This window comes from Liolophura sinensis, unplaced genomic scaffold (genome assembly GCF_032854445.1).
Source record: "Liolophura sinensis isolate JHLJ2023 unplaced genomic scaffold, CUHK_Ljap_v2 scaffold_15, whole genome shotgun sequence".
In the NCBI taxonomy this organism is placed as follows: domain Eukaryota; kingdom Metazoa; phylum Mollusca; class Polyplacophora; order Chitonida; family Chitonidae; genus Liolophura; species Liolophura sinensis.
Window position 1 is genome coordinate 3435 of NW_027017954.1, and position 576716 is coordinate 580150.

General features: G+C 39.4%; 11 protein-coding genes and 2 long non-coding RNA genes across 13 annotated transcripts; all 13 read left to right on the top strand.

Moving 5' to 3' along the window:
• Positions 1-6722: 6722 nt before the first annotated feature.
• Positions 6723-38285, top strand: LOC135481296 (receptor-type tyrosine-protein phosphatase kappa-like). Its single transcript, XM_064761143.1, has 21 exons — positions 6723-6852; positions 8008-8154; positions 10698-10844; positions 13395-13553; positions 20452-20610; positions 21851-21982; positions 22574-22670; positions 24381-24484; positions 24833-24987; positions 25396-25483; positions 26562-26638; positions 27403-27439; positions 28224-28321; positions 28961-29086; positions 31445-31596; positions 32813-32948; positions 33565-33714; positions 34105-34204; positions 35175-35248; positions 37566-37699; positions 38276-38285. Exons 1-21 carry the CDS (start codon positions 6819-6821, stop codon positions 38283-38285), a joined length of 2316 nt encoding a protein of 771 aa, XP_064617213.1. The 5' UTR covers positions 6723-6818.
• A 2360-nt stretch (positions 38286-40645) lies between these two features.
• LOC135481286 (uncharacterized) lies at positions 40646-46164 on the top strand. Its single transcript, XR_010445984.1, has 4 exons — positions 40646-40979; positions 43385-43533; positions 44321-44456; positions 44953-46164. It is a non-coding gene; the product is annotated as an uncharacterized LOC135481286 (long non-coding RNA).
• A 26660-nt stretch (positions 46165-72824) lies between these two features.
• LOC135481297 (scavenger receptor class F member 1-like) lies at positions 72825-81428 on the top strand. Its single transcript, XM_064761144.1, has 7 exons — positions 72825-72951; positions 73360-73569; positions 74435-74641; positions 76143-76238; positions 78299-78448; positions 80588-80734; positions 81400-81428. Exons 1-7 carry the CDS (start codon positions 72825-72827, stop codon positions 81426-81428), a joined length of 966 nt encoding a protein of 321 aa, XP_064617214.1.
• Positions 81429-81989: 561 nt separating this feature from the next.
• LOC135481285 (multiple epidermal growth factor-like domains protein 10) lies at positions 81990-97368 on the top strand. The gene is made up of 6 exons (XM_064761135.1): positions 81990-82131; positions 84579-84722; positions 88701-88853; positions 94132-94272; positions 94876-94963; positions 95336-97368. The coding sequence occupies exons 1-6, from the start codon at positions 82098-82100 to the stop codon at positions 95544-95546; spliced, it is 771 nt and encodes a 256-aa protein (XP_064617205.1). The 5' UTR covers positions 81990-82097; the 3' UTR covers positions 95547-97368.
• A 29664-nt stretch (positions 97369-127032) lies between these two features.
• Positions 127033-306652, top strand: LOC135481298 (receptor-type tyrosine-protein phosphatase mu-like). Its single transcript, XM_064761145.1, has 21 exons — positions 127033-127146; positions 136590-136748; positions 137946-138077; positions 138558-138657; positions 140394-140497; positions 208080-208234; positions 208642-208729; positions 209805-209881; positions 210639-210675; positions 211359-211456; positions 212096-212221; positions 214908-215059; positions 216265-216400; positions 217016-217165; positions 217556-217655; positions 218641-218714; positions 221044-221178; positions 224201-224323; positions 226741-226889; positions 304918-305053; positions 305556-306652. Exons 1-21 carry the CDS (start codon positions 127113-127115, stop codon positions 305655-305657), a joined length of 2367 nt encoding a protein of 788 aa, XP_064617215.1. The 5' UTR covers positions 127033-127112; the 3' UTR covers positions 305658-306652.
• LOC135481289 (receptor-type tyrosine-protein phosphatase kappa-like) lies at positions 140766-161379 on the top strand. Its single transcript, XM_064761136.1, has 14 exons — positions 140766-140772; positions 140846-141000; positions 141408-141495; positions 142543-142619; positions 147522-147673; positions 148879-149014; positions 149631-149780; positions 150171-150270; positions 151256-151329; positions 153647-153781; positions 157125-157247; positions 159664-159812; positions 160642-160777; positions 161278-161379. Exons 1-14 carry the CDS (start codon positions 140766-140768, stop codon positions 161377-161379), a joined length of 1584 nt encoding a protein of 527 aa, XP_064617206.1.
• On the top strand, positions 178710-191425 carry LOC135481288 (uncharacterized). Its single transcript, XR_010445986.1, has 3 exons — positions 178710-178784; positions 190713-190853; positions 191233-191425. It is a non-coding gene; the product is annotated as an uncharacterized LOC135481288 (long non-coding RNA).
• On the top strand, positions 282224-294695 carry LOC135481290 (receptor-type tyrosine-protein phosphatase F-like). The gene is made up of 11 exons (XM_064761137.1): positions 282224-282518; positions 283740-283836; positions 285427-285530; positions 286630-286784; positions 287153-287240; positions 288314-288390; positions 289164-289200; positions 289988-290085; positions 290709-290834; positions 293236-293387; positions 294635-294695. The coding sequence occupies exons 2-11, from the start codon at positions 283757-283759 to the stop codon at positions 294693-294695; spliced, it is 978 nt and encodes a 325-aa protein (XP_064617207.1). The 5' UTR covers positions 282224-282518; positions 283740-283756.
• Positions 295432-303592, top strand: LOC135481292 (receptor-type tyrosine-protein phosphatase kappa-like). The gene is made up of 6 exons (XM_064761138.1): positions 295432-295537; positions 295928-296027; positions 297013-297086; positions 298766-298900; positions 301197-301319; positions 303512-303592. Exons 1-6 carry the CDS (start codon positions 295472-295474, stop codon positions 303590-303592), a joined length of 579 nt encoding a protein of 192 aa, XP_064617208.1. The 5' UTR covers positions 295432-295471.
• A 126914-nt stretch (positions 306653-433566) lies between the features above and the next one.
• Positions 433567-567788, top strand: LOC135481299 (receptor-type tyrosine-protein phosphatase mu-like). Its single transcript, XM_064761146.1, has 22 exons — positions 433567-433576; positions 433962-434111; positions 437961-438059; positions 448008-448139; positions 448745-448841; positions 450614-450717; positions 451066-451220; positions 451627-451714; positions 452769-452845; positions 453610-453646; positions 550971-551068; positions 551717-551842; positions 553708-553859; positions 554919-555054; positions 555672-555821; positions 556212-556311; positions 557295-557368; positions 559711-559845; positions 563793-563915; positions 566096-566244; positions 567054-567189; positions 567687-567788. Exons 1-22 carry the CDS (start codon positions 433567-433569, stop codon positions 567786-567788), a joined length of 2430 nt encoding a protein of 809 aa, XP_064617216.1.
• LOC135481293 (receptor-type tyrosine-protein phosphatase mu-like) lies at positions 454108-470664 on the top strand. Its single transcript, XM_064761139.1, has 13 exons — positions 454108-454176; positions 454822-454947; positions 457469-457578; positions 458774-458909; positions 459526-459675; positions 460066-460165; positions 460969-461046; positions 461150-461223; positions 463554-463692; positions 465828-465856; positions 466705-466827; positions 469260-469408; positions 470523-470664. The coding sequence occupies exons 1-13, from the start codon at positions 454108-454110 to the stop codon at positions 470662-470664; spliced, it is 1425 nt and encodes a 474-aa protein (XP_064617209.1).
• Positions 485182-520440, top strand: LOC135481294 (multiple epidermal growth factor-like domains protein 11). Its single transcript, XM_064761140.1, has 13 exons — positions 485182-485270; positions 496833-496973; positions 497353-497562; positions 497822-498028; positions 499080-499175; positions 500908-501057; positions 503053-503199; positions 504305-504451; positions 506860-507003; positions 511018-511170; positions 516450-516590; positions 517194-517281; positions 517655-520440. Exons 1-13 carry the CDS (start codon positions 485216-485218, stop codon positions 517863-517865), a joined length of 1890 nt encoding a protein of 629 aa, XP_064617210.1. The 5' UTR covers positions 485182-485215; the 3' UTR covers positions 517866-520440.
• On the top strand, positions 524944-550207 carry LOC135481295 (multiple epidermal growth factor-like domains protein 10). The gene is made up of 15 exons (XM_064761142.1): positions 524944-525009; positions 525496-525642; positions 532743-532883; positions 533263-533472; positions 534320-534526; positions 535728-535823; positions 537925-538074; positions 539833-539976; positions 541263-541409; positions 545901-545991; positions 547555-547658; positions 548007-548161; positions 548566-548653; positions 549296-549372; positions 550145-550207. Exons 2-15 carry the CDS (start codon positions 525585-525587, stop codon positions 550205-550207), a joined length of 1731 nt encoding a protein of 576 aa, XP_064617212.1. The 5' UTR covers positions 524944-525009; positions 525496-525584.
• Positions 567789-576716: the final 8928 nt, after the last annotated feature.

Here is a 576716-nt window from a genome sequence, read left to right on the forward strand (position 1 = left end):
CAGTATTATAAACGGTCACCAGCAAAAACTCAGCAGCGAAAGTACATTCTACTCCTGCCTCATCTCACTGAATATGCACAAGTAACAATAGGATCCACTGTACACCAGTGTTGGCTTCAGGTGGTGTATGCTTGCCTGAAAGCTTTGTGGTTTTTATCAGAAAGAACTATCAGAAAAGGAACCATGATTAAGAACATTCCATCTTTCATATAAATAATAACGTATTTATTTATTTGATTGGAGTTTTATTTTACTGATATGACGGCAACCAGCTTTGTTTACTAGTTTGACAGCTGTATATATCCTCATCCACGACAACATTATCATGAATAGCTTGATGCTTATAGGAAATGTCGCTCTGGGAAAACCAACATTTCATTCGTCAGACTTCAACGGACACACATCTGAGCTGGCTGTTGACGGTATACTGGGACATTCTTACGCGGGTACACCTTGTACGCACACAGTGAGTAAATTAAGTTCAGGTTCCTGGAGAGTAACACTGAACGCTGTGTACTGGATTGACAACTTCACCATATACAACAGAAAAGAAGGCTGTAAGTAACCATGTTTAGTCTGATTATTTTCTGTTTCTCTGATTTCCCTGTTTATTTGCACAATGATAGGCATTTTGTTTTTCTTTTGCTTTACGCTATTTTCAACGCTTTCAATAATGGGATTGGTATAACACTTTATATCGCAAGAAAAATCAAACAAGTTACCTCTGCAGAGTAGAGATTTCTGTTAAATACGTATTCGCTTCAGTAATATTCTATTTTCTCTACGGAAAAAAAAACGAGCCAACATTGTAAACAAAATTGGATAAATGTAACTCATTTTAAAGTTATAATGAGAGACACTGCCACGGTGTGACTGTCAGCTCCTATACGTTGGCCTCGTGTTCGAACCCGTAGACATTGTCGGTGTCATATAAATGAATGAGGTGCCTAACACTTACAATGTAAATGAAGGTGAAGGTTCAAACCAGTTTGCACATTCCTCTGTTCTGGCAGTTCGTGTTCACAATTTAACATTAGTTGAAGATCGCTTGTCTAATATGCTAGTCACCAATTTGCCAAAGGTCCGTGGTTTCTCCCGTGCAATCGGTTTTCCTCCACCTATGACCTGATTTCCATCATACAATTCCTGAGCATAGGCTAACGCAAAAATCAGATAAACCACTAAATATTTATGTATAAAGAGCAGAGTGATATTGCTTTATGCAATAGAGATATGCAGCCCATAACCATAGTTGTCGTTTCTTCGAAACTTATCTGTGTCTATCCTTGAGTTTTTACCAAAGAATGTTTTCTTCCTCACAAAAATTTTGTTGTGTTACGAGAATTCAGTTGAGCAGAGTAATTAGAGGAATTCCTTTTATTACAACACATGAATCTATAGCTTTATGTTCTTTACAGTTGGACATCGACTCAGCGGCTTCACTTTATATGTGGGAAACACCTCCCATGATTACAAAACCTGTTATAATGACACTACAGACTATACCAAGACCCCCGGGGCCATCGTAACCGGACTCTGTACGGGAGGTCCGGTGTCAGGAGACAGCGTCAGGATAAGGTCACGGCCAGGTGTACCACTAACACTTTGTGAAGTTCTCATCTACGGTACGTTTATGGATCATGTCTTAATTTGCATAATTTTCTGTTTCTTATGTTCGTATACGTGGCGAAGGGTATAATTGCGTTTTAATAGTTCCTTAATTTAATCATCGCACACTGCATACCCAGGGCGGGTGTCATTCCCATTCACGGTTATACATTTATTTGTTTAATCTGATTTTCGATAGCAACGTATATCACGTGATGAAGTGGAAATGCTCCAGTCCGCTGTCAGCAGTCCATATCATTTTTGTAAAGTGTTTGTATCTATGTATACTTGGGGTTTTAAGTTGTTCTTAACAATTTTTCAGTCATATTTACGACGAGGAATCATTAGGTGTGCGTGTATATATACTCGTACTGTGTTTTGTTATGGTCCATGCTGCAACAGTGCTGCCACCACTGAAGTACCATGCCGAGGACAACACACATGACACCCTCACCAAATCACAATATACTGACACCGGACAGACCACTGATATTTCTTTGCCCTAACATCTCAGTGCTGAGCGCCAAGAGAGGCAGCAACAAGTATCATTTTTAAAGTCTTTGGTATGACCAGGGCCCGGTTTGCCTCGTGAAGTGCTTAGCTACGGTACATTGACGTATCTGTGATAACAGCCTGTCAGCATGTAACTGAATATGGCACAGCTGTACACAGTTAGGTGAGACAAGACCGTTACACCGAGGTAGTTTCTTTATAGCGGCTTCAAAATCCGTCAAATCTCTACGTTGGGGAACAGAAAACTATATTAAGTATGAAACAGAAAACTATGTGTATCAACCCATTGTACTACACACAGGCGTTATTGGTGTTATCTGGGGTAAAATATGTATAGACAATACATATAGCTGAAATGTTTAGAAGGAAGGATGAGTTTGTTAGAAATTTAGTCTCAACCAATGACGATTTGTGGCAACTAGGATAAACATTTCAAATTAATTATACTCCTGACAGTGTGTTCCGCTGGATGGTATGGTGAAATGTGTGGACGACAATGTAATACAACGACAGCCTGTTCCAAATGTGACGTCACAAGGACACGGTGTACAGGTAAAGTGGCTTTAACATAAATAATAGGCTTATGCTTACTAGGAGAAGAAAGATAAATGCGGTAATACACGAAAGTGATGACCAATCTGGAAAACTGTCAGATGAAGTTATGTTCTATCTTGCAAGAGAGAGGAAATTCCATTTATCACCAATACCTAATTGGTAAATTTTTATCTCAAAAGTTTTACAACATATTTATTTGTATAAAATCACTTCGAATTTTATATATTTGATTGGGGTTTAACCAAGAGTGCCGAAGAGTAATTTGTTGTATGACTACTGTCAACGTGGTGGGTGCAGAGGTGATTGGATTGCCTGGAGTCAGCCACCCAACTTTGCTACGTACCAGACAAATCTGTACACTTAAATCCACCTTGGAAACAGCGACAGCTTGATTCAAACAGAAGGCCTCACTGACCAACAGCGAATCACTTCTCAGTTTGCCTTCAAGTTAAATCCAGTATAATACCACTTTCGCCAATTTTTATATAAAATTAAATTATATATAATGTGTATAATGTAAACTGTCATATCTACGGCTTTATTGTCGGGTATTCTTCTGGTATATATAATTGCTTAACGTGATGGGCACCTAACTCATACACCGACAGTCAGGTTTGTATAGCTTGCTACCGCACCTTGCAGGCAAGCCAAACAAGCACACTGATGACGTCTATTCAGCGCGAATGGGTTTGGATACATTTTAGTGTCTCCTATTTAATACGGTCAACAGTGCATAATATCTGCATTCTCTCGTGTCAGTTTGTGTTCAATAAGCCCTTGTGAAAAGTATAAGCTATTTCCGCTATTGTACAATTCAAATATTTATGAAAGCCATGTGGCCACACTCCCCTATTTATTTCCCATTTGTTTTATACACGTTAACGGTTGGCCACCCAGCACTGTATGTGTATATACACGTATATGACAGCACTGATCGCACGAGGCCTGGTAATCTTCGTCCACAGAGACATACTGTACTTAAATTCTTGAAAAATTTTACCAGTAAAAGTTTTCCTGAGGGGATTGAGGGGGCAAAACCACTCGGTCAAACGCCAGTGGACTCTGACATTACTTCTTTTACCCCATGTCTGATTAAATATCAGAAGGCGGCGAACAGTAACATACAACATTCTTCAAAAGCAATTCACAATTTGGAGTCTGCTGAAAGTGGGAATTGATAATTGATGACCAAACAATTGAACTGTCTGGAGTCATGTACATGTATACCTCAGACCCTCGGATGGTCGTGGGTTTCCCCTCGGCTCTGCCCGGTTACCTCACGCTATAACGCTGGCCCCCGTCGTATAAGTAAAGTATTCTTGAGTACAGTGTGAAACACCGATCAGATGAATAAATCAACGTATCCTTGGGAAGGACAGCATTTTGACGACTGGAAGTTGAAAACTGATATTTAAGTATGTAACGTAAGCCCATCAGGAAGGGTTTGCTTGTTCATGTAAAACAATGTCCACAAGTATCAACTGAAGGTTGAAATCGAATAACAAAGCGAGCTATTCAAAGCAAACGTTAACAGGAAATGCCGACAACACTTGTGGATGAGGAGTATCTCATGGTTTATTTGAGAAATCTCCACGGGATTTGTTTGTCATCTTCATTTGTTTTTGTTTTTTTTCAAGTAGATGTCACTAGTTTTATTTGTCTTGATTTGGCGTCTTTGAAAGCTGACCTCTTGACAAAGTTGAGTAATACACATTGTAACAGACGGACATCCCACAGACTTGTACTAATTTTGTTTAAGCCATGATGTTAGAGGGTGTATAAATTGCTACTATTTATTCATTTACATGGACTGTCACAATAAAAGCCCTGACTAGGGTAAATTGACATGACGCCGTATTTCATTAGTTACGTGTGACCTCGTGTGACAATTTGCCAACTATCACACTGTCCCTGCTTTGGTTTTACTCTCCATTCTGTACGTCTTCTTTATGAAATTATTTTATATTCTAACACGTTAAATGTATCAACAAAAGTGAAGTAGCATGTTGAAATCCAGTTACTTTGTTACAAGAGAGTAATTTCCTACTAGCACTCCTTGGTTTCCTTCTTTCCAACGTCAATAACTCATTGTCATTCTGTCCCGTATTGGGTAAAACAGCTACACGTCATTCTATTACTTTCGCAGAATGTGTTGACGGTCGATGGGAAGAACATTGTCAAAGTAACTGTGGCCATTGTTGGGCAGACAAATGTGATAAAGTTATTGGGGAATGTCCTCTAACTGAAGGAAACCCAAGATGCGATGCTGGCTTCATGCGCAACAAGTGTTGGACAGGTAAGTGTGTAGAATTCAGTATGACAGAAAGGAAATCCAAGATGTAATGCTGGCTGCGTGTGTAGCATGTACCGGGCACGTAAGTTTGTAGGACTTAGTACAGTAGAGACGAAACACAAGAAGCTACATGGATAGGCAGGTATGTAAGATTCAGTATCACAGAGAGTAAAGTCAGTATGTGACACTGGCTACATGTGTAACGGACGCAGGACAGTTAAGTGTGTAGGATTCAGTACAATGTAAAGGGATACATTATCCTCAAATACATGACCTCCAAATTAAAGTGAAAGACAGCACCACACCAATGTTTATGTCCACTGAGAGGCTATCATTGAAAGTGTCTTAAACCGGGATTACATATTTTTTTAGCTCTTTTTTAATCTAGTCAAAGTTAAATGAAACTTTGTCTTGATATAGCTTAAACACGTCTCTCGAGAACAAGGTGACATCACACTACCTTTAGATCTATAGCATCGCAGGTATTTTCCGTATAAAAGTCTAAGCAGTAGCCTATGACATATAAAAGTTGTGGACTTGGCGATGAAGGCCCAAGTTATCAATATAGTTTTCTCGGAAATTGGACATACTGGAAGAATACTTCTTCCACTGCTTGAACTGTTGATATAGTAGACCTACTATATCATTTACAAGGAACTCCAGAGACCCTGTAAAAATAGCCAGCTGTAGACGCACGGCCGGGGTATTCCTGGTTCAGGTTGTAGCCTCTGGAGGGATTGTGCTGGTGATTTTGACCCCAGTTAAATGTTTACAAAATTACAATAGGATTGTTGTTAGAATTATGCTCAAAAACAAACGGAAACATGTTCTGAAACAAAATGGAAATAAATGTAAGCACCACTGACGTCTATCTAGGCATTCCACTCTAGCGGTGGCTTCAAGGAAGAAAGCCGTGCTGACTCAGTTATCGCAAATATGGCGTTTCAATAGTTTTACTGTATTTTAAAATGCAAAACAGAAAAAAAATATCCCTTGTATGCGACAAACTGAGCAAAAAAAAAAATGCATTTGGGGAGAGGAATGAGGTTTTGGCTCGGACGGTATGCTACTGTCGGACATAATTTGTGACACCGCCGTTTAGTATTACAAGGCTTGAAAATCATCTACTTTACATCGTCTGTGGTGGTCCACAAATGATACAGACCTGTCTCACAACACTTCGTGAAATGGTCCTTCACCTAGACGGAACTAAATTGTTGTACACAATCTCAAAATGATGTCTTATGCAGTACTTCTGTGTTATCATATGTCGCTTGATGGAGTGAATGGGTAAACGCTACGTCACAGCTTAGGCCGCGCAAACTTATAGCAACGTGTTTGACTAGATAAAATTCTCAAGATGGTTGACTCGTCTCACACCAGCAATTTTGTGCAATAATGTTATTTTGTTTTACATATTATTCCGTAAAATCTCATTTAAACAATAAAGTATGATCCTTTTTAGACCGCTTGAGAATCCTGCTTTCGATTGAAATATGTTTTGCAAGGTGCTGTCCTGTCCTTTAATTGAATGAATGTTGAGATTTAAGCTTTAATATGTCTCAAGGGGGATACTGATCAAGTGGTGTACTCCAAATGTTTGCTCTCTTATATATAAAAAAGAACAAATAAAATGTCACTTACTGTTTTTAACAGATCGCCTATTCTTTGACACAGAAAGCTAAAACCACCAAATTATTATGATGTTCCTTTTTTTTACTTCTTTTTGCGACAAGCCTGTGACGCAGGTACTTATGGCCCAGACTGTAACGAGACCTGTGGATCGTGTGCAAGTGGACCAAGCAGTTGTAACACTACATCCGGCCACTGTCGGGGTAATCCCAGATGCATGCCGGGATATTCTGGTTTGAAATGTAAAACAGGTCAGTCAGGAATAATGTTTTACAAGCTTTTCACTTATATGTCACCAGTTTTTTTCATCATTTATATGTATTAATTTTTACAAATTATTTAAGGAAATGGTGAATATGTTTTTGGGAAATGGACCACCGCTTCATTGTTTACGTGGGGTAATTATAGGTTGTGCGTTATATGGCACGTGGAGTGATGTACAAGTAGTTCCGGTTGAGTCTTTTTATACCAAAACCTCCGTGAGAGTGACTGCCCGTATGCATGCAGGGAATATCCATGTATCTCATTACTGTCACGATCATACACACTTTTGCGTACTTGTGTATCCAGTTGCTGGTTGTTTAATAGTGTACTAAAAGTTAAACCAGGCATAAATGTTAATACTGATCTTGGTCTAAAACAAAGCTGAATGCACTGTAGCCCTGACTAAAGTTAATACCGGGCTTAACTGCTATAATATACTTTTGAACAACTATGCCCAGAACTTTTGCAACTTTTGTCTGGTCCCGATCTTACTAACAGGTGTCGTAGACTTATGCGTGTTTGTAATATTGCATTGAATCAAAACTAATTAACTACTGTATGTTAGAGCACTTATGTCGTAGTGTACATTACAGCTATTACCTTTGCTAAAGGATTGATTTCAATGATCAGTGTTTTAACAACGTGCTCAAGAATTTTCTCACGTAAATGGGACATTGAACACGCAACCTCAATGGTCAAGAGTCAAGTACTCACAGGGAGCCCCAGCTTTTCCCATCTCAGCTAGCGAGGCTCCCCACACTGCCAAAGGAGGTTACACGCTTTTGCCGGCGCCCAAACCGGGCATGTTTGTTATGTTTTATATCTATTATAAATGTCAGCTTCCTCTCCGGCCGTACGTGGGAAGATCTGTCATCAGTCTGCGGATGGTCGTGGGTTTTCCCCGGGCTCTGTCCCGTTTCCTCCCACCATAATGTTGGCCGCTGTCGTATAAATGAAATATTCCTGAGTACGGCGTAAAACACCAGTCAAATAAATAAATACATAAATATAAATGTCAGGTATATGCAGTACAACAACTCCCTTTTCCTGCTTACGTGTATAGCTTGTGTATCTTAATACATTACAACATCACTGAAATGACTTGTAATTCGAGCTTTATTTTCTGTTTTTCTTGAATTAAGCCTGTGAAGCGGGTAAATATGGCTACGCCTGTAACGAGACCTGTGGATCGTGTGCAAGTGGATCAGACAGCTGTAACACGAAATCCGGGCACTGTCAGGGTGAACCCAGATGCATGCCGGGATATTCTGGTTTGAAATGTAAAACAGGTGAGTCGGGAATAATGTTTTACAGGCTTCTCTCTTACATGTCCCTAGATTTATTGATCATTTATATGTATTAATTTTTACAAATTATTTAAGGAAATGGTGATCATGTTTTGGGGAAACGGATCACCGCTTCATTGTTTACGTGGGGTAAGTATAGATTGTGCGTTATATGGCAGGTGGAGTGATGTACAAGTAGTTCCGGTTGAGTCTTTTTATACCAACATCTCTGTCAGAGTGACCGCCCGTATGCACGCAGGGAATATCATTGTATCTCATCACTGTTACGATCATACACACATTTGTGTGCTTGTGTATCCAGTGGCCGGCTGTTTAATAGTGTACTAAAAGTTAAACCAGGCTTAAATGTTAATACTGGTCTTGGCCTAATACAAAACTAAATGCACGGTGGCCCTTACTAAAGTTAATACCGGGCTTAACTACTATTATTTACTTTTGAACAACTGGGCCCAGAACTTTTGCAACTTTTGTCTTGGTCCGTCTTACCAACATGTGTCCTAGACTTACGCGTTTTTGTAATATTGTATAGAATCAAAGCTAATTAAGTCCAAACAAAACAGAGGCAGAATCTTTTACACATTCTTGTGATACGTCTGCTGTATGTTAAAGCAATTATGTCATAGTGTATATTACAGCTATTACCTTTGCCAAAGGAATTTTCTCAAGTCACCCAGACTTTTGACAGAAAATTTGCAAACCCGACTTAAAAAGTCGCTGTGTAAACAGCCTGAGCGGACATTAAACAGGCAACTTAAATGGCTAAGAGCTTAGTACTCACAGGGCGTCCTCTGTGGCCGTACGTGGGAAGAATTTTCATCACCGTGCGGATGGTCGTGGGTTTTCCCCGTGCTCTGCCCGGTTTCCTCCCACCATAATGTTTGCCGCCGTCGTATAAATGAAATATTCTTGAGTATGGCGTAAAACACCAATCAGATAAATAAATACATGAATATAAATGCCAGGTACATCCAGTACAACAACTTTCACTTCCTTCTTAAGTGTATAGCTTGTATATCTTGATACATTACAACATCACTGAAATGACTTGTAAATCGAGCTTTATTTTCTCGTTTTACTTCAATTAAGCCTGTGAAGCGGATAAATATGGCCACGACTGTAACGAGACCTGTGGATCGTGTGCAAGTGGATCAGGCAGCTGTAACACGAAATCCGGGCACTGTCAGGGTGAACCCAGGTGTATGCCGGGATATTCTGGTCTGAAATGTAAAACAGGTGAGACGGAAATTTCTTGTGTTTTACATATTTCTCTCTTACATGTCCCTACATTTATTTATCATTTATATATATTACTTTTTACAAATTAGTTAAGGAAATGGCGATCATGTTTTTTGGAAATGGATCACCGCTTCATTGTTTACGTAGGGTACGTATGGATTGTGCGTGATATGACAAGCGGAGTGATGTACAAGTAGTTCTGGTTAAGTCTTTTTATACCAAAACCTCTGTGAGAGTGACTGCCCGTATGCACGCAGGGAATATCATTGTATCTCATTACTGTCACGATCATACACACTTCTTCGTACCTGTGTATTTAGTGGCTGGTTGTTTAAAAGTGCAGTAAAAGTTAAACCAGGATTAAATGTTAATACTGATCTTAGCCTGATACAAAAATAAATGCACTGTGGCCCTGACTAAAGGTTATACCGGGCTTAACTGCTATTATTTACTTTTGAACAACTGGGCCCAGAACTTTTGCAACTTTTGTCTTGGTCCGTCTTACCAACATGTGTCCTAGACTTACGCGTTTTTGTAACATTGTATAGAATCAAAGCTAATTAAGTCCAGACAAAACAGAGACAGAATCTTTTACACCATTCTTCTGATACGTCTGCTGTATGTTACAGCAATTATGCCATAGTGTACATTACAGTTATTACCTTTGCCAAGGGATTGATTTCACTGATCAGTGTTTTAATAATGTGCTCAAGAATTTTCTCACGTGAATGGGCGAAGGAAACCGGAGTAACCCAGACCTTTGACAGAAAATTTGCAAACCGGACATAAAAAGCCGCTGTGTAAACAGCCTGAGCGGACATTGAACACGCAACCTTAATGGCCAAGAGCCAAGTACTCACAGGGAGCCCCAGCTTTTCCCATCTCAGCTAGCGAGGCCCCCCACACTGCCAAAGGAGGTTACACACTTTTGCCGGCGCCCAAACCGGGCATGTTTGTTATGTTTTATATCTATTATAAATGTCAGCTTCCTCTCCGGCCGTACGTGGGAAGATCTGTCATCAGTCTGCGGATGATCGTGGGTTTCCCCCAGGCTCTGCCCGGTTTCCTCCCACGATAATGTTGGCCGCCGTCGTTTAAATGAAATATTCTTGGGTACGGTGTAAAACACCAGTCAAATAAATAAATACATAAATATAAATGTCAGGTACACCGAGTACAACAACTTTCACTTCCTTCTTAAGTGTATAGCTTGTGTATCTTGATATATTACAACATTACTGAAATGACTTGTAAATCGAGCTTCATTTTCTCGTTTTACTTCAATTAAGCCTGTGGAGCGGGTAAATATGGCCACGACTGTAATGAGACCTGTGGATCGTGTGCAAGTGGATCAGACAGCTGTAACACGACATCCGGGCATTGTCAGGGTGAACCCAGATGCATGCCGGGACATTCTGGTCTGAAATGTAAAACAGGTGAGACGGGAATATCTTGTTTTTTACATGGTTGTCTCTTACGTGTCCCTAGATTTACTGATCATTTATATCTATTATATTGTACACATGTATATTCTTTTGGGAATTTGTGTTAGAGGTTTTTGGTATGAATGATCTCGTGATATCTACTCGGGAGACTACTTTATGGTTTACGAGTGGTATGCGTATGTCGGACTTGACGCTTAGATTGTTGACACGTGTATGGCACGTGGGATAATACAAAAGTGGTCCCAGTTGACGATTGTTTTTATACTAACATCTCTATGGGCATGGTTGGCCATATGTGCGCTGGAAATAGCAACGTATCTCATTACTTCTACAATAATGTACTAAAGCCGACTCAAAACCCATGCTGAACGTTACCCGACCAGGTTTATCATACCTAACAGCTAAAACGCATTCTTTGCTTGCGTATTAGAGTTTGTACTTTGTAAATTAGCCGTTACCAATCAATAAAACGCATATTACGCTTATTAATGTACATGTTCCCTGTACTTTCACTTCCCTTACTTTTTTTTTTCACCCATGTGTATGCTAGAGGGACACCAAACGCTGTGGACTTTTTGTGTTAGAATTATGTAGGATTAAAACAGTATGGTTTGAATATTAAAGACTACAACATACAAACAAACTCTCGATAATTCATGGGCATTTGACTTCCCCCGATATAATGTGGATTTCATGCTAGTACCCGTTATCTATACGGGTCATTAATTCATATTTTAACGCATCGTTTTTCTAATGCCGGAGTCTTTGGTCATCATATATCCAAATCAATGTGTTCAAAGGATACGTCTTGATATTTACAACTGCTGTAAAACTTTTTTTATTTATTTTTTTTTATGTCGCAGTCTCTTCTATTGGTCATATGTCTATCTAATATTTTCATCTTCAGCTTGTGATAATGGTACATATGAATTAAATTGTTCGGAAACTATCGGGTCCTGTGTTGAGGGCCCCAGTGCCTGTAACACGTCATCCGGGCTCTGTCCGCGCAGAGAAAATCAGACTGTATGCATGCCGGGATACTCGAAAGAAAAATGCGATACTTTTTTGTTGTATAATGTAAAGCCACAATATGTTATTTGGGACAATGGTTTTGGTGCTGACGTCTGGAAGCATACGTAATCTTTGTAACATGATCTTCCTGAGGTATTTACTTGCTTATTTATTTGGTTGGTTTCTTTTACGCTGTACTCAAGAATATTTGACTCATACGACGGGGGCCAGCATTATGGTGGAGGGGGGGGGGGGGAGGGGGGAACCAGGCAGAGCTTGGAGCAAGCCCACGACTATCTGCAAGATGCTGGCAGACCTTCCCACGTACGGCCGCAGAGGAAGCCAGCATGAGCTGGACTTGAACTCACCACCACGGTATTGGTGGTAGGGTTTCTGTATGTTCTCAGTATTTTGTGTGTGGTCAGTTACTGAAAGAAGTTCATCAATATATATTCCAATGACCGTGTTATTGCGCATGTGATTTGCTTCGTACCGATTATAGCGGTTTAATAGATGTCAATCCAATTAATCGTTTGTGGCGATCAATCAGTGTGCTAACGTCAACATAGACATTATAGTTTGGAGATATAATTCTTTATAGGAGTTTTTATTGTCACGACTTGCCAATGTGTACCCACAATCACCAGTTTGGTGTCAAGCTATCTCCATGCACCTGTTCGTCGCCATATGACTGAAAAATTGTTGAGTACGACGTTAAACCGCAAGCACTCACTCACTCACTCACTTCATGCACCTGTAATACCGACAGCCTTTTTCGTTTAGCTCGTTCTGTTCTTTACACATACTGAACAAGCCATTTCACTTTAAAGGAAAAAACGGATGAAAATAATGAAGTCAAATAATGAAAACAAAGTCAACTGAAAATTATCTCTAAAACTTACCTATTTATTTTAACTTTTTTTTTTTTCGCGGACTTAAAGGCTGCCACTGTTAAATGCTTGACTGTGTGAACAATACTGTCAGTGGCAAGGCACTCTAGGGTCTCATAATATTTCTTCATTAATTTCACCTTGTAGGACCATACTGATAAAAAAAATAACATTACATAAGTAATTTTTTACTTGTTTGTAATAAGAAATATTCCAACATTGAAAGTGGTGCTCAGTATGGAGAGAAACTTCAGAATACCTAAACATTATTATTGTTAAAATGTTAAAAATTAATTTGAAATTTTTGGACAGTTTTCAGCTGATTGTGATGAGCTATGTGTATTATTTTTATTTTAGCTTTCTTTCACTTTAAGACTCAGTTCTACATTTATTGTTTTTTTGCCTTAGATACACGGTATACAATGTAGATTTCAAAGGAAAACGCCCTGATAAGCATGACTTGCTCTGAATACCATGTTGTCAATTGTTGTCTGTAAATTATAACTAAGCCACGGTATTAAAGAGTTAGGACTTTACAAATTAGATATCCGAAATTTTTGCAAAACTGCTGGAACATGATTAAACTAGTGACAGGAATACATGTAATTGATACCACTGTCTTCATCACTCTTGGTTTCAGAATGTGCGAATGGTTTTTGGGGTGGAGACTGTGCTTTGGAGTGTGGTAACTGTTATAACGGTAGTGTATGTAACAAGACGTCTGGGGAATGTCCCGTTGCCCTGGGGAACTCATCGTGTGCACCTGGATACGTGTATACAGACATAACGTGTCTCACCCGTGAGTACACCATATGAAGACATAACATTGCGCTATGTCAGTTTGATATTATCAAATCTGTTTCTAGCTGCGACAAGCCACTGTGTCAGTCACTCTCGTCGAATTTGTGACATCCTATCTTTTGAAGAGACACATTGCTGACGGCGAAAAAAATGTGCTGTTATTTAAGACGCTCTCTCCATAAGGTTGAAGTCTACTGACAATTGTTTGACTTTGAGTGAACAATGAAATGTTCAGTTTTATCCGGGGCTTCCCTTCAACCATAAATTCACTAACGTCTCTATATTTAGATGATGGACGATGGCGCACTTTTTTGACTGGGTTATCTCCCCTTGTTGTCTAGACGACGGGAGATGTTTGGCGAACTTCAAATGTCGGAGACCTACCATGTAACTTTAGTTACGTAGTACAGTTGTTACGACCCAAACTGTCTGTATTATAAACAGATGGCTTGTTCGAAATGCACGACAGTTTAGCCGCACAAAAAAGTAACCAAAACCAGCAGATTTTATTTTACAACAATTTATTAGCTTTAACAAGAACAGATAATAAGACTTATACAAATACTAAAGTACTTAAGTTTAACAAGAAAGGATAGCAGTATCTATACAAATCCTAAAGTACTTACGGTGTCAAGTCCAAACGGACGCATATATTCCACAATATATACCACACAGGCATAAATGCTCAGAGACAAATTCACAAGAGGGAAAATCCACAGTATAACTGAGTGTATGACGAAATATACACAAAATTCCACAGACAGGGTCCGTGTACTAATAAGCACTGTGTATACAAGAGCACAAATTAAACATACAAGTTCAGACTGAACAAGTTCTCGGTGGAGATAGTATATAACAAAGCCAGAGGCTATAAAGACACCAAAATTCAGCACAAAAGGCCTACTAAAGTAATACACAGCAAAAGCATCCAAAACTCTTAATAATTCTCCTTTCTCTCCGTTTGACCTGCTTTCATAGGTCTTATATAGCCTGGTAGAATTGTCTAGAATAAGAAAATTCCCGAACACTTGATGTAAACAAACAGGCACCGAATTGAGCGCATTCTGGAATATTCTAAGGTAGAGGCAGACAGCAGGCGCTGAACTCAGCATATGTAAACAGTGGCTAGATAAATTTAGAAACTGACGGCAGTTGTGCACATAACACACCTACCCTTCAAGAAAAAAAAAGTTTTCCTAACTTTTTTTTAATTACAATATATGTTAAACAATATATGTTAAACAATAATATATACAACATTGTAAAACCACATGTAATTAAACATTTTATACACAACTTATACACGAGACTAGCAATCTGCAATAACATTATCTTTTTCCTTTACATGTTTGATTTCAAGATTGTATTCCTGCAACAATAAACTCCACCGTAACAATCTTTGATTCTTTTCCTTAACTTTCTGTAGAAACACAAGTGGATTGTGATCAGTATTTACAATCACAGGTTGTCTCGAAGCTGTTACATTAACTTCAAAATGTTGCAGAGCTAAAATAACAGACAAACATTCTCTTTTAACTGTTGAATAACTTCTCTGAAACTTGTTAAGTTTACGGGAAAAGAAACAAACTGGATGATCAACACCAAGATTGTCCTCCTGAAGCAAAACTGCGCCTATAGCAACATCGTGAGAAACGACATCAGTTCTTGTTGGTACATCCGGAAACAAATGTGAAAACTCAAAAACAAGTTTAGACAGTTGCTGTTGCTGAATGGGTTCCAGATGTTGCAGTTTAGAATCAAGTTTCTTTAAGACATCTGAATTCTGAAGCTTTGAAGAATTGAGCTTAGAATCAACCAACTGTTCGCCAATATCATCTGTATTACAGCAACTCTGGTCAATGTCAGCAGCAACAACATTAACAGAATGTACAGCAGTGTTGTCAGTGTCACTTCTGTTTACATAGGGTTTCAGCATGTTAATGTGACATAACTGACTTGATTTGCGCCGATCAGGTGTTTTAACAAAATAGTTAAGCTCACTCAGCTTTTTGTCAACAACATATGGACCAAAATATCTGACATCAAAGCATTTACCAGGTTCAGGTAACAATACTAAAATTTTCTTACCAGGTTGAAATGACCAAAGAACAGATTTCTGATCATATCTACGTTTCATATTCTTCTGAGTACATTCAAGATTGGCTTTAGCCAATTCACATGCTCTGACAAGCTTAGCACGAAAATCAGATACATAATCCAAAAGATTTACATTACTTGTGTCAAACTGTTCCTTGTAAATTAACAAAGGTCCTCTAACAGTATGTCCAAATATTAAATCAAATGGACTGAAACCCAATGATTCTTGTACTGACTCTCGAACAGCAAACATAAGAAATGGAATACGTTCATCCCAGTCTTTCTCTGTATCATAACAATAAGTCTTAATCATGTTCTTTAATGTTTGGTGAAATCTTTCAATTGCACCTTGACTTTCTGGGTGATAGGCAGACGACTTGTATTGTTCAATGCCTAACTGGTACATAACTTGCTGAAAAATACCAGACATAAAGTTTGAACCTTGATCAGACTGTATGGATTTGGGTAAACCAAACAGAGTAAAAAAACCTTGTTAAAGCTTTGACAACAGACTTGGTGTTTTTATTCCTTAAAGGAACACCTTCGGGGAATCTGGTTGCTGTATACAAAATAGTTAACACATACTGATTCCCAGACTTCGTCCTAGGTAGAGGGCCTACACAATCAATCAAGATTTTGCTGAATAGCTCTTGAAAAGCTGGTACAGGCTCTAATGGTGCCTTAGGAATAGTCTGATTAGGCTTACCCACTACCTGGCATGTATGACATGATTTACAAAACTGGGTTATATCTCCCTTTAATCCTGGCCAAAAGAAGTGGTTTAGTATCCTGTAGTAGGTCTTGTTAACACCCAAGTGACCAGCTAATGGCATTTCATGTGCCCTACGTAAAATTTCAGTTCGGTATGCGTTAGGTACAACAATCTGATGTTAACAGCCCAGTCATCATCAACAGATACATCAGGTGGTCTCCATTTACGCATAAGTATAGCAGACATTGACATAATAACACACAGGTGCAGATGAAATAACACAATCATCGAGAGCTCTGTCAAACAAACATGAAATTTCTGGGTCTTTATGCTGTTCAGTTACAAGCTGATGTTTAGAAACATGTGATATGTTACTAGGTGTACAATGGTCTGATTCATCATTATCTATGCAGTCGCCTTTAGTAAACATTTGTGTACTGTATCTTACACAAAGTCCGTTACTGTGTTTTTGCCGTTATCAGAAAGTTTGTTTGACATAGACCTCGTTACAGCCCAAGAGGGATACAAATCTGGAATTTCTTTCTCAACAGGATCAACAGTTTGATTTAAACAAGGTTTATCAATCACAATAGGATTAACCATTACTTTGTCACCAGCAAGATCATTGCCAAGTAGTAGATGAATTCCTTTAAAAGGCAAAGTAGGCCTAATGCCGACAGTAACAGGACCCGAAATAATATCTGATGACAAGTAAGCTTTGTGAAGAGGCACAGATTCAAATTCAGCAGAGCTTACACCTCTAATTAATACATTTGATCCAGAATATGACTCATCAGAAAATGGCAAAACATCTTGTAACAATAAAGACTGAGAAGCTCCAGTATCTCTTAATACCCTGATCTTCGTATCACAAGACATGTCACTTTTAAGTGAGACTTTACCGTCACAAATAAATGGCTCAAAAACCTTTATAACATTATCCTGTGAATTCTGTGTACAATCTACTGGTGGAGTCTTAACATAATCAAATGCATCAACATTGTTCACTATGTCAGACTTTCTAGCAGTAACACACAAACCAGTAGGCTAGGAGCCACCCTCTGTTCTTGCCTTTTGTTTAAAGCATAACAATTTGATATGACATGGCCTGGCTTCCTACAAAAATTACATGTAACCCTGCTAAACTGTCTATCAGTAAATGTATGGTGAGACCTTCGGTGAGTAGTGTTCGAATTAACAGGTCTTCTTTGATCACCTTATTTGTCAAAATTTTGAGCCTGTTTTGGTGGGCCTGAATTTGAGTCAAATGAACCGCTGGAAAAGGGTTGAGGCTTTCTAAATGTAGACGGCTTTTTCTGAAATGAGACCTTATGTGTAAGTGTGTAAGTATCGGCTATAGTGGCTGCTGCTTCTAATGTATCAGCCTCTTTGTCCTCAATGAAAGTTCTGACATCATCATTAATACACCTTTTAAAGTCTTCAATCAGAATAATCTAATAATCTAATCAGAATAAAGTTGAAAGTTTCAACTTTTCATAATCATTATCTACGCTTTTAGCATAACACCATCGCTCAAACAATTGTTCCTTCTGCCTAGCAAATTCAATGTAAGTCTGATCTCTTTTCTCAAAATTTCTAAATTTCTGCCGATAGGCCTCTGGCACAAGCTCATATCTTTTTAAAATAACATCTTTCACAAAATCATAATCTGCAGCCTGTTCTGTTGATAACTCTGTGTATATATCCATAGCTTTGCCAGTTAACGCACTCTGTAAAAGGGTAGTCCAAAACGTTTTAGGCCACTCTAAATTTTAAGCAATCTTCTCAAACTGTAGAAAATATTTATCTACATTAGTCTCACGAAATTGTGGCACCAATCTTATGTTTCTAGCGACGTCAAATTTTGGAGGGATATCAGAAAAACTTAAGCCAGACCTATCTCCTTCTAGTTTCCTTGCTTCAATTTCGCTTTGAAGTCTCAATTTCTCCAATTCGAACACTCTTTCATTTTCCCTTTCTCTAAACAACCTTTCATTTTCCCTTTCTTTAAACAATCTTTCACCTTCCTTTTCTTTAAACACTCTTTCATCTTCCTTTTCTTTAAACAATCTTTCATTTTCCTTCTCTTTAAACAATCTTTCTTTTTCATTTTCTTTTTCTTTAAACAATCTTTCATCTTCCTTTTCTTTAAACAATCTTTCATTTTCTTTTTCTTTAAACAATCTTTCTTTTTCATTTTCTTTAAACAATCTTTCATTTTCCTTTTCCTTCAGTTCTAACTCCTTCATCTGGGATCTGTCCGCGCAGAGAAAATCAGACTGTATGCATGCCGGGATACTCGAAAGAAAAATGCGATACTTTTTGTTGTATAATGTAAAGCCACAATATGTTATTTGGGACAATGGTTGTGGTGCTGACGTCTGGAAGCATACATAATCTTTGTAACATGATCTTCCTGAAGTATTTACTTGCTTATTTGTTTGGTTGGTTTCTTTTACGCTGTACTCAAGAATATTTGACTCATACGACGGGGGCCAGCATTATGGTGGGGGGAAACCAGGCAGAGCTTGGAGCAAGCCCACGACTATCTGCAAGATGCTGGCAGACCTTCCCACGTACGGCCGCAGAGGAAGCCAGCATGAGCTGGACTTGAACTCACCACCACGGTATTGGTGGTAGGGTTTCTGTATGTTCTCAGTATTTTGTGTGTGGTCAGTTACTGAAAGAAGTTCATCAATATATATTCCAATGACCGTGTTATTGCGCATGTGATTCGCTTCGTACCGATTATAGCGGTTTGATAGATGTCAATCCAATTAAACTTTTGTGGCGATCAATCAGTGTGTTAACGTCAACATAGACATTATAGTTTTGAAATATAATTCATTATAGGAGTTTTTATTGTCGCGACTTGCCAATGTGTACCCATAATCACCAGTTTGGTGTCAAGCTATCGCCATGCACCTGTAATACCGACAGCCTTTTTCGTTGAGCTCGTTCTGTTCCGTTCTTTACACATACTAAGCAAGCCATTTCACTTTAAAGGAAAAAACCGGATGAAAATAATGAGTGAGGGCGTGAGTGCTTGGGGTTAAACGTCGTACTCAACAATTTTTCAGTCATATGACGACGAAGGAATCATTAGGGTGCATGTACGTGTAATGTGCCTCCTTGTTGCAGGGCGGATTTCCACCGCTCTTTTATTTAGTGCTGCTTCACTGAGACGACTTACCGAAGGCAAGTAAGCCGCCCAGCCCGAGCCATTATACTGATACGGGTCATCCAGTCGTTCCACTATCCCCTTCATGCCGAACGCCAAGCGAGGAAGTTACAACTTCCTGTTTTAAAGTCTTAGGTGTGACTGGATCAAGGATTGATCCTGGATCTACCGGTCCCGAAGCGGACGCTCTACCAACTGTGCTATCCGGGCCGGTGAAAATAATGAAGCAAACATCAAAAGAAAGCCAGCTGAAAATTATCTCTAAAATTTACATATTTATTTTGACTTTTTTTTTCGCGGAATTAAATGCTGTCACTGTTAAACGCTTGACTGTGTGAACAATACTGCCAGTGGCAAGGCACTCTAGGGTCCCATAACATTCCTTCATTAATTTCACCTTGTAGGACCATACTGATTAAAAAAATAACATTACATAAGTAATTTTTTACTTGTGGGTAATAAGAAATATTCCAACATTGAAAGTGGTGCTCAGTATGGAGAGAAACTTCAGAATACCTAAACATTATTATTGTTAAAAAGTTAAAAATTAATTTGAAATTTTTGGACAGTTTTCAGCTGATTGTGATGAGCTATGTGTATTATTTTTATTTTAGCTTTCTTTCACTTTAAGACTCAGTTCTACATTTATTGTTTTTTTTTTTTTGCCTTAGATACACGGTATACAATGTAGTTTTCATCGGAAAACGCCCTGATAAGCATGACTTGCTCTGCATACCATGTTGTCAATTGTTGTCTGTAAATTATAACTAAGCCACGGTGTTAAAGAGTTAGGACTTTACAAATTAGATATCCGAAATTTTTGCAAAACTGCTGGAACATGATTAAACTAGTGACAGGAATACATGTACATATTGATACCACTGTCTTCATCACTCTTGGTTTCAGAATGTGCGAATGGTTTTTGGGGCGGGGACTGTGCTTTGGAGTGTGGTAACTGTTATAACGGTAGTGTATGTAACAAGACGTCTGGGGAATGTCCCGTTACCCTGGGGAATTCATCGTGTGCACCTGGATACGTGTATACAGACATAACGTGTCTCACCCGTGAGTACATCATATGTAGACATAACATTGCACTATATCAGTTTGATATTATCAAATCTGTTTCTAGCTGCGACAAGTCACTGTGTCAGTCACTCTCGTCGAATTTGTGACATCCTATCCTTTGAAGGGACACATTGCGGACGGGGAAAAATGTGCTGTTATTTAAGACGCTCTCTCCATAAAGTTGAAGTCTACTGACATTTGTCTGACTTTGAGTGAACAATGAAATGTTCAGTTTTATCCGGGGCTTCCCTTCAACCATAAATTCACTAACGTCTCTATATTTAGATGATGGACGATGGCGCACTTTTTTGACTGGGTTATCTTCCCTTGTTGTCTAGACGACGGGAGATGTTTGGCGAACTTCAAATATCGGAGACCTACCATGTAACTTCAGTTATGTGGTACAGTTCGTTGAGAATTAAGAATTCTTTATAATACATTATCGATAAAAAGGAAGATCCTATATAGTCTACTAGACCTCAATATAATTCGCTTTCAATGTGTCATTGTTCATATGTGCGATCCACAAGCAAAGGTTGTGTATCGTGGGAATCTTTGTGCTGCCTGATTTACATGTTATCTCGCTTTACACCAGTGACGAATTTCCCCTCTTCAGTTCTCTTAATTGTAATTTTTCGGAAATTATAGGCCGAGGCGGTCTAGTTAGGAGTCAAATGCAACTCATTTTTACATTTAGTTTAAAGGTACAGACCGCATGAAATCGGCGTGGGCATCACTAAATACATCACTTAAAACTAGACATAAATGTACTTTAATTTATTTTTTTTAGATTTTTGTGAAAAGAATTAAAGGCGCCCAAACATTTTAATTCTAGGGTGCGCTTTACGGACCAAACTATCAGAGGTTACGAACTCTGACATCGCAGGAAATTTTTTCGACTTTAATAACGACACTGAATGTTAGAATAACTCTTTTTACCCATGAGCGAAAGATTACTGAAATAATGTTACCAAAAAATGTCTTCCTTCTGGTGAACATCAGGAAAAAGGAGGATGTGACGTCAGAGTTCCTAGATACCGTCAGTATGGCTCATAACGCCCACCATAGTTTTCAAACATTTGAATGCCTTTCAACATTCTTAAAAAAATCTGAAAATCTGCCCCTTCAACATAGACCATTGACGTAACGTGTGTCCTTTATGCAACACGGCATCGAGTTTTGTCATAGCTATTGCGAATGCTACACAACGCTGAACACTTGTTTTACACTCCCTTAGCGTGCGAATCCGGATCATGGGGAGACAACTGCTCCCAGCAATGTAACCAAGGCTGTGGAACACCATGTAACATTACCAATGGGTTATGTCAGAGAGGATGCCCTGACGGCTTTGTGGATGACAACTGTAAAGGTACATAAATATACTTACTTACCTTTATTTATTTAATTGATGTTTTACGCCGTACTCACGAATATTTCATTTATGCGACCGCGGCGAGTATTGTATGGTGGGATGAAACCAGACAGAGCGGGCGTTCTATGTCTGCTGTTTAATTTTCAGAAAAGCGATTGTCTTTTCATTTTTTTATGAAAAAGTAACCGTAAACACGTTGCGTGGGGGGGGGGGGGGGAGGCGGGAACCAGTAATGTGTTGTTAATGTTCATGTTGTTGTTTTTTTTTTGGAGGGGGGGGGGGGTGGCTCCGTGGCTCATTTGCTTAGTGCGCTAGCGCAGCATAATGACCCAGGAGTCTCTCACCAATGCGGTCGCTGTGAGCTCAAGTCCAGCTCATGCTGGCTTCTTCTCCGGCCGTACGTGGGAAATTCTGACAGCAACCTACGGATGGTCGTGGGTTTTCCGAGGGCTCTGCTCGGTTTCCTCCCACCATAATGCTGGCTGTCGTCGTATAAGTGAAATGTTCTTGAGTACGGCGTAAAACACCAATCAAATAAATAAATAAATCTATTACCAATTTTTGTTACTCTTGTTGTCATTACTGCAGTCCCAATTTCAAACATGATGATCGCGAAAGTCGCAGGGAGCGTGACTGGTGTTCTTGTAGTCTGTGCCGTTGTTGTTGCAGTAATCATCATTTACAGGTAATTCGGTTAAACGCGTTACTTCTGTTAACACCTTCTCTCAAGCAAAGATGTTTAAAGGAGCGGATTATTCCAGTGATTTTGTACACGTACTGTTACGGGACTGGTTGACCCAGTGTCAGTATAATGTGATTGGGTGGGGTGGTTGATAGTTCAGTGGCGGCAGAACTTTGGCAGCGTGGATGGGCGGGTCGCGGGTCAAAACAGCGCCAGCTGAATTGTCAGTGTTTGTAGTTATGTAACGAAATTCTGGCGCCAGGATCATGAATCTGCCTCAGACTTATTGAGTGCTATAAAACGAAAAGTATGGTTTTAAGGATTAGGAAACAAAAGATATGCCAAAACAAAACAATTGAGAACATTTTTTCGCTGTTAAGGCATAGTTTATATTAATGTTATTAATCCTTCTGTTTTATGCATGTATTGCGTCAGTGGTCGGGAACATACTGAGAACGCAGGAACAGCTTAGCGCCCCCAACGCGGGTTCCCCAGTTCGGGTTGTTACCTCAAAGAAGGTGTTTTTTTAACAGATATCCCTATTGACACCACAACAACAAGCTACTTAATTTCCGGTCGAGACTTGAGAAAATTGTGGCTTAAAACCCTCTTTATCCCCCCCACCTACACACACACTTAATAAGAAAGCGGACAAGCTTTTGGGTCCTTGAATAGGTCAGGCCACACCCCATACTGCATATTAAAGAAATTAAAGCCAAGCGATTTATGTAGACTTTAAGTTAAATTTTGTCTAAACTTTGGTATTACCCTTAAACTTAGATTTGAATTTAGCCACAAATTATCAATCTGTCATGAAGATCTCAGATAACTCTTAGTATTACTAAGTAATTAAATAAATGTCTTATTAAGTTTAAGACGGCTTCCTAGTTCTGGGGCCAGCTGGACCCGATGGTCTCGTCCGTGTGGTTGTCTTTGAAGATAATAGGAATTAGCATGCTAATGATTATTGTATATATTATACATAAACATGCACCAGTATTCTATGTATCCCGATAGGGTTATTTTGATCAGTCAGTTGTACAGCACAAAAACTTACCACCCACCCCTCCCATCCTCAACAAACAAAACCAAAAAGGCATGCGAGTTAAAATGTTTACAAGTTCTGCCCTACATCCAAACGTCTCTGTGTTGTTTAAAGGAGAAGAAAACTTAAAAATATGACACTATAGGCTGAAAAGAGCACATTTCCACCTGGTGGTGCCGGCTGCATATTTTTGCGACTTTTCCTCGACATACACGTAAAGCCTGAAAACGGCAATGTTGGCATAAATCGCTGAGTCCATGGCGTTCTCCATCTTCAACACCCTAAAATTTATGCTGGGAGTGTGTTGCCTCTCAGCCAATGAATGTCGTTAAAACTGACGGCTTGTTCGTGTAAACTCGGAACCTACGTCCAACATTCCGGCTTCCCGATCATCAAGCGGAAAACGAACTGTACTGTTCGCTATCTTTTGGGAAGAAGAGTTCTACCGAAAATGTACGAACTGCACTTCGGTTTCCGACAGCAATTCTCTTAACACAGAAGACTTCAGGACTAGTACTTAGGCCAAATGGAATCGCCCAGAGCAGATTTTGGCGCTGAATTTATTCATAATTTATCAGCTTGAGGTACATATTGGAATTTTTTATGGCGTGCCCCTGCATGGTAAATGGTATTTGATTGATATTTAAATTTTCTTCTCCTTTGATCAGGAGGCGTCATCCGTCAACAAATAAGTCACAGGCCCACGTTTCCCTGTCAGTGAGGACAATGGGTGACATTCAACCAGATGTCGAGGATCAACAGAGCAATAGAGGTAAGAAAATAAAAGCCAACAGTTCTTTAAAGTCACACTAAAGAAGACAAATTTTGAGAGAAGCCTAAAGCAGGGAAATAAAAATAACCACTTGTCATTTAGCCACACAGTTGGTTACCTTATTCACTATAAGCACGAGATATATCAACCCTGACTTTTAAAAGTCTAACATACCAAACTTAGAGACATAAATTAAGAACAAAGTAGCTTTTTTATTGGTTAACTGTTAAAAGAGTGGCTGTATGGTCACTGAAGATTTTACATCTACATGACAGGTAATTGCATTCGGTAGGGGAGTTTTGAGTTCGAAGCTGTTAATCATATTAGCAATGTTGATTTAACTTTCAGAATATGAAGCAGAGGACCCGGAAGTTCACGTAGCCCCAGAGGATCCCGAGGCAACAACGTACGAGAATCACTTGAGCACGTCAGTTCCTGTAGAGGAATTTTGGGACTACATCCAAGAGAAAATGGCAGCCGATGGTTTCAAAGCCGAGTTCGCGGTAAGCTGTTAGATTATTTTGCTGTATTAGACATGGTGACTTAAAAATACATGCGCTAAATCACGACACATTTCAACAATGTATTCATTAGTTAACGCCTGAACATCTGCTGTTAACATTTATTAACGATAACAACCTGAATGCGGATGGTCGAGGAATTTACTCGGGTTTGGCCCGGTTTCCTCCCAGCATTATGCTGGTCGCTTTCTTACAAGTGAAACATTCTCTTGAATGGCAAAGACCAAACAACCAACTAAATGAATGTTAAAACCAATATATAGGTCTTGGTTAACGCTGACCATTATGACTTTAACGTACACGTAAATATCGCTGTGAGGAAAATATTTTGAACTCATTGTCTTTTGCTTACATATTATGCTTAAGCTATTGTTGCTTTTTTTTTGTTAGAAATTTCCCGCCGGACTCCATGCCAAAGCTGAAGTGGCAAACCTTCCATACAACAAGGCTAAAAGTCGCTACAAGAATCTTGTCGCATGTAAGCATCTGTGTTTGGTAATAAAGTGAAGAAGCAATATAGCAATAATTACAGTAACACATCAAGCAATAAGCCTTCAGTGGTATTGGGTCCATTTATCCAGTCTAAACCATATGCCTTATTTCCCCTATACTGAATATCCTTAATTAGGACCGACATGTATAGCCATCCAATTAACACTTGCAATAAATGATATTCCGTCATATGCCCAATAGCTTTAAATTTTAATTGCGCACCCATAAAAAGGTTAGGTCAGATCCGAAAGCAAAGATTTACTTTTTTTGGATGAAAAAAACCCTGTATTTTTATCTGTATTATCGTTGAAATCTTTCTTTCTGCATCATCTGAATGCATTTTTTTATATCTTTGATCCACAAATCATACAAATATATGCCCTGTTGCAAGCTAGTTACATGTACAACCCGTTGTTATGATATTCAAAACAATACTATCCTGTTAACTGCGTCCTTGTGACAAACTCTTGCTAATGCAGTGTCTTAGACCGTCCCATGACAAGACCACCCTTATCCTTTTTTGTGTGAAGTGAGAGACGTTCAAATATTTATAGTCATTGAAATATGCATGTATTAAATAAAATTAACCATCTTTTAAACAGTTGTCACAGGGACCCGTGGGTAGAATTTAACGGTATTAGTCCCCGAACTGCAGACAGTGGATCCCCCCCCCCCGGCCCTCGCGTCTGTCAATCCATCTATCAAGTCAGTCAGTCAGTTAGGAAACACTTTTCGGACAACTGTCGTATAACACTTCCATCGTATTAAACTGATACCTTACGTAACGCTTCACTCTGACTAATTTCCTTGGGCAAACCTCTGTAACCTTCGATCTGTTTTTACCGATATGGATAAAAAGTCTTGAGAGAGTACACCAAGTTACAGGTCAGTCTCAAGTTTCAGGGGTTTCGTCCGTTTTCTACAACATTATGGCAGTTCCCTTGTGGACGTTGTGGACATAAATATAGCTATCTAACACTTAAAAAACACGTTCATGTTTTGTAGAAGCAATACTTCCAGAATTCTTGTTTTCCATCACTACTTCCAATTTTATTTTTTTTCAGATGACCACTCTCGTGTCGTCTTGAGACTCCATGGACCCAATGACAAATCGGATTACATAAACGCCTGTTACATTGACGTAAGATTGAGTGCTAGTCTCATTAACATATATCCTTTTGTCTTAATGTTATGCCTTACTCTCATCTGTTCTTATTTACGCCTACCATCTTGGTAACAATATATATATAGCCTACGTTGTCTTAGTCTGTACCTAACGCTATAAATACTTAAACGTCTTAACACCAGCTAAATTTCTATTCAGCTAATTTAATATGGAAGGATTAGATATAAATATGGTAGATTCCGTCTATACACACCACGGGTGCTGAGAAAAGAACTATATTGTCTGAAAGAAACTGTCAAAAGAAGTAAGAGTCAGTGGTAGGATTAGTGGAAATTGTATCTAAAATATCCTCACTCCTTTTTATTTAGATTTGTTCACTGGATTGGACAGAGGCAAATGTTCTGATAGTATGTTGAACGTCGTGAATCCTATTGATAATGCTTAAAGTGCCGTCATAGTGACATTTTTTTCTGGCCAGGATTCAAGCAGTCAAGGAGTTCGTTTGTTTTTTCCTTTGGCTTTTTGTCATGCCCAGACAAACAATACAATCAGTACAATTCACAAGAATCTTGTTTAGCTCTAATTATAAAAGGTATTGAAATATTGTGGCGACATATATTACAATACATCCAAAATATTTCACTACTACATGCCACTCAATTAAAACTTAAATCTTAAAAAACAACTAAAGGTTTTTCCATACACATTTTTAGTCTAAACTAACACTCACTTCAGGTAAACGGTTCTTCCCCTTTCACTGTTGACGCATTACATTTCAGGGTTACAACCAGCCTAAGAAATTCATCGCCTCTCAAGGTAAAGATCCCCTTTTTCACTCTTAATCTGACCATGTAAATCTTTACGTATAGTAGTATATAGTAGTATAGTATCTATACTCATCATGTCCTTAGAAAAAATGTGGACAATTCACAAGGGTTAGACGAGCTACACAGTAACAACTGTGGTATAACCAGGATGGACAAAATTCTCCTTGTCAACCCCTCAATGCTCTTTGCCCTCTACTCCTTGAAGAATTTATGCACAGGGCTGAGCGCCGAAAGGTTAGAGCAAGGAAACATAACTGGCTGGCCCGGTGTCAGCATAATGTGACTGGGTGGGGGTTGGGGGGGTGGGGGGTGGGGGGGTCATGTCTTGTGTCTTCGATATGACTACTGGCGGCAGTATGGAGTCGCCCTGGCACAAGAAGACAAAATGTATGTGTACACACCTAATGACTCCTCGTCGTCATATAACTGAAAAATTATTAAGTACGGTGTTAAACCTCAAGCATACATATGTACGTATAAAATTGTAAAATTATTTTGATTAATGTTAAAATTATGGTGATGAGAAAAAAAACTAACGATCTTCCTGATCGCAATAAAGTGTCTCGGCTAGTCACGGTGCCACGTTCAACATATTTTATGCCGTCGTATTTATTAGGTCATTATCAGTATAAAAGGAGGATCTTCCAAATAAAAAGATAACGATTTTATTCGCCATAAAGAAAGTCGTGCCTCATAAATGATATGGTGTATTGTTTTACCTGATGCTCACCCACGTCATCTTGGGCTGTTCACGTTTACATGTATCTTCACAGGTCCTACCGATCTCATCATAAACGACTTCATGCGCATGCTCTGGGAACAAAACGTGGGTAAAATTGTCATGATGACAAACCTGATCGAAGCAACTAAGGTATTTCTAATAGCATATTCCATTGTGCATGTACTGCTCTTAAGACAAAAACAAATGCCTGTGTTTCAAATAGTTCTTAGATAGGGTATTCTATCAGCCCATTGGTATGAGCTGCGTCACTCCTGATTCAGGCCATTCCTACATCAAAGGTAACATAACTTGAAATATATGGATCACAACTTCTATATATTGAGTGAGCCATGTTTCGGTATAGGGACTAATACACTTATCAAGCATAATGACCGGCATTAGTACCTATACCGAAACGTTGCTCACTGAATAGGCAGAAGTTGTGATCCATATATTTGTTATGTTATCCAGTTCAACTTCTAAATGCCATTGAATGAAGTCTTACATCAAAGGTGACGTCGTTTTCACATAAGTATTTGAATAGCTAGTTGATAATATTGAAATGACGAATTGGCTTAAACAATGAAATCAAGTCAAATGATAAGCAAACTTCAATGGGAGTCTTCTTTCGTTGTCCTTACTATTTTGGTTGTATTGAGTTAATGAATATTTAAAATTGTATAATGAATTGAAAGTATACACCAATGATGTCTGCAATTTGCAAAGAGAGTATTTTCCAGTACGTTGTGCCTCAGTCCACGTGTCCTCCGTCATTGGTTTGCGTTTTAGATGAAGTGCAAACAGTACTGGCCGAGCGAAGGCTGTACGCGGTTTGGTGTCATTGAGGTTACCCTGCTTGACGAGGAGGTATATGCGAATTACGCAATTAGAACACTGGAGCTAAGTCACACAAAGGTAGGCCTGATCAATGTCATTGGTACACTCATTGAACTGCACAATTAGAACACTGGAGCGGAGTCACACTAAAAGAGATCCCATCGACATTATCGGTACACTCATTGAACTACACAATTAGAACACTGGAGCGGAGTCACACTAAGAGAGATCTGATCGACATTATCGGTACACTCATTGAACTACACAATTAGAACACTGGAGCGGAGTCACACTAAGAGAGATCTGATCGACATTATCAGTACACTCATGGAACTACACAATTAGAACACTGCGGCTGACTCACATCGGAACTAGATGTACACTTATAGAACTACGCAATTAGAGCAGCAAGGCTAAGCTGCACTCAGGTAGTTGTGATCGACACAGTAGGTACACTTATAGAATGACACACTTAGAACACCGGTAGTGGCTCACACTGAGGTAAGTGGGATCGACAGTATCTGTACACTTGTAGACCTACGCAGTTAGAACACCGAGGGAAGAAGGTGGAACCCACGTTGACAATAGCTGTACACTAATAGAACTACTCAATTAGAACACTATAGCGGTGTCACACTAAGGTAGGTCTGATCTACACAATTAGAGAATTAAATCAGTGGTGCTCAGTCACATCGACACTATTGGAGTACACTGACAGAGCTGCACAATTAGAACACTGGTGCTGAGTCAGACTAGGGTAGGACTGATCGACACAATCTGAACAATTAGAGAATTAGATCAGTGGTGCTCAGTCACATCGACACTATATGAGTACACTGACAAAACTGCACAATTAGAACACTGGTGCTGAGTCACACTAGGGCACATATAGGTCTGATCGACACTATCTGAACAATTAGAGTTAGAACAGTGGTGCGCAGTCACATCGACACTAAAACAGTACATTGACAGAGCTGCACAATTAGAACACTGGTGCTGAGTCACACTAGGGTAGGTCTGATCGACACCATCTGAACAATTAGAGAAATAGATCAGTGGTGCTCAGTCACATCGACACTATAGGAGTACACTGACAGAACTGCACAATTAGAACACTGGTGCTGAGTCACAATAGGGCACATATAGGTCTGATCGACACTATCTGAACAATTAGAGTTAGAAAAGTGGTGCGCAGTCACATCAGCACTATAACAGTACACTGAGAGAACTGCACAATTAGAACACTGGTGCTGAGTCACACTAAGGTACATATAGGTCTGGTCGACACTATTAGAGAATTAGATCAGTGGTGCTCAGTCACATCGACACTATAGGAGTACACTGACAGAACTGCACAATTAGAACACTGGTGCTGAGTCACACTAGGGTAGGTCTGATCGACACCATCTGAACAATTAGAGAATTAGTGGTGCTCAGTTACATCGACTCTATAGGAGTACACTGACAGAACTGCACAATTAGAACATTGGTGCTGAGTCACACTAAGGTAGGTCTGATCGACACTATTTGTACTTTTATAGAAATACACAAATGCAACACTGGTAGTTACATGTAGTAATATCGACACAAGGTGTACACTAACTATACACTTAGAGCACTATAGCCGAATAACAAGGTAGGTGACCACACACCACTTTCCAGTATTCCCGTCATCGTTTGCTCGCATGTATCCCTGTATACCCTTTGTAACTTTGCACATGTAAGAAAGTGTTCAAAATACTTGTACATATAGTTCATTATTGCATGATTACCCTCAATTCTCAATTTCTGTCCAAAATGTCTGTAGGTTATTTATTTATTTACTTATTTATTTATTTGATTGATGTTTTAAAGCGTACTCAAGAATATTTCACTCATACGACGGCGGTCAGCATTATGGTGGGAGGAAACCCAGGACCATCCGCAGGTTGCTGGGAGACCTGCCCACATATGGCCGGAGAGGAAGCCAGCATAAGCTGGACTTGGTAGAGGGGATTTAGCACGCTAGCGCGGCGCAATGACCTAAGGCCCTTTCACCAGTACGGTCGCTGTGAGTACAAGTCCGTCTCTTTGCTGGCTTCCTCTCCGGCCGCACATGGGAAGGTCTGCAGCAACATGTGAATGGTCGTGGGTATCGTCCTGGCTCTGTCCGGTTTCCTTCCACCATAATTCTGGCTGCCGTCGTTTAAGTGAAATTTTCTTGAGTACGACGTAAACTACCAATCAAATAAATAAATAGATTCTTCCAACATGCCCAGAGTTTCCCCAAAATGTAATTGTAACATATGTACAATATATTGGTATTATAACACAATCAAAGACGAGGATACAAGATGAGAATCTGCCTATAAGATGAGCAAATTCTGTTGGCTGTTGGTTTATGCTTTCCTTACCGCCTTTACTTGTGTCACGCATCTGATCGGAAAATTTCCTCAGGTGAAAAACAAGACGAAGATTCTGAAACAGTTTCACTTCTTGGCTTGGCCAGATCACGGGGCACCTTCTGATGCCACAATTCTGCTTGACTTTCGAGATAAGGTTCTGGAGTACAACTCGACTTTACCTGGACCAATTCTCGTCCATTGCAGGTAGGCGTGGGAACAAACAATCCAGATCAACCTAGAAACAAACATTTTGAAATGGAATGCTAGTTCTGAAATAAACACCACTTTTGAGTTCTTCATCTGAATCAAACATTTTATACTTTTGCACTAATCACGCAGATTACGTATGAAATATAAATTATCCATTGTTGAAAAACAAATGATCGAGGGTGTATAGGAAATCTAACACCTTCATTCTTTGTTTCTTAAATTCGCAAAGAGTAGAATATCTCATAAGTACATATGGCCAAAGTGTGCAGGATCTGTGAAAAGTCATAATGATGTGCACTAATTCCACTCAAAAATAAACCATAAATATTTCAGATTCGCGATATCTTTTAAACTAGGATGCAAGTAAAATGAATATTGATTAAGTTTCCGCGTCTAGAATAATGTCTTGTCTTTCTAGCATCAATGATGCCTGTTTTCATGGCTCCGTGTTAATTCCTTTCTCTATATACGCATTCTTCTTATTTACAGGGGTGGGGGGTGGGGGCTCCGTGGCTCAGTTGGTTAGCGGGATAACGCAGCGTAATGACCCAGTAGTCTCTCACCAATGCGGTCGCTGTGAGTTCAAGTCCAGCTCATGCTGGTTTTCTCTCCGGCAGTAACTGGGAAGGTCTTGCAGCAACTTGCGGATGGTCGTGGGTTTCCACCCACCATAATGCTGACCGCCGTCGTATGAGTGAAATACTCTTGAGTACGGCGTAAAACACCAATCAAATAAAAAAAATATTATTTTCGGGAGGGAACGAATTAAACTTTCTTTTGCAGATTGATCTTGCGCTTTTGGACGTCGATTATGGTTGAAAATTGACATGAAAATGTTTGCTTTCCAAAAGAAGAACACATGCGCAGTTGATATTAATCCTGACGTGATTCAAGACACGTTCTGTGTTAGATCGGGATTGATAGCACCCAGACTTCATTTAAAACCTATGTCCATGTGGTTGTAAAGTATAGTACGGCATGGCATGACCTCAGCGGTGTCAGTCCTTTAGTTGAATTGTGGTAGTTACCGGCGACATTGTCTCTCAAAAGGCACAGCCAAGTCTTTAAATCTTTTTCAAGGTAAACCTTCAAAGTGCGCATGCCCGTTATTAAAGAAGCGATCTTGTCAAGAGTTGGGATATCTGTTGTGGAGTACTTTTTGCCTAATGATTTGATTCTACCTGTTGTACGCATGCGTGTCTTGGAACAGTGCTGGGATTGGACGCACGGGAACGTTCATAGCTCTGGATTACCTGATCAATCAGGCTAAAGAAGAGAATGTGGTGAATGTGCCGGCCTGTGTGATGATTCTGAGACAGCAGCGGGTCAACATGGTGCAGACACAGGTACAATTACTCATAGAAAGACTGCAGATCTGGTTTGGAAATTCCAATCTCCTCTGAGTGTACTGATATACCACAGGAAACGTAATTGTGTAATATAATTAAGACATACAGCATAGAGAGAAAAAACAGAGCAGCGACGACAGTGTGATGCATGTAGCTGCCAAATGATCAGACGTATCCGGTGACATGTGACTTCTTGTCAATTTACCTGAGTTAGGGTATGTTCCCACACCACGGGAATGTTTTCTGAAGGCAATATCTGATCGCACTTAGGTCAAACTTTTTCTACCTTGCACATTATCTGTTATCATGATACTACTTTTCTTCACATCACTTGTTAAAGTTGAAACAAGCATTGTGCATATGTCATCGAAACGATATTTACCTGCAAACATTACTTTTATTGAATGATGAGATAGAAAATAAAAACAATGCGTGATCGTCTCATTGTGCCAAATGTGTGATGGAATAAAACGGAATGACAAGTACTCATAAGATATAACATGTGGTTACATGAATTTTGATCTGACAGGTGTATTCCGAAAGATGATTTAACATTATGCATTGCAGGAAAGTTCTGCTAAAGTATAAAAAAAATTGCCCTCATGTTTACCAGGAACAGTACGAGTTTCTACACGCAGCCCTGGGAGAAGCCTTGGAATTCAGCGACAGTTCAATTCCATCTGTGAACTTTACCACCGTGTACTCTGACCTTTGCACTGTCGACCCCGAGACCGGACAGTCCAAGATGGTAGCACAGTTTGAGGTCTGTTGCGAAAATAGAATAAGAAATATTTGCAAACTGTTGAGGCTACTAGAATTCTAAATTTACTGTCATTTATGCCACCGCTCCCACCATAATGCTGGCCACCATCGTATAAGTGAAATATTCTTCAGTACGGCGTAAAACAGCAATCAAATAAATACATAAAAAAATTAAGCCACCGTGGTATATAAAGTGAAATATTCGTGAATATGGCGTAAAAGTGTGGTCAAGCAAATATACAAATATTGGGAATTACGTGGTACATTACACAGCTAGTCTATTCATGGCTACTGTGGGTCTGTGATGATATTGTTCTGTCCGACACCTCTTTACAAAGTGTTCAAATAAAACATAACATTTTAAAATGGAAGTTATCGCCGTCCGTTTTAGGTCCTCCGGGAACTCTCACAACCCGCGAACAAGATGCAAGTGGAATCAGCCAGACATCCGGACAACATTTCCAAGAACAGATACTCCAAAGTTTTAGCCCGTAAGTCTTTTGTGACAAAGCCTTATTTCGTCGACAGTTGAGGTACACTCTCAACACAACAGGGTTTGTATGTCGATATCAACTTCTGATTTAATAATGTGTTAGACACCGTTTCCATGTGCCCTCTAAACATCCTTGTAAAGTATGTGAAAACTCATAGCTCATCTCGCTGTTCAGCAGCGTATACCGTTAAGGTATCGTTATCAGAGAGGTCAATCTGCAAAGTAATGATTTGTTCAACTCTCAGACAGTAATAACCGAACAGTTTTAAATAAATTAAATACATATAATAAAATAGTCTAATCTTAGACTAAATAGTAAAACATTTTTACAGCATATAAAACAATGTAGGTAACAACAAAATATAGATTCCTTTGGAGATTAGAGCAGACACAACACCTTTCCAAACACACACAATCTCAGTAGGAAGTCTCAGCATATAGAGGTAGATCCACTGATTCTCGTGAATTCCTAGAGTGAAAGATAACACTGACATCCAGATGACAATCAGCAGTACTCAAGGCACAATGACAAATGCTTGGTATGCAACCTTCCTATCAGTCACAGACTCTACACTTGATTTTTGATCAGCGGAAATGCCCCAAATTTATATACATTTACAGTGAGCATCCAGAAAGATGGCTCGCCTTAAATGTGCTCGAGAGCAGGGTCGGCGTTCCCCGGTAAAGAGCTCAAACACCTACCTGGTTAGCATCAAGCCCCTGTAACTTCCCATTTCACATCATTCTTTTTCGTCAGTTGGTGCGATTAAGGGCTGTTTTTCTTTCCTTGTATTCAGAGTGTTACAACATTCTCCCCACGTTGTTCGTGGTTCTGTCTTTGGAATTTATGAAGTCTAAGCCTCAGGTACGTGAAGGAAAGCTGTAAACTGCGTAATATGTGTTGCAAATAACACGTTGTTGCAGCACAGCATCTTCGTTGGAGTAAACCTGTGATTGTTGTGTTTCAGTTGATAGCTGCAGGCCATACCTGTCCACGCCAGTGTCCGACTGTAACGACTACATCAATGCTGTGTATCTTCCGGTAAGGATCTCAGACGGGACCCTACAGTGTGGTTTGTATGTTCGAAAGTGGAGAGGTAGTATTAACTGCAAGGTACTTTACCTAGATATTAATACGGTACACTAAGTTAAAACTAACACCGTTTTATTAATCTTCTCTAGGCGTGGTAAAGAGTGTTGTGTGAGTGCTTGGGGTTTAACGTCGTACTTATCAATTTTTCAGTCATATGAAGACAAAGGAATCCTTAGAGTGCATGTAATGTGCCCCCTTGGTGCAGGACGGATTTCCACCGCTCTTTTATCTAGTGCTGCTTTACTGAGGCGCCTTACCGAAGGCAAGTAAACAGCCCCGCCCGAGCCATTATACTGATACGGATCAACAAGTTGTTGCATTGTCCCCTTCATGCTGGACGCCAAGCAAGGAAGTTACAACTTCCTCCTTTAAGGTCTTAGGTGTGACTCGACCCAGGATTGCCCCTGGAACTACCGCTCCCGTGGTAAAGAATAAGATTACATATAATTATGATTCCTTCTCATGACAGAATAGCTGAAATGCCATTATCATTGGTCTTAATTTTTTCAAACTGATTAATTATTTACAACGTATTCATGTATTTGGTCGTTGTATAACGTTATGTTCATTAGAGTGTCCGTGGTAAACCACCAACCTTTGACAGGGGCGGATGGACTTGCCAGTTATAGATATGTACAAGATACTGTTGGGACACAAGTGTTTTTCATCCACTGGCTGCCTCCGTGGCTCACTTCGTTAGCGCGCTAGCGCAGCGTAATGGCCCATTAGCCTCTCACCAATACGGTCGTTGTGAGTTCTAGTCCAGCCCATGCTGGCTTCCTCTCCAGCCGTACGTGGGAAGCTTTTCCAGTAACTTGCAATTGTTCGTGGGTTTCCCCCGGGCAGTGCCCGGTTTCCTCCCACCATAATGCTGACTGACGTCGTGTAAGTGAAATATTCTTGAATACGGCGTAAAACAACAATCAAATAAATAAATAAATTCATCGACTGTTAGGCCATTTTTTGCCCAGGCTCCTACAGTTGCGGGGGCATGGAATTGACCCACATCCACATTTTTGTAGAATGTATATCAAGTCCTAGGTAAAGGACTGATTCCATCGGTCACATGAACCTAGGATTTATTCCATTGCCTCCACGACACTATACTCTATTTCACAAATACAACCTACCTCAAATATAATATATATAGCTGTCCTAGAATGTCACATATCCTAGTGAATGATAAGAAAACATCTTCAGCGCTCGGACATACCCCGTTTCCATTGATAATTTCATGCTTAAATCTGTTTAATGCAATTTTTAATTAGCAGCCTCGTTGATGTATGTGAAGTCGGCAACAAACACACCAAGATCTGGCCCAGGGATCATTAAGCGATCCTAGACTTAAGTCAAGATTTCAAATGACTTTAATATTGCTATTTGTAATGTAAGAAGATCCAAATATTGCTTGACAACGTTAATTCTCGATCAGTTTTTGTGCAATAAATTTCGGCAAATATAATGGAAAGGAACGCACCAGACTTAATGATTAAATTTTTGACTTGAGTCTAAGATAGGTTCGTGATAACTTCCAGAGGTCCTTACGTAGTGATTGATTTATTTATTTATTTGATTGGTGTTTTACGCCGTTCTCAAAAATATTTCACTTATACGACAGCAGCCAGCATTATGGTGGGAGAAAACCGGGCAGGGCCCGAGGGAAACCCATGACCATCTGTAAACCGGCCCGGATAACACAGTTGGTAGAGCGGCCGCTTCGGGACCGGTAGATCCAGGATCAATCCTTGATTGAGTCACACCTAAAACTTTAAAAGAGGAAGTTGTAACTTCCTCGCTTGGCGTTCAACATGAAGGGGATAGTGCAACGAGTGGTTGACCCGTATCAGTATAATGGCTTGGGCGGGGCGGCTTACTTGCCTTCGGTAAGTCGTCTCAGTGAAGCAGCACTTCATAAAAATCCGTCCTGCTACAAGGAGGCACATTACACGTACATGCACCCTACGGATTCCTTTGTCGTCATATGACTGAAAAATTGTTGAGTACGATGTTAAACCCCAAGCACTCTCTCACCCACTCACCATCTGTTAGTTGCTGGCAGAACTATTGATGTGGCTGCCTGGAAACGTGTTCAAGTTCCACTTATTTGAAACTCACTAAATGGCCTCTGCCTTTAGTGTTTTCCCTGGACTCTCTGTTGTAAACAGTAGGAACCTGAATGGCGTATGACGTGTATGAGTTTACCCTTGGGAAATTACAGATGTTTGTGTATTTTTGGTTCAATGAAAATACCGGTTTTTACTTGTAGGGATACAAACAGAAGAGGGGTTTTATCCTAACTCAGACTCCTCTACCCAACACGGTCGTGGATTTCTGGCGTCTGGTCTATGATCACAAAGTCAGTACCATCATCATGTTGGACCGCGTGAAAACAGGGATAAGGTAGGTAGTGTGTCAAATTGACCAGTTGTACAGAAAATGGAATACCCCATAACAGGGGTTAAGGTATGTAGTTTCTCACATTGACCAGTTGTGCAGAAAATGGAATACCCCATAGCAGGGGATAAAGTAGGTAGTTTATCAAATTGAACTTATGCATATCATGGAAGTCCCCCACAACAGAGCATTAGGTACGTAGTTTGTCTCATTGACGACTTGTGCACATAACAGTTTAAGATAAGTAGTCTGTCACGTTGAATACTTGTGCACATAACGGAAGACGCCCAAAACAGGGGATAAGTTGGGTAGTCTATCACATTGACTACTTGTGCAGAAAATGAAAGGCTCCCAAAACAGGGAATAAGATAGGTACCCTGTCAAAGTGTCCACTTGTGCACATAACATGTTAAGATCAATAGTCTGTCACACTGACTACTTGTGCACATAACGGAAGACCCCCAAAACAAGAGATAAGGTAGGTAGTCTGTCAAATTGACCACTTGTGAAAATAATGGAAGTCCCCAAAAACAGAGGATTAGATACGTAGTTTACCACATTGACCCCTTGTGCACATTGCAGGATAAGATAAGTGGTCTTTTACAGTGACCACTTGTGCACATAACGGAAAACAGGGTTATAAGGTAGGTAATGTGTCACACTGAAAGAGGTGCAAATACTGGGAAATCCCAATAATGTAACAGGGAATAATGTAAAGAATGTGTCAGATTGGAAGTTGTGTAGATAATGGAAGACGCTCTAATCAAGGGATCCGCTTCGGTGCGGTAGATCCAGGGTAAATCCTGGATCCACTCACACCACATCAGCATAATGGCTCGGGTTTGGCACCTGACTTGCCATCGGTAAAGCAGGACGCGTAGCGGTTATGTCGAAAAGTTTGACAAAACCTTAAGATCGTGAGCGACTGGCGGGGTCTCATCAGATTCAGTTTCGTTGCGCGTGGATCGACCGCGACTGGAGGCACCTGTGAGCAAATACTTATAGCAGCGTTAATGATGTAGGAGGCCCGTGTACACGGTGCATGGATGTATAATATATTATATACAATATATAATATACCTTTCAGTTGTCTTTGCTGTGGAAATTTAAGGTTTCTTGGAAAATTCTCTTGTCCATTTATTCCAACTTTTCTACACTCCCCATGTACATCATATGCTTTGTACCTTGCAAGAGGTGTCGTACAAGCACAGTCTAAGCCTGCAAATATCGATAAGCTTATTTTCCAGCTCATCGGTCCACTTTATAATCGCCATTTCCATAGTGCAACTCGTGCATTCCTGGGAGCAACTGTTACCAAGTGGACACAAGCACGTGTAGATCGACGGAACTTGGTACAACCGGATGCTTTGACTCGCGGAAAAGTCGAACTTGTTCAGTTCTGAGCAACTGCTGAGTCAGCAGTTGTCGGTGATCGCAAACGCGCGTAGATCGACCGTATGCCCCCAGTTGCTGCCAACTTCTCCTAGTTGCTTCCAGTTGCCAAAAACCCAGTTGCTCCCAGTCGGAAGGTCGACATACGCACGACTGAAGTCGTCTCACTGAAACTGCACCAGATAAAAGAGCGGTGGAAAACCGTCCTTCAACAAGGAGGCACATTACACGTACATGCACTCTAAGGACTCCTTCGTCATCATATGACTGAAAAAATGACTGTTAAGTACGACGTTAAACCCCTTTGCACTCACTCACTCACTCACCCACTCACTCTAAACAGGAGGTAAGTAAGAAATGTGTCACATTGAAAGTTGTGCACATTATTGAAGGCCCCCAGAACAGAAGATAAGTAGGTAATGTGGCACATTAAAAGTTGTGCATATTATGGAAGGCCCCCAAAACAGAAAATAAGTAGGTAATGTGTCACATTGAAAGTTGTGCACATTATGGAAGGCCCCCAAAACAGAAGATAAGTAGGTAATGTGGCACATTAAAAGTTGTGCATATTATGGAAGGCCCCAAAAACAGAAAATAAGTAGGTAATGTGTCACATTGAAAGTTGTGAACATTATGGAAGGCCCCCAAAACAGAAGATAAGTAGGTAATGTGTCACAATGAAAGTTGTGCACATTATGGAAGGCCCCCAAAACAGAAGATAAGTAGGTAATATGTCACATTGAAAGTTGTGCAGATAATGGAAAACCCAAAACAGGGAATAAGGTACGTAATGTGTCACATTGAAAGTTGTGCACATTATGGAAGGCCCCAAAACAGAAGATAAGTAGTCAATGTGTCCCATTGAAATTTGTGCAGATAATGGAAAACCCAAAACAGGGAATAAGGTACGTAATGTGTCACAATGAAAGTTGTGCACATCATTGAAAGCCCACAAAACAAGAGACAAGGAGGTAATTTGTCACAATGAAAGTTGTCCAGGCGATAGACCCCAACAGAGGGGATGAGGTGCATACATATAGGTAGTCTGTCACATTGACCACAAAGTGTTACATACAATGCTGAGAATATTCTGAGTGTGTGACTATCGAGAATTACAAGGCAGCGAAAAAGTGCGCGCGGCAAACTGTTATTTGGTTTATTATACATTCAATAACAGTTCAGTCTGTCGAACACCCGAGGTGTTCACTCAACTGAACCCTAGCATCAGGACATTTCAGATTGCTTATCCTCCAATATTTCCAGTTCCATTATGGCAATAAGCGCTATTTGGAATTAGTTCGAGATCAGTTGGCTTTCCCAAATTCGGCACACGTAAAACTGTCTCTGTACTTCATATTTTATGCGTGAGTGAGAAAGTACTCACTTCGGGTACCCAAGTTTCTCCCACCCATAAAACCTTTCCCCTGATACAAGTGTACATTGGTGTAAAACTCCTGGCCCCAGGATCACGAAGCAATCTTAGACTTAAATTAAAATTTTAACTAATTAAATTTGATATGTTCCTTTCCATTATTTTAGCTGATATTTGTTTTACAATAACTTAGCCATAATTTACGTTGTCAAGCAATAGTTTGTCCTTGGTACGTTGGAAATAAAAATTAAAAAAAATAAAAAGTGATTTGAACATTTGACTTAAATCTAGGATCGCTTAATGATGTCGTGGCCAGTAACAATCTGCAGATTACATCATGCAATAAAAAGTCAAATATACAATACATAAAGTTATTATACTTTATTTTTTTGCGCACAGAATGTTGGGGTGTATTGGACAGATAAGAAGGAAACGTTTAACCCGTTCGAGGTGGAGGTGACAGATGTTGACCAGAGAGTGGAATTCTCCACTTGGACTTACGAACTGAGCCACAAAGACAAGGTAAAGCCCTTCTATACTTTTGAGTATGTGAAACAAAGGCAATTATTTCTGAGTACTTTAATTCAGAGATGAAAAGAAAAATGTCTGTTATCTTAGTGATATATTAGTTGCTATTTTTCATGACTGAAAGTTCATATTCTGGATCTGGGCATCGAAACTGATATTCCAACATCACCCCTCCACACTTCCAAATAAAATGGTGGTTCCGGGTCAACAACCTTAAAACCAATTCCAAAAGAACCCTCAACACAATCTACAAAGGTCATTGTCCATGTACTAAGTCCGACATTTGGACGGGTTCATGAAAAGAGAAGCATATAACGGTTTTTGAATAGTAATGGAAAGACCCAAAGATCCAGATCTTCTACTATGCCAGTTTATCGGTTTTTGATAGTCAATATATATCTCGGTTGCGCTTTTAGCGCTAGTGTTCAAGCCCGAACTGAACGTCTCCGTTGAACTAAGTGTACGATCTTCACGTACGTACTGTACTGTACTGTGCAAAAGGTTGAAAGAATCAGTTAATACGCGTGCGACGTTTTTAAAAAGCAAAAAAACAAGAAACAAAACGGGGCCTCCGTGGCCGTGGTAGTTATCGCACCAGCACGGCGCATTGATCCAGAAGCCTCTCTCCAATTCAGTCGCTGTGAGTTCAAGTCCAGAACATCTTGGCTTCATATCTTTAGGTACCTGGGAAGGTCTGCCAACATTCAGTGGTTGTTCGTGGGTTTTCCTCGGCTTCTGTCTGGCTTCTGTCCGGTTTCCTCCCACCATCGTATTGTGAAATATTCTTGAATACGGCGCAAAACGCCAAGCAAATAAATAAATCAAACAAAACAAAAGCGCTGGCGGTGCACATCTAACTGTAATAACACCTTTATTTAAAGAAAGAAGAATGACTCATGTCTTGTCACAAGCTGCGACGCATGCACATAACTCGCCCTAGAACAGGAAGAATACTAACTCCAACAACAGCTTGAACACACTTCACCAACACAAATGCGCGTTGCAGCTGAAAATAGAGAATAGAAATTGATCATCCCCATGTAAAAAATTTTGTCGATTTTTACTTTCGGTCACAGGGCAAATTTGGGCTAGACATTATGGACTGATCACATCAGAATAAAAAGCGAACCCTTCATAAGAATGTCTCATAATGTAACCAAGAAAATTGGTTCATAACAACACATATAAAACATGACCAATCACCACAACCTTTAAACCAGTGGGATGTTATAACCCTATACAAAAAAGAATTCTATTGTTTTGGCACAGCAACGCTGTGGTTAAATTCAAAATCGATTCTTTTCTTTGTCGAGCGCTTTTTTGTCCTAGTTTTTTTAAAAATACGCGTAAAATCTGAAGCATATCACTTCGTGTCCAGTATATAGCGAAACTACGACTATCAGCCTATAGTGTAGCAGCTGTTGGACGTTGGACGAAATGGACGATCAGGGTCAATAATCGCATGGCCCATTCCCAAAAGGACACAAACACAAACCACCAACAAACTAAGAAAGTATACATAATATACCAAAATAGGACGCAATCACGCAAAGAAAAGCAGTCAGCAGTTTCCAACGATCATGGAAAGGCGAAAGGAATTTCACTGGCAAAGAGGCCATTCAAAACACAATAACCTAGCGCTAGATCACGCCAAGTGTGTATTCAATCTCATTCACCGACAGGGATTTTCCCGAAATGTCATTCCTCATTTGTTTATTGATATGATTGGTGTTTTACGCCGTACTCAAGAATATTTCACTTATATGACGCCGGCCAGCATTATGGTGGTAGGAAAACGGACAAAGCCCAGGGGATACCCACGATAAAGAATGGTACAGATATAAGTCCGATCAGTGGTGTCATGTTAGTACAGGAAAAACTGAGTCTATAATTCATTATAATTTATGTTATTATGTTTATAATAAAAATAATGCATGTGACACGGAGATAGACTCAGCCCAGGCTGATCTTCCCTGAGACTCTCGGAGGGAAAGGAAGTAATATAAATGGTAATAAATCTAAGCTATGTTTGTTGGAAAACAAACAAGTTAGGTAATATAATACATTTCACACGGCAAGTTATTCAAATGACAAACTATTCACACAGACATGAAAACACTATTCAAAAGGGCAAAAAGTAAAATGACTTGTACCTATATAAGTGGTATGCACGACAAATTACAGGTGACTGGCATGACTGAAGCAGTGAACACAGGATAGTGGGAGGTCATTACTGACTCCTCCCTGCACTCACAGCATAAAGAAACCTGCGTTGTACATCACAAGAGGGAAAGTGTGTATTTTACACACCTTAAATGCAGAGTCTTCCTGAGCGTTCTACATTATCCTGATGAATACTGTAAATTTTATTTATGATCGAATTTGATGAATATTTCCAGAAAGCACCTCAGCCCATCAAACAATTCCGCTGCCCATTTTTCACGAGTGAACCAACACTGGAGACTATACCAACGCTTTTGACTGTACTGCAGAGTGTTGACATGTGGCGAGTTAAGGCTGGCGACGGACCTGTACTGGTTCATTGCAGGTTAGCTAAGCATTACTCGTATATGATGTGTGTCAATAGAGCTCTTCTATGGTAGACAGCTGCCCGCTGCCATTGTACACTCTCTTCTATAACATGCAAAATTATGCATTCTCACTCCAGAGAAATATAGCGGGTTTTTGTATTTTATAAGGCAAAGACACCTCAGGATTTTTGCTCATATAGTATTAAAATGTAAATAATGCTTAGTATTTGTTGAAAACGAGGTCTCCATATAAAATGTAACAAAGCCAAAATCAGATTTTGGGAAAATAAGCTTATGTAAACAACATGACCGTATGTAGACAGAAGTAGTTTATGCTCTGAGATATAGGCCGTCTGGTTACCTATGTAATCATAAGGTCTTAAATTGTGTTTATCTCACTTTTGATAGTGGTTTGATTGGGAATGTAAACTTTCTCCTTAAAGGGTGGCCTGTTTGTGGCATTCGAAGTTTTTAATATTTTAAGTGATTTACAATGATTCATAGATTTTACTATTGCAAAATTATCATTAAGAACAAAGAATGTAACATATTTCTAAAAGTCAATTAGCGCAGATACAGAAACAAATTAGACAAAACTTATAAACTATGAAAGGCCACCCTACTTGTATGTGAGCCAACATACCTGGTGAAAAGATGAGAAATTAGCAGTAAATGAATGTTACCTGTATAATATAAATTATACGATCATAATGTGAGTGCGCATTACTTGCTTTTAAGATTGATGATGAAGAAATACAGGCTTACGTGTATGATTAAAATAATATATGCCCCGATTGTACCCAGGGATGGCGTGACAAAGAGTGGGTTGTTCTGCGTGGCTTGGACTGTGCTAGAAAGACTGAAGGTTGACCAGAACGTCAATATCCTACAGACTGTAAAGCAGATGAGGAACAACAGACCGGAGATTATAACAGATGTGGTATGATTACTTATAACATTATTAAACAGATAACTATATCAGTGTCATTTGCGTACAAAGCATATGAGTGATAGTCTTCCTTTTAATGATGTGCTAATGCTGGTGCCATTGCTAAACGTGGACCTCTAAATGGACCACAGTACTTCCAATTATCAAATAAAAATAACACAAATATAATTATGCCCTAACGCGTATGAGTCTATTTCAATGCTCAGTGACTTCTGGAGAAAGACAAGGACCATACGTCGACTGATTAATGTCTTCATGCTGAATATTGTGTAGATGCATTTAGAATTTGAATGTCAAAAAATCAGAAACTCATGTGCTTCAAACATTTTGCTTGTCATTTACCATCTGTTTTCTTTAGACTTTACCCTATTTTAGGGTCATCTTGCTTACCATTTGCCATCTGTCTTTTTTCCCCTCATCTACCACATTTATGGTCAGATTGCTTGCCATTTATCATATGTCTTTTTCATCCTGTACCCTTTTTTAGGGTCAGCTTAACTTCATCCACCAGGTCGTCATGGGATATCTGGACAACTTCCAAACGTACGCCAATTTCAGACCAATGACAACAGTTTCGGAGGCGATGTAAAATAAGTTCAGAAAAGATTCCACTAATAGTTTCTACGCTATGACTGGATTAATCAAAACTGTTTCTTATTTCCATTTGCCAAACTTGCTGTGGCCTCAGTGCTGTATCTTTGTGTAACTTTATGCCATAACCAATGAGCTTTTATGTCAATGGTTTGTCACTGTTGATTCTGTTGGTGTTAACTAAAACTGTGTTGTGTTGGGTTTGCTGCTCACTTTGTTGTTGCTGTAAAGGTAGGGGTTTAGGACGTTAAGTGTTGTAACTGTTGTGAAAATGCGTTCAAATCATGACTATTGTGTGCTTATTGCTGTAAATATGCTTTGTTCCTGTAACGGTCATTTAGATGATTAAGTTTTTGATTTAATAATGCGGTTTCTAGGTCATGATGATAGTGCTATGTTTGGTGTATATTTAGGCTTTTTAGATCATGATGATTGTTTTATTGATTTAGTAAAACGCTTTTTAGGTCGTGATCATAGTGTTTTGATTGGTGTAAGTTTTGGTTTTCAGATCATGATAATAGTGCGGTGATTGGTGTAAATTTACGTTTTTAGGTCGTGATGACTGTGCTGTTGATAAAGTCATGATAATAGTTATGTTACTGGTGTAAATTTACGGTTTATAGGTCATTATTTATGCTTATACTGCTACAAAATTTTCGGGTTTTGATTATTTTTGTTTTTGTCATTAATGTACGATTTTGAATGTTTTATTGATTTGAAACTCTGATTATATAACAAGTCAGTTATGCCGTCATTACCGTAAATGTATTGTTTAGGTTTAAAGGAGAAGAAAACATAACAATGATGGAAGAGCGTTAAAATGGCGCATTCGTTTGAAAGACTCCTATCATTTTTGATATCTAGCATATCTTTGAACTTTCTTAGACACAGTGTGTTGTGTGACGATTTTATATTATTACAACTGACTGGTCAACATTTTGTAACAAGGAAAGGTTTTGCGAAATGTAAAGCCACTGGGGTTAGTCATGCTGGATGAGATGTTATTGATATAAAGGTGAAGCTGTTTTGGTCCTGCGATTTTTTTATTGTTGTAATATCACATCGTATAGAGCATGTTGTGTCTGCTGTTATTGCGGTAAAGACATGGTTATAGGTTCTGTTGGAATCCGTTGTATTGGAGAAAAGACACGGTTTTATCTATTTATTTATTTGATTGGTGTTTTACGCCGTTCTCAAGAATATTTCACTTATGCAACGGCGGCGGGAAGAAACCGGGCAGAGCCCGGGGGAAACCCACAACCATCCGCAGCTTGCTGTCAGACCTTCCCACGTACGGCCGGAGAGGAAGCCAGCATGAGCTGGACTTGAACTCACAGCGACGGCATTGGTGAGAGGCCAATTGGTTATTGCGCTGCGCTAGCGCGCTTACCAACTCAGCGACGTAGGTCGCAGACACGGTTTTAGACTATGCTGTTCTATTGTTATTGGAATACAAGGCACAGTTTTGTGGTCATCTTTATTGTTGTATAGATACAAATACGGTTTGTGACCATGGCGGGATTTAGGTCATATTGATAGTGTTTTGTTATTGCTGTCAAGGTGCAGGATTTTGGGCATGGCTATTGTTTTGTTATTTACTGTACAGGTGTGGGATTTAGGTCATGTTGATAGTGTTTTGTTATTGCTGTCAAGGTTCAGGATTTAGGTCATGGTTATTGCTTTGTTATTGCTGTGCAGGATTTAGGTCATGTTGACTGTATTTGTTATTGCTGTAAAGGTGCCTTTTTCAGGTCTTAATAAATGTGTTATTATAGGTGTAAAACTTTCGTTCTTGAAGTCTTGCCTGGAACATAAATTTTTATGCCATTTTGTTTATATTGTGATGTAATATTTTACGCCATGTTGGTAATGTTTTGTATTGCTATAAAGCCATGTGTATAGAACAAGTTACTTGTAGTTACGCTGCTCTTAATATAAATGTACTTTCTAGCCTTAAACTGAGTGGGTTGTTACTGATATCTGTGTTTCATTTAGTATATATTTTAGTTATTTAACAGTTGTTTAAATGAAAGCTAAAATATGAAGCAAGTTTCATCATACAGACAGCTGAAAATATGGCGTAAAACTGCTTTCATTTATTTTTAGATTTTTTGAAAAGTGTTAAAAGACATTCAAACATTTAAATTTTATGGTGGGCTTTCTACGAGCCATACTGACGGTATTTAGGAACTCTGACGTCACATCACCTTTTTTCCTGATGCACACTAGAACGAAGGAATTTTTTTGAGAACATTATTTTAGCAACCTCTTACTTACGGGTAAAAAGTTGCTACAGCATTCAGTGTCGTGATTAGAATTGGAAGAACTTCATGTGACGTCAGATTTCCTAAACTCTGATAGTATTGTCCATAAAGCCCATCTTTGAATTCAAACGCTTGAACGCCTTTGACTCTCTTCACAAAAATCTAACAAATATTAAATCAAAGTTTATTGATGCATAGATTTAAATGGACTATTTAGCTATGTCCACTTCGATATTTATGGGTCTTTTCCTTTTCTAACAAATACTGTTGGGCTGTTTATTGACACAGTAAGAACTGGCCTGCCATATTTCGTCTCCTATTTACAGTTTTTTTCCTTAACTTTGTTAGCCGTTTTGATTGATCCAAATTTGATTCCTATTTTTAACTATTTATCCGTCTGTACATGTAACTGTACGTATGGTGTGTGATATTCCATCTTTTAGTCGCCTATGGCTACTCAGTATTCGCATTAAAGATATTATTCGGTGTGTTGATTCTAGTGACACAAAAGCAATTATCGTTATTTGAGTGTTGTGGAGGTTACAATATAATAATTACATTTCTTATTATTGAATGTGAAATCTTTGATATCAAAACGACAAAAAACGCTGTGAATCACAATTGTTAAACAAAGATAAACTTCAATTTGTGGTGGGCTTGAACACAAACATGAGTGGATCCCGTTGTTTCTTAGGATTTATCCTATTTGTTCGCTCAACACCATGTCGTTCATATCACGACGGTGTCTCCTTGTAACTGAAATGCGAAATACACGTTATATTAGATGTACATTAACACCATTCTCTAAAATGTGCGACGAAAAAAACAGTATCATTCTGTAACAGGGCAACATGTAAAAGGTACGGCCTAACTTGACGACCGACGGTAAGTTACGACCTGTCAACTTGGGTTGAAATCGCGGGAGATTCCCTTATTCTGTTGCTGGTTTGCGACCGGTGATTATTATAAAATAGGATCTGATGGCTTACGGAAGACGGAAACTGACTCATACGGCTTAGATATTTAGTATATTTTTATACATTACCCATAGACTGGGCCTTTTAATCTGCTCAATATCTCAGCAATAACTAACGAGATGAAGTCACCACCCAAGCTTTGGCTGGTTCGGCAAGCGGCTGTAAGTCGAAAGGAGAGTCAGATGCTTACATGGCAGAGAGCTGTGGTTTAGGCCATGCAGTCAGCTCTTCTACCCATAAATTTGTGTTTACGCCTCACTCAACAATATTTATTGTTACTACGGCGAATATCATTATGGTGGGAAAAAACCGCTCGGAGCTCGTCAAAACCCACGGCCATCTGCAGGTTGCTGGCAGACCTCCCCACGTACGTTCGGAGAGGGAGCTAACATGAGCTGGACTTGAAACAGCAGTGACCACATTGATGAAAGGTTTCTGGGTCAATAAGTTACGCTTAGACTGCAACTATTCATAAAATCATCTTGTTCATGTTACAATCCTGAAGCGTTATAAAGTCCCCAGTTCGGTACTTATACACCCCTGGCCTCGGGCCATAAGCGGACTTCGATACAACTAGGGTTGATATTCCCAGAGACCCTGAACGCTGTGTCCATATTTGCCAGCGAGAGTGTTGTAAATATCACAAAATTTTATAGACTTAGAGTGATTGCGTTTGAGTGAGCTAGTGAGTGAGAGCTAGGAGGCGCCTTACCGAAGGCAAGTAAGCCGCTAATAATTTACACTATCAGTATTGGAATAATTGCTTTTGCCCTTTTCTCTTATTAGGCACCATCAGTGCGTGAGAAAAGCGGTACAGATAGCCTCCTACAGAAATAGGTCCGAATAAGATTTCTCGTCGGGACTTTCTGTTCTTTTCTTTAAATCCAACGACAATGTTGAGTAATACACATAGTAACAGACAGACATCCCACAGATATATACGTACTGCATTTTATACCTAATTCTGCTTAAGCCATGGTTTTAAGGTCTGTTTAAATTGCTACAATTTATGCATTTACACGAACAGTCAGAATAAAAGCCCTGAATAAAGCAAATTGACAAGACGCTGTTTTTCATCAGTTAAGTGTAAGCATTTGCCAACTATCACACTGTCGTCGGTGCTCTGATTTTAATCTCCATTCAGCACGTCTTAATTATATAATTATAATTATGTTCTTTCATGGTAAATATATCAAGAAAAGTGAAGCAGTATGTTGAAATCCAGTTACTTTGTTACAGGACAGTAATTTACTTCAAGCGCTCCTTGGTTTGGTTTGTCCCAACGTCAATAAGTCATTGTTATTGTGTAATATTTCAAAACTTTTCCGTCTGGGTAAAACAGCTGCACGTCATTCTATGACTTTCACAGAATGTGTAGATGTCGATGGGAAGAACATTGCCAAAAGAGCTGAGGCTATTGTTGGGCCGACAAACGGGATAAAGTCACTGGGGAATGTCCTCTAACTGACGGAAACCCAAGATGCGATGCTGGCTTCATGCGCAACAAGTGTTGCACAGGTAAGTGCGTAGAATTCAGTATGACAGAAAGGAAATCTAAGATGTGATGCTGGCTACATGTGTAGCATGTACAGGATATGTAAGTGTGTAGAATTTGTACAATAGAGATAAAACACAAGAAGCTGCTTGGGTAACATGTAAGGGATAGGCAGGTATGTAAGATTCAGTGTAACAGAGAGAAAAGCCAATATGTGATACTGGCTACATGTGTAACAGGTGCAGTACAGTTAAGTGTGTAGGATTTAGTACAATATAAAGGGATACATTATCCTGAAATACATGACCTCCACATGCGTTAATTAATGTGAAAGACAGCACATGGCTAAATGCATTTGGGGAGATGCATTAGGTTTTGGCTGAGACAGTATGCTACTGTTAGACATAATTTGTAACACTGGCGTTGAATATTACACGGCTTGAAAATCAACTGATTTTACGTCTGCGGTGGTCAACAAATGATACAGACCTGCCCCACAACAGTTTGTGAAATGGCCCTTCGCCTAAACGGAGCAAAATCGTTGTAAACAATCTCAAAACGATGTCTTATGCATTAGTTTTGTATTATCTTGTGTCACCTCATGGAGTGAATGGGTAAAGGCTACTTTAAAGCTTAGGCCGCGCAATCTGATAGTAAAATGTTTGATTTGATAAATTTTCAAGATGGATGACTCGCCTCACACCATCAACTTTGTGCAGTATTGTCATTTTGTTTTACATGTTATTCGGTAAAATCTCATTGAAACAATAATGTGTGATTTCTTTTAGAACGCTTGAGAATCCTACTTTTGATTGAAATATGTTTTAGCATATCCTTTATGTGATTGGATGTTCAGTTTACAGCTTTACGCTCCAGTATGTCTCAAGGTATATACATACCAAGTGGTGAAGTCCAAATCTTTTCTGCCTTGTACATGCTCTTGTGTCAAAGTACAACATATAAATGTCACTTTTTGTTTGTTAACAGATCGCCTATTCTTTGACACAGGAGACTATAACCACCAACTTATAATAATGTTTCTTTTTCCCTTCTGCTTGCATCAAGCCTGTGAAGCAGGTACTTACGGCCCAGACTGTAACGAGACCTGTGGATCGTGTGCACGTGGACCAAACAGCTGTAACACAACATCCGGGCACTGTCCTGGTAATTCCAGATACACACCGGGATTTTCTGGTTTGAACTGTCAATGTGAGTCAAAAATATTTTACATGCTTCTTTCGTGCATGTAACCAGATTTATTTTTCATTTATATGTATTATTGTTTAAAAGTTCTTAAGGAGACTGGTGTTTTGTTTTTTTCGAAATGGATCTTCATTGTTTACACTTCATTCTTTACGTGGGGTAAGTATGGATTGTGCGTTATATGGCACGCGGAGTGATGTACAAGTAGTTCCGGTTGAGTCTTATTATACCAACACCTCAGTGAGAGTGATTGGCCATATGTACACAGGGAATATCAGTGTATCTCATTACTGTCGCGATCATACACACTTCTGCGTACCTGTGTATCCAGTGACCGCTTGTTTAAAAGTGCAGTAAAAGTTAAATCAGGCATAAATGTTAATACTGATCTTGGCCTAATACAAAACTGAATGCACTGTAGCCCTGACTAAAGTTAACACCGGGCTTAACTGCTATTATATACTTTTGAACAACTGGGCCCAGAACTTATGTGTGGTCCCCGTCTTACCAACATGTGTCCTAGACTTACACGTTTCTGTCATATTGCTATCAATTAATAGCTGTATTAATATCAATCAAAGCTAATAAAGTCCAGACAAAACAGAGAGAGAATCTTTAACACTATTCTTGTGATATGTCTACTGCATGTTAGAGCAATTATGGCGTAGTGTACATTATAGCTGTTACCTGTGTCAAAGGATTGATTTCATTTATCAGTGTTTTAGCAACCTGCTCAAGAATTTTCCCACGTATATGAGCGGAGAAAACCGGAGTAACCCAGACCTTTGTCAGAAGATTTGCAAACCAGACTTAAAAAGCTGCGGTGGATGTATGTGTCGTAATGACATCACCTGCCAATTAGCCATGGTCATGTTTAACCTAGACATGTTAATTTCACTATTTCTTGTTTATATTTTGTTTTGATTTTCAACGCAATCAGATAGTGTTAAAGTTTATTCACGCATGACAGAGAGTTCAATACTTGACAGCCATAAATTTCTTGAAAAGTTTACCAAAATTCTTTATTTTGGAAAGAGAAAAGCGTGTGCATGAAAAAAAAGTGGGAAGGGGACATTTTTCTCCACCGTTTGGGAGATGAAAGCTTTGTTAAAAGTATGACTACTCTAGAAACAAAACAAAGTGTTAGAGAATTAGGAATATTTACGAAAATGAGGCCAAAACAAAAACTCCTGAATGTTATTTAAAAATGTGAGTTCTCAGAGCTCATGTGTGCTATGATTGTACATATATCTAGTGCTGCAGGGTATGTTCTTGAGAAACTCTTTGTGATTATTGTAAAACCAAGCTCTTACATGTCATGAGTAGAGGGTTTAATGCATGTCCTATACATATAACCCTATATAATAAATCCGCGAATTTCGATACTAAACGACTTCTTGAGCACGGTGTTAAGCAGCAACTTATGAATGAACTAATGCCTTACACAATGTATGCAGGGTCCAAGTACCTGGTGAGCCCTGTGGGGATTGGCTGTTGACATAATCACAGACCAGCAGTGTGTACCGCGTGTAATCCCAGCTAAAACTACAGCTCTCCGTTTTTTTCTGGGGAAGGGCTAATTCCCCGACGGGAGGAGCTGGTTATATCTGGCTCCCAGCCATTTGTGCTATGACTTTTGGAGATTTGATTGATATTTTCTCATTTTCAAACCATCAAGGAACTATCTAAATGTAGCCAAAGGCCTTCACAATAATAGTGTATTGTACTGTTGTAACACACCGTGGCAAATGTTTCAGATTTCTAGCAAATAGCTCAATAACTCCTCAAATGTGAAACATTTGAATAGTAAACATGGACTTAAATGAGAGCACGGAGTCTAACTTTAAGTCAAAATGGGACTAAAACGTACTGAATGTATTTCATTTTTTAATACTGTCTTTAAACAAGATCATACTAATATTGCAATTGCGGCACTTGAACTAGCTTGAGACGTATAGATGAAATAAGCTGTTGATGCGTCCGTCTCATGTTAATTCAATGGGCAACTTATACCGCTTACTGACTTTTTGGTGCGCATGCGTACTAGGAAGGGCCCGCGATTGTTGCATGTGTATTTTGTTCAAATATATGTATTGAACGTATTCAAGCGTCTTCGTGTTCCTTGTGTAAGGCCTATCGCTTATCTCAGAGTGAAAGAATCCATTTGTTTCTCATCTTCACCCTCCAAGGTCTGGCAGCTATCGATGGATGGTTGTGGGTTTTCCCTGAGCTCTGCCCGATTTCCACCCACCATAATGCTGACCGCCGCTGACATATTTATCAGTGAAATATTGTTGAGTACGGCGTAAAACACCAATCAAATAAATAAATCCATAAATAAATAAATCCATAAATAAATAAATCAATAAATAAGTAAATCACTCTCCAATATTGGTACACGTACAAAAGTAATTAACGCATGTAAGCTAAAACTTGCAGGGTTCCTGTATTCCTATCACTTGCCTGAGAAAAAGGACAACTCTGTCTAGAGAACCTCCAAGATCAACTTAATATTATTAATAATATAATAATATTATTATAAACATATTTGACAGAGGAATATGTAAGAGGAGAGAGCACAATTGCTCGTGATTGGCCTTTCAGGTTACCGTGATCATGTTTGTCCCAAGTATCAGTAAAAACAATTGTCGTGGTCTGCCAGACAGTTTTATATTTGTAAGGTCTGTGAACGTTCTTTTCCTGAAATGTTGTGTTATTCTGTTTTAACAGTATGTTCCCCCTGAAACATGGGGACAAAACTGCAAACATCAGTTCACATGAATTCTTTTTAGTGTCAGTTTGGGAAACATTTGATGACCATTACCTTAAAAAGATTTTCTTTGAATTTAAATACACTCTTTTGGTGACATTTCAACTGAAAGTAGAACGTCGCCAATAATTTTCTAAATATAATTCCTTAGTTTCCAGCAGCTTAGTGATTATACACCAAAGTATGCTAATGTCATTAATATTTAAAAGGTCAGCATTTCCTGCCGATGCTCCATTTATAGACTATTTCGGTTTTAATCCTCCAACAGACAATTGTCTCCATGAGGAAGACAGGATATCCATCCATTGCATCCATTATCCAGAACGATCCACTGATATAATTTCTTGCTTATGTGATTCAGCACGCAGCTCAAATATCTAAAATCTTCAGCCAAAGTTGCACAGCACTACAGAATACCGCCATCCCTCTCACTTTCATAGCATATGCCTGTCAATGTCAAAGTGTACGCTTTGTCCCTCAGCGCCATAGTGCAACGATTTTGTTCAGAAAATGGACATTTCTGCGCTGCTGAATTGTTCGTCAAAATACAACATTGCCCACCAAAAAGTGAATAAGATGTAACACAATAGTATCTGCAATTTCAGCTTTGTTTAAATGTGTATTTTATGCTTTGTAGACGTCAACTGTAACTACACAGGAGTGGTTATAGGCTGTGTGGCTGTGGTCGTGGTGGTCGCTATCGTAATCGTCGTTATTTTACTGATGTACACGTAAGTGATGCGAACCTAAAAAAGGAACATAAATGTTTATTCCACGGTTTAGATTATTTTATTTTGTAATACTTTATGTATATATTATATTTTTATAATATTTTGTTTATATACTAAAGGCTGCGATACACATAAAGTGCTACTCATCGTTCTCTCTCCGTGATACATGCTAGGCTGTACGTGGTAACCGCCGTCGATACAGAATAATGTGCAGTTTAAATCCTAGCACATTTACATGTACTCTGAAAATGGGACGTATTAACCGAGGAAATCCATATTAGAGATAAGCATTTTGTAACATGTGGCTGTAATAATTTTTTGTTTGTCTGGTCTATATTTGGTGCTAAGCTAGCATACAGTAGTAGTATCTTTACTGAAAGCATACACGTGACCACAGACTGTGTTATTTCTACAGAAGAGGATGGCATTGCAATACGTCAGGGGGGACCTTTGAGCGTTTAGATGCGGTACACATGGACACAGACCCCCATTACAACTTCCGTTTTTCGGTAGGGAAATGTAATTCTGTGTATTTATTAGAGGCTGGGCCAGATATGCACCAAAGCTTATTGGCCATGACATGTTTGGGACTGAGCTACAGCGCTAGACGTTAACATTGTAGCTTATGGAAAATTAACGGGGGTCTGAGGCCACGTCCAGAATCAGAAAAGCTCTAATCAAGGGAGAGAAGCGCGGATTTCTACTCTAGTGGACAGCAATCCGTATGAGAACGTTTATGAGAATGAGTACGACAAACTCCGATATTCTTGTAATGACGCCGAGACCCCGAGGCCCCGGAAAACAGTGAACAGTTGAACCAGTTGAAATTTCAACTCTAGTGGACAGCAATCCGTATGAGAACGTTTATGGGAATGAGTACGATAAACTCGATTTTCTTGTAATGACGCCGAGACCCTGAGGCCCCGGAAAACAGTGCACAGTTAAAAATGACAAGTTTTGAACATAAATATAGTCTGAATTAGATAATTCGCGCCTTAAAAAAAAACACTTTCTTTTCCATTTGGACAGATTCAAAGGGCCAATGTTTCTTAGTGGACACAAGCGTTGCGTTTTAGCGGTCCTCTCGTCCTCGTCCTGCAGGGGTGTAAGCAGTTGGCCGAGTTGGCTGGGCCGACCTCAGGAAATTTAGCGAACATGGCAGGACTTGCTGACTGATAACAGACCATTTCATAATTAGTCTGGGAAAATATTTTCATAATAAATCTGACTTAGTTAAGGAAAAATAATGCAAAACACAATATTTTTTCCTCTCCCGGGGCGGTTTCCTTGCCAGCTCACCCTGATAACTCATTGCAGTATCCTGCCTGTATGATTTTACGTATGATAATTGTGTCCTATATCATTTTTCTATAATGGTATAGTGGCAAACTTTATGTTCACTTTAATTATACAGAAAAACATAATGGGTTTCCTGTACCAAAAAAGTTCTAAAAGTTGACTTCATAATTATAATAACCGTATCAAATTTAAATTTAAAGCTTGCAAGCAAAATTATATGTATGCAGCAAATATGTTACTAAAACGAACATGATCGCTGTTCCGAGCGAGGGGGCGGAGAAGCCATGTTGCCACATAGATGGTTACTGTGCAGTTTAAATACCTTCTAGTTTCGTGAATAAATCACCTTGTCCAGTTAAAATAATCGAAGAACTTTATCTTAGCTTTTACCTTATTCCGAATGGAACATGATGCTACTAGTATGTGAGAGTTACATAGTATGAATGAATTGATATCTCCAAGCTTGTGCAGCGTTGTCAGTTTCATGACCTCCAGTGTTTTGAAGAATTAATAAAGTTGCACTTTTTTGTATGTGGTTTAAGGTAACTTGGAGTAGTAATTATCGAAGCATGGATTTAACCCTCTATATTCGTCATCTGTTTAAGTCGCTTAAGTCCCACTTACCAAGCCTTAGTAACAGAATTAAGAGATGGTGTCGGAGACTATCTGTTACATTTCCAATGTTGTATGATCCAGTGCATAGAATACTTAGATGTTGATATATTTCATTTATATTTGTAAGTACACTGCATGTAAGATATGCTTTTATTTAACACTGTAGATAGATCTAAATGCATGAGGTTACTACAGTGCATTTCCATCAGTTAACTGTTCCGTGATATAGACCCTGACCGTCAAATCGGTCTTCGAATGGTAATTTTCCAGCTAAACCCACAATATTTCCGCAAAATATTGCAAAATTCTAATGAGTCTATACTACCATGAGTAGATCTAATGTTAATGTAAAAAATTTACAGCATAAGACAACCATATTATTTAACTAAAATACATATTTATACAATATATGTACACACACCTCATGACTCCTCGTCGTCATATGACTAAATTATTTTTAAAGTAAGCATCTACGAAAATTTAAGGACTATAGAATACATTTTATACATATTTGTTACTTTAAAACAAAGTTGAATGCTTTTGTTGACAAATGCTTTTTAGCACCTTCAAGTTTTCTTCAAATATTAATTTTAATACTTTATTATTTACTTTTGTATCATGTGTTATTATTCCTGCATAAACCATTATTCTGCTGGTGGACTAAGTGTCCCCAAGGCCATGTTTTTGTTATCAGGTAAAATGTTTACCTAATTCCTAATTAAATACCTAATTGCCTATTAGAGTAAAGCCATGGTGCTGAGCGGGTGAGGGGGCATTTACATAAACAGTTATAATAACACCCAAGCGTATTTCACCCGTTTCATGTTACTATTTGCCAATTATCATAAAGTGGCAGTCGCCAGTCAGTGGCAGTCACCAACTCCTGATAGTGACAAAATACAGTTTATTTATATATTTATTTTAATGGTGTTTTCGCCGTGCGCCATACATATAGTTAAAAGGAAACTCGACACTGCACGCGGGACTAGCATGCATGTATAATACAAAAGGTATTAAATATAGACTACAATGCTTTTTATGTTTATTGGGGGTATAGAGGAAAAACCCGCTGTGCAAGATGTATGAGTCCGCGTAATTTAATTTGGGGAATAAAACAATATTTTCTAACTCACAGCAACCGCAAAGGTTCCCGAGTAATTATACTGCGGAAACAATAATTACTCGGCAACGCAGGCCCCGTAACTCTCATCGGCTGATGTCATTTTTTTTTCATCTTCTGTTGCCTGGAAAATAGTTGTTTTCATGGCACCCCAAATACCTCAGAGGTCTACATCAGTCGACGAGGTCCCAATTCTCGAAGTTTCAGGTCCCAGGCGCTCATCTGGCGTTTCGCCTTGATTGGCGTCAATGACAGTTGGATAATTCCGATGAATTATGAGCGGATGAGCGGATGTGGGTCGCACAATTATACATTCATTGATTTGTTTATTGCTTAACGCCATATTCCAGAGGTTTTCACTTATACGATGGCGTTTACTTTTGCTGGTAGAGAAATTCGATGTGCATGCGGAAAACCGTTAACCTGTAGTAAGTTTCTGAAGAAATTTTCTATGTGCAACGTACAGATATGCACACCATATTGATGGAAGGCAAGCGGTCCTCAAAGAACTTCAGGCTTTACAACCAGCCGTACAACAGTCGTCTACCGTATCACCTATTGTCACGAAAGCCTCATTGTGAACGACGGGGGGCGGAATGTACAAACCCAATGTCCAAGTCAATTTGTGAACTCCAGCTTTGTGTGTCCTGGTGATTAAATCGCAATTGCCTTAACCTCTCTCTATCCATTGCCAACAATCTGCGGATGACCGTGTGTTTTTCTGTTGCTACTTCCTTTTTAATTCAACTTCTGCGTTTTTCTAGCGCTACACTTGAATATAGTATCTCTACATAGAGCAGTATATGTGAAATGTCGCTCATTTCCTTCGCAGTATTGGTTCTACGCATAGCTACCCAAGCGAGAAATTATACAAACACATTTTAAGTCTCCAAAATTATGAGATATCCGACCAGTGCACATAAAGTATAAATAATTCGTTCGTTGTTGAATTGAAAACATGGCTACAGTGCACGTGTTAACATTTTTACTTTCTTCTTATATCGATCATTAGAAATTATTTTCCATTTGAGCGTTACTGCGTGTTAATTTGACGAGTTCACATTTTTCATGTTCATTCGCTATCCCCGCTACTTATAGAATCCGCAATCGCAGATTTATTTCATTCATCACTCAAAATAACAGTTCACTCATTCAACAGCGGTAAAATATAAAGGTAAAAGAAAGCGCAGTGTAAAACACCATTGTGTTTGTAAATGCTGTACTGTATGTGTTCTTACAATACACCATTAGTGATTAGAAGTCAGATAGAAATGGGAACGCATTTCATGTATACTTTGACTATTAGCACGCTCATAAACCGTACTATGAATGTAGCAGTGACGGTTTCAGTGCTCTCATATGTTGGAAATCACTGGAAACTATATTCACGCCGTCTTCTTCCTCGTTGGAACATGCTGTAAGTCTATAGTATAATGGTGTTCATGTAGAACGACACAATGAATGGCGAGGTAAGTAGAAACACACCCATCACCCTTCTGCTGACACAATGATTTCTTTCAAGTCATTCTTTGCACGCCATATTTTTGGTACTTCTTATCATCGTTCCGTCTGTAAGGATAGACTACTGCTAGTACAGAAAAAACTGGTGACCCGTGGAGACCAGTGTCAGTCTGTCGCGTTAGTTCACCTCGTCTGTACCCTATATAACTAGGCACACGACTTCACACTGACCTTAAATACCTGGACGCCTAAGACTTGTCGGATGCTTAGTAGGTGTTACTGTGAAACTCCCTGGTACCAATAATGTTCTTGACCACATGTACCATCGTGTATGTGCTCATCAGTGATATCTCATCCGGTATGTACCCATTCTCTTGTTTCGTTGTTTCTGTTAGTATGCTACAGCAAATAATGGAATGCACATATGTCTATCTGATGGATATACTTAATGCGCATCAAATCACACACACGTTGTCTCCATACTGAAGAAAACGTTACTTCAGCCTGTTGTATGGTTACAAATTGGTTTACAACACCAACATTTCAGTGAAAGGGACATGCGCAGTTGTTAAGCCATTCCACAAAAGAATTTGATTTATTTATTTAATTGGTGTTTTACGCCGTCGTCAAGAATATTTCAATGAAAAAACGGATAAGTAGATAGCGCTTCTTTTTCCATTTTTGTTGAATATAGGTAGAAAGATAACACGAGTATGATTATGTGGTAGTACGTGATAGCTATGTCGGGATCCGGGATGGTTCCATCAATGGTAAGCTGCCATGTATGTGTTTGCGAGTGCTGATTGGAAGCAAGAAAATATATGAGCTGGACTACGAAATACCTATAACATAGTGTGAGATATACTCCGAGCTCAGATGCTGATTTTTGGAATGAGAAAACAATATTTTGGTGACTTCTCTTACGGCAAACCATCTCGCACTCGGAGATGAACCCTAAGATTTTCTTTAAATATTAGAATGTTTAAAAAAGCCATGTTTCGTAATCTCTTTGCGTTTTTGTATAGAAACATTTTCAGTTAGTTTTAGTTCATTATTATAGTTCAGGTAGAAATTATTACTTACATTAGATATTAGATATTATCGACAGGTTAATACACGTGTCATCCTTGGCGATGATGTAGCCGGCCGCCACTACCCCTCCGCTCCCCCACCACCACATATGTTACTTTAGCCCTTCTCTTGCCCTAACTATGGAACCTCATACCCTATCAACATTTAGGTAAGAGAAACGAAACATAAAAATAATGTTTTTATATGATCTTAACGCGGGGAATTCCTGGTTTAAAACCCAATAGATTGTCTTTACCATGTGCCAAGTAATTATTTATAAGGTATATATGTTTTGACTGGAATTGTTTAGAATCTGTGATTCGAATGAGACATCCACATACCAGCCGTGAACCTAGGGACAGTTTAATCAGGTTTTGTATTGAACTGGACAAAGAATACAAAGATTTACTCAAAACAAATGGCGAATACTTAAATGCAGCAAATGTTGATGGTAGGCATAATACGATGACTATGGGTTTAGTATCTAACACCAGATGACATTCATTAATACAACTTGACTAGTCTTCTGTGCATTGAGAAGGCATCAGAAAACACAACATATTTTGTAGTAATATAACTTCGGGGATATTGGGAACGAGAACCCATGTATAGTGGTGTGAGGATGCTCACTCTCATAAAAGGAGGTAAACTAGGCTGATTACATTGAACATTATGTCATCCGCGACGTATAACCCAGTGCTATGCAGAGTGGATATTTACAACATTAAGTTCACAGTGTGGCATTTTATGGACAGGCTGCAGGTGAAGCTTTTTACTTCTCGCCTTCCAAATGTCCTACCCAGTGTGTGGGTTTGACAGAGTGTACAGGTTACGCCCTATTTCTCTTCGGAGGTAACCTTATTTTGCCCTAGATAAAAGATCAGGCGTTCCGTATGAGCTGTGGTAATATTATCTAGTTCTTTGTAAAGACTATGTAGTTCCCCCAATGTAGGAATGAAAAGAGTTAGGCGATTGACTGGATGATTGAAAAATCTCTAACCTCATTATTTCCTCATTTTACAAATGTACACCGATATATAAACTAGTTATAATGTACAGAAGACGAAGTATAAGTATACTAAAGCATTCCAAAAACCTTCTGTAATATTGTGACTTTTTCCCCGCGTGATATATCAACCATCACTATGGCAGTAGATACAATTCTGGAGTTTTGGCCGATGGTATATTACACTGTGATCTAAATATGAAGCAATATACTACTTCACTGTCAATCATACACAATCTTTAACTGGTATGTCTACAATTTGGGTTTATGTACGGAGAACAGATTTCTTCTTTCTTTATTAACAAGAGCTTCGCTTTACTGATGCTCTGAATTTATTTGCAAAATCCGCTTTCCTCATGCCGATTTCTTATTACGGTTCTAAGAATGTATTTACAGATTAAGAAACTTGAATTATGCGTCGTTGTTGAGTTTCTTAACCTAAGTAACAATGAATTTTAGAAGACATTCAGAATAGCACTAAAACAGAAAGACATGTAAGACTGGTCGACTGGGAAAAATATATTTATCGCTGACGTTGCGGTGTTGAGCTTGATACTTCCTTAATCCTCCTTGATCCTGAAAGCCGGTATAGAATTGGTAGATTTTGCATAACAAATTGGATCTTGGTGTAAATTGTTGCTACAAGGCCTTAACTTCAAGACTGCCCGACCTCTAACCGACGGCCTTAGATCGATCAGCGTAAAATACCAAAATTTATGTATAAACATAAATATGAGAGCTAATAAAAGAATTATCGTGTGTTCGAGACAATGTGAATCATCGCCAAGCTCTTTAGTAACACCGTACTTTAAGTCTTGTTATGAGCCAAGGTGTGGTTATGTCTGTCACTGTGACTCACACGGTGCCCGTGGCACACGACAGTGTTCTTATATATAGAGCATTAGAATTATTTTCCATTTGGGTGTTACAGTGTGTTGATGTGAAGAGATTACACTTTTCAAGTTCGTTCCCTATCTCCGCTGCATATAGTACCCTTAACCACAGATTTATTTCATTCATCACTAAAAAACACTTCACTTATACAAGAGCGCTAAATTTTAGAAGAAAGCGCAGAGTAAAACACCGGTAAGTAACTAACGTACATTGTGTTTGTGAATACTGTACTGTATGTGTTTTTTGTAATAGGATCATATCTATTCATAGATATGTGATCAGAAGTCAGATAAAAATGGGAACGTATTTCATGGATACTCCATTACCTAGCCCAGAAGCCGAGTGATGGTTGTAGAACTCTTATATAGTATAATGGTGTTCATGTAGAAGGACACGGTGAAAGGCGAGGTAAGTAGAAACACCCAACACCTTTCAACTGATACAATGATTTATTTCAAGTCTTTCTTTGCACGCCATATTTGTGGCATTTGAGATAGGCTACTGCTAGTACAGAAAACTTGGTGACCCGTGGAGACCAGTGTCAAGCTGTTGCGTTACCCTACCTCGTCTGTACCCTATACAACGAGGCATACGACACAGAGCCTGAATGCGTGTAAGCTTAAGACATGTCAGTTGTTCAGTAAGTGTCACTTATAAACTTTTCTGGTAGCAATGATCTTAATCACCCCCTGTACGATCCTGTATCTCCTCATCAGTGATATCTAATCCGGTATGTGCCCATTCTCTTGTTTCATTGTTTCCGTTAGTTTACTGGAGCAAATAAGGGAATGTACGTATATCTGTCTCAACCTACACTGATGGATATTCTTAATGCGCATTAAATCACACACACGTTGTATCCATACTAAAGAAAATGTTACTTCAGCCTGTCGTATGATTACCAATTAGTTTATAACATTAATACTTTACCAGTACAGCGGAACTTACCCATCAGCAAAAGGGACGTGCACAATTTTTAAGCCATTCCACCGAAGAAATGTGTTTGATTGGTGTTTTACGCCGTACTGAAGAATATTTCACATATACAAAGACGGCCAGCATTACGGTGGCAGGGGGAGCTGGGGTGGGGGTTTTTTGGGGTTGGGGAGGAGGAGGTTGCGGTTGGAGTAAAAAATTACTTCGAGAATTCCAGTGCCAGTCTGACTTAAAATGACTTCGTTATCAGGAAGTAGTTTCGATTCACTCCATTTTAACTACAAATATATCGCCGTCCGACATACCATAGACAACTGACACGATTGATAGCGTTTTGTTTTTCATTTTTCTTGAATATACCTGAAAGATAACACGAGTATAATTATGTGGTAGCACGTAATAACTATGTCATCTGGGATGGTTCCATCAATGGCAAGCTGCCGTGTATCAGTATGGGACTGCTGACTGAAAGCATGACGATATATTCAGAGATTTGATGCTGATCTTTGGAATGAGAAAACAATATTTTGGTTATTTCTTTGACGGCAAACCATCCCACACATGGAGATAAAACCTAAATTTTTCTTTAAATTTAGAATGTTAAAGAAAGCCTTGTTGCGTATTCTCTTTGCATCTCCGTAAAGAAACATTCTTAGTTTGTTTTGGTTCAGTATTATCCTTCAGTAACAATATTTGAACATTATTGACGTCAATAACAGCGATACTTTGTGCTAGGGGATCCTCTCATCGATGTTAGGCTGTCATTAGTTATATTAGGTATTAGATATTATTGACAGGTTAATTCACGTGTCATCCTTGGCGATGATGTAGTCGGCCGCCACTACCCCTCCGCTCCCCCACCACCACATATGTTACTTTGGCCCTTCTCTTGCCCAAACTGTGGAACCTCACACCCTATCAACATTTAGGTAAGAGAAACCAAACATAAAAATAAATTTTTTTTATGATCTTAACCCGGGTACTTCCTGGTTTACTATAGGTTGTGCCAAAAGTAGTTATTCATCAGGTATATACGTTCTGACTGGAGTTATGTAGAATCTATTATTCGAAAAAGGCATTTGTATGCCAGCCGTCAACCAATAGGGACCTTCCAGGTCAATACTCGCAAGGCCGGTTTCTCAAAACGACGTATAACACAAACCACCACAGAACTAAGTACTTTCCCCCTCAGGGCCAGGCGGAACCAAACACAATCATGAAACAGAGCGCCAGAAATCCCGGACGCTCTGTCCGTATTTACTTACAAGAGAATTGCACTCACTGCTAAGAAACCTGGAGCGAAGGCGTTTAATGGAACAACCTTGACACACTAGTTTTTGCAGTATTATCTTGTAACGTTGATTGAGGGCAAATAGAGGGCATTATTTTAAAAAAGGATAACCAAAAAGAACACAATACAAAAGAAGTAAACTACATTGGCGACAAGACAGGTGACACTGCCTTAGTGTGCTTTTGGGTTCTCTACGCCCGAGGTGAATAGCTGGCCAGCGTGGTGCAGTCACCCAAGAGCCTCTCACTAATGCAGCCCTTTTTTCCGACCATACGTGGGAAGGTCTCTCAGCAAGCTGTAAAACACTGATCAAGTAAATAAATGAAATAAATCAGTGTGATCTCCACGTATGCACTTGTCCGGGATATACGTTATCTAGGCAAAGATCCGATTGACTGTGTGAAGGGGAGTCTTCTCAATTTGAGTGCTAAGTTTACACAGCGCTACTTTAACTGTTGTTGACGTTCCCGCAGAACAATTTCTCTCTCCATGCTGTGAATTGTTTGCTATTAGAAGACACACTAGGGAAACCGCAACATATTTGAGTTGTTAACAGCATAAGTATTTCATAAAGTATAACGTGAAATTATTATAACTGACGGCTTTGTGGTGTTGCAGAAAATGCCATTTCGACGAATTGGATAGACAATAGATATTTCACGGAGAGCAGTTTAATCAGGTTTTATGTTGAACTGGACAAAGAATACAAAGTTTTACTCCAAACAAATGGCGAATATTTAAATGTAGCAAATGTTAATGGTAGGCATAAAACGATGACACTGGGTATAGTATCTATGCGTCAAAACACCAGATGACATTCATTGATACAACTTGACTAGTCTTCTGTGCATTGAGAAGGCATCAGAATACACAACATAATTTGTAGTAAGATAACTTCGGGGATATTGGGAACAAAAACCTATTTATAGAGGTGTCAGGACGGCCACTCTCACATAGAAGGATGGGAAGCTAGGCTGATTACATTGAGTATTATATCATCAGCGATGTATAACCCATGCTATGCTATTTACAGCATTCAGTTCACATTGTAGCACTTTATGGACAGACTGCAGGTGAATCTATTTACCTGTTGTTATCCAAATATCCTACCCAATGAGTGGGTTTGACATGTTATGCTCTGTTTCTCTTCGGAGGAAATCTTAGCTTGCCCAAGATAAAAGGTCGGGCATTCCGTATGAGCTGTGGTAATATCATCTGGTTCTTTGCAAAAACCAAGTAATTCCACCATTGTTGGAGTCAAAAGAGTTAGGCTTGACTGGACGATTGAAGGGCCTCTTGTCTGTTTGAGTTATTAGCTCATTTGAGAAATGTACACCAATATATAAACTAGTTATGATGTACACTTATGGGGAAGTATAAATGTCTACTACAGTTGTTCTGTAATATTGTGTCTTTTCACCGCGTGAGATATCACTATCAAACATACACAGTCTTTAACTGGTGTGTTTACAGAGTGAGTTTACGAACAAAAGAAATACACAGATCCACTTTATACATATGATTATTGTAACATAATCCATTGAGGATAAGGTCTGCTAACGAACTACTATCCATTTGTCGCACACAGTGTCATAACGCTTTAGAGAGGCTCACCTAAGCGCGGATCACATTTAAACCTTGCGTGATATGGCTTAAACGTGGCCAACGAACGTCTCTACTATTTAGTACTGCAAATTCCCATTCCTCAAGCTGTTAACTTCAGAATTGTCCCAAGTTGGCCTAATCGGTCAACAAAGCTCTCAAAAAGACTTGTCGCTGTTCTGGTTTTACTCTCTATACTGTACGTCCATTAAACTGACGTCGATGCTCTGGGTTTACTCTCTGTATTGTACGTTTTTTATTACATTGTATTCCTGCATAAACCAGGTTTCTGCTGATGGACTAAGCATCCCCGAGGACTGGTCCCTTTGCACTGTTTTAATGTGATTGTATGTTAAATGTGATGACAACACAATATTTTGAGTAAGTCTAATAAATGTCAATTAATATCACTGCGGAATCCACTTTGTCCATTCTGATTTCTTATTACGGTTCTGTGAATGTTATTATTTGATTAAGAAACTTCAGTCGACTTTCAGAAACAACCTTAATAACAATGGAGGTTATAAGACATCCAGGTTAGCACTAAAACAAAAAAAAAATGTAAAACTGGTCAACTGGAAAAATTGTATATTTATCACAGATGTTGCGGCTGGCGCTTGATACTTCCTTGATCCTCCTTGATCGGTATGCAGTTGGTATATTGCGCATAAGAGAGGAAGTGTCGTGGAAATTGTTGTTATTATTGGTGTAAGACCGTAACTTCAAGACTGATTGTCGGAAAAACCACTGATCACTTACCATACATCGGCGTAAAACAGCAGTCCTGATTGAAATATGTAAAGAAAAACAGATATACAAACAGTAAATTGAGCTGGTAACATCCAAAGGGGTGTCAGTCATCATTTTCTTGATTTCGCATGTAAAGTTGTCGAGATTTTAAACAGTAACATTTTGAACGTGACCGTTATCAAAGCCCGCAATAATCGTTACCCCAACCCACAGTAATAGTTACCAAACCCACAATAATTGCCATTCCAACCCGGGTCAATCGTTACTCCAACTTGCATTAATCGTTACCCCAACCCAAAGTAACAGTTACCCAACCCGTAATAATCGTTATCACAACCTAATAATCGTTATCACAACCCACAGTAAAAAATTATCTAACCCGCAATAGTCGTTATCACTTTCCGCAATAAACGTCACCCAACTCGCAATAATCCTTACCCCAACCCACGTTAATACTTATCCAACCAACAGTAATAGTTACCCAACCCACAGTAATAGTTACACAACCCACAGTAATAGTTACCCAACCAGCAGTAATCATTATGACAACCCGTAGGAATAGTTACCCAACTCACAGTAATCGTTATTACGACATACAGTAATAGTTACCCCAACTCCCAATAATCGTTATCACAATCTGCAGTAATCGTTACCCCAACCCACAGTAATAGTTACCTAACGAGCAATAATCGTTATCACAACCCGTAGTAATACTTACCCAACTCACAGTAATCGTTATCACAACCCGCAATAACCGTTACCCCAACCCACGGTAATCGTCATCCATCAGGCGGTAATCGTTACCCCAACCCACAGTAATAATTTCCCCCACTCGCAATAATTATTATCACAGCCAGCAACAATCGCTACTCCAACCCACAGTAATAGTTACCCAACTCACAGCAATAGTTACCCCAACCCACAGTAATACTTACCCAACTCACAGTAATATTTACCGGCCCGGATAGCACAGTTGGTAAAGCGTCAGCTTCGGAACCGGTAGATCCCGGATCAATCCTTGATTCAGTCACACCTAAGGCTTTAAAAGAGGAAGTTGTAACTTCCTTGCTTGGCGTTCAGCATGAAGAGGGTAGTGCAACGGCTGATTGACCCGTATCAGTATAATGGCTCGGGCGGGGCGCCTTACTCGTCTCAGTGAAGCAGCACTAAATAAAAGAGCGGTGGAAATCCGTCCTGCAACAAGGAGGCACATTACACGTACATGCACCCTAAGGATTCCTTCGTCGTCATATAACTGAAAAATTTTTGACTACGACGTTAAGCCCTAAAGCACTCACTCACAGTAATATTTACCCCAACCCACAGTAATAGTTACCCAACTCACAGTAATCGTTATTACAACCAACAGTAGTAGTTACCCCAACTCCCACTAATCGTTGTCACAGTAATTGTTAACCCATCCCACAGTTATAGTTACGCAACCCGAAATAATCCCCATCACAACCTGCAGTAATAGTTACCCCCAACTATTAATAATCGTTATCACATCACGCAATAATCGTTATCCCAACCCACAGTAATCGCTACCGCTACTCAAAAGAACTCAAAGTGTGTCCTAATTGTACACGTATGTATATAGTGCTGCCGAACACGTTTTTGTAAAATTTGATGTGATTGTTACCAAACTTCTTGATTACTTAATTACACGGTGAGTTGTTTATTTTTCCATCTTTTGTTTAGAGTTTAACATTGGTTTATGTAAACCTTGTGTGTTTACTGTGTGGATTTCCATACCATTTAAAATCAAACGGCGCTAAACAGCAAATTAAAACAGGTTGTATATAGGCGGTCCAGGTTTATTCCCGTCTCGCCTAATTTTTGAACTGGCCTAACTGGGGGATGGGACCTTCTTCGCACCACCGCGCGTTACTCAACAGATCTACAGCTTGCATGCTTTTGTGGAGAGCTGGACGATGTTTGAATTGAGACTATGGCACAGGCAAACGTCACTGAAGCAGCATCAAACCTGGCCGATTACGTCACTCAAACTTGATTTGAAGGCAACTTTCTCCCCCCTGTCAGGAATCAACACAGAAACGATGGACCTTGCAAAACAAATTATTTGGAGGGATGGCACAGAAAACTGAACGGTGGTGATGAAGGCCTATCCAAATGTGTTTAAGACTACACTGACTCTAAGAAAAGAACAGTGTTACGACCCAAACTGTCTGTATGATAAAGAGATGGCTTGTTCGAAATGCACGACAGTTTAGCCGCACAAAAAAGTAACCAAAACCAGCAGATTTTATTTTACAACAATTTATTAGCTTTATCAAGAAGAGATAACAAGACTTTTACAAATACTAAAGTACTTAAGTTTAACAAGAAAGGATAGCAGTATCTATACAAATACTAAAGTGCTTACATGTACAACGGTGTCAAGCCCAAACGGACGCATATATTCCACAATGCTGAAAACCATACAGGCATAAATGCACAAATAAGAGGGAAATCCACAGTATAACTGAGTGTATGACAAAATATACACAAAATTCCACAGACAGGGTCCGTGTACTAATAAGCACTGTGTACACAAGAGCACAAATTAAATATACATGTTCAGACTGAACAAGTGCTCGGTGGAGATAGGATATAACAAAGCCAGAGGCTATAAAGACACCAAAATTCAGCACAAAACGCCCACTAAAGTAATACACAGCGAACGCATCCAAAACTCTCAATAATTCCCCTTTCTCCCCCCTTGACCTGCTTTCATAGGTCTTATATAGACTGGTGGAATTTTCTAGAATAAGAAAATTCTTGAACACTTGTCGTAAACAAACAGGCCCCGAACTGAGCGTATTCCGGAACATTCTAAGGCAGAGGCAGACAGCAGACCCTGAACTCAGCATATGTAAACAGTGGCAAGCTAAATTTAGAAGTTGACTGCAGTTGTGCACATAACAACAGGTTTTAATCGAGCTAAGTATACTACAGATGGAGAGTGGCGCCCTTCCGCCCTTGAAACAGGGAAAGTATCGAAATATTTATGATCCTCCTTGACCAGAGCTCAGACCAGTGATCTGAAAACGCCCATCCAGTTTGCAGATGCAGCGTCATACTTGAATAAAGCCTTATAATACGTCACTGTAAACGTGTATAAGAATAATTTATCGAAAACTTGTTCTATTCTTTATGCTGTATGTGACATGTAAATAAACTTGTAAATAATAAACATACCTTTCATAATTGTGTTCTGCTAATTGTGTAACCTGCGGATGGTCGTGGGTTTCCCCCGGGCTTTGCCCGGTTTCCACCCACCATAACGCTGGCCGCCGTCGTATAAGTGAAATATTCTTGAGTACGGCGTAAAACACCAATCAAATAAATAAAAAAAATAAATAAATAACTGCTAATTGTGTTCTGCTAATTGTGTTCTGTTAATTGTGCTATGCTAATTGTGTTCTGTTAAATAGCACATGTGTGTCATATGTGTAACCCTTGAGGTAATTTGAGCGATACCTGGTATTTGCATTTCGCCAAATCGATTTTTGGTAGGCGAAATACAAAGTAGGCGAAACGCGAAGACACCTGGTCCCAGTACCTAGTGATCCCTGCTATAAGCGACTATTAAAGGGTCAACAATGTGTATCGCTTATAATCCGCTCTATCAACAACGGCTTTCCATTCGTCCTGCTGGAGGGCGAATCCCAAGGTGGGGTGTCCTGGGTCTGTCTCGCTGCTAGCTGCCATTTGTGTTAGTACCGGTTGATCTTTTCTCATTTTTAACGCACCAGGGATCTATTTAGAAGTAAATCTTCCAAAAACACTCTAGTATTACATAAGGGCAAATGCATCATTCTCCCCATTAGCTGAGTGGTGCCTTAAATATTGTATAAAAGTTGAATGATACACATTTAACATGGTCTTAAATGAGATCCTGGGGTCTAATTTTAAGTCAGTGTGGAACTTACTAAACATATTGGATTGATTTGATTTTTCATTTATTTGATTTTTGATTTATTTATTTGTTTGATGGAGTTTTACGCCTTACTCAAGAATATTTCACTTATTCGACTATTTTCCTAGGAAATACCCATACCATCCGCAGGTTGACGGCAGACCTTCCGAAGTACGGTCGGAGAGGAAGCCAGCATGAGTTGGACTTGAACCCACAGCAATCGGATTGGTGGATTTGATTTTTTGATATATTGCAATATGAAGGTTTATACTGTATATACAATCGCGCCACTTGAACTGTGAAGAGGCGTATATCTGAAATAAGCTGTAGATAGTCCCGTACTATGTTAACTAAATGGGCAACTTACATGGCTTACGGCTATTTGGTACCCATTCGTATTAGGCTGGACTCGCAATTTTTGCATCAGTAACTATGATGTAGGTACTGAACGTTCTGTTCATATTTACCCTCAGTCGGAGTATTATAATCGCTGTAAAATTTATAAAAAATGATATTAAGTTACATGACTTGCATGCATGTTTAGAAGAGAAGCCTAAGGGATAGGAACAGGAGTTTTGTTTAGAGGGAGTACTATTTTGAAGACCAGAAAGCGCATATTTGGTTAGTGAGTGAACATGGTGTCCACTTCGGTTCATTGCGCAAATGCCTTTAGCTTGAATGGAAGCAGAACACTGCTTTATTCTTTCAGAATAATATATGTTTGCCGACGGTTTCAAATAAATTACCACTGAAATGAGCATGTACAATAAAAGAGACCATTGCCCTGTTACTGAATTACACGATAGCTGAGTATTCTGAAAACAGGCCATATTTCACCGGTTACATGGGCCCATTTGCCAACTATCACTCTGTCATCGGTGCTCTGGTTTCACTCTTTATAATTAACTATATTTAGTTGAGTTTGGTGGCTAAGATGATAAATTTGTATCTAAGCATTGCTTTTACACAAGTGTTTATTAAATATTGTCAGGACAGAGCGTTTAGTGCCTTTTTAGACCAGAGGATAATAAGTTTCATTTAACATCTTTTGTGAAAGTTGCTACTTTCAAGCATTTACATGAAGAATAAGAATAGAGCTGTATTTGTCATAGCTTGACAAGAGACTGGTTAGGTGAAACAATTAACCATCACACGGTTGTTGCTGATTTAGTTTTACTTTCCATACTAATGTCCTTTGTATGGCACAAACCAGGGTTCTGTTGATCGCAATTCTTGATTTCTTGGCATTGTTCATATGTAAATGTCTATAACATGTGACGACTGAGCACATCAAGTAATTATTGCTCAGTGATCTTCAGCACATTGCATTTAACATCACGCACTGCATTTTTAGACCCAGTTCTGCATAAATCATTTTTGTTACTACAGTTTGGGAGATTTTTTGTTGCTTAAAGACTTACCTGAACCAATAAGAATGATTTCCTTTGTATCCAATACCTGCAAAAACCTCCAACGTTCTATTGGTGGGTTTATTGCCAACGTGGCTTGGTCCATCTGTCTTGTTTTCATGTAGATGTGTATTACGTGTGGACATCATTTTGAGTAACTCGAGACCAGTGAAGGGTAAATAATAATAATTTGCAATTTTCCATGTCCCACAGCTTACATGTATGAAAGCATATCATTATATAATTGAATTAATGTAAGCAAAGAAAAGGATTAGCACCTGCCCATCGGATGTGTTTTACAACAGTACTAATTTCCTATTTCCAGTCGTACGTGAAATGACTTGCAGCAACTTGCAGATAGTCGTGGGTTTTCCACAGACCCCATCATAATACCGCCTGCCGTCGCATAAGTAAAATATTCTTGAGTGCGGTGTAAAACGCCAATCAAATAAATATAAACTACAATATTACAGTTTTATGCACTGTTAACCATATCAAACAATCTGAACCAAGCAGCATCGTGGGCAATGCCGGTCTTCAGTTTTACACATTTACTTCCAGGGACTGTGTTCGTTTTACAAGCGCACATCAAAGTTTGTCAGAATCAGAATAAAGAGGATTAATTAGCAGGTGGAAGAATATAAAATGTGAGTCCTTTTGTCTGTGAATCTTCGGACTTTTACTTACTGTCCATAAAATAAAGTCGTTGGAAACCTTATTATTGCAACACGGTCAAAAGTCTGCTTTTGAGGGTACGAAACACAGATAGCCGAGAAGCATAAATATAAGAGCTAATAAAAACTACTATCCTGTGTTCGAGACAATGTGAATTATCGCCAAATTCATGTAGTAACACCGTACTGTAGGTATGTCTGTCACAGTGACCCGCGTGTTACCCGCCAAACAACAGTGTAATTATGGCAGTGTGACTGACGCTTATTGTAATTGCACCATGTATGTTATAGTTTCAGCTGTGTGTCCCGGCAGTACATACGGCCCAGACTGTAAATACGACTGTCACTGTGATACCAGTGTGACCTGTGACCCTCAGAATGGTTGTGGAGGGAACTGCGCTGCAGGTTGGACGGACCCACGTGTCAAAGGCGTAAGTAGTCAATAGGCTTTAACTGCATTGCTTTGCAGTATTATAAACGGTCACCAACAAACACTCATCAGCGAAGGTACATTCTACTCCTGCCTCATCTCAGTGAAGGTGCACAAGTAACAATAGGATCCACTGTACACCAGTGTTGGCTTCATGTGGTGTATGTCTGCCTGAAAGCTTTGTGGTTTTTATCAGAAAGAACTATCAGAAAAGGAACCATGATTAAGAACATTCCATCTTTCATATAAATAATAACGTATTTATTTATTTGATTGGAGTTTTTTTTTACTTATACGACGGCAACCAGCTTTGTTTCCTTGTTTGGCAGCTGTATATATCCTCATCCACGACAACATTATCATGAATAGCTTGATGCTTATAGGAAATGTCGCTCTGGGAAAACCAACATTTCATTCGTCAGACTTCAACGGACACACATCTGAGCTGGCTGTTGACGGTATACTGGGACATTCTTACGATGGTACACCTTGTACGCACACATGGCAGACACCAAGTCCAGCTTCCTGGAGAGTAACACTGGGCGCCGTGTACTGGATTAACAACTTCACCATATACAACAGAAAAGAAAACTGTAAGTAACCATGTTTAGTCTGATTATTTTCTGCTTCTCTGTTTTCTCTGTTTAATTGCACAGCCATAGGCATTTTGTTTTTCTTCTGCTTTATGCTATTTTCAAAGCTTTTAATAATGGGACTGGCGCGACACTTCGTAAGGAAAGTGAAACAAGTTAGCTCTGCAGTGTAGAGATTTCTGTTAAATACCGTATTCGCTTTAGTCTTCTTCTCTTTTTTCTACGGAAAAAAACATCATGTAAATCAGTTTAAAGTTATAAGGAGTGACACTGCCACGGTATGATTGTCAGACCCTTTACGTTTGCCTCGTTTTCGAATACATAGACATTATCGTCGTCATATAAGTCAGTGAGGTACTTAACACTTACAATGTAAATGAATAAACGCCTTTGCCTGTCAGTCACTAGAACACAAGATGTGTGGGTTCAAACCTACCCTTGGGCAGACAATTTGTATTTTCCTCTGTTCTGGCAATTCGTTTGATCTCGGTGAAAATAAGCGCTTGACGACTTTCGTGTCCACAATTTAACGTTCGTTGAAGATCACTTGTCTAACATGTTCGTCAGTAACTTGCCCAAGGTTGATGGTTTCTCCCGTGCAATTCGTTTTCTTCCACGCAAGACCTGATCTCCATTGTGCGAGTGTAATATTCTTGAGCATAGGTTTACCCAACAATCAGATAAATGACTAAATGTTTAGATATAAAAAGCAGAACCTGCTATTCAGTATTTAATTTGAGAGTTAAACGTTTCAAATTATTTACTGGTCAAATTATGTTGTGTTACGAGAATTTAGCTGAGCAGAATAATTAGAGGAATTCCTTTTATTACAACACATGAATCTATAGCTTTATGTTCTTTACAGTGGGACGTCGACTTAGCGGCTTCACTTTGCATGTGGGAAACTCCTCCCAGGCTTACAAAACCTGTTATAAAGACACCACACCCATTACCACGACTCCTGGGCCCATCGTAACCGAACACTGTACGGGAGGTCCGGTGTCAGGAGACACCGTCATGATAACATCACGTCGAGACGAATATCTAACACTTTGTGAAGTTCTCATCTACGGTACGTTTATGGATTATGTCTTAATTTGCATACTTTTCTCATTCTCATGCTCGTATACGTTGAGAGGGGCATAATTTCTTTCCTTAATTTAATTATCGCACACTGCATATATGGGGCTGATGTCATTCCAATTCACGGTTAAAAATTTATTTGTATAATCTGCTTGTCGATAGCAAGGTATATCACTTGATGAAGTGGAAAAGCTCCCTCCAGAGCCTTGTCAGGAGACCACGTCAGAATAGCATCACTATCAGGTGTACTGCTAACATTTTGTTAAGTGTTTGTATCTATGTATGCTTGGGGTTTTAAGTCGGTCTTAACAAATTTTCAGTCATGTTTTTGACGAGGAATCATTAGCCGTGTACACATACTCGTACTGCGTCTTCTTATGGCAGGGTGGTGTTCAGTATGAAGGGAATAATTGACCCGTATCAGTATAATGGCTCTGGCGGGGCGGCTTACTTACCTTCTGTATGGCGTCTCTGTGAAGCAGCGTGAATATCATCGTCGTCATATGACTGAAAAATTGTTTAGTACGACGTTAAACCCCAAACACTCACTCACTCACTCTTATGGCAGGGCGTCCATGCTGCAACTGCCGTCATTGAAGTACCATGCCAAATACAATACACATGATACCGCCACCAAGTCACAACATACTGACACCGGACAGACCAGTAACATTTCCTTGCTAGAACACCTCTCAGTGTTGAGCGCCAAGAGAGGCAGCAACAAGTATCATTTTTAACGTCTTTGGTATGACCAGGGCCAGGTTTGCCTCGTGAAGTGCTTATCTACGGTACATTGATGTGTCTGTGATAACAGCGTGTCAGCATCTATCTTAATATGTCATAATAGTACACAGACAAGACAATCACACCGAGGTTGTTTCTTTACAACGGCTTCAAAATGCCGTCGAAATCACTATATGAACAAAAAGAAAACTATATTAAGTATGAAACAGAAAAATATGTATATCATGCAGGCGTTATTGATGTTATCTGAGATTAAATATGTATAGCTAATACATAGTTGAACTGTTTAAAAGAAAGGATGAGATTGTTAATAATTTAGGTTCACGTGGTTATTTTCATCATTCATAAAGCAAATAGTCCGCTTCGGGAGCGGTAGAGTCAAACCTAAGAGAGGAAGTTGTAACTTCCTCGCTTGGTGTTCACTATGAAGGGGATAGTGCAACGACTGGTTGACCCGTATAAGTGTAATGGCTCGGGCGAGGCGCCTTACTTGCCTTCGGTGAGGCGTTTCAGTGAAGCAACACTAGATACAAGAGCGATGGAAATCCGTCCTGCAACAAGGAGGCACATTATATGCACTCTAAGGATTTCTTTGTAGTCATATGACTGAAAAATTGTTAAGTACGACGTTAAACCCCAAGCGCTCACTCACTTACTCATAAAGCAAATAATGAAAACATTAGTCTCAACCAAGACGATTTGAGACAACTAGGATAAACGTTTCAAATTAATTATACTCCTGACAGTGTGTTCCGCTGGATGGTATGGTGAAATGTGTGGACGACAATGTAATACAACGACAGCATGTTCCAAATGTGATGTCACAAGGACACGGTGTACAGGTAAAGTGGCTTTAACATAAATAATAGAGTTATGCTGACTAAGAGTAGAAAGATAAATGTGGTAATACACGAAAGCGATGACCAATCTGGAAAACTGTCAGATGGAGTTATTTTCTGTCTTGCAAGAGAGAAGAAATTCCATTTATCACCAATACCTAGATGGTAATTTTTTACCTCAAAAGTTGTTGAACATATTTATTTGTATAAAATCACTTTCAATTTTATATATTTGACTGGTGTTTAACCAAGAGTTCTGAAGAGTATTTTGTTGTATGACTACTGTCAGCTTTATGAGTGCAGAGTGCTTGGAGTCAGCCAATCACCTTTGCTACGTACCAGACAAATCTATACACTTAAATCCACCTTGGAAATAGTGACAGCTTGATTCAAACAGAAAGCCTCACTGACCAACAGTCAATCACTTCTCAGTTTGCCTTCAAGTTTCTTCATATCTACGGCTTCATTGTCGAATATTTTTCTGGTATATATAATTGCTGAACGCGATGGGCACCTAACTCATACACCGACAGTCAGGTTTGTATAGGCTGCTACCGCACCCTGCAGGCAAGCCGAACAAGCACATTGACGAAGTCTGTTCAGCGCGAATGGGTTTGGATACATTTTACTGTCTCCGATTTAACAACTTCAGCAGTGTATAATATCTGTTTCCTATCGTGTCCGTTTGTGTTCAATAAACCCTTGTAAAAAGTATGAGCGATTTCCGCTGTTGTTCAATTCAAATATGTACAAACGCTATGTGGCCACTCTTCCCAATTTATTTTCCATTTGTTTTACACACGTTAACGGTTGGCCACACTGCACTGTGCGTATATATATGACAGCACTGATCGCACGAGGCTTAATAATCTTCTTCCACTGAGACACACTATACTAGAATTCTTGAAAATTTTATCAGTAAAAGTTTTCCTGAGGGATTGAGTGGGCAAAACCGCTCGGTCAAACGCCAGTGGACTCTGACATTACTTCTTTTACCCCATGTCTAATTAAATATCAGAAAGAAGTGAACAGTAACATACAACATGCGTCGAAAGTAATTCACAGTTTGGTTTCTCTTGAAAGTGGGAATTGATAATTGATGACCAAACAATTGAACTGTCTTGAGTCATGTACATGTATACCTCAGACCCACGGATGGTCGTGGGTTTCCCCTGGGCTCTGCCCGGTTACCTCACGCTATAACGCTGGCCGCCGTCGTATAAGTAAAGTATTCTTGAGTACAGTGTGAAACACAGATCAGATGAATAAATCAACGTATGCTTGGGAAGGACAGCACTTTGACTACCGGAAGTTGAAAACTGATATTTCCACCAGGAAGGGTTTGCTTGTTCATGTAAAACAATGTCCACAAGTATCAACTGAAGGTTGAAATCGAATAACAAAGCGAGCTATTCAAAGTAAACGTTAACAGGAATTGTCGACAACACTTGTGGATGAGAAGTATCCCATGGTTTTATTTGAGAAATCTCCACGGGATTTGTTTGTTATTTTCATTTGTTTTTTTTTTTTTTCAAGTATATGTCACTAGTTTTATTTGTCTTGATCTGGCGTCGTTGGAAGCTGACCTCTTGACAAAGTTGAGTAATACACATTGTTACAGATGGACATCTCACAGACATATACTTCCTAAATTTTTCCCCCTAATTTTGCTTAAGCCATGGCGCTAGAGGGTGTATAAATTGCTACTATTTATTCATTTACATGAACTGTCACAATAAAAGCCCTCACCGGGGTAAATTGACAAGACGCCGTTTTTCATTAGTTACGTGTGACCACGTGTGACAATTTGCCAACTATCACACTGTCCCTGATTTGGTTTTACTCTCCATTCTGTACGTCTTCTTTATACAATTATTTTATATTCTAACAGGTTAAATGTATCAACAAAAGTCAAGTAGCATGTTGAAATCCAGTTACTTTGTTACAGGACAGTAATTTCCTACAAGCGCTCCTTGGTTTCCTTCTTTCCAACTTCAATAACTCATTGTCATTCTGTTCCGTCTTGAGTAAAACAGCTACACGTCATTCTATTACTTTTGCAGAATGTGTTGACGGTCGATGGGAAGAACATTGTCAAAAGGACTGTGGCCATTGTTGGGCCGACAAATGTGATAAAGTTACTGGGGAATGTCCTCTAACTGAAGGAAGGCCAAGATGCGATGCTGGCTTCATGCGTGAGAATTGTTCGACAGGTAAGTGTGTAGAATTCAGTATGACAGAAAGAAAATCCAAGATGTGATGTTGGCTACATGTGTAGCATGTACAGAACATGTAAGTGTGTAGGATTTAGTACAATAGAGGTGAAACACAAGAAGTCACATGGATAGGCAGGTATGTAAGATTCAGTATCACAGAGAGTAAAGTCAGTGTGTCATACTGGCTACATGTGTAACGGACGCAGGACAGTTAAGTGTGTAGGATTTAGTACAGCAGAGACGAAACACAAGAAGCTACATGGGTAACATGTAATTGACAGGCAGGTGTGTAAGATTCAGTACAACAGAGAGGAAAGCCAAGATGTGATGCTGGCTACATGTGTAGCAGGTGCAGTACAGGTAAGTGTGTAGGATTTAGTACAGCAGAGATGAAACACAAGACGTTACATGGGTAACATGTAAGGGATAGGCAGGTGTGTAAGATTCAGCACAACAGAGAGGGAAGCCAAGATGTGATGCTGGCTACATGTGTAGCAGGTGCAGTACAGGTAAGTGTGTGAGATTCAGTACAATGTGAAGGGATTCATTATCATGAAATATATGACCTCCAAGTGTGTTAACTAATGTGAAAGGCAGCACCTGACTAATGTTTAAATCAAATGAAAGACTACCACTAAAAGTGTCTCAGACCGGCATTCAATGTGTGTGTAGTATTCATTATGTAGGATTCAGTACAATGTAAAGGGATACATTATCCTTTAATACATGACCTCCAAATTAAAGTGAAAGACAGCACCACACTAATGTTTACGTCCACTGAAAGGCTATCATTGAAAGTGTCTTAAACCGACATTAAATATTTTTTTTACCTTTTTTTTAATCTAGTAAAAGTTTTGTGAAACTTCGTCTTGATATAGCTTTAGTACGTCTCTGTTATCGAGAGCAAGGTGACGTCAAGCTCACTCTAGGTGTGTAACGTCGAAGGTATTTTCCGTATAATAGTATAAGCAGTAACCTATTACAGATAAAAGTTGTGGACTTGGCGATGAAGGCCCAAGTGATCAATATAGTTTTCTCAGAAAATGGACATAATGGAAGAATACTTCTTCCACTGCATGAACTGTTGATATAGTAGACCTACTATATCATTTACAAGGAACTCCAGAGACCCTCTATAAATTGCCAGCTGTAAACGCACGGCCAAAGTATTCCTGGATCAGGACATAGCCTCTTGAGGGGTTGTTCTTGTGATTTTGATCCCAATTATATGTTAACACAATAACAATAGGATTGTTGTACAACTAGAATTATGCTCATAAACAAACGGAAACATGTTCTGAAGCAAAATGGAAATAAGTGTAAGCACCACTGACGTTGGTCTAGGCATTCCACTCTGGCGGTGGCTTCAATAAAGAAAACTGTGCTGACCCAGTTATCGCGGATGTCAGAGAAAGCACATCGGCTAAAATATGGCGTTTCAATAATTTTGCTGTATTTTATAATGAAAAACAGAAAAAAAAACATCCTTTGTATGCGACAGACGGAGCAAAAAAAATGTATCTGGGGAGATGAATGAGGTTTTGGCCGAGACGGTATGCTACTGTCTGACATAATTTGTGATACCGCGGTTGAATATTACACGGCTTGAAAATGTAAGAGAGAAAAGCTTGAAAATCATCTATTTTACATTTGTGGTAGTCCACAAATGATACAGACCTGTCCCAATGGGTAAACGCCAAGTCACAGCTTAGGCCTCGCAATCTTATAGCAATGTGTATGATTGGATCAAATTCTAAAGATGGTTGACTCGTCTCACACCAGCAATTTTGTACATTAATGTCACTTTGTTTTATATATTATTCGGTAAAATCTCATTAGAACAATAAAGTATGATCCTTTTTAGGACGCTTGTGAGTCCCGCTTTCGATTGAAATATGTTTGGCAATGTGCTATCCTGTCCTTTAATTGAATGGATGTTGAGATTTAAGCTTTCATATGTCTCAAGGGGGATACTGACCAAGTGGTGAAATCCAAATGTTTGCTGCCTTGTATATATAAAAGAACAACATATAAATATCACTTTTTGTTTGTTAACAGATCACCTATTCTTTGACTCAGGAAGCTATAACCACCGAATTATGATGATGTTTTCTTTTCCCTTTTGTTTGCATCAAGCCTGTGAGGCGGGTAAATATGGCCACGACTGTAACGAGACCTGTGGATCGTGTGCATCTGGACCGGACAGCTGTAACACTACTTCCGGGCACTGTCAGGGTGAACCCAGATGCATGCCGGGATATTCTGGTCTGAAATGTAAAACTGGTGAGACGGAAATATCTTGTTTTTTTTTTTTTACATATTTCTCTCTTACATGTCCCTACATTTATTTATCATTTATATGTATTAATTTTTTTACAAAATAGTTAAAGTAAATGGATCACCGCTACTTTGTTTACGTGGGGTAAGTATAGATTGTGCGTGATATGGCACGCGGAGTGATGTACAAGTAGTTTCGGTTGAGTCTTTTTATACCAACACCTCTGTGAGAGTGACTGGCCTCATGTACGCAGGGAATCTCATTGTATCTCATTACTGTCACGATCATACACACTTTTGCACCCGTATGTATCCAGCGGCCGGTTGTTAAACAGTGTATTAAAAGTTAAACCAGGCTTAAATGTTAATACTAATCTTGGCCTAATACAAAACTGAATGCACTGTGGCCCTGACTAAAGTTAATACCGGGCTTAACTTCTACTATATACTTTTGAACACCTGGGCCCAGAACTTCTGGAACTTTTGTCTGGTCCTGGTCTTACTAACATGTGTCGTATATTTACACGTTTTTGTAATATTGTATAGAATCAAAGCTAATTAAGTCCAGACAAAACTCAGGCAGAATCTTTTACACCATTTTTATGATACGTCTACTGTATGTTAGAGCAATTATGTCATAGTGTACATTACAGCCATTACTTTTTCCAAAGGAATTTTCTCAAGTCACCCAGACCTTTGACAGAAAATTTGCAAACTAGACTTAAAATCTTTAATACCATTCTTGATACGTTTACTGTATGTCAGAGCAATTATGTCGTTATGTACATTATCGCTATTAATTTTACCAACGGATTGATTTCATTGATCAGTGTTTTAACAACGTGCTCAAAAATTTCCTTTCGTAAAGGAGCGGAGGAAACCGGAGTAACGCAGGCCTTTGTTATAAAATTTGCGAAAAGGACTTAAAAATCCGCTGTGTAGACAGTCGAAGCGGACATTGGACACGCAACCTCAATGGCCAAGAGCCTAGTACTCAAGGGGAGCTAGTACTAGTACTCACTCACTCAGCCAGCGAGGTCCCGCGCACGGCAAAGGAGGCTACATGTTTTTGCACGCGCCCAAAGCGAGCACGTTTGTTTCAGTTATATTTTATATATATTATAAACGTCAGGTACATCCAGTACAATAACTACCACTTCCTGCTTGCGTGTATAGCCTGTGTATCTTGATACATTACAACAGCACTGAAATGACTTGTATATCGAGCTTTATTTTCTCTTTTTACTTGAATTAAGCCTGTGAAGCAGGTAAATATGGCTCACGCTGTACCGAGACCTGTGGATCGTGCGCAAGTGGACCGGACAGTTGTAACACGGCATCCGGGTACTGTCGTGGTAATCCCAGATGCATGCCGGGATATTCTAGTTTGAAGTGTAAAACAGGTGAGTCGAGAATAGCTTGTGACTCATATGCTTTCTTCATACATGTCACCAGATTTATTGACCATTTATATGTTTTACATATTCTTTTGGGAACTGGTGTTATTGGGTTTTTGTTTAAATGATCCCGTGATATCTACTTTTGATCCAGTCAAAACAGAGGCAAAATTTAACACCATATTTGTGATACTAGTCCAGGGATAACTGTTATGGTCTTATTTTTTGCAAATTGTGAAATTCTCAAATAAATCTCCGAACATAAGATCCCAGAGGAAGAACTAATAGTAGAGTTTAAGGTACTCTAATAACCTATAGGGTTCCAGGGTGTTATAATAAATGTAAGACAGTATAATGATCTAAAGAAATAAGACTCATGGAAAACAGAAATTAGGAATTTAGTTGTAGATGAACATTTTGTTACAATAAAATAAACCAGCAAATAGTTGACGCGACTAGGATAAACGAATCGCAAAATGTTAAATTATCCTCGAGTAGTTCTATCGTCTTTCAGGTAGCAGATAGGCAGGTAAGATTTTATCATATTCCAGGTCCCAATATAGTGAAAAGGAGACAATGCATAACAAACTAGATTTTGAAACTAATATCACCATAATTGGTGGTGTGTTCATTTCAGATTAAATAATATGCATAACCATTTATAGCTGAATTCCAAGGTCGTAAATAGGCCTATGTAGTGATATGAGCTTGAGGCATGTAATACTAGGGCAGGAATAGAATGCACCGAAAATGGTGGAATTTTCAGTCAATGTTACATATATATAACACATCTCATCAGTATTATCTTGTCTTCTATCGTCACGATCTCGATGGACACTGGCATGAATCGAGGTGACACTTTAACAAGTCGTCAACAGTTAGATTCTCCCCCAACCGTCAGTCTATAAACAGCTACACTAGTAAGGAATCACCAGTGAACAGTCCATCAACATCCACAACCGGATTTGGTGGGGGTAGTAGTAGATTGGGACTCCGACTTCACACCTTCACGTACTGTTTGAGGTAAACTAATCATAAAATGGTCTCAAGACTGATATAGTGAGCAGTAGGTTATTAACTTCCACCTGTATGGATTCTTAGTATAAATATTAAGTTATTAAGCCGGTGTATAATCGCTGTCTATATGGTGGACAGTGAAATGTTCAGCTGGGATTCCATCCAGCCTGGTGATGTCGTAATGATCTATATAGCTTGAATATTATAATTACCCATGTGCTTGGTGTACCGATATTTCTATACCTGTAACAAACCCTTCACTTTAATTCAACATACAGATTCAACATGGGATGGACATCACCCGCACAAACCTGTGCCATCTCAGGCCGGATAGGTTTTAGTGAACTGTTTTTGATATTTTTTTGAAATACTTACCTTGAAGTTTCGTGGGATCCGAATTTATATTAAAAAGTTAGGAGCAATGACCTCGCATTGAACTATCAAAATCCTTTACACTATGAGGGATTTCCGCCTTGCGTCATTCCCTGTGGCAACACTACTGCTGCACGTGAGCAGGGTCTAAACAAGATGGCGGTCAACATTTCAGTCGGTTTTCTCCATGTAGGAAACCAGGCAAAATACAATCTGTAGAATGGTATTTCATGTCAAGTTCAGATCAGCTTGAAATGTTTGTTACTTGAACACAAGCAGATAGCATACACACCAGCCGTAATTCCATAAATGTTGCTGTGTGTTTGACAAGCAAACATCCGTACAACAACAACGTGAATATAAATCGAACTAGAAATCCGTTGATATCTCAGACCAACAACTTTAATGATTAGAGCTGGAGAGCAGCCAGTTGTAACGGCAGGAAGCCCCGTCGTTACAATATGCCCACTGTATGTTGGGGCAATTATGTCGTTATGTACATTATAGCTATTACCTTTGCCAAAGGACAGATTTCATTGATAAGTTTTTTAAAAACGTACCCAAGAAATTCTCACGTGAATGAGGAGAACCAGAGTTATGGGCGAGGAGTAACCCACCGGCCCTTGTCAGAAATTTTGCAAACAAAACAAAGCTGCCGTGGAAAAAGGCAGGGATCTATAAATTTAACCATCTCAGCTAGCGATACTAACCCCCCCCCGCCCCCCACGCACCGAGTACCAAAGCAGGGTACATGTTTTTATATTCGTCCACACCAAGCACGTTTGTTATGTTTTATATATATATATATATATATATATATATATATATATATATATATATATATATATATATATATATATATATATATATATATATATATATATATATATATATATATATATATATATATATATATATATATATATATACATTGTAAATGCCAGATTTATCCAGTGCTACAACTTTCATTTTCGGCTTGCGCGTACAGCGTGTGTATCTGGATATATTGCAATCTAACTCAAACGGATTGTAATATTGTGTTTTGTTTTCTGTTTTACATGAAGCCTGTGAAGCAGGTAAATATGGCCACGACTGTAACGAGACCTGTGGATCGTGTGCACGTGGACCAGACAGTTGTAACACTACATCCGGGCACTGTCCGGGTGATCCCAGATGCATGCCGGGATATTCTGGTTTGAAATGTAAAGGTGAGTCGGGAATATTGTTTTACATGCTTCTCTCTTACATGTCACCAGATATTTTTATGAGTGATATTTATTATTTTTCACATATTTTTTCGAGAACGGATGTCCGAGGTTTTTTGGAAATGAATCTGAATTTGAACACACAACCGCAATTACCAATACCTACTTGTCCGGCAGCAAGCAGAGGTTTATGGGTCAGTTCACGTACAAAACCAAAATTGACCTTGAGATATGCTAATTATAAAACGGTAACTGCATTTCCATGCTCAAAACCTTTTAATGAGAACAGGTCAGATGTTAATACTTGGGCTAAATTACCTTAAAGCAATAGTACTGATCACGACTGAGTAACTCCTTTTATACATTGCTTATGACAACGCGATCACTAATGATCAATTCGTAAATTCCCAGCCCATCCACTAAGTAGGACCAGCTATAGATAATGGACTGTTTAAAGCGATCGCGTCAGTATTATTATTAATGGGAAACCGTAACTTATGACCTGGAAATTATACAAACTGTCTAACCAAATGATATAGATGTCCCCAGGCAAAAGCAGGCCCCAAGAGAGCTTACAGTAAAGCAGAAACCATTGAAAAGCATTGCTGAGGAAATCTCTCAGCTTTTTAAAGAAGTGTCATAGAACCTATACGCAGTAAAAAGTTGAATTTATTTCGCAAATGTTCTTAAGGCCAAATAAAGATGGAAGTTATCGGCTAATTCCGAATTTAAAAGGTCTTAACCTGTATGTAGAATACTTCCATGTTAAAATGGTCATTATCACTCTGTCTCAATGTCTGTGTGTCTGACAACAGACAAACCTACCCGAATTATTACACAGTTGTGAGAAATTGCTACACAATAGCTTCAAAATCCTTGTTTTAATGACGTCCAGTTTTTCAGGTGTAATGTATGCACCATTCAAATACAGACAGGTGGAAATTGTCTTGAGAGAACAAAATGGTGATTTGGACAAAACAATGCAATTGTCCCAGAAGTTACGGAAAGACTTCACCTGGTGGATACGCTCCACTGAGCATAGCTCACACCACATATCACGCGGCCAGTCAGATGTAGTTGTGTATTCTGACGGGAGTTGAAAAATTGGTTGGGGTGAGTTATGCATCAGAGGCATGCTGGCCGTGTTACATGTAGGGACCGTGTTACATGTGGGGGCCGTGGCACAGGTGAGGGCCGTGTTACATGTGCCGCCACTGTGGTCAGGGTGAAGAACAACATCACAGAAAATACGAGCTCTGAGAAGGTTGTTTAACTCTAAAATCCTGTCAAGATTTTATTGATGACAAAAATGTGAGAATTATGATTGACAATATGATAGCGGTGTTAGAAATATATCATATGGGGGCAAGTCATTGAAAAGTGTGTAATCACTTAGGTTATGATATACGGCACGTGTGCACTGAGCAAGGCATTTTGTTGAAATTATCTCACTTAGTTAGAAAACAAAACGCTGAAGTTGATTAAAAATCTCGTACAAAACGTAGAGAAACAGATTGGATGTTTGACACAACAGTGTTTTCAACCGCAATGTCAGTATTGGGTATTACATCAAATATTGACCCATTTGCATCACGGTTAAATTCTACATCCGTATGTAGGGGCATACGTAGGGGCATATGCTGTTGATTCATTTACAATTTCATATGCTGTCGATTCTTTTACAATTTCCTGAAAATGTTATAATTTTATGCTTTCCCCCGTGTCAGCATAGTCTCGGTTGATCATTCGGTGACGCCATTTTGCCATATAGCTGTTGAGAGTGACGTCACAAGACCGTGGAGCCCTCTCCTACCATCGGTATTAAACAATATGACAATGAGAAATACAATAAGACAATATGACGTCTGATACCCAACCAAAAAGTATCATCTCTGTTCCGTGTTGAAAAGGCCGGTGTTTCTTGTAGTTTGGCACTCGTTCATGGGCGATGTTTATGGACACAAGCGTCGTGTTTTAGGGGTTCTCCTAGACCTCGTCCTGCATGGGTGTAAGCATTTGGCCTGTCTGGCTGTATCGACTTCAGGGAATTTACCGAACATAGCAGAACCTTCTGAGTGGTAAGAGACCCTTTCATTCAGATTTGGTCGAGATATTTGCGTTATAAATCTGACTATGCTAGGAAAAAATGATGCAGTCACAATATTTTTCTTCAAGCAATGACTCTCCCGAGGCGATTTTCTTGCCCTGGCAAGTTACTGCAGTCTCCTGGCCAACACGTACGCATTGTGACAGCTGTTCTCAGTTCCCTGCTCATAAATGTGTGGTTCAAATGAATCAGTTTAACATTTAAACTGGCCGCAAAATCCAATTTATTACATCAATATCTGCTTATCCACTACACGAAACCACACTGACAGTCGAGAGCTTATAGTGACCCTTTCAGCGATAGTGATTGGCTAAGTTCATAAGGGCTTCTACAACATGGCTAGTCGGAGAGAATTGTCCATCAGTGCCATATCCCCAGTGCTGAACTTCATCTTCTCACCTTTCCAAACTTCACAGATTTCTTTCACATATTTTTCTGTGATAGCTGTGTGCTATACCATTGTTTAGTGTATATATAGTGACAGACTTCATGTTCGCTTTATGAACTGGTTATTACTAATCAGGTTGTCACGAAGAATGCATAAAATAAGTTTCAACCTCATAATATTGTGATCGATATTTTGTCTTATGCTAATTTAGCCCAAATATTGACCTTTGACCCGTTCTCAACTAGTTTTAAGCATGGAGGTGGAACTACCATTACCATTTCATAATTAACATATCTCAAGGTATTTTTTTAAGAAAAAAACTTTCTTTGTACGCGACATGACCGCCAAAAGTCATAATTAGCGCTAATATGGTGGTTGGGTTGGCTTGGTGCATAGGCTGAGAACTAAAGAAGAGATCTGGTTACCATGACGAATGTAATAAACGAGTTTCATCCTCGTATTCAACCGTAACCGATAAACTGTATTTTTTAAAATAATTGTGCCGTCACCTGAGGTATTGAGTTCTTTCCACCCAAACGCTTTTATGAACTTTAACAAATAAAAAGATGTCTCAAGTTACAGAGAGCTGAATAAAGGCGACTCTCTAAAAGAGATAGGCTACAGTACGTAGGGCAATGCGTGGCTGGCTATCTCACCCCACGTGAAAAATTCCACCAATCTTTACAACGTGAACCTATCCTTACATTTGGTACACACGGATTTACTGTCATCCAAGTGTATATATGTCAAAGGATGCATTGATAAAGCATGCTTAAGCAGTAATCCAGCCATTCAAGCATTTGAATTAACGTCCGTCATGTTTTGATTTAGAACTGCCTCCAAGTTCAGGTAAAGCATGTGCTGCCTGTTCGAAATTTCTTCCAACGGTGTTTTCCTTGAATGTAATCTGGTTTTCTTTTTTTGTATCTAGAATGAAAGTTTGTAATTGGGTTTCGCACTTCGCCATTGAAAATACTTAACAGCTGGATTTTCATTAAAGACGGTTTACTGGTACACACTTTAACATCTTTCAAACGCGGATAACTAATAAATTCAAAGTATACCAGACCTAAGGATGGACTTAAGGTACAACTATCTACTATCTCCAAACCGTCGACTCTAAGCGGTATACTCTTTTGTTACTTTTTGCAATGCATCACTGTTCCTGTACGGTTGTATTCGTAAAGCAGTGTAGGTGCTTAGAACCGGGTTGTTAAACTACGATTTCAGTGTAATAATTGACCTGGAAAAAAATGGAAGACAGTGTTCTTCTGCTTATTCATTATAATGGGAGAAAAGCGGGTGAAGGCACGACCATTGGCAGATTGTTGGCGTATCTTTTCACGTAGGACCCACAGGAAGCCAGCATGAGCTGGACTTAAACTGACAACGACCGCTTTGGTGACGCCCTTGTGTCATTGCGCTGCGTTATCATACTAACCATTTGGCCACTAAATATTTTTTGAACATTTGACTTTTTTGGCAGGATGTGATGCTGGGTTTTGGGGAGCCGACTGTGAGGAAAAGTGTGGCGAATGTTATAACAACGTCACGTGTGACAGAGCATCTGGGGGCTGTCCAATCACAGAAGAGAATCCCCGCTGTAAGGCCGGTTTCTTGGGATCTAACTGTCGACAAAGTTAGTATGCCAGTCCCTTGTATTAAATCAAAATGTCTGTTGTTACTAACTAAAAACCTTCCCCTTCTAAAAGGGTCTTATTCTATATCCCTTCTCCTTACACATACCCTATCAAAGTCTTTACATATTTACGCTCAAACCATCCGGAATTTCTTTACGTTAGTCTATATATAAGGCCGACGGAGTTGTGAAGCTGGCCATCATTTACTAAAGTCCACAACAGTCACTTAGAAAGTCCACTTGACGTTGCGTAAGGTTTGTCGCTTATCTGAGAGGTAAACAAACCAGTTGTTTCTCATCTTTGCTCTCCGATAGTGGTACCATTACATATTTGGGACTTGTCCAGGAACTAAAATCTGCTTGTGCTAGATTGTAGCACGTTAATTGTCAACGGTGTTAGCGGTGCTTAGAGGTGTTTTGGTTCCTATTTTGGATCAAACAGAGATTGACATTTTGTGAAACTACTTATGTAATTTCTTTGTACACTATATTGTGTCATTATGGCTGAGGAATTTAATGCACCTTCAATCCTTGATTGCGAGGATTTGTCGGTTGTTGAGTTGTCTACGAAGGCAGATTTAAGGAAAATATCTGACATGTGTCTATTAGACTTAAGCCAGAAGCCCTAAGATTATTAGAAAGTTGAAAGTTGAAAGTTAGAAAGGGAAAGTGAGTTTGAGTTAGAGACGGTGATATTAAAAAAGGGAGAAACAGAGTTAAAAGAGTCACAGAGTTTGAACAGGAGTTCAAACTGAAGGAACCCCGGGGTAAAAGTAGTGATAAAGAAGCTGTTAGTCGTAATCAGCAAGGGATTGGTTTGACCCAAAGCCTTCGATTAGTGCCCAAATACGATGATAAGGCTGTTGAAAGTTTTTTTCTGTCCCAAAATATGAGAAAGTGGCTGTTAACTTGGAGTGGCCTGAAGGTACTGGACAATGTTACTGCAGAGTACATTGGAAGGTTAAGCTGCAGAGGTCTATTCTACTTTGTCGGTAGATCAGTCTTCAGTTTACAACACAGTCAATGCACTGGTCTTGTCTGCTTTTGAGCGCTTTTGCCGGAGGCCTGTAGACAGAAGTTCAGACAGTTAAGGAAACAGCTGATGAAACTTACGTGGAGTTTGTCGGGGGTAAAGAAACACTGTTTAATAGCTTGTATAGGGCTCTGGCGTTAGGTCATTCTTTTCAGAATTTAAGGGAGGCTATTCTCTTGGAGGAATTTAAGAACAATGTTGGAAATGAGGTCAAGGCTCATTTAGGTGAACAAAAGGTCAAGGACATTAAGACCGCGGCAAGTTTGGCTGATGAATATGAGTTAAATCATAAGAGTGATGAACAAAAATGTCAGGCTAAATTTCAGAAGTGGAATTCCGATAAAAAGACTTCAAATTTTAGTACTGACAAGCAGATAACAAAAGTCAAATGTGTGTTTTTCTTCTGATACGTTCCCCGTCAACATACGCAGTTTTTGTCCTATCGTCAAATCATACGTTAAAGAGGTAGGACAGACACCAGAGACATACTGGGGATTCATGTCTGATGGTGTGGTTACTGTGAATGGAGTTACCTCCCCTGTTCGTATACTTAGGAATCTTCGGGCAAATCAGTCTGATGTTAGCAGATGTTATTCCGATAAGGCTGCCAGTCATGTTCTGATCCAGGGTTTTAATGGAAATTTTATGTCTGTTCCCTTACTAGAGGTTACCATAACTTCTGATTTGGTTACTGAAGGGGTTGTTAAGAGTTTGCCTGAGAAAGGTATTTTCTTTCTTGCTCGGTAATGACTTAGCATGAAATTAAGTTAAGGTTTGTCCTCATGTCTGCAGTGTACAGGTTTTTGGACGAAAATACAAAAGACCTACGAAAAGTTTCCAGGTATATTTCCCTCTTGTGTGGTTACCAGGTCACAGTAAAGAGCTAGGGAGAAGGAAGACAATTCTTCTGTAACCATCGGGGATTCAGCGGGTAATATTAATTTGGCTGAAACGTTCTTTCATGATATTGATGGTGTAGAGAATGTAAGGGAATTAAGTAAGTCTGCTTTATTTTGAGGAAATACCTGGAGAGTGGGCTGTTGAGAAGAGAGTATTGACTGCCTGATGCATTAGCTAATGATTAAGCAAATTTGAATCAAGTTTTCTCACCTCTAACTGTAGACAGGAACTACTTAAGATGGGTCATGAGATTCCAATAGGTGGACATTTAGGCATTAGAAAATAAAATCGCTCGCTATATTTATTGGCCTAAGATTCACAGGGATGTGGTTAATTTCTGTAAGACAGGTCACACCTGTTAGCTTGTCGGAAAACCACAGCATAGTATAAGGCCTGCATCCTTAATTCCAAATCCGGGTTTTAGTGTGCCTTTTAGTAAGGTACTTATTGACTATTATGGATACAGCTAACAGATACAGCTAACTACACCTCGGATAGTTAATAGTCTGTTAATCTTTTTACCAGATATGGTTTACCTAAGGAAATACAAACTGACCAGGGCTCCATCGTTATGTCTGGTTTATATCAGGAAGTTATGTGGGATTAAGCAGCTTTAATCCACACCTTATCACTGTCGATCCCAAGGGGCTTTGGAAATATACCACCAAATCATGAAGAGCGCTCTACGAGCATACTGTATGGAAAATTCTGAAACTTGGACAAAGCGATAAAATTTGTATTGTTTGCCTCTAGAGATACTCCTAATGAGTACACTGGGATTAGTCCATTGGAGTTGGTGTATGGTCTTAAGGTTAGATGTCCTCAGGAAACAGAAGTAACCTTATTAGATTATGTTTGCCCCTACCTCACGAACCGCTTAAGGCCAAGTTTAGTGGACCATATCGGTTAGCAAAAAGCTAACGCTGTTAACTACATTATTAGCACACCTGGTCATCGGGAAACTGTCACATGTCGCATTAATATGTTGAGCATTTTAGGTAAAGTGTTAAGTCACCTTTCTAAATGTCGGAGACAGGATTGGCTCTGTTGGTTAGCGCGCTAACGCAACGTAATGACCCGGAAGCCTTCACCAATGAGGTTGCTGTGAGTTCAAGTCATGCTCATGCTGGCTTCCTTTCCGACCGTACGTGGGAAGGTCTGCCATCAACCTGCGGATGGTCGTGGGTTTCCCCCAGGCTCTGCCTGGTTTCCTCCCACCATAATGCTGGCGGCTGTCGGAGAAGTGAAATATTCTTGAGTACGGCGTAAAACATCAATCAAAAAAATAAATAAAATATGTTTTGATGTACCTGGTTGTACTAATGCTGCAGGACATGATGTAGATGTAGGAGGGGCTGTACCCATCAAACATCACCCTTTCAGGATTAACCCTGCAATGCTAAAGCTTGTTAACTAGGAAATACGGTACATGTTAGACAGCGGGGTTATAGGGCATAGCCGGAGTGGCTGTTGTTCACCAACTGTAGTTTTTTTTTAGTTCGATGGTTCTATACGCCTATATGTGGATTACAGAAAGATCAATGCTGTAAACAAGACGGATTCTTATCCTATTCCTCGTAGTGAGGATTGTGTTGATAGGGTAGGAAATGCCAAGTTTATTACTAAGATTGCTCTTAGTAAGAACCTGGTAAACATCTCGAAAAGACAATTCTCTTGATTGTCTTAATTAGGTTTAGTGACTGATCTCAAGAAGAATTTGCCAAAGAACAAGCGGCATACCTTGGTCCCTCATTCAGCCAGAATCCAGGCCATACTATCTTTACCAGTGCATACTTGTAGGAAAGACCTTCTTAGAGTGCTTGGGGTATGTCGTTTTACCGTACGTTTGTGCCCAATTTCAGCGATCTTGCTGTTCCATTGACTCTGTTGCCCAAAAAGAATGTCAAGTGTGTATGGTCAGATAGTTGTTAGTCAGTTTTAATGGGTTAAAGGACATTCTATCTAAACGTCCTATTTTCAAAGCGCCAAATCTAAGCCGTCCTTTTCAGATGCCTAGTGACATCGAAGTAGGATCTGCTTTACTCCAGGAAGGAGAAGATGGAATGAATGAATGATTATGATTTAACGCCACATCGGCAATATTTCAGCCATATCGTGGCGAGTACAGAAGATGGAATAGAACAGCCTGTGAGCTATTTCTCTAGGAACTTAAATAGACATCAAAGGAATTAGTCCACCATAGAAAAGGAGGCGTCTGGCCTGGTGCTGGCTGTACAGCATTTCGAATTGTAATTGACCAGTTGCTCTGGTAATATCACTATGTATACTGATCACGACCCTTTGGTGTTCTTAGAAAAGTTTTAAGAACAAGAATCAAAGATTATTACGATGGTATTTGACCTTACAGCCTTATGATGTGGAAATTATACATATTGCTTGTAAGAACAACAGTGTGGCTGACATGCTATCGAGAGCTTGGTTGACATTTGTGTATGCATATTTCTTTCTATACGTACATTTTTTCCCTTATTACATCATTTTGCCATTATTGTATATATATGTTATATTTATTGTAAAAAAAAATGGGTACTTATGTACAGTTATCTTTTCTTTTTGGGGGAGAGTAAGTGTTACGAACCATGTTTTTCAATATTGCATTATTTTTTTGTTATTTGTTCCTGAGTCAGTGTCTGACTTACATTTTTCCCTCTGTGCCTGCTTTGCACTGTAATTCAGTCGAGCGTTCTAGGGGCTTCGGGGTTTATGAGTATAGTGTCATCGTACATAGAGTACACTTTCTGGAAATATGTATCGGTGTTGTAAACATGTTTAAAACCATCCAGATTATTTTTTACGTTTATCTATAAATATTACCGACAGACTTGTGCAGCTGGCAGTCATTTAGTTAAGTCCATTTGAGAGCAGTCATTTACTGAAGTCCACTGGAGAGCAGTCATACTTACCGTCCTCCTCTGTGAAGGAGTTTGCTGGGTTTAGACATATCGGCTTTTACGCCATTTGACTTTCGTACTCCATTTTCTGTACAGGACACTTTGTGAGATTGTGTTTCGCCACCGGCCACTCTTCTCGTCGCCACCCGTGTCTATTCCAAGCAAGCTTATAGCATTCCTCGCTCCGCTTTAGCCGGTGTCAGGCTTACATGGGTTCCTTTGCTTTCCAGGGTTGTTATGTGCTAGTTTTAGTGTCCAAGATTGATGCCAGCCTATGTTGTGAGATTCATTCTAGCTTGCCTTTAACGATTGCAGTGCAGACAAAAACAGAACAAGAAAGCTGACAATGCAAGCTATAGAACGGTAACACTGAAACATCGACAAATGAGACAGAAGTCTGAAGATAACAGAAATATGTGTTCTATTTTGACAGCATGCTCCCCTGGCACATGGGGGCAAAATTGCAAACTTACTTGTAGTCTGAACTGTCTTAATGGTCCAACCGGATGTGACGTCAGGAATGGAGCATGTATTGGAGGTTGTACAGATGGACATGAAGGCAGATTTTGTACCCGTAAGCATCATTACCTGAAAAAGATTATCTTTGAATGTAAATGCACTCTCTTGGTGACATTTCAACTGATAATAGAACGTCGCCAATAATTTTGCGTCTAAAAGTAATTCCTAAGGTGCCAGTGGCTTAATGATTATACACAAGAGTATCCTAATATCATTAATATTTGAAAGATCAGCATTTGCTGTCGATTACGCTCCATTTACAGGCTGTTTCGGTTTTAATCCTACAACAGATAATTATCTCCATGTGGAAGGCAGGATATCAACAATCCATTGCATATTTCCTTGTTTATGTAACTCAGTACGCAGCTCAAAGTCAGTCCCACCTTGAAGATCTAACATATTCCGCCAAAGTTGCACCGCATTAGATTTCCCATACGCCCACCCCTCTCACTTTAATAGCATATGTCTGTCGATGTCAGAGTGTAGGCTTTGTCCCACAGCGCCATTGTGTAACGACTTTGTTTAAAAAATAAACATTTCTGTGCTGCTGAAATGTTCACCGTCATAAAATACATTGCTCGCCAAAAACTGAATAAGATGTAGCACAATAAAATCAGCAATTTCAGCTTTGTTTAAATGTGTATTTTATCGTTTGTAGCAGTCAACTATAACTACACAGGAGTGGTTATAGGCTGTGTGGCTGTGGTGGTCGCTGTCGTAATCGTCGTTATTGTACTGATGTACACGTAAGTGATGCCAACTGAAAATAGGACCATGAATGTTTATTCCACAGTATAGGATATAGATATACATGTAATATTTTATGTATTTATTATATTTTTATAATACTTTGTTATACACTAAAGGTTGTGATACACCTAAAGCTGTACCCATTGTTCCCTCTCTGTGATACAGAATAATGTGCAATTTAAATCCTAATACGTTTACATGTATTCAGAAAATGTGACGAAATAATCCGAATAAATCGATATTAGAGATAAGTATATTGTAATATGCTGCTGTAATAATTTTCGCTTTGTTGGGTTTATATTTTGTGTTAAGATAGTATATCTTTGTTGAAATTATTTAGGTGACCATAGACTGTATTATTTCTACAGGAGAAGATGTCACGGTAATAAGTCAGGAGGAACCTCTGAGCGTTCGGATCCGGCCCACGTCCAAAATCGGGAGAGTTCTAATCAAGGGAGAGAAGCGCGGATTTCAACTCCAGTGGACAGCAACCCGTATGAGAGTGTTTATGAGAATGAATACGACAAAATCCGATTTTCTTGTAATGACACCGAGGCCAGTTACACACCTGTTACTTAATTTCATGGCTTTGGACGCGAAACGCTTCCTGGAAAGAACGGGAGATAGTGAACCGTTAAAAATGACAAGTTTTGAACATATATATAGTTTGAATTAGATAATTCGCTCCTAAAAACAGCACACTTTGTTTTCAATTTTGAAAAGGTTCAAAGGGCTAATGCTTCTTTTAGTTTGGGGCTCGATGAGGGCGATGTTGGTGGACACAACTGTCGTGTTTTAGCGGTCCTACTCGCCCTCGTCCTACAGGGGTGTAAGCATTTGACCTAGCTGGCTGTACAGACTGCAGGGAATTTACCGAACACTGCAGGACCTTCTGATTAATAACAGACCCTTTTATTCAGATTTTGGAAAGATATTTTTGTAATAACTCTGACTTTGCTAAGGAAAAGTAATGAAAAGTCACCATATTTTTTTTCAAGCAATGACTCTACCGGACGGTTTTCTGCCAGCTTACCGTGACAAGTTACTGCAGTATCCTGTCCAACATGTACGCATTGTGACAGGGGCCGCCGTTCTCGGTTCCCTGCTTATAAACGTGTGGTTCAAAATACATCAGTTTTACACTTAAGCCGCAAAATCCAATTTATTGCACCGATACCTGTATCCACTATAAGACACCACACTGACAATCGAGAGCTAATATTTTTTCACGTGACAGCCAATTATCACGTGACGCTTTCAGGGCTATGGATTGGCCAAGTTCAAAAGGGCTTCTACAACATGGCTTCTTGGAGTGAATTGTCCGTCATTGCCATATCCCCAATAATCAACTCCATGATCTCGGCTTTCAAAATTTTTTAGAATTTTTTGAACATATTTTTCGATGACAACTTTGTCGTTTATCATGGTTCCTATGTATGTATAGTGGCAGACTTTATGTCACTTTAATTACACAGGAAAACATTATGGGTTTTATGGACCTAGAAAGTCCTAAATTTAACTTGAAAATTATAATAACCCTATCAAATTTAAATTTCAAAGTTCTGAGCATATATTTAGTGGATATATAACAACAGTATACTAATATTATATCTCAAAACAATTAAGCAGTGTAGCTTATAAGCCTAAAGACCTAATAGTGTTCACATAGAGTGTAAGTAAACAAGCGCTTACAACCCGAGTTTCAAGTCAGCGTTTGTGTGACTTGAGCACTTTTCCTTCCAAAATTTTCATGGTCTAGACAGTTTTGCGCCAGTTAGGATATTACAATAAACTTTTGGACTACGGATTTCAGCTAGACGTATGAGCTGTATAAACATTTATTCGTTTTGCCATTGCCGGTGAAGTAACAACATACTTGTATATGGATCTGGGAGGTTCAACGTGTTCGTGAGAGGTCATATTTTGGCAAACCAACAGGAAGACACATCTCCAGGTGCCTACAAAGATAATGGTCAGGCAATCTAGATGTTTTGTCAAAGAAACCATTCGTGGATTGAACCACAGGAGGTCAGATTATATCCTGATTTGCTCAGTGTAACTTTATTGCTTTCACACCTCAGGCGACCTCTACATAGGGCTAATCCTACTGGCTGCCAGTGGCTGTCTTGACAATAGCCAGCTGGGCTTTAAAGCAAAGAAGCTTTACTGCCATTGACCAGTAAACCACAAACTTCACTGGTCAAGACAAAGATGCATATTACAATATTGCAAATTTTCAATCACTATCAAAGCTGCCGAAGTTTGTGGCCACCATTTTGAATTTTTTAAATATTTAATAGTTATTAATTTTGAAAGTCTTGGGCGCGTACGGCATGTTAATATTGGTCTTTGCTACAATATATAGCGGTTGTTGGCCGCGTTGGACAGGTGTCCGCGTAGTACAGGTCGTTAAACATGGAAAATCGCTCGGTCCCGGCAGAGAGTGGCCGCTTAGGACAGTTAGACGCTAAACACAGGTGGCCGTAAGTACAGATTTGACTGGATAGATCTTTTGTTACTAAAACGAACATGATTGCTGTTCAGAGCTAGTGAGCGGACATGCTCTGTTGGCACACAGATGATTCCTGACTAAATCACATTGTCCATTTAAAATAATCGAAGTCCGCTAACTTAACATTTGCCGTATTCCGAATGGAACGTGAGTATTTTCATCAGTAACATTCACCATGTTAACTGTTCTGTGGTACAGATCATTCGTAGATCTAATGTTAATTTAAAAAATTAACACCATTAGACGACCATATTATTTAACTACAATACATATTTATACAATACATGTACACAGACCTAATGACTCCTCTTAATTATACGACTAATTTTTTTAAAGTAAGCATCTACGAAAATGTAAGAACCAGAGAATACGAGACATACCTACATACATTTTATACATATTTGTTACTTCCAAGCGAAGTTGGATGCTTTTGTTGACAAATGCTCTTTAGGCTTTTAAGTTTTCTTATAATATTAATTTTGATACCTTTTAATTTACAGTTGTATTATCTGGTATTATTCCTGCATAAACCATGATTCTGCTGGTGGACTAAGTGTTCCCAAGGCCATGCTTTTGACATCAGTGCATAAAATGTTTACCTAATTGTGGCTATTAAAATAAAGCCATGGTGCTGGGCGGGTGAGGGGGGCATTCACATGAACAGTTAGAATCACACCCTAGGGTATTTCACCCGTTTCGTGTCACCATTTGCCAATTATCACAAAGTGGTAGTCGTCAATCAGTGGCAGTGGCCTTTGTTAATTAGTTGGACAGTCTTCAATTTATGTTTACGCAATTTTCATTTTGGATATTTTTAAATTGTATTTGTTTTGCTAACACTTTTTATATCGATTGACAGAGGCATTACTTATGGATAACAATAAGTAAGTAAAACTTTTTGTATCAGTAATTAAACTTATTACTTTGATCTCCATTGCGTCTTTACTGTGCTGTGTTTGTTTGTGAGTTATCTGCTTAGGTTTGAAAAGCGGTGGATTTTACATTTTTCCCATTGTATATACGTGCGATTGTGGTTTGTGTGCTCTCCGACGTCCGCTTGTCTGTAAAGTAAGCAAACGGACGATGGCTGGATTGTTTAGCGACTTGAAGTAACTGAGCAGGTATACTTTTTGCACTATAATAAAACATACGAGGTATTCTTTGAACACTACTTATCTCGATCTGACAGCTCCTGATATCCTATCCCACAGATTAAACTATCTCTATAAAGGCAAATTACGCAGCCAAAATTTCGTGTAAGGCTTGCACTAAACTGTAGTGTAGCGGGCCTTGTAGAGAGGAGATGTATCGTACGCAGATATATAGTGTAAGCAGCAGTCTACGTTCAAATGCAGTATTAGCGACAGCCATACCACGCTGTAGCGAAGAAAAGTGACTACACTGGGCAATGATGTAGACATTAGGTCAAATGTCCTGCACCGTGAAATGGGGTGGTCTAATATTGTCAAAGGCACCAAAGTTTTCCAGATACAAGCTCTCAATATATTTCACCATGTACTCTACATCGAAATCAATCTTCTATCTCTCGGGCATCGCCATTTCCTGATAGCTACGAAATACAGTTCATTTATAAACTCTGTCAAAAAAGAAACGCGAACCCTGTCCTCGGATAGCAAAAATTCGTTCGAATAAAGTTATTGCTTCCAAACTAAATTTTAGCCAAATGGAATGAAATTATACACGTTTTTAATGAGGATTACCATCCAAACAACTGCCTTTTCTCTCCTAAGTGTATTTTATTGCTTATGACGTCACAACGCATGGACTGACCCTGTTGACGTCGCACACAGAACCATTCACATACAAATCATGTCAATGGCAGTTATAGTGTGGAGGTGTATAAAAGCCCATGTGCTTTCGTATTTCATTCATTCATTCGTCGACGAAAGGCAGTCGGTAAAATGCCGCGACTGAGTGCTGCCGACCGAAATATCGCCATTGGTCGTCTTCAAGCCGGAGAAAGTTTTGGTACTATTGCACGACACCTAAATGTTCACAAAACAACTATATCCCGACTTTGGAGCCGTTACAACAACTTTAATTCGACCAACGATCGCCCGAAGAAGTGGAAGGCCATGGATCACGACCCCACTTCAAGATCGGTACATCCGGGTCCTTCACCTGCGTAATCGGCATGCCCTACCAACCGTGGCTGCCACACAAATACCAGGTTTGAGGAGAGTGTCGGCTCAAACGATTAGGAACCGTCTGAAAGAAGCGGGTTTACGTGCCTGTAGACCAGTTGTTGGACCTGTAATACGCCCCTTACATCGACGCCTACGACTCAGGTGGTGCAACAACGTAAGGATATGGACTTTACAAAACTGGAGGCGCATCTGGTTTTCTGATGAATTCCATTTTCTTTTGACACGTCACGACGGAAGACAGCGTGTGTATGGGAGACGTCATGAACGCTTTGCGCCCATCGTCCGGCAGGTGGACAGATTTGGCGGAGGCAGTGTTATGGTTTGGGGAGCCATCTCGTACAACCAGAAATCAGACTTGGTGATAGTTCCAGGGAACCTGACAGCCCAACGTTACATCAACCGCGTGTTACAGCCTCACCTTCTCCCGATTATTGACCGACAGACACAGCTTTTTCAACAGGACAACGCCAGGCCTCATACTGCACGTGCAACAATGAACTTTCTGCAGGATTCCAATGTCAATGTCTTGCCGTGGCCCTCTAAATCACCAGACCTCAACCCTATTGAACACCTGTGGGATACTCTGGATCGACACGTGGGTCAACGTCAGCCACCGCTACAGACGCTTCAACAGCTCTCCGTTGCGTTACAGGAGGAGTGGAGGGCCATTCCCCAGGAGAGAATCCGGCGTCTTATCTGTTCTTGTCCAAGGAGATGCCGTGCATGATTGCAGCTCGTGGTGGTCATACGAGATACTGAGGAAGACGCCCCCTGGTGAGCAACTGGTGTCTGTGAGATGACTTTTAAAAAGACAGTTTTAAACATGACCATCTTGATTATTATTCTGCCAAATTTCTGACTTCTGTCTTCAATAAGAAAAAAGTTGTGCCGTCCTAAAACTAAATATTAAAATTTCTAAAATACGGGGGTTTGCGTTTCTTTTTTTGACAGAGTTTATATCTATTTTATTGGTGTTTTTCGCCGTTCGCCAGAATCTTTTACTTATGGTGAGAGGAAACGGGACATTGCACGCGGGACTAACATGCATGCATGATACAAAGGATATTAAGGATTTACTACAATGTTTTATAAGTTTTTGGAGGTATAAACGAAAACCCGCTATGCAAGCTGTGTGAGTCCGAGTAATTTAATTTGAGGAATAAAATAATATTATCTAACTCGCTGCAACCGCACTGGTGAGAGGCTCCTGAGTCATTGTACTGTGGAAGCCCTGTAAATACTCGGCCACGGGTCCCTCGCAACTCTCGTCGGCTGATGTCATGTTTTTCCTTCTGTTGCCTGGAAAAAGAGTTGTTGTCATGGCACCCCAAATACTTCAAAGGTCATCAACGGTCCCACTTCTCGTAGTTTCAGGTCCCAGGCGTTGATCTCGCGTTTCGCTTTGGCTGGCGTCAAGTGACAGTTGGATAATTCAGATGAGGACTGTTCATATACAATGTTGAAGAGAACACTCTTGGTGCGAGCTATATTTGTGGGGGCACATGACTTGTGTGTAAATATACAACATATCGTATTTCACTGGTTCTATGTGACCATTGATAACCATTATAGAGTCGTCGATGTTGTTGTACTTACTATTGCTGTAGTCTTATATACTGTATTTTTGCAGGCTGTGGGAGCGCATCTTGGTCGCGGCATTTATACATTCATTGATTTGGTTATTGTTTAACGCCATATTCAAGAGGTTTTCACTTATACCATGGCGAGAAAACCCTCAACCTTTAACATTTTACTGAAAAATTTTCTGCTTGCAACGTAGAGATACGCACACCATATTGGTGGAAGGCAAGCGACCCTCAAGGAACTTCAGACTGTACAACCAATCTAACAAGTCGTCTGCCACAAAGCGCCATCGCCAACGACAAATTCAATGTCCATGTTTGAACTCCAGCGTTGTGTGTCCTTGTGATTAAATGGCAATAGCCTTAACCTCTCTCTATCCATTGCCAACAATCTGAGGATGATCGTGGGTTTTGCAGATCGGTTTCGTCTCAACATAATGCTGATCACCGTTGTATAAGTAAAATATTCTTAAGTACGGTGTAAAACACCAATCAAAACATAAAGTAAAAAAAATGTGACATGTTGTTACTGCAGTATGTCGAGCTGATTCAATACGTCGACACAGTCCATATACAAGCGCAATAAGCGCAAGGCCATTTCACAACAGTTTCCTCTGGGCATGCCCAGAAGGCAGTAATATGCAGCGACTCGCTGTCTTGCCTTTTGGCAATTTAAAATAATAAGTTTAAAAATCCATTGATACTTGAGATAATAGCCAAATACCGAAAACTACTTAAAAGAGGTAAAGATATTTTATTCTGCTGAATACCAAGTCACACTGGTATCCATGGAAACACAGTCGTGGACAGGGAAGCAAAAGCTGCCCTGTATAAACCTGTATCTCGGGTTAAAATCCCTTATTCTGACGTGAAGTCTAATATTCTTAAATATATTCATCGCCTTTGGCAGGGTGAATGGGACTTGCAGATCCACAATAAACTGCATGCCATCCATCATCTCATTGGCTACAATGCCTATACTTGTCAAATGTCTCGTAGAGACCAAGTAGTTTTAACGAGGTGTCGTACTGGGCCTTCTCATCTGACACACAATTTCATCTTAGATGAGAGCAGTGCTCCCGAGTGTGTTGGATGTAATGCACAATATGGCATCAAACATATCTTGGTTGACTGTTTACTTTGCCCATATTAAGCAAAGGCTCTACACGGTCAACTCTATATATGATTTATTTGACAGCATCGCTGGCGATGTTGTCATAAATTATTTGAAGGTCATTGGCCTATATCATAAAATATAAATTTTAATTGTCATAAATACCCATAGATAAACATGTATATACATATAGATTTATACATGTACTATAATCCTGGTTTTCGAGTTTTAACTCTTATTTTTCTTTTATACGATTTTAATCATGTCTGTGCTTTTTGTTTTGCTTTTGATGTTCATATTGTCATATCGAAAACCTTAACAGTCTCGCGTTTTCACCTTGTTCTCGCCACGATATGGCTGAAATATTGCCGATGTGGCGTTAAGCAATAATCATTCATTCCATTTCACAACATCACGTTTAACACAAATTATCATAAAACTAAGGAAGTATATAAAGTACAAAAATAAAACACAATCATAAAAAGAGAAGCGGTCAACAGTTCCAATGATGTAGGGAAGACGGAAGATATGTTCTAGGCCACTGAGTGAAATCAGTATTCAAATCGTGTAACATGCTGAAATATCAATTGTTGATAGCAAAATATGTATCTCAGTTGCGCTTTGGTTTGTACTGTTCATGTATTCAACGTGGCGATCTAATTTATCACGATAAGCATACGGTCCTTAGGCCCCGATTAAGCGGAACAAAACACAATCATGAAGTCGGGGCGCAGAGATTCTCAACCCTATGTCCATAAATACTTATAAGAGAATACTATTCATGGTAAAACTTAAGAAATTTGGAGTGAAGGCGTTTGATAAAATAACCTTAACTCATTAATTTTTGCAGCAAAATCTTGTGACATTGATTGAAATCGTCTCACAACACGCAGGGTATACCTAAAAGGCGAGATATGTACACGTCATATGCAGGACCCTTCGGTATACTGCTGTCAAAGTAAGGATAATTTATAATGTCAAAATTGAAACTATACCTCTTCTCGTAAAGTCTGCGAGAGAGAAAACCGTTTTGGTCTTTGTACAGATATAGGTCCAGATAAGATGTACGATCTAAGTAGACTATGGTTCCCTTTAAATCCAGCGTTTAAAGCCAGGAGATCATCAATACACCGTTTAGTGAAAGAGGAAGATTGGGCCTGGCGAGGATTACTCGTGCTGGTTTCTGCATATAGTCGTATCCATATGAGAACAGGTATAGGCCACAATTTGTATCCATGGGAATACCTATAGACTCTTGATATATGGTTTCCCAGAATTTCACACAGATGTTATTAATGAGAAATTCAAGCAGCTCAATGAACACGGAAACATCCCATGAATGGTAACCTATGTATGTAGTGGGACTGAAGAAGGCTTCGTTGCCTTTGACGTTAATGTAGCAGTAACCCAGTTTGATTAAAAATCCATACAATTAGTGATGAAATTCTACCATTTAAATCCGAATGAGGAATTGTCTTATACGGAGTGGGGAAATCCCAAGTACTCAAAACTGTACGTGTATTTGAGGGTCTAAGTACCTCAGTGAGACGTTTGGAGATTTTAACGAACCACCTACAGTTAACGCCTTAATTTTTTCACACTGAATTCCACTACAGTACTTTTTCAAAAATTACTACTTCTTGTAGTGCCTTCGTGATTAGAGTAGATTCCCCCGGAGCCCGAGCGAAACCCTCGACCAACATAGTCTGGTTTTAACTCTTAGCGACCGCATTGGTAATAGACTCCTGGGTCATTGCGGCGCGCTGGCGTGCTAACCACCTCGGGTACGGAGGCCTCACTTGTCACACTGAGTTCCATTTAATGGAACAGTGTTCTTGTCCATGGACTCTACATGCCGTAACATGTATAAGGCTACTTCCTGGTTTTTATTTCAACCTCTACGTTTTTCTAGCGCTTGAATGCACTTGAATACAGTAGCCCTACATAGAGCAGTGCATGTGAAATGTCGCTCATTTCCTTCGAAATGTTGCTTCTCTGCATAGCTACTCAAGCGAGTACTTATACAAAGACGTTTTAAGCCCACAAAATTATGAGATATCCGACCAGTGTGGCCTTAGATCGATCCGCGTAAACTACCAAAATTTATGTAGAAACATAAATATGAGAGCTAATGAAAGCTGTTGAAAAAATTTCATGGCTGGAAACCTTAATATTGCGGAATGAGTCTGCTTTTGAGGGATACGAAACACAGATAGCCAAGAAGCATAAATATAAAAGCTAATAAAAACTATTATCCTGTGTTGGAGACAATGTGAATCATCGCCGAGCTCATGTAGTAACACCGTACTTTAGGTCTTTGTTATGAGCCAGTCTGTGGTTATGTCTGTCACTGTAACCCACGTGTAACCCGTGACACATAACAGTGATATTATATAGAGTGTTAGAATTATTTTCCATTTGTGTGTTACAGTGTGTTTCTGTGAAGAGAGATTACACATTTTAAGTTTGTTCCCTATCTCCGCTACAAAGAGTAACCCCAACAGCAGATTTATTTCATTTACCATTCAAAACATCGGTTCACTTATACAACAGCGCTAAATTTTAAAGGTAGAAGAGTAAAACACCGTCGTTGGTAAGTATTTTATATACGTTGTGTTTGTAAAAGCTGTACTTTATGAGTATGTATGATATTGTATGTGCAACATCCGTGATCAGAAGTCAGATAGAAATGGGAACGTATTTCATGGATACTCTTCTACCAAGCTCAGAACCCGCATTATAAATGTGGCAGAGTTATGTTTGTGGAACTCTCATATGTTGGAAACCATTGGAAAATGTACTGACGCAGTCTTCTTCCTAGATGGACTATGCTGTAAGTCTATAGTATAATGGTGTTCATGTAGAATGACAGTGAGTGGCGAGGTAGGTAAAACACTGATCACCCTTCTGCTGACACAATGATTTCTTTCACGTCATTCTTTGCACGCTATATTTTTGGTACTTCATATCCGTGTCCTGTTTGTAAAGACTGGTGACCCATGGAGACCACAGTCAAACTGTCGCGTTACCTCATCTCGTCTGTACCCTATATAACTAGGCACACGACTTGACACAGACCCTGAATGCCTGAAGCCTTAAGACCTGTCAGTTGCTTAGTAGGTGTTACTGTGAAACTCTTTGGTACCAATAATGTTCTTCACCACATGTACCATCGTGTATGTGCTCATCAGTGATATCTCATCTGGTAAGTACCCATTCTCTTGTTTCGTTGCTTTTGTTAGTATGTTACAGCAAATAATGCAATGTACATATGTCTGTCTGATGGATATACTTAATGCGCATCAAATCACAGACACGTTGTCTCCATACTGAAGAAAATGTTACTTCAGCCTGTTGTTTGATTGGTTTTCAGTGAAAAGGACATGCGCAATTTTTAAACCATTCCACAAAAGAATTTTATTTATTTATTTGATTGGTTTTCTACGCCGAACTCAAGAATATTTCACTGATACAACGGCGACAAGCATCAGGGTGGGATGGGGGTAGGGACGGAGACAGTCGAGGGAAAGACAACACGAGTATGATTATGTGGTAGTACGTTATAGCTATGTCAGGATTTGGGATGGTTCCATCACTGGTATGCTGCCCTGTATCAGTTTGGGAGTGATGACTGGAAGCAAGACAATATATGATCTTGAACGCAAAATACCTATAATATAGTGTGAGCTAAATTCCAAGCTCAGATGCTGATTTTTGGAATGAGGAAACAATATTTTGGTTGCTTCTCCTACGGCAAACCATCCCGCACTTGGAGATAAAACCTATGTTTTTCTTAAAATTTTAGAATGTTTAAAAAAGCCGTGTTACGTATTCTCTTTGTGTCTCCGTGTAAAACATTCTTAGTTTGTTTTGGTTCATTGTTATCGGTCAGTAAGAACAGTTAAGCATTATGGACGTCAATGACGGCGATACTTTGTGCTCGGGGATTCTCTCATCGATGTCAGGTTGTCATTAGTTATATTAGGTATTAGATATTATCGACGGGTTAATACGCGTGTTATCCTTGGCGGCCACTACCCCTAAACTCCCCAACCGCCATATATATTACTTCAGCCCTTCTCTTACCCAAACTATGGAGTCTCATACCCTATCAACATTTAGGTAAGAGAAACCAAACATAAAAATAATGTTTTTTTATATTATCTGAAAACGGGTACTTCCTGGTTTAAACCCCAATAGCTTGTCTTTACTATGTGCCAAAAGTATTTATTCGAAAAGTGTATATGTTTTGACTGGAATTGTTTAGAATCTATGATTCGAAAGAGTCATTCATATACCAGCAATCAATACTCGGAAGGCCAGTTCCCTAAAAACGACGTATAACACCAACCATCACAGAAGTAAGTACTGCCCCTCCGGGCCAGGCAGAACTAGACACATTCATAAAACAGAGTGCAAGAGACCCCGGACGGATAAAGGAGAAACAAAAAGAACACAATCAAAAGTACACTTTATAGACGACAGTGCACATGACGCTGCTTCAGTGTGCTTTTCTCCAAAATTTCTCTCTCCATGTTGTAAATTGTTTGCTGTTGTGTGTCATATCATTTTTGAGTTGTTAATAACATTCAAAAAAATGTAGCGTGAAATTATTATAACTTAATGCTTTGTGGTGTTGCAGAAAATGCCATTTCGACGACTTGGGTAGATTATAGATATTTCACGAGGGGCAGAATAATCAGGTTTTGTGTTGAACTGGACTTAAATGTAGCAAATGTTGATGGTAGGCATAATACGATGACACTGGGTATACTATCAATGTGTCAAAACACCAGATGACATTTATTAATATAACTTGACTAGTCTTCTGTGCATTGAGAAGGCATCAGAAAACACAACATATTTTGTAGTCAGATAACTTCAGGGGATTTATAGTGGTGTGAGGATGGTCACTCTCACATAAAAGGATGGAAAGCTAGGCTGATTACATCGAATATTATGTCATCAGCGATGTATAACCCAGTGCTATGCAGAGTGGATATTTACAGCATTTAGTTCACATTGTAACGCTTTATGGACAGACTGCAGGTGAAGCTATTTACTTGTCGTCTTCCAAGTGTCCTACCCAGTGTGTGGGTTTGACAGGGTGTACAGATTACGCCCTATTTCTCTTCGGAGGTAATCTTATCTTGCCCTAGATAAAAGGTCGGGCATTCCGTATGAGCTGTGGTAATATCATCTGGTTCTTTGCAAAGACCATGTAGTTCCCCCAATGTAGGAATGAAAAGAGTTAGGCGATTGACTGGATGATTAAAAGATCTCTAACCTCACTATTTGCTCATTTGACAAACATACACAGATATATAAACTATTTATAATGTACAGAAGGGGAGATATAAGTGTCAACTATAGCATTCCAAAACGTTCTGTAATATTTCTTATTTCTTTATAACCAAGAGCTTCGCTTTACTGATGCTTTGAATTTATTTGCGGAATCCGCTTTCCTCATGCCGATTTCTTATTACGGTTCTAACAATGCTATTCTCAGATTAAGAAAGTTGAATTATGCGTCGTTGTTGACTTTCTTAACCTAAGTAACAATGAATTTTAGAAGACATTTAGGTTAGCACTAAAACAGAAAGACATGTAAGACTGGTCGACTGGGAAAAAATATATTTATCGATGACGTTGCGGTGTTGAGCTTGATACTTTCTTAATCCTTCTTGACCCTGAAGCCGGTATAGAATTGGTAGATTGTGCATAAAAAAATGGATCGTGGTGTAAATTGTTGCTACAAGACCTTAACTTCAAGACTGCCCGACTGACCGACCTCTAGCCGACGGCCTTAGATCGATCAGCCTAAAATACCAAATTTATGTAGAAACATAAACATGAGAGCTGATAAAAGAGTTATCGTGTGTTTGAGACAATGTGAATTATCGCCAAGTTCATGTGGTAACACCGTACTATAAGTCTTGATATGAGCAAAGCTGTGGATATGTTTGTCAGTGTGACTCACGTGGTAACCGTGACACATGACAGTGTTCTTATATAGAGAGCATTAGAATTAATTTCCATTTGGGTGTTACAGTGTGTTACTGTGAAGAGAGATTACACATTTCAAGTTCGTTCCATATCTCTGCTGCATTAAGTACCCTTAACCGCAGATTTATTTCATTTATTGCTCAAAATAATTGCTAAATTTTAAAGGTAGAAGAAAGCGCAAAGTATAACAGTGGCGTTTTTAAGTAACTTACGTACATTATGTTTGTGAATACTGTAATGTATGTGTTCTTATGGTATAATCATACCTGTTTAAAGATATGTGATCAGAAGTCAGATAAAAATGGGAACGTATTTTATGGATACTCTATTACCTAACTCAGAAGCCGAGTGATGGTTGTAGAACTCTTATAAAGCATAATGGTGTTCATGTAGAAGGACACAGTGATTGCCGAGGTAAGTAGAAACACCGATCACTTTTCAACTGATACTATGATTTCTTTCAAGTCTTTCTTTGCACGCCGCATTTGTGGCATTTGAGATAGGCTACTGCTAGTACAGAAAACTTGGTGACCCGTGAAGACCAGTGTCAAGCTGTTGCGTTACCTTACCTCGTCTGTACCCTATACAACTAGGCATACGACACAAAACCTGAATGCGTGTAAGCTTAAGACATGTCAGTTGTTCAGTAAGTGTTACTTTAAAATTTTTCTGGTAGCAATGATCTTAATCACCATCTGTATCGCCCTGTATCTCCTCATCAGTGATGTGTATCCATTCTCTTGTTTCGTTGTTTCTGTTAGTATACTGGAGCAAATAAGGAAATGCATCTGTCTCAACCTACACTGATGGATATACTTAATGCGCATCAAATCACACAGACGTTGTCTCCATACTGAAGAAAATGTTACTTCAGCCTGTTGTATGATAGCTAACTGGTTTATAACGTTAATACTTTACCAGTGTAGCGGAACTTACCCATCAGCGAAAGGGACATGCACAATTTTTAAGCATTTCAACAAAAGAAATTTATTTATTGATTTGGTTGCTGTTTTTCGCCGAACTCCAGAATATTTCACTTTTGCAATGGCGGTCAGCATTACAGTGGGAGGAGGAGGGGAGGGAGACAATTGTGGGGGGGGGGGGGGGGAACAACAAATCTCAGTACCTGTCTTACTTAAATAACTTTGCTATAATAAGAACATTATGGACGTCAATGACGGCGATACTTTGTGCTCGGGGATTGTCTCATCGATGTTAGGTGGTCATTAGTTACATTAGGTATTGGGTATTCTTGACAACAGGTTAATGCAAGACCCAAGAACCTGTCACCAATGCAGCCTTTTCTTTGGTCGTAGGTGGGAAGGTTTCTCAGCAACCTGCGATTGGTCGTTGGTTTCCTCCGGGCTCTACCGGGTTTCCTTCTAAAATAATGCTGTTCGCCACCGTATGAATAAAGTATTCTTGAGTACGGCGTAAAACACTGATCAAATAAATAAATGAAATCAGTGTGATTTCCACGTATAAATTTGTCCGGGAATATACATTGTCTAGGTAAAGGGCCAACTGACTCATACTCAACTGACTGTGTGGTGAGGGGGTCTTCTCAGTGTGAGTGCTAAGTTTACACAACACTACTGTAACTGTTGCTGACATTCCCTCAGAACAATTTCTCTCTCCATGTTGTAAATTTTTGCTGTTGGACGGCAGAGACATAGAGAAACTACAACATATTCCAGTTGTATTTCATAAAGTGAAATTATTATAACTGACGGCGTTGTGGTTTTGCACAAAATGCCATTTCGACGTTCGGCTAGACAATAGATGTTTCACGGCGGGCAGTTAAATCTGGTTTTATGTTGAACTGGACAAAGAATACAAAGATTTACTCAAAACAAATGGCGAATACTTAAATGTAGCAAATGTTGATGACAGGCATAATACGATGACCCTGGGTGTAGTGTCTATGCGTCAAAGCACCAGATGACATTCATAAATGCAACTTGGCTAGCTTTCTGCGCGTTGAGAAAGCATAAGATAACTTCAGGGGATAGTGGGAACCCAAGAACCTATTCATAGTGGAGTAAGGATGGTCACTCTCCCATAAAAGGTAGGGAAAGCTAGGCTGATTACATTGAATATTATGTCATCAGTGATGTATAAACCATTCTGTGCACCGGCCCCGATAGCACAGTTAGTAGAGGGCCACTTGGCGTTCAGCGTGAAGGGGTAGTGCAACGACTGGTTGACCCGTAGTGATAAAAAGCCCTGTGCCTGGTGTTTCTCCAGTGATCTTCATTCAGAGAGAGGTCAAATTACCTCGCGCATAACGGAGTTCTCGGTTTCGCATGGAACAAAAAGTAGTGTAGCGGGGATTCCGGCTATGCCACATGCTACTCCAATGCCAATTCGCCAGAGAGTGATTGCCCTCCATCAAGAAGGCTTCAAACAGTCCGATGTTGCCGATTTTGTAGGCATATCGCAAAGTACAGTCAGCAAAACCATCAGACGTCATCGAGACGTGGGTCATTTGCAGCCACGTCAAACTCCAGGACAACCACGACTGACTACGAGACGGGATGACCGCCGACTGCTCAATCTCTCTCGCACAAACCGGAAAATGTCTGCGAACCTTCTTCGCCGTTTGTGGCGGAGGCATTACGGAATCAATGTTTCCCGAACAACGGTGAATCGCAGATTACTTCAGCATGGTTATCGAGCAAGACGTATGACCAAATTTCCCCGCCTAACCGCCCAACATAGAGTCCAAAGGCCTCGCTGGGCTAGGGAGCACAAACAATTGCAGTAAGGGCATTGGCGACATGTGCTCTTCACGGATGAGAGTCGCTTCTTCCTGAAACCTGTGGACGAAAGGCAAAAGGTTCGTCGTTTGCGAGGAGAAAGCCTTCGAGATAAATGTGTGAAGGAAAACAATCAAGGGGGTGGCGATATTGGGCCGGTATTCACTATGGTGAAAAAACGCCGTTGGTGGTGCCCGACGAAAACGTCAACGCCGTCGTGTACATTGATATCCTTGAAAACCATTGCCTTCTATACGCACGAAGGGTTTATGGAGACAATTTTCGTTTGCAAGACGACAACGCTACACCACACAGGGCCGCTGCAACACGAGAATTTCTTCGGGCACAAGGGGTGGATCAGTTACCTTGGCCATCGTGTTCCCCTGATATGAACCCAATAGAACATGCCTGGGACAAGTTAGGGCGAGCCATCAACGCACGTGACAATATTGCTGAAAATCTGCAAGAACTGGCACAGGCTCTGATCAATGAGTGGAACGTTCTGCCCATTGAATTCATTAACAATCTGGTCGACAGTATGCAACGACGTCTTGACGCATTGATTCGTGTCAGGGGTGGTCATACGAGATATTAATGACTGTTTCTCTTACAAACTGTATTGTCTGTAACTTATAATACGAAGGGAACAAATACGTTTATGTTTGTGATATGGAGACATTGCAGTAAAGCCTTCAATCCTTTCGTCTTGAAATGCCAGTTTTTGTTTTTACGCCGTTCTACAGCCTATAATCGATCCATTAAATATTACAATAGGCTGATATGTGTAGAAAAGACCAACATTTGGTGTTATGCTGATATCTACGCCATAATCAAGCATTCAATGCCGCGTACAATTAGAATAACTCCGAATTCAGTCGTCGAATTAATTTATTCCAACTTTATGGTCAACAGTGTATTTAGTACTGCAAATTCCCGTTCCTTACATTTTTAACCTCAGAAGGGTCACAAGTTGACATAATTGGTCAACAAAAGATTGCTCTGGTTTTACTCTCTATGGTGTACGTCTATCACACACAGTCGTCGCTGCTCTGATTTTACTCTCTATGATGTCCGTTTTTAATTACATTGTATTCCTACATAAACCGGGATTCTGCCGATGGACTAAGCATCCCCGAGGCATGGTTCCTTTTCATTGTTTTAATGTGATTGTATGTTAAATGTGATGACAACACAATATTTTGAGAATTTCTAGACCACTGACGTCTAATAAATAGCAATTAACATCACTGCGGAATCCACTTTGTCCATTCCGATTTCTTATTACGGTTCTGTGAATGTTATTTTTGGATTAAGAAACTTCAGTCGACTTTCTGAAACAACCTTAATAACAATGAAAGTTATAAGACATCCAGATTAGTACTAAAACAGAAAAAAAAATGTAAAACTGGTCGACTGGAAAAATTGTATATTTATCACTGATGTTGCGGCTTTGAGCTTGATACTTCCTTGATCCTCCTTAATCGCCATAGCCGGAATGCAGATGGTATGTAACGCGTAACAGAGGTTGCGTCGTAGAAATTGTTGTTATCATTGGTGTAAGACCCTAACTTCAAAACTGACCGTCTGATTGTCGGACAGACCTCTGATCACCTACCATACATCAGCGTAAAACAGCAGTCCGGATTGAAATATGTAAAAAAAATAAAGATATACAAACGGTAAATTGAGCTGATAACATCCACAGGAGTGGCAGTCATCATTTTCTTGATTATGCATGTGAAGTTGTCGAGATTTTAAACAGTAACATTTTGAACGTGAGCGTTATCACAGCCCGCAATAATCGTTACCCCAACCCACAGTGATAGTTACCCAACCCACAGTAACCGCCATCACAACCCGTGGAAATCGTTACTCCAACTTGCATTAATCGTCACGTCAACCCAAAGTAACAGTTACCAAATCTGCACTATTCGTTTTCACTACCCGTAATGATCGTTACCCCAACTTGCAAATATTCCTTGCCCCAACCCACAGTAATAGTTACCCAACCCACAGTAATAGTTACACACCCCACATTAATACTTACTCAGCCCACAATAATACTTACACAACCCACAGTAATAGTTACCCCAACCCACAGTAATACTTACACAATCCACAGTAACAGTAATAGTTACACCAACCCACAGTAATAGTTACCCAACCAGCAGTAATTATTATCACAACCCGTAGGAAAAGTTACCCAACTCACCGTAATCGTTATTACAACCCACAGTAACAGTTACCCAACTCCCAATAATCGTTATCACAATCCACGGTAATAGCTACCCAACCCGCAACAATAGTTACCCAACCCGCGGTAATCGTTATCCCAACACACAGTAATAGTTTCCCAAACCCACAGTAATAGTTACCCCAACCTGTAAGATTAGTTACCAAACTCACAGTAATCGTTTTTACAACCCACAGTAATAGTTACCCCAACTCCCAATAATCGATATCACAGTAATTGCTAACCCAACCCACAGTAATAGTTACCCAACACGAAATAATCGCTATCACAACCTACAGTAATAGTTACCCCAGCCCGCAGTAATCGTTATCATTACCCGCGGTAATCGTTACCCCAACCCACAGTAACCGCTACCGTTACTCAAAAGAACTCAAACTGTGTCCCAATTGTACTCGTATGTATATAGTGCTGCCGAACACGTTTTTGTAAAATTTAAAGGGATTGTTACCAAATCTTCTTGATAACTTAATTACACGGTGAGTTGTTTAGTTTTGCATCTTTTGTTTAGAGTTTAACATTGGTTTGTGTAAGCCTTGTGTGTTTACTGTGTGGATTCCCATACCATTTAAAATCAAATGGCTTTCCATTTGTCCTGCTGGAGGGCAAATCCCAACGTGGGGTGTCCTGGGTCTGTCTCGCTGCTAGCTGCCATTTCTGTTAGAGCTGGTTGATATTTTCTCATTTTTAACGCACCAGGGAACTATTTAAAGGTATTCAAAATCTTCCAAAAACACTCTCTTATTACATAAGGGCAAATGCATCATTCTCGCCATTAGCTGAGTGATGCCTTAAATATTGTGTAAAAGTTAAATGACACACATTTAACATGGTCTTAAAATGAGATCCTGGGGTCTAATTTTAAGTCAGTGTGAAAATATATTGGATTGATTTGATTTTTGATTTATTGATTTTTTGATTTATTTATTTATTTGATTTTAAGCTGTACTCAAGAATATTTCATTTATTCGACTATTTTTCCTAGGAAATACCCATACGGGTATTTGGTACCCATTCGCATTAGGCTGGACTCGCAATTGTTGCATCAGTAACTATGATGTAGGTACTGAACGTTCTGTTCATATTTACCCTCAGTCGGAGTATTATAATCGCTGTAAAATTTATAAGAGATGATATTACGTTACATGACTTGCATGTATGTTTAGAAGAGAAAGCTTAGGGATGGGAACAGGAGTTTTGTTTAGAGAGGAATACTGTTTTGAACACAAGAAAGCGCATATTTGGTTAGTGAATGAACACGGTGTCCACTTCGGTTCATTGACCGGCAAATACCTTTAACTTGAATGGCAGCTGAAACACTGTATTATTGTTTCAGAAATATATATGTTTGCCGACATTTTCAAGTAAATGTCCACCGAAATGAGCATGTAGAATAAAGAATAGAGAAAAGATAATAGCTGAGTCTTCTGAAAACAGGCCGTATTTGACCGGTTACATGAGGCCAATTGCCAACTATCACAATGTCATCGGTGCTCTGGTTTCACTCTCTACGTTATAATCTGTTGTATTTAATTGAGTTTGAGTCTTGTATATTTAACTGAGTTTGGTGACTACGATGATAACTTTGATAACAATCTAGTTTTACTTTCCATGCTGATGTCCTTTGTATGGCACAAACCAGGGTTCTGTTGGTAAACTTAGTCCCAATTCTTGGTTTCTTGGCATTGTTTATATGTAAATGTCTATGACATGTGACGACACAGCAGATCAAGTAATTGTTGCTCAGTGATCTTCCTCACATTGCATTTAACATCACGCACTGCATTTTTAGACCCAGTTCTGCTTAAACCATTTTGTTACTACATTTGGGAGTTTGTTGTTGTTAAAAGACTTACCTGAACCCTCACAATAATTTCTTTTGTATTCAAGATCTGCAAAACTTTCAACGTTCTGTTGGTGGGCTATTTATTAACGAGAACTGTCCCGACTGTCTTGTTTTCATGTAGATGTGTATTAAGTGTGGACATCATTTTGAGCAACTCTCGACCAGTTAAGGGTAAATAATAATAATTTGCAATTTTCCACGTCCCAAAGAAAACATATCATTATGTAACTGAATTTAATGAGTAAGAAAAGGATTTGAACCTGCCCATCGGGTGTGTTTTACATCAGTACTAATTTCCTATTTCCAGTCGTACGTTGAAGGACTGGCAGCAACAGGTGGATAGTCGTGGGTTTTCCACAGACTCCACCATAATACAGCCTGTCCTCGCATAAGTGAAATATTCTTGAGTGCGGTGTAAAACACCAATCCAATAAATATGAACAACACTATTACAATTATATGCACTATTAACCATATCAAACAATCTGAACCAAGCAGAATCGTGGGCAATGCCGGCCTTCAATTTTACACATTTACCTCCTAGAACTGTGTTCGTTTTGCAAGAGCACGTCAACGTTTCTCACAACCAGAATAATAGGGGTTAATAAGCAGTTGAGTCGTTTTGCCTGTCAATCTTCGGACTTTTAATTACTGTCCATGTAAAAATATCATCGCTGATAACCTTAATATTGCAACACAGACTGAGTCTGCTTGTGAGGAGTACGAAACACAGATGGGCGAGAAGTATAAATATAAGGGCTAATAAAAACTATTATCCTGTGTTCGAGACACACGTGAATTATTGCCAAATTCATGTAGTAACATCGTACCTTAGGCTATAGGTATATCTGTCATTGTGACCCGCGCGTTACCCGGCCAAATAACAGTGTAATTATGACAGTGTGACTTAAGCTCCTTGTAATTGTGCCATTTATATTATAGTTTCAGCTGTGTGCTCCAACGGTACATACGGAACAGACTGTAAATACGACTGTCACTGTAATACTAGTGTGACCTGTGACCCTCAGAATGGTTGTGGAGGGAACTGCGCTGCAAGTTGGGACGGACCCACGTGCCAAAGGCGTAAGTAGTCAATGGGCTTTAACTGCATTGTTTGGCAGTATTATAAACGGTCACCAGCAAAAACTCAGCAGCGAAAGTACATTCTAGTCTTGCCTCATCTCACTGAATATGCGGAAGACAATAGGATCCACTGTCACCAGTGTTATCTTCTTGTGGTGTATGTCTGCCTGAAAGCTTTGTGGTTTTTATCACAAGAACTATCAGAAAAGGAACCATGATTAAGAACATTCCATCTTTCATATAAATAATAACGTATTTATTTATTTGATTGGGGTTTTATTTTACTGCTACGACGGCAACCAGCTTTGTTTACTTGTTTGGCAGCTGTATATATCCCCATTTACGACAACATTATCATGAATAGCTTGATATTTATAGGAAATGTCGCTCTGGGAAAACCAACAAATCAGTCGTCAGACTACCATGGACACACATCTAACCTGGCTGTTGACGGTATACTGGGACATTCTTACGCGGGTACACCTTGTACGCACACAGTGAGTAAATCAAGTTCAGGTTCCTGGAGAGTAACACTGAACGCTGTGTACTGGATTAACAACTTCACCATATACAACAGAAAAGAAGGCTGTAAGTAACCATGTTTAGTCTGATTATTTTCTGTTTCTCTGATTTCCCTGTTTATTTGCACAATGATAGGCATTTTGTTTTTCTTTTGCTTTACGTTATTTTCAACGCTTTCAATAATGGGATTGGTGCAACACTTTATATCGCAAGAAAAACCAAACAAGTTACCTCTGCAGAGTAGAGATTTCTGTTAAATACGTATTCGCTTCAGTAATATTCTATTTTCTCTACGGAAAAAAAACGAGCCAACATTGTAAACAAAATTGGATAAATGTAACTCATTTTAAAGTTATAATGAGAGACACCGCCACGGTGTGACTGTCAGCTCCTCTACGTTGGCCTCGTGTTCGAACCAGTAGACATTGTCGGTGTCATATAAATGAATGAGGTGCATAACACTTACAATGTAAATGAAGGTGAAGGTTCAAACCAGTTTGTACATTCCTCTGTTCTGGCAGTTCGTGTCCACAATTTAACGTTAGTTGAAGATCGCTTGTCTAATATGCTAGTCACCAATTTGCCAAAGGTCGATGGTTTCTCCCGTGCAATCGGTTTTCCTCCACCCATGACCTAATTTCCATCATACAATTCCTGAGCATAGGCTAACGCTACAATCAGATAAATCACTGAATATTTATGTATAAAAAGCAGAATGATATTGCGTTATGCAATAAAGGTATGCAGCCCATAATGATAGTTGTCGTCTCTTCGAAACTTATCTGTGTCTATCCTTGAGTTTTTACCAAAGAATGTTTTCTTCCTCACAAAAATTTGTTGTGTTACGAGAATTCAGTTGAGCAGAGTAATTAGAGGAATCCCTTTTATCACAACACATGAATCTATAGCTTTATGTTCTTTACAGATGCAAATCGACTCAGCGGCTTCACCTTGTATGTGGGAAACAACTCCCATCATTACAAAACCTGTTATAATGACACTACAGACTATACCAAGACCCCCGGGGCCATCGTAACCGGACACTGTACGGGAGATCCGGTGTCAGGAGACACCGTCAGGATAAGGTCACGGCCAGGTGTACCACTAACACTTTGTGAAGTTCTCATCTACGGTACGCTTATGGATCATGTCTTAATTTGCATAATTTTCTGTTTCTTATGTTTGTATACGTGGCGAAGGGTATAATTGCGTTTTAATAATTCCTTAATTTAATCATCGCACACTGCATACCTGGGGCGGGTGTCATTTCCATTCACGGTTATACATTTAATTGTATAATCTGCTTGTCGATAGCAACGTATATCACGTGATGAAGTGGAAATGCTCTAGTCCGCTGTCAGGAGTCCACGTCATTTTTGTGAAATGTTTGTATCTATGTATACTTGGGGTTTTAAGTCGTTCTTAACAATTTTTAAGTCATATTTACGACGAGGAATCATTAGGTGTGCGTGTATATATACTCGTACTGTGTTTTCTTATGGTCCAGCTGCAACAGTGCTGCCGCCACTGAAGTACCATGCCGAAGACAACACACATGACGCCCTCACCAAATCACAATACACTGACACCGGACAGACCAGTAATATTTCTTTGCTCTAACCTCTCAGTGCTGAGCGCCAAGAGAGGCAGCAACAAGTATCATTTTTAATGTCTTTGGTATGACCAGGGCCAGGTTTGTCTCGTGAAGTGCTTAGCTACGGTACATTGACGTATCCCTGTCAGCATGTAACTGAATATGGCACAGTTGTACACAGTTAGGTGAGACAAGACCGTTACACCGAGGTAGTTTCTTTATAACGGCTTCAAAATCCATCAAATCTTTACGTGGGGGAACAGAAAACTATATTAAGTATGAAACAGAAAACTATGTGTATCAACCCATTGTACTACACACAGGCGTTATTGGTGTTATCTGGGGTTAAATATGTATAGACAATACATATAGCTGAAATGTTTAGAAGGAAGGATGAGTTTGTTAGAAATTTAGTCTCAACTAATGACGATTTGTGGCAACTAGGATAAACGTTTCAAATTAATTATACTCCTGGCAGTGTGTTCCGCTGGATGGTATGGTGAAATGTGTAGACGACAGTGTAATACAACGACAGGATGTTCCAAATGTGACATCACAGGGACACGGTGTACAGGTAAAGTGACTTTAACATAAATAATAGACTTATGCTGACTAAGAGTAGAAAGATAAATGTGGTAATACACGAAAGTGATGACCAATCTGGAAAACTGTCAGATGAAGTTATGTTCTATCTTGCAAGAGAGAAGAAATTCCATTTATCACCAGTACCTAAATGGTAAATTTTTATCTTAAAAGTTTTACAACATATTTATTTGTATAAAATCACTTCGAATTTTATACATTTGATTGGGGTTTAACCAAGAGTGCTGAAGAGTATTTTGTTGTATGACTACTGTCAACTTGGTGGGTGCAGAGGTGATTGGAGTGCCTGGAGTCAGCCACCCACCTTTGCTACGTACCAGACAAATCTGTACACTTAAATCCACCTTTTAAACAGCGACAGCTTGATTCAAACAGAAGGCCTCACTGACCAACAGCCAATCACTTCTCAGTTTGCGTTCGTTAAATCCAGTATAATACCACTTTCGCTAATTTTTATATCAAATTAAATTATATATAATGTGTATAATGTAAACTGTCATATCTACAGCTTTATTGTCGAGTATTCTTCTGATATATACACTTGCTGAACGTAATGGGCACCTAACTCATACACCGACAGTCAGGTTTGTATAGCTTGCTACCGCACCTTGCAGGCAAGCCAAACAAGCAGACTGATGACGTCTATTCAGCGCGAATGGGTTTGGATACATTTTAGTGTCTCCTATTTAATACGGTCAACAGTGCATAATATCTGCATCCTCTCGTGTCAGTTTGTGTTCAATAAGCCCTTGTGAAAAGTATGAGCTATTTCCGCTATTGTACAATTCAAATATTTATGAAAGCCATGTGGCCACACTCCCCTATTTATTTCCCATTTGTTTTATACACGTTAACGGTTGGCCACCCAGCACTGTATGTGTATATACACGTATATGACAGCACTGATCGCACGAGGCCTGATAATCTTCGTCCACAGAGACACACTGTACTCAAATTCTTGAAAAATGTTACCAGTAAAACTTTTCCTGAGGGGATTGAGGGGGTAAAACCACTCGGTCAAACGCCAGTGGACTCTGACATTACTTCTTTTACCCCATGCCTGATTAAATATCAGAAGGCGGCGAACAGTAACATACAACATTCTTCAAAAGCAATTCACAATTTGGAGTCTGCTGAAAGTGGGAATTGATAATTGATGACCAAACAATTGAACTGTCTGGAGTCATGTACATGTATACCTCAGACCCTCGGATTGTCGTGGGTTTCCCCTGGGCTGTGCCCGGTTACCTCACACTATAACGCTGGCCGCCGTCGTATAAGTAAAGTATTCTTGAGTACAGTGTGAAACACAGATCAGATGAATAAATCAACGTATCCTTGGGAAGGACAGCATTTTGACGACCGGAAGTTGAAAACTGATATTTAAGTATGTAACGTAAGCCCATCAGGAAGGGTTTGCTTGTTCATGTAAAACAATGTCCACAAGTATCAACTGAAGGTTGAAATCGAATAACAAAGCGAGCTATTCAAAGCAAACGTTAACAGGAAATGCCGACAACACTTGTGGATGAGGAGTATCTCATGGTTTATTTGAGAAATCTCCACGGGATTTGTTTGTCATCTTCATTTGTTTGTGTTTTTTTCAAGTAGATGTCACTAGTTCTATTTGTCTTGATTTGGCGTCTTTGAAAGCTGACCTCTTGACAAAGTTGAGTAATACACATTGTAACAGACGGACATCCCACAGACTTGTACTAATTTTGTTTAAGCCATGATGTTAGAGGGTGTATAAATTGCTACTATTTATTCATTTACATGGACTGTCACAATAAAAGCCCTGACTAGGGTAAATTGACATGACGCCGTATTTCATTAGTTACGTGTGACCTCGTGTGACAATTTACCAACTATCACAGTGCCCCTGCTTTGGTTTTACTCTCCATTCGGTACGTCTTCTTTATAAAATTATTTTATATTCTAACATGTTAAATGTATTAACAAAAGTGAAGTAGCATGTTGAAATCCAGTTACTTTGTTACAAGAGAGTAATTTCCTACAAGCACTCCTTGGTTTCCTTCTTTCCAACGTCAATAACTCATTGTCATTCTGTTCCGTATTGGGTAAAACAGCTACACGTCATTCTATTACTTTCGCAGAATGTGTTGACGGTCGATGGGAAAAACATTGTCAAAAGGACTGTGGCCATTGTTGGGCCGACAAATGTGATAAAGTTACTGGGGAATGTCCTCTAACTGAAGGAAACCCAAGATGCGATGCTGGCTTCATGCGCAACAACTGTTGGACAGGTTAGTGTGTAGAATTCAGTACGACAGAAGAGAAATCCAAGATGTGATGCTGGCTACATGTGTAGCATGTACCGGGCACGTAAGTTTGTAGGACTTAGTACAGTAGAGACGAAACACAAGAAGCTACATGGATAGGCAGGTATGTAAGATTCAGTATCACAGAGAGTAAAGTCAGTATGTGACACTGGCTACATGTGTAACGGACGCAGGACAGTTAAGTGTGTAGGATTCAGTACAATGTAAAGGGATACATTATCCTCAAATACATGACCTCCAAATTAAAGTGAATGACAGCACCACACTAATGCTTATGTCCACTGAAAGGCTATCATTGAAAGTGTCTTAAACCGGCATTACATATTTTTTTTTAGCTCTTTTTTAATCTAGTCAAAGTTAAATGAAACTTTGTCTTGATATAGCTTAAGCACGTCTCTCGAGAACAAGGCATCACACTACCTCTAGATCTATAACATCGCAGGTATTTTCCGTATAAAAGTCTAAGCAGTAGCCTATGACATATAAAAGTTGTGGACTTGGCGATGAAGGCCCAAGTTATCAATATAGTTTTCTCGGAAATTGGACATACTGGAAGAATACTTCTTCCACTGCTTGAACTGTTGATATAGTAGACCTACTATATCATTTACAAGGAACTCCACAGACCCTGTAAAAATAGCCAGCTGTAGACGCACGGCCGGGGTATCCCTGGTTCAGGACATAGCCTCTGGAGGGATTGTGCTGGTGATTTTGACCCCAGTTAAATGTTTACAAAATTACAATAGGATTGTTGTTAGAATCATGCTCAAAAACAAACGGAAACATGTTCTGAAACAAAATAGAAATAAATGTAAGCACCACTGACGTCTATCTAGGCATTCCACTCTAGCGGTGGCTTCAAGGAAGAAAGCCGTGCTGACCCAGTTATCGCAAATATGGCGTTTCAATAGTTTTACTGTATTTTAAAATGCAAAACAGAAAAAAAAATATCCCTTGTATGCGACAAACGGAGCAAAAAAAAAAATGCATTTGGGGAGAGGAATGAGGTTTTGGCCCGGACGGTATGCTACTGTCGGACATAATTTGTGACACCGCCGTTGAGTATTACAAGGCTTGAAAATCATCTACTTTACATTGTCTGTGGTGGTCCACAAATGATACAGACCTGTCTCACAACATTTCGTGAAATGGTCCTTCACCTAGACGGAACTAAATTGTTGTACACAATCTCAAAATGATGTCTTATGCAGTACTTCTGTGTTATCATATGTCACTTGATGGAGTGAATGGGTAAACGCTACGTCACAGCTTAGGCCGCGCAAACTTATAGCAACGTGTTTGACTAGATAAAATTCTCAAGATGGTTGACTCGTCTCACACCAGCAATTTTGTGCAATAATGTTATTTTGTTTTACATATTATTCCGTAAAATCTCATTAAAACAATAAAGTATGATCCTTTTTAGACCGCATGAGAATCCTGCTTTCAACTGAAATATGTTTGGCAAGGTGCTGTCCTGTCCTTTAATTGAATGAATGTTGAGATTTAAGCTTTAATATGTCTCAAGGTTGATACTGACCAAGTGGTGTACTCCAAATGTTTGCTCTCTTATATATAAAAAAGAACAAATAAAATGTCACTTATTGTTTTTAACAGATCGCCTATTCTTTGACAGAGAAAGCTAAAACCACCAAATTATGATGATGTTCCTTTTTTTACTTCTTTTTGCGACAAGCCTGTGACGCAGGTACTTATGGCCACGACTGTAACGAGACCTGTGGATCGTGTACAAGTGGACCAAGCAGTTGTAACACTACATCCGGCCACTGTCGGGGTAATCCCAGATGCATGCCGGGATATTCTGGTTTGAAATGTAAAACAGGTCAGTCAGGAATAATGTTTTACATGCTTTTCACTTATATGTCACCAGTTTTTTTCATCATTTATATGTATTAATTTTTACAAATTTTTTAAGGAAATGGTGAATATGTTTTGGGGAAATGGACCACCACTTCATTGCTTACGTGGGGTAATTATAGGTTGTGCGTTATATGGCACGTGGAGTGATGTACAAGTAGTTCCGGTTGAGTCTTTTTATACCAAAACCTCTGTGAGAGTGACTGCCCATATGCATGCAGGGAATATCCATGTATCTCATTACTGTCACGATCATACACACTTTTGCGTACTTGTGTATCCAGTTGCTGGTTGTTTAATAGTGTACTAAAAGTTAAACCAGGCATAAATGTTAATACTGATCTTGGTCTAAAACAAAGCTGAATGCACTGTAGCCCTGACTAAAGTTAATACCGGGCTTAACTGCTATAATATACTTTTGAACAACTATGCCCAGAACTTTTGCAACTTTTGTCTGGTCCCGGTGTTACTAACAGGTGTCGTAGACTTATGCGTGTTTGTAATATTGCATTGAATCAAAGCTAATTAACTACTGTATGTTAGAGCAATTATGTCGTAGTGTACATTACAGCTATTACCTTTGCTAAAGGATTGATTTCAATGATCAGTGTTTTAACAACTTGCTCAAGAATTTTCTCACGTAAATGGGACATTGAACACGCAACCTCAATGGTCAAGAGTCAAGTACTCACAGGGAGACCCAGCTTTTCCCATCTCAGCTAGCGAGGCCCCCCACACTGCCAAAGGAGGTTACACGCTTTTGCCGGCGACCAAACCGGGCATGTTTGTTATGTTTTATATCTATTATAAATGTCAGCTTCCTCTCCGGCCGTACGTGGGAAGATCTGTCATCAGTCTGCGGATGGTCGTGGGTTTTCCCCGGGCTCTGTCCCGTTTCCTCCCACCATAATGTTGGCCGCTGTCGTATAAATGAAATATTCCTGAGTACGGCGTAAAACACCAGTCAAATAAATAAATACATAAATATAAATGTCAGGTATATGCAGTACAACAACTCCCTTTTCCTGCTTACGTGTATAGCTTGTGTATCTTAATACATTACAACATCACTGAAATGACTTGTAATTCGAGCTTTATTTTCTGTTTTTCTTGAATTAAGCCTGTGAAGCGGGTAAATATGGCTACGCCTGTAACGAGACCTGTGGATCGTGTGCAAGTGGATCAGACAGCTGTAACGCGAAATCCGGGCACTGTCAGGGTGAACCCAGATGCATGCCGGGATATTCTGGTTTGAAATGTAAAACAGGTGAGTCGGGAATAATGTTTTACAGGCTTCTCTCTTACATGTCCCTAGATTTATTGATCATTTATATGTATTAATTTTTACAAATTATTTAAGGAAATGGTGATCATGTTTTGGGGAAACGGATCACCGCTTCATTGTTTACGTGGGGTAAGTATAGATTGTGCGTTATATGGCACGTGGAGTGATGTACAAGTAGTTCCGGTTGAGTCTTTTTATACCAACATCTCTGTCAGAGTGACCGCCCGTATGCACGCAGGGAATATTATTGTATCTCATCACTGTTACGATCATATACACATTTGTGTGCTTGTGTATCCAGTGGCCGGTTGTTTAATAGTGTACTAAAAGTTAAACCAGGCTTAAATGTTAATACTGGTCTTGGCCTAATACAAAACTAAATGCACTGTGGCCCTTACTAAAGTTAATACCGGGCTTAACTGCTATTATTTACTTTTGAACAACTGGGCCCAGAACTTTTGGAACTTTTGTCTTGGTCCGTCTTACCAACATGTGTCCTAGACTTACGCGTTTTTGTAATATTGTATAGAATCAAAGCTAATTAAGTCCAAACAAAACAGAGGCAGAATCTTTTACACATTCTTGTGATACGTCTGCTGTATGTTAAAGCAATTATGTCATAGTGTATATTACAGCTATTACCTTTGCCAAAGGAATTTTCTCAAGTCACCCAGACTTTTGACAGAAAATTTGCAAACCCGACTTAAAAAGTCGCTGTGTAAACAGCCTGAGCGGACATTGAACAGGCAACTTAAATGGCTAAGAGCTTAGTACTCACAGGGCGTCCTCTGCGGCCGTACGTGGGAAGAATTTTCATCACCGTGCGGATGATCGTGGGTTTTCCCCGTGCTCTGCCCGGTTTCCTCCCACCATAATGTTTGCCGCCGTCGTATAAATGAAATATTCTTGAGTATGGCGTAAAACACCAATCAGATAAATAAATACATGAATATAAATGCCAGGTACATCCAGTACAACAACTTTCACTTCCTTCTTAAGTGTATAGCTTGTATATCTTGATACATTACAACATCACTGACATGACTTGTAAATCGAGCTTTATTTTCTCGTTTTACTTGAATTAAGCCTGTGAAGCGGGTAAATATGGCCCAGACTGTAACGAGACCTGTGGATCGTGTGCAAGTGGATCAGACAGCTGTAACACGAAATCCGGGCACTGTCAGGGTGAACCCAGGTGTATGCCGGGACATTCTGGTCTGAAATGTAAAACAGGTGAGACGGAAATATCTTGTGTTTTACATATTTCTCTCTTACATGTCCCTACATTTATTTATCATTTATATATATTACTTTTTACAAATTAGTTAAGGAAATGGCGATTATGTTTTTTGGAAATGGATCACCGCTTCATTGTTTACGTAGGGTACGTATGGATTGTGCGTGATATGACAAGCGGAGTGATGTACAAGTAGTTCTGGTTAAGTCTTTTTATACCAAAACCTCTGTGAGAGTGACTGCCCGTATGCACGCACGGAATATCATTGTATCTCAGTACTGTCACGATCATACACACTTCTTCGTACCTGTGTATCCAGTGGCCGGTTGTTTAAAAGTGCAGTAAAAGTTAAACCAGGATTAAATGTTAATACTGATCTTAGCCTGATACAAAAATAAATGCACTGTGGCCCTTACTAAAGGTTATACCGCGCTTAACTGCTATTATTTACTTTTGAACAACTGGGCCCAGAACTTTTGCAACTTTTGTCTTGGTCCGTCTTACCAACATGTGTCCTAGACTTACGCGTTTTTGTAATATTGTATAGAATCAAAGCTAATTAAGTCCAAACAAAACAGAGACAGAATCTTTTACACCATTCTTGTGATACGTCTGCTGTATGTTAGAGCAATTATGCCATAGTGTACATTACAGTTATTACCTTTGCCAAGGGATTGATTTCACTGATCAGTGTTTTAATAACGTAATCAAGAATTTTCTCACGTGAATGGGCGAAGGAAACCGGAGTAACCCAGACCTTTGACAGAAAATTTGCAAACCGGACATAAAAAGCCGCTGTGTAAACAGCCTGAGCGGACATTGAACACGCAACCTTAATGGCCAAGAGCCAAGTACTCACAGGGAGCCCCAGCTTTTCCCATCTCAGCTAGCGAGGCCCCCCACACTGCCAAAGGAGGTTACACACTTTTGCCGGCGCCCAAACCGGGCATGTTTGTTATGTTTTATATCTATTATAAATGTCAGCTTCCTCTCCGGCCGTACGTGGGAAGATGTGTCATCAGTCTGCGGATGATCGTGGGTTTCCCCCAGGCTCTGTCCGGTTTCCTCCCACCATAATGTTGGCCGCCGTCGTTTAAATGAAATATTTTTGGGTACGGTGTAAAACACCAGTCAAATAAATAAATCCATAAATATAAATGTCAGGTACACCGAGTACAACAACTTTCATTTCCTTCTTAAGTGTATAGCTTGTGTATCTTGATACATTGCAACATCACTGAAATGACTTGTAAATCGAGCTTCATTTTCTCGTTTTACTTGAATTAAGCCTGTGGAGCGGGTAAATATGGCCACGACTGTAATGAGACCTGTGGATCGTGTGCAAGTGGATCAGACAGCTGTAACACGACATCCGGGCATTGTCAGGGTGAACCCAGATGCATGCCGGGACATTCTGGTCTGAAATGTAAAACAGGTGAGACGGGAATATCTTGTTTTTTACATGGTTGTCCCTTACGTGTCCCTAGATTTACTGATCATTTATATCTATTATTTTGTACACATGTATATTCTTTTGGAATTTGTGTTAGAGGTTTCTGGTGTGAATGATCTCGTGATATCTACTCGGGAGACTACTTTATGGTTTACGAGTGGTATGCGTATGTCGGACTTGACGCTTAGATTGTTGACACGTGTATGGCACGTGGGATATTACAAAAGTGGTCCCAGTTGACGATTGTTTTTATACTAACATCTCTATGGGCATGGTTGGCCATATGTGCGCTGGAAATATCAACGTATCTCATTACTTCTACAATAATGTACTAAAGCCGACTCAAAACCCATGCTGAACGTTACCTGACCAGGTTTATCATACCTAACAGCTAAAACGCATTCTTTGCTTGCGTATTAGAGTTTGTACTTTGTAAATTAGCAGTTACCAATCAATAAAACGCATATTACGCTTATTAATGTACATGTTCCCTGTACTTTCACTTCCTTTACTGTTTTTTTTTTTCACCCATGTGTATGCTAGAGGGACACCAAACGCTGTGGACTTTTTGTGTTAGAATTATGTAGAATTAAAACAGTATGGTTTGAATATTAAAGACTACAACATACAAACAAACTCTTGATAATTCATGGGCATTTGACTTCCCCGATATAATGTGGATTTTATGCTAGTACCCGTTATCTATACGGGTCATTAAGTCATATTTTAACGCATCGTTTTTCTATTGCCGGAGTCTTTGGTCATCATATATCCAAATCAATGTGTTCAAAGGATACGCCTTGATATTTACAACTGCTGTAAAACTTTTTTTATTTATTTTTTTTATGTCGCAGTCTCTTCTATTGGTCATATGTCTATCTAATATTTTCATCTTCAGCTTGTGATAATGGTACATATGAATTAAATTGTTCGAAACTATCGGGTCCTGTGTTGAGGGCCCCAGTGCCTGTAACACGTCATCCGGGCTCTGTCCGCGCAGAGAAAATCGGACTGTATGCATGCCGGGATACTCGAAAGAAAAATGCGACACTTTTTTGTTGTATAATGTAAAGCCACAATATGTTATTTGGACAATGGTTTTGGTGCTGACGTCTGGAAGCATACGTAATCTTTGTAACATGATCTTCCTGAGGTATTTTACTTGCTTATTTATTTGGTTGGTTTCTTTTACGCTGTACTCAAGAATATTTCACTCATACGACGGGGGCCAGCATTATGGTGGGGGGGGGGGGGGGGGGAACCAGGCAGAGCTTGGAGCAAGCCCACGACTATCTGCAAGATGCTGGCAGACCTTCCCACGTACGGCCGCAGAGGAAGCCAGCATGAGCTGGACTTGAACTCACCACCAACGGTATTGGTGGTAGGGTTTCTGTATGTTCTCAGTATTTTGTGTGTGGTCAGTTACTGAAAGAAGTTCATCAATATATATTCCAATGACCGTGTTATTGCGCATGTGATTCGCTTCGTACCGATTATAGCGGTTTAATAGATGTGAATCCAATTAATCTTTTGTGGCGATCAATCAGTGTGCTAACGTCAACATAGACATTATAGTTTGGAGATATAATTCATTATAGGAGTTTTTATTGTCACGACTTGCCAATGTGTACCCACAATCACCAGTTTGGTGTCAAGCTATCTCCATGCACCTGTTCATCGTCATATGACTGAAAAATTGTTGAGTACGACGTTTAACCCCAAGCACTCACTCACTCACTCACTTCATGCACCTGTAATACCGACAGCCTTTTTTCGTTTAGCTCGTTCTGTTCTTTACACATACTGAACAAGCCATTTCACTTTAAAGGAAAAAACGGATGAAAATAATGAAGTCAAATAATGAAAAGAAAGTCAACTGAAAACTATCTCTAAAACTTACCTATTTATTTTAACTTTTTTTTTCGCGGACTTAAAGGCTGCCACTGTTAAATGCCTGACTGTGTGAACAATACTGTCAGTGGCAAGGCACTCTAGGGTCTCATAATATTTCTTCATTAATTTCACCTTGTAGGACCGTACTGATAAAAAAAAATACATTACATAAGTAATTTTTTACTTGTTTGTAATAAGAAATATTCCAACATTGAAAGTGGTGCTCAGTATGGAGAGAAACTTCAGAATACCTAAACATTATTATTGTTAAAAGTTAAAAATTAATTTGAAAATTTTTGGACAGTTTTCAGCTGATTGTGATGAGCTATGTGTATTATTTTTATTTTAGCTTTCCTTCACTTTAAGACTCAGTTCTACATTTATTGTTTTTTGCCTTAGATACACGGTATACAATGTAGTTTTCAAAGGAAAACGCCCTGATAAACATGACTTGCTCTGAATACCATGTTGTCAATTGTTGTCTGTAAATTATAACTAAGCCACGGTATTAAAGAGTTAGGACTTTACAAATTAGATATCCAAAATTTTTGCAAAACTGCTGGAACATGATTAAACTAGTGACAGGAATACATGTACATATTGATACCACTGTCTTTATCACTCTTGGTTTCAGAATGTGCGAATGGTTTTTGGGGCGGGACTGTGCTTTGGAGTGTGGTAACTGTTATAACGGGAGTGTATGTAACAAGACGTCTGGGGAATGTCCCGTTACCCTGGGGAATTCATCGTGTGCACCTGGATACGTGTATACAGACATAACGTGTCTCACCCGTGAGTACACCATATGAAGACATAACATTGCGCTATGTCAGTTTGATATTATCAAATCTGTTTCTAGCCGCGACAAGCCACTGTGTCAGTCACTCTCGTCGAATTTGTGACATCCTATCTTTTGAAGAGACACATTGCTAACGGCGAAAAAAATGTGCTGTTATTTAAGACGCTCTCTGCATAAAGTTGAAGTCTACTGACAATTGTTTGACTTTGAGTGAACAATGAAATGTTCAGTTTTATCCGGGGCTTCCCTTCAACCATAAATTCACTAACGTCTCTATATTTAGATGATGGACGATGGAGCACTTTTTTGACTGGGTTATCTCCCCTTGTTGTCTAGACGACGGGAGATCTTTGGCGAACTTCAAATGTCGGAGACCTACCATGTAACTTCAGTTACGTAGTACAGTTGTTACGACCCAAACTGTCTGTATTATAAACAGATGGCTTGTTCGAAATGCACGACAGTTTAGCCGCACAAAAAAGTAACCAAAACAGCAGATTTTATTTTACAACAATTTATTAGCTTTAACAAGAACAGATAATAAAGACTTATACAAATACTAAAGTACTTACGGTGTCAAGTCCAAACGGACGCATATATTCCACAATATATACCACACAGGCATAAATGCTCAGAGACAAATTCACAAGAGGGGAAAATCCACAGTACAACTGAGTGTATGACGAAATATACACAAAATTCCACAGACGGGGTCCGTGTACTAATAAGCACTGTGTATACAAGAGCACAAATTAAACATACAAGTTCAGACTGAACAAGTGCTCGGTGGAGATAGTATATAACAAAGCCAGAGGCTATAAAGACACAAAATTCGGCACAAAAGGCCTACTAAAGTAATACACAGCAAAAGCATCCAAAACTCTCAGTAATTCTCCTTTCTCTCCGTTTGACCTGCTTTCATAGGTCTTATATAGCCTCGTGGAATGGTCTAGAATAAGAAAATTCCTGAACACTTGATGTAAACAAACAGGCACCGAACTGAGCGCATTCTGGAATATTCTAAGGTAGAGGCAGACAGCAGGCGCTGAACTCAGCATATGTAAACAGTGGCTAGCTAATTAGAAACTGACGGCAGTTGTGCACATAACACCCCACCCTTCAAGAAAAAAAAAGTTTTCCTAACTTTTTTTTTAATTACAATATATGTTAAACAATAATATATACAACATTGTAAAACCACATGTAATTAAAACATTTTATACACAACTTTATACACGAGACAAGCAATCTGCAATAACATTATCTTTTTCCCTTACATGTTTGATTTCAAGATTGTATTCCTGCAACAATAAACCTCCACCGTAACAATCTTTGATTCTTTCCCTTAACTTTCTGTAGAAACACAAGTGGATTGTGATCAGTATTTACAATCACAGGTTGTCTCGAAGCTGTTACATAAATTTCAAAATGTTGCAGAGCTAAAATAACAGACAAACACTCTCTTTTAACTGTTGAATAACTTCTCTGAAACTTGTTAACTTTACGGGAAAAGAAACAAACTGGATGATCAACACCAAGATTGTCCTCCTGAAGCAAAACTGCACTTATAGCAACATCGTGAGAAACGACATCAGTTCTTGTTGGTACATCCGGAAACAAATGTGAAAACTCAAAAACAAGTTTAGACAGTTTGCTGTTGCTGAATGGGTTCCAGATGTTGCAGTTTAGAATCAAGTTGTTTTAAGACATCTGAATTCTGAAGCTTTGAAGGAATTGAGCTTAGAATCAACCAACTGTTCGCCAATATCATCTGTATTACAGCAACTCTGGTCAATGTCAGCAGCAACAACATTAACAGGATGTACAGCAGTGTTGTCAGTGTCACTTCTGTTTACATAGGGTTTCAGCATGTTAATGTGACATAACTGACTTGATTTGCGCCGATCAGGTGTTTTAACAACATAGTTAAGCTCACTCAGCTTTTTGTCAACAACATATGGACCAAAATATCTGACATCAAAGCATTTACCAGGTACAGGTAACAATACTAAAATTTTTCTTACCAGGTTGAAATGACCAAAGAACAGATTTCTGATCATATCTACGTTTCATATTCTTCTGAGTACATTCAAGATTGACTTTAGCCAATTCACATGCTCTGACAAGCTTAGCACAAAAATCACATACATAATCCAAAAGATTTACATTACTTGTGTCAAACTGTTCCTTGTAAATTAACAAAGGTCCTCTAACAGTATGTCCAAATATTAAATCAAATGGACTGAAACCCAATGATTCTTGTACTGACTCTCGAACAGCAAACATAAGAAATGGAATACGTTCATCCCAGTCTTTCTCTGTATCATAACAATAAGTCTTAATCATGTTCTTTAATGTTTGGTGAAATCTTTCAATTGCACCTTGACTTTCTGGGTGGTAGGCAGACGACTTGTATTGTTCAATGCCTAACTGCTACATAACTTGCTGAAAAATACCAGACATAAAGTTTGAACCTTGATCAGACTGTATGGATTTGGGTAAACCAAACAGAGTAAAAAAAACCTTGTTAAAGCTTTGACAACAGACTTGGTGTTTTTATTCCTTAAAGGAACACCTTCGGGGAATCTGGTTGCTGTACACAAAATAGTTAACACATACTGATTCCCAGGACTTCGTCTAGGTAGAGGGCCCTACACAATCAATCAAGATTTTGCTGAATAGCTCTTGAAAAGCTGGTACAGGCTCTAATGGTGCCTTAGGAATAGTCTGATTAGGCTTACCCACTACCTGGCATTGTATGACATGATTTACAAAACTGGGTTATATCTCCCTTTAATCCTGGCCAAAAGAAGTGGTTCAGTATCCTGTAGTAGGTCTTGTTAACACCCAAGTGACCAGCTAATGGCATTTCATGTGCCCTACGGTAAAATTTCAGTTCGGTATGCGTTAGGTACAACAATCTGATGTTTAACAGCCCAGTCTTCATCAACAGATACATCAGGTGGTCTCCATTTACGCATAAGTATAGCAGACTTGACATAATAACACACAGGTTCAGATGAATAACACAATCATCGAGAGCTCTGTCAAACAAACATGAAATTTCTGGGTCTTTATGCTGTTCAGTTACAAGCTGATGTTTAGAAACATGTGATATGTCACTAGGTGTACAATGGTCTGATTCATCATTATCTATGCAGTCGCCTTTAGTAAACATTTGTGTAAGAACTGTATCTTACACAAATCCGTTACTGTGTTTTTGCCGTTATCAGAAAGTTTGTTTGACATAGACCTCGTTACAGCCCAAGAGGGATACAAATCTGGAATTTCTTTCTCAACAGGATCAAAAGTTTGATTTAAACAAGGTTTATCAGTCACATTAGGATTAACCATTACTTTGTCACCAGCAAGATCATTGCCAAGTAGTAGATGAATTCCTTTAAAAGGCAAAGTAGGCCTAATGCCGACAGTAACAGGACCCGAAATAATATCTGATGACAAGTAAGCTTTGTGAAGAGGCACAGATTCAAATCCAGCAGAGCTTACACCTCTAATTAATACATTTGATCCAGAATATGACTCATCAAAAAATGGCAAAGCATCTTGTAACAATAAAGACTGAAAAGCTCCAGTATCTCTTAATACCCTGATCTTCGTATCACAAGACATGTCACTTTTAAGTGAGACTTTACCGTCACAAATAAATGGCTCAAAAACCTTTATAACATTATCCTGTGAATTCTGTGTACAATCTACTGGTGGAGTCTTAACATAATCAAATGCATCAACATTGTTCACTATGTCAGACTTTCTAGCAGTAACACACAAACCAGTAGGCTTGGAGCCACCCTCTGTTCTTGCCTTCTGTTTAAAGCATAACAATTTGATATGATATGGCCTGGCTTCCTACAAAAATTACATGTAACCCTGCTAAACTGTCTATCAGTAAATGTATGGTCAGACCTTCGGTGAGTAGTGTTCGAATTAACAGGTCTTCTTTGATCACCTGATTTGTCAAAATTTTGAGCCTGTTTTGGTGGGCCTGAATTTGAGTCAAATGAACCGCTGGAAAAGGGTTGAGGCTTTCTAAATGTAGACGGCTTTTTCTGAAATGAGACCTTATGTTTAACTGTGTAAGTATCGGCCATAGTGGCTGCTGCTTCTAATGTATCAGCCTCTTTGTCCTCAATGAAAGTTCTGACGTCATCATTAATACACCTTTTAAAGTCTTCAATCAGAATAATCTGTTTCAACTTTTCATAATTATTATCTACGCTTTTAGCATAACACCATCGCTCAAACAATTGTTCCTTCTGCCTAGCAAATTCAATGTAAGTCTGATCTCTTTTCTCAAAATTTCTAAATTTCTGCCGATAGGCCTCTGGCACAAGCTCATATCTTTTTAAGATAACATCTTTCACAAAATCATAATCTGCAGCCTGTTCTGTTGATAACTCTGTGTATATATCCATAGCTTTGCCAGTTAACGCACTCTGTAAAAGGGTAGTCCAAAACGTTTTAGGCCACTCTAAATTTTGAGCAATCTTCTCAAACTGTAGAAAATATTTATCTGCATTAGTCTCACGAAATTGTGGCACCAATCTTATGTTTCTAGCGACGTCAAATTTTGGAGGGATATCAGAAAAACTTAAGCCAGACCTATCTCCTTCTAGTTTTCTTGATTCAATTTCGCTCTAAAGTCTCAATTTCTCCAATTCGAACACTCTTTCATATTCTCTTTCTCTAAACAACCTTTTGTTTTCCCTTTCTTTAAACAATCTTTCATCTTCCTTTTCTTTAAACAATCTTTCATTTTCCTTTTCTTTAAACAATCTTTCATTTTCCTTTTCTTTAAACAATCTTTCTTTTTCATTTTCTTTTTCTTTAAACAATCTTTCATTTTCCTTTTCCTTCAGTTCTAACTCCTTCATCTGGGATCTGTCCGCGCAGAGAAAATCAGACGGTATGCATGCCGGGATACTTGAAAGAAAAATGCGACACTTTTTTGTTGTATAATGAAAAGCCACAATATGTTATTTGGGACAATGGTATTGGTGCTGACGTCTGGAAACATACATAATCTTTGTAACATGATCTTCCTGAAGTATTTACTTGCTTATTTATGTGGTTGGTTTCTTTTACGCTGTACTCAAGAATATTTCACTCATACGACGGTGGCCAGCATTATGGTGGGGGGAAACCAGGCAGAGCTTGGGGCAAGCCCACGACTATCTGCAAGATGCTGGCAGACCTTCCCACGTACGGCCGCAGAGGAAGCCAGCATGAGCTGGACTTGAACTCACCACCACGGTATTGGTGGTAGGGTTTCTGTATGTTCTCAGTATTTTGTGTGTGGTCAGTTACTGAAAGAAGTTCATCAATATATATTCCAATGACCGTGTTATTGCGCATGTGATTCGCTTCGTACCGATTATAGCGGTTTGATAGATGTCAATCCAATTAATCTTTTGTGGCGATCAATCAGTGTGCTAACGTCAACATAGACATTATAGTTTTGAAATATAATTCATTATAGGAGTTTGTATTGTCGCGACTTGCCAATGTGTACCCATAATCACCAGTTTGTTGTCAAGCTATCGCCATGCACCTGTAATACCGACGGCCTTTTTCGTTGAGCTCGTTCTGTTCCGTTCTTTACACATACTAAGCAAGCCATTTCACTTTAAAGGAAAAAACCGGATGAAAATAATAAGTGAGGGCGTGAGTGCTTGGGGTTAAACGTCGTACTCAACAATTTTTCAGTCATATGACGACGAAGGAATCATTAGGGTGCATGTACGTGTAATGTGCCTCCTTGTTGCAGGACGGATTTCCACCGCTCTTTTATTTAGTGCTGCTTCACTGAGACGACTTACCGAAGGCAAGTAAGCCGCCCAGCCCGAGCCATTATACTGATACGGGTCATCCAGTCGTTCCACTATCCCCTTCATGCCGAACGCCAAGCGAGGAAGTTACAACTTCCTGTTTTAAAGTCTTAGGTGTGACTCGATCAAGGATTGATCCTGGATCTACCGGTCCCGAAGCGGACGCTCTACCAACTGTGCTATCCGCGCCGGTGAAAATAATGAAGTGAACATCGAAAGAAAGCCAGCTGAAAATTATCTCTAAAATTTACATATTTATTTTGACTTTTTTTTTCGCGGAATTAAATGTTGTCACTGTTAAACGCTTGACTGTGTGAACAATACTGCCAGTGGCAAGGCACTCTAGGGTCTCATAACATTCCTTCATTAATTTCACCTTGTAGGACCATACTGATAAAAAAAATAACATTACATAAGTAATTTTTTACTTGTGGGTAATAAGAAATATTCCAACATTGAAAGTGGTGCTCAGTATGGAGAGAAACTTCAGAATACCTAAACATTATTATTGTTAAAATGTTAAAAATTAATTTGAAATTTTTGGACAGTTTTCAGCTGATTGTGATGAGCTATGTGTATTATTTTTATTTTAGCTTTCTTTCACTTTAAGACTCAGTTTTACATTTATTGTTTTTTTTTTTTTTTGCCTTAGATACACGGTATACAATGTAGTTTTCAATGGAAAACGCCCTGATAAGCATGACTTGCTCTGCATACCATGTTGTCAATTGTTGTCTGTAAATTATAACTAAGCCACGGTATTAAAGAGTTAGGACTTTACAAATTAGATATCCAAAATTTTTGCAAAACTGCTGGAACATGATTAAACTAGTGACAGGAATACATGTACATATTGATACCACTGTCTTCATCACTCTTGGTTTCAGAATGTGCGAATGGTTTTTGGGGCGGGGACTGTGCTTTGGAGTGTGGTAACTGTTATAACGGGAGTGTATGTAACAAGACGTCTGGGGAATGTCCCGTTACCCTGGGGAATTCATCGTGTGCACCTGGATACGTGTATACAGACATAACGTGTCTCACCCGTGAGTACACCATATGAAGACATAACATTGCGCTATGTCAGTTTGATATTATCAAATCTGTTTCTAGCCGCGACAAGCCACTGTGTCAGTCACTCTCGTCGAATTTGTGACATCCTATCTTTTGAAGAGACACATTGCTAACGGCGAAAAAAATGTGCTGTTATTTAAGACGCTCTCTGCATAAAGTTGAAGTCTACTGACAATTGTTTGACTTTGAGTGAACAATGAAATGTTCAGTTTTATCCGGGGCTTCCCTTCAACCATAAATTCACTAACGTCTCTATATTTAGATGATGGACGATGGCGCACTTTTTTGACTGGGTTATCTCCCCTTGTTGTCTAGACGACGGGAGATCTTTGGCGAACTTCAAATGTCGGAGACCTACCATGTAACTTCAGTTATGTAGTACAGTTCGTTGAGAATTAAGAATTCTTTATAATACATTATCGATAAAAAGGAAGATCCTATATAGTCTACTAGACCTCAATATAATTTGCTTTCAATGTGTCATTGTTCATATGTGCGATCCACAAGCAAAGGTTGTGTATCGTGGGAATCTTTGTGCTGCCTGATTTACATGTTATCTCGCTTTACACCAGTGACGAATTTCCCCTCTTCAGTTCTCTCAATTGTAATTTTTCGGAAATTATAGGCCGAGGCGGTCTAGTTAGGAGTCAAATGCAACTCATTTTTACATTTAGTTTAAAGGTACAGACCGCATGAAATCCGCGTGGGCATCACTAAATACATCACTTAAAACTAGACATAAATGTACTTTAATTTATTTTTTTTAGATTTTTGTGAAAAGAATTAAAGGCGCCCAAACATTTTAATTCTAGGGTGCGCTTTACGGACCAAACTATCAGAGGTTAGGAACTCTGACATCGCAGGAAATTTTTTCGACTTTAATAACGACACTGAATGTTAGAATAACTCTTTTTACCCATGAGCGAAAGATTACTGAAATAATGTTACCAAAAAATGCCTTCCTTCTGGTGAACATCAGGAAAAAGGAGGATGTGACGTCAGAGTTCCTAGATACCGTCAGTATGGCTCATAACGCCCACCATAGTTTTCAAACATTTGAATGCCTTTCAACATTCTTAAAAAAATCTGAAAATCTGCCCCTTCAACATAGACCATTGACGTAACGTGTGTCCTACAGAACGCTCAACACTTGTTTTACACTCCCTTAGCGTGCGAATCCGGATCATGGGGAGACAACTGCTCCCAGCAATGTAACCAAGGCTGTGGAACACCATGTAACATTACCAATGGGTTATGTCAGAGAGGATGCCCTGACGGCTTTGTGGATGACAACTGTAAAGGTACATAAATATACTTACTTACCTTTATTTATTTAATGTCCTATGTTCTATGTCTGCTGTTTAATTTTCAGAAAAGCGATTGTCTTTTCATTTTTTTATGAAAAAGTAACCTTAAACACGTTGCGTGGGGGGGGGGGGGGGGGGTGAGGCGGGAACCAGTTATGTGTTGTTAATGTTCATGTTGTTGTTTTTTTTTTGGGAGGGGGGGGGGGCTCCGTGGCTCATTTGCTTAGTGCGCTAGCGCAGCATAATGACCCAGGAGTCTCTCACCAATGCGGTCGCTGTGAGCTCAAGTCCAGCTCATGCTGGCTTCTTCTCCGGCCGTACGTGGGAAATTCTGACAGCAACCTACGGATGGTCGTGGGTTTTCCGAGGGCTCTGCTCGGTATATGTGAAATGTTCTTGAGTACGGCGTAAAACACCAATCAAAAAAATAAATAAATCTATTACCAATTCTTGTTACTGTTATTGTCATTACAGCAGTCCCAATTTCAAACATGATGGTCGGGAGAGTCGCAGGGGGCGTGACTGGTGTTCTTGTAGCTTGTGCCGTTGTTGTTGCAGTAATCATCATTTACAGGTAATTCGGTTAAACGCGTTACTTCTGTTAACACCTTCTCTCAAGCAAAGATGTTTAACGGAGCGGATAATTCCAGTGATTTTGTACACGTACTGTTACGGGACTGGTTGACCCAGTGTCAGTATAATGTGATTGTGTAGGGTGGTTGATAGTTCAGTGGCGGCAGAACTTTGGCAGCGTAGATGGGCGGGTCGCGGGTCAAGACAGCGCCAGCTGAATTGTCAGTGCTTGTAGTCATGTAACGAAATTCTGGCGACAGGATCATGAACCTGCTTCAGACTTATTGAGTGCTATAAAACGAAATGTAAAGTATGGTTTTAAGGATTATGAAACAAAAGATATGCCAAAACAAAACAATTGAGAACATTTTTTCGCTGTTAAAGCATAGTTTATATTAATGTTATTAATCCTTCTGTTTTATGCATGTATTGCGTCAGTGGTCGGGAACATACTGAGAACGCAGGAACAGCTTAGCGCCCCAAACGCGGGTTCCCCAGTTCGGGCTTTTTCCTCAAAGGAGGTGTTTTTTTAACAGATATCCCAATTGACACCACAACAACAAGCTACTTAATTTCCGGTCGAGACATGAGAAAATTGTGGCTTAAAACCCTCTTTATCCCCCCAACTCCACCCCCCACTCCTACACGCACACTTAATAAGAAAGCGGACAAGCTTTTGGGTCCTTGAATAGGTCAGGCCACACCCCATACTGCATATTAAAGAAATTAAAGCCAAGCGATTTATGTAGACTTTAAGTTAACTTTTGTCTAAACTTTGGTATTACCCCTAAACTTAGATTTGAATTTAACCACAAATTATCAATCTGTCATGAAGATCTCTGACAATTCTTAATATTACTGAGTAATTAAATAAATGTCTCATTAAGTTTAAGATAGCTTGGTAATTCTGGGGCCAGCTGGACCCGATGGTCTCGTCTTTGTGGTTGTCTTTGAAGATAATAAGAATTAGCATGCTTATGATTATTGTATATATTATACATAAACATGCACCAGTATTCTATGTATCCCGTTAGGGTTATTTTGATCAGTCGGTTGTACGGCACAAAAAACTTACACCCCCCCCCCCCCCCACCGTCCTCAACAAACAAAGCCAAAAAAGGCATGCGAGTTAAAATGTTTACAAGTTCTGCCCTACATCCAAACGTCTTTGTGTTGTTTAAAGGAGAAAAAAACTTAAAAATATGACACTATAGGCTGAAAAGAGCACATTTCCATCTGGTGGTGCCGGCTGCATATTTTTGCGACTTTTCCTGGACATACACGTAAAGCCTGAAAACGGCAATGATGGCATAAATCGTTGAGTCCATGGCGTTCTCCATCTTCAAAACCCTTACATTTATGCTGGGAGTGTGTTGCCTCTCAGCCAATGAATGTCGTTAAAACTGACGGCTTGTTCGTGTAAACTCGGAACCTACGTCCAACATTCCGGCTTCCCGATCATCAAGCGGAAAACGAACTGTACTCTTCGCTATCTTTTGGGAAGAAGAGTTCTACCGAAAATGTACGAACTGCACTTCGGTTTCCGACAGCAATTCTCTTAACACAGAAGACTTCAGGACTAGTACTTAGGCAAAATGGAATCGCCCAGAGCAGATTTTGGCGCTGACTTTATTTATAATTTATCAGCTTGAGGTACATATTGGAATTTTTTATGGCGTGCCCCTGCATGGTAAATGGTATTTGATTGATATTTAAATTTTCTTCTCCTTTGATCAGGAGGCGTCATCCGTCAACAAGTAAGGCACAGGCCCACGTTTCCCTGTCAGTGAGGACAATGGGTGACATTCAACCAGATGTCGAGGATCAACAGAGCAATAGAGGTAAGAAAATAAAAGCCAACAGTTCTTTAAAGTCACACTAAAGAAGACAAATTTTGAGAGAAGCCTAAAGCAGGGAAATAAAAATAAAAACTTGTCATTTAGCTACACAATTGGTTACCTCATTCACTATAAGCACGAGATATATCAACCCTGACTTTTAAAAGTCTAACATACCAAACTTAGAGACATAAATTAAGAACAAAGTAGCTTTTTTAATGGTTAACTGTTAAAAGAGTGGCTGTATGGTCACTGAAGATTTTACATCTACATGACAGGTAATTGCATTCGGTAGGGGAGTTTTGAGTTCGAAGCTGTTAATCATATTAGCAATGTTGATTTAACTTTCAGAATGTGAAGCAGAGGACCCGGAAGCTCACTTAGCCCCAGAGGATCCCGAGGCAACAACGTACGAGAATCACTTGAGCACGTCAGTTCCTGTAGAGGAATTCTGGGACTACATCCAAGAGAAAATGGCAGCCGATGGTTTCAAAGCCGAGTTCGCAGTAAGCTGCTAGATTATTTTGCTGTATCAGACATGGTGACTTAAGAATACCTACCCTAAATCACGACACATTTCAAGAATGTATTCATTAGTTAACGCCTGAACATCTGCTGTTAACATTTATTAACGATAACAACCTGAATGCGGATTGTCGAGGAATTTACTCGAGTTTTGCTCGGTTTCCTCCCAGCATTATGCTGGTCGCTGTCTTACAAGTGAAACATTCTCTTGAATGGCAAAGACCAAACAACTAACTAAATGAATGTTAAAACCAATATATAGGTCTTGGTTAACGCTGACCATTATGACTTTAACGTAAACGTAAATATCGCTGTGAGGAAAATATTTTGAACTCATTGTCTTTTGTTTACATATTATGCTTAAGCTATTGTTGCTTTTTTTTGTTAGGAATTTCCCGCCGGACTCCATGCCAAAGCTGAAGTGGCAAACCTTCCATACAACAAGGCTAAAAGTCGCTACAAGAATCTTGTCGCATGTAAGCATCTGTGTTTGGTAATAAAGTGAAGAAGCAATATAGCAATAATTACAGTAACACATCAAGCAATAAGCCTTCAGTGGTATTGAATCCATTTATCCAGTTTATCCTTAATTAGGACCGACATGTATAGCCATCCAATTAACTCTCGCAATAAATGATATTCCGTCATAAGCCCAATAGCTTTAAATTTTAATTTCGCAGCCATGAAAAGGTTAGGTTAGATCCGAAAGCAAAGATTTACTTTTTTTGGATGAAATAAACCCTGTATTTTTATCTGTACTATCGTTGAAATCTTTCTTTCTGCATCATCTGAAAGCAATTTTTATATCTTTGATCCACAAATCATACAAATATATGCCCTGTTGCAAGCTAGTTACATGTACAACCCGTTGTTGTGATATTCAAAACAATACTATCCCGTTAACTGCGTCCTTGTGACAAACTCTTGCTAAAGCAGTGTATTAGACCGTCCCATGACAAGACCATCGTTATCCTTTTTTGTGTGAAGTAAGAGACGTTCAAATATTTATAGTCATTCAAATATGCATGTATTAAATAAAATTAACCATCTTTTAAACATTTGTCACAGGGACGCATGGATAGAATTTAACGGTATTAGTCCCCGAACTGCAGACAGTGGATCCCCCCCCCCCCCCCCCCCGTCTGTCAATCCATCTATCAAGTCAGTCAATCAGTTAGGAAACACTTTCCGGACAACTGTCGTATAACACTTCCATCGTATTAAACTAATACCTTACGCAACGCTTCACTCTGACTAATTTCTTTGGGCAAACCTCTGTAATCTTCGATCTGTTTTTTACCGATATGGATAAAATGTCTTGGAGAGAGTACACCAAGTTACAGGTCAGTCTCAAGTTTCAGGGGTTTCGTCCGTTTTCTACAACATTATGGCAGTTCCCTTGTGGACTTTGTGGACATAAATATAGCTATCTAACACTTAAAAAACACGTTCATGTTTTGTAGATGCAATACTTCCAGAATTCTTGTTTTCCATCACTACTTCCATTTTTATTTTTTTTTCAGATGACCACTCTCGTGTCGTCTTGAGACTCCATGGACCCAATGACAAATCGGATTACATAAACGCCTGTTACATTGACGTAAGATTGAGTGCTAGTCCCATTAACATATATCCTTTTGTCTTAATGTTATGCCTTACTTTCATCTGTTCTTATTTACGCCTACCGTCTTGGTAACAATATATCTATAGCCTACGTTGTCTTAGTCTGTACCTAACGCTATAAATACTTAAACGTCTTAACACCAGCTAAATTTCTATTCAGCTAATTTAATATCGAAGGATTAGATATAAATATGGTAGATTCAGTCTATACACACCACGGGTGCTGAGACAAAAACTATATTGTCTGAAAGAAACTGTCAAAAGAAGTAAGAGTCAGTGGTAGGATTAGTGGAAATTGTATCTAAAATATCCTCACTCCTTTTTATTTAGATTTGTTCACTGGATTGGACAGAGGCAAATGTTCTGATAGTATGTTGAACGTCGTGAATCCTATTGATAATGCTTAAAGTCCCGTCATAGTGACATTTTTCTGGCCAGGATTCAAGCAGTCAAGGAGTTTGTTTTTGTTTTTGTTTTCTTTTGGCTTTTTGTCATGCTCAGACAAAACAATACAATCAGTACAATTCACAAGAAGCTTGTTTAGCTCTAATTATAAAAGGTATTGAAATATTGTGGCGACATATATCACAATACATCCAAAATATTTCACTACTACATGCCACTCAATTAAAACTTAAATCTTAAAAAACAAGTAAAGGTTTTTCCATACACATTTTTAGTCTAAACTAACACTCACTTCAGGTAAACGGTTCTTCCCCTTTCACTGTTGACGAATTACATTTCAGGTTACAACCAGCCTAAGAAATTCATCGCCTCTCAAGGTAAAGATCCCCTTTTTCACTCTTAATCTGACCATGTAAATCTTTACGTAATAGTATCTATACTCATCATGTCCTAAGAAAAAATGTGGACAATTCACAACGGTTAGATGAGCTACACAGTAACAACTGTGGTATAACCAGGATGGACAAAAATTCTCCTTGTCAACCCCTCAATGCTCTCTGCCCTCTACTCCTTGAAGAATTCATGCACAGGGCTGAGCGCCGAAAGGTTAGAGCACAAGAAGACAAAATGTATGTATAAACACCTAATTACTCCTCGTCGTCATATAACTGAAAAATTATGACGAAAAAAGTACAATGTTAAACCTCAAGCATACATATTTACATATAAAATTCTAAAATTATTTTGATTAATGTTAAAATTATGGTGATGAGAAAAAAACCATTTGCACACAAATGAAAAAAAACTAACGATCTTCCTGTTCGAAATAAAGTGTAAGTGTCTCAGCTAATCACGGTGCCAGGTTTAACATATTTTATGCAGTCGTATTTATTAGGTCAGTATCAGTATAAAAGGAGGATCTTCCAAATAAAAAGATAACGATTTTATTTGCCATAAAGAAAGTGCCTCATAAATGATATGGTGTATTGTTTTACCTGATGCTCACCCACGTCATCTTGGGCTGTTCACGTTGACATGTATCTTCACAGGTCCTACCGATCTCATCATAAACGACTTCATGCGCATGCTCTGGGAACAGAACGTGGGTAAAATTGTCATGGTGACAAATCTGATCGAAGCAACTAAGGTATTTCTAATAGCATATTCCATTGTGCATGTACTGCTCTTAAGACAAAAACAAATGCCTGTGTTTCAAATAGTTCTTAGATAAGGTATTCTATCAGCCCATTGGTATGAGCTGCGTCACTCCTGATTCAGGCCATACCTACATCAAAGGTAACATAACTTGAAATATATGGATCACAACTTCTATATATTGAGTGAGCCACGTTTCGGTATAGGGACTAATACACTTATCAAGCATAATGACCGGCATTAGTACCTATACCGAAACGTTGCTCACTGAATAGGCAGAAGTTGTGATCCATATATTTGTTATGTTATCCAGTTCAATTTCTAAATGCCATTGAATGAAGTCTTACATCAAAGGTGACGTCGTTTTCACATAAGTATTTGAACATCTAGATGATAATATTGGAATGACGAATTGGCTTTAACAATGAAATCAAGTCAAATGATAAGCAAACTTCAATGGGAGTCTTCTTTCGTTGTCCTTACTATTTTGGGTGGGTTGAGTTAAGGAATAATTAAAATTGTATAATGAATTCAAAGTATGCACCAATGATGTCTGCAAAGTGCAAAGAGAGTATTTCCTGTACGTTGTGCCTCAGTCCACGTGTCCTCCGTCATTGGTTTGCGTTTTAGATGAAGTGCAAACAGTACTGGCCGAGCGAAGGCTGTTCGCGGTTTGGTGTCATTGAGGTTACCCCTGCATGACGAGGAGATATATGCGAATTACGCAATTAGAACACTGGAGCTAAGTCACACAAAGGTAGGTCTGATCAATGTCATTGGTACACTCACTGAACTACACAATTAGAACACTGGAGCGAGTCACACTAAAAGAGATCCTATCGACATTATCGGTACACTCATTGACTACACAATTAAAACACTGCAGCGGAGTTCACACTAAGAGAGATCTGATCGACATTATCAGTACACTCATTGAACTACACAATTAGAACACTGGAGCGGAGTCACACTAAGAGAGATCTGATCGACATTATGGGTACACTCATAGAACTACACAATTAGAAGACTGGAGCGGAGGCACACTAAGAGAGATCTGATCGACATTATCGGTACACTCATTGAACTACACAATTAGAAGACTGCGGCTGACTCACATCGGAACTAGCTGTACGCTTATAGAACTACGCAATTAGAGCGGCAAGGCTAAGCTGCACTCAGGTAGTTGTGATCGACACAGTAGGTACACTTATAGAACGACACACTTAGAACACCGGTAGTGGCTCACACTGAGGTAAGTGGGATCGACAGTATCTGTACACTTGTAGACCTACGCAGTTAGAACACCGAGGGAAGAAGGGGGAACCCACGTTGACACTAGCTGTACACTAATAGAACTACTCAATTAGAACACTATAGCGGTGTCACACTAAGGTAGGTCTGATCTACACAATTAGAGAATTAGAACAGTGGTGCTCAGTCACATCGACACTATAGGAGTACACTGACAGAACTGCACAATTAGAACACTGGTGCTGAGTCACACTAGGCACATATAGGTCTGATCGACAATATCTGAAACAATTAGAGTTAGAACAGTGGTGGCGCAGTGACATCGACACTATAACAGTACACTGACAGAGCTGCACAATTAGAACACTGGTGCTGAGTCAGACTAGGGTAGGACTGATCGACACCATCTGAACAATTAGAGAATTAGATCAGTGGTGCTCAGTTACATCGACACTATAGGAGTACACTGACAGAACTGCACAATTAGAACACTCGTGCTGAGTCACAATAGGGCACATATAGGTCTGATCGACACTATCTGAACAGTTAGAGAATTAGATCAGTGGTGCTCAGTCACATCGACACTATAACAGTACACTGACAGAACTGCACAATTAGACACTGGTGTTGAGTCACAATAGGGCAATATAGGTCTGATCGACACCATCTGAACAATTAGAGAATTAGATCAGTGGTGCTCAGTCACATCGACACTATAGGAGTACACTGACAGAACTGCACAATTAGAACACTGGTGCTGAGTCACAATAGGGTAGGTCTAATTGACACTATCTGAACAATTAGAGTTAGAACAGTGGTGCGCAGTCTCATCAGCACTATAACAGTACACTGAGAGAACTGCACAATTAGAACACTGGTGCTGAGTCACACTAAGGTACATATAGGCCTGGTCGACACTATTAGAGAATTAGATCAGTGGTGTTCAGTTACATCGACTCTATAGGACTACACTGACAGAACTGCCCAATTAGAACACTGTCCTGAGTCACACTAAGGTAGGTCTGATCGACACCATCTGAACAATTAGAGAATTAGAACAGTGGTGCTCAGTTACATCGACTCTATAGGAGTACACTGACAGAACTACACAATTAGAACATTGGTGCTGAGTCACACTAAGGTAGGTCTGATCGACACTATTTGTACTTTTATAGAATTACACAAATGCAACACTGGTACTTACATATAGTAATATCGACACAAGCTGTACACTAACTGTACACTTAGAGCACTAGAGCCGAATAACAAGGTAGGTGACCACACACCACTTTCCAGTATTCCCGTCATCGTTTTGATCGCATGTATCCCTGTATACCCCTTTGTAACTTTGCACATGTAAGAAAGTGTTCAAAATACTTGTACATATAGTTCATTATTGCATGATTACCCTCAATTCTCAATTTCTGTCCAAAATGTCTGTAGGTTATTTATTTATTTACTTATTTATTTATTTGATTGGTGTTTTAAAGCGTACTCAAGAATATTTCACTTATACGACGTCGGTCAGCATCATGGTGGGAGGAAGTCCAGGACCATCCGCAGGTTGCTGGGAGACCTCCCCACATATGGCCGGAGAGGAAGCCAGCATAAGCTGGACTTGGTAGAGGGGATTAGCACGCTAGCGCGGCGCAATGACCTAGGGCCCTTTCACCAGTACGGTCGCTGTGAGTACAAGTCCGTCTCTTTGCTGGCTTCCTCTCCGGCCGTACATGGGAAGGTCTGCAACAACATGTGAATGGTCGTGGGTATCGGCCTGGCTCTGTCCGGTTTCCTTCCACCATAATTCTGGCTGCCGTGGTTTAAGTGAAATTTTCTTGAGTACGACGTAAACTACCAATCAAAACAAATAGATTCTTCCAACATGCCCAGAGCTTCACCAAAATGTAATTGTAACATATGTACAATATATTGGTATTATAACACAATCAAAGAAGAGGATACAAGATGAGAATCTGCCTATAAGATGAGCAAATTCTGTTAGCTGTTGGTTTATGCTTTCCTTACCGCCATTACTTGTGTCACGCATCTGATCGGAAAATCTCCTCAGGTGAAAAACAAGACGAAGATTCTCAAACAGTTTCACTTCTCGGCTTGGCCAGATCACGGGGCACCTTCCGATGCCACAATTCTGCTTGACTTTCGAGATAAGGTTCTGGAGTACAACTCGACTTTACCTGGACCAATTATCGTCCATTGCAGGTAGGCGTGGGAACAAACAATCCAGATCAACCTAGAAAGAAACATTTTGAAATGGAATGCTAGTTCTGAAATAAACACCACTTTTGAGTTCTTCATCTGAATCAAACATTTTATACTTTTGCACTAATCAGGCAGATTACGTATGAAATATAAATTAACCATTTTTGATAAACAAATGATCGAGGGTGTATAGGAAATCTAACACCTTCATTCTTTGTTTCTTAAATTCGCAAAGAGTAGAATATCTCATAAGTACATATGGAAAAAGTGTGCAGGATCTGTGAAAAGTCATAATGATGTGCACTAATTCCAATTAAAAATAAACCATATATATTTCAGATTCGCGATATCTTTTAAACTAGGATGCAAGTAAATTGAATATTGATTAAGTTTCCGCGTCTAGAATAATGTCTTGTCTTTCTAGCATCAATGATGCCTGTTTTCATGGCTCCGTGTTAATTCCTTTCTCCATATACGCATTCTTCTTATTTACGGGGGGGCCTCCGTGGCTCAGTTGGTTAGCGCGCCAGCGCAGCGTAATGACCCAGTAGTCTCTCACCACTGCGGTCGCTGTGAGTTCAAGTCCAGCTCATGCTGGTTTCCTCTCCTGCCGTGAGTGGGAAGGTCTGACAGCAACTTGCGGATGGTCGTGGGTTTCCACCCACCATAATGCTGACCGCCGTCGTATGAATGAAATATTCTTGAGTACGGCGTTAAACACCAATCAAATAAATAAATATTATTTTCGGGAGGGAACGAATTAAACTTTGTTTTGCAAATTGATCTTGCGGTTGTGGACGTCGATTATGGTTTAAAATTGGCATGAAAATGTTTGTTTTCCAAAAGAAGAACACATGCGCAGTTGATATTAATCCCGACGTGATTCAAGACACGTTCTGTGTTAGATCGGGATTGATAGCACCCAGACTTCGTTTAAAACCTATGTCCATGTGGTTGTAAAATATAGTACGGCATGACATGACTTCAACGGTGTCAGTCCTTTTCTTGAATTGTGGTAGTTACCGGCGACATTGTCTCTCAAAAGGCACAGCCAAGTCTTTAAATCTTTTTCAAGGTAAACCTTCAAAGTGCGCATGCCCGTTATTAAAGAAGCGATCTTGTCAAGAGTTGGGATATCTATTGTGGAGTACTTTTTGCCTAATGATTTGATTCTACCTGTTGTACGCATGCGTGTCTTGGAACAGTGCTGGGATTGGACGCACGGGAACGTTCATAGCTCTGGATTACCTGATCAATCAGGCTAAAGAAGAGAATGTGGTGAATGTGCCGGCCTGTGTGATGATTCTGAGACAGCAGCGGGTCAACATGGTGCAGACACAGGTACAATTAGTCATAGAAAGACTGCAGATCTGGTTTGGAAATTCCAATCTTCTCTGAGTGTACTGATATACCACAGGAAACGTAATTGTGTAATATAATTAAGACATACAGCATAGAGAGAAAAAACAGAGCAGCGACGACAGTGTGATGCATGTAGCTGCCAAATGATCAGACGTATCCGGTGACATGTGACTTTTTGTCAATTTACCTGAGTTAGGGTATGCTCCCACACCACAGGACTGTTTTCTGAAGGCAATATCTGATCGCACTTAGGTCAAACTTTTTCTACCTTGCACATTATCTGTTATCATGATAATACTTTTCTTCACATCACTTGTTAAAGTTGAAACAAGCATTGTGCATATGTCATCGAAACGGTATTTACCTGCAAACATTACTTTTATTGAATGATGAGATAGAAAATAAAAACAATGCGTGATCGTCTCATTGTGCCAAATGTGTGATGGAATAAAACGGAATGACAAGTACTCATAAGATATAACATGTGGTTACATGAATTTTGATCTGACGGGTGTATTCCGCAAGATGATTTAACATTATGCATTGCAGGAAAGTTCTGCTAAAGTATAAAAAAAAATGCCCTCATGTTAACCAGGAACAGTACGAGTTTCTACATGCAGCCCTGGGAGAAGCCTTGGAATTCAGCGACAGTTCAATTCCATCTGTGAACTTTACCACCGTGTACTCTGACCTTTGCACTGTCGACCCCGAGACCGGACAGTCCAAGATGGTCGCACAGTTTGAGGTCTGTTGCGAAAATAGAATAAGAAATATTTGCAAACTGTTGAGGCTACTAGAATTCTAAATTTACTGTCATTTATGCCACCGCTCCCACCATAATGCTGGCCACCATCGTATAAGTGAAATATTCTTCAGTACGGCGTAAAACAGCAAACAAATAAATACATAAAAAAATTAAGCCACCGTGGTATATAAAGTGAAATATTCGTGAATATGGCGTAAAAGTGTGGTCAAGCAAATAGATAAATGTTGGGAATTACGTGGTACATTACACAGCTAGTCTATTCATGGCTACTGTGGGTCTGTGATGAGATTGTTCTGTCCGACACCTCTTTACAAAGTGTTCAAATAAAACAGAACATTTTAAAATGGAAGTTATCGCCGTCCGTTTTAGGTCCTCCGGGAACTTTCACAACCCGCGAACAAGATGCAAGTGGAATCCGCCAGACATCCGGACAACATTTCCAAGAACAGATACTCCAAATTTTTAGCCCGTAAGTCTTTTGTGACAAAGCCTTATTTCGTCGACAGTTGAGGTACACTCCCAACACACCTAACAGGGTTTGTATGTCGATATCAACTTCTGATTTAATAATGTGTTAGACACCGTTTCCATGTGCCCTCTAAACATCCTTGTAAAGTATGTGAAAACTCATAGCTCATCTCGCTGTTCAGCAGCGTATACCGTTAAGGTATCGTTATCAGAGAGGTCAATCTGCAAAGTAATGATTTGTTCAACTCTCAGACAGTAATAACCGAACAGTTTTAAATAAATTAAATACATATAATAAAATAGTCTAATCTTAGACTAAATAGTAAAACATTTTTTACAGCATATAAAACAATGTAGGTAACAACAAAATATAGATTCCTTTGGAGATTAGAGCAGACACAACACCTTTCCAAACACACACAATCTCAATAGGAAGTCTCAGCATATAGAGGTAGATCCACTGATTCTCGTGAATTCCTAGAGTGAAAGATAACACTGACATCCAGATGACAATCAGCAGTACTCAAGGCACAATGACAAATGGTTGGTATGCAACCTTCCTATCAGTCACAGACTCTACACTTGATTTTTGATTAGCGGAAATGCCCCAAATTTATATACATTTACAGTGAGCATCCAGAAAGATGGCTCGCCTTAAATGTGCTCGAGAGCAGGGTCGGCGTTCCCCGGTAAAGAGCTCAAACACTTACCTGGTTAGCATCAAGCCCCTGTAACTTCCCATTTCACATCATTCTTTTTCGTCAGTTAGTGCGATTAAGGGCTGTTTTTCTTTCCTTGTATTCAGAGTGTTACAACATTGTCCCCACGTTGTTCGTGGTTCTGTCTTTGGAATTTATGAAGTCTAAGCCTCATGAACAGTCAGGTACGTGAAGGAAAGCTGTAAACTGCGTAATATGTGTTGCAAATAACACGTTGTTGCAGCACAGCATCTTCGTTGGAGTAAACCTGTAATTGTTGTGTTTCAGTTGATAGCTGCAGGCCATACCTGTCCACGCCAGTGTCCGACTGTAACGACTACATCAATGCTGTGTATCTTCCGGTAAGGATCTCAGACGGGACCCTACAGTGTGGTTTGTATGTTCGAAAGTGGAGAGGTAGTATTAACTGCAAGGTACTATACCTAGATATTAATACGGTACACTAAGTTAAAACTAACACCGTTTTATTAATCTTCTCTAGGCGTGGTAAAGAGTGCTGTGTGAGTGCTTGGGGTTTAACGTCGTACTTATCAATTTTTCAGTCATATGAAGACAAAGGAATCCTTAGAGTGCATGTAATGTGCCCCCTTGGTGCAGGACGGATTTCCACTGCTCTTTTATCTAGTGCTGCTTTACTGAGGCGCCTTACCGAAGGCAAGTAAACAGCCCCGCCCGAGCCATTATACTGATACGGATCAACAAGTTGTTGCATTGTCCCCTTCATGCTGGACGCCAAGCAAGGAAGTTACAACTTCCTCCTTTAAGGTCTTAGGTGTGACTCGACCCAGGATTGCCCCTGGAACTACCGCTCCCGTGGGAAAGAATAAGATTACATATAATTATGATTCCTTCTCATGACAGAATAGCTGAAATGCCATTATCATTGGTCTTAATTTTTTCAAACTGATTAATTATTTACAACGTATTCATGTATTTGGTCGTTGTATAACGTCATATTCATTAGAGTGTCCGTGGTAAACCACCAACCTTTGACAGGGGCGGATGGACTTGCCAGTTATAGATATGTACAAGATACTGTTGGGACACAAGTGTTTTTCATCCACTGGCTGCCTCCGTGGCTCACTTCGTTAGCGCGCTAGCGCAGCGTAATGGCCCATTAGCTTCTCACCAATACGGTCGTTGTGAGTTCTAGTCCAGCCCATGCTGGCTTCCTCTCCAGCCGTACGTGGGAAGATTTTCCAGTAACTTGCAATTGTTCGTGGGTTTCCCCCGGGCAGTGCCCGGTTTCCTCCCACCATAATGCTGACTGACGTCGTGTAAGTGAAATATTCTTGAATACGGCGTAAAACAACAATCAAATAAATAAATAAATTCATCGACTGTTAGGCCATTTATTGCCCAGGCTCCTACAGTTGCGGGGGCATGGATTTGACCCACATCCACATTTTTGTAGAATGTATATCAAGTCCTAGGTAAAGGACTGATTCCATCGGTCACATGAACCTAGGATTTATTCCATTGCCTCCACGACACTATACTCTATTTCACAAATACAACCTACCTCAAATATATTATATATAACTGTCATAGAATATCACATATCCTAGTGAATGATAAGAAAACATCTTCAGCGCTCGGACATACCCCGTTTCCATTGATAATTTCATGCTTAAATCTGTTTAATGCAATTTTTAATTAGCAGCCTCGTTGATGTATGTGAAGTCGGCAACAAACACACCAAGATCTGGCCCAGGGATCATTAAGCGATCCTAGACTTAAGTCAAGATTTCAAATGACTTCAATATTGCTATTTGTAATGTAAGAAGATCCAAATATTGCTTGACAACGTTAATTCTCGATCAGTTATTGTGCAATAAATTTCGGCAAATATAATGGAAAGGAACGCACCAGACTTAATGATTAAATTTTTGACTTGAGTCTAAGATAGGTTCGTGATAACTTCCAGAGGTCCTTACGTAGTGATTGATTGATTTATTTATTTGATTGGTGTTTTACGCCGTTCTCAAAAATATTTCACTTATACGACAGCGGCCAGCACTATGGTGGGAGAAAACCGGGCAGGGCCCGAGGGAAACCCATGACCATCTGTAAACCGGCCCGGATAACACAGTTGGTAGAGCGGCCGCTTCGGGACCGGTAGATCCAGGATCAGTCCTTGATTGAGTCACACCTAAAACTTTAAAAGAGGAACTTGTAACTTCCTCGCTTGGCGTTCAACATGAAGGGGATAGTGCAACGAGTGGTTGACCCGTATCAGTATAATGGCTTGGGCGGGGCGGCTTACTTGCCTTCGGTAAGTCGTCTCAGTGAAGCAGCACTTCATAAAAATCCGTCCTGCTACAAGGAGGCACATTACACGTACATGCACCCTAAGGATTCCTTTGTCGTCATATGACTGAAAAATTGTTGAGTACGATGTTAAACCCCAAGCACTCTCTCACCCACTCACCATGTGTTAGTTGCTGGCAGAACTATTGATGTGGCTGCCTGGAAACGTGTTCAAGTTGCACTTATTTGAAACTCACGAAATGGCCTCTGCCTTCAGTGTTTTCCCTGGACTCTCTGTTGTAAACAGTAGGAACCTGAATGGCGTATGACGTGTATGAGTTTACCCTTGGGAAATTACAGATGTTTGTGTATTTTTGGTTCAATGAAAATACCGGTTTTTACTTGTAGGGATACAAACAGAAGAGGGGTTTTATCCTAACTCAGACTCCTCTACCCAACACGGTCGTGGATTTCTGGCGTCTGGTCTATGATCACAAAGTCAGTACCATCATCATGTTGGACCGCGTGAAAACAGGGGATAAGGTAGGTAGTGTGTCAAATTGACCAGTTGTACAGAAAATGGAATACCCCATAACAGGGGTTAAGGTATGTAGTTTCTCACATTGACCAGTTGTGCAGAAAATGGAATACCCCATAGCAGGGGATAAAGTAGGTAGTTTGTCAAATTGAACTTATGCACATCATGGAAGTCCCCCACAACAGAGCATTAGGTACGTAGTTTGTCTCATTGACGACTTGTGCACATAACAGTTTAAGATAAGTAGTCTGTCACGTTGAATACTTGTGCACATAACGGAAGACGCCCAAAACAGGGGATAAGTTAGGTAGTCTATCACATTGACTACTTGTGCAGAAAATGAAAGGCTCCCAAAACAGGGAATAAGATAGGTACCCTGTCAAAGTGTCCACTTGTGCACATAACATGTTAAGATCAATAGTCTGTCACACTGACTACTTGTGCACATAACGGAAGACCCCCAAAACAGGAGATAAGGTAGGGTAGTCTGTCAAATTGACCACTTGTGAAAATAATGGAAGTCCCCAAAAACAGAGGATTAGATACGTAGTTTACCACAATGACCACTTGTGCACATTGCAGGATAAGATAAGTGGTCTTTTACACTGACCACTTGTGCACATAACGGAAAACAGGGTTATAAGGTAGGTAATGTGTCACACTGAAAGAGGTGCAAATACTGGGAAATCCCAATAATGTAACAGGGAATAATGTAAAGAATGTGTCAGATTGGAAGTTGTGTAGATAATGGAAGACGCTCTAATCAGGGGATCCGCTTCCGTGCGGTAGATCCAGGGTCAATCCTGGATCCACTCACACCACATCAGTATAATGGCTCGGGTTTGGCAGCTGACTTGCCTTCGGTAAAGCAGGGCGCGTAGCGGTTATGTCGAAAAGTTTGACAAAACCTTAAGACCATGAGCGACTGGCGGGGCCTGATCAGATTCAGTTTCGTTGCGCGTGGATCGACCGCGACTGGAGGCAGCTGTTAGCAAATACTTATAGCAGCGTTAATGATGTAGGAGGCCCGTGTACACGGTGCGTGGATGTATAATATATTATATACAATATATAATATACCTTTAAGTTGTCTTTGCTGTGGAAATTTAAGGTTTCTTGGAAAATTCTCTTGTCCATTTATTCCAACTTTTCTACACTCCCCATGTACATCATATGCTTTGTACCTTGGAAGAGGTGTCGTACAAGCACAGTCTAAGCCTGCAAATATCGATAAGCTTATTTTCCAGCTCATCGGTCCACTTTATAATCGCCATTTCCATAGTGCAACTCGTGCATTCCTGGGAGCAACTGTTACCAAGTGGACACAAGCACGTGTAGATCGACGGAACTTGGTACAACTGGATGCTTCGACTCGCGGAAAAGTCGAACTTGTTCAATTATGAGCAGCTGCAGAGTCAGCAGTTGTCGGTGATCGCAAACGCGCGTAGATCGACCGTATGCCCCCAGTTGCTGCCAACTTCTCCTAGTTGCTTCCAGTTGCCAAAAACCCAGTTGCTCCCAGTCGGAAGGTCGACATACGCACGACTGAAGTCGTCTCACTGAAACTGCACCAGATAAAAGAGCGGTGGAAAACCGTCCTTCAACAAGGAGGCACATTACACGTACATGCACTCTAAGGACTCCTTCGTCATCATATGACTGAAAAAATTACTGTTAAGTACGACGTTAAACCCCTTTGCATTCACTCACTCACTCACCCACTCACTCTAAACAGGAGGTAAGTAAGAAATGTGTCACATTGAAAGTTGTGCACGTTATGGAAGGCCCCCAAAACAGAAGATAAGTAGTTAATGTGTCACATTGAAAGTTGTGCACATTATGGAAGGCCCCCAGAACAGAAAATAAGTAGGTAATGTGTCACATTGAAAGTTGTGCACATTATGAAAGGCCCCCAAAACAGAAAATAAGTAGGCAATGTGTCACATTGAAAGTTGTGCACATTATGGAAGGCCCCCAGAACAGAAGATAAGTAGGTAATGTGGCACATTAAAAGTTGTGCATATTATGGAAGGCCCCCAAAACAGAAAATAAGTAGGTAATGTGTCACATTGAAAGTTGTGCACATTATGGAAGGCCCCCAAAACAGAAGATAAGTAGGTAATGTGGCACATTAAAAGTTGTGCATATTATGGAAGGCCCCAAAAACAGAAAATAAGTAGGTAATGTGTCACATTGAAAGTTGTGCACATTATGGAAGGCCCCTAAAACAGAAGATAAGTAGGTAATGTGTCACAATGAAAGTTGTGCACATTATGGAAGGCCCCCAAAACAGAAGATAAGTAGGTAATATGTCACATTGAAAGTTGTGCAGATAATGGAAAACCCAAAACAGGGAATAAGGTACGTAATGTGTCACATTGAAAGTTGTGCACATTATGGAAGGCCCCAAAACAGAAGATAAGTAGTCAATGTGTCCCATTGAAATTTGTGCACATAATGGAAAACCCAAAACAGGGAATAAGGTACGTAATGTGTCACAATGAAAGTTGTGCACATCATTGAAAGCCCACAAAACAAGAGACAAGGAGGTAATTTGTCACAATGAAAGTTGTCCAGGCGATAGACCCCAACAGAGGGGATGAGGTGCATACATATAGGTAGTCTGTCACATTGACCACAAAGTGTTACATACAATGCTGAGAATATTCTGAGTGTGTGACTATCGAGAATTACAAGGCAGCGAAAAAGTGCGCGCGGCAAACTGTTATTTGGTTTATTATACATTCAATAACAGTTCAGTCTGTCGAACACCCGAGGTGTTTACTCAACTGAACCCTAGCATCAGGACATTTCAAATTGCTTATCCTCCAATATTTCCAGTTCCATTATGGCAATAAGCGCTATTTGGAATTAGTTCGAGATCAGTTGGCTTTCCCAAATTCGGCACACGTAAAACTGTCTCTGTACTTGATATTTTATGCGTGAGTGAGAAAGTACTCACTTCGGGTACCCAAGTTTCTCCCACCCATAAAACCTTTCCCCTGATACAAGTGTACATTGGTGTAAAACTCCTGGCCCCAGGATCACGAACCGATCTTAGACTTAATTCAAAATTTTAATCATTTTATTTGGTATGTTCCTTTCCATTATTTTAGCTGATATTTGTTTTACAATAACTTAGCCATAATTTACGTTGTCAAGCAATAGTTTGTCCTTGGTACGTTGGAAATAAAAATTAAAAAAAATAAAAAGTGATTTGAACATTTGACTTAAATCTAGGATCGCTTAATGATGTCGTGGCCAGTAACAATCTGCAGATTACATCATGCAATAAAAAGTCAAATATACAATACATAAATTTATTATACTTTATTTTCTTGCGCACAGAATGTTGGGGTGTATTGGACAGATAAGAAGGAAACGTTTAACCCGTTCGAGGTGGAGGTGACAGATGTTGACCAGAGAGTGGAATTCTCCACTTGGACTTACGAACTGAGCCACAAAGACAAGGTAAAGCCCTTCTATACTTTTGAGTATGTGAAACAAAGGCAATTATTTCTGAGTACTTTAATTCAGAGATGAAAAGAAAAATGTCTGTTATCTTAGTGATATATTAGTTGCTATTTTTCATGACTGAAAGTTCATATTCTGGATCTGGGCATCGAAACTGATATTCCAACATCACCCCCCCCCCCCCCCCCACTTCCAAATAAAATGGTGGTTCCGGGTCAACAACCTTAAAACCAATTCCAAAAGAACCCTCAACACAATCTACAAAGGTCATTGTCCATGTACTAAGTCCGACATTTGGACGGGTTCATGAAAAGAGAAGCATATAACGGTTTTTGAATAGTAATGGAAAGACCCAAAGATCCAGATCTTCTACTATGCCAGTTTATCGGTTTTTGATAGTCAATATATATCTCGGTTGCGCTTTTAGCGCTAGTGTTCAAGCCCGAACTGAACGTCTCCGTTGAACTAAGTGTACGATCTTCACGTACGTACTGTACTGTACTGTGCAAAAGGTTGAAAGAATCAGTTAATACGCGTGCGACGTTTTTAAAAAGCAAAAAAACAAGAAACAAAACGGGGCCTCCGTGGCCGTGGTAGTTATCGCACCAGCACGGCGCATTGATCCAGAAGACTCTCTCCAATTCAGTCGCTGTGAGTTCAAGTCCAGAACATCTTGGCTTCATATCTTTAGGTACCTGGGAAGGTCTGCCAACATTCAGTGGTTGTTCGTGGGTTTTCCTCGGCTTCTGTCTGGCTTCTGTCCGGTTTCCTCCCACCATCGTATTGTGAAATATTCTTGAATACGGCGGAAAACGCCAAGCAAATAAATAAATCAAACAAAACAAAAGCGCTGGCGGTGCACATCTAACTGTAATAACACCTTTATTTAAAGAAAGAAGAATGACTCATGTCTTGTCACAAGCTGCGACGCATGCACATAACTCGCCCAAGAACAGGAAGAATACTAACTCCAACAACAGCTTGAACACACTTCACCAACACAAATGCGCGTTGCAGCTGAAAATAGAGAATAGAAATTGATCATCCCCATGCAAAAAATTTTGTCGATTTTTACTTTCGGTCACAGTGCAAATTTGGGCTAGACATTATGGACTGATCACATCAGAATAAAAAGCGAACCCTTCATAAGAATGTCTCATAATGTAACCAAGAAAATTGGTTCATAACAACACATATAAAACATGACCAATCACCACAACCTTTAAACCAGTGGGATGTTATAACCCTATACAAAAAAGAATTCTAATGTTTTGGCACAGCAACGCTGTGGTTAAATTCAAAATCGATTCTTTTCTTTGTCGAGCGCTTTTTTGTCCTAGTTTTTTTAAAAATACGCGTAAAATCTGAAGCATATCTCTTCGTGTCCAGTATATAGCGAAACTACGACTATCAGCCTATAGTGTAGCAGCTGTTGGACGTTGGACGAAATGGACGATCAGGGTCAATAATCGCATGGCCCATTCCCAAAAGGACACAAACACAAACCACCAACAAACTAAGAAAGTATACATAATATACCAAAATAGGACGCAATCACGCAAAGAAAAGCAGTCAGCAGTTTCCAACGATCATGGAAAGGCGAAAGGAATTTCACTGGCAAAGAGGCCATTCAAAACACAATAACCTAGCGCTAGATCACGCCAGGTGTGTATTCAATCTCATTCACCGACAGGGATTTTCCCGAAATGTCATTCCTCATTTGTTTATTGATATGATTGGTGTTTTACGCCGTACTCAAGAATATTTCACTTATATGACGCCGGCCAGCATTATGGTGGTAGGAAAACGGACAAAGCCCAGGGGATACCCACGATAAAGAATGGTACAGATATAAGTCCGATCAGTGGTGTCATGTTAGTACAGGAAAAACTGAGTCTATAATTCATTATAATTTATGTTATTATGTTTATAATAAAAATAATGCATGTGACACGGAGAGAGACTCAGCCCAGGCTGATCTTCCGTGAGACTCTCGGAGGGAAAGGAAGTAATATAAATGGTAATAAATCTAAGCTATGTTTGTTGCAAAACAATCAAGTTAGGTAATATAATACATTTCACACGGCAAGTTATTCAAATGACAAACTATTCACACAGACATGAAAACACTATTCAAAAGGGCAAAAAGTAAAATGACCTGTACCTATATAAGTGATATGCACGACAAACTACAGGTGACTGGTATGACTGAAGCAGTGAGCACAGGATAGTGGGAGGAGGCCATTACTGACTCCTCCCTGCACTCACAGCATAAAGAAACCTGCGTTGTACATCACAAGAGGGAAAGTGTGTATTTTACACACCTTAAATGCAGAGTCTTCCTGAATGTTCTACATTATCCTGATGAATACTGTAAATTTTATTTATGATCGAATTTGATGAATATTTCCAGAAAGCACCTCAGCCCATCAAAAAATTCCGCTGCCCATTTTTCACGAGTGAACCAACACTGGAGACTATACCAACGCTTTTGACTGTACTACAGAGTGTTGACATGTGGCGAGTTAAGGCTGGCGACGGACCTGTACTGGTTCATTGCAGGTTAGCTAAGCATTACTCATATATGATGTGTGTCAAAAGAGCTCTTCTATGGCAGACAGCTGCCCGCTGCCATTGTACACTCTCTTCTATAACATGCAAAATTATGCATTCTCACTCCAGAGAAATATAGCGGTTTTTTATTTTTTATAAGGCAAAGACACCTCCAGTTTTTTGCTCATATAACATTAAAATGTAAATAATGCTTAGTATTTGTTGAAAACGAGGTCTCCATATAAAACGTAACAAAGCCAAAATCAGATTTTGGGAAAATAAGCTTATGTAAACAAAATAACCGTATGTAGGCAGAAGTAGTTTATGCTCTGAGACATAGGCCCTCTGCATACGGCTTTCCTATTACCTATGTAATCATAAGGTCTTAAATTATGTTTATCTCACTTTTGATATTGGTTTGACTGGGAATGTAAACTTTATCCTTAGAGGGTGGCCTGTTTGTGGCATTCGAGGTATTAAATATTTTAAGCGATTTACAATGATTCATAGATTTTACTATTACAAAATGATCGTTAAGAACAAAGAATGTAGCATATTTCTAAAAGCGAATCAGCGCAGATACAGAAGATACATTACAGATACATTAGACAAACCTGATAAACTCAACTGTGAAAGGCCACCCTACTTGTATGTAAGCCAACAAACCTAACGAAAAGATGAGAAATTAGCCGTAAATTAATGTCATATGTATAATATAAATTATACATATCATAAACGATCATGTGGTGAGTGCGCATTACTTGCTTTTAAGATTGATGATGAAGAAATACAGGCTTACGTGTATGATTAAAATAATATATGCCCCGATTGTACCCAGGGATGGCGTGACAAAGAGTGGGTTGTTCTGTGTGGTTTGGACTGTGCTAGAAAGACTGAAGGTTGACCAGAACGTCAATATCCTACAGACTATAAAGCAGATGAGGAACAACAGACCGGAGATTATAACAGATGTGGTATGATTACTTATAACATTATTAAACAGATAACTATATCAGTGTCATTTTCGTATAATGCATATGAGTGACAGTCTTCCTTTTAATGATGTACTAATGCTGGTACCATTGCTAAACGTGGACCTCTAAATGGACCACAGTACTTCTAATTATCAAATAAAAATAACACAAATATAATTATGCCCTTACGCGTATGAGTCTATTTCAATGCTCAGTGACTTCTGGAGAAAGAAAAGGATCATGCGTCGACTGATTAATGTCTTCATGCTGAATATGGTGTAAATGCATTTAGAATTTGAGTGTCAAAAAATCAGAAACTCATGTGCTTCAAACATTATGCTTGTCATTTACCATCTGTTATCTTTAGACTTTACCCTATTTTAGGGTCATCTTGCTTACCATTTGCCATCTGTCTTTTTTTTCGCCCTCATCTACCCCATTTATGGTCAGATTGCTTACCATTTACCATATGTCTTTTTCATCCTTTACCCTTTTTTTAGGGTCAGCTTAACTTCATCCACCAGGTCGTTTTGGGATATCTGGACAACTTCCAAACCTACGCTAATTTCAGACCAATGACAACAGATTTGGAGGCGATGTAAAATAAGTTCAGCAAAGATTCCACTAATAGTTTCTACGCTATGACTGGATTAATCAAAACTGTTTCTTATTTCCATTCGCCAGACTTGCTGTGGCCTCAGTGCTGTATATTTGTGTAACTTTATGCCATAACTGATGAGCTTTTATGTCAATGGTTTGTCACTGTTGATTCTGTTGGTGTTGATTAAAACTGTGTTGTGTTGGGTTTGCTGCTCACTTTGTTGTTGTTGTAAAGGTAGGGGTTTAGGACGAAAAGTGTTGTAACTGTTGTGAAAATGCGTTCAAATCATGACTATTGTGTGCTTATTGCTGTAAATATGCTTTGTTCCTGTAACGGTCATTTAGATGATTAAGTTTTTGATTTAATAATGCGGCTTCTAGGTCATGATGATAGTGCTATGTTTGGTGTAAATTTACGCTTTTTAGATCATGATGATTGTGTTATTGATTTAGTAATACACTTTTTAGGTCATGATCATAGTGTTTTGATTGGTGTAAAGTTACTTTTGTAGGTCGTGATGACTGTGCTGTTGATAAAGTCATGCTAATAGTTATGTTAATGGTGTAACTTTACGGTTTATAGGTCTTTTTTATGCTTATATTGCTACGAAATTTTCGGGTTTTGATTATTTTTGTTTTTCTCATAAATGTACGATTTTGAATGTTTTATTGATTTGAAACTCTGATTATATAACAAATTAGTTATGCCGTCATCACCGTAAATGTATTGCTTAGGTTGAAAGGGGAAGAAAACATAACAATGATGTCAAAATTAGATGGAAGAGCGTTAAAAGTTATCTGCAAATATGGTCTTACAATATTTTTTTGTATGCTGGGTGTGTGGGACCACCTTTTGGTATTTATCGTTACATAATAATGTGCTAAATAAGGATGTGATGCCTGTCTAATACATTTACTTGACTTGTTGTTTATATCCGAACACACACAAACACACACACACACACACACACACACACACACACACACACACACACATACATATATATATATATATATATATATATATATATATATATATATATATATATATATATATATATATATATATATATATATATATACATAAATATGATCAAAATCCAGGTTGAACACATTTTTTTAGCTGAAAAGACCAAATTCTAGTGCAAATATATTGATTACACCTGTGTTACATCCTCATTTAAAGCATTATTACACAAAGACTATATATACCAAAAACTGGTCCAGAATACAAAAAAACATATTTTCCATTTCTCTTTAAAAGAAAAATTTTAAAAAGCACACATTTTCAACTAACTTTTCGCACTCTTTCATCTTAAGTTGATGTATTTTTTTGTTTTCTCCACCTTCAATTTGTTCAGTTTGTTGCTATTGGTAGACTTGTGCTTTTATGCCACAGACATATTCTCACATACTTATTATAAACGTTTACTTCTCACAAAGATGTGCATCGTAATTGCTTTATTCGCATTGAAATATATTTTTGATACTTAAATTTATTTACAAGAATTTAACGTGGGAAGGTCAGACAACAACCTGCGGATGGCCATGGGTTTCCTGCGGGGCTCTGCCCGGTTTCCTCCCATCATAAAACTGTCTAATGTCGCGTAAGTGAAATATTGAGTACGGCGTAAAACACCAAGCAAATACATAAATAAATATTTACGAGAACAAACCTAGTAAATCCATTTAAAATATACAGGTTAGTAATCACTTATTTACCTGTTAGAAGTATGCAATCTTCCTCGTACAATGTTTAGAGCTGTTTAAAAATTCGTTTGAAAGACTCCTATCATTTTGGATATCTAGCATATCTTTGACATTTCTTAGACACAGTGTGTTGTGTGACGATTTTATATTATTTACAACAAGTAAAGGTTTTGCGAAATTTAAAGCCACTGGGGTTAGTCATGCTGGATGAGATGTTATTGATATAAAGGTGAGGTGTTTTTAGTCCTGGCGATTTTTTTATTGTTGTAATGTCACACTGTATAGAGCATGTTGTGTCTGTTGTTATTGCAGTAAAGGCATGGTTATAGGTTGTGCTGGATCCGTTGGTATTGGAGTAAAGACACGGTCTTATCTATTTATTTATTTGATTGGTGTTTTACGGCGTACTCAAGAATATTTCACTTAAGCAACGGCCGCCTCATTATGGTGGGAAGAAACCGGGCAGAGCCCGGGGAAACCCACGACCATCCGCAGGCTGCTGTCAGACCATCCCATGTACGGCCGGAGAGGAAGCCAGCATGAGCTGGACTTGAACTCACAGCGACCGCATTGGTAAAAGGCCACTGGGTCATTACGCTGCGCTAGCGCGCTAATCAACTCAGCGACAAAGGCCCCAGACACGCTTTTGGGCTATGCTGTTCTATTGTTATTGGAGTGCAAGGCACAGTTTTGTGGTCATCTTTATTGCTGTATACGCGGTACAAGTACGGCTTGTGACCATGCTTATTGCTTTGTTATTGCTGTACAGGTGCAGGATTTTGGTCATGGTTATTGATGTGTTATTGCTGTACAGGTGTGGGATTTAGGTCATTGTTATTGCTTTGTTATTACTGCATAGGTGTGGGATTTAAGTCATATTTATAGTGTTTTGTTATTGCTGTCAAGGTGCAGGATTTAGGTCATGGTTATTGATGTGTTATTGCTGTACAGGTGTGGGATTTAGGTCATTGTTATTGCTTTGTTATTACTGCATAGGTGTGGGATTTAAGTCATATTGATAGTGTTTTGTTATTGCTGTCAAGGTGCAGGATTTTGGTCATGGTTATTGATGTGTTATTGCTGTACAGGTGTGGGATTTAGGTCATTGTTATTGCTTTGTTATTACTGCATAGGTGTGGGATTTAAGTCATATTGATAGTGTTTTGTTATTGCTGTCAAGGTGCAGGATTTTGGTCATGGTTATTGATGTGTTATTGCTGTACAGGTGCGGGATTTAGGTCATATTGATAGTGTTTTGTTATTGCTGTCAAGGTGCAGGATTTTGGTCATGGTTATTGATGTGTTATTGCTGTACAGGTGCAGGATTTTGGTCATGGTTATTGATGTGTTATTGCTGTACAGGTGCAGGATTTTGGTCATGGTTATTGATGTGTTATTGCTGTACAGGTGCAGGATTTAGGTCATTGTTATTACTTTGTTATTACTGCATAGGTGTGGGATTTAGGTCATATTGATAGTGTTTTGTTATTGCTGTACAGGTGCAGGATTTTGGTCATGGTTATTGATGTGTTATTGCTGTACAGGTGCAGGATTTAGGTCATTGTTATTGCTTTGTTATTACTGCATAGGTGTGGGATTTAAGTCATATTGATAGTGTTTTGTTATTGCTGTCAAATTGCAGGATTTAGGTCATGGTTATTGCCTTGTTATTGCTGTGCAGGATTTAGGTCATGTTGACTGTATTTGTTATTGCTGTAAAGATGCCTTTCTACATGTCCTAACGAATGTGTTGTTATAGGTGTAAAACTTTCGTTTTTGAAGTCTTGCTGAACCTAATTTTTATGCCATTTTGTTTATATTGTGATGTAATATTTTACGCCATGTTGGTAATGTTTTGTATTGCTATAAAGCCATGTGTATAGAACAAGTTACTTGTAGTTACGCTGCTCTTAATATAAATGTACTTTCTAGCCTTAAACTGAGTGGGTTGTAACTGATATCTGTATATATTAGTATATAGTTTAGTTATTTAACAGTTGTTTAAAAGAAAGCTAAAATATGAAGCAAGTTTCATCATACAGACAACTGAAAATTTGGCGTAAAACTGCTTTCATTTATTTTTTTTAGATTCGAAGAGTGTTAAAAGACATTCAAACATTTAAATTTTATGGTGGGCTTTCTATGAGCCATACTGACGGTATCCAGGAACTCTGACGTCACATCACCTTTTTTCTTGATGCACACTAGAAGGAAAGAATTTTTGAGAACATTATTTTAGCAACCTCTTACTCACGGGTAAAAAGTTGTTGTAACACTCAGTGTCGTGATTAGAGTTGGAAGAACTTCCTGTGACGTCAGAGTTCCTAAACTCTGATAGCATTGTCCATTAAGCCCATATTTGAATTCAAACGCTTGAACGCCTTTGACTCTCTCCACAAAAATCTAACAAAAATTAAATGAAAGTTTATTGATGCATAGATTTAAATGGACAATTTAGCTATGCCCACTTCGATTTGTATGGGTCTTTTCTTTTAACGAAACAGTATATTTGTTTTTAGCTATTATAAAGGTTTATTTTTTCATGTAAGAGATAGTTGCTAATCTCTAAATTCACGCTGTGATATATTTTTGATATTTACATTTGAAGAACAAATCTAACAAATACTGCTGAAATTGGGCTGTTTATTGACACGATAAAAACTGGCCTGCCGGCGGTATATGCACACTATTTACAATTTTTTTTCTTAACTTTGTTAGCCGTTTTGATTGATCCAAATTTGATTCCTATTTTTAAATATTTATCAGTCTGTACATGTAACTGCACGTATGGTTTCTGATATTCCATCTTTTAGTCACCTATGGCTACTCAGTATTCGCATTAAAGTTATTATTCGTCATTGTTTAGTGATGTGTTGATTCTAGTGACACAAAAGCAACTATCCTTATTTGAGTGTTGTCGAGATTACAATATAATAACTACATTTCTTATTATTGAATGTGAAATCTTTGATATCGAAACAGCAAAAAACGCTGTGAATCACAATTGTTAAACAAAGATAAACTTCAATTTGTGGCGGGCTTGAACACAAACATGAGTGGATCCCGTTGTTTCTTAGGATTTATCCTATTTGTTCGCTCAACACCATGTCGTTCATATCACGACGGTGTCTCCTGGTAACTGGTCGCCTCCAGTGCCGATATATTTATAGTGCTGGATCGCCATGCGAAAGACACGTTATATTAGATGTACCGTAACACCATTCTCTAAAATGTGCGACGAAAAAAACAGTATCATTCTGTAACAGGGAAACATGTAATGGGTACGGCCTAACTTGACGACCGACGACAAGTTACGACCTGTCAATTTGGGTTAAAATCGCGGGAGATTCCCTTATTCTGTCGCTGGTTCGCGGCCGGTGGTTATTATAAAAATAGGATCTGATGGCTTGCGAAGACGGAAACTGACTCATACGGCTTAGATATTTAGTATATTTTTATACATTGCCCATAGACTGGGCCTTTTAATCTGCTCAATATCTCAGCAATAACTAAGGAGATGAAGTCACCACCCAAGCTTTGGCTGGTTCCGCAAGCGGCTGTAAGTGGAAAGGAGAGTCAGATGCTTACATGGCAGAGAGCTGTGGTTTAGGCCATGCAGTCAGCTCTTCTACCCATAAATTTGTGTTTACGCCTCACTCAAAAATATTTATTGATACTACGGCGAATATCATTGTGGTGGGAAAAAACCGCTCGGAGCCCGTCAAAATCCACGGCCATCCGCAGGTTGCTGGCAGACCTTCCCACGTACGTTCGGAGAGGGAGCTAACATGAACTGGACTTGAAATAGCAGCGACCACATTGATGAAAGGTTCCTGGGTCATTAACTTACGCTTAGATTGCAACTGTTCATAAAATCATCTTGTTCATGTTACAATCATGAAGCTTTATACAGTCCCCAGTTCGATACGTATACACCCTTGGCCTCGGGCCATAAGCGGACTTCGATACAACTAGGGCTGATATTCCCAGAGACCTTGAACGCTGTGTCCATATTTGCCAGCAAGAGTGTTGTAAATATCACAAAATTTTATAGACTTACAGTGATTGCGTTTGAGTGAGTGAACGAGTGAGTGAGAGCTAGGAGACGCCTTACCGAAGGCAAGTAAGCTGCCCCGCCAGAGCCATTACACTGATACGGGTCAACCAGTCGTTGCACATGCTGCACGCCCAGCGAGGAAGGTACAACTTCCTCTTTTAAGGTTTTAGGTGTGACTCGACCCAGGATTGACTCTACATCTACCGCTTCCGAAGCGGATGAAGGCGTTTGATGTATCCTTGACACACTAGTTTTTAATTAAACACTGGCAACGTAGATTGAAGTCATCACATTTTACACAGTGTCTAACAAATTCTGCAATGGGAGGTATGTAAGGGGCCTATACACCAAAAATGCAGGACCCTTTGGTATACTACGGTGCAAATACGGATATTTCACACTATCAATATTGGAATAATTGCTTTTGCCCTTTTCTCTTATAAGGCACCATCAGGGCGTGAGAAAAGCGGTACAGATAGCCTCCTACAGAAATAGGTCCGAATAAGATTTCTCGTCGGGACTTTCTGTTCCTTCCTTTAGATCCAACGACAATGTTGAGTAATACACATAGTAACAGACAGACACCCCACAGATATATACGTACTGCATTTTATACCTAATTCTGCTTAAGCCATGGTGCTAAGATCTGTTTAAATTGCTACTATTTATGCATTTACACGAACAGTCAGAATAAAAGCCCTGACTAAAGCAAATTGACAAGACGCCGTTTTTCATCAGTTACGTGTAAGCATTTTGCCAACTATCACACTGTCGTCGGTGCTCTGATTTTAATCTCCATTCAGCACGTCCTAATTATATAATTATAATTATGTTCTTTCATGTTAAATATATCAAGAAAAGTGAAGCAGCATGTTGAAATCCAGTTACTTTGTTACAGGACAGTAATTTACTTCAAGCGCTCCTTGGTTTGGTTTGTCCCAACGTCAATAAGTCATTGTTATTGTGCAATATTTCAAACTTTTCCGTCTGGGTAAAACAGCTGCACGTCATTCTGTGACTTTCGCAGAATGTGTAGATGGTCGATGGGAAGAACATTGCCAAAAGAGCTGAGGCTATTGTTGGGCCGACAAACGGGATAAAGTCACTGGGGAATGTCCTCTAACTGACGGAAACCCAAGATACGATGCTGGCTTCATGCGCAACAAGTGTTGGACAGGTTAGTGTGTAGAATTCAGTATGACAGAAAGGAAATCTAAGATGTAATGCTGGCTGCGTGTGTAGCATGTACAGGATATGTAAGTGTGTAGAATTTGTACAATAGGGATGAAACACAAGAAGCTGCATGGGTAACATGTAAGGGATAGGCAGTTATGTAAGATTCAGTATAACAGATAGGAAAGCCAATATGTGATACTGGCTACATGTGTAACAGGTGCAGGACAGGTAAGGGTGTAGGATTTAGTACAATATAAAGGGATACATTATCCTAAAATACAAGACCTCCAAATGCGTTAATCAATGTGAAAGACAGCACATGACTAAATGTATTTGGGGAGATGTATTAGGTTTTGGCTGAGACAGTATGCTACTGTCAGACATAATTTGTGACACTGCCGTTGAATATTACACGGGTTGAAAATCAACTGATTTTACGTCTGCGGTGGTAAACAAATGATACAGACCTGTCCCACAACAGTTTGTGAAATGGCCCTCCGCCTAGACGGAACAATCTGATAGTAACGTGTTTGATTTGATAAATGTTCAAGATGGATGACTCGTCTCACACCATCAACTTTGTGCAGTATTGTCATTTTGTTTTACATGTTATTCGGTAAAATCTCATTGAAACAATAATGTGTGATTCCTTTTAGAACGCTTGAGAATCCTGCTTTTGATTGAAATATGTTTTAGCATATCCTTTAAGTGAGTGGAAGTTGAGTTTACAGCTTTACGCTCCAATATGTCTCAAGGGGTTTACTTACTAAGTGGTGAAGTCCAAATCTTTTTCCCCTGTACATGCTCTTGTGTCAAATACAACATATAAATGTCACTTTATGTTTGTTAACAGATCGCCTATTCTTTGACATAGAAGAGTGTAACCACCAACTTATAATAATGTTTCTTTTTCTCTCCTGCTTGCATCAAGCCTGTGAAACAGGTACTTACGGCCCATACCGTAACGAGATCGTGTGCACGTGGACCAAACAGCTGTAACACTACATCCGGGCTCTGTCCGGGTAATCCCAGATACACACCGGGATTTTCTGGTTTAAACTGTTAATGTGAGTCAAAAATGTTTTACATGCTTATCTCTTATATGTCCCTAGATTTATTTATCATTTATATGTATTAATTTTTACAAATTATTTAAGGAAATTGTGATAATGTTTTTTGGAAATGGATCACCGCTTCATTGTTTACGTAGGGTACGTATGGATTGTGCGTTATATGGCACGTGGAGTAATGTACAAGTAGTTCCGGTTGAGTCTTTTTATACCAACCCCTCTGTGAGAATGACTGAAAAGTAAATGCACTGTAACCTGACTAAAGTTAATACCGGGTTTAACTGCTATTATATACTTTTGAACAACTGGGCCCAGAACTTATGTGTGGTCCCCGTCTTACCAACATGTGTCCTAGACTTACACGTTTCTGTCATATTGCTATCAATATAGCTGTATTAATATCAATCAAAGCTAATTAAGTCCAGACAAAACAGAGACAGAATCTTTAACACCATTCCTGTGATACGTTTACTGCATGTTAGAGCAGTTATGGCGTAGTGTACATTACAGCTGTTACCTGTGCCAAAGGATTGATTTCATTGATCAGTGTTTTAGCAACGTGCTCAAGAATTTTCTCACGTATATGAGCGGAGGAAACCGGAGTAACGCAGGCCTTTGTTAGAAAATTTGCAAACCAGACTTAAAAAGCCGCTTGTCTCATGGTCTGTTTGAGGTCGCGGTGGATGTAAGTGTCGTAATGACATCACCTACCAATTAGCCATGGCCATGTTTAACCTAGACATGTTAATTTCACTATTTCTTGTTTATATTTTATTTTCATTTTCAACGCAATCAGATAGTGTTAAAGTTTATTCACGCAGGACAGAGAGTTCAATACTTTACAGCCATAAATTTCTTGAAAAGTTTACCAAAATTCTTTATTGAGAAATCACAGGACTAAACCACTGACAACAACATGTTGGTTCTGCATATTGACATTACAGTGTACTCTATGACAAAGCCAAAAGTGGGCGGCAACTGCAAACGCTTTGCTGGTCAGAAAAAGAAATGAAAGAGGTTGTTATAAGCATTTGGAAAGAGAAAAGCGTGTGCATGAAAAAAAAGTGGGAAGCGGACATTGTTTGCCACCGTTTGGGAGATGAAAACTTTGTTGAAAGTATGACTACTCTAGAAACAAAAGAAAGTGTTACAGAATTAAGAATATTTACGAAAATAAGGCCAAGACATAAACTCCTGGATGTGTTCAAGACAAAATATATGTTCTCAGAGCTCATGTGTGCTATGATTGTACATATATCTAGTGCTGCAGGGTATGTTCTTGAGAAACTCTGTGATTATTGTAAAACCAAGCTCTTTCATGGCATGAGTAGAGTGTTTAATGCATGTCCTATACATATAACCCTATATAATAAATCCGCGAATTTCGATACTAAACAACTTCTTGAGCACGGTGTTAAGCAGCAACTTATGAATGAACTAATACCTTACACAATGTATGCAGGGTCCTAGTACCTGGTTAGCCCTGTTGGGATTGGCTGTTGACATAATCACAGGCCAGCAGTGTGTACCGCGTGTAATCCCAACTAAAACTACAGCTCTGCGTTTTTTCTGGGGAAGGGCTAATTCCCCGACTGGAGGAGCTGGTTATATCTGGCTCGCAGCCATTTGTGCTAGGACTTTTGGAGATTTGATTGACATTTTCTCATTTTCCAACCTTCAGGGAACTATCTAAATGTATCCAAAGGCCTTTACAATAATAGTGTATTATTATTGTACTATTGTAACACACCGTGGCAAATGTTTCAGATTTCTATGAATTAGCTCAAAAACGCCTCAGATGTGAAACATTTAAAATTACAAACATTAAACATGGACTTTAATGAGAACACGGAGTCTAACTTTAAGTCAAAATGGGACTAAAACGTACTGAATGTATTTCATTTTTTAATATTTTCTTTAAAGAAGATCATACTAATATTGTAATTGCGGCACTTGAATTAGCTTGAGATGTATAGGTGAAATAAGCTGTTGATGCGTCCGTTTCATGTTAATTTATACCGCTTACTGACTTTTTGGTGCGCATGCGTACTAGGAAGGGCCCGCGATTGTTGCATGTGTATTTTGTTCAAATATATGTATTGAACGTATTCAAACGTCTTCGTGTTCCTTGTGTAAGGCCTATCGCTTATCTCAGAGTGAAAAAATCCATTTGTTTCTCATCTTCACTCTACAAGGTCTGGCAGCTATCGGTGGATGGTTGTGGGTTTTCCCTGAGCTTTGCCCGATTTCCTCTCACCATAATGCTGACCTCCGCTGACATATTTATCAGTGAAATATTGTTGAGTACGGCGTAAAACACCAATCAAATAAATAAATCCATAAATAAATAAATCCATAAATAAATAAGTCAATAAATAAGTAAATCACTCTCCAATATTGTTACACGTACAAAAGTAATATACGCATGTAAGCTAAAACTTGCAGGGTTCCTGTATTCCTATTACTTGCCTGAGAAAAAAGACAACTCTGTCTAGAGAACCTCCAAGATCAACCTAATATTATTAATAATATAATAATATTATTATAAACACATTTGACAGAGGAATATGTAAGAGGAGAGAACATAATTGCTCGTGATTGGCCTTTCAGGTTACCGTGATCATGTTTGTCCCAAGTATCAGTAAAAACAATTGTCGTGGTCTGCCAGACAGTTTTATATTTGTAAGGTCTGTGAATGTTCTTTTCCTGAAATGTTGTGTTATTCTGATTTGACAGCATGTTCCCCCTGACACATGGGGACAAAACTGCAAACATCAGTTCACATGAATTCTCTTTTAGTGTCAGTTTGGGAAAGATTTGATGACCATTACCTTAAAAAGATTTTCTTTGAATATGAATACACTCTTTTGGTGACATTTCAACTGAAAGTAGAACGTCGCCAATAATTTTCTAAATATAATTCCTTAGTTTCCAGTGGCTTAGTGATTATACACCAGAGTATGCTAATGTCGTTACTATTTGAAAGGTCAGCATTTCCTGACGATGCTCCATTTATAGACTATTTCGGTTTTAATCCTCCAACAAACAATTGTCTCTATGAGGAAGACAGGATATCCATCCATTGCATCCATTATCCGAGACGATCCACTGACATAATTTCTTGTTTATGTGACTCAGCACGCAGCTCAAATATCTAAAATCTTCAGCATCGCACTAGAGAATACCGCCATCCCTCTCCCTTTCATAGCATATGCCTGTCAATGTCAAAGTGTACGCTTTGTCCCTCAGCGCCATAGTGCAACGATTTTGTTCAGAAAATGGACATTTCTGCGCTGCTGAATTGTTCGTCAAAATAATACATTGACCACCAAAAATTGAATAAGATGTAACACAAAAATATCTGCAATTTCAGTTTTGTTTAAATGTGTATTTTATGGTTTATAGCCGTCAACTATAACTACACAGGAGTGGTTATAGGCTGTGTGGCTGTGATCGTGGTGGTCGCTATCGTAATCGTCGTTATTGTACTGATGTACACGTAAGTGATGCGAACCTAAAAAAAAGGAACATAAATGTTTATTCCACGGTTTAGATTATTTTATTTTGTAATATTTTATGTCTTTATTATATTTTTATAATATTTTGTTTATACACTAAAGGCTGCGATACACATAAAGTTCTACCCATCTTTCCCTCTCCGTGATACATGCTAGGCTGTACGTGGTAACCGCCGTCGATACAGAATAATGTGCAGTTTAAATCCTAACACATTTACATGTACTCTGAAAATGTGACGTCTTAACCGAGGAAATCCATATTAGAGATAAGCATTTTGTAACATGCTGCTGTAATAATTTTTTGTTTGTCTGGTGTATATTTGGTGCTAAGCTAGCATATCTTTACTGAAAGTATTTAGGTGACCATAGACTGTGTTATTTCTACAGAAGAGGATGTCATTGCAATACGTCAGGGGGGACCTTTGAGCGTTCAGATCCGGTCCACGTGGACACAGACCCCCATTACAACTTCCGTTCTTCTGTAGGGAAATGTAATTCTGTGTATTTATAAGGGTATACAGTCTTTTTTTTTTGCTCCCAGGTGGCCATTTTTGGTGTACAGGTGCATGCTTGGTATTTAATTGCTGGAAACTTTGAGGAGGTATAACCTTTATTGCTGAAAGTTTGAAATTCTGGGCGAGAGGTCACAGGGTGTGAGGCTGGGCCAGATATGCACCAAAGCTTATTGGCCACGGCATGTTTGGGACTGAGCTACAGCGCTAGACGTTAACATTGTAGCTTATGGAAAATTAATGGGGGTCTGAGGCCACGTCCAGAATCAGGAAAGTTCTAATCAAGGGAGAGAAGCGCGGATTTCAACTCTAGTGGACAGCAATCCGTATGAGAACGTTTATGAGAATGAGTACGATAAACTCCGATTTTCTTGTAATGACCGCGAGACCCCGAGGCCCCGGAAAACAGTGAACGGTTCAAAATGACAAGTTTTGAACATATATATAGTCTTAATTAGATAATTCGCGCCTTAAAAACCACTTTCTTTTCCATTTGGACAGATTCAAAGGGCCAATGTTTCTTAGTGGACACAAGCGTTGCGTTTTAGCGGTCCTCTCGTCCTCGTCCTACAGTTGGCCGAGTTGGCTGGATCGACCTCAGGGAATTTAGCAAAAATGACAGGACCTGCTGACTGATTACAGACCATTTCATAATTAGTCTGGGAAAATATTTTCATAACAAATCTGACTTAGTTAAGGAAAAAAAATGCAAAACACAATATTTTTTCCTCTCCCGGGGCGGTTTCCTTGCCACCTCACCCTGACAACTCATTGCAGTATCCTGCCCGTATGATTTTACGTATGATAATTGTGTCCTATATCATTTTTCCATAATGGTATAGTGGCAAACTTTATGTTCACTTTAATTATACAGAAAAACATAATCGGTTTCCTGTACCAAAAAAGTTCTAAAAGTTGACTTGATAATTATAATAACTGTATCAAATTTAAAATCTAAACTTGCAAGTAAAATTATATATATGCAGCAAATATGTTACTAAAACGAACATGATCGCCGGTCAGCGCTAGCTGGCGGAGATGCTCTGTTGTCTCATAGATGGTTGTTGTGCAGTTTAAATACTTTCTTGTTTCGTAACTAAATCACATTGTCCAGTTAAAATAATCGAAGAACTTTACCTTAGCTTTTACCTTATTCCAAATGGAACGTGATGCTACTAGTATGTGAGAGTTACACAGTATGAATGAATTGATATCTGCAATCTTGTGCAGCGTTGTCAGTTTCATGACCTCCAGTGTGTTTTGAAGAATTAATAAAGTTGCACTTTTTGTATGTGGTTTAAGGTAACTTGGAGTAGTAATTATCGAAGCATGGATTTAAACCCTTTGTATTCGTCATCTGTTCAAGTCGCTTAAGTCCCACTTACCAAGCCTTCGTAACAGAATTAAGAGAAAGTGTCGGAGACTATTTGTTACATCTCCAATATTGTATGATCCTGTGCATAGAATACTTACATGTTGATATATTTCATTGTATTTGTAACTACACTGCATGTAAGATATGCTTTTGCTAAACAATGTAGACAGATCTAAATGCGTGAGGTTACTACAGTGCATTTTCATCAGTTAACTGGTCCGTGGTATAGACCCTGACCGTCAAATCGGTCTTGGAATGGTAATTTTCCAGCTAAACCCACAATATTTCCGCAAAATATTGCAAACTTCTAACGAGTCTATACTACCATGAGTAGATCTAATGTTAATGTAAAAAATTTACAGCATTAAACAACCATATTATTTAACTAAAATACATATTTATACAATATATGTACACACCCCTCATGACTCCTCGTCGTCATATGACTGAATTATTTTTAAAGTAAGCATCTACGAAAATTTAAGGACTATAGAATACATTTTATACATATTTGTTACTTTCAAACAAAGTTGGATACTTTTGTTGACAAATGCTTTTTAGCACCTTCAAGTTTTCTTCAAATATTAATTTTAATACTTCTTTATTTACTTTTGTATCATGTGTTATTATTCCTGCATAAACCATGATTCTGCTGGTGGACTAAGTGTCCCCAAGGTCATGTTTTTGTTATCAGGTAAAATGTTTACCTAATTCTGCCCATTAGAGTAAAGCCATGGTGCTGGGCTGGTGAGGGGACATTTACATGAACAGTTAGAATAACACCCGAGCGTATTTCACCAGTTTCATGTTACTATTTGCCAATTATCATAAAGTGGCAGTCGCCAATCAGTGGCGGTCACCAACTCCTGATAGTGACGAAATACTGTTTATTTATATATTTATTTTTTAAATATATATTTTTTACATATGTTTAGAGGAAACTCGACATTGAACGCGGGACCAACATGCATGTATAATACAAAAGGTATTAAATATCGACTACAATGCTTTTTATGTTTATTGGGGGTATAGACGAAAAACCCGCTGTGCAAGATGTATGAGTCCGCGTAACTTAATTTGGGGAATAAAGCAATATTTTCTAACTCACAGCAACCGCATTGGTGAAAGGTTCCCGAGAAATTCGATGTGCATGTGGAAAACCGTTAACCTGTAGTAAGTTACTGAAGAAATTTTCTACGTGCAACGTACAGATATGCACACCATATTGATGAAAGGCAGGTGGTCCTCAAAGAACTTCAGGCTTTACAACCAGCCATACAACAGTCGTCTACCGCATCACTTATTGTCACGAAAGCCTCATTGTGATCAACGGGGGCGGAATGTACAAATCCAATGTCCAAATCAATTTGTGAACTCTAGCTTTACGTGTCCCGGTGATTAAATCGCAATTGCCTTAATCTCTCTCAACAATCTGCAGATAACCGTGTGTTTTTCTGTTGGGTTTCGGCTCATCATAACGCTGATCGCCGTCGTGTAAGTGAAATATTCTTAAGTATGGCGTGAGACACCAATCAAATAAACCTCTCCATACACATAATCTTCACACAGAGCGTTTGACACATTCCAAGGATAGTTTACACACATGTAGTGTTTAACTTGAAAACAGTGCCAGAGAACCTGGATGCTCAGTTCATATTTCCTTACGAAAGAACTCTAGTTACTGCAGTAACAACCTGTCACGTTGGTTTACTTACTTGACTGATGTTTTATGCCTTACTCAAAAATATATTTAACTTATACGACGGAGGCCAGCATTATGGTGGTAGGGAATCGGGCTGGATCTATGGGTATAGGACGAAATCATACAAAGAGAAGGTGACTGAGTGAAATCAGTATTCAAATCGCGTGCCATGTCAAAATATCAGTTGTCGATAACAAAATATTTATCTCAATTGCTCTTCGATTGCACCTGTTCATACATCCAACGTGGAGATCTATTTCAACACAATGAATATATTGCACCTGGCACAGGGTTTAGCAGAATTAGATACTGTCATGAAAAAAGGCACAAGAGATGCTGGACACTCTGTCCATATTTACTTACAAGAGAATTATACTCATTGTAAAACTTAAGAAATTTGGAATGAAGGCGTTTGCTGGAATAACCGTAAATCACAAGTTTTTGCAGTAATAACGTGTGACGTTGATTGAAATCGTCACACAACGCGCAGGATCTACTAAATGCTACAAGGCGTGATATGTACACGCCATGTGCAGGATCCTTGGGTATATTGCTGTCCAAGAAAGGATAATTTATATTGTCGAAATTGAAACTATTCTTCTTGTCTTTAAGTCTGCGAGAGAGGAAACCGTTTTGGTCTGTGTACAAATATAAGTCCAGATAAGATGTGCCAAATGGAGAGCCTATGGTTTTCTTTCAATCAGTTTTATTAAACATCCAAACAATTAGGAATGAAATTCCATCAATTAAATCTGTGTGAGGAATTGTAGTAAAGAGAGTAAAGAAATCCCATGTAGAGATATCCTTATACTGTACGTGTATTTTAGCGTCTAATTCTTCAGTCAGATTTTGGAGATTTTAAGGATCCACGTACATTTAACTGAACTATGTTCAATTTGCACAACAGAACTTTTTTCCAAAATGACTGTACTTATTGTAGTGCCTTCGTTAACAGAGTAAAATCTCTCGGAAACCGACCTAAACTCACGACCAACTGCAGGCTGCTGACAGACCTTCCCATGTAGAACCCGAGAGGAACTCTCAGCGAACGCCTTGGTGACAGGCTGCTGAGACACTGCGGCGCGCTGGCGTGCTAACCACCTAGGCCACGGAGGCCCCAATTGTCACAGTGAGTTCCATTTAATGTAACAATGAGCTTGTCTTTGGATTCATATGCCTTAACATGTACAGTGCTACTTCCTTGTTTTTAATTCAACTTCTGCGTTTTTCTAGCGCTACACTTGAATATAGTATCCCTACATAGAGCAGTACATGTAACATGTCGCTTATTTCCTTCGAAGTATTGGTTCTACGCATAGCTGCTCAAGCGAGAAATTATACAAACACATTTTAAGTCTCCAAAATTATGAGATATCCGACCAGTGTACATAAAGTATAAATAATTCGTTCGTTGTTGAATTGAAACATGGCTACAGTGCACATGTTAACATTTTTACTTCCTTCTTATATCGATCATTAGAAATTATTTTCCATTTGAGCGTTACTGTGTGTTAATTTGACGAGTTCACATTTTTCATGTTCATTCGCTATCTCCGCTACTTATAGAACCCGCAACCGCAGATTTATTTCATTCATCGCTCAAAATAACAGTTCACTCATTCAACAGCGGTAAAATATAAAGATAAAAGAAAGCGCAGTGTAAAACACCATTGTGTTTGTGAATGCTGTACTGTATGTGTTCTTACAATACATCATTAATGATCAGAAGTCAGATAGAAATGGGAACGCATTTCATGTATACTTTGACTATTACCACGCTCAAAAACCGTTCTATGAATGTAGCAGTGACGGTTTCAGTGCTCTCATATGTTGAAAATCACTGGAAAATACATTCACGCAGTCTTCTTCCTCGTTGGACTATGCTGTAAGTCTATAGTATAATGGTGTTCATGTAGAACGACACAATGAATGGCGAGGTAAGTAGAAACACACCCATCACCCTTCTGCTGACACAATGATTTCTTTCAAGTCATTCTTTGCACGCCATATTTTTGGTACTTCTTATCATCGTTCCGTCTGTAAGGATAGACTACTGCTAGTACAGAAAAAACTGGTGACCCGTGGAAACCAGTGTCAGTCTGTCGCGTTAGTTCACCTCGTCTGTACCCTATATAACTAGGCACACGACTTCACACTGACCTTAAATGCCTGGACGCCTAAGACTTGTCGGATGCTTAGTAGGTGTTACTGTGAAACTCCCTGGTACCAATAATGTTCTTCACCACATGTACCATCGTGTATGTGCTCATCAGTGATATCTCATCTGGTATGTACCCATTCTCTTGTTTCGTTGTTTCTGTTAGTATGCTACAGCAAATAATGGAATGTACATATGTCTATCTGATGGATATACTTAATGCGCATCAAATCACACACACGTTGTCTCCATACTGAAGAAAATGTTACTTCAGCCTGTTGTATGGTTACAAATTGGTTTACAACACCAACATTTCAGTGAAAGGGACATGCGCAGTTGTTAAGCCATTCCACAAAAGAATTTGATTTATTTATTTAATTGGTGTTTTACGCCGTCGTCAAGAATATTTCAATGAAAAAACGGATAAGTAGATAGCGCTTCTTTTTCCATTTTACTTGAATATAGGTAGAAAGATAACACGAGTATGATTATATGGTAGTACGTGATAGGTATGTCCGGATCCGGGATGGTTCCATCAATGGTAAGCTGCCATGTATATGTTTGCGAGTGCTGATTGGAAGCAAGAAAATATATGAGCTGGACTGTGAAATACCTATAACGTAGTGTGAGATATACTCCGAGCTCAGATGCTGATTTTTGGAATGAGAAAACAATATTTTGGTGACTTCTCTTACGGCAAACCATCTCGCACTTGGAGATGAACCCTAAGATTTTCTTTAAATATTAGAATGTTTAAAAAAGCCATGTTACGTACTCTCTTTGCGTTTTTGTATAGAAACATTTTCAGTTAGTTTTAGTTCATTATTATAGTTCAGGTAGAAATTATTACTTACATTAGATATTAGATATTATCGACAGGTTAATACACGTGTCATCCTTGGCGATGATGTAGCCGGCCGACAATACCCCTCCGCTCCCCCACCACCACATATGTTACTTTAGCCCTTCTCTTGCCCAAACTGTGGAACCTCATACCCTATCAACATTTAGGTAAGAGAAACTAAACTTAAAAATAATGTTTTTATATGATCTTAACGCGGGGAATTCCTAGTTTAAAACCCAATAGATTGTCTTTACCATGTGCCAAGTAATTATTTATAAGGTATATATGTTTTGACTGGAATTGTTTAGAATCTGTGATTCGAATGAGACATCCACATACCAGCCGTGAACCTACGGACAGTTTAATCAGGTTTTGTATTGAACTGGACATAGAATACAAAGATTTACTCAAAACAAATGGCGAATACTTAAATGTAGCAAATGTTGATGGTAGGCATAATACGATGACTATGGGTTAAGTATCTAACACCAGATGACATTCATTAATACAACTTGACTAGTCTTCTGTGCATTGAGAAGGCATCAGAAAACACAACATATTTTGTAGTCAGATAACTTCGGAGATATTGGGAACTAAAACCTATTTATAGTGGTGTGAGGATGCTCACTCTCATAAAAGGAGGTAAACTAGGCTGATTACATTGAGCATTATGTCATCCGCGATGTATAACCCAGTGCTATGCAGAGTGGATATTTACAACATTAAGTTCACAGTGTAGCACTTTATGGACAGACTACAGGTGAAGCTATTTACTTCTCGCCTTCCAAATGTCCTACCCAGTGTGTGGGTTCGACAGAGTGTACAGGTTACGCCCTATTTCTCTTCGGAGGTAATCTAATTTTGCCCTAGATAAAAGATCAGGCATTCCGTATGAGCTTGTATGTAGTTCCCCCAATGCAGGAATGAAAAGAGTTAGGCGATTAACTGGATGATTAAAAGATCTCTAACCTCACTATTTGCTCATTTGACAAATCTACACCGATATATAAACTAGTTATAATGTACAGAAGAGGGAGCATAAGTCTCAACTATAGCATTCCAAAAACGTTCTGTAATATTTCTTTTTTCTTTATTAACAAGCGCTTCCCTTTACTGATGCTTTGAATTTATTTGGGGAATCCGCTTTCCTCATGCCGATTTCTTATTACGGTTCTAAGAATGCTATTCTCAGATTAAGAAAGTTGAATTATGCGTCGTTGTTGACTTTCTTAACCTAAGTAACAATGAATTTTAGAAGACATTCAGGTTAGCACTAAAACAGAAAGACATGTAAGACTGGTCGACTGGGAAAAAATATATTTATCGCTGACGTTGCGGTGTTGAGCTTGATACTTCCTTAATCCTCCTTGATCCTGAAAGCCGGTATAGAATTGGTAGATTGCGCATAAACAAATTGGATCGTCGTGTAAATAGTTGCTATAAGACCCTATCTTCAAGACTGACCGACTGACCAATGGTCTTAGATCGATCAGCGTAAAATACCAAAATGTATGTATAAACATAAATATAAGAGCTGATAAAAGAATTATCGTGTGTTTGAGACAATGTGAATTATGGCCAAGTTCATGTGGTAACACCGTACTATAAGTCTTTATATGAGCAAAGCTGTGGTTATGTCTGTCACTGTGACTCACACGGTGCCCTTGGCACATGACACTTTTCTTATATATAGAGCATTAGAATTATTTTCCATTTGGGTGTTAAAGTGTTACTGTGAAGAGATTATACATTTCAAGTTCGTTCCCTATCTCCGCTGCATATAGTACCCTTAACCACTGATTTATTTCATTCATCACTAAAAAAACATTTTACTTATACAAGAGCGCTAAATTTCAAAGGTAGAAGAAAACGTAGAATAAAACGCCGGTAAGTAACTTACGTACATTGTGTTTGTAAATACTGTACTGTACTGTTTTTGTAATAGGATCATATCTATTCATAGATACCTGATCAGAAGTCAGATAGAAATGGGAACGTATTTCATGGATACTCCATTACCTAGCTCAGAAGCCGAGTGATGGTTGTAGAACTCTTATATAGTATAATGGTGTTCATGTAGAAGGACACAGTCAGTGGCGAGGTAAGTAGAAACACCCATCACCTTTCAACTGATACAATGATTTCTTTCAAGTCTTTCTTTGCACGCCATATTTGTGGCATTTGAGATAGGCTACCGCTAGTACAAAAAACTTGGTGACCCGTGGAGACCAGTGTCAAGCTGTTGCGTTACCTTACCTCGTCTGTACCCTATACAACTAGGCATACGACACAAAACCTGAATGCCTGTAAGCTTAAGACATGACGGTTATTCAGTAAGTGTTACTTAGAAACTTTTCTGGTAGCAATGATCTTAATCACCATCTGTACGGTCCTGCATCTCCTCATCAGTGATATCTCATCCAGTATGTACCCATTCTCTTGTTTCATTGTTTCTGTTAGTATACTGGAGCAAATAAGGGAATGTACGTATATCTGTCTCAACCTACACTGACAGATATACTTAATGCGCATCAAATCACACACGTTGTCTCCATACTGAAGAAAATGTTACTTCAGCCTGTCGTATGATAACTAATTGGTTTATAACATTAATAGTTAGCCAACGCAGCGGAACTTACCCATCAGCGAAAGGGACATGCAATTTTTTTAAGCCATTCAACAAATGAAATTTATTTTTTTGGTTGTTGTTTTTCGCCGAACTCAAGAATATTTCACATTTACAACGGCTGTCAGCATTACGGTGGGAGGGGGCGGGTAGGGAGATAATAGGGGAAATAACAAAGGGGTTCGACAATCCCAGTGCCTGTGTTACTTAAATAACTTTGCTTATCAGAAAGTAGTTTAGATTCGCTCCGTTAAGTACAAGTATCTCCCAGTCCGACATACCATAAACATTTGGCACGATAGATAGCGTCTTGTCTTCCATTTTTTCTTGAATATAGCTAGCAAGATAACACGAGTATGATTATGTGGTAGTATGTGATAGCCATGTTGGGATTCGGGATGGTTCCATCAGTGGCAAGATGCCATGCATCTGTTTTGGAGTACTGAAAGGTAGCACGCCATTTGGCCATTGGCTGACGATATATAAGTTGCATTGTGAGCGAGAAAATAATATTTTGTTAATTTCCTTTACGGCATATCATCCCGCACTGGGAGATTTAAAGAAGTTTTTCTTTAAATTTTGGAATGTTTAAAGCCTTACTACCTGTTCTCTTTGCGTCTCTGTATAGAAACATTCTTAGTTTCTTTTAGTTCATTGGTATCGTTCAATAAGAACATTATGGACGTCAATGACGGCGATACTTTGTGCTCGGGGATTGTCTCATCGATGTTAGGTGGTCATTAGTTACATTAGGTATTGGGTATTCTTGACAACAGGTTAATGCACGTGTTATCCTAGGCGATGATGCAGCCGGCCGCCACTAACCCTCTACTCCCACACCACCACATGGTTGTCTTTACTAGGTGCCAAAAGTACTCTTTCACAAAGTATATATGTTTTGATTGGGATTGTTTAGAATCCGTCCGTCGAAACCGGCACTCAACCAGCCGTCAAACAATAAGGTTTTTCCAGGTCACGATGTGTACCACACACAACCTAAGAACTAAGAAATTATATAAAGTACGCAATATAATAGGAAATAAGGCGCAATCATGCAAAGATAAACAGTCAACAGTTTTCACTGATGTTCGAAAGACGCAAGGTATGCCGTAGGCGACTGAGTGAAATCAGTGTTCAAGTCATGTACCATGCTAGAAAATCAGTTGTCAATTAAAGATATGTATCTCAGGTGCACTTTTATTGCAACTGTTCATATATCCAAATTGGCGATTTAATTCAACACGATGAACATATTGCCCCTAGCCCCAGATTAAGCGGAATTAGACACAATCATGAAGCAGAGCGCCAGATACGCCGGACGCTCTGCCCATATTTTAATACTTACAAGAGAATTATACTCTTTGCAAAACTTAAGAAACCTGAAGTCAAGGGGTTTGATGGAATACCATTGACGCACTAGTTTTTGCAATAATTTGTGACGTTTATTCAGGGCAAAACAGAGGACATTATTTTAAAAAAAAAGGATAACCAAAAAGAACACAATATAAAAGGAGACAACATAGTCGACAATATACATGACGCTCCCTCGGTATGATTTGGGGGTCTCCGCGGCGCAGGTGCGTAACGGGCCAGCTCAATGGAAGGACCCAAGAGCCTGTCACTAATGAGGTCTTTTCTCCGGTCGTACGTGGGAAGGTTTCTCAGCAACCTGCGATTGGTCGTTGGTTTCCCCCGGGCTCTGCCGGGTTTCCTGCTAAAATAATGTTGTTCGCCATCGTATAAGTGAAGTATTCTTGAGTACGGCGTAAAACACAGATCAAATAAATAAATGAGATCAGTGTGATTTCCACGTATAAACTTGTCCGGGGATATACATTGTCTAGGTAAAGAGCCAACTGACTCATACTCGACTGTGTGTGTGGGATGGGAGTGGGGGGGGGGGGAGAGGGAGACTTCTCAGTGTGAGTGTTAAGTTTACACAGCACTACTGTAACTGTTGCTGACATTCCCTCAGAACAATCAGTGATTTATAAACCATGCTGTGCACCGGCCCCGATAGCACAGTTGGTAGAGCGCCACTTGGCGTTCAGCATGAAGGAGTAGTGCAACGTCTGGTTGACTCGTGTCAGTATAATGGCTCGGGTGGGGCGGGTGACTGAAAAATTGTTTAGAACGACGTTAAACGCCAATCACCCACTCTCTCACCATGCTGTGCAGAGTGGATATTTGCAGCATTCAGTTCTCATTGTAGCACTTTATGGACAAACAATACGTCCCAACCAGTATATACGTGTACATCTTCGGCACAAATCTTAACTTGCCCTAGATAAAAGATCGTGGTAATATATGGTTTTTTGCAAAGGCCAGGTAGTTCTCCCATTGCTGGAATCAAAAGAGTTAGGCGATTGACTGGACGATTGAAAGACCTCTAGATAGACCGAGTTGTTAGCTCATTTGACAAATGTACACCGACACAGAAGAGGAAGTATAACCGTCTACTATAGCTGTTCTGTGTGATATATCACCATCAAACATACACAATCTTTAACTGGTATGTTTACAGAGTGGGTTTACGTGCTAAAGAAATACACAGATCCACTTTATACATGTGGTTATTGTAACATAATCCACTGAAGATAAGGTCTGCTCACGAACTACTATCCATTTGTCGCACACAGTGTCATAAAGCTTTAGAGAGGCTCAACTAAGCGCGGATCACATCTAAACCTTGCGTGATATGGCTTAGGATGTAAACAACGATCGTCGCTACTATTTAGTACTGCAAATTGCCTTTCCTTACATTTTTAACCTCAGAAGTGTCCCAAGTTGGCCTAATCGGTCAACAAAAGACTGTTCTGGTTTTACACTCTACGCTGTACGTCTATCACACTGTCTTCACTGCTCTGGTTTTACTCTCCATGCTGTACATCTATCACACTGTCTTCACTGCTCTGGTTTTACTCTCTATGCTGTACGTCTAACACACTGTCTTCACTGCTCTGGTTTTACTCTCATTGCTGTACGCCTATCACACTGTCGTCGCTGCTCTGGTTTTCCTCTCTATGATGTACGTTTTTAATTACATTGTATTCCTGCATAAATCAGGATTCTGCTGATGGACTAAGCATCCCCGAGGCATGCTTCCTTTCCATTGTTTTAATGTGATTGTATGTTAAATGTGATGACAACACAATATTTTGAGTATTTCTAGACCACTGACGTCTAATAAACAGCAATTAACATCAATGCGGTATCCACATTGTCCATGCCGATTTTTTATTACGGTTCTGTGAATATTATTTTTATATTAAGAAACTTTAGTCGACTTTCTGAAACAACCCTAATAACAATAAAGGTTAGAAGACATCCACGTTAGCACTAAAACAGAAAAAAATGTAAAACTGGTCAACCGGAAAAAAATTTATCACTGACGTTGCGGCTTTGAGCTTGATACTTCTTTGATCCTCCTTGATCGCCATAGCCGGAACGCAGATGGTATATAGCGCGTAACATAGGTTGCATCGTAGAAATTGTTGTTATCATTGGTGTAAGACTCTAATTTCAAGACTGATTATCGGACAAACCTCTGATCACTTACCATACAACAGCGTTAAAACAGCAGTCCCAATTGAAATATGTAAAGAAAAACAGATATACAAACGGTAAATTGAGCTGGTAACATCCAAAGGAGTGGCAGTCATCACTTTCTTGATTGTGCATGTGAAGTTGTCGAGATTTTAAACAGTTACATTCTGAACGTAACCGTTATCACAGCCCGCAATAATCGTTACCCCAACCTACAGTAATAGTTACCCAACCCACAATAATCGCCACCACAACCCACGGAAATCGTTACTCCACTCGAATTAATTGTTACCTCAACCAAAGTAACAGTTACCCAACCCGTAATAGTCGTTATCACAACCGCAATAATCGTTACCCTAACTCGCAAAAATCCCTACCCTCAACCCACAGTAATCGTTACTCAACCCGCAATAATCACTACCCAACCCACAGTAATAGTTATCCAACCCACGGTAATAGTTATCCAACCCATAGTTATAGTTACCCCAACCCATAGTAATAGTTACCCCAACCCATAGTAATAGTTACCCAACCCACAGTAATAGTTACCCAACCCATGGTTACAGTTACCCCATCCCATAGTAATAGTTACCCAACCCACAGTAATAGTTACCCAACCCATGGTTACAGTTACCCCATCCCATAGTAATAGTTACCCAACCCACAGTAATAGTTATCCAACACACGGTAATAGTTACCCAACCCATAGCTATAGTTACCCCAACCCATAGTAATAGTTACCCCAACCCATAGTAATAGTTACCCAACACATAGTTATAGTCACCCCATCCCATAGTAATAGTTACCCCAACCCATAGTAATAGTTACCCCAACCCATGGTAATAGTTACCCTCAACCCACAGTAATAGTTACCCAACCCGCAATAATCGCTACCAAACCCACAGTAATAGTTACCCAACCCACAGTAATAGTTACCCAACCCACGGTAATAGTTACCCAACGCACAGTAATAGTTACACCAACCCATAGTAATAGTTACCCAACCCACAGTAATAGTTACCCAACACATGGTTACAGTTACCCCATCCCAAAGTAATAGTTACCCCAACCCATAGTAATAGTTACCCAACAAGCAGTAATCATTATCACAACCCGTAGGAATAGTTACCCAACTCACCGTAATCGTTATTACAACCCACGGTAATAGTTACCCCAACTCCCAATAATCGTTGCCACAGTAATTGTTAACCCAACCCACAGTAATAGTTACCCAACCCGAAATAATCGCAATCACAACCTATGGTAATAGTTACCCCAACTAATAATAATCGTTATCACATCCCACAATGATCGTTACCCCAACCCCCGGTGATCGTTTCCCCAACCCGCAGTAACCGTTACCCCAACCCACAATAATCGCTACCGCAACTCAAAAGAACTCACACTGTGTCCTAATTGTACACGTATGAATATAGTGCTGCCGAATACGTTTTTGTAAAATTTGATGTGATTCTTACCAAATCTTCTTGATAACTTAATTACACGGTGAGTTGTTTAGTGTTCCATCTTTTGTTTAGAGTTTAACATTGCTTTATGTAAACCTTGTGTGTTTACTGTGTGGATTCCCATACCATTTAAAATCAAACGGCGCTAAACAGCAAATTAAAACAGGTTGTAAATAGGGGGTCGAGGTTTATTCCCGTCTCGCCTAATTTTTGAACTGGCCTAACTGGGGGATGGGACCTTCTTCGCACCACCGCGCGTTACTCAACATATCTACACCTTGCATGCTTTTGTGGAGGGCTGAACGATGTTTGAATTGAGACTATGGCAGAGGCAAACGTCACTGAAGCAGCATTAAACCTGGCCGATTGCGTCACTCAAACTTGATTTGAAGGCCATTTTCTACCCCTTGTCAGGAATCAACACAGAAACGATGGACCTAGAAAAACAAATAAATTGGAGGGATGGCACAGAAAACAGAACGGTGGTGATGAAGGCCCATCCAAACGTCTTTGAGACTACACTGACTCTGAGAAAAAAACAGGCTTTAAACGAGATAAGGATACTACAGCTCGAGAGTGGCGCCCATCGTCCCTTGAAAAGGAGAAAGTATCGAAATATTGATGATCCTCCTTGACCAGAGCTCTGACCAGTGATCTGAAAACACCCATCCAGATTGCAGATGCAGCGTCATACTTGAAAAAAGCCTTATAATACGTCACTGTATACATATATAAGAATAATTTATCGAAAACTTGTTCTATTCTTTACGCTGTATGTGACTTGTAAATAAACTTGTAAATAATAGACATACCTTTCATACTTGTGTTCTGCTAATTGTGTTCTGCTAATTGTGTTCTGCTAATTGTGTTCTGCTAAATAGCACATGTGTGTCATATGTGTAACCCTTGTGTTAATTTCACTGATACCTGGTATTCGTATTTCGCCAAATCGATTTTAGGTAGTCGTATTACAAAGTAGGCGAAACGCAAAGACACCTGGTCCCAGTACCTAGTGATCCCTGCTATGAGCGACTATTAAAGGGTCAACAATGTGTATCGCATATAATCCGCTCTATCAACAACGGCTTTCCATTCGTCCTGCTGGAGGGCGAATCCCAATGTGGGGTGTCTTGGGTCTGTCTCGCTGCTTGCCGTCATTTTTGTTAAGACCGGTTGATATTTTCTTATTTCTAACGCACCAGGGAACTATTTAAACGTATTCAAAATCTTCTAAAAACACTCTCGTATTACATAAGGGCAAATGCATCATTCTCGCCATTAGCTGAGTGATGCCTTAAATATTGTAAGTTAAATGACACACATTTAACATGGTCTTAAATGAGATCCTGGGGTCTAATTTTAAGTCAGTGTGGAACTTACTAAACATATTGGATTGATTTGATTTTTGATTTATTTGATTTTTTGATATATTTATTTATTTGATGTGTGTTTTACGCCGTATTCAAGAATATTTCACTTATACGACGGCGACCAGCATTATGCTGAGAGGAAACCGGGCAGAGCCCTAGGAAATGCCCATACCATCCGCAGGTTGACGACAGACCTTCCCACGTACGGGTCGGAGAGGAAGTCAGCATGAGCTGGACTTGAACCCACAGCAATCGGAGGGGTGCATTTGATTTTTTGATATATTGCAATATGAAGGTTTATACTGTATATACAATCGCGCCACTTAAACTGTGAAGAGGCGTATATCTGAAATAAGATGTAGATAGTCCCGTACCATGTTAACTAAATGGGCAACTTACACGCCATATGGCTATTTGGTACGCATTCGTATTAGGCTGGACTCGCAATTGTTGCATCAGTAACTATGATGTAGGTACTGAACGTTCTGTTCATATTTACCCTCAGTCGGAGTATTATAATCGCTGTAAAATTGTATAAGAAAATATATTAAATTACATGACTTGTATGTATGTTTAGAAGAGAAACCTTAGGAATGGGAACAGGAGTTTTGTTTAGAAAGGAATACTGTTTTGAACACCAGAAAGCGCATATTCGGTTGGTGAGAGAACACCATGTCCACTTCGGTTCATTTGCTGGCAAATACCTCTATCTTGAATGGCAGCAGAACACTGCACTATTCTTTCAGAAATATATATGTTTGCCGACATTTTCAAGTAAATGTCCACCGAAATGAGCATGCACAATAAAGAATAGAGAAAAGATAATAGCTGAGTCTTCTGACAACAGGCCGTATTTCACCGGTTACATGAGGCCAATTGCCAACTATCACAATGTCATCGGTGCTCTGGTTTCACTCTCTACGTTATAATCTATTGTATTTAATTGAGTTTGAGTCCTTTATATTTAACTGAGTTTGGTGACTACGATGATAATTTTGAAGGCAATCTAGTTTTACTTTCCATGCTGATGTCCTTTGTATGGCACAAACCAGGGTTCTGTTGGTAAACTTAGTCCCAATTTTTTGTTTTTTTTGGCATTGTTTATATGTAAACGCCGATGACATGTGACGACACAGCACATCAAGTAATTGTTGATCAGTGATCTTCCTCACATTGCATTTAACATCAAGCACAGCCTTTTTAGACCCAGTTTTGCTTAAACCATTTTGTTACTACATTTTGAGAGTTTGTTGTTGTTAAAAGACTTACCTGAACCCTTACAATAATTTCCTTTGTATTCAAGACCTGCAAAACTTTCAACGTTCTATTGGTGGATTATTTATTAACGAGATCTGTTCCGTCTGTCCTGTTTTCATGTAGATGTCTATTAAGTGTGGACATCATTTTTAGCAACTCTCGACTAGTGATGGGTAAATAATAATAATTTGCAATTTTCCATGTCCCAGAGAAAACATATCATGATATAATTGAATTTAATGAGTAAGAAAAGGATTTGAACCTGCCCATCGGATGTGTTTTACAACAGTACTAATTTCCTATTTCCAGTCGAACGTTGAAGGACTTGCAGCAGCCTATGGATAGTCGTGGGTTTTCCACAGACTCCACCATAATACCGCCTGCCGTCGCATCAGTTAGTGTGGTGTAAAACACCAATCAAATAAATATGAACAACACTATCACAGTTTTACGCACTGTTAACCATATCAAACAATCTGAACCAAGCAGAATCGTGGGCAATGCCGGCCTTCAGTTTTACACATTTACCTCCAAGGACTGTGTTCGTTTTGCAAGAGCATATCAACGTTTCTCACAATCAGAATAAAAAGGGTTAATAAGCAGTGAACGAATATAGGATGTGAGTCGTTTTGCCTGTCAGTCTTCGAATTTTTACCTACTGTCCATGTAAAAATATCATCGCTGGTAACCTTAATATTGCAACACAGAATGAGTCTGCTTGTGAGGAGTACGAAACTCAGATGGCCGAGAAGTATAAATATAAGGGCTAATAAAAACTATTATCCTGTGTTCGAGACAATGTGAATTATCGCCAAATTCATGTAGTAACATCGTATTTTAGGCTGTAGGTATGTCTGTTACTGTGACCCGCGTTTTACCCGGCCAATTAACAGTGCAATTAGGACAGTGTGACTGACGCTCCTTGTAATTGTGCTGTGTATGTTATAGTTTCAGCTGTGTGCTCCAACGGTACATACGGACCAGACTGTAAATACGACTGTCAATGTAATACTAGTGTGACCTGTGACCCTCAGAATGGTTGTGGAGGGAACTGCGCTGCAGGTTGGGACGGACCCACGTGTCAAAGGCGTAAGTAGTCAATGGGCTTTAACTGCATATTTTGCCAGTATTATAAACGGTCACCAGCAAAAACTCAGCAGCGAACGCACATTCTACTCCTGCCTCATCTCACTGAATATGCGCAAGACAATAGGATCCACTGTCACCAGTGTTGGCTTCATGTGGTGTATGTCTGCCTGAAAGCTTTGTGGTTTTTATCAGAAAGAACTATCAGAAAAGAAACCATGATTAAGAACATTCCATCTTTCATATAAATAATAACGTATTTATTTATTTCAGTGGTGTTTTATTTCATTTTTACGACGGCAACCAGCTTGGTTTACTTGTTTGGCAGCTATATATATCCACATCCACGACAAGATTATCATGAATAGCTTGATGCTTATAGGAAATGTCGCTCTGGGGAAAAAAACATTTCAATCGTCAAACTTCAACGGACATAAATCTGAGCTGGCTGTTGACGGTATACTGGGACATTCAAACGTGGGTACACCTTGTACGCACACAAGGAGGACACCAAGTCCAGCTTCCTGGAGAGTAACACTTGACGCCGTGTACTGGATTAACAACTTCACCATATACAACAGAGAAGAAGGCTGTAAGTAACCATAATTAGTCTGATTATTTTCCATGTCTCTGTTTTCTCTGTTTAATTGCACAGCAATAGGCATTTTGTTTTCTTCTACTTTATGCTATTTTCAACGCTTTTAATAATGGGACTGGCGCAACACTTTGCAAAGAGAACGAAACAAGTTACCTCTGCAGTGTAGAGATTTCTGTACAAATACCGTATTTGCTTCAGTATTATTCTCTTTTCTCTACAAAAAACATAATGTAAACCAGTTGAAAGTTATAAGGAGTAACACTGCCACGGTGTGATTGTCAGACCCTGTACGTTTGCCTCGTATTCGAATACATAGACATTATGGTCGTCATATAAATAAGTGAGGTGCTGAACACTTACAGTGTAAATGAATAAACGCATTTGCCTGTAAGTCACTAGGACAAAAGATGTGCGGGTTCAAACCTGGCCTTGGGCAGACAATGTGTACATTCCTCTGTTCTGGCAATTCGTTTAATCTTGGTAAAAGTAAGCTTTTGACGACTTTCGTGTCCACCTTTTAACGTTCGTTGATTTATTTATTTATTTATTTGATTGGTGTTTTACACCGTACTTAAGAATATTTCACTTATACGACGGCGGCCAGCATTGTGGTGGGAGGAAACCGGGCAGAACCCGAGAGAAACCCACGACCATCCGCAGGTTGCTGACAAATCTTTCCACGTACGACCAGAGAGGAAACCACCATGAACTGGACTTGTACTCACAGCGACCGCTTTGGTAAGAGGCTTCTGGGTCATTACGCTACGCTAGCGCGCTAACCAACTGAGCCACAACGTTTGTTGAAGATCACTTGTCTAACATGTTCGTCAGTAACTTGCCAAAGGTTCGTGGTTTCTCCCGTGCAATCCGTTTTCTTCAACGCAAGACCTGATCTCCATTGTGCGAGTGTAATATTCCTGAACACGCGCTTACGCAACATTCAGATAAATGACAAAATGTTTATATATAATAAGCAAAAGCTGCTATTCAGTATTTAATTTGAGAGATAAACGTTTCAAATTATTTATTGGTCGCTATAATATTATACATCGAGTGTTTTCAAAACGATGTCAGCATATACGTGGTTGGTGGAATGATACGCGTTATGCAATAGAGGTATGCAGCTCGTAACCATTATTTTCGTGTGTTGGAATCTTACCTTTTGATTTTTCACCAAAGAGTGTTTTCTTCCTCACAGAAGACTGACAAAAATTCCGTTGTGTTACGAGAATTTAGCTGAGCAGAATAATTAGAGGAATTCCTTTTATTATAACACATGAATGTATAGCTTTATGTTCTTTACAGTGGGACGTCGACTCAGCGGCTTCACTTTGTATGTGGGGAAACTCCTCCCAGGCTTACAAGACCTGTTATAATGACACTACAAACTATTCCAAGACCCCCGGGGCCATCGTATCCGGACACTGTACGGGAGGACCGGTGTCAGGAGACACCGTCAGGATAACATCACGGCCAGACGAACCGCTAACACTTTGTGAAGTTCTCATCTACGGTACGTTTATGGATCGTGTCCTAATTTGCATACTTTGCTGTCTCTCATGTTCGTGTTCGTTACGAATTCGTTTGAATAGTTCCTTAACTTAATCATCCCACACTGCATATATGGGGTAGATGTATAATTTATTTGTATACATTTATTTGTATATCTGGTTGATGTACATTTATTTGTATAATCTGCTTGTCGATAGCAAAGTATATCACGTGATGAAGTGAAAAGCTCCCTCCAGTCCGCTGTCAGGAGACCACGTCAGGATAACATCACAACCAGGTGTACCGCTAACATTTTGTGAAGTGTTGCATCTATATATGGTTGGGGTTTTAGGTTGTTCTTAACAATTTTTAAGTCATATTTACGACGAGGAATCATTAGGTGTGTGTGTACATATACTCGTACTGTGTTTGTACACAACACACATGACACCCTCACCAAATCACAATATACTGACACCGGGCAGACCACTAATATTTCTTTGCCCTAACCTCTCAGTGCTGAGCGCCAAGAGGGCAGCAACAAGTATCATTTTTAAAGTCTTTGGTATGACCATGTCAGGTTTGCCTCGTGAAGTGCTTATCTACGGTACAATGACGGATCTGTGATAACAGCCTGTCAGCATGTAACTTAATATGGCACAGTTGTACACAGTTAGGTGAGACAAAGACCGTCACACCGAGGAGTTTCTTATAACGGCTTCAAAATTCCGTCCAAATCTCTACGTGAGGGAACAGAAAACTATATTCAGTATGAACAGAAAACTATGTGTATCAACCCATTGTACTACACACAGGCGTTATTGATGTTATGTGGGTGTTAAATATGTATAGACAATACATAGCTGAAATGTTTAGAAGGAAGGATGAGTTTGTTAGAAATTTAGTCTCAACCAGTGACGATTTGTGGCAACTAGGATAAACGTTTCAAATTAATTATACTCCTGACAGTGTGTCGCTGGATCGGGTATGGTGAAATGTGTGGACAACAATGTAATACAACGACAGCATGTTCCAAATGTGACGTCACAGGGACACGATGTACAGGTAAAATGGCTTTAACATAAATAATAGACTTATGCTGACTAAGAGTAGAAAGATAAATGTGGTAATACACGAAAGCGATGACCAATCTGGGAAACTGTCAGATTGAGTTATATTCTATCTTGTAAGAGAGAAGAAATTCCGTTCATCACCAATACCTAATTGGCGAATTTTTATCTCAAAACTTGTACAGCATGTTTATTTGTAAAAAAATCACTTCGAATTTTATACATTTCATTGGGGTTTAACCAAGAGTGCTGAAGAGTATTTTGTTGTATGACTACTGTCAGCTTTATTGGTGCAGAGGTGATTGGATTGCCTGGAGTCAGCCACCCACCTTTGCTACGTACCAGACAATCTATACACTTAAATCCGACTTGGAAATAGCGACAGCTGGATTCAAGCAGAAATCCTCACTGACCAACAGCCAATCACTTCTCAGTTTGCCTTCAAGTTAAATCCAGTATAATACCCACTTTCGCCAATTTTTATATGAAATTAAATTATACCTATTGTGTGTAAATGTAAACTGTCATATCTACGGCTCAAATGTCGGGTATTTCTTCTGGTATATAAATTTGCTGAACGCGGTGGGCACCTAACTCATACACTGGCAGTCAGGTTTTGTATAGGCTGTTACCGCCACCCAGCAGGCAAGCCAAAAAAGCACATTGATGAAGTCTATCAGCGCGAATGGGTTTGGATACATTTTACTGTCTTCCATTTAACAACTTCAGCAGTGTATAATATCTGTGTCCCTATCGTGTCAGTTTGTGTTCAATAAGCCCTTGTGAAAAGTATGAGCGATTTCCGCTATTGTACAATTCAAATATGTACGAACGCCATTTGGGCCACACTCTATTTATTTCCATTTGTTTCATACACGTTAACGGTTGGCCACACAGCACTGTGTGTATATATATGACAGCACTGATCTTCGTACACTGAGACACACTGTACTCAAATTCTTGAAAATTTTACCAGTAAAAGTTTTCCTGAGGGGAGTGAGGGAGCAAAACCACTCGATCAAACGCCAGTGACTCATTTCTTCTTTTACCCCATGCATTCTGTTGAAAGTGGGAATTGATAATTGATGACAAAACAATTGAATTTTTAAGTTGGCTTCATGTCTCAATGTATATGTAAACCGCAGACCTGTGGATGGTCGTGGGTTTTCCCTGGGCTCTGCCCGGTTACCTCCACTGTAACGCTTGGCCGCCATCGTATAAGTAAAATATTCTGTAATACACCGATCAGATGAATAAATCAACGTATCCTTGCGAAGTACAGTATTTTGACGACAGGAAGTTAAAAACCTGATATTTAAAATGTAACGTAAGCCTCCCAGGAAGGGTTTGCTTGTTCATGTAAAGCAATGTCCACAAGTATCACATGAAGGTTGAAATCGAATAACAAAGCGAGCTATTCAAAGTAAACGTTAACAGGAATTGTCGACAACACTTGTGGGTGAGAAGTATCCCATGGTTTTATTTGAGAAATCTCCACGGGATTTGTTTGTTATCTTCACTTGTTTTGTTTTTTGTTTTTTGATTTTTTGAGGGGGGGGGGGGGTTCCAAGTAAATGTCACTTGTTTTATTTGTCCTGATTTGGCATCCTTTGAAGCTGATCTCTTGACAAAGTTGAGTAATACACATTGTAACAGATAGACATCCCACAGACATATACTTCCTAAATCCCCCCCTAATTCTGCTTAAGCCATGGCGCTAGAGGTTGTATAAATTGCTACTATTTATGCATTTACATAGACTGTCTGAAAAAAAGCCCCAACCAGGGTAAATTTACAAGACGGGGTAAATTTCATTAGTCAGGTCAGACCACGTGTGAAATTTGCCAACTATCACACTGTCCCTGCTTTGGTTTTACTCTCCATTCTGTACGTCTTCATTATGAAATTATTTTATATTCTAACACGTTAAATGTATCAACAAAAGTGAAGTAGCATGTTGAAATCCAGTTACTTTGTTACAGGACAGTAATTTCCTACAAGCGCTCCTTGGTTTCCTTCTTTCCAACGTCAATAACTCATTGTCATTCTGTCCCGTCTTGGGTAAAACAGCTACATGTCATTCTATTACTTTCGCAGAATGTGTTGACGGTCGATGGGAAGAACATTGTCAAAGGGAGTGTGGCCATTGTTGGGCCGACAAATGTGATAAAGTTATTGGAGAATGTCCTCTAACTGACGGAAAGCCAAGATGCGATGCTGGCTTCATGCGGGAGAATTGTTTGACAGGTAAGTGTGTAGAATTCAGTATGACAGAAAGGAAATCCAAGTTGTGATGCTGGCTACATATGTAGCATGTACAGGGCACGTAAGTTTGTAGGATTTAGTACAGTAGAGACGAAACACAAGAAGCTACATGGATAGGCAGGTATGTAAGATTCAGTATTATGGAGAGGAAAGTCAGTCTGTCATACTGGCTACATGTGTAACGGACGCAGGACAGTTAAGTGGGTAGGATTTAGTACAGCAGAGACAAAACACAAGAAGCTACATGGGTAACATGTAAGGGATAGGCAGGTATGTAAGATTCAGTACAAGAGAGAGGAAAGCCAAGATGTGACGCTGGCTACATGTGTAACATGTACAGAACATGTAAGTGTGTAGGATTTAGTACAACAGAGATGAAACACAAGAAGTCACATGTATAGGCAGGTATGTAAGATTCAGTACAACAGAGAGGAAAACCAAGATGTGATGGCGTCTACATGTGTAGCATGTACAGAACATGTAAGTGTGTAGGGTTTAGTACAACAGAGATGAAATACAAGAAGTCACATGAATAGGCAGGTATGTAAGATTCAGTACAACAAAGAGGAAAGCCAAGATGTGATGCTGGCTATATGTGTAGCATGTATAGGGCACGTAAGTGTGATGATTTACTATAGTAGAGACGAAACAGAAGAAGCTACATGGGTAACATGTAATGGATAGGCAGGTATATAAGATTCGGTACAACAGAGAGGAAAGCCAATATGTGATACTGGATACATGTGTAACAGGTGCAGCACATTTAAGTCTGTAGGATTCAGTACAATGTGAAGGGATACATTATCATGAAATACCTCCAAATGTGTTAACTAATGTAAAAGGCAGCACCTGACTTATGTTTAAATCAAAGGAAAGACTATCACTGAGAGTGTCTCAGACCGGTATTCAATGTGTGTGTAGTTTCCATTATGTAGGACTCCGTACAATGTAAAGGGATACATTATCCTGAAATACATGACCTCCAAATTAAAGTGAAAGACAGCACCTCACTAATGTTTCCACTGAAAGCTATCATGGAATGTGTAACCGGCATTAAATATTTTTTTAGCTTTGTTTTTCAGTCTTGTAAAAGTTTATTGAAACTTCGTCTTGATATAGCTTTAGAAGGTATTTTCCGTATAATAGTATAAGCAGTAGCCTATGACAGATAAAAGTTGTGGACTTCGGCAATGGAGGCCCAAGTTATAAATATAGTTTTCTCAGAAATTGGACATACTGGAAGAATACTTCTTCCACTGCTTGAACTGTTGATATAGTAGACCTACTATAACATTTACAAGGGAACTCCAGAGACCCTCTATAAATGGCCAGCTGTAAACGCACGGCCGGGGTATTCCTGGTTCAGGACATAGCCTCCTTAGGGGTTGTTCTTGTGATTTTGATCCCAACTATATGTTTAGACATTTACAATAGGATTATTGTACAGCTAGAATTATGTTCAAAAACAAACGGAAACATGTTCTGAAAGAAAATAGAAATAAGTGTAAGCACCACTGACGTTGATCTAGGCATTCAACTGTACAGCTAGAATTATGTTCAAAAACAAACGGAAACATGTTCTGAAAGAAAATAGAAATAAGTGTAAGCACCACTGACGTTGATCTAGGCATTCAACTCTAGCGGTGGCTTCAAGAAAGAAAGCTGTGCTGACCCAGTTATCGTGGATGTCAGAGAAAGCACCCCGGCTAAAATATGGCGTTTCAATAATTTTGCTGTATTTTATAATAAAAAACAGAAAAAAAACATCCTTTGTATGCTACAGACGGAGCAAAAAAAATGTATCTGGGGATATGAATGAGGTTTTGGCCGAGACGGTATGCTACTTTCTGACATAATTTGTGATACCGCCGTTGAATATTACACGGCTTGAAAATCATCTATTTTACATCTGTGGTAGTCCACAAATGATACAGACCTGTCCCACAACACTTTGTGAAATGGCCCTTCACCTAGACTGTTGTACACAATCTCAAAATAATGTCTTATGCAGTACTTCTGTGTTATCATCTGTCGCTTTATGGAGTGAATGCAACGTGTGTGACTGGATAAAATTCTAAAGATGGTTGACTCGTCTCACTCCAGCAATTTTGTGCAGTAATGTCATTTTGTTTTACATATTATTCCGTAAAATCTCATTAGAACAATAAAGTATGATCCTTTTTAGACCGCTTGAGAATCCTGCTTCGATTGAAATATGTTTGGCAAGGTGCTGTCCTGTCCTTTAATTGAAAGGATTTTAAGATTTAAGCTTTAATATGTCTCAAGGGGGATACTGACCAAATGGTGAAGTCCAAATGTTTGCTGTTTTATATATATAAAAGAACAACATATAAATGTCACTTTTTGTTTGTTAAGATATCGCCTTTTCTTTGACACAGAAAGCTATAGCCACCGAATTATGATGTTATTTCTTTTTTCCTTCTGTTTGCATCAAGCCTGTGAGGCAGGTACTTACGGCCCAGACTGTAACGAGACCTGTGGATCGTGTGCATCTGGACCGGTCAGCTGTAACACTACTTCCGGCCACTGTAAGGGTGAACCCAGATGCATGCCGGGATATTCTGGTCTGAAATGTAAAAGTAAGTCGGGAATAATGTTTTACATGCTTCTCCCTTATATATCACCAGATTTATTTATCATTTATATGTATTCATTTTTACAAATTATTTAAGGAAATGCCGATCATGTTTTTTGGAAATGGATCACAGCTTCATTGTTTACGTGGGGTAAGTATGGATTGTGCGTTATATGACGCGTGGAGTGATGTACAAGTAGTTCCTGTTGAGTCTTTTTATACCAACACCTCTGTGAGAGTGACTGCCCATATGTACACAGGGAATATCATTGTATCTCGTCACTGTTACGATCGTCACTTTTGCGTATTTGTGTATCCAGTGGCCGGTTGTTTAACAGTGTACTAAAAGATAAACCAGGCATAAATATTAATACTGATCTTGGCCTGATACAAAACTAAATGCACTGTGGCCCTGACTAAAGTCAATACCGGGCTTAACTGCTATTATATACTTTTAAACAACTGAGCCCAGAACTTTTGGAACTTTTGTCTGGTCACGGTCTTACCAACATGTGTCCTAGACTTACGCATTTTTTGTAATATTGCACTGAATCAAAGCTAGTTAAGTCCACACAAAACAGAGGCAGAATCTTTAACACCGTTTTTGTGATACGTCTACTGTATGTTAGAGCAATTATGTCGTAGTGTACATTACAGCTATTACCTTTGCCAAAGGATTGATTTCACTGATCAGTGTTTTAACAACGTGCTCAAGAATTTTCTCACGTAAATAGGCGAAGGAAACCGGAGTAACCCAGACCTTTGACAGAAAATTTGCAAATCGGACATAAAAAGCCGCTGAGTAAACAGCCTGAGCGGACATTGAACACGCAACCTCAATGGCCAAGAGCCAAGTACTTACAGGGAGCCCCAGCTTTTCCCATCTCAGCTAGCGAGGCCCCTCACACTGCCAAAGGAGGTTACACGCGCTTGCCTGTGCCCAAACCGGGCATGTTTGTTATGTTTTATATCTGTTATAAATGTCAGCTTCCTCTCCGGCCGAACGTGGGAAGATCTGTCATCAGTCTGCAGATGATCGTGGGTTTCCCCCAGGCTCTGCCCGGTTTCTTCCCACCATAATGTTGGCCGCCGTCGTATAAATGAAATATTCTTGAGTACGGCGTAAAACACCAATCAAATAAATAAATACATAAATATAAATGTCAGGTACATCCAGTACAACAACTTTCACTTCCTACTTAAGTGTACAGCTGTGTATCTTAATCTTAATCTTAATACATTACAACATCACTGAGAAGACTTGTAAATCGAGCTTTATTTTCTGTTTTTCTTGAATTAAGCCTGTGAAGCGGGTAAATATGGCTACGCCTGTAACGAGACCTGTGGATCGTGTGCAAGTGGATCAGACAGCTGTAACATGAAATCCGGGCACTGTCAGAGTGAACCCAGATGCATGCCGGGATATTCTGGTCTGAAATGTAAAACAGGTAAGACGGGAATATCTTGTGCTTTACATATTTCTCTCTTACATGTCCCCAGATTTAGTTATCATTATATGTATTAATTTTTACAAATTATTTAAGGAAATGGTGATAATGTTTTTTTGGAAATGGATCACCGCTTCATTGTTTACGTCGGGTAATTATAGATTGTGCGTTATATGGCAGGTGGAGTGATGTACAAGTAGTTCCGGTTAAGTCTTTTTATACCAACACCTCTGTGAGAGTGACTGGCCATATGTAAGCAGGGAATATCAGTGTATCTCATTACTGTCGCGATCATACACACATTTGCGTACTTGTGTATCCAGTGGCCGGTTGTTTAAAAGTGCAGCAAAAGTTAAATCAGGTTTAAATGTTAATACTGATCTTGGCCTATTACAAAACTAAATGCACTGTAGCCCTGACTAAAGTTAATACAGGACTTAACTGCTATTATTTACTTTTGAACAATTGAGCCCAGAACTTTTAGAACTTCTGTCTGGTCCCGGTCTTACTAACATGTGTCCTAGACTTACGCGTTTTTGTAATATTGCACTGAATTAAAGCTAGTTAAGTCCAAACAAAACAGAGGCAGAATCTTTTACACATTCTTGTGATGCGTCTACTATATGTTAGAGCATTATGTCGTAGTGTACATTACAGCTATTACCTTTGCCCAATTAATTTTCTCAACTCACCCAGGTCTTTGACAGAAAATTTGCAAACCGCTGTGTAAACAGCCTGAGCGGACATTGAACACGCAACTTAAATGGCCAAGAGCTTAGTACTCACTGGGCATCCTCTCCGGCCGTACGTGGGAAGATTTGTCATCATCCTGCGTATGGTCGTGGGTTTCTCCCGGGCTCTGCCCGATTTCTCCCACCATAATGTTGTCCGCCGTCGTATAAATGAAATACTCTTAAGTACGGCGTAAAACACCAATCAAATAAATAAATACATAAATATAAATGTCAGGTACATCCAGTACAACAACTTTCACTTCCTGCTTGAGTGTATAGCTTGTGTATCTTGATACATTACAACACCACTGAAATAACTTGTAAATCGAGCAATATTTTCTCGTTTTACTTCAATTAAGCCTGTGAAGCGGGTAAATATGGCCACGACTGTAACGAGACCTGTGGATCGTGTGCAAGTGGATCAGACAGCTGTAACACGACATCCGGGCACTGTCAGGGTGAACCCAGATGCAAGCCGGGATATTCTGGTCTGAAATGTAAAACAGGTGAGACGGGAATATCTTGTTTTTTACACGTTTGTCCCTTACGTGTCCCTAGATTTACTGATCATTTATATCTATTATTTTGTACACATGTATATTCTTTTGGGAATTTGTGTTAGAGGTTTTTGGTGTAAATGATCTCGTGATATCTGCTCGGGATAATACTTTATGGTTTACGAGTGGTATGCGTATGTCGGACTTGACGCTTAGATTGTTGACACGTGTATGGCACGTGGGATAATACAAAAGTGGTCCCAATTGACGATTGTTTTTATACCAACATGTCTATGGTAGGCCATATGTGCGCTGGAAATATCAACGTATCTCATTACTTCTACGATAATGTACTAAAGCCGACTCAAAACCCATGCTGAACGTTACCTGACCAGGTTTATCATACCTAACAGCTAAAACGCATTCTTTGCTTACGTGTTAGAGTTTGTACTTTGTAAATTAGCACTTACCAATCAATAAAACGCATATTACGCTTATTAATGTACATGTTCCCTGTACTTTCACTTCCATTACTTTTTTTTCACCCTTGTGTATGCTAGAGGGAAACCAAACGCTGTAGACTTTTTGTGTTAGAATTCTGTAGGATTAAAACAGTATGATTTGAATATTAAAGACTACAACATACAAACAAACTTTCGATAATTCATGGGCATTTGACTTCCCCCGATATAATGTGGATTTCATGCTAGTACCCGTTATCTATACGGATCATTAAGTCATATTTTAACCCATCGTTTTTCTAATGCTGGAATCTGTGGTCATCATATATCCAAATCAATGCGTTCAAAGGATACGTCTTGATATTTACAACTGCTGTAAAATCGGATTTCAACTTGTAGAATATTCCTGAATATTTTGAGGTGATCTGATCTAGAATACTATAAAGCATTCTTATCAACTTTTTTTATTTATTTTTACTTATGTCGCAGTCTCTTCTAGTGGTCATATGTCTATCTAATATTTTCATCTTCAGCTTGTGATAATGGTACATATGGATTAAATTGTTTGGAAACTTGCAGGTCCTGTGTTGAGGGCCCCCGTGCCTGTAACACGTCATCCGGGCTCTGTCCACGCAGAGAAAATCAAACTGTATGCATGACGGGATATATCAAAGAAAAATGCGATACTTTTTTGTTGTATAATGTAAAACCACAATATGTTACTTGGGACAATGGTTGTGGTGCTGACGTCTGGAAACATACGTTATCTTTGTAACATAATCTTCCTGAAGTATTTACTTGCTTATTTATTTGGTTGGTTTCTTTTACGCTGTAATCAAGATTATTTCACTCATACAAGGGTGGCCAGCATTATGGTGGGGGGAAACCAGGCAGAGCTTGGAGCAAGCCCACGACTATCTGCAAGATATTAGAAGACCTTCCCACGTAGGACCGCAGGGAAAGCCAACATGAGCTGGACTTGAACTCACCACCACAGCATTGGCGTTAGGGTTTCTGGATGTTACTGTATGTGGTCAGTTACTGAAAGAAGTTCATCACTATAAATTCGAATGACCGTGTTATTGCCCAAATGATTCGCTTTGTACCGATTATAGCGGTTTAATAGATGTCAATCCAATTAAATTTTTGTGGCGATCAATCAGTGTGCTAACGTCAACATAGACATTATAGTTTGGAGATATAATTCTTTATAGGAGATTTTATTGTCGCGACTTGCCAATGTGTACCCATAATCACCAGTTTGGTGTCAAGCTATCTCCATGCACCTGTAATACCGACAGCCTTTTTCGTTTAGCTCGTTCTGTTTTGTTCTTTACACATACTGAGAAAGCCATTTCACTTTAAAGGAAAAACCGGATGAAAATAATGACGTCAAATAATGAAAAGAAAGCCATCTGAAAATTATCTCTAAAATTTACCTATTTATTTTAACTTTTGTTTTCGCGGACTTAAAGGCTGCCACTCTTAAATGCTTGACTGTGTGAACAATGCTGCCATTGGTAAGGCACTTTAGGGTCTCATAACATTTCTTCATTAATTTCACCTTGTACGGCCATACTGATAAAAAAAGAACATTACATAAGTAATTTTTTACTTGTTTGTAATAAGAAATATTCTAACATTGAAAGTTGTGTTCAGTATGGGGGGAAACTTCAGAGTACCTAAACATTGTTATTGTGACTAAAGTCTACCATCCGAATGTATTTAATTCTTCTTAAAATGTTAAAATTTAATTAAGAATTTTTGGGACAGTTTTCAACTGATTGTGATGAGCTGTGTGCCTTATTTTTATTTTAGCTTTCTTTCACTTTAAGACTCAGTTCCATAGTTATTGTTATTTGCCTTAGATGCATGGTATAGAATGTAGTTTTCAATGGAAAACACCCTGATAAGCACGACTTTCGCTGCTTTCCCTGTTGTCAATTGTTGTCTGTAAATTATAACTAAGCACGGTGTTAAAGAGTTAAAAATTTACACATTAGTTACCTGAAATATTATGAAATCTGTTTCTACCTGCGACAAGCCGCTGTTTCAGTTACTCTTGTCGAATTTGTGACATCCTATCCTGAAGATACATATTGCTGGCGGCAAAAAAAATGTGCTGTTATTTTAGATGCCATCTCCATAAACTTGATGGCTACTGACATTTGTCTGACTGAGTGAACAATCGAATGTTCAGTTTTGTTCGGGTTTCCTTTCCACCATAAATTCTCTGAAGTCGCTATATTTAGATGACGGACGATGACGGACTGTTTTGGCTGGGTTACCTCCCCTTGTTGTCTAAACGACGGGAGATATTCGGAGAACTTCAAATGTCAGAGACCTACCATGACTTTTCAGTTCTGTATTACAGTTCGTTGGCAGTTACGAATTCTTTATAATACATTATCGATAGTATTGTTTACATGTGCGATCCACAAGCAAAGGTTGTATCATGGGAATCTTTGTGCTGCCTGATTTGCATGTTATCTTGCTTGACACCAGTGACGGATTTCCCCTTTTCAATTCTCTTAATTGTCATTTTTCGCAAAATATAGGCCTAAGAGGTTTAGTAAGGAGTCAACTGCAACTCATTTTTATATTTAGTTTAAAGGTACAGACCGCATGAAATCGGCGTGGACATTACTAAATAGATCACTTAAAACTAGACATAAATATACATTTTTAATTTTTTTTTTTTTTACATTTTTGTGAAAAGAATTAAAAGCGCTCAAACAATGGATTTCTACGGTGGGCTGTATGGACCAAACTATCAGAGGTTAGGAACTCTGACGTCACAGGAAGTTTTTTCAACTCTAATAACGACACTGAATGTTAGAATAACTCTTTTTACCCATGAGTGAAAGATTACTGAAATAATGTTCGCAAAAATTCGTTTCTTCTTCTGAACATCAGGAAAAAGCTGATGTGACGTCAGAGTTCCTAGATACCGTCAGTATGACTCATATCGACCATCAGAGCTTAAAAACATTTGAATGCCTTTCAACACTCTTAAAACATCTGAAAAAATGAAAGAAAGTACTTTTACGCATATTTTTCAGTTGTCTGTATGATGAACCTTACTTCATATTTTAGCTTTCTTTCAATTGAACCAACTCAAAAATTCTAATTTCGGCGGTATGTCCTTTCATCATAGACCATTGCCGTAAGGTGGGTCTTGGGTGCAACTCGACATCAAGTGTTGTCATTGCTATTGCAAATGCTACAGAACGCTGAACACTTCGCACACTGAGGATTCATCGGTATGGCTGATTTCAAAGTTGAATAGTTTGTTCATACTCAGAACACTTGCCAAAATACTTGGCATTTTCCTATTTGCATTTAGAACCTCGGGATCTGTTCCTACCGAGTGTTTGCTCAATCAGCAACCCATAGCCTAGAGGATCCCACCTATGCTCAAAACTCGGCTTCTGTTCTGCTCAAATCGGTCATTTTCACACCGAAAACCGGCAAAATTTGAACAGGCTCTATCGATGCTTTTCCCAGGATCCTCCAAGATGGAGGCTTTTCGCCACGCTGATGTTTACAGACAGAAATCGTTCGCTGTGCATGACAAACGAAAAACCCAAATCGTGGAGAACAGGCCGCCTTGTACCTAAATATACTTACATACCTTTTTTTTTTGTTAATTGATGTTTTACGCCGTACCCACGAATATTTCACTCATACAACCGTGGCTAGTATTATATGGTGGGATGAAACCAGACATAGCGGGCGTTCTATGTCTGCTGTTTAATTTTCAGAAAAGCGATTGTCTTTTCATTTTTTACGAAAACTTAACCTTAAACACGTTGCTGGAGGCGGGGGGGGGGGGGGGGGCAGTAATGAAAGTATGTGGTGGCAGCGGAAAATGTGTTGTTATTGTTCATGCTGTTTTATTAGAAATTCTTGTTACTGTTATTGCCCTTATTGCAGTCCCAATTTCCAACATCGACGGAGTCGTAGGGGGCGTGACTGGTGTTCTTGTAGCCTGTGCCGTTGTTGTTGCAGTAATCATCATTTACAGGTAATTCGGTTAAACGCGTTACTTCTGTTCACACCTTCTATCAAGCAAAGAGTTGATTATTCCAGTAATTTTGCACACGCACTATAACGGGACTGGTTTGCCCATTGTCAGTATAATGTGACTGGATAGGGTGGTTGATAGTTCAGTGGCGGCAGCACTTTGCCGACATGCATGGGCGGGTCGCGGGTCAAGACAGCGCCTGTTGAATTGTCAGTGTTTGTAGTTATGTAACGAAATTCTGGCGCCAGGATCATGAACCTGCCTCAGACTTATTGAGTGCTATAAAACGAAAAGTATGGTTTTAAGGATTATGAAACAAAAGATATGCCAAAACAAAAAATTCAGAATATTTTTTCGCTGTTAAAGCATAGTTTATATTAATGTTATTAATCCCTCTGTTTTATGCCTGTATTGAGTCAGTGGTAGGGAATATTCGAAAACGACGTCATCGATGAACATACTGAGAATGCAGGAACAGTTTACCGCCCCCAATGGGGGCTCCCCAATTGGTGCTGTCCCCCCGAAAGAGGTGTTTTTTTAACAGATATCCCAGTTGACATCACAAAAACAAGCCACTTAGTCTCCGGTCGAGCCTTGGGAAAATGGTGGCTTAAGCCCTTTCAATGCCCCCCCCCCCCAATCCCCAACACACACACACACTCAGTAAGAAAGTGGAGAAGCTTTTTGGTCCTTGAATAGGTCAGGCCAGACCCCATACTGCATATTAATTAAATTAAAGTAAAGCGATTTATGTAGCCTTTAAGTTAAATTTAGTCTAAACTTTTGTATTACCCCTAAACTTAGATTTAAATTTAACCACAAATTATCAATCTGTCATGAAGATCTCAGATAACTCTTAGTATTACTAAGTAATTAAATAAATGTCTTATTAAGTTTAAGACAGCTTCGTAATTCTGGGGCCAGCTGGACCCGATGGTCTCGTCTTTGTGGTTGTCTTTGAAGATAATAAGAATTAGCATGCTTATGATTATTGTATATATTATACATAAACATGCACCAGTATTCTATGTATCCCGTTAGGGTTATTTTGATCAGTCGGTTGTACGGCACGAAAACTTACCCCCCCCCCCCCCCCCCCACCCCACCTTTCCTCAACAAACAAAACCAAAAAAGGCATGCGAGTTAAAATGTTTACAAGTTCTGCCCTACATCCAAACATGTCTGTGTTGTTTAAAGGAGAAGAAAACTTAAACACAAGGCACTATAGGCTGAAAAGAGCACATTTCCATCTGGTGGTGCCTGCTGCATATTTTTGCGACTTTTCCTCGACATACATGTAAAGCTTCCCGATCACCAATGCGGAAAACGAACTGTACTCTTCGCTATCTTTTTGGAAGAAGAGTTCTACCGAAAATGTACGAACTGCACTTTGGTTTCCAACAGCAATTCTCCTATCACAGAAGACTTCAGGACTAGTACTTAGGCCAAATGGAATCGCCCAGAGCAGATTTTGGCGCTGACTTTATTTATAATTTATCAGCTTGAGGTACATATTGAAATATTTATGGTATGCACCTGCATGGTAAATTGTATTTGAGTGATATTTAAATTTTCTTCTCCTTTGATCAGGAGGCGTCATCCGTCAACAAGTAGGGCACAGGCCCACGTTTCCCTGTCAGTGAGAACAATGGGTGACATTCAACCAGACGTCGAGGATCAACAGAGCAATATAGGTAAGAAAATAAAAGCCAACAGTTCTTTAAAGTCACACTAAAGAAGACAAATTTTGAGAGAAGCCTAAAGCAGGGAAATAAAAATAAAAACTTGTCATTTAGCTACACAATTGGTTACCTTATTCACTATAAGCACGAGATATATCAACCCTGACTTTTAAAAGTCTAACATACCAAACTTAGAGACATAAATTAAGAACAAAGTAGCTTTTTTAATGGTTAACTGTTGGAAGAGTGGCTGTATGGTCACTGAAGATTTTACATCTACATGACAGGTAATTGCATTCAGTAGGGGAGTTTTGAGTTCGAACCTGTTAATCATATTAGCAATGTTGATTTAACTTTCAGAATATGAAGCAGAGGACCCGGAAGTTCACGTAGCCCCAGAGGATCCCGAGGCAACAACGTACGAGAATCACTTGAGCACGTCAGTTCCTGTAGAGGAATTCTGGGACTACATCCAAGAGAAAATGGCAGCCGATGGTTTCAAAGCCGAGTTCATGGTAAGCTGTTAGATTATTTTGCTGTATCAGACATGGTGACTTAAAAGTACCTGCGCTAAATCACGACACATTTCAACAGTTTATTCACTAGTTAACGCCTGAACATCTGCTGTTAACATTTATTAACGATAACAACCTGAATGCGGATGGTCGAGGAATTTACTCGGGTTTTGCCCGGTTTCCTCCCTGCATTATGCTGGTCGCTGTCTTACAAGTGAAACATTCTCTTAAATGGCAAAGACCAAACAACTAACTAAATGACTGTTAAAACCAATATATAGGTCTTGGTTAACGCTGACCATTATGACTTTAACGTAAACGTAAATATTGCTGTGAGGAAAATATTTTGAACTCATTGTCTTTTGTTTGCATATTTTGCTTAAGCTATTGTTGCTTTTTTTTGTTAGAAATTTCCAGCCGGACTCCATGCTAAAGCTGAAGTGGCAAACCTTCCATACAACAAGGCTAAAAGTCGCTACAAGAATCTTGTCGCATGTAAGCATCTGTGTTTGGTAATAAAGTGAAGAAGCAATATAGCAATAATTACAGTAACACATCAAGCAATAAGCCTTCAGTGGTTTTGAGTCCATTTATCCAGTCTAAACCATATGCCTTATTTCCCCTATACTGAATATCCTTAATTAGGACCGACATGTATAGCCATCCAATTAACACTCGCAATAAATGATATTCCGTCATATGCCCAATAGCTTTAAATTTTAATTGCGCAGCCATGAAAAGGTTAGGTCAGATCCGAAAGCAAAGATTTATTTTTTTTTGGATGAAATAAACCCTGTATTTTTATCTGTATTATCGTTGAAATCTTTCTTTCTGCATCATCTGAAAGCATTTTTTATATCTTTGATCCACAAATCATACAAATATATGCCCTGTTGCAAGCTAGTTACATGTACAACCCGTTGTTGTGATATTCAAAACAATACTATCCCGTTAACTGCGTCCTTGTGACAAACTCTTGCTAATGCAGTGTCTTAGACCGTCCTATGACAAGACCATCGTTATCCTTTTTTGTGTGAAGTAAGAGACGTTCAAATATTTATAGTCATTGAAATATGCATGTATTAAATAAAATTAACCATCTTTTAAACAGTTGTCACAGGGACGCATGGGTAGAATTTAACGGTATTAGTCCCCGAACTGCAGACAGTGGATCCCCTACCACCCCCACGTCTGTCAATCCATCTATCAAGTCAGTCAGTCAGTTAGGAAACACTTTCCGGACAACTGTCGTATAACACTTCCATCGTATTAAACTGATACCTTACGCAACGCTTCACTCTGACTAATTTCTTTGGGCAAACCTCTGTAATCTTCGATCTGTTTTTACCGATATGGATGAAATGTCTTGGAGAGAGTACACCAAGTTACAGGTCAGTCTCAAGTTTCAGGGTTTTCGTCCGTTTTCTACAACATTATGGCAGTTCCCTTGTGGACTTTGTGGACATAAATATAGCTATCTAACACTTAAAAAACACGTTCATGTTTTGTAGAAGCAATACTTCCAGAATTCTTGTTTTCCATCACTACTTCCATTTTTATTTTTTTTCAGATGACCACTCTCGTGTCGTCTTGAGACTCCATGGACCCAATGACAAATCGGATTACATAAACGCCTGTTACATTGACGTAAGATTGAGTGCTAGTCGCATTAACATATATCCTTTTGTCTTAATGTTATGCCTTACTTTCATCTGTTCTTATTTACGCCTACCGTCTTGGTAACAATATATCTATAGCCTACGTTGTCTTAGTCTGTACCTAACGCTATAAATACTTAAACGTCTTAACACCAGCTAAATTTCTATTCAGCTAATTTAATATCGAAGGATTAGATATAAATATGGTAGATTCCGTCTATACACACCACGGGTGCTGAGACAAAAACTATATTGTCTGAAAGAAACTGTCAAAAGTGGTAGGATTAGTGGAAATTGTATCTAAAATATCCTCACTCCTTTTTATTTAGATTTGTTCACTGGATTGGACAGAGGCAAATGTTCTGATAGTATGTTGAACGTCGTGAATCCTATTGATAATGCTTAAAGTCCCGTCATAGTGACATTTTTTCTGGCCAGGATTCAAGCAGTCAAGGAGTTTGTTTTTGTTTTTTTTTTCTTTTGGCTTTTTGTCATGCCCAGACAAACAATACAATCAGTACAATTCACAAGAAGCTTGTTTACCTCTAATTATAAAAGGTATTGAAATATTGTGGCGACATATATCACAATACATCCAAAATATTTCACTACTACATGCCACTCAATTAAAACTTAAATCTTAAAAAAACAAGTAAAGGTTTTTCCATACACATTTTTAGTCTAAACTAACACTCACTTCAGGTAAACGGTTCTTCCCCTTTCACTGTTGACGCATTACATTTCAGGGTTACAACCAGCCTAAGAAATTCATCGCCTCTCAAGGTAAAGATCCCCTTTTTCACTCTTAATCTGACCATGTAAATCTTTACGTATAGTAGTATATAGTAGTATAGTATCTATACTCGTCATGTCCTTAGAAAAAATGTGGACAATTCACAAGGGTTAGATGAGCTACACAGTAACAACTGTGGTATATCCAGGATGGACAAAATTCTCCTTGTCAACCCCTCAATGCTCTCTGCCCTCTACTCCTTGAAGAATTCATGCACAGGGCTGAGCGCCGAAAGGTTAGAGCACAAGAAGACAAAATGTATGTATAAACACCTAATTACTCCTCGTCGTCATATAACTGAAAAATTATGACGAAAAAAGTACAATGTTAAACCTCAAGCATACATATTTACATATAAAATTGTAAAATTATTTTGATTAATGTTAAAATTATGGTGATGAGAAAAAAAACCATTTGCACACAAATGAAAAAAAACTAACGATCTTCCTGTTCGAAATAAAGTGTCTCAGCTAATCACGGTGCCAGGTTTAACATATTTTATGCAGTCGTATTTATTAGGTCAGTATCAGTATAAAAGGAGGATCTTCCAAATAAAAAGATAACGATTTTATTTGCCATAAAGAAAGTGCCTCATAAATGATATGGTGTATTGTTTTACCTGATGCTCACCCACGTCATCTTGGGCTGTTCACGTTTACATGTATCTTCACAGGTCCTACCGATCTCATCATAAACGACTTCATGCGCATGCTCTGGGAACAGAACGTGGGTAAAATTGTCATGGTGACAAATCTGATCGAAGCAACTAAGGTATTTCTATTAGCATATTCCATTGTGCATGTACTGCTCTTAAGACAAAAACAAATGCCTGTGTTTCAAATAGTTCTTAGATAGGGTATTCTATCAGCCCATTGGTATGAGCTGCGTCACTCCTGATTCAGGCCATACCTACATCAAAGGTAACATAACTTGAAATATATGGATCACAACTTCTATATATTGAGTGAGCCACGTTTCGGTATAGGGACTAATACACTTATCAAGCATAATGACCGGCATTAGTACCTATACCGGAATGTTGCTCACTGAATAGGCAGAAGTTGTGATCCATATATTTGTTATGTTATCCAGTTCAACTTCTAAATGCCATTGAATGAAGTCTTACATCAAAGGTGACGTCGTTTTCATAGAAGTATTTGAATAGCTAGTTGATAATATTGGAATGACGAATTGGCTTTAACAATGAGATCAAGTCAAATGATAAGCAAACTTCAATGGGAGTCTTCTTTCGTTGTCCTTACTATTTTGAGTCGATTGAGTTAAGGAATAATTAAAACTGTATAATGAATTCAAAGTATGCACAAATGATGTCTGCAATTTGCAAAGAGAGTATTTTCCAGTACGTTGTGCCTCAGTCCACGTGTCCTCCGTCATTGGTTTGCGTTTTAGATGAAGTGCAAACAGTACTGGCCGGGCGAAGGCTGTTCGCGGTTTGGTGTCATTGAGGTTACCCTGCTTGACGAGGAGATATATGCGAATTACGCAATTAGAACACTGGAGCTAAGTCACACAAAGGTAGGTCTGATCAGTGTCATTGGTACACTCATTAAACTACACAATTAGAACACTGGAGCGGAGTCACACTAAAAGAGATCCTATCGACATTATCGGTACACTCATTGAACTACACAATTAAAGCACTGCAGCGGAGTCACACTAAGAGAGATCTGATCGACATTATCAGTACACTCATTGAACTACACAATTAGAACACTGGAGCGGAGTCACACTAAGAGAGATCTGATCGACATTATGGGTACACTCATAGAACTACACAATTAGAAGACTGGAGCGGAGGCACACTAAGAGAGATCTGATCGACATTATCGGTACACTCATTGAACTACACAATTAGAAGACTGCGGCTGACTCACATCGGAACTAGCTGTACGCTTATAGAACTACGCAATTAGAGCGGCAAGGCTAAGCTGCACTCAGGTAGTTGTGATCGACACAGTAGGTACACTTATAGAACGACACACTTAGAACACCGGTAGTGGCTCACACTGAGGTAAGTGGGATCGACAGTATCTGTACACTTGTAGACCTACGCAGTTAGAACACCGAGGGAAGAAGGGGGAACCCACGTTGACACTAGCTGTACACTAATAGAACTACTCAATTAGAACACTATAGCGGTGTCACACTAAGGTAGGTCTGATCTACACAATTAGAGAATTAGAACAGTGGTGCTCAGTCACATCGACACTATAGGAGTACACTGACAGAACTGCACAATTAGAACACTGGTGCTGAGTCACACTAGGCACATATAGGTCTGATCGACAATATCTGAACAATTAGAGTTAGAACAGTGGTGCGCAGTGACATCGACACTATAACAGTACACTGACAGAGCTGCACAATTAGAACACTCGTGCTGAGTCAGACTAGGGTAGGACTGATCGACACCATCTGAACAATTAGAGAATTAGATCAGTGGTGCTCAGTTACATCGACACTATAGGAGTACACTGACAGAACTGCACAATTAGAACACTCGTGCTGAGTCACAATAGGGCACATATAGGTCTGATCGACACTATCTGAACAGTTAGAAAATTAGATCAGTGGTGCTCAGTCACATCGACACTATAACAGTACACTGACAGAACTGCACAATTAGAACACTGGTGTTGAGTCACAATAGGGCACATATAGGTCTGATCGACACCATCTGAACAATTAGAGAATTAGATCAGTGGTGCTCAGTCACATCGACACTATAGGAGTACACTGACAGAACTGCACAATTAGAACACTGGTGCTGAGTCACAATAGGGTAGGTCTAATTGACACTATCTGAACAATTAGAGTTAGAACAGTGGTGCGCAGTCTCATCAGCACTATAACTGTACACTGAGAGAACTGCACAATTAGAACACTGGTGCTGAGTCACAATAGGGTAGGTCTAATTGACACTATCTGAACAATTAGAGTTAGAACAGTGGTGCGCAGTCTCATCAGCACTATAACAGTACACTGAGAGAACTGCACAATTAGAACACTGGTGCTGAGTCACACTAAGGTACATATAGGTCTGGTCGACACTATTAGAGAATTAGATCAGTGGTGCTCAGTCACATAGACACTATAGGAGTACGCTGACAAAACTGCACAGTTAGAACACTGGTCCTGAGTCACACTAGGGTAGGTCTGATCGACACCATCTGAACAATTAGAGAATTAGAACAGTGGTGCTCAGTTACATCGACTCTATAGGAGTACACTGACAGAACTACACAATTAGAACATTGGTGCTGAGTCACACTAAGGTAGGTCTGATCGACACTATTTGTACTTTTATAGAATTACACAAATGCAACACTGGTACTTACATATAGTAATATCGACACAAGCTGTACACTAACTGTACACTTAGAGCACTAGAGCCGAATAACAAGGTAGGTGACCACACACCACTTTCCAGTATTCCCGTCATCGTTTGATCGCATGTATCCCTGTATACCCCTTTGTAACTTTGCACATGTAAGAAAGTGTTCAAAATACTTGTGCATATAGTTCATTATTGCATGATTACCCTCAATTCTCAATTTCTGTCCAAAATGTCTGTAGGTTATTTATTTATTTACTTATTTATTTATTTGATTGGTGTTTTAAAGCGTACTCAAGAATATTTCACTTATACGACGTCGGTCAGCATTATGGTGGGAGGAAGTCCAGGACCATCCGCAGGTTGCTAGGAGACCTCCCCACATATGGCCGGAGAGGAAGCCAGCATAAGCTGGACTTGGTAGAGGGGATTAGCACGCTAGCGCGGCGCAATGACCTAGGGCCCTTTCACCAGTACGGTCGCTGTGAGTACAAGTCCGTCTCTTTGCTGGCTTCCTCTCCGGCCGTACATGGGAAGGTCTGCAACAACATGTGAATGGTCGTGGGTATCGTCCTGGCTCTGTCCGGTTTCCTTCCACCATAATTCTGGCTGCCGTGGTTTAAGTGAAATTTTCTTGAGTACGACGTAAACTACCAATCAAAACAAATAGATTCTTCCAACATGCCCAGAGCTTCACCAAAATGTAATTGTAACATATGTACAATATATTGGTATTATAACACAATCAAAGAAGAGGATACAAGATGAGAATCTGCCTATAAGATGAGCAAATTCTGTTAGCTGTTGGTTTATGCTTTCCTTACCGCCATTACTTGTGTCACGCATCTGATCGGAAAATCTCCTCAGGTGAAAAACAAGACGAAGATTCTCAAACAGTTTCACTTCTCGGCTTGGCCAGATCACGGGGCACCTTCCGATGCCACAATTCTGCTTGACTTTCGAGATAAGGTTCTGGAGTACAACTCGACTTTACCTGGACCAATTCTCGTCCATTGCAGGTAGGCGTGGGAACAAACAATCCAGATCAACCTAGAAAGAAACATTTTGAAATGGAATGCTAGTTCTGAAATAAACACCACTTTTGAGTTCTTCATCTGAATCAAACATTTTATACTTTTGCACTAATCAGGCAGATTACGTATGAAATATAAATTAACCATTTTTGATAAACAAATGATGGAGGGTGTATAGGAAATCTAACACCTTCATTCTTTGTTTCTTAAATTCGCAAAGAGTAGAATATCTCATAAGTACATATGGAAAAAGTGTGCAAGATCTGTGAAAAGTCATAATGATGTGCACTAATTTCACTTAAAAATAAACCATTATATTTCAGATTCGCGATATCTTTTAAACTAGGATGCAAGTAAATTGAATATTGATTACGTTTCCGCGTCTAGAATAATGTCTTGTCTTTCTAGCATCAATGATGCCTGTTTTCATGGCTCCGTGTTAATTCCTTTCTCTATATACGCATTCTTCTTATTTACGGGGGGGGCCTCCGTGGCTCAGTTGGTTAGCGCGCCAGCGCAGCGTAATGACCCAGTAGTCTCTCACCACTGCGGTCGCTGTGAGTTCAAGTCCAGCTCATGCTGGTTTCCTCTCCTGCCGTGAGTGGGAAGGTCTGACAGCAACTTGCGGATGGTCGTGGGTTTCCACCCACCATAATGCTGACCGCCGTCGTATGAATGAAATATTCTTGAGTACGGCGTTAAACACCAATCAAATAAATAAATATTATTTTCGGGAGGGAACGAATTAAACTTTGTTTTGCAAATTGATCTTGCGGTTGTGGACGTCGATTATGGTTGAAAATTGGCATGAAAATGTTTGTTTTCCAAAAGAAGAACACATGCGCAGTTGATATTAATCCCGACGTGATTCAAGACACGTTCTGTGTTAGATCGGGATTGATAGCACCCAGACTTCGTTTAAAACCTATGTCCATGTGGTTGTAAAATATAGTACGGCATGACATGACTTCAACGGTGTCAGTCCTTTTCTTGAATTGTGGTAGTTACCGGCGACATTGTCTCTCAAAAGGCACAGCCAAGTCTTTAAATCTTTTTCAAGGTAAACCTTCAAAGTGCGCATGCCCGTTATTAAAGAAGCGATCTTGTCAAGAGTTGGGATATCTATTGTGGAGTACTTTTTGCCTAATGATTTGATTCTACCTGTTGTACGCATGCGTGTCTTGGAACAGTGCTGGGATTGGACGCACGGGAACGTTCATAGCTCTGGATTACCTGATCAATCAGGCTAAAGAAGAGAATGTGGTGAATGTGCCGGCCTGTGTGATGATTCTGAGACAGCAGCGGGTCAACATGGTGCAGACACAGGTACAATTAGTCATAGAAAGACTGCAGATCTGGTTTGGAAATTCCAATCTCCTCTGAGTGTACTGATATACCACAGGAAACGTAATTGTGTAATATAATTAAGACATACAGCATAGAGAGAAAAAACAGAGCAGCGACGACAGTGTGATGCATGTAGCTGCCAAATGATCAGACGTATCCGGTGACATGTGACTTTTGTCAATTTACCTGAGTTAGGGTATGCTCCCACACCACGGGACTGTTTTCTGAAGGCAATATCTGATCGCACTTAGGTCAAACTTTTTCTACCTTGCACATTATCTGTTATCATGATAATACTTTTCTTCACATCACTTGTTAAAGTTGAAACAAGCATTGTGCATATGTCATCGAAACGGTATTTACCTGCAAACATTACTTTTATTGAATGATGAGATAGAAAATAAAAACAATGCGTGATCGTCTCATTGTGCCAAATGTGTGATGGAATAAAACGGAATGACAAGTACTCATAAGATATAACATGTGGTTACATGAATTTTGATCTGACGGGTGTATTCCGAAAGATGATTTAACATTATGCATTGCAGGAAAGTTCTGCTAAAGTATAAAAAAAATTGCCCTCATGTTAACCAGGAACAGTACGAGTTTCTACACGCAGCCCTGGGAGAAGCCTTGGAATTCAGCGACAGTTCAATTCCATCTGTGAACTTTACCACCGTGTACTCTGACCTTTGCACTGTCGACCCCGAGACCGGACAGTCCAAGATGGTCGCACAGTTTGAGGTCTGTTGCGAAAATAGAATAAGAAATATTTGCAAACTGTTGAGGCTACTAGAATTCTAAATTTACTGTCATTTATGCCACCGCTCCCACCATAATGCTGGCCACCATCGTATAAGTGAAATATTCTTCAGTACGGCGTAAAACAGCAAACAAATAAATACATAAAAAAATTAAGCCACCGTGGTATATAAAGTGAAATATTCGTGAATATGGCGTAAAAGTGTGGTCAAGCAAATATACAAATATTGGGAATTACGTGGTACATTACACAGCTAGTCTATTCATGGCTACTGTGGGTCTGTGATGAGATTGTTCTGTCCGACACCTCTTTACAAAGTGTTCAAATAAAACAGAACATTTTAAAATGGAAGTTATCGCCGTCCGTTTTAGGTCCTCCGGGAACTCTCACAACCCGCGAACAAGATGCAAGTGGAATCCGCCAGACATCCGGACAACATTTCCAAGAACAGATACTCCAAATTTTTAGCCCGTAAGTCTTTTGTGACAAAGCCTTATTTCGTCGACAGTTGAGGTACACTCCCAACACACCTAACAGGGTTTGTATGTCGATATCAACTTCTGATTTAATAATGTGTTAGACACCGTTTCCATGTGCCCTCTAAACATCCTTGTAAAGTATGTGAAAACTCATAGCTCATCTCGCTGTTCAGCAGCGTAACCTGTTAAGGTATCGTTATCAGAGAGGTCAATCTGCAAAGTAATGATTTGTTCAACTCTCAGACAGTAATAACCGAACAGTTTTAAATAAATTAAATACATATAATAAAATAGTCTAATCTTAGACTAAATAGTAAAACATTTTTACAGCATATAAAACAATGTAGGTAACAACAAAATATAGATTCCTTTGGAGATTAGAGCAGACACAACACCTTTCCAAACACACACAATCTCAATAGGAAGTCTCAGCATATAGAGGTAGATCCACTGATTCTCGAGAATTCCTAGAGTGAAAGATAACACTGACATCCAGATGACAATCAGCAGTACTCAAGGCACAATGACAAATGGTTGGTATGCAACCTTCCTATCAGTCCACAGACTCTACACTTGATTTTTGATTAGCGGAAATGCCCCAAATTTATATACATTTACAGTGAGCATCCAGAAAGATGGCTCGCCTTAAATGTGATCGAGAGCAGGGTCGGCGTTCCCCGGTAAAGAGCTCAAACACTTACCTGGTTAGCATCAAGCCCCTGTAACTTCCCATTTCACATCATTCTTTTTCGTCAGTTAGTGCGATTAAGGGCTGTTTTTCTTTCCTTGTATTCAGAGTGTTACAACATTCTCCCCACGTTGTTCGTGGTTCTGTCTTTGGAATTTATGAAGTCTAAGCCTCATGAACAGTCAGGTACGTGAAGGAAAGCTGTAAACGGCGTAATATGTGTTGCAAATAACACGTTGTTGCAGCACAGCATCTTCGTTGGAGTAAACCTGTGATTGTTGTGTTTCAGTTGATAGCTGCAGGCCATACCTGTCCACGCCAGTGTCCGACTGTAACGACTACATCAATGCTGTGTATCTTCCGGTAAGGATCTCAGACGTGACCCTACAGTGTGGTTTGTATGTTCGAAAGTGGAGAGGTAGTATTAACTGCAAGGTACTTTACCTAGATATTAATACGGTACACTAAGTTAAAACTAACACAGTTTTATTAATCCTCTCTAGGCGTGGTAAAGAGTGCTGAGTGAGTGCTTGGGGTTTAACGTCGTACTTATCAATTTTTCAGTCATATGAAGACAAAGGATTCCTTCGAGTGCATGTAATGTGCCCCCTTGGTGCAGGACGGATTTCCACCGCTCTTTTATCTAGTGCTGCTTTACTGAGGCGCCTTACCGAAGGCAAGTAAACAGCCCCGCCCGAGCCATCATACTGATTCGGGTCAACAAGTTGTTGCATTGTCCCCTTCATGCTGAACGCCAAGCAAGGAAGTTACAACTTCCTCCTTTAAGGTCTTAGGTGTGATTCGACTCAGGATTGCCCCTGGAACTACCGCTCCTGTGGTAAAGAATAACACCACATATAATTATGATTCCTTCTTATGACAGAATAGCTGAAATGCCATTATCATTGGTCTTAATTTTTTCAAACTGATTAATTATTTACAACGTATGCATGTACTTTGTCGTTATATGACGTCATATTCATTGGAGTGTCCGTGGTAAACCACCAACCTTTGACAGTGGCCGATGAACTTGCCAATTATAGATATGTGCAAGATACTGTTGGGACACAAGTGTTTTTCATCCAGTGACTGCCTCCGTGGCTCACTTCGTTAGCGCCCTAGCGCAGCGTAATGGCCCATTAGCCTCTCACCAATACGGTCGTTGTGAGTTCTAGTCCAGCCCATGCCGGCTTCCTCTCCAGCCGTACGTGGGAAGCTCTTCCAGCAACTTGCAGATGTTCGTGGGTTTCCCCCGGGCAGTGCCCGGTTTCCTCCCACCATAATGCTGACTGACGTCGTGTAAGTGAAATATTCTTGAGTACGGTGTAAAACAACAATCAAATAAATAAATAATTTTATCGACTGTTAGGCCATTTATTGCCCAGGCTCCTACAGTTGCGGGGGCATGGAGTTGACCCACATCCACATTTTTGTAGAATGTATATCAAGTCCTAGGTAAAGGAGTGATTCCATCGGTCACATGAACCTAGGATTTATTCCCTTGCCTCCACGACACTATACTCTATTTCACAAATACAACCTACCTCAAATATATTATATATAACTGTCATAGAATATCACATATCCTAGTGAATGATAAGAAAACATCTTCAGCGCTCGGGACATATCCCGTTTCCATTGATAATTTGATGCTTAAATCTGTTTCATGCAATTTTTAATTAGCAGCCTCGTTGATGTATGTGAAGTCGGCAACAATCACACCAAGATCTGGCCCAGGGATCATTAAGCGATCCTAGACTTAAGTCAAGATTTCAAATGACTTCAGTATTGCTATTTGTAATGTAAGAAGATCCAAATATTGCTTGACAACGTTGATTCTCTATCAGTTATTGTGCAATAAATTTCGGCAAATATAATGGAAAGGAACGCACCAGACTTAATGATTAAATTTTTGACTTGAGTTTAAGATAGGTTCGTGATAACTTCCAAAGGTCCTTACGTAGTGATTGATTTATTTATTTATTTGATTGGTGTTTTACGCCGTTCTCAAAAATATTTCACTTATACGACAGCGACCAGCATTATGGTGGGAGAAAACCGGGCAGGGCCCGAGAGAAACCCATGACCATCTGTAAACCGGCCCGGATAACACAGTTGGTAGAGCGGCCGCTTCGGGACCGGTAGATCCAGGATCAGTCCTTGATCGAGTCACACCTAAGACTTTAAAAGAGGAAGTTGTAACTTCCTTGCTTGGCGTTCAGCATGAAGGGGATAGTGCAACGAGTGGTTGACCCGTATCAGTATAATGACGTGGGCGGGGCGGCTTACTTGCCTTCGGTAAGTCGTCTCAGTGAAGCAGCATTAAATAAAAGAGCGGTGTAAATCCGTCCTGCTACAAGGAGGCACATTACACGTACATGCACCCTAAGGATTCCTTTGTCGTCATATGACTGAAAAATTGTTGAGTATGATGTTAAACCCCAAGCACTCACTCACCCACTCACCATCTGTTAGTTGCTGGCAGAACTATTGATGTGGCTGCCTGGAAACGTGTTCAAGTTCCACTTATTTGAAACTCACGAAATTACCTCTGCCTTCAGTGTTTTCCCTGGACTCTCTGTTGTAAACAGTAGGAACCTGAATGGCGTATGACGTGTATGAATTTACCCTTGGAAAATTACAGATGTTTGTGTATTTTTGGTTCAATGAAAATACCGTTTTTTACTTGTAGGGATACAAACAGAAGAGGGGTTTTATCCTAACTCAGACTCCTCTACCCAACACGGTCGTGGATTTCTGGCGTCTGGTCTATGATCACAAAGTCAGTACCATCATCATGTTGGACCGCGTGAAAACAGGGGATAAGGTAGGTAGTGTGTCAAATTGACCAGTTGTACAGAAAATGGAATACCCCATAACAGGGTTTAAGGTATGTGGTTTCTCACATTGACCAGTTGTGCAGAAAATGGAATACCCCATAGCAGGGGATAAAGTAGGTAGTTTGTCAAATTGAACTTATGCACACCATGGAAGTCCCCCACAACAGAGCATTAGGTACGTAGTTTGTCTCATTGACGACTTGTGCACATAACAGTTTAAGATAAGTAGTCTGTCACGTTGAATACTTGTGCACATAACGGAAGACGCCCAAAACAGGGGATAAGTTGGGTAGTCTATCACATTGACTACTTGTGCAGAAAATGAATGGCTCCCAAAACAGGGAATAAGATAGGTACCCTGTCAAAGTGTCCACTTGTGCACATAACATGTTAAAATCAATAGTCTGTCACACTGACTACTTGTGCACATAACGGAAGACCCCCAAAACAAGAGATAAGGTAGGTAGTCTGTCAAATTGACCACTTGTGAAAATAATGGAAGTCCCCAAAAACAGAGGATTAGATACGTAGTTTACCACATTGACCCCTTGTGCACATTGCAGGATAAGATAAGTGGTCTTTTACAGTGACCACTTGTGCACATAACGGAAAACAGGGTTATAAGGTAGGTAATGTGTCACACTGAAAGAGGTGCAAATACTGGGAAATCCCAATAATGTAACAGGGAATAATGTAAAGAATGTGTCAGATTGGAAGTTGTGTAGATAATGGAAGACGCTCTAATCAAGGGATCCGCTTCGGTGCGGTAGATCCAGGGTAAATCCTGGATCCACTCACACCACAGCAGTATAATGGCTCGGGTTTGGCAGCTGACTTGCCATCGGTAAAGCAGGGCGCGTAGCGGTTATGTCGAAAAGTTTGACAAAACCTTAAGATCGTGAGCGACTGGCGGGGTCTCATCAGATTCAGTTTCGTTGCGCGTGGATCGACCGCGACTGGAGGCACCTGTGAGCAAATACTTATAGCAGCGTTAATGATGTAGGAGGCCGTGTACACGGTGCGTGGATGTATAATATATTATATACAATATATAATATACCTTTCAGTTGTCTTTGCTGTGGAAATTTAAGGTTTCTTGGAAAATTCTCTTGTCCATTTATTCCAACTTTTCTACACTCCCCATGTACATCATAAGCTTTGTACCTTGGAAGAGGTGTCGTACAAGCACAGTCTAAGATTGCAAATATCGATAAGCTTATTTTCCAGCTCATCGGTCCGCTTTATAATCGCCATTTCCATAGTGCAACACGTGCATTCCTGGGAGCAACTGTTACCAAGTGGACACAAGCACGTGTAGATCGACGGAACTTGGTACAACTGGATGATTCGACTCGCGGAAAAGTCGAACTTGTTCAGTTCTGAGCAGCTGCAGAGTCAGCAGTTGTCGGTGATCGCAAACGCGCGTAGATCGATCGTATGCCCCCAGTTGCTGCCAACTTCTCCTAGTTGCTTCCAGTTGCCAAAAACCGAGTTGCTCCCAGTCGCAAGGTCGACATACGCACGACTGAAGTCGTCTCACTGAAACTGCACCAGATAAAGGAGCGGTGGAAAACCGTCCTTCAACAAGGAGGCACATTACACGTACATGCACTCTAAGGACTCCTTCGTCATCATATGACTGAAAAAATGACTGTTAAGTACGACGTTAAACCCCTTTGCACTCACTCACTCACTCACCCACTCACTCTAAACAGGAGGTAAGTAAGAAATGTGTCACATTGAAAGTTGTGCACGTTATGGAAGGCCCCCAAAATAGACGACAAATAGGTAATGTGTCACATTGAAAGTTGTGCACATTATGGAAGGCCCCAAAAACAGAAAATAAGTAGGTAATGTGTCACATTGAAAGTTGTGCACATTATGGAAGGCCCCCAAAACAGAAAATAAGTAGGTAATGTGTCACATTGAAAGTTGTGCACATTATGGAAGGCCCCCAAAACAGAAGATAAGTAGGTAATGTGTCACATTGAAAGTTGTGCAGATAATGGAAAACCCAACACAGGGAATAAGGTACGTAATGTGTCACATTGAAAGTTGTGCACATTATGGAAGGCCCCAAAACAGAAGATAAGTAGTTAATGTGTCACATTGAAATTTGTGCAGATAATGGAAAACCCAAAGCAGGGAATAAGGTACGTAATGTGTCATAATGAAAGTTGTGCACATCATTGAAAGCCCACAAAACAAGAGACAAGGAGGTAATTTGTCACAATGAAAGTTGTCCAGGCGATAGACCCCAACAGAGGGGATCAGGTGCATACATATAGGTAGTCTGTCACATTGACCACAAAGTGCTGCATAAAATGCTGAGAATATTCTGAGTGTGTGACTATCGAGAATTACAAGGCAGCGAAAAAGTGCGCGCGGCAAATTGTTATTTGCTTTATTATACATTCAATAACAGTTCAGTCTGTCGAAAACCCGAGGGGTTCACTCAACTGAACCCTAACATCAGGACATTTCAGATTGCTTATCCTCCAATCTTTCAAGTTCCATTATGGCAATAAGCGCTATTTGGAATTAGTTCGAGATCAGTTGGCTTTCCCAAATTCGGCACACGTAACACTGTCTCTGTACTTCATATTTTATGCGCGAGTGAGAAAGTACTCACTACGGGTACCCAGGTTTCTTCCACCCATAAAACCTGTCCCCTGATACAAGTGTATATTGGTGTAAAACTCCTGGCCCCAGGATCACGAAGCGATCTTAGACTTAATTCAAAATTTAACTAATTAAATTTGATATGTTCCTTTGCATTATTTTAGCTGTTATTTCTTTTACAATAACTTACCCATAATTTACGTTGTCAAGCAATAGTTTGTCCTTGGTACGTTGGAAATAAAAATTTTAAAGTGATTTGAACATTTGACTTAAATCTAGGATCGCCTAATGATGCCGTGGCCAGAAATAATCTGCAGATTACATCATGCAATAAAAAGTCAAGTATACAATACATAAATTTATTATACTTTATTTTCTTGCACACAGAATGTTGGGGTGTATTGGACAGATAGGAAGGAAACGTTTAAACCGTTCGAGATGGAGGTGACAGATGTTGTCCAGAGAGCGGAATTCTCCACTTGGACTTACGAACTGAGCCACAAAGACAAGGTAAAGCCCTTCTATACTGTTCAGTATGTCAAACAAATGCAATTTTTTCTGAGAACTTTAATTCAGAGATGAAAAGAAAAATGTCTGTTATCTTTGTGATGTATTAGTTGCTATTTTGCATGACTGAAAGTTCATATTCTGGATCTGGGCATCGAACTGATATTCCAACATCACCCCCCCCCCCCCCCCTTCCAAATAAAATGGTGGTTCCGGGTCAACAACCTTAAAACCAATTCCAAAAGAACCCTCAACACAATCTACAAAGGTCTTTGTCCATGTACTAAGTCCGACATTTGGGCGGGTTCATGAAAAGAGAAGCATACAACGGTTTTCAATAGTAATGGAAAGATCCAAAGATCCAGATCTTCTACTATGCCAGTTTATCGGTTGTCGATAGTCAATATATATCTCGGTTGCGCTTTTAGCGCTAGTGTTCAAGCCCGAACTGAACGTCTCCGTTGAACTAAGTGTACGATCTTCACGTACGTACTGTCCTGTGCAAAAGTTTGAAGAAATCAGTTTATACGCGTGCGACATTTTTAAGAAGCAAAAGAACAAGAAACAAAACGGGGCCTTTGTGGCCGTGGTAGTTATCGCACCAGCACGGCGCATTGATCCAGAAGCCTCTCTCCAATTCAGTCGCTGTGAGTTCAAGTCCAGAACATCCTGGCTTCATATCTGGAGGTACCTGGGAAGGTCTGCCAACAGTCAGCGGTTGTTCGTGGGTTTTCCTCGGCTTCTGTCTGGCTTCTGTCCGGTTTCCTCCCACCATCGTATTGTGAAATATTCTTGCGTACGGCGCAAAACGCCAAGCAAATAAATAAATCAAACAAAACAAAAGGGCTGGCGGTGCACATCTAACTGTAATAACACCTTTATTTAAAGAAAGAAGAATGCCCCATGTCTTGTCACAAGCTGCGACGCATAAACATAACTCGCCCAAGAACAGGAAGAATACTAACTCCAACAACAGCTTGAACACACTTCACCAACACAAATGCGCGTTGCAGCTGAAAATAAAGAATAGAATTGATAATCCCCATGCAAAAATTTTGTCGATTTTTACTTTCGGTCACAGGGCAAATTTGGGCAAGACATTATGGACTGATCACATCAGAATAAAAAGTGAACCCTTCATAAGAATGTCTCATAATGTAACCAAGAAAATTAGTTCATAACAACACATATAAAACATGACCAATCACCACAACCTATAAACCAGTGGGATGTTATAACCCTATACAAAAAAGAATTCTAATGTTTTGAAACAGCAACGTTGTGGTTAAATTCAAAATCGATTCTTTTCTTTGTCGAGCGCTTTTTTGTCCTTGTTTTTTAAAAATACGCGTAAAATCTGAAGCATATCTCTTCGTGTCCAGTATATAGCGAAACTACGATTATTAGCCTATAGTGTAGCAGCTGTTGGACGTTGGACGAAATGGACGATCAGGGTCAATAATCGCATGGCTCATTCCCAAAAGGACACAAACACAAACCACCACAGAACTATGAAAGTATATATAATATACCAAAATAGGACGCAATCATGCAAAGAAAAGCAGTCAGCAGTTTCCAACGATCATGGAAAGACGAAAGGAATTTCACTAGCAAAGAGGCCACTCAAAACACAAGAACCTAGCGCTAGATCACGCCAGATGTGGATTCAACCTCATTCACCGACAGGGATTTTCCCGAAATGTCATTCTTCATTTGTTTATTTATTTGATTGGTGTTTTACGTCGTACTCAAGAATATTTCACTTATATGACGCCGGCCAGCATTATGGTGGTAGGAAAACGGACAAAGCCCAGGGGATACCCACGATAAAGAATGGTACAGATATAAATCCGATCAGTGGTGTCATGTTAGTACAGGAATAACTGAGTCTATAATTCATTGTAATTTATGTTATTATGTTTATAATAAAAATAATGCATAAGACACGGAGAGAGACTCAGCCCAGGCTGATCTTCCGTGAGACTCTCGGAGGGAAAGGAAGTCATATAAATGGTAATAAATCTAAGCTATGTTTGTTGCAAAACAAACAAGTTAGGTAATATAATACATTTCACACGGCAAGTTATTCACGGCAAGTTATTCAAATGACAAACTATTCACACAGACATGAAAACACTATTCAAAAGGGCAAAAAGTAAAATGACTTGTACCTATATAAGTGGTATGCACGACAAATTACAGGTGACTGGCATGACTGAAGCAGTGAGCATAGGATAGTGGGAGGAGACCATTACTGACTTCTCCCTGCATTCACAGCATAAAGAAACCTGCGTTGTACATCACAAGAGAGAAAGTGTGTATTTTACACACCTTAAATGCAGAGTCTTCCTGAGCGTTCTACATTATCCTGATGAATACTGTAAATTTTATTTATGATCAAATTTGATGAATATTTCCAGAAAGCACCTCAGCCCATCAAACAATTCCGCTGCCCATTTTTCACGAGTGAACCAACACTGGAGACTATACCAACGCTTTTGACTGTACTGCAGAGTGTTGACATGTGGCGAGATAAGGCTGGCGACGGACCTGTACTGGTTCATTGCAGGTTAGCTAAGCATTACTCGTATATGGTGTTTGTCAATAGAGCTCTTCTATGGTAGACAGCTGCCCGCTGCCATTGTACATTCTCTTCTATAACATGCAAAATTATGCATTCTCACTCCAGAGAAATATAGCGGGTTTTTGTATTTTATAAGGCAAAGACACCTCAGGATTTTTGCCCATATAGTATTAAAATGTAAATAATGCTTAGTATTTGTTGAAAACGAGGTCTCCATATAAAATGTAACAAAGCCAAAATCAGATTTTGGGAAATAAGCTTATATAAACAACATAACCGTATGTAGACAGAAGTAGTTTATGCTCTGAGCCATGGGCCGTCTGCATACGGCTGTCCTGGTTACCTATGTAATCATAAGGTCTTAAATTATGTTTATCTCACATTTGATATTGGTTTGATTGGGAATGTAAACTTTGTCCTTAAAGGGTGGCCTGTTTGATTCATAGATTTTACTATTACAAAATGATCGTTAAGAACAAAGAGTGTAGCATATTTCTAAAAGCGAATCAGCGCAGATACAGAAACAAATTAGACAAAACTGATAAACTCAGCTGTGAAAGGCCACCCTACTTGTATGTAAGCCAACAAACCTAACGAAAAGATGAGAAATTAGCCGTAAATTAATGTCATATGTATGATATAAATTATACGATCATGTGGTGAGTGCGCATTACTTGCTTTAAGATTGATGATGAAGAAATACAGGCTTACGTGTATGATTAAAATAATATATGCCCCGATTGTACCCAGGGATGGCGTGACAAAGAGTGGTTGTTCTGTGTGGTTTGGACTGTGCTAGAAAGACTGAAGGTTGACCAGAACGTCAATATCCTACAGACTGTCAAGCAGATGAGGAACAACAGACCGGAGATTATAACAGATGTGGTATGATTACTTATAACATTATTAAACAGATAACTATATCAGTGTCATTTTCGTATGAAGCATATGAGTGATAGTCTTCCTTTTAATGATGTACTAATGCTGGTACCATTGCTAAACGTGGACCTCTAAATGAACCACAGTACTTCTAATTGTCAAATAAAAAAACACAAATATAATTATGGCCTTACGCGTATGAGTCTATTTCAATGCTCAGAGACTTCTGGAGAAAGACAAGCATCATACGTCGACTGATTAATGTCTTCATAATGTATATGGCGTAGATGCATTTAGAATTTGAATGTCAAAAAATAAGAAACTCATGTGCTTCAAACCTTATGCTTGTCATTTACCATCTGTTTTCTTTAGACTTTACCCTATTTTAGGGTCATCTTGCTTACCATTTGCCATCTGTCTTTTTTCCCCCTCATCTACCCCATTTATGGTCAGATTGCTTACCATTTACCATATGTCTTTTTCATCCTTTACCCTTTTTTTAGGGTCAGCTTAACTTCGTCCACCAGGTCGTTATGGGATATCTGGACAACTTCCAAACCTACGCTAATTTCAGACCAATGACAACAGTTTCGGAGGCGATGTAAAATAAGTTCAGCAAAGATTCCACTAATAGTTTCTACGCTATGAGTGGATTAATCAAAACTGTTTCTTATTTCCATTCGCCAAACATGCTGTGGCCTCAGTGCTGTATATTTGTGTAACTTTATGCCATAACTGATGAGCTTTTATGTCAATGGTTTGTCACTGTTGATTCTGTTGGTGTTGATTAAAACTGTGTTGTGTTGGGCTTGCTGCTCACTTTGTAGGGGTTTAGGACGAAAAGGGTTGTAACTGTTGTGAAAATGCGTTCAAATCATGACTATTGTGTGCTTATTGCTGTAAATATGCTTTGTTCCTGTAACGGTCAATTAGATGATTAAGTTTTTGATTTAATAATGCGGTTTCTAGGTCATGATGATAGTGCTATGTTTGGTGTATATTTAGGCTTTTTAGATCATGGTGATTGTTTTATTGATTTAGTAATACGCCTTTTAGGTCATGATCATAGTGTTTTTGATTGGTGTAAGTTTTCCTTTTCAGATCATGATAATAGTGCGGTGATTGGTGTAAATTTACGTTTTTAGGCCGTGATGATTGTGCTGTTGATAAAGTCATGATAATAGCTATGTTATTGGTGTAAATTTACGGCTTATAGGTCATTATTTATGCTTATATTGCTACAAAATTTTCGGGTTTTGGTTATTTTTGTTTTTGTCATAAATGTGCGATTTTGAATGTTTTATTGATTTGAAACTCTGATTCTATAACAAATCAGTTATGCCGTCATTACCGTAAATGTATTGATTAGGTTTAAAGGAGAAGAAAACATAACAATGATGTCAAAATTAGATGAAGAGCGTTAAAAGTTTTCTGCAAATATGGTCTTTAATATTTTTCTTATTTTTCTTTTGCAGGAGGAAAGGGTAATACAATTTTTTTTTGTATGCTGGGTATGTGGGACCACCTTTTGGTATTCTCTATTAAAAGAAAAATTTTTCCACATTTTCAACTAACTAACTTTCCGCATTCTTTCATCTGAAGTTGATGTATTTTTTGCTTTCTCGACCTTTAAGTTCAATTTGTTGCCATTGGTAGACTTGTGCTTTTATGCACCAGCCATATTCTCACATACCTATTATAAACGTTTACTTCTCCAAACATGTGCATCGTAATTGCTTTATTCACATTGAAATATATTTTTGATACTTAAATTTATTTGCAAGAACTTAACGCGGGAAGGTCATATAACAACCTGCGAATGCCTATGGGTTTCCTGCGGGGCTCTGCCCTGTTTCTTCCCATCATAAAACTGTCTAATGTCGTGTAAGTTAAATGTTGAGTACGGCGTAAAACGCCAAGCAAATACATAAATAAATATTTACGAGAACAAACCTAGTCAATCCATTGAAATATACAGCATAGTAAACACTTATTTACCTGTAAGAAGTATGGAATCTTCCTCGTACGATGTTTAGAGCTGTTTTAAACAAATGGGGCATTCGTTTGAAAGACTCCTAGCATTTTGGATATTTAGCATATCTTTGACATTTCTTAGATACAGTGTGTTGTGTGACGATTTTATATTATTACAACTGGAGTGGTCAACTTTTTATAACAAGGAAAGGTTTTGCGAAATGTAAAGCCACTGGGGTTAGTCATGCTGGATGAGATGTTATTGATATAAAGGTGAGGTTGTTTTGGTCCTGCCGATTTTTTTTATTGTTGTAATATCACATCGTATAGAGCATGTTGTGTCTGCTGTTATTGCGGTAAAAACATGGTTATAGGTTCTGTTGGATCCGTTGGTATTGGAGAAAAGACACGGTTTTATCTATTTATTTATTTGATTGGTGTTTTTACGCCGTTCTCAAGAATATTTCACTTATGCAACAGCGGCCTCATTATGGTGGGAAGAAACCGGGCAGAGCCCGGGGGAAACACACAACCATCCGCAGGTTGCTGTCAGGACCTTCCCACGTACGGCCTGAGAGGAAGCCAGCATGAGCTGGACTTGAACTCACAGCGACCGCATTGGTGAGAGGCCAATTGGTTATTGCGCTGCGCTAGCGCGCTAACCAACTCAGCGACGTAGGTCGCAGACACGGTTTTAGGCTATGCTGTTCTATTGTTATTGGAATACAAGGCACAGTTTTGTGGTCATCTTTATTGTTGTATAGATACAATACGGTTTGTGACCATGGTTATTGCTTTGTTATTGCTATACAGGTGCGGGATTTAGGTCATATTGATAATGTTTTGTTATTGCTGTCAAGGTGCAGGATTTTGGGTATGGTTATTGCTTTGTTATTGCTGTGCAGGATTTAGGTCATGTTGACTGTATTTGTTATTGCTGTAAAGGTGCCTTTTCAGGTCTTAATGAATGTGTTGTTATAGGTGTAAAACTTTCGTTCTTGAAGTCTTGCTGAACCTAATTTTTATGCCATTTTGTTTATATTGTGATGTAATATTTTACGCCATGTTGGTAATGTTTTGTATTGCTATAAAGCCATGTGTATAGAACAAGTTACTTGTAGTTACGCTGCTCTTAATATAAATGTACTTTCTAGCCTTAAACTGAGTGGGTTGTTACTGATATCTGTGTTTCATTTAGTATATATTTTAGTTATTTAACAGTTGTTTAAAGGAAGCTAAAATATGAAGCAAGTTTCATCATATAGACAACTGAAAATTTGGGGTAAAACTGCTTTCATTTATTTTTTCTTAGATTTTTTGAAAAGTGTTAAAAGACATTCAAACATTAAAATTTTATGGTGGGCTTTCTATGAGCCATACTGACGGTATCTAGGAACTCTGACGTCACATCACCTTTTTTCCTGATGCACACTAGAAGGAAGGAATTTTTGAGAACATTATTTTAGCAACCTGTTACTCACGGGTAAAAAGTTGTTACAACACTCAGTGTCATGATTAGAGTTGGAAGAACTTCCTGTGACGTCAGAGTTCCTAAACTCTGATAGTATTGTCCATAAAGCCCATCTTTGAATTCAAACGCTTGAACGCCTTTGACTCTCTTCACAAAAATCTAAGAAAAATTAAATGAAAGTTTACTGATGCATAGATTTAAATGGACTATTTAGCTATGCCCACTTCGATTTTTATGGGTCTTTTCCTTTAAAGAAACAGTATATTTGTTTTTAGCTATTATAAAGGTTTATTTTTTCATGTAAGAGATAGTTGTTAATCTCTAAATTTACCTTGTGATATATTTTTTGATATTTACATTTTAAGAACAAATCTAACAAATACTGCTGAAATTGGGCTGTTTATTGACACAATAAAAACTGGCCTGCCGGTGGTATATGCACATTTCCTCTCCTATTTACAATTTGTTTCCTTAACTTTGTTAGCCGTTTTGATTGATCCAAATTTGATCCCTATTTTTAACTATTTATCAGTCTGTACATGTAACTGTACGTATGGTGTCTGATATTCCATCTTTTAGTCGCCTATGGCTACTCAGTATTCGCAATAAAGATATTATTCTTCATTGTTTAGTGATGTGTTGATTCTAGTGACATAAAAGCAATTATCGTTATTTGAGTGTTGTGGAGGTTACAATATAATAATTACATTTCTTATTATTGAATGTGAAATCTTTGATATCGAAACAGCAAAAAACGCTGTGAATCATAATTGTTAAACAAAGATAAACTTCAATTTGTGGAAGGCTTGAACACAAACATGAGTGGATCCCGTTGTTTCTTAGGATTTATCCTATTTGTTCGCTCAACACCATGTCGTTCATAATACGACGGTGTCTCCTTGTAACTGGTCGCCTCCAGTGTCGATATATTTATAGTGCTGGATCACCGTGCGAAAGACACTTTATATTAGATGTACCGTAACACCATTCTCTAAAATGTGCAATGAAAAAAAACAGTACCATTCTGTAACAGGGGAAGATGTAATGGGTACGGCCTAACTTGACGACCAACGGCAAGTTACGACCTGTCAATTTGGGTTAAAATCGCGGGAGATTCCGTTATTCTGTTGCTGGTTCCCGACCAGTGGTTATTATAAAAATAGGATCTGATGCCTTTCGAAGACGGAAACTGACTTATACGGCTTAGATATTTAGTATATTTTTATACATTGCCCATAGACTGGGCCTTTTAATCTGTTCAATATCTCAGCAATGACTAACGAGATGAAGTCACCACCCAAGGTTTGGCTGGTTCGGCAAACGGCTGTAAGTCGAAAGGTGTGTCAGGTGCTTACATGGCAGAGAGCTGTGGTTCAGGCCATGCAGTCAGCTCTTCTACCCATAAATTTGTGTTTACGCCTCACTCAAAAATATTTATTGATACTACGGCGAATATCATTATGGTGGGAGGAAACCGCTCGGAGCACGTCAAAACCCACGGCAGTCCGCAGGTTGCTGGCAGACCATCCCACGTACGTTCGTAGAGGGAGCAAACATGAGCTGGACTTGAAATAGCAGCGACCACATTGATGAAAGGTTCCTGGGTCATTAAGTTACGCTTAGATTGCAACTGTTCATAAAATCATCTTGTTCATGTTACAATCCTGAAGCTTTATACAGTCCCCAGTTCGGTACTTATACACCCCTGGCCTCGGGCCATAAGCGGACTTCGATACAACTAGGGCTGATATTCCCAGAGACCCTGAACGCTGTGTCCATATTTGCCAACAAGAGTGTTGCAAATATCACAAAACTTTATAGACTTAGAGTGATTGTGTTTGAGTGAGTGAGTAAGTGAGTGAGAGCTAGGAGACGCCTTACCGAAAGCAAGTAAGCCGCCCCGCCCAAGCCATTATACTGATAGGGGGAACCAGTCGTTGCACATGCTGCACGCCCAGCGAGGAAGGTACAACCTCCTCTTTTATGGTCTTAGGTGTGACTCGACCCAGAATTGACTCTGCATCTACCGCTCCCGAAACGGATGAAGGCGTTTTATGTATCCTTGACACATTAGTTTTTAATTAAACACTGGCGACGTAGATTGAAGTCATCACATTTTACACAGTGTCTAACAAATTCTGCATTGGGAGGTATGTAAGGGGCCTATACACCATAAATGCAGGACCCTTTGGTATACTACGGTCCAAATACGGATATTTCATATTATCAATATTGGAATAATTGCTTTTGCCCTTTTCTCTTATAAGGCACTATCAGGGAGTGAGAAAAGCGGTACAGATAGCCTCCTACAGAAACAGGCCCGAATAAGATTTCTCGTCAAGACTTTCTGTTCCTTTCTTTAGATCCAACGATAATGTTGAGTAATAAACATAGTAACAGACAGACATCCCACAGATATATACGTACTGCATTTTATACCTAATTCTGCTTAAGCCATGGTGCTAAGGTCTGTTTAAATTGCTACTATTTATGCATTTACACGAACAGTCAGAATAAAAGCCCTGACTGAGACAAATTGACAAGACGCTGTTTTTCATTAGTTACGTGTAAGCATTTGCCAACTATCACACTGTCGTCGGTGCTGTGATTTTACTCTCTATTCAGCACGTCTTAATTATATAATTATAGTTATGTTCTTACATGTTAAATATATCAACAAAAGTGAAGTAGCATGTTGAAATCCAATTACTTTGTTACAGGACAGTAATTTTCTTCAAGCGCTGCTTGGTTTGGTTTGTCTCAACGTCAATAAGTCATTGTTATTTTGTAATATTTCAAACTTTTCCGTCTGGGTAAAACACCTGCACGTCATTCTATGACTTTCGCAGAATGTGTGGATGGTCGATGGGAAGAACATTGTCAAAAGAGCTGAGGCTATTGTTGGGCCGACAAACGGGATAAAGTCACTAGGGATGTCCTCTAACTGACTGAAACCCAAGATGCGATGCTGGCTTCATGCGCAACAAGTGTTGGACAGGTAAGTGCGTAGAATTCAGTATGACAGAAAGGAATCCAAGATGTGATGCTGGATGCGTGTGTAGCATGTACAGGATATGTAAGTGTGTAGGATTTGTACAATAGAGATAAAACACAAGAAGCTGCATGGGTAACATGTAAGGGATAGGCAGGTATGTAAGATTCAGTACAAGAGAGAGGCAAGCCAATATGTGATACTAGCTACATGTGTAACAGGTGCAGGACAGGTAAGTGTGTAGGATTTAGTACAATATAAAGGGATACATTATCCTGAAATACAGAACCTCCAAATGCGTTAATTAATGTGAAAGACAGCACATGACTAAATGTATTTGGGAGATGCATTAGGTTTTTGGCTGAGACAGTTAGCACATCCTTTAAGTGATTGGATGTTGAGTTTACAGCTTTACGCTCCAATATGTCTCAAGGGGTATACTTACCAAGTGGTGAAGTCCAAATCTTTTTTGCCTTGTACATGCTCTTGTGTCAAAGTACAACATATAAATGTCACTTTTTGTTTGTTAACAGATCGCCTATTCATTGACACAGGAGACAACTTATAATAATGTTTCTTTTTCCCTTCTGTTTGCATCAAGCCTATGAAGCAGGTACTTACGGCCCAGACTGTAACGAGACCTGTGGATCGTGTGCACGTGGACCAAACAGCTGTAACACTACATCCGGGCACTGTCCTGGTAATCCCAGATACACACCGGGATTTTCTGGTTTGAACTGTCAATGGGAGTCAAAAATATTTTACATGCTTCTTTCTTGCATGTAACCAGATTTATTTATCGTTTATATGTATTATTGTTTAAAAATTCTTAAGGAGACTGGTGTTTTTGTTTTTTTCGAAATGGATCTTCATTGTTTACACTTCATTCTTTACGTGGGGTAAGTATGGACTGTGCGTTATATGGCGCGCGGAGTGATGTACAAGTAGTTCCGGTTGAGTCTTATTATACCAACACCTCTGTGAGAGTGACTGGCCATATGTACACAAGGAATATCAGTGTATCTCATTACTGTCGTGATAATACACACTTCTGCGTACCTGTGTATCCAGCGGCCGGTTGTTTAAAAGTGCAGTAAAAGTTAAACCAGGCATAAATGTTAATACTGATCTTGGCCCAATACAAATCTAAATGCACAGTAACCCTGACTAAAGTTAACACCGGGCTTAACTGCTATTATATACTTTTGAACAACTGGGCCCAGAACTTATGTTTGGTCCCCGTCTTACCAACATGTGTCCTAGACTTACACGTTTCTGTCATATTGCTATTAATTAACAGCTGTATTAATATCAATCAAAGCTAATTAAGTCCAGACAAAACAGAGAGAGAATCTTTAACACCATTCTTGTGATACGTCTACTGCATGTTAGAGCAGTTATGGCGTAGTGTACATTATATCTGTTACCTGTACCAAAGGATTGATTTCACTGATCAATGTTTTAGCAACGTGCTCAAGAATTTTCTCACGTATATGAGCGGAGGAAGCCGGAGTAACCCAGACCTTTGTCAGAAGATTTGCAAACCAGACTTAAAAAGCCGCGGTGGATGTATGTATCGTAATGACATCACCTGGCAATTAGCCATGGCCGTGTTTAACCTAGACATGTTAATTTCACTATTTCTTGTTTATATTTTATTTTGATTTTCAACGCAATCAGATAGTGTTAAAGTTTATTCACGCATGACAGAGAGTTCAATACTTGACAGCCATAAATTTCTTGAAAAGTTTACCAATATTCTTTATTTTGGAAAGAGAAAAGCGTGTGCATGAAAAAAAAAGTGGGAAGGGGACATTTTTCTCCACCGTTTGGGAGATGAAAGCTTTGTTGAAAGTATGACTACTCTAGAAACAAAACAAAGTGTTAGAGAATTAGGAATAATTACGAAAATAAGGCCAAAACAAAAACTCCTGGATGTGAGTTAAAAATGTGAGTTCTCAGAGCTCATGTGTGCTGTGATTGTACATATATCTAGTGCTGCAGGGTATGTTTTTGAGAAAGTCTTTGTGATTATTGTAAAACCAAGCTCTTACATGTCATGAGTAGAGGGTTTAATGCATGTCCTATACATATAACCCTATGTAATAAATCCGCGAATTTCGATACTAAACAACTTTTTGAGCACGGTGTTAAGCAGCAACTTATGAATGAACTAATGCCTTACACAATGTATGCAGGGTCCAAGTACCTGGTGAGCCCTGTGGGGATAGGCTGTTGACATAATCACAGACCAGCAGTGTGTACCGCGTGTAATCCCAACTAAAACTACAGCTCTCCGTTTTTTTCTGGGGAAGGGCTAATTCCCCGACGGGAGGAGCTGGTTATATCTGGCTCCCAGCCATTTGTGCTATGACTTTTGGAGATTTGATTGATATTTTCTCATTTTCAAACCATCAGGGAACTATCTAAATGTAGCCAAAGGCCTTCACAATAATAGGGTATTATTATTGTACTGTTGTAACACACCGTGGCAAATGTTTCAGATTTCTAGCAAATAGCTCAATAACGTCTCAAATGTGAAAGATTTGAATAGTAAACATGGACTTAAATGAGAGCATCGAGTCTAACTTTATGTCAAAATGGGACTAAAACGTACTGAATGTATTTCATTTTTTAATATTTTCTTTATACAAGATCATACTAATATTGCAATCGCGGCACTTGAACTACCATGAGACGTATAGATGAAATAAGCTGTTGATGCGTCCGTCTCATGTTAATTCAATAGGCAACTTATACCGCTTAGTGGCTATTTGGTGCGCATGCGTTCTAGGCATGGCCCGCGATTGCTGCATATGTATTTTATTCAAATATATGTATTGAACATATTCAAGCGTCTTCGTGTTCCTTGTGTAAGACCTATCGCTTATCTCAGAGTGAAAAAAGCCATTTGTTTCTCATCTTCACTCTCCGAGCTCTGGCAGCAACCTGTGAATGGACGTGGGTTTTCACCGGGCTCTGCCCGGTTGCCACCCACCATAATGCTGGCCGCCGTCGTATAAGTGAAATATTGTTGATTACGGTGTAAAATACCAATCAAATAAATAAATAAATAAATCTCCAGTATTGGTACACGTACAAAAGTAATATACGCATATAAACAAAAACTTGCAGGGCTCCTGTATTCCTATCACTTGAGAAAAGACAACTCTGTCTAGAGAACCTCCAACATGGACCTAATATTATTAATAATATAATAATATTATTATAAACACATTTGACAGACGAAAATATAAGAGGAGAGAACATAACTACTTATGTTTGGCCTTTCAGGTTATTATGATTATGTTTGTCCTAATTATCAGTAAAAACAATTGTCGTGGTCTGCCAGACAGTTTAATATTTGTAAGGTCTGTGAACGTTCTTTTCCTAAAATGTTGTGTTATTCTGTTTTGACAGCATGTTCCCCTGGCACATGGGGACAAAACTGCAAACTTACTTGTAGTCTGAACTGTCTTAATGGTCCAACCGGATGTGACGGCAGCAGTGGGGCATGTGTTGGAGGTTGTACAGATAGACATAAAGGCAGATTTTGTACACGTAAGCATCAGTTCACATGAATTCTCTTTTAGTGTCAGTTTGGGAAACATCTGATGACCAATACATTGAAAAGATTTTCTATGAATATAAATACACTCTTTTTGTGACATTTCAACTGAAAGTAGAACGTCGCCAATAATTTTATGTCGAAAGGTAATTCCTAAGGCTTAGTGATTATACACACAAGAGTATGTTAATGTTATTAATATCTCAAAGATCAGCATTTCCTGCCGATTACGCTTCATTTATAGGCTGTTTCGGTTTTAGTCCTGCAACAGATAATTGTCTGCATGTGGAAGGCAGGATAACAACAATCCATTGCATATTTTCTTGCTCACCACGCAGCTCAAAGTCAGTCCCACCTTAAATTTCTAACATATTGCGCCAAAGTTGCACCGCACTAGGGAATACCCCCACACGTCTCACTTTAATAGCATATGCCTGTCAATGTCAAAGTGTACGCATTGTCCCACATCGCCATTGTGTATCGATTTTGTTCACAAAATGGACATTTCCGTGCTGCTGAAATGTTCAACGTCAAAATAATACATTGCTCACCAAAAAACTAATTACGATGTAGGACAATAAAATCAGCAATATCAGCTTTGTTTAAATGTGTATTTTACCGTTTGTAGCCGTCAACTATAACTACACAGGAGTGGTTATAGGCTGTGTGGCTGTGGTGGTCGCTGTGGTAATCGTCGTTATTGTACTGATGTACACGTAAGTGATACCAACTTAAAATAGGACCATGAATGTTTATTCCACGGTATAGGATTTAGATATGCTTGTAATATTTTATGTACGTGGTAATCGTCGTGGGATACAGAATAATGTGCAATTTAAATCCTAACACATTTACATGTACTCGGAAAATGTGACGAAATAAGCGAGGAAATCGATATGAGAGATAAGAATATTGCAACATGCTGCTGTAATAATTTTCAGTTTGTCTGGTTTATATTTTGTGCTAATGTAACAGGTCTAGCGTATGATTAATTCCCCCTTGGTAAGTTTTCTGTAAAAGGAGGTAGGAATTGTATACCCAGCAATCCCTGCACCGTCATCGGCATGACGATTCACTGACCAGCAGGTAAATTGAACTTTCTTTGTAATGTATATTATTTTAGAAGCTTAGTAAACTTGTATGACCGTTTTAGTTATGCAAGGATGTTTTAACGATGTTTCGAGTGCAATCGCTCGACTGTAACTGTGAACGTGCGAGTTGTAAATGCCAAAAGTTTATACGTAGCCGAGTGTCGCTATGTAACGGTAATTGAGCACTCAGTAACACAACGCCTTGGTTCTTACGGCGCAACATATTTTGTCTAGTTAGTATTTGTGAAAAACAGAAACGCCTAAGCGAGTATTTGCTTTTACTGTTAGTTATTAGTAGAGAGTTATGAGAGATTAAATAGCATTTCAGAAATGTGTTTGAATATTTTTTGTATTCTTAGATGCATACGGATGTTTTAGACAAATGCATGTTACGAGCCCTACATTCAGTAAATATGGGTATTATATGTAGATCCAAAATGAAAGGTCCGACGAAGTTAAATGTTTCACTCTTGGTAATTAATGGAGTGGTGATTACACAACTAGTCATTCGCTACTAGCTTTATTCTGTGTCTGTACACTGAAAATATTTTGTTCACTGTAAAAAAATATAAGATGCCTATCAGTTTGTTTGAGTGGGAACCGGTCTATAATTAAGTGGCAATACAGGAACAATGTATAGCACTGACAGGTTTAAATACTCGTGCTGTAATTGTTACACGTCTATATATGTCCATGGCCATAGCATATACAGTCATTATCAAGTTACCCGTGTGGTTGCGGTCATAATAACCCTTCACCATGGTACATGACTATTAAGTTAGTGTTGATATATGGTATAAGTGTATTCTAGGACAGTATATAGGTACAGGATATTTGGGTGTAAGCCTATGTTATGTATGGTAAATACATGGAAGGTTTATAGTATGTATTGTTATTGTCGTTTCAGGTCAGGGTGACCTCCCCTGGTTTTTTTCCTCTCACCGGTGTTTCTCAGAACCGAATAAACTGTTACAACTGTGTGGCGGAATTTGGCGTTTTGGTTGAAATTCTTTCTGCAACAAACATGGCCGACCTCACACTGGTGTCAGAAGTGGGATTAGGCAGAAAGAAAACAAGCAAAGGCAAAGTTAAGTTCAGTAAGTCAAAAGCTGAGATACGAGAAAACCAGGGTAGAGGGAAAGACAGAACTGTCCCTATGGCCAACACGGAAACAGACGAGGTCAGGGAACTGCGCAGGGAGATGGAACAATTGCGTGTGACTTTGGCCGCTGCTGTCAAAGAGTCAGGTGCTACACAGACTGCATTGCCTGAAACTAGACTTGTCCTGCCCCCACCGTTAAATTACCAATTTACAGTGGTAAAGAGGATCCTGCTTCCTGGATTGAGCGAGCGAAGCGAACTCTGTCAACACAACATTTAGATGGCCAGGATGGTGTCCAGTTTCTCAAAGACTATCTTCAAGAAACCGCTGAAGATGAAATTCGTCACAGAGACCCCCAGTCGCCATATGATTTGTTTGACATTCTTAAAAGTGTGTTTGGTCGCCGCGCTTCAAGGCCACAGCAGATGAGGGAGTTTTATAACAGAACTCAGTTGGCAACAGAGACAATTACTCAGTACTCTCATGCACTTGTGTCAATGATGGAAAAAATGGACCTTGACTCAACCGAAAGTGAAGAACGGCTTAAGGAACAGTTTGTGGAGGGTATCAGAAACCAGGCCGTTCAGAGATTCTTAAAGCGACGTACACGCGATAATCGTCATCTTGGGTTCTTGGAACTGAGGCAACTTGCTTTGGAGGAATGTGAAGAATCACAGACTGGTAAAGTGCATATTAAGGAAGTGTCTGCTGAACAGGACTCGGTAAAAGTTGATGAAACCCCCACATGGGGAAGAGAGTTAATTGATTTGACCAAACAAATGTTGAAAATCCATGCTAATATGTTTCAGTCGCAAACCCAAAACGGTACCAAGTGGCCATGTTAATCAACCATTGAATGCTGCTGTTAGTAATACAGAATTATGCATGTTTTTACTGTCACAAAGTAGGTCCACTTTAAGGCTGATTGTCGTAAACGGAAGCGTGATTTAGAAAGGCGTGCAGCTAAAAGTAATGGTAACCCTGAAAGTGGTGCAACTCAGCATTCATTGTCCTGGTTCACAAAGCTTATGACGCCACATAGTAGGCACCTGTCCTGAAGTTGATGCAGTTATTGGTGGACAGCGTCGTGTCCTTGGTTTGGTTGACACAGGGTTCACAAGTAACCACAGTAACAGAAGGTTTCTATGACAAATATCTGAGTAACCAACCCATTGACCATTTGTTAAATTTAAAGCTTACAGCTGCAAACGGTATTGACTTGCATATATAGGGTATATGGTCACAAGTGTGAAAATTTGTGAGACAGTTGTAAATGACGTTGGTGTACTGGTACTTAAAGATAAACCTGGGTCTGATTCTGTTAATGTTAAAAGACCAGGCATAATTGGTATGAATGTTTTGTGCCATGTTCCTGCATTTCAGAATATTCCAGTGCAGTCAGTCTCCGCTGAGCAGCCAAAAGTGCACAAATCTAAAATTGTTCGAACACCAGATAATCAGGAAGTATTAATCCCTGCATGTTCTATCGCGCGGATTAAATGTAATGGCGTTCCGCCAAGACAGTTCACTCTTATTGAACCGTTAAATCAAGCTCCTGCAGGAGGCAAGTTAATGGTAGCTCCTACATTATCTAATGGACATGTTGAACTCTTAAATGTGACTGATGTGGACATTTGGTTACCACCTAGAACAATGTTGGGTAGAACACAGGACTGTGAGGTGGCAGAAGTAGTCAACTTGTCAGCCGGTGTTGATGAAATTGTGGTGGAGACAGCTGTTGACTGCAGTCCCAGTGGTCTTACCCCAGACCTGTCTGACTTTGATGGAACGCCTGAAGAGCTCAGTAAGGCATACCAGTTATTTGAAGACTATAAGGATGTGTTTTCTCCAGGACTAGGCATGACGCAAACTATAAAGCACCGCATTCACACTACCGATGAAATTCCGGTAAATGTGCCTTATAGGAGAATACCACCTCATCAGGTTGCAGAGGTTAAGTCTCACTTGCAGGATCTTCTCAATCAGGGAATAATACGACATAGCACATCCAGGTATGGAGCTCCCCCGGTATTAGTCAAAAAGAAGAGTGGGAAATTGCGTCTATGTATTGATTACCGGCGGCTCAACAGCAAGACCGTTCGAGATGTTTATCCCATCCCAAGAATGGAAGAATCGTTGGATGTTATGTGTGGTGCCCGATATTTTTCGACCATGGACTTAAGATCGGCATACAACCAGATCGAGGTTGAAGAAAGTGACCGTCATAAGACAGCATTTGTCACACCATTTGGACATTACGAGTACAACCGTATGCCATTCGGGCTTGTAAATGCGCCATTTTCGTTCCAACGTTTGATGACGCATGTGTTTCATGGGGACTTAATGGAACATTTGATCGTGTATCTAGACGACATCATCATCTGGTCGAGTGATATTTCCGAACATTTCGAACGACTGGAGTCCGTTTTTCAAAAGCTTCGAAAACATGGGCTTAAGGCTGACCTTGAAAAGTGTTCGTTCTTCAAACATGAAGTTAACTTTCTGGGACATATCGTGTCTAGAAGTGGTGTCTCAACCGATCCGGACAAGATTGAGGCCGTGACAAACTGGCCTACTCCGGAAACACTACAGCAGTTAAGGTCGTTCCTTGGCTTTGCATCATATTATCGAAGGTTCGTTCAAAGGTTTGCCTCCATCGCTTCCCCGTTGTATGATGTCATCGGAAAGTGTGGCGAATCGAAACATAAACGACACCGGAAACTTCAGAAAGACTGTCTGATCAAACATCTTTGGTCAGAAGACTGTCAGAAAGCGTTTCAGCTGCTGAAGGATAAGCTCACGAGTTCGCCTGTACTCACATTTCCTGACTTCACAAGACCTTTTGTGTTGGAAACTGATGCCAGTAATCGTGGCATCGGAGCTGTGCTAAGCCAGGAACAGGATGGTGAACTGAAAGTAGTGGCATATGCATCTAGGGGCCTCCGTCGTCCTGAGAGACAGTCTGGGTATTCAAGCCAAAAAATTGAGCTGTTAGCGCTTAAGTGGGCTGTATGCGACAAATTCCGGCCTTATCTTACAGGAGGGAAGTTTGTCGTATATACGGATAACAACCCGCTTACGTATCTCCTCTCCAAACCGAAAGTGCCAGCATTAGAGCAACGCTGGGTTAATGAGTTGTCTGGATTCAATTTTGAGTTTCGTTTCCGGTCTGGAAAATCGAACATCGCAGCGGATGCTCTTTCAAGACTCCCTGGACATGCCCTAGACCCCGATAACGTAGAACACTTAGCAAGTACGATACTGAGGAATCATGTTATCCCTGATGAATTGCGGGAAGCTGCATTGGGGAGCATATGTGTACAAATCAACAGCATTGACCCTGCTGACACCGGGTTAGCATCAGATAGTGCTACTGAACTTCCAAGATGGAACAGGGAGAATATGGTTGAATATCAGTCTAACGACCCAGCGATCGGAAGGCTAAAGCACTACTTGAAGTTGGATCGTCGTCCCACCCCTTCAGAGCGGTGTAAAGAGTCGAAACAAACTCTGCTACTACTGAAGCAGTGGGAGCGCCTTGAGATTCGTGACAGTGTGTTGTATCGCCAGGTGAAGGGGAACAATGGAATTAGAAGTGCTAAGGTGCTCTTACCCATGTGCTTACAGGAAAAGGTGATGCATGACCTTCACGATGCTGCTGGACATCAGGGTGCAGATCGCCTAGAACTTCTGATTCGTGAACGTTGTTGGTTCCCAGAAATCTCTAAACGTGTTCAAGACTACATCAGAGGCTGTGAGAGATGCGTAAGAGGCAAAGGTCCTTATCTCCCACCTAAGACGTCATTGGGACGGCTGGTTGCTACTAAGCCACTGGAAGTGGTCTCCATCGACTTCACCATTTTGGAAAAGGCGAGTAATGGTATGGAGAACGTGTTAGTGGTAACTGACTGGTTCACAAAATTTACCATCGCGATTGGAACCCGCGATCAGAAGGCTTCAACCGTAGCCAAGGCTTTAGTGCGTGAGTGGTTTACACGCTATGGTGTCCCTCAACGTCTTCACTCTGATCAAGGACGGAATTTTGAAGGGCAAGTAATCTCAGAACTGTGTAAACTTTATGGAATCACAAAAAGTAGGACTACCCCTTACCACCCGGAGGGGAACGGGCAAACCGAGAGATATAATAGGACCCTCCACAATTTATTGTCGACCTTGCCAGAAAAACAGAAGAGGTTGTGGCCAAAGCACCTTCAGGAGTTGTGTTTTGCTTACAACGCAACACCACATGCAAGTACAGGGTACAGCCCCTTCTACCTGCTATTTGGGTTTGAAGCACGTTTTCCCGTCGATCAGTTGCTTGGAGTGCACGACTTGGATAGTTGCAGTAATGACAATGATTCATGGGTCTCCTTACATCAAGCCCGCTTGTGGCAAGCCCGGCAGCACGTCCAGCAACAGCTTGAGACCAAGTATTTGGCAAGAAAACAGCGACATGAAAGGAAAGGTGTGAAACCCCCCATCCAGGCTGGTACACTGGTGTACGTTCGTCAACATCTTCCAGGAAGACGGAAGATCACAGATAAATTTGGACCGGAAGTGTATAAGGTTTTAGATGAACATAACGATGTTTATACACTGGAACTGGCAGATGGCAGTGGTGACATCAAACGGACTGGCCGTAAGGAAATAACACCAGTTGAGCTTTCCAGATGTCCCGTATCATCTGAAGTGGATTCATCTAACCGACCATCAGAACTCAATGATGAGTTGGATACTCCTGAGAACTACAGTTGTGACAGGCCTAGGTACATTCTAATGCAGCCGGTGCCCCAAAAGGCGGCTCGCCCGACAGATCAGTGTAGCTCGACAGTGTCAGGTGATTCACCCAGTGAACTAAGGAGAAGTAGGCGCACCACTGCAGGAACTCACTCGAATGTTAACCATTTGCCGCGTACAGTATTAGGTCAGTAGTATTAGCTCATGGAGATGTAAATTAGTTTCCGCAGAATAGCGTCTTATATGTTGTATTACTAGTATATCATGAGGACATGATAGAGTTTCAAGGGGAGGCATGTAACAGGTCTAGCGTATGATTAATTCCCCCTTGGTAAGTTTTCTGTAAAAGGAGGTAGGAATTGTATACCCAGCAATCCCTGCACCGTCATCGGCATGACGATTCACTGACCAGCAGGTAAATTGAACTTTCTTTGTAATGTATATTATTTTAGAAGCTTAGTAAACTTGTATGACCGTTTTAGTTATGCAAGGATGTTTTAACGATGTTTCGAGTGCAATCGCTCGACTGTAACTGTGAACGTGCGAGTTGTAAATGCCAAAAGTTTATACGTAGCCGAGTGTCGCTATGTAACGGTAATTGAGCACTCAGTAACACAACGCCTTGGTTCTTACGGCGCAACATATTTTGTCTAGTTAGTATTTGTGAAAAACAGAAACGCCTAAGCGAGTATTTGCTTTTACTGTTAGTTATTAGTAGAGAGTTATGAGAGATTAAATAGCATTTCAGAAATGTGTTTGAATATTTTTTGTATTCTTAGATGCATACGGATGTTTTAGACAAATGCATGTTACGAGCCCTACATTCAGTAAATATGGGTATTATATGTAGATCCAAAATGAAAGGTCCGACGAAGTTAAATGTTTCACTCTTGGTAATTAATGGAGTGGTGATTACACAACTAGTCATTCGCTACTAGCTTTATTCTGTGTCTGTACACTGAAAATATTTTGTTCACTGTAAAAAAATATAAGATGCCTATCAGTTTGTTTGAGTGGGAACCGGTCTATAATTAAGTGGCAATACAGGAACAATGTATAGCACTGACAGGTTTAAATACTCGTGCTGTAATTGTTACACGTCTATATATGTCCATGGCCATAGCATATACAGTCATTATCAAGTTACCCGTGTGGTTGCGGTCATAATAACCCTTCACCATGGTACATGACTATTAAGTTAGTGTTGATATATGGTATAAGTGTATTCTAGGACAGTATATAGGTACAGGATATTTGGGTGTAAGCCTATGTTATGTATGGTAAATACATGGAAGGTTTATAGTATGTATTGTTATTGTCGTTTCAGGTCAGGGTGACCTCCCCTGGTTTTTTTCCTCTCACCGGTGTTTCTCAGAACCGAATAAACTGTTACAACTGTGTGGCGGAATTTGGCGTTTTGGTTGAAATTCTTTCTGCAACAAACATGGCCGACCTCACACTAAGTTAGCTTATCTTTGCTGAAAGTATTTAGGTGACCATAGACTGCATTATTTCTGCAGGAGAAGATGCCATGTTAAAACGTCAGGAAGGACCTCCGGTCCCTTCAGATCCAGTCCACGTCCAGAATCAGGAGAGTTCTAATCAAGGGAGAGAAGCGCGGATTTCAACTCTAGTGGACAGCAACCCGTATGAGAACGTTTATGAGAATGAATACGACAAAATACTATTTTCGTGTAATGACCCCGAGGACAGTCACACAGTTCTTACTCAACTGCATGGCCTTGGTTAAAAAAGACAAGTTGTGAACATATCGATAGTTCAAATCAGATAATTCACTCAAAAAAAAAAAAATTACACTTTCTTTTCACATTGCAAAGGCTCAAAGGCCCAATGTTTCTTTTAGTTTGGCGCTCAGTCAGGGCGATGTTCGTTGACACAAGCGTCGTGTTTCAGCAGCCCTTCTCATCCTCGTCCTGCAGGGGTGTAAGCATTTGGCCTAGCTGGCTGTACCGATCTCAGGGAATTTAGCTCACATAGCGGGATCTGCTGATTGATAACAGACAATTTCATTCAAATTTGGGTAGATATTTTCGAAAAAAATCTCACTTTATTCAGGAAAAATAATTCAAAGTCACAATGGCTTTTCCAACCAGTGACTGCCCCGAGGCGGTTTCCTTGCCAGCTCACCCTGACAAGACAAGTTATTGCAGTATCCTGCCCAACATGTACGCATTGTGACCGGCAGTTCTCTGGTTCCCTGCTCTTAAATGTTTGGTTCTAAATGCATCAGTTTTATACTTAAACTAACGGCAAAATCCAATGTATTGCACCGATATCTGTCTATCCACTATAAGAAGCCACTTTGACAATCTAGAGGTAATAGGTTTTTTTTAAGTGACAGCAAATTATCACGTGACGCTTTCAGGGCTAGTTCACAAGGGCTTGAACAACATGGCTACTTGGAGTGAAGTGTCCGTCAGTGCCTCATCCCCAATACTGAAATTCATGTTCTCAGCTTTCAAAACTTTACACATTTTTTTTACATATTTTTTGATGAAAAACTGTGTCCTATATATTTTTTTCTATGTATATGTAGTGGCAGACTTGGTGTTCAATTTAATTATACAGAACAACATAATGGGATTCATGTACCAAAATGTCCTAAAAGTTGACTTGATAATTATAATAACCGTATCAAATTTAAATTCCAACCTTCTGGGCAAAATTATACATACACAGAAAATATCTCACTAAAACGAAGAAGATCGCTGATCAGCGCTAGCTGGCGGAGATGCTCTGTTGCCACATAGATGGTTGCTGTGCAGTTTAAATACTTTCTAATGTCGTGACTAAATCACATTGTCCAGTTAAAAGAATCGAAGAACTTTATCTTAGCTTTTACCTTATTCCAAATGGAACGTGATGCTACTAGTATGTGAGAGTTACATAGTATGAATGAATTGATATCTGCAATCTTGTGCAGCGTTGTCAGTTTCATGACCTCCAGTGTATTGAAGAATTAATAAAGTTGGACTTCTTGTATGTGGTTTAGGGTGACTTGGAGTAGTAATTATCGAAGCATGGATTTAAACCCTTTGTATTCGTCATCTGTTCAAGTCGCTTAAGTCCCACTTACCAAGCCTTCGTAACAGAATTAAGAGATGGTGTCGGAGACTATCTGTTACATTTCCAATATTGTATGATCCTGTGCATAGAATACTTACATGTTGATATATTTCATTTGTATTTGTAACTACACTGCATGTAAGATATGCTTTTGTTTAACACAGTGGACAGATCTAAATGCGTGAGGTTACTACAGTGCATTTTCATCAGTTAACTGTTCCGTGGTATAGACCCTGATTGTCAAATCGGTCTTCGAATGGTAATTTTCCGGCTAAACCCACAACATTTCCGCAAAATATTGCAAAATTCTAACGAGTCTATAGTACCATGAGTAGGTCTAATGTTAATGTAAAAAGTTTACAGCATTAGATAGCCATATTATTTAACTAAAGTACATATTTATACAATATATGTACACACACCTCATGATTCCTCGTCGTCATATGACTAAATTATTTTTAAAGTAAGCATCTACGAAAATTTAAGAACTATAGAATACATTTTATACATATTTGTTACTTTTAAACAAAGCTGGATGCTTTTGTTGACAAAGGCTTTTTAGTACCTTCAAGTTTTCTTCAAATATTAATTTTAATACTTTTTTATTTACTTTTGTATCATGTGTTATTATTCCTGCATAAACCATGATTCTGCTGGTGGACTAAGTGTCCCCAAGGCCATGTTTTTGTTATCAGGTAAAATGTTTACCTAATTCTGCCCATTAGAGTAAAGCCATGGTGCTGGGCAGGTGAGGGGGGCATTTACATGAACAGTTAGAATAACACCCGAGCGTATTTCAACCGTTTCATGTTACTATTTGCCAATTATCACAAAGTGGCAGTCGCCATTCAGTGGCAGTCACCACCCTTCTGATAGTGACAAAATACAGTTTATTTATATATTTATTTTAATGGTGTTTTCGCCGTGCGCCAGAATCTTTTATATATAGTTAAAGGAAACTCGACACTGCACGTGGGACTAACATGCATGTATAATACAAAAGGTATTAAATATCGACTACAATGGATTTTATGTTTATTGGGGGTATAGAGGAAAAACCCGCTGTGCAAGATGTATGAGTCCGCGTAATTTAATTTGGGGAATAAAACACTATTTTCTAAGTCAGAGCAACCGCATTGGTGAAAGGTTCCCAAGTAATTATACAGCGGAAACAATAATGACTCGGCAACGCATGCCCCGCAACTCTCATCGGCTGATGTCATTTTTTTTCATCTTATGTTGCCTGGAAAATAGTTGTTTTCATGGCACCCCAAATACTTCAGAGGTCTACATCAGTCGACGAGGTCCCAGTTCTCGAAGTTTCAGGTCCCAGGCGCTCATCTAGCGTTTCACCTTGGCTGGCGTCAATGACAGTTGGATAATTCCGATGAATTATGAGCGGATGAGCGGATGTGGGTCGCACAATTATACATTTATTGATTTGTTTATTGCTTAACGCCATATTCCAGAGGTTTTCACTTATACGATGGCGTTTACTTTTGCTGGTGGAGAAATTTGATGTGCTTGCGGAAAACTGTTAACCTGTAGTAAGTTACTGAAGAAATTTTCTACGTGTAACGTACAGATCTACCGCATCACTTATTGTCACGAAAGCCTCATTGTCAACGACGATGGCGGAATGTACAAATCCAATGTCCAAATCAATTTGTGAACTCCAGCGTTGTGTGTCCTGGTGATTTAATCGCAATTTCCTTAATCTCTCTCTATCCATTGCCAACAATCTGCGGATAACAATGTGATTTTCTGTTGGGTTTCGGCTCACCATAATGCTGATCGCCGTCTTATAAGTGAAATATTCTTAAGTATGGCGTGAGACACCCATCAAATAAACCTCTCCATACACATAATCTTCACACAGAGCGTTTGACACATTCCAAGAATAGTTTACACACATGTAGTGTTTAACTTGAAAACAGTGCCAGAGAACCTGGATGCTCAGTTCATATTTCCTTACGAAAGAACTCTAGTTACCGCTGTAACAACCTGTCACGTTGATTTACTTACTGGACTGATGTTTTAAGCCTTACTCAAAAATATATTTCGCTTATACGACGGAGGCCAGCATTATGATGGTAGGAAATCGGGCTGGATCTATGAGTATAGGACGGAATCATACAAAGAGAAGCGGTCAACAGTTTTCATTGATGCAGGAAAGACTCAAGGTATGTTTTAGGTGACTGAGTGAAATCAGTATTCAAATCGCGTGCCATGTTAAAATATCAGTTGTGGATAACAAAATATTTATCTCGATTGCTCTTCGATTGCACCTGTTCATGCATCCAACATGGAGATATATTTCAACACAATGAATATATAGCCCCTGGCACAGGGTTTAGCAGAATTAGATACTGACATGAAAAAGGCACAAGAGATGCTGGACACTCTGTCCATATTTACTTACAAGAGAATTATACTCATTGTAAAACTTAAGACATTTGGAGTGAAGGCGTTTGCTGGAATAACCTTAACTCACAAGTTTTTGCAGTAATAACGTGTGACGTTGATTGAAATCGTCACACAACGCGCAGGATCTACTAAATGCTACAAGGCGTGATATGTACACGCCATGTGCAGGATCCTTGGGTATATTGCTGTCCAAGAAAGGATAATTTATATTGTCGAAATTGAAACTATTCTTCTTGTCGTTAAGTCTGCGAGAGAGGAAACCGTTTTGGTCTGTGTACAAACATAAGTCCAGATAAGATGTACCAAATGGAGAGCCTATGGTTTTCTTTCAATCAGTTTTATTAAACATCCAAACAATTAGGAATGAAATTCCATCAATTAAATCTGTGTGAGGAATTGTAGTAAAGAGAGTAAAGAAATCCCATGTAGAGATATCCTTATACTGTACGTGTATTTTAGCGTCTAGTTCTTCAGTCAGATTTTGGAGATTTTAAGGATCCACGTACAGTTAACAGAACTATTTTCAATTTGCACAACAGTACTTTTTTTCCAAAATGACTGTACTTCTTGTAGTGCCTTCGTTAGCAGAGTAAAATCTATCGGAAACCGACCGAAACTCACGACCAACTGCAGGCTGCTGACAGACCTTCCCATGTGGAGCCCGAGAGGAACTCTCAGCGAACGCCTTGGTGACAGGCTGCTGAGACACTGCGGCGCGCTGGCGTGATAACCACTTAGGCCACGGACCGGCCCGGATAGCACAGTTGGTAGAGCGTCCGCTTCGGGACAGGTAGATCCAGGATCAATCCTTGGTCGAGTCACACCTAAGACTTTAAAAGAGGAAGTTGTAACTTCCTCGCTTGGCGTTCAGCATGAAGGGGATAGTGCAACGACTGGTTGACCCGTATCAGTATAATGGCCCCGGCGGGGCGGCTTACTTGCCTTCGGTAAGTCGTCTCAGTGATGCAGCACTAAATAAAAGAGTGGTGGAAATCCGTCCTGCAACAAGGAGGCACATTACACGTGCATGCACCCTAATGATTCCTTCGTCGTCATATGACTGAAAAATTGTTGAGTACGACGTTAAACCCCAAGCACTCACTCACTCACTCACTTAGGCCACGGAGGCCCCAATTGTCACAGTGAGTTCCATTTAATGTAACAATGAGCTTGTCTATGGATTCATATGCCTTAACATGTACAGTGCTACTTCCTTGTTTTTAATTCAACCTCTACGTTTTTCTAGCGCTACACTTGAATATAGTATCCCTACACAGAGCAGTACATGTAACATGTCGCTTATTTCCTTCGAAGTATTGGTTCTACGCATAGCTACTCAAGCGAGAAATTATACAAACACATTTTAAGTCTCCAAAATTATGAGATATCCGACCAGTGCACAAAGTATAAATAATTCGTTCGTTGTTGAATTGAAACATGGCTACAGTGCACGTGTTAACATTTTTACTTCCTTCTTATATCGATCATTAGAAATTATTTTCCATTTGAGCGTTACTGCGTGTTATTTTGACGAGTTCACATTTTTCATGTTCATTCGCTATCCCCGCTACTTATAGAATCCGCAATCGCAGATTTATTTCATTCATCACTCAAAATAACAGTTCACTCATTTAACAGCGGTAAAATATAAAGGTAAAAGAAAGCGCAGTGTAAAACACCATTGTGTTTGTAAATGCTGTACTGTATGTGTTCTTACAATACACCATTAGTGATTAGAAGTCAGATAGAAATGGGAACGCATTTCATGTATACTTTGACTATTAGCACGCTCAAAAACCGTACTATGAATGTAGCAGTGACGGTTTCAGTGCTCTCATATGTTGGAAATCACTGGAAACTATATTCACGCCGTCTTCTTCCTCGTTGGAATATGCTGTAAGTCTATAGTATAATGGTGTTCATGTAGAACGACACAATGAATGGCGAGGTAAGTAGAAACACACCCATCACCCTTCTGCTGACACAATGATTTCTTTCAAGTCATTCTTTGCACGCCATATTTTTGGTACTTCTTATCATCGTTCCGTCTGTAAGGATAGACTACTGCTAGTACAGAAAAAACTGGTGACCCGTGGAGACCAGTGTCAGTCTGTCGCGTTAGTTCACCTCGTCTGTACCCTATATAACTAGGCACACGACTTCACACTGACCTTAAATACCTGGACGCCTAAGACTTGTCGGATGCTTAGTAGGTGTTACTGTGAAACTCCCTGGTACCAATAATGTTCTTGACCACATGTACCATCGTGTATGTGCTCATCAGTGATATCTCATCCGGTATGTACCCATTCTCTTGTTTCGTTGTTTCTGTTAGTATGCTACAGCAAATAATGGAATGTACATATGTCTATCTGATGGATATACTTAATGCGCATCAAATCACACACACGTTGTCTCCATACTGAAGAAAACGTTACTTCAGCCTGTTGTATGGTTACAAATTGGTTTACAACACCAACATTTCAGTGAAAGGGACATGCGCAGTTGTTAAGCCATTCCACAAAAGAATTTGATTTATTTATTTAATTGGTGTTTTACGCCGTCGTCAAGAATATTTCAATGAAAAAACGGATAAGTAGATAGCGCTTCTTTTTCCATTTTTCTTGAATATAGGTAGAAAGATAACAAGAGTATGATTATGTGGTAGTACGTGATAGCTATGTCGGGATCCGGGATGGTTCCATCAATGGTAAGCTGCCATGTATGTGTTTGCGAGTGCTGATTGGAAGCAAGAAAATATATGAGCTGGACTACGAAATACCTATAACATAGTGTGAGATATACTCCGAGTTCAGATGCTGATTTTTGGAATGAGAAAACAATATTTTGGTGACTTCTCTTACGGCAAACCATCTCGCACTCGGAGATGAACCCTAAGATTTTCTTTAAATATTAGAATGTTTAAAAAAGCCATGTTTCGTAATCTCTTTGCGTTTTTGTATATAAACATTTTCAGTTAGTTTTAGATCATTATTATAGTTCAGGTAGAAATTATTACTTACATTAGATATTAGATATTATCGACAGGTTAATACACGTGTCATCCTTGGCGATGATGTAGCCGGCCGCCACTACCCCTCCGCTCCCCCACCACCACATATGTTACTTTAGCCCTTCTCTTGCCCAAGCTATGGAACCTCATACCCTATCAACATTTAGGTAAGAGAAACGAAACATAAAAAAAATGTTTTTATATGATCTTAACGCGGGGAATTCCTAGTTTAAACCCCAATAGATTGTCTTTACCATGTGCCAAGTAATTATTTATAAGGTATATATGTTTTGACTGGAATTGTTTAGAATCTGTGATTCGAAAGAGACATTCATATACCAGCCGTGAACCTAGGGACAGTTTAATCAGGTTTTATATTGAACTGGACAAAGAATACAAAGATTTACTCAAAAGAAACGGCGAATACTTAAATGTAGCAAATGTTGATGGTAGGCATAATACGATGACTATGGGTTTAGTATCTAACACCAGATGACATTCATTAATACAACTTGACTAGTCTTCTGTGCATTGAGAAGGCATCAGAAAACACAACATATTTTGTAGTAATATAACTTCGGGGATATTGGGAACGAAAACCCATGTATAGTGGTGTGAGGATGCTCACTCTCATAAAAGGAGGTAAACTAGGCTGATTACATTGAACATTATGTCATCCGCGATGTATAACCCAGTGCTATGCAGAGTGGATATTTACAACATTAAGTTCACAGTGTAGCACTTGATGGACAGACTGCAGGTGAAGCTATTTACTTCTCGCCTTCCAAATGTCCTACCCAGTGTGTGGGTTTGACAGAGTGTACAGGTTACGCCCTATTTCTCTTCGGAGGTAATCTTATTTTGCCCTAGATAAAAGATCAGGCATCCCGTATGAGCTGTGGTAATATTATCTAGTTCTTTGTAAAGACTATGTAGTTCCCCCAATGTAGGAATGAAAAGAGTTAGGCGATTGACTGGATGATTAAAAAATCTCTAACCTCATTATTTCCTCATTTTACAAATGTACACCGATATATAAACTAGTTATAATGTATAGAAGACGAAGTATAAGTATACTAAAGCATTCCAAAAACCTTCTGTAATATTGTGACTTTTTCCCCGCATGATATATCAACCATCACTGTGGCAGTAGATACAATTCTGGAGTTTTGGCCGATGGTGTATTACACTGTGATCTAAATATGAAGCAATATACTACTTCACTGTCAATCATACACAATCTTTAACCGGTATGTTTACAATTTGGGTTTACGTACGGAGAACAGATTTCTTATTTCTTTATTAACAAGAGCTTCGCTTTACTGATGCTTTGAATTTATTTGGGGAATCCGCTTTCCTCATGCCGATTTCTTATTACGGTTCTAAGAATGTATTCTCAGATAAGGAAACTTGAATTATGCGTCGTTGTTGAGTTTCTTAACCTAAGTAACAATGAATTTTAGAAGACATTCAGGATAGCACTAAAACAGAAAGACATGTAAGACTGGCCGATTGGGAAAAATATATTTATCGCTGACGTTGCGGTGTTGAGCTTGACACTTCCTTAATCCTCCTTGATCCTGAAAGCCGATATAGAATTGGTAGATTGTGCATAAAAAATTGGATCGTCGTGTAAATTGTTGCTACTGACTGACTCCAAGACTGCCCGACTGACCGACTGACCAATGGTCTTGGATCGATCAGCATAAAATACCAAAATTTATGTAGAAACATAAACATGAAAGCTGATAAAAGAATTATCGTGTGTTCGAGACAATGTGAATTATCGCCAAGTTCATGTGGTAACACCGTACTATAAGTCTTGATATGAGCCAAGCTGTGATTATGTCTGTCACTGTGACTCACATGGTACCCGCGACACATGACAGTGTTCTTATATAGAGAGCATTAGAATTAATTTCCATTTGGGTGTTATAGTGTGTTACTGTGAAGAGAGATTACACTTTTCAAGTTCGTTCCATATCTCCGCTGCATATTGTACCCTTAACCGCAGATTTATTTCATTTACTGCTCAAAATAAATTGGCTAAATTTTAAAGGTAGAAGAAAGCGCTGAGTGAAGCACTGGCGTTTTTTTAAGTAACTTACGTACATTGTGTTGTGAATGCTTTACTGTATGTGTTCTTATGATATAATCATATCTGTTCATAGATATGTGATCAGGAGTCAGATAAAAATGGGAACGTATTTCATGGATACTCTATTTCCTAACTCAGAAGCGGATTGATGGTTGTAGAACTCTTATATAGTATAATGGTGTTCATGTAGAAGGACGCAGTAAACGGCGAGGTAAGTAGAAACACACTCATCACCTTTCAACTAATACAATGATTTCTTTCAAGTCTTTTTTTTTTGCACGCCATATTTGTGGCATTTGAGATAGGCTACTGCTAGTACAGAAAACCTGGTGACCCGTGGAGAACAGTGTCAAGTTGTTGCGTTACCCCACATCGTCTTAACCCTATACAACTAGGCATACGACACAGAGCCTGAATGCCTTTAAGCTTAAGGTATGTCAGTGGTTCAGTAAGTGTTACTTTGAAACTTTTCTGGTAGCAATGATCTTAATCACCACCTGTCCGGTCCTGTATCTCCTCATCAGTGATATCTCATCCGGTATGTACCCATTCTCTTGTTTTGTTGTTTCTGTTAGTATGCTGCAGCAAATATTGGAATATACGTATGTCTGTCTGATGGATATACTTAATGCGCATCAAATCACACAGAATGTTACTTCAGCCTGTCGTATGATTACTAACTGGTTTATAACATTAATACTTTACCAGTACAGCGGAGTTTACCCTTTAGCGAAAGGGACATGCAAACTATTTAAGTCATTCAACAAAAGAAATTTATTTACTGATTTGGTTGGTGTTTCACGCCGTACTCAAGAATATTTCACTTTTGCAATGACGGTCAGCATAACGGTGAGAGGGGGCCGGGAGGGAGACAGTTGGGGGGGGAGGGGAGGAGGGGGCAATAACAAATGGGCTCATGAATCCCAGTGCCAGTTTTAGTTAAATAAATTTGCTTGTCAGAAAGTAGTTTGGATTAGCTCCAACTTAACTACAAGTATCTTGCAGTCCGACATACCATAGACATTTGATACGATAGATAGCGTCTTGCAGTGTGAAGTACATATAACACACTCTGTGATAAATCCCGAGCTCAGACGTTGATTTTGGAATGAAAAAACAATATTATGTTAATTTCTTTTATGGCAAACCATCCCGCACTGGGAGATTGAAAGAAGTTTTTCCTTAAATTTTGGAATGTTAAAAGCCTTACTACCTGTTCTCTTTCCGTCTCCCTTTAGAAACATTCTTAGTCTCTTTTAGTTCATTGCTATCGTTCAGTAATACCAGTTAAGCATTATGGACGTCAATGACGGTGATACTTTGTGCTCGGGGATTCTCTCATCAATGTTGGGTTGTCATTAGTTATATTAGGTATTACGTATTCTTGACAACAGGTTAATGCACGTGTTATGGTTGGCGATGATGCAGCCTGCCGCCACTGCCCTTCTATTTCCCTCACCACCATATTGGTGTTTACTATGTGCCAAAAGTATTTGTTCAGAAAGTATATATGTTTTGATTGGGATTGTTTAGAATCTGTGCGTCGAAACCGGCACTCGTATACCAGCCGTCAAACAATAAAGTTTTTCCAGGTCACGATGTGTACCACACACAACCTAAGAACTAAGAAATTATATAAAGTACGCAATATAATAGGAAATAGGACGCAATCATGCAAAGAGGAACAGTCAACAGTTTTCAACGATGTTGGAAAGACGCAAGGTATGTTGTAGGCGACTGAGTGAAATCAGTATAATTCGTCTACCATGGTAGAAATCAGTTGCCGATATCAAGATATTTATCTCAGTTGTACTTTGACTGCAACTGTTCATATAACCAAAGTGGCGACGTGATTCAACACGATGAACATTGAGCCCCTAATCTCAGGTCAAACGGAATTAAACACAAACATAAAGTAGAGCGCCAGATACCGCGGGCGCTCTGTCTATATTTTAATACTTACCAGAGAATTATACTCTTTGCAAAACTTAAGAAAGTGGTGGCGTTTGATGGAATACCCTTGACACATTAGTTTTTGCAGTAATCTGTGGCGTTTATTGAGGGAAAAATAGAGGAGATTGTTTTAAAAAAAAGGATAATCAAAAAGACCACTATACAAAAGGATACTACACAGGCGACAATGCACAATCGGTATGACTTTGGGATCTCCGCGGCCGAGTGGATAGCGGGCCAGCGCAGTGGAAGGACCCAAGAGCCTCTCACCAATGCAGCCTTTCCTCCGGCCGTACGTGGGAAGGTTTCTCAGCAACCTGCGATTGGTCGTTGGTTTCCCCCGGGCTCTGCCGGGTTTCCTGCTAAAATAATGTTGTTCGCCATCGTATACGTGAAGTATTCTTGAGTACGGCGTAAAACACCGATAAAATAAATAAATGAAATCAGTGTGATTTCCACGTTTACATTTGTCCGGGGATATACATTGTCTAGGTGAAACGCCAAACTGACTCTGTGAAGGGGCGTTTTCTCCGTCTGAGTGTTAAGTTTACACAGCACTATGGAAACTGTTGCTAGCATTCCCTTGGAACAATTTCTATTTTCCACGTTGTAAATTGTTAACAACACAAGTATTTTATAAAGTGAAATTATTATAACTGACGGCTTTGTGGTGTTGCAGAAAATGCCATTTCGACGACTTAGACAATAAATATTTCACGGAGGGCAGTTTATTCAGGATTTATGTTGAACTGGACAAAGAATACAAAGATTTATCTCGAAACAAATGGTGAATACATAAATGTAGCAAATGTTGATGGTAGGCATAATACGATGACACTGGGTATAGTATCTATGCCTGGAAACACCAGATGACATTCATTAATACAACTTTACTGGTCTTCTGTGCATTGAGAAGGCATCAGAAAACACAACATATTTTGTAGTCAGATAACTTTGGGGGATTCATAGTGGTGTGAGGATGCTCACTCTCATAAAAGGAGGTAAACTAGGCTGTTTACATTGAATATTATGTCATCAGCGATGTATAACCCAATGCTATGCAGCATGGATATTGACAGCATTCAACTCACCTTGTATTACTTTATGGACAGACTGCAGGTGAAGCTATTTACAAATCTAATCTACCAAATGTTCCTAATATAAGCGTCATGTCCGACATTCATATACCATCCGTAGTTCGTAAAAGGCGTTCCAAGTCGATAATCGCAAGATCCATTTCCAAAACAACGTTCAACACTAGCTCCCAAAAAAAGGTATGTAAGAAATTATACAAATAAGAAATACAGCCGGCAACACACAAGAGAGAAGAGGTCATCAGTTTTCATTGATGTCGGGCAGACAATGGATATTCCAGGCATGAATTCCATATCAAAGTTCAAATTCGTAGTCCGTGAATGGTTTCCAGGTCAAATAACAATTAAACAAGTATCTCAGTCGCGCTTTAATTGCAACTGTTCATAAAGGCATCATGCTGATGTAATGAGCATGGCTATCTTTACGGCCACTAGCACCAGGTTAAGCGGTACTAGATACAGTGAAAATGACGAGCGTTACAGACCCTAACAGATCAGATTGTGATTCAAAAGTAACGGACGATTACGTCTTTCCTGTTAATATGTAAAGATCTTATGCTACAAGAGGCCCCATCTATGATGTTGCACATTACATACAAGATAGGCGGTTACACTGGGCAACCAGCGCCATCTATGTTGTTAAATACCGTGTACGTGATAGATATGTACATAAGGATAACAGCGCCATCTATATGGTTGATCACAATGCAGATCGCCAGAGATTCTGAACGCTCTGTCCATATTTGCCAAGGAGCGTGTTATACTCATTGTAAAATTTGAGAAACTTAGAATGACGGCGTTTGATGGAGTATCCTTGACAAACTACATGTAGTTTTTGAACTAGCAACTTTTGACGCAGATTAAAGTCATCACAATTAACGCAAAATCTGACAAATGCTAAAGGCGAGATATGTATACGCCATATGCAGGACCCTTTGGTATATTGCTATCCAAATAAGGATAATTTACAATATCAAAATTGAAATTATCTCTTTTGTCGTAAAGGCGGCGTGAAAGGAGACCTTGTTCGTCTTTGTACAGATATAGAGCCAAATAAGATGTACCATCAGGACTATTTGTTGTCTCCTTTAAATCCAATGAAGGGGGATAGATTTCCTTCGCCGCCTCAGCAATATGGGGCTTATTTAACGCCAGTAGATCATCAATATACCGCTTGGTAAATGAAAAGGATCGAGCTTTAAAGATATTACTTTTAGGTAATTTCTGCATATAGTCGTATTCTTATGAAAACAGGTATAGGTCTGCCAAAAGAGGCACACAATTCGTACCCATTGGAATACTTATGCACTGTTGGCAAATGGTATCTCCGAATTTCACATAGATGTTATTAATGAGAAATTGAAGTAATTCAATAAATAATGTATCATCCCATGAGTAGTAACCTTTAATAAAGAGTAGAACTAAAGAAAGCCTTATTGCTTCTGACGTTAATGTAACGGTGACCTGTTTTAGGAAATACCGAGACAATTAAAGACGATATTCTTTCAATAAGATCTTTGTGATGAATCGTAGTATAGAGAGTAGAGAAATCTCATGTGGATACGTCTTTGTACGGTATATGCATATGAGCATCGAGTTCTTCTGTAAGACGTTTGGAGTTGTTAAGAATCCACATGCAGTTGACACTTGACTTTTTTGTTATGGCACAACAATACTTATTCCAGAATTACTTTACTTCTTGTAACGCTCTCGTAAGTAGGGTTGAGAAGAGTTTGGTGGTACAACTTCTTGAACCCGCAATAAATCGAGCCTTGTATGGGGATTTATGCATTTTAGCAATCCAGTAAAGTTGTGGTATTTCTGTATGACGGGTAGGTATATTTATACGCCTTTCTTTAAGAAAGTTTTGTGTTTGTTAAATAGTTCCTCCAGAGTACATGTAGTAGCGGAATACCTGGATGTTGTTGTAGATGTGCATAGTTCTTCAACAAGAATTTGATAATAATAATTCTTGCAAATAAAGATGACATTATTAGGAGCCTTGTCTGTTACAGTGATGACAAAATATCCTGCCCAGTGCAAATATCCTACCCAGTGTGTGGGTCTGACAGAGTGTACAGGTTACGCCCTATTTCTCCTCGGAGCAAATCTTAACTTGCCCTAGATAAAACAATTAATGCCTGGCATTTCGTATAAGCTGTGGTAATATCATCTGGTTATTTGGAAAGGCGAGGTAGTTCCCCATTGTTGGAATAACAAGAGGCTTGACTGGGCGATAAAAGAACCTTTAACCTGACCGAGATATTAATACATTTGACAAATGTACACCGATATATAAACCAATGATAATGTGCACTGAAAGGGAATTATAAGTGTCTACTAGAGAATCCCCAAAACGTTCTATAATATTGTGACTTTTTCCACGCGTGATATATCAACTATCACTGTGGCAGTAGATACAATTATGGAGTTTTGGCAGATGGTATATTACAGTGTGTTCTAAATATGTAGCAATATACTACTTCACTGTCAAACATACACTACCTTTCACTGGTATGTTTACAGTGTGGGTTCACGTACGAAAGAAATACACAGATCCACTTTATACATATGGTTACTGTAACTTAATTCATTGAAGATAAGGTTTGCTTACGAACTACTATCCATTTGTCGCACACAGTGTCATAACGCTTTTGAGATGCTCAACTAAGCGCGGATCACATCTAAACCTTGCGTGACATGGCCTAGGCGTGGACAACGATCGTCCCTAATATTTGGTGCTGCAAGTTCCCGTTCCTTAAATTGTCAACTTCAGAAGTGTCCCAAGTTGGCCTAATCGGTCAACAAAACTTTCAAAAAGACTTGTCATCGCTGCTCTGGTTTTACTCTCTATGCTGTACGTCTATCACATTGTCGTCACTGGTCTGGTTTTACTCTCTTTGCTGTACGTCTATTACACTGTCGTCACTGCTTTCGTTTTACTCTCTATGCTGTACGCCTGTAATTATATTGTATTCCTGCATAAACCAGGATTCTGCTAATGGACTAAGCATCCCCGAGGCAGGGTTCCTTTTCATTTTTTTAATGTGATTGTATGTTAAATGTGATGACAACACAATATTTTGAGTAGTTCTAGATCAGTGACGTTTAATAAATAGCAATTAACATCACTACGGAATCCACCTTGTCCATGCCGATTTCTTATTAAGGTTCTTTCAAAGGCATTCTTGGATTAAGAATCTTCGGTCGACTTTTTTAAACAACCTAAATTACAATGAAGGTTACAAGACATCCATTTAAAACGTTTATAGCACTAAAACGGAAAGAAATGTACTACTGGTCCACCGGAATAATTGTATATTTATCACTGACGTTTCGGCCTTGAGTTTGATACTTTCTTGACCCTCCTTGATCGTAAAATTCCGGTATGCAGTTGGTAGATTGAGCATAACAGAGGTTACCCTCTCTCTTTCTGAGATTCTGAACAGGATATCCTGGAACAATTTCAAATATGTGGTCCGTGAATAATTTACAGGTAAAGTGTAATAGGTTTGAGAATGTCATATACGCCTGGAGTGTACCTGTTCATAAGGTCGGTGTAATCATCATGTATGCTTATACATTCATCAACCCGCAGTAGTCGCTACACCAACCCGCAGCAATCGCTACACCAACGCGCAGTAGTCTTACCTCAGTCCCCAGTAATCGTTATCCCAACACGCAATAATCGTTATCCCAACTCGCAGTAATCGCTACACCAACCCGCAGTAATCGCTACACGAATCCACACTAATCGCTACACCAACCCGCAGTAATCGCTACACCAAACCGCAGTAGTCTTACCTCAGTCCCCAGTAATCGTTACCTCAACACGCGATTATCGTTACCCCAACTCGCAGTAATCGCCACACCAACCCGCGCTAATCGCTAGACCAACCCGCAGTAATCGCTACACCAACCCGGAGTAATCGCTACACCAAACCGCAGTAATCTTACCTCAGTCCCCAGTAACCGTTACCCCAACACGCGATAATCGTTATCCCAACTCACAGTAATCGCTACACCAACCCGCAGTAATCGCTACACCAACCCGCAGTAATCGCTACACCAACCCGCACTAATCGCTACACCAACACGCAGTAAACGCTACACCAATACGCAGTAATCTTACCTCAGTCCCCAGTAATCGTTACGCCAACACACGATAATGGTTATCCCAACTCGCAGTAATCGCTACACCAACCCGCAGTAATCGCTACACCAAACCGCAGTAATAGCTACACCAGCATGCAGTAATCTTTACTCAGTCCGCAGTAATCGTTACCCCAACACGCGATAATCGATATCCCAACTCGCAGTAATCACAACCCGTAGTTATCGTTACCCCAACCTGCAATAATCGTTATCACAGCTCGCAGTAATCGTTACGCCAACCCACAGTAATAGTTACCTCAACACGCGGTAATCGTTATCCCAACCCGCAGTAATCGTCACCCAACCCGCAATAATAGTTAACTCTAACTCACAGTAATAGTTACCCAACCCCACAGTAATCACAACCCGTAGTAATCGTACCCCAACCTGCAATCATCGATATCACAACACGCAGTAATCGTTAACCCAACCCGCAGTAACTGTGATCACAACACGCAGTTATCGTTACCCCAACCCGCAGTAACCGTTATCACAACCTGCAGTAATTGTTACCACAACCAACAGTAATTGTTACCCTAGCTCAAAAGAACTCAAAGCTTTGTCCTAAGACATCTGAAAATACACACATGTGTATAATGTGCTGCCAAACACCTTTCTGAGAAATTTGATGTGATTGTTACCAAATCTTTATCCATTTTTTGTTCAGAGTTTAACGTGTGTGTTTACTGTGCGCATTTAAAACCCATACAAAATCTATACCATATAAAATCAGACGGCGCTAAACAGCAATTAAAACACGTCATCTCGCATCTTCTACTTTTTGAACTCGCCCATTCGCATTTCAACTAACTCGGGGATGGGACCTTCTTCGCATCACCGCGCGTTACTCAACAGATCTACACCTTGCATGCTTTCGTGGAGGGCTGGACGATGTTTAAATCGAGACTATGGCAGAAGCAAACTTCACTGAAGCAGCATCAAACCTGGCCGATTGCGTCACTCAAAGTTGATTTGAAGGCCACTTTCTCCCCCCTGTCAGGAATCAACACAGAAACGATGGACCTTGCAAAACAAATCATTCGGAGGGATGGCACAGAAAACTGAACGGTGGTGATGAAGGCCCATCCAAATGTCTTTAAGACTACACTGAGTCTGAGAAAAGAACAGGCTTTAAACGAGATAAGGATACTACAGCTCGAGAGTGGCGCCCTTCCTCCCTTGATAACGAGAAAGTATCGAAATATTGATGATCCTCATTGACCAGAGCTCTGACCAGTGAACTGAAAACGCTCATCCAGTTTGCAGATGCAGCGTCATACTTGAATAAAGCCTTATATTACGTCACTGTATACATATATAAGAATAATTTATCGAAAACTTGTTCTGTTCTTTATGCTGTATGTGACTTGTAAATAAACTTGTAAATAATAAACATACCTTTCATAATTGTGTTCTGCGAACGGAGTTCTGCTAATTGTGTTCTGCTAATTGTGTTCTGCTAATTGCGTTCTGCTAAATAGCACATGTGTGTCATATGTGTAACCCTTGTGTTAATTTGACTGATACCTGGTATTCACATTTCGCTAAATCGATTTTAGGTAGGCGAAACGCGGAGACACCTGGTCCCAGTACCTAGTGATCCCTGCTATGAGCGACTATTAACGGATGTGTATCGCTTATAATCCGTGCAATTAGTGTGTAAAGCAATGTGTATCACTTATAATCCGCTCTATCAACAACGGCTTTCCATTCGTCCTGCTGGAGGGCGAATCCCAAGAATGGGTGTTCTGGGTCTGTCTCGCTGCTAGCTGCCATTTCTGTTAGGACCAGTTGATATTTACTCATTTTTAACGCACCAGGGATCTATTTAAAGGTATTCAAAATCTTCCAAAAACACTCTCGTATTACATGGCGGCAAATACATCATTCTCGCCATTAGCTGAGTGATGCCTTAAATATTGTAAGAAAGTTAAATGACACACATTTAACATGGTCTTAAATGAGATCCTGGGGTCTAATTTTAAGTCAGTGCGGAACTTACTAAATATATTGGATTGATTTGATTTTTGATTTATTTAATTTTTTGATTTATTTATTTATTTGATGGGTGTTTCACGCCGTACTCAAGAATATTTCACTTATTCGAAGGCGGCCAGCATTATGCTGAGAGGAAACCGGCCAGAGCCCTCGGAAATACCCATACCATCCGCAGGTTGACGGCAGACCTTCCCACGTACGGTCGGAGAGGAAGCCAGCATGAGCTGGACTTGAACTCACAGCAATCAAATTGGTGGATTTGATTTTTTGATATATTGCAATATAAAGGTATATACTGTATATACAATCGCGCCACTTGAACTGTGAAGAGGCGTATATCTGAGATAAGCTGTAGATAGTCCCTTACTATGTTAACTAAATGGGCAACTTACGCGGCTTATGGCTATTTGGTACGCATTCGTATTAGGCTGGACTCGCAATTGTTGCATCAGTAACTATGATGTAGGTACTGAACGCTCTGTTCATATTTTACCCTCAGTCGGAGTATTATAATCGCTGTACAATTAATAAAAAATTATATTAAATTACATGACTTGCATGTATGTTTAGAAGAGAAAGCTTAGGGATGGGAGCGAGAGATTTGTTTAGAGAGAAATACTTTTTTGAAGACCAGAAAGCGCACATTCGGTTAGTGAGTGAACACCGTGTCCACTTCGGTTTATTGACTGGCAAATACCTTTAGCTTGAATGGCAGCAGAACACTGCATTATTCTTTCAGAAATATATATGGTTGCCGACATTTTCAAGTAAATGTTCACCGAAATGAGCATGTACAATAAAGAATAGAGAAAAGATAATAGCTGAGTCTTCTGAAAACAGACCGTATTTCACCGGTTACATAAGGCCAATTGCCAACTATCACAATGTCATCGGTGCTCTGGTTTCACTCTCTACGTTTTAATTTGTTGTATTTAATTGAGTTTGAATCCTTTATATTTAATTGAGTTTGGTGACTACGATGATAATTTTGATGACAATCTAGTTTTACTTTCCATGCTGATGTCCTTTGTATGGCACAAACCAGGGTTCTGTTGGTAAACTTAGTCCCGATTCTTGGTTTCTTGGTATTGTTTATATGTAAATGTCTATGACATGTGACGACACAACACATCAAGTAATTGTTGCTCAGTGATCTTCCTCACATTGCATTTAACATCACGCACAGCATTTTTAGACCAGGTTCTGCTTAAACCATTTTGTTACTACATTTGAGAGTTTGTTGTTGTTAAAAGACTTGCCTGAACCCTTACAATAATTTCCTTTGTATTCAAGACCTGCAAAACTTTCAACGTTCTATTGGTGGCTTATTTATTAACAAGATCTGTTCCGTCTGTCTTGTTTTTATGTAGATGTCTATTAATTGTGGACATCATTTTTAGCAACTCTCAACCAGTTATGTGTAAATAATAATAATTTGCAATTTCCCATGTCCCAAAGAAAACATATCATGATATAATTGAATTTAATGAGTAAGAAAAGGATTTGAACCTGCCCATCGGATGTGTTTAACAACAGCACTAATTTCCTATTTCCAGTCGTACGTTGAAGGACTTGAAGCAGCCTGTGGATAGTCGTGGGTTTTCCACAGACTCCACCATAATACCGCCTGCCGTCGCATAAGTGAAATACTCTTTAGTGCGGTGTAAAACACCAATCCAATAAATATGAACAACACTATTACAATTATATGCACTGTTAACCATCTCAAACAATCTGAACCAAGCAGAATCGTGGGCAATGCCGGCCTTCAGTTTTACACATTTACCTCCAAGGAATGTGTTCGTTTTGCAAGAGCACATCAACGTTTCTCACAACCAGAATAAAGAGGGTTAATAAGCAGTTGAGTCGTATTGCCTGTCAGTCTTCGGACTTTTACTTACTGTCCATGTAAAAATATCATCGCTGATAACCTTAATATTGCAACACAGACTGAGTCTGCTTGTGAGGAGTACGAAACACAGATGGGCGAGAAGTATAAATATAAGGGCTAATAAAAACTATTATCCTGTGTTCGAGACAATGTGAATTATCGCCAAATTCATGTAGTAACATCGTACTTTAGGCTGTAGGTATGTCTGTCATTGTGACCCGCGTGTTACCCGGCCAAATAACAGTGTAATTAGGACAGTGTGACTTACGCTCCGTGTAATTGTGCCATTTATATTATAGTTTCAGCTGTGTGCTCCAACGGTACATACGGACCAGACTGTAAATACGACTGTCACTGTAATACTAGTGTGACATGTGACCCTCGGAATGGTTGTGGCGGGAACTGCGCTGCAGGTTGGGACGGGCCCACGTGTCAAAGGCGTAAGTAGTTAAAAAGGCTTTAACTGCATTGTTTGGCAGTATTATAAACGGTCACCAGCAAACACTCAGCAGCGAAGGTACATTCTACTCCTGCCTCATCTCAGTGAAGGTGCACAAGTAACAATAGGATCCACTGTACACCAGTGTTGGCTACATGTGGTGCATGTCTGCCCGGAAAGCTTTGTGGTTTTTATCAGAAAGAACTATCAGAAAAGGAACCATGATTAAGAATATTCCATCTTTCATATAAATAATAACGTATTGATTTATTTATTTGATTGGAGTTTTATTTTACTTATACGACAGCAACCAGCTTTGTTTACTTGTTTGACAGCTGTATATATCCTCATCCACGACAACATTATCATGAATAGCTTGATGCTTATAGGAAATGTCGCTCTGGGAAAACCAACAAATCAATCGTCAAACTACAACGGACACACATCTGAGCTGGCTGTCGACGGTACACTGGGACATTCTAACCGGGATACACCTTGTACGCACACAAGGAGGGCACCAAGTCCAGCTTCCTGGAGAGTAACACTTGACGCCGTGTTCTGGATTAACAACTTCACCATATACAACAGAGAAGAAGGCTGTAAGTAACCATGTTTAGTCTGATTATTTTCCATGTCTCTGTTTTCTCTGGTTAATTGCACAGCAATAGGCATTTTGTTTTCTTCTACTTTATGCTATTTTCAACGCTTTTAATAATGGGACTGGCGCAACACTGCGCAAAGAGAACGAAACAAGTTATCTCTGCAGTGTAGAGATTTCTGTACAAATACCGTATTTGCTTCAGTATTATTCTCTTTTCTCTACAAAAAAACATAATGTAAACCAGTTGAAAGTTATAAGGAGTAACACTGCCACGGTGTGATTGTCAGACCCTTTACATTTGCCTCGTATTCGAATACATAGACATTATGGTCGTCATATAAATGAGTGAGGTGCTTAACACTTACAGTGTAAATGAATAAACGCGTTTGCCTGTCAGTCACTAGGACAAAAGATGTGCGGGTTCGAACCTGGCCTTGGGCAGACAATGTGTACATTCCTCTGTTCTGGCAATTCGTTTAATCTTGGTAAAAGTAAGCTTTTGACGACTTTCGTGTCCACCTTTTAACGTTCGTTGATTTATTTATTTATTTATTTGATTGGTGTTTTACACCGTACTTAAGAATATTTCACTTATACGACGGCGGCCAGCATTATGGTGGGAGGAAACCGGGCAGAACCCGAGGGAAACCCACGACCATCCGCAGGTTGCTGACAAATCTTTCCACGTACGACCAGAGAGGAAACCACCATGAACTGGACTTGTACTCACAGCGACCGCTTTGGTAAGAGGCTTCTGGGTCATTACGCTAAGCTAGCGCGCTAACCAACTGAGCCACAACGTTCGTTGAAGATCACTTGTCTAACATGTTCGTCAGTAACTTGCCAAAGGTTCGTAGTTTCTCCCGTGCAATCCGTTTTCTTCAACGCAAGACCTGATCTCCATTGTGCGAGTGTAATATTCCTGAGCACGCGCTTACGCAACATTCAGATAAATGACAAAATGTTTATATATAAAAAGCAGAAGCTGCTATTCAGTATTTAATTTGAGAGATAAACGTTTCAAATTATTTATTGGTCGCTATAATATTATACATCGAGTGTTTTCAAAACGATGTCAGCATATACGTGGTTGGTGGAATGATACGCGTTATGCAATAGAGGTATGCAGCTCGTAACCATTATTTTCGTGTGTTGGAATCTTACCTTTTGATTTTTCACCAAAGAGTGTTTTCTTCCTCACAGAAGACTGACAAAAATTCCGTTGTGTTACGAGAATTTAGGAATTCCTTTTATTACAACACATGAATGTATAGCTTTATGTTCTTTACAGTAGGACGTCGACTCAGCGGCTTCACTTTGTATGTGGGAAACTCCTCCCAGGCTTACAAGACCTGTTATAATGACACTACAAACTATTCCAAGACCCCCGGGGCCATCATATCCGGACACTGTACGGGAGGACCGGTGTCAGGAGACACCGTCAGGATAACATCACGGCCAGACGAACCGCTAACACTTTGTGAAGTTCTCATCTACGGTACGTTTATGGATCGTGTCCTAATTTGCATACTTTGCTGTCTCTCATGTTCGTGTTCGTTACGAGTTCGTTTGAATAGTTCCTTAACTTAATCATCGCACACTGCATTTATGGGGTAGATGTATAATTTATTTGTATACATTTATTTGTATATCTGGTTGATGTACATTTATTTGTATAATCTGCTTGTCGATAGCAAAGTATATCACGTGATGAAGTGGAAAAGCTCCCTCCAGTCCGCTGTCAGGAGACCACGTCAGGATAACATCACAATCAGGTGTACCGCTAACATTTTGTGAAGTGTTGCATCTATATATGGTTGGGGTTTTAGGTTGTTCTTAACAATTTTTAAGTCATATTTACGACGAGGAATCATTAGGTGTGTGTGTACATATACTCGTACTGTGTTTTGTACACAACACACATGACACCCTCACCAAATCACAATATACTGACACCGGGCAGACCACTAATATTTCTTTGCCCTAACCTCTCAGTGCTGAGCGCCAAGAGGGGCAGCAACAAGTATTATTTTCAAAGTCTTTGGTATGACCAGGGCCAGGTTTGCCTCGTGAAGTGCTTATCTACGGTACAATGACGGATCTGTGATAACACCCTGTCAGCATGTAACTTAATATGGCACAGTTGTGCACAGTTAGGTGAGATTTTTTTTTTTTTTTTTTTGATTGGTGTTTTACGCCGTACTCAAGAATATTTCACTTATACGACGGCGGCCAGCATTATGGTGGGTGGAAACCGGGCACAGCCCGGGGGAAACCCACGACCATCCGCAGGTTGCTGGCAGACCTTCCCACTTACGGCCGGAGAGGAAGCCAGCATGAGCTCGACTTGAACTCACAGCGACCGCATTGGTGAGAGGCTCCTGGGTCATTACGCTGCGCTAGCGCGCTAACCGACTGAGCCACGGAGGCCCCAAGTTAGGTGAGACAAGACCGTCACACCGAGGTGGTTTCTTTATAACGGCTTCAAAATTCCGTCCAAATCTCTACGTGAGGGAACAGAAAACTATATTCAGTATGAAACAGAAAACTATGTGTATCAACCCATTGTACTACACACAGGCGTTATTGATGTTATGTGGTGTTAAATATGTATAGACAATACATAGCTGAAATGCTTAGAAGGAAGGATGAGTTTGTTAGAAATTTAGTCTCAACCAATGACGATTTGTGGCAACTAGGATAAACGTTTCAAATTAATTATACTCCTGACAGTGTGTTCCGCTGGATGGTATGGTGAAATGTGTGGACAACAATGTAATACAACGACAGCCTGTTCCAAATGTGACGTCACAGGGACACGATGTACAGGTAAAATGGCTTTAACATAAATTATAGACTTATGCTGACTAAGAGTAGAAAGATAAATGTGGTAATACACGAAAGCGATGACCAATCTGGAAAACTGTCAGATGGAGTTATATTCTATCTTGTAAGAGAGAAGAAATTCCACTGATCACCAATACCTAATTGGCAAATTTTTATCTCAAAACTTGTACAGCATGTTTATTTGTAAAAAATCACTTCGAATTTTATACATTTCATTGGGGTTTAACCAAGAGTGCTGAAGAGTATTTTGTTGTATGACTACTGTCAGCTTTATTGGTGCAGAGGTGATTGGATTGCCTGGAGTCAGCCACCCACCTTTGCTACGTACCAGACAAATCTATACACTTAAATCCGACTTGGAAATAGCGACAGCTGGATTCAAGCAGAAATCACTGACCAACAGCCAATCACTTCTCAGTTTGCCTTCAAGTTAAATCCAGTATAATACCACTTTCGCCAATTTTTATATGAAATTAAATTATACCTAATGTGTGTAATGTAAACTGTCATATCTACGGCTTAAATGTCGGGTATTCTTCTGGTATATAAATTTGCTGAACGCGATGGGCACCTAACGCATACACCGACAGTCAGGTTTGTATAGGCTGCTACCGCACCCTGCAGGCAAGCCGATCAAGCACATTGATGAAGTCTGTTCAGCGCGAATGGGTTTGGATACATTTTACTGTCTTCCATTTAACAACTTCAGCAGTGTATAATATCTGTATCCTATCGTGTCAGTTTGTGTTCAATAAGCCCTTGTGAAAAGTATGAGCGATTTCCGCTATTGTACAATTCAAATATGTACGAACGCTATGTGGCCACACTTCCCAATTTATTTTCCATTTGTTTTGTACACGTTAACGGTTGACCACACAGCACTGTGCGTATATATATGACAGCACTGATCGCACGAGGCCTGATAATCTTCGTCCACGGAGACACACTGTACTCGAATTCTTGAAAATTTTATCAGTAAAAGTTTATGTGAGCAAAATCACTGGGTCAAACGCCTGTGGACTCTGACATTACTTCTTTTACCCCTGATTAAATATCACAAAGAAGTGAACAGTAACATACAACATGCTTCGAAAGCAATTCACAGTTTGGTTTCTATTGAAAGTGGGAATTGATGACCAAACAATTAAACTGTCTTGAGTCATGTACATGTATACCTCAGACTTGCGGATGGTCGTGGGTTTCTCCTGGGCTCTGCCCGGTTACCTCACACTATAAACGCTGGGCGCCGTCGTATGAGTAAAATATTCTTGAGTACAGCGTGAAACACCGACCAGATGAATAAATCAACGTATCCTTTACAGTTCTTTGACGACGGGAAGTTGAAAATTGATATTTAAGTATGTAAGGTGAGCCCACCAGGAAGAGTTTGCTTTTTCATGTAAAGCAATGTCCACAAGCATCACATGAAAGTTGAAATCGAATAGCAAAGCGAGCTATTCAAAGTAAACGTTATCAGGAATTGTCGACAACACTTGTGGATGAGAAGTATCCCATGGTTTTATTTGAGAAATCTCCACGGGATTTGTTTGTTATCTTTATTTGTTTTGTTTTTGGTTTTTTTGGTTTTTGGAGGCGGGGGGGGGGGGGTCCAAGTAAATTTCACTTGTTTTATTTGTCCTGATTTGTCATCCTTTGAAGCCAGGTCTGACCACGTGTGGCAATTTGCCAACTATCACACTGTCCCTGCTTTGGTTTTACTCTCCATTCTGTACGTCTTCATTTTAAAATTATTTTATATTCTAACATGTTAAATGTATCAACAAAAGTGAAGTAGCATGTTGAAATCTATTTACTTTGTTACAGGACAGTAATTTCCTACAAGCACTCCTTGGTTTCCTTCTTTCCAACGTCAATAACTCATTGTCATTCTGTCCCGTCTTGGGTAAAACAGCTACATGTCATTCTATTACTTTCGCAGAATGTGTTGACGGTCGATGGGAAGAACATTGTCAAAGGGACTGTGGCCATTGTTGGGCCGACAAATGTGATAAAGTTACTGGAGAATGTCCTCTAACTGACGGAAAGCCAAGATGCAATGCTGGCTTCATGCGTAAGAATTGTTCGACAGGTAAGTGTGTAGAATTCAGTATGACAGAAAGGAAATCCAAGTTGTGATGCTGGCTACATATGTAGCATGTACAGAACATGTAAGTGTGTAGGATTTAGTACAGTAGAGACGAAACACAAGAAGCTACATGGGTAACATGTAAGGGATAGGCAGGTATGTAAGATTCAGTACAACAGAGAGGAAAGCCAAGATGTGATGCTGGCTACATATGTAACAGGCGCAGTGCAGTTAAGTGTGTAGGATTTAGTACAGCAGAGACGAAACACAAGAAGTTATATGGGTAACATGTAATGGATAGGCAGGTATATAAAAGCTTGAGTACAACAGAGAGGAAAGCCAGTATGTGACACTGGCTACATGTGTAACAGGTGCAGTACAGGTAAGTGTGTAGGATTCAGTATAATGTGAAGGGATACATTATCTTGAAATACATGACCTCCAAATGTGTTAACTAATGTGAAAGGCAGCACCTGACTATTGTTAAAATCAAATGAAATACTATCACTGAAAGTGTCTCAGACCGGCATTCAATGTGTGTGTAGTATTCATTATGTAGGATTCAGTACAATGTAAGGCGATACATTATCCTGAAATACATGACCTCCAAATTAAAGTGAAAGACAGCACCTTACTAATGTTTATGTCCGCTGAAAGGCTATCATTGAAAGTGTCTTAAACCGGCATTACATATTTTTTTAGTTTTTTTTTTCAATCTAGTAAAAGTTTATTCACACTTCGTCTTAATATAGCTTTAGCACGTCTCTGTTATCGAGAGCAAGGTGACGTCAAGCTCAGTCTAGGTGTGTAACGTCGAAGGTATTTTCCGTATAATAGTCTAAGCAGTAGCCTATAACAGATAAAAGTTGTGGACTTGGCGATGAAGGCCCAAGTTATAAATATAGTTTTGTCAGAAAATGGACATACTGGAAGAATACTTCTTCCATTGCTTGAACTGTTGATATAGTAGACCTAGTATATCATTTACAGGGAACTCCAGAGACCCTCTATAAATGGCCAGCTGTAGACGCACGGCCGGGGTACTCCTGGTTCAGGACATAGCCTGTTGAGGGGGTGTTCTAGTGATTTTGGCCCCAGTTAAATGTTTACAAAATTACAATAGGATTGTTGCACAATTAGAATTATGCTCAAAAACAAACGGAAACATGTTCTAAAGCAAAATAGAAATAAGTGTAAGCACCACTGACGTTGATCTAGGCATTCCACTCTAGCGGTGGCTTCAGGGAAGAAAGCTGTGCTGACCCAGTTATCGCGGATGTCAGAGAAAGCACCTCAGCTAAAATATGGCGTTTCAATAATTTTACTGCATTTCATAATGAAAAATAGGAAAAAAACTTCTCTTGTATGCGACAGACGGAGCAAAAAAATGTATTTGGGGAGATGAATGAGGTTTTAGCCGAGACGGTATGCTACTGTCTCACATACTTCGTGATACCGTCGTTGAATATTACACGGCTTGAAAATCATCTATTTTACATCTGTGGTAGTCCACAAATGATACAGACCTGTCCCACAACACTTTGTGAAATGGCCCTTCACCTAGACGGAACTAAATTGTTGTACACAGTCTCAAAATGATGTCTTATGCAGTAGTTCTGTGTTATGATCTGTCACTTTATGGAGCGAATAAGTAAACGCTACGTCACAGCTTAGGCCGCGCAAACTTATAGCAACGTGTTTGACTGGATAAAATTCTCAAGATGGTTGACTCGTCTCACTCCAGCAATTTTGTGCAGTAATGTCATTTTGTTTTACATATTATTCGGTTAAATCTCATTAAAACAATAAAGTATGATCCTTTTTACAACGCTTGAGAATCCTGCTTTTGATTGAAATATGTTTGGCAAGGTGCTGTCCTGTTCTTTAATTGAAAGGATTTTAAGATTTAAGCTTTAATATGTCTCAAGGGGGATACTGACCAAGTGGTGAAGTCCAAGTGTTTGCTGTCTTATATATATAAAAGAACAACATATAAATGTCACTTTTTGTTTGTTAAGAGGTCGTCTATTCTTTGACACATAAAGCTATAGCCACCGAATTATGATGTTATTTCTTTTTTCCTTCTGTTTGCATCAAGTCTGTGAGGCAGGTACTTACGGCCCAGACTGTAACGAGACTTGTGGATCGTGTGCATCTGGACCGGTCAGCTGTAACACTACTTCCGGCCACTGTCAGGGTGTACCCAGATGCATGCTCGGATATTCTGGTCTGAAATGTAAAAGTAAGTCGGGAATAATGTTTTACATGCTTCTCCCTTATATATCACCAGTTTTATTTATCATTTATATGTATTCATTTTTACAAATTATTTAAGGAAATGGCGATCATGTTTTTTTGGAAATGGATCACCGCTTCATTGTTTACGTCGGGTAATTATAGATTGTGCGTTATATGGCAGTGGGGCCTCCGTGGCTCAGTCGGTTAGCGCGCTAGCGCAGCGTAGTGACCCAGAAGCCTCTCACCAATGCGGTCGCTGTGAGTTCAAGACCAGCTCATGCTGGCTTCCTCTCCGGCCGTACGTGGGAAGGTCTGCCAGCAACCTGCGGATGGTCGTGGGTTTCCGCCGGGCTCTGCCCGGTTTCCACCCACCATAATGCTGGCCGCCGTCGTATAAGTGAAATATTCTTGAGTACGGCGTAAAACACCAATCAAAAAAAAAAAAAAAAAAAAAATTATATGGCAGGTGGAGAGATGTACACGTAGTTCCGGTTGAGTCTTTTTATACCAACACCTCTGTGAGAGTGACTGCCCGTACGTACTCGGGAAATATCCATGTATCTCATTACTGTCACGATCATAAACAGTTTTGCGTACTTGTGTATCCAGTGGCCTGTTGTTTAACAGTGCACTAAAAGATAAACCAGGCATAAATATTAATACTGATCTTGGCCTGATACAAAACTAAATGCACTGTGGCCCTGACTAAAGTCAATACCGGGCTTAACTGCTATTATATACTTTTAAACAACTGGGCCTAGAACTTTTGTAACTTTTGTCTGGTCTCGGTCTGACCAACATGTGTCCTAGACTTACGCGTTTTTTGTAATATTGCATTGAATCAAAGCTAGTTAAGTACAGACAAAACAGAGACAGAATCTTTTACACATTCTTGTGATACGTCTGCTGTATGTTAGAGCAATTATGTCGTAGTGTACATTACAGCTATTACCTTTGCCAAGGGATTGATTTCACTGATCAGTGTTTTAACAACGTGCTCAAGAATTTTCTCACGTAAATGGGCGAAGGAAACCGGAGTAACCCAGATCTTTGACAGAAAATTTGCAAACCGGACAAAAAAAGCCGCTGTGTAAACAGCCTGAGCGGACATTGAACACGCAACCTCAATGGTCAAGAGTCAAGTACTTACAGGGAGCCCCAGCTTTTCCCATCTCAGCTAGCGAGGCCTCTCACACTGCCAAAGGAGGTTACACGCTTTTGCCTGCGCCCAAACCAGGCATGTTTGTTATGTTTTATATCTAGTATAAATGTCAGATTGCTCTCCGGCCGTACGTGGGAAGATCTGTCATCAGTCTGCGGATGATCGTGGGTTTCCCCAGTGCTCTGCCCGGTTTCTTCCCACCATAATGTTGGCCGCCGTCGTATAAATGAAATATTCTTGAGTACGGCGTAAAACACCAATCAAATAAATAAATACATAAATATAAATGTCAGGTACATCCAGTACAACAACTTTCACTTCCTACTTAAGTGTACAGCTTGTGTATCTTAATACAATACAACATCACTGAGAAGACTTGTAAATCGAGCTTTAATTTCTCGTTTTACTTGAATTAAGCCTGTGAAGCAGGTAAATATGGCCACGACTGTAACGAGACCTGTGGATCGTGTGCAAGTGGATCAGACAGCTGTAACATGACATCCGGGCACTGTCAGGGTGAACCCAGATGCATGCCGGGATATTCTGGTCTGAAATGTAAAACAGGTGAGACGGGAATATCTTGTGTTTTACATATTTCTTTCTCACATGTCCCTAGATTTATTTATCATTTATATGTATTAATTTTTACAAATTATTTAAGGAAATGGTGATAATGTTTTTTTGGAAATGGATCACCGCTTCATTGTTTACGTAGGGTACGTATGGATTGTGCGTTATATGGCACGCGGTGTGATGTACAAGTAGTTCCGGTTGAGTCTTTTTATACCAACACCTCTGTGAGAGTGACTGCCCATATGTACGCTTGGAATATCATTGTATCTCATCACTGTTACGATCATACACAGTTTTGCGTACTTGTGTATCCAGTGGCCGGTTGTTTAACAGTGCAGTAAAAGTTAAATCAGGTTTAAATGTTAATACTGATCTTGGCCTGATACAAAACTAAATGCACTGTGGCCCTGACTAAAGTCAATACCGGGCTTAACTGCTATTATATACTTTTGAACAACTGAGCCCAGAACTTTTGTAACTTTTGTCTGGTCCTGGTCTTACTAACATGTGTCCTAGACTTACGCGTTTTTTGTAATATTGCACTGAATCAAAGGTATTTAACTCCAGACAAAACAGAGACAGAATCTTTTACACCATTCTTCTGATACGTATACTGTATGTTAGATTTAATTATTTGATTGGTGTTTTACGCCGTACTCAAGAATATTTTACTTATTCGGCGGCGGCCAGCATTAGTACTCACAAGGCGTCCTCTCCGGCCGTACGTGGGAAGATTTATCCTCAACCTGCGGATGGTCGTGGGTTCTCCCAGGGTCTGCCCGATTTCCCTCACCATAATGTTGTCCGCCGTCGTATAAATGAAATATTCTTGAGTACGGCGTAAAACACCAATCAAATAAATAAATACATAAATATAAATGTCAGGTACATCCAGTACATCAACTTTTATTTCCTGCTTAAGCGTATAGCTTGTGTATCTTGATTCATTACAACATCAATAAAATGACTTGTAAATCGAGCTTTAATTTCTCGTTTTACTTGAATTAAGCATGTGAAGCAGGTAAATATGGCCACGACTGTAACGAGACCTGTGGATCGTGTGCAAGTGGATCAGACAGCTGTAACACCACATCCGGGCACTGTCAGGGTGATCCCAGATGCCTGCCGGGATATTCTGGTCTGAAATGTAAAACAGGTGAGACCGGAATATCTTGTTTTTTACATGTTTGTCCCATACGTGTCCCTAGATTTACTAATCGTTTATATCTATTATTTTGTACACATGTATATTCTTTTGGGAATTTGTGTTAGAGGTTTTTGGTGTAAATGATCTCGTGATATCTACTCGGGGTAATACTTTATGGTTTACGAGTGGTATGCGTATGTCGGACTTGACGCTTAGATTGTTGACACGTGTATGGCACGTGGAATAATACAAAAGTGGTCCCAACTGACGATTGTTTTTATACCAACATCTCTATGGTTGGCCATATGTGCGCTGGAAATATCAACGTATCTCATTACTTCTACGATATTGTACTAAAGCCGACTCAAAACCCATGCTGAACGTTACCCGACAGGGTTTATCATACCTAACAGCTAAAACGCATTCTTTGCTTACGTATAGAGTTTGTACTTTGTAAATTAGCACTTACCAATCAATAAAACGCATATTACGCTTATTAATGTACATGTTCCCTGTACTTTCACTTCCCTTACTGTTTTTTTTTTCACCCATGTGTATGCTAGAGGGAAACCAAACGCTGTGGACTTTTTGTGTTAGAATTCTGTAGGATTAAAACAGTATGCTTTGAATATTAAAGGCTACAACATACAAACAAACTCTCGATAATTCATGGGCATTTGACTTTCCCCGACATAATGTGGATTTTATGCTAGTACCCGTTATCTATACGGGTCATTAAGTCATATTTTAACCCATCGTTTTTCTAATGCTGCAATCTTTGGTCATCATATATCTATATCAATGTGTTCAAAGGATACGTCTTGATATTTACAACTGCTGTAAAATCGGATTTCAACTTGTAGAATATTCCTGCATATTTTGAGGTGATCTAATCTAGAATACTATAAAGCATTCTTATCAACTTTTTAAATTTTTTTTTTATGTCGCAGCCTCTTCTAGTGGTCATATGTCTATCTAATATTTTCATCTTCAGCTTGTGATAATGGTACATATGGATTAAATTGCTCGGAAACTTCCGGTTCCTGTGTTGAGGGCCCCAGTGCCTGTAACACGTCATCCGGGCTCTGTTCGCGCAGAGAAAATCAGACTGTATGCATGCTGGGATACTCGAAAGAAAAAAGCGATACTTTTTTGTTGTATAATGTAAAGCCACAATATGTTATTTGGCACAATGGTTTTGGTGCTGACGTCTGGAAGCATACGTAATCTTTGTAACATGATCTTCCAGAAGTATTTACTTGCTTTTTTATTTTGTTGGTTTCTTTTACGCTGTACTCAAGAATATTTCACTCATACGACGGTGGCCAGCATTATGGTGGGGGGAAACCAGGCAGAGCTTGGAGCAAGCCCACGACTATCTGCAGGTGCTGGCAGACCTTCCCACGTAGAGCCGCAGAGGAAGCCATCATGAGCTGGACTTGAACTCACCACCACCGTATTGGTGGTAGGGTTTCTGTATGTTCTCAGTATTTTGTGTGTGGTCAGTTACTGAAAGAAGTTCATGAATATATATTCGAATGACCGTGTTATTGAACATGTGATTCGCTTTGTACCGATTACAGCGGTTTAATAGATGTCAATCCAGTTAAACTTTTATGGCGATCAATCAGTGTGCTAAGGTCAACATAGACATTATAGTTTTGAAATATAATTCTTTATAGGAGTTTTTATTGTCGCGACTTGCCAGTGTGTACCCATAATCACCAGTCTGGTGTCAAGCTATTTCCATGCACCTGTAATACCGACAGCCTTTTTCGTTGAACTCGTTCTGTCCCGTTCTTTATACATACTAATCAAGCCATTTTACTTTAAAGGAAAAAACCGGATGAAAATAATGAAGTGAACATGACAAGAAAGCCAGCTGAAAATTATCTCTAAAATTTACATATTTATTTTGACTTTTTTTCGCGGAATTAAACGCTGCCACTGTTAAATGCTTGACTGTGTGAACAATACTGCCAGTGGCAAGGCACTGTAGGATCTCATAACATTTCTTCATTAATTTCACCTTGTAGAACCATACTGATAAAAAAATAACATTACATAAATAATTTTTTACTTGTGGGTAATAAGAAATATTCCAACATTGAAAGTGGTGTTCAGCATGGAGAGAAACTTCAGAGTACCTAAACATTATTATTGTTAAAATGTTAAAAATTAATTTGAAATTTTTGGACAGTTTTCAGCTGATTGTGATGAGCTATGTGTATTGTTTTTATTTTAGCTTTCTTTCACTTTAAGACTCAGTTCTACATTTATTGTTTTTTTGCCTTAGATACACGGTATACAATGTAGTTTTCAATGGAAAACGCCCTGATAAGCATGACTTGCTCTGCTTACCATGTTGTCAATTGTTGTCTGTAAATTATAACTAAGCCACGGTGTTAAAGAGTTAAGACTTTACAAATTAGATATCCGAAATTTTTGCAAAACTGCTGGAACATGATTAAACTAGTGACAGGAATACATGTACATATTGATACCACTGTCTTTATCACTCTTGGTTTCAGAATGTGCGAATGGTTTTTGGGGCGGGGACTGTGCTTTGGAGTGTGGTAACTGTTATAACGGTAGTGTATGTAACAAGACGTCTGGGGAATGTCCCGTTACCCTGGGGAATTCATCGTGTGCACCTGGATACGTGTATACAGACATAACGTGTCTCACCCGTGAGTACATCATATGAAGACATAACATTGCGCTATATCAGTTTGATATTATCAAATCTGTTTCTAGCTGCGACAAGCCACTGTGTCAGTCACTCTAGTCGAATTCGTGATATCCTATCCTTTGAAGAGACATATTGCTGACGGGGAAAAAACATGTGCTGTTATTTAAGACGCTCTCTCCATAAAGTCTACTGACATTTGTCTGACTTTGAGTGAAAAATGAAATGTTCAGTTTTATCCGGGGCTTCCCTTCAACCATAAATTCACCAACGTCTCTATATTTAGATGATGGACGATGGCGGACTTTTTTGACTGGGTTATCTCCCCTTGTTGTCTAGACGACGGGAGATGTTTGGCGAACTTCAAATGTTGGAGACCTACCATGTAACTTCAGTTATGTAGTACAGTTCGTTGAGAATTAAGAATTCTTTATAATACATTATTGATAAAAAAGGAAGATCCTATATAGTCTACTAGACCTCAATATAATTCGCTTTCAATGTGTCATTGTCTATATGTGCGATCCACAAGCAAAGGTTGTATCGTGGGAATCTTTGTGCTGCCTGATTTACATGTTATCTCGCTTTACACCAGTGACGAATTTCCCCTGTTCAGTTCTCTTAATTGTCATTTTTCGGAAATTATAGGCCTAGGAGGTTTAGTTAGGAGTCAAATACAACTTATTTTTATATTTAGTTTAAAGGTAAAGACCGCTTGAAATGGAAGTGGGCATCACTAAATACATCACTTAAAACTAGACATCAATGTACTTTAATTTATTTTTTTTAGATTTTTGTGAAAAGAATTAAAGACGCCCAAACATTTTAATTCTAGGGTGCTCTTTACGGACCAAACTATCAGATGTTAGGAACTCTGACATCGCAGGAAATTTTTTCGACTCTAATAACGACACTGAACGTTAGAATAACTCTTTTTACCCATGAGCGAAAGATTACTGAAATAATGTTACCAAAAAATGCCTTCCTTCTGGTGAACATCAGGAAAAAAGAGGATGTGACGTCAAAGTTCCTAGATACCGTCAGTATGGCTCATAACGCCCACCATAGTTTTCAAACATTTGAATTTCAACATTCTTAAAAAAATCTGAAAATCTGCCCCTTCAACATACGTGTGTCCTGGGTGCAACACGGCATCGAGTTTTGTCATAGCTATTGCGAATGCTACAGAACGTTGAACACTTTGCACATTGCGGATTCATCGGTATGGCTGATTTAAAAGGAAAAGTTAAATAGTTTTTTCATATTTCATGCAGTTATGAAAGCCTTTGAAAAAGGTGTAATGCACGAGTTCACGATTTCGCACTTGGAACCACTTCTAACCACCAGGCGCCATTTGATCAGTAAGACGGGTTTGATTGCGTAGGTATTCATTTAGCCAATTCTACCTCTTTCCTGCATGACAGTTTGTTTTACGTTCCAAAGAGTGAAGTACATGTATATGTACGACACTCGTCTATAAATATTGGCGCCCAAAATATGGAAAATTTGTAGCCTAATGAATTAGACGGTACAACGTCGAACATAGGTGCCTTGCCAAAATACTTGGTATTTTCCTATCCGCATTTAGAACCTCAGGATCTTTTCCTACCGAATATTTGCTCAATCAGCAATCCATAGCTTAGAGAATCCCACCTTTGCTCAAAATCCGGCTTCTGTTCTGCTCAAGTTGGTCATTTTTACACCGAAAACCGGCAAAGTTCGAACAGGTTCTCTCGATGCTTTTCCGAGGATCCTCCACGATGGAAGTTTTTCGCCATGCTGATGTTCTTTACAGATATAAATTGTCCGCTGTGTATGACAAACGAAAATCCCAAATCGTGGAGAACAGGCCGCTCTGCACCACGCTCATGCGAGTAAAGGTCAGAGATGGCGAACTCGGCTGTGTTCGAATGTTTTGCTGGTTTGTGGACGAGAAATGCTCGATATGAACCTAACTGGGGCCGATTGTGATCCTATAAAAATGTGATCTATTCCACTGAAGATTGATCGATGTAAAAAAAAAATGTCAGGCTGCAACGCAGCTGATGGTCTAAGTGCCGAAAATACCCAGCGTCTGTTAGACGCTGTATCGTTAGCATACTACGTCTAATTTATTAGACTAGGAGGATTGTAGCGCCATTAAATGTAACCTTGTTTTGCATTCCCTTAGCGTGCGAATCAGGATCATGGGGAGACAACTGCTCCCAGCAATGTAACCAAGGCTGTGGAACACGATGTAACATTACCAATGGGTTATGTCAGAGAGGATGCCCTGACGGCTTCGTGGATGACAGCTGTAAAGGTACATAAATATACTTACTTACCTTTTTATTTATTTAATTTCATGTTGTTTTTTTTTTGGGGGGGGGGGGGGGTGGGGGCGTTGCCTCCGTGGCTCATTTGCTTAGCGCGCTAGCGCAGCATAATGACCCAGGAGTCTCTCACCAATGCGACCGGCCCGGGTAGCACAGTTGGTAGAGCGTCCGCTTCGGAACCGGTAGATCCAGGATCAATCGTTGATCGAGTCACACCTAAGACTTTAAAAGAGGAAGTTGTAACTTCCTCGCTTGGCGTTCAGCATAAAGGGGATAGTGCAATGGCTTTTTGACCCGTATCAGTATAATGGATCGGGCGGGGCGGCTTACTTGCCTTCGGTAAGTCGTCTCGGTGAAGCAGCACTAAATAAAAGAGCGGTGGAAATCCGTCCTGCAACAAGGAGGCACATTACACGTACATGGACCCTAATGATTCCTTCGTCGTCATATGACTGAAAAATTGTTGAGTACGACGTTAAACCCCAAGCACTCACCAATGCGGTCGCTCTGAGCTCAAGTCCAGCTCATGCTGGCTTCCTCTCCGGCCGTACGTGGGAAATAAATATAAGCGTCAAGTCCGACATTCCTATACCATTCGTAGTCCGTAAAAGGCGTTCCAAGTCGATAATCGCAAGATCCATTTCCACAACAACGTTTAACATTAACTCCCGAAGACAAAGGTATGCAAGAAATTATACAAATAAGAAATAAAGCCGGTAACATACAAGAGAGAAGCGGTCATCAGTTTTCAATGATGCCGGGCAGACAATGAATATTCCAGGCATGAATTTCATATCAAAGTTCAAATTCGTAGTGCTTGAATGAGTTCCATGTCAAATAACAGCTAAACAAGTATCTCAGTCGCGTTTCGTTGCAACTGTTCATAAAGGCATCATGCTGATGTAATTAGCATGGCTACCTTTACGGCCCCTAGCCCCAGGTTAAGCGGTATTAGATACAGTTTGAAAATGACGAGCGTTACAGACCCTAACCGATCAGATTATGATTCAGAAGTAACGGACGATTACAGCAACCAACTTAAGGATGGTCGTGGGTTTCCCGCGGGCTCTGCCCGGTTTCCTCCCACATCAATGCTGGCTGCCGTCGTATAAGTGAAATGTTCTTGAGTACGGCGTAAAACACCAATCAAATAAATAAATAAATAAATCTATTAACAATTCTTGTTACTGTTATTGTCATTATTGCAGTCCCAATTTCAAACACGATGGTCGGGAGAATCGCAGGGGGCGTGACTGGTGTTCTTGTAGCCTGTGCCGTTGTTGTTGCAGTAATCATCATTTACAGGTAATTCGGTTAAACGCGTTACTTCTGTTAACACCTTCTCTCAAGCAAAGTTGTTTAACGGAGCTTATTATTCCAGTGATTTTGTAGACGCACTGTTACGGGACTGGTTGACCCAGTGTCAGTATAATGTGATTGGGTAGGGTGGTTGATAGTTCAGTGGCGGCAGAACTTTGGCAGCGTGGATGGGCGGGTCGCGGGTCAAGACAGCGCCAGCTGAATTGTCAGTGCTTGTAGTTATGTAACGAAATTCTAGCGCCCGGATCATGAACCTGCCTCAGACTTGTTGAGTGCTATAAAACGAAAAATATGGTTTTAAGGATTAGGAAAAAAAAAGATATGTCAAAACAAAACAATTTTAAACATTTTTTCGCTGTAAAGGTATAGTTTATATTAATGTTATTAATCCATCTGTTTTATGCCTGTATTGCGTCAGTGGTCGGGAACATTCGGAAACCACGTCATCGATGGACATACTGAGAACGCAGGAACAGCTTAGCGCCCCCAACGCGGGTTCCCCAATGCGGGCTGTCCCCCCAAAAGAGGTGTTTTTTAACAGAAATCCCAACTGACACCACAATAATAAGCTACTTAATTTCCGGTCGAGACTTGAGAAAATTGTGGCTTAAAACTCTATTTATCCCCTCCCACCCCCACCCCCCACTCCTATACACACACTTAATAAGAAAGCGGACAAGCTTTTTGGTCCTTGAATAGGTCAGGCCACACCCTATACTGCATATTAAAGAAATTAAAGCCAAGGGATTTATGTAGCCTTTAAGTTAAATTTTGTCTAAACTTTGGTATTACCCCTAAACTTAGATTTGAATTTAACCACAAATTATCAATCTGTCATGAAGATCTCAGATAACTCTTAGTATTACTAAGTAATTAAATAAATGTCTTATTAAGTTTAAGACGGCTTCCTAGTTCTGGGGCCAGCTGGACCCGATGGTCTCGTCCGTGTGGTTGTCTTTGAAGATAATAATTATTAGCATGCTTATGATTATTGTATATATTATACATAAACATGCACCAGTATTCTATGTATCCCGTTAGGGTTATTTTGATCAGTCGGTTGTACGGCACAAAAACTTACCCTCCCCCCCTTCCTCAACAAACAAAACCAAAAAAGGCATGGGAGTTAACATGTTTACAAGTTCTGCCCTACATCCAAACGTGTCTGTGTTGTTTAAACGAGAAGAAAACTTAAATACATGACACTATAGGCTGAAAAGAGCACATTTCCATCTGGTGCTGCCTGCTGCATATTTTTACGACTTTTCCTCGACATACATGTAAAGCTTCGTGATCACCAAGGCGGAAAACGAACTGTACTGTTCGCTATCTTTTTGGAAGAAGAGTTCTACCGAAAATGTACGAACTGCACTTCGGTTTCCAACAGCAATTCTCCTAACACAGAAGACTTCAGGACTAGTACTTAGGCCAAATGGAATCGCCCAGAGCAGATTTTGGCGCTGACTTTATTTATAATTTATCAGCTTGAGGTACATGTTGGAATTTTTATGGCATGCACCTGCATGGTAAAAATGGTATTTGATTGATATTTAAGTTTTCTTCTCCTTTGACCAGGAGGCATCATCCGTCAACAAATAAGGCACAGGCCCACGATTCGCTGTCAGTGAGGACAATGGGTGAGATTCAACTAGAAGTTGAGGACCAACAGAGCAACAGAGGTAAGAAAATAAAAGCGAACAGTTCTTTAAAGTCACACTAAAGAAGACAAATTTTGAGAGAAGTCTAAAGCAGGGAAATAAAAATAACCACTTGTCATTTAGCTACACAAATGGTTACCTTATTCACTATAAGCACGAGATATATCAACCCTGACTTTTAAAAGTCTAACATACTAAACTTAGAGACATAAATTAAGAACAAAGTAGCTTGTTTAATGGTTAACTGTTAAAAGGGTGGCTGTATGGTCTCTGAAGATTTTACATCTACATGACAGGTAATTGCATTCGGTAGGAGAGTTTTGAGTTCGAACCTGTTAATCTCCAAAGGTAAAGAAGTCCTACTGTGACCTGTCAAATATGTTAGGTAACTATTTTTAGTTAGATTTACTATTACAATGGGGTCTGAAATAAGTTTTACAAAAAGTTGTGCGGAGCAGACGAACGATGGAGAAAACTGAAGAACAGAAGGTTTCTGAACTCCACAAGCTTTTGAAGGAAAGAGGTGTCATTTGTGACTGTGGAATACGATGATGCAGGTGATTGGTAAATTAATGCCAATTAAGGATGTTGTATTCGCCCACATGATACAGTAGAACTGTTTTTACCTTTTACAACAAAGGAGTTCGAACTCGAAACTACCCTACCGATGTATTTGATATATTCCGTGTTTATAGTGGATAAAACAACCACAGATCTAGGTAAATGGGGACTGAATCCCATCATTTCTCTGTTTCAGACGCCTCTCAAAATGGAAGTGAGGGAAAGTTGTTCATCTTACAATACCCTAAATCACAAGCGTATTCTTCAAACATGTTTTGCAAACATATTTAGTATGTTTTCCATGTCGGTGCTTTCGGAATTTTGTAGAAAATTAGATCCATCATATACTGTCGATTATTAGCTGTTACAAAATCTGGGAGAAAGATGTTGTTGTTCTTGTTCTTTTGGGAGATTTGTTCTTCTTTTTCTTCTTGACCGTGGTGTATATTACTGAATTGCGCATGCGTGTCAGCACCCAAAAACTATATAAGCTGTAATAAATAAATAAATAAACCATCAAGTTATGTAAGCATAATAGCAATGTTGATTTAACTTTCAGAATATGAAGCAGAGGACCCGGAAGTTCAAGTAGCCCCAGAGGATCCCGAGGCAACAACGTACGAGAATCACTTGAGCACGTCAGTTCCTGTGGAGGAATTCTGGGACTACATCCAAGAGAAAATGGCAGCCGATGGTTTCAAAGCCGAGTTCGCAGTAAGCTGTTAGATTGTCACGACACATTTCAACAATGTATTCATTAGTTTACGCCTGAACATCTGCTGTTAAAATTTATTAACGATAACAACCTTAATACGGATGGTCGAGGAATTTACTCGGGTTTTGCCCGGTTTCCTTTCAGCATTATGCTGGTCGCTGTCTTACAAGTGAAGCATTCTCTTGAATGGCGTGGAAGACCAATCAACTAACTAAATGAATGTTAAAACCAATATATAGGTCTTGGTTAACGCTGACCATTATGACTTTAACGTACACGTAAATATCGCTGTGAGAAAAGTATTTTGAACTCATTGTCTTTTGTTTACACATTATGCTTAAGCTATTGTTGCTTTTTTTTTTGTTAGAAATTTCCAGCCGGACTCCATGCCAAAGCTGAAGTGGCAAACCTTCCATACAACAAGGCTAAAAGTCGCTACAAGAATCTTGTCGCATGTAAGCATCTGTGTTTGGTAGTAAAGTGAAGAAGCAATATAGCAATAATTACAGTAACACATCAAGCAATAAGCCCTCAGTGGTAGTGAGTCCATTTTTCCAGTCTAAACCATATGCCTTATTTCCCCGATACTGAATATCCTTAATTAGGACCGACATGTATAGCCATCCAATTAACACTTGCAATAAATGATATTCCGTCACATGCCCAATAGCTTTAAATTTTAATTGCGCAGCCGTAAAAAGGGTAGGTCAGATCAGAAAGCAAAGATTTTCTTTTTTTTTGGATGAAATAAACCTTGTATTTTTATCTGTACTATCGTTGAGATCTTTCTTTCTGCATCATCTGAAAGCATTTTTTATATCTTTGATCCACAAATCATACAAAACATATGCCCTGTTGCAAGCTAGTTACATGTACAACCCGTTGTTGTGATATTCAAAACAATACTATCCCGTTAACTGCGTCCTTGTGACAAACCCTTGCTAATGCAGTGTCTTAGACCGTCCCATGACAAGACCACCGTTATCCTTTTTTATGTGAAGTAAGAGACGTTCAAATATTTATAGTCATTGAAATATGCATGTATTAAATAAAATTAAGCATCTTTTAAACAGTTGTCACAGGGACGCATGGATAGAATTTAACGGTATTAGTCCCCGAACTGCAGACAGCGGATCCCCCCCCCCCCTTCCCGTCTGTCAATCCATCTATCAAGTCAGTCAGTCAGTTAGGAAACACTTTTCGGACAACTGTCGTATAACACTTCCATCGTATTAAACTGATACCTTACACCACGCTTCACTTTGACTAATTTCCTTGGGCAAACCTCGGTAATCTTCGATCTGTTTTTACCGATATGGATAAAAAGTCTTGGAGAGAGTACACCAAGTTACAGGTCAGTCTCAAGTTTCAGGGGTTTCGTCCGTTTTCTACAACATTATGGAAGTTCCCTTGTGGACTTTGTGGACATAAATATAGCTATCTAACACTTAAAAAACACGTCCATGTTCTGTAGAAGCAATACTTCCAGAATTCTTGTTTTCCATCACTACTTCAATTTTTTTTTCAGATGACCACTCTCGTGTCGTCTTGAGACTCCATGGACCCAATGACAAATCAGATTACATAAACGCCTGTTACATTGACGTAAGATTGAGTGCTAGTCGCATTAACATATATCCTTTAGTCTTAATGTTATGACTTACTTTTATCTGTTCTTATTTACGCCTACCGTCTTGGTAAGAATATATCTATAGCCTACGTTGTCTTAGTCTGTACCTAATGCTATAAATACTTAAACGTCTTAACACCAGTTAAATTTCTATTCAGCTAATTTAATATGGAAGGATTAGATATAAATATGGTAGATTCCGTCTATACACACCACGGGTACTGAGAAAAAAAACTATATTGTCTGAAAGAGACTGTCAAAAGAATTAAGAGTCAGTGGTAGTATTAGTGAAAATTGTATCTAAAATATCCTCACTCCTTTTTATTTAGATTTGTTCACTGGATTGGACAGAGGCAAATGTTCTGATAGTATGTTGAACGTCTTGAATCCTATTGATAATGCTTAAAGTCCCGTCAAAGTGACATTTTTCTTGCCAGGATTCAAGCAGTCAATGAGTTTGCTTTTGTTTTTTGTTTTTTTCTTTTGGCTTTTTGTCATGCCCAGACAAACAATACAATCAGTACAATTCACATAAAGCATGTTTAGCTCTAATTATAAAAGGTATTGAAATATTGTGGCGACATATATTACAATACATCCAAAATATTTCACTACTACATGCCACTCAATTAAAACTTAAATCTTAAAAAACAACTAAAGGTTTTTCCATACACATTTTTAGTCTAAACTAATACTCACTTCAGGTAAACGGTTCTTCCCCATTCACTGTTGACGCATTACATTTCAGGGTTACAACCAGCCTAAGAAATTCATCGCCTCTCAAGGTAAAGATCGCCTCTTTCACTCTTAATCTGACCATGCAAATCTTTACGTAATAGTATTTATACTCGTCATGTCCTAAGAAAAAATGTGGACAATTCAAAAGGGTTGGATGAGGTACACAGTAACAACTGTGGTATAACCAGGATGGACAAAATTCTCCTTGTCAACCCCTCAATGCTCTCTGCCCTCTACTCCTTGAAGAATTGATGCACAGGGCTGAGCGCCGAAAGGTTAGAGCAAGGAAACATAACTGGCTGACCCGGTGTCAGCATAATGTGACTGGGTGGGGGTTGGGGGGGGGGGGGGGGGGGGTCATGTCTTGTGTCTTCGATATGACTACTGGCGGCAGTATGGAGTCGCCCTGGCACAAAAAGACAAAATATATGTATACACACCTAATGACCCCTCGTCGTCATATAACTGAAAAATTATTAAGTACGATGTTAAACCTTAAGCATACATATTTACATATACAATTGTAAAATTATTTTGATTAATGTTAAAATAATGGTGATGAGAAAAAGCCATTTGCCCACAAATGAAAAAAACTAACGATCTTCCTGTTTGAAATAAAGTGTCTTGGCTAGTCACGGTGCCACATTCAACATATTTTATGCAGTCGTATTTATTAGGTCAGTATCAGTATTAAAGTAGGATCTTCCAAATAAAAAGATAACGATTTTAATTGCCATAAAGAAAGTCGTGCCTCATAAATGATATGGTGTAATGTTTTACCTGATGCTCACCCACGTGATCTTGCGCTGTTCACGTTTACATGTATCTCCACAGGGCCTACCGATCTCATCATAAACGACTTCATGCGCATGCTCTGGGAACAGAACGTGGGTAAAATTGTCATGGTGACAAATCTGACCGAAGCAACTAAGGTATTTCTAATAGCATATTCCATTGTGCATGTACTGCTCTTAAGACAAAAACAAATGCCTGTGTTTCAAATAGTTCTTAGATAGGGTATTCTATCAGCCCACTGGTATGAGCTGCTTCACTCCTGATTCAGGCCATACCTACATCAAAGGTAACATAACTTGAAATATATGGATCACAACTTCTATATATTGAGTGAGCCACGTTTCGGTATAGGGACTAATACACTTATCAAGCATAAAGACCGGCATTATTACCTATACCGAAACGTTGCTCACTGAATAGGCAGAAGTTGTGATCCATATATTTGTTATGTTATCCAGTTCAATTTCTAAATGCCATTGAATGAAGTCTTACATCAAAGGTGACGTCGTTTTCACATAAGTATTTGAATAACTAGTTGATAATATTGGAATGACGAATTGGCTTGAACAATGAAATTAAGTCAAATGATAAGCAAACTTCAATGGGAGCCTTCTTTCGTGGTCCTTACTATTTTGGTTGTATTGAGTTAATGAATATTTAAAATTGTATAATGAATTCAAAGTATACACCAATGATGAGAGTATTTTCCAGTACGTTGTGCCTCAGTCTACGTGTCCTCCGTCATTGGTTTGCGTTTTAGATAAAGTGCAAACAGTACTGGCCGAGCGAAGGCTGTACGCGGTTTGGTGTCATTGAGGTTACCCTGCTTGACGAGGAGGTATATGCGCATTGCGCAATTAGAACACTGGAGCTAAGTCACACAAAGGTAGGTCTGATCAATGTCATTGGTACACTCATTGAACTGCACAATTAGAACACTGGAGCGGAGTCACACTAAAAGAGATCCTATCGACATTATGGGTACACTTATTGAACTACACAATTAGAGCACTGGAGCGGAGTCACACTAAGAGAGATCTGATCGACATTATCGCTACACTCATAGAACTACACAATTAGAACACTGCGGCTGACTCACATCGGAACTAGCTGTACACTTATAGAACTACGCAATTAGAGCAGCAAGGCTAAGCTGCACTCAGGTAGTTGTGATCGACACAGTAGGTACACTTATAGAATGACACACTTAGAACACCGGTAGTGGCTCACACTGAGGTAAGTGGGATCGACAGTATCTGTACACTTGTAGACCTACGCAGTTAGAACACCGAGGGAAGAAGGAGGAACCCACGTTGACACTAGCTGTACACCAATCGAACTACTCAATTAGAACACTATAGCGGTGTCACACTAAGGTAGGTCTGATCTACACAATTAGAGATTTAGATCAGTGGTGCTCAGTCACATCGACACTATAGGAGTACACTGACAGAACTGCACAATTAGAACACTGGTGCTGAGTCACACTAGGCACATATAGGTCTGATCGACACTATCTGAACAATTAGAGTTAGAACAGTGGTGCTCAGTCACATCGACACTATAACAGTACACTGACAGAGCTGCACAATTAGAACAATGGTGCTGAGTCAGACTAGGGTAGGACTGATCGACACCATCTGAACAATTAGAGAATTAGATCAGTGGTGCTCAGTCACGTCGACACTATAGGAGTACACTGACAGAACTGCACAATTAGAACACTGGTGCTGAGTCACACTAGGGCACATATAGGTCTGATCGACACAATCTGAACAATTAGAGTTAGAAAAGAGGTGCGCAGTCACATCGACACTATAACAGTACACTGACAGAGCTGCACAATTAGAACACTGGTGCTGAGTCAGACTAGGGTAGGACTGATCAACACCATCTGAACAATTAGAGAATTAGATCAGTGGTGCTCAGTCACATCGACACTATAGGAGTACACTGACAGAACTGCACAATTAGAACACTGGTGCTGAGTCACAATAGGGTAGGTCTGATCGACACTATCTGAACAATTAGAGTTAGAAAAGAGGTGCGCAGTCACATCAGCACTATAACAGTACACTGAGAGAACTGCACAATTAGAACACTGGTGCTGAGTCACACTAAGGTACACATAGGTCTGGTCGACACTATTAGAGAATTAGATCAGTGGTGCTCAGTCACATCGACACTATAGGAGTACACTGACAGAACTGCACAATTAGAACACTGATGCTGAGTCACACTAGGGTAGGTCTGATCGACACCATCTGAACAATTAGAGAATTAGATCAGTGGTGCTCAGTTACATCGACTCTATAGGAGCACACTGACAGAACTGCACAATTAGAACATTGGTGCTGAGTCACACTAAGGTAGGTCTGATCGACACTATTTGTACTTTTATAGAATTACACAAATGCAACACTGGTACTTACATGTAGTAATATCGACACAAGCTGTACACTAACTGTACACTTAGAGCACTAGAGCCGAATAACAAGGTAGGTTCACACATCACTTTTCAGTATTCCCGTCATCGTTTGCTCGCATGTATCCCTGTATACCCTTTGTAACTTTGCACATGTAAGAAAGTGTTCAAAATACTTGTACATATAGTTCATTATTGCATGATTACCCTCAATTCTCAATTTCTGTCCAAAATGTCTGTAGGTTATTTATTTATTTATTTATTTGATTGGTGTTTTAAAGCGTACTCAAGAATATTTCACTTATACGACGTCGGTCAGCATTATGATGGGAGGAAACCCAGGACCATCCGCAGGTTACTGGAAGACCTCCCCACATATGGCCGGAGAGGAAGCCAGCATAAGCTGGACTTGGTAGAGGGGATTAGCACGCTAGCGCGGCGCAATGACCTAAGGCCCTTTCACCAATACGGTCGCTGTGAGTACAAGTCCGTCTCTTTGCTGGCTTCCTCTCCGGTCGTACATGGGAAGGTCTGCAGCAACATGTGAATGGTCGTGGGTATCGTCCTGGCTCTGTCCGGTTTCCTTCCACCATAATTCTGGCTGCCGTCGTTGAAGTGAAATTTTCTTGAGTACGACGTAAACTACCAATCAAATAAATAAATAGATTCTTCCAACATGCCCAGAGTTTCCCTAAAATGTAATTGTAACATATGTACAATATATTGGTATTATAACACAATCAAAGACGAGGATACAAGATGAGAATCTGCCTATAAGATGAGCAAATTCTGTTGGCTATTGGTTTATGCTTTCCTTACCACCATTACTTTTGTCACGCATCTGATCGGAAAATCTCCTCAGGTGAAAAACAAGACGAAGATTCTCAAACAGTTTCACTTCTCGGCTTGGCCAGATCACGGGGCACCTTCCGATGCCACAATTCTGCTTGACTTTCGAGATAAGGTTCTGGAGTACAACTCGACTTTACCTGGACCAATTCTCGTCCATTGCAGGTAGGCGTGGGAACAAACAATCCAGATCAACCTAGAGAGAAACATTTTGAAATGCAATGCTAGTTCTGAAATAAACACCACTTTTGAGTTCTTCATTTGAATCAAACATTTTATACTTTTGCACTAATCACGCAGATTACGTATGAAATATAAATTAACCATTTTTGAAAAACAAATGATCGAGAGTGTATAGGAAATCTAACACCTTCATTCTTTGTTTCTTAAAATCGCTAAGAGTAGAATATCTCATAAGTACATATGGCAAAAGTGTGCAGGATCTGTGAAAAGTCAAAATGATGTGCACTAATTCCACTTAAAAATAAACCATAAATATTTCAGATTCGCGATATCTTTTAAACTAGGATGCAAGCAAATTGAATATTGATTAAGTTTCCGCGTCTAGAATAATGTCTTGTCTTTCTAGCATCAATGATGCCTGTTTTCATGGCTCCGTGTTAATTCCTTTCTCTATATGCGCATTCTTCTTATTTACGAGGGAGGGGGGGTGCTCCGTGGCTCAGTGGCTCAGTTGGTTAGCGGGATAGCGTAGCGTAATAGCCCAGTAGTCTCTCACCACTGCAGTCGCTGTGAGTTCAAGGTCCAGCTCATGCTGGCTTCCTCTCCGGCTTTAAGTGGGAAGGCCTGCCAGCAACTTGCGGATGATCATGGTTTTCCGCCGGGCTCTGCCCGGTTTCCACCCACCATAATGCTGGCCGCCCGTCGTATGAGTGAAATACTCTTGAGTACGGCATAAAAAAATCAATCAAATAAATAAATAAATAAATAAATATTATTTTCGGGAGGGAACGAATTAAACTATGTTTTGCAAAGTGATCTTGCGGTTGTGGACGTCGATTATTTTTAAAGATTGGCATGAAAATCTTTGTTTTCCAAAAAAAACACATGCGCAGTTGATATTAATCCTGACGTGATTCAAGACACGTTCTGTGTTAGATTGATAGCACCCAGACTTCGTTTAAAACCTTTGTCATGTGGTTATTAAATATAGTACGGCATGGCATGACTTCAACGGTGTCAGTCCTTTAGTTGAATTAAATTGTGGTAGTTACCGCCGACATTGTCTCTCAAAAGGCACAGTCTTTAAATCTTTTTCAAGGTAAACCTTCAACGTGCGCATGCCGGTTATTAAAGAAGCGATCTTGTCAAGAGTTGGGATATCTGTTGTGGAGTACTTTTTGCCTTATAATTTTACTCTACCTGTTGTACGCATGCGTGTCTTGGAACAGTGCTGGGATTGGACGCACGGGAACGTTCATAGCTCTGGATTACCCTGATCAATCAGGCTAAAGAAGAGAATGTGGTGAATGTGCCGGCCTGGTGATGATTCTGAGACAGCAGCGGGTCAACATGGTGCAGACACAGGTACAATTAGCCATAAAAAGACTGCAGATCTGGTTTGGAAATTCCAATCTTCTCTAAGTGTACAGATATACCACAGGAAACCAAATTGTGTAATATAATTAAGACATACAGCATAGAAGAAAAAACAGAGCAGCGACGACAGTGTGATGCATGTAGCTGGCAAATGGTCAGACGTATCCGGTGACATGTGACTTCTTGTCAGTTTACCCGAATTAGGGTATGTTCCCACACCACGGGACTGTTTTCTGAAGGCAATATCTGATCGCACTTAGGTCAAACTTTTTCTACCTTGCACATTATCTGTTATCATGATATTACTTTTCTTCACATCACTTGTTAAAGCTGAAACAAGCATTGTGCACATGTCATCGAAACGGTATTTACCTGCAAACATTACTTTTATTGAATGACGAGATAGAAAATAAAAACAATGCGTGATCGTCTCATTGTGCCAAATGTATGATGGAATAAAACGGAATGGCAAGTACTCATAAGATTATAACATGTGGTTACATGAATTTTGATCTGACGGGTTTATTCCGCAAGATGATTTAACATTATGCATTGCAGGAAAGTTCTGCTAAAGTACAAAAAAATTGCCCTTATGTTAACCAGGAACAGTACGAGTTCTTCTACACGCAGCCCTGGAGAAGCCTTGAAATTCAGCGAACAGTTCAATTCCATCTGTGAACTTTGCCAACATGTACTCTGACCTTTGCACTGTCGACCCCGAGACCGGACAGTCCAAGATGGCCGCACAGTTTGAGGTCCGTTGCGAAAATAGAATGAGAAATATTTGCAAACTGTTGAGGCTACTAGAATTCTAAATTTACTATCATTTATGCCACCGCTCCCACCATAATGCTGGCCGCCATCTTATAAGTGAAATATTCTTCAGTACGGCGTAAAACAGCAATCAAATAAATACATAAATAAATTAAGCCACCGTGGTATATAAAGTGAAATATTCGTGAATATGGCGTAAAACTGTAGTCAAGCAAATAGATATATATTGGGAATTACGTGGCACATTACACAGATAGTCTATTCATGGCTACCGTGGGTCTGTGATGAAGTTGTTCTGACCGACATCCCTTTACAATGTGTTCAAATAGAATAGAACATTTAAAAATGGAAGTTATCGCCGTCCGTTTTAGGTCCTCCGGGAACTCTCACAACCCGCGAACAAGATGCAAGTGGAATCAGCCAGACATCCGGACAACATTTCCAAGAACAGATACTCCAAATTGTTAGCCCGTAAGTCTTTTGTGACAAAGCAATATTTCATTGACAATTGAGCTACACTCCCAAAACACCTAACAGGGTTTGTATGTCGATATCAACTTCTGATTTAATAATGTGTTAGACACCGTTTCCATGTGCCCTCTAAACATCGTTGTAAAGTATGTGAAAACTCATAGCTCATCTCGCTGTTCAGCAGCGTATACCGTTAAGGTATCGTTATCAGAGAGGTCAATCTGCAAAGTAATGACTTGTTCATCTCCAAGACAGTAATAACCGAACACTTTTAAATAAATTAAATACATATAATAAAATAGTCTAGTCTTAGACTATATAGTACAACATGTATACAACATATAAAACAATGTAGGTAACAACAAAATATACATTCCTTTGGAGATTAGAGCAGACACAACACCTTTCCAAACACACACAATCTCAATAGGAAGTCTCAGCATATAGAGGTAGATCCACTGATCCTCGTGAATTCCTAGAGTGAAAGATAACACTGACATCCAGATGACAATCAGCAGTACTCAAGGCACAATGACAAATGGTTGGCATGCAAACTTCCTATGAGTCACATTCTCTTCCCTTGATTATTGATTAGCGGAAATGCCCCAAATTTATATACATTGACAGTGAGCATCCAGAAAGGTAGCTCGCCTTAAATGGGCTCGAGAGTAGGGTCGGCGTTTCCCGGTAAAGAGCTCAGACACTTACCTGGTTAGCATCAAGCCCCTGTACCTTCTCACTTCACATCATTCTTTTTCGTCAGTTGGTGCGATTAAGGACTGTTTTTTCTATCCCTGTATTGAGAGTGTTACAACATTATACCCACGTTGTTCGTGGTTCTGTCTTTGGAATTTATGAAGTCTAAGCCTCATGAACAGTCAGGTACGTGAAGGAAACCTGTAAACTGCGTAATATATGTTGCAAATAACACGTTGCTGCAGCACAGCTGCTTCGTTGGAGTAAACCAGTGATTCTTGTATTTCAGTTGATAGCTGCAGGCCATACTTGTCCACGCCAGTGTCCGGATCTAACGACTACATCAATGCTGTATATCTTCCGGTAAGGTCTTCGTCGGGACCCTACAATGTGGTTTGTATGTTCAATTGTGGAAAGGTAATATGAACTACAAGGGACTGCACAAAGGTATGAATACGGTACACTAAGTTAAAATTGAAACCGGTGTATTAATCCTTTCTAGCTGCACATAGAAGACCACATATAATTATGATTCCTTCACATGACAGACTAGATCAGATGTCAATATCATTAGTCTTAGTCTTTTCAAATTAATTAATTATTAACAAGTTATGCATTTATTTCGTCGTTATATAACGTCATATTCATTGGAGTGTCCGTGGTAAACCATCAACCCTTGACAGTTGCCGACGGACTTGCCAACTACATATATGTACAAGATATTGTTGGGAGACAAGTGTTCTTCGTCGACTGTTGGGCCATTTATTGTCCCTAGGCTCCTACAAATTGCGGGGGTCGGGATTTGATCCAGACACACACTTGCGTAGCATGCATATCAAGGCCTAGGTAAGGCCTGATTCCATTGGTCACATGAACCTAGGATTTATTCCATTGCCTCCACGACACTATACTCTATTTCACAAATACAACCTAACTCAAATATATAAAACTGTTATAGAATATCACATATCCTAGCGAATTGAAAGCGAGCATCTTCAGCCCTGGGACATACCCCGCTTCCCACTGAGCATTTGATACTTAGATCTGTTTTATGCAAGTTTTAATTAGCAGCCTCGTTGATGTATATGAAGTCAGCAATAATCACACCAAGATCTTGCCCAGGGATCACGAAGCGATCTTAGATTTAAGTCAAGATTTCGAATCACTTTAATGTTGCTATTTGTAATGTAAGAAGATCCAAATATTGCTTGATAACTTAAATTCTCGGTCAGTTATTGTGAAATAAATTTCAACTAATATAATGGAAAGTAACGTACCAAATTTAATTATTAAAATTTTGACCTGAGTCTGAGATAGCTTCGTGATAGCTTTCAGAGATCCTTAAGTAGTGATTTATTCCTTTATGTATTTGATTGGTGTTTTACACCGTACTCAACAATATTTCACTTGTACGACAGCGTCCAGCATTATGACGGGAGGAAGCCGGGCAGAGCCCGGGGGAAACCCAATACCATCTGCAGGTTGCTGACAAAAGTATTGATGTGGCTGCCTGGAAACGCGTACATGAATGAATGAATGATAATGGCTTAAGGCATATCGCTAATATTTCGGCCATATCCTGGCGAACATGCAGAGGTCTGAGCCTAAAATCCTTTAGCCAGTACAGCATCACCTTGCCAGAGTGAAAGTAATAATACGAAAAGCGCTACTGTGGTAGAAGTTGAACTGGATAACTGTATTCGCTCGTGTAGTCACCCTAGCAGGAAGTGAAGCAACATTTCGGAAAACAGTCGATTACTACCTTCCTAGGAGTGTACCGAACATGTACAATGCCAAGAGTCCTAAGAGTTTTAAACTCCTGAACTGTCGATAATTGTAAATATCCATCCATATTTCATCAAGTTCAAGTTCCACTTATTTCATATTCACGAAATGGCCTCTGCCTTCAGTTTGTTGCCAGGATTATCTGCTGGAAACAGCGGGAATCTGAATGGGTTAAGACGTGTATGAATTTACCCTTGGGGAATTACAGATGTTTTTTGTAACTTTGGTGCAATGAAAATGATGTTTTTTACTTGTAGGGATACAAACAGAAGAGGAGTTTTATCCTAACTCAGACTCCTCTACCCAACACGGTCGTGGATTTCTGGCGTCTGGTCTGTGATCACAAAGTCAGTACCATTATCATGTTGGACCGCGTGAAAACAGGGGATAAGGTAGGTAGTGTGTCAAGTTAACCAGATACGCAGATCATGGGAGACTTGGGAACACAAGGCTGTGTAAATGCAAATAATGGAAAAAACAGAGGATTGTGTAAGTCGTCTATCACATTGACCTTTTGTTCTGGTAATGGAAGACTTCCCAAAACAGGAGATAAGTTATGTAGTCTGTCACATTGACCGCTTGTTCAGTTAATGGAATACCCCTTAACAGGGGATAAGGTAGGTAGTCTCTCTCACTGACCGCTTGTGCCCATAACGGTATGCCACGAGTTGGTGCCAGTTGCTCCTAGTTGCTTCCATTTACCAAAAACCCAGTTGTTCCCAGTCGCAAGGTCGACATACGCCCGGCTTAAGTTGTCTCACTGAAACTGCACCAGATAAAGGAGCGTTGGAAATCTGTGCTTCAACAAGGAGGCACATTACACGTACATGCACTCTAAGGACTCCTCGGACGTCATATGACTGAAACCTTGTTCAGTACGACGTTAAACCCCTTTTTCACTCACTCACTCACCCACTCTAAACAAGAGATAAGTGAGTAATGTGTAACATTGAAAGTTGTGCAGATAATGGAAAACCGAAAACAGGGAATAAGGTAGGTAATGTGTCACATTGAAAGTTGTGCACATTATGGAAGGCCTCCAAAAGAGAAGATAAGTAGGTAATGTGTCACATTGAAAGTTGTGCAGATAAAGGAAACCCAAAACAGGGAATAAGGTAGGTACTGTGTCAAATTGACCAGATACGCAGATCATGGGAGACGGCCGGACACAAGGCTGTGCAAATGCAAATAATGGAAAAAACAAAGGATTGGGTAGGTCTTCTGTCACATTGACCTTTTGCTCTGTTAATGGAAGACTTCCCAAAACAGGGGATAAGTTATGTAGTCTGTCACATTGACCGCTTGTTCAGTTAATGAAAGACTTCCCAAAACAGGGGATAAGGTAGGTAGTCTGTCTCACTGGCCACTTGTGCCCATAACGGTATGCCACGAGTTGGTGCCAGTTGGTCCTAGTTGCTTCCAGTTGCCAAAAACCCAGTTGTTCCCAGTCGCAAGGTCGACATACACCCGGCTTAAGTCGTCTCACTGAAACTGTACCAGATATAGGAGCGGTGGAAATCTGTGCTTCAACAAGGAGGCACATTACACGTACATGCACTCTAAGGACTCCTCCGTCGTCATATGGCTGAAAACTTGTTCAGTACGACGTCAAACCCCTTTGCACTCAATCACTTATTCTAAATAAGAGATAAGTAAGTAATGTGTCACATTGAAAGTTGTGCACATTATGGAAGCTCCCCAAAACAGAAGATAAGTGGGTAATGTGTCACATTGAAAATTGTGCAGATAAAGGAAGCCCAAAACAGGGAATAAGGTAGGTAATGTGTCACATTGAAAATTGTGCAGATAAAGGAAGCCCAAAACAGGGAATAAGGTAGGTAATGTATCACAATGAAAGTTGTGCACATTATTGATAGCTTGCAAAACAGGAGATAAGTAGATAATTTGTCACAATGAAAGTTGTCCAGGCGATAGACCCCAACAGAGGGGATGAGGTGCATACATATAGGTAGTCTGTCACATTGACCACAAAGTGTTACATACAATGCTGAGAATATTCTGAGTGTGTGACTATCGAGAATTACAAGGCAGCGAAAAAATGCGCGCGGCAAACTGTTATTTGGTTTATTATACATGCAATAACAGTTCAGTCTGTCGAACACCCGAGGTTTTCACTCAACTGAACCCTAACATCACGACATTTCAGATTGCTTAGCCTCCAATATTTCCAGTGCCATGATGGTAATAAGCGCTATTTGGAATTAGTTCGAGATCATTTGGATTTCCCAAATTTGGCACACCTAAGGCTGTCTCTGTACTTGATGTTTTATGCATGAGTGAGAAAGTACTCACTCCGGGTACCCAAGTTTCTCCCACCCATAAAACCTGTCCCCTGATACAATTGTACATTGGTGTAAAACTCCTGGCCCCAGAATCACGAACCGATCTTAGACTTTTTAAAATTTTAATCATTATATTTGGTATGTTCCTTTCCGTTATTTTAGATGAAATTTGTTTTACAATAACTTGCCCATCATTTACGTTGTCAAGTAATAGTTTGTCCTTGGTACGTAGAAAATAAAAATTTTAAAGTGATTTGAACATTTGACTTAAATCTAGGATCGCTTAATGATGCCGTGGCCAGTAATAATCTGCAGATTACATCATGAAATAAAAAGTGAAATATACAATACATAAATTTATTATACTTTATTTTCTTGCACACAGAATGTTGGGGTGTATTGGACAGATAAGAAGGAAACGTTTAACCCGTTCGAGGTGGAGGTGACAGATGTTGACCAGAGAGTGGAATTCTCCACTTGGACTTACGAACTGAGCCACAAAGACAAGGTAAAGCCCTTCTATACTCTAGAGTATGTCAAACAAAGGCAATTATTTCTGAGTACTTTAATTCAGAGATGAAAAGAAAATGTCTGTTATCTTAGTGGTATATTAGTGGCTATTTTTCATGACTGAAAGTTCATATTCTGGATTTGGGCATCAGAACATCACCCCCCAAACAAAATGATGGTTCCCGGTCAACAACCTTAAAACAAATCCCAAAAGAACCCTTAACACAATCCACAAAGGGCTTTGTCCATGTATTAAGTCAGACATTTGGACGGGTTCATGAAAAGAGAAGCATATAACGGTTTTCAACGCCAGTGTTCAAGCCCGAACTGAACGTCTCCGTTGAACTAAGTGCACGATCTTCACGTATATACTGTACTGTACAAAAGTTTGAAAAAATCAGTTTATACGCGTGCGACATTTTTGAATGGCCAAAAAGAAAAGGAGAAACAAAACCGGGGCCTCCGTGGCCGTGGAAGTTAGCTCGCCAGCACGGCGCATTGATTCAGAAGCCTCTCTCCAATTCGGTCTCCAAGTCCAGCCAATCCTGGCTTCATATCTGGAGGAACGTGGGGAGGTCTGCCAACTTACAGTCAGCGGCTGTTCGTGGGTTTGGCGGTGCACATCTAACTGTAATAACACCTTTATTTAAAGAAAGAAGAATGCCCGATGTCTTGTCACAATCTGCGACGCATACACATAACTCGCCTAAGAACAGGAAGAATACTAACTCCAACAACAGCTTGAATACACTTCACCAACACAAATGCGCGTTGCAGCTGAAAATAAAGAATAGAAATTGATCATCCCCATGCAAAAATTTTGTCGATTTTTACTTTCGGTCACAGGGCAAATTTGGGCTAGACATTATGGACTGATCACATCAGAATAAAAAGTGAACCCTTCATAAGAATGTCTCATAATGTAACCAAGAAAATTAGTTCATAACAACATATATAAAACATGACCAATCACCACAACCTTTAAACCAGTGGGATGTTATAACCCTATACCAAAAAGAATTGTAATGTTTTGAAACAGCAACGCTGTGGTTAAATTCAAAATCGATTCTTTTCTTTGTCGAGCGCTTTTAAATCTTTTGGTCCTAATTTTTTAAAAAATACGGTGTAAAATCTAAAGCATATCTCTTCGTGTCCAATATATAGCGAAACTACGACTATCAGCCTATAGTGTAGCAACTGTTGGACGTTGGACGAAATGGACGATCAGGGTCAATAATCGCATGGCTCATTCCCAAAAGGACACAAACACAAACCACCAGAGAACTAAGAAAGTATATATAATATACCAAAATAGGACGCAATCATGCAAAGAAAAGCAGTCAGCAGTTTCCAACGATCATGGAAAGACGAAAGGAATTTCACTGGCAAAGAGGCCACTCAAAACACAAGAACCTAGCGCTAGATCACGCCAGATGTGGATTCAGTCTCATTCACCGACAGGGATTTTCCCGAAATAGCATTCTTCATTTGTTTATTTATTTGATTGGTGTTTTACGCCGTACTCAAGAATATTTCACTTATACGACGTCGGCAGCATTATGGTGGTAGGAAACCGGGCAGAGCCCAGGTGAAACCCACGATAAAGAATGGTACAGATATAAGTCCGATCAGTGGTGTCATGTTAGTACAGGAATAACTGAGTCTATAATTCATTATAATTTATGTTATTATGTTTATAAAAAAAAATAATACATAAGACACGGATAGAGACTTAGCCCAGGCTGAACTTCCGTGAGACTCTCGGAGGGAAAGGAAGTAATATAGAATGGTGATAAATCTAAGCTATGTTTTTTGCAAAACAAACAAGTTAGGTAATATAATACATTTCACACGGCAAGTTATTCAAATGACAAACTATTCACACAGGTATGAAAACACCATTCAAAAGGGCAAAAGGCAAAATGACTTGTACCTATAAGGTGGTATGCATGGATAAATTACAGGAAACTGGCATGACTGAAGCAATGAGCACAGGATAGTGGGAGGAAACAATTACTGACTCCTCCCTGCACTCACAGCGTAAAGGAACCTGTGCTGTACATGTGTACATCACAAGGGGAAACTGTGTATTTTACACACTTTAATTGCAGAGTCTTCCTGAACGTTCTACATTATCCTGATGAATACTGTAAATTTTTATTTATGATCGAATTTGATGAATATTTCCAGAAAGCACCTCAGCCCATCAGACAATTCCGCTGCCCATTTTCACGAGTGAACCAACACTGGAGACTATACCAACGCTTTTGACTGTACTGCAGAGTGTTAACATGTGGCGAGATAAGGCTGGCGACGGACCTGTACTGGTTTCATTGCAGGTTAGCTAAGCATTACTCACTCGTATATGATGTGTGTCAATAGAGCTCTTCTATGGTAGACAGCTGCCCGCTGCCATTGTACATTCTCTTCTATAACATGCAAAATTATGCATTCTTACTCCAGAGAAATGTAGCGGGTTTTTGTATTTTATAAGGCAAAGACACCTCAGGATTTTTGCTCATATAGTATTAAAATGTAAATAATGCTTAGTATTTGTTGAAAACGAGGCCTCCATATAAAATGTAGCAAAGCCAAAATCAGATTTTGAAATAATTAGCTTATGTAAACAAAAATAACCGTATGTAGACAGACGTAGTTTATGCTCTGAGACGATGGGCCGTCTGCATACGGCTGTCCTGGTTACCTATGTAATCATGATGAAGCCCTCATAATGACTCAGTTTGCACTCTTACGTACGATAGCCCGAGTCTACAGCTTGTTGACTTTAGTATTTGGGCCAAACCTTTTCATATTTACAAGGGGCAATAACGAGTTCAGACCATTTGCCAATAACCCATTTACACAATAGCTGCTCCCACAACTTTCCAAGCTACATGTACAGTATTTGACGGTGCTGGGTGGGAAGTTGGGAGGGGGGGGGGGGGGGGTGGAGTGGAGGGGAGGGCGTGTAATTTACTACTATTTAGGCCTTTACATAAACTGTTAGAGTAAAACCCCAAATGAGGTAAATTAACAAAAGGCCGAATTTCACCGGGTGACCATTTGTCGATTTAACACTGTCGTCGCTGCTCTTGTTTACTCTCTATGCTGTACATCTATCTAACTGTCCTCGCTCCTCTGGTTTTACTCTCTGTGCTGTAGGTTTTTAATTATGTTTATCTCACTTTGGATATTCGTTTGGTTGGGAATGTAAACTTTATCCTTAAAGGGTGGCCTGTTTGTGGCATTCGAATGTTTTTAATATGTTAAGTGATTTACAATGATTCATAGATTTTACTATTACAAAATGATCGTTAAGAACAAAGAATGAAGCATATTTCCTAAAGCGAATCAGCGCAGATACAGAAACAAATTAGACAAAACTGATAAACTCAACTGTAAAAGGCCACCCTACTTGTATGTAAGCCAACAAACCTAACGAAAAGATGAGAAATTAGCCGTAAATTAATGTCATATGTATAATATAAATTATATGATCATGTGGTGAGTGCGCATTACTTGCTTTTAAGATTGATGATGAAGAAATACAGGCTTACGTGTATGATTAAAATAATATATGCCCCGATTGTACCCAGGGATGGCGTGACAAAGAGTGGGTTGTTCTGCGTGGTTTGGACTGTGCTAGAAAGACTGAAGGTTGACCAGAACGTCAATATCCTACAGACTATAAAGCAGATGAGGAACAACAGACCGGAGATTATAACAGATGTGGTATGATTACTTATAACATTATTAAACAGATAACTATATCAGTGTCATTTTCGTATAAAGCATATGAGTGATAGTCTTCCTTTTAATGATGTACTAATGCTGGTACCATTGCTAAAAGTGGACCTCTAAATGGACCACAGTACTTCTAATTATCAAATAAAAATAACACAAATATAATTATGACCTTACGCTTATGAGTCTATTTCAATGCTCAGTGACTTCTGGAGAAAGACAAGGACCATGCGTCGACTGATTAATGTCTTCATGCTGCATATGGTGTAGATGCATTTAGAATTTGAGTGTCAAAAAATCAGAAACTCATGTGCTTCAAACCTTATGCTTGTCATTTACCACCTGTTTTCTTTAGACTTTACCCTATTTTAGGGTCATCTTGCTTACCATTTGCCATCTGTCATTTTTTTTTCGCCCTCATCTACCCCATTTATGGTCAGATTGCTTACCATTTACAATATGTCTTTTTCATCCTTTACCCTTTTTTTAGGGTCAGCTTAACTTCATCCACCAGGTCGTTATGGGATATCTGGACAACTTCCAAACCTACGCTAATTTCAGACCAATGACAACAGATTTGGAGGCGATGTAAAATAAGTTCAGCAAAGATTCCACTAATAGTTTCTACGCTATGACTGGATTAATCAAAACTGTTTCTTATTTCCATTCGCCAAACTTGCTGTGGCCTCAGTGCTGTATAATTGTGTAACTTTATGCCATAACTGATGAGCTTTTATGTCAATGGTTTGTCACTGTTGATTCTGTTGGTGTTGATTAAAACTGTGTTGTGTTGGGCTTGCTGCTCACTTTGTTGTTGTTGTAAAGGTAGGGGTTTAGGACGTGAAGTTTGTGTTGTAACTGTTGTGAAAATGCGTTCAAATCATGACTATTGTGTGCTTATCGCTGTAAATATGCTTTGTTCCTGTAACGGTCATTTAGATGATTAAGTTTTTGAGTTAATAATGCGGTTTCTAGGTCATGATGATAGTGCTATGTTTGGTGTAAATTTACGCTTTTTAGATCATGATGATTGTGTTATTGATTTAGTAATACACTTTTTAGGTCATGATCATAGTGTTTTGATTGGTGTAAGTTTTCGTTTTCAGATCATGATCATAGTGCGGTGATTGGTGTAAAGTTACTTTTGTAGGTCGTGATGACTGTGCTGTTAATAAAGTCATGATAATAGTTATGTTAATGGTGTAACTTTACTGTTTATAGGTCTTTTTTATGCTTATATTGCTACGAAATTTTCGGGTTTTGGTTATTTTTGTTTTTCTCATAAATGTACGATTTTGAATGTTTTATTGATTTGAAACTCTGATTATATAACAAATTAGTTATGCCGTCATCACCGTAAATGTATTGCTTAGGTTGAAAGGGGAAGAAAACATAACAATGATGTCAAAATTAGATGGAAGAGCGTTAAAAGTTATCTGCAAATATGGTCTTACAATATTTTTTTGTATGCTGGGTGTGTGGGACCACCTTTTGGTATTTATCGTTACATAATAATGTGCTAAATAAGGATGTGATGCCTGTCTAATACATTTACTTGACTTGTTGTTTATATCCGAACACACACACACACACACACACACACACACACACACACACGCACACACACACATATATATATATATATATATATATATATATATATATATATATATATATATATATATATATATATATATATAGAAATATGATCAAAATCCAGGTTGAACACATTTTTTTAGCTGAAAAGACTAAATTCTAGTGCAAATATATTGAATACACCTGTGTTACATCCTCATTTAAAGCATTATCACACAAAGACTATATATACCAAAAACTGGTCCAGAATACAAAAAACATATTTTCCTTTTCTCTTTAAAAGAAAAATTTTAAAAAGCCCACATTTTCAACTAACTTTTCGCACTCTTTTATCTGAAGTTAATGTATTTTCTTGTTTTCTCCACCTTCAATTTGTTCAGTTTGTTGCTATTGGTAGACTTGTGCTTTTATGCCACAGACATATTCTCAGATACTTATTATAAACGTTTACTTCTCACAAAGATGTGCATCGTAATTGCTTTATTCGCATTGAAATATATTTTTGATACTTCAATTTATTTACAAGAATTTTACGTGGGAAGGTCAGACAACAACCTGCGGATGGCCATGGGTTTCCTGCGGGGCTCTGCCCGGTTTCCTCCCATCATAAAACTGTCTAATGTCGTGTAAGTGAAGTATTGAGTACGGCGTAAAACATCAAGCAAATACATAAATAAATATTTACGAGAACAAACCTAGTAAATCCATTTAAAATATACAGGTTAGTAATCACTTATTTACCTTATCACTTATTAGTGTGTTGTGTGACGATTTTATATTATTTACAACTGGAGTGGTCAAATTTTTATAACAAGTAAAGGTTTTGCGAAATGTAAAGCCACTCGGGTTAGTCATGCTGGATGAGATGTTATTGATATAAAGGTGAGATGTTTTTAGTCCTGGCGATTTTTTTATTGTTGTAATGTCACACTGTAGGCCCCTATAGAGCATGTTGTGTCTGTTGTTATTGCAGTAAAGGCATGGTTATAGGTTGTGCTGGATCCGTTGGTATTGGAGTAAAGACACGGTCTTATCTAATTATTTATTTGATTGGTGTTTTACGGCGTACTCAAGAATATTTCACTTAAGCAACGGCCGCCTCATTATGGTGGGAAGAAACCGGGCAGAGCCCGGGGAAACCCACGACCATCCGCAGGCTGCTGTCAGACCATCCCATGTACGGCCGGAGAGGAAGCCAGCATGAGCTGGACTTGAACTCACAGCGACCGCATTGGTAAAAGGCCACTGGGTCATTACGCTGCGCTAGCGCGCTAATCAACTCAGCGACAAAGGCCCTAGACACGCTTTTGGGCTATGCTCTTCAATTGTTATTGGAGTGCAAGGCACAGTTTTGTGGTCATCTTTATTGCTGTATACGCGGTACAAATACGGCTTGTGACCATGCTTATTGCTTTGTTATTGCTGTACAGGTGCAGGATTTTGGTCATGGTTATTGATGTGTTATTGCTGTACAGGTGCGGGATTTTGGTCATTGTTATTACTTTGTTATTACTGCATAGGTGTGGGATTTAAGTCATATTGATAGTGTTTTGTTATTGCTGTCAAGTTGCAGGATTTAGGTCATGGTTATTGCGTTGTTATTGCTGTGCAGGATTTAGGTCATGTTGACCATATTTGTTTTTGCTGTAAAGATGCCTTTCTGCAGGTCTTAATGAATGTGTTGTTATAGGTGTAAAACTTTCGTTCTTGAAGTCTTGCTGAACCTAATTTTTATGTCATTTTGTTTATATTGTGATGTAATATTTTACGCCATGTTGGTAATGTTTTGTATTGCTCTAAAGCCATGTGTATAGAACAAGTTACTTGTAGGTACGCTGCTCTTAATATAAATGTACTTTCTAGCCTTAAACTGAGTGGGTTGTTACTGATATCTGTGTTTCATTTAGTATATATTTTAGTTATTTAACAGCTGTTTGAAAGAAAATTAAAATATGAAGCAAGTTTCACCATACAGACAACTGAAAATTTGGCGTAAAACTGCTTTCATTTATTTTTTTTAGATTTTTTGAAAAGTGTTAAAAGACATTCAAACATTTAAATTTTATGGTGGGCTTTCTATGAGCCATACTGACGGTATCTTGGAACTCTGACGTCACATCACCTTTTTTCTTGATGCACACTAGAAGGAAAGAATTTTTGAGAACATTATTTTAGCAACCTCTTACTCACGGGTAAAAAGTTGTTGCAACACTCAGTGTCGTGATTAGAGTTGGAAGAACTTCCTGTGACGTCAGAGTTCCTAAACTCTGATAGTATTGTCCATAAAGCCCATATTTGAATTCAAACGCTTGAACGCCTTTGACTCTCTTCACAAAAATCTAACAAAAATTAAATGAAAGTTTATTGATGCATAGATTTAAATGGACAATTTAGCTATGCCCACTTCGATTTTTATGGGTCTTTTCTTTTAACGAAACAGTATATTTGTTTTTAGCTATTATAAAGGTTTATTTTTTCATGTAAGAGATAGTTGTTAATCCCTAAATTCACGTTGTGATATATTTTTGATATTTACATTTGAAGAACAAATCTAACAAATACTGCTGAAATTGGGCTGTTTATTGACACGATAAAAACTGGCCTGCTGGCGGTATATGCACACTATTTACATTTTTTTTTTCTTAACTTTGTTAGCCGTTTTGATTGATCCAAATTTGATTCCTATTTTTAACTATTTATCAGTCTGTACATGTAACTGTACGTATGGTTTCTGATATTCCATCTTTTAGTCGCCTATGGCTACTCAGTATTCGCATTAAAGTTATTATTCGTCATTGTTTAGTGATGTGTTGATTCTAGTGACACAAAAGCAACTATCGTTATTTGAGTGTTGTCGAGGTTACAATATAATAACTACATTTCTTATTATTGAATGTGAAATCTTTGATATCGAAACAACAAAAAACGCTGTGAATCACAATTGTTAAACAAAGATAAAGTTCAATTTGTGACGGGCTTGAACACAAACATGAGTGGATCCCGTTGTTTCTTAGGATTTATCCTATTTGTTCGCTCAACACCATGTCGTTCATATCACACGTTCATGTTACACGGTGTCTCCTTGTAACTGGTCGCCTCCAGTGCCGATATATTTATAGTGCTGGATCGCCATGCGAAAGACACGTTATATTAGATGTACCGTAACACCATTCTCTAAAATGTGCGACGAAAAAAACAGTATCATTCTGTAACAGGGGAACATGTAATGGATACGGCCTAACTTGACGACCGACAACAAGTTACGACCTGTCAATTTGGGTTAAAATCGCGGGAGATTCCCTTATTCTGTCGCTGGTTCGCGACCGGTGGTTATTATAAAAATAGGATCTGATGGCTTGCGAAGACGGAAACTGACTCATACGGCTTAGATATTTAGTATATTTTCATAGATTGCCCATAGACTGGACCTTTTAATCTGCTCAATATCTCAGCAATGACTAACGAGATGAAGTCACCACCCAAGCTTTGGCTGGTTCGGCAGGCGGCTGTAAGTCGAAAGGTGAGTCAGGTGCTTTCATGGCAGAGAGCTGTGGTTTAGGCCATGCAGTCAGCTCTTCTACCCATAAATTTGTGTTTACCCCTCACTCAAGAATATTTTTTGATACTATGGTGAATACCATTATGGTGGGAGGAAACCGCGCGGAGCTCGTCAAAACCCACGGCCATCCACAGGTTGCTGTCAGACCTTCCCACGTACGTTCGTAGAGGGAGCTAACATGGGCTGGACTTGAAATAGCAGCGACCACATTGATGAAAGGTTCCTGGGTCATTAAGTTACGCTTAGATTGCAACTGTTCATAAAATCATCTTGTTCATGTTACAATCCTGAAGCTTTATACAGTCCCCAATTCGGTACTTATACACCCCTGGCCTCGGGCCATAAGCGGACTTCGATACAACTAGGGCTGATGTGCCCAGAGACCCTGAACGCTGTGTCCATATTTGCCAGCAAGAGTGTTGTAAATATCACAAAATTTTATAGACTTAGAGTGATTGCGTTTGAGTGAGTGAGTGAGTGAGTGAGAGCTAGGAGACGCCTTACCGAAGGCAAGTAAGCCTCCCGCGCGAGCCATTACTGATACGGGTCAACCAGTCGTTGCACATGATGCACTCCCAGCGAGGAAGGTACAACTTCCTCTTTTAAGGTCTTAGGTGTGACTCGACCCAGAATTGACCCTGCATCTACCGCTCCCGAAGCGGATGAAGGCGTTTCATGTGTCCTTGACACACTAGTTTTTAATTAAACACTGGCGACGTAGATCGAAGTCATCATATTTTACACAGTGTCTAACAAATTCTGCAATGGGAGGTATGTATACGCCATAAATGCAGGACCCTTTGGTATGGTACTGTCCTAACACGGATAATTTACACTATCAATAATGGAATAATTGCTTTTGCCCTTTTCTCTTATAAGGCACCATCAGGGAGTGAGAAAAGCGGTACAGATAGCCTCCTACAGATATAGGCCCGAATAAGATTTCTCGTTGGGACTTTCTGTTCTTTTCTTTAAATCCCACGACAATGTTGAGTAATACACATCGTAACAGACAGACATCCCACAGATATATACGTACTGCATTTTATACCTAATTCTGCTTAAGCCATGGTGCTAAGGTCTGTTTAAATTGCTACTATTTATGCATTTACACGAACAGAACAGAACAAAGCCCTGACTGAGGCAAATTGACAAAACGCCGTATTTTATCAGTTAAAAGTGTTACAAGTTTTCCACGTGTGGCTATCATATTTCTATATATGCAGGGTATGTTCTTGAGAAACTCTGTGATTATTGTAAAACCAAGCTCTTTCATGTCATCAGTAGAGGGTTTAATGCATGTCCTATACATATAACCCTATGTCCTCGAATTTCGATACTAAACAACTTCTTGAGCACGGTGTTAAGCAGCAACTTATGAATGAACTAATACCTTACACAATGTATGCAGGGTCCTAGTACCTGGTGAGCCCTTTGGGAATTGACTGTTGACATAATCACAGGCCAGCAGTGTGTACCGCGTGTAATCCCAACTAAAACTACAGCTCTGCGTTTTTTTCTGGGGAAGGGCTAATTCCCCGACTGGAGGAGCTAGTTATGTCTGGCTTCCAGCCATTTGTGCTAGGACTTTTGGAGATTTGATTGACATTTTCTCATTTTCCAACCTTCAGGGAACTATCTAAATGTATCCACAGGCCTTTACAATAATAGTGTATTATTATTGTACTGTTGTAACACACAGTGGCAAATGTTTCAGATTTCTAGGAATTAGCTCAAAAACGCCTCAGATGTGAAACATTTAAAATTACAAACATTAAACATGGACTTAAATGAGAGCACCGAGTCTAACTTTAAGTCAAAATGGGACTAAAACGTACTGAATGTATTTCATTTTTTAATACTTTCTTTAAACAAGATCATACTAATATTGCAATTGCGGCACTTGAACTAGCTTGAGACGTATAGATGAAATAAGCTGTTGATGCGTCCGTCTCATGTTAGTTCAATGGGCAACTTATACCGCTTACTGACTTTTTGGTGCGCATGCGTACTAGGAAGGGCCCGCGATTGTTGCATGTGTATTTTGTTCAAATATATGTATTGAACGTATTCAAGCGTCTTCGTGTTCCTTGTGTAAGGCCTATCGCTTATCTCAGAATGAAAGAATCCATTTGTTTCTCATCTTCACTCTCCAAGGTCTGGCAGCTATCGGTGGATGGTTGTGGGTTTTCCCTGAGCTCTGCCCGATTTCCACCCACCATAATGCTGACCGCCGCTGACATATTTATCAGTGAAATATTGTTGAGTACGGCGTAAAACACCAATCAAATAAATAAATCCATAAATAAATAAATCCATAAATAAATAAATCAATAAATAAGTAAATCACTCTCCAATATTGGTACACGTACAAAAGTAATATACACATGTAAACTAAAACTTGCAGGGTTCCTGTATTCCTATCACTTGCCTGAGAAAAAAGACAACTCTGTCTAGAGAACCTCCAACATTGACCTAATATTATTAATAATATAATAATATTAGTATAAACACATTTGACAGAGGAATATATAAGAGGAGAGAACATAATTGCTTGTGATTGGCCTTTCAGGTTGCGGTGATCATGTTTGTCCCAAGTATCAGTAAAAACAATTGTCGTGGTCTAACAGACAGTTTTATATTTGTAAGGTCTGTGAACGTTCTTTTCCTAAAATGTTGTGTTATTCTGTTTTGACAGCATGTTCCCCTGGCACATGGGGACAAAACTGCAAACATCAGTTCACATGAATTCTCTTTTAGTGTCAGTTTGGGAAAGATCTGATGACCATTACCTAAAAAAGATTTTCTTTGAATATAAATACACTCTTTTGGTGACATTTCAACTGAAAGTAGAACGTTGCCAATAATTTTCTAAATATAATTCCTTAGTTTCCAGCGGCTTAGTGATTATACACCAGAGTATGCTAATGTCATTACTATTTGAAAGGTCAGCATTTCCTGCCGATGCTCCATTTATAGACTATTTCGGTTTTAATTCTCCAACAGACAATTGTCTCCATGAGAAAGACAGGATATCCATCCATTGCATCCTTTATCCAGAACGATCCACTGACATAATTTCTTGTTTATCTGACTCAGCACGCAGCTCAAATATCTAAAATCTTCAGCCAAAGTTGCACCGCACTAGAGAATACCGCCATCCCTCTCACTTTAATAGCATATGCCTGTCAATGTCAAAGTGTACGCTTTGTCCCTCAGCGCCATAGTGCAACTATTTTGTTCAGAAAATAGACATTTCTGTGCTGCTGAATTGTTCCTCAAAATAACACATTGCCCACCAAAAAGTGAATAAGATGTAACACAAAAATATCTGCAATTTCAGCTTTGTTTAAATGTGCATTTTATCGTTTGTAGCCGTCAACTATAACCACACAGGAGTGGTTATAGGCTGTGTGGCTGTGGTCGTGGTGGTCGCTATCGTAATCGTCGTTATTGTACTGATGTACACGTAAGTAAACTAAAAAAATTAACATGAATGTTTTTTCCACAGTCTAGATTATTTTATTTTGTAATATTTTATGTATTTATTATATTTTTATAATATTTTGTTTATATACTAAAGGCTGCGATACACATAAAGTTCTACTCATCGTTCCCTCTCCGTGATACATGCTAGGCTGTACGTGGTAACCGCCGTCGATACAGAATAATGTGCAGTTTAAATCCTAGCACATTTACATGTACTCTGAAAATGTGACGTATTAACCGAGGAAATCCATATTAGAGATAAGCATTTTGTAACATGTGGCTGTAATAATTTTTTGTTTGTCTGGTCTATATTTGGTGCTAAGCTAGCATATCTTTACTGAAAGCATATACGTGACCACAGACTGTGTTATTTCTACGGAAGAGGATGGCATTGCAATACGTCAGGGGGGGGACCTTTGAGCGTTCAGATGCGGTACACATGGACACAGACCCCCATTACAACTTCCGTTTTTCGGTAGGGAAATGTAATTCTGTGTATTTATTAGAGGCTGGGCCAGATATGCACCAAAGCTTATTGGCCATGACATGTTTGGGACTGAGCTACAGCGCTAGACGTTAACATTGTAGCTTATGGAAAATTAACGGGGGTCTGAGGCCACGTCCAGAATCAGAAAAGCTCTAATCAAGGGAGAGAAGCGCGGATTTCTACTCTAGTGGACAGCAATCCGTATGAGAACGTTTATGAGAATGAGTAGGACAAACTCCGATATTCTTGTAATGACGCCGAGACCCCGAGGCCCCGGAAAACAGTGAACAGTTGAACCAGTTGAAATTTCAACTCTAGTGGACAGCAATCCGTATGAGAACGTTTATGGGAATGAGTACGATAAACTCGATTTTCTTGTAATGACCGCGAGACCCCGAGGCCCCGGAAAACAGTGCACAGTTAAAAATGACAAGTTTTGAACATATATATAGCCTGAATTAGATAATTCGCGCCTTAAAAAAAAAACACTTTCTTTTCCATTTGGATAGTTTCAAAGGGCCAATGTTTCTTAGTGGACACAAGCGTTGCGTTTTAGCGGTCCTCTCGTCCTCGTCCTGCAGGGGTGTAAGCAGTTGGCCGAGTTGGCTGGGCCGACCTCAGGGAATTTAGCGAACATGGCAGGACATGCTGACTGATAACAGACCATTTCATAATTAGTCTGGGAAAATATTTTCATAATAAATCTGACTTAGTTAAGGAGAAATAATGCAAAACACAATATTTTTTCCTCTCCCGGGGCGGTTTCCTTGCCAGCTCACCCTGACAACTCATTGCAGTATCCTGCCCGTATGATTTTACGTATGATAATTGTGTCCTATATCATTTTTCTATAATGGTATAGTGGCAAACTTTATGTTCACTTTAATTATACAGAAAAACATAATGGGTTTCCTGTACCAAAAAAGTTCTAAAAGTTGACTTCATAATTATAATAACCGTATCAAATTTAAATTTAAAGCTTGCAAGCAAAATTATATGTATGCAGCAAATATGTTACTAAAACGAACATGATCGCTGTTCCGAGCGAGGGGGCGGAGAAGCCATGTTGCCACATAGATGGTTACTGTGCAGTTTAAATACCTTCTAGTTTCGTGAATAAATCACCTTGTCCAGTTAAAATAATCGAAGAACTTTATCTTAGCTTTTACCTTATTCCGAATGGAACATGATGCTACTAGTATGTGAGAGTTACATAGTATGAATGAATTGATATCTCCAAGCTTGTGCAGCGTTGTCAGTTTCATGACCTCCAGTGTTTTGAAGAATTAATAAAGTTGCACTTTTTTGTATGTGGTTTAAGGTAACTTGGAGTAGTAATTATCGAAGCATGGATTTAACCCTCTATATTCGTCATCTGTTTAAGTCGCTTAAGTCCCACTTACCAAGCCTTCGTAACAGAATTAAGAGATGGTGTCGGAGACTATCTGTTACATTTCCAATGTTGTATGATCCAGTGCATAGAATACTTAGATGTTGATATATTTCATTTGTATTTGTAACTACACTGCATGTTAGATATGCTTTTGTTTAACACTGTAGATAGATCTAAATGCATGAGGTTACTACAGTGCATTTCCATCAGTTAACTGTTCCGTGATATAGACCCTGACCGTCAAATCGGTCTTCGAATGGTAATTTTCCAGCTAAACCCACAATATTTCCGCAAAATATTGCAAAATTCTAATGAGTCTATACTACCATGAGTAGATCTAATGTTAATGTAAAAAATTTACAGCATAAGACAACCATATTATTTAACTAAAATACATATTTATACAATATATGTACACACACCTCATGACTCCTCGTCGTCATATGACTAAATTATTTTTAAAGTAAGCATCTACGAAAATTTAAGGACTATAGAATACATTTTATACATATTTGTTACTTTAAAACAAAGTTGAATGCTTTTGTTGACAAATGCTTTTTAGCACCTTCAAGTTTTCTTCAAATATTAATTTTAATACTTTTTTATTTACTTTTGTATCATGTGTTATTATTCCTGCATAAACCATTATTCTGCTGGTGGACTAAGTGTCCCCAAGGCCATGTTTTTGTTATCAGGTAAAATGTTTACCTAATTCCTAATTAAATACCTAATTGCCTATTAGAGTAAAGCCATGGTGCTGAGCGGGTGAGGGGGCATTTACATAAACAGTTAGAATAACACCCAAGCGTATTTCACCCGTTTCATGTTACTATTTGCCAATTATCATAAAGTGGCAGTCGCCAGTCAGTGGCAGTCACCAACTCCTGATAGTGACAAAATACAGTTTATTTATATATTTATTTTAATGGTGTTTTCGCCGTGCGCCATACATATAGTTAAAAGGAAACTCGACACTGCACGCGGGACTAGCATGCATGTATAATACAAAAGGTATTAAATATAGACTACAATGCTTTTTATGTTTATTGGGGGTATAGAGGAAAAACCCGCTGTGCAAGATGTATGAGTCCGCGTAATTTAATTTGGGGAATAAAACAATATTTTCTAACTCACAGCAACCGCAAAGGTTCCCGAGTAATTATACTGCGGAAACAATAATTACTCGGCAACGCAGGCCCCGTAACTCTCATCGGCTGATGTCATTTTTTTTCATCTTCTGTTGCCTGGAAAATAGTTGTTTTCATGGCACCCCAAATACCTCAGAGGTCTACATCAGTCGACGAGGTCCCAATTCTCGAAGTTTCAGGTCCCAGGCGCTCATCTGGCGTTTCGCCTTGATTGGCGTCAATGACAGTTGGATAATTCCGATGAATTATGAGCGGATGAGCGGATGTGGGTCGCACAATTATACATTCATTGATTTGTTTATTGCTTAACGCCATATTCCAGAGGTTTTCACTTATACGATGGCGTTTACTTTTGCTGGTAGAGAAATTCGATGTGCATGCGGAAAACCGTTAACCTGTAGTAAGTTTCTGAAGAAATTTTCTATGTGCAACGTACAGATATGCACACCATATTGATGGAAGGCAAGCGGTCCTCAAAGAACTTCAGGCTTTACAACCAGCCGTACAACAGTCGTCTACCGTATCACTTATTGTCACGAAAGCCTCATTGTGAACGACGGGGGGCGGAATGTACAAACCCAATGTCCAAGTCAATTTGTGAACTCCAGCTTTGTGTGTCCTGGTGATTAAATCGCAATTGCCTTAACCTCTCTCTATCCATTGCCAACAATCTGCGGATGACCGTGTGTTTTTCTGTTGCTACTTCCTTTTTAATTCAACTTCTGCGTTTTTCTAGCGCTACACTTGAATATAGTATCTCTACATAGAGCAGTACATGTGAAATGTCGCTCATTTCCTTCGCAGTATTGGTTCTACGCATAGCTACCCAAGCGAGAAATTATACAAACACATTTTAAGTCTCCAAAATTATGAGATATCCGACCAGTGCACATAAAGTATAAATAATTCGTTCGTTGTTGAATTGAAACATGGCTACAGTGCACGTGTTAACATTTTTACTTCCTTCTTATATCGATCATTAGAAATTATTTTCCATTTGAGCGTTACTGCGTGTTAATTTGACGAGTTCACATTTTTCATGTTCATTCGCTATCCCCGCTACTTATAGAATCCGCAATCGCAGATTTATTTCATTCATCACTCAAAATAACAGTTCACTCATTCAACAGCGGTAAAATATAAAGGTAAAAGAAAGCGCAGTGTAAAACACCATTGTGTTTGTAAATGCTGTACTGTATGTGTTCTTACAATACACCATTAGTGATTAGAAGTCAGATAGAAATGGGAACGCATTTCATGTATACTTTGACTATTAGCACGCTCAAAAACCGTACTATGAATGTAGCAGTGACGGTTTCTGTGCTCTCATATGTTGGAAATCACTGGAAACTATATTCACGCCGTCTTCTTCCTCGTTGGAATATGCTGTAAGTCTATAGTATAATGGTGTTCATGTAGAACGACACAATGAATGGCGAGGTAAGTAGAAACACACCCATCACCCTTCTGCTGACACAATGATTTCTTTCAAGTCATTCTTTGCACGCTATATTTTTGGTACTTCTTATCTTCGTTCCGTCTGTAAGGATAGACTACTGCTAGTACAGAAAAAACTGGTGACCCGTGGAGACCAGTGTCAGTCTGTCGCGTTAGTTCACCTCGTCTGTACCCTATATAACTAGGCACACGACTTCACACTGACCTTAAATACCTGGACGCCTAAGACTTGTCGGATGCTTAGTAGGTGTTACTGTGAAACTCCCTGGTACCAATAATGTTCTTGACCACATGTACCATCGTGTATGTGCTCATCAGTGATATCTCATCCGGTATGTACCCATTCTCTTGTTTCGTTGTTTCTGTTAGTATGCTACAGCAAATAATGGAATGTACATATGTCTATCTGATGGATATACTTAATGCGCATCAAATCACACACACGTTGTCTCCATACTGAAGAAAACGTTACTTCAGCCTGTTGTATGGTTACAAATTGGTTTACAACACCAACATTTCAGTGAAAGGGACATGCGCAGTTGTTAAGCCATTCCACAAAAGAATTTGATTTATTTATTTAATTGGTGTTTTACGCCGTCGTCAAGAATATTTCAATGAAAAAACGGATAAGTAGATAGCGCTTCTTTTTCCATTTTTCTTGAATATAGGTAGAAAGATAACACGAGTATGATTATGTGGTAGTACGTGATAGCTATGTCGGGATCCGGGATGGTTCCATCAATGGTAAGCTGTCATGTATGTGTTTGCGAGTGCTGATTGGAAGCAAGAAAATATATGAGCTGGACTACGAAATACCTATAACATAGTGTGAGATATACTCCGAGTTCAGATGCTGATTTTTGGAATGAGAAAACAATATTTTGGTGACTTCTCTTACGGCAAACCATCTCGCACTCGGAGATGAACCCTAAGATTTTCTTTAAATATTAGAATGTTTAAAAAAGCCATGTTTCGTAATCTCTTTTCGTTTTTGTATAGAAACATTTGCAGTTAGTTTTAGTTCATTATTATAGTTCAGGTAGAAATTATTACTTACATTAGATATTAGATATTATCGACAGGTTAATACACGTGTCATCCTTGGCGATGATGTAGCCGGCCGCCACTACCCCTCCGCTCCCCCACCACCACATATGTTACTTTAGCCCTTCTCTTGCCCAAACTGTGGAACCTCATACCCTATCAACATTTAGGTAAGAGAAACGAAACTTTAAAATAATGTTTTTATATGATCTTAACGAGGGGAATTCCTAGTTTAAAACCCAATAGATTGTCTTTACCATGTGCCAAGTAATTATTTATAAGGTATATATGTTTTGACTCGAATTGTTTAGAATCTGTGATTCGAATGAGACATCCACATACCAGCCGTGAACCTAGGGACAGTTTAATCAGGTTTTGTATTGAACTGGACAAAGAATACAAAGATTTACTCAAAACAAATGGCGAATACTTAAATGTAGCAAATGTTGATGGTAGGCATAATACGATGACTATGGGTTTAGTATCTAACACTAGATGACATTCATTAATACAACTTGACTAGTCTTCTGTGCACTGAGAAGGCATCAGAAAACACAACATATTTTGTAGTAATATAACTTCGGGGATATTGGGAACGAAAACCCATGTATAGTGGTGTGAGGATGCTCACTCTCATAAAAGGAGGTAAACTAGGCTGATTACATTGAACATTATGTCATCCGCGATGTATAACCCAGTGCTATGCAGAGTGGATATTTACAACATTAAGTTCACAGTGTGGCACTTTATGGACAGACTGCAGGTGAAGCTATTTACTTCTCGCCTTCCAAATGTCCTACCCAGTGTGTGGGTTTGACAGAGTGTACAGGTTACGCCCTATTTCTCTTCGGAGGTAATCTTATTTTGCCCTAGATAAAAGACCAGGCATTCCGTATGAGCTGTGGTAATATTATCTAGTTCTTTGTAAAGACTATGTAGTTCCCCCAATGTAGGAATGAAAAGAGTTAGGCGATTGACTGGATGATTGAAAAATCTCTAACCTCATTGTTTCCTCATTTTACAAATGTACACCGATATATCAACTAGTTATAATGTACAGAAGACGAAGTATAAGTATACTAAAGCATTCCAAAAACCTTCTGTAATATTGTGACTTTTTCCCCGCGTGATATATCAACCATCACTGTGGCAGTAGATACAATTCTGGAGATTTGGCCGATGGTATATTACACTGTGATCTAAATATGAAGCAATATACTACTTCACTGTCAATCATACACAATCTTTAACTGGTATGTCTACAATTTGGATTTACGTACGGAGAACAGATTTCTTCTTTCTTTATTAACAAGAGCTTCGCTTTACTGATGCTCTGAATTTATTTGCAAAATCCGCTTTCCTCATGCCGATTTCTTATTACGATTCTAAGAATGTATTTTCAGATTAAGAAACTTGAATTATGCGTCGTTGTTGAGTTTCTTAACCTAAGTAACAATGAATTTTAGAAGACATTCAGGATAGCACTAAAACAGAAAGACATGTAAGACTGGTCGACTGGGAAAAATATATTTATCGCTGACGTTGCGGTGTTGAGCTTGACACTTCCTTAATCCTCCTTGATCCTGAAAGCCGGTATATAATTGGTAGATTGTGCGTAACAAATTGGATCGTGGTGTAAATTGTTTCTACAAGGCCTTAACTTCAAGACTGCCCGACCTCTAGCCGACGGCCTTAGATCGATCCGCGTAAAATACCAAAATTTATGTATAAACATAAATATGAGAGCTAATAAAAGAATTATCGTGTGTTCGAGACAATGTGAATCATCGCCAAGCTCTTTAGTAACACCGTACTTTAGGTCTTGTTATGAGCCAAGCTGTGGTTATGTCTGTCACTGTGACTCACACGGTGCCCGTGGCACACGACAGTGTTCTTATATAGAGAGCATTAGAATTATTTTCCATTTGGGTGTTACAGTGTGTTGCTGTGAAGAGATTACACTTTTCAAGTTCGTTCCCTATCTCCGCTGCATATAGTACCCTTAACCACAGATTTATTTCATTCATCACTAAAAAACACTTCACTTATACAAGAGCGCTAAATTTTAGAAGAAAGCGCAGAGTAAAACACCGGTAAGTAACTTACGTACATTGTGTTTGTGAATACTGTACTGTATGTGTTTTTGTAATAGGACCATATCTATTCATAGATATGTGATCAGAAGTCAGATAGAAATGGGAACGTATTTCATGGATACTCCATTACCTAGCTCAGAAGCCGAGTGATGGTTGTAGAACTCTTATATAGTATAATGGTGTTCATGTAGAAGGACACAGTCAGTGGCGAGGTAAGTAGAAACACCCATCACCCTTCAACTGATACAATGATTTCTTTCAATTCTTTCTTTGCACGCCATATTTGTGGCATTTGAGATAGGCTACTGCTAGTACAGAAAACTTGGTGACCCGTGGAGACCAGTGTCAAGCTGTTGCGTTACCTTACCTCGTCTGTACCCTATACAACTAGGCATACGACACAAAGCCTGAATGCGTGTAAGCTTAAGACATGACAGTTATTCAGTAAATGTTACTTAGAAACTTTTCTGGTAGCAATGATCTTAATCACCATCTGTACCGTCCTGTATCTCCTCATCGGTGATATCTCATCTGGTATGTACCCATTGTTTCATTGTTTCTGTTAGTATACTGGAGCAAATAAGGGAATATACGTATATCTGTCTGCACCTACACTGACAGATATACTTAATGCGCATCAAATCACAGACGTTGTCTCCATACTGAAGAAAATGTTACTTCAGCCTGTCGTATGATATCTAATTAGTTTATAACATTAATAGTTAACCAACGCAGCGGAACTTACCCATCAGCGAAAGTTACGTACAAATTTTTTAAGCCATTCAACAAAAGAAATTTATTTATTTTTTTGGTTGTTGTTTTTCGCCGAACTCAAGAATATTTCACTTTTGCAATGGCTGTCAGCCTTACGGTGTGAGGGGGCGGGTAGGGAGATAATGGGGGAAATAACAAATGGGTTCGAGAATCCCAGTGCCTGTGTTACTTAAATAACTTTGCTTATCAGAAAGTAGTTTAGATTCGCTCCGTTAAGTACAAGTATCTGTCAGTCCGACATACCATAAACATTTGGCACGATAGATAGCGTCTTGTTTTTCAACTTTTCTTGAATATAGCTAGAAAGATAACACGAGTATGATTATGTGGTAGTACGTGATAGCTATGTTGGTATTCGGGATGGTTCCATCAGTGGCAAGATGCCATGCATCTGTTTTGGAGTACTGAAAAGTAGCAAGCCATTCAGCCATTGGCTGACGATATATAAGTTGCATTGTGAGTGAGAAAATAATATTTTGTTAATTTCTTTTACGGCATATCATCCCGCACTGGGAGATTTAAAGAAGTTTTTCTTTAAATTTTGGAATGTTTAAAGCCTTACTACCTGTTCTCTCTGTGTCTCCGTATAGAAACATTCTTAGTTTCTTTTAGTTCATTGTTATCGTTCAATAAGAACAGTATGGACGTCAATGACGGCGATACTTTCTGCTCGGGGATTGTCTCATCGATGTTAGGTTGTCATTAGTTACATTAGGTATTGGGTATTCTTGACAACAGGTTAATGCACGTGTTATCCTAGGCGATGATGCAGCCGGATGCCACTACCTCTCTACTCCCACACCACCACATGGTTGTCTTTACTAGGTGCCAAAATATTTTTTCACAAAGTATATATGTTTTGATTGGGATTGTTTAGAATCTGTCCGTCGAAACCGGCACTCGTATACCAGCCGTCAAACAATAAGGTTTTTCCAGGTCACGATGTGTACCACACACAACCTAAGAACTAAGAAATTATATAAAGTACGCAATATAATAGGAAATAGGGCGCAATTATGCAAAGAGAAACAGTCAACAGTTTTCACTGATGTTCGAAAGACGCAAGGTATGCCGTAGCCGACTGAGTGAAATCAGTGTTCAAGTCATGTACCATGCTAGAAATCAGTTGTCAATTAAAGATATGTATCTCAGGTGCACTTTTATTGCAACTGTTCATATATCCAAATTGGCGATTTAATTCAACACAATGAACATATTGCCCCTAGCCCCAGATTAAGCGGAATTAGACACAATCATGAAGCAGAGCGCCAGATACCCCGGAAGCTCTGTCCATATTTTAATACTTACAAGAGAATTATACTCTTTGCAAAACTTAAGAAACCTGAAGTGAAGGGGTTTGATGGAATACCCTTGACGCACTAGATTTTGCAATAATTTGTGACGTTTATTCAGGGCAAAACAGAAGACATTATTTTAAAAAAGGATAACCAAAAAGAACACAATATAAAAGGAGACAACATAGTCGACAATATAAATGACGCTCCCTTGGTATGATTTTGGGGTCTCCGCGGAGGAGGTGCGTAACGGGCCAGCACAATGGAAGGACCCAGAAGCCTGTCACTAATGAGGCCTTCTCTCCGGGCGTACGTGGGAAGGTTTCTCAGCAACCTGCGATTAGTCGTTGGTTTCCCCCTGGCTCTGCCGGGTTTCCTGCTAAAATAATGTTGTTCGCCATCGTATAAGTGAAGTATTCTTGAGTACGGCGTAAAACACAGATCAAATAAATAAATGAAATCAGTGTGATTTCCACGTATAAATTTGTCCAGGGATATACATTGTCTAGGTAAGGAGCCAACTGACTCATACTCAACTGACTGTGTGTGGGGGGGGAGGGGGGAGGGGGGGGTAGTCTTTTCAGTGTGAGTGTTAAGTTTACACAGCACTACTGTAACTGTTGCTGACATTCCCTCAGAACAATCAGTGATGTATAAACCATGCACCGGCCCAGATAGCACAGTTGGTAGAGCGCCAAGCATGAAGGGTAGTGCAACGACTGGTTGACCCGTATCAGTATAATGGCTCGGGCGGGGAGGTTACTTGCCTTCGTAAACCGTGTTGGTGAAGTGGCACTAGATAAAAGAGCGGTGGAAATCCGTCCTGCAACAAGGAGGCACATTACATGCACTCTAAGGATTCCTTCGTCGTCATATGACTGAAAAATTGTTTAGAGCGACGTTAAACCCCAATCACCCACTCTCTCACAATGCTGTGCACAGTGGATATTTGCAGCATTCAGTTCTCATTGTAGCACTTTATGGACAGTCAATACGTCCCAACCAGTATATACGTGTACATCTTTGGCGCAAATCTTAACTTGCCCTAGATAAAAGGTCGGGCATTCCATATAAGCCGTGGTAATATCTGGTCCTTGGCAAAGGCCTGGTAGTTCTCCCATTGCTGGAATGAAAAGAGTTAGGCGATTGACTGGACGATTGAAAGACCTCTAGATAGACCGAGTTTTTTGCTCATTTGACAAATGTTCACCGACATACAAACCATTCATAATGTACACAGAAGAGGAAGTATAACGGTCTACTGTAGCTGTTCTGTAATATTGTCCTTTTCCTCTCGTGATATATCACTATCAAACATACACAATCTTTAACTGGTATATTTACAGAGAGGGTTTACGTACGAAAGAAATACACAGATCCACTTTATGCATGTGGTTATTGTAACATAGTCCATTGAAGATAAGGTCTGCTAACGAACTACTATCCATTTGTCGCACACAGTGTCATAAAGCTTTTGAGAGGCTCAACTAAGCGCGTGTCACATCTAAACCTTGCCTGACACGGCTTAGGTGTAAACTATTTAGTACTGCAATTTCCCTTTCCTTACATTTTTAACCTCAGAAATGTCCCAAGTTGGCCTTATCGGTCAACAAAAGATTGCTCTGGTTTTACTCTCTATGCTGTACGTTTATCACACTGTCGTCGCTTCTCTGGTTTTACTCTCTATGCTGTACGTCTATCACACAGTCGTCGCTGCTCTGGTTTTACTCTCTATGCTGTACGTCTATCACACAGTCGTCGCTGCTCTGGTTTTACTCTCTATGCTGTACGTCTATCACACAGTCGTCGATGCTCTGGTTTTACTCTCTATGCTGTACGTCTATCACACTGTCGTCGCTGCTCTGGTTTTACTCTCTATGCAATACGTCTATCACACAGTCGTCGCTGCTCTGGTTTTCCTCTCTATGATGTACGTTTTTAATTACATTGTATTCCTGCATAAAACGGGATTCTGCTGATGGACTAAGCATCAACGAGGCACGGTTCCTTTGCATTGTTTAAATGTGATTGTATGTTAAATGTGATGACAACACAATATTTTGAGTATTTCTAGACCACTGACGTCTAATAAATAGCAATTAACATCACTGCGGAATCCACTTTGTCCATGCCGATTTTTTATTACGGTTCTGTGAATGTTATTTTTATATTAAGAAACTTCAGCTGACTTTCAGAAACAACCTTAATAACAATGAAGGTTATAAGACATCCACGTTAGCACTAAAACAGAAAAAAATGTAAACCTGGTCGACTGGAAAAATTGTATATTTATCACTGATGTTGTGGCTTTGAGCTTGATACTTCCTTGATCCTCCTTGATCGCCATAGCCGGTATGCAGTTGGTATATTGCGCATAAAAGAGGTTGTGTCGTGGAAATTGTTGTTATTATTGGTGTAAGACCCTAACTTCAAGACTGATTGTCATACAAACCTTTGATCACTTCAGATACATCAGCGTAAAACACCAGTCCCGATTAAAGTATGTAAAGAAAAACAGATATACAAAACGTAAATTGAGCTGGTAACATCAACAAGGAGTGGCAGTCATCATTTTCTTGATTGTGCATGTGAAGTTGTGGAGATTTTAAACAGTTACATTCTAAAAATAACCGTTATCACAGTCCGCAATAGTCGTTACCCCAACCCACAGTACTAGTTAACCATCCCACAATAATCGCCATCACAAACCGGGGCAATCGTTACTGCAACTCGCATTAATCATTACCTCAACCAAAGTAACAGTTACCCAACACGAAATAATCGCTATCACAACCTACAGTAATAGTTACCCCAACCCGCAGTAATCGTTATCATAACCAGCAGTAACCGTTACCCCAACCCCACAGTAATTTCTACCGCTACTCAAAAGAACTCAAACTGTGTCCTAATTGTACACGTATGTATATAGTGCTGTCGAATACGTTTTTGTAAAATTTGATGGGATTGTTACTAAATCTTCTTGATTACTTAATTACACGGTGAGTTGCTTAGTTTTCCATCTTTTGTTTAGAGTTTAACATTGGTTTATGTATACCTTGTGTGTTTACTGTGTGAATTCCCATACCATTTAAAATCAAACGGCGCTAAACAGCAAATTAAAACAGGTTCTATATAGGGAGTCCAGGTTTATTCACGTCTCGCCTACTTTTTGAACTGGCCTAACTGGGGGATTTGACCTTCTTCGCACCACTGCGCGTTACTCAACAGATCTACACCTTGCATGCTTTTGTAGAGGGCTGGACGATGTTTGGATTGATACTATGGCAGAAGCAAACGTCACTGAAGCAGCATTAAACCTGGCCGATTGCGTCACTCAAACTTGATTTGAAGGCCACTTTCTCCCCCCTGTCAGGAATCAACACAGAAACAATGGACCTTGCAAATCATATCATTTGGAGGGATGGCACAGAAAACAGAACGGTGGTGATGAAGGCCCATCCAAACGTGTTTAAGACTACACTAACTCTGAAAAAAGAGCAGGCTTTAAGCGAGATAAGGATACTACAGCTCGAGAGTGGCGCCCTTCCTCCCTTGAAAAAGAGAAAGTATCGAAATATTGATGATCCTCCTTGAAAGGAGCTCTGACCAGTGAACTGAAAACGCCCATCCAGTTTGCAGATGCAGCGTCATACTTGAATAAAGCCTTATAATACGTCACTGTATACGTATATAAGAATAATTTATCGAAAACTTGTTCTGTTATTTATGCTGTATGTGACTTGTAAATAAACGTGTAAATAATAGACATACCTTTCATAATGGTGTTCTACTAATTGTGTTCTGCTAATTGTGTTCTGCTAAATAGCACATGTGTGTCATATGTGTAACCCTTATGTTAATTTGACTGATACCTGGTATTCGCATTTCGCTAAATCGATTTCAGGTAGGCGAATTACAAAGTAGGCAAAAGGCGAAGACACCTGGTCCCAGTACCTAGTGATCCCTGCTATGAGCGACTATTAAAGGGTCAACAATGTGTATCGCTTATGATCCGCTCTATCAATAACGGATTCCATTTGTCCTGCTGGAGGGCGAATTCCAAGGTGGGGTGTCCTGGGTCTTTCTCGCTGCTAGCTGCCATTTCTGTTAGGACCGGTTGACATTTTGATTCATTTTTAACGCACCAGGAAACTAAAGGTATTCAAAATCATCCAAAAACCCTCTCGTATTACATAAGGGCAGGCGCATTATTCTCCCCATTAGCTGTGTGATGCCTTAAATATTGTAACAAAGTTAAATGACACACATTTAACATGGTCTTAAATGAGATCCTGGGGCCTAATTTTAAGTCAGTGTGGAACTTACTAAACATATTGGATTGATTTGATTTTTTATTTATTTGATTTTTTGATTTATTTATTTGTTTGATGGGTGTTTTACACCGTACTCAAGAATATTTCACTTATTCGACGGCGGCCAGCATTATGCTGAGAGGAAACCGGGCAGAGCCCTAGGAAATACCCATAAAATCCGCAGGTTGACGGCAGACTTTCCCACGCACAGTCGAAGAGGAAGCCAGCATGAGTTGGACTTGGACCCACAGCAATTGGATTGGTGGATTTGATTTTTTGATATATTGCAATATGAAGGTTTATACTGTATATACAATCGCGCCACTTAAACTGTGAAGAGGCGTATATCTGAAATAAGCTGTAGATAGTCCCTTACTATGTTAACTAAATGGGCAACTTACACGGCTTACGGCTATTTGGTACCCATTCGCATTAGGCTGGACCCGCAATTGTTGCATCAGTAACTATGATGTAGGTATTGAACGTTCTGTTCATATTTACCCTCAGTCGGAGTATTATAATCGCTGTAAAATTTGTAAGAAATGATATTAAGTTACATGACTTGCATGCATGTTTAGAAGAGAAACCTTAGGGATGGGAACAGGAGTTTTGTTTAGAGAGGAGTACTATTTTGAAGACCAGAAAGCGCATATTTGGTTAGTGAGTGAACACCCTGTCCACTTCGGTTCATTGCGCAAATACCTTTAGCTTAAATGGAAGCAGAACACAGCATTATTCTTTCAGAAATATTTATGTTTGCCGACGTTTTTAAATAAATTACCACTGAAATGAGCATGTACAATAAAAGAGACCATTGCCCTGTTACTGAATTACACGATAGCTGAGTATTCTGAAAACAGGCCGTATTTCACCGGTTATATGAGGCCATTTGCCAACTATCACACTGTCATCGGTGCTCTGGTTTCACTCTCTATGTTATAATCAGCTATATTTAGTTGAGTTTGTTGACTAAGATGATAATTTTGTATCTAAGTATTGCTTTTACACAAATGTTTATTAAATATTGTGAGGACAGAGCGTTTAGTGCCTTTTTAGACCAGAGGATAATAAGTTTCATTTAACATCTTTTGTGAAAGTTGCTACTTTCAAGCATTTACATGAAGAATTAGAATAGAACTGTATTTGCCATAACTTGACAAGAGAGCGGTTAGGTGAAACAATTAACCATCACACGGTTGTTGCTGATTTAGTTTTACTTTCCATGCTAATGTCCTTTGTATGGCACAAACCAGGGTTCTGTTGATCGCAATTCTTGGTTTCTTGGCATTGTTCATATGTAAATGTCTATAACATGTGACGACTGAGCACATCAAGTAATTATTGCTCAGTGAGCTTCAGCACATTGCATTTAACATCACGCACTGCATTTTTAGACAAAGTTCTGCATAAACCATTTTGTTACTACAGTTTGGGAGGCTTGCCTGAACCAATAAGAATGATTTCCATTGTATCCAATACCTACAAAAACCTCCAACGTTCTATTGGTGGGTTAATTCTCATCGTGTCTTGGTCCATCTGTCTTGTTTTCATGTATACCATTACGTGTGGACATCATTTTGAGTAACTCGAGACCAGTGAAGGGTAAATAATAATAATTTGCAATTTTCCATGTCCCAGAGATTACATGTGTGAAAACATATCATTATATAATTGAATTTAATGTAAGCAAAGAAAAGGATTTGCACCTGCCCATCGGATGTGTTTTACAACAGTACTAATTTCCTATTTCCAGTCGTACGTGAAATGACTTGCAGCAACTTGCAGATAGTCGTGGGTTTTCCACAGACCCCATCATAATACCGTCTGCCGTCGCATAAGTAAAATATTCTTGAGTGCGGTGTAAAACGCCAATCAAATAAATATAAACTACAATATTACAGTTTTATGCACTGTTAACCATATCAAACAATCTGAACCAAGCAGCATCGTGGGCAATGCCGGCCTTCAGTTTTACACATTTACTTCCAAGGACTGTGTTCGTTTTACAAGAGCACATCAAAGTTTGTCAGAATCAGAATAAAGAGGATTAATTAGCAGGTGGGAGAATATAAAATGTGAGTCCTTTTGTCTGTGAATTTCGGACTTTTACTTACTGTCCATGTAAAATAACGTCGTTGGAAACCTTAATATTGCAACACGGTCAAAAGTCTGCTTTTGAGGGTACGAAACACAGATAGCCGAGAAGCATAAATATAAGAGCTAATAAAAACTACTATCCTGTGTTCGAGACAATGTGAATTATCGACAAATCCATGTAGTAACACCGTACTGTAGGTATGTCTGTCACTAAGACCCGCGTGTTACCCGGCCAAACAACAGTGTAATTAGGGTAGAGTGACTGACGCTTATTGTAATTGTACTATGTATGTTATAGTTTCAGCTGTGTGTTCTGGGGGTACATACGGACCAGACTGTAAATACGACTGTCACTGTGATACCAGTGTGACCTGTGACCCTCAGACTGGTTGTGAAGGGAACTGCGCTGCAGGTTGGGACGGACCCACATGTCAAAGGCGTAAGTAGTCAATAGGCTTTAACTGCATTGTTTGGCAGTATTATAAACGGTCACCAGCAAACACTCAGCAGCGAAAGTACATTCTAGTCCTGCCTCATCTCAGTGAAGGTGCACAAGACAATAGGATCCACTGTCACCAGTGTTGGCTTCATGTGGTGCATGTCTGCCTGAAAGCTTTGTGGTTTTTATCAGAAAGAACTATCAGGAAATTAACCATGATTAAGAACATTCCATCTTTCATATAAATAATAACGTATTGATTTATTTGATTGGAGTTTTATTTTACTTATCCGACGGCAACCAGCTTTGTTTACTTGTTTGACAGCTGTATATATCCTCATCCACGACAACATTATCATGAATAGCTTGATGCTTATAGGAAATGTCGCTCTGGGAAAACCAACAAATCAATCGTCAAACTACAACGGACTCACATCTGAGCTGGCTGTTGACGGTATACTGGGACATTTTTACGCGGATACACCTTGTACGTTCACAAGGCAGACACCAAGTCCAGGTGAATGGAGAGTAACACTTGACGCTGTGTACTGGATTAACAACTTCACCATATACAACAGAAAAGAAGGCTGTAAGTAACCATGTTTAGTCTGATTATTTTCTGTGTCTCTGATTTCCCTGTTTATTTGCACAATGATAGGTATTTTGTTTTTCTTCTGCTTTACGCTATTTTCAACGCTTTTAATAATGGGATTGGTGCAACACTTTATATCGCAAGAAAAATCAAGCAAGTTACCTCTGTAGAGTAGAGATTTCTGTTAAATACGTATTCGCTTCAGTAATATTCTATTTTCTCTACGGAAAAAGACAGAACATTGTAAACAAAATTGGATAAATGTAACTCATTTTAAAGTTATTATGTGCCACGGTGTGACTGTCAGCTCCTATACGTTGGCCTCGTGTTCGAACCCGTAGACATTGTCGGTGTGATATAAATGAATGAGGTGCCTAACACTTACAATGTAAATGAAGGTGAGGGTTCAAACCAGTTTGTACATTCCTCTGTTCTGGCAGTTCGTGTCCACAATTTAACGTTAGTTGAAGATCACTTGTCTAATATGCTAGTCACAAATTTGCCAAAGGTCGGTGGTTTCTCCCGTGCAATCGGTTTTCCTCCACCCATGACCTGATCTCCATCATACAATTCCTGAGCATAGGCTAACGCAAAAATTAGATAAATCACTAAATATTTATGTATAAAAAGCAGAATGATATTGCGTTATGCAATAGAGCTATGCGGCCCATAATGATAGTTGTGGTCTCTTCGAAACTTATCTGTGACTATCCTTGAGTTTTTACCAAAGAATGTTTTCTTCCTCACAAAAATTTTGTTGTGTTACGAGAATTCAGTTGAGCAGAGTAATTAGAGGAATTCCTTTTATCACAACACATGAATCTATAGCTTTATGTTCTTTACAGTTGGATATCGACTCAGCGGCTTCACTTTGTATGTGGGAAACACCTCCCAGAATTACAAAACCTGCTATAATGACACTACAGACTATACCATGACACCCGGGGCCATCGTAACCGGACACTGTACGGGAGGTCCGGTGTCAGGAGACACCGTCAGGATAACGGCACGGCCAGGTGTACCACTAACACTTTGTGAGGTTCTCATCTTCGGTACGTTTATGGATCATGTCTTAATTTGCATAATTTTCTGTCTCTTATGTTCGTATACGTGACGAAGGGTATAATTGCGTTTTAATAGTTCCTTAATTTAATCATCGCACACTGCATACTGCGGGTGTCATTTCCATTCACGGTTATACATTTACTTGTATAATCTGCTTGTCGATAGCAACGTTTATCACGTGATGAAGTGGAAATGCTCCAGTCCGCTGTCAGGAGTCCACGTCATATTTGTGAAGTGTTGTATCTATGTATTTTTGGGGTTTTAAGTCGTTCTTAACAATTTTTCAGTCATATTTACGACGAGGAATCATTAGGTGTGCGTGTATATATACTCGTACTGTGTTTTCTTATGGTCCATGCTGCAACAGTGCTGCCGCCACTGAAGTACCATGCCGACGACAACACACATGACACCCTCACCAAATCACAATATACTGACACCGGACAGACCACTAATATTTCTTTGCCCTAACCTTTCAGTGCTGAGCACCAAGAGGGGCAGCAACAAGTATCATTTTTAAAGTCTTTGGTATGACCAGGGCCAGGTTTGCCTCGTGAAGTGCTTAGCTACGGTACATTGACGTATCTGTGATAACAGCCTGTCAGCATGTAACTGAATATGGCACAGTTGTACACAGTTAGGTGAGACAAGACCGTTACACCGAGGTAGTTTCTTTATAACGGCTTCAAAATTCCGTCCAAATCTCTACGTGGGGGAACAGAAAACTATATTAAGTATAAAACAGAAAACTATGTGTATCAACCCATTGTACTACACACAGGCGTTATTGGTGTTATCTGGGGTTAAATATGTATAGACAATACATAGCTGAAATGTTTAGAAGGAAGGATGAGTTTGTTAGAAATTTAGTCTCAACCAATGAGGATTTGTGGCAACTAGGATAACCGTTTCAAATTAATTACACTTCTGACAGTGTGTTCCGCTGGATGGTATGGTGAAATGTGTGGACGACAATGTAATACAACGACAGCCTGTTCCAAATGTGACATCACAGGGACACGATGTACAGGTAAAGTGGCTTTAACATAAATAATAGACTTATGCTGACTAAGAGTAGAAAGATAAATGTGGTAATACACGAAAGTGATGACCCATCTGGAAAACTGTCAGATGAAATTATATTCTATCTTGCAAGAGAGAAGAAATTCCGTTGATCACCAATACCTAAATGGTAAATTTTTATCTCAAAAGTTTTACAACATATTTATTTGTATAAAATCACATCGAATTTTATATATTTGATTGGGGTTTAACCAAGAGTGCCGAAGAGTATTTTGTTGTATGACTACTGTCAACTTGGAGGGTGCAGAGGTGATTGGAGTGCCTGGAGTCAGCCACCCAACTTTGCTACGTACCAGACAAATCTGTACTCTTAAATTCACCTTTTAAACAGCGACAGCTTGATTCAAACAGAAGGCCTCACTGACCAACAGCCAATCACTTCTCAGTTTGCGTTCGTTAAATCCAGTATAATACCACTTTCGCTAATTTTTATATAAAATTAAATTATATATAATGTGTATAATGTAAACTGCCATATCTATGGCTTCATTGTCAGCTATTCTTCTGGTATATATAATTGCTGAACGTGATGGGCACCTAACTCGTACACCGACAGTCAGGTCTGTATAGCCTGCTACCGCACCCTGCAGGCAAGCTGAACAAGCACATTGATGAAGTCTATTCAGCGCGAATGGGTTTGGACACATTTTACTGTCTCCTGTTTAATACGGTCAACAGTGCATAATATCTGCATCCTCTCGCGTCAGTTTGTGTTCAATAAGCCCTTGTGAAAAGTATGACCTATTTCCGCTATTGTACAATTCAAATATTTATGAAAGCCATGTGGCCATACTCCCCTATTTATTTCCCATTTGTTTTATACACGTTAACGGTTGGCCACACAGAACTGTGTGTGTATATACAGTCAAACCTGTATCTACGGCCACCTGTAATCAGCGTCTATCTGCCGTAAGCGGCCACTCTCTGCCGCGATCAAACACTTTTCCATGTTGAACGACCTGCAATATGCGGGCACCTGTCAACGCGTCCAGCGGCCAATATATTTTGTCACCAAAACAGTAATGATGATTGCCGCATCGGACATTCAATTTTTTTTTAAATGGCGACCAGACGACTTCATTAGTTTTTGAAGTGATTGAAAGTTTCAACCTGCCACTTTGTGATGACAAGTAAAGTGTGAACATTATTGGTGAATATCATTGTTCTTTAATCAGGCATAGCTGGTTATTGTCCGGACACCCCAGCACTGTGTCAGTGGGTTAGCTCCATGCTGAGGGCCCCACTTTGAATGCCATAAACAGCGGTCAAACTCGGATATAATCTGACCTCGTGTGGTTCCTTTGACAAATTATCTGGCTTACTCGGCCATTATCTTTACAGGCAAATGGTGTTGTGTTTTCATCAAAATATTGCCTGTACCGGACACATGGACAAATTGATCTTCCTTCGCTCGTAGGCCTACATGTTGTTGTTGTTGTTTCACCGGTAATGGCAAATATGATTGAATATCTCAGCAGTCTGCCATTTAGGCCAAACTAGCACATGGCTTTCTAGGGCTTGACAATGATGGGAAGAAAGTTCTCCCGCTCATGCGTGCCCTCAGCTGAAACTCTTTCTGTAATCGCCTGTTAAATGCGTGAAGTCCATAGGTTTACGCCACAAAACTTGAAATTATTGAGTTATTATTTTACTACCATTGTTATATTTCTTTGAAATTTATTTAGCAGAACAGAGTAGTGCTGGAAGAATTATGCATAAGATTATTATGTAGGCCTACATGTGTACATTTCCGGAAACTTAATTCCATTGTGATATGGCTTGGCCTTCACAACATGTCTAATGTGGCCAACTGTCAAATTCGGCCACTTTTTTACGTGTCCCTTCAATAGCCGCATACAACAGGTTTGACTGTATATGACAGCGCTGATCGCACGAGGCCTGGTAATCTTCGTCCACAGAGACACACTGTACTCGAATTCTTGAAAATTTTACCAGTAAAAGTTTTCCTGAGGGGATTGAGGGGGCAAAACCACTCGGTCAAACGCCAGTGGACTCTGACATTACTTTTTTTACCCCATGTCTGATTAAATATCAGAGAGTGGCGAACAGTAACATACGACATTCTTCAAAAGCAATTCACGATTTCTAGTCTGTTGAAAGTGGGAATTGATAATTGATGACCAAACAATTGAGCTGTCTTGAGTCATGTACATGTATACCTCAGACCTGTGGATGGTCGTGGGTTTCCCCTGGGCTCTGCCCGGTTACCTCACACTATAACGCTGGCCGCCGTCGTATAAGTAAAATATTCTTGTGTACAGTGTGAAACACAGATCAGATGAATAAATCAACGTATCCTTGAGAAGTACAGCACTTTGACAACCGGAAGTTGAAAACTGATATTTAAGTAGGTAACGTAAGCCCACCAGGAAGGGTTTGCTTGTTCATGTAAAATAATGTCCACAAGTATCAACTGAAGATTGAAATGGAATAACAAAGCGAGCTATTCAAAGTAAACGTTAACAGGAAATGTCGACAACACTTGTGGGTGAGAAGTATCCTATGGTTTATTTGAGAAATCTCCACGGGATTTGTTTGTCATCTTCATTTGTTTTTGTTTTTTTTTCAAGTATATGTCACTAGTTTTATTTGTCTTGATCTGGCGTCGTTGAAAGCTAAACTCTCGACAAAGTTGAGTAATACACATTGTAACAGATAGACATCCCACAGACATATACTTCCTAAATTTTTCCCCCTAATTTTGCTTAAGCCATGGCGCTAGAGGGTGTTTAAATTGCTACTGTTTATTTTTTTACATGAACTGTTACAATAAAAGCCCTGACAGGGGTAAATTGACAAGACGGGGTAAATTTCATTAGTTACGAGTGACCACGTGGAACAATTTGCCAACTATCACACTGATCCTGCTTTGGTTTTACTCTCCATTCTGTACGTCTTCATTATAAAATTATTTTATATTCTAACATGTTAAATGTATCAACAAAAGTCAAGTAGCATGTTGAAATTCACTTACTTTGTTACAGGAGAGTAATTTCCTACAAGCGCTCCTTGGTTTCCTTCTTTCCAAAGTCAATAACTCATTGTCATTCTGTCCCGTATTGGGTAAAACAGCTACATGTCATTCTGTTACTTTAGCAGAATGTGTTGACGGTCGATGGGAAAAACATTGTCAAAAGGACTGTGGCCATTGTTGGGCAGACAAATGTGATAAAGTTACTGGAGAATGTCCTCTAACTGAAGGAAAGCCAAGATGCGATGCTGGCTTCATGCGGGAGAATTGTTCGACAGGTAAGTGTGTAGAATTCAGTGTGACAGAAAGGAAATCCAAGATGTGATGCTGGCTACATGTGTAGTATGTACAGAACATGTAAGTGTGTAGGATTTAGTACAACAGAGATGAAACACAAGAAGCTACATGAATAGGCAGGTATGTAAGATTCAGTATAACACAGAAGAAAGTCAGTATGTGATACTGGCCACATGTGTAACAGGAGCAGTGCAGTTAAGTGTGTAGGATTTAGTACAGCAGAGACGAAACACAAGCAGCTACATGGGTAGCATGTAAGGGATGGGCAGGTATGTAAGATTCAGTACCACAGAGAGGAAAGCCAAGATGTGACGCTGGTTACATGTGTAGCATGTACAGGGCACGTAAGTGTGTAGGATTTAGTACAGCAGAGACGAATCACAAGAAGCTACATGTATAGGCAGGTATGTAAGATTCATACTTTCACTGAAAGGCTACCATTGAAGGTGTCTTAAACCGGCATTAAATATTTCTTAGCTTTTTTTCAACCTAGTAAAAGTTTAGTGCAACTTCGTCTTGACATAGCTTTAGCACGTCTCTGTTATCGAAAGGAAGGTGACGTCACGCTCAATCTAGGTCTGTAACGTCGAAGGTATTTTCCGTATGTCTAAGCAGTAGCCTTTGACAGATAAAAGTTGGGGACTTGGCGATGAAAGCCCAAGTTATAAATGCAGTTTTCTCAGAAATTGCACATAATGGAAGAATACTTCTTCCACTGCATGAACTGTTGATATAGTAGACCTACTATATCATTTACAAGGAACTCCAGAGACCTTGTGTAAATAGCCAGCTGGAGACGCACGGCCGGGGTACTCCTGGTTCAGGTTGTAGCCTCTGGAGGGATTGTGCTGGTGAATTTGACCCCAATTAAATGTTTACAAAATTACAATAGGATTGTTGTACAACTAGAATTATGCTCAAAAACAAACGGAAACATGTTTTGAAGAAAAATAGAAATAAGTGTAAGCACCACTGAGGCTGACCTAGGCATTCCACTCTAGTGGTGGCTTCAATGAAGAGAGCTGCGCTAACCCAGTTATCGCGGATGTCAGAGAAAGCACATCAGCTAAAATACGGTTTTTCAATAATTTTGCTGTATTTTATAATGAAAAACAGAAAAAAACATCTTTTGTATGCGACAGACGGAGCAAAAAAATGTATCTGGGGAGATGAATGAGGTTTTAGCCGAGACGGTATGCTACTGCCTGACATACTTTGTGACTCCGCCGATGAATATTACACGGCTTGAAAATCATCTATTTTATATCTTTGGTAGTCCACAAATGATACAGACCTGTCCCAATGGGTAAACGCCAATTCACAGCTTAGGCCTCGCAATCTTATAGCAATGTGTTTGATTGGATCAAATTCTCAAGATGGTTGACTCGTCTCACACCAGCAATTTTGTACATTAATGTCATTTTGTTTTACATATTATTCGGTAAAACCTCATTAGAACAATAAAGGATGATCCTTTTTAGGACGCTTGAGAATCCTGCTGTCGATTGAAATATGTTTGGCAAGGTGCTGTCCCGTCCTTTAATTGAATGGATGTTGAGATTTAAGCTTTAATATGTCTCAAGGGGGATACTGACCAAGTGGTGAAGTCCAAATGTTTGCTGCCTTGTATATATAAAAGAACAACATATAAATGTCACCTTTTGTTTGTTAACAGATCGCCTATTCTTTGACTCAGGAAGCTATTAACACCGAATTATGATGATGTTTTCTTTCCCTTCTGTTTGCATCAAGCCTGTGAGGCGGGTAAATATGGCCCAGACTGTAAGGAGACCTGTGGATCGTGTGCATCTGGACGGGACAGCTGTAACACGACATCTGGGCACTGTCAAGGTGAACCCAGATGCATGCCGGGATATTCTGGTCTGAAATGTAAAACAGGTGAGACGGAAATATCTTGTGTTTTACATATTTCTCTCTTACATGTCCCTACATTTATTTATCATTTATATGTATTAATTTTTACAAATTATTTAAGGAAATGGCGATCATGTTTTTTGGAAGTGGATTACTGCTTCATTGTTTACGTAGGGTACGTATGGATTGTGCGTTGTATGGCACGTGGAGTGATATACAAGTAGTTCCGGTTGAGTCTTTTTATACCAAAACCTCTGTGAGAGTGACTGCCCGTACGCACGCAGGGAATATCCATGTATCTCATTACTGTCACGGTCATACACACTTCTGCGTACCTATGTATCCAGTGGCAGGTTGTTTAAAAGTGCAGTAAAAGTTAAACCAGGCTTAAATGTTAATAATGATCTTAGCCTGATACAAAAATAAATGCACTGTGGCCCTGACTAAAGTTAATACCGGGCTTAACTGCTATTATTTACTTTTGAACAACTGAGCCCAGAACTTTTGGAACTTTTGTCTAGGTCCGTCTTACCAACATGTGTCCTAGACTTACGCGTTTTTGTAATATTTGCACTGAATTAAGGCTTATTAAGTCCAGACAAAACAGAGGCAGAATCTTTTACACCATTCTTGTGATACGTCTACTGTATGTTAGAGCAATTATGTCATAGTGTACATTACAGCTATTACCTTTGCCAAAGGAATTTTCTCAAGTCTTCCAGATCTTTGACAGAAAATTTGCAAACCGGACTTAAAAAGTCGCTGTGTAAACAGCCTGAGAGGACATTGAACAGGCAACTTAAATGGCTAAGAGCTTAGTACTCACAGGGCGTCCTCTCTGGCCGTACGTGGGAAGAATTTTCATCACCGTGCGGATGGTCGTGGGTTTTCCCCGTGCTCTGCCCGGTTTCCTCCCACTATAATTTTGGCCGTCGTCGTATAAATGAAATATTCTTGAGTATGGCGTAAAACACCAATCAGATGAATAAATACATAAATATAAATGTCAGGTACATCCAGTACAACAACTTTCACTTCCTTCTTAAGTCTATAGCTTGTGTATCTTGATACATTACAACATCACTAAAAAGACTTGTAAATTGAGCTTCATTTTCTCGTTTTACTTGGATTAAGCCTGTGAAGCGGGTAAATATGGCCACGACTGTAATGAGACCTGTGGATCGTGTTTAAGTGGATCAGACAGATGTAACACGACATCTGGGCACTGTCAGGGTGAACCTAGGTGCATGCCGGGACATTCTGGTCTGAAATGTAAAACAGGTGAGACGGGAATATCTTGTTTTTTACATGGTTGTCCCTTACGTGTCCCTAGATTTACTGATCATTTATATCTATTATTTTGTACACATGTATATGGCCTTTCAATAATTTTTCTGTATTTTATGATGGAAATCTGAAAAAAAAAACACCCCTGGTATGCAAAAAACGGAGCAAAAAAGTGTATTTGGGGGGAGATGAATGAGGTTTTGGCCGAGACGGTAATCTGCTGTCTGGCATAATTTTACATCTGTTGTGGTGCACAAATGATACAGACCTGTTCCACAACTCTTTGTGAAATCGCCCTTCAAGCAATCTGATAGCAACGTGTTTGATTGGATAAAAATCTCAAGATTGTTGACTCGTCTCACACCAGCAATTTTGTGCAGTAATGTGATTTTGTTTTACATATTATTCGGTAAAATCTCATTAAAACAATAAAGTATGATCCCTTTTAGAACGCTTGAGAATCTTGCTTTCGATTGAAATATGTTTGGCAAGGTGCTGTCCCGTCCTTTCATTGAATGAATGTTGAGATTTAAGCTTTAATATGTCTCAAGGGGGATACTGACCAAGTGGCGAAGTCCAAATGTTTGCTGCCTTGTATATATAAAAGAACAACATATAAATGTCGTTTTTTGTTTTTTAACAGATCGCCTATTCTTTGACTCAGGAAGCTATTAACACCGAATTATGATGATGTTTTCTTTCCCCTTCTGTTTGCATCAAGCCTGTGAGGCGGGTAAATATGGCCCAGACTGTAAGGAGACCTGTGGATCGTGTGCATCTGGACGGGACAGCTGTTACACTACATCCGGCCACTGCCCGGGTAATCCCAGATGCATGCCGGGATATTCTGGTTTGAAATGTAAAACAGGTCAGTAGGGAATAATGGTTTACATGCTTCTCTCTTACATGTCACCAGATTTATTTATCATTTATATGTATTAATTTTACATACTCTTTAGGGAACTGATATTATTGTATATCATTGTATATATTATTGTTGGAAATGGATCTTGTGAAACACTGCTTCATTGTTTACGTCGGGTAAGTATAGATTGTGCGCTATATGGCACGTAGAGTGATGTACCAGTGGTTTCGGTTGAGTCTTTTTAGACCAACACCTCCATGGGAATGACTGGCCATATGTACGCAAGAAATATCAATGATTTCTTCACTTTTACGATTATACACACTTTTGGGTACTTGTGTATCCAAGGGCCGGTTGTTTAAAAGTGTACTAACAGTTTAACCAGGCTTAAGTGTTATTTATAGTCTTGGCCACATACAAATATAAATGAACTGTAGCCCTGACTAAAGTTAATACCGGGCTTAACTGCTATTATATACTTTTGAACAACTGGGGCCAGAACTTCTGGAACTTTTTTCAGGACCCGGCCTTACCAGCATGTGTCCTAGATTTATGCGAATCTGTCATTTTGCTATGAATCAAAGCTAATTAAGTCCAGACAAAACAGAGGCAGAGTTTTTAACATCATTCTTGTGATACGTCTACTGTATGTCAGAGCAATTATGTCGTTATGTACATTATAGCTATTACTTTTTACCAAAGGATTGATTTCATTGATCAGTATTTTAACAAACGTGCTCAAAAATATCCTCACGAAAAAGAGCGGAGGGAACCGGAGTAACGCAGGCTTTTGTTAGAAAATTTGCTGAAAGGACTTAGAAAGCCGCTGTGTAGACAGTCGAAGCGGACATTGGTCACGCAACCTCAATGGCCAAGAGCCTAGTACTCAAGGGGAGCTAGTACTAGGACTCAGTCACTCAACTAGCGAGGTCCCGCGCACGGCAAAGGAGGCTACATGTTTTTGTCGGCGCCCAAAGGGAGCACGTTTGATTCAGTTATATTTTACATATATTGTAAATATCATTTACATCCAGTACAACAACTAGCACTTCCTGCTTGCGTGTATAGCCTGTGTGTCTTGGTACATTACAACAGCACTGAAATGACTTGTATTTTCTCTTTTTACTTAAATTAAGCCTGTGAAGCAGGTAAATATGGCCACGACTGTAACGAGACCTGTGGATCGTGTGCAAGTGGACCGGACAGTTGTAACACGGCATCCGGGTACTGTCGTGGTAATCCCAGATGCATGCCGGGATATTCTAGTTTAAAGTGTAAAACAGATGAGTCGAGAATAGCTTGTGACTCAGATGCTTTCTTCTTACCTGTCACCAGATTTATTGATCATTTATATGTTTTACATATTCTTTTGGGAACTGGTGTTATTGAGTTTTTGTTTAAATGATCTCGTGATATCTACTTTGAATCCAGACAAAACAGAGGCAAAATTTAACACCATATTTGTGATACTAGCCCAGGGATAACTGTTATTGTCTAATTCTCTGTAAATTGTGAAATTCTCAAATAAATCTCGGAAGATCCCAGAGGAAGAACTGACAGTAGAGTTTAAGGTACTCTAATAACCTATAGGGTTCCCGGGTGTTATAATAAATGTAAGACAGTATAATGATCTAAAGAAATAAGACTCATAGAAAACAAAAATTAGAAACTTAGTTGTAGATGAACATTTTGCTACAATAAAATTAACAAGCAAATAGTTGACGCGAGTTGAATAAACGAATCGCAAAATGTTAAATTATCCTCGAGTAGTTCTATCGTCTTTCAGGTAGCAGATAGGTAGGTAAGATTCTATCATCTTCCAGGTCCCAATATAGTGAAAAGGAGACAATGCATAACAAACTAGATTTTGAAACTAATATCACCATAATTGGTGGTATGTTCATTTCAGATTAAATAATATGCATAACCATTTATAGCTGAATTCCAAGGTCGTAAATAGGCCTATGTAGTGATATGAGCTTGAGGCATGTAATACTATGGCAGAAATAAAATACACCGAAAATGGTGGAATTTTCCGTCAATGTTACATATATAACACATCTCATCAGTATTATCTTGTCTTCTATCGTCACGATCTCGATGGACACTGGCATGAATCGAGGTGACACTTTAACAAGTCGTCAACAGTTAGAGTCTCCCCCAAACGTCAGTCCACAAACAGCTACACTAGTAAGGAATCACCAAGGAACAGTCCATCAACATCCACAATCTTATTTGGTGGGGGTAGTAGTAGATTGGGACTCCGACTTCACACCTTCACGTACTGTTTGAGGTAAACTAATCATAAACTGGTCTCAAGACTGATATAGTGAGCAGTAGGTTACTAACTTCCACCTGTATAGATTCGTAGTATAAATATTAAGTTATTAAGCCGGTGTATAATCGCTGTCTATATGGTGGACCTGGTAATGTCGTAATTAGCCATGTGCTTGGTGTACCGATATTTCTATACCTGTAACAAAAAGTTCACTTTAATTCAACATACAGATTCAACATGGGATGGACATCACCCACACAAAAACCTGTGCCATCTCAGGTCGGATAGGTTTTAATAAACTGTTTTTGGTATTTTCTTTTCGAAATACCTACCGTGAAGTTTCGTGGGATCCGCATTTATATTAAAAGGTTAGGAGCCATGACCTCGCATTGAACTATCAAAATGCTTTACACTATGAGGGATTTCTGCCTTGCGTCATTCCTTGTGACAACACTCCTGCTGCACGTGAGCAGGGTCTAGACAAGATGGCAGTCAACATTTCAGTCGCTTTTCTCCATGTAGGAAACCAGGCAGAACACAGCCTGTAGAGAGGTATTTCATGTCAAGTTCAAATCAGCTTGAAATGTTTGTTACTCGAACACAAGCAGATAGTATACACACCAGCCGTAATTCCATAAATGTTGCTGTATGTTTGACAAGCAAACATCCGTACAACAACAACGTGAATATAAATCGAACTAGAAATCCGTTGATATCTCAGACCAACAACTTTAATGATTAGAGCTGGAGAGCAGCCAGTTGTAACGGCAGGAAGCCCCGTCGTTACAATACGCCCACTGTATGTTGGAGCAATTATGTCGTTATGTACATTATAGCTATTACCTTTGCCAAAGGACCGATTTCTTTGATAAGTTTTTTAAAAACGTACCCAAGAAATTCTTACGTGAATGAGGAGAACCAGAGTTATGGGCGAGGGGTAACCCACCGGCCCTTGTCAGAAATTTTGCAAACAAAACAAAGGTGCCGTGGAAAAAGGCAGGGAGTTATAACTTTAACAATCTCAGCTAGCGAGACTACACCCCCCCCCCCCCCGCCCCCCACACACCGAGTACCAAAGCAGGGTACATGTTTTTATATTCGTCCACACCAAGCATGTTTGTTATGTTTTATATATATATATATATATATATATATATATATATATATATATATATATATATATATATATATATATATATATATTGTAAATGCCAGACTTATCCAGTGCTACAACTTTCATTTTCTGCTTGCGCGTACAGCGTGTGTATCTCGATATATTGCAATCTAACTCAAACGGATTGTAATATTGTGTTTTGTTTTCTGTTTTACTTGAATGAAGCCTGTGAAGCAGGTAAATATGGCCACGACTGTAACGAGACCTGTGGATCGTGTGCACGTGGACCAGACAGCTGTAACACTACATCCGGGCACTGTCCGGGTGATCCCAGATGCATGCCCGGATATTCTGGTTTGAAATGTAAAGGTGAGTCGGGAATATTGTTTTCAATGCTTCTCTCTTACATGTCACCAGATATTTTTATAAGTGATATTTATTATTTTTCACATATTTTTTCGAGAACGGAAGTCCGAGGTTTTTTTGAAATGAATCTGACCTCAATTACCAATACCTACTTTTCCGGCAGCAAACAGAGGTTTATGGGTCAGTTCACGTACAAAAGGTTTGACACAGTAAAGATACAGAGCGATACAAAACCAAAATTGATCTTGAGATATGCTAATTATAAAACGGTAACTGCATCCCCATGCTCAAAACCATTTTAATAAGTACAAGTCAGATGTTAATACTTGGACTAAATTACCTTAAAGCAATAGTACTGATCACGACTGAGTAACTCCTTTTATACATTGCTTATGACAACGCGATCACTAATGATCAATTCGTAAATTCCCAGCCCATCCACAAAGTAGGACCAGCTATAGATTGTGGACTGCCTAAAGCGATCGCGTCAGTATTATTATTCATGGGAAATCGTAACTTATGACCTGGAAATTTTACAAACTGTCTAGCCAAGTGATATAGATGTCCCCAGGCAAAAGCAGGCCCCAAGAGAGCTTCCAGTAAAGCAGAAACCATTGAAAAGCATTGCTGAGGAAATCTCTCAATTTTTTAAAAAAAAATTGTCATAGAACCTATACGCAGTAAAAAGTTGAATTCATTTCACAAATGTTCTTAAGGCCAAATAAAGATAGAAGTTATCGGCTAATTCCGAATTCAAAAGGTCTTAACCTGTATGTAGAATACTTCCATGTTAAAATGGTCATTATCACTGTCTCAATGCCTGTGTGTCTGACAACAGACAAACCAACCAGAATTATTACACAGTTGTGAGAAATTGCTACACAATAGCTTCACAATTCTTGTTTTAATGACGTCCAGTTTTTCAGGCGTAATGTATGCACCATTCAAATACAAACAGGTGGAAATTGTCTTGAGAGAACAAAATGGTGATTTGGACAAAACAATGCAATTGTCCCAGAAGTTACGGGAAGACTTCACCTGGTGGATACGCTCCACTGAGCATAGCTCACACCACATATCACACGGCCAGTCAGATGTAGTTCTGTATTCTGACGCGAGTTGAAAAATTGGTTGGGGTGAGTTATGCATCAGGTGCAAGCTGGCCGTGTTACATGTAGGGGCTGTGTTACATGTGGGGGCCGTGGTACAGGTGAGGGCCGTGTTACATTTGCCGCCACTGCGGTCAGGGTGAAGAACAATATCACAGAAAATACGAGCTCTGAGAAGGTTGTTTAACTGTAAAATCCTGTCAAGATTTTATTGATGGCAAAAATGTGAGAATTATGATTGACAATATGATAGCGGTGTTAGAAATAAATCATATGGGGGCAAGTCATTGAAAAGTGTGTAATCACTTAGGTTATGATATACGGCACGTGTGCACTCAGCAAGGTATTTTGTTGAACTTATCTCACTTAGCTGGAAAACAAAACGCTGAAGTTGATTAAAAATCTCGTACAAAACGTAGAGAAACAGATTGGATGTTTGACAGAACAGTGTTTTTAACCGCAATGTCAGTATTGGGTATTACACCAAATATTGACCCATTTGCATCACGGTTAAATTCTACATCCGTATGTATCATCCCCTTCTGACCCAGGGGCATATGCTGTTGATTCATTTACAATTTCATATGCTGTCGATTCTTTTACAATTTCCTGGAAATGTTATAACTGTATGCTTTCCCCCGTGTCAGCATAGCCTCGGTTGATCATTCGGTGACGGCATTTTGCCATATAGCTGTTGAGAGTGACCTCACAAGACCGCCGAGCTCTCTCCTACCATCGGTATTAAACAATATGACAATGAGAAATACAATAAGACAATATGACGTCTGATACCCAACCAAAAAGTATCAGCTCTGTTCCGTGTTGAAAAGGCCGGTGTTTCTTGTAGTTTGGCACTCGTTCTTGGGCGATGTTTGTGGACACAAGCGTCTTGTTTTAGCGGTTCTCCTAGAACTCGTCCTGCATGGGTGTAAGCATTTGGCCTGTCTGGCTGTATCGATTTCAGGGAATTTATCGAACATAGCAGGACCTTCTGAGTGGTAAGAGACCCTTTCATTCAGATTTGGTCGAGATATTTGCGTCATAAATCTGACTTTGCTAGGTAAAAATGATGCAAAGTCACAATATTTTTCTTCAAGCAATGACTCTCCCGAGGCGATTTTCTTGCCCTGGCAAGTTACAGCAGTCTCCTGGCCAACACGTACGCATTATGACAGCTGTTTTCAGTTCCCTGCTCATAAATGTGTGGTTCAAATGAATCAGTTTAACATTTAAACTAACCGCAAAATCCAATTTATTGCATCAATATCTGCTTATCCACTACACCAAACCACACTGACAGTCGAGAGCTTATAGTGACCCTTTAAGCGATAGTGATTGGCTAATGTCATAAGGGCTTCTACAACATGGCTAGTCGGAGAGAATTGTCCATCAGTGCCATATCCCCAGTGCTGAACTTCATCTTCTCACCTTTCCAAACTTCACAGATTTCTTTCACATATTTTTCTGTGATAGCTGTGTGCTATACCATTGTTTAGTGTATATATAGTGACAGACTTCATGTTCGCTTTATGAATTGGTTATTAGTGATCACGTTGTCACGAGGAATGCATAAAATAAGTTTCAACCTCATAATATTGTGATCGATATTTTGTCTTATGCTAATTTAGCCCAAATATTGACCTCTGACCCGTTCTCAAATAGTTTTAAGCATGGAGGTGGAACTACCATTACCATTTCATAATTAGCATATCTCAAGGTATTTTTTGATGAAAAAAACTTTCTTTGTACGCGACATGACCGACAAAAGCCATAATTAGCGCTAATATGGCGGTTGGCTTGGCTTGGTAAATAGATTGAGAACTAAAGAAGTGATCTGGTTACCATGACGAATGTAATAAACGAGTTTCTTCCTCGTATTCAACCGTGACCGATAAACTGTATTTTTTAAAAATAATTGTGCAGTCACCTGAGGTATTGAGATCTTTCCATCCAAACTCTTTTATGAACTTTAACAAATAATAATATGTCTCAAGTTACAGAGAGCTGAATAAAGGCGACTCGCTAAAAGAGATAGGCTACAGTACGTAGGGCACTGTGTGGCTGGCTATCTCACCCTACGTGAAGGATTCCACCAATCTCTACAACGTGAACCTATCCTTACATTTGGTACACACGGATTCCCTATGTCATCCAAGTGTATATATGTCAAAAGATGCATTGATAAAGCATGCTTAAGCAGTAATCCAGCCATTCAAGCATTTGAATTAACGTCCGTCATGTTTTGATTTAGAACTGCCTCCAAGTCCAGGTAAAGCGTGTGCTGCCTGTTCGAAATTTCTTCCAACGGTGTTTTCCTTCAATGTAATATGGTTTTCTTTTTTTATATCTAGAGTGAAAGTTTGTAATTGGGTTTTGCACTTCGCCATTGAAAATACTTAACAGCTGGATTTTCATTAAAGAGGGTTTACTGGTACACGCTTTAACATCTTTCAAACTCGGATAACTAATAAATTCAAAGTATACCAGACCTAAGGATGGACTCAAGGTACAACTATCTACTATCTCCAAACCGTCGACTCCAAGCGGCGTACTCTTTTGTTACTTTTTGCAATGCATCACTGTTCCTGTACAGTTGTATTCGTAAAGCAATGTAGGTGTTTAGAACCGGGTTGTTAAACTACGATTTCAGTGTAATAATTGACCTGGAAAAATGGAAGACAGTGTTCTTCTGCTTATTCATTATAATGGGAGAAAAGCGGGTAAAGCCACGACCATCGGCAGATTGTTGGCGTATCTTCTCACGTAGGACCCACAGGAAGCGACCGCTTTGGTGACGCCCTTGTGTCATTGCGCTGCGTTATCATACTAACCATTTGGCCACTAAATATTTTTTGAACTTTTGACTTTTTTGACAGGATGTGATGCTGGGTTTTGGGGAGCCGATTGTGAGCAAAAATGTGGGGAATGTTATAACAACGTCACGTGTAACAGAACATCCGGGGACTGTCCAGTCAGAGACGAGAATCCCCGCTGTAAGGCCGGTTTCTTGGGATCTCACTGTCGACAAAGTTAGTATGCCAGTCGCTTGTATTAAATCAAAATGCCTGTTGTTACTAACTAAAAACCTTCCCCTTCTGAAAGAGTCTTATTCTATATCACTTCTCCCTACACATACCTTAGCAAAGTGTTTACATATTTACGATCAAACCATCCGGAATTTCTTTACGTTATTCTATATGTATGGCCTGCGGAGTTGTGAAGCTGGCAGTCATTTACTAAGGTCCACAACAGTCACTTAGAAAGTCCACTTGACCTTGCGTAAGGTTTGTCGCTTATCTGAGAGGTAAACAAACCAGTTGTTTCTCATCTTTGCTCTCCTATAGTGGTACTATTACATATTTGGGGCTTGTCCGGGAACTAAAATCTGCTCGTGCTAGATTATAGCACGTTAATTGTCAGCGGTGTTAGCGGTGCTTAGAGGTGTTTTGATTCCTATTTTGGATCAAACAGAGATTGACATTTTGTAAAACTACTAATGTAGTTTCTTTGTACACTATATTGTGTCATTATGGCTGAGGAATTTAATGTACCTTCAATCTTTGATTGTGAGGATTTGTCGGTTGTTACGTTGTCTACGAAGGCAGATTTAAAGAAAATATCTGACATGTTTCAATTAGACTTAAGCCAGAAGCCCTAAGAGTCTTAGAAAGTTGAAAGTTAGAAAGGGGAAGAGAGTTTAAGTTAGAGACGGTGATATTAAAAAAAGGAAGAAAGAGAGAAACAGAGTTAAAACAGGAGTTCAAACTGAAGGAACCCCGGGTTAAAAGTAGTGATAAAGAAGCTGTTAGTCGTAGTCAGCAAGGGATTGGTTTGGCCCAAAGCCTTCGATTAGTGCCCAAATACGATGATAAGGCTGTAGAAAGTTTTTTTCTGTCCCAAAATTTGAGGAAGTGACTGTTAACTTGGAGTGGCCTGAAGGTACTGGACAATGTTACTGCAGAGTACATTGGAAGGTTAAGCTGCAGAGGTCTATTCTACTTTGTCGGTAGATCAGTCTTCAGTTTACAACACAGTCAAGGCACTGGTCTTGTCTGCTTTTGAGCGCTTGTGCCGGAGGCCTGTAGACAGAAGTTCAGACAGTTAAGGAAACAGCTGATGAAACTTACATGGAGTTTGCCAGGTGTAAAGAAACACTGTTTAATAGCTTGTATAGGGCTCTGACGTTAGGTCATTCTTTTCAGAATTTAAGGGAGGCTATTCTCTTGGAAGAATTTAAGAACAATGTTGGAAATGAGGTCAAGGCTCATTTAGGTGAACAGAAGGTCAAGCACATAAAGACCACGGCAAGTTTGGCTGATGAATATGAGTTAAATCTAAATAGTAATGAACAAAATTTTCAGACTAAATTTCAGAAGTGGAATTCCGACAAAAAGATTTCAAATTTTAGTACTGATAAGCAGATAACAAAAGTCAAATGTGTGTTTTTCTTCTGATACGTTCCCCGTCAACATACGCAGTTTTTGTCCTATCGTCAAATCATACGTTAAAGAGGTAGGACAGACAACAGAGACATACTGGGGATTCATGTCTGATGGTGTGGTTACTGTGAATGGAGTTACCTCCCCTGTTCGTATACTTAGGAATCTTCGGGCAAATCAGCCTGATGTTAGAAGATGTTATTCCGATAAGGCTGCCAGTCATGTTCTGATCCAGGGTTTTAATGGAATTTTTATGTCTGTTCCCTTACTAGAGGTTACCATAACTTCTGATTTGGTTACTGAAGGGGTTGTTAAGAGTTTGCCTGAGAAAAGTATTTTCTTTTTTTGCTCGGTAATGACTTAGCATGAAATTAAGTTAAGGTTTGTCCTCATGTCTGCAGTGTACAGGTTTTTGGACGAAAATACAAAAGACCTACGGAGAGTTTCCAGGTATATTTCCCTCTCCAGGTCACAGAAAAGAGCTAGGGAGAAGGAAGACAATTCTTCTGTAACCATCGGGGATTCAGCGGGTAATATTAATTGGGCTGAAACGTTCTTTCATGATATTGATGGTGTAGAGAATGTAAGGGAATTAAGTAAGTCTGCTTTATTTTTCGAGGGAATAGCTGGAGGATGGGCTGTTGAGAAGAAAGTATTGACTGCCTCATGTATCAGCTAATGATTAAGCAAATTTGAATCAAGATTTCTCACCTCTAACTGTAGACAGGAACTACTTAAGATGGGTCATGAGATTCCAATAGGTGGACATTTAGGCATTAGAAAATAAAATCGCTCTCTATATTTATTGGTCTAAGATTCACAGGGATGTGGTTAATTTCTGTAAGACAGGTCACACCTGTCAGCTTGTAGGAAACCCACAGCATAGTATATGGCCTGCATCCTTAATTCCAAATCCGGGTTTTAGTGTGCCTTTTAGTAAGGTACTTATTGACTATTATGGATAGAGCTAACAGATACAGCTAACTACACCTCGGATAGTTAATAGTCTGTGAATCTTTTCACCAGATATGGTTTACCTAAGGAAATACAAACTGACCAGGGCTCCATCGTTATGTCTGGTTTATATCAGGAAGTTATGTGGGATTAAGCAGCTTTAATCCACACCTTATCACTGTCGATCCCAAGGGGCTTTGGAAATATACCACCAAATCATGAAGAGTGCTCTACGAGCATATTGTATGGAAAATTCTGAAACTTGGGACAAAGCGATAAAATTTGTATTGCTTGCCTCTAGAGATACTCCTTTTGAGAACACTGGGATTAGTCCATTGGAGTTGGTGTATGGTCTTAAGGTTAGATGTCCTCAGGAAACAGAAGTAACCTTATTAGAGTATGTTTGCCCATACCTCACCAACCGCTTAAGGCCAAGTTTAGTGGACTATATCGGTTAGCAAAAAGCTAACGTTGTTAACTACATTATTAGCACACCTGGTCATCGGGAAACTGTCACATGTCGCATTAATATATTGAGCATTTTAGGTAAAGTGTTAAGTCACCTTTCTAAATGTCGGAAACAGGAGTGGCTCAGTTGGTTAGCGCGCTAACGCAGCGTAATGACCCGGAAGCCTTCACCAATGAGGTCGCTGTGAGTTCAAGTCAAGCTCATGCTGGCTTCCTTTCCGACCGTACGTGGGAAGGTCTTCCATCAACCTGCGGATGGTCGTGGGTTTCCCCCAGGCTCTGCCTGGTTTCCTCCCACCATAATGCTGGCGGCTGTCGTATAAGTGAAATATTCTTGAGTACGGCGTAAAACACCAATCAAATAAATAAATAAATAAAATATGTTTGGATGTACCTGGTTGTACTAATGCTGCAGGACATGATGTAGATGTAGGAGGGGCTGTACCCATCAAACATCACCCTTTCAGGATTAACCCTGCAATGCTAAAGCTTGTTAACTAGGAAATACGGTACATGTTAGACAGCGGGGTTATAGGGCATAGCCGGAGTGGCTGTTGTTCACCAACTGTAGTTATTTCTAAGTTCGATGGTTCTATACGCCTATATGTGGATTACAGAAAGATCAATGCTGTAAACAAGACGGATTCTTATCCTATTCCTCGTAGTGAGGATTGTACTGATAGGGTAGGAAATGCCAAGTTTATTACTAAGATTGCTCTTAGTAAGAACCTGGTAAACATCTCGAAAAGATATTCTCTTGATTGTCTTAATTAGGTTTAGTGACTGATCTCAAGAAGAATTTGCCAAAGAACAAGCGACATACCTTTGCCCTTCGTTCAGCCAAAGTCCAGGCCATACTATCTTTACCAGTGCATACTTGTAGGAAAGACCTTCTTAGAGTGCTTGGGGTATGTAGTTTTACCGTACGTTTGTGTCCCATTTCAGCGATCTTGCTGTTCCATTGACTCTGTTGCGCAGAACGAATGTCAAGTGTGTATGGTCAGATAGTTGTTAGTCAGTCTTAATGGGTTAAAGGACATTCTATCTAAACGTCCTATTTTCAAAGCTCCAAATCTAAGCCGTCCTTTTCAGATGCCTAGTGACATGGAAGATGGAACAGAACAGCCTGTGAGCTATTTCTCTAGGAACTTAAATAGACATCAAAGGAATTAGTCCACCACAGAAAAGGAGGCGTCTGGCCTGGTGCTGGCTGTACAGCATTTCGAATTGTAATTGACCAGTTGCTCTGGTAATATCACTTTGTATACTAATCACGACCCTTTGGTGTTCTTAGAAAAGTTTTAAGAACAAGAATCACGATGGTATTTGACCTTACAGCCTTATGCTGTGGAAATTATACATATTGCTTGTAAGAAAAACAGTGTGGCTGACATGCTATCGAGAGCTTGGTTGACATTTGTGTATGCATATTTCTTTCTGTACGTACATTTTTCCCTTATTACATCATTTTGTCATTCTGGTATATATGTGTTATAATTAGTGATTGTAAAAAAAAATGGGTACTTATGTACAGTTATCTTTTCTTTTTGGGGGAGAGGAAGTGTTACGTACCACGTCTTTAAATATTGTATTATTTTTTTGTTATTTGTTCCTGAGTCAGTGCCTGACTTACATTGTTCCCTCTGTGCCTGCTTTGCACTGTAATTCAGTCTAGCGTTCTCGGGGCTTCGGGGTTTATGAGTATAGTGTCATCGTACATAGAGTACACTTTCTGGAAATATGTATCGCTGTTGTAAACATGTTTAAAACCATCCAGAATATTTTTTTTTACGTTTATCTATAAATATTACCGACAGACTTGTGCAGCTGGCAGTCATTTAGTTAAGTCGATTTGAGAGCAGTCATTTACTGAAGTCCACTGGAGAGCAGTCATATTTACTGTCCTCCTCTGTGAAGGAGTTTGCTGGGTTCAGACATATCGGCTTTTACGCCATTTGACTTTCGTACTCCATTTTCTGTACAGGACACTTTGTGAGATTGTGTCTCGCCACCGGCCATTCTTCTCGTCGCCACCCGTGTCTATTCCAAGCAAGCTTATAGCACTCCTCGCTCTGCTTTAGCCAGTGTCAGGCTTACATGGGTTCCTTTGTTTTCCAGGTTTGTTATGTGCTAGTTTTAGTGTCCAAGATTGATGCCAGTCTATGTTGTGAGATTCATTCTAGCTTGCCTTTAACGATTGCAATGCAGACAAAAAAAGAACAAGAAAGCTGACAATGCAAGCTATAGAACGGTAACACTGAAACATCGACAAATAAGACAGAAGTCTGAAGATAACAGAAATATGTGTTCTATTTTGACAGCATGCTCCCCTGGCACATGGGGACAAAACTGCAAACTTACTTGTAGTCTGAACTGTCTTAATGGTCCAACCGGATGTGACATCAGGAATGGAGCATGTATTGGAGGTTGTACAGATGGACATGAAGGCCGATTTTGTACCCGTAAGCATCGTTACCTGAAAAACATTATCTTTGAATGTAAATACACTCTCTTGGTGACATTTCAACTGATAATAGAACGTTGCCAATAATTTTGCGTCTAAAAGTAATTCCTAAGGTGCCAGTGGCTTAATGATTATACACAAGAGTATCCTAATGTCATTAATATTTGAAAGATCAGCATTTGCTGTCGATTACGCTCCATCTACAGGCTGTTTCGGTTTTAATCCTACAGCAGATAATTATCTCCATGTGGAAGGCAGGATGACAACAATCCATTGCATATTTTCTTGCTTATGTAACTCAGCACGCAGTTCGAAGTCAGTCCCACCTTGAAGATCTAACATATTCCGCCAAAGTTGCACCGCATTAGATTTCCCATACGCCCACCCCTCTCACTTTAATAGCATATGTCTGTCAATGTCAGAGTGTAGGCTTTGTCCCACAGCGCCATTGTGTAACGATTTTGTTTAGAAAATGAACATTTCTGTGCTGCTGAAATGTTCACCGTCATAAAATACATTGCTCGCCAAAAACTGAATAAGATGTAGCACAATAAAATCAGCAATTTTAGCTTTGTTTAAATGTGTATTTTATCGTTTGTAGCAGTCAACTATAACTACACAGGAGTGGTGATAGGCTGTGTGGCTGTGGTGGTCGCTGTCGTAATCGTCGTTATTGTACTGATGTACACGTAAGTGATACCAGCTTAAAATAGGACCATGAATGTTTATTCCACAGTATAGGATTTAGATATACGTGTAATATTTTATGTATTTATTTAATTTTTATAATACTTTGTTTATACACTAAAGGTTGTGATACACCTAAAGCTGCACCCATCGTTCCCTCTCTGTGATACAGAATAATGTGCAATTTAAATCCTAATACCTTTACATGTACTCAGAAAATGTGACGAAATAATCCGAATAAATCGATATTAGAGATAAGTATATTGTAATATCCTGCTGTAATAATTTTCTCTTTGTTGGGTTTATATTTTGTGTTAAGATAGTATATCTTTGTTGAAATTATTTAGGTGACCATAGACTGTGTTATTTCTACAGGAGAAGATGTCACGGTAATAAGTCAGGAGGAACCTCTGAGCGTTCGGATCCGGTCCACGTCCAGAATCGGGAGAGTTCTAATCAAGGGAGAGAAGCGCGGATTTCAACTCCAGTGGACAGTAACCCGTATGAGAGTGTTTATGAGAATGAATACGACAAAATCCGATTTTCTTGTAATGACACCGAGGCCAGTTACACTGTTGTTACTTAATTTCATGGCTTTGGACGCGAAACGCTTCCTGGAAAGAACGGGAGATAGTGAACCGTTAAAAAGGACAAGTCTTGAACATATATATAGTTTGAATTAGATAATTCTCTCCTAAAAACAGCACATTTTGTTTTAAATTTTGAAAAGGTTCAAAGGGCTAATGCTTCTTTTAGTTTGGGGCTCGATGAGGGCGATGTTGGTGGACACAGCTGTCGTGTTTTAGCGGTCCTGCTCGCCCTCGTCCTACAGGGGTGTAAGCATTTGGCCTAGCTGGATGTACCGACTGCAGGGAATTTACCGAACACTGCAGGACCTTCTGATTAATAACAGACCCTTTTATTCAGATTTTGGAAAGATATTTTTGTAATAACTCTGACTTTGCTAAGGAAAAGTAATGGAAAGTCACAATATTTTTTTCAAGCAATGACTCTCCCGGACGGTTTTCTGCCAGCTTACCGTGACAAGTTACTGCAGTATCCTGCCCAACATGTACGCATTGTGAAAGGGGCAGCCCTTCTCGGTTCCCTGCTTATAAACGTGTGGTTCAAAATACATCAGTTTTACACTTAAGCCGCAAAATCCAATTTATTGCACCGATACCTGTATCCACTATAAGACACCACACTGACAATCTAGAGCTAATATTCTTTCACGTGACAGCCAATTATCACGTGACGCTTTCAGGGCTATGGATTGTCCAAGTTCAAAAGGGCTTCTACAACATGGCTTCTTGGAGTGAATTGTCCGTCATTGCCATATCCCCAATAATCAACTCCATGTTCTCGGCTTTCAAAATTTTTTAGAATTTTTTGAACATATTTTTCGATGACAACTTTGTCGTTTATCATGGTTCCTATGTATGTATAGTGGCAGACTTTATGTCACTTTAATTACACAGGAAAACATTATGGGTTTTATGGACCTAGAAAGTCCTAAATTTAACTTGAAAATTATAATAACCCTATCAAATTTAAATTTCAAAGTTCTGAGCATATATTTAGTGGATATATAACAACATTATACTAATATTATATCTCAAAACAATTAAGCAGTGTAGCTTATAAGCCCAAAGGCCTAATAGTGTTCACACAGAGTGTAAATAAACAAGCGCTTACAACCCGAGTTTCAAGTCAGCGTTTGTGTGACTTGAGAACTTTTCCTTCCAAAATTGTCATGGTCTAGACAGTTTTGCGCCAGTTAGGATATTCCAATAAACTTTTGGACTACGGATTTCAGTTGGACGTATGAGCTGTATAAACATTTATTCGTTTTGCCATTGCCGGTGAAGTAACAACATACTTGTATATGGATCTGGGAGGCTCAATGTGTTCGTGAGAGGTCATATTTTGGCAAACCCACAGGAAGACACATCTCCAGGTGCCTACAAAGATAATGGTCAGGCAATCTAGATGCTTTTTCAAAGAAACCATTTGTGGATTGAACCACAGGAGGTCAGATTATATCCTGATTTGCTCACTGTAACTTTATTGCTTTCACACCTCAGGCGACCTCTACATAGGGCTAATCTCCCTGGCTGCCAGTGGCTGTCTTGACAATAGCCAGCTGGGCTTTAAAGCAAAGAAGCTTTACTGCCATTGACCAGTAAACCACAAACTTCACTGGTCAAGACAAAGATGCATATTACAATATTGCAAATTTTCAATCATTATCAAAGCTGCCGAAGTTTGTGGCCGCCATTTTGAAATTTTTGAATATTTAATTGTTATTAATTTTGAAAGTCTTGGGCGCGTAGGGCATGTTGATATTGGTCTTTGCTACAATATATAGCGGTTGTTGGCCGCGTTGGACAGGTGTCCGCGTAGTACAGGTCGTTAAACATGGAAAATCGCTCGGTCCCGCAGAGAGTGGCCGCTTAGGACAGTTAGACGCTAAACACAGGTGCCGGTAAGTACAGATTTGACTGGATAGATCTTTTGTTACTAAAACGAACATGATCGCTGTTCAGAGCTAGTGGACGGACATGCTCTGTTGGCACACAGATGATTCCTGACTAAATCACATTGTCCAGGTAAAATAATCGAAGTCCGCTACCTTAACATTTGCCTTATTCCGAATGGAACGTGGTGCTATTTGAGAGTTTCATAGTATGAATGAATTGATATCTTAAATCTTGTACAGGGTTGTCAGCCTCATGATCTTCAGTGTGTTTTGAAGAGTTAATAAATTTGACATACAGGGACACGTTCTTCTTTTTTGTATGTTGTTTAAGGTGAAGGGATTGGTAATTATCGAAGCATGAATTTAAACCCTTGTATTCGTCATCTGTTCAGGGGCCTCCGTGGCTCAGTAGGTTAGCGCGTTAGCGCAGCATAATGACCCAGGAGTCTCTCACAAAGAGTCCAACTCATGCTGGATTTCTCTCCGGCGGTAGGTGGGAAGGTCTGCAGCAATCCGAGGATGGTCGTGGGTTCCCCCACGGGCTCTGCCCGGTTTCCACCCTCCAGAGAGAAAGAGAGAAAGTTGTCATCTGTTGAAGTCCCACTTGTCAAGCCTTCGTAATAGAATTAAGAGATGGTGTCGAAGACTATTGTTCCATCTCCAGTATTGCATGATCCTGTGCCTAGAATACTTGCATGTAGATATAATTCATTTTCATTTGTAACAACACTGCAGTTAAGATATGCTTTTATTTAACACTCTAGACAGATCTAAATACGTGAGGGTACTACAGGAGTATTTTCATCAGTAACAATCACCATGTTAACTGTTCTGTGGTACACATCATTCGTAGATCTAATGTTAATTTAAAAAATTAACACCATTAGACGACCATATTATTTACCTAGAATACATATTTATACAATATATGTACACAGACCTAATGACTCCTCTTAATTATATGACTAAATTATTTTTAAAGTAAGCAAATACGAAAATTTAAGAACTATAGAATACGAGACATACCTACATATATTTTATACATATTTGTTACTTCCAAGCGAAGTTGGATGCTTTTGTTGACAAATGCTCTTTAGGCTTTCAAGTTTTCTTATAATATTAATTTTGATACCTTTTAATTTACTGTTGTATTATCTGGTATTATTCCTGCATAAACCATGATTCTGCTGGTGGACTAAGTGTTCCCAAGGCCATGCTTTTGACATCAGTGCATAAAATGTTTACCTAATTGTGGTTATTAAAATAAAGCCATGGTGCTGGGCGGGTGAGGGGGGCATTCACATGAACAGTTAGAATCACACCCTAGCGTATTTCACCCATTTCGTGTCAACATTTGCCAATTATCACAAAGTGGTAGTCGTCAATCAGTGGCAGTGGCCTTTGTTAATTAGTTGGGCAGTCTTCAATTTATGTTTACGCAATTTTCATTTTGGATATTTTTAAATTGTATTTGTTTTGATAACACTTTTTGTATCGATTGACAGAGGCATTACTTATGGATAACAATAAGTAAAAACTTTTTGTATCAGTAATTAAACTTATTACTTTGATTTCCATTGCGTCTTTACTGTGCTGTGTTTGTTTGTGAGTTAGCTGCTCTGGTTTTAAAAAGCGGTGGATTTTACATTTTTCCCATTGTGATTGTGGTTTGTGTGCTCTCCGACGTCCACTTGTTTGTAAAGTAAGCAAACGGACGATGGCTGGATTGTTTAGCGATTTGAAGTAACTGTGCAGGTATACTTTTTGCACTATAATAAAACATACGAGGTATTCTTTTAACACTACTTATCTCGATTTGACAGCTCCTGATATCCTATCCCACAGATTAAACTATCTCTATAAAGGCAAATTACGCAGCCAAAATTTCGTGTAAGGCTTGCACTAAACTGTAGTGTAGCGGGCCTTGTAGAGAGGAGATGTATCGTACGCAGATATATAGTGTAAGCAGCAGTCTACGCTCAAATGCAGTATTAGCGACAGCCATACCACGCTGTAGCGAAGAAAAGTGACTACACTGGGCAATGATGTAGACATTAGGTCAAATGTCCTGCACCATGAAATGGGGGTGGTCTAATACTGTCAAAGGCACCAAAGTTTTCCAGATACAAGCTCTCAATATATTCCACCATGTACTCTACATCGAAATCAATCTTCTATCTCTCGGGTATCGCCATTTCCTGATAGCTACGAAATACAGTTCATTTATAAACTCTGTCAAAAAAGAAACGCGACCCCTGTCCTCGGATATTAAAAATTCGTTCGAATAAAGTTATTGCTTCCAAACTAAATTTTAGCCAAATGTAATGAAATTAAACACGTTTTTAATGAGGATTACCATCGAAACAACTGCCTTTTCTCTCCTAAGTGTATTTTATTGCTTATGACGTCACAACGCAAGGACTGACCCTGTTGACGTCGCACACAGAACCATTTACATACAAATCATGTCAATGGCAGTTATAATGTGGGGGTGTATAAAAGCCCATGTGCTTTCGTATTTTATTCATTCATTGGTCGACGAAAGGCAGTCGGTAAAATGCCGCGACTGAGTGCTGCCGACCGAAATATCGCCATTGGTCGTCTTCAAGCCGGAGAAAGTTTTGGTACTATTGCACGACACCTAAATGTTCACAAAACAACGATATCCCGACTTTGCAGCCGTTACAACAACTTTAATTCGACCAACGATCGCCCGAGAAGTGGAAAGCCAAGGATCACGACCCCACTTCAAGATCGGTACATCCGGGTCCTTCACCTGCGTAATCGGCATGCCCTACCAACCGTGACTGCCACACAAATACCAGGTTTGAGGAAGTGTCGACTCAAACGATTAGGAACCGTCTGAAAGAAGCGGGTTTACGTGCCTGTAGACCAGTTGTTGGACCTGTACTACTCCCCTTACATTGACGCCTACGACTCAGGTGGTGCAACAAGGTAAGGATATGGACTTTACAAAACTGGAGGCGCATCTGGGTTTCTGATAAATCCCATTTTCTTTTGACACGTCACAACGGAAGACAGCGTATGTATAGGAGACGTCATGAACGCTTTGCGCCCATCTGCGTCCGGTAGGTGGACAGATTTGGCGGAGGCAGTGTTATGGTTTGGGGAGCCATCTCGTACAACCAGAAATCAGACTTGGTGATCGTTCCAGGGAACCTGACAGCCCAACGTTACATCAACCACGTGTTAACGCCTCACCTTCTCCCGATTATTGACCGACAGACACAGCTTTTTCAACAGGACAACGCCAGGCCTCATACTGCACGTGCAACAATGAACTTTCTGCAGGATTCCAACGTCAATGTCTTGCCGTGGCCCTCTAAATCACCAAACCTCAACCCTATTGAACACCTGTGGGATACTCTGGATCGACACGTGCGTCAACGTCAGCAACCGCTACAGACGCTTCAAACAGCTCTCCGTTGCGTTACAGGAGGAGTGGAGGGCCATTCCCCAGGAGAGAATCCGGCGTCTTATCTGTTCTTGTCCAAGGAGATGCCGTGCATGATTGCAGCTCGTGGTGGTCATTCGAGATACTGAAGAAGACGCCCCCTGGTGAAGAACTGGTGTCTGTGAGATGACTTTTAAAAAGACAGTTTTAAACATGACCATCTTGATTATTATTCTGCCAAATTTCTGACTTCTGTCTTCAAAGAGAAAAAAGTTGTGCCGCCCTAAAACTAAATATTAAAATCTCTAAAATACGGGTGTTGCGTTTCTTTTTTGACAGAGTTTATATCTATTTTATTGGTGTTTTTCGCCGTTCGCCAGAAACTTTTACTTATGGTGAGAGGAAACGGGACATTGCATGCGGGACTAACATGCATGCATGATACAAAGGATATTAAGGATTTACTACAATGTTTTATATGTTTTTGGAGGTATAAACGAAAACCCGCTATGCAAGCTGTGTGATTCCGCGTAATTTAATTTGAGGAATAAAATAATATTATCTAACTCGCTGCAACCGCACTGGTGAGAGGCTCCTGAGTAATTGTACTGTGGAAGCCCTGTAAATACTCGGCCACGGGTCCCTCGCAACTCTCGTCGGCTAATGTCATGTTTTTCCTTCTGTTGCCTGGAAAAGAGTTGTTGTCATGGCACCCCAAATACTTCAAAGGTCTTCAACGGTCCCACTTCTCGTAGTTTCAGGTCCCAGGCGTTGATCTCGCGTTTTGCTTTGGCTGGCGTCAAGTGACAGTTGGATAATTCAGATGAGGACTGTTCATATACAATGTTGAAGAGAACACTTTGGTGCAAGCTATATTTGTGCAGGCCACATAACTTGTGTGTAAATATACAACATATCGTATTTCACTGGTTCTATGTGACCATTGATAACCATTATATAGTCGTCGATGTTGTTGCACTTACTATTGCTGTAGTCTTATATACTGTATTTTTGCAGGCTGTGGGAGCGCATCTTGGTCGCGGCATTTATACATTCATTGATTTGGTTATTGTTTAGCGCCATATTCAAGAGGTTTTCACTTATGCCATGGCGAGTAAACCCTTAACCTTTAACATTTTACTGAAAAAAATTCTGCGTGCAACGTAGAGATACGCACACCATATTGGTAGAAGGCAAGCGACCGTCAAGGAACTTCAGACTGTACAACCAGTCTAACAAGTCGTCTGCCGCAAAGCGCCATCGTCAACAAATTCAATGCCCATGTTTGAACTCCAGCGTTGTGTGTCCTTGTGATTAAATGGCAATAGCCTTAACCTCTCTATATCCATTGCCAACAATCTGAGGATGATCGTGGGTTTTGCTAATCGGTTTCGTCTCAACATAATGCTGATCACCGTTGTATAAGTAAAATATTCTTAAGTACGGTGTAAAACACCAATCAAACCATGAAGTAAAAAAAAATGTGACATGTTGTTACTGCAGTATTCAATATTCAATATGTCGACACAGACCATATACAAGCCGTCAGCTGGTCAATAAGCGCAAGGCCATTTCACAACAGTTTACTCTGGGCATGCCCAGAAGGCAGTAATATGCAGCGACTCGCTGTCTTGCCTTTTGTCAATTTAAAATAATAAATTTAAAAATCCATTGATACTTGAGATAATAGCCAAATACCGAAAACTAATTAAAAGAGGTAAAGATATTATATTCTGCTGAATACTAAGTCACACTGGTATCCATGGAAACACAGTCGTGGACAGGGAAGCGAAAGCTGCCCTATATAAACCTGTATCTCGGGTTAAAATCCCTTATTCTGACGTGAAGTCTAATATTCTTAAATATATTTATCGCCTTTGACAGGGTGAATGGGACTTGCAGATCCACAATAAACTGCATGCCACCCATCCTCTCATTGGCTACAATGCCTATGCTTGTCAAATGTCTCGTAGAGACCAAGTAGTTTTAACAAGGTGTCGTACTGGGAATTCTCATATGACACACAATTTCATCTTAGATGAGAGCAGTGCTCCCGAGTGTGTTGGATGTAATGCACAATATGGCATCAACCATATCTTGGTTGACTGTGTAGACTTTGCCCATATTAAGCAAAGGCTCTACACGGTCAACTCTATATATGATTTATTTGACAGCATCGTTGGCGATGTTGTCATAAATTATTTGAAGGTCATTGGCCTATATCATGAAATATAAATTTTAATTGTCATAAATACCCATAGATAAACATGTATATACATATAGATTTATGCATGTACTATAATCCTGGTTTTCGAGTTTTAACTCTTATTTTTCTTTTATACGATTTTAAACATGTCTGTGCTTTTTGTTTTGCTTTTGATGTTCATATTGTCATATCGAAAACCTTAACAGTCTCGCGTTTTCACCTTGTTCTCGCCACGATATGGCTGAAATATTGCCGATGTGGCGTTAAGCAATAATCATTCATTCCATTTCACAACATGACGTTTAACACAAAATATCTTAAAACCAAGGAAGTATATAAAGTACAAAAATAAAACAAAATCATAAAAAGAGAAGCGGTCAACAGTTCCAATGTTGTAGGGAAGACGGAAGATATGTTCTAGGCGACTGAGTCAGTATTCAAATCGTGTAACATGCTGCAATATCAATAGTTGATAGCAAAATATGTATCTCAGTTGCGCTTTGGTTTGTACTGTTCATGTATTCAACGTGGCGATCTAATTTATCACGATAAGCATACGGTCCTTAGGCCCCAATTAAGCGGAACAAAACACAATCATGAAGTCGGGGCGCAGAGATTCTCAACCCTCTGTCCATAATTACTTATAAGAGAATACTATTCATGGTAAAACTTAAGACATTTGGAGTGAAGGCGTTTGATAAAATAACCTTAACTCATTAGTTTTTGCAGTAAAATCTTGTGACATTGATTGAAATCGTCTCACAACACGCAGGGTATATCTAAAAGGCGAGATATGTACACGTCATATGCAGCACCCTTCGGTATACTGCTGTCAAAGTAAGGATAATTTACAATGTCAAAATTGAAACTATACATCTTCTCGTAAAGTCTGCGAGAGAGGAAACCGTTTTGGTCTTTGTACAGATATAGGTCCAGATAAGATGTACGATCTAAGTAGACTATGTTTCCCTTTAAATCCAGCGTTTAAAGCCAGGAGATCATCAATACACCGTTTAGTGAAAGAGGCAGATTGGGCCTGGCGAGGATTACTCTTGTTGCTTTCTGCATATAGTCGTACTCATATGAGAACAGGTATAGGCCACAATTTGTACCCATGGGAATACCTATAGACTCTTGATATATGGTTTCCCAGAATTTCACACAGTTATTAATGAGAAATTCAAGCAGCTAAATGAACACGGAAACATCCCATGAATGGTAACCTATGTATGTAGTGGGCCTGAAGAAGGCTTCGTTGCCTTTGACGTTAATGTAGCAGTAACCCAGTTTGATTAAAAATCCATACAATTAGTGATGAAAATCTACCAATTAAATCCGACTGAGGAATTGTCTTATACAGAGTGGGGAAATCCCAAGTACTCAAAACTGTACGTGTATTTGAGGGTCTAAGTACCTCAGTGAGACGTTTTGAGTTTTTAACGAACCACCTACAGTTCACGCCTTAATTTTTTCACACTGAATTCCACTACAGTACTTTTTTAAAAATGACTACTTCTCGTAGTGCCTTCGTGATTAGAGTAGATTCCCCCGGAGCCCGAGCGAAACCCTCGACCAACATAGTCTGGTTTTAACTCTTAGCGACCGCATTGGTAATAGACTCCTGGGTCATTTAATGGAACAGTGTTCTTGTCCATGGACTCTACATGCCGTAACATGTATAAGGCTACTTCCTGGTTTTTAATTCAACCTCTACGTTTTTCTAGCGCTTGAATGCACTTGAATACAGTAGCCCTACATAGAACAGTGCATGTGAAATGTCGCTCATTTCCTTCGAAATGTTGCTTCTCTGCACAGCTACTCAGGCGAGTACTTATACAAAGACGTTTTAAGCCCACACAATTATGAAATATCCGACCAGTGTGGCGTTAGATCGATCCGCGCAAAATACCAAAATTTATGTAGAAACATAAATATGAGAGTTAATGAAAGATGTGGAAAAATTTCATGGCTGGAAACCTTAATATTGCGGAATGAGTCTGCTTTTAAAACACAGATAGCCAACAAGCATAAATATAAAAGCTAATAAAAACTATTATCCTGTGTTCGAGACAATGTGAATCATCGCCAAGCTCATGTAGTAACACCGTACTTAAGGTCTTATTATGAGCCAGTCTGTGGTTATTTCTGTCACTGTAACCCACGTGTAACCCGTGACACATAACAGTGATATTATATAGAGTGTTAGAATTATTTTCCATTTGTGTGTTACAGTGTGTTTCTGTGAAGAGAGATTACACATTTTAAGTTTGTTCCCTATCTCCGCTACAAAGAGTAACCCCAACTGCAGATCTATTTCATTTACCATTCAAAACATCAGTTCACTTATACAACAGTGCTAAATTTTAAAGGTAGAAGAGTAAAACACCTTCGTTGGTAAGTATTTTATATACGTTGTGTTTGTAAAAGCTGTACTTTATGAATATGTATGATATTGTATGTGCAACATCCGTGATCAGAAGTCAGATAGAAATGGGAACGTTTTTCATGGATACTCTTCTACCAAGCTCAGAACCCGCATTATAAATGTAGCAGAGTTATGTTTGTGGAACTCTCATATGTTGGAAACCATTGGAAAATGTACTGACGCACTCTTCTTCCTAGATGGACTATGATGTAAGTCTATAGTATAATGGTGTTCATGTAGAATGACAGTGAGTGGCGAGGTAGGTAAAACACTGATCACCCTTCTGCTGACACAATGATTTCTTTCACGTCATTCTTTGCACGCCATACTTTTGGCACTTGATATCATCCTGTTTGTAAGGATAGGCTATGGCTAGTACAGGAAAACTGGTGACCCATGGAGACCACAGTCAAACTGTCGTGTTACCTCATCTCGTCTGTACCCTATATAACTAGGCACACGACTTGACACAGACCCTGAATGCCTGAAGCTTTAAGACCTGTCAGTTGCTTAGTAGGTGTTACTGTGAAACTCTTTGGTACCAATAATGTTCTTCACCACATGTACCATCGCGTATCTGCTCATCAGTGATATCTCATCTGGTAAGTACCCATTCTCTTGTTTCGTTGCTTTTGTTAGTATGTTACAGCAAATAATGCAATGTACGTATGTCTGTCTGATGGATATACTCAATGCGCATCAAATCACAGACACGTTGTCTCCATACTGAAGAAAATGTTACTTCAGCTTGTTGTTTGATTGGTTTTCAGTGAAAGGGACATGCGCAATTTTTAAACCATTCCATAAAAGAATTTGATTTATTTATTTGATTGGTGTTCTACGCCGAACTCAAGAATATTTCACTGATACAACGGCGACCAGCATTATGGTGGGAGGGAGGTAGGAGCGGAGACAGTCGAGGGAAAGACAACACGACTATGATTATGTGGTGGTACGTTATAGCTATGTCGGGATTTGGGATGGTTCCATCACTGGTAAGCTGCCCTGTATCAGTTTGGGAGTGCTGACTGGAAGCAAGACAATATATGATCTTGAACGCAAAATACCCATAATATAGTGTGAGATAAATTCCGAGCTCAGATGCTGATTTTTGGAATGAGGAAACAATATTTTGTTTACTTCTCCTACGGCAAACCATCCCGCACTTGGAGATAAAACCTATGTTTTTCTTAAAATTTTAGAATGTTTAAAAAAGCCGTGTTACGTATTCTCTTTGTGTCTCCGTATAAAACATTCTTAGTTTGTTTTGGTTCATTGTTATCGGTCAGTAAGAACAGTTAAGCATTATAGACGTCAATGACGGCGATACTTTGTGCTCGGGGATTCTCTCATCGATGTTAGGTTGTCATTAGTTATATTAGGTATTAGATATTATCGACGAGTTAATACGTGTGTTATCCCTACCGGCCACTTCCCCTCTACTCCCCAACCGCCATATATATTACTTCAGCCCTTCTCTTACCCAAACTATGGAGTCTCATACCCTATCAACATTTAGGTAAGAGAAACCAAACATAATAATAATGTTTTTTTTATATGATCTGAAAACGGGTACTTCCTGGTTTAAACCCCAATAGCTTGTCTTTACAATGTGCCAAAAGTATTTATTCGATTGGTATATATGTTTTGACAGGAATTGTTTAGAATCTGTGATTCGAAAGAGTCATTTATATACCAGCAATCAATACTCGGAAGGCCAGTTCCCTAAAAACGACGTATAACACCAACCATCACAGAAGTAATTACTGCCCCTCCGGGCCAGGCAGAACTAGACACAATCATGAAACAGAGCGCAAGAGACCCCGGACGGATAAAGGATAAACAAATAAAAAAACACAATCAAAAGTACACTGTATAGGCGACAGTGCACATGACGCTGCTTCGGTGTGCTTTTGGAATCTCCAAAAGTTCTCTCTCCATGTTGTAAATTGTTTGCTGTTGTGTGTCATATCATTTTTGAGTTGTTAATAACATTTAAAAAAATGTAGCGTGACATTATTATAACTTACTGCTTTGTGGTGTTGCAGAAAATGCCATTTCGACGACTTGGGTAGATTATAGATATTTCACGGGGGGCAGAATAATCAGGTTTTGTGTTGAACTGGACTTAAATGTAGCAAATGTTGATGGTAGGCATAATACGATGACACTGGGTATACTATATATGTGTCAAAACACCAGATGACATTTATTAATATATCTTGTCTAGTCTTCTGTGCATTGGGAAGGCATCAGAAAACACAACATATTTTGTAGTCAGATAACTTCAGGGGATTTATAGTGGTGTGAGGATGGTCACTCTCACATAAAAGGATGGAAAGCTAGGCTGATTACATTCGAATATTATGTCATCAGCGATGTATAACCCAGTGCTATGCAGAGTGGATATTTAAATCATTTAGTTCACATTGTAGCACTTTATGGACAGACTGCAGGTGAAGCTATTTACTTGTCGTCTTCCAAGTGTCCTACCCAGTGTGTGGGTTTGACAGGGTGTACAGATTACGCCCTATTTCTCTTCGGAGGTAATCTTATCTTGCCCTAGATAAAATGTCGGGCATTCCGTATGAGCTGTGGTAATATCATCTGGTTCTTTGCAAAGACCACGTAGTTCCCCCAATGTAGGAATGAAAAGAGTTAGGCGATTAACTGGATGATTAAAAGATCTCTAACCTCACTATTTGCTCATTTGACAAACATACACCGATATATAAACTAGTTATAATGTACAGAAGGGGAGATATAAGTGTCAACTATAGCATTCCAAAACGTTCTGTAATATTTCTTATTTCTTTATAACCAAGAGCTTCGCTTTACTGATGCTTTGAATTTATTTGCGGAATCCGCTTTCCTCATGCCGATTTCTTATTACGGTTCTAACAATGCTATTCTCAGATTAAGAAAGTTGAATTATGAATTAAGAAAGTTGACTTTCTTAACCTAAGTAAAAATGAATTTTAGAAGACATTTAGGTTAGCACTAAAACAGAAAGACATGTAAGACTGGTCGACTGGGAAAAGATATATTTATCGATGACGTTGCGGTGTTGAGCTTGATACTTTCTTAATCCTTCTTGACCCTGAAGCCGGTATAGAATTGGTAGATTGTGCATAAAAAATTGGATCGTGGTGTAAATTGTTGCTACAAGACCTTAACTTCAAGACTGCCCGACTGACCGACCTCTACCCGACGTCCTTAGATCGATCAGCGTAAAATACCAAATTTATGTAGAAACATAAACATGAGAGCTGATAAGAGAATTATCATGTGTTTGAGACAATGTGAATTATCGCCAAGTTCATGTGGTTACACCGTAATATAAGTCTTGATATGAGCAAAGCTGTGGTTATGTCTGTCAGTGTGACTCACATGGTACCCGTGACACATGACAGTGTTCTTATATATAGAGCATTAGAATTAATTTCCATTTGGGTGTTGCAGTGTGTTACTGTGGAGAGAGATTACACATTTCAAGTTCGTTCCATATCTCCGCTGCATATAGTACCCTTAACCGCAGATTTATTTCATTTATTGCTCAAAATAATTGCTAAATTTTAAAGGTAGAAGAAAGCGCAAAGTATAACAGTTGCGTTTTGTTAAGTAACTTACGTACATTGTGTTTGTGAATACTGTAATGTATGTGTTCTTATGATATAATCATACCTGTTTAAAGATATGTGATCAGAAGTCAGATAAAAATGGGAACGTATTTCATGGATACTCTATTACCTAGCTCAGAAGCCGAGTGATGGTTGTAGAACTCTTATATAGTATAATGGTGTTCATGTAGAAGGACACGGTGAAAGGCGAGGTAAGTAGAAACACCAATTACTTTTCAACTGATACAATGATTTCTTTCAAGTCTTTCTTTGCACGCCGCATTTGTGGCATTTGAGATAGGCTACTGCTAGTACAGAAAACTTGGTGACCCGTGGAGACCAGTGTCAAGCTGTTGCGATACCCTATCTCGTCTGTACCCTATACAACTAGGCATACGACACAAAACCTGAATGCCTGTAAGCTAAAGACATGTCAGTTGTTCAGTAAGTGTTACTTTAAAATTTTTCTGGTAGCGATGATCTTAATCACCATCTGTACCGCCCTGTATCTCCTCATCAGTGATGTGTATCCATTCTCTTGTTTCGTTGTTTCTGTTAGTATACTGGAGCAAATAAGGGAATGTATCTGTCTCAGCCTACACTGATAGATATACTTAATGCGCATCAAATCACACAGACGTTGTCTCCATACTGAAGAAAATGTTACTTCAGCCTGTTGTATGATAACTAACTGGTTTATAACATTAATACTTTACCAGTGCAGCGGAACTTACCCATCAGCGAAAGGGACATGCACAATTTTTAAGCCATTCAACAAAAGAAATTTATTTATTGATTTGGTTGCTGTTTTTCGCCGAACTCCAGAATATGTCACTTTTGCAATTCCGGTCAGCATTACAGTGGGAGGAGGAGGGGAGGGAGACAGTTGTGTGTGTGTGTGTGGGGGGGGGGGGGGGGGGAGGGGAACAACAAATCTCAGTACCTGTCTTACTTAAATAACTTTGATATAATAAGAACATTAAGGACGTCAATGACGGCGATACTTTGTGCTCGGGGATTGTCTCATCGATGTTAAGTGGTCATTAGTTACATTAGGTATTGGGTATTCTTGACAACAGGTTAATGCACGTGTTATCCTTGGCGATGATGCAGCCGGTCGCCACTACCCCTCTACTCCCACACCACCACATGGTTGTCTTTACTATGTGCCAAAAGCATTTTTTCACAAAATATATATGTTTTGATTGGGATTTTTTAGAATCTGTCCATCGAAACCGGCACTCGTATACCAGCCGTCAAACAATAAGGACTTTCCAGGTCACGATGTGTACCACAAACAACCAAAGAACTAAGAAATTATATAAAGTACGCAATACAATAGGAAATAGGACGAAATCATGCGAAGAGAAACAGTCAACAGTTTTCATTGATGTTGGAAAGGGGCAAGGTATGCTGTAGGCGACTGAGTAAAATCAGTATTCAAATCGTGTACCATGCTAGAAATCAGTTGGCGATAACAAGATATGTATCTCAGTTGTATTTTATTGCAACTGCTAATATGTCCAACTTGGTGATCTAATTCAACACGATGAACATATTGCCCCTAGCCCAGGGTTAAGCGGAATTCGACACAAACATGAAGCAGAGCGCTAGATACCCCGGGCGCTCTGTCCATATTTTAATACTTACAAGAGAATTATACTCTTTGCAAAACTTAAGAAACCTGAAGTGAGGGAGTTAGATGGAATACGTTTGACCAAATAGTTTTTGCAGTTATTTGTGACGTTTATTCAGGGCAAAACAGAGGACATTATTTTAAAAAAGGATAACTAAAATGAACACAATACAAAAGGAGACAACATAGGCGACAACGTATATGACGCTCCTTCGGTATGATTTTGGAGTCTCCTCGGCGGAGGTGCATAGCGGGCCAGCGCAATGAAAGGACCCAAGAGCCTGTCACCAATGCAGCCTTTTCTTCGGTCGTAGGTGGGAAGGTTTCTCAGCAACCTGCGACTGGTCGTTGGTTTCCCCCGGGCTCTGCCGGGTTTCCTGCTAAAATAATGCTGTTCGCCACCGTATGAATAAAGTATTTTTGAGTACGGCGTAAAGCACCGATCAAATAAATAAATGAAATCAGTGTGATTTCCACGTATAAGTTTGTCCGGGGATATACATTGTTTAGGTAAAGGGCCAACTGACTCATACTCAGCTGACTCTGTGGGGGGGGGGGGGGGGGGAGAGTCTTTTCAGTGTGAGTGCTAAGTTTACACAACACTACTGTAACTGTTGCTGACATTCCCTCAGAACAATTTCTCTCTCCATGTTGTAAATTTTTGCTGTTGGACGGCAGACACAAAGATAAACTACAACATATCCCAGTTGTATTTCATAAAGTGAAATTATTATAACTGACGGCGTTGTGGTTTTGCACAAAATGCCATTTCGACGCTCGGCTAGACAATAGATGTTTCACGGAGGGCAGTTAAATCTGGTTTTATGTTGAACTGGACAAAGAATACAAAGATTTTCTCAAAACAAATGACGAATACTTAAATGTAGCAACTGTTGATGACAGGCATAATACGATGACTTTGGGTATAGTGTCTATGCGTCAAAGCACCAGATGACATTCATAAATGCAACTTGACTAGTTTTCTGCGCGTTGAGAAAGCATAAGATAACTTCAGGGGATAGTGGGAACCCAAGAACCTATTCATAGTGGAGTAAGGATGGTCACTCTGCCCTAAAAGTAGGAAAAGCTAGGCTGATAACATTGAATATTACGTCATCAGTGATGTATAAACCATTCTGTGCACCGGCCACGATAGCACAGTTAGTAGAGCGCCACTTGGCGTTCAGCATGAAGGGGTAGTGGAACGACTGGTTGACCCGTATCGGTATAATGCCTCGGGCGGGGCGGGTTACTTGCCTTCGGTAAGCCGTCTCAGTAAAGTGGCACTGGATGAAAGAGCGGTGGAAATCCGTCCTGCAACAAGGAGGCACATTACATGCACTCTAAGGAATCCGTCGTCGTCATTTGACCGAAAACTTGTTAAGAACGACGTTAAACCCCGATCACCCACTCTCTCACCCTGCTGTTCAGAGTGGATGTTTGCAGCATTTAGTACTCATTGTAGCATTTTATGGACAGACAATACATCCCACCCAGTCTATGAGTGTACATGTTACGCCCTATTTCTCTTCGGCGCAAATCTTAACTTGCCTTAGATGAAAGGTCAGGCAATCCATATAAGCCGTGGCAGTATCTGGTTCTTTGCAAAGGCCAGGTAGTTCTCCCATTGCTGGAATCAAAAGAGTTAGGCAATTGACTGGACGATTGAAGGACTTCTAGATAGACGGAGTTATTAGCTCATTTGACAAATGTACACCGACATATAAACCAGTCCTAATGTACACAGAAGAGGAAGTATAAGTGTCTACTACAGCTGTTTTGTAATATTGTGTTTTTTTCCCCGCGTGATATATCACTATCAAACATACACAGTCTATAACTGGTATGTTGACAAAGTGGGTTTACGTACGAAAGAAATACACAGATCCACTTTATGCATGTGGTCATTGTAACTTAATTCATTGAACATAAGACCTGCTTACGAACTACTATCTGTTTTTCGCACACCGTGTCTAAAGCTTTAGAGAGGCTCAACCTAGCGGCTCAACTAAACCTTGCGTGGCATGGTTTAGGTGTAAACAACGATCGTCGCTACTATTTAGTACTGCAAAGTCCCGTTCCTTACATTTTTAACCTCAGAAGGGTCCCAAGTTGACATAATTGGTCAACAAAAGACCGCTCCAGTTTTACTCTCTATGCTGTATATCTATCACACTGTCGCCGCTGCTCTTGCTTTACTCTCTATGGTGTACGTCTATCACACAGTCGTCGCTGCTCTGGTTTTACTCTCAGTGCTGTACGTTTTTAATTACATTGTATTCCTGCATAAACCAGGATTTTGCTGATGGACTAAACATCCCCGAGGCCTGGACACTTTGCATTGTTTTAATGTGATTGTATGTTAAATGTGATGACAACACAATTTTTTGAGTAATTCTAGGCCACTGACGTCTACTATATGGCAATTAACATCACTGCGGAAACCACTTTGTCCATTCCGATTTCTTATTACGGTTGTGTGAATGTTATTTTTAGATTAAGAAACTTCAGTCGACTTTCTGAAACAAACTTAATAACAATGAAATTTATAAGACATCCACGTTAGCACTAAAACAGAAAAAAAATGTAAAACTGGTCGACTGGAAAAATTGTATATTTATCACTGACGTTGTGGCTTTGAGCTTAATACTTCTTTGATCCTCCTTGATCGCCATGGCCGGTATGTAGTTGGTATATTGCGCATAAGGGAGGTTGTGTCGTGGAAATTGTTGTTATTATTGGTGTAAGACCCTAACTTCAAAACTGACCGTCTGATTGTCGGACAGACCTCTGATCACCTACCATACATCAGCGTAAAACAGCAGTCCGGATTGAAATATGTAAAAAAAATAAAGATATACAAATGGTAAATTGAGCTGGTAACATCCACAGGAGTGGCAGTCATCATTTTCTTGATTATGCATATGAAGTTGTCGAGATTTTAAACAGTAACATTTTGAACGTGAGCGTTATCACAGCCCGCAATAATCGTTACCCCAACCCACAGTGATAGTTACCCAACCCACAATAACCGCCATCACAACCCGCGGAAATCGTTACTCCAACTCGCATTAATCGTCACGTCAACCCAAAGTAGCAGTTACCAAATCTGCACTATTCGTTTTCACTACCCGTAAAAATCGTTACCCCAACTTGCAAATATTCCTTGCCCCAACCCACAGTAATAGTTACCCAACCCACAGTAATAGTTACCCATCCCACATTAATACTTACTCAACCCACAATAATACTTACACAACCCACAGTAATAGTTACCCCAACCCACAGTAATACTTACACAACCCACAGTAATACTTACACAACCCACAGTAATAGTAATAGTTACACCAACCCACAGTAATAGTAATAGTTACACCAACCCACAGTAATAGTTACCCAACCAGCAGTAATTATTATCACAACCCGTAGGAATAGTTACCCAACTCACCGTGATCGTTATTACAACCCACAGTAACAGTTACCCAACTCCCAATAATCGTTATCACAATCCACGGTAATAGCTGCCCAACCCGCAGTAATAGTTACCCAACCAGCAGTAATCGTTATCACAAGCTGCAATAATCGTTACCCCAACCAGCGGTAATCGTTTCCCAAACCCACAGTAATAGTTACCCCAACCTGTAGGATTAGTTACCAAACTCACAGTAATCGTTATTACAACCCACAGTAATAGTTACCCCAACTCCCAATAATCGATGTCACAGTAATTGTTAACCCAACCCACAGTAATAGTTACCCAACACGAAATAATCGCTATAACAACCTACAGTAATAGTTACCCCAGCCCGCAGTAATCGTTATCATAACCCGCGGTAATCGTTGCCCCAACCCACAGTAACCGCTACCGCTTCTCAAAAGAACTCAAAGTGTGTCCTAATTGTACACGTATGTATATAGTGCTGTCGAATACGTTATTGTAAAATTTGATGGGATTGTTACCAAACCTTCTTGATTACTTAATTACACAGTGAGTTGCTTAGTTTTGCATCTTTTGTTTAGAGTTTGACATTGGTTTATGTAAACCTTGTGTGTTTACTGTGTGGATTCCCATACCATTTAAAATCAAACGGCTTTCCATTCGTCCTGCTGGAGGGCGAATCCCAAGGTGGGGTGTCCTGGGTCTGTCTCGCTGCTAGCTGCCATTTATGTTAGAACCGGTTGATATTTTCTCATTTTTAACGCACCAGGGAACTATTTAAAGGTATTCAAAATCTTCCAAAAACACTCTAGTATTACATAAGGGCAAATGCATCATTCTCGCCATTAGCTGAGTGATGCCTTAAATATTGTATAATAGTTAAATGACACACATTTCACATGGTCTTAAATGAGATCCTGGGGTCTAATTTTAAGTCAGTGTGGAACTTACTAAATATATTGGATTAATTTGATTTTTGATTTATTTGATTTTTTGATTTATTTATATATTTGATGGGTGTTTCACGCCGTACTCAAGAATATTTCACTTATTCGACGGCGGCCAGCATTATGCTGAGAGGAAACCGGCAGAGCCCTAGGAAATTCCCATACCATCCGCAGGTTGTCGCCAGACCTTCCCACGTACGGTCGGAGAGGAAGCCAGCATGAGCTGGACTTGAACCCACAGCAATCGGATTGGTGGATTTGATTTTTTGATATATTACAATATGAAGGTTTATACTGTATATACAATCGCGCCACTTAAACTGTGAAGAGGCGTATATCTGAAATAGGCTGCAAATAGTCCCGTACTATGTTAACTAAATGGGTAACTTACACGGCTAACGGCTATTTGGTACGCATTCGCATTAGGCTGGACTCGCAATTGTTGCATCTGTAACTGTGATGTAGGTACTGAACGTTCTGTTCATATTTACCCTCAGTCGGAGTATTATAATCGCTGTAAAAGTTATAAAAAATTATATTAAATTACATGACTTGCATGTATGTTTAGAAGAGAAAGCTTAGGGATGGGAACAGGAGTTTTGTTTAGAGAGGAATACTGTTTTGAAGACCAGAAAGCTCATATTGGGTTAGTGAGTGAACACCGTGTCCACTTCGGTTTATTGACTGGCAAATACCTTTAGCTTGAATGGCAGCAGAACACTGCATTATTCTTTCAGAAATATATATGTTTGCCGACATTTTCAAGTAAATGTCCACCGATATGAGCATGTGCAATAAAGAATAGAGAAAAGATAAAAGCTGAGTCTTCTGAAAACAGACCGTATTTCACCGGTTACATGAGGCCAATTGCCAACTATCACAATGTCATCGGTGCTCTGGTTTCACTCTCTACGTTATAATCTGTTGTATTTAATTGAGTTTGAGTCTTGTATGTTTAATTGAGTTTGGTGACTACGATGATAATTTTGATAACAATCTAGTTTTACTTTCCATGCTGATGTCCTTTGTATGGCACAAACCAGGGTTCTGTTGGTAAACTTAGTCCCAATTCTTGGTTTCTTGGTATTGTTCATATGTAAATGTCTATGACATGTGACGACACAGCACATCAAGTAATTGTTGCTCAGTGATCTTCCTCACATTGCATTTAACATCACGCACTGCATTTTTATACCCAGTTCTGCTTAAACCATTTTGTTACTACATTTGAGAGTTTGTTGTTGTTAAAAGACTTACCTGAACCCTTACAATAATTTCTTTTGTATTCAAGACCTGCAAAACTTTCAACGTTTTATTGGTGGATTATTTATTAACGAGAACTGTTCCGTCTGTCCTGTTTTCATTTTGAGCAACTCTCGACCAGTTAAGGGTAAACAATAATAATTTGCAATTTTCCATGTCCCAGAGAAAACATATCATGATATAATTGAATTAAATGAGTAAGATAAGGGTTTGAACCTGCAAATCGGATGTGTTTTACAACAGTACTAATTTCCTATTTCCAGTCGTACGTTGAAGGACTGGCAGCAACAGGTGGATAGTCGTGGGTTTTCCACAGATTTCACCATACCGCCTGCCGTCGCATAAGTGAAATAGTTTTGAGTGCGGTGTAAACACCAATGAAACAAATAAATAAATAAATTACAATTTTACGCATTGTTAACCAAATCAAACAATCTGAACCAAGCAGCATCGTGGGCAATGCCGGCCTTCAATTTTACACATTTACCTCCAAGGACTGTGTTCGTTTTGCAAGCACACATCAACGTTTCTCAGAATCTGAAAAAAAGGGTTAATAAGCAGTTGAACGAATATAGGATGTGAGTCGTTTTGCCTGTCAGTTTTCGGACTTTTACTTACTGTCCTTGTAAAAATATCAGCGTTGGTAAACTTATTATTGCAACACAGACTGAGTCTGCTTGTGAGGAGTACGAAACACAGATGGGCGAGAAGTATAAATACAAGGGCTAATAAAAACTATTATCCTGTGTTCGAGACAATGTGAATTATCGCCAAATTCATGTAGTAACATCGTACTTTAGGCTGTAGGTATGTCTGTCATTGTGACCCGCGTGTTACCCGGCCAAACAACAGTGTAATTAGGGCAGTGTGACTGACGCTTATTGTAATTGTACCATGTATGTTACAGTTTCAGCTGTGTGTTCTGGGGGTACATACGGCCCAGACTGTAAATACGACTGTCACTGTAATACTAGTGTGACCTGTGACCCTCAGAATGGTTGTGAAGGGAACTGCGCTGCAGGTTGGGACGGACCCACATGTCAAAGGCGTAAGTAGTCAATAGGCTTTAACTGCATTGTTTGGCAGTATTATAAACGGTCACCAGCAAACACTCAGCAGCGAAGGTACATTCTAGTCCTGCCTCATTTCATAAATATGCACAAGACAGTAGGATCCACTGTCACCAGTGTTGGCTTCATGCGGTGTATGTCTGCCGGAAAGCTTTGTGGTTTTTATTCGAAAGAACTATCAGAAAAGGAACCATGATTAAGAACATTCCATCTTTCATATAAATAATAACGTATTGATTTATTTGATTGGGGTTTTATTTTACTGATACGACGGCAACCAGCTTTGTTTACTTGTTTGGCAGCTGTATATATCCCCATTTACGACAACATTATCATGAATAGCTTGATATTTATAGGAAATGTCGCTCTGGGAAAACCAACAGATCAGTCGTCAGACTACTATGGACATACATCTAACCTGGCTGTTGACGGTATACTGGGACATTCTTACGCGGGTACACCTTGTACGCACACAGTGAGTAAATCAAGTTCAGGTTCCTGGAGAGTAACACTGAACGCTGTGTACTGGATTAACAACTTCACCATATACAACAGAGAAGAAGGCTGTAAGTAACCATGTTTGGTCTGATCATTTTCTGTTTCTTTGATTTCCCTGTTTATTTACACAATGATAGGCATTTTGTCTTTCTTCTGCTTTACGTTGTTTTCAAAGCTTTTAATAATGGGATTGGTGCAACACTCTATATCGCAAAAAAATAAAAAAGTTACCTCTGCAGAGTAGAAATTTCTGTTAAATACGTTTTCGCTTCAGTAATATTCTATTTTCTCTACGGAAAAAAACGAGCCAATACTGTAAAAATAATTGGATAAATGTAACTCAATTTAAAGTTATAATGAGACACTGCCACGGTATGACTGTCAGTTTCTATACGTTGGCCTTGTGTTCGAACCCATAGACATTATCGGTGTCATATAAATGAATGAGGTGTCTAACACTTACAATGTAAATGTAGGTGAGGGTTCAAACCTGGCCTTGGGCAGACAATTTGTACATTCCTCTGTTCTGGCAGTTCGTGTCCACAATTTAACGTTAGTTGAAGATCACTTGTCTAATATGCTAGTCACCAATTTGCCAAAGGTCGGTGGTTTCTCCTGTGCAATCAGTTTTCCTCCACCCATGACCTTATCTCCATCATACCATTCCTCAGCATAGGCTAACGCAAAAATTAGATAAATCAATAAATATATATATATATAAAGAGCAGAATGATATTGCGTTATGCAATAGAGGTATGCAGCCCATAATGATAGTTGTCGTCTCTTCGAAACTTATCCGTGACTATCCTTGAGGTTTCACCAAAGAATGTTTTCTTTCTTACAAAAATTTTGTTGTGTTACGAGAATTCAGTTGAGCAGAGTAATTAGAGGAATTCCTTTTATCACAACACATGAATCTATAGCTTTATGTTCTTTACAGTTGGATATCGACTCAGCGGCTTCACTTTGTATGTGGGAAACAACTCCCATGATTACAAAACCTGTTATAAAGACACCACACCCAATACCACGACCCCCGGGCCCATCGTAACCGGACACTGTACGGGAGGTCCGGTGTCAGGAGACACCGTCAGGATAACGTCACGGCCAGGTGTACCACTAACACTTTGTGAAGTTCTCATCTACGGTACGTTTATGGATCATGTCTTAATTTGCATAATTTTCTGTTTCTTATGTTCGTATACGTTGCGAAGGGTATAGTTGCCTTTAAATAGTTCCTTAATTTAATCATCGCTCACTGCATACCCAGGGCGGGTGTCATTTCCATTCATGGTTATACATTTATTTGTATAATCTGCTTGTCGATAGCAACGTTTATCACGTGATGAAGTGGAAATGCTCCAGTCCGCTGTCAGGAGTCCATATCATTTTTGTGAAGTGTTTGTATCTATGTATACTTGGGGTTTTAAGTCGTTCTTAACAATTTTTCAGTCATATTTACGACGAGGAATCATTAGGTGTGCGTGTATATATACTCGTACTGTGTTTTGTTATGGTCCATGCTGCAACAGTGCTGCCGCCACTGAAGTACCATGCCGAAGACAACACACATGACACCCTCACCAAATCACAATATACTGACACCGGACAGACCAGTAATATTTCTTTGCTCTAGCCTCTCAGTGCTGAGCGCCAAGAGAGGCAGCAACAAGTATCATTTTTAAAGTCTTTGGTATGACCAGGGCCAGGTTTGTCTCGTGAAGTGCTTAGCTACGGTACATTGACGTATCTGTGATAACAGCCTGTCAGCATGTAACTGAATATGGCACAGTTGTACACAGTTAGGTGAGACAAGACCGTTACACCGAGGTAGTTTCTTTATAACGGCTTCAAAATCCGTCAAATCTCTACGTGGGGGAACAGAAAACTATATTAAGTATGAAACAGAAAACTATGTGTATCAACCCATTGTACTACACACAGGCGTTATTGGTGTTATCTGGGGTTAAATATGTATAGACAATACATATAGCTGAAATGTTTAGAAGGAAGGATGAGTTTGTTAGAAATTTAGTCTCAACCAATGACGATTTGTGGCAACTAGGATAAACGTTTCAAATTAATTATACTCCTGACAGTGTGTTCCGCTGGATGGTATGGTGAAATGTGTGGACGACAGTGTAATACAACGACAGCATGTTCCAAATGTTACGTCACAAGGACACGATGTACAGGTAAAGTGACTTTAACATAAATAATAGACTTATGCTGACTAAGAGTAGAAAGATAAATGTGGTAATACACGAAAGTGATGACCAATCTGGAAAACTGTCAGATGAAGTTATGTTCTATCTTGCAAGAGAGAAGAAATTCCATTTATCACCAATACCTAATTGGTAAATTTTTATCTTAAAAGTTTTACAACATATTTATTTGTATAAAATCACTTCGGATTTTATACATTTGATTGGGGTTTAACCAAGAGTGCTGAAGAGTATTTTGTTGTATGACTACTGTCAACTTGGTGGGTGCAGAGGTGATTGGAGTGCCTGGAGTCAGCCACCCAACTTGGCTACGTACCAGACAAATCTGTACACTTAAATCCACCTTTTAAACAGCGACAGCTTGATTCAAACAGAAGGCCTCACTGACCAACAGCCAATCACTTCTCAGTTTGCGTTCGTTGAATCCAGTATAATACCACTTTCGCTAATTTTTATATAAAATTAAATTATATATAATGTGTATAATGTAAACTGCCATATCTACGGCTTCATTGTCGGATATTTTTCTGGTATATACACTTGCTGAACGTAATGGGCATCTAACTCATACACCGACAGTCAGGTTTGTATAGCTTGCTACCGCACCTTGCAGGCAAGCCAAACAAGCAGACTGATGACGTCTATTCAGCGTGAATGGGTTTGGATACATTTTAGTGTCTCCTATTTAATACGGTCAACAGTGCATAATATCTGCATCCTCTCGTGTCAGTTTGTGTTCAATAAGCCCTTGTGAAAAGTATGAGCTGTTTCCGCTATTGTACAATTCAAATATTTATAAAAGCCATATGGCCACACTCCTCTATTTATTTCCCATTTGTTTTATACACGTTAGCGGTTGGCCACCCAGCACCGTATGTGTATATACACGTATATGGCAGCACTGATCGCACGAGGCCTGGTAATCTTCGTCCACAGAGACACACTGTACTCAAATTCTTGAAAAATTTTACCAGTTAAAGTTTTCCTGAGGGGATTGAGGGGGCAAAACCACTCGGTCAAACGCCAGTGGACTCTGACATTACTTCTTTTACCCCATGTCTGATTAAATATCAGAAGGCGGCGAACAGTAACATACAACATTCTTCAAAAGCAATTCACAATTTGGAGTCTGCTGAAAGTGGGAATTGATAATTGATGACCAAACAATTGAACTGTCTGGAGTCATGTACATGTATACCTCAGACCATCGGATGGTCGTGGGTTTCCCCTCGGCTCTGCCCGGTTACCTCACGCTGTAACGCTGGCCGCCGTCGTATAAGTAAAGTATTCTTGAGTACAGTGTGAAACACAGATCAGATGAATAAATCAACGTATCCTTGGGAAGGACAGCATTTTGACGACCGGAAGTTGAAAACTGATATTTAAGAATGTAACGTAAGCCCATCAGGAAGGGTTTGCTTGTTCATGTAAAACAATGTCCACAAGTATCAACTGAAGGTTGAAATGGAATAACAAAGCGAGCTATTCAAAGCAAACGTTAACAGGAAATGCCGACAACACTTGTGGATGAGGAGTATCTCATGGTTTATTTGAGAAATCTCCACGGGATTTGTTTGTCATCTTCATTTGTTTTTGTTTTTTTTCAAGTAGATGTCACTAGTTTTATTTGTCTTGATTTGGCGTCTTTGAAAGCTGACCTCTTGACAAAGTTGAGTAATACACATTGTAACAGACGGACATCCCACAGACTTGTACTAATTTTGTTTAAGCCATGATGTTAGAGGGTGTATAAATTGCTACTATTTATTCATTTACATGGACTGTCACAATAAAAGCCCTGACTAGGGTAAATTGACATGACGCCGTATTTCATTAGTTACGTGTGACCTCGTGTGACAATTTGCCAACTATCACAGTGTCCCTGCTTTGGTTTTACTCTCCATTCTGTACGTCTTCTTTATGAAATTATTTTATATTCTAACACGTTAAATGTATCAACAAAAGTGAAGTAGCATGTTGAAATTCACTTACTTTGTTACAGGAGAGTAATTTCCTACAAGCGCTCCTTGGTTTCCTTCTTTCCAACGTCAATAACTCATTGTCATTCTGTCCCGTATTGGGTAAAACAGCTACACGTCATTCTATTACTTTCGCAGAATGTGTTGACGGTCGATGGGAAAAACATTGTCAAAAGGACTGTGGCCATTGTTGGGCCGACAAATGTGATAAAGTTACTGGGGAATGTCCTCTAACTGAAGGAAACCCAAGATGCGATGCTGGCTTCATGCGCAACAAGTGTTGGACAGGTTAGTGTGTAGAATTCAGTACGACAGAAGGGAAATCCAAGATGTGATGCTGGCTACATGTGTAGCATGTACAGGGCACGTAAGTTTGTAGGACTTAGTACAGTAGAGACGAAACACAAGAAGCTACATAGATAGGCAGGTATGTAAGATTCAGTATCACAGAGAGTAAAGTCAGTATGTGACACTGGCTACATGTGTAACGGACGCAGGACAGTTAAGTGTGTAGGATTCAGTACAATGTAAAGGGATACATTATCCTCAAATACATGACCTCCAAATTAAAGTGAAAGACAGCACCACACCAATGTTTATGTCCACTGAAAGGCTATCATTGAAAGTGTCTTAAACCGGCATTACATATTTTTTTAGCTCTTTTTTAATCTAGTCAAAGTTAAATGAAACTTTGTCTTGATATAGCTTAAGCACGTCTCTCGAGAACAAGGTGACATCACACTACCTTTAGATCTATAGCATCGCAGGTATTTTCCGTGTAAAAGTCTAAGCAGTAGCCTATGACATATAAAAGTTGTGGACTTGGCGATGAAGGCCCAAGTTATCAATATAGTTTTCTCGGAAATTGGACATACTGGAAGAATACTTCTTCCACTGCTTGAACTGTTGATATAGTAGACCTACTATATCATTTACAAGGAACTCCAGAGACCCTGTAAAAATAGCCAGCTGTAGACGCACGGCCGGGGTATTCCTGGTTCAGGTTGTAGCCTCTGGAGGGATTGTGCTGGTGATTTTGACCCCAGTTAAATGTTTACAAAATTACAATAGGATTGTTGTTAGATTCATGCTCAAAAACAAACGGAAACATGTTCTGAAACAAAATGGAAATAAATGTAAGCACCACTGACGATGATCTAGGCATTCCACTCTAGCGGTGGCTTCAAGGAAGAAAGCCGTGCTGACTCAGTTATCGTAAATATGGCGTTTCAATAGTTTTACTGTATTTTAAAATGCAAAACAGAAAAAAAAATACCCCTTGTATGCGACAAACGAAGCAAAAAAAATGCATTTGGGGAGAGGAATGAGGTTTTGGCCCGGACGGTATGCTACTGTCGGACATAATTTGTGACACCGCCGTTGAGTATTACAAGGCTTGAAAATCATCTACTTTACATCGTCTGTGGTGGTCCACAAATGATACAGACCTGTCTCACAACACTTCGTGAAATGGTCCTTCACCTAGACGGAACTAAATTGTTGTACACAATCTCAAAATGATGTCTTATGCAGTAGTTCTGTGTTATCATATGTCGCTTGATGGAGTGAATGGGTAAACGCTACGTCACAGCTTAGGCCGCGCAAACTTATAGCAACGTGTTTGACTAGATAAAATTCTCAAGATGGTTGACTCGTCTCACACCAGCAATTTTGTGCAATAATGTTATTTTGTTTTACATATTATTCCGTAAAATCTCATTAAAACAATAAAGTATAATCCTTTTTAGACCGCTTGAGAAACCTGCTTTCAATTGAAATATGTTTGGCAAGGTGCTGTCCTGTCCTTTAATTGAATGAATGTTGAGATTTAAGCTTTAATATGTCTCAAGGGGGATACTGACCAAGTGGTGTACTCCAAATGTTTGCCCTCTTATATATAAAAAAGAACAAATAAAATGTCACTTATTGTTTTTAACAGATCGCCTATTCTTTGACACAGAAAGCTAAAACCACCAAATTATGATGATGTTCCTTTTTTTACTTCTTTTTGCGACAAGCCTGTGACGCAGGTACTTATGGCCACGACTGTAACGAGACCTGTGGATCGTGTGCAAGTGGACCAAGCAGTTGTAACACTACATCCGGCCACTGTCGGGGTAATCCTAGATGCATGCCGGGATATTCTGGTTTGAAATGTAAAACAGGTCAGTCGGGAATAATGTTTTACATGCTTTTCACTCATATGTCACCAGTTTTTTTTATCATTTATATGTATTAATTTTTACAAATTATTTAAGGAAATGGTGAATATGTTTTTGGGAAATGGACCACCGCTTCATTGTTTACGTGGGGTAATTATAGGTTGTGCGTTATATGGCACGTGGAGTGATGTACAAGTAGTTCCGGTTGAGTCTTTTTATACCAAAACCTCCGTGAGAGTGACTGCCCCTATGCATGCAGGGAATATCCATGTATCTCATTACTGTCACGATCATACACACATTTGTGTGCTTGTGTATCCAGTGGCCGGTTGTTTAATAGTGTACTAAAAGTTAAACCAGGCTTAAATGTTAATACTGGTCTTGGCCTAATACAAAACTAGATGCACTGTGGCCCTTACTAAAGTTAATACCGGGCTTAACTGCTATTATATACTTTTGAACAACTGGGCCCAGAACTTCTGGAACTTTTGTCTGGCCCCGGTCTTACCAACATGTGTCCTAGACTTACGCGTTTTTGTAATATTGCGCTGAATTAAAGCTAGTTAAGTACAAACAAAACAGAGGCAGAATCTTTTACACATTCTTGTGATGCGTCTACCGTATGTTAGAGCCTTATGTCGTAGTGTACATTACAGCTATTACCTTTGCCCAATTGATTTTCTCAAGTCACCCAGACCTTTGACAGAAAATTTGCAAACCGCTGTGTAAACAGCCTGAGCTGATATTGAACACGCAACTTAAATGGCCAAGACCTTAGTGCTCACAGGGCGTCCTCTCCGGCCGTACGTGGGAAGATCTGTCATCAACCTGCGGATGGTCGTGGGTTTCTCCCGGGCTCTGCCCGATTTCTCCCACCATAATGTTGTCCGCCGTCGTATAAATGAAATATTCTTGAGTACGGCGTAAAACACCAATCAAATAAATACATAAATATAAATGTCAGGTACATCCAGTACAACAACTTTTACTTCCTGCTTAAGTGTATAGCTTGTGTATTTTGATACATTACAACATCACTAAAATAACTTGTAAATCGAGCTTTATTTTCTCGTTTTACTTGAATTAAGACTGTGAAGCGGGTAAATATGGCCACGACTGTAACGAGACCTGTGGATCGTGTGCAAGTGGATCAGACAGCTGTAACACGACATCCGGGCACTGCGAGGGTGAACCCAGATGTATGCCGGGATATTCTGGTCTGAAATGTAAAACAGGTGAGACTTGAATATCTTCTTTTTTACATGTTTGTCCCTTACGTGGCCCTAGATTTACTGATTATTTATATCTATTATTTTGTACACATGTATATTCTTTTGGGAATTTGTGTTAGAGGTTTTTGGTGTGAATGATCTCGTGATATCTATTCGGGAGACTACTTTATGGTTTACGAGTGGTATGCGTATGTCGGACTTGAAGCTTGGATTGTTGACACGTGTATGGCACGTGGGATAATACAAAAGTGGTCCCAGTTGACGATTGTTTTTATACCAACATCTCTATGGGCATGGTTGGCCATATGTGCGCTGGAAATATCAACGTATCGCATTACTTCTACGATAATGTACTAAAGCCGACTCAAAACCCATGCTGAACGTTACCCGACCAGGTTTATCATACCTAACAGCCAAAACGCATTCTTTGCTTACGTATTAGAGTTTGTACTTAGCACTTACCAATCAATAAAACGCATTTTACGCTTATTAATGTACATGTTCCCTGTACTTTCACTTCCCTTACTGTTTTTTTTCCACCCATGTGTATGCTAGAGGAAAACCAAACGCCATGGACTTTTTGTGTTAGAATTCTGTGGATTAAAACAGTATGATTTGAATATTAAAGGCTACAACATACAAACAAACTCTCGATAATTCATGGGCATTTGACTTCCCCCGATATAATGTGGATTTTATGCTAGTACCCGTTATCTATACGGGTCATTAAGTCATATTTTAACGCATCGTTTTTCTAATGCTGGAATCTTTGGTCATCATATATCCAAATCAATGCGTTCAAAGGATACGTCTTGATATTTACAACTGCTGTAAAATCGGATTTCAACTTGTAGAATATTCCTGCATAGTTTGAGGTGATCTGATCTAGAATACTATAAAGCATTCTTATCAACTTTTTTTATTTATTTTTTTTTATGTCGCAGTCTCTTCTATTGGCCATATGTCTATCTAATATTTTCATCTTCAGCTTGTGATAATGGTACATATGGATTAAATTGTTCGGAAACTTCCGGGTCCTGTGCTGAGGGCCCCAGTGCATGTAACAAGTCATCCGGGCTCTGTCCGCGCACAGAAAATCAAACTGTATGCATGCCGGGATACATCAAAGAAAAATGCGATACTTTTTTGTTGTATAATGTAAAACCACAATATGTTACTTGGGACAATGGCTGTGGTGCTGACGTCTGGGAGCATACGTTATCTTTGTAACATGATCTTCCTGAAGTATTTACTTGCTTATTTATTTGGTTGGTTTCTTTTACGCTGTAATCAAGAATATTTGACTCATACGACGGTGGCCAGCATTATGGCGGGGGGAAACCAGGCAGAGCTTGGAGCAAGCCCACTACTATCTGCAAGATGCTGGAAGATCTTCCCACGTAGGGCCGCAGGGAAAGCCAACATGAGCTGGACTTGAACTCACCACCACAGCATTGGCGTTAGGGTTTCTGAATATTACTGTATGTGGTCAGTTACTGAAAGAAGTTCATCAATATATATTCGAATGACCGTGTTATTGCGCATGTGATTGGCTTCGTACCGATTATAGCGGTTAAATAGATGTCAATCCAATTAAACATTTGTGGCGATCAATCAGTGTGCTAATGTCTACATAGACATTATAGTTTGGAGATATAATTCTTTATAGGAGTTTTTATTGTCGCGACTTGCCAATGTGTAACCAAACTCACTAGTTTGGTGTCAAGCTATCTCCCTTCACCTGTAATACCGACAGCCTTTTTCGTTTAGCTCGTTTAGCTCGTTTTGTTCTGTGCACATACTGAGCAAGCCATTTCACTTTAAAGGAAAAACCGGATGAAAATAATGAAGTGAACATCAAAAGAAAGCCAACTGAAAATTATCTCTAAATTTTACCTATTGATTTTAACTTTTTTTTTCGCGGAATTAAATGCTGCCAGTGTTAAATGCTTGACTGTGTGAAGAATGCTGCCAGTGGTAAGGCACTCTAGGGTCTCATAACATTTCTTCATTAATTTCACCTTGTAGGACCATACTGATAAAAAAAGAACATTACATAAGTAATGTTTTACTTGTGGGTAATAAGAAATATTCTAACATTGAAAGTTGTGTTCAGTATGGGGGGAAACTTCAGAGTACCTAAACATTGTTATTGTTACTAAAGTCTACCATCCGAATGTATTTAATTCCTCTTAAAATGTTCAAATTTAATTAAAAAATTTTTGGACAGTTTTCAGCTGACTGTGATGAACTGTGTGCCTTATTTTTATTTCAGCTTTCTTTCACTTTAAGACTGAGTTCCATAGTTATTGTTATTTGCCTTAGATGCATGGTGTAGAATGTAGTTTTCAATGGAAAACACCCTGATAAGCACGACTTTCGCTGCTTCCCCTGTTGGCAATTGTTATCTGTAAATTATAACTGAGCACGGTGTTAAAGAGTTCGAAATTTACAAATTAGTTACCCGAAATATTATCAAATCTGTTCCTAGCTGCGACAAGCCGCTGTTTTAGTCACTCTCGTCGAATTTGTGACATCCTATCCTGAAGAGACATATTACTGGCGGCAAAAAAACGTGCTGTTATTTTAGATGCCATCTGCATAAACTTGAACATTTGTCTGACTGAGTGAACAATCGAATGTTCACTTTTGTTCGGGTTTCCCTTCCACCATAAATTCTCTGAAGTCGCTATATTTAGATGACGGACGATGACTGACTGTTTTGGCTGGGTTACCTCCCCTTGTTGTCTAAACGACGGGAGATATTCGGCGAACTTCAAATGTCAGAGACCTACCATGATTTTCAGTTCTGTATTACAGTTCGTTGGCAGTTACGAATTCTTTATAATGCATTATCGATAAAAAGGAAGGTTCTATTTGGTCTGCTAGACTTTAATATAAATCGCTTCCAATGTATAGCATTGTTTACATGTGCGATCCACAAGCAAAGGTTGTATCGTGGTAATCTTTGTGCTGTCTGATTTGCATGTTATCTCGCTTTACACCACTGACGGATTTCCCCTTTTCAGTTCTCTTAATTGTCATTTTTCTCAAAATATGGGCCTAGGAGGTTTAGTTAGGAGTCAAATGAATCTCATTTTTATATTTATTTTAAAGGTACAGACCGCATGAAATCGGCGTGGGCATCACTAAATACATCACTTAAAACTAGACATAAATATCCTTTTTTTTTAATTTTTTTTTTACATTTTTGTGAAAAGAATTAAAAGCGCTCAAACATTTGAATTCTAAGGGCGGCTTTATGGACCAAACTCTCAGAGGTTAGGAACTCTGACGTCACAGGAAATTTTTTTCAACTCTAATAACGACACTGAATGTTAGAGTAACTCTTTTTACCCATGAGTGAAAGATTACTGAAATAATGTTCGCAAAAATTCCTTTCTTCTTCTGAACATCAGAAAAAAGGTGATGTGACGTCAGAGTTCCTAGATACCGTCAGTATGACACATAGCGACCCTCAGAGCTTAGAAACATTTGAATGCCTTCTAACACTCTTAAAACATCTGAAAAAAATGAAAGAAGTATTTTTACGCATATTTTTCAGTTGTTTGTATGATGAACCTTACTTCATATTTTAGCTTTCTTTCAATTGAACCAACTCAAATATTCTGATTTCGGCAGTATGTCCCTTCAGCATAGACCGTTGACGTAAGATGGGTCCTGGGTGCAACTCGACATCAAGTGTTGTCATTGCTATTGCAAATGCTACAGCACGCTCTACATTTCGCACACTGAGGATTCATCGGTATGGCTGATTTCAAAGCAAAAGTTGAATAGTTTGTTCATACTCAGAACATTTGCCAAGACACTTGGCATTTTCCTATCCGCATTTAGAACCTCAGGATCTGTTCCTACCGACTATTTGCTCAATCAGCAACCCATAGCCTAGAGGATCCCACCTTTGCTCAAAAATCTGCTTCTGTTCTGCTCAATTAATTAATTCTCAGAAAAGCGATTGTCTTTTCATTTTTTACGAAAACGTAACCTTAAACACGTTACGTGGGAGGGATTTGCGTTGCGTTGCGAGATTTAAGCTTTAATATGTCTCAAGGGGGATACTGAACAAGTGGTGTACTCCAAATGTGTGCTGTCTTATATATACAAAAGAACAACATATAAATGTCACTTTTTGTTTTTAACGGATCGCCTATTCTTTGACACAGAAAACTATAACCACCAAATTATGATGATGTTTCTTTTTGCATCAAGCCTGTGAGGCAGGTACTTATGGCCACGACTGTAACGAGACCTGTGGATCGTGTGCAAGTGGACCAAGCAGTTGTAACACTACATCCGGCCACTGTCGGGGTAATCCTAGATGCATGCCGGGATATTCTGGTTTGAAATGTAAAACAGGTCAGTCGGGAATAATGTTTTACATGCTTTTCTCTTATATGTCACCAGGTTTTTTGATCATTTATATGTATTAATTTTTACAAATTATTTAAGGAAATGGTGATAATGTTTTTTTGGAAATGGATGACCGCTTCATTGTTTAAGTGGGGTAAGTATAGATTGTGTGTTATATGGCACGCGGAGTGATATACAAGTAGTTCCGGTTGAGTATTTTTATACCAACACCTCTGTGAGAGTGACTGGCCATATGTGCACAGGGAATATCAGTGTATCTCATCACTGTTACGATCATACACACTTTTGCGTACTTGTGGCCGGTTGTTTAAAAGTGTAATAAAAGTTAAACCAGGCTTAAATGTTAATACTGATCTTGGCCTATTACAAAACTAAATGCACTGTGGCTCTGACTAAAGTTAATACCGGGCTTAACTGCTATTATATACTTTTGAACAACTGAGCCCAAAACTTCTGGAACTTTTGTCTGGTCCTGGTCTTACTAACATGTGTCGTAGACTTACGCGTTTTTTGTAATATTGTATAGAATCAAAGCTAATTAAGTGTAGACAAAACAGAGGCAGAATCTTTAATACCATTCTTGTGATACGTCTACTGTATGTCAGAGCAATTATGTCGTTATGTACATTATCGGTATTACTTTTACCAACGGATTGATTTCATTAATCAGTGTTTTAACAACATGCTCAAAAATTTCCTTTCTCAAAGGAGCGGAGGAAACCGGAGTAACGCAGGCCTTTGTTAGAAAAATTGCGAAAAGAACTTAAAAATCCGCTGTGTAGACAGTCGAAGCGGACATTGGACATGCAACCTCAATGGCCAAGAGTCTAGTACTCAAGGGGGCGGCGGTGGGGGAGGACTAGTACTAGTACTCACTCAGCCAGCGAGGTCCCGCGCACGGCAAAGGAGGCTCCATGTATTTGCCGGCGCCCAAAGCGAGCACGTTTGTTTCAGTTATATTTTACATATGTTATAAACGTTAGGTACATCCAGTACAACAACTACCACTTCCTGCTTGCGTGCATAGCCTGTATATCTTGATACATTACAACAGCACTGAAATGACTTGTATATCGAGCTTTAGTTTCTCTTTTTACTTAAATTAAGCCTGTGAAGCAGGTAAATATGGCCACGACTGTAACGAGACCTGTGGATCGTGTGCAAGTGGACCGGACAGTTGTAACACGGCATCCGGGTACTGTCGTGGTAATCCCAGATGCATGCCGGGATATTCTAGTTTGAAGTGTAAAACAGGTGACTCTAGAATAGCCTTTGACTCAGATGCTTTCTTCTTACATGTCACCAGATTTATTGATCATTTATATGTTTTACATATTCTTTTGGGAACTGGTGTTATTGAGTTTTTGTTTAAATGATCTCGTGACATCTACTTTGAATCCAAAGAAAACAGAGCCAAAATTTAACACCATATTTGGGATACTAGCCCAGGGATAACTGTTATTGTCTAATTCTCTGTAAATCTCCGAAGATGCCAGAGGAAGAACTGACAGTAGAGTTTAAGGTACTCTAATAACCTATAGGGTTCCCGGGTGTTATAATAAATGTAAGACAGTATAATGATCTAAAGAAATCAGACTCATAGAAAGCAGAAACTAGGAATTCAGTTGTAGATGGACATTTTGTTACAATAAAATTAACCAGCAAATAATTGACGCGAATAAACGAATCGCAAAATGTTAAATTATCCTCGAGTAGTTCTATCGTCTTTCAGGTCGCAGATAGGCAGGTAAGATTCTATCATCTTCCAGGTCCCAATATAGTGAAAAGGAGACAATGTATAACAAACTAGATTTTGAAACTAATATCACCATAATTCGTAATGTGTTCATTTCAGATTAAATAATATGCATAACTATTTATAGCTGAATTCCAAGGTCGTAAATAGGCCTTTGTAGTTATATGAGCTCGAGACATTTAATACTAGGGAAGAAACAGAATACACCGAAAATGGTAGAATTTTCAGTCAATGTTACATATATAACACATCTCATCAGTATTATCTTGTCTTCTATCGTCACGATCTCGATGGACACTGGCATGAAACGAGGTGACACTTTAACAAGTCGTCAACAGTTAGAGTCTCCCCCAACCGTCAGTCCATAAACAGCTACATTAGTAAGGAATCACCAAGGAACAGTCCATCAACATCCACAGCCGGATTTGATGGGGGTAGTAGTAGATTGGGACTCCGACTTCACACCTTCACGTACTGTTAGAGGTAAACTAATCATGAAAGTGTCCCAAGACTGATGGTGAGCAGTAGGTTAATAACTTCCACCTGTATAGATTCGTAGTATAAATATTAGGTTATTAAGCCAGTGTATAATCGCTGTCTATATGGTGGACAGTGAAATGCAACATACAGATTCAACATGGGATGGACATCACCCGCACAAACCTGTGCCATCTCAGGTCGGATTGGTTTTAATGAACTGTTTTTGGTATTTTTTTTTCGAAATACCTACCGTGAAGTTTCGTGGGATCCACATTTATATTAAAGGGTTAGGAGCCATGACCTCGTATTGAACTATCAAAATCCTTTAGACTATGAGGGATTTCCACCTTATGTCATTCCCTGTGACAACATTTCTGCTGCACGTGAGCAGGGTCTAGACAAGATGGCGGTCAACATTTTAGTCGGTTTTCTCCATGTAATTCACAATATTTTTCTTCAAACAATGACTCTCCTGAGGTGTTTTTCTTGCCCTGGCAAGTTACTGCCGTCTCCTGCCCAACACGTACGCTATGACAGCTGTTCTCAGTTCCTTACTCATAAATGTGTGGTTCAGATGAATCAATTTAACATTTAAACTAACCGCAAAATCAAATTTAGTGCATCCATATCTGCCTATCCACTTTAAGAAAACACACTGACAGTAGAGAGCTTAGAGTGAGCCTTTCAGCGCTAGTGATTGGCTAAGTTCATAAGGGCTTATGAATTGGTTATTAGTGATCAGGTTGTCACGAGGAATGCATAAAATAAGTTTCAACCTCATAATATTGTGATCGATATTTTGTCTTATGCTAATTTAGCCCAAATACCATTACCATTTCATAATTAGCATATCTCAAGGTATTTTTTGATGAAAAAACTTTCTTTGTGACCGACAAAGGTCATAATTAGCGCTAATATGGCGGTTGGCCTGGCTTGGTGCATAGGCTGAGAGCTAAAGAAGTGATCTGGTTACCATGACGAATGTAATAAACGTGTTTCATCCTCGTATTCAATCGTGACCGATAAACTGTATTTTTTAAAATAATTGTGCCGTCACCTGAGGCATTGAATTCTTTCCACCCAAACAGAGAGCTGAATAAAGGCGGCTCTCTAAAAGAGATAGGCTACAGTACGTAGGGCACTGCGTGGCTGGCTATCTCACCCCACGTAAAAAATTCCACCAATCTTTACAACGTGAACCTATCCTTACATTTGATACACACGGATTCCCTAAGTCATCCAAGTGTATATATGTCAAAGGAAGCATTGATAAAGCATTCTTAAGCAGTGATCCAGTCATTCAAGCATTTGAATTAACGTCCGTCATGTTTTGATTTAGAACTGCCTCCAAGTTCAGGTAAAGCATGTGCTGCCTGTTCGAAATTTCTTCCAACGGTGTTTTCCTTGAATGTAATCTGGTTTTCTTTTTTATATCTAGAATGAAAGTTTGTCATTGGGTTTTGCACTTCGCCATTGAAAATACTTAACAGCTGGATTTTCATTAAAGAGGGTTTACTGCTACACGCTTTAACATCTTTCAAACTCGGATAACTAATGAATTCAAAGTATACCTAAGGATGGACTCAAGATACAACTATCTACTATCTCCAAACCGTCGACTCCAAGCGGCGTACTCTTTTGTTACTTTTTGCAATGCATCACTGTTCCTGTACGGTTGTATTCGTAAAGCAATGTAGGTGTTTAGAACCGGGTTGTTAAACTATGATTTCAGTGTAATAATTGACCTGGAATAAAATGGAAGACAGTGTTCTTCTGCTTATTCATTATAATGGGAGAAAAGCGGGTGAAGCCACGACCATTGGCAGATTGTTGGCGTATCTTCTCACGTAGGACCCACAGGAAGCCAGCATGAGCTGGACTTAAACTGACAACGACCGCTTTGGTGACGCCCTTGTGTCGTTGCGCTGCGTTATCATACTAACCATTTGCCACTAAATATTTTTTGAACTTTTGACTTTTTTGGCAGGATGTGATGCTGGGTTTTGGGGAGCCGGCTGTGAGGAAAAGTGTGGCGAATGTTATAACAACGTCACGTGTGACAGAGCATCTGGGGGCTGTCCAATCACAGACGAGAATCCCCGCTGTAAGGCCGGTTTCTTGGGATCTAACTGTCGACAAAGTTAGTATGCCAGTCCCTTGTATTAAATCAAAATGTCTGCTGTTACTAACTAAAAACCTTCCCCTTCTAAAAGGATCTTATTCTATATCCCTCCTCCTTACACATACCCTAGCAAAGTCTTTACATATTTACGCTCAAACCATCCGGAATTTCTTTACGTTAGTCTATATATAAGGCCCACGGAATTGTGAAGCAGGCAGTCATTTACTAAAGTCCACAACAGTCGCTTAGAAAGTCCACTTGACCTTGCGTAAGGTTTGTCGCTTATCTGAGAGGTAAACAAACCAGTTGTTTGTCATATTTGCTCTCCGATAGTGGTACCATTACATATTTGGGACTTGTCCGGGAACTAAAATCTGCTTGTGCTAGATTGTAGCACGTTAATTGTCAGCGGTGTTAGCGGTGCTTAGAGGTGTTTTGGTTCCTATTTTGGATCAAACAGAGATTGACATTTTGTAAAACTACTTATGTAATTTCTTTGTATACTATATTGTGTCATTATGGCTGAGGAATTTAATGCACCTTCAGTCCTTGATTGCGAGGATTTGTCGGTTGTTGAGTTGTCTACGAAGGCAGATTTAAAGAAAATATCTGACATGTTTCAATTAGACTTAAGCCAGAAGCCCTAAGAGTCTTAGAAAGTTGAAAGTTAGAAAGGGAAAGAGAGTTTGAGTTAGAGACGGTGATATTAAAAAAGGAAGAAAGAGAGAAACAGAGTTAAAACAGGAGTTCAAACTGAAGGAACCCCGGGTTAAAAGTACTGATAAAGAAGCTGTTAGTCGTAGTCAGCAATGGATTGGTTTGGCTCAAAGCCTTCGATTAGTGCCCAAATACGATGATAAGGCTGTGGAAAGTTTTTTTTCTGTCCCAAAATATGAGAAAGTGACTGTTAACTTGGAGTGGCCTGAAAGTATTGGACAATGTTACTGTAGAGTACATTGGAAGGTTAAGCTGCAGAGGTCTATTCCACTTTGTCAATAGATCAGTCTTCAGATTACAACACAGTCAAGGCACTGGTCTTGTCTGCTTTTGAGCGCTTTTGCCGAAGGCCTGTAGACAGAAGTTCAGACAGTTAAGGAAACAGTCGATGAAACTTACGTGGAGTTTGCCAGGGGTAAAGAAACGCTGTTTAATAGCTTGTATAGGGCTCTGACGTTAGGTCATTCTTTTCAGAATTTAAGAGAGGCTATTCTCTTGGAGGAATTTAAGAACAATGTTGGAAATGAGGTCAAGGCTCATTTAGGTGAACAGAAGGTCAAGGACATTAAGACCGCGGCAAGTTTGGCTGATGAATATGAGTTAAATCATAAGAGTAATGAACAAAATTTTCAGGCTAAATTTCAGAAGTGGAATTCCGACAAAAAGACTTCAAATTTTAGTACTGACAAGCAGATAACAAAAGTCAAATGTGTGTTTTTCTTCTGATACGTTCCCCGTCAACATACGCAGTTTTTATCCTATGGCCAAATTATACGTTAAAGAGGTAGGGCAGACACCAGAGACATAATGGGGATTCATGTCTGCTGGTGTTGTTACTGGTAATGGAGTTACCTCCCCTGTTAGCATACTTAGGAATCCTGGGGCAAACCAGTCTGATATTAGCAGATGTTGTTCCGATAAGGCTGCCAGTCATGTTCTGATCCAGGGTTTTAATGGAAATTTTATGTCTGTTCCCTTACTAGAGGTGACCGTAAATTCTGATTTGGTTACTGTAGGAGTTGTTAATAGTTTGCCTGAGTAAGTATTTTCTTTTATGCTCGGTAATGATTTAGCATGAAATTAAGTTAAGGTTTGTCCTCATGTCTGCAGTGTACAGGTTTTTGGACGAAAATACAAAAGACCTACGGCAAGTTCCCAGGTATATTTCCCTCTTGTGTGGTTATCATGTCACAGAAAAGAGCTAGGGAGAAGGAAGACAATTCTTCTGTAACCATCGGGGATTCAGCGGGTAATATTAATTTGGCTAAAACGTTCTTTCATGATATTGATAGTGTAGAGAATGTAAGGGAATTAAGTAAGTCTGCTTTATTTTTCGAGGGAATACCTGGAGGATGGGCTGTTGAGAAGAAAGTATTGACTGCCTCATGCATTAGCTAATGATTAAGCAAATTTAAATCAAGTTTTCTCACCTCCAACTGTAGACAGGAACTACTTAAGATGGGTCATGAGATTCCAGTAGGTGGACATTTAGGCATTAGAAAATAAAATCGCTCGCTATATTTATTGGCCTAAGATTCACAGGGATCTGGTTAATTTCTGTAAGACAGGTCACACCTGTTAGCTTGTAGGAAAACCACAGCATAGTATAAGGAATCCTTAATTCCAAATCCGGGTTTTAGTGTGCCTTTTAGTAAGGTACTTATTGGCTATCATGGATACAGCTAACAGATACAGCTAACTACACCTCGGATAGTTAATAGTCTGTTAATCTTTTCACCAGATATGGTTTACCTAAGGAAATACAAACTGACCAGGGCTCCATCGTTATGTCTGGTTTATATCAGGAATTCATGTGGGATTAAGCAGCTTTAATCCACACCTTATCACTGTCGATCCCAAGGGGCTTTGGAAAGATACCACCAAATCATGGAGAGCGCTCTACGAGCATACTGTATGGAAAATTCTGAAACTTGGGACAAAGCGATAAAATTTGTATTGTTTGCCTCTAGAGATACTCCTAATAAGTACACTGGGATTAGTCTATTTGAGTTGGTGTATGGTCTTAAGGTTAGATGTCCTCATGAAACAGAAGTAACCTTATTAGAGTATGTTTGCCCCTACCTCACGAACCGCTTAAGGCCAAGTTTAGTGGACCATATCGGTTAGCAAAAAGCTAACGCTGTTAACTACATTATTAGCACACCTGGTCATCGGGAAACTGTCACATGTCGCATTAATATGTTGAGCATTTTAGGTAAAGTGTTAAGTCACCTTTCTAAATGTCGGAGATAGGATTGGCTCAGTTGGTTAGCGCGCTAACGCAGCGTAATGACCCGGAAGCCTTCACCAATGAGGTCGCTGTGAGTTCAAGTCAAGCTCATGCTGGCTTCCTTTCCGACCGTACGTGGGAAGGTCTGCCATCAACCTGCGGATGGTCGTGGGTTTCACCCAGGCTCTGCCTGGTTTCATCCCACCATAATGCTGGCGGCTGTCGGAGAAGTGAAATATTCTTGAGTACGGCGTAAAACATCAATCAAATAAATAAATAAAATATGTTTGGATGTACCTGGTTGTACTAATGCTGCAGGACATGATGTAGATGTAGGAGGGGCTGTACCCATCAAACATCACCCTTTCAGGATTAACCCTGCAATGCTAAAGCTTGTTAACTAGGAAATACGGTACATGTTAGACAGCGGGGTTATAGGGCATAGCCGGGGTGGCTGTTGTTCACCAACTGTAGTTATTTCTAAGTTCGATGGTTCTATACGCCTATATGTGGATTACAGAAAGATCAATGCTGTAAACAAGACGGATTCTTATCCTATTCCTCGTAGTGAGGATTGTATTGATAGGGTAGGAAAGGCAAAGTTTATTACTAAGATTGCTCTTAGTAAGAACCTGGTAAACATCTCGAAAAGATATTCTCTTGATTGTCTTCATTGGGTTTAGTGACTGATCTCAAGAAAAATTTGCCAAAGAACAAGCGACATACCTTGGTCCCTCATTCAGCCAGAATCCAGGCCATACTATCTTTACCAGTGCATACTTGTAGGAAAGGCCTTATTAGAGTGCTTGGGGTATGTCGTTTTACCGTACGTTTGTGCCCAATTTCAGCGATCTTGCTGTTCCATTGACTCTGTTGCCCAAAAAGAATGTCAAGTGTGTATGGTCAGATAGTTGTTAGTCAGTTTTAATGGGTTAAAGGACATTCTATCTAAACGTCCTATTTTCAAAGCTCCAAATCTAAGCCGTCCTTTTCAGATGCCTAGTGACATCGAAGTAGGATCTGCTTTACTCCAGGAAGGAGAAGATGGAATGAATGAATGATTATGGCTTAACGCCACATGGGCAATATTTCAGCCATATCGTGGCGAGTACAGAAGATGGAATAGAACAGCTGTGAGCTATTTCTCTAGGAACTTAAATAGACATCAAAGGAATCAGTCCACCATAGAAAAGGAGGCGTCTGGGCTGGTGCTGGCTGTACAGCATTTCGAATTGTAATTGACCAGTTGCTCTGGTAATATCACTATGTATACTAATCACGACCCTTTGGTGTTCTTAGAAAAGTTTTAAGAACAAGAATCAAAGATTATTACGATGGTATTTGACCTTACAGCCTTATGATGTGGAAATTATACATATTGCTTGTGTTACGGTATTGAAAACGGCAACAGAAAACAGACTCAGTGACTCAATATTACAATGTAAACAATGCTTTATATATAAAATGAGACGGACAGTTTTACAGACAGTTCAACAACAACAACAACATACACATCAGCATTACCGGTCTTTACAAGTTTCCAGTTCACCTTTGCATCCCAAGGAATGTATTCCAGGAAATCCAACGTAAAGACCATGGGATAAACACACAATTCACACAAGTCACAAATTGTCCTAGACAGGTACTTCGCCAGGTTAGCGAACACGAACACAGTACACAGGTTACACAGAACTGGAACAGTCAAGCCTTTGAATGACGTCACACCCGCAGAGCACAACACAGGGTAAATACAGGCATGGAGGTATAATCCACTTCAGATCAGTCACAGCTCCCGCAGAAGCTCACAAACGAGCCGTTCAGAGACGTAGAGTAATGTCACCTTGTGGCAGAACGAACGTCCTTTGCAAAACTGAAAACTTCAGTTTAGAGTCCTTGACGACCTTGTCGGTCAGGTGAGGTCAGCGTGTTAAACAAATTACACAGTGCGCACTGTATAATCATAATCAAGATCCGAACACCAATAAACGTGACTTCCGCAGAAATTCACATAAACCAGACATCAGTACTACTGTGGTACACAAACGGTGCCGGCATAAAAAACTGTCCTCCCAAATGAAACTGGCATCACCAGCTCATATCAAAATAATGGACTCGATACGAGAGCGTCTCACACTCTCCTGGCTCCCAGTGGATGCAGCAAAAATACCTCCCCTCTGCACAGAAAACACGGCTTATATACGTGCCAGGTGGATTCAACTATTCTTAGACACAGAATTAACAGCCAATGAACATCCAGTTAAATAAACAGAGCATTGAACAAGGTGCTTTCGGCCAGGTCCGCACTGTACATATATAACAGGGCCTGTTATGCTTATAACATATAACACAAAGGTCCGCAGACTAACAGTACAGGAAGACGTTAAATAGTCATACATAACACCCCCACCCTTCAGGGAAAGAAAGTTTTGCATAAAACTTTCTTTAACATATTCATAATCACGAATAATAATAACGTTTACCACACAGTCTTTAAAAACAAAGCTGCAGAAAACCAACTAGACACGTGACAAACAATCAGCAATCACATTATCTTTCCCTTTTATGTGTCTAATCTCTAGATTAAATTCTTGCAAAAGCAAACTCCACCGTAACAATCTTCGGTTTTTACCTTTTAGTTTGTGCAAGAAGGTTAAGGGATTGTGATCTGTATACACAACAATGGGGTAACTTGAGGAAGTCACATATACTTCAAAATGCTGTAATGCTAGAATCAAGGACAGACACTCCTTTTCTATTGTCGAATAATTTCTCTGGCACTTGTCAAATTTGCGAGAAAAAAAAAACATACAGGGTGATCAACGTGATCTGTTTCATTTTCTTGTAACAAAACTGCCCCAGCAGATATATCACTAGCATCAACAGTTAGCTTAAATGGTAAATTAAAATCAGGTGCTACAAGTATGGGGCCGCTGCTTAGCATGGCCTTTAATCTATCAAAAGATCTCTGACACTCAATGGACCACAAGAATTTAGCACCTTTCTTTAACAGCTGAGTTAGTGGCTCACTAACAAATGAAAAGTTCCTACAGAACTTACGATAATAACCTGCCATGCCCAAAAAACGCTTTAATTCTCTCTTACAACTTGGCACCGGAAAACAAGAGATAGCAACTCCACTAGGATGTACAACATTGAGATCAGTGCTATCTCTGTCTACATATGGCTTTAACATGTTAATGTGACAAAGTTGTCTAGATTTGCGCCGATCAGGAATGAAAATAACATAATTAAGATCACTTAACCTCTTGTCTACTACATAAGGTCCAAAATAACGAGCCTCAAGTGGCTTACCACTAACTGGAAGTAAGGCCAATACCTTCTGACCAACTTCAAATCTGCGTCTTACTGTCTCTTTGTCATACTTAGTTTTCATACTCTTCTGAGAAGCTGTAAGATTCTCTCTGGCTAACTCACATACTCTGTTGAGCTAAGTACGAAAACTTGACACATACTGTAATAGGTTAACATTGTCACTATCACCAGACACAAACTTTTCCTTGAACAACTGTAGTGGACCACGCACAGTATGGCCAAACACAAGCTCAAATGGACTAAATCTAAGTGACTCTTGTACAGACTCTCTTACAGCAAACATTAACAAAGGTACACCCTCGTCCCAATCTTTCCCTGTCTCAAAGCAGTAAGTTCTTATCATACTTTTCAGTGTCTGATGGAATCTCTCTAGTGCTCCTTGACTTTGTGGGTGATAAGCTGAGGATTTATACTGGCTAATACCTAGCTCATGCATAACTTGTTGGAACACACCAGACATGAAATTTGAACCCTGGTCTGACTGTACTGACTTAGGCAGACCAAACATGGTGAAGAACTTAACTAAAGCCTTAATTACAGTCTTGGCAGTAATATTCCTTAGTGGAATTGCCTCTGGGAAACGAGTTGAAGTACACATTATGGGTAACATATACTGATTTCCAGACTTTGTCTTAGGTAGCGGACCAACACAATCTATTAAGATTCTACTGAAGGGCTCACCAATTGCAGGAATAGGCCTCAAGGCTGCCTTGGGGATTGTCTGGTTAGGTTTCCCCACTAACTGACATGCATGACAAGACCTGCAAAATTCAGTAACATCTTTCCTTATTCCTGGCCAATAAAAATGACTGAGAATCTTATGATAGGTCTTATTAACACCTAAATGACCTGCTAACGGCGTTTCATGCGCTATGGTCAGTATGTCTTTTCGATAAGACTTGGGCACAACTACCTGATGCTTAATTGCCCATTCATCCTCCAACGAAACATCGGGAGGCCTCCACTGCCGCATCAATATGCCAGACTTGACATAGTAGTAGCATGGGTCAGGTAAAGATTCACCATCTTTAGCTGCATCATTAAACAAGCAAGAAATACTTGGATCATTGTGTTGTTCAGCAATCAACTCAGTCCTACAAAATGGCTGATCACCACTAACAAAATTAGTATCTACTTCCTGCTGGCTGTCTAATTTGGAAGAATCTCCATCCAACATGTTGTTGAGAAAAGTCTCACTCAAATCAACAGTACTACCCTGGTCTGTACTGACTTTTCTAGACATAGCTCTTGTAACAACACAGGACGGATATAAACCCGCTATCTCGCTTTCAACTGGCTCTGTGACTGAATTCAGAGAAGGCTTATCAACCATTAAGGGATCAACAGTAACTTTATCATGTGCCAAGTCATTTCCCAACAACAAATGAATACCCTCAAAAGGTAATGAAGGCTTAATGCCTACCCGGACAGGTCCAGATATCAAATCTGATGACAAATAAATATCATGAAGGGGAACACTGACAAAGTCACTAGACTCTACACCTCTAATAAGGGCACGAACCCCAGAGTATGACTCTTCAGAAAAGGGCAGAGTATTCATCAACAACAGAGACTGAGATGCCCCAGTATCCCTTAATATCTTTATAGGGGTAGCACAAGACATGTCGCTTCTAAGCGACACTGAACCAGAATTGATAAACGGAGCGAAGCTATCCATAGAGCATTTGGGAATCTTATCCCATCCCATATCAGCTAACTCAGATCTGTTTTTAACTGCTGATGTAACTTCCGGCAATGTTTTGTGCATTGCAACACAAAGACCTGTGGGCTTAGACTCATTCTCAGCTTCCCGTCTCCTTTTCAACTTGTAACATTCACTCATCACGTGACCTTCCCGCTTGCAAAAATTACAAGTGACCCTATTTCGAGGACTACCATTCCAACCTGAACTACGTGAACCATGAGCTGTAGAACCACTGGAGCCTGGTGTAGAACTCTTCTGTATAGAGCTACCTCTACCTGTTGCATGTGACTGGGTATTTCTACGTGTAAATGAATTAAATGGCTTACCCGTGTATGTAACCTTATGTGTCAAGGAATAATCATCAGCTAAACTAGCCGCCTCTTCAAGTGTACTCGCCTTCTGCTCATCAACGAACACCTTTACATCATTATGAATACAACGCTTGAACTCTTCTACCAGCACAAGCTGACGCAAACTTTCAAAATCCTTGCCTATTTTCTTGGCTATGCACCAGCGATCAAACAACTGCTCCTTAGCTCGACCAAACTCAACGTATGTCTGATCTCTACCTTTTTCACAGTTACGAAACTTCTGGCGGTAAGCTTCAGGCACCAATTCATAACCCTTCAAAATTACCTCTTTCACATAGTCATAATTGGAAGCATTCTCTACACTTAACTGAGTATAAATTTCCCTGGCCTTTCCAATTAGCACACTCTGTAATAACATAGTCCAGAACTCTTTAGGCCACTTCAAACTATTTGCAATTTTCTCAAAATGCAGAAAATACTTATCCACCTCTTTTTCCTGAAAGGATGGAACTAACCGAATGTATTTGGTCACATCAAATCCTGAATCCTGTCTACTGGAAGGACCCGGTTTCTCACCTCTCTCAACCTCTAACTTTTTCATTTGGAACTCCAATTCTCTTTCCCTCTCTCTTTCTTGCATTTCTCTCTCCTCTCTCTGCACTTCCCTCTCTCTCTCTTCTCTCTGCACTTGCACTTCCCTCTCTCTTTCCTCTCTCTGCAATTCCCTCTCTCTTTCCTCTCTCTCTCTCTGCATTTTCAACTTTTCTAACTCTATCTCATGTTCCCTCTCTTTCTCTCTCTCTCTTTCCTCTTTCTCCAATCTCAACTTTAACTCAAACTGCTTAAACTTAAGCTCGGCATCAGACTGACCCTCGAACTCATAATCAGATAATGCAGAACTATCAAACTTCCCTATCTCCACTAAATGTTTCAACAAAGTATGCTGCATATCTCTTTTCCTCCATGAAGACTTTATGGACAAACCTAAAAATATCCCTAACTTAACCAAGTCTTCCTTCTTCAAACTCTCAAAAACATCCTGATCGGGCGCATTAACAAACTGTTTAGGATCAAAATCTCCCATTGTAAATATTTAGCCACTGAATCTTTCACCGTTAAAATTAAGCAATCGCTTCTCACATGTGTTTAACTTCAAATATCCGGTGCAAAACAAAAGGGAAACAATCAGTTCCCGGACAAGCCCCCAATTTCTGTTACGGTATTGAAAACGGCAACAGAAAACAGACTCAGTGACTCAATATTACAATGTAAACAATGCTTTATATATAAAATGAGACGGACAGTTTTACAGACAGTTCAACAACAACAACAACATACACATCAGCATTACCGGTCTTTACAAGTTTCCAGTTCACCTTTGCATCCCAAGGAATGTATTCCAGGAAATCCAACGTAAAGACCATGGGATAAACACACAATTCACACAAGTCACAAATTGTCCTAGACAGGTACTTCGCCAGGTTAGCGAACACGAACACAGTACACAGGTTACACAGAACTGGAACAGTCAAGCCTTTGAATGACGTCACACCCGCAGAGCACAACACAGGGTAAATACAGGCATGGAGGTATAATCCACTTCAGATCAGTCACAGCTCCCGCAGAAGCTCACAAACGAGCCGTTCAGAGACGTAGAGTAATGTCACCTTGTGGCAGAACGAACGTCCTTTGCAAAACTGAAAACTTCAGTTTAGAGTCCTTGACGACCTTGTCGGTCAGGTGAGGTCAGCGTGTTAAACAAATTACACAGTGCGCACTGTATAATCATAATCAAGATCCGAACACCAATAAACGTGACTTCCGCAGAAATTCACATAAACCAGACATCAGTACTACTGTGGTACACAAACGGTGCCGGCATAAAAAACTGTCCTCCCAAATGAAACTGGCATCACCAGCTCATATCAAAATAATGGACTCGATACGAGAGCGTCTCACACTCTCCTGGCTCCCAGTGGATGCAGCAAAAATACCTCCCCTCTGCACAGAAAACACGGCTTATATACGTGCCAGGTGGATTCAACTATTCTTAGACACAGAATTAACAGCCAATGAACATCCAGTTAAATAAACAGAGCATTGAACAAGGTGCTTTCGGCCAGGTCCGCACTGTACATATATAACAGGGCCTGTTATGCTTATAACATATAACACAAAGGTCCGCAGACTAACAGTACAGGAAGACGTTAAATAGTCATACATAACACTTGTAAGAACAACTGTGTGGCTGACATGCTATCGAGAGCTTGGTTGACATTTGTGTATGCATATTTCTTTCTATACGTACATTTTTCCCTTATTGCATCATTTTGTCATTATTGTATATATATGTTATATTTATTGTAAAAAAAATTGGGTACTTATGTACAGTTATCTTTTCTTTTTGGGGGAGAGGAAGTGTTACGAACCATGTTTTTCAATATTGTATTATTTTTTTGTTATTTGTTCCTGAGTCAGTGCCTGACTTACATTTTCCCCTCTGTGCCTGCTTTGCACTGTAATTCAGTCGAGCGTTCTCGGGGCTTCGGGGTTTATGAGTATAGTGTCATCGTACATAGAGTACACTTTCTGGAAATATGTATCGGTGTTGTAAACATGTTTAAAACCATCCAGATTTTTTTTTACGTTTATCTATAAATATTACCGACAGACTTGTGCAGCTGGCAGTCATTTAGTTAAGTCCATTTGAGAGCAGTCATTTACTGAAGTCCACTGGAGAGCAGTCATACTTACTGTCTTCCTCTGTAAAGGAGTTTGCTGGGTTTAGACATATCGGATTTTACGCCATTTGACTTTCATACTCCATTTTCTGTACAGGACACTTTGTGAGATTGTGTTTCGCCACCGGCCACTCTTCTCGTCGCCACCCATGTCTATTCCAAGCACGCTTATAGCATTCCTCGCTCCGCTTTAGCCGGTGTCAGGCTTACATGGGTTCCTTTGCTTTCCAGGGTTGTTATGTGCTAGTTTTAGTGTCCAAGATTGATGCCACCCTATGTTGTGAGATTCATTCTAGCTTGCCTTTAACGATTGCAGTGCAGACAAAAACAGAACAAGAAATCTGACAATGCAAGCTATAGAACGGTAACACTGAAACATCGACAAATGAGACAGAAGTCTGAAGATAACAGAAATATGTGTTCTATTTTGACAGCATGCTCCCCTGGCACATGGGGACAAAACTGTAAACTTACTTGTAGTCTGAACTGTCTTAATGGTCCAACCGGATGTGACGTCAGGAATGGAGCATGTATTGGAGGTTGTACAGATGGACATGAAGGCAGATTTTGTACCCGTAAGCATCATTACCTGAAAAAGATTATCTTTGAATGTAAATACGCTCTCTTGGTGACATTTCAACTGATAATAGAACGTCGCCAATAATTTTGCGTCTAACAGAAATTCCTAAGGTGCCAGTGGCTTAATGATTATACACAAGAGTATCCTAATGTCATTAATATTTGAAAGATCAGCATTTGCTGTCGATTACGCTCCATTTACAGGCTGTTTCGGTTTTAATCCTACAACAGATAATTATCTCCATGTGGAAGGCAGGATAACAACAATCCATTGCATATTTCCTTGCTTATGTAACTCAGCACGCAGCTCAAAGTCAGTCCCACCTTGAAAATCTAACATATTCCGCCAAAGTTGCACCGCATTAGATTTCCCATACGCCCACCCCTCTCACTTTAATAGCATATGTCTGTCAATGTCAGAGTGTAGGCTTTGTCCCACAGCGCCATTGTGTAACGACTTTGTTTAAAAAATAAACATTTCTGTGCTGCTGAAATGTTCACCGTCATAAAATACATTGCTCGCCAAAAACTGAATAAGATGTAGCACAATAAAATCAGCAATTTTAGCTTTGTTTAAATGTGTATTTTACCGTTTATAGCAGTCAACTATAACTACACAGGAGTGGTGATAGGCTGTGTGGCTGTGGTGGTCGCTGTCGTAATCGTTGTTATTGTACTGATGTACACGTAAGTGATGCCAGCTTAAAATAGGACCATGAATGTTTATTCCACAGTATAGGATTTAGATATACATGTAATATTTTATATATTTATTATATTTTTATAATACTTTGTTTATACACTGAAGGTTGTGATACACCTAAAGCTGTACCCATCGTTCCCTCTCTGTGATACAGAATAATGTGCAATTTAAATCCTTATACGTTTACATGTACTCAGAAAATGTGACGAAATAATCCGAATAAATCGATATTAGAGATAAGTATATTGTAATATGCTGCTGTAATAATTTTCTCTTTGTTGGGTTTATATTTTGTGTTAAGATAGTATATCTTTGTTGAAATTATTTAGGTGACCATAGACTGTGTTATTTCTACAGGAGAAGATGTCACGGTAATAAGTCAGGAGGAACCTCTGAGCGTTCGGATCCGGTCCACGTCCAGAATCGGGAGAGTTCTAATCAAGGGAGAGAAGCGCGGATTTCAACTCCAGTGGACAGTAACCCGTATGAGAGTGTTTATGAGAATGAATACGACAAAATCCGATTTTCTTGTAATGACACCGAGGCCAGTTACACTGTTGTTACTTAATTTCATGGCTTTGGACGCGAAACGCTTCCTGGAAAGAACGGGAGATAGTGAACCGTTAAAAAGGACAAGTTTTGAACATATATATAGTTTGAATTAGATAATTCTCTCCTAAAAACAGCACATTTTGTTTTAAATTTTGAAAAGGTTCAAAGGGCTAATGCTTCTTTTAGTTTGGGGCTCGATGAGGGCGATGTTGGTGGACACAGCTGTCGTGTTTTAGCGGTCCTGCTCGCCCTCGTCCTACAGGGGTGTAAGCATTTGGCCTAGCTGGATGTACCGACTGCAGGGAATTTACCGAACACTGCAGGACCTTCTGATTAATAACAGACCCTTTTATTCAGATTTTGGAAAGATATTTTTGTAATAACTCTGACTTTGCTAAGGAAAAGTAATGGAAAGTCACAATATTTTTTTCAAGCAATGACTCTCCCGGACGGTTTTCTGCCAGCTTACCGTGACAAGTTACTGCAGTATCCTGCCCAACATGTACGCATTGTGAAAGGGGCAGCCCTTCTCGGTTCCCTGCTTATAAACGTGTGGTTCAAAATACATCAGTTTTACACTTAAGCCGCAAAATCCAATTTATTGCACCGATACCTGTATCCACTATAAGACACCACACTGACAATCTAGAGCTAATATTCTTTCACGTGACAGCCAATTATCACGTGACGCTTTCAGGGCTATGGATTGTCCAAGTTCAAAAGGGCTTCTACAACATGGCTTCTTGGAGTGAATTGTCCATCATTGCCATATCCCCAATAATCAACTCCATGTTCTCGGCTTTCAAAATTTTTTAGAATTTTTTGAACATATTTTTCGATGACAACTTTGTCGTTTATCATGGTTCCTATGTATGTATAGTGGCAGACCTTATGTCACTTTAATTACACAGGAAAACATTATGGGTTTTATGGACCTAGAAAGTCCTAAATTTAACTTGAAAATTATAATAACCCTATCAAATTTAAATTTCAAAGTTCTGAGCATATATTTAGTGGATATATAACAACAGTATACTAATATTATATCTCAAAACAATTAAGCAGTGTAGCTTATAAGCCCAAAGGCCTAATAGTGTTCACATAGAGTGTAAATAAACAAGCGCTTACAACCCGAGTTTCAAGTCAGCGTTTGTGTGACTTGAGAACTTTTCCTTCCAAAATTTTCATGGTCTAGACAGTTTTGCGCCAGTTAGGATATTCCAATAAACTTTTGGACTACGGATTTCAGTTAGACGTATGAGCTGTATAAACATTTATTCGTTTTGCCATTGCCGGTGAAGTAACAACATACTTGTATATGGATCTGGGAGGCTCAATGTGTTCGTGAGAGGTCATATTTTGGCAAACCCACAGGAAGACACATCTCCAGGTGCCTACAAAGATAATGGTCAGGCAATCTAGATGCTTTGTCAAAGAAACCATTTGTGGATTGAACCACAGGAGGTCAGATTATATCCTGATTTGCTCACTGTAACTTTATTGCTTTCACACCTCAGGCGACCTCTACATAGGGCTAATCTCCCTGGCTGCCAGTGGCTGTCTTGACAATAGCCAGCTGGGCTTTAAAGCAAAGAAGCTTTACTGCCATTGACCAGTAAACCACAAACTTCACTGGTCAAAACAAAGATGCATATTACAATATTGCAAATTTTCAATCATTATCAAAGCTGCCGAAGTTTGTGGCCGCCATTTTGAAATTTTTGAAGATTTAATTGTTATTAATTTTGAAAGTCTTGGGCGCCTTGGGCATGTTGATATTGGTCTTTGCTACAATATATAGCGGTTGTTGGCCGCGTTGGACAGGTGTCCGCGTAGTACAGGTCGTTAAACATGGAAAATCGCTCGGTCCCGGCAGAGAGTGGCCGCTTAGGACAGTTAGACGCTAAACACAGGTGCCGGTAAGTACAGATTTGACTGGATAGATCTTTTGTTACTAAAACGAACATGATCGCTGTTCAGAGCTAGTGGACGGACATGCTCTGTTGGCACACAGATGATTCCTGACTAAATCACATTGTCCAGGTAAAATAATCGAAGTCCGCTACCTTAACATTTGCCTTATTCCGAATGGAACGTGGTGCTATTTGAGAGTTTCATAGTATGAATGAATTGATATCTTAAATCTTGTACAGGGTTGTCAGCCTCATGATCTTCAGTGTGTTTTGAAGAGTTAATAAATTTGACATACAGGGACACGTTCTTCTTTTTTGTATGTTGTTTAAAGTGAAGGGATTGGTAATTATCGAAGCATGAATTTAAACCCTTGTATTCGTCATCTGTTCAGGGGCCTCCGTGGCTCAGTAGGTTAGCGCGTTAGCGCAGCATAATGACCCAGGAGTCTCTCACAAAGAGTCCAACTCATGCTGGATTTCTCTCCGGCGGTACGTGGGAAGGTCTGCAGCAACCCGAGGATGGTCGTGGGTTCCCCCACGGGCTCTGCCCGGTTTCCACCCTCCAGAGAGAAAGAGAGAAAGTTGTCATCTGTTGAAGTCCCACTTGTCAAGCCTTCGTAATAGAATTAAGAGATGGTGTCGAAGACTATTGTTCCATCTCCAGTATTGCATGATCCTGTGCCTAGAATACTTGCATGTAGATATAATTCATTTTCACTTGTAACAACACTGCAGTTAAGATATGCTTTTATTTAACCCTCTAGACAGATCTAAATACGTGAGGTTACTACAGGAGTATTTTCATCAGTAACATTCACCATGTTAACTGTTCTGTGGTACAGATCATTCGTAGATCTAATGTTAATTTAAAAAATTAACACCGTTAGACGACCATATTATTTACCTAGAATACATATTTATACAATATATGTACACAGACCTAATGACTCCTCTTAATTATATGACTAAATTATTTTTAAAGTAAGCATCTACGAAAATTTAAGAACTATAGAATACGAGACATACCTACATATATTTTATACATATTTGTTACTTCCAAGCGAAGTTGGATGCTTTTGTTGACAAATGCTCTTTAGGCTTTCAAGTTTTCTTATAATATTAATTTTGATACCTTTTAATTTACAGTTGTATTATCTGGTATTATTCCTGCATAAACCATGATTCTGCTGGTGGACTAAGTGTTCCCAAGGCCATGCTTTTGACATCAGTGCATAAAATGTTTACCTAGTTGTGGCTATTAAAATAAAGCCATGGTGCTGGGCGGGTAAGGGGGGCATTCAGATGAACAGTTAGAATCACACCCTAGCGTATTTCACCCGTTTTGTGTCACCATTTGCCAATTATCACAAAGTGGCAGTCGTCAATCAGTGGCAGTGGCCTTTGTTAATTAGTTGGACAGTCTTCAATTTATGTTTACGCAATTTTCATTTTGGATATTTTTAAATTGTATTTGTTTTGATAACACTTTTTGTATCGATTGACAGAGGCATTACTTATGGATAACAATAAGTAAAAACTTTTTGTATCAGTAATTAAACTTATTACTTTGATTTCCATTGCGTCTTTACTGTGCTGTGTTTGTTTGTGAGTTAGCTGCTCTGGTTTTAAAAAGCGGTGGATTTTACATTTTTCCCATTGTATATACGTGTGATTGTGGTTTGTGTGCTCTCCGACGTCCACTTGTTTGTAAAGTAAGCAAACGGACGATGGCTGGATTGTTTAGCGATTTGAAGTAACTGTGCAGGTATACTTTTTGCATTATAATAAAACATACGAGGTATTCTTTTAACACTACTTATCTCGATTTGACAGCTCCTGATATCCTATCCCACAAATTAAACTATCTCTATAAAGGCAAATTACGCAGCCAAAATTTCGTGTAAGGCTTGCACTAAACTGTAGTGTAGCGGGCCTTGTAGAGAGGAGATGTATCGTACGCAGATATATAGTGTAAGCAGCAGTCTACGCTCAAATGCAGTATTAGCGACAGCCATACCACGCTGTAGCGAAGAAAAGTGACTACACTGGGCAATGATGTAGACATTAGGTCAAATGTCCTGCACCATGAAATGGGGGTGGTCTAATACTGTCAAAGGCACCAAAGTTTTCCAGATACAAGCTCTCAATATATTCCACCATGTACTCTACATCGAAATCAATCTTCTATCTCTCGGGTATCGCCATTTCCTGATAGCTACGAAATACAGTTCATTTATAAACTCTGTCAAAAAAGAAACGCGACCCCTGTCCTCGGATATCAAAAATTCGTTCGAATAAAGTTATTGCTTCCAAACTAAATTTTAGCCAAATGTAATGAAATTAAACACGTTTTTAATGAGGATTACCATCGAAACAACTGCATTTTCTCTCCTAAGTGTATTTTATTGCTTATGCCGTCACAACGCAAGGACTGACCCTGTTGACGTCGCACACAGAACCATTTACATACAAATCATGTCAATGGCAGTTATAGTGTGGGGGTGTATAAAAGCCCATGTGCTTTCGTATTTTATTCATTCATTGGTCGACGAAAGGCAGTCGGTAAAATGCCGCGACTGAGTGCTGCCGACCGAAATATCGCCATTGGTCGTCTTCAAGCCGGAGAAAGTTTTGGTACTATTGCACGACACCTAAATGTTCACAAAACAACGATATCCAGACTTTGGAGCCGTTACAACAACTTTAATTCGACCAACGATCGCCCGAGAAGTGGAAAGCCAAGGATCACGACCCCACTTCAAGATCGGTACATCCACGTCCTTCACCCGCGTAATCGGCATGCCCTACCAACCGTGACTGCCACACAAATACCAGGTTTGAGGAGAGTGTCGACTCAAACGATTAGGAACCGTCTGAAAGAAGCGGGTTTACGTGCCTGTAGACCAGTTGTTGGACCTGTACTACGCCCCTTACATTGACGCCTACGACTCAGGTGGTGCAACAAGGTAAGGATATGGACTTTACAAAACTGGAGGCGCATCTGGGTTTCTGATAAATCCCATTTTCTTTTGACACGTCACGACGGAAGACAGCGTATGTATAGGAGACGTCATGAACGCTTTGTGCCCATCTGCATCCGGTAGGTGGACAGATTTGGCGGAGGCAGTGTTATGGTTTGGGGAGCCATCTCGTACAACCAGAAATCAGACTTGGTGATCGTTCCAGGGAACCTGACAGCCCAACGTTACATCAACCACGTGTTACAGCCTCACCTTCTCCCGATTATTGACCGACAGACACAGCTTTTTCAACAGGACAACGCCAGGCCTCATACTGCACGTGCAACAATGAACTTTCTGCAGGATTCCAACGTCAATGTCTTGCCATGGCCCTCTAAATCACCAAACCTCAACCCTATTGAACACCTGTGGGATACTCTGGATCGACACGTGCGTCAACGTCAGCCACCGCTACAGACGCTTCAAACAGCTCTCCGTTGCGTTACAGGAGGAGTGGAGGGCCATTCCCCAGGAGAGAATCCGGCGTCTTATCTGTTCTTGTCCAAGGAGATGCCGTGCATGATTGCAGCTCGTGGTGGTCATTCGAGATACTGAAGAAGACGCCCCCTGGTGAACAACTGGTGTCTGTGAGATGACTTTTAAAAAGACAGTTTTAAACATGACCATCTTGATTATTATTCTGCCAAATTTCTGACTTCTGTCTTCAATAAGAAAAAAGTTGTGCCGTCCTAAAACTAAATATTAAAATCTCTAAAATACGGGTGTTGCGTTTCTTTTTTGACAGAGTTTATATCTATTTTATTGGTGTTTTTCGCCGTTCGCCAGAAACTTTTACTTATGGTGAGAGGAAACGGGACATTGCATGCGGGACTAACATGCATGCATGATACAAAGGATATTAAGGATTTACTACAATGTTTTATATGTTTTTGGAGGTATAAACGAAAACCCGCTATGCAAGCTGTGTGATTCCGCGTAATTTAATTTGAGGAATAAAATAATATTATCTAACTCGCTGCAACCGCACTGGTGAGAGGCTCCTGAGTCATTGTACTGTGGAAGCCCTGTAAATACTCGGCCACGGGTCCCTCGCAACTCTCGTCGGCTGATGTCATGTTTTTCCTTCTGTTGCCTGGAAAAAGAGTTGTTGTCATGGCACCCCAAATACTTCAAAGGTCTTCAACGGTCCCACTTCTCGTAGTTTCAGGTCCCAGGCGTTGATCTCGCGTTTCGCCTTGGCTGGCGTCAAGTGACAGTTGGATAATTCAGTTGAGGACTGTTCATATACAATGTTGAAGAGAACACTTTGGTGCCAGCTATATTTGTGCAGGCCACATAACTTGTGTGTAAATATACAACATATCGTATTTCACTGGTTCTATGTGACCATTGATAACCATTATAGAGTCGTCGATGTTGTTGCACTTACTATTGCTGTAGTCGTATATACTGTATTTTTGCAGGCTGTGGGAGCGAATCTTGGTCGCGGCATTTATACATTCATTGATTTGATTATTGTTTAACGCCATATTCAAGAGGTTTTCACTTATGCCATGGCGAGTAAACCCTCAACCTTTAACATTTTACTGAAAAATTTTCCGCGTGCAACGTAGAGATACGCACACCATATTGGTGGAAGGCAAGCGACCCTCAAGGAACTTCAGACTGTACAACCAGTCTTATAAGTCGTCTGCCGCAAAGCGCCATCGTCAACGACAAATTCAATGCCCATGTTTGAACTCCAGCGTTGTGTGTCCTTGTGATTAAATGGCAATAGCCTTAACCTCTCTCTATCCATTGCCAACAATCTGAGGATGATCGTGGGTTTTGCTGATCGGCTTCGTCTCAACATAATGCTGATCGCCGTTGTATAAGTAAAATATTCTTAAGTACGGTGTAAAACACCAATCAAATTATGAAGTAAAAAAAATGTGACATGTTGTTACTGCAGTATGTCAAGCAGATTCAATACGTCGACACAGACCATATACAAGCCGTCAACTGGTCAATAAGCGCAAGGCCATTTCACAACATTTCCTCTGGGCATGCCCAGAAGGCAGTAATATGCAGCGACTCGCTGTCTTGCCTTTTGGCAATTTAAAATAATAAATATAAAAATCCATTGATACTTGAGATAATAGCCAAATACAGAAAACTAATTAAAAGAGGTAAAAATATTATATTCTGCTGAATACCAAGTCACACTGGTATCCATGGAAACACAGTCGTGGACAGGGAAGCGAAAGCTGCCCTATATAAACCTGTATCTCGGGTTAAAATCCCTTATTCTGACGTGAAGTCTAATATTCTTAAATATATTAATCGCCTTTGGCAGGGTGAATGGGACTTGCAGATCCACAATAAACTGCATGCCATCCATCATCTCATTGGCTACAATGCCTATACTTGTCAAATGTCTCGTAGAGACCAAGTAGTTTTAACGAGGTGTCGTACTGGGCATTCTCATCTGACACACCATTTCATCTTAGATGAGAGTAGTGCTCCCGAGTGTGTTGGATGTAATGCACAATATGGCATCAACCATATCTTGGTTGACTGTGTAGACTTTGTCCATATTAAGCAAAGGCTCTACACGGTCAACTCTATATATGATTTATTTGACAGCATCGCTGGCGATGTTGTCATAAATTATTTGAAGGTCATTGGCCTATATCATAAAATATAAATTTTAATTGTCATAAACACCCATAGATAAACATGTATATACATATAGATTTATACATGTACTAAAATCCTGGTTTTCGAGTTTTAACTCTTATTTTTCTTTTATACGACTTTAAACATGTCTGTGTGTTTTGTTTTGCTTTTGATGTTCATATTGTCATATCGAAAACCTTAACAGTCTCGCGTTTTCACCTTGTTCTCGCCACGATATGGCTGAAATATTGCCGATGTGGCGTTAAGCAATAATCATTCATTCCCTTTCACAACATGACGTTTAAATCAAATTATCATAAAACTAAAGAAGTATATAAAAATAAAACACAATCATAAAAAGAGAAGCGGTCAACATTTCCAATAATGTAGGGAAGACGGAAGATATGTTCTAGGCGACTGAGTGAAATCAGTATTCAAATCGTGTAACATGCTGCAATATCAATTGTTGATAGCAAAATATGTATCTCAGTTGCGCTTTGTTTGTACTGTTCATGTATTCAACGTGACGATCTAATTTATCACGATAAGCATATGGTCCTTAGGCCCCGATTAAGCGGAACAAAACACAATCACGAAGTCGGGGCGCAGAGATTCTCAACCCTCTGTCCATAATTACTTATAAGAGAATACTATTCATGGTAAAACTTAAGAAATTTGCAGTGAAAGCGTTTGGTAAAATAACCTTAACTCATTGGTTTTTGCAGTAAAATCTTGTGACATTGATTGAAATCGTCTCACAACACGCAGGGTATACGTAAAAGGCGAGATATGTACACGTCATATGCAGGACCCTTCGGTATACTGCTGTCAAAGTAAGGATAATTTACAATGTCAAAATTGAAACTATACCTCTTCTCGTAAAGTCTGCGAGAGAGGAAACCGTTTTGGTCTTTGTACAGATATAGGTCCAGATAAGATGTACGATCTAAGTAGACTATGGTTCCCTTTAAATCCAGCGTTTAAAGCCAGGAGATCATCAATACACCGTTTAGAGAAAGAGGAAGATTGGGCCTGGCGAGGATTACTCTTGCTGGTTTCTGCATATAGTCGTATTCATATGAGAACAGGTATAGGCCACAATTTGTACTCATGGGAATACCTATAGACGCTTGATATATGGTTTCCCAGAATTTCACACAGATATTATTAATGAGAAATTCAAGCAGCTCAATGAACACGGAAACATCCCATGAATGGTAACCTATGTATGTAGTGGGACTGAAGAAGGCTTCGTTGCCTTTGACGTTAATGTAGCAGTAACCCAGTTTGTTAAAAAATCCATACAATTAGTGATGAAATTCTACCAATTAAATCCGACTGGGGAATTGTCTTATACAGAGTGGGGAAATGCCAAGTACTCAAAACTGTACGTGTATTTCAGGGTCTAAGTACCTCAGTGGGACGTTTTGAGTTTTTAACGAACCACCTACTGTTAACGCCTTAATTTTTTCACACTGAATTCCACTACAGTACTTTTTCAAAAATGACTACTTCTCGTAGTGCCTTCGTGATTAGAGTAGATTCCCCCGGAGCCCGAGCAAAACCCTCGACCAACATAGTCTGGTTGTAACTCTTAGCGACCGCATTGGCAATAGACTCCTGGGTCATTGCGGCGCGCTGGCGTGCTAACCACCTCGAGTACGGAGTCCTTACTTGTCACACTGAGTTCCATTTAATGGAACAGTGTTCTTGTCCATGGACTCTACATGCCGTAACATGTATAAGGCTACTTCCTGGTTTTTAATTCAACCTCTACGTTTTTCTAGCGCTACACTTGATTACAGTAGCCCTACATAGAGCAGTGCACGTGAAATGTCGCTCATTTTCTTCGAAATGTTGCTTCTCTGCATAGCTACTCAAGCGAGTACTTATACAAAGACGTTTTAAGCCCACAAAATTATGAGATATCCGACCAGTGTGGCCTTAGATCGATCCGCGTAAACTACCAAAATTTATGTAGAAACATAAATATGAGAGCTAATGAAAGCTGTTAAAAAATTTCATGGCTGGAAACCTTAATATTGCGGAATGAGTCTGCTTTTGAGGGATACGAAACACAGATAGCCAAGAAGCATAAAATATAAAAGCTAATAAAAACTATTATCCTGTGTTCGAGACAATGTGAATCATCGCCAAGGTCATGTAGTAACACCGTACTTTAGGCCTTATTATGAGCCAGTCTGTGGTTATGTCTGTCACTGTAACCCACGTGTAACCCGTGATACATAACAGTGATATTATACAGTGTTAGAATTATTTTCCATTTGTGTGTTACAGTGTGTTTCTGTGAAGAGAGATTACACATTTTAAGTTTGTTCCCTATCTCCGCTACAAAGAGTAACCCCAACCGCAGATTTATTTCATTTACCATTCAAAACATCGGTTCACTTATACAACAGCGCTAAATTTTAAAGGTAGAAGAGTAAAACACCGGCGTTGGTAAGTATTTTATATACGTTGTGTTTGTAAAAGCTGTACTTTATGAGTATGTATGTTATTGTATGTGCAACATCCGTGATCAGAAGTCAGATAGAAATGGGAACGTATTTCGTGGATACTCTTCTACCAAGCTCAGAACCCGCATTATAAATGTAGCAGAGTTATCTTTGTGGAACTCTTATATGTTGGAAACCATTGGGAAATGTACTGACGCAGTCTTCTTCCTAGATGGACTATGATGTAAGTCTATAGTATAATGGTGTTCATGTAGAATGACAGTGAGTGGCGAGGTAGGTAAAACACTGATCACCCTTCTTCTGACACAATGATTTCTTTCAAGTCATTCTTTGCACGCTATACTTTTGGTACTTCATATCCGTGTCCTGTTTGTGAAGACAGACTACTGCTAGTACAGGAAAACTGGTGACCCATGGAGACCACAGTCAAACTGTCGCGTTACCTCATCTCGTCTGTACCCTATATAACTAGGCACACGACTTGACACAGACCCTGAATGCCTGAAGCCTTAAGACCTGTCAGTTGCTTAGTAGGTGTTACTGTGAAACTCTTTGGTACCAATAATGTTCTTCACCACATGTACCATCGCGTATCTGCTCATCAGTGATATCTCATCTAGTAAGTACCCATTCTCTTGTTTCGTTGCTTTTGTTAGTATGTTACAGCAAATAATGGAATGTACGTATGTCTGTCTGATGGATAGACACACGTTGTCTCCATACTGAAGAAAATGTTACTTCAGCCTGTTGTTTGATTGGTTTTCAGTGAAAGGGACATGCGCAATTTTTAAACCATTCCACAAAAGAATTTCATTTATTTATTTGATTGGTGTTCTACGCCGAACTCAAGAATATTTCTCTGATACAACGGCGACCAGCATTAGGGTGGGAGGGGGGTAGGGACGGAGACAGTCGAGGGAAAGACAACACGAGTATGATTATGTGGTAGTACGTTATAGCTATGTCGGGATTTGGGATGGTTCCATCACTGGTAAGCTGCCCTGTATCAGTTTGGGAGTGATGACTGGAAGCAAGACAATATATGATCTTGAACGCAAAATACCTATAATATAGTGTGAGATAAATTCCGAGCTCAGATGCTGATTTTTGGAATGAGGAAACAATATTTTGGTTACTTCTCCTACGGCAAACCATCCCGCACTTAGGGATAAAACCTATGTTTTTCTTAAAATTTTAGAATGTTTAAAAAAAGCCGTGTTACGTATTCTCTGTGTGTCTCCGTATAAAACATTCTTAGTTTGTTTTGGTTCATTGTTATCGGTCAGTAAGAACAGTTAAGCATTATGGACGTCAATGACGGCGATACTTTGTGCTCGGGGATTCTCTCATCGATGCTAGGTTGTCATTAGTTATATTAGGTATTAGATATTATCGACGGTTTAATACGCGTGTTATCCTTGCCGGCCTAAACTCCCCAACCGATATATATATTGCTTCAGCCCTTCTCTTACCCAAACTATGGAGTCTCATACCCTATCAACATTTAGGTAAGAGAAACCAAACATAAAAATAATGTTTTTTTTATATGATCTGAAAACCGGTACTTCCTGGTTTAAACCCCAATAGTTTGTCTTTACTATGTGCCAAAAGTATTTATTCGAAAGGTATATATGTTTTGACTGGAATTGTTTAGAATCTATGATTCGAAAGAGTCATTCATATACCAGCAATCAATACTCGGAAGGCCAGTTCCCTAAAAACGACGTATAACACCAACCATCACAGAAGTAAGTACTGCCCCTCAGGGCCAGGCAGAACTAGACACAGTGATAAAACAGAGCGCAAGAGACCCCGGACGGATAAAGGAGAAACAAAAAGAACACAATCAAAAGTACACTTTATAGACGACAGTGCACATGACGCTGCTTCAGTGTGCTTTTCTCCAAAATTTCTCTCTCCATGTTGTAAATTGTTTGCTGTTGTGTGTCATATCATTTTTGAGTTGTTAATAACATTCAAAAAAATGTAGCGTGAAATTATTATAACTTACTGCTTTGTGGTGTTGCAGAAAATGCCATTTCGACGACTTGGGTAGATTATAGATATTTCACGAGGGGCAGAATAATCAGGCTTTGTGTTGAACTGGACTTAAATGTAGCAAATGTTGATGGTAGGCATAACATGATGACACTGGGTATACTATCTATGTGTCAAAACACCAGATGACATTTATTAATATAACTTGACTAGTCTTCTGTGCATTGAGAAGGCATCAGAAAACACAACATATTTTGTAGTCAGATAACTTCGGGGGATTTATAGTGGTGTGAGGATGCTCACGCTCACAAAGAAGGATGGGAAACTAGACTGATCACATTGAATATTAGCCATTAGCGACATTAGCGATTTATAACCTAGTGCTATGCAGAGTGGATATTTACAGCATCCAGTTCACATTGTAGCACTTTATGGACAGACTGCAGGTGAAGCTATTTACTTGTCTTCTTCCAAGTGTCCTACCCAGTGTGTGGGTTTGACAGAGTGTACAGATTACGCCCTATTTCTCTTAGGAGGTAATTTTATCTTGCCCTAGATAAAAGATCGGGCATTCCGTATGAGCTGTTGTAATATCATCTGGTTCTTTGCAAAGACCATGTAGTTCCCCCAATGTAGGAATGAAAAGAGTTAGGCGATTAACTGGATGATTAAAAGATCTCTAACCTCACTATTTGCTCATTTGACAAACATACACCGATATATAAACTAGTTATAATGTACAGAAGGGGAGATATAAGTGTCAACTATAGCATTCCAAAACGTTCTGTAATATTTCTTATTTCTTTATAACCAAGAGCTTCGCTTTACTGATGCTTTGAATTTATTTGCGGAATCCGCTTTCCTCATGCCGATTTCTTATTACGGTTCTAACAATGCTATTCTCAGATTAGGAAACTTGAATTATGCGTCGAAGTTGAGTTTCTTAAAATAAGTAACAATGAATTTTAGAAGACATTCAGGATAGCACTAAAACAGAAAGACATGTAAGACTGGTCGACTGGGAAAAAATATATTTATCGATGACGTTGCGGTGTTAAACTTGATACTTTCTTAATCCTTCTTGACCCTGAAGCCGGTATAGAATTGGTAGATTGTGCATAAAAAATTGGATCGTGGTGTAAATTGTTGCTACAAGACCTTAACTACAAGACTGCCCGACTGACCGACCTCTAACCGACGGCCTTAGATCGATCAGCCTAAAATACCAAATTTATGTAGAAACATAAACATGAGAGCTAATAAAAGAATTATCGTGTGTTTGAGACAATGTGAATTATGGCCAAGTTCATGTGGTTACACCGTACTATAAGTCTTGATATGATCAAAGCTGTGGTTATGTCTGTCAGTGTGACTCACATGGTACCCGTGACACATGACAGTGTTCTTATATAGAGAGCATTAGAATTAATTTCCATTTGGGTGTTACAGTGTGTTACTGTGAAGAGAGATGATTACACATTTCAAGTTCGTTCCATATCTCCGCAGCATATAGTACCCTTAACCGCAGATTTATTTCATTTATTGCTCAAAATAATTGCTAAATTTTAAAGGTAGAAGAAAGCGCAAAGTATAACAGTGGCGTTTTGTTAAGTAACTTACGTACATTGTGTTTGTGAATACTGTAATGTATGTGTTCTTATGATATAATCATACCTGTTTAAAGATATGTGATCAGAAGTCGGATAAAAATGGGAACGTATTTCAGGGATACTCTATTACCTAACTCAAAAGTCGAGTGATGGTTGTAGAACTCTTATAAAGCATAATGGTGTTCATGTAGAAGGACACAGTCTATGGCGAGGTAAGTAGAAACACCGATCACTTTTCAACTGATACTATGATTTCTTTCAAGTCTTTCTTTGCACGCCGCATTTGTGGCAATTTGAGATTGAGATTTCACAAAAAACTTGGTGACCCGTGGAGACCAGTGTCAAGCTGTTGCGTTACCCTACCTCGTCTGTACCCTATACAACTAGGCATACGACACAAAACCTGAATGCCTGTAAACTTAAGACTTTTCAGTTGTTCAGTTAGTGTTACTTTAAAATTTTTCTGGCAGCAATGATCTTAATCACCATCTGTACCGCCCTTCTCTTGTTTCGTTGTTTCTGTTAGTATACTGGAGCAAATAATGGAATGTATTTGTCTCAACCTACACTGATGGATATACTTAATGAGCATCAAATCACACAGACGTTGTCTCCATACTGAAGAAAATGTTACTTCAGCCTGTTGTATGATAACTAATTGGTTTATAACATTAATACTTTACCAGTACAGCGGAACTTACCCATCAGCGAAAGGGACGTGCACAATTTTTAAGCCATTCAACAAAAGAAATTTATTTATTGATTTGGTTGTTGTTTTTCGCCGAACTCCAGAATATTTCAGTTTTGCAATGGCGGTCAGCATTACAGTGGGAGGAGGAGGGGGGGGGGGGGGGGGTAGAGACAGTTGTGTGTGGGAGGGGGGTGGGGGGGGGGGGAGGGGGGAGGGGAACAACAAATCTCAGTACCTGTCTTACTTAAATAACTTTGCTATAATAAGAACATTAAGGACGTCAATGACGGCGATACTTTGTGCTCGGGATTGTCTCATCGATGTTAAGTGGTCATTAGTTACATTAGGTATTGGGTATTCTTGACAACAGGTTAATGCACGTGTTATCCTTGGCGATGATGCAGCCAGCCGCCACTAACCCTCCCACACCACCACATGGTTGTCTTTACTAGGTGCCAAAAGTATTTTTTCACAAAATATATATGTTTTGATTGGGATTGTTTAGAATCTGTCCATCGAAACCGGCACTCGTATACCAGCCGTCAAACAATAAGGACTTTCCAGGTCACGATGTGTACCACAAACAACCAAAGAACTAAGAAATTATATAAAGTACGCAATATAATAGGAAATAGGACGAAATCATGCAAAGAGAAACAGTCAACAGTTTTCATCGATGTTGGAAAGGCGCAAGGTATGCTGTAGGCGACTGAGTAAAATCAGGATTCAAATCGTGTACCATGCTAGAAATCAATTGTCGATAACATGATATGTATCTCAGTTGCATTTTATTGCAACTGTTGATATATCCAAATTGGTGATCTAATTCAACACGATGAACATATTGCCCCTAGCCCAGGGTTAAGCGGAATTCGACACAAACATGAGTGAGTGAGTGCGTGCTTGGGGTTTAACGTCGTACTCAACAATTTTTCAGTCATATGACGACGAAGGAATCATTAGAGTGCATGTACGTGTAATGTGCCTTCTTGTAGCAGGACGGATTTCCACCGCTCTTTTATCTAGTGCTGCTTCACTGTGACGACTTACCGAAGGCAAGTAAGCCGCCCCGCCCGAGCCATTATACTGATAGGGTCAACCAGTCGTTGCACTATCCCCTTCATGCTGAACGCCAAGCGAGGAAGTTACAACGTCCTCTTTTAAAGTCTTAGGTGTAACTCGATCAAGGATTCATCCTGGATCTACCGGTCCCGAAGCGGACGCTCTACCAACTGTGCTATCCGGGCCGGTGGCACAAACATGAAGCAGAGCGCCAGATACCCCGGGCGCTCTGTCCATATTTTAATACTTACAAGAGAATTATACTCTTTGCAAAACTTAAGAAACATGAAGTGAGGGAGTTAGATTGAATACGTTCGACCCAATAGTTTTTGCAGTTATTTGTGACGTTTAGTCAGGGCAAAACAGAGGACATTATTTTATAAAAGGATAACCAAAATGAACACAATACAAAAGGAGACAACATAGGCGACAACGTACATGACGCTCCTTCGATATGATTTTGGATTCTCCACGGCGGAGGTGCATAGCGGGCCAGCGCAATGGAAGGACCCAAGAGCCTGTCACCAATGCAGCCTTTTCTTCGGTCGTAGGTGGGAAGGTTTCTCAGCAACCTGCGATTGGTCGTTGGTTTCCCCCGGGCCTCTGCCGGGTTTCCTGCTAAAATAATGCTGTTCGCCACAGTATGAATAAAGTATTCTTGTGTACGGCGTAAAACACCAATCAAATAAATAAATGAAATCAGTGTGATTTCCACGTATAAACTTGTCCGGGATATACATTGTCTAGGTAAAGGGCCAACTGACTCATACTCAACTGACTGTGTGGTGAGGGGGTCTTCTCAGTGTGAGTGCTAAGTTTACACAACACTACTGTAACTGTTGCTGACATTCCCTCAGAACAATTTCTCTCTCCATGTTGTAAATTTTTGCTGTTGGACGGCAGAGACATAGAGAAACTACAACATATTCCAGTTGTGTTTCATAAAGTGAAATTATTATAACTGACGGCGTTGTGGTTTTGCACAAAATGCCATTTCGACGTTCGGCTAGACAATAGATGTTTCACGGAGGGGAGTTAAATCTGGTTTTATGTTGAACTGGACAAAGAATACAAAGATTTACTCAAAACAAATGGCGAATACTTAAATGTAGCAAATGTTGATGACAGGCATAATACGATGACCCTGGGTATAGTGTCTATGCGTCAAAGCACCAGATGACATTCATAAATGCAACTTGACTAGCTTTCTGCGCGTTGAGAAAGCATAAGATGACTTCAGGGGATAGTGGGAACCCAGAACCTATTCATAGTGGAGTAAGGATGGTCACTCTCCCATAAAAGTAGGGAAAGATAGGCTGATTACATTGAATATTATGTCATCAGTGATGTATAAACCATTCTGTGCACCGGCCCCGATAGCACAGTTAGTAGAGCGCCACTTGGCGTTCAGCATGAAGGGGTAGTGCAACGACTGGTTGACCCGTATCAGTATAATGGCTCGGGCGGGGCGGGTTACTTGCCTTCGGTAAGCCGTCTCAGTAAAGTGGCACTAGATGAAAGAGCGGTGGAAATCCCTCCTGCAACAAGGAGGCACATTACATGCACTCTAAGGAATCCTTCGTCGTCATTTGACCGAAAACTTGTTAAGAACAACGTTAAACCCCAATCACCCACTCTCTCACCTTGCTGTTCAGAGTGGATATTTGCAGCATTTAGTACTCATTGTAGCATTTTATGGACAGACAATACATCCCACCCAGTCTATGAGTGTACATGTTACGCCCTATTTATCTTCGGTGCAAATCTTAACTTGCCCTAGATGAAAGGTCAGGCAATCCATACAAGCCGTGGCAATATCTGGTTCTTTGCTAAGGCCAAGTAGTTCTCCCGTTGCTGGAATGAAAAGAGTTAGGCAATTGACTGGATGATTGAAGGACTTCTAGATAGACGGAGTTATTAGCTCATTTGACAAATGTACAACGACATATAAACCAGTCCTAATGTACACAGAAGAGGAAGTATAAGTGTCTACTACAGCTGTTTTGTAATATTGTGCCTTTTTCCCCGCGTGATATATCACTCTCAAACATACACAATCCATAACTGGTATGTTTACAAAGTGGGTTTACGTACGAAAGAAATACACAGATCCACTTTATGCATGTGGTCATTGTAACTTAATTCATTGAAGATAAAACCTGCTTATGAACTACTATCTATTTGTTGCACACCGTGTCTAAAGCTTTTGGGAGGCTCAACTAAGCGCGTGTCACATCTAAACCTTGCGTGGCATGGTTTAGGTGTAAACAACGATCGTCGCTACTACACTGTTGACCATAAAGTTGGAATAAAATATTTTAGCCACAATCCCAGAAGTTTAATATTATTTTTCGCCTCATAAATAATATAAGCCGACACGAATTGATGCATAATCTCTCTCTACTACGTGTACAAAAAAGTTTTATTCTATGCTAATATGAGAATTACATAAGAGGCTCTGATGGTAGTGATAAAAAGCCCTGTGCCTGGTGCTTCTCCAGTGATCTTCATTCAGAGAGAGGTCAAATTACCTCGCGCATAACGGAGTTCTCGGTTTCGCATGGAACAAAAAGTAGTGTAGCGGGGATTCCGGCTATGCCTCGTGCTACTCCAATGCCAATTCGCCGGAGAGTGATTGCCCTCCATCAAGAAGGCTACAAACAGTCCGATGTTGGCGATTTTGTAGGCATATCGCAAAGTACAGTCAGCAAAATCATCAGACGTCATCGAGACGTGGGTCATTTGCGGCCACGTCAAACTCCAGGACGACCACGACTGACTACGAGACGGGATGACCGCCGACTGCTCAATCTCTCTCGCACAAACCGGAAAATGTCTGCGAACCTTCTTCGCCGTTTGTGGCGGAGGCATTACGGAATCAATGTTTCCCGAACAACGGTGAATCGCAGATTACTTCAGCATGGTTATCGAGCAAGACGTATGACCAAATGTCCCCGCCTAACCGCCCAACATAGAGTCCAAAGGCCTCGGTGGGCTAGGGAGCACAAACAATTGCAGTTAGGGCATTGGCGACATGTGCTCTTCACGGATGAGAGTTGCTTCTTCCTGAAACCTGTGGACGGAAGGCAAAGGGTTCGTCGTTTGCGAGGAGAAAGCCTTCGAGATAAATGTGTGCAGGAAAACAATCAAGGGGGTGGCGGTTCAGTAATGGTTTGGGCCGGTATTCACTATGGTGGAAAAACGCCGTTGGTGGTGCCCGACGAAAATGTCAACGCCGTCGTGTACATTGATATCCTTGAAAACCATTGTCTTCCATACGCACGAAGGGTTTATGGAGACAATTTGCAAGACGACAACGCTACACCACACAGGGCTGCTGCAACACGAGAATTTCTTCGGGCACAAGGGGTGTAGCAGTTACCTTGGCCATCGTGTTCCCCTGATATGAGCCCAATAGAACATGCCTGGGACAAGTTAGGGCGAGCCATCAACGCACGTGACAATATTGCTGAAAATCTGCAAGAACTGGCACAGGCTCTGATCAGAGTGGAACGTTCTGCCCATTGAATTCATTAACAATCTGGTCGACAGTATGCAACGACGTCTTGACGCATTGATTCGTGTCAGGGGTGGTCATACGAGATATTAATGACTGTTTCTCTTACAAACTGTATTGTCTGTAACTTATAATACGAAGGGAACAAATACGTTTATATTTGTGATATGGAGACATTGCAGTAAAGCCTTCAATGCCAGAAATGTCTTGAAACGTCTTGAAATGCCAGTTTTTGTTTTTACGCCGTTCTACAGCCTATAATCGATCCATTAAATATTACAATAGGCTGATATGTGTAGAAAAGACCAACATTTGGTGTTATGCTGATATCTACGCCATAATCAAGCATTCAATACCGCGTACAATTAGAATAACTCCGAATTCAGTCGAATTAATTTATTCCAACTTTATGGTCAACAGTGTATTTAGTACTGCAAATTCCCGTTCCTTACATTTCTAACCTCAGAAGGGTCCCAAGTTGACATAATTGGTCAACAAAAGATTGCTCTGGTTTTACTCTCTATGCTGTACGTCTATCACACTGTCGTCGCTTCTCTGGTTTTACTCTCTATGGTGTACGTCTATCACACACAGTCGTCGCTGCTCTGGTTTTACTCTCTATGATGTACGTTTTTAATTACATTGTATTCCTGCATAAACCGGGATTCTGCTGATGGACTAAGCATCCCCGAGGCATGGTTCCTTTTCATTGTTTTAATGTGATTGTATGTTAAATGTGATGACAACACAATTTTCTGAGTATTTCTAGACCAGTAATAGTTTCCCAAACCCACAGTAATAGTTACCTCAACCTGTAAGATTAGTTACCAAACTCACAGTAATCGTTTTTACAACCCACAGTAATAGTTACCCCAACTCCCAATAATCACAACCTACAGTAATAGTTACCCCAACCCGCAGTAATCGTTATCATTACCCGCGGTAATCGTTACCCCAACCCACAGTAACCGCTACCGCTACTCAAAAGAACTCAAACTGTGTCCTAATTGTACTCGTATGTATATCGTACTGCCGAACACGTTTTTGTAAAATTTAAAGGGATTGTTACCAAATCTTCTTGATAACTTAATTACACGGTGAGTTGTTTAGTTTTGCATCTTTTGTTTAGAGTTTAACATTGGTTTATGTAAACCTTGTGTGTTTACTGTGTGGATTCCCATACCATTTAAAATTAAACGGCTTTCCATTCGTCCTGCTGGAGGGCGAATCCCAGGGTGGGGTGTCCTGGGTCTGTCTCGCTGCTAGCTGCCATTTCTGTTAGAGACGGTTGATATTTTCTCATTTTTAACGCACCAGGGAACTATTTAGAAGTATTCAAAATCTTTGAAAAACACTCTCTTATTACATAAGGGCAAATGCATCATTCTCGCCATTAGCTGAGTGATGCCTTAAATATTGTGTAAAAGTTAAATGACACACATTTAACATGGTCTTAAATGAGATCATGGGGTCTAATTTTAAGTCAGTGTGAAACTTATTAAATATATTGGATTGATTTGATTTTTGATTTATTTGATTTCTTGATTTATTTATTTATTTGATTTTAAGCTGTACTCAAGAATATTTCATTTATTCGACTATTTTTCCTAGGAAATACCCATACCATCCGCAGGTTGTCGGCAGACCTTCCCACGTACGGTCGGAGAGGAAGCCAGCATGAGTTGGACTTGAATCCACAGCAATCGGATTGGTGGATTTGATTTTTTTGATTTCTTGCAGTATGGAGGTTTATACTGTATATACAATCGCGCCACTTGAACTGTGAAGAGGAGTATTTCTGAAATAAGCTGTCGAGAGTCCCTTACCATGTTAACTAAATGGGCAACTTACACGGCTTACGGCTATTTGGTACCCATTCATATTAGGCTGGACTAGCAATTGTTGCATCTGTAACTATGATGTAGGTACTGAACGTTCTGTTCATATTTATCCCCAGTCGGAGTATTATAATCTCTGTAAAATTTATAAGAGATGATATTAAGTTACATGACTTGCATGTATGTTTAGAAGAGAAACCTTAGGGATGGGAACAGGAGTTTTGTTTAGAGAGGAATACTGTTTTGAACACAAGAAAGCGCATATTTGGTTAGTGAGTGAACACGGTGTCCACTTCGGTTTATTGACTGGCAAATACCTTTAACTTGAATGGCAGCTGAACACTGCATTACTCTTTTAGAAATGTATATGTTTGCTAACATTTTCAAGTAAATGTCCACCGAAATGAGCATGTACAATAAAGAATAGAGAAAAGATAATAGCTGAGTCTTCTGAAAACAGACCGTATTTCACCGGTTACATGAGGCCAATTGCCAACTATCACAATGTCATCGGTGCTCTGGTTTCACTCTCTACGTTATAATCTGTTGTATTTAATTGAGTTTGAGTCTTGTATATTTAACTGAGTTTGGTGACTACGATGATAAGTTTGATAACAATCTATTTTTACTTTCCATGCTGATGTCCTTTGTATGGCACAAGCCAGGGTTCTGTTGGTAAACTTAGTCCCAATTCTTGGTTTCTTGGTATTGTTCATATGTAAATGTCTATGACATGTGACGACACAGCACATCAAGTAATTGTTGCTCAGTGATCTTCCTCACATTGCATTTAACATCACGCACTGCATTTTTAGACGCAGTTCTGCTTAAACCATTTTGTTACTACATTTGTGAGTTTGTTGTTGTTAAAAGACTTACCTGAACCCTCACAATAATTTCTTTTGTATTCAAGATCTGCAAAACTTTCAACGTTCTGTTGGTGGGCTATTTATTAACGAGAACTGTCCCGACTGTCTTGTTTTCATGTAGATGTGTATTAAGTGTGGACATCATTTTGAGCAACTCTCGACCAGTTAAGGGTAAATAATAATAATTTGCAATTTTCCACGTCCCAAAGAAAACATATCATTATGTAACTGAATTTAATGAGTAAGAAAAGGATTTGAACCTGCCCATCGGATGTGTTTTACATCAGTACTAATTTCCTATTTCCAGTCGTACGTTGAAGGACTGCCAGCAACAGGTGGATAGTCGTGGGTTTTCCACAGACTCCACCATAATACCGCCTGTCCTCGCATAAGTGAAATATTCTTGAGTGCGGTGTAAAACACCAATCCAATAAATATGAACAACACTATTACAATTATATGCACTATTAACCATATCAAACAATCTGAACCAAGCAGAATCGTGGGCAATGCCGGCCTTCAATTTTACACATTTACCTCCTAGAACTGTGTTCGTTTTGCAAGAGCACGTCAACGTTTCTCACAACCAGAATAATAGGGGTTAATAAGCAGTTGAGTCGTTTTGCCTGTCAATCTTCGGACTTTTACTTACTGTCCATGTAAAAATATCATCGCTGATAACCTTAATATTGCAACACAGACTGAGTCTGCTTGTGAGGAGTACGAAACACAGATGGGCGAGAAGTATAAATATAAGGGCTAATAAAAACTATTATCCTGTGTTCGAGACACACGTGAATTATTGCCAAATTCATGTAGTAACATCGTACCTTAGGCTATAGGTATATCTGTCATTGTGACCCGCGTGTTACCCGGCCAAATAACAGTGTAATTATGACAGTGTGACTTAAGCTCCTTGTAATTGTGCCATTTATATTATAGTTTCAGCTGTGTGCTCCAACGGTACATACGGAACAGACTGTAAATACGACTGTCACTGTAATACTAGTGTGACCTGTGACCCTCAGAATGGTTGTGGAGGGAACTGCGCTGCAAGTTGGGACGGACCCACGTGCCAAAGGCGTAAGTAGTCAATGGGCTTTAACTGCATTGTTTGGCAGTATTATAAACGGTCACCAGCAAAAACTCAGCAGCGAAAGTACATTCTAGTCTTGCCTCATCTCACTGAATATGCGGAAGACAATAGGATCCACTGTCACCAGTGTTCTCTTCATGTGGTGTATGTCTGCCTGAAAGCTTTGTGGTTTTTATCACAAGAACTATCAGAAAAGGAACCATGATTAAGAACATTCCATCTTTCATATAAATAATAACGTATTTATTTATTTGATTGGGGTTTTATTTTACTGATACGACGGCAACCAGCTTTGTTTACTTGTTTGGCAGCTGTATATATCCCCATTTACGACAACATTATCATGAATAGCTTGATGCTTATAGGAAATGTCGCTCTGGGAAAACCAACACATCAGTCGTCAGACTACTATAGACATACATCTAACCTGGCTGTTGACGGTATACTGGGACATTCTTACGCGGGTACACCTTGTACGCACACAGTGAGTAAATCAAGTTCAGGTTCCTGGAGAGTAACACTGAACGCTGTGTACTGGATTGACAACTTCACCATATACAACAGAAAAAAAGGCTGTAAGTAACCATGTTTAGTCTGATTATTTTCTGTTTCTCTGATTTCCCTGTTTATTTGCACAATGATAGGCATTTTGTTTTTCTTTTGCTTTACGCTATTTTCAACGCTTTCAATAATGGGATTGGTATAACACTTTATATCGCAAGAAAAATCAAACAAGTTACCTCTGCAGAGTAGAGATTTCTGTTAAATACGTATTCGCTTCAGTAATATTCTATTTTCTCTACGGAAAAAAAACGAGCCAACATTGTAAACAAAATTGGATAAATGTAACTCATTTTAAAGTTATATTGGGAGATACTGCCACGGTGTGACTGTCAGCTCCTATACGTTGGCCTCGTGTTCGAACCCGTAGACATTATCGGTGTCATATAAATGAATGAGGTGCCTAACACGTACAATGCAAATGAAGGTGAGGGTTCAAACCAGTTTGTACATTCCTCTGTTCTGGCAGTTCATGTCCACAATTTAACATTATTTGAAGATCGCTTGTCTAATATGCTAGTCACCAATTTGCCAAAGGTCGGTGGTTTCTCCCGTGCAATCGGTTTTCCTCCACCCATGACCTGATTTCCATCATACAATTCCTGAGCACAGGCTAACGTAACAATCAGATAAATCACTAAATATTTATGTATAAAGAGCAGGATGACATTGCGTTATGCAATAGAGCTATGCAGCCCATAACCATAGTTGTCGTCTCTTCGAAACTTATCTGTGTCTATCCTTGAGTTTTTACCAAAGAATGTTTTCTTCCTCACAAAAATGTTGTTGTGTTACGAGAATTCAGTTGAGCAGAGTAATTAGAGGAATTCCTTTTATTACAACACATGAATCTATATCTTTATGTTCTTTACAGTTGGACATCGACTCAGCGGCTTCACTTTATATGTGGGAAACACCTCCCATGATTACAAAACCTGTTATAATGACACTACAGACTATACCAAGACCCCCGGGGCCATCGTAACCGGACACTGTACGGGAGGTCCGGTGTCAGGAGACAGCGTCAGGATAAGGTCACGGCCAGGTGTACCACTAACACTTTGTGAAGTTCTCATCTACGGTACGTTTATGGATCATGTCTTAATTTGCATAATTTTCTGTTTCTTATGTTCGTATACGTGGCGAAGGGTATAATTGCGTTTTAATAGTTCCCTAATTCAATCATCGCATACTGCATACCAGGGGCGGGTGTCATTCCCATTCACGGTTATACATTTATTTGTATAATCTGCTTGTCGATAACAACGTATATCACGTGATGAAGTGGAAATGCTCCAGTCCGCTGTCAGGAGTCCACGTCATTTTTGTGAAGTGTTTGTATCTATGTATACTTGGGGTTTTCAGTCGTTCTTAACAATCTTTCAGTCATATTTACCACGAGGAATCATTAGGTGTGTGTGTATATATACTCGTACTGTGTCTTCTTATGGTCCATGCTGCAACAGTGCTGCCGCCACTGAAGTACCATGCCGAAGACAACACACATGACACGCTCACCAAATCACAATATACTGACACCGGACAGATCAGTAATATTTCTTTGCTCTAACGTCTTAGTGCTGAGCGCCAAGAGAGGCAGCAACAAGTATCATTTTTAAAGTCTTTGGTATGACCAGGGCCAGGTTTGCCTCGTGAAGTGCTTAGCTACGGTACATTGACGTATCTGTGATAACAACCTGTCAGCATGTAACTGAATATGGCACAGTTGTACACAGTTAGGTGAGACAAGACTGTTACACCGAGGTAGTTTCTTTATAACGGCTTCAAAACTCCGTCCAAATCTCTACGTGAGGGAATAGAAAACTATATTAAGTATGAAACAGAAAACTATGTGTATCAACCCATTGTACTACACACAGGCGTTATTGGTGTTATCTGGGGTTAAATATGTATAGACAATACATAGCTGAAATGTTTAGAGGGAAGGATGAGTTTGTTAGTAATTTAGTCTCAACCAATGACGATTTGTGGCAACTAGGATAAACGTTTCTAATTAATTATACTCCTAACAGTGTGTTCTGCTGGATGGTATGGTGAAATGTGTGGACGACAATGTAATACAACGACAGCCTGTTCCAAATGTGACATCGCAGGGACACGATGTACAGGTAAAGTGGCTTTAACATAAATAATAGACTTATGCTGACTAAGAGTAGAAAGATAAATGTGGTAATACACGAAAGTGATGACCAATCTGGAAAACTGTCAGATGAAGTTATGTTCTATCTTACAAGAGAGAAGAAATTCCATTTATCTCCAACACCTAAATGGTAAATTTTTATCTCAAAAGTTTTACAACATATTTATTTGTATAAAATCACTTCGAATTTTATATATTTGACTGGTGTTTAACCAAGAGTGCTGAAGAGTATTTTGTTGTATGACTACTGTCAGCTTTATGGATGCAGAGTGCCTGGAGTCAGCCAATCACCTTTGCTACGTACCAGACAAATCTATACACTTAAATCCACCGTTTAAACAGCGACAACTTGATTCAAACAGAAGGCCTCACTGACCAACAGCCAATCACTTCTCAGTTTGCGTTCGTTAAATCCAGTATAATACCACTTTCGCTAATTTTTATATCAAATTAAATTATATATAATGTGTATAATGTATACTGTCATATCTACGGCTTTATTGTCGGGTATTCTTCTGGTATATACACTTGCTGAACGTAATGGGCACCTAACTCATACACCGACAGTCAGGTTTGTATAGCTTGCTACCGCACCTTGCAGGCAAGCCAAACAAGCAGACTGATGACGTCTATTCAGCGCGAATGGGTTTGGATACATTTTAGTGTCTCCTATTTAATGCGGTCAACAGTGCATAATATCTGCATCCTCTCGTGTCGGTTTGTGTTCAATAAGCCCTTGTGAAAAGTATAAGCTATTTCCGCTATTGTACAATTCAAATATTTATGAAAGCCATGTGGCCACACTCCCCTATTTATTTCCCATTTGTTTTATACACGTTAACGGTTGGCCACCCAGCACTGTATGTGTATATACACGTATATGACAGCACTGATCGCACGAGGCCTGATAATCTTCGTCCACTGAGACACACTGTACTTAAATTCTTGAAAAATTTTACCAGTAAAAGTTTTCCTGAGGGGATTGAGGGGGCAAAACCACTCGGTCAAACGCCAGTGGACTCTGACATTACTTCTTTTACCCCATGCCTGATTAAATATCAGAATTCGGCGAACAGTAACATACAACATTCTTCAAAAGCAATTCACAATTTGGAGTCTGCTGAAAGTTGGAATTGATAATTGATGACCAAACAATTGAACTGTCTGGAGTCATGTACATGTATACCTCAGACCCTCGGATGGTCGTGGGTTTCCCCTGGGCTCTGCCCGGTTACCTCACGCTATAACGCTGGCCGCCGTCGTATAAGTAAAGTATTCTTGAGTACAGTGTGAAACACCGATCAGATGAACAAATCAACGTATCCTTGGGAAGGACAGCATTTTGACGACCGGAAATTGAAAACTGATATTTAAGTATGTAACGTAAGCCCATCAGGAAGGGTTTGCTTGTTCATGTAAAACAATGTCCACAAGTATCAACTGAAGGTTGAAATCGAATAACAAAGCGAGCTATTCAAAGCAAAAGTTAACAGGAAATGTCGACAACGCTTGTGGATGAGAAGTATCTCATGGTTTATTTGAGAAATCTCCACGGGATTTGTTTGTCATCTTCATTTGTTTTTGTTGTTTTTTTTCAAGTAAATGTTACTAGTTTTATTTGTCTTGATTTGGCGTCTTTGAAAGCTGACCTCTTGACAAAGTTGAGTAATACACATTGTAACAGACGGACATCTCACAGACTTTTACTAATTTTGTTTAAGCCATGATGTTAGAGGGTGTATAAATTGCTACTATTTATTCATTTACATGAACTGTCACAATAAAAGCCCTGACTAGGGTAAATTGACATGACGCTGCATTTCATTAGTTACGTGTGACCTCGTGTGACAATTTGCCAACTATCACAGTGTCCCTGCTTTGGTTTTACTCTCCATTCTGTACGTCTTCATTATATAATTATATTATATTCTAACACGTTAAATGTATCAACAAAAGTGAAGTAGCATGTTGAAATCCAGTTACTTTTAGCAGGACAGTAATTTACTTCAAGCCCTGCTTGGTTTTCTTTTTCCCAACGTCAATAAGTCATTGTTATTGTGCAATATTTCAAAGCTTTCCTTCTGGGTAAAACAGCTACATGTCATTCTATTACTTTCGCAGAATGTGTTGACGGTCGATGGAAAAAACATTGTCAAAAGGACTGTAGCCATTGTTGGGCCGACAAATGTGATAAAGATAATGGGGAATGCCCTCTAACTGAAGGAAACCCAAGATGCGATGCTGGCTTCATGGGTGAGAAGTGCTCGACAGGTAAGTGCGTAGAATTCAGTACGACAGAAGGGAAATCCAATATGTGATGCTGGCTACATGTGTAGCATGTACAGGGCACGTAAGTGTGTAGGATTTAGTACAGTAGAGACGAAACACAAGAAGCTACATGGATAGGCAGGTATGTAAGATTCAGTATTACAGAGAGTAAAGTCAGTATGTGGTGCTGGCTACATGTGTAACGGACGCAGGACAGGTAAGTGTTTAGGATTCTGTACAATGTAAATGGACATATTATCCTCAAATACATGACCTCCAAATTAAAGTGAAAGACAGCACCACACTAATGTTTATGTCCACTGAAAGGCTATCATTGAAAGTGTCTTAAACTGGCAGTACATATTTTTTAGCTCTTTTTTAATCTAGTCAGAGTTAAATGAAACTTTGTCTTGATATAGCTTTAGCACGTCTCTCGAGAGCAAGGTGACATCACACTACCTCTAGGTCTGTAACGTCGCAGGTATTTTCCGTATAAAAGTCTAAGCAGCAGCCTATGACATATAAAAGTTGTGGATTTGGCGATGAAGGCCCAAGTTATCAATATAGTTTTCTCAGAAATTGGACATACTGGAAGAATACTTCTTCCACTGCTTGAACTGTTGATATAGTAGACCTACCATATCATTTACAAGGAACTCCAGAGACCCTGTATAAATAGCCAGCTGCAGACGCACGGCCGGGGTATTCCTGGTTCAGGTTGTAGCCTCCGGAGGGATTGTGCTGGTGATTTTGACCCCAGTTAAATGTTTACAAAATTACAATAGGATTGTTGTTAGAATTATGCTCAAAAACAAACGGAAACATGTTCTGAAACAAAATGGAAATAAATGTAAGCACCACTGACGTTGATCTAGGCATTCCACTCTAGCGGTGGCTTCAGGGAAGAAAGCTGTGCTGACCCAGTTATCGCAAATATGGCGTTTCAATAGTTTTACTGCATTTTAAAATGGAAAACAGAAAAAAATATCCCTTGCATGCGACAAACGGAGCAAAAAAATGCATTTGGGGAGAGGAATGAGGTTTTGGCCCGGACGGTTTGCTACTGTCGGACATAATTTGTGACACCGCCGTTGAGTATTACACGGCTTGAAAATCATCTACTTTACGTCGTCTGTGGTGGTTCACAAATGATACAGACCTGTCTCACAACACTTCGTGAAATGGCCCTTCACCTAGACGGAACTAAATTGTTGTACACAATATCAAAATGATGTCTTATGCAGTAGTTCTGTGTTATCATATGTCGCTTGATGGAGTGGATGGGTAAACGCTACGTCACAGCTTAGGCCGCGCAAACTTATAGCAACGTGTTTGACTGGATAAAATTCTAAAGATGGTTGACTCGTCTCACACCAGCAATTTTGTGCAATAATGTTATTTTGTTTTACATATTATTCCGTAAAATCTCATTAAAACAATAAAGTATGATCCTTTTTAGACCGCTTGAGAATCCTGCTTTCGATTGAAATATGTTTGGCAAGGTGCTGTCCTGTCCTTTAATTGAATGAATGTTGAGATTTGAGCTTTAATATGTCTCAAGGGGACCAAGTCTGACCAAGTGGTGTACTCCAAATGTTTGCTCTCTTATATATAAAAAAGAACAACATATAAATGTCACTTATTGTTTTTAACAGATCGCCTATTCCTTGACACAGAAAGCTAAAACCACCAAATTATTATGATGTTCCTTTTTTTAAGCCTGTGAGGCAGGTACTTATGGCCACGACTGTAACGAGACCTGTGGATCATGTGCAAGTGGACCAAGCAGTTGTAACACTACATCCGGCCACTGTCGGGGTAATCCCAGATGCATGCCGGGATATTCTGGTTTGAAGTGTAAAACAGGTCAGTCAGGAATAATGTTTTACATGCTTCTTTCTTATATATCACCGGGTTTTTTTATCATTTATATGTATTAATTTTTACAAATTATTTAAGGAAATGGTGATCATGTTTTTTTGGAAATGGATCACCGCTTCATTGTTTACGTGGGGTAATTATAGGTTGTGCGTAGTTCCGAGTTGAGTCTTTTTATACCAAAACCTCCATGGGAATGACTGGCCATATGTACGCAAGAAATATAATTGTATCTCATCACTGTTACGATTATACACACTTTTGCGTACTTGTGTATCCAGTGGCCGGTTGTTTAATAGTGTACTAATAGTTAAACCAGGCATAAATGTTAATACTGATCTTGGTCTAAAACAAAGCTGAATGCACTGTGGCCCTGACTAATGTTAATACCGGGCTTAACTGCTATTATATAGTTTTGAACAACTATGCCCAGAACTTTTGCAACTTTTGTCTGGTCCCGGTCTTACTAACAGGTGTCGTAGACTTATGCGTGTTTGTAATATTGCATTGAATCGAAGCTAATTAACCACTGTATGTTAGAGCAATTATGTCGTAGTGTACTTTACAGCTATTACCTTTGCTAAAGGATTGATTTGAATGATCAGTGTTTTAACAACGTGCTCAAGAATTTTGCTCACGTAGATAGGCGAAGGAAACCGGAGTAACCCAGACCTTTGACAGAAAATTTGCAAACCGGACATAAAAAGCCGCTGTGTAAACAGCCTGAACGGACATTGAACACGCAACCTCAATGGTCAAGAGTCAAGTACTCACAGGGAGTACAGGGAGTAGCTTTTCCCATCTCAGCTAGCGAGGCCCCCCACACTGCCAAAGGAGGTTACACGCGTTTGCCTGTGCCCAAACAGGGCATGTTTGTTATGTTTTATATCTATTATAAATGTCAGCTTCCTCTCCGGCCGTACGTGGGAAGATCTGTCATCAGTCTGCGGATGGCTCAGGCCCAGGCTCTGTCCCCTTTCCTCCCACGTTGGGAGTACGCAGGGAATATCCATGTATCTCATCACTGTGACGATCATACAAACTTTTTCGTACTTGTGTATCCGGTGGCCGGTTGTTTAATAGTGTACTAAAAGTTAAACCAGGCTTAAATGTTAATACTGGTCTTGTCCTAATACAAAACTAAATGCACTGTGGCCCTGGCTAAAGTTAATACCGGGCTTAACTGCTATTAGATACTTTTGAACAACTGGGCCCAGAACTTCTGGAACTTTTGTCTGGTCCCGGTCTTACCAACATGTGTCCGAGACTTTTGCGTCTTAGTAATATTGCACTGAATGAAAGCTAATTCAGTCCATACAAAACAGAGGCAGAATCTTTTACGCCATTCTTGTGATACATCTACTGTATGCTAAAGCAATTATGCCGTAGTGTACATTACAGTTATTACCTTTGCCAAAGGAATTTTCTCACGTCACCCAGACCTTTGACAGAAAAGTTGCAAACCAGACTTAAAAAGCCGCTGTGTAAACAGCTTGAGCGGACATTGAACACGCAACCTCAATGGCCAAGAGCCAAGTACTCACAGGGAGTCACAGCTTTAACCATCTCAGCTAGCGCCCCCCCCCCCCCACACTGCCAGAGAAGGTTACAGGCTTTTGCGCCCAAACCAGGCATGTTTGTTATGTTTTATATATATTAAAAATGTCAGCTTCCTCTCTGGCCATGCGTGGGAAGATCTGCCATCAACCTGCGGATAGTCGTGGGTTTCGCCCGGGTTCTGTCCCTTTTCTCCCACAATAATGTTGGCCTCCGTCGTATAAAGAAATATTCTTTAGTACGGCGTAAAACATCAATCAAATAAATAAATACATAAATATCAATGTCAGGTGCATCCAAGACGACAACAACTACCACTTCCTGCTTGCGTGCGTAGCCTGTGTATCTTGATACATTACAACATCACTGAAATGACTTGTAAATCGAGCTTTATTTTCTGTTTTTACTTGAATTAAGCCTGTGAGGCGGGTAAATATGGCCACGACTGTAACGAGACCTGTGGATCGTGTGCAAGTGGACCAGACAGCTGTAACAGGACATCCGGGGACTGCCAGGGTGAACCCAGATGCAAGCCGGGATATTCTGGTTTGAAATGTAAAACAGGTGAGACGGGAATATCTTGTTTTTTACATGTTTCTCTTTTACATTTCCCTAGATTTACTGATCGTTTATATCTATGTTTTGTATATATTCTTTTGGGAACTTTGTGATAGAGGTTTTTGGTGAAAATGATCTCGTGATATCTACTCGGGATACTCCTTTATGGTTTATGAGTGGTGTGCGTATGTCGGACGCCTAGATTGTTGACAAGTGGGATAATGCAAAAGTGGTCCCAGTTGACGATTTTTTTATACCGACATTTCTATGGGCATAATGTGGATTTTATGCTAGTGCCCGTTATCTATACGGGTCATTAAGTCATATTTTAACGCATCGTTTTTCTAATGCTGGAATCTTTGGTCATCATATATCCAAATCAATGTGTTCAAAGGATACGTCTTGATATTTACAACTGCTGTAAAATCGGATTTCAATTGGAAGAATATTCCTGCATATTTTGGGGTGATCTGATCTAGAATACTATGAAGCATTCTTATCTTTGTCTTCTTTTTTTTCATGTCGCTGTTTTTTCTAGTGGTCATATGTCTATCTAATATTCTTCAGCTTGTGATAATGGTACATATGGAATAAATCGTTCGGAAACTTCCGGGTCCTGTGTTGAGGGCCCCAGTGCCTGTAAAACGTCATCCGGGCTCCGTCCGCGCAGAGAAAATCAGACTGTATGCATGCCGGGATATATCAAAGGAAAATGCGATGCTTTTTTGTTGTATAATGTAAAGCCACAATATGTTATTTGGGACAATGGTTTTGGTGCTGAAGTATGGAAGCATACGTTATCTTTGTAACATGATCTTCCTGAAGTATTTACTTGCTTATTTATTTGGTTGGTTTCTTTTACGCTGTACTCAAGAATATTTCACTCATACGACGGTGGCCAGCATTATTGTGGGGGGAAATCAGGCAGAGCTTGGAGCAAGCCCACGACTATCTGCAAGATGTTGGAAGACCTTCCCACGTAGGGCCGCAGAGGAAGCCAGCATGAGCTGGACTTGAACTCGCCACCACCGCATTGGTGGTAGGGTTTCTGTATGTTCTCAGTATTTTGTGTGTGGTCAGTTACTGAAAGAAGTTCATCAATATATATTCCAATGGCCGTGTTATTGCGCATGTGATTCGCTTCGTACCGATTATAGCGGTTTAATAGATGTCAATCCAATTAAACTTTTGTGGCGATCAATCAGTGTGCTAACGTCAACATAGACATTATAGTTTTGAAACATAATTCGTTATAGGAGTTTTTATTGTCGCGACTTGCCAATGTGTACCCATATTCACCAGTTTGGTGTCAAGCTATCTCCATGCACTTGTAATACCGACAGCCTTTTTCGTTGAGCTCGTTCTGTTCCGTTCTTTACACATACTAAGCAAGCCATTTCACTTTAAAGGAAAAAACCGGATGAAAATAATGAAGTGAGCATCAAAAGAAAGCTAGCTGAAAATTATCTCTAAAATTTACATATTTATTTTGACTTTTTTTTCGCGGAATTAAATGCTGCCACTGTTAAATGTTTGACTGTGTGAACAATACTGCCAGTGGCAATGCACTCTAGGGTCTCATAATATTTCTATATTAATTTCACCTTGTAGGACCATACTGATAAAAAAAATAACATTACACAAGTAATTTTTTACTTGTGGGTAATAAGAAATATTCCAACATTGAAAGTGGTGTTCAGTATGGAGAGAAACTTCAGAGTACCTAAACATTATTATTGTTAAAATGTTAAAAATTAATTTAAAATTTTTGGGACAGTTTTTAGCTGATTGTGATGAGCTATGTGTATTATATTTATTTTAGCTTTCTTTCACTTTAAGACTCAGTTCTACATTTATTTTTTTTTTTGCCTTAGATACACGGTATACAATGTAGTTTTCAATGGAAAACGCCCTGATAAGCATGACTTACTCTGCATACCATGTTGTCAATTGTTGTCTGTAAATTATAACTAAGCCACGGTGTTAAAGAGTTAGGACTTTACAAATTAGATATCCGAAATTTTTGCAAAACTGCTGGAACATGATTAAACTAGTGACAGGAATACATGTACATATTGATACCACTGTCTTTATCACTCTTGGTTTCAGAATGTGCGAATGGTTTTTGGGGCGGGGACTGTGCTTTGGAGTGTGGTAACTGTTATAACGGTAGTGTATGTAACAAGACGTCTGGGGAATGTCCCGTTACCCTGGGGAATTCATCGTGTGCACCTGGATACGTGTATACAGACATAACGTGTCTCACCCGTGAGTACATCATATCAGGACATAACATTGCGCTATATCAGTTTGATATTATCAAATCTGTTTCTAGCTGCGACAAGCCACTGTGTCAGTCACTCTCGTCGAATTTGTGACATCCTATCCTTTGAAGAGACACATTGCTGACTGTGAAAAAAAATGTGCTGTTATTTAAGACGCTCTCTCCATAAAGTTGAAGTCTACTGACATTTGTCTGACTTTGAGTGAACAATGAAATGTTCAGTTTTATCCGGGGCTTCCCTTCAACCATAATTCACTAACGTCTCTATATTTAGATGATGGACGATGGCGCACTTTTTTGACTGGGTTATCTCCCCTTGTTGTCTAGACGAAGGGAGATGTTTGGCGAACTTCAAATGTCGGAGACCTGCCATGTAACTTCAGTTATGTAGTACAGTTGTTACGACCTAAACTGTGTGTATTATAAAGAGATGGCTTATTCGAAATGCACGACAGTTTAGCCGCACAAAAAAGTAACCAAAACCAGCAGATTTTATTTTACAACAATTTATTAGCTTTAACAAGAACAGATAATAATCCCTATACAAATACTAAAGTACTTAAATTTAACAAGAAAGGATAGCAGTATCTATACAAATACTAAAGTACTTACGGTGTCAAGTCCAAACGGACGCATATATTCCACAATATATACCACACAGGCATAAATGCTCAGAGGCAAATTCACAAGAGGGAAAATCCACAGTATAACTGAGTGTATGACGAAATATACACAAAATTCCACAGACAGGGTCCGTGTACTAATAAGCACTGTGTATACACGAGCACAAATTAAACATACAAGTTCAGACTGAACAAGTGCTCGGTGGAGATAGGATATAACAAAGCCAGAGGCCATAAAGACACCGAAATTCAGCACAAAAGGTCTACTAAAGTAATACACAGCAAAAGCATCCAAACTCTCAATAATTCTCCTTTCTCTCCGTTTGACCTGCTTTCATAGGTCTTATATAGCCTGGTGGAATTTTTTAGAATAAGAAAATTCCTGAACACTTGATGTAAACAAACAGGCACCGAACTGAGCGCATTCTGGAATATTCTAAGGTAGAGGCAGACAGCAGGCGCTGAACTCAGCATATGTAAACAGTGGCAAGCTAAATTTATAAACTGACGGCAGTCGTGCACATAACACACCCACCCTTCAAGAAAAAAAAAGTTTTCCTAACTTTTATTTTTTTTACTTACAATATATGTTAAACAATATATGTTAAACAATAATATATACAACATTGTAAAACCACATGTAATTAAACATTTTATACACAACTTATACACGAGACAAGCAATCTGCAATAACATTATCTTTTCCCTTTACATGTTTGATTTCAAGATTGTATTCCTGCAACAATAAACTCCACCGTAACAATCTTTGATTCTTTCCCTTAACTTTCTGTAGAAACACAAGTGGATTGTGATCAGTATTTACAATCACAGGTTGTCTCGAAGCTGTTACATAAACTTCAAAATGTTGCAGAGCTAAAATAACAGACAAACATTCTGTTTTAACTGTTGAATAACTTCTCTGAAACTTGTTAAGTTTACGAGAAAAGAAACAAACTGGATGATCAACACCAAGATTGTCTTCCTGAAGCAAAACAGCACCTACAGCAACATCGTGAAAAATGACATCAGTTGTTGTTGGTACATCCGGAAACAAATTTGAAAACTCAAAAACAAGTTTAGACAGTTGCTGTTGCTGAATGCGTTCCAGATGTTGCAGTTTAGAATCAAGATGTTTTAAGACATCTGAATTCTGAAGCTTTGAAGAATTGAGCTTAGAATCAACCAACTGTTCGCCAATATCATCTGTATTACAGCAACTCTGGTCAATGTCAGCAGCAACAACATTAACAGAATGTACAGTAGTGTTGTCAGTGTCACTTATGTTTACATAGGGTTTCAGCATGTTAATGTGACATAACTGACTTGATTTGCGCCGATCAGGTGTTTTAACAACATAGTTAAACTCACTCAGCTTTTTGTCAACAACATATGGACCAAAGTATCTGACATCAAAGTATTTACCAGGTACAGGTAACAATACTAAAACTTTCTGACCAGGTTGAAATGACCGAAGAACAGATTTCTGATCATATCTACGTTTCATATTCTCCTGAGTACATTCAAGATTGGCTTTAGCCAATTCACATGCTCTGACAAGCTTAGCACGAAAATCAGATACATAATCCAAAAGATTTACATTACTTGTGTCAAACTGTTCCTTGTAAATTAACAAGGGTCCTCTAACAGTATGTCCAAATACTAAATCAAATGGACTGAAACCCAATGATTCTTGCACTGACTCTCGAACAGCAAACATAAGAAATGGAATACCTTCATCCCAGTCTTTCTCTGTATCATAACAATAAGTCTTAATCATGTTCTTTAATGTTTAGTGAAATCTTTCAGTTGCACCTTGACTTTCTTGGTGGTAGGCAGACGACTTGTATTGTTCAATGCCTAACTGGTACATAACTTGCTGAAAAATACCAGACATAAAGTTTGAACCTTGATCAGACTGTATGGATTTGGGTAAACCAAACAGAGTAAAAAAACCTTGTTAAAGCTTTGTCAACAGACTTGGTGTTTTTATTCCTTAAAGGAACAGCCTCGGGAAATCTGGTTGCTGTACACATAATAGTTAACACATACTGATTCCCAGACTTCGTCCTAGGTAGAGGGCCTACACAATCAATCAATATTTTGCTGAATGGCTCTTGAAAAGCTGGTACAGGCTCTAATGGTGCCTTAGGAATAGTCTGATTAGGCTTACCCACTACCTGGCATGTATGACATGATTTACAAAACTGGGTTACATCTCCCTTTAATCCTGGCCAAAAGTGGTTCAGTATCCTGTAGTAGGTCTTGTTAACACCCAAGTGACCAGCTAATGGCATTTCATGTGCCATACGTAAAATTTCAGTTCGCTATGCGTTAGGTACAACAATCTGATGTTTAACAGCCCAGTCATCATCAACAGATACATCAGGTGGTCTCCATTTACGCATACGTATAGCAGACTTGACATAATAACACACAGGTTCAGATGAAATAACACAAGCATCGAGAGCTCTGTCAAACAAACATGAAATTTCTGGGTCTTTATGCTGTTCAGTTACAAGCTGATGTTTAGAAACATGTGATATGTCACTAGGTGTACAATGGTCTGATTCATCATTATCTATGCTGTCGCCTTTAGTAAACATTTGTGTAAGAAATGTATCTTGTAAGTCCGTTACTGTGTTTTTGCCGTTATCAGAAAGTTTGTTTGACATAGACCTCGTTACAGCCCAAGAGGGATAGAAATCTGGAATTTCTTTCTCAACAGGATCAACAGTTTGATTTAAACAAGGTTTATCAGTCACAATGGGATTAACCATTACTTTGTCACCAGCAAGATCATTACCAAGTAGTAGATGAATTCCTTTAAAAGGCAAAGTAGGCATAATGCCGACAGTAACAGGACCCGAAATAATATCTGATGACAAGTAAGCTTTGTGAAGAGGCACAGATTCAAATTCAGCAGAGCTTACACCTCTAATTAATACATTTGATCCAGAATATGACTCATCAGAAAATGGCAAAACATCTTGTAACAATAAAGACTGAGAAGCTCCAGTATCTCTTAATACCCTGATCTTCGTATCACAAGACATGTCACTTTTAAGTGAGACTTTACCGTCACAAATAAATGGCTCAAAAACCTTTATAACATTATCCTGTGAATTCTGTGTACAATCTACTGGCGGAGTCTTAACATAATCAAATGCATCAACATTGTTTACTATGTCAGACTTTCTAGCAGTAACACACAAACCAGTAGGCTTGGAGCCACCCTCTGCTGTTGCCTTCTCTTTAAACCATAACCATTTGATATGACATGGCCTGTTTTGGTGGGCCTGAATTTGAGTCAAATGAACCGCTGGAAAAGGGTTGAGGCTTTCTAAATGTAGAAGGCTTTTTCTGAAATGAGACCTTATGTGTAACTGTGTAAGTATCGGCCATAGTGGCTGCTGCTTCTAATGTATCAGCCTCTTTGTCCTCAATGAAAGTTCTGACATCATCATTAATACACCTTTTAAAGTCTTCAATCAGAATAATCTGTTTCAACTTTTCATAATTATTATCTACGCTTTTAGCATAACACCATCGCTCAAACAATTGTTCCTTCTGCCTAGCAAATTCAATGTAAGTCTGATCTCTTTTCTCAAAATTTCTAAATTTCTGCCGATAGGCCTCTGGCACAAGCTCATATCTTTTTAAGATAACATCTTTCACAAAATCATAATCTGCAGCCTGTTCTGTTGATAACTCTGTGTATATATCCATAGCTTTGCCAGTTAACACACTCTGTAAAAGGGTAGTCCAAAACGTTTTAGGCCACTCTAAATTTTGAGCAATCTTCTCAAACTGTAGAAAATATTTATCTACATTAGTCTCACGAAATTTTGGCACCAATCTTATGTTTCTAGCGACGTCAAATTTTGGAGGGATATCAGAAAAACTTAAGCCAGACCTATCTCCTTCTAGTTTCCTTGCTTCAATTTCGCTCTGAAGTCTCAATTTCTCCTATTCGAACACTCTTTCATTTTCCCTTTCTCTAAACAATCTTTCATTTTCCCTTTCTTTAAACAATCTTTCATCTTCCTTTTCTTTAAACCATCTTTCATTTTCCTTTTCTTTAAACAATCTTTCTTTTTCATTTTCTTTTTTTTTAAACAATCTTTCTTTTTCCTTCAGTTCTAACTCCTTCATCTGGGCTCTGTCCGCGCAGAGAAAACCAGACTGTATGCATGCCGGGATACTCGAAAGAAAAATGCGACACTTTTTTGTTGCATAATGAAAAGCCACAATATGTTATTTGGGACAATGGTTTTGGTGCTGACGTCTGGAAGCATACATAATCTTTGTAACATGGTCTTCCTAAAGTATTTACTTGCTTATTTATTTGGTTGGTTTCTTTTACGCTGTACTCAAGAATATTTCACTCATACGACGGTGGCCAGCATTATGGTGAGGGGAAACCAGGCAGAGCTTGGAGCAAGCCCACGACTATCTGCAAGATGCTGGCAGACCTTCCACGTACGGCCGCAGAGGAAGCCAGCATGAGCTGGACTTGAACTCACCACTACCGTATTAGTGGTGGGGTTTCTGTATGTTCTCAGTATTTTGTGTGTGGTCAGTTACTGAAAGAAGTTCATCAATATATATTCGAATGACCGTGTTATTGCGCATGTGATTCGCTTCGTACCGATTATAGCGGTTTGATAGATGTCAACCCAATTAAACTTTTGTGGCGATCAATCAGTGTGCTAACGTCAACATAGACATTATAGTTTTGAAATATAATTCTTTATAGGAGTTTTTGTTGTCGCGACTTGCCAATGTGTACCCATAATCACCAGTCTGGTGTCAAGCTATCTCAATGCACCTGTAATACCGACAGCCTTTTTCGTTGAGCTCGTTCTGTTCCGTTCTTTACACATACTAAGCAAGCCATTTCACTTTAAAGGAAAAAACCGGATGAAAATAATGAAGTGAAGATCAAAAGAAAGCTAGCTAAAAATTATCTCTAAAATTTACATATTTATTTTGACTTTTTTTCGCGGAATTCGCGCCACTGTTAAATGTTTGACTGTGTGAACAATACTGCCAGTGGCAAGGCACTGTAGGGTCTCATAACATTTCTTCATTAATTTCGCCTTGTAGGACTATACTGATAAAAAAAATAACATTGCATAAGTAAGTTTTTACTTGTGGGTAATAAGAAATATTCCAACATTGAAAGTGGTGTTCAGTATGGAGAGAAACTTCAGAGTACCTAAACATTATTATTGTTAAAATGTTAAAAATTAATTTGAAATTTTTGGACAGTTTTCAGCTGATTGTGATGAGCTATGTGTATTATTTTTATTGTAGCTTTCTTTCACTTTAAGACTCAGTTCTATATTTATTGTTTTTTTGCCTTAGATACACGGTATACAATGTAGTTTTCAATGGAAAACGCCCTGATAAGCATGACTTGCTCTGCATACCATGTTGTCAATTGTTGTCTGTAAATTATAACTAAGCCACGGTGTTAAAGAGTTAGGACTTTACAAATTTGATATCCGAAATTTTTGCAAAACTGCTGGAACATGATTAAACTAGAGACAGGAATACATGTACATATTGATACCACTGTCTTTATCACTCTTGGTTTCAGAATGTGCGAATGGTTTTTGGGGCGGGGACTGTGCTTTGGAGTGTGGTAACTGTTATAACGGTAGTGTATGTAACAAGACATCTGGGGTATGTCCCGTTACCCTGGGGAATTCATCGTGTGCACCTGGATACGTGTATACAGACATAACGTGTCTCACCCGTGAGTACACCATATGAAGACATAACATTGCGCTATGTCAGTTTGATATTATCAAATCTGTTTTTAGCTGCGACAAGCCACTGTGTCAGTCATTCTCGTCGAATTTGTGACATCCTATCCTTTGAAGAGACATATTGCTGGCGGGGAAAATGTGCTGTTATTTAAGACGCTCTCTCCATAAAGTTGAAGTCTACTGACATTTGTCTGCCTTTGAGTGAACAATGACATGTTCAGTTTTATCCGGGGCTTCCCTTCAACCAGAAATTCACTAACGTCTCTATATTTAGATGATGGACGATGGCGCACTTTTTTGACTGGGTTATCTCCCCTTGTTGTCTAGACGAAGGGAGATGTTTGGCGAACTTCAAATGTCGGAGACCTGCCATGTAACTTCAGTTATGTAGTACAGTTCGTTGAGAATTAAGAATTCTTTATGTTACATTATCGATAAAAAGGAAGATCCTATATAGTCTACTAGACCTCAATATAATTCGCTTTCAATGTGTCATTGTTTATATGTGCGATCCACAAGCAAAGGTTGTATCGTGGGAATCTTTGTGCTGCCTGATTTACATGTTATCTCGCTTTACACCAGTGACGAATTTCCCCTTTTCAGTTCTCTTAATTGTAATTTTTCGGAAATTATAGGCCGAGGCGGTCTAGTTAGGAGTCAAATGCAACTCATTTTTACATTTAGTTTAAATGGAAAGACCGCATGAAATCGGCGTGGGCATCACTAAATACATCACTTAAAACTAGACAAAAATGTACTTTAATTTTTTTTTTTTAGATTTTTGTGAAAAGAATTAAAGGCGCCCAAACATTTTAATTCTAGGGTGCGCTTTACGGACCAAACTATCAGAGGTTAGGAACTCTGACATCGCAGGAAATTTTTTCGACTTTAATAACGACACTGACTGTTAGAATAACTCTTTTTACCCATGAGCGAAAGATTACTGAAATAATGTTACCAAAAAATGCCTTCCTTCTGGTGAACATCAGGAAAAAAAGAGGATGTGACGTCAGAGTTCCTAGATACCGTCAGTATGGCTCATAACGCCCACCATAGTTTTCAAACATTTGAATGCCTTTCAACATTCTTAAAAAAATCTGAAAATCTGCCCCTTCAACATAGACCATTGACGTAACGTGTGTCTTGGATGCAACACGGCATCGAGTTTTGTCACAGCTATTGCGAATGCTACAGAACGCTGAACACTTGTTTTACACTCCCTTAGCGTGCGAATCCGGATCATGGGGAGACAACTGCTCCCAGCAATGTAACCAAGGCTGTGGAACACGATGTAACATTACCAATGGGTTATGTCAGAGAGGATGCCCTGACGGCTTTGTGGATGACAACTGTAAAGGTACATAAATATACTTACTTACCTTTATTTATTTAACTGATGTTTTACGCCGTACTCACGAATATTTCATTTATGCGACCGCGGCGAATATTATATGGTGGGATGAACCCAGACAGAGCGGGCGTTCTATGTCTGCTGTTTAATTTTCAGAAAAGCGATTGTCTTTTCATTTTTTTATGAAAAAGTAACCTTAAACACGTTGCGTGTGGGGATGAGGCGGGAACCAGTAATGAAAATATGTGGTGGCAGCAGAAAATGTGTTGTTAATGTTCATGTTGTTGGTTTATTTTGGGGGGGGGGGGGGCTCCGTGGCTCATTTGCTTAGTGCGCTAGCGCAGCATAATGACCCAGGAGTCTCTCACCAATGCGGTCGCTGTGAGCTCAAGTCCAGCTCATGCTGGCTTCCTCTCCGGCCGTACGTGGGAAACTCTGGCAGCAACCTACGGATGGTCGTGGGTTTCCGAGGGCTCTGCTCGGTTTCCTCCCACCATAATGCTGGCTGTCGTCGTATAAGTGAAATGTTCTTGAGTACGGCGTAAAACACCAATCAAATAAATAAATAAATCTATTACCAATTTTTGTTACTCTTGTTGTCATTACTGCAGTCCCAGTTTCTAACATGATGATCGGTAGAGTCGCAGGGAGCGTGACTGGTGTTCTTGTAGCCTGTGCCGTTGTTGTTGCAGTAATCATCATTTACAGGTAATTCGGTTAAACGCGTTACTTCTGTTCACCCCTTCTCTCAAGCAAAGATGTTTAACGGAGCTGATTATTTCAGTGATTTTGTACATGTACTGTTACGGGACTCGTTGACCCAGTGTCAGTATAATGTGATTAGGTAGGGTGGTTGATAGTTCAGTGGCGGCAGAACTTTGGCAGCGTGGATGGGCGGGTCGCGGGTCAAAACAGCGCCAGCTGAATTGTCAGTGCTTGTAGTCATGTAACGAAATACGGGCGCCAGGATCATGAACCTGCTTCAGACTTATTGAGTGCTATAAAAGGAAATGTAAAGTATGGTTTTAAGGATTATGAAACAAAAGATGTGCCAAAACAAAACAATTGAGAACATTTTTTCGCTGTTAAGGCATAGTTTATATTAATGTTATTAATCCTTCTGTTTTATGCCTGTATTGCGTCAGTGGTCGGGAACATACTGAGAACGCAGGAACAGCTTAGCGCCCCCAACGCGGGTTCCCCAGTTCGGGCTGTTTCCTCAAAGGAGGTGTTTTTTTTTAACAGATATCCCAATTGACACCACAACAACAAGCTACTTAATTTCCGGTCGAGACTTGAGAAAATTGTGGCTTAAAACCCTCTTTATCCCCCCCCCCACCCCCCACTCCTACACACACACTTAATAAGAAAGCGGACAAGCTTTTGGGTCCTTGAATAGGCCAGGCCACACCCCATACTGCATATTAAAGAAATTAAAGCCAAGCGATTTATGTAGACTTTAAGTTAAATTTTGTCTAAACTTTGGTATTACCCCTAAACTTAGATTTGAATTTAACCACAAATTATCAATCTGTCATGAAGATCTCAGATAACTCTTAGTATTACTGAGTAATTAAATAAATGTCTTATTAAGTTTAAGATAGCTTGGTAATTCTGGGGCCAGCTGGACCCGATGGTCTCGTCTTTGTGGTTGTCTTTGAAGATAATAAGAATTAGCATGCTTATGATTATTGTATATATTATACATAAACATGCACCAGTATTCTATGTATCCCGTTAGGGTTATTTTGATCAGTCGGTTGTACGGCACAAAAACTTACCCCCCCCCCCCCCCTCCACCCCGCACAAAAACTTACCCCCCCCCTCCACCCCGCCCTTCCTCAATAAACAAGACCAAAAAAGGCATGCTAGTTAAAATGTTTACAAGTTCTGCCCTACATCCAAACGTCTCTGTGTTGTTTAAAGGAGATGAACACTTAAAAATATGACACTATAGGCTGAAAAGAGCACATTTCCATCTGGTGGTGCCGGCTGCATATTTTTGCGGCTTTTCCTCGACATACACGTAAAGCCTGAAAACGGCAATGATGGCATAAATCGCTGAGTCCATGGCGTTCTCCATCTTCAACACCCTAAAATTTATGCTGGGAGTGTGTTGCCTCTCAGCCAATGAATGTCGTTAAAACTGACGGCTTGTTCGTGTAAACTCGGAACCTACGTCCAGCATTCCGGCTTCCCGATCATCAAGCGGAAAACGAACTGTACTGTTCGCTATCTTTTGGGAAGAAGAGTTCTACCGAAAATGTACAAACTGCACTTCGGTTTCCGACAGCAATTCTCTTAACACAGAAGACTTCAGGACTAGTACTTAGGCAAAATGGAATCGCCCAGAGCAGATTTTGGCGCTGAATTTATTCATAATTTATCAGCTTGAGGTACATATTGGAATTTTTTATGGCGTGCCCCTGCATGGTAAATGGTATTTGATTGATATTTAAATTTTCTTCTTCTTTGATCAGGAGGCGTCATCCGTCAACAAGTAAGTCACAGGCCCACGTTTCCCTGTCAGTGAGGACAATGGGTGACATTCAACCAGATGTCGAAGATCAACAGAGCAATAGAGGTAAGAAAATAAAAGCCAACAGTTCTTTAAAGTCACACTAAAGAAGACAAATTTTGAGAGAAGCCTAAAGCAGGGAAATAAAAATAACCACTTGTCATTTAGCTACATAATTGGTTACCTTATTCACTATAAGCACGAGATATATCAACCCTGACTTTTAAAAGTCTAGCATACCAAACTTAGAGACATAAATTAAGAACAAAGTAGCTTTTTTAATGGTTAACTGTTAAAAGAGTGGCTGTATGGTCACTGAAGATTTTACATCTACATGACAGGTAATTGCATTCGGTAGGAGAGTTTTGAGTTCGAACCTGTTAATCATATTAGCAATATTGATTTAACTTTCAGAATATGAAGCAGAGGACCCGGAAGTTCACGTAGCCCCAGAGGATCCCGAGGCAACAACGTACGAGAATCACTTGAGCACGTCAGTTCCTGTAGACGAATTTTGGGACTACATCCAAGAGAAAATGGCAGCCGATGGTTTCAAAGCCGAGTTCGCGGTAAGCTGTTAGATTATTTTGCTGTATCAGACATGGTGACTTAAAAGTACCTGCGCTAAATCACGACACATTTCAACAATTTATTTATTAGTTAACGCCTGAACATCTGCTGTTAACATTTATTAACGGTAACAACCTGAATGCGGATGGTCGATGAATTTACTCGGGTTTGGCCCGGTTTCCTCCCAGCATTATGCTAGTCGCTGTCTTACAAGTGAAACATTCTCTTGAATGGCAAAGACCAAACAACTAACTAAATGAATGTTAAAACCAATATATAGGTCTTGGTTAACGCTGACCATTATGACTTTAACGTACACGTAAATATCGCTGTGAGGAAAATATTTTGAACTCATTGTCTTTTGTTTACATATTATGTTTAAGCTATTGTTGCTTTTTTTGTTAGAAATTTCCAGCCGGACTCCATGCCAAAGCTGAAGTGGCAAACCTTCCATACAACAAGGCTAAAAGTCGCTACAAGAATCTTGTCGCATGTAAGCATCTGTGTTTGGTAATAAATTGAAGAAGCAAAATAGCAATAATTACAGTAACACATCAAGCAATAAGCCTTCAGTGGTATTGAGTCCATTTATCCAGTCTAAACCATATGCCTTATTTCCCCTATACTGAATATCCTTAAGTAGGACCGACATGTAGAGCCATCCAATTAACACTCGCAATAAATGATATTCCGTCATATGCCCAATAGCTTTAAATTTTAATTGAGCAGCCATAAAAAGGTTAGGTCAGATCCGAAAGCAAAGATTTACTTTTTTGGGATGAAATAAACCCTGTATTTTTATCTGTACTATCGTTGAAATCTTCCGAAAGCATTTTTTATATCTTTGATCCACAAATCATACAAATATATGCCCTGTTGCAAGCTAGTTACATGTACAACCCGTTGTTGTGATATTCAAAACAATACTATCCCGTTAACTGCGTCCTTGTGACAAACTCTTGCTAATGCAGTGTCTTAGACCGTCCCATGACAAGACCACCGTTATCCTGTTTTGTGTGAAGTAAGAGACGTTCAAATATTTATAGTCATTGAAATATGCATGCATTAAATAAAATTAAGCATCTTTTAAACAGTTGTCACAAGGACGCATGGGTAGAATTTAACGGTATTAGTCCCCCAACTGCAGACAGTGGATCCCCCATCCCCGTCTGTCAATCCATCTATCAAGTCAGTCAATCAGTTAGGAAACACTTTCCGGACAACTGTCGTATAACACTTCCATCGTATTAAACTGATACCTTACGTAACGCTTCACTCTGACTAATTTCCTTGGGCAAACCTCTGTAACCTTCGATCTGTTTTTACCGATATGGATAAAAAGTCTTGAGAGAATACACCAAGTTACAGGTCAGTCTCAAGTTTCAGGGGTTTCGTCCGTTTTCTACAACATTATGGCAGTTCCCTTGTGGACGTTGTGGACATAAATATAGCTATCTAACACTTAAAAAACACGTTCATGTTTTGTAGAAGCAATACTTCCAGAATTCTTGTTTTCCATCACTACTTCCAATTTAATTTTTTTTCAGATGACCACTCTCGTGTCGTCTTGAGACTCCATGGACCCAATGACAAATCGGATTACATAAACGCCTGTTACATTGACGTAAGATTGAGTGCTAGTCGCATTAACATATATCCTTTTGTCTTAATGTTATGCCTTACTTTCATCTGTTCTTATTTACGCCTACCATCTTGGTAACAATATATATATAGCCTACGTTGTCTTAGTCTGTACCTAACGCTATAAATACTTAAACGTCTTAACACCAGCTAAATTTCTATTCAGCTAATTTAATATGGAAGGATTAGATATAAATATGGTAGATTCCGTCTATACACACCACGGGTGCTGAGAAAAGAACTATATTGTCTGAAAGAAACTGTCAAAAGAAGTAAGAGTCAGTGGTAGGATTAGTGGAAATTGTATCTAAAATATCCTCACTCCTTTTTATTTAGATTTGTTCACTGGATTGGACAGAGGCAAATGTTCTGATAGTATGTTGAACGTCGTGAATCCTATTGATAATGCTTAAAGTCCCGTCATAGTGACATTTTTTTCTGGCCAGGATTCAAGCAGTCAAGGAGTTCGTTTGTTTTTTCCTTTGGCTTTTTGTCACGCCCAGACAAACATTACAATCAGTACAATTCACAAGAATCTTGTTTAGCTCTAATTATAAAAGTTATTGAAATATTGTGGCGACATATATTACAATACATCCAAAATATTTCACTACTACATGCCACTCAATTAAAACTTAAATCTTAAAAAACAAGTAAAGGTTTTTCCATACACATTTTTAGTCTAAACTAACACTCACTTCAGGTAAACGGTTCTTCCCCTTTCACTGTTGACGCATTACAGTTCAGGGTTACAACCAGCCTAAGAAATTCATCGCCTCTCAAGGTAAAGATCCCCTTTTTCACTCTTAATCTGACCATGTAAATCTTTACGTAATAGTATCTATACTCGTCATGTCCTAAAAAAAAATGTGGACAATTCACAAGGGTTGGATGAGCTACACAGTAACAACTGTGGTATAACCAGGATGGACAAAAATCTCCTTGTGAACCCCTCAATGCTCTCTGCCCTCTACTCCTTGAAGAATCCATGCACAGGGCTTAGCGCCGAAAGGTTAGAGCAAGGAAACATAACTGGCTGGCCCGGTGTCAGCATAATGTGACTGGGTGGGGGCTGTCATATAAAAGGAGGATCTTCCAAATAAAAAGATAACGATTTTATTTGCCATAAAGAAAGTCGTGCCTCATAAATGATATGGTGTAATGTTTTACCTGATGCTCACCCACGTGATCTTGCGCTGTTCACGTTGACATGTATCTCCACAGGTCCTCATCATAAACGACTTCATGCGCATGCTCTGGGAACAGAACGTGGGTAAAATTGTCATGGTGACAAATCTGATCGAAGCAACTAAGGTATTTCTCATAGCATATTCCATTGTGCATGTACTGCTCTTAAGACAAAAACAAATGCCTGTGTTTCAAATAGTTCTTAGATAAGGTATTATATCAGCCTATTGGTATGAGCTGCGTCACTCCTGATTCAGGCCATACCTACATCAAAGGTAACATAACTTGAAATATATGGATCACAACTTCTATATATTGAGTGAGCCATGTTTCGGTATAGGGACTAATACACTTATCAAGCTTAATGACCGGCATTAGTACTTATACCTAAACGCTGCTCACTGAATAGGCAGAAGTTGTGATCCGTATATATGTTATGTTATCCAGTTCAACTTCTAAATGCCATTGAATCTTACATCAGTCTTACATCAAAGGTGACGTCGTTTTCATAGATGTATTTGAATAGCTAGTTGATAATATTGGAATGACGAATTGGCTTGAACAATGAAATCAAGTCAAATGATAAGCAAACTTCAGTGGGAGTTTTCTTTCGTTGTCCTTACTATTTTGGTTGTATTGAGTTAATGAATATTTAAAATTGTATAATGAATTCAAAGTATACATCAATGATGTCTGCAATTTGCAAAGAGAGTATTTTTCAGTACGTTGTGCCTCAGTCCACGTGTAGTCCGTCATTGGTTTGCGTTTTAGATGAAGTGCAAACAGTACTGGCCGAGCGAAGGCTGTACGCGGTTTGGTGTCATTGAGGTTACCCTGCTTGACGAGGAGGTATACGCGAATTGCGCAATTAGAACACTGGAGCTAAGTCACACAAAGGTAGGTCTGATCAATGTCATTGGTACACTCATTGAACAGCACAATTAGAACACTGGAGCGGAGTCACACTAAAAGAGATCCTATCGACATTATCGGTACACTCATTGAACTGCACAATTAGAACACTGGAGCGGAGTGACACTAAAAGAGATCCTATCGACATTATCGGTACACTCATTGAACTACACAATTAGAACACTGGAGCGGAGTCACACTAAGAGAGATCTGATCGACATCATCGGTATACTCATAGAACTACACAATTAGAACACTGCGGCTGACTCACATCGGAACTAACTGTACACTTATAGAACTACGCAATTAGAGCAGCAAGGCTAAGCTGCACTCAGGTAGTTGTGATCGACACAGTAGGTTCACACATAGAGCGGCACACTTAGAACACCGGTAGTGGCTCACACTGAGGTAAGTGGGATCGACAGCATCTGTACACTTGTAGACCTACGCAGTTAGAACACCGAGGGAAGAAGGGGGAACTCACGTTGACACTGGCTGTACACTAATAGAACTACTCAATTAGAACACTATAGCGGTGTCACACTAAGGTAGGTCTGATCTACACAATTAGAGAATTAGAACAGTGGTGCTCAGTCACATCGACACTATAGGAGTACACTGACAGAAATGCACAATTAGAACACTGGTGCTGAGTCACACTAGGCACATATAGGTCTGATCGACACTATCTGAACAATTTGAGTTAGAACAGTGGTGCGCAGTCACAGCGACACAATAACAGTGCACTGACAGAGCTGCACAATTAGAACACTGGTGCTGAGTCAGACTAGGGTAGGACTAATCGACACCATCTGAACAATTAGAGAATTAGATCAGTGGTGCTCAGTCACATCGACACTATAGGAGTACACTGACAAAACTGCACAATTAGAACACTGGTGCTGTCACACTAGGGCACATATAGGTCTGATCGACACTATCTGAACAATTAAAGTTAGAAAAGTGGTGCGCAGTCACATCGACACTATAACAGTACACTGACAGAGCTGCACAATTAGAACACTGGTGCTGAGTCAGACTAGGGTAGGACTGATCGACACCATCTGAACAATTAGAGAATTAGATCAGTGGTGCTCAGTCACATCGACACTATAGGAGTACACTGACAGAACTGCACAATTAGAACACTGGTGCTGAGTCACAATAGGGTAGGTCTGATCGACACTATCTGAACAATTAGAGTTAGAACAGTGGTGCGCAGTCACATCAGCACTATAACAGTACACTGAGAGAACTGCACAATTAGAACACTGGTGCTGAGTCACACTAAGGTACATATAGGTCTGGTCGACACTATTAGAGAATTAGATCAGTAGTGCTCAGTCACATCGACACTATAGGAGTACACTGACAAAACTGCACAATTAGAACACTGGTGCTGAGTCACACTAGGGTAGGTCTGATCGACACAATCTGAACAATTAGAGAATTAGAGCAGTGGTGCTCAGTTACATCGACTCTATAGGAGTACACTGACAGAACTACATAATTAGAACATTGGTGCTGAGTCACACTAAGGTAGGTCTGATCGACACTATTTGTACTTTTATAGAATTACACAAATGCAACACTGGTACTTACATGTAGTAATATCGACACAAGCTGTACACTAACTGTACACTTAGAGCACTAGAGCCGAATAACAAGGTAGGTGACCACACACCACTTTCCAGTATTCCCGTTATTGTTTGCTCGCATGTATCCCTGTATACCCTTTGTAACTTTGCACATGTAAGAAAGTGTTCAAAACACTTGTACATATGGTTCATTATTGCATGATTACCCTCAATTCTCAATTTCTGTCCAAAATGTCTGTAGGTTATTTATTTATTTACTTATTTATTTATTTGATTGGTGTTTTAAAGCGTACTCAAGAATATTTCACTTATACGACGTCGGTCAGCATTATGGTTGGAGTAAGCCCAGGACCATCCGCAGGTTACTGGGAGACCCCCCCCCCCCCCCCCCCCCAAGCCAGCATAAGCTGGACTTGGTAGAGGGGATTAGCACGCTAGTGCTTCGCAGTGACCTAAGGCCCTTTCACCAGTACGGTCGCTGTGAGTACAAGTCCGTCTCTTTGCTGGCTTCCTCTCCGGCCGTACATGGGAAGGTCTGCAGCAACATGTGAATGGTCGTGGGTATCGTCCGGGTTCTGTCCGGTTTCCTTCCACCATAATTCTGGCTGCCGTCGTTTAAGTGAAATTTTCTTGAGTACGACGTAGACTACCAATCAAATAAATAAATAGATTCTTCCAACATGCCCAGATTTTCACCAAAATGTAATTGTAACATATGTACAATATATTGGTATTATAACACAATCAAAGAAGAGGATACAAGATGAGAATCTGCCTATAAGATGAGCAAATTCTGTTGGCTGTTGGTTTATGCTTTCCTTACCGCCATTACTTGTGTCACGCATCTGATCGGAAAATCTCCTCAGGTGACAAACAAGACGAAGATTCTGAAACAGTTTCACTTCTAGGCTTGGCCAGATCATGGGGCACCTTCCGATGCCACAATTCTGCTTGACTTTCGAGATAAGGTTCTGGAGTACAACTCGACTTTACCTGGACCAATTCTCGTCCATTGCAGGTAGGCGTGGGAACAAACAATCCAGATCAACCTAGAAAGAAACATTTTGAAATGGAATGCTAGTTCTGAAATAAACACCACTTTTGAGTTCTTCATTTGAATCAAACACTTTATACTTTTGCACTAATCACGCAGATTACGTATGAAATATAAATTAACCATTTTTGATAAACAAATGATCGAGGGTGTATAGGAAATCTAACACCTTCATTCTTTGTTTCTTAAATTCGCAAAGAGTAGAATATCTCATAAGTACATATGGCCAAAGTGTGCAGGATCTGTGAAAAGTCATAATGATGTGCACTAATTCCACTTAAAAATAAACCATAAATATTTCAGATTCGCGATATCTTTTAAACTAGGATGCAAGCAAATTGAATATTGATTAAGTTTCCGCGTCTAGAATAATGTCTTGTCTTTCTAGCATCAATGATGCCTGTTTTCATGGCCCCGTGTTAATTCCTTTCTCTATATGCGCATTCTTCTTATTTACGGGGGGCCTCCGTGGCTCAGTTGATTAGCGCGCGTAATGACCCAGTAGTATCTCACCAATGCGGTCGCTGTGAGTTCAAGTCCAGCTCATGCTGGTTTCCTCTCCGGCCGTACGTGGGAAGGTCTGACAGCAACTTGCGGATGGTCGTGGGTTTCCACCCACCATAATGCTGACCGCCGTCGTATGAGTGAAATATTCTTGAGTACGGCGTAAAACACCAATCAAAAAAATAAATATTATTTTCGGGAGGGAACGAATTAAACTTTCTTTAACAAATTGATCTTGCGGTTGTGGACGTCGATTATGGTTGAAAATTGGCATGAAAATGTTTGTTTTCCAAAAGAAGAACACATGCGCAGTTGATATTAATCCTGACGTGATTCAAGACACGTTCTGTGTTAGATCGGGATTGATAGCACCCAGACTTCGTTTAAAACCTATGTCCATATGGTTGTAAAGTATAGTACAGCATGGCATGACTTCAACGGTGTCAGTCCTTTTGTTGAATTGTGGTAGTTACCGGCGACATTGTCTCTCAAAAGGCACAGCCAAGTCTTTAAATCTTTTTCAAGGTAAACCTTCAAAGTGCGCATGCCGGTTATTAAAGAAGCGATCTTGTCAAGAGTTGGGATATCTATTGTGGAGTACTTTTTGCCTAATAATTTGATTCTACCTGTTGTACGCATGCGTGTCTTGGAACAGTGCTGGGATTGGACGCACGGGAACGTTCATAGCTCTGGATTACCTGATCAATCAGGCTAAAGAAGAGAATGTGGTGAATGTGCCGGCCTGTGTGATGATTCTGAGACAGCAGCGGGTCAACATGGTGCAGACACAGGTACAATTAGCCATAAAAAGACTGCAGATCTGGTTTGGAAATTCCAGTCTCCTCTAAGTGTACTGATATACCACAGGAAACGTAATTGTGTAATATAATTAAGACATACAGCATAGAGAGAAAAAACAGAGCAGCGACGACAGTGTGATGCATGTAGCTGCCAAATGGTCAGACGTATCCGGTGGCATGTGACTTCTTGTCAATTTACCTGAGTTAGGGTATGTTCCCACACCACGGGACTGTTTTCTGAAGGCAATATCTGATCGCACTTAGGTCAAACTTTTTCTACCGTGCACATTATCTGTTATCATGATACCACTTTTCTTCACATCACTTGTTAAAGCTGAAACAAGCATTGTGCATATGTCATCGAAACGGTATTTACCTGCAAACATTACTTTTATTGAATGACGAGATAGAAAATAAAAACAATGCGTGATCGTCTCATTGTGCCAAATGTGTGATGGAATAAAACGGAATGGCAAGTACTCATAAGATATAACATGTGGTTACATGAATTTTGATCTGAGGGGTTTATTCCACAAGATGATTTAACATTATGCATTGCAGGAAAGTTCTGCTAAAGTATAAAAAAAATTACCCTTATGTTAACCAGGAACAGTACGAGTTTCTACACGCAGCCCTGGGAGAAGCCTTGAAATTCAGCGACACTTCAATTCCATCTGTGAACTTTGCCACCGTGTACTCTGACCTTTGCACTGTCGACCCCGAGACCGGACAGTCCAAGATGGTCGCACAGTTTGAGGTCTGTTGCGAAAATAGAATAAGAAATATTTGCAAACTCATGAGGCTACTAGAATTCTAAATTTACTGTCATTTATGCCACCGCTCCCACCATAATGCTGGCCGCCATCGTTTAAGTGAAATATTCTTCAGTACGGCGTAAAACAGCAATTAAATAAATACATAAAAAAATTAAGCCACCATCGTATATAAAGTGAAATATTCGTGAATATGGCGTAAAAGTGTAGTCAAGCAAATAGATAAATGTTGGGAATTACGTGGTACATTACACAGCTAGTCTATTCATGGCTACTGTGGGTCTGTGATGAGATTGTTCTGTCCGACACCTCTTTACAAAGTGTTCACATAAAACAGAACATTTTAAAATGGAAGTTATCGCCGTCCGTTTTAGGTCCTCCGGGAACTCTCACAACCCGCGAGCAAGATGCAAGTGGAATCCGCCAGACATCCGGACAACATTTCCAAGAACAGATACTCCAAATTTTTAGCCCGTAAGTCTTTTGTGACAAAGCCTTATTTCGTCGACAGTTGAGCTACACTCTCAACACATCTAACAGCGTTTGTATGTCGATATCAACTTCTGATTTAATAATGTGTTAGACACCGTTTCCATGTGCCCTCCAACTATCGTTGTAAAGTATGTGAAGACTTATAGCTCATCTCGCTGTTCAACAGCGTATACCGGTAAGGTATCGTTATCAGAGAGGTCAATCTGCAAAGTAATGACTTGTTCAACTCCCAGACAGTAATAACCGAACACTTTTAAATAAATTAAATACATATAATAAAAGAGTCTAATCTTAGACTAAATAGTAAAACATTTTTACAGCATATAAAACAATGTAGGTAACAACAAAATATACATTCCTTTGGAGATTAGAGGAGACACAACACCTTTCCAAACACACACAATCTCAATAGGAAGTCTCAGCATATAGAGGTAGATCCACCGATCCTCGTGAATTTCTAGAGTGAAAGATAACACTGACATCCAGATGACAATCAGCAGTACTCAAGGCACAATGACAAATGGTTGGTATACAACCTTCCTATCAGTCACAGACTCTAAACTTGATTATTGATTAGCGGAAATGCCCCAAATTTATATACATTGACAGTGAGCATCCAGAAAGATAGCTCGCCTTAAATGTGCTCGAGAGCAGGGTCGGCGTTCCCCGGTAAAGAGCTCAAACACCTACCTGGTTAGCATCAAGCCCCTGTAACTTCCCATTTCACATCATTCTTTTTCGTCAGTTAGTGCGATTAAGGGCTGTTTTTCTTTCCTTGTATTCAGAGTGTTACAACATTGTCCCCACGTTGTTCGTGGTTCTGTCTTTGGAATTTATGAAGTCTAAGCCTCATGAACAGTCAGGTACGTGAAGGAAAGCTGTAAACTGCGTAATACGTGTTGCAAATAACACGTTGTTGCAGCACAGCATGTTCGTTGGAGTAAACCTGTGATTGTTGTGTTTCAGTTGATAGCTGCAGGCCATACCTGTCCACGCCAGTGTCCGGCTGTAACGACTACATCAATGCTGTGTATCTTCCGGTAAGGATCTCAGACGGGACCCTACAGTGTGGTTTGTATGTTCGAAAGTGGAGAGGTAGTATTAACTGCAAGGTACTTTACCTAGATATTAATACGGTACACTGAGTTAAAACTAACACCGTTTTATTATTCTTCTCTAGGCGTGGTAAAGAGTGCTTTGTGAGTGCTTGGGGTTTAACGTCGTACTTATCAATTTTTCAGTCATATGAAGACAAAGGAATCCTTAGAGTGCATGTAATGTGCCCCCTTGGTGCAGGACGGATTTCCACCGCTCTTTTATCTAGTGCTGCTTTACTGAGGCGCCTTACCGAAGGCAAGTAAACAGCCCCGCCCGAGCCATTATACTGATACGGATCAACAAGTTGTTGCATTGTCCCCTTCATGCTGGACGCCAAGCAAGGGAGTAACAACTTCCTCCTTTAAGGTCTTAGGTGTGACTCGACCCAGGATTGCCCCTGGAACTACCGCTCCCGTGGTAAAGAATAAGATTACATATAATTGTGATTCCTTTTCATGACAGAATAGCTGAAATGCCATTATCATTGGTCTTAATTTTTTCAAACTGATTAATTATTTACAACGTATGCATGTATTTGGTCGTTTTATAACTTCATATTCATAAGAGTGTCCGTGGTAAACCACCAACCTTTGACAGTGGCGGATGAACTTGCCAATTATAGATATGTGCAAGATACTGTTGGGAAACAAGTGTTTTTCATCCAGTGACTGCCTCCGTGGCTCACTTCGTTAGCGCGCTAGCGCAGCGTAATGGCCCATTAGCCTCTCACCAATACGGTCGTTGTGAGTTCTAGTCCAGCCCATGCCGGCTTCCTCTCCAGCCGTACGTGGGAAGCTCTTCCAGTAACTTGCAGATGTTCGTGGGTTTCCCCCGGGCAGTGCCCGGTTTCCTCCCACCATAATGCTGACTGACGTCGTGTAAGTGAACTATTCTTGAATACGGCGTAAAACAACAATCAAATAAATAAATAAATTCATCGACTGTTAGGCCATTTATTGCCCAGGCTCCTACAGTTGCGGGGGCATGGATTTGACCCACATCCACATTTTTGTAGAATGTATATCAAGTCCTAGGTAAAGGACTGATTCAATCGGTCACATGAACCTAGGATTTATTCCATTGCCTCCACGACACTATACTCTATTTCACAAATACAACCTACCTGAAATATATTATATATAACTGTCATAGAATATCACATATCCTAGCGAATGATAAGAAAACATCTTCAGCGCTCGGACATACCCCGTTTCCATTGATAATTTGATGCTTAAATATGTTTAATGCAATTTTTAATTGGCAGCCTTGTTGATGTATGTGAAGTCGGCAACAAACACACCAAGATCTGGCCCAGGGATCATTAAGCGATCCTAGACTTAAGTCAAGATCTCAAATGACTTCAATATTGCTATTTGTAATGTAAGAAGATCCAAATATTGCTTGACAACGTTAATTCTCGATCAGTTATTGTGCAATAAAATTCGGCAAATATAATGGAAAGGAACGCACCAGACTTAATGATTAAATTTTTGCCTTGAGTCCAAGATAGGTTCGTGATAACTTCCAGAGGTCCTTACGTAGTGATTGATTTATTTATTTATTTGATTGGTGTTTTACGCCGTTCTCAAAAATATTTCACTTATACGACAGCGACCAGCATTATGGTGGGAGAAAACCGGGCAGGGCCCGAGGGAAACCCATGACCATCTGTAAACCGGCCCGGATAACACAGTTGGTAGAGCGGCCGCTTCGGGACCGGTAGATCCAGGATCAGTCCTTGATCGAGTCACACCTAAGACTTGAAAAGAGGGAGCTGTAACTTCCTCGCTTGGCGTTCAGCATGAAGGGGATAGTGCAACGAGTGGTTGACCCGTATCAGTATAATGGCTTGGGCGGGGCGGCTTACTTGCCTTCGGTAAGTCGTCTCAGTGAAGCAGCACTTGATAAAAGAGCTGTGGAAATCCGTCCTGCTACAAGGAGGCACATTACACGTACATGCACCCTAAGGATTCCTTTGTCGTCATATGACTGAAAAATTGTTGAGTACGATGTTAAACCCCAAGCCCTCTCTCACCCACTCACCATCTGTTAGTTGCTGGCAGAACTATTGATGTGGCTGCCTGGAAACGTGTTCAAGTTCCACTTATTTGAAACTCACGAAATGGCCTCTGCCTTCAGTGTTTTCCCTGGACTCTCCGTTGTAAACAGTAGGAACCTGAATGGCGTATGACGTGTTATGAGTTTACCCTTGGGAAATTACAGATGTTTTTTGTAACTTTGGTTCAATGAAAATACCGTTTTTTACTTGTAGGGATACAAACAAAAGAGGGGTTTTATCCTAACTCAGACTCCTCTACCCAACACGGTCGTGGATTTCTGGCGTCTGGTCTATGATCACAAAGTCAGTACCATCATCATGTTGGACCGCGTGAAAACAGGAGATAAGGAAGGTAGTGTGTCAAATTAACCAGCTGTACAGAAAATGGAATACCCCATAACAGGGGTTAAGGTATGTAGTTTCTCACATTGACCAGTTGTGCAGAAAATGGAATACCCCATAGCAGGGGATAAAGTAGGTAGTTTGTCAAATTGAACTTATGCACATCATGGAAGTCCCCCACAACAGAGCATTAGGTACGTAGTTTGTCTCATTGACGACTTGTGCACATAACAGTTTAAGATAAGTAGTCTGTCACGTTGAATACTTGTGCACATAACGGAAGACGCCCAAAACAGGGGATAAGCTAGGTAGTCTATCACATTGACTACTTGTGCAGAAAATGAAAGGCTCCCAAAACAGGGAATAAGAAAGGTACCCTGTCAAAGTGTCCACTTGTGCACATAACATTTTAAGATCAATAGTCTATCACACTGACTACTTGTGCACATAACGGAAGACCCCCAAAACAGGAGATAAGGTAGGGTAGTCTGTCAAATTGACCACTTGTGAAAATAATGGAAGTCCCCAAAAACAGAGGATTAGATACGTAGTTTACCACATTGACCACTTGTGCACATTGGAGGATAAGATAAGTGGTCTTTTACACTGACCACTTGTGCACATAACGGAAAACAGGGTTATAAGGTAGGTAATGTGTCACACTGAAAGAGGTGCAAATACTGGGAACTCCCAATAATGTAACAGGGGATAATGTAAAGAATGTGTCAGATTGGAAGTTGTGTAGATAATGGAAGACGCTCTAATCAGGGAATCCGCTTCGGTGCGGTAGATCCAGGGTCAATCCTGGATCCACTCACACCACATCAGTATAATGGCTCGGGTTTGGCAGCTGACTTGCCTTCGGTAAAGCAGGGCGCGTAGCGGTTATGTCGACAAGTTTGACAAAACCTTAAGATCATGAGCGACTGGCGGGGTCTGATCAGATTCAGTTTCGTTGCGCGTGGATCGACCTCGACTGGAGGCACCTGTGAGCAAATACTTATAGCAGCGTTAATGATGTAGGAGGCCCGTGTACACGGTGCGTGGATGTATAATATATTATATACAATATATAATATACCTTTAAGTTGTCTTTGCTGTGGAAATTTAAGGTTTCTTGGAAAATTCTCTTGTCCATTTATTCCAACTTTTCTACACTCCCCATGTACATCATATGCTTTGTACCTTGGAAGAGGTGTCGTACAAGCACAGTCTAAGATTGCAAATATCGATAAGCTTATTTTCCAGCTCATCGGTCCACTTTATAATCGCCATTTCCATAGTGCAACTCGTGCATTCCTGGGAGCAACTGTTACCAAGTGGACACAAGCACGTGTAGATCGGCGGAACTTGGTATAACTGGATGCTTTGACTCGCGGAAAAGTCGAACTTGTTCAATTCTGAGCAACTGCAGAGTCAGCAGTTGTCGGTGATCGCAAACGCGCGTAGATCGATCGTATGCCCCCAGTTGCTGCCAGCTTCTCCTAGTTGCTTCCAGTTGCCAAAAACTCAGTGGCTCCCAGTCGCAAGGTCGACATACGCACGACTGAAGTCGTCTAACTGAAACTGCACCAGATAAAGGAGCGGTGGAAAACCGTCCTTCAACAAGGAGGCACATTACACGTACATGCACTCTAAGGACTCCTTCGTCATCATATGACTGAAAAAATGACTGTTAAGTACGACGTTAAACCCCTTTGCACTCACTCACTCACTCACCCACTCACTCTAAACAGGAGGTAAGTAAGAAATGTGTCACATTGAAAGTTGTGCACGTTATGGAAGGCCCCCAAAATAGAAGACAAATAGGTAATGTGTCACATTGAAAGTTGTGCACATTATGGAAGGCCCCAAAAACAGAAAATAAGTAGGTAATGTGTCACATTGAAAGTTGTGCACATTATGGAAGGTCCCCAAAACAGAAAATAAGTAGGTAATGTGTCACATTGAAAGTTGTGCACATTATGGAAGGCCCCCAAAACAGAAGATAAGTAGGTAATGTGTCACATTGAAAGTTGTGCAGATAATGGAAAACCCAAAACAGGGAATAAGGTACGTAATGTGTCACATTGAAAGTTGTGCACATTATGGAAGGCCCCAAAACAGAAGATAAGTAGTTAATGTGTCACATTGAAATTTGTGCAGATAATGGAAAACCCAAAGCAGGGAATAAGGTACGTAATGTGTCACAATGAAAGTTGTGCACATCATTGAAAGCCCACAAAACAAGAGACAAGGAGGTAATTTGTCACAATGAAAGTTGTCCAGGCGATAGACCCCAATAGAGGGGATCAGGTGCATACATATAGGTAGTCTGTCACATTGACCACAAAGTGCTGCATAAAATGCTGAGAATATTCTGAGTGTGTGACTATCGAGAATTACAAGGCAGCGAAAAAGTTCGCGCGGCAAATTGTTATTTGCTTTATTATACATTCAATAACAGTTCAGTCTGTCGAACACCCGAGGGGTTCACTCAACTGAACCCTAACATCAGGACATTTCAGATTGCTTATCCTCCAATCTTTCAAGTTCCATTATGGCAATAAGCGCTATTTGGAATTAGTTGGAGATCAGTTGGCTTTCCCAAATTTGGTACACGTCTCTGTACTTCATATTTTATGCGCGAGTGAGAAAGTACTCACTACGGGTACCCAGGTTTCTTCCACCCATAAAACCTGTCCCCTGATACAAGTGTACATTGGTGTAAAACTCCTGGCCCCAGGGTCACGAAGCGATCTTAGACTTAATTCAAAATTTAACTAATTAAATTTGATATGTTCCTTTCCATTATTTTAGCTGTTATTTCTTTTACAATAACTTACCCATAATTTACGTTGTCAAGCAATAGTTTGTCCTTGGTACGTTGGAAATAAAAATTTTAAAGTGATTTGAACATTTGACTTAAATCTAGGATCGCCTAATGATGCCGTGGCCAGAAATAATCTGCAGATTACATCATGCAATAAAAAGTCAAGTATACAATACATAAATTTATTATACTTTATTTTCTTGCACACAGAATGTTGGGGTGTATTGGACAGATAGGAAGGAAACGTTTAAACCGTTCGAGATGGAGGTGACAGATGTTGACCAGAGAGCGGAATTCTCCACTTGGACTTACGAACTGAGCCACAAAGACAAGGTAAAGCCCTTCTATACTGTTCAGTATGTCAAACAAATGCAATTTTTTCTGAGAACTTTAATTCAGAGATGAAAAGAAAAATGTCTGTTATCTTTGTGATATATTAGTTGCTATTTTTCATGACTGAAAGTTCATATTCTGGATCTGGGCATCGAACTGATATTCCAACATCACCCCCCTCCCCCCCCCCCTTCCAAATAAAATGGTGGTTCGGGTTCAACAACCTTAAAACCAATTCCAAAAGAACCCTGAACACAGTCCACAAAGGTCTTTGTCCATGTACTAAGTCCGACATTTGGACGGGTTCATGAAAAGAGAAGCATATAACGGTTTTTGAATAGTAATAGAAAGACCCAAAGATCCAGATCTTCTACCATGCCAGTTTATCGGTTGTTGATAGCCAATATATATCTCGGTTGCGCTTTTAGCGCTAGTGTTCAAGCTCGAACTGAACGTCTCCGTTGAACTAAGTGCACGATCTTCACGTGCGTACTGTGCTGTACTGTGCAAAAGTTTGAAAGAATCGATTAATACGCGTGCGACATTTTTAAAAAGCAAAAACAACAAGAAACAAAACGGGGCCTCCGTGACCGTGGTAGTTATCGCACCAGCACGGCGCATTGATCCAGAAGCCTCTCTCCAATTCAATCGCTGTGAGTTCAAGTCCAGACTATCCTGGCTTCATATCTGGAGGTACCTGGGAAGGCTTGCCAACATTCAGCGGTTTTTCGTGGGTTTTCCTCGGCTTCTGTCCGGCTTCTGTCCGGTTTCCCCCCACCATCGTATTGTAAAATATTCTTGAGTACGGCGCAAAACGCCAATCAAATAAATAAATCAAACAAAACAAAAGGGCTGGCGGTGCCCATCTAACTGTAATAACACCTTTATTTAAAGAAAGAAGAATGACTCATGTCTTGTCACAAGCTGCGACGCATAAACATAACTCACCTTAGAACAGGAAGAATACTAACTCCAACAACAGCTTGAACACACTTCACCAACACAAATGCGCGTTGCAGCTGAAAATAGAGAATAGAAATTGATCATCCCCATGCAAAAAATTTTGTCGATTTTTACTTTCGGTCACAGGGCAAACTTGGGCTAGACATTATGGACTGATCACATCAGAATGAAAAGTGAACCCTTCATAAGAATGTCTCATAATGTAACCAAGAAAATTAGTTCATAACAACACATATAAAACATGACCAATCACCACAACCTTTAAACCAGTGGGATGTTATAACCCTATACAAAAAAGAATTGTAATGTTTTGAAACAGCATCGCTGTGGTTAAATTCAAAATCGATTCTTTTCTTTGTCGAGCGCTTTTAAATCTTTTGGTCCTAGTTTGTTTAAAAATACGATGTAAAATCTAAAGCATATCTCTTCGTGTCCAATATATAGCGAAACTACGACTATCAGCCTATAGTGTAGCAGCTGTTGGACGTTGGACGAAATGGACGATCAGGGTCAATAATCGCATGGCTCATTCCCAAAAAGACACAAACACAAACCACCAAAGAACTAAGAAAGTACATATAATATACCTAAATAGGATGCAATCATGCAAAGAAAAGCAGTCAGCAGTTTCCAACGATCATGGAAAGACGAAAGGAATTTCACTGGCAAAGAGGCCACTCAAAACACAAGAACCTAGCGCTAGATCACGCCAGATGTGGATTCAGTCTCATTCACCGACAGGGATTTTCCCGAAATGTCATTCTTCATTTGTTTATTTATTTGATTGGTGTTTTACGCCGTACTCAAGAATATTTCACTTATACGACGGCGGCCAGCATTATGGTGGTAGGAAACCGGGCAGAGCCCAGGGGAAACCCACGATAAAGAATGGTACAGATATAAGTCCGATCAGCGGTGTCATGTTAGTACAGGAATAACTGAGTCTATAATTCATTATAATTTATGTTATTATGTTTATAAAAAAATAATGCATAAGACACGGATAGAGACTTAGCCCAGGCTGATCTTCCGTGAGACTCTCGGAGGGAAAGGAAGTAATATAGAATGTTGATAAATCTAAGCTATGTTTTTTGCAAAACAAACAAGTTAGGTAATATAATACATTTCACACGGCAAGTTATTCAAATGACAAACTATTCACACAGGCATGAAAACACCATTCAAAAGGGCAAAAGGCAAAATGATTTGTACCTATAAAGGTGGTATGCATGATAAATTACAGGAAACTGGCATGACTGAAGCAATGAGCACAGGATAGTGGGAGGAGGCCATTACTGACTCCTCCCTGCACTCACAGCGTAAAGGAACCTGTGTTGTACATGTGTACATCACAAGAGGGAAACTGTGTATTTTACACACTTTAATTGCAGAGTCTTCCTGAACGTTCTACATTATCCTGATGAATACTGTAAATTTTATTTATGATCGAATTTGATGAATATTTCCAGAAAGCACCTCAGCCCATCAAACAATTCCGCTGTCCATTTTTCACGAGTGAACCAACACTGGAGACTATACCAACGCTTTTGACTGTACTGCAGAATGTTAACATGTGGCGAGATAAGGCTGGCGACGGGCCTGTACTGGTTCATTGCAGGTTAGCTAAGCATTACTCGTATATGATGTGTGCCAATAGAGCCCTTCTATGGCAGACAACTGCCCGCTGCCACTGTACTTTCTCTTACATGCGAAATTATACATTCTCACTCCAGAGAAATATAGCGGGTTTTTGTATTTTATAAGGCAAAGACACCTCAGGATTTTTGCTCATATAGTGTTAAAATGTAAATAATGCTTAGTATTTGTTGAAAACGAGGTCTCCATATAAAATGTAATAAAGCCAAAATCAGATTTTGAAATAATAAGCTTATGTAAACAAAATAACCGTATGTAGACAGAAGTAGTTTATGCTCTGAGACATTGGGCCGTCGGCATACGGCTGTCCTGGTTACCTATGTAATCGTGATGAAGCCTCATAATGACTCAGTTTGCACTCTTACGTACGATAGCCCGAGTCTGCAGCTTGTTGACTTTAGTATTTGGGCCAAACCTTTTCATATTTACAAGGGGCAATAACGAGTTCAGACCATTCGCTGTACACCTATCACACTGTCGTCGCTGCTCTGGTTTCACTCTCTGCTGTACGCCTATCATACTGTCGTCGCTGCTGTGGTTTTATTATATGCAGTACGTCTACCACACTTTCGTCGCTGCTCTGGGTTTACTCTCTATGCTGTAGGTTTATCACACTGTCATCGTTGCTCTGGTTTACTCTCTATGCTGTAGGTCTAATTATGTTTATCTCATTTTTGATATTCGCTTAATTGGGAATGTAAATTATGTTCTTTAAGGGTGACCTGTTTGTGGCATTCGAAGTTTTTAATATTTTTAGTGTTTACAACGATTCATAGGTTTTACTATTACAAAATTATCGTTAAGAACAAAGATTGTAACATATTTCTAAAAATGAATTAGCGCAGACATAGAAACAAATTAGACAAAACTGACAAAATATGAAGGGCCACCCTACTTGTATGTGAGCCAACATATCTGGCGAAAAGATGAAAAATTAGCAGTAAATGAATGTTACCTGTATAATATAAATTATACGATCATAATGTGAGTGCGCATTACTTGCTTTTAAGATTGATGATGAAGAAATACAGGCTTACGTGTATGATTAAAATAATATATGCCCCGATTGTACCCAGGGATGGCGTGACAAAGAGTGGGTTGTTCTGCGTGGCTTGGACTGTGCTAGAAAGACTGAAGGTTGACCAGAACGTCAATATCCTACAGACCATCAAGCAGATGAGGAACAACAGACCGGAGATTATAACAGATGTGGTATGATTACTTATAACATTATTAAACAGATAACTATATCAGTGTCATTTTCGTATGAAACATATGAGTGATAGTCTTTCTTTTAATGATGTACTAATGCTGGTGCCATTGCTAAACGTGGAACTCCAAATCGACCACAGTACTTCTACTTATTAAATAAAAATAACACAAATATAATTATGACCTTACGCGTATGAATCTATTTCAATGCTCAGTGACTTTTGGAGAAAGAAAAGGATCATACGTCGACTTATAAATGTCTTAATAATGAATATAGTATAGATGCGTGTAGAATTTGAATGTCAAAAATCAGAAACTTATGTGCTTCGAACCTTATCCTTGTCATTTACCATCTGTTTTCTTTAGACTTTACCCTATTTTAGGGTCATCTTGCTTACCATTTGCCATCTGTCTTTTTTTTTTCTCATCTACCCTATTTATGGCCAGCTTGCTTACCATTTATCATATGTATTTTTCATCCTTTACCCTTTTTTTATGGTCAGCTTAACTTCATCCACCAGGTCGTCATGGGATATCTGGACAACTTCCAAACCTACGCTAATTTCAGACCAATGACAACAGTTTCGGAGGCGATGTAAAATAAGTTCAGCAAAGATTCCACTAATAGTTTCTACGCTATGACTGGATTAATCAAAACTGTTTCTTATTTCCATTCGCTAAACTTGCCGTGGCCTCAGTGCTATATATTTGTGTAACTTTATGCCATAACTGATGAGCTTTTATGTCAATGGTTTGTCACTGTTGATTCTGTTGGTGTTGATTAAAACTGTGTTGTGCTGGGCTTGCTACTCACTTTGTTGTTGTTGTAAAGGTAGGTGTTCAGGACGTGAAGTTTGTGTTGTAACTGTTGTGAAAATGCGTTCAAATCATGACTATTGTGTGCTTATTGCTGTAAAGATGCTTTGTTCCTGTAACGGTCATTTAGATGATTGAGTTATTGATTTAATAATGCGGTTTCTAGGTCATGATGATAGTGCTATGTTTGGTGTAAATTTACGTTTTTTAGATCATGATGATTGTTTTATTGATTTAGTAATACACTTTTTAGGGCATGATCATAGTGTTTTGATTGGTGTAAGTTTTCGTTTTCAGATCATGATAATAGTACGGTGATTGGTGTAAAGTTACTTTTGTAGGTCGTGATGACTGTGCTGTTGACAAAGTCATAATAATAGTTATGTTAATGGTGTAAATTTACGGTTTATAGGTCATTATTTATACTTATATTGCTACGAAATTTTCGGATTTTGGTTAATTTTTTTTTCTCATAAATGTGCGATTTTGATAACAAATTAGTTATGCCGTCATCACCGTAAATGGTATTGCTTAGGTTGAAAGGGGAAGAAAACATAACAATGATGTCAAAATTAGATGGAAGAGCGTTAAAAGTTATCTGCAAATATGGTCTTTAATATTTTTCTTATTTTTCTTTTGCAGTAGAAAAGGGTATTACAATATTTTTTTTGTATACTGGGTGTGTGGGACCACCTTTTGGTATTTATCGTTACATAATAATGTGCTAAATAAGGATGTGATGCCTGTCTAATACATTTACTTGACTTGTTGTTTATATCCGAACACACACACACACACACACACACACACACACACACACATACACACACACGCACACACACACACACACACACACACACACACACACACACACACACACACACACACACACACATACACACACAAACACACACATGTTGAACACATTTTTTTAGCTGAAAAGACCAAATTCTAGTGCAAATATATTGATTACACCTGTGTTACATCCTCATTTAAAGCATTATCACACAAAGACTATATATAACAAAAACTGGTCCAGAATACAAAAAAACATATTTTCCTTTTCTCTTTTAAAGAAAAATTTTAAAAAGCCCACATTTTCAACTAACTTTTCGCACTCTTTCATCTGAAGTTGATGTATTTTTTGTTTTCTCCACCTTCAATTTGTTCAGTTTGTTGCTATTGGTAAACTTGTGCTTTTATGCCACAGACATATTCTCACATACCTATTATAAACGTTTACTTCTCACAAAGATGTGCATCGTAATTGCTTTATTCGCATTGAAATATATTTTTGATACTTAAATTTATTTACAAGAATTTAACGTGGGAAGGTCAGACAACAACCTGCGGATGACCATGGGTTTCCTGCGGGGCTCTGCCCGGTTTCCTCCCATCATAAAACTGTCTAATGTCGCGTAAGTGAAATATTGAGTACGGCGTAAAACACCAAGCAAATACATAAATAAATATTTACGAGAACAAACCTAGTAAATCCATTTAAAATATACAGGTTAGTAATCACTTATTTACCTGTTAGAAGTATGCAATCTTCCTCGTACAATGTTTAGAACTGTTTAAAAAAAATGGCGCATTCGTTTGAAAGACTCCTAGCATTTTGGATATCTAGCATATCTTTGACATTTCTTAGACACAGTGTGTTGTGTGACGATTTTATATTATTTACAATTGGAGTGGTCAACTTTTTATAACAAGTAAAGGTTTTGCGAAATGTAAAGCCACTTGGGTTAGTCATGCTGGATGAGATGTTATTGATATAAAGGTGAGGTGTTTTTAGTCCTGGCGATTTTTTTTTATTGTTGTAATGTCACACTGTATAGAGCATGTTGTGTCTGTTGTTATTGCGGTAAAGGCATGGTTATAGGTTGTGCTGGATCCGTTGGTATTGGAGTAAAGACACGGTCTTATCTATTTATTTATTTGATTGGTGTTTTACGGCCGTACTCAAGAATATTTCACTTAAGCAACAGCGGCTTCATTATGGTGGTGGGAGCCCGGGGAAACCCACGACCATCCGCAGGCTGCTGTCAGACCATCTCACGTACGGCCGGAGAGGAAGCCAGCATGAGCTGGACTTGAACTCACAGCGACCGCATTGGTGTGAGGCCACTGGGTCATTACGCTGCGCTTGTGCACTAATCAACTCATCCCCAGACACGCTTTTGGGCTATGCTGTTCTATTGTTATTGGAGTACAATGCACAGTTTTATGGTCATCTTTATTGCTGTATACGCGGTACAAATACGGCTTGTGACCATGCTTATTGCTTTGTTATTGCTGTACAGGTGCGGGATTTAGGTCATATTGATAGTGTTTTGTTATTGCTGTCAAGGTGCAGGATTTTGGTCATGGTTATTGATGTGTTATTGCTGTACTGGTGCGGGATTTAGGTCATTGTTATTGCTTTGTTATTACTGCATAGGTGTGGGATTTAAGTGATATTTATAGTGTTTTGTTATTGCTGTCAAGTTGCAGGATTTAGGTCATGGTTATTGCCTTGTTATTGCTGTGCAGGATTTAGGTCATGTTGACTGTATTTGTTATTGCTGTAAAGATGCCTTTTTCAGGTCTTAATGAATGTGTTGTTATAGGTGTAAAACTTTCGTTTTTGAAGTCTTACTGAACCTATTTTTTATGCCATTTTGTTTATATTGTGATGTAATATTTTACGCCATGTTGGTAATGTTTTGTATTGCTATGAAGCCATGTGTATAGAACAAGTTACTTGTAGTTACGCTGCTCTTAATATACATGTACTTTCTAGCCTTAAACTGAGTGGGTTGTTACTGATATCTGTGTTTCATTTAGTATATAGTTTAGTTAATTAACAGTTGTTTAAAAGTAAGCTAAAACATGAAGCAAGTTTCATCATATAGACAATTGAAAATTTGGCCCAAAACTGCTTTCATTTATTTTTTTTAGATTTTTTGAAAAGTGTTAAGACATTCAAACATTTAAATTTTATGGTGGGCTTTCTATGAGCCATACTGACGGTATCTAGGAACTCTGACGTCACATCACCTTTTTTCCTGATGCACACTAGAAGGAAGGAATTTTTGAGAACATTATTTTAGCAACCTCTTACTCACGGGTAAAAAGTTGTTACAACACTCAGTGTCGTGATTAGAGTTGGAAGAACTTCCTGTGACGTCAGATTTCCTAAACTCTGATAATATTTTCCATAAAGCCCATCTTTGAATTCCAAGGCTTGAACGCCTTTGACTCTCTTCACAAAAATCTAAGAAAAATTAAATGAAAGTTTACTGATGCATAGATTTAAATGGACTATTTAGCTATGCCCACTTCGATATTTATGGGTCTTTTCCTTTAACGAAACAGTATATTTGTTTTTAGCTATTATAAAGGTTTATTTTTTCATGTAAGAGATATTTGCTAATCTCTAAATTTACGTTGTAATATATTTTTGATATTTACATTTTAAGAACAAATCTAACAAATACTGCTGAAATTGGACTGTTTATTGCCACATTAAAAACTGGCCTGCCGGCGGTATATGCACATTTCCTCTCCTATTTACACTTTTTTCCTTAACTTTGTTAGCCATTTTGATTGATCCAAATTTGATTCCTATTTTTAAATATTTATCAGTCTGTACATGTAACTGTACGTGTGGTGTCTTATATTCCATCCTTTAGTCGCCTATGGCTACTCAGTATTCGCATTAAAGATATTATTCGTCATTGTTTAGTAATGTGTTGATTCTAGTGACACAAAAGCAACTATCGTTATTTGAGTGTTGTGGAGGTTACAATATAATAACTACATTTCTTTTTATTGAATGTGAAATCTTTGATATCGAAACAACAAAAAACGCTGTGAATCACAATTGTTAAACAAAGATAAACTTCAATTTGTGGCGGGCTTGAACACAAACATGAGTGGGTCCCGTTGTTTCTTAGGATTTATCTTATTTGTTCGCTCAACACCATGTCGTTCATATCACGACGGTGTCTCCTTGTAACTGGTCGCCTCCAGTGCCGATATATTTATAGTGCTGGATCGCCGTGCGAAAGACACTTTATGTTAGGTGTACCGTAACACCATTCTCTAAAATGTGCCATTCTGTAACAGGGGAACATGTAATGGGTACGGCCTAACTTGACGACCTACGGCAAGTGACGACCTGTCAATTTGGGTTAAAATCGCGGGAGATTCCCTTATTCTCTTGCTGGTTCCCGACCGGTGGTTATTATAAAAATAGGATCTGATGGCTTACGAAGATGGAAACTGACTCATACGGCTTAGATATTTAGTATATTTTTATACATTGCCCATAGACTGGGCCTTTTAATCTGCTCAATATATCAGCAATGACTAACGAGATGAAGTCACCACCCAAGGTTTGGCTGGTTCGGCAAGCAGCTGTAAGTCGAAAGGTGAGTCAAGTGCTTACATGGCAGAGAGCTGTGGTTCAGGCCATGCAGTCAGCTCTTCTACCCATAAATTTGTGTTTACGCCTCACTCAAGAATATTTATTGATACTACGGCGAATATCATTATGGTGGGAGGAAACCGCTCGGAGGCCGTCAAAACCCACGGCCATCCGCAGGTTGCTGGAAGACCTTCCCACGTACGTTCGGAGAGGGAGCTAACATGAGCTGGACTTGAAATAGCAGCGACCACATTGATGAAAGGTTCCTGGGTCATTAAGTTACGCTTAGATTGCAACTATTCATAAAATCATTTTGTTCATGTTACAATCATGAAGCTTTATACAGTCCCCTGTTCGGTACTTATACACCCCTGGCCTCGGGCCATAAGCGGACTTCGATACAATTAGGACTGATATTCCCAGAGACCTTGAACGCTGTGTCCATATTTGCCAACAAGAGTGTTGTAAATGTCACAAAACTTTTTAGGCTTAGAGTGATTGTGTTTGAGTGAGTGAGTGAGTGGGTGAGAGCTAGGAGACGCCTTACCGAAAGCAAGTAAGCCGGCCCGGCCGAGCAATTATACTGATAGGGGGAACCAGTCGTTGCACATGCTGCACGCCCAGCGAGGAACGTACAACTTCCTTTTTTAAGGTCTTAGTTGTGACTCGACCCAGGATTGACTCTGCATCTACAGCTCCCGAAGCGGATGAAGGCGTTTGATGTATCCTTGACACTAATTTTTATTTAAACACTGGCGACGTAGATCGAAGTCATTATATTTTACACAGTGTCTAACAAATTCTGCAATGGGAGGTATGTATACACCATAAATGCAGGACCCTTTGGTATACTACGGTCCAAATACGGATATTTCACACTATCAATATTGGAATAATTGCTTTTTCCCTTTTCTCTTATAAGGCACCATCAGGGCGTGAGAAAAGCAGTACGATAGCCTCCTACAGAAATAGGCCCGAATAAGATTTCTCGTTGGGACTTTCTGTTCCTTTCTTTAGATCCAACGACAATGTTGAGTAATACACATCGTAACATACAGACATCCCACAGATATACACGAACTGCATTTTATACCTAATTCTGCTTAAGCCATGGTGCTAAGGTCTGTTTAAATTGCTACTATTTATGCATTTACACGAACAGCCATAATAAAAGCCCTGACTGAGGCAAATTGACAAAACGCCGTATTTTATCAGTTAAATGTGTGACCAGTTTTTTCACGTGTGACTATCATATTTCTATATATGCAGGGTATGTTCTTGAGAAACTCTGTGATTATTGTAAAACCAAGCTCTTTCATGTCATGAGTAGAGGGTTTAATGCATGTCCTATACATATAACCCTATATAATAAATCCGCGAATTTCGATACTAAACAACTTCTTGAGCACGGTGTTAAGCAGCAACTTATGAATGAACTAATACTTTACACAATGTATGCAGGGTCCTAGTACCTGGTGAGCCCTGTGGGGATTGGCTGTTGACATAATCACAGGCCAGCAGTGTGTACCGCGCGTAACACGAACTAAAACTACAGCTCTCCGTTTTTTTTTCTGGGAAAGGGCTAATTCCCCGACTGGAGGAGCTGGTTATATCTGGCTCCCAGCCATTTGTGCTAGGACTTTTGGAGATTTGATTGACATTTTCTTATTTTCCAACCTTCAGGGAACTATCTAAATGTATCCAAAGGCCTTTACAATAATAGTGTATTATTATTGTACTATTGTAACACACAGTGGAAAATGTTTCAGATTTCTAGGAATTAGCTCAAAAACGCCTCAGATGTGAAACATTTAAAATTACAAACATTAAACATGGACTTAAATGAGAGCACGGAGTCTAACTTTAAGTCAAAATGGGACTAAAACGTACTGAATGTATTTCATTTTTTAATACTTTCTTTAAACAAGATCATACTAATATTGCAATTGCGGCACTTGAACTAGCTTGAGACGTATAGATAAAATAAGCTGTTGATGCGTCCGTCTCATGTTAATTCAATGGGCAACTTATACCGCTTACTGACTTTTTGGTGCGCATGCGTACTAGGAAGGGCCCGCGATTGTTGCATGTGTATTTTGTTCAAATATATGTATTGAACGTATTCAAGCGTCTTCGTGTTCCTTGTGTAAGGCCTATCGCTTATCTCAGAGTGAAAGAATCCATTTGTTTCTCATCTTCACTCTCCAAGGTCTGGCAGCTATCGGTGGATGGTTGTGGGTTTTCCCTGAGCTCTGCCCGATTTCCTCTCACCATAATGCTGACCGCCGCTGACATATTTATCAGTGAAATGTTGTTGAGTACGGCGTAAAACACCAATCAAATAAATAAATCCATAAATAAATAAATCCATAAATAAATAAATCAATAAATAAGTAAATCACTCTCCAATATTGGTACACGTACAAAAGTAATTAACGCATGTAAGCTAAAACTTGCAGGGCTCCTGTATTCCTATCACTTGCCTGAGAAAAAAGACAACTCTGTCTAGAGAACCTCCAAGATCAACCTAATATTATTAATAATATAATAATATTATTATAAACATATTTGACAGAGGAATATGTAAGAGGAGAGAGCATAATTGCTCGTGATTGGCCTTTCAGGTTACCCTGATCATGTCTGTCCCAAGTATCAGTAAAAACAATTGTCGTGGTCTGCCAGACAGTTTTATATTTGTAAGGTCTGTGAACGTTCTTTTCCTGAAATGTTGTGTTATTCTGTTTCGACAGTATGTTCCCCCTGGCACATGGGGACAAAACTGCAAACATCAGTTCACATGAATTCTTTTTAGTGTCAGTTTGGGAAAGATTTGATGACCATTACCTAAAAAAGATTTTCTTTGAATATAAATACACTCTTTTGGTGACATTTCAACTGAAAGTAGAACGTCGCCAATAATTTTCTAAATGTAATTCCTTAGTTTCCAGCAGCTTAGTGATTATACACCAGAGTATGCTAATGTCATTAATATTTAAAAGGTCAGCATTTCCTGCCGATGCTCCATTTATAGACTATTTCGGTTTTAATTCTCCAACAGACAATTGTCTCCACGAGGAAGACAGGATATCCATCCATTGCATCCATTATCCAGAACGATCCACTGACATAATTTCTTGCTCATGTGATTCAGCACGCAGCTCAAATATCTAAAATCTTCAGCAAAGTTGCACCGCACTAGAGAATACCGTCATCCCTCTCACTTTCATAGCATATGCCTGTCAATGTCAAAGTGTACGCTTTGTCCCTCAGCGCCATAGTGCAACGATTTTGTTCAGAAAATGGACATTTCTGTGCTGCTGAATTGTTCCTCAAAATAATACATTGCCCACCAAGAAGTGAATAAGATGTAACACAATAATATCTGCAATTTCAGCTTTGTTTAAATGTGTATTTTATCGTTTGTAGCCGTCAACTATAACTACACAGGAGTGGTTATAGGCTGTGTGGCTGTGGTCGTGGTGGTCGCTGTCGTAATCGTCGTTATTTTACTGATGTACACGTAAGTGATGCGAACCTAAAAAAAGGAACATGAATGTTTATTCCACGGTTTAGATTATTTTATTTTGTAATATTTTATGCATTTATTATATTTTTATAATATTTTGTTTATACACTAAAGGCTGCGATACACATAAAGTTCTACCTATCGTTCCCTGTCCTTGATACATGCTAGGCTGTACGTGGTAACCGCCGTCGATACAGAATAATGTGCAGTTTAAATCCTAACACATTTACATGTACTCTGAAAATGTGACGTCTTAACCGAGGAAATCCATATTAGAGATAAGCATTTTGTAACAGGCTGCTGTAATAATTTTTTGTTTGTCTGGTGTGTATTTGGTGCAAAGCTAGCATATCTTTGCTGGAAGTATTTAGGTGACCATAGACCGTGTTATTTCTACAGAAGAGGATGTCATTGCAATACGTCAGGGTGGACCTTTGAGCGTTCAGATCTGGACCACGTGGACACAGACCCCCATTTCAACTTCCGTTCTTCGATAGGGAAATGTAATTCTGTGTATTTATTAGGGTATACAGTCTTTTTTTTGCTCCCAGGCGGTCATTTTTGATGAACAGGTGCATGCTTGGTATTAAATTGATGGAAACTTTCTAAACTTTGAGGAGGTATGACCTTTATTGAAGAAAGTTTGAAATTCTGGGCGAGAGGTCACAAGGTGTGAGGCTGGGCCAGGTATGCACCAAAGCTTATTGGCCACGGCATGTTTGGGACTGAGCTACAGCGCTAGACGTTAACATAGTAGCTTATGGAAAATTAATGGGGGTCTGAGGCCACGTCCAGAATCAGGAAAGCTCTAATCAAGGGAAAGAAGCGCGAATTTCAACTCTAGTGGACAGCAATCCGTATGAGAACGTTTGTGAGAATGAGTACGATAAACTCCGATTTTCTTGTAATAACCCCGAGACCCCGAGACCCCGAGGCCCCGGAAAACAGTGAACGATTAAAAATGACAAATTTTCAACACATATATAGTCTGAATTAGACAATTTGCGCCTTAAAAAACACTTTCTTTTCCATTTGGACAGATTCAAAGGGCCAATGTTTCTTAGTGGACACAAGCGTTGCGTTTTAGTGGTCCTCTCGTCCTCGTCCTGCAGGGGTGTAATCAGTTGGCCGAGTTGGCTGGGCCGACCTCAGGGAATTTAGCGAACATGGCAGGACCTGCTGACTGAAAACAGACCATTTCATAATTAGTCTTGGACAATATTTTCATAATAAATCTGACTGAGCTAAGGAAATATAATGCAAAACACAATATTTTTTTCCTCTCCCGGGGCGGTTTCCTTGCCAGCTCACCCTGACAACTCATTGCAGTATCCTGCCCGTATGATTTTACGTATGATAATTGTGTCCTATATCATTTTTCTATAATGGTACAGTAGCAAACTTTATGTTCACTTTAATTATACAGAAAAACATAATGGGTTTCCTGTACCAAAAAAGTTCTAAAAGTTGACTTGATAATTATAATAACTGTATCAAATTTAAATTCTAAACTTGCAAGTAAAATTATATATATGCAACAAATATGTTACTAAAACGAACATGATCGCTGTTCCGAGCGAGGGGGCGGAGAAGCCATGTTGCCACATAGATGGTTGCTGTGCAGTTTAAATACCTTCTAGTTTCGTGACTAAATCACCTTGTCCAGTTAAAATAATCAAAGAACTTTACCTTAGCCTTTACCATATTCCAAATGGAACGTGATGCTACTAGTATGTGAGAGTTACATAGTATGAATGAATTAATATCTCCAAGCTTGTGCAGCGTTGTCAGTTTCATGACCTTCAGTGTTTTGAAGAATTAATAAAGTTGCACTTTTTGTATGTGGTTTAAGGTAACGTGGAGTAGTAATTATCGAAGCATGGATTTAAACCCTTTGTATTCGTCATCTGTTCAAGTCGCTTAAGTCCCACTTAAAAAGCCTTCGTAACAGAATTAAGAGATGGTGTCGGAGACTATATGTTACATTTCAAATATTGTATGATCCAGTGCATAGAATACTTAGATGTTGATATATTTCATTTGCATTTGTAACTACACTGCATGTAAGATATGCTTTTGTTTAACACTGTAGATAGATCTAAATGCATGAGGTTACTACAGTGCATTTCCATCAGTTAACTGTTCCGTGATATAGACCGTCAAATCGATCTTGGAATGGTAATTTTCCAGCTAAACCCACAATATTTCCGCAAAATATTGCAAAATTCTAATGAGTCTATACTACCATGAGTAGATCTAATGTTAATGTAAAAAATTTACGGCATAAGACAACTATATTATTTAACTAAAATACATATTTATAAAATATATGTACTCACACCTCATGACTCCTCGTCGTCATATGACTAAATTTTTTTTAAAGTAAGCATCTACGAAAATTTCAGGACTATAGAATACATGTTATACGTATTTGTTACTTTCAAACAAAGTTGGATGCTTTTGTTGAAAAATGTTTTTAGCACTTTCAAGTTTTCTTAAAACATTAATTTTAATACTTTTTAATTTACTTTTGTATCATGTGTTATTATTCCTGCATAAACCATGATTCTGCTGGTGGACTAAGTGTCCCCAAGGCCATGTTTTTGTTATCAGGTAAAATGTTTACCTAATTCTGCCCATTAGAGTAAAGCCATGGTGCTGGGCGGGTGAGGGGGCATTTACATGAACAGTTCGAATAACACCCAAGCGTATTTCAACCGTTTCATGTTACTATTTGCCAATTATCATAAAGTGGCAGTCGCCAATCAGTGGCAGTCACCAACTCCTGATAGTGACAAAATACAGTTTATTTATATATTTATTTTAATGGTGTTTTCGCCGTGCGCCATACATATAGTTAAAAGGAAACTCGACACTGCACGCGGGACTAACATGCATGTATAATACAAAAGGTATTAAATATAGACTAAAATGCTTTTTATGTTTATTGGGGGTATAGACGAAAAACCCGTTGTGCAAGATGTATGAGTCCGCGTAATTTAATTTGGGGAATAAAACAATATTTTCTAACTCACAGCAACCGCAAAGGTTCCCAAGTAGGCCTAATTATACTGCGGAAACAATAATTACTCGGCAACGCAGGCCACGTAACTCTCATCGGCTGATGTCATTTTTTTTCATCTTCTGTTGCCTGGAAAATAGTTGTTTTCATGGCACCCCAAATACTTCAGAGGTCTACATCAGTCGACGAGGTCCCAATTCTCGAAGTTTCAGGTCCCAGGCGCTCATCTGGCGTTTCGCCTTGGCTGGCGTCAATGACAGTTGGATAATTCCGATGAATTATGAGCGGATGAGCGGATGTGGGTCGCACAATTATACATTCATTGATTTGTTTATTGCCATATTCCAGAGGTTTTCACTTATACGATGGCGTTTAGTTTTGCTGGTAGAGAAATTCGATGTGCTTGCGGAAAACCGTTAACCTGTAGTAAGTTTCTGAAGACATTTTCTATGTGCAACGTACAGATATGCACACCATATTGATGGAAGGCAAGCGGTCCTCAAAGAACTTCAGGCTTTACAACCAGCCGTACAACAGTCGTCTACCGCATCACTTATTGTCACGATAGCCTCATTGTGAACGACGGGGGGCGGAATGTACAAATCCAATGTCCTAGTCAATTTGTGAACTCCAGCTTTGTGTGTCCTGGTGATTAAATCGCAATTGCCTTAACCTCTCTCTATCCATTGCCAACAATCTGCGGATGAACGTGTGTTTTTCTGTTGCTACTTCCTTGTATTGAATTCAACTTCTGCGTTTTTCTAGCGCTACACTTGGATATAGTATCTCTACATAGAGCAGTACATGTGAAATGTCGCTCATTTCCTTCGCAGTATTGGTTCTACGCATAGCTACCCAAGCGAGAAATTATACAAACACATTTTAAGTCTCCAAAATTATGAGATATCCGACCAGTGTACATAAAGTATAAATAATTCGTTCGTTATTGAATTGAAACATGGCTACAGTGCACGTGTTAACATTTTTACTTCCTTTTTATATCGAACATTAGAATTATTTTCCATTTGGGCGTTACCGCGTGTTACTTTAAGGAGATCACATTTTTCAAGTTCATTCGCTTTCCCCGCTACTTATAGAACCCGCAATCGCAGATTTATTTCATTCCTCGCTCAAAATAACAGTTCACTCATTCAACAGCGTTAAAATATAAAGGTAAAAGAAAGCACAGTGTAAAACACCTTTGTGTTTGTGAATGCTGTACTCTATTTCTTCTTACAGTACATTATTAGTTATTAGAAGTCAGATAGAAATGGGAACACATTTCATGTATACTTTAACTATTACCACGCTCAAAAAACCGTATTATAGATGTAGCAGTGATGGTTTTAGAGCTTTCATATGTTGGAAATCCCTGGAAACTATATTCACGTAGTCTTCGTCCTCGTTGGACTATGCTGTGTTATGTATGACTATTTAACGTTTTCATGTACCGTTAGTTTGTGAACCTTTGTGAAAGCATAACAGGCCCTGTTATATATGTACAGCGCGGACCGGATGGAAAGCACCTTGTTCAATGCTTTGTTTATTTCACTGGCTGTTCATTGGCTGTTAATTCTGTGTTTAAAAATAGTTGAATCCACCTGGGACGTATATAAGCCGAGTTTTCTGTGCAGAGTGGAGGTATTTTTGCTGCATCCACTCGGAGCCAGGAGAGTGTGCGACGCTCTCGTATCGAGTCCATTATATTGATATGAGCTGGTGATGCCAGTTTCATTTGGGAGGACAGATTTTTATGCCGGCACCGTTTGTGTACCACAGTAGTACTGATGTCTGGTTTATGTGAATTTCTGCGGAAGTCACGTTTATTGGTGTTTGGATCTTTATTATGATTATACAGTGATGACTGTGTAATTTGTTTAACACGCTGACCTCACCTGACCGACAAGGTCGTCAAGGACTCTAAACTGAAGCGTTCAGTTTTGCAAAGGACGTTCGTTCTGCCACAAGGTGACATTACTCTACGTCTCTGAACGGCTCGTTTGTGAGTTTCTGCGGGAGTTGTGACCGTTCTAAAGTGGATTATACCTCCATGCCTGGATTTACCCTGTGTTGTGCTCTGCGGGTGTGGGGTCATTCAAAGGTTTGACTGTTCCAGTTCTGTGTGACCTGTGTTCGTGTTCGCGTTCGCTAACCTAGCGAAGTACCTGACTGGGACAATTTGTGACTTGTGTGAATTGTGTGTTTATCCCATGGTCTTTACGTTGGATCTCCTGGAATACGTTCCTTGGGATGCAAAGGTGAACTGGAAACTTTTAAAGACCGGTCATACTGATGTGTATGTTTTTTTATGTTGTTGTTGTTGAACTGTCTGTAAAACTGTACGTCTCATTTTATATATAAAGCCATTGTTTACATTGTAATATTGAGTCACTGAGTCTGTTTTCTGTTGATGTTTTCAATACTGTAACAGCTGTAAGTCTATAGTATAATGGTGTTCATGTAGAACGACGCAGTGAATGGCGAGGTAAGTAGAAACACACCCATCACCCCTCTGCTGACACAATGATTTCTTTCAAGTCATTCTTGCACGCCATGTTTTTGGTACTTCTTGTCATCGTTCCGTGTGTAAGGATAGGCTACTGCTAGTACATAAAAAACTGGTGACCCGTGGACACCAGTGTCAGTCTGTCGTGTTAGCTTACCTCGTCTGTACCCTATATAACTAGGCACACGGCTTCACACAGACCTCAAATGCCTGGACGCCTAAGACTTGTCAGATGCTTAGTAGGTGTTACTGTGAAACCCTTTGGTACCAATAATGTTCTTGACCACATGTACCATCGTGTATGTGCTCATCAGTGATATCTCATCTGGTATGTACCCATTCTCTTGTTTCGTTGTTTCTGTTAGTATGCTACAGCAAATAATGGAATGTACATATGTCTATCTGATGGATATACTTAATGCGCATCAAATCACACACACGTTGTCTCCATACTGAAGAAAATGTTATTTCAGCCTGTTGTATGGTTACCAATTGGTTTACAACACCAACATTTTAGTGAAAGGGACATGCGTAATTGTGAAGCCATTCCACAAAAGAATTTGATTTATTTATTTAATTGGTGTTTTACGCCGTCGTCAAGAATATTTCAATGATAAAACGGATAAGTAGATAGCGCTTCTTTTTCCATTTTTGTTGAATATAGGTAGACAGATAACACGAGTATGATTATGTGGTAGTACGTGATAGGTATGTCGGGATCCGGGATGGTTCCATCAATGGCAAGCTGCCATGTATGTGTTTGTACAGAAACATTTTCAGTTAGTTTTAGTTCGTTATTATAGTTCAGTAAGAAATTATTACTTTCATTAGATATTAGATATTATCGACAGGTTAATACACGTGTCATCCTTGGCGATGATGTAGCCGGCCGCCACTACCCCTCCGCTCCCCCACCACCACATATGTTACTTTAGCCCTTCTCTTGCCCAAACTATGGAACCTCATACCCTATCAACATTTAGGTAAGAGAAAGCAAACATAAAAATAATGTTTTATATGATCTTAACGCGGGTAATTCCTAGTTTAAACCCCAATAGATTGTCTTTACTATGTCCCAAGTATTTATTCATAAGTTATACATGTTTTGACTGGAATTGTTTAGAATCTGTGATTCGAAAGAGACATTCATATACCAGCTGTGAACCTAGGTGCAGTTTAATCAGGTTTTATTTTGAACTGGACATAGAATACAAAGATTTACTCAAAACAAATGGCGAATACTTAAATGTAATAAATGTTGATGGTAGGCATAATACGATGACAATGGGTTTAGTATCTAACACCAGATGACATTCATTAATACAACTTGACTAGTCTTCTGTGCATTGAGAAGGCATCACAAAACACAACATATTTTGTAGTAATATAACTTCGGGGATATTGGGAACGAAAACCCATGTATAGTGGTGTGAGGATGCTCACTCTCATAAAAGGTGGTAAACTAGGCTGATTACATTGAACATTATGTCATCAGCGATGTATAACCCAGTGCTATGCAGAGTGGATATTTACAACATTAAGTTCACAGTGTAGCACTTTATGGACAGACGGCAGGTGAAGCTATTTACTTCTCGCCTTCCAAATGTTCTACCCAGTGTGTGGGTTTGACAGAGTGTACAGGTTACGCCCTATTTCTCTTCGGAGGTAATCTAATTTTGCCCTAGATAAAAGATCAGGCATTCCGTATGAGCTTGTATGTAGTTGCCCCAATGCAGGAATGAAAAGAGTTAGGCGATTAACTGGATGATTAAAACATCTCTAACCTCACTATTTGCTCATTTGACAAATCTACACCGATATATAAACTAGTTATAATGTACAGAAGAGGGAGTATAAGTGTCAACTATAACATTCCAAAAACGTTCTGTAATATTTCTTATTTCCTTATGCTGATTTCTTATTACGGTTCTAACAATGCTATTCTCAGATTAAGAAACTTGAATTATGCGTCGTTGTTGACTTTCTTAACCTAAGTAACAATGAATTTTAGAAGACATTCAGGTTAGCACTAAAACAGAAAGACATGTAAGACTGGCCGACTGGGAAAAATATATTAATCGCTGACGTTGCGGTGTTGAGCTTGATACTTCCTTAATCCTCCATGACCCTGAAGCCGGTATAGAATTGGTAGATTGCGTATAAACAAATTGGATCGTGGTGTAAATTGTTGCTACAAGACCCTAACTTGAAGACTGACCGACTGACCAATGGTCTTAGATCGATCAGAGTAAAATACCAAAATTAATGTATAAACATAAATATGAGAGCTGATAAAAGAATTATCGTGTGTTTGAGACAATGTGAATTATGGCCAAGTTCATGTGGTAACACCGCACTATAAGTCTTGATATGAGCAAAGCTGTGGTTATGTCTGTCACTGTGACTCACACGGTGCCCGTGGCACAGGACAGTGTTCTTATATATAGAGCATTAGAATTATTTTCCATTTGGGTGTTAAAGTGTTACTGTGAAGAGATTATACATTTCAAGTTCGTTCCCTATCTCCGCTGCATATAGTACCCTTAACCACAGATTTATTTCATTCATCACTAAGAAACACTATACTTATACAAGAGCGCTAAATTTTAAAGGTAGAAGAAAGCTCAGAGTAAAACGCTGGTTAGTAACTTACATACATTGTGTTTGTGAATACTGTACACACTGTATGTGTTTTTGTAATAGGATCTATTCATAGATATGTGATCAGAAGTCAGATAGAAATGGGAACGTATTTCATGGACACTCCATTACCTAGCTCAGAAGCCGAGTGATGGTTGTAGAACTCTTATATAGTATAATGGTGTTCATGTAGAAGGACACTGTGAAAGGCGAGGTAAGTAGAAACACTCATCAGCTTTCAACTGATACAATGATTTATTTCAAGTCTTTCTTTGCACGCCATATTTGTGGCATTTGAGATAGGTTACTGCTAGTACAGAAAACTTGGTGACCCGGGGAGATCAGTGTCAAGCTGTTGCGTTACCGTACCTCGTCTTAACCGTATACAACTAGGCATACGACACAGAGCCTGAATGCGTGTAAGCTTAAGACTTGTCAGTTGTTGAGTAAGTGTTACTTATAAACTTTTCTGGTAGCAATGATCTTAATCACCCCACCTGTACAGTCCTGTATCTCCTCATCAGTGATATCTCATCCGGTATGTGCCCATTCTCTTGTTTCATTGTTTCCGTTAGTATACTGGAGCAAATTAGGGAATGTACGTATATCTGTCTCAACCTACACTGATGGATATACTCAATGCGCATCAAATCACACACACGTTGTATCCATACTAAAGAAAATGTTACTTCAGCCTGTCGTATGATTACCAATTAGTTTATAACATTAATACTTTACCAGTACAGCGGAACTTACCCATCAGCAAAAGGGACGTGCACAATTTTTAAGCCATTCCACCGAAGAAATGTGTTTGATTGGTGTTTTACGCCGTACTGAAGAATATTTCACATATACAAAGACGGCCAGCATTACGGTGGCAGGGGGAGCTGGGGTGGGGGGTTGGTGGGGTTGGGGAGGAGGAGGTTGCGGTTGGAGTAAAAAATTACTTCGAGAATTCCAGTGCCAGTCTGACTTAAAATGACTTCGTTATCAGGAAGTAGTTTCGATTCACTCCATTTTAACTACAAATATATCGCCGTCCGACATACCATAGACAACTGACACGATTGATAGCGTTTTGTTTTTCATTTTTCTTGAATATACCTGAAAGATAACACGAGTATAATTATGTGGTAGTACATAATAACTATGTCATCTGGGATGGTTCCATCAATGGCAAGCTGCCGTGTATCAGTATGGGACTGCTGACTGAAAGCATGACGATATATTCAGAGATTTGATGCTGATCTTTGGAATGAGAAAACAATATTTTGGTTATTTCTTTGACGGCAAACCATCCCACACATGGAGATAAAACCTAAATTTTTCTTTAAATTTAGAATGTTAAAGAAAGCCTTGTTGTGTATTCTCTTTGCGTCTCCGTATAGAAACATTCTTAGTTTGTTTTGGTTCAGTATTATCCTTCAGTAACAATATTTGAACATTATTGACGTCAATAACAGCGATACTTTGTGCTCGGGATCCTCTCATCGATGTTAGGCTGTCATTAGTTATATTAGGTATTAGATATTATTGACAGGTTAATTCACGTGTCATCCTTGGCGATGATGTAGTCGGCCGCCACTACCCCTCCGCTCCCCCACCACCACATATGTTACTTTGGCCCTTCTCTTGCCCAAACTGTGGAACCTCACACCCTATCAACATTTAGGTAAGAGAAACCAAACATAAAAATAAAATTTTTTTATGATCTTAACCCGGGTACTTCCTGGTTTACTATAGGTTGTGCCAAAAGTAGTTATTCATCAGGTATATACGTTCTGACTGGAGTTATATAGAATCTATTATTCGAAAAAGGCATTCGTATACCAGGCGTCAACCAATAGGGACCTTCCAGGTCAATACTCGCAAGGCCGGTTCCCCAAAACGACGTATAACACAAACCATCACAGAACTAAGTCCTGCCCCCTCAGGACCAGGCGGAACCAAACACAATCATGAAACAGAGCGCCAGAAATCCCGGACGCTCTGTCCGTATTTACTTACAAGAGAATTGCACTCACTGCTAAGAAACCTGGAGCGAAGGCGTTTGATGGAACAACCTTGACACACTAGTTTTTGCAGTATTATCTTGTAACGTTGATTGAGGGCAAATAGAGAACATTATTTTAAAAAAGGATAACCAAAAAGAACACAATACAAAAGAAGTAAACTACATTGGCGACAAGACAGGTGACACTGCCTTAGTGTGCTTTTGGGTTCACTACGCCCGAGGTGAATAGCTGGCCAGCGTGGTGCAGTCACCCAAGAGCCTCTCACTAATGCAGCCCTTTTTTCCGACCATACGTGGGAAGGTCTCTCAGCAAACTGTAAAACACTGATCAAGTAAATAAATGAAATAAATCAGTGTGATCTCCACGTATGCACTTGTCCGGGATATACGTTATCTAGGCAAAGATCCGATTGACTGTGTGAAGGGGAGTCTTCTCAATTTGAGTGCTAAGTTTACACAGCGCTACTTTAACTGTTGTTGACGTTCCCGCAGAACAATTTCTCTCTCCATGCTGTGAATTGTTTGCTATTGGAAGACACACTAGGGAAACCACAACATATTTGAGTTGTTAACAGCATAAGTATTTCATAAAGTATAACGTGAAATTATTATAACTGACGGCTTTGTGGTGTTGCAGAAAATGCCATTTCGACAAATTGGATAGACAATAGATATTTCACGGAGAGCAGTTTAATCAGGTTTTATGTTGAACTGGACAAAGAATACAAAGTTTTACTCCAAACAAATGGCGAATATTTAAATGTAGCAAATGTTAATGGTAGGCATAAAACGATGACACTGGGTATAGTATCTATGCCTCAAAACACCAGATGACATTCATTAATACAACTTGACCAGTCTTCTGTGCATTGAGAAGGCATCAGAAAACACAACATAATTTGTAGTAAGATAACTTCGGGGATATTGGGAACAAAAACCTATTCATAGAGGTGTCAGGACGGCCACTCTCACATAGAAGGATGGGAAGCTAGGCTGATTACGTTGAGTATTATATCATCAGCGATGTATAACCCATGCTATGCTATTTACAGCATTCAGTTCACATTGTAGCACTTATGGACAGACTGCTGGTGAATCTATTTACCTGTTGTTATCCAAATATCCTACCCAGCGTGTGGGTTTGACATGTTATGCTCTGTTTCTCTTCGGAGGAAATCTTATCTTGCCCAAGATAAAAGGTCGGGCATTCCCTATAAGCTGTGGTAATATCATCTGGTTCTTTGCAAAGGCCAAGTAGTTCCACCATTGTTGGAATCAAAAGAGTTAGGCTTGACTGGACGATTGAAGGGCCTCTTGTCTGTTCGAGTTATTAGCTCATTTGAGAAATGTACACCAATATATAAACTAGTTATAATGTACACTGATGGGGAAGTATAAATGTCTACTACAGTTGTTCTGTAATATTGTGTCTTTTTCCCAAGTTGGCCTAATAGGTCAACAAAACTCTCAAAAAGACTTGTCGTCGCTGCTCTGGTTTTACTCTCTATACTGTACGTCCATTACACTGACGTCAATGCTCTGGGTTTACTCTCTGTATTGTACGTTTTTTTAAGACATTGTATTCCTGCATAAACCAGGTTTCTGCTGATGGACTAAGCATCCCCGAGGCCTGGTCCCTTTGCACTGTTTTAATGTGATTGTATGTTAAATGTGATGACAACACAATATTTTGAGTAATTCTAGACCACTGACGTCTAATACATGGCAATTAATATCACTGCGGAATCCACTTTGTCCCTTCCGATTTCTTATTACGGTTCTGTGAATGTTATTATTTGATTAAGAAACTTCAGTCGACTTTCAGAAACAACCTTAATAACAATGGCGGTTATAAGACATCCAGGTTAGCACTAAAACAGAAAAAAATGTAAAACTGGTCGACTGGAAAAATTGTATATTTATCACTGATGTTGCGGCTTTGAGTTTGATACTTCCTTGATCCTCCTTGATCGGTATGCAGTTGGTATATTGCGCATAAGAGAGGTTGTGTCGTGGAAATTGTTGTTATTATTGGTGTAAGACCCTAACTTCAAGACTGATTGTCGGACAAACCACTGATCACTTACCATACATCGGCGTAAAACAGCAGTCCTGATTGAAATATGTAAAGAAAAACAGATATACAAACAGTAAATTGAGCTGGTAACATCCCAAGGGGTGTCAGTCATCATTTTCTTGATTTCGCATGTGAAGTTGTCGAAATTTTAAACAATAACATTTTGAACGTAACCGTTATCAAACAGTAATAGTTACCAAACCCACAATAATCTCCATCACAACCCGGGTCAATCGTTACTCCAACTCGCATTAATCGTTACCCCAACCCAAAGTAACAGTTACCCAACCCGTAATAATCGTTATCACAACCTAATAATCGTTATCACAACCCACAGTAAAAAATTACCTAACTCACAATAGTCGTTATCACATCCCGCTCTAATCGTCACTCCAACTCGCAATAATCCTTACCCCAACCAACAGTAATAGTTACCCAACCCACAGTAATAATTACCCCAACACACAGTAATAGTTACACAACCAGCAGTGATCATTATGACCACCCGTAGGAATAGTTACCCAACTCACAGTAATCGTTATTACGACATACAGTAATAGTTACCCCAACTCCCAATAATCGTTATTACAATCTGCAGTAATCGTTACCCCAACCCACAGTAATAGTTACCCAACGAGCAGTAATCGTTATCACAACCCGTAGTAATACTAACCCAACTCACAGTAATCGTTATCACAACCCGCAATAATTGTTACCCCAACCCACGGTAATCGTCACCCATCAGGCGGTAATCGTGACCCCAACCCACAGTAATAATGTCCCCAACTCGAAATAATTATTATCACAGCCCGCAACAGTCGCTACTCCAACCCACAGTAATAGTTACCCAACCCACAGCAATAGTTACCCCAACCCACAGTAATACTTACCCAACCCACAGTAATACTTACCCAACTCACAGTAATATTTACCGGCCCGGATAGCACAGTTGGTAAAGCGTCAGCTTCGGGAGCGGTAGATCCAGGATCAATCCTTGATCCAGTCATCCTCTTTCGACTTTAAAAGAGGATCTTGTAACTTCCTTGCTTGGCGTTCAGCATGAAGGGAATAGTGCAACGACTGATTGACCCGTATCAGTATAATGGCGGGGCGGCTTACTCGTCTCGGTGAAGCAGCACTAAATTAAAGAGCGGTGGAAATCCGTCCTGCAACAAGGAGGCACATTACACGTACATGCACCCTAAGGATTCCTTTGTCGTCATATGACTGAAAAATTGTTGAGTACGACGGTAAGCCCCAAGCACTCACTCACAGTAATATTTACCCCAACCCATAGTAATAGTTACCTAACTCACCCAACTGTTGGTTGTAATCGTTATTACAACCAACAGTAGTAGTTACCCCAACTCCCATTAATTGTTGTCACAGTAATTGTTAACTCATCCCACAGTTATAGTTACCCAACCCGAAATAATCGCCATCACAACCTGCTGTAATAGTTACCCCCAACTATTAATAATCGTTATCACATCCCGCAATAATCGTTATCCCAACCCACAGTAATCGCTACCGCAACTCAAAAGAACTCAAACTGTGTCCTAATTGTACAAGTATGTATAGGCCTATAGTGCTGTCGAATACGTTTTTGTAAAATTTGATGTGATTGTTACCAAATCTTCTTGATTACCATTTAAAATCAAACGGCGCTAAACAGGAAATTAAAACAGGTTGTAAATAGGGGGTCCAGGTTTATTCCCGTCTCGCCTAATTTTGAACTGGCCTAACTGGGGGATGGGACCTTCTTCGCATCACCGCGCGTTACTCAACAGATCTACACCTTGCATGCTTTTGTGGAGGGCTGGACGATGTTTGAATTGAGAATATGGCAGAAGCAAACGTCACTGAAGCAGCATTAAACCTGGCCGATTACGTCACTCAAACTTGATTTGAAGGCCACTTTCTCCCCCCTGTCAGGAATCAACACAGAAACGATGGACCTTGCAAAACATATCATTTGGAGGGATGGCACAGAAGACTGAACGGTGGTGATGATGGCCCATCCAAACGTGTTTAAGACTACACTGACTCTGAGAAAAGAACAGGCTTTAAACGAGGATACTACAGCTGGAGAGTGGCGCCCTTCCTCCCTTGAAAAAGAGAAAGCATCGAAATATTGATGATCCTTCTTGACCAGAGCTCTGACCAGTGATCTGAAAACGCCCATCCAGTTTGCAGATGCAGCGTCAGCGTACCTTTCATAATTGTGTTCTGCTAATTGTGTTCTGCTAATTGTGTTCTGCTAAATAGCACATGTGTGTCATATGTGTAACCCTTATGTTAATTTGACTGATACCTGGTATTGGCATTTCGCCAAATCGATTTTAGGTAGGCGAATTACAAAGTAGGCAAAAGGCGAAGACACCTGGTCCCAGTACCTAGTGATCCATGCTATGAGCGACTATTAAAGGGTCAACAATGTGTATCGCTTATGATCCGCTCTATCAGCAACGGCTTTCCATTCGTCCTGCTGGAGGGCGAATCCCAAGGTGGGGTGTCCTGGGTCTGTCTCGCTGCTATCTGCCATTTCTGTTAGGACCGGTTGACATTTTTTCTCATTTTTAACGCGCCAGGGAACTATTTAAAGGTATTCAAAATCTTCCTAACACTCTCGTATTACATAAGGGCAGATGCATCATTCTCGCCATTAGCTGTGTGATGCCTTAAATATTGTAACAAAGTTAAATAACACACATTTAACATGGTCTTAAATGAGATCCTGGGGCCTAATTTTAAGTCAGTGTGGAACTTACTAAACATATTGGATTGATTTGATTATTTATTTATTTGATATTTTGATTTATTTATGTATTCGTTTGATGGGTGTTTTACACCGTACTTAAGAATATTTCACTTAAACGACGGCGGCCAGCATTATGGTGAGAGGAAACCGGGCAGAGCCCTAGGAAATACCTATACCATCCGCAGTTTGACGGCAGACCTTCCCACGTACGGTCGGAGAGGAAGCCAGCATAAGCTGAACTTGGACCCACAGCAATTGGATTGGTGGATTTGATTTTTTGAGATCTTGCAATATGAAGGTTTATACTGTATATACAATCGCGCCACTTGAACTGTGAAGAGGCGTATATCTGAAATAAGCTGTAGATAGTCCCTTACTATGTTAACTAAATGGGCAACTTACACGGCTTACGGCTATTTGGTACGCATTCGTATTAGGCTGGACTCGCAATTGTTGCATCAGTAACTATGGTGTAGGTACTGAACGCTCTGTTCATATTTACCCTCAGTCGGAGTATTATAATCGCTGTAAAATTTATAAGAAATGATATTAAGTTACATGACTTGCATGTATGTTTAGAAGAGAAACATTAGGGACGGGAACAGGAGTTTTGTTTAGAGAGGAATACTATTTTGAAGACCAGAAAGCGCATATTTGGTTAGTGAGTGAACACCATGTCCACTTCGGTTCATTGCGCAAATGCCTTTAGCTTGAATGGAAGCAGAACACTGCATTATTCTTTCAGAAATATATATGTTTTCCGACGTTTTCAAATAAATTACCACTGAAATCAGCATGTACAATAAAAGAGACCATTGCCCTGTTACTGAAGTACACGATAGCTGAGTATTCTGAAAACAGGCCATATTTCACCGGTTATATGAGGCTATTTGCCAACTATCACACTGTCATCGGTGCTCTGGTTTCACTCTCTATGTTATAATCGGCTATATTTAGTTGAGTTTGGTGGCTAAGATGACAGTTTGGTCTCTAAGCATTGCTTTTATACAAATGTTTCTTAAATATTGTGAGAACAGAGCGTTTAGTGCCATTTTAGAGCAGAGGATAATAAGTTTCATTTAACATCTTTTGTGAAAGTTGCTACTTTCAAGCATTTACATGAAGAATTAGAATAGAGCTGTATTTGTCATAACTTGACAAGAGACTGGTTACGTGAAACAATTAACCATCACACGGTTGTTGCTGATTTAGTTTTACTTTCCATGCTAATGTCCTTTGTTCTCTTGGTCGCAATTCTTGGCTTCTTGGCGTTGTTCATATGTAAATATCTATAACATGTGACGACTGAGCACATCAAGTAATTATTGCTCAGTGATCTTCAGCACATTGCATTTAACATCACGCACTGCATTTTTAGACCCAGTTCTGCATAAACCATATTGTTACTACATTTTGGGAGTTTTTTGTTGCTTAAAGACTTACCTTAACCAATAAGAATGATTTCCTTTGTATCCAATACCTTCAAAACCTCCAACGTTCTATTGGTGGGTTAATTGTAAACGTGGCTTGGTCCATCTGTCTTTATTGGTCCATATGTGTATTACGTGTGGACATCATTTTGAGTAACTCGAGATCAGTGAAGGGTAAATAATAATAATTTGCAATTTTCCATGTCCCACAGATTACATGTATGAAAACATATCATTATATAATTGAATTTAATGTAAGCAAAGAAAAGGATCTGCACCTGCCCATCGGATGTGTTTTACAACAGTACTAGTTTCCTATTTCCAGTCGTACGTGAAATGACTTGCAGCAACCTGCAGATAGTCGTGGGTTTTCCACAGACCCCATCTTAATGCCGCCTGCCGTCGCATAAGTAAAATATTCTTGAGTGCGGTGTAAAACGCCAATCAAATAAATATAAACTACAATATTACAGTTTTATGCACTGTTAACCATATCAAACAATCTGAACCAATCAGCATCGTGGGCAATGCCGGCCTTCAGTTTTACACATTTACTTCCGAGGACTGTGTTCGTTTTACAAGAGCACATCAAAGTTTGTCAGAATCAGAATAAAGAGGATTAATCAGCAGGTGGACGAGCATAAAATGTGAGTCCTTTTGTCTGTGAATCTTCGGACTTTTACTTACTGTCCATGTATAATAACGTAGTTGGAAACCTTATTATTGCAACATGGTCAAAAGTCTGCTTTTGAGGGTACGAAATACAGATAGCCGAGAAGCATAAATATTAGAGCTAATAAAAACTACTATCCGGTGTTCGAGACAATGTGAATTATCGCCAAATTTATGTAGTAACACCGCACTGTAGGTATGTCTGTCACTGTGACCCGCGTGTTACCCGTCCAAACAACAGTGTAATTAGGGCAGGGTGACTGACGCTCCTTGTAATTGTACCATGTATGTTATAGTTTCAGCTGTGTGTTCCGGCAGTACATACGGACCAGACTGTAAATACGACTGTCACTGTAATACCAGTGTGACCTGTGACCCTCAGAATGGCTGTGGAGGGAACTGCGCTGCAGGTTGGGACGGACCCACATGTCAAAGGCGTAAGTAGTCAATAGGCTTTAACTGCATTGTTTGGCAGTATTATAAACGGTCACCAGCAAACACTCAGCAGCGAAGGTACATTCTACTCCTGCCTCATCTCACTAAATATGCACAAGACGGTAGGATCCACTGTCACCAGTGTTGGCTTCATGTGGTGCATGTCTGCTGGAAAGCTTTGTGGTTTTTATCAGAAAGAACTATCAGAAAAGAAACCATGATTAAGAACATTCCATCTTTCATATAAATAATAACGTATTGATTTATTTCAGCGGTGTTGTATTTCATTTATACGACGGCAACCAGCTTTGTTTACTTGTTTGGCAGCTGTATATATCCTCATCCACGACAACATTATCATGAATAGCTTGATGCTTATAGGAAATGTCGCTCTGGGAAAACCAACACATCAGTCGTCAGACTACCATGGACACACATCTAACCTGGCTGTTGACGGTATACTGGGACATTCTTACGCGGGTACACCTTGTACGCACACAGTGATTACATCAAGTTCAGGTGCTTGGAGAGTAACACTGAACGCCGCGTACTGGATTTACAACTTCACCATATACAACAGAGAAGAAAGCAGTGAGCAACCCTGTTTAATCTGATTATTTTGCTGTTTCTCACCTATAGGCATTTTGTTTTTCTTCTGCTTTACGCTATTTCCAAGGCTTTTAATAATGGGATTGGTGCAACACTTTATATCGCAAGAAAAATGAAAAAAATTGAACTCAATGTAAATTTTTTACGAGTGCCACTGCCACAGTGTGACTGTCAGAGCTGAATAGTTAGAGGAATGCCTTTTATTACAACACATGCATCTATAGCTTTATGTTCTTTACAGTGGGACGTCGACTCAGCGGCTTCACTTTGTATGTGGGAAACACCTCCCAGAATTACAAAACCTGTTATAAAGACACCACAGCCATTACCACGTCCCCCGGGGCCATCGTAACTGGACACTGTGCGGGAGGTCCGGTGTCAGGAGACAGCGTCAGGATAGCGTCACGGCCAGGTGTACCGCTAACACTTTGTGAAGTTCTCATCTACGGTACGTTTATGGATCATGTCTTAATTTGCATAATTTTCTGTCTCTTATGTTCACATTCGTTACGAGGGGTATAATTTCGTTTTAATATATCCTTAATTTAATCATCGCACACTGCATATATGGGGCGGGTGTCATTCCAGTTCACGGTTACACATTTATTTGTATAATCTGCTCGTCGATAGCAACGTTTATCATTTGATGAAGTGGAAACGCTCCCTCTAGTCCACTGTCAGGAGACCACGTCAGGATAACATCAGAATCAGGAGTACCGCTAACATTTTGTGAAGTGTTTGTATGTATCTATGCTTGGGGTTTTAAGTCGTTCTTAACAAATTTTAAGTCATATTTACGACAAGGAATCATCAGGCGTGTGTATATATACTCGTACTGTGTCTTCTAATGGTCCATGCTGCAACAGTGCTGCCGCCACTGAAGTACCATGCCGAAGATAACACACATGACACTCTCACTGAGTCACAATATACTGACACCATGGCAGACCAGTAATATTTCTTTGCTCTAACCTCTCAGTGCTAAGCGCCAAGAGAGGCAGCAACAAATGTCATTTTTAAAGTCTTTGGTATGACCAGGGCCAGGTTTGCCTCGTGAAGTGCTTTTCTACGGTACATTGACGTATCTGTGATAACAGCCTTTCAGCATGTAACTGAATATGGCACAGTTGTACACAGTTAGGTGAGACAAGACAGTCACACCGAGGTGGTTTCTTAATAACGGCTTCAAAATGCCATCCAAATCTCTACGTGAACGAAAAGAAAACTATATTAAGTATGAAACAGAAAACTATGTGTATCAACCCATTGTATTATTATACACAGGCGTTATTGATGGTATGGGGTTGGGGGGGGGGGGGGTAAATATGTATAGATAATACATATATGAACTGTTAAGGAGAAAGGATGAGTTTGTTAGTAATTTAGGTTCACGTGGTTATTTTCATCATTTATAAAGGAAAAAACTACAAGATTAGTCTTAACCAGTGACGATTTATGGGAACTAGGAAAACGTTTCAAATTAATTATACTTCTGACAGTGTGTTCCGCCGGATGGTATGGTGAAATGTGTGGACGACAATGTAATGCAACGACAGCCTGTTCCAAATGTGACGTCACAGGGACACGATGTACAGGTAAAATGACTTTAACATAAATAATAGGCATATGCTGAATACGCGCAGAAAGATAAATGTGGTAATACACGAAAGCGATGACCAATCTGGAAAATTGTCAGATGGAGTTATATTCTATCTTGTAAGAGAGAAGAAATTCCGTTCATCACCAATACCTAAATGGTAAATTTTTACCTCAAAAGTTGTACAACATATTTATTCGTATAAAATCACTTCGAATTTTGTAGATTTAATTGGGGTTTAACCAAGAGTGCTGAAGAGTACTTTGTTGTATGACTACTGTCAGCTTGGTGGGTGCAGAGGTGATTGGAGTGCCTGGAGTCAGCCACCCACCTTTGCTACGCACCAGACAAATCTATACACTTAAATCCACCTTCGATATAGCGACAGCTGGATTGACACAGGAGGCCTCATTGACCGACATCCAATCACTTTTCAGTGTGTCTTCAAGTTATATTCAGTATAAGACCACTTCATATAAAATTAAATTATGCCTAATGTCTATAATGTAAACTGCCATATCGACGGATTCAATGTCGGGTTTTCGTCTGGTATATATAATTGCTGAAACGTGATGGACACCTAACTCATACACCGACAGTCAGGTTTATAAGATGCTAAAGGTCCTTGAAGGAAAGCCCAAAAAGGGGCAAAACCACTCGGTAAAACACCAGTGGACCCTGAAATTACTTCCTTTACCCCATGTATTATTAAATATCAGAAAGCGGTGAACAGTAACATACAACATTCTTCAAAAGCAATTCACGATTTGGAGTCTGCTGAAAGTGGGAATTGATAATTGATGACCAAACAATTGAACTGTCTTGAGTCATGTACATGTATACCTCAGACCCTCTGATGGTCGTGGATTTTCCCTGGGCTCTGCCCGGTTACCTCCCACTGTAACGCTGGCCGCCGTCGTATAAGTAAAATACTCTTGAGTACAGTGTAAAACACCGATCAGGTGAATAAATCAACGTATCTTTTGGAAGTACAGTACTTTGACTACGGGAAGTTAAACACTAATATTTAAGTATGTAACGTAAGCCCACCAAAAAGAGTTTGCTTGTTCATGTAAATAAAAGTTCACACAATCGAATAACAAAGACGTATTCAAAGTAAACCTTAACAGGAATTGTCGACAACACATGTCGTTGAGAAGTATCCCATGGTTTTATTTGAGAAATCTTCACGGGATTTGTTTGTTATCTTTTTTTGTTTTTTTTTTTTTGTTTTTTTGTTTTTTTTTTTAGGTATAGACTTCACCAGTTTTATTTGTCTTGATTATTTGGCGTTGTTGGAAGATGATCTCTTGACACAGTTGAGTAATACACATTGTATCAGACAGACATCCCACAAACATATACTTACTAATTTTTTTACCTAATTCTGCTTAAGCCATGGTGCTAGAGGGTGTATAAATTGCTACTATTTATTCATTTACATGAACTGTCACAATAAAAGCTCAGACTGGGGACGACTGACAACACGCCGTGTTTCATCAGTTACACGTGACCACGTGTGACCATTTGCCAACTATCACACTGTCCCTGCTTTGGTTTTACTCTCCATTCTGTACGTCTTCATTATATAATTATATTATATTCTAACACGTTAAATGTATCGTCAAAAGTGAAGTAACATGTTGGAATCCAGTTACTGTTATTTTGTAATATTTTAAACTTTTCCGTCTTGGGTAAAACAGCTACACGTCAATCTATTACTTTCGCAGAATGTGTTGACGGTCGATGGGAAGAACATTGTCAAAACAGATGTGGCCATTGTTGGGCCGACAAATGTGATAAAGTCACTGGGAAATGTCCTCTAACTAAAGGAAACCCAAGATGCGATGCTGGCTTCATGGGTAATAAGTGCTGGACAGGTTAGTGTGTAGAATTCAGTAGAACTGAAAGGAAAGCCAGGATTTGATGCTTGCTACCTGTGGAGCATGTACAGGACACGTAAGTGTGTAGGATTTAGTGCAATAGAGATGAAACACAAGACGCTACATGGATAGGCAGGTATGTAAGATTCAGTATCACAGAGAGGAAACCCAATATGTGATACTGGCTCCATGTGTAACAGGTGCTGGACAGGTAAGTGTGTAGAATTCAGTACGACAGAAAGGAAATCCAGAATGTGATGCTGGCTTCATGCGTGAGAATTGCTCGACAGGTAAGTGTGTAGAATTCAGTACGACAGAAAGGAAATTCAAGATGTGATGCTGGCTTCATGCGTGAGAATTGCTCGACAGCACAAGAATCTACATGAATAGGCAGGTATGTAACATTCAGTATACCAGAGAGGAAAGTTAGTATGTGATACTTGCTACATGTGTAACAGGTGTAGTCCAGGTAACTGCGTAGGATTCAGTACAATGTAAAGGGATATCTTATCCTAAAATACATGACCTCGAAATAGGTTAATTGAAGTGAAAGACAGCACCTGACTAATGTTTATGCCCGCTGAAAAACTACCATTGAAAGCGTCTTAAACCGGCATTAAATATTTTTTTGGATTTTTTTCAACCTTGTAAAAGTTTAGTAAAACTTCGGCTTGACATAGCTTCAGCACGTCTATATTTTCGAGAGGAAGGTGACGCCACGCTTACTCTAGGTATGTTGCGTCGAAAGTATTTTACGTATAATAGTCTAAGCTGTAGCCATTGGCAAATAAAAGTTGTGAACCTAGGCGATTAAGGCCCAAGTGATAAATATAGTTTTTTTTTTCGGAAATTGCACATAATGGAAGAATATTTTTTCCACTGCTGGAACTGTTGATATAGTAGATCTACTATATCATTTACAAAGAACTCCAGAGACCCTGTATATGATGCAAGGCCGGGGTATTCCTTGGTTTAGGTTGTAGCCTTTGGAGGGATTGTGCTGGTGATTTTGACCCTTATTAAATGTTTACAAAATTACAATAGGATTGTTGTACAACTAGATTCAATGAAAAAAACTATGCTGACCTAGTCATCGCGGACGTCAGAGAAAGCATCTCAGCTTAAATATGGCTTTTAATAATTTTACCCTATTTAATAAAAGAAAACAGAAATAAAACATCTCTTGTATGCAATAAAGACGAAGGAGCAACATTTAAATTCTTCTGTTGTAATAAATTCAGAGACAAAAATTCATATGATTTAACTAGTTTTCAGCGTTTTCCGGTAAGATGCCGTCTTCTCATTCCCATAAACCTTTGGCATTCCTAATGAGTTTTGTACTGACTCTCAATATTAAAATAAAATTTTTGAATATTAAACGGTTTGAAAGTCAACTGATTTTACATCTGTGGTTGTCGACAGACAGATGATACAGACCTGTCAAACAACATTTTGTGAAATGGCCCTTTGCCTACACGTAACTAGATTGTTGTAAACAATCTCAAAATGATGTCTTATGCAGTAGTTCTGCATAAACACAAAGCACAAACTTAAGCTATAAGCACAAACTTACATCAACGTGTTTGATTGGATAAAATTCTTAAGATGGTTGATTCACACCAACAATTTTGTGGAGTGCTGCCATTTTGTTTTACATGTTTTTCCGTAAAATCTCATTAAAACAATAAAGTATGATCTTTTTTAAAACGCTTGAGAGTCCTGCGTTCGATTGGAATATGGTTAGCAAGGTGCTGTCATGTCCTTTAAGTGAATGCATGGTGAGATTACAGCTTTAATCATTAATATGCCTCAAGGGGGGCGCTTTCCAAGTGGTGAAGTCCAAATCTTTGCTAAATTGTATATGCTCTTGTATAAAAGTACAACACATACATGTCACATTTTCTTTGTGAACAGATCTCTTATTCTTTGACACAGATGACTATAACCACCAACTTATAATAATGTTTCTTGTTTGTTTCTGTTTCCATCAAGGCTGCAAGGCAGGTACTTATGGGTACGATTGTAACGAGACCTGTGGATCGTGTGCATCTGGACCCGACAGTTGTAAAACTACTTCCGGGCACTGTCCGGATAATTCCAAATGCATGCCGGGATATTCTGGTGTGAAATGTAAAACAGGTCGGTCGGGAATAATGTTTTACATGTTTCTCTCTTACATGTCACCAGATTTATTTATCATTTATATGTATTAATTTTTACATATTCTTTAGAGAACTAATATTATTGTATTTTTGGAAATGGATCTTCTGAAACACTGCTTCATTGTTTACGTGGGGTAAGTATAGGTTGTGCTCTATATGGCACGTGGAGTGATGTACAAGTAGTTTCTGTTGAGTCTTTTTATACCAACACCTCTGTGAGAGTGACCGCCCATATGTACACAGGGAATATCATTGTATCTCGTCACTGTTACGATCATACACACTTTTGCGTACTTGTGGCCGGTTGTTTAAAAGTGTACTAAAAGTTAAACCAGGCTTAAATGTTAGTTATAGTCTTGGCCAGATACAAAACTAAATGCACTGTAGCCCTGACCAAAGTTAATACAGGGCTTAAAAGCTATTATATACATTTGTACAACTGGGGCCAGAACTTCTGGAACTTTTGTCAAGACCTGGTGTTACCAACATGTGTCCAAGACTTACACGCTTTAGTACTATTGCATTGAATCAAAGCTAATTGAGACCAGACGAAACAGAGGCAGAATCTTTAACACCATTCTTGTGATACGTCGACTGTATGTCAAAGCAATTATGTCGTTATGTACATTATAGCTATTACTTTTTTACCAATGGACTGATTTCATTGATCAGTGTTTTAACAACGTGCTCAAGAGTTTCCTCACGTAGAGAAGCGGAGGAAACCGGAGTAACACAGGCTTTTGTTAGAAAATTTGCGAAAAGGAATTAAAAAGCCGATGTGTAGACAGTCGAAGCGGACTTTGGACACGCAACCTCAATGGCCAAGAGCCTAGTACTCAAGGGGAGCTAGTACTAGTACTTACTCACGCACGGCAAAGGAGGCTACATGTTTTTGCCGGCGCTCAAAGCGAGCACGTTTGTTTCAGTTATATTTTATATATATTATAAATGTCAGTTACATCCAATACAACAACTTTCACTTCTTGCTTGCGTGTATAGCTTGTGTGTCTTGATACATAACAACATCACTGAAATGTTGGCTTGTATATCGAGCTTTATTTTCTCTTTTTACTTGAATTTAGCCTGTGAAGCAGGTAAATATGGCTCAGGCTGTACCGAGACCTGTGGATCGTGTGCACATGGACCGGACAGTTGTAACACGACATCCGGGTACTGTCGTGGTAATCCCAGATGCATGTCGGGATATTCTAGTTTGAAGTGTAAAACAGGTGAGTCGAGAATAACTTGTGACTCATATGCTTTCTTCTTACCTGTCACCAGATTTTTTGATCATTTATATGATTTACATATGTTTGGGGAACTGGTGTTATTGGGTTTTTGTTTAAATGATGTCGTGATATTTACTTTGAATCAAAGCTAATCGAGCCCAGACAAAACATAGGGAAAATCTGACACCATTCTTGTGATACTAACCCAGAGATAATTGCTATTGTATAATTCGTTAAATTGCAAAATTCTCTAATAAATCTCCAAGCATAGGGTCCCAGAGGAAGAACTGACAGTAGAGTTTAAGGTACTGTAATAACCTATAGGGTTCCTGGGTGTTATAATAAATGTAAGACAGTATAATGATCTAAAGAAATAAGACTCATAGAAAACAGAAATTAGGAAATTAGTTGTAGATGAACATTTTGTTACAATAAAATTAACCAGCAAATAGTTGACGCGAGTTGAATAAACGAATCGCAAAAATTTAAATTATCCTCGAGTAGTTCTATCGTCTTTCAGGTAGCAGATTGGCAGGGTAAGCTTCTATCATCTTCCAGGTCCCAATATAGTGAAAAGGAGACAATGCATAACAAACTAGATTTTGAAACTAATATCACCATAATTGGTGGTATGTTGATCTCAGATTAAATAATATGCATAACCATTTATAACTGATTTCCAAGGTCGTAAATAGGCCTATGTAGTTATATGAGCTTGAGGCATGTAATACTATGGCAGAAATAGAGTACACCGAAAATGGTGGAATTTTCAGTCAGTGTTACATATATAACACATCTCATCAGTATTATCTTGTATTCTACCGTCACGATCTCGATGGACACTGGCATGAATCGAGGTGACACTTTAACAAGTCGTCAACAGTTAGATTCTCCCCCAAACGTCAATCCACAAACAGCTACACTAGTAAGGAATCCCCAAGGAACAGTCCATCAACATCCACAATCTTATTTGGTGGGGGTAGTAGTAGATCGGGACTCCGACTTCACACCTTCACGTACTGTTTGAGGTAAACTAATCATAAAATGGCCTCAAGACTGATTTAGTGAGCAGTAGGTTACTAACTTCCACCTGTATGGATTCGTAGTATAACTATTAAGTTATTAAGCCGGTGTGTAATCGCTGTCTATATGATGGACAGTGAAATGTTCAGCTGGGATTCCATCGAGCCTGGTGATGACGTAATGATCTATATAGCTTGAATATTATAATTACCCATGTGCTTGGTGTACCGATATTTTTATACCTGTAACAAAACCTTCACTTTAATTCAACATACAGATTCAACATGGGATGGACATCACCCGCACAAACCTGTGCCATCTCAGGTCGGATAGGTTTTAATAAACTGTTTTTGGTATTTTCTTTTCGAAATACCTACCGTGAAGTTTCGTGGGATCCGCATTTATATTAAAAGGTTAGGAGCCATGACCTCGCATTGAACTATCAAAATGCTTTACACTATGAGGGATTTCTGCCTTGCGTCATTCCTTGTGACAACACTCCTGCTGCACGTGAGCAGGGTCTAGACAAGATGGCAGTCAACATTTCAGTCGCTTTTCTCCATGTAGGAAACCAGGCAGAACACAGCCTGTAGAGAGGTATTTCATGTCAAGTTCAAATCAGCTTGAAATGTTTGTTACTCGAACACAAGCAGATAGTATACACACCAGCCGTAATTCCATAAATGTTGCTGTATGTTTGACAAGCAAACATCCGTACAACAACAACGTGAATATAAATCGAACTAGAAATCCGTTGATATCTCAGACCAACAACTTTAATGATTAGAGCTGGAGAGCAGCCAGTTGTAACGGCAGGAAGCCCCGTCGTTACAATACGCCCACTGTATGTTGGAGCAATTATGTCGTTATGTACATTATAGCTATTACCTTTGCCAAAGGACCGATTTCATTGATAAGTTTTTTAAAAACGTACCCAAGAAATTCTTACGTGAATGAGGAGAACCAGAGTTATGGGCGAGGGGTAACCCACCGGCCCTTGTCAGAAATTTTGCAAACAAAACAAAGGTGCCGTGGAAAAAGGCAGGGAGTTATAACTTTAACAATCTCAGCTAGCGAGACTACACCCCCCCCCCCGCCCCCCACACACCGAGTACCAAAGCAGGGTACATGTTTTTATATTCGTCCACACCAAGCATGTTTGTTATGTTTTATATATATATATATATATATATATATATATATATATATATATATATATATATATATATATATATATATATATATATATTGTAAATGCCAGACTTATCCAGTGCTACAACTTTCATTTTCTGCTTGCGCGTACAGCGTGTGTATCTCGATATATTGCAATCTAACTCAAACGGATTGTAATATTGTGTTTTGTTTTCTGTTTTACTTGAATGAAGCCTGTGAAGCAGGTAAATATGGCCACGACTGTAACGAGACCTGTGGATCGTGTGCACGTGGACCAGACAGCTGTAACACTACATCCGGGCACTGTCCGGGTGATCCCAGATGCATGCCCGGATATTCTGGTTTGAAATGTAAAGGTGAGTCGGGAATATTGTTTTCAATGCTTCTCTCTTACATGTCACCAGATATTTTTATAAGTGATATTTATTATTTTTCACATATTTTTTCGAGAACGGAAGTCCGAGGTTTTTCTGAAATGAATCTGACCTCAATTACCAATACCTACTTTTCCGGCAGCAAACAGAGGTTTATGGGTCAGTTCACGTACAAAAGGTTTGACACAGTAAAGATACAGAGCGATACAAAACCAAAATTGATCTTGAGATATGCTAATTATAAAACGGTAACTGCATCCCCATGCTCAAAACCATTTTAATAAGTACAAGTCAGATGTTAATACTTGGACTAAATTACCTTAAAGCAATAGTACTGATCACGACTGAGTAACTCCTTTTATACATTGCTTATGACAACGCGATCACTAATGATCAATTCGTAAATTCCCAGCCCATCCACAAAGTAGGACCAGCTATAGATTGTGGACTGCCTAAAGCGATCGCGTCAGTATTATTATTCATGGGAAATCGTAACTTATGACCTGGAAATTTTACAAACTGTCTAGCCAAGTGATATAGATGTCCCCAGGCAAAAGCAGGCCCCAAGAGAGCTTCCAGTAAAGCAGAAACCATTGAAAAGCATTGCTGAGGAAATCTCTCAATTTTTAAAAAAAAAAGTGTCATAGAACCTATACGCAGTAAAAAGTTGAATTCATTTCACAAATGTTCTTAAGGCCAAATAAAGATAGAAGTTATCGGCTAATTCCGAATTCAAAAGGTCTTAACCTGTATGTAGAATACTTCCATGTTAAAATGGTCATTATCACTCTGTCTCAATGCCTGTGTGTCTGACAACAGACAAACCAACCAGAATTATTACACAGTTGTGAGAAATTGCTACACAATAGCTTCACAATTCTTGTTTTAATGACGTCCAGTTTTTCAGGCGTAATGTATGCACCATTCAAATACAAACAGGTGGAAATTGTCTTGAGAGAACAAAATGGTGATTTGGACAAAACAATGCAATTGTCCCAGAAGTTACGGGAAGACTTCACCTGGTGGATACGCTCCACTGAGCATAGCTCACACCACATATCACACGGCCAGTCAGATGTAGTTCTGTATTCTGACGCGAGTTGAAAAATTGGTTGGGGTGAGTTATGCATCAGGTGCAAGCTGGCCGTGTTACATGTAGGGGCCGTGTTACATGTGGGGGCCGTGGTACAGGTGAGGGCCGTGTTACATTTGCCGCCACTGCGGTCAGGGTGAAGAACAATATCACAGAAAATACGAGCTCTGAGAAGGTTGTTTAACTGTAAAATCCTGTCAAGATTTTATTGATGGCAAAAATGTGAGAATTATGATTGACAATATGATAGCGGTGTTAGAAATAAATCATATGGGGGCAAGTCATTGAAAAGTGTGTAATCACTTAGGTTATGATATACGGCACGTGTGCACTCAGCAAGGTATTTTGTTGAACTTATCTCACTTAGCTGGAAAACAAAACCCTGAAGTTGATTAAAAATCTCGTACAAAACGTAGAGAAACAGAATGGATGTTTGACAGAACAGTGTTTTCAACTGCAATGTCAGTATTGGGTATTACACCAAATATTGACCCATTTGCATCACGGTTAAATTCTACATCCGTATGTATCTTCCCGTTCTGACCCAGGGGCATATGCTGTTGATTCATTTACAATTTCATATGCTGTCGATTCTTTTACAATTTCCTGAAAATGTTATAATTTTATGCTTTCCCCCGTGTCAGCATAGTCTCGGTTGATCATTCGGTGACGCCATTTTGCCATATAGCTGTTGAGAGTGACGTCACAAGACCGCGGAGCTCTCTCCTACCATCGGTATTAAACAATATGACAATGAGAAATACAATAAGACAATATGACGTCTGATACCCAACCAAAAAGTATCATCTCTGTTCCGTGTTGAAAAGGCCGGTGTTTCTTGTAGTTTGGCACTCGTTCATGGGCGATGTTTATGGACACAAGCGTCGTGTTTTAGGTGTTCTCCTAGACCTCGTCCTGCATGGGTGTAAGCATTTGGCCTGTCTGGCTGTATCGACTTCAGGGAATTTACCGAACATAGCAGAACCTTCTGAGTGGTAAGAGACCCTTTCATTCAGATTTGGTCGAGATATTTGCGTTATAAATCTGACTATGCTAGGAAAAAATGATGCAAAATCACAATATTTTTCTTCAAGCAATGACTCTCCCGAGGCGATTTTCTTGCCCTGGCAAGTTACTGCAGTCTCCTGGCCAACACGTACGCATTGTGACAGCTGTTCTCAGTTCCCTGCTCATAAATGTGTGGTTCAAATGAATCAGTTTAACATTTAAACTGGCCGCAAAATCCAATTTATTACATCAATATCTGCTTATCCACTACACGAAACCACACTGACAGTCGAGAGCTTATAGTGACCCTTTCAGCGATAGTGATTGGCTAAGTTCATAAGGGCTTCTACAACATGGCTAGTCGGAGAGAATTGTCCATCAGTGCCATATCCCCAGTGCTGAACTTCATCTTCTCACCTTTCCAAACTTCACAGATTTCTTTCACATATTTTTCTGTGATAGCTGTGTGCTATACCATTGTTTAGTGTATATATAGTGACAGACTTCATGTTCGCTTTATGAACTGGTTATTACTAATCAGGTTGTCACGAAGAATGCATAAAATAAGTTTCAACCTCATAATATTGTGATCGATATTTTGTCTTATGCTAATTTAGCCCAAATATTGACCTTTGACCCGTTCTCAAATAGTTTTAAGCATGGAGGTGGAACTACCATTACCATTTCATAATTAACATATCTCAAGGTATTTTTAAGAAAAAAACTTTCTTTGTACGCGACATGACCGCCAAAAGTCATAATTAGCGCTAATATGGTGGTTGGGTTGGCTTGGCTTGGTGCATAGGCTGAGAACTAAAGAAGAGATCTGGTTACCATGACGAATGTAATAAACGAGTTTCATCCTCATATTCAACCGTGACCGATAAACTGTATTTTTTAAAATAACTGTGCCGTCACCTGAGGTATTGAGTTCTTTCCACCCTAACGCTTTTATGAACTTTAACAAATAAAAAGATGTCTCAAGTTACAGAGAGCTGAATAAAGGCGACTCTCTAAAAGAGATAGGCTACAGTACGTAGGGCAATGCGTGGCTGGCTATCTCACCCCACGTGAAAAATTCCACCAATCTTTACAACGTGAACCTATCCTTACATTTGGTACACACGGATTTACTGTCATCCAAGTGTATATATGTCAAAGGATGCATTGATAAAGCATGCTTAAGCAGTAATCCAGCCATTCAAGCATTTGAATTAACGTCCGTCATGTTTTGATTTAGAACTGCCTCCAAGTTCAGGTAAAGCATGTGCTGCCTGTTCGAAATTTCTTCCAACGGTGTTTTCCTTGAATGTAATATGGTTTTCTTTTTTTGTATCTAGAATGAAAGTTTGTAATTGGGTTTCGCACTTCGCCATTGAAAATACTTAACAGCTGGATTTTCATTAAAGACGGTTTACTGGTACACACTTTAACATCTTTCAAACGCGGATAACTAATAAATTCAAAGTATACCAGACCTAAGGATGGACTTAAGGTACAACTATCTACTATCTCCAAACCGTCGACTCTAAGCGGTATACTCTTTTGTTACTTTTTGCAATGCATCACTGTTCCTGTATGGTTGTATTCGTAAAGCAGTGTAGGTGCTTAGAACCGGGTTGTTAAACTACGATTTCAGTGTAATAATTGACCTGGAAAAAAATGGAAGACAGTGTTCTTCTGCTTATTCATTATAATGGGAGAAAAGCGGGTGAAGGCACGACCATTGGCAGATTGTTGGCGTATCTTTTCACGTAGGACCCACAGGAAGCCAGCATGAGCTGGACTTAAACTGACAACGACCGCTTTGGTGACGCCCTTGTGTCATTGCGCTGCGTTATCATACTAACCATTTGGCCACTAAATATTTTTTGAACATTTGACTTTTTTGGCAGGATGTGATGCTGGGTTTTGGGGAGCCGACTGTGAGGAAAAGTGTGGCGAATGTTATAACAACGTCACGTGTGACAGAGCATCTGGGGGCTGTCCAATCACAGAAGAGAATCGCCGCTGTAAGGCCGGTTTCTTGGGATCTAACTGTCGACAAAGTTAGTATGCCAGTCCCTTGTATTAAATCAAAATGTCTGTTGTTACTAACTAAAAACCTTCCCCTTCTAAAAGGGTCTTATTCTATATCCCTTCTCCTTACACATACCCTAGCAAAGTCTTTACATATTTACGCTCAAACCATCCGGAATTTCTTTACGTTAGTCTATATATAAGGCCGACGGAGTTGTGAAGCTGGCCATCATTTACTAAAGTCCACAACAGTCACTTAGAAAGTCCACTTGACGTTGCGTAAGGTTTGTCGCTTATCTGAGAGGTAAACAAACCAGTTGTTTCTCATCTTTGCTCTCCGATAGTGGTACCATTACATATTTGGGACTTGTCCAGGAACTAAAATCTGCTTGTGCTAGATTGTAGCACGTTAATTGTCAACGGTGTTAGCGGTGCTTAGAGGTGTTTTGGTTCCTATTTTGGATCAAACAGAGATTGACATTTTGTGAAACTACTTATGTAATTTCTTTGTACACTATATTGTGTCATTATGGCTGAGGAATTTAATGCACCTTCAATCCTTGATTGCGAGGATTTGTCGGTTGTTGAGTTGTCTACGAAGGCAGATTTAAGGAAAATATCTGACATGTGTCTATTAGACTTAAGCCAGAAGCCCTAAGATTATTAGAAAGTTGAAAGTTGAAAGTTAGAAAGGGAAAGTGAGTTTGAGTTAGAGACGGTGATATTAAAAAAGGGAGAAACAGAGTTAAAAGAGTCACAGAGTTTGAACAGGAGTTCAAACTGAAGGAACCCCGGGTTAAAAGTAGTGATAAAGAAGCTGTTAGTCGTAATCAGCAAGGGATTGGTTTGACCCAAAGCCTTCGATTAGTGCCCAAATACGATGATAAGGCTGTTGAAAGTTTTTTTCTGTCCCAAAATATGAGAAAGTGGCTGTTAACTTGGAGTGGCCTGAAGGTACTGGACAATGTTACTGCAGAGTACATTGGAAGGTTAAGCTGCAGAGGTCTATTCTACTTTGTCGGTAGATCAGTCTTCAGTTTACAACACACTCAATGCACTGGTCTTGTCTGCTTTTGAGCGCTTTTGCCGGAGGCCTGTAGACAGAAGTTCAGACAGTTAAGGAAACAGCTGATGAAACTTACGTGGAGTTTGTCGGGGGTAAAGAAACACTGTTTAATAGCTTGTATAGGGCTCTGGCGTTAGGTCATTCTTTTCAGAATTTAAGGGAGGCTATTCTCTTGGAGGAATTTAAGAACAATGTTGGAAATGAGGTCAAGGCTCATTTAGGTGAACAAAAGGTCAAGGACATTAAGACCGCGGCAAGTTTGGCTGATGAATATGAGTTAAATCATAAGAGTGATGAACAAAAATTTCAGGCTAAATTTCAGAAGTGGAATTCCGATAAAAAGACTTCAAATTTTAGTACTGACAAGCAGATAACAAAAGTCAAATGTGTGTTTTTCTTCTGATACGTTCCCCGTCAACATACGCAGTTTTTGTCCTATCGTCAAATCATACGTTAAAGAGGTAGGACAGACACCAGAGACATACTGGGGATTCATGTCTGATGGTGTGGTTACTGTGAATGGAGTTACCTCCCCTGTTCGTATACTTAGGAATCTTCGGGCAAATCAGTCTGATGTTAGCAGATGTTATTCCGATAAGGCTGCCAGTCATGTTCTGATCCAGGGTTTTAATGGAAATTTTATGTCTGTTCCCTTACTAGAGGTTACCATAACTTCTGATTTGGTTACTGAAGGGGTTGTTAAGAGTTTGCCTGAGAAAGGTATTTTCTTTCTTGCTCGGTAATGACTTAGCATGAAATTAAGTTAAGGTTTGTCCTCATGTCTGCAGTGTACAGGTTTTTGGACGAAAATACAAAAGACCTACGAAAAGTTTCCAGGTATATTTCCCTCTTGTGTGGTTACCAGGTCACAGAAAAGAGCTAGGGAGAAGGAAGACAATTCTTCTGTAACCATCGGGGATTCAGCGGGTAATATTAATTTGGCTGAAACGTTCTTTCATGATATTGATGGTGTAGAGAATGTAAGGGAATTAAGTAAGTCTGCTTTATTTTGAGGGAATACCTGGAGAGTGGGCTGTTGAGAAGAGAGTATTGACTGCCTCATGCATTAGCTAATGATTAAGCAAATTTGAATCAAGTTTTCTCACCTCTAACTGTAGACAGGAACTACTTAAGATGGGTCATGAGATTCCAATAGGTGGACATTTAGGCATTGGAAAATAAATTCGCTCGCTATATTTATTGGCCTAAGATTCACAGGGATGTGGTTAATTTCTGTAAGACAGGTCACACCTGTTAGCTTGTAGGAAAACCACAGCATAGTATAAGGCCTGCATCCTTAATTCCAAATCCGGGTTTTAGTGTGCCTTTTAGTAAGGTACTTATTGACTATTATGGATACAGCTAACAGATACAGCTAACTACACCTCGGATAGTTAATAGTCTGTTAATCTTTTTACCAGATATGGTTTACCTAAGGAAATACAAACTGACCAGGGCTCCATCGTTATGTCTGGTTTATATCAGGAAGTTATGTGGGATTAAGCAGCTTTAATCCACACCTTATCACTGTCGATCCCAAGGGGCTTTGGAAAGATACCACCAAATCATGAAGAGCGCTCTACGAGCTTACTGTATGGAAAATTCTGAAATTTGGGACAAAGCGATAAAATTTGTATTGTTTGCCTCTAGAGATACTCCTAATGAGTACACTGGGATTAGTCCATTTGAGTTGGTGTATGGTCTTAAGGTTAGATGTCCTCAGGAAACAGAAGTAACCTTATTAGAGTATGTTTGCCCCTACCTCACGAACCGCTTAAGGCCAAGTTTAGTGGACCATATCGGTTAGCAAAAAGCTGACGCTGTTAACTACATTATTAGCACACCTGGTCATCGGGAAACTGTCACATGTCGCATTAATATGTTGAGGAATTTAGGTAAAGTGTTAAGTCACCTTTCTAAATGTCGGAGACAGGATTGGCTCAGTTGGTTAGCGCGCTAACGCAGCGTAATGACCCGGAAGCATTCACCAATGAGGTCGCTGTGAGTTCAAGTCAAGCTCATGCTGGCTTCCTTTCCGACCGTACGTGGGAAGGTCTGCCATCAACCTGCGGATGGTCGTGGGTTTCCCCCAGGCTCTGCCTGGTTTTCTCCCACCATAATGCTGGCGGCTGTCGTATAAGTGAAATATTCTTAAGTACGGCGTAAAACATCAATCAAATAAATAAATAAAATATGTTTGGATGTACCTGGTTGTACTAATGCTGCAGGACATGATGTAGATGTAGGAGGGGCTGTACCCATCAAACATCACCCTTTCTGGATTAACCCTGCAATGCTAAATCTTGTTAACTAGGAAATACGGTACATGTTAGACAGCGGGGTTATAGGGCATAGCCAGAGTGGCTGTTGTTCACCAACTGTAGTTATTTCTAAGTTCGATGGTTCTATACGCCTATATGTGGATTACAGAAAGATCAATGCTGTAAACAAGACGGATTCTTATCCTATTCCTCGTAGTGAGGATTGTATTGATAGGGTAGGAAATGCCAAGTTTATTACTAAGATTGCTCTTAGTAAGAACCTGGTAAACATCTCGAAAAGATATTCTCTTGATTGTCTTCATTGGGTTTAGTGACTGATCTCAAGAAAAATTTGCCAAAGAACAAGCGACATACCTTTGTCCCTGGTTCAGCCAAAGTCCGGGCCATACTATCTTTACCAGTGCATACTTGTAGGAAAGACCTCCTTAGAGTGCTTGGGGTATGTAGTTTTACCGTACGTTTGTGCCCAATTTCAGCGATCTTGCCGTTCCATTGACTCTGTTGCGCAAAAAGAATGTCAAGTGTGTATGGTCAGATAGTTGTTAGTCAGTTTTAATGGGTTAAAGGACATTCTATCTAAACGTCCTATTTTCAAAGCTCCAAATCTAAGCCGCCCTTTTCAGATGCCTAGTGACATCGAGGTAGGATCTGTTTTACTCCAGGATAGGAGAAGATGGAATAAATGAATGATTATGGCTTAACGCCACATCGGCAATATTTCAGCCATATCGTGGCGAGTACAGAAGATGGAATAGAACAGCCTGTGAGCTATTTTTCTAGGAACTTAAATAGACATCAAAGGAATTAGTCCACCATAGAAAAGGAGGCATCTGGCCTGGTGCTGGCTGTAGAGCATTTCGAATTGTAATTGACCAGTTGCTCTGGTAATATCACTATGTATACTGATCACGACCCTTTGGTGTTCTTAGAAAAGTTTTAAGAACAAGAATCAAAGATTATTACGATGGTATTTGACCTTACAGCCTTATGCTGTGGAAATTATACATATTGCTTGTAAGAAAAACAGTGTGGCTGACATGCTATCGAGAGCTTGGTTGACATTTGTGTATGCATATTTCTTTCGGTACGTACATTTTTCCCTTATTGCATCATTTTGTCATTATTGTATATATATGTTATATTTATTGTAAAAAAAAATTGGGTACTTATGTACAGTTATCTTTTCTTTTTGAGGGAGAGGAAGTGTTACGAACCATGTTTTTCAATATTGTATTATTTTTTTGTTATTTGTTCCTGAGTCAGTGCCCGACTTACATTTTTCCCTCTGTGCCTGCTTTGCACTGTAATTCAGTCGAGCGTTCTCGGGGCTTCGGGGTTTATGAGTATAATGTCATCGTACATAGAGTACACTTTCTGGAAATATGTATCGGTGTTGTAAACATGTTTAAAACCATCCAGATTTTTTTTCACGTTTATCTATAAATATTACCGACAGACTTGTGCAGCTGGCAGTCATTTAGTTAAGTCCATTTGAGAGCAGTCATTTACTGAAGTCCACTGGAGAGCAGTCATATTTACTGTCCTCCTCTGTGAAGGAGTTTGCTGGGTTCAGACATATCGGCTTTTACGCCATTTGACTTTCGTACTCCATTTTCTGTACAGGACACTTTGTGAGATTGTGTCTCGCCACCGGCCACTCTTCTCGTCGCCACCCGTGTCTATTCCAAGCAAGCTTATAGCATTCCTCGCTCTGCTTTAGCCAGTGTCAGGCTTACATGGGTTCCTTTGCTTTCCAGGTTTGTTATGTGCTAGTTTTAGTGTCCAAGATTGATGCCAGTCTATGTTGTGAGATTCATTCTAGCTTGCCTTTAACGATTGCAATGCAGACAAAAAAAGAACAAGAAAGCTGACAATGCAAGCTATAGAACGGTAACACTGAAACATCGACAAATAAGACAGAAGTCTGAAGATAACAGAAATATGTGTTCTATTTTGACAGCATGCTCCCCTGGCACATGGGGACAAAACTGCAAACTTACTTGTAGTCTGAACTGTCTTAATGGTCCAACCGGATGTGACGTCAGGAATGGAGCATGTATTGGAGGTTGTACAGATGGACATGAAGGCCGATTTTGTACCCGTAAGCATCGTTACCTGAAAAAGACTATCTTTGAATGTAAATACACTCTCTTGGTGACATTTCAACTGATAATAGAACGTTGCCAATAATTTTGCGTCTAAAAGTAATTCCTAAGGTGCCAGTGGCTTAATGATTATACACAAGAGTATCCTAATGTCATTAATATTTGAAAGATCAGCATTTGCTGTCGATTACGCTCCATTTACAGGCTGTTTCGGTTTTAATCCTACAACAGATAATTATCTCCATGTGGAAGGCAGGATGACAACAATCCATTGCATATTTTCTTGCTTATGTAACTCAGCACGCAGTTCGAAGTCAGTCCCACCTTGAAGATCTAACATATTCCGCCAAAGTTGCACCGCATTAGATTTCCCATACGCCCACCCCTCTCACTTTAATAGCATATGTCTGTCAATGTCAGAGTGTAGGCTTTGTCCCACAGCGCCATTGTGTAACGATTTTGTTTAGAAAATAAACATTTCTGTGCTGCTGAAATGTTCACCGTCATAAAATACATTGCTCGCCAAAAACTGAATAAGACGTAGCACAATAAAATCAGCAATTTCAAATTTGTTTAAATGTGTATTTTACCGTTTGTAGCCGTCAACTATAACTACACAGGAGTGGTTATAGGCTGTGTGGCTGTGGTGGTCGCTGTCGTAATCGTCGTTATTGTACTGATGTACACGTAAGTGATGCCAGCTTAAAATAGGACCATGAATGTTTATTCCACAGTATAGGATTTAGATATGCTTGTAATATTTTATGTATTTATTATATTTTTATAATACTTTGTTTATACACTAAAGGTTGTGATACACCTAAAGCTGTACCCATTGTTCCCTCTCTGTGATACAGAATAATGTGCAATTTAAATCCTAATACGTTTACATGTACTCAGAAAATGTGACGAAATAATCCGAATAAATCGATATTAGAGATAAGTATATTGTAATATGCTGCTGTAATAATTTTCGCTTTGTTGGGTTTATATTTTGTGTTAAGATAGTATATATTTGTTGAAATTATTTAGGTGACCATAGACTGTGTTATTTCTACAGGAGAAGATGTCACGGTAATAAGTCAGAAGGAACCTCTGAGCGTTCGGATCCGGTCCACGTCCAGAATCGGGAGAGTTCTAATCAAGGGAGAGAGGCGCGGATTTCAACTCCAGTGGACAGCAACCCGTATGAGAGTGTTTGTGAGAATGAATACGACAAAATCCGATTTTCTTGTAATGACACCGAGGCCAGTTACACAGTTGTTACTTAATTTCATGGTTTTGGACGCGAAACGCTTCCTGGAAAGAACGGGAGATAGTGAACCGTTAAAAAGGACAAGTTTTGAACATATATATAGTTTGAATTAGATAATTCGCTCCTAAAAACAGCACACTTTGTTTTCAATTTTGAAAAGGTTCAAAGGGCTAATGCTTCTTTTAGTTTGGGGCTCGGTGAGGGCGATGCTGGTGGACACAGCTGTCGTGTTTTAGCGGTCCTGCTCGCCCTCGTCCTACAGGGGTGTAAGCATTTGGCCTAGCTGGATGTACCGACGGCAGGGAATTTACCGAACACTGCAGGACCTTCGGATTAATAACAGACCCTTTTATTCAGATTTTGGTAAGATATTTTTGTAATAACTCTGACTTTGCTAAGGAAAAGTAATGGAAAGTCACAATATTTTTTTTCAAGCAATGACTCTCCCGGACGGTTTTCTGCCAGCTTACCGTGACAAGTTACTGCAGTATCCTGCCCAACATGTACGCATTGTGACAGGGGCAGCCGTTCTCGGTTCCCTGCTTATAAACGTGTGGTTCAAAATACATCAGTTTTACACTTAAGCCGCAAAATCCAATTCATTACACCGATACCTGTATCCACTATAAGACACCACACTGACAATCGAGAGCTAATATATTTTCACGTGACAGCCAATTATCACGTGGCGCTTTCAGGGCTATGGATTGGCCAAGTTCAAAAGGGCTTCTACAACATGGCTTCTTGGAGTGAATTGTCCGTCATTGCCATATCCCCAATAATCAACTCCATGTTCTCGGCTTTCAAAATTTTTTAGAATTTTTTGAACATATTTTTCGATGACAACTTTGTCGTTTATCATGGTTCCTATGTATGTATAGTGGCAGACTTTATGTCACTTTAATTACACAGGAAAACATTATGGGTTTTATGAACCTAGAAAGTCCTAAATTTAACTTGAAAATTATAATAACCCTATCAAATTTAAATTTCAAAGTTCTGAGCATATATTTAGTGGATATATAACAACAGTATACTAATATTATATCTCAAAACAAGTAAGCAGTGTAGCTTATAAGCCTAAAGACCTAATAGTGTTCACATAGAGTGTAAATTAACAAGCGCTTACAACCCGAGTTTCAAGTCAGCGTTTGTGTGACTTGAGCACTTTTCCTTCCAAAATGTTCATGGTCTAGACAGTTTTGCGCCAGTTAGGATATTCCAATAAACTTTTGAACTACGGATTTCAGCTAGACGTATGCCGCTCGGTCCCGGCAGAGAGTGGCCGCTTAGGACAGTTAGACGCTAAACACAGGTCCCGTAAGTACAGATTTGACAGGATAGATCTTTTGTTACTAAAACAAACATGATCGCTTTTCAGAGCTAGTGGGCGGACATGCTCTGTTGGCACACAGATGATTCCTGACTAAATCACATTGTCCAGTTAAAATAATCGAAGTCCGCTACCTTAACATTTGCCTTATTCCGAATGGAACGTGATGCTATTTGAGAGTTTCATAGTATGAATGAATTGATATCTTCAATCTTGTACAGGGTTGTCAGCCTCATGATCTTCAGTGTGTTTTGAAGAGTTAATAAATTTGCCATACAGGGACACGTTCTTCTTTTTTGTATGTTGTTTAAGGTGAGGGGTAATTTCCAATTTTTTGGTAATTATCGAAGCATGAATTTAAACCCTTGTATTCGTCATCTGTTCAGGGGCCTCCGTGGCTCAGTAGGTTAGCGCGTTAGCGCAGCATAATGACCCAGGAGTCTCTCACAAAGAGTCCAACTCATGCTGGCTTTCTCTCCGGCGGTACGTGGGAAGGTCTGCAGCAACCTGCGGATGGTCGTAGGTTCCCCCCGGGCTCTGCCCAGTTTCCACCCTCCAGAGAGAAAGAGAGAAAGTTGTCATCTGTTGAAGTCCCACTTGTCAAGCCTTCGTAATAGAATTAAGAGATGGTGTCGAAGACTATTGTTCCATCTCCAGTATTGCACGATCCTGTGCCTAGAATACTTGCATGTAGATATAATTCATTTTCATTTGTAACAACACTGCAGTTAAGATATGCTTTTATTTAACACTCTAGACAGATCTAAATACGTGAGGTTACTACAGGAGTATTTTCATCAGTATTTTCACCATGTTAACTGTTCTGTGGTACAGATCATTCGTAGATCTAATGTTAATTTAAAAATTAACACCATTAGACGACCATATTATTTAACTAGAATACATATTTATACAATATATGTACACAGACCTAATGGCTCTTAATTATGTGACTAAATTATTTTTAAAGTAAGCATCTACGAAAATTTAAGAACTATAGAATACGAGACATACCTACATATATTTTATACATATTTGTTACTTCCAAGCGAAGTTGGATGCTTTTGTTGACAAATGCTCTTTAGGCTTTCAAGTTTTCTTATAATATTAATTTTGATACCTTTTAATTTACAGTTGTATTATCTGGTATTATTCCTGCATAAATCATGATTCTGCTGGTGGACTAAGTGTTCCCAAGGCCATGCTTTTGGCATCAGTGCATAAAATGTTTACCTAATTGTGGCTATTAAAATAAAGCCATGGTGCTGGGCGGGTGAGGGGGGCATTCAGATGAACAGTTAGAATCACACCCTAGCGTATTTCACCCATTTCGTGTCACCATTTGCCAATTATCACAAAGTGGTAGTCGTCAGTCAGTGGCAGTGGCCTTTGTTAATTAGTTGGACAGTCTTCAATTTATGTTTACGCAATTTTCATTTTGGATATTTTTAAATTGTATTTGTTTTGATAACACTTTTTGTATCGATTGACAGAGGCATTACTTATGGATAACAATAAGTAAAAACTTTTTGTATTAGTAATTAAACTTATTACTTTGATTTCCATTGCGTCTTTACTGTGCTGTGTTTGTTTGTGAGTTAGCTGCTCTGGTTTTAAAAAGCGGTGGATTTTACATTTTTCCCATTGTATATACGTGTGATTGTGGTTTGTGTGCTCTCCGACGTCCACTTGTTTGTAAAGTAAGCAAACGGACGATGGCTGGATTGTTTAGCGATTTGAAGTAACTGTGCAGGTATACTTTTTGCACTATAATAAAACATACGAGGTATTCTTTTAACACTGCTTATCTCGATTTGACAGCTCCTGATATCCTGTCCCACAGATTAAACTATCTCTATAAAGGCAAATTACGCAGCCAAAATTTCGTGTAAGGCTTGCACTAAACTGTAGTGTAGCGGGCCTTGTAGAGAGGAGGTGTATCGTACGCAGATATATAGTGTAAGCAGCAGTCTACGCTCAAATGCAGTATTAGCGACAGCCATACCACGCTGTAGCGAAGAAAAGTGACTACACTGGGCAATGATGTAGACATTAGGTCAAATGTCCTGCACCATGAAATGGGGGTGGTCTAATACTGTCAAAGGCACCAAAGTTTTCCAGATACAAGCTCTCAATATATTCCACCATGTACTCTACATCGAAATCAATCTTCTATCTCTCGGGTATCGCCATTTCCTGATAGCTACGAAATACAGTTCATTTATAAATTCTGTCAAAAAAGAAACGCGACCCCTGTCCTCGGATATCAAAAATTCGTTCGAATAAAGTTATTGCTTCCAAACTAAATTTTAGCCAAATGTAATGAAATTAAACACGTTTTTAATGAGGATTACCATTGAAACAACTGCCTTTTCTCTCCTAAGTGTATTTTATTGCTTATGACGTCACAACGCAAGGACTGACCCTGTTGACGTCGCACACAGAACCATTTACATACAAATCATGTCAATGGCAGTTATAGTGTGGGGGTGTATAAAAGCCCATGTGCTTTCGTATTTTATTCATTCATTGGTCGACGAAAGGCAGTCGGTAAAATGCCGCGACTGAGTGCTGCCGACCGAAATATCGCCATTGGTCGTCTTCAAGCCGGAGAAAGTTTTGGTACTATTGCACGACACCTAAATGTTCACAAAACAACGATATCCCGACTTTGGAGCCGTTACAACAACTTTAATTCGACCAATCTGAGGATGATCGTGGGTTTTGCTGATCGGTTTCGTCTCAACATAATGCTGATCGCCGTTGTATCAGAGAAATATTCTTAAGTATGGTGTAAAACACCAATCAAATCATGAAGTAAAAAAATGTGACATGTTGTTACTACAGTATGTCGAGCTGATTCAATACGTCGACACAGATCATATACAAGCCGTCAACTGGTCAATAAGCGCAAGACCATTTCACAACAGTTTCCTCTGGGCATGCCCAGAAGGCAGTAATATGCAGCGACTCGCTGTCTTGCCTTTTGGCAATTTAAAATAATAAATTTAAAAATCCATTGATACTTGAGATAATAGCCAAATACCGAAAACTAATTAAAAGAGGTAAAGATATTATATTCTGCTGAATACTAAGTCACACTGGTATCCATGGAAACACAGTCGTGGACAGGGAAGCGAAAGCTGCCCTATATAAACCTGTATCTCGGGTTAAAATCCCTTATTCTGACGTGAAGTCTAATATTCTTAAATATATTTATCGCCTTTGGCAGGGTGAATGGGACTTGCAGATCCACAATAAACTGCATGCCATCCATCCTCTCATTGGCTACAATGCCTATACTTGTCAAATGTCTCGTGGAGACCAAGTAGTTTTAACGAGGTGTCGTACTGGGCATTCTCATTTGACACACAATTTCATCTTAGATGAGAGCAGTGCTCCCGTTTGTGTGTTCGATGTAATGCACAATATGGCATCAAACATATCTTGGTTGACTGTGTAGACTTTGCCCATGTTAAGCAAAGGCTCTACACGGTCAACTCTATATATGATTTATTTGACAGCATCGTTGGCGATGTTGTCATAAATTATTTGAAGGTCATTGGCCTATATCATAAAATATAAATTTTAATTGTCATAAATACCCATAGATAAACATGTATATACATATAGATTTATACATGTACTATAATCCTGGTTTTCGAGTTTTAACTCTTATTTTTCTTTTATACGATTTTAAACATGTCTGTGCTTTTTGTTTTGATTTTGATGTTCATATTGTCATATCGAAAACCTTAACAGTCTCGCGTTTTCACCTTGTTCTCGCCACGATATGGCTGAAATATTGCCGATGTGGCGTTAAGCAATAATCATTCATTCCATTTCACAACATGACGTTTAACACAAATTATCATAAAACTAAGGAAGTATATAAAGTACAAAAATAAAACAAAATCATAAAAAGAGAAGCGGTCAACAGTTTCAATGATGTAGGGAAGACGGAAGATATGTTCTAGGCGACTGAGTGAAATCAGTATTCAAATCGTGTAACATGCTGCAATATCAATTGTTGATAGCAAAAATATGTATCTCAGTTGAGCTTTAGTTTGTACTGTTCATGTATTCAACGTGGCGATCTAATTTATCACGATAAACATACGGTCCTTAGGCCCCGATTAAGCGGAACAAAACACAATCATGAAGTCGGGGCGCAGAGATTCTCAACCCTCTGACCATAATTACTTATAAGAGAATACTATTCATGGTAAAACTTAAAAAAATTGGAGTGAAGGTGTTTGATAAAATAACCTTAACTCATTAGTTTTTGCAGTAAAAGCTTGTGACATTGATTGAAATCGTCACACAACACGCAGGGTATACCTAATAGGCGAGATATGTACACGTCATATGCAGGACCCTTCGGTATACTGCTGTCAATTACTCTTGCTGGTTTCTGCATATAGTCGTATTCATATGAGAACAGGTATAGGCCACAATTTGTACCCATGGGAATACCTATAGACTCTTGATATATGGTTTCCCAGAATTTCATACAGATGTTATTAATGAGAAATTCAAGCAGCTCAATGAACACGGAAACATCCCATGAATGGTAACCTATGTATGTAGTGGGACTGAAGAAGGCTTCGTTGCCTTTGACGTTAATGTAGCAGTAACCCAGTTTGATTAAAAATCCATACAATTAGTGATGAAATTCTACCAATTAAATCCGACTGAGGGATTGTCTTATACACAATGGGGAAATCCCAAGTACTCAAAACTGTACGTGTATTTGAGGGTCTAAGTACCTCAGTGAGACGTTTTGAGTTTTTAACGAACCACCTACAGTTAACGCCTTAATTTTTTCACACTGACTTCCACTACAGTAGTTTTTCAAAAATGACTACTTCTCGTAGTGCCTTCGTGATTAGAGTAGATTCCCCCGGAGCCCGAGCGAAACCCTCGACCAACATAGTCTGGTTTTAACTCTTAGCGACCGCATTGGTAATAGACTCCTGGGTCATTGCGGCGCGCTGGCGTGCTAACCACCTCGGGCACGGAGGCCTCACTTGTCACACTGAGTTGCATTTAATGGAACAGTGTTCTTGTCCATGGACTCTACATGCCGTAACATGTATAAGGTTACTTCCTGGTTTTTAATTCAACCTCTACGTTTTTCTAGCGCTTGAATGCACTTGAATACAGTAGCCCTACATAGAGCAGTGCATGTGAAATGTCGCTCATTTCCTTCGAAATGTTGCTTCTCTGCATAGCTACTCAGGCGAGTACATATACAAAGACGTTTTAAGCCCACAAAATTATGAGATATCCGACCAGTGTGGCGTTAGATCGATCCGCGTAAACTACCAAAATTTATGTAGAAACATAAATATGAGAGCTAATGAAAGCTGTTGAAAAAATTTCATGGCTGGAAACCTTAATATTGCGGAATGAGTCTGCTTTTGAGGGATACATACGAAACACAGATAGCCAAGAAGCATAAATATAAAAGCTAATAAAAACTATTATCCTGTGTTCGAGACAATGTGAATCATCGCCAAGCTCATGTAGTAACACCGTACTTTAGGTCTTATTATGGGCCAGTCTGTGGTTATTTCTGTCACTGTAACCCACGTGTAACCCGTGACACATAACAGTGATAGTATATAGAGTGTTAGAATTATTTTCCATTTGTGTGTTACAGTGTGTTTCTGTGAAGAGAGATTACACAGTTTAAGTTTGTTCCCTATCTCCGCTACAAAGAGTAACCCCAACCGCAGATTTATTTCATTTACCATTCAAAACATCGGTTCACTTATACAACAGGGCTAAATTTTAAAGGTAGAAGAGTAAAACACCGGCGTTGGTAAGTATTTTATATACGTTGTGTTTGTAAAAGCTGTACTTTATGAGTATGTATGATATTGTATGTGCAACATCCGTGATCAGAAGTCAGATAGAAATGGGAACGTATTTCATGGATACTCTTCTACCAAGCTCAGAACCCGCATTATAAATGTAGCAGAGTTATGTTTGTGGAACCCTCATATGTTGGAAACCATTAGAAAATGTACTGACGCAGTCTTCTTCCTAGATGGACTATGCTGTAAGTCTATAGTATAATGGTGTTCATGTAGAATGACAGTGAGTGGCGAGGTAGGTAAAACACTGATCACCCTTCTGCTGACACAATAATTTCTTTCACGTCATTCTTTGCACGCCATACTTTTGGCACTTGATATCATCCTGTTTGTAAGGATAGGCTATGGCTAGTACAGGAAAACTGGTGACCCATGGAGACCACAGTCAAACTGTCGTGTTACCTCATCTCGTCTGTACCCTATATAACTAGGCACACGACTTGACACAGACCCTGAATGCCTGAAGCCTTAAGACCTGTCAGTTGCTGAGTAGGTGTTACTGTGAAACTCTTTGGTACCAATGATGTTCTTCACCACATGTACCATCGCGTATCTGCTCATCAGTGATATCTCATCTGGTAAGTACCCATTCTCTTGTTTCGTTGCTTTTGTTAGTATGTTACAGCAAATAATGCAATGTACGTATTTCTGTCTGATGGATATACTCAATGCGCATCAAATCACAGACACGTTGTCTCCATACTGAAGAAAATGTTACTTCAGCCTGTTGTTTGATTGGTTGTCAGTGAAAGGGACATGCGCAATTTTTAAACCATTCCACAAAAGAATTTTATTGATTTATTTGATTGGTGTTCTACGCTTAACCTAAGAATATTTCACTGATACAACGGCGACCAGCATTAGGGTGGGAGTGGGGTAGGGGCGGAGACAGTCGAGGGAAAGACAACACGACTATGATTATGTGGTAGTACGTTATAGCTATGTCGGGATTTGGGATGGTTCCATCACTGGTAAGCTGCCCTGTATCAGTTTGGGAGTGCTGACTGGAAGCAAGACAATATATGATCTTGAACGCAAAATACCCATAATATAGTGTGAGATAAATTCCGAGCTCAGATGCTGATTTTTGGAATGAGGAAACAATATTTTGGTTACTTCTCCTACGGCAAACCATCCCGCACTTGGAGATAAAACCTATGTTTTTCTTAAAATTTTAGAATGTTTAAAAAAGCCGTGTTACGTATTCTCTTTGTGTCTCCGTATAAAACATTCTTAGTTTGTTTTGGTTCATTGTTATCGGTCAGTAAGAACAGTTAAGCATTATAGACGTCAATGAAGGCGATACTTTGTGCTCGGGGATTCTCTCATCGATGTTAGGTTGTCATTAGTTATATTAGGTATTAGATATTATCGACTGGTTAATACGCGAGTTATCCTTGGCGGCCACTACCCCTCTACTCCCCAACCGCCATATATATTACTTCAGCCCTTCTCTTACCCAAACTATGGAGTCTCATACCCTATCAACATTTAGGTAAGAGAAACCAAACATAAAAATAATGTTTTTTTTATATGATCTGAAAACCGGTATTTCCCGGTTTAAACCCCAATAGCTTGTCTTTACTATGTGCCAAAAGTATTTATTCGAAAGGTATATATGTTTTGACTGGAATTGTTTAGAATCTATGATTTGAAAGAGTTATTCATATACCAGCAATCAATACTCGGAAGGCCAGTTCCCTAAAAACGACGTATAACACCAACCATCACAGAAGTAAGTACTGCCCCTCCGGGCCAGGCAGAACTAGACACAATCATGAAACAGAGCGCAAGAGACCCCGGACGGATAAAGGATAAACAAAAAGAACACAATCAAAAGGCGACAGTGCACATGACGCTGCTTCAGTGTGCTTTTGGAATCTCCAAAATTTCTCTCTCCATGTTGTAAATTGTTTGCTGTTGTGTGTCATATCATTTTTGAGTTGTTAATAACATTCAAAAAAATGTAGCGTGAAATTATTATAACTTACTGCTTTGTGGTGTTGCAGAAAATGCCATTTCGACGACTTGGGTAGATTATAGATATTTCACGAGGGGCGGAAAAATCAGGTTTTGTGTTGAACTGGACTTAAACGTAGCAAATGTTGATGGTAGGCATAACACGATGACACTGGGTATACTATCTATGTGTCAAAACACCAGATAACATTTATTAATATAACTTGACTAGTCTTCTGTGCATTGAGAAGGCATCAGAAAACACATTTTGTAGTCAGATAACTTCAGGGGATTTATAGTGGTGTGAGGATGGTCACTCTCACATAAAAGGATGGAAAGCTAGGCTAATTACATTGAATATTATGTCATCAGCGATGTATAACCCAGCGCTATGCAGAGTGGATATTTACAGCATTCAGTTCACATTGTAGCACTTTATGGACAGACTGCAGGTGAAGCTATTTACTTGTCGTCTTTCAAGTGTCCTACCCAGTGTGTGGGTTTGACAGAGTGTACAGATTACGCCCTATTTCTCTTCGGAGATAATCTTATCTTGCCCTAGATAAAAGGTCGGGCACTCCGAATGAAATGTGGTAATACCATTTGGTTCTTTACAAAGGCCAGGTAGTTCTCCCATTGCTGGAATCAAAAGAGTTAGGCAATTGACTGCACGATTAAAGGACTTTTAGATAGACCGAGTTATTAGCTCATTTGACAAATGTACACCAACATATAAACCAGTCCTATTGTACACAGAAGAGGAAGTATAAGTGTCTACTACAGCTGTTCTGCAATATTGTGTCTTTTTCCCCGCGTGATATATCACTATCAAACATACACAATCTTTAACTGGTATGTTTACAGAGTGGGTTTACGTACGAAAGAAATACACAGATCCACTTTATGCATGTGGTCATTGTAACCTAATTCATTGAAGATAAGACCTGCTTACGAACTACTATCTATTTGTCGCACACCGTGTCTAAAGCTTTAGAGAGGCTCAACTAAACGTGTGTCACATCTAAACCTTGCGTGACACAGCTTAGGTGTAAACAACGATCGTCGCTACTATTTAGTACTGCAAATTGCCTTTCCTTACATTTTTAACCTCAGAAGGGTCCCAAGTTGACATAATTGGTCAACAAAAGACTGCTCCTGTTTTACTCTCTATGCTGTACGTCTATCACACAGTCGTCGCTGTTCTGGTTTTACTCTCGATGATGTACGTTTTTAATTACATTGTATTCCTGCATAAACCAGGATTCTGCTGATGGACTAAACATCCCCGAGGCCTGGTTATTTTGCATTGTTTTAATGTGATTGTATGTTAAATGTGATAACAACACAATATTTTGAGTAATTCTAGGCCACTGACGTCTAATAAATAGCAATTAACATCACTGCGGATTCCACTTTGTCCATGCCGATTTCTTATTACGGTTCTGTGAATGTTATTTTTAGATTAAGAAACTTCAGTCGACTTTCAGAAACAACCTTAATAACAATGAAGGTTATAAGACATCCACGTTAGCACTAAAACAGAAAAAAATGTAAAACTGGTCAACTGGAAAAATTGTATATTTATCACTGACGTTGAGGCTTTGAGCTTGATACTTCCTTTATCCTCCTTGATCGCCATAGCCGGTATGCAGTTGGTATATTGTGCATAAGAGAGGTTATGTCGTGGAAATTGTTGTTATTATTGGTGTAAGACCCTAACTTCAAAACTGACCGTCTGATTGACAGACAGACCTCTGATCACCTACCATACATCAACGTAAAACAGCAGTCCGGATTGAAATATGTAAAAAAAATAAAGATATACAAACAGTCAATTGAGCTGGTAACATCCAGAGGAGTGGCAGTGATCATTTTCTTCATTATGCATGTGAAGTTGTCGAGATTTTAAACAGTAACATTTTGAACGTGAGCGTTATCACAGCCCCCAATAATCGGTACCCCAACCCACAGTGATAGTTACCCAACCCACAATAACCGCCATCACAACCCGCGGATTTCGTTACTCCAACTCGCATTAATCGTCACGTCAACCGAAAGTAACAGTTACCAAACCTGCACTATTTGTTTTCACTACCCGTAATAATCGTTACCCCAACTTGCAAATATTCCTTACCCCAACCCACAGTAATAGTTACCCAACCCTCAGTAATAGTTACCCAACCCGCGTTAATACTTACTCAACCCACAACAATACTTACATAACCCACAGTAATAGTTACCGCAACCCACAGTAATACTTGCACAACCCACAGTAACAGTAATAGTTACACCAACCCAGCAGTAATTATTATCACAACAAGTAGGAATAGTTACCCAACTCACTGTAATCGTTATTACAACCCACAGTAACAGTTACCCAACTCGCAATAATCTTTATCACAATCCACGGTAATAGCTACCCAACCCGCAGTAATAGTTACCCAACCAGCAGTAATCCTTATCACAACCTGCAATAATCGTTACCCCAACCCGCAGTAATCTTTACCCCAACACACAGTAATAGTTTCCCAAACCAACAGTAATAGTTACCACAACCTTTAGGATTAGTTCCCAAACTCGCAGTAATCGTTATTACAACCCCCAGTAATAGTTACCCCAACTCCCAATAATCGTTATCACAGTACTTATCACAGTGGGTTAACCCAACCCACAGTAATAGTTACCCAACACGAAATAATCGCTATCACAACAGTTACCCCAACCCGCAGTAATCGTTATCATAACCCGCGGTAATCGTTACCCCAACCCACGGTAATAGTTACCCAACCCACGGTAATAGTTACCCCAACCCATAGTAATAGTTACCCAACCAGCAGTAATCGTTATCACAACCCGTAGGAATAGTTACCCAACTCACCGTAATCGTTATTACAACCCACAATAATAGTTACCCAAATAATCGCCATCACAACCTACAGTAATAGTTACCCCAACTGTTAATAATCGTTATCACAACCCGCAGTTATCGTTACCCCAACCAACAGTAATCGCTACCGCTACTCAAAAGAACTCAAACTGTGTCCTAACTGTACACGTATATGGTGCTGCCGAAAACGTTTTTGTAAAATTTGATGGGATTGTTACCAAATCTTCTTGATTACTTAATTACACGGTGAGTTGTTTAGTTTTCCATCTTTTGTTTAGAGGTTAACCATGGTTTATGTAAACCTTGTGTGTTTACTGTGTGGATTCCCATACCTTTTAAAATCAAACGGCTTTCCATTCGTACTGCTGGAGGGCAAATCCCAAGGTGGGGTGTCCTGGGTATGTCTCGCTGCTAGCTGCCATTTCTGTTGGGACCGGTTGATATTTTCTCATTTTTAACGCACCAGGGAACTATTTAGAAGTATTCAAAATCTTCCAAAAACACTCTAGTATTACATAAGGACAGACGCACCATTCTCGCCATAAGCTGTGTGATACCTTAAATATTGTATAAAAGTTAAATGACACACATTTAACATGGTCTTAAAAGAGATCGTGGGGTCTAATTTTAAGTCATTGTGGAACTTACTAAATATACTGGATTGATTTGATTTTTGATTTATTTGATTTTTTGATTTATTTATTTGATGGGTGTTTCACGCCGTACTCAAGAATATTTCACTTATTCGACGGCGGCCAGCATTATGGTGAGAGGAAACCGGGCAGAGTCCTAGGAAATACCCATACCATCCGCAGGTTGACGGCAGACCTTCCCACGTACGGTCGAAGAGAAAGCCAGCATGAACTGGACTTGAACCCACAGCAATCAAATTGGTGGATTTGATTTTTTGATATATTGCAATATGAAGGTTTATACTGTATATACAATCGCGCCACTTGAACTGTGAAGAGGCGTATATCTGAAATAAGGTGTAGATAGTCCCGCACTATGTTAACTAAATGGGTAACTTACATGGCTTACGGCTATTTGGTACGCATTCGCATTAGGCTGGACTCGCAATTGTTGCATCTGTAACTATGGTGTATGTACTGAACGCTCTGTTCATATTTACCCTCAGTCGGAGTATTATAATCTTCGTAAAAGTTATAAAAATTATATTAAATTACATGACTTGCATGTATGTTTAGAAGAGAAAGCTTAGGGATGGGAACAGGAGTTTTGTTTAGAGAGGAATACTGTTTTGAAGACCAGAAAGCGCATATTGGGTTAGTGAGTGAACACTGTGTCCACTTCGGTTTATTGACTGGCAAATACCTTTAGCTTGAATGGCAGCAGAACATTATTCTTTCAGAAATATATATGTTTGCCGACATTTTCAAGTAAATGTCCACCGAAATGAGCATGTGCAATAAAGAATAGAGAAAAGATAATAGCTGAGTCTTCTGAAAACAGACCGTATTTCACCGGTTACATGAGGCCAATTGCCAACTATCACAATGTCATCGGTGCTCTGGTTTCACTCTCTACGTTATAATCTGTTGTATTTAATTGAGTTTGAGTCTTGTATATTTAATTGAGTTTGTTGACTACGATGATAATTTTGATAACAATCTAGTTTTACTTTCCATGCTGATGTCCTTTGTATGGCACAAACCAGGGTTCTGTTGGTAAACTTAGTCCCAATTCTTGGTTTCTTGGTATTGTTTATATGTAAATGTCTATGACATGTGACGACACAGCACATCAAGTAATTGTTGCTCAGTGATCTTCCTCACATTGCATTTAACATCACGCACTGCATTTTTAGACCCAGTTCTGCTTAAACCATTTTGTTACTACATTTGAGAGTTTGTTGTTGTTAAAAGACTTACCTGAACCCTTACAGTAATTTCCTTTGTATTCAAGACCTACAAAACTTTCAACGTTTTATTGGTGGATTATTTATTAACGAGACCTGTTCCGTCTGTCCTGTTTTCATGTAGATGTCTATTAAGTGTGGACATCATTTTGAGCAACTGTCGACCAGTGAAGGGTTAAATAATAATAATTTGAAATTTTCCATGTCCCAGAGAAAACATATCATTATATAATTGAATTTAATAAGTAAGAAAAGGGTTTGAACCTGCCCATCGGATGTGTTTTACAACAGTACCAATTTCCTATTTCCAGTCGAACGTCAAAGGATTGGCAGCAACAGGTGGATAGTCGTGGGTTTTCCACAGATTCCACCATAATACCGCCTGACGTCGCATAAGTGAAATCTTCTTGAATGCGGTGTAAAACACCAATCAAACTAACAAATAAATAAATAAATTACAGTTTTACGCATTGTTAACCATATCAAACAACCTGAACCAAGCAGCATCGTGGGCAATGCTGGCCTTAAATTTTACACATTTACCTCCAAGGACTGTGTTCGTTTGGCAAGAGCACATCAACGTTTCATAAAGAGGGTTAATAAGCAGTTGAACGAATATAGGATGTGAGTCGTTTTGCCTGTCAGTCTTCGGACTTTTACTTACTGTCCATGTAAAAATATCATCGCTGGTAACCTTAATATTGCAACGCAGACTGAGTCTGCTTGTGAGGAGAACGAAACACAGATGGCCAAGAAGTATAAATACAAGGGCTAATAAAAACTGTTATCCTGTGTTGGAGACAATGTGAATTATCGCCATATTCATGTAGTAACATCATATTTTAGGCTGTAGGTATGTCTGTCACTGTGACCCGCGTTTTACCCGGCCACATAACAGTGTAATTAGCACAGTGTGACTGACGCTCCGTGTAATTGCACCATGTATGCTATAGTTTCAGCTGTGTGTCCCGGCAGTACATACGGACCAGACTGTAAATACGACTGTCACTGTGATACCAGTGTGACCTGTGACCCTCAGAATGGTTGTGTAGGGAACTGCGCTGCAGGTTGGGACGGACCCACATGTCAAAGGCGTAAGTAGTCAATATGCTTTAATTGCATTGTTTGGCAGTATTATAGACAGTCACCAGCAAAAACTCAGCAGCGAAAGTACATTCTACCCCTGCCTCATCTCACTAAATATGCACAAGACAGTAGGATCCACTGTCACCAGTGTTGGCTTCATGTTGTGTATGTCTTCCGGAAAGCTTTGTGGTGTTTATCAGAAAGAACTATCAGAAAAGGAACCATGATTAAGAACATTCCATCTTTCATATAAATAATAACGTATTTATTTATTTCAGCGGTGTTGTATTTCATTTATACGACGGCAACCAGCTTTGTTTACTTGTCTGACAGCTGTATATATCCTCATCCACGACAACATTATCATGAATAGCTTGATGCTTATAGGAAATGTCGCTCTGGGAAAACCAACATCTCAATCGTCAAACTTCAACGGACACACATCTGAGCTGGCTGTTGATGGTACACTGGGACATTCTTACGCGGATACACCTTGTACGCACACAAGGAGGACACCAAGCCCAGCTTCCTGGAGAGTAACACTGGGCGCCGTGTACTGGATTAACAACTTCACCATATACAACAGAAAAGAAAACTGTAATTAACCATGTTTAGTCTGATTATTTTCTGTTTCTCTGTTTTCTCTGTTTAATTGCACAGCAATAGGCATTTTGTTTTTCTTCTGCTTTATGCTATTTTCAAAGCTTTTTATAATGGGACTGGCGCGACACTTCGTAAGGAAAGTGAAACAAGTTACCTCTGCAGTGTAGAGATTTCTGTTAAATACCGTATTCGCTTTAGTCTTCTTCTCTTTTCTCTACGGAAAAAAAAACATAATGTAAATCAGTTTAAAGTTATAAGGAGTGACACTGCCACGGTATGATTGTCAGACCCTTTACGTTTGCCTCGTTTTCGAATACATAGACATTATCGTCGTTATATAAATGAGTGAGGTACTTAACACTTACAATGTAAATGAATAAACGCCTTTGCCTGTCAGTCACTTGAACACAAGATGTGTGGGTTCAAACCTACCCTTGGGCAGACAATTTGTACGTTCCTCTCTTCTGGCAAATAAGCGTTTGACGACTTTCGTGTCCACAATTTAACGTTCGTTGAAGATCACTTGTCTAACATGTTCGTCAGTAACTTGCCCAAGGTTGATGGTTTCTCCCGTGCAATCCGTTTTCTTCCACGCAAGACCTCATCTCCATTGTGCGAGTGTAATATTCTTGAGCATGCGCTTACGCAACATTCAGATAAATGACTAAATGTTTATATATAAAAAGCAGAACCTGCTATTCAGTATTTAATTTGAGAGATAAACGTCTCAAATTATTTACTGGTCAAATTATGTTGTGTTGCGAGAATTCAGCTGAGCAGAATAATTAGAGGAATTCCTTTTATTACAACACATGAGTCTATAGCTTTATGTTCTTTACAGTGGGACGTCGACTCAGCGGCTTCACTTTGTATGTGAGAAACACCTCCCAGGCTTCTAAAGCCTGTTATAAAGACACCACACCCAATACCACGACCCCCGGGCCCATAGTAACCGGACACTGTACGGGAGGTCCGGTGTCAGGAGACACCGTCATGATAACATCACGTCGAAACGAATATCTAACACTTTGTGAAGTTCTCATCTTCGGTACGTTTATGGATTATGTCTTAATTTGCATACTTTTCCCATTCTCATGCTCGTATACGTTAGGAGGGGAATAATTTCTTTCCTTAATTTAATTATCGCACACTGCATATATGGGGTTGATGTCATTCCAATTCACGGTTAAAAACTTATTTGTATAATCTGCTTGTCGATAGCAAGGTATATCACTTGATGAAGTGGAAAAGCTCCCTCCAGAGCCCTCTCAGGAAACCACGTCAGAATAGCATCACTATCAGGTGTACCGCTAACATTTTGTTAAGTGTTTGTATCTATGTATGCTTGGGGTTTTAAGTTGGTCTTAACAAATTTTCAGTCATGTTTTCGACGAGGAATCATTAGCCGTGCACACATACTCGTACTGCATCTTCTTATGGCAATGTGGTGTTCAGTATGAAGGGAATAATTGACCCGTATCAGTATAATGGCTCTGGCGGGGCAGCTTACTTACCTTCTGTATGGCGTCTCAGTGAAGCAGCGTGAATATCATCGTCGTCATATGACTGAGAAATTGTTTAGTACGACGCTAAACCCCAAACACTCACTCACTCACTCTTATGGCAGGGCGTCCATGCTGCAACTGCCGCCACTGAAGTACAAAACAAAAGTACAATGAACAAAAAGAAAACTATATTAAGTATGAAACAGAAAAATATGTATATCATGCAGGCGTTCTTGATGTTATCTGAGATTGAATATGTATAGCTAATACATAGTTGAACTGTTTAAAAGAAAGGATGAGATTGTTAATAATTTAGGTTCACGTGGTTATTTTCATAATTCATAAAGCAAATAGTCCGCTTCGGGAGCGGTAGAGTTAAACCTTTAAGAGGAAGTTCTAACTTCCTCGCTTGGTGTTCACTATGAAGGGGATAGTGCAACGACTGGGTGACCCGTATCAATATAATGGCTTGGGTGAGGCGCCTTACTTGCCTTCGGTGAGGCGTTTCAGTGAAGCAACACTAGATAAAAGAGCGGTGGAAATCCGTCCTTCAACAAGGAGGCACATTATATGCACTGTAAGGATTTCTTTGTAGTCATATGACTGAAAAATTGTTAAGTACGACGTTAAACCCCAAGCACTCACTCACTTACTCATAAAGCAAATAATTAAAACATTAGTCTCAACCAAAGACGATTTGAGGCAACTAGGATAAACGTTTCATATTAATTATACTCCTGACAGTGTGTTCCACTGGATGGTATGGTGAAATGTGTGGACGACAATGTAATACAACGACAGCCTGTTCCAAATGTGACGTCACAAGGACACGGTGTACAGGTAAAGTGGCTTTAACATAAATAATAGGCTCCTGCTGACTAGGAGTAGAAAGATAAATGTGGTAATACACGGAAGCGATGACCAATCTGGAAAACTGTCAGATGGAGTTATTTTCTGTCTTGCAAGAGAGAAAAAATTCCATTTATCACCAATATCTAGATAGTAATTTTTTACCTCAAAAGTTGTTGAACATATTTATTTGTATAAAATCACTTCGAATTTTATATATTTGACTGGTGTTTAACCAAGAGTGCTGAAGAGTATTTTGTTGTATGACTACTGTCAGCTTTATGGGTGCAGAGTGCCTGGAGTCAGCCAATCACCTTTGCTACGTACCAGACAAATCTATACACTTAAATCCACCTTGGAAATAGCGACAGCTTGATTCAAACAGAAAGCTTCCCTGACCAACAGTCAATCACTTCTCAGTTTGCCTTCAAGTTAAATCCAGTATAATACCACTTTCGCCAATTTTTATATAAAATTAAATTATATATAATGTGTATAATTTAAACTGCCATATCTACGGCTTCATTGTCGGATATTTTTCTGGTATATATATTTGCTGAACGCGATGGGCACCTAACTCATACACTGACAGTCAGGTTTGTATAGCATGCTATCCCACCTTGCAGGCAAGCCGAACAAGCACATTGATGAAGTCTATTCAGCGCGAATGGGTTTGGATACATTTTACTGTCTCCCATTTAACAACTTCAGCAGTGTATAATATCTGTATCCTATCGTGTCAGTTTGTGTTCAATAAGCCTTTGTGAAAAGTATGAGCGATTTCCGCTCTTGTACAATTCAAATATGTACGAATGCTATGTGGCCACACTTCCCAATTTATTTTCCATTTGTTTTATACACGTTAACGGTTGGTCACACAGCACTGTGGGTATATATATGACAGCACTGATCGCACGAGGCCTGATAATCTTCGTCCACGGAGACACACTGTACTAGAATTCTTGAAAATTTTATCAGTAAAAGTTTTGAGTGGGCAAAACCGCTCGGTCAAACGCCAGTGGACTCTGACATTACTTCTTTTACCCCTGATTAAATATCAGAAAGAAGTGAACAGTAACATACAACATGCTTCGAAAAGAATTCACAGTTTGGTTTCTCTTGAAAGTGGGAATTGATAATTTATGACCAAACAATTGAACTGTCTTGAGTCATGTACATGTATACCTCACACCTGTGGATGGTCGTGGGTTTCCCCTGGGCTCTGCCCGGTTACCTCACACTATAACGCTGGCCGCCGTCGTATGAGTAAAGTATTCTTGAGTACAGTGTGAAGCACAGATCAGATGAATAAATCAACGTATCCTTGGGAAGTACAGCACTTTGACAACCGGAAGTTGAAAACTGATATTTAAGAATGTAACGTAAGCCCATCAGGAAGGGTTTGCTTGTTCATGTAAAGCAATGTCCACAAGTATCACATGAAGGTTGAAATCGAATAACAAAGCGACCTATTCAAAGCAAACCTTAACAGGAATTGTCGACAACACTTGTGGATGAGAAGTATCCCATGGTTTTATTTGAGAAATCTCCATTTGTTTGTCATCTTCATTTTTTTTTTCAAATAGATGTCACTAGTTTTATTTGTCTTGATCTGGCGTCGTTGAAAGCTGATCTCTTGACAAAGTTGAGTAATACACATTGTAACAGACGAACATCTCACAGACATATACTAATTTTGCTTAAGCGATGATGTTAGAGGGTGTATAAATTGCTACTATTTATTCATTTACATGAACTGTCACAACAAAAGCCCTGACTAGGGTAAATTGACACGAGGCCGTATTTCATTAGTTACGTGTGACCTCGTGTGACAAATTACCAACTATCACAGTGCCCCTGCTTTGGTTTTACTCTCCATTCTGTTCGTCTTTATTATAAAATTATTTTATATTCTGACATCTTAAATGTATTAACAAAAGTGAAGTAGCATGTTGAAATCCAGTTACTTTGTTACAGGACAGTAATTTCCTACAAGGGCTCCTTGGTTTCCTTCTTTCCAACGTCAATAACTCATTGTCATTCTGTTCCGTCTTGGGTAAAACAGCTATACGTCATTCTATTACTTTCGCAGAATGTGTAGATGGTCGATGGGAAAAACATTGTCAAAACAGATGTGGCCATTGTTGGGCCGACAAATGTGATAAAGTCACTGGGGAATGTCCTCTAACTGACGGAAACCCAAGATGCGATGCTGGCTTTATGGGTGAGAATTGTTTGACAGGTAAGTGTGTAGAATTCGGTATGACAGAAAGGAAATCTAAGATGTGATACTGGCTACATGTGTAACAGGCGCAGTGCAGTTAAGTGTGTAGGATTTAGTACAGCAGAGACAAAACACAAGAAGCTACATGGGTAACATGTAAGGGATAGGCAGGTATGTAAGATTCAGTACGACAGGGAGGAAAGCCAAGATGTGATGCTGGCTACATGTGTAACCTGTGCAGGACAGGTAAGTGTGTAGCATTTTAATGCCAAATTGTAGCCAAATTAAAGTGAAAGACAGCACCTCACTAATGTTTTTTTCCACTGAAAGGCTATCATTGAAATTGTCTTAAACCGGCATTAAATATTTTTTTAGTTTTTTTTTTTTCAATCTAGTAAAAGTTCATTGAAACTTCGTCTTGATATAGCTTTAGCACGTCTCTGTTATCGAGAGCAAGGTGACATCACACTACCTCTAGGTCTGTAACGTCGAAGGTATAATCCGTATAATAGTATAAGCAGTAGCCTATGACAGATAAAAGTTGTGGACTTGGCGATAAAGGCCCAAGTTATCAATAAAGTTTTCTCATAAATTGGACATACTGGAGGAATACTTCTTCCACTGCTTGAACTGTTGATATAGTAGACCTACTATATCATTTACAAGGAACTCCAGAGACCCTGTACAAATAGCCAGCTGCAGACGCAGGGCCGGGGTATTCCTGGTTCAGGACATATCCTCTTGGGGGGGGTGTTCTAGTGATTCTGACCCCAGTTAAATGTTTACAAAATTACAATAGGATTTTTGCACAATTAGAATTATGCTCAAAAACAAAAGGAAACATGTTCTGAAGCAAAATAGAAATAAGTGTAAGCACCACTGACGTTGATCTAGGCATTCCACTCTAGCGGTGGCTTCAAGGAAGAGAGCTGTGCTGACCCAGTTATCGCGGATGTTAGAGAAAGCACCTCAGCTAAAATATGGCGTTTCAATAATTTTACTGCATTTTTATAATGAAAAATAGGGAAAAAAACCCTCCCTTGTATGCAACAGACGGAGCAAAAAATGTATTTGGGAAAATGGTAGAGGTTTTCGCCGAGACGGTATGCTACTGTCTGACATACTTTGTGATACCGCCGTTGAATATTACACGGCTTGAAAATCATCTATTTTACATCTGTGGTAGTCCACAAATGATACAGACCTGTCCCACAACACTTCGTGAAATGGCCCTTCACCTAGACGGAACTAAATTGTTGTACACAATCTCAAAATGATGTCTTATGCAGCAGTTCTGTGTTATCATCTGTCGCTTTATGGAGCGAATGAGTAAACGCTACGTCACAGCTTATACCTTGCAGTCTTACAGCAACGTGTGTGGCTGGAAAAAATTCTCAAGATAGTTGACTCGTCTGACACCAGCAATTTTGTGCAGTAATGTCATTTTGTTTTACATATTATTCGGTTAAATCTCATTAAAACAATAAAGTATGATCCTTTTTACAACGCTTGAGAATCCTGCTTTTGATTGAAATATGTTTGGCAATGTGCTGTCCTGTCCTTTAATTGAAAGGATTTTAAGATTCAAGCTTTAATATGTCTCAAGGGGGATACTGACCAAATGGTGAAGTCCAAATGTTTGCTGTCTTATATGTATAAAAGAACAACATATAAATGTCACTTTTTGTTTGTTAAGAGGTCGCCTATTCTTTGACACAGAAAGCTATAGCCACCGAATTATGATGTTATTTCTTTTTTCCTTCTGTTTGCATCAAGCCTGTGAGGCAGGTACTTACGGCCCAGACTGTAACGAGACCTGTGGATCATGTGCATCTGGACCGGTCAGCTGTAACACTACTTCCGGCCACTGTCAGGGTGAACCCAGATGCATGCCGGGATATTCTGGTCTGAAATGTAAAAGTAAGTCGGGAATAATGGTTCACATGCTTCTCCCTTATATATCACCAGATTTATTTATTATTTATATGTATTAATTTTCACAAATTATTTAAGGAAATGCCGATCATGATTTTTGGAAATGGATCACCGCTTTATTGTTTACGTCGGGAAAGTATAGATTGTGCGTTATATGGCACGCGGAGTGATGTACAAGTAGTTCCTGTTGAGTCTTTTTATACCAACACCTCTATGAGAGTGACCGCCCATATGTACACAGGGAATATCATTGTATCTCGTCACTGTTACGATCGTCACTTTTGCGTACTTGTGTATCCAGTGGCCGGTTGTTTCGCAGTGTACTAAAAGATAAACCAGGCATAAATATTAATACTGATCTTGGCCTGATACAAAACTAAATGCACTGTGGCCCTGACTAAAGTCAATACCGGGCTTAACTGCTATTATATACTTTTAAACAACTGGGCCTGGAACTTTTGTAACTTTTGTTTGGTCTCGGTCTGACCAACATGTGTCCTAGACCTACGCGTTTTTGTAATATTGTATTGAATCAAAGCTAGTTAAGTCCACACAAAACAGAGGCAGAATCCTTTACACCATTTTTGTGATACGTCTACTGTATGTTAGAGCAATTATGTCGTAGTGTACATTACAGCTATTACCTTTGCCAAAGGATTGATTTCACTGATCAGTGTTTTAACAACGTGCTCAAGAATTTTCTCACGTAAATGGGCGAAGGAAACCGGAGTAACCCAGACCTTTGACAGAAAATTTGCAAATCGGACATAAAAAGCCGCTGAGTAAACAGCCTGAGCGGACATTGAACACGCAACCTCAATGGCCAAGAGCCAAGTACTCACAGGGAGCCCCAGCTTTTCCCATCTCAGCTAGCGAGGCCCCTCACACTGCCAAAGGAGGTTTCACGCGTTTGCCTGTGCCCAAACCGGGCATGTTTGTTATATTTTATATCTATTATAAATGTCAGCTTCCTCTCCGGCCGTACGTGGGAAGATCTGTCATCAGTCTGCGGATGATTGTGGGTTTCCCCCAGGCTCTGCCCGGTTTCTTCCCACCATAATGTTGACCGCCGCCGTATAAATGAAATATTCTTGAGTACGGCGTAAAACACCAATCAAATAAATAAATACATAAATATAAATGTCAGATACATCCAGTACAACAACTTTTACTTCCTGCTTAAGTGTACAGCTTGTGTATCTTGATACATTACAACATCACTGAAATGACTTGTGAATCGAGCTTTATTTTCTCGTTTTACTTGAATCAAGCCTGTGAAGCGGGTAAATATGGCTCAGACTGTAACGAGACCTGTGGATCGTGTGCAAGTGGATCAGACAGCTGTAACACGACATCCGGGCACTGTCAGGGTAAACCCAGATGCAAGCCGGGATATTCTGGTCTGAAATGTAAAACAGGTGAGACCGGAATATCTTGTTTTTTTACACGTTCGTCCCTTACGTGTCCCTAGATTTACTGATCATTTATATCTATTATTTTGTACACATGTATATTCTTTTGGGAATTTGTGTTAGAGGTTTTTGGTGTAAATGATCTCGTGATATCTACTCGGGATAATACTTTATGGTTTACGAGTGATATGCGTATGTCGGACTTGACGCTTAGATTGTTGACACGTGTATGGCACGTGGGATAATACAAAAGTGGTCCCAATTGACGATTGTTTTTATACCAACATCTCTATGGTTGGCCATATGTGCGCTGGAAATATCAACGTATCTCATTACTTCTACGATGTTGTACTAAAGCCGACTCAAAACCCATGCTGAACGTTACCTGACCAGGTTCATCATACCTAACAGCTAAAACGCATTCTTTGCTTGCGTGTTAGAGTTTGTACTTTGTAAATTAGCACTTACCAATCAATAAAACGCATATTACGCTTATTAATGTACATGTTCCCTGTACTTTCACTTCCCTTACTGTTTTTTTTTTTCACCCATGTGTATGCTAGAGGGAAACCAAACGCTGTAGACTTTTTGTGTTAGAATTCTGCAGGATTAAAACAGTATGATTTGAATATTAAAGACTACAACATACAAACAAACTTTCGATAATTCATGAGCATTTGACTTCCCCCGATATAATGTGGATTTCATGCTAGTACCCGTTATCTATACGGGTCATTAAGTCATATTTTAACGCATCGTTTTTCTAATGCTGGAATCTTTGGTCATCATATATCCAAATCAATGTGTTCAAAGGATACGTCTTGATATTTACAACTGGTGTAAAATCGGATTTCAACTTGTAGAATATTCCTGCATAGTTTGAGGTGATCTGATCTAGAATACTATAAAGCATTCTTATCAACTTTTTTTATTTATTTTTTTTTATGTCGCAGTCTCTTCTAGTGGTCATATGTCTATCTAATATTTTCATCTTCAGCTTGTGATAATGGTACATATGGCTTAAATTGTTCGGAAACTTCCGGGTCCTGTGTTGAGGGCCCCAGTGCCTGTAACACGTTATCCGGGCTCTGTCCGCGCAGACAAAATCAAACTGTATGCATGCCGGGATATATCAAAGAAAAATGCGATACTTTTTTGTTGTATTATGTAAAACCACAATATGTTACTTGGGACATTGGTTTTGGCGCTGACGTCTGGAAACATACGTTATCTTTGTAACATGATCTTCCTGAAGTATATACTTGCTTATTTATTTGGTTGGTTTCTTTTACGCTGTAATCAAGAATATTTGACTCATACGACGGTGGCCAGCATTATGGTGGGGGGAAACCAGGCAGAGCTTGGAGCAAGCCCACGGACTATCAGCAAGATGTTGGAAGACCTTCCCACGTAGGGCCGCAGGGAAAGCCAACATGAGCTGGACTTGAACTCACCACCACCGTATTGGCGTTAGGGTTTCTGAATGTTACTGTATGTGGTCAGTTACTGAAAGAAGTTCATCACTATCAATTCGAATGACCGTGTTATTGCCCAAATGATTCGCTTTGTACCGATTATGGCGGTTTAATAGATGTCAATCCAATTAAACTTTTGTGGGGATCAATCAGTGTGCTAACGTCAACATAGACATTATAGTTTGGAGATATAATTCTTTTATGGGAGTTTTTATTGTCGCGACTTGCCAATGTGTAACCAAAATCACCAGTTTGGTGTCAAGCTATCTCCCTTCACGTGTAATACCGACAACCTTTTTCGTTTAGCTGTTTCTGTTCTGTTCTTTACACATACTGAGAAAGCCATTTCACTTTAAAGGAAAAACCGGATGAAAATAATGAAGTCAAATAATGAAAAGAAAGCCACCTGAAAATTATCTCTAAAATTTACCTATTTATTTTAACTTTTTTTTCGCGGACTTAAAGGCTGCCACTGTTAAATGCTTGACTGTGTGAAAAATGTTGCCAGTGGTAATGCACTCTAGGGTCTCATAACATTTCTTCATTAATTTCACCTTGTAGGACCATACTGATAAAAAAAGAACATTACATAAATAATTTTTTACTTGGTTGTAATAAGAAATATTCTAACATTGAAAGTTGTGTTCAGTATGGGGGGAAACTTCAGAGTACCTAAACATTGTTTTTGTTACTAAAGTCTACTATCCGAATGTATTTAATTTTTCTTAAAATGTTAAAATTTAAGTAAAACTTTTTTGGACAGTTTTCAGCTGATTGTGATGAGCTGTGTGCCTTATTTTTATTTTAGCTTTCTTTCACTTTAAGACTCAGTTCCATAGTTATTGTTATTTGCTTTAGATGCATGGTACAGAATGTAGTTTTCAATGGAAAACACCCTGATAAGCCCGACTTTCGCTGCTTTCCCTGTTGTCAATTGTTGTCTGTAAATTATAACTAAGCACGGTGTTAAAGAGTTAAAAATTTACAAATTAGTTACCCGAAATATTATCAAATCTGTTCCTAGCTGCGACAAGCCGCTGTTTCAGTCACTCTTGTCGAATTTGTGACATCCTATCCTGAAGAGACATATTACTGGCGGCAAAACAAATGTGCTGTTATTTAGATGCCATCTGCATAAACTTGATGTCTACTGACATTTGTGTGACTGAGTCAACAATCGAATGTTCACTTTTGTTCGGGTTTCCCTTCCACCATAAATTCACTGAAGTCGCTATATTTAGACGACGGACGATGACGGACTGTTTTGGCTGAGTTACCTCCCCTAGTTGTCTAAACGACGGGAGATATACGGCGAACTTCAAATGTCAGAGACCTACCATGAATTTCCGTTCTGTATTACAGTTCGTTGGCAGTTACGAATTCTTTATAATGCATTATCGATAAAAAGGAAGGTTCTATTTGGTCTGCTAGATTTTAATATAAATCGCTTCCAATGTATAGTATTGTTTACATGTGCGATCCACAAGCAAAGGTTGTATCGTGGGAATCTTTGTGCTGCCTGATTTGCATGTTATCTCGCTTGACACCAGTGACGAATTTCCCCTTTTCAGTTCTCTTAATTGTCATTTTTCGCAAAATATAGGCCTAAGAGGTTTAGTTAAGAGTCAGATGCAACTCATTTTTATATTTATTTTAAAGGTACAGACCGCATGAAATCAGCGTGGACATCACTAAATAGATCACTTAAAACTATACATCAATATACTTGTTTTATTTTTTTTTACATTTTTGTGAAAAGAATTAAAAGCGCTCAAACACTGGAATTCTAAGGGGACCAAACTATCAGAGGTTAGGAACTCTGACATCACAGGAAATTTTAATAATAACGAAACTGAATGTTAGAATAACTCTTTTTACCCATGAGTGAAAGATTACTGAAATAATGTTCACAAAAATTCCTTTCTTCTTCTGAACATCAGTAAAAAAGTGATGTGACGTCAGAATTCCTAGATACCGTCAGTATGACTCATATCGAGTGAGTGAGTGCTTGGGGTTTAACGTCGTACTCAACAATTTTGCAGTCATATGACGACGAAGGAATCATTAGGGTGCATGCACGTGTAATGTGCCTCCTTGTTGCAGGACGGATTTCCACCGCTCTTTTATTTAGTGCTGCATCACTGAGACGACTTACCGAAGGCAAGTAAGCAGCCCCGCCCGAGCCATTATACTGATACGGGTCAACCACTCGTTGCACTATCCCCTTCATGCTGAACGCCAAGCGAGGAAGTTACAACTTCCTCTTTTAAAGTCTTAGGTGTGACTCGACCAAGGATTGATCCTGGATCTACCGGTCCCGAAGCGGACGCTCTACCAATTGTGCTATCCGGGCCGGTCGACTCATATCGACCATCAGAGCTTAAAAACATTTGAATGCCTTTCAACACCCTTAAAACATCTGAAAAAATGAAAGAAAGTATTTTTACGCATATTTTTCAGTTGTCTGTATGATGAACCTTACTTCATATTTTAGCTTTCTTTCAATTGAACCGAGTCAAAAATTCTGATTTCGGCGGTATGTCCCTTCATCCTAGACCATTGACGTAAGGTGGGTCCTGGGTGCAACTCGACATCAAGTGTTGTCATTGCTACAAATCAGAAAATAAGCAAAAGTTGAATAAAAAAAACCCAAATCGTGGAGAACAGGCCGCCTTTTACCTAAATATACTTACATACCTTTTTATTTTTTTAATTGATGTTTTACGCCGTACCCACGACTATTTCACTCATACAACCGTGGCTAGTATTATATGGTGGGATGAAACCAGACATAGCGGGCGTTCTATGTCTGCTGTTTAATTTTCAGAAAAGCGATTGTCCTTTTCATTTTTTACGAAAACGTAAGCTTAAACACGTTGCGTGGAGGGAGGGAGGGGGGGGGGTGGGGGGGGGGGGGGGGGTGAACCAGTAATGAAAGTATGTGGTGGCAGCGGAAAATATGTTGTTATTGTTCATGCTGTTCTATTAGAAATTCTTGCTACTGTTATTGTCCTTATTGCAGTCCCAATTTCAAACACCGAGGGAGTCGCAGGGGGCGTGACTGGTGTTCTTGTAGCCTGTGCCGTTGTTGTTGCAGTAATCATCATTTACAGGTAATTCGGTTAAACGCGTTACTTCTGTTTACACCTTCTATCAAGCAAAGAGTTTGATTATTCCAGTAATTTTGCACACGCACTATAACGGGACTGGTTTGCCCATTGTCAGTATAATGTGACTGGATAGGGTGGTTGATAGTTCAGTGGCGGCAGCACTTTGCGACATGCATGGGCGGGTCGCGGGTCAAGACAGCGCCAGCTGAATTGTCAGTGTTTGTAGTTATGTAACGAAATTCTGGCGCCAGGATCATGAACCTGCCTCAGACTTATTGAGTGCTATAAAACGAAAAGTATGGTTTTAAGGATTATGAAAAAAAGATATGCCAAAACAAAAAATTCAGAACATTTTTTTCGCTGTTAAAGAATAGATTATATTAATGTTATTAATCCCTCTGTTTTATGCATGTATTGCGTCAGTGGTCGGGAATATTCGAAAACGACGTCATCGATGAACATACTGAGAATGCAGGAACAGTTTAGCGCCCCCAATGGGGGCTCCCCAATTGGTGCTGTCTCACCGAAAGAGGTGTTTTTTTAAACAGATATCCCAGTTGACATCACAACAACAAGCCACTTAGTCTCCGGTCGAGCCTTGGGAAAATGGTGGCCTAAGCCCTTTCAATGCCCCCCCACCCCCCAACACACACACACACTCAGTAAGAAAGTGGAGAAGCTTTTTGGTCCTTGAATAGGTCAGGCCAGACCCCATACTGCATATTAATGAAATTAAAGTAAAGCGATTTATGTAGCCTTTAAGTTAAATTTAGTCTAAACTTTGGTATTACCCTTAAAATTAAATTTGAATTTAACCACAAATTATCGATCTGTCATGAAGATCTCCGATAACTCTTAGTATTACTAAGTAATTAAATGAATGTCTTATTAAGTTTAAGACAGCTTCGTAATTCTGGGGCCAGCTGGACCCGATGGTCTCGTCTTTGTGGTTGCTATTGAAGATAATAAGAATTAGCATGCTTATGATTATTGTATATATTATATATAAACATGCACCAGTATTCTATGTATCCAGTTAGGGTTATTTTGATCAGTCGGTTGTACGGCACGAAAACTTACCCCCCCCCCCCCCCCACTTCCTCAACAAACAAAACCAAAAAAGGCATGCGAGTTAAAATATTTACAAGTTCTGCCCTACATCCAAACGTGTCTGTGTTGTTTAAAGGAAAAGAAAACTTAAACACAAGGCACTATAGGCTGAAAAGAGCACATTTCCATCTGGTGGTGCCTGCTGCATATTTTTGCGACTTTTCCTCGACATACATGTAAAGCTTCCTGATCACCAATGCGGAAAACGAACTGTACTCTTCGCTATCTTTTTGGAAGAAGAGTTCTACCGAAAATGTACGAACTGCACTTCGGTTTCCAACAGCAATTCTCCTAACACAGAAGACTTCAGGACTAGTACTTAGGCCAAATGGAATCGCCCAGAGCAGATTTTGGCGCTGACTTTATTTATAATTTATCAGCTTGAGGTACATATTGGAATTTTTATGGTATGCATGGTATTTGAGTGATATTTAAATTTTCTTCTCCTTTGACCAGGAGGCGTCATCCGTCAACAAGCAAGGCACAGGCCCACGATTCGCTGTCAGTGAGGACAATGGGTGACATTCAACCAGACGTCGAGGATCAACAGAGCAATAGAGGTAAGAAAATGAAAGCCAACAGTTCTTTAAAGTCACACTAAAGAAGACAAATTTTGAGAGAAGCCTAAAGCAGGGAAATAAAAATAACCACTTGTCATTTAGCTACACAAATGGTTACCTTATTCACTATAAGCACGAGATATATCAACCCTGACTTTTAAAAGTCTAACATACTAAACTTAGAGACATAAATTAAGAACAAAGTAGCTTGTTTAATGGTTAACTGTTAAAAGAGTGGCTCTATGGTCTCTGAAGATTTTAAATCTATATGACAGGTAATTGCATTCAGTAGGAGAGTTTTGAGTTCGAACCTGTTAATCATATTAACAATGTTGATTTAACTTTCAGAATATGAAGCAGAGGACCCAGAAGTTCACGTAGTCCCAGAGGATCCCGAGGCAACAACGTACGAGAATCACTTGAGCACGTCAGTTCCTGTAGAGGAATTCTGGGACTACATCCAAGAGAAAATGGCAGCCGATGGTTTCAAAGCCGAGTTCGCAGTAAGCTGTTAGATTATTTTGCTGTATTAGACATGGGGACTTAAAAATACCTGGGCTAAATCACGACACATTTCAACAATTTATTTATTAGTTAACGCCTGAACATCTGCTGTTAACATTTATTAACGATAACAACCTGAATGCGGATGGTCGAGGAATTTACTCGGGTTTTGCCCGGTTTCCTCCCAGCATTATGCTGGTCGCTGTCTTACAAGTGAAACATTCTCTTGAATGGCAAAGACCAAACAACTAACTAAATGAATGTTAAAACCAATATATAGGTCTTGGTTAACGGTGACCATTATGACTTTAACGTACACGTAAATATCGCTGTGAGGAAAATATTTTGAACTCGTCTTTTGTTTACATATTATGCTTAAGCTATTGTTGCTTTTTTTTGTTAGAAATTTCCAGCCGGACTCCATGCCAAAGCTGAAGTGGCAAATCTTCCATACAACAAGGCTAAAAGTCGCTACAAGAATCTTGTCGCATGTAAGCATCTGCGTTTGGTAATAAAGTGAAGAAGTAATATAGCAATAATTACAGTAACACATCAAGCAATAAGCCCTCAGTGGTATTGAGTCCATTTATCAAGTCTAAACCATATGCCTTATTTCCCCGATACTGAATATCCTTAATTAGGACCGACATGTATAGCCATCCAATTAACATTTGCAATAAATGATATTCCGTCATATGCCCAATAGCTTTAAATTTTAATTGCGCAGCCGTAGAAAGGGTAAGTCAGATCCAAAAGCAAAGATTTTCTTTTTTTGGATGAAATAAACCCTGTATTTTTATCTGTACTATCGTTGAAATCTTTCTTTCTGTATCATCTGAAAGCATTTTTTATATCTTTGATCCACAAATCATACAAAATATATGCAAACCTCTGTAACCTTCGATCTGTTTTTACCGATATGGATAAAACGTCTTGAGAGAGTACACCATGTTACAGGTCAGTCTCAAGTTTCAGGGGATTTCGTCCGTTTTCTACAACATTATGGCAGTTCCCTTGTGGACTTTGTGGACATAAACATAGCTATCTAACCCTTAAAAAACACGTTCATGTTTTGTAGAAGCAATACTTCCAGAATTCTTGTTTTCCATCAGTACTTTCATTTTTTTTTTCAGATGACCACACTCGTGTCGTCTTGAGACTCCATGGACCAAATGACAAATCGGATTACATAAACGCCTGTTACATTGACGTAAGATTGAGTGCTAGTCGCATTAACATATATCCTTTTGTCTTAATGTTATACCTTGCTTTCATCTGTTCTTATTTACGCCTACCGTCTTGGTAAGAATATATCTATAGCCTACGTTGTCTTAGTCTGTACCTAACGCTATAAATACTTAAACGTCTTAACACCAGTTAAATTTCTATTCAGCTAATTTAATATGGAAGGATTAGATATAAATATGGTAGATTCCGTCTATACACACCACGGGTACTGAGAAAAAAAACTATATTGTCTGAAAGAAACTGTCAAAAGAATTAAGAGTCGGTGGTAGGATTGGTGGAAATTGTATCTAAAATATCCTCACTTTTTTTTATTTAGATTTGTTCACTGGATTGGACAGAGGCAAATGTTCTGATAGTATGTTGAACGTCGTGAATCCTATTGATAATGCTTAAAGTCCCGTCATAGTGACATTTTTCTGGCCAGGATTCAAGCAGTCAAGGAGTTTGTTTTTGTTTTTTGTTTTTTTCTTTTGGCTTTTTGTCATGCCCAGACAAACAATACAATCGGTACAATTCACAAGAAGCTTGTTTAGCTCTAATTATAAAAGGTATTGAAATATTGTGGCGACATATATTACAATACATCCAAAATAATTCACTCCTACATGCCACTCAATTAAAACTTAAATCTTAAAAAACAACTAAAGGTATTTCCATACACATTTTAGTCTAAACTAACACTCACTTCAGGTAAACGGTTCTTCCCCTTTCACTGTTGACGCATTACATTTCAGGGTTACAACCAGCCTAAGAAATTCATCGCCTCTCAAGGTAAAGATCGCCTCTTTTACTCTTAATCTGACCATGTAAATCTTTACGTAATAGTATCTATACTCATCATGTCCTAAGAAAAAATGTGGACAATTCACAAGGGTTGGATGAGGTACACAGTAACAACTGTGGTATAACCAGGATGGACAAAATTCTCCTTGTCAACCCCTCAATGCTCTCTGCCCTCTACTCCTTGAAGAATTCATGCACAGGGCTGAGCGACGAAAGGTTAGAGCAAGGAAACATAACTGTTAGGCCTGGTGTCAGCATAATGTGACAGGGTTGGAGTGTCTGGGTGGAGGGGGGGGGGGGTCATGTCTTGTGTCTTCGATATGACTACTGGCGGCAGTATGGAGTCGCCCTGGCACAAAAAGACAAAATATATGTATACACACCTAATGACCCCTCGTCGTCATATAACTGAAAAATTATTAAGTACGATGTTAAACCTCAAGCATACATATTTACATATAAAATTGTAAAATTATTTTGATTAATGTTAAAATAATGGTGATGAGAAAAAGCCATTTGCGCACAAATGAAAAAAACTAACGATCTTCCTGTTCGAAATAAAGTGTCTCGGCTAGTCACGGTGCCACGTTCAACATATTTTATGCAGTCGTATTTATTAGGTCATTATCAGTATAAAAGGAGGATCTTCCAAATAAAAAGATAACGATTTTATTTGCCATAAAGAAAGTCGTGCCTCATAAATGATATGGTGTAATATTTTACCTGATGCTCACCCACGTGATCTTGCGCTGTTCACGTTGACATGTATCTTCACAGGGCCTACCGATCTCATCATAAACGACTTCATGCGCATGCTCTGGGAACAGAACGTGGGTAAAATTGTCATGGTGACAAATCTGATCGAAGCAACTAAGGTATTTCTAATAGCATATTCCATTGTGCATGTACTGTTCTTAAGACAAAAACAAATGCCTGTGTTTCAAATAGTTCTTAGATAGGGTATTCTATCAGCCCATTTGGGATGAGCAGCGTCACTCCTGATTCAGGCCATACCTACATCAAAGGTAACATAACTTGAAATATATAGATCACAACTTCTATATATTGAGTGAGCCATGTTTCGGTATAGGGACTAATACACTTATCAATATAATGACCCACATGACCGGCATTAGTACCTATACCGAAACGTTGCTCACTGAATAGGCAGAAGTTGTAATCCATATATTTGTTATGTTATCCAGTTCAACTTCTAAATGTCATTGAATTAAGTTTTACATCAAAGGTGACGTCGTTTTCACATACGTATTTGAATAGCTAGTTGATAATATTGGAATGACGAATTGGCTTTAACAATGAGATCAAGTCAAATGATAAGCAAACTTCAATGGGAGTCTTCTTTCGTGGTCCTTACTATTTTGGGTGTATTGAGTTAAGGAATAATTAAAATTGTACAATGAATTCAAAGTATACACCAATGATGTCTGCAATTTGCAAAGAGAGTATTTTCCAGTACGTTGTGCCTCAGTCCACGTGTCCTCCGTCATTGGTTTGCGTTTTAGATAAAGTGCAAACAGTACTGGCCGAGCGAAGGCTGTACGCGGTTTGGTGTCATTGAGGTTACCCTGCTTGACGAGGAGGTATATGCGAATTACGCAATTAGAACACTGGAGCTAAGTCACACAAAGGTAGGTCTGATCAACGTCATTGGTACACTCATTCAACAGCACAATTAGAACACTGGAGCGGAGTCACACTAATAGAGATTCTGTCGACATTAACGGTACACTCATTGAAATACACAATTAGAACACTGTGGCTGACTCACATCGGAACTAGCACTTGTAGAACTACGCAATTAGAGCAGCAAGGCTAAGCTGCACTCAGGTAGTTGTGATCGACACAGTAGATACACTTATAGAACGACACAGAACACCGGTAGTGGCTCACACTAAGGTAAGTGGGATCGACAGTATCTGTACACTTGTAGACCTACGCAGTTAGAACACCGAGTTAAGAAGGGGGAACCCACGTTGACACTAGCTGTACACTAATAGAACTACTCAATTAGAACACTATAGCGGAGTCACACTAAGGTAGGTCTGATCGACACAGAGAATTAGAACAGTGGTGTTCAGTCACATCGACACTATAGGAGTACACTGACAGAACTGCACAATTAGAACACTGGTGCTGAGTCACAATAGGTACATATAGGTCTGATCGACACTATCTGAACAATTAGAGTTAGAACAGTGGTGCTCAGTCACATCGACACTATAACAGTACACTGACAGAGCTGCACAATTAGAACACTGGTGCTGAGTCAGACTAGGGTAGATCTGATCGACACCATCTGAACAATTAGAGAATTAGATCAGTGGTGCTGAGTCACATCGACACTATAGGAGTACACTGACAAAACTGCATAATTAGAACACTGGTGCTGAGTCACATCGACACTATAACAGTACACTGACAGAGCTGCACAATTAGAACACTGGTGCTGAGTCAGACTAGGGTAGATCTGATCGACACCATCTGAACAATTAGAGAATTAGATCAGTGGTGCTCAGTTACATCGACTCTATAAGAGTACACTGACAGAACTGCACAATTAGAACATTGGTGCTGAGTCACACTAAGGTAGGTCTGATCGACACTATTTGTACTTCTATAGAATTACACAAATGCAACACTGGTACTTACATGTAGTAATATCGACACAAGCTGTACACTAACTGTACGCTTAGACCACTAGAGCTGAATAACAAGGTTGGTGACCACACACCACTTTCCAGTATTCCCGTCATCATGTATCTCTGTATACCACTTTGTAACTTTGCACATGTAAGAAAGTGTTCAAAATACTTGTACATATAGTTCATTATTGCATGATTACCCTCAATTCTCAATTTCTGTCCAAAATGTCTGTAGGTTATTTATTTATTTACTTATTTATTTATTTGATTGGTGTTTTAAAGCGTACTCAAGAATATTTCACCTATACGACGTCGGTCAGCATTAGGGTGGGAGGAAACCCAGGACCATCCGCAGGTTGCTGGGAGACCTGCCCACATATGGCCGGAGAGGAAGCCAGCATAAGCTGGACTTGGTAGAGGGGATTAGCACGCTAGCGCGGCGCAATGACATAAGGCCCTTTCACCAGTACGGTCGCTGTGAGTACAAGTCCGTCTCTTTGCTGGCTTCCTCTCCGGCCGTACATGGGAAGGTCTGAAAGGTCGTGGGTATCGTCCTGGCTCTCTCCGGTTTCCTTCCACCATAATTCTGGCCGCCGTCGTTTAAGTGAAATTTTCTTGAGTACGACGTAAACTACCAATCAAATAAATAAATAGATTCTTCCAACATGCCCAGAGTTTCACCACAATGTAATTGTAACATATGTACAATATATTGGTATTATAACACAATCAAAAAAGAGGATACAAGATGAGAATCTGCCTATAAGATGAGCAAATTCTGTTGGCTGTTGGTTTATGCTTTCCTTACCGTCATTACTTGTGTCACGCATCTGATCGGAAAATCTCCTCAGGTGAAAAACAAGACGAAGATTCTGAAACAGTTTCACTTCTCGGCTTGGCCAGATCACGGGGCACCTTCCGATGCCACAATTCTGCTTGACTTTCGAGATAAGGTTCTGGAGTACAACTGGACTTTACCTGGACCAATTCTCGTCCATTGCAGGTAGGCGTGGGAACAAACAATCCAGATCAACCTAGAAAGAAACATTTTGAAATGGAATGCTAGTTCTGAAATAAACACCACTTTTGAGTTCTTCATTTGAATCAAACATTTTATACTTTTGCACTAATCACGCAGATTACGTATGAAATATAAATTAACCATTGTTGAAAAACAAATGATCGAGGGTGTATAGGAAATCTAACACCTTCATTCTTTGTTTCTTAAATTCGCAAAGAGTAGAATATCTCATAAGTACATATGCAAAAAGTGTGCAGGATCTGTGAAAAGTCATAATGATGTGCACTAATTCCACTTAAAAATAAACCATAAATATTTCAGATTCGCGACATCTTTTAAACTAAGATGCAAGCAAATTGAATATTGATTAAGTTTCCGCGTCTAGAATAATGTCTTGTCTTTCTAGCATCAATGATGCCTGTTTTCATGGCTCCGTGTTAATTTTTTTCTCTATATACGCATTCTTCTTATTTTCGGGGGCCTCCGTGGCTCAGTTGGTTAGCGCGCTAGCGCAGCGTAATGACCCAATAGTCTCTCACCAATGCGGTCGCTGTGAGTTCAAGTCCAGCTCATGCTGGTTTCCTCTCCTGCCGTAAGTGGGAGGGTCTGACAGCAACTTGCGGATGGTCGTGGGTTTCGATTATGGTTGAAAATTGGCATGAAAATGTTTGTTTTCCAAAAGAAGAACACATGCGCAGTTGATATTAATCCTGACGTGATTCAAGACACGTTCTGTGTTAGATCGGGATTGATAGCACCCAGACTTCGTTTAAAACCTATGTCCATGTGGTTGTAAAATATAGAACGGCATGACTTGACTTCAACGGTGTCAGTCCTTTAATTGAATTGTGGTAGTTACCGCCTACATTGTCTCTCAAAAGGCACAGCCAAGTCTTTAAATCTTTTTCAAGGTAAACCTTCAAAGTGCGCATGCCGGTTATTAAAGGCGCGATCTTGTCAAGAGTTGGGATATCTCTTGTGGAGTACTTTTTGCCTTATAATTTTACTCTACCTGTTGTACGCATGCGTGTCTTGGAACAGTGCTGGGATTGGACGCACGGGAACGTTCATAGCTCTGGATTACCTGATCAATCAGGCTAAAGAAGAGAATGTGGTGAATGTGCCGGCCTGTGTGATGATTCTGAGACAGCAGCGGGTCAACATGGTGCAGACACAGGTACAATTAGCCATAAAAAGACTGCAGATCTGGTTTGGAAATTCCAATCTCCTCTAAGTGTACTGATATACCACAGGAAACGTAATTGTGTAATATAATTAAGACATACAGCATAGAGAGAAAAAACAGAGCAGCGAAGACAGTGTGATGCATGTAGCTGACAAATGGTCAGACGTATCCGGTGACATGTGACTTCTTGTCAATTTACCTGAGTTAGGGTATGTTCCCACACCACGGGACTGTTTTCTGAAGGCAATATCTGATCGCACTTAGGTCAAACTTTTTCTACTTTGCACATTATCTGTTATCATGATACTACTTTTCTTCACATCACTTGTTAAAGCTGAAACAAGCATTGTGCACATGTCATCGAAACGGCATTTACCTGCAAACATTACTTTTATTGAATGACGAGATAGAAAATAAAAACAATGCGTGATCGTCTCATTGTGCCAAATGTATGATGGAATAAAACGGAATGGCAAGTACTGATAAGATATAACATGTGGTTACATGAATTTTGATCTGACGGGTTTATTCAGCAAGATGATTTAACATTATGCATTGCAGGAAAGTTCTGCTAAATTATAAAAAAAATTTGCCCTTATGTTAACCAGGAACAGTACGAGTTTCTACACGCAGCCCTGGGAGAAGCCTTGAAATTCAGCGACAGTTCAATTCCATCTGTGAACTTTACCACCGTGTACTCTGACCTTTGCACTGTCGACCCCGAGACCGGACAGTCCAAGATGGTCGCACAGTTTGAGGTCTGTTGCGAAAATAGAATAAGAAATATTTGCAAACTGTTGAAGCTACTAGAATTCTAAATTTACTGTCATTTATGCCACCGCTCCCACCATAATGCTAGCCGCCATCTTATAAGTGAAATATTCTTCAGTACGGCGTAAAATAGCAATCAAATAAATACATAAAAAAATTAAGCCACCGTCCTATATAAAGTGAAATATTCGTGAATATGGCGTAAAACTGTAGTCAAGCAAATAGATAAATATTGGGAATTACGTGGTACATTACACAGCTAGTCTATTCATGGCTACTGTGGGTCTGTGATGAGATTGTTCTGACCGACACCTCTTTACAAAGTGTTCAAATAAAACAGAACATTTTAAAATGGAAGTTATCGCCGTCCGTTTTAGGTCCTCCGGGAACTCTCACAACCCGCGAACAAGATGCAAGTGGAATCCGCCAGACATCCGGACAACATTTCCAAGAACAGATACTCCAAATTTTTAGCCCGTAAGTCTTTTGTGACAAAGCCTTATTTCGTCGACAGTTGAGCTACACTCTCAACACACCTAACAGGGTTTGTATGTCGATATCAACTTCTGATTTAATAATGTGTTAGACACCGTTTCCATGTGCCCTCTAAACATTGTTGTAAAGTATGTGAAAACTTATAGCACATCTCCCTGTTCAGCAGCGTATACCGTTAAGGTATCGTTATCAGAGAGGTCAATCTGCAAAGTAATGACTTGTTCAACTCCCAGACAGTAATAACCGAACAGTTTTAAATAAATTAAATACATATAATAAAATAGTCTAATCTTAGACTAAATAGTAAAACATTTTTACAGCATATAAAACAATGTAGGTAACAACAAAATATAGATTCCTTTGGAGATTAGAGCAGACACAACACCTTTCCAAACACACACAATCTCAATAGGAAGTCTCAGCATATAGAGGTAGATCCACTGATTCTCGTGAATTCCTAGAGTGAAAGATTACACTGACGTCCAGATGACAATCAGCAGTACTCAAGGCACAATGACAAATGGTTGGTATGCAACCTTCCCATGAGTCACATTCTCTTCCCTTGATTATTGATTAGCGGAAATGCCCCACATTTATATACATTGGCAGTGAGCATCCAGAAAGATGGCTCGCCTTAAATGTGCTCGAGAGCAGGTCGGCGTTCCCCTGTAAAGAGCTCAAACACTTACCTGGTTAGCATCAAGCCCCTGTAACTTCCCATTTCACATCATTCTTTTTCGTGAGTTAGTGCGATTAAGGGCTGTTTTTCTTTCCTTGTATTCAGAGTGTTACAACATTGTCCCCACGTTGTTCGTGGTTCTGTCTTTGGAATTTATGAGTTCTAAGCCTCATGAACAGTCAGGTATGTGAAGGAAAGCTGTAAACTGCGTAATATGTGTTGCAAATAACACGTTGTTGCAGCACAGCATCTTCGTTGGAGTAAACCTGTGATTATTGTGTTTCAGTTGATAGCTGCAGGCCATACTTGTCCACGCCAGTGTCCGACTGTAACGACTACATCAATGCTGTGTATCTTCCGGTAAGGATCTCAGACGGGACCCTACAGTGTGGTTTGTATGTTCGAAAGTGGAGAGGTAGTATTAACTGCAAGGTACTTTACCTAGATATTAATACGGTACACTAAGTTAAAACTAACACCGTTTTATTAATACTCTCTAGGCGTGGAAAAGAGTGCTGAGTGAGTGCTTGGGTTTTAACGTCGTACTTATCAATTTTTCAGTCATATGAAGACAAAGGAATCCTTCGAGTGCATGTAATGTGCCCCCTTGGTGCAGGACGGATTTCCACCGCTCTTTTATCTAGTGCTGCTTTACTGAGGCGCCTTACCGAAGGCAAGTAAACAGCCCCGCCCGAGCCATTATACTGATTCGGGTCAACAAGTTGTTGCATTGTCCCCTTCATGCTGAACGCCAAGCAAGGAAGTTACAACTTCCTCCTTTAAGGTCTTAGGTGTGACTCGACCCAGGATTGCCCCTGGAACTACCGCTCCCGTGGTAAAGAATAAGACCACATATAATTATGATTCCTTCTCATGACAGAATAGCTGAAATGCCATTATCATTGGTCTTAATTTTTTCAAACTGATTAATTATTTACAACGTATGCATGTACTTTGTCGTTATATGACGTCATATTCATTGGAGTGTCCGTTTTAAACCACCAACCTTTGACAGTGGCCGATGAACTTGCCAGTTATAGATATGTGCAAGATAATGTTGGGACACAAGTGTTTTTCATCCAGTGACTGCCTCCGTGGCTCACTTTGTTAGCGCGCTAGCGCAGCGTAATGGCCCATTAGCGTCTCACCAATACGGTCGTTGTGAGTTCTAGTCCAGCCCATGCTGGCTTCCTCTCCAGCCGTACGTGGGAAGCTCTTCCAGTAACTTGCAGATGTTCGTGGGTTTCCCCTGGGCAGTGCCCGGTTTCCTGCCACCATAATGCTGACTGACGTCGTGTAAGTGAAATATTCTTGAATACGGCGTAAAACAACAATCAAATAAATAAATAAATTCATCGACTGTTAGGCCATTTATTGCCCAGGCTCCTACAGTTGCGGGGGCATGGATTTGACCCACATCCACATTTTTGTAGAATGTATATCAAGTCCTAGGTAAAGGACTGATTCCATCGGTCACATGAACCTAGGATTTATTCCATTGCCTCCACGACACTATACTCTATTTCACAAATACAACCTACCTCAAATATATTATATATAACTGTCATAGAATATCACATATCCTAGTGAATGATAAGAAAACATCTTCAGCGCTCGGACATACCCCGTTTCCGTTGATAATTTGATGCTTAAATCTGTTTAATGCAATTTTTAATTAGCAGCCTCGTTGATGTATGTGAAGTCGGCAACAAACACACCAAGATCTGGCCCAGGGATCATTAAGCGATCCTAGACTTAAGTCAAGATTTCAAATGACTTCAATATTGCTATTTGTAATGTAAGAATATCCAAATATTGCTTGACAACGTTAATTCTTGATCAGTTATTGTGCAATAAATTTCGGCAAATATAATGGAAAGGAACGCACCAGACTTAATGATAAAATTTTTGACTTGAGTCTAAGATAGGTTCGTGATAACTTCCAGAGGTCCTTACGTAGTGATTGATTTATTTATTTATTTGATTGGTGTTTTACGCCGTTCTCAAAAATATTTCACTTATACGACAGCGATCAGCATTATGGTGGGAGAAAACCGGGCAGGGCCCGAGGGAAACCCATGACCATCTGTAAACCGGCCCGGATAACACGGTAAACCGGCCCGGTTGGTAGAGCGGCCGCTTCGGGACCGGTAGATCCAGGATCAGTCGTTGATCGAGTCACACCTAAGACTTTAAAAGAGGAAGTTGTAACTTCCTCGCTTGGCGTTCAGCAAGAAGGGGATAGTGCAACGAGTGGTTGACCCGTATCAGTATAATGGCTTGGGCGGGGCAGCTTACTTGCCTTCGGTAAGTCGTCTCAGTGAGGCAGCACTTCATAAAAGAGCGGTGGAAATCCGTCCTGCTACAAAGAGGCACATTACACGTACATGCACCCTAAGGATTCCTTTGTCGTCATATGACTGAAAAATTGTTGAGTACGATGTTAAGCCCCAAGCACTCTGTCACCCACTCACCATCTGTTAGTTGCTGGCAGAACTATTGATGTGGCTGCATGGAAACGTGTTCAAGTTCCACTTATTTGAAACTCACGAAATGGCCTCTGCCTTCAGTGTTTTTTCCTGGACTCTCTGTTGTAAACAGTAGGAACCTGAATGGCGTATGACGTGTATGAGTTTACTCTTGGGAAATTACAGATGTTTGTGTATTTTTGGTTCAATGAAAATACTGTTTTTTACTTGTAGGGATACAAACAGAAGAGGGGTTTTATCCTAACTCAGACTCCTCTACCCAACACGGTCGTGGATTTCTGGCGTCTGGTCTATGATCACAAAGTCAGTACCATCATCATGTTGGACCGCGTGAAAACAGGAGATAAGGTAGGTAGTGTGTCAAATTGACCAGTTATACAGAAAATGGAATACCCCATAACAGGGGTTAAGGTATGTAGTTTCTCACATTGACCAGTTGTGCAGAAAATGGAATACCCCATAGCAGGGGATAAAGTAGGTAGTTTGTCAAATTGAACTTATGCACATCATGGAAGTCCCCCACAACAGAGCATTAGGTACGTAGTTTGTCTCATTGACGACTTGTGCACATAACAGTTTAAGATAAGTAGTCTGTCACGTTGAATACTTGTGCACATAACGGAAGACGCCCAAAACAGGGGATAAGTTAAGTAGTCTATCATATGGACTACTTGTGCAGAAAATGAAAGGCTCCCAAAACAGGGAATAAGATAGGTACCCTGTCAAAGTGTCCACTTGTGCACATAACATGTTAAGATCAACAGTCTGTCACACTGACTACTTGTGCACATAACGGAAGACCCCAAAACAGGAGATAAGGTAGGTAGTCTGTCACATTGACTACTTGTGCAGAAAATGAAAGGCTCCCAAAACAGGGAATAAGATAGGTACCCTGTCAAAGTGTCCACTTGTGCACATAACATGTAAAGATCAATAGTCTGTCACACTGACTACTTGTGCACATAACGGAAGACCCCAAAACAGGAGATAAGGTAGGTAGTCTGTCAAATTGACCACTTGTGAAAATAATGGAAGTCCCCAAAAACAGAGGATTAGATACGTAGTTTACCACATTGAACCCTTGTGCACATTGCAGGATAAGATAAGTGGTCTTTTACACTGACCAGTTGTGCACATAACGGAAAACAGGGTTATAAGGTAGGTAATGTGTCACACTGAAAGAGGTGCAAATACTGGGAAATCCCAATAATGTAACTGGGAATAATGTAGGGAATGTGTCAGATTGGAAGTTGTGTAGATAATGTGTCAGATTGGAAGTTGTGCAGATAATGGAAGACGCTCTAATCAGGGGATCCGCTTCGGGGCGGTAGGTCCAGGGCCAATCCTGGATCGACTCACACCACATCAGTATAATGGCTCGGGTTTGGCAGCTGACTTGCCTTCGGTAAAGCAGGGCGCGTAGCGCTTATGTCGAAAAGTTTGACAAAACCTTAACATCGTGAGCGACTGGCGGGGTCTGATCAGATTCATTTTCGTTGCGCGTGGATTATTATTATCAAACTATTATATACAATATATAATATACCTTTAAGTTGTCTTTGCTGTGGAAATTTAAGGTTTCTGGGAAAATTCTCTTGTCCATTTATTCCAACTTTTCTACACTCCCCATGTACATCATATGCTTTGTACCTTGGGAGAGGTGTCGTACAAGCACAGTCTAAGCCTGCAAATATCGATAAGCTTATTTTCCAGCTCATCGGTCCACTTTATAATCGCCATTTCCATAGTGCCACTCGTGCATTCCTGGGAGCAACTGTTACCAAGTGGACACAAGCACGTGTAGATCGACGGAACTTGGTACAACTGGATGCTTCGACTCGCGGAAAAGTCGAACTTGTTCAATTCTGAGCAACTGCAGACTCAGCAGTTGTTGGTGATCGCAAACGCGCGTAGATCGATCGTATGCCCCCAGTTGCTGCCAACTTCTCCTAGTTGCTTCCAGTTACCAAAAAGCCAGTTGCTCCCAGTTGCAAGGTCGACATACGCACGACTGAAGTCGTCTCACTGAAACTGCACCAGATAAAGGAGCGGTGGAAAACCGTCCTTCAACAAGGAGGCACATTACACGTACATGCACTCTACGAACTCCTTCGTCATCATATGACTGAAAAAAATGACTGTTAAGTACGACGTTAAACCCCTTTGCACTGACTCACTCACTCACCCACTCACTCTAAACAGGAGGTAAGTAAGAAATGTGTCACATTGAAAGTTGTGCACGTTATGGAAGGCCCCCAAAACAGAAGATAAGTAGGTAATGTGTCACATTAAAAGTTTTGCACATCATGGAAGGCCCCCAAAACAGAAGATATGTAGGCAATGTGTCACATTGAAAGTTGTGCACATTATGAAAGGCCCCCAAAACAGAAGATTAGTAGGTAATGTGTCACATTAAAAGTTGTGCATATTATGGAAGGCCCCAAAAACAGAAAATAAGTAGGTAAGGTGTCAAATTCAAAGTTGTGCACATTATGGAAGGCCCCCAAAACAGAAGATAAGTAGGTAATATGTCGCATTGAAAGTTGTGCAGATAATGGAAAACCCAAAACAGGGAATAAGGTACGTAATGTGTCACATTGAAAGTTGTGCACATTATGGAAGCCCCCAAAACAGAAGATAAGTAGGTAATATGTCGCATTGAAAGTTGTGCAGATAATGGAAAACCCAAAACAGGGAATAAGGTACGTAATGTGTCATATTCAAAGTTGTGCACATTATGGAAGGCCCCAAAACAGAAGATAAGTAGTTAATGTGTCACATTAAAAGTTGTGCACATTATGGAAGGTCCCCAAAACAGAAAATAAGTAGGTAATGTGTCACATTGAAATTTGTGCAGATAATGGAAAACCCAAAACAGGGAATAAGGTACGTAATGTGTCACATTGAAAGTTGTGCACATCATGGAAGGCCCCCAAAACAGAAAATAAGTAGGTAATGTGTCACATTGAAATTTGTGCAGATAATGGAAAACCCAAAACAGGGAATAAGGTACGTAATGTGTCACAATGAAAGTTGTGCACATTATGGAAGCCCCCAAAACAGAAGATAAGTAGGTAACATGTCGCATTGAAAGTTGTGCAGATAATGGAAAACCCAAAACAGGGAATAAGGTACGTAATGTGTCACATTGAAAGTTGTGCACATTATGGAAGGCCCCAAAACAGAAGATAAGTAGTTAATGTGTCATATTAAAAGTTGTGCACATTATGGAAGGTCCCCAAAACAGAAAATAAGTAGGTAATGTGTCACATTGAAATTTGTGCAGATAATAGAAAACCCAAAACAGGGAATAAGGTACGTAATGTGTCACATTGAAAGTTGTGCACATTATGGAAGGTCCCCAAAACAGAAAATAAGTAGTTAATGTGTCACATTGAAATTTGTGCAGATAATGGAAAATCCAAAACAGGGAATAAGGTACGTAATGTGACACAATGAAAGTTGTGCACATCATTGAAAGCCCACACAACAAAAGACAAGGAGTTAATTTGTCACAATGAAAGTTGTCCAGGCAATAGACCCCAACAGAGGGGATCAGGTGCATTCATATAGGTAGTCTGTCATATTGACCACAAAGTGCTGCATAAAATGCGGAGAATATTCTGAGTGTGTGACTATCGAGAATTACAATGCAGCGAAAAAGTGCGCGCGGCAAACTGTTATTTGTTTTTTTACACATTCAATAACAGTTCAGTCTGTGGAACACCCGAGATGTTCACTCAACTGAACCCTAGCATCAGGACATTTCAGATTGTTTAGCCTCCAATATTTCCAGTGCCATGATGGCAATAAGCGCTATTTGGAATTAGTTCGAGATCAGTTGGCTTTCCCAAATTCGGCACACGTAAAACTGTCTCTGTACTTCATATTTTATGCGTGAGTGAGAAAGTACACACTACGGGTACCCAAGTTTCTCCCACCCCTAAAACCTGTCTCCTGATACAAGTGTACATTGGTGTAAAACTCCTGGCCCCAGGATCACGAAGCGATCTTAGACTTAATTCAAAATTTTAACTAATTAAATTTGATATGTTCCTTTCCATTATTTTAGCTGATATTTCTTTTACAATAACTTAGCCATAATTTACGTTGTCAAGCAATAGTTTGTCCTTAGTACGTTGGAAATAAAAATTTTAAAATGGTTTGAACATTTGACTTAAATCTAGGATCGCTTAATGATGCCGTGGCCAGTAATAATCTGCAGATTACATCATCAAATAAAAAGTGAAATATACAATACATAAATTTATTATACTTTATTTTCTTGCACACAGAATGTTGGAGTGTATTGGACAGATAAGAAGGAAACGTTTAACCCGTTCGAGGTGGAGGTGACAGATGTTGACCAGAGAGTGGAATTCTCCACTTGGACTTACGAACTGAGCCACAAAGACAAGGTAAAGCCCTTCTATACTCTAGAGTATGTTAAACAAAGGCAATTATTTCTGATTACTTTAATTCAGAGATGAAAAGAAAATGTCTTTATCTTAGTGGTATATTAGTTGCTATTTTTCATGACTAAAAGTTCATATTCTGGATCTGGGCATCGAAATTGATATTCCAACATCACCCCCCTCCCCAAATAAAATAGTGGTTCCGGGTTAACAACCTCAAAACCGATTCCAAAAGAACCCTCAACACAATCCACAAAGGTCTTTGTCCATGTATTAAGTCAGAGATTTGGACGGGTTCATAAAAAGAGAAGCTTATAACGGTTTTCAACGCCATTGTTCAAGCCCGAACTGAACGTCTCCGTTGAACTAAGTGCACGATCTTCACGTATATACTGTACTGTACAAATGTTTGAAAAAATCAGTTTATACGCGTGCGACATTATTAAATGGCCGAAAAGAAAAGGAGAAACAAAACCGGGGCCTTTGTGGCCGTGGTAGTTATCGCACCAGCACGGCGCATTGATCCAGAAGCCTCTCTCCAATTCAGTCACTGTGAGTTCAAGTCCAGATCATCCTGGCTTCATATCTGGAGGTACCTGGGAAGGTCTGCCAACAATCAGCGGCTGTTCGTGGGTTTTCCCCGGCTTCTGTCCGGTTTCTGTCCGGTTTCCTCCCACCATCGTATTGTGAAATATTCTTGAGTACGGCGCAAAACGCCAATCAAATAAATAAATCAAACAAAACAAAAGCGCTGGCGGTGCACATCTAACTGTAATAACACCTTTATTTAAAGAAAGAAGAATGCCCCATGTCTTGTCACAATCTGCGACGCATACACATAACTCACCCAAGAACAGGAAGAATACTAACTCCAACAACAGCTTGAACACACTTCACCAACACAAATGCGCGTTGCAGCTGAAAATAAAGAATAGAAATTGATCATCCCCATGCAAACAATTTTGTCAATTTTTTCTTTCTGTCAGAGGGCAAATTTGGGCTAGACATTATAGACTGATCACATCAGAATAAAAGTAAACCTTTTACAAAAATGTCTCATAATGTAACCAAGAAAATTAGTTCATAACAACACATATAAAACATGACCAATCACCACAACCTTTAAACCAGTGGGATGTTATAACCCTATACCAAAAAGAATTCTAATGTTTTGAAACAGCAGCGCTGTGGTTAAATTCAAAATCGATTCTTTTCTTTGTCGAGCGCTTTTAAATCTTTTTGTCCTAGTTTTTTTTTCAAAAATACGCGTAAAATCTAAAGCATATCTCTTCGTGTCCAATATATAGCGAAACTACGACTATCAGCCTATAGTGTAACAGCTGTTGGACGTTGGACAAAATGGACGATCAGGGTCAATAATCGCATGGCCCATTCCCAAAAGGACACAAACACAAACCACCAAAGAACTAAGAAAGTATATATAATATACCTAAATAGGACGCAATCATGCAAAGAAAAGCAGTCAGCAGTTTCCAACGATCATGGAAAGACGAAAAGAATTTCACTAGCAAAGAGGCCACTCAAAACACAATAACCTAGCGCTAGGTCACGCCAGAAGTCGATTTAATCTCATTCACCGACAAGGATTTTCCCGAAATGTCATTCTTCATTTGTTTATTTATTTGATTGGTGTTTTACGCTTACCCAAGAATATTTCACTTATACGACGGCGGCCAGGATTATGGTGGAAGGAAACCGGGCAAAGGCCAAAGGCCCACGATAAAGAATTGTACAAATATAAGTCCGACTCTCGGAGGGAAAGGAAGTAATATAGAATGGTGATAAATCTAAGCTATGTTTGTTGCAAAACAAACAAGTTAGGTAATATAATACATTTCAAACGGCAAGTTATTCAAATGACAAACTCTTCACACAGGCATGAAAACAAAAGGGCAAAAAGTAAAATGACTTGTACCTATATAAGTGGTATGTATGATAAATTACAGGCGACTGGTATGACTGAAGCAGTGAGGACAGGATAGTGGGAGGAGGCCATTACTGACTCCTCCCTGCACTCACAGCATAAAGAAACCTGCGTTGTACATCACAAGAGGGAAACTGTATTTTACACATCTTAAATGCAGAGTCTTCCTGAGCGTTCTACATTAGCCTGGTGAATACTGTAAATTTTATTTATGATCGAATTTGACGAATATTTCCAGAAAGAACCTCAGCCCATCAAACAATTCCGCTGTCCATTTTTCACGAGTGAACCAACACTGGAGACTATACCAACGCTTTTGACTGTACTGAAGAGTGTTGACATGTGGCGAGATAAGGCTGGCCACGGACCTGTACTGGTTCATTGCAGGTTGGCTAAGCATAACTCACTCCTATATGATGTGTGTCAAAAGAGTTCTTCTATGGTAGACAACTCCCCCCTGCCATTGTACATTCTCTTCTATAACATGCAAATTTATGCATTCTCACTCCAGAGAAATATAGCGGGTTTTTGTTTTTTATAAGGCAAAGACACCTCAGGATTTTTGCTCATATAGTATTAAAATGTAAATAATGCTTAGAATAAAATAATAACAAAAATAAAATAAAATGTAACAAAGCCAAAATCAGATTTTGGGAAAATAAGCTTATGTAAACAAAATAACCGTATGTAGACAGAAGTAGTTTATGCTCTGAGACATGGGCCGTCTGCATACGACTGTCCTGGTTACCTATGTAATCATAAGGTCTTAAATTATGTTTATCTCACTTTTGATATTGGTTTGATTGGGAATGTAAAATTTGTCCTTAAAGGGTGGCCTGTTTGTGGCATACGATGTTTTTAATATTTTAAGTGATTTACAAGGATTCATAGATTTTACTATTACAAAATTATCGTTAAGAACAAAGAATGTAGGATATTTCTAAAAGCGAATCGGTGCAGATACAGAAACAAATTAGACAAAACTGATAAACTCAACTGTGAAAGGCCACCCTACTTGTATGTAAGCCAAAAAACCTAACGAAAAGGTGAGAAATTAGCCGTAAATTAATGTCATATGTACAATATAAATTATACGATCATGTGGTGAGTGCGCATTACTTGCGTTTAAGATTGATGATGAAGAAATACAGGCTTATGTGTATGATTAAAATAATATATGCCCCGATTGTACCCAGGGATGGCGTGACAAAGAGTGGGTTGTTCTGTGTGGTTTGGACTGTACTAGAAAGACTGAAGGTTGACCAGAACGTCAATATCCTACAGACTGTCAAGCAGATGAGGAACAACAGACCGGAGATTATAACAGATGTGGTATGATTACTTATAACATTATTAAACAGATAACTATATCAGTGTCATTTTCGTATAAAGCATATGAGTAATAGTCTTTCTTTTAATGATGTACAAATGCTGGTGCCATTGCTAAACGTGGACCTCCAAATCGACCAAAGTACTTCTAATTATCAAATAAAAATAACACAAATATAATTATGGCCTTACGCGTGTGAGTCTATTTCAATGCTCAGTGACTTCTGGAGAAAGAAAAGGATAATGCGTCGACTGATTAATGTCTTCATGCTGAATATGGTGTAGATGCATTTAGAATTTGAATGTTAAAAAATCAGAAACTCATGTGCTTCAAACCTTATGCTTGTCATTTACCATCAGTTTTCTTTAGACTTTACCCTATTTTAGGGTCATCTTGCTTACCATTTGCCATCTGTCTTTTTTTCCCCTCATCTACCACATTTATGGTCAGATTGCTTACCATTTATCATATGTCTTTTTCATCCTTTACCCTTTTATAGGGTCAGCTTAACTTCATCCACCAGGTCGTCATGGGATATCTGGACAACTTCCAAACCTACGCTAATTTCAGACCAATGACAAAAGTTTCGGAGGCGATGTAAAATAAGTTCAGCAAAGATTCCACTAATAGTTTCTACGCTATGACTGGATTAATCAAAACTGTTTCTTATTTCCATTTGCCAAACTTGCTGTGGCTTCAGTTCTGTATATTTGTGTAACTTTATGCCATAACTGATGAGCTTTTATGTCAATGGTTTGTCACTGTTGATTCTGTTGGTGTTGATTAAAACTGTGTTGTGTTGGGCTTGCTGCTCACTTTGTAGGGGTTTAGGACGAACAGGGTTGTAACTGTTGTGAAAATGCGTTCAAATCATGACTATTGTGTGCTTATTGCTGTAAATATGCTTTGTTCTTGTAACGGTCATTTAGATGATTAAGGTTTTTATTTAATAATGTGGTTTCTAGGTCATGAAGATAGTGTTATGTTTGGTGTATATTTAAGCTTTTTAGATCATAATAATTGTTTTACTGATTTAGTAATACGCTTTTTAGGTCGTGATCATAGTGTTTTGATTGGTGTAAGTTTTCGTTTTCAGATCATGATAATAGTGCGGTGATTGGTGTAAATTTACGTTTTTATGTCGTGATGACTGTGCCACTGATAAAGTCATGATAATAGTTATGTTATTGGTGTAAATTTACGGTTTATAGGCCATTATTTATGATTATATTGCTATGAAATTTTCGGGTTTTGGTTATTTTTGTTTTTGTCATTAATGTACGATTTTGACTGTTTTATTGATTTGAAACTCTGATTCTATAACAAATCAGTTATGCCGTCATTACCGTAAATGTATTGTTTAGGTTTAAAAGAGAAGAAAAACTTAACAATGATGTCAAAATTAGATGGAAGAGCGTTAAAAGTTATCTGCAAATATGGTCCTTAATAATTTTTTTTAATATTTAATATTTATTTCTCATTTTTCTTTTGCAGGAGAAAAGGGTATTACAAAATTTTTTTGTATGCTGAGTGTGTGGGACGACCACCTTTTGGTATTCTCTTTTAAAGAAAAATTTTTCCACATTTTCAACTAACTAACTTTTTCCATTCTTTCATCTGAAGTTGATGTATTGTTTGTTTTCTCCACCTTTAAGTTCAGTTTGTTGCTATTGGTAGACTTGTGCTTTTATGCCACAGCCATATTCTCACATACCTATTATAAACGTTTACTTCTCCAAACATATGCATCGTAATTGCTTTATTCACATTGAAATACATTTTTGATACTTAAATTTATTTGCAAGAACTTAACGTGGGAAGGTCAGACAACAACCTGCGAATGGCCATGGGTTTCCTGCGGGGCTCTGCCCGGTTTCCTCCCAACAAAAAACTGTCTAATGTCGTGTAAGTAAAATATTGAGTACCGCGTAAAACACCAAGCAAATACATAAATATATATTTACGAGAACAAACCTAGTAAATCCATTTGAAATATACAGCTTAGTAAACACTTATTTACCTGTTAGAAGTATGGAATCTTCCTCGTACAATGTTTAGAGCTGTTTTTAAAAAATGGCGCATTCGTTTGAAAGACTCCTTTGACATTTCTTAGACACAGTGTGTTGTGTGACAATTTTATATTGTTACAACTGGAGTGGTCAACTTTTTATAACAAAGAAAGGTTTTGCGAAATGTAAAGCCACTGGGGTTAGTCATGCTGGATGAGATGTTATTGATATAAAGGTGAGGTGTTTTTAGTCCTGGCGATTTTTTTATTGTTGTAATGTCACACTGTATAGAGCATGTTGTGTCTGTTGTTATTGCGGTAAAGGCATGGTTATAGGTTGTGCTGGATCCGTTGGTATTGGAGTAAAGACATGGTTTTATCTATTTATTTATTTGATTGGTGTTTTACGGCGTACTCAAGAATATTTCACTTAAGCCTCATTATGGTGGGAAGAAACTGGGTAGAGCCCGGGGAAACCCACGACCATCCGCGCGTTGCTGTCAGACATTCCCACGTACGGTCGGAGAAGAAGATAGCATGAGCTGGACTTGAACTCACAGCGACCGCATTGGTGTGAGGCCACTGGGTCATTACGCTGCGCTAGCGCGCTAACCAACTCAGCGACGGAGGCCCCAGACACTCTTTTGGGCTATGCTGTTCTATTGTTATTGGAATACAAGGCACAGTTTTGTGGTCATCTTTATTGCTGTATGGATACAAATACGGTTTGTGACCATGCTTATTGCTTTGTTATTGTTGTACAGGTGCGGGATTTAGGTCATATTGATAGTATTTTGTTATTGCTGTCAAGGTGCAGGATTTTGGGCATGGCTATTGTTTTGTTATTGCTGTACAGGTTTGGGATTTAGGTCATGGTTATTGCTTTGTTATTACTGTACAGGTGTGGGATTTAGGTCATATTGATAGTGTTTTGTTATTGCTGTCAAGGTGCAGGATTTAGGTCATGGTTATTGCCTTGTTATTGCTGTGCAGGATTTAGGTCATGTTGACCATATTTGTTTTTGCTGTAAAGATGCCTTTCTGCAGGTCTTAATGAATGTGTTGTTATAGGTGTAAAATTTTCGTTTTTGAAGTCTTGCTGAACCTAATTTTTATGCCAGTTTGTTTATAATGTGATGTAATATTTTACGCCATGTTGGTAATGTTTTGTATTGCTAAAAAGCCATGTGTATAGAACAAGTTACTTGTAGTTACGCTGCTCTTAATATAAATGTACTTTCTAGCCTTAAACTGAGTGGGTTGTTACTGATATCTGTGTTTCATTTAGTATATATTTTAGTTATTTAACAGTTGTTTAAAGAAAGCTAAAATATGAATCAAGTTTCATCATACAGACAACTGAAAATTTGGGGTAAAACTGCTTTCATTTATTTTTTTTAAAAGTGTTAAAAGATATTCAAACATTAAAATTTTATGGTGGGCTTTCTATGAGCCATACTGACGGTATCTAGGAACCCTGACGTCACATCACCTTTTTTCCTGATGCACACTAGAAGGAAGGAATTTTTGAGAACATTATTTTAGCAACCTGTTACTCACTGGTAAAAAGTTGTTACAACACTCAGTGTCGTGATTAGAGTTGGAAGAACTTCCTGTGACGTCAGAGTTCCTAAACTCTGATAGTATTGTCCATAAAGACCATCTTTGAATTCAAACGCTTGAACGCCTTTGACTCTCCTCACAAAAATCTAAGAAAAATTAAATGAAAGTTTACTGATGCATAGATTTAAATGGACTATTTAGCTATGCCCACTTCGATATTTATGGGTCTTTTCCTTTAACGAAACAGTATATTTGTTTTTAGCTATTATAAAGGTTTATTTTTTCATGTAAGAGACAGTTGCTAATCTCTAAATTTACGTTGTGATATATTTTTGATATTTACATTTTAAGAACAAATCTAACAAATACCGCTGAAATTGGGCTGTTTATTGACACAATAAAAACTGGCCTGCCGGCGGTATATGCACATTTCCTCTCCTATTTACAATTTTTTTCCTTAACTTTGTTAGCCGTTTTGATTGATCCAAATTTGATTCCTATTTTTAAATATTTATCAGTCTGTACATGTAACTGTACGTGTGGTGTCTGATATTCCATCTTTTAGTCGCCTATGGCTACTCAGTGTTCGCATTAAAGATATTATTCGTCATTGTTTAGTAATGTGTTGATTCTAGTGACATAAAAGCAATTATCGTTATTTGAGTGTTGTGGAGGTTACAATATAATAACTACATTTCTTTTTATTGAATGTGAAATCTTTGATATCGAAACAACAAAAAACGCTGTGAATCACAATTGTTAAACAAAGATAAACTTCAATTTGTGGCGGGCTTGAACACAAACATGAGTGGATCCCGTTGTTTCTTAGGATTTATCCTATTTGTTCGCTCAACACCATGTCGTTCATATCACGACGGTGTCTCCTTGTAACTGGTCGCCTCCAGTGCCGATAAATTTATATGGCTGGATCGCCATGTGAAAGACACGTTATATTAGATGTACCGTAACACCATTCTCTAAATGTGCGATGAAAAAAACAGTATCATTCGGTAACAGGGCAACATGTAAAAGGTACGGCCTAACTTGACGACCGACGGCAAGTGACGACCTGTCAATTTGGGTTAAAATCACAGGAGATTCCTTTATTCTGTCGCTGGTTCGCGGCCGGTGGTTATTATAAAAATAGGATCTGATGGCTTACGAAGACGGAAACTGACTCATACGGCTTAGATATTTAGTATATTTTTATACATTGCCCATAGACTGGGCCTTTTAATCTGCTCAGTATCTCAGCAATCACTAACGAGATGAAGTCACCACCCAAGCTTTGGCTGGTTTGGCAGGCGGCTGTAAGTCGAAAGGTGAGTCAGGTGCTTACATGGCAGAGAGCTGTGGTTTAGGCCATGCAGTAACCCCTTCTACCCATACTACGCCTCACTCAAGAATATTTATTGATACTACGGCGAATATCATTATGATGGGAGGAAACCGCGCGGAACCCGTCAAAACCCACGGCTATCCGCAGGTTGCTGGCAGACCTTCCCACGTACGTTCGTAGAGGGAGCTAACATGGGCTGGACTTGAAATAGCAGCGACCACATTGATGAAAGGTTCCTGGGTCATTAAGTTACGCTTAGATTGCAACTATTCATAAAATCATCTTGTTCATGTTACAATCCTGAAGCTTTATACAGTCCCCTGTTCGGTACTTATACACCCCTGGCCTCGGGCCATAAGCGGACTTCGATACAACTTGGGCTGATATTCCCAGAGACCCTGAACGCTGTGTCCATATTTGCCAACAAGAGTGTTGTATATATCACAAAATTTTATAGACTTAGAGTGATTGCGTTTGAGTGAGTGAACGAGTGAGTGAGAGCTAGGAGACGCCTTACCGAAGGCAAGTAAGCGTAATATTTCACACTTTTCCGTCTGGGTAAAACAGCTGCACGTCATTCTATGACTTTCGCAGAATGTTTAGATGGTCGATGGGAAGAACATTGTCAAAAGAGCTGAGGGTATTGTTGATCCGAAAAACGTGATAAAGTCACTGGGGAATGACGGAACTAACTGACGGAAACCCAAGATGCGATGCTGGCTTCATGCGCAACAAGCGTTGGACAGGTAAGTGCATAGAATTCAGTATGACAGAAAGGAAATCCAATGCTTGTTTAAAGAAAATATTAAAAAATGAAATACCATTCAGAACGTTTTAGTCCCATTTTGACATAAAGTTAGACTCGGTGCTCTCATTTAAGTCCATGTTTACTGTTTAAATGTTTCACATTTGAGGAGTTATTGAGGTAATTGCTAGAAATCTAAAACATTTGCCACGGTGTGTTACAATAGTACAATAATAATACATTTTCCTCTCCAAATTGTGAAGGCCTTTGAATACATTTAAATAGTTCCCTGAAGGTTTGAAAATGAGAAAATATCAATCAAATCTCCAAAATTCATAGCACAAATGGCTGGGAGCCAGATATAACCAGCTCCTCCCGTCGGGGGATTGGCCCATCCCCAGAAAAAACGCAGAGCTGTAGTTTTAGTTGGGATTACACGCGGTACACACTGCTGCCCTGTGATTATGTCAACAGCCAATCCCCAAAGGGCTCACCAGGTACTAGGACCCTGCACACATTGTGTAAGGTATTAGTTCATTCATAAGTTGCTGCCTAACACCGTGCTCAAGAAGTTGTTAAGTATCGAAATTCGCGGATTTATTATATAGGGTTATATGTATAGGACATGCACTAAACTCTCTACTCATGACATGAAAGAGCTTGGTTTTACAATAATCACAAAGAGTTTCTCAAGAACATACCCTGCAGCACTAGATATATGTACAATCATAGCACACATGAGCTCTAAGAACTCACATTTTGAATTCACATCCAAGATTTTTCGTCTTGGCCTTATTTTTTATATATATTCGCTATTTCGGTTTTAAAATCTCCAACAGACAATTGTCTCCATGAGGAAGACAGGATATCCATCCATTGCATCCATTATCCAGAACGATCCACTGACATAATTTCTTGTTTATGTGACTCAGCACGCAGCTCAAATATTTAAAATCTTCAGCCAAAGTTTCATAAACCCTTTCATAGCATATGCCTGTCAATGTCAAGGTGTACGCTTTGTCCCTCGGCGCCATAGTGCAACGATTTTGTTCAGAAAATTTCTGTGGACATTTCTGTGCTGCTGAATTGTTCGTCAAAATAATACATTGCCCACCAAAAAGTGAATAAGATGTAACACAATAATATCTGCAATTTCAGCTTTGTTTAAATGTGTATTTTATCGTTTGTAGCCGTCAACTATAACTACACAGGAGTGGTTATAGGCTGTGTGGCTGTGGTCGTGGTGGTCGCTATAGTAATCGTCGTTATTGTACTGATGTACACGTAAGTGATGCGAACCTAAAAAAGGAGCATGAATGTTTATTCCACGGTTTAGATTATTTTATTTTGTAATGTATTTATTATATTTTTATAATATTTTGTTTATACACTAAAGGCTGCGATACACATAAAGTTCTACTCATCGTTCCCTCTCCGTGATACATGCTACGCTGTACGTGGTAACCGCCGTCGATACAGAATAATGTGCAGTTTAAATCCTAACACATTTACATGTACTCTGAAAATGGGACGTCTTAACCGAGGAAATCCATATTAGAGATAAGCATTTTGTAACATGCTGCTGTAATAATTTTTTGTTTGTCTGGTCTATATTTGGTGATAAGCTAGCATATCTTTACTGAAAGTATTTAGGTGACCACAGACTGTGTTATTTCTACAGAAGAGGATGTCATTGCAATACGTCAGGGGGGACCTTTAAGCGTTCAGATCCGGTCCACGTGGACACAGACCCCCATTACAACTTCCGTTCTTCGATAGGGAAATGTAATTCTGTGTGTTTATTAGGGTATATAGTCTTGTTTTTTTTTTTGCTCCCAGGCGGCCATTTTTGGTGTACAGGTGCATGCTTGGTATTTAATTGCTGGAAACTGTCTAAACTCTGAGGAGGTATGACCTTTATTGAAGAAAGTTTGAAATTCTGGGCGAGAGGTCACAAGGTGTGAGGCTGGGCCAGGTATGCACCAAAGCTTATTGGCCACGGCATGTTTGGGACTGAGCTACAGCGCTAGACGTTAACATTGTAGCTTATGGAAAATTAATGGTGGTCTGAGGCCACGTCCAGAATCAGGAAAGTTCTATTCAAGGGAGAGAAGCGCGGATTTCAACTCTAGTGGACAGCAATCCGTATGAGAACGTTTATGAGAATGAGTACGACAAACTCCGATTTTCTTGTAATGACCGCGAGACCCCGAGGCCCCGGAAAACAGTGAACAGTTGAACCAGTTGAAATTTCAACTCTAGTGGACAGCAATCCGTATGAGAACGTTTATGAGAATGAGTACGATAAACTCGATTTTCTTGTAATGACCTCGAGACCATGAGGCCCCGGAAAACAGTGCACGGTTAAAAATGACAAGTTTTGAACATATATATAGTCTGAATTAGATAATTCGCGCCTTAAAAAAACACTTTCTTTTCCATTTGGACAGATTCAAAGGGCCAATGTTTCTTAGTGGACACAAGCGTTGCGTTTTAGCAGTCCTCTCGTCCTCGTCCTGCAGTTGGCCGAGTTGGCTGGACCGACCTCAGGGAATTTAGCGAAAATGGCAAGACTTGCTGACTGATAACAGGCCATTTCATAATTAGTCTGGGAAAATATTTTCATAATAAATCTGACTTAGTTAAGGAAAAATAATGCAAAACACAATATTTTTTTCTCTCCCGGGGCGGTTTCCTTGCCAGCTCACCCTGACAACTCATTGCAGTATCCTGCCCGTGTGATTTTACGTATGATAATTGTGTCCTATATCATTATTCTATAATGGTATAGTGGCAAACTTTATGTTCACTTTAATTATACAGAAAAAACATAATGGGTTTCCTGTACCAAAAAATTTCTAAAAGTTGACTTCATAATTATAATAACTGTATCAAATTTAAATTCTAAACTTGCAAGCAAAATTATATATATGCAGCAAATATGTTACTAAAACGAACATGATCGCTGTTCCGAGCGAGGTGACGGAGAAGCCATGTTGCCACATAGATGGTTGCTGTGCAGTTTAAATACCTTCTAGTTTCGTGACTAAATCACCTTGTCCAGTTAAAATAATCGAAGAACTTTACCTTAGCTTTTACCTTATTCCAAATGGAACGTGATGCTACTAGTATGTGAGAGTTACATAGTATGAATGAATTGATATCTGCAAGCTTGTGCAGCGTTGTCAGTTTCATGACCTCCAGTGTTTTGAAGAATTAATAAAGTTGCACTTTTTGTATGTGGTTTAAGGTAACTTGGAGTAGTAATTATCAAAGCATGGATTTAAACCCTTTGTATTCGTCATCTGTTCAAATCGCTTAAGTCCCACTTACCAAGCCTTCGTAACAGAATTAAGAGATGGTGTCGGAGACTATCTGTTACATTTCCAATATTGTATGATCCAGTGCATAGAATACTTAGATGTTGATATATTTCATTTGCATTTGTAACTACACTGCATGTAAGATATGCTTTTGTTTAACACAGTAGATAGATCTAAATGCATGAGGTTACTACAGTGCATTTCCATCAGTTAACTGTTCCGTGATATAGACCCTGGCCGTCAAATCGGTCTTGGAATGGTAATTTTCCAGCTAAACCCACAATATTTCCCCAAAATATTGCAAAATTCTAACGAGTCTATACTACCATGAGTAGATCTAATGTTAATGTAAAAAATTTACAGCATAAGACAACCATATTATTTAACTAAAATATATATTTATACAATATATGTACACACACCTTATGACTCCTCGTCGTCATATGACTAAATTATTTTTAAAGTAAGCAGCTACGAAAATTTAAGGACTATAGAATACATTTTATACATATTTGTTACTTTCAAACAAAGTTGGATGCTTTTGTTGACAA

Coding starts and splice junctions, on each gene's coding strand:
- LOC135481289 (XM_064761136.1), top strand. Junction 141,496..142,542: donor CTACAAGAATCTTGTCGCAT/GTAAGCATCTGT, acceptor TTTTTTTTTCAG/ATGACCACTCTCGTGTCGTC. Junction 160,778..161,277: donor CGGAGATTATAACAGATGTG/GTATGATTACTT, acceptor CCCTTTTTTTAG/GGTCAGCTTAACTTCATCCA.
- LOC135481292 (XM_064761138.1), top strand. CDS start 295,472: ATGTACTCTGACCTTTGCACTGTCGACCCCGAGACCGGACAGTCCAAG. Junction 295,538..295,927: donor AGATGGCCGCACAGTTTGAG/GTCCGTTGCGAA, acceptor CGTCCGTTTTAG/GTCCTCCGGGAACTCTCACA. Junction 301,320..303,511: donor AACTGAGCCACAAAGACAAG/GTAAAGCCCTTC, acceptor GAATATTTCCAG/AAAGCACCTCAGCCCATCAG.
- LOC135481296 (XM_064761143.1), top strand. CDS start 6,819: ATGCCGGGATATTCTGGTTTGAAATGTAAAACAG. Junction 21,983..22,573: donor TGTGGATGACAACTGTAAAG/GTACATAAATAT, acceptor TCATTACTGCAG/TCCCAATTTCAAACATGATG. Junction 32,949..33,564: donor TCAACATGGTGCAGACACAG/GTACAATTACTC, acceptor CATGTTTACCAG/GAACAGTACGAGTTTCTACA.
- LOC135481294 (XM_064761140.1), top strand. CDS start 485,216: ATGTTCTTGACCACATGTACCATCGTGTATGTGCTCATCAGTGATATC. Junction 496,974..497,352: donor CGGACCCACATGTCAAAGGC/GTAAGTAGTCAA, acceptor TGATGCTTATAG/GAAATGTCGCTCTGGGAAAA. Junction 507,004..511,017: donor TTCTGGTTTGAAATGTAAAG/GTGAGTCGGGAA, acceptor CTTTTTTGGCAG/GATGTGATGCTGGGTTTTGG.
- LOC135481285 (XM_064761135.1), top strand. CDS start 82,098: ATGCCGGGATATTCTAGTTTGAAGTGTAAAACAG. Junction 84,723..88,700: donor TTCTGGTTTGAAATGTAAAG/GTGAGTCGGGAA, acceptor CTTTTTTGGCAG/GATGTGATGCTGGGTTTTGG. Junction 94,964..95,335: donor GTTATTGTACTGATGTACAC/GTAAGTGATGCC, acceptor TTATTTCTACAG/GAGAAGATGTCACGGTAATA.
- LOC135481297 (XM_064761144.1), top strand. CDS start 72,825: ATGTATGTTATAGTTTCAGCTGTGTGTCCCGGCAGTACATACGGCCCA. Junction 73,570..74,434: donor ATACAACAGAAAAGAAAACT/GTAAGTAACCAT, acceptor TGTTCTTTACAG/TGGGACGTCGACTTAGCGGC. Junction 74,642..76,142: donor TTGTGAAGTTCTCATCTACG/GTACGTTTATGG, acceptor TACTCCTGACAG/TGTGTTCCGCTGGATGGTAT.
- LOC135481290 (XM_064761137.1), top strand. CDS start 283,757: ATGGTCGGGAGAATCGCAGGGGGCGTGACTGGTGTTCTTGTAGCCTGT. Junction 288,391..289,163: donor TAAACGCCTGTTACATTGAC/GTAAGATTGAGT, acceptor ATTACATTTCAG/GGTTACAACCAGCCTAAGAA. Junction 293,388..294,634: donor CCAATTCTCGTCCATTGCAG/GTAGGCGTGGGA, acceptor GTCTTGGAACAG/TGCTGGGATTGGACGCACGG.
- LOC135481293 (XM_064761139.1), top strand. CDS start 454,108: ATGCGCATGCTCTGGGAACAGAACGTGGGTAAAATTGTCATGGTGACA. Junction 460,166..460,968: donor ATACTCCAAATTTTTAGCCC/GTAAGTCTTTTG, acceptor CCTTGTATTCAG/AGTGTTACAACATTGTCCCC. Junction 461,047..461,149: donor TAAGCCTCATGAACAGTCAG/GTACGTGAAGGA, acceptor GTTGTGTTTCAG/TTGATAGCTGCAGGCCATAC.
- LOC135481295 (XM_064761142.1), top strand. CDS start 525,585: ATGATGTTCTTCACCACATGTACCATCGCGTATCTGCTCATCAGTGAT. Junction 533,473..534,319: donor ATACAACAGAAAAGAAAACT/GTAATTAACCAT, acceptor TGTTCTTTACAG/TGGGACGTCGACTCAGCGGC. Junction 535,824..537,924: donor CACAAGGACACGGTGTACAG/GTAAAGTGGCTT, acceptor TTACTTTCGCAG/AATGTGTAGATGGTCGATGG.
- LOC135481299 (XM_064761146.1), top strand. Junction 434,112..437,960: donor GGGTGAGAAGTGCTCGACAG/GTAAGTGCGTAG, acceptor ACTTGAATTAAG/CCTGTGAGGCGGGTAAATAT. Junction 451,715..452,768: donor CTACAAGAATCTTGTCGCAT/GTAAGCATCTGT, acceptor ATTTTTTTTCAG/ATGACCACTCTCGTGTCGTC.
- LOC135481298 (XM_064761145.1), top strand. CDS start 127,113: ATGCCGGGACATTCTGGTCTGAAATGTAAAACAG. Junction 212,222..214,907: donor TGGAGCTAAGTCACACAAAG/GTAGGTCTGATC, acceptor AAATCTCCTCAG/GTGAAAAACAAGACGAAGAT. Junction 217,166..217,555: donor AGATGGTCGCACAGTTTGAG/GTCTGTTGCGAA, acceptor CGTCCGTTTTAG/GTCCTCCGGGAACTCTCACA.